At 40.8% G+C, this 576,716-nt stretch overlaps 5 protein-coding genes and 1 long non-coding RNA gene across 10 annotated transcripts in view; 4 read left to right on the top strand and 2 right to left on the bottom strand.

The window, feature by feature from the left end:
* The first annotated feature begins 44,990 nt into the window (after positions 1 to 44,990).
* LOC106483402 (uncharacterized) lies at positions 44,991 to 49,061 on the top strand. The gene is made up of 3 exons (XR_001292377.2): positions 44,991 to 45,197; positions 47,221 to 47,355; positions 48,979 to 49,061. It is a non-coding gene; the product is annotated as an uncharacterized lncRNA (long non-coding RNA).
* A 116,430-nt stretch (positions 49,062 to 165,491) lies between these two features.
* Positions 165,492 to 276,743, top strand: SLC25A13 (solute carrier family 25 member 13). Of its 3 annotated transcripts, XM_067291669.1 has the most exons (19): positions 165,492 to 165,519; positions 167,868 to 167,953; positions 197,292 to 197,345; positions 201,441 to 201,583; positions 208,382 to 208,497; positions 224,266 to 224,405; positions 230,990 to 231,136; positions 233,528 to 233,666; positions 234,512 to 234,605; positions 234,792 to 234,876; positions 237,076 to 237,160; positions 237,647 to 237,805; positions 244,786 to 244,838; positions 245,883 to 245,963; positions 258,257 to 258,397; positions 269,680 to 269,818; positions 273,859 to 274,017; positions 274,099 to 274,189; positions 275,530 to 276,743. In XM_067291669.1, the coding sequence occupies exons 4-19, from the start codon at positions 201,474 to 201,476 to the stop codon at positions 275,717 to 275,719; spliced, it is 1,929 nt and encodes a 642-aa protein (XP_067147770.1). In that variant the 5' UTR covers positions 165,492 to 165,519; positions 167,868 to 167,953; positions 197,292 to 197,345; positions 201,441 to 201,473; the 3' UTR covers positions 275,720 to 276,743. The 3 variants fall into 3 exon arrangements, with proteins under 3 accessions (XP_067147770.1, XP_067147769.1, XP_067147771.1); XM_067291668.1 differs by lacking the exon at positions 167,868 to 167,953 and having other exon boundaries at positions 165,494 to 165,519; XM_067291670.1 differs by lacking the exons at positions 165,492 to 165,519; positions 167,868 to 167,953 and adding an exon at positions 166,109 to 166,177.
* A 6,032-nt stretch (positions 276,744 to 282,775) lies between these two features.
* On the bottom strand, positions 282,776 to 485,175 carry DYNC1I1 (dynein cytoplasmic 1 intermediate chain 1). Of its 3 annotated transcripts, none has more exons than XM_067291673.1 (17): positions 484,996 to 485,175; positions 466,532 to 466,649; positions 463,804 to 463,918; positions 457,051 to 457,108; positions 437,396 to 437,455; positions 433,086 to 433,201; positions 374,481 to 374,570; positions 365,423 to 365,585; positions 364,144 to 364,243; positions 358,766 to 358,891; positions 335,702 to 335,848; positions 331,583 to 331,696; positions 328,677 to 328,810; positions 325,014 to 325,158; positions 309,107 to 309,247; positions 302,738 to 302,863; positions 282,776 to 283,733 (listed from the first exon to the last, which is right to left on the bottom strand). In XM_067291673.1, the coding sequence occupies exons 2-17, from the start codon at positions 466,637 to 466,639 to the stop codon at positions 283,623 to 283,625; spliced, it is 1,854 nt and encodes a 617-aa protein (XP_067147774.1). In that variant the 5' UTR covers positions 466,640 to 466,649; positions 484,996 to 485,175; the 3' UTR covers positions 282,776 to 283,622. The 3 variants fall into 3 exon arrangements, with proteins under 3 accessions (XP_067147774.1, XP_067147772.1, XP_067147775.1); XM_067291671.1 differs by having other exon boundaries at positions 457,051 to 457,141; XM_067291674.1 differs by having other exon boundaries at positions 457,051 to 457,141; positions 466,532 to 466,646; positions 484,996 to 485,120.
* Positions 485,176 to 517,078: 31,903 nt separating this feature from the next.
* On the top strand, positions 517,079 to 527,186 carry PDK4 (pyruvate dehydrogenase kinase 4). The gene is made up of 11 exons (XM_067292500.1): positions 517,079 to 517,281; positions 518,047 to 518,188; positions 519,219 to 519,290; positions 519,866 to 520,050; positions 520,475 to 520,564; positions 521,117 to 521,194; positions 521,875 to 521,951; positions 522,675 to 522,773; positions 523,052 to 523,162; positions 523,876 to 523,989; positions 524,562 to 527,186. Exons 1-11 carry the CDS (start codon positions 517,131 to 517,133, stop codon positions 524,703 to 524,705), a joined length of 1,263 nt encoding a protein of 420 aa, XP_067148601.1. The 5' UTR covers positions 517,079 to 517,130; the 3' UTR covers positions 524,706 to 527,186.
* Positions 527,187 to 544,238: 17,052 nt separating this feature from the next.
* Positions 544,239 to 555,130, bottom strand: ASB4 (ankyrin repeat and SOCS box containing 4). The gene is made up of 5 exons (XM_013941556.2): positions 554,917 to 555,130; positions 550,913 to 551,212; positions 547,632 to 548,122; positions 545,665 to 545,778; positions 544,239 to 544,427 (listed from the first exon to the last, which is right to left on the bottom strand). The coding sequence occupies exons 1-5, from the start codon at positions 555,128 to 555,130 to the stop codon at positions 544,239 to 544,241; spliced, it is 1,308 nt and encodes a 435-aa protein (XP_013797010.2).
* Positions 555,131 to 571,281: 16,151 nt separating this feature from the next.
* LOC106483521 (serum paraoxonase/arylesterase 2) overlaps positions 571,282 to 576,716 on the top strand; it is a 16,831-nt gene continuing 11,396 nt past the window's right edge. Inside the window, exons 1-2 of the mRNA XM_067292501.1 lie at positions 571,282 to 571,382; positions 575,612 to 575,682. Of these exons, the coding sequence (XP_067148602.1) occupies positions 571,309 to 571,382; positions 575,612 to 575,682 (145 nt within the window). The 5' untranslated portion in view covers positions 571,282 to 571,308. The remainder of the gene's footprint in view (positions 571,383 to 575,611; positions 575,683 to 576,716) is intronic.

Raw genomic sequence — 576,716 nt, forward strand, 5'->3', positions numbered from 1 at the left:
GCACAGGAGCACTGCAGGCAACATGGGGGGTTTCCTGGCACTCACCACCCCGCACCGCTAACGGCCCTCCCCAGCGAACGCTCACAAAACCAGGGCCCCTGCGCCCCGCTGACCCCCCTGCCAGGCACACGACGGCTGCCGCGGTGGGAGGCCCCACAGGGACCTGGCCCCGGGGGGCAGCGGGGCCCTGAGCTACTGGCAGCGCGGCCCAGCCTCGCCGACACCAAGCGTGCAACAGGGGGCTTTGAGGTGGCTGGGAGGTGGGGGAGGGAACGAGCAAAAGGCACCAGCTTTGAGCCGGGGGCTGCCGTGCGCCCCCGTCCCCTCCAGCGCGTTCGCGGCCCCACGGCGAGGCAGTCCCGGCCCCGGCCCCAGCCCTGGCTCTGGCCCCGTCTCCGGCTCCAGCCCGCCAGCCTGGCCCCACGCTCGGCGCTCATCACACTTCCACCGGGTGTTTTCTCGGCTGACGGAGCAGAGGCATTTCTGAAGACATCCCCTTCACCTCTGCCCGCAGCGTCCCCCAGCTCGCTGTCCCTGCTTGGATGCTTTTGTTCACGTTCAGCGGCCCAAATTCTTCACGGCAGGTTTATACGCTGGACCAGTCAGACGATCCAAGTTTTTAAAATCTTAGGGGGGGAAAAAAAGGGTGTTCTTTTCCTTAGCCCAAATCATTTCATCAGTGTGGTGGAAACTTCTTAACTCAGCTTTGCCACTGGAGAAAACCTCTCTCTATGTCTGTCCTGTTCAGTACAAGCTCACTCTTGTAACATATAAAGTTAGTAACATAAACATATAAGCTAGTACTTAGTCAAGCTTCATATTAAATGTCCCAGGTGACGAGTCTTCCAATTGAAGTGTGAAGAAAAGATTTCATAATATATCCCCATTACAGGCAGAAAAGAAATCATTATATGTAACAGAAACTGTTTTCTCTTCCTCTCCTTCCAGCCTAGCTGTTTTTATTCCTTACTTTCATTTTGGTTTACTCCCTTCATTTTCTTCCAACTTCTGTGCATGATTACTGTTGCCAAAGTTGCTTATCTCACTTTTGCTTAACCAAACTATACAGATCTGGCTCTATGGATTTCAGTGAATTAACAGGCTTGCTAAAGGCAGGCAAACCAATACACAGAAACCCATTTATCTCAGAGTTAGATCTCTTTTTTACACTTCCTTACAAATCTAATTATAGAATTGCTCTGCTGTGAAGTCTTTTCAATTTGCCTACATTTTGCCAGCTCTGAAGGATGATCTCAGTGGGGCATTTTAAGAGAATGGGTTACTATCTTGATTTTTTTTGTCCAAGTTCCAGGTCTTTTCAGCCTTGCTGTGCACTAAGGATGCAATAAACCTCCCAATCATTCTCTCTCTTTAGCTTGTGTTTAAATACTTTCTGAGCAAATACAGCTGGATTCTGCAGAGTGCAGAGCACTTCAGCTGGGCCCTGAGTATGGACCATTGCTACTGACTGTAGTGGAAAGCATTGGAGGCTCCGCCCAATGCAAGACTGAGCCCTAGAAAAGAAGATTGTTTTGGCTAATACAAACACATCTTAATAATATATAAAGTATAAAATTAGTATGTGTAAGGAAATCTCCCTTTCCTAAACAATTTCTGTAAAAATGATCAAAACAGCAAACCAAACAAACCTTTGACTAATGACCAATAGCAATTCATAATTTTTGAATTATGGTTTTGTAGCAGAAAAAGAAAGATAATTTGACAGAGCAAAGGAGATATGAGACATTGTATAGTACACAGCACACTGTATAAAGAGTAACTAATGAATTAGCATGAAAGGAAAAGAAAATGAGTGCCTTATGTACAGATGCTTCTCATTGTCATTTAATTTACTCTAATTCTGTGTATGTACAGTCATATTTTTTCAGTTTAAATTTGTAATAACTCTAAGGAAACAACAATATTTCTTCAATGCTAACATGGAGTTGTCAAAAGAAGAACTGGATCCACAATATTTGGTCAGTGTATTAGTGCTCTGAAATACCTGGTTATCCAAAGGAACGTGGGAGAAATTATATTAAGCTTAAGGCAATCAGTCCTTTAATGATTTTGCAACTCAGTTATTGGGACTTCTGCTTTTGGCTTCAGAGGTAGAAGTGAAACAAATATATCTGGCAAAGTTTGAATCTTGGTCACTCGTAAAGTAAGTCCTTCCTCCAAACCTGATGCATATGTGCAGAGGAAAGATGAAGCAGCAGGTAAGGCACTAGATGAAGACTTAGATCTAGGGAAAATTTCATCTCCCTACCAGACTTCCTGCACAACAGTGAGGAAAAGCCCTTAATCCCTCTCTGCCTCAGTTCCACACCAGTAACAGAGTCTGGAATACAAAATTTCACTGCCAGCCCTCTTTTATAAGCAAACCTCTTAGTATCAACTAAGCAATGACCAGTATCAACCAAAGCAGTCAGGCACTAGTGCAAAAATACCACAAATTATATACATACCCATAGTAAATTTTGCAACTCAATGCAAGCACAGATGTACAGTACAGAAGATGGAGACACTGGGGGCTCAACTTCTACAGCACTGCCTGTACAGCACACGTGCTGTCACGTTACATGATACGCTTCAGCCACCCTTTCTCTCTGATTCAGACTGGGACTGTGTTCAGCCCTGAAAAGGGAGGTTTCTATGCTTGCCATTTGATTAAATTAGTGCTAATGCTTTCATTTGAAATGCGTAAATGCACAGGGTAGAGTCTTAACTGGCACCTTGCAGACAGAAAAAACAGAGAGGAAGGAGTACACCAGATTCAACTGTTTTTTCTGTGGTCTTTTTAGAGAAGAAAAGGGCATGGGAGGGAGAAAGAAAGGTCCTAGCTGAATAAATGTAATTGTATGAATGAGCCACTTCTAAGCATACCCAGGTGTCTTGCCAGCTCAATGCACAGAGGTCACAGAGAACTAGAATGTCTAATCATTGAAATAAGCACAGATGTGCATACTTACATTTTCCATACCTATTTTGCTAGTGGGGAGAAAAATAATCACTCCTCAGAAGATCTTTTCCAGCCACTTCTAGCTTCTTTATTTTTTATCCAAATTATTGTTTAAGAAGTGTGTGAGAGTTAGTTTTTTATTTTTATTTTTTGGAAAGACTTAGCATCAGCCTCCATTCCCCCAAGTCATCGTTCCATGTCAGATGATTTTTAACATTTGGAATGTTACTTTGCCTTCCAAACGTTTTTGGTATCAAATTGTATGAAAGTGTTCGAAGACAATTTTTTCAGTAGGGAATTTAATACTTGTGAAATTTTAAAGCGAAAGACAAGGAGACTAAAAGGATTTTTGGACTGCAAACACAAAATTGTAACATTATGTTTGGACGGATCCAGTGGGGAAAAAACAAAAATTCTGGTCAAAGTGAGGAACACAAAATTCAGCAGGAACTACTGAGGATTGTCTTTTTTTTAAGTTTCTACAGATTTCAGAATGATATTTGAAAGCCTTTAATTTCACCATGAATATTTTGAATAGATATATTGTTTCAACATTTTATTCAAATCAGATTCAAATAAAGAAATTTGGTTGAAAAAAAACAAACATGCTTTGGATAAATCAGCTGGTCAAATCACAGGTACTAACTCTCCCACACTTACACCTTGCCACACTTGCATCTGCTTTTAAGGAATTCATTGTCATGACATTTTGTAAAGAAAATCTATGACAGAGTAGGAAGGCAACTTGAGAATTAAGTTGAATAACTATAACCATTCTTGCCTTTTGGCCAGAAAAATGCTTTTAGCAACTCATTTGAAAAAAAGGGGCTCAGCCACCAATTTTTGCTGCAGTACATGCAAAGTAGGTATGCATGAAACTTCTAGGTACTGGTCTGGTTTTGAAAATAAAGGCAATTGATATCTGTTAGTTAGCTTTGCATCAGCATTTCCAAAAGAATATCCATTTTTACTTTTTTTATAACTTGGCCAAAAATATTCCAAGCTGAAACTTTATAAAAGTTTTTTTTTTTTTTTTAAGTTATAGGATAGTGGAAAACGGGTCTGTTATTTCATTAAAAGAAACCTGATTCTGATACAGCTCAAAAATAAATTTTATAAAATGAGATTTTACAGTAGTTTTAAAGGATGTAATACAGTTGCTACTTTGGAGATAGAGTAATGAGTGAACATATTTACAGGGATTGACGGCTTTATGAAGTCCCATAATTTGCAGCCTTCCTGCACAGCTGCTTTGTCTGCAGCAGACAAATATCCTTCGAGAGAAGGATTCCACCCAGCTGAGAAATCATCACTCCTTTCCTGCACGCAGGCTGCGTCTGCTGTAACAGAGAAGCCACTGACAAATGGGGCAAACTGGCACACTCCGCTCCCCTTGAAGCTGGACTTGGATGACAGAGTTCATCTCTCTCAAGGTAGAAGACATTAATCAAGACAGCAGGATTAGCTGGGAATCATTTTGTTAATGCAGCTTTCCACCTTTGCAAGTTCCCATGGCACTCCTTCCCAAGGCAGACAAGCTCACAGAGAAGAGATGGGTCTGATCCTAGAGTTCTAGGCAGAAACCCAAACAGAACTTTATTAATCAATCAAATTCTTTTTTCTTCTGGTAAAATTAGAAGCAAAAGGAACAGAGACAGAGAGAGATCATTATGGTTAATTCTCTTTTAAATATCCAGGCCAATTCAGATACAGTCATGGCAAGGACCATATTGAAACAATTTTTAAATAACCTTTCCCGCCCACTTCCACACAGCCTTATCACTGTTTTTCTGTGTAGGGAAACAAAAAACTCACACCAAGTCTTCAAGCGGGTGTACAGGGCTTGCAATGTGCTCCAACAGCAGCTCCCTTGAACGCACTCTGCAAGTGAAGGGGTCTGGTTCACCTTTAAAGGTACAGCTTCATAGTTGTGTGCTCCACAGTTTTTAAAAAACATTTTAAAAACCACACTGCTGGCAAAAAAACACATGAAGTGAAATCGTCTCTTTAAAATGTATATTTAAACAGTTTCCTCACACAGTGGAGCCCATTGAGTATACAAATAGCTAGCTGTAAATAACTGGAGAGACTCAAAGCTGCAGAACAGATCAAATACTCAAAGGCAGAGGATAGTCAAAGCCAATGTTTCATTAGGTACATTTTGAAACTTTGGGGAGCCTGCAAGAACCATAACCAGCTTTGTAATTTCAATGGCCCAACGCAGTTGTTGACTTCTGGGGGTCCAGTCTGCTCTATAGCGAGAACACCTCCAAATACTTCTCCATATTAGCAAAAGCAGGACGAGACGGACACTGAACTGGCTGAATGACAGAGAGTGCAGAGATGGCTCTGGAGAGCAGCAAGAATGAGAAGTCTGTGTAACCTGCCACGTGAGAAAGGCCGAAGGGAGTTGGGAAGTTCAGCCTGGAGAAGAGCGGAAGGGAGTCAGCAGAACTCTCTAAAGATACAGAAAGGAAGGCAGGGACCAATTAATCTTGGTAAGCTACAAGGCCAGAAGGATGAGTAACAGGGTTTAAATTACACGAGTGTTACAATAATAAAAATGCTGCAAAACATACTCTGTTACAAGGAGTAAGAAGAGAAAGTGTTGTTAGGTCACCACACCGAAAGGCAAAGGACCTATCTTATTTTCTAGCTCTGCTGTAGATTTCCACCGTGTCTTCAGCTTTTCCATCATTGAAAGAGGTTGCTGCAGGATCAATGACATAATGTGGATGTGAGGCCCTAGCATGCAAGCTATAGCAAAAATATAGTGATAAAACTCATGTCACATCAATTTTACATCCATGTAACTCCAAATATATCAGTGTACATGAAAGCAAGATAACAGACAAAAAGCCTCATATTTTCCTTACAGTAAGGTCTTATATGAAAGGCAAGTCATTTGATAAACTGTTATTTGTGTACAGCCTATTCACAAGTCATTCCTAGAAAGGCAACGTCATCCAGGATTATTAGCTCATTTCTGGTTTTCTGATTTAGCAGCCAAAAGGATAGATGTTTAAGGAAAAGTTTAAATTAGGTTTAAAAAGTTTCATTTTTTCTTGATGAAAGAAAAGTATTTTGTTGGGTTCAATATGAAATGTTCCTTTTGGTCACTTGTAAGAAAAGCACATTAAGCAATAGGTAAACTCCCAGGCAAAGAAATGGAGTCAACTTTTTAAATCTAATAGCTCCTGCAGTGGAGAAGAAGTGGGTTCAATAGTCCCCTTTCCAGCAGCCATACCTGGAGAGTGTGCCAGGCTAAAGTACACCAAGGCAAAGGAAGCTCTCAATTTATCTTCTTGGCACTGTTCCACTTTTTATGCTTATATTTAATTTTTTCTCAGTCAAGTCAGTTTTCTCACCAACCAGCGTCATGAGACATTTCCACTCGCCACCCTTTCTGGCTAAATGATGCTTCCCTGTCCCACGCAAAGAGCAGTGTCAGCAGAAAGGACTGCTGCAGAGCCCATCTGGAATTAGCAACAACTGCGTCAGAGCCGTGCCCCGAAGACAGGCAGGCCATAACCCTCTCAGGCAGACATGGAAATTGGACCTGGGTTTCTATTCAGCCTGGAAGAATGTCCTGGCTCTTGACTAAAAGGGAACAACTTCATCACCCCCTGTTCAGTCTGCTTTGCAAATCAAGCTTTCTTGCCCCCAAATACAGTTTTATTGAAATTATTCAACGAACTGGAACACCCAGCTGCAATTAGCTAATAGGATCAGTGCAGCCAGAGTCAGATTCAGGGACAGTAAATTTTATTGTCCAAAAATTGAATTCCATCAGCAAAAGTAGGGAATATCACAGTTTATTATCATTACAGAAGGTTATACACGCAACTTGGAGAAAAGGATTTCTTTAAAGAGGGTAATTAACCCTTGTATCAGCTCAGATAGGAGCATGGTAGAGCCTCAGTCACTTGCAGCCTTTAAGTCATGATTGCCTGTCTTTCTGAAATACAGGGTATAATTCAAACAGAAGGGCCCAATGCACGAATTATTAGATAAGGCTTGATGACTTGTGCTATGCAGAGGGTCAGACTACGTACTCGTGTTCCTTTAGGGTCTTAACATCCCCAACAGCAGATGATATGAAAGTCAAGAATAGGACTGTGACAACGACCAGCTTTATTCTTAGCATTGCATTTGCAGCATTAGATGTGTCACACTGAGGGCTACATATGAACAGGAACCTATTGGAAAAGCTGGCTCACCTTTTGTTTATGTATTGAATTACTTGAGGGTAAGTCTATGTGCGATTATTCATTTTACACTCTTCTCAGAGCTCCCACTTTTGATTTAAGTGACTTTAAAAGAGTTTGAACTTCATCAAAACAGAGCACTCGGAACTACAAATAAGAACATCTATGCACAACCTCACACTTAAATTACGACTTGAATTAAAACCTGTCTTGTCGTTCCACTCCCAGGGTGGATGCAAACAAAATCACTCAAGGCAACACGGAGACCTGAATGGTGTATGATTTAATTGCTAATCACCACTGACAGCCTGTTTGCTCAGTAAGCAGGCGACACAATGTACGAACTGCCAACAAGAAGTGAGTCAGTAATAAATTAATAAAGATATGGATTCTAGGATTTCAGCTGATTCCATTCATCCCACAGGGATGACAGAAAGAAGAATTTTCAAGCCTCTGAGGTTGTAACGGACCTAGTTACAACTGGGCTTAGTGGAAAAAGAACATGGGCCAAGTGCTCTGTGTTGTGATCCCAGACTGGGCTGGTCGTTACGAAATTGCATTCTCTGCTGCTCAGCTGGTGTTTCAGGGCATTGTTCATCCTGACTTTACTGGTAAGGTCTAGCTCAATTTGATTGCCCTGCAGTCACTTGATCCTATTTTACGGCCAATTTACGTTACCGGTCTGGTGCATGGCAGAGGCTGTCTTGGCCACTTCTAATGGTGGTATCCAGCGGAGAGCTGCTAGCCTAAAACTGACTCAGTAGAGAAGTTGGTTTTGCACGTGTGAGCCTGACTCATCTTTCAATTACTGAGAAAATAATTTTATCTGGGAAATAGCCTACACCATCAAGGCCTTTTCCAAAAAAAAAAAACTTTCTTCAGTGTCATTCCTAGAAAACCTTTCAAACACATGTTCAAAACCAAGATGGGTTATTCTCTTAAAAAATGAGTTTATAGCCTTGTATGAAGAGTTTGCTGGTTCAGGAACACGTATTTCTCAGGGGAGCTATCAGGGCGGATGAAGACATGATATGCCAGGCTGGGGGTTGTACCAAGACATGTCCTTTGGTGAGGTGTCTGAGGCCCTGCCAGCTGTGAGGGAGGGAGTTAGTCTAACTCAGGCTAATAATCACCTTGGACTGACCAAGCAGGGAAAATTTTACCTCCCTGGACTCTAACTCTGACCCTTCCCTCGCTCCAGCTGGAGTGAAGAACAGAGAAGCAGATGGCAGCTTGTGCTGTTCTTTAGTATCTGGGGATTTCCCAGGCCATGCTTCTGCTCCCCACTTAGCCCCACTCATTCCAAAGAACTAAATTTACTTCGAAGGAAATATAAAATATAAAATAAAAGAAGTTTCTCTGGGGGGGAAAAAAGGGATTAATGAAACCATTGCTTCTGTGGTGTGACTGCTTGATCTTGTGCAATATCGATGAACAGCCCTTTGTGAACTAGTATAAAGAACCAGCACTGTCATGTTATCAAGATAAAACTATTCAGGTGTGAATTTACCATTCCTTTAAGATTAAAAAAAAAAAAAAAACACTGACAACAACTTCTGAACACATTCTATTCTTCTTCCCTCCTCAGAACTCTGGTAGAAAAACAGTTTATTGATCTCTACTAAGAAATCAAATGTTGTTGTAACTCCAAAGGGTGTCCAGTTACAGAGAAAATCTGTGGTAATCGGAAGCTTCACACAGACCTTGGGTGACCCTATTCATTCCGGAACAGAAAATAGTTTTTGTCTAACTTTGAAAGAAACCAGACAAACCCTGCAAGGTTACTTATAATCCTGACACCATTCTCAGGATTGCCATATGCTGGGAACATGCCTTCTTGCCTATCTACAGTATATATCTGAAGGACTTTGTTACAGCTCTGATATTTGGCATATCTTAAGCCTATTTAGAACATCAACACCATCAATCACTTGGTATGGGGCCGAGCAGCTGGATGAACCTTGGCTATCATGCAAAGGCTATTTGTCATCTGGGCAAGTCTGTTTGGCGTATAACACTCCAGTCCCAGAACAATTTTCCCTCTCAAAAAATATTCTCTTTGATTCAGGAAACACGTGATTAATAATGAACAAGGGCTTAAAGATGGAGGTCAAGGCTGAAGTCTTAACCAAACAAGTGCATTGCTTACTAATGTTTGCCTCAGCCTTCAAATATTCCCTTGAAGAGCACTCTCAGTGGAGAAACACAAGACTGTTCTTAAATAACACAAGATTCAAGAGACTTGAATAGCCATGGCTGCAACAGAGGCTTTTCAATGGTGAGGTGTTTTTCTTGTAAATCTGTAGCTGGACAACAAATCTCTAACAGTAACCTACATTTTAGATGAACTGTGAGCACTTTAAATTCCCATTCTCTGTTACACAAGCAATAGTCAGCACATCTGACATTTAGGCAATTAGCTTTCTCTTTAAAATAAGAAATATTAGCTGAAGTATCTTAACCATCTGTGCGAGACAACATAAGAGCAAGAGAGTTTACATAAACAGTCTCAGCACACTTAACAAGCATGTAGCTGATGATTTATTTTTTTTAAGTCTCAACAGTAGAGACTACTGGGTACAAGCAAGTACTTCATCATTTGTGTCTCTCTGCTGTTAATGAAAGACTAGTAATTAGTGGGTGACTAAACTTCAAAAGTACATGTTACTTCAATGCATGGGGTTGTAAAAGACACAGATTCTCCCCCACCATCTGCAGAGCCAGAAGGAAGAGGGAGGAGAAAAATATTTTGAAAGTTTGCCTTATCAATTAGAGTATTTTGTTCGTACCTTTAACCCCCTTTCTTAGGCTCTCTTCATCACTTATCTCCCCCCATCTTCTCCTTATTTGTTAGTTGTCTAATCTTGTTTAGAGTGTAAATAGGCAGGGAAGTTATGAGTCACTGTATTATAAACAGACTATAACATAAAGCAGTATAATCTAACATCTGACTTGCGATGAGGTTTGCTGGGTACTAAGCATATGCAATGCTTTTAGTTACAGGGACAACCCTGTTAAGCAATGACAATGCATATAAACCCCAAATTTGTTAGCACTCTTTGTTACTAAAGCAGGGTGAGTGACCTTGTCATATTTAAGAGCTTTGAGCAGACGCAGCAGTGTAGATCCTGAGGGCAAGAGAAGAATTTCCACGAGTGATGTAATAATATACCCTGCTAATTAACCCCGCTTCCACTTCCAGCGGCTGCAGCGACTGCATACTTGAGCCAGCAAACTCGAGATACTCTGAACCCATGCGGCCAGGATTTGTACAAACAAAAACCACAACGAAAGTCACAGCTTGTCTGCCTCATCCCCAAACAAGTGCAGCATTCAGAGGGGAGCGTGGCTCCAGCCCAGCCGTGGTCACGCTATCATGGACACCGCCACCTCCATCTCTCCGTGCCGCTACAGCAGCAGTGGCAGCAGCAGCCCCAAAGGCTACAATGGCAAGAAGCAACTCAAGGATATGGCAAAAGATGCACATTTTTAACAGCTTTTCAAATGGAGCTGAAAACCCTAGGGACTGAGGGGTGAAATATCTTGTTTACAGTTAAATTCCTGATTCATGTAACTAAGCAACACAGCACTATGGCTCCAGGAGAATGGAAGCAAAGTTAATTTTTTAACAATGCCACGTTACCTTTGCACATCTTGTTCCAATTCTCCCTCAGGGTCTTACATGAATGAATCAGAAAATTGCTCCCTTATGTTAGGCCTGTGTCTGCACCTGCATTAAATTCATGTCAGAGAGGGGTAGAGGAGGCAAATGTTGGGAAGACCAGTAGGATGATATATCCGGATTTCAACTCCCAGTCTATCCAGCAGAACAATTGCCTTTAATAGCTTTTTGAGGCACTACAAGGAATGAGCCTAGCATCAGTGGTGGTCCCTTCAGATAAAAAAGAATAAAAACAATTTGGGGTCTTGTTTAATTTAATGCCTGTCTCCCATACAGCTGGTCATCCTCTGCAAACAGTCAGAGATGCAGAGTCCATATAGATGGGAATTAATTACTCACGCTTACCACGTTTCTGTAAATAAAGCTACTTTCTTCCACCAGGCTAATATTTTCAATGGTTCAGAACTGGAGTTTCAAGTTGTTGAATCTGGGGCCTGCGGGTGTTTCAGAGCCGAATTCCTGGCTTGATGCCCACAGCTCTGGTCTGGCTTTGAGCCAGATCCGAAGCTGAAAGGGCCTGTTTTCTGGTTCTGGTTTTGGATGTCACTTGCATGATTTTGGCACAGTCAAATCAGAACCCAAGTGCAGCCTTGAACACAAGCATTAGACTAAACCTAATCTGAAGCTTCAGCCCGCTTCACATTATTCTTGCTGCTTAATTCCAGCTGTTAAACTTCTCCCCCCACTACCGAGCCAGAGAGTGTTTTGTTGACAAATTTGCCATGCATTTCAAGGAAAGCAGGATCTGGCCCAGGCTTTGGGGTTATATATATTTTTTCCATTTCAGGAAATGGAAGTGCTGGCAAAAATATTCTCCGTTGTTTAGGATAAGAGAGTGTTTGGACATATCCAGTTTTAAGCGGTCTGCTTAGTCTGATACTCTTGATATATGAGACAGCAAAGAAATATGTCTAGAAGTCTTGGAATGAGGCATCTTTTTTATAAGATGAGTGAAATACACACGAGGATGAAATATTACTTGCATATTACCACCAAAGCTGGTTAAAATTCACTCAATTGACTCCAGATGTGGGTTTCTTCAGTAATTTCAAAGTTAGCACTACTGTAACTAGGTGTGAGGCCAAGGCAAACTACTCTAGTGCTTTATAGCACTTGGAAGTTACAGTAGTCAAATCAAAATATGTTACAAGAGAATCAGTTTCTTTAAGCTTAGCAGCAGGAAGGATTTAATACACTGAATACAGCCAACCCATCTTCATTTGAAAGAACATAAAATAAATCTTTACCACATTTGTGACTTATTATTTGCATAAAGGACCCAGTTCAAGAAGCAGATCCCCGGAATTACTCATGCAATCAGGGCCATGCAACTCCACAGTACTTTTAATTTATTTTATTTCCATGAGATTACTACTATGCTTAAGGTGCGCATGCACCTCTGTGCTTTGCTGATGCAGGGTCAGTAGTCTGAATACTCTAAGCTGCTTTTTAGTATTTATTAAATGTGTAATGGACATTATTAATTCTACTTTTTTCCTCTTTTCCTCTCCTAATTCTTCTTTGCAATTAGGAATTCTGTGTAAATCAGTGAATGGCACTATGCATTTTAACACTGTCTTTTAGCATCTTATCTATTAACTAACCACTTATATTTCCACTGGCATGGAACATTTCAGTTACTGCCTTCATTTATCATTTCATTCCTGAGGGGTGCGAGTGACACTATAACGAAAGGCGGTCACTCTCCTGAGCTCTTTCCTAACCGACAACCGATATCATCCTGGCTCCTCTGAGCTGCCTGCCACTTGCCCGGCCCTGCTCACCTCAGTGCAGAGAGGCTCTCCCTGAAGGGCAGAGTGGGCTGCCCTTTTGCAGTGCTCAGGGAAGAGGGCAGTCCCATGGTTACAGATATTCAAACCCAGCCTCTACCCACAGAGCCCTCTATGCTGCCGAAACTACTGTACTTCCTCAGCAGCTCCAGCCTGGTCTGCCTTTTCCACTGTGAGTCCTGTAAGATCTTCTCCTTAAAGCCCCGGCTCCAGGAGCAAGCAGTTTGCCACTTTTCATGGACTTGCTTTAGTTTGTGGACTTTTTTAAATTGTTCATTTTAACTACAGAGAAGCCTTTGGAAATATGACCCAAGTGCATCCTAAAAAATGAGAATTTGGAAGATAAAATGATTTATTTTAAAAATAATAACCTTGCTCTCTGTAAACCAGTCTCCTGATTTTTGAACATATAATGTTGGCAATATTGCAGCCATGTTATGCTGGAATGACAGACATGCTCCACTTCCACCAGCAATACAACTTTCCCTGGCTGCAAAGGAAAAGTAAGATTGGCCACAAAATTGCAAGGCAACCTAAGTGTTTAAGACTTTCCCTAAACCACTCAAAACCAGCTCCTTTCTGCCTGACGTTTCCAGTGTGGGCATATTGCAAGAGGATAATTTTAATATATAATTTAAGGTGGTCAGGTAAGTCTGTTTTAATATTTTTCATACAGTAACCATTTGGAAAGAAAAACAGAGGACTGACTTTCTGTTGAAACAGATTTATCAGAAATCTGCATTAATATGTGTTGGTGATATAAGGACATATTCTCAGCTGGTAAAAATCCACACATGGCAGGGGAGCTTTGCCAAGTTACAATAGAGCTTATGCAAATTTTCTCCAATGACTTTAGAATTCTGTAGTAAAACATCACTTTGTTAAAGTTTAGAAGAGACTTGAACAGCAGAGAAAAGAAAAAAGTGACAATAAAACAGGATAAAACATCTTACACTTAAGAACCCCTGGCATGCTACACAGTACTATTTGATTAAGTGAAGTTGTAATACAAAGACAAGGATTAATCACACAAAAGAGTAACATAATTAATTGCAAAAGCTAAGGGAGAATTTCAAGAAAGAATGCGTCCTTTCATTTAGCTTACAAAAATACAATTAGTAATTATTACTGATTTCCTGGAGAAAGTCCAGAGCAGTATTAAAAATATCTCGAGTCACAAAGAAGTTCATTGGTCCTCAGGGACAGACGTGCTTGGCTGCGTGAAGCTTATATTTGTTCAGCAAACTTCTTTTTTTAAAAAATGATCTGTGCTGAGTTACACATCAGGACACCCATGACTGGGTCTATGCCAGGACTGGGGAACTCTTATTTTTAAATGCCCATTATCTATTTTAAATAAAAATAAAATTGAATTTCTGCCTGAATATTTTGTAACAGCTGCTGTTAAAAGTAATATTTAAAGATCTTCATAATTCAGAAAAATTGTTACAAGCAATCAGAAAAACCTCATCCATTTAAAAAATAAATACATTATAAAGGCATCATGACAGATCAATTTTGTCTAAATTATTTTAGCTTGTGTGAGGGAAATCAATGCATTTCAGAGGAACAGTATCCTTTAAAAATGTCTCCATCTGGGATGATCTGATCGGCCCTCACATTTGCTCCAGGCTGCGTACACATAAACACTGACCAGTCACAGGCAACAAATCAAAACTTGTAGCTAGTGTTACCCATTTAGAGGATAAACACAGACACAGAATCACTGCAGATCCAAATCCCTTGCTGTCTTTTTTTCAGCTCCCCCCAAAGCATTCAGCTTTGTATCACTCACTTGCACTCACTTACAACCTTCACTGCCACAGGCTCTGCTTGACAGTCCCTGGATTTAATGGAAGGTTTCCAGTTGACTTCAGTAGGGATCGAATCAAACCCTATTGACATGTGCTTCCTGAGTCTGGTCAGCAAAATTCCTAGCCTCTCATCTCAGATTTATGTAAAGAGCTTGTGATAAGAAACTATCATGTATGGAAATTACTGGGCAAAAGTCAATTTATGTCAACTGAGACAGGACCAGGGAGTTTTCAAGTGCATGCAGTATGCCTACAATATTACACTGGTGCAAAGAGATACAATTCAGAAAAATAAGAAGAGAGCACGGGTATGCCTAGATTGCAGTGAAATATATTTGCTTGTCCCTACACTCAGGCCACGCTGCATATTCAGGTTACCTTCCAGGCTTGCTTCTTACACTAGCTACCTTCAAAGGCATTCCCAGACAATCCTTTTTCTAGTGTTACATCTCCATTATGTGAAAAGGGATATGGCAAAAGCCCTTCTTTGTGCCAAACCTGATCCTAAATTCCCACTGAAGCTTGGCTTATTGGTTAGGCAGATCCAGACTGTGGCGTACATCCACCCTGCGTTGTGGCACTGACTGAAAGCTGCCTGTGCTTGAGGGGTCCTTGGTGGGAGCAGAGGTGGCTCAGCTGGACACACATTGTCCCCTCCTGCGCAGCCCCGTGGAAGAGACTTGGGTGCAAAAGGGGAGTGGACAAGTGCTTTTGGGGGCCATTCCAAGATGACAGAAATCTGAGCAAGCCTAAGGTTGTTCTACCCTTCCTTTGGGATAAAAATGGCACAGAACAAGCCCCAAAATCTGGCAGCCACAAGCACCCCCATATGCACCTTCCCCACTCAGCTGAATCCAGCTTAGTTTTACTCTAAATGCTTCAGTTACATTATGATACTTCACGGTAACCGAGCATTTCAGTTTGCTTGCTCTCTATGGTGCCATTGAATCCATGAGCATCTTCTGTAGTGCATGAAAGCAAAGATAACCCATTTTATTTTAAGTTGCAAAGCAACAACATATATTTTGCATTCCAGGTACTAATGGGACCAAAACTATCTCTAGAAGGACATCAATCTGGAACAGCAGAACTGGTGTATTTTCAGGTGAAGAACAGATACAGTATTTATTAAAAAGACTTCTTGGTAAATGCTCATGTGAAGTGGCACCAATGAAAATACAAGCTCTCTAGCAGTGAACTGCTTCATATTGAAATCGTCAGAGAGATTCCTATATATTACAGAGAGATGGACTACATAAACTAATAGGTCTTTTCCATCTCAGATTTTTATGACTATGATTCATGCTAATTGCTGGTGGGAAATCATTTAGCGTCAGTAATAAAGGTGACACATTCATTTCTTTTTAGTCACTGCACATATATTGTATTTGAGGTGAAAGAAAGAGTTTATTTCTCCTTTCCTTTCCCCCAGAAGCATATTTGGATTTCATGCATAAATAGTCTTTCTTCCCTTAATCTGATTCACATGACATATGCATTTGCATAAAGCTTCTTCTTGGGAAAACCATTCAGACCTGTATCTAGAGACAGAAGACATGTCGCAAAATTATGTCCTGCTTTACAAGACAGCTTTTTTTCTGATGCATTATTTGTATCCTATGCTAATTTATTATAATGGTTATTAAGAGCACCAGGCCTTGCCTTTCAGCTTCCCACATTTCCCCAGGCATACCTTAACATTCCTCTCTTTTCAGCTCTGCTCATCTTCTGTCAGGAAGTAGAGAACAATTAATATATAGCGCAGATAAAAATGTTCATGCCAGCCCACTCATTATTTGTTGTGGCTACAGCTCCCATGTGCCTTGTGCTTTCTAGACACCTTACCTGGAATTGCCCCAGCAAAATGTGAATGGTAACATAATGTAAAGCTGCTCACTTTTAACCATTCTACCTGTGACTGGACAGAAGAACAATACTAAAATTTAGCCTAAAATTCAACAAATTCAACAAATGGGACAAATAAAGCTCAGATTCAAACCTGGAACTTAAAATCTTTCAATCTGTTTTTCAGAGTTATTCACCATTTGGAAGAGGATGAGAAGGGTAGTTATGATAGCAACAGACCTCACTAGACTTCTGTCATCTTGGGCTAAAATCTTATCCCTAATAGCTCCATTCATGAGAATTTGTGCTCTCTCCAAACTAGGACTGAAGAACAGACCCCTTTTTCAATTCGAATTCATCCAGTTCCTTAACCAAGAAGGAAGGTTTCAAACTCCCATCCTACTTCCTTCCTAAATTCCATATGCAAAAGCTTCACACTCTAAAGCTTTGAGTTATTATTCTTAAGCCAACAGAGTTACACTGGCATAAAACTAAGCAGTGACTCCACCCCAGGACTCCACTTTGTCCCATTTCTAGTTCTTGCACATGGATTCATGGTATTAGCCTTCTAAACTCTGACAAAATCTAGTGTATGAGATAACTCATTTTTGCAGCTACGTAACTAAAGAGAGAGAATCTTAGTCCTGAAAAAGCCTAGGATTCATAAGATAGCAGCAAATCTAGACATATTTTATGGCTTTTAATAAACAATAAAATTGTACTCAACATTTTTATGAAACTAAGTTTCTTTTGTCCCAAAATTAAAGTTTGAATGAAGTCAGTATCAACATTTTTCTCTTGAGACAGTAGTTTATGTTTTAGAAAGCCACAATCTCTATAAGCTTCACTAAAATGTTACTTTTCCATAGAGTCACAATGTCTCAAATTGATTCAATATTTACCATCATAACTGAACTATTAAGTGCCTCCTCAGGAGAGAGAAGGATAGATAGATGTTATATCAACATTAAGGCAAGAGTTAGAACAAGAATAGATTAGCATTCATTCAATACAGTGCTAGAATCGTGTCAAGGGGTTTTGGTGACACCATAAACCACAAAAGCACAAGTCTATTAGTCTCTCCTATGGGAAGATTTTGAATTTGCAGGCAGCTGAAGTGGCTCTCAGTGAACCAAAACAGTGATAAACATAGCAATACATCACTATGTGCATGTTTAGATACCTACATAAAATATAGGTATGCTGACAATTTCAAAGCTATCAGGAGGATGCAGGTAAGTACCTTCCACTGAAATGAATGAAGGTAAAATTCTAAATCCAACAGTCTATATTTTAAAATCACAGCTGTTTTCACATCATATATCACATGGACAATTATTCCGCCGAGATAATTCATAAGAGTAATGGTTTTCAAAATAGTGCCCAAATTTTCAAAATGCAGCAGCAGTCCTTAATTATCAGGCTTATTTTATGTGCATGCAAACTAAAGAAGGTGAAGGTTAAATATTATGTTTAAAATAATTCAGTAATCGTGAGATGAATCCTTTAAAAAAAGACAAAAATGATTTAGTGGGAGGCAAGCATTCTTCCACTGCTGTTCAATGCAACCTTTGCATTCTAATTATTCCATGTTGAGTAATTTATTACAAAAAGGAGAAAGTAGTATGTATGTGTAGTGACAATCACTTCTTAAGGAAAGGAGAAGGTAAATCAGAGAATTCACCCATTAGGAAAAAAAAAAACATTGAAGGTTTCTGATTCAGAATCATTTTGGTACCCAACACACTGAAACCCTGAGATATATCTTCCCAGCTGATGGAGATAATCTTTCATACAAAGACTTTGGGATTGTTTCTTGGATCTGTACAGCTGTCATTACCACAAAGAAAGGAAATGCTTGGATAGACCTAACCCACCATGTGTAATCAAATTATTGTACCCAACAGAGACACTCAGACACACATACATCTTCTGAAATAGCAAGTGCCCACAACCATCATGATACTGCTGGCTGCCTTATACCCCAGGTATCTTGCATTCTTTGCTGAAACTGGGGGTTCATTCAAAGCCTACAGGGTATTCATGTTACGTACTAGCATAAACAGTGTCCGTAGGACTCCTGAGATTCTTTCTCAATAGGAATTCTCTCTTTACATGTCATCAGAATCCTGTTTTCACCCTCTCCAAGTCCCAAAGGGAAATTAAATGAAGGTGAGAGGGGAGAAATTCACCAAAAAGGAGACAGCTCCACACCAGCACACCTCAAATTCATTCTTTTGTATCCCCTGCAGTGAATCATGTACACAGCTCTTAGGTATAAAGAGCTCTTTTATAATGAGCAAGCAGCTTTCCTGGGGGAGCAGTGACTGCTTGAAGACTCAGATTGGATTACATAGCACCCGCTCGAGTTTCTCTCTTGTTGTTGTTGGTACAGTCTGCACAGTCAAAGAAGAAGATGTACAGGAGGGAGAAAGTGCCAATGAAAGAAAGGGCTACTGGAACTCATCTTTTTTTCTTCTACAAGCTGGATATGTAAAATGTCTGCACAACATCCATTTAAGGAATGTGTGTGTTCCTAGACCATCTACATGCATGCTCCCCATGGAGAGACACCATATCCTGTGGCTGGGGGACAGCTAGGACATGGTGACAACACCAGGTTATCCCTAAGCTTTTGTTTTGCCACAGTATATTCCTCTCTAGCATTTGTTCATCATTTATTACCAAATACTGGGGGAAAAAATAGATACTGGATTCTCAATTTAAGTATTCAAACTAGCAGTCATCCCATTTAGAGACTGCAAGTGTACCGAGGCCTGCAGGGCAGAAAGTCTCAGGGTCTTAGAGATGGGGGTGGGCAAGGACGAATACCGGCTGATGAATGGAGAGAGCCACTTTGTTCTCTGCACACGTCTGACAGCATCACTGCAGTTCTCCACACAAAAATGGAAAGGATGGCAAATTTCCCACTGTAGAAATGCTCTCCTGCCTCCTGACATAGTGTGGCTAACAAGTGCAAACTGCAGCAATGATAGAAACACAGATCTCCCACTGCCCAAGTGGCTTCCTCATTCTGCCTTCAAATCCATAGGAAAACACTCAAGACAGTGCTTTTTTCCTGTCCAGCACACAAGGTTAGTTTGAGACTCATTTTGCAGGATGATTTGAACTAGGGACCAAATGAACAGTGCTCACTATTGCGAGACTTGCTTGTTTTTTGCTGAAGAGATGGAAGGGAAGAATATCTTGAATTGGACAGCTGACAGAAAAAATATGACAGTGAGATCAAAAGAAAAAAAAACAGCAACAAAAAACCCCTTTGTGGGTAAGCCTCTGTAGTCATAGGTATAAATTGACAGCAATAGCCACCAGCTGCAAATCTTAATGACTGCTGTCCTCACAAGGACAGATCTGCCAAACCAGAAGAGCGCTATCTGTTGCGAATGCTCATGCTCTAGGAGTGCACTGAGGACAGTTCAGTTTGGTGTGCTTGTTCCTAGAGACCTTCCTCTGTGTTCTGGCGGTCCATATCAATCAAAAATCGCGTAAATCCGTGTTAGTGACCAGACAAGGTTAGGACTCAGATTTCCAAGGTGATGAATGTCTGCTTTTTTCTGCTGAGATCAGTAACAGCTGAAGAAATCCTACAACATTTTTTATGAGCCTCTTAGAGCTTAGAAAATGGTATTAGCTATTATCATAGTTAATAGTGCTTGATGTGGAAATATAAACTTGGGAAAACAAGTACTAAAACATTTGTGTAAATGTAACTCCTGACATTTATATTTATTAATTTGCCTTTCAGCAGTTTTCCATATTAGAAAAAGAGATTGATTACTCTGAATGTGGAAAATATCACGTTGTCACTAATATATTTTATTTGATTACAAAAGCAATATAAAAAGGTTTTTAATATAATTCTTGTGCACAATTCAGTATGCAAGAATTTTTTTTGCAAATCTAACACAGTTGACAAGAAACAGATATGTTGAAAGACATCAATAAATGTTCTGATTAAGAGTTTGAGATGCTCACTTTAAAAATCTGGAGCAAAGGATGACTATTCTAATTACCTGAGACATGTGAAGTCAATTGTCCTTAATACTTTAAGAATGACAGATTACAAATGAATAGATATTAGGGCTTTCTGCTCTGTTGCTTACTGAAGAATCTGTTGAAGGACAAGTACTTGGATATGTCACCTTGTGTCTGGGGAGGGGGGGAGCAAAGAAGAATGAAAGGATGATGATGGGAAAAGTGAGATTATCTCAGTGTTGCATTCTTTCCTAAATCCAAAATGGGAACTGATTCTCCCAGAGAAAACAATGCTTTGTGTTTTTCAATTAGAAATACTTAAAGGTGTATGCAGCTAAGCTCCAAGTGTTAGGCTCACCTCACAATTCTGAGTAGTTCTCAGGAAATGCACAGACCATTTTTCCATATATAAGAAAGGAATTAATTCTCTTTAGTGCTGGAATGATGTGGACTTCTGACCAAAATCCTTGTTTCTTTCAAGAGCAAAGGCTCAAAACAACAGCTAAACTTCTAATGATGCTAATACAAATCTTCAGCTAAATAAAGATTTGGTCTTTGTTCTGAGCAAGTCTGTGAGCAGCTTTGCCTTCGAATAGAAAAGGCACACCTGGGATCCAAGCCTGCTCCTTTACAGGTCAGGAAGAGTACAGATTGAGGTTAGTGAGTGTGATATTTCCTTTAAGTGATGATTTTTAGATGGAAACAGACTGTGAGTAGGAATTCTGAAGATGCAATACTTATGCTTTTATTCCTTTTCCCAGAAATAGAATATGAGGCCAGAGGTAGCACAATCATTTAGTTTTTATCTCCTGCATAAAACAAGCCATAAATCACTGCTTCCAGCATGTAAGCCCATTAGGGGTTTTGGGATCCTGTGCATAGCTACATAAGGCAAGGAAAACTCAGCAGAAGGTCACATTGAAAACACAGCAAGTGCTGTGCTCCGTGATATCTTCCCAGGACAGCTATGACAAACAGCAGCAGTGGGTATCTCTGCCAGGTTTGTACTGTGACCACATCGCCTGGCAGAGGGCGTCCCAGTGACGGTGGCCAGTGTGGACCCAGAACGATGCACAGCTCGCTCTTCACTCTGATATTACCACCCTGTGTGCAGCGCTCACCCATTAGCACCCTCAGCAACATACAGAAGGGGATGTTGGTCCAGCAGAGCCCAGCTGGAAATTGGTGTATGGTCTCCTGGTGACCGATACTCATATGTTAATGCCTACCTGCCACTCTTGACATAAACCTCATTGAAACTGGTGACCTCGCCATGGAGGTATTTATGACATGTTTATTACCCAGTATCTGAACACCTGGAGGTGAAAAGGCCCCTGTATTCTATTACCAATCCTCTGATTTGTGCTGTTCCACTAATTACTTTTTATTCTCATTTATTATAAATAACATGGCTATTTCTCTGTCCCCTCTCTCCCTTTCATCATAATTGATATGGGACAAAAGAAAGCTGGTAAATCACTGATAGCAATTATAAATCCAATTGCAGATCTTTCAACATCTTGGTCCTCTAAATACAAGGGATATCTACCCTGCCTGGGTTTTAGCAGCACAACCTCCCATGTAGATACAAAGTGACAGTTAAATAGAGAGCTTGTTCTTCTGTGGCTTTTCCAGAATTTAACCCCAAATGAACTCCAGTTAATGTATCTGTGTTGCTATCTCCTACAAGTATCCTCACTGCACACAAGACAGGCTATAAAAGTGCTTGTGTTTTGGGTTTTTTTTTGTTTCTGTTTTTGTTTTTTTCAGAAAGACTGTTCCCTTCAGAGTAGACAAAGTTAAAAAAAAAAAAAGAGGCACACACTCAAAAGTCTCAGAATTTGAACTCCTTATTCTTTCCCCTGTGACAGGCTTAGAAAAAACTGTGGGTAGCAGCAGAGTCCAAAAATCATTTTCAAATTTTAAATAAGGATACTTGCTCATCAAACTGTTTGGGAGAGTCACGGGACCTGACAATCCTGCTTGCTGAGGAACACAGTTTCTCAAAAATGTACCTCCCTGCCAGTAGAGAACCACAGCTTGGTTATAGCTGTCATGCCCTAGAAAAATTAATCTGCTCTGGAGAGAGAAAATACTTTTAAAAAGTATTCAGGAAAACAGGACCCAATATTATTTGATTACATTCTTCTCAAAATGCCCAAGATAAGAGAGAAAGGTGGAATTTCAAGGTGACAGAACAGTACCCGTTTGACAGGACCAGAAAATAAATTTAAGGGAGTCCAGTAAACCACTTATTTATAACATGAAATGAGTGAGGAGGCTAGAAATTGAACCGGAAAACTGTCTTCTCATCCTCTCACCTTACTCCCTACTTGAGAACAATCATACAAATAATTCTATGCAATTTGGCACCATGGCCTATTCTCCTGTTAAGCTCCTTAATGCATTTCATATCTTCTAGTTACTGTTAAAAAGCTTAATTAGGCAAACAACTACACGATTCATGCACATCTAGGACAGAAAACATTTTAGTGAACTATTACAATTTTTACTCTACATTCTTATGGTCAAAACCACAGGGAGACAGGACATATTTACCTATATAACAACATGAATCTTTCCAATTTTTCCCCAAGGGTAAGAATAAGGTTTAATTAGGATTAGACCCTTAATTAAATGTAAAGATTTCTATATTACTTATGTCCAGGTCTGACAAACTTGTTTGTACTTCAAGGACTCTGTGAAAAAATAGTTCTAACACAACTGAGACAACTTACACTAACAAGCTGAGCATATGCAAAACAAGGTTATTTCCTCCCACAAAAACCTTCAGAATGTAGTTTATAGGAAAGAAAACTCCCAGCACAAAACAGCTTGAAGATGTTCCAAAACACCTTTGCTCCCAAAGGTGCTAAAGAAAGAGAAATACAATAGAAAGACTATTGCAAGAGAGAAGAAAATCCAGCTAACTCAAACCATAGACATTTTCTTGTCTGATAAGTCCAGGGCCAGGTGGCTGGAATAAAACATTTGTGTTTATCTGTTGGAAGATCAGTGCTGATTCATTCTCATTACACTGCAGCAAGCTCACCTGTGAGGCTTTATAGATGCCTTGGGGGAAAGAGCTCAGCAGGGGTTAACTTCTTGTTGAGGGGGAAGAAAGGAGAGGTGAGATTTGGGTTTTAATTGGCGTAAGGGGAAATCCCCTCTCTTTTACATATGCAGTTCAGAGAAAAACACAGGTAATAACAATAATAATAAAAAGTCTTAGGACAGAGTTGTGCTAAGTGCAATTCTCTAAGTATTTCCAGGTCAGCTTGGAGGTGGGGAAAGGGCGTTATCATTATAAAAGCTTCCCCTGAGGTTCAGTAGGGAGCTCAGTTGTGAGAAGACTTGTAGGAAGTTTTAGCATGTGTGAAATCTGTGAGTTTATTGCTTGAATTAACTCTGAGCTGAGGAATAAAGTATACTTAATGCACTTTTAAGGCACTGTTTTACCTCCCCATTTGTTTCTATGAAAGGATACATCTCAAGTTGATCTATTCAGAATATTTGTCCCTCTGGGTTTTACCTTAATTTGCTTGGTTGATCCAGAACTAAGAAACTTGTATATTTAGTCCCAGAAGTCATTCTTTCACTGTGAACCATTGTTGTTTCTCTCTTGCTTTTCATTTTAAAGACTCTGGCTTGCAAGACTGCAGCTCTCAGGTGCTAGAACCTAAAATGCCAGCGCTTCTCTTCAGAGTAACTGGAAACATAAAAGAAATCACTTAAAAAAAAAAAAAAGAAAAGAAAAAAAAAAGCCAGAATGGGCTTTAGCCCATTTTGCAGGTGATGGGGAATAAAACACCAGGCTGTTTAAAAGCAAAAACAACAAACCCCTCCAACTTTTGCATATGTCTGCAAGGCATTTTATTTTGAACAAAACCCTCTAAAGTTATTCCAAAAGTATTTGCTTGTATGGGCAAGGCCTTCCTGGAGGAGTGAGTGGTGAGTGCATTTGTGTGTTGCCCTCTGTCGGGTTACCAGATCTGCTCTGATCAGCCTCCTTGGCCGCTTGCTGCCAAAGGCAGCAAACTCAAGTATTAGAGCAGCAGGAGCCAGTGCCAGCCTTAACCTATTTTATATTAGACAGGAAGACTTTTCCCTGCCCTCCCCCATTAGTTTCTTCACTTGCCAATAAAATACTGGAAGCATTATATTGCTCTTTCTTGCCAATTTGAACAGGAAACACTTATTGCTGGCAAATAATAATGTTTTGTGTTTGTGAATTTGCTTTTTTGCTGCACCTAGCTCCTTGCTAGGATAGGCAGCTGCCTACTTTGTGTACCCTTAAAGCTGGCCCTGGCAAATGCTGTGTTGTATTCCCACTGAGACTATGAGGTTTACAGAATAACAGGGCTGCATTAATGTGACAAATGGAAAGGCCAGAGATAGGCCAAAATTACTCTGACATTTAAAAAATCCAGTATCTTTTGCTTTACACTTTCACTTAGTGCTGGAGTTCAGAAATATTTAAAAGTAAGCTTTACAGATTCTTGTTAAACCTAACTATTTCATACTGTATAATTAATTGTGCCTTGCTCTTTCAATCCTCTCAAAATGAAATTAATAAAATTGTGAGAAGCTTTGACTTTTACAAAGACGTGTAGCTTAAAAATTGTTGAGAAATATCGATTCAATGAATGAATCAAGAGCAACATAATAAACATTCTACCTAGGGAGAAATGAGAAGGAGTAATACAATGCTTCTAATATTTTATTGGGGAGTGAAGAAACTAATGGGGGAAGGCAGGGAAAAGTTTTCCTAAATGAGCCCATTTCTTCTATTTTTTGTCAGCTGAAGTCTCTAAATTCCCACACCTCAGTACATCTCTCAAGGTGAGTAATTTGAAGTAGGAGACTGTGGATGTACAGTATTGTAACACAGAAATGCTCTGACTCCACAACACTCATTTCTTTTTATCTACATTATAGCTGCATATAGCTGCACACTACTGAAAGAAATACCCAATTTTTCCTTCCATCCCATTTAATATCCATGGTCTATTGAAGATGAAAAACTGGGGGGTAGTGTTATTTGTTCTTCATCCATTTATTTGTTTCACAGAAAGGGACAAGTAGCTGTCTTGATTTTATTATACCACAATTCAAAAAGGAAGTGCTAATGTTCTTTTCCTTACTGTTTTTCTGGAGCCTGTGCTACCCTGAGCCACGCGGCTGCTGTGCCAAGAAGGAGCGCAAGCAGCAGGTTAAAACTGCTTCCCCACGCAGATCCTACTGGTGGCCTCTGCTTCTTTCATTTGGGGGGTTTTCTTTCTCTGGAGGCATGTGCCATCCAGTCAGTAACTGAAACAAAGTTCATTACTGCAATGAAAGCTCAAAACCAGTGTGAAATTTGATGGTCAGAGGGGCATTTATTCCTCAGAGCTGGTCGTAACAACCTTATCACAGTATGCAGATTGAATAGTATAATCTCAGTTTAAATGCTTAGCCTCTGGCTTTCTTATCCCCTGACAAAACAAACAAGCAAATAAAAATAAAGAAGCCTGAAGTTTCTGAGGAACATTACTGACACTTAAAGAAAATACTCATCTAACTAAACATGAATCTTGCTTGGAGAAGACGTTAGGACTTTTCCCATTGATTTCAGTGGGAGCAGGCTGTGCTCTTGTTAGCGGAGGACAAGATGCAGTTGTTTTTACCCCAGGGACTGACTAAACAAAGACCGAGAATCCTACAAGCTTCCTCTGAGACTCTGCAGAGAGTGGCGCCTAATACTTCCCACAAAGAGGACTGGAAGATGGCCACCAATTTCAAGGAGAACGGCTCAGGGCCTTTCATTTCTGCGGTTCCTGTACCAGTGCCAGTGGATTACCATGCTGCCTGGGGATGAGATCTCTTGTCACTGCTTTGAGCTCTGCATCTGACAGAAGTGATTTTTCATGGCGTCTACCTGTATGGAGAGTCAAACCCTGCAGCTTGAAGTAGAAAACATAACTAATAATAGAACAAATCCTTTCAAAAAGATTGGAGGGCAGGAAGAAGGAATAACTGGAATAGGAATAACAGAAAAAAGAAGAAAGAAGGTTTGGCTTGGGTCCCTAAAAGAGACTTGGGAGCTAAATATTGCCCTGCCTGATAGTTCAGCATCCTGCTGCCTGCATGAATTAATTGCCCCACATTAGGAGCTGAAGGTCCATATGGAATGTAAAGGCTTAATTTCTTTAAAAATAATAATAATAATAAAGGTGTTCCGAATCTAGCACTCCAAAGAGGGAACTGTGTAACCCAAACAAGTACGAAAGAACATTATTTCTAACTTTCAAAGAGAATGCATCATATGAGAGCAATTTTCCCTCCTTTTATCATCTACAAATATACTTTGCCCCAGATGGATGGCCACATACTGATTTGTACATCCCCGTGAAGAAAGGCAACCTGGACTTAACTGAAGCTGTTCCCAAACTGTAGGTAAGAGAAAGGCAGAAAGAGATGTTGATCTGCACCCTTGGTTTGTTGTTCTCTAAAGGAGGGCCTGCTCCTAATGAGCAGCTGCAGAGACAAAAGAGACAGGAGGCAGGACAACAGAAGGCAGTTAGCTCAGGTGGCAAGTTCCCTGGAATTCAGCAGCAAAATCCAGCTTTAGTGAGGTGAAACGATTTTCTCAAATTTTAGCCTAAGACAGTGCAACTCAGCCATTAAAATCTCTATCACTTAGAGAATTGAATTACTTTCTATAGGTTCTGGAGTAATTATTCCTGAAACAAAACACATTATATAATTACATATTATCTTTTCACTTCTATTTTTACAAAAATTTAAGCTAGTTAACACACATGCAATACCAAGGGAATTCTTGTTTGTAACTGCAGGGAGAAAATAGTGGGATCCAAAATATTTTAGGTAATAGGCAACATACAGGAACACAAAACCTCTGTGCCACAGATATCTCAATCTTTAATACAGAAAAATTGCAAACATCCTTCTGCTGTGTCACAAATCATATCTTCTAGCACTGATTAGCTTCACAGACGCCTTCAACTATTCTATACAACAACAGCAAATTCATATACCACACCAACTTTTGCCATTTCCTCTGCCCCTGCCTTCCAGGGTGATCCCTATTTATCTTAATTCCCACCCTTCTCTTCTCACAGTCATTGTGTGGGAGCATTCTGGGGCAGGAAGTACTTGCTGCTTTGAACCAGGTAGTTCTCATTCCTGAATGTACAATGTCCTTCTGCAGTTGAATTGGCAATATTTCACTACCATTACTGAAAACTGTATTTATTGGATATGAAATAGTTATCACTAATATTAATACTACTACTGACACTTCTTTTGTCAGCTATTGTTATCTGTTCACACAACCCTACATCATAACATATGTAAATCAATAGAAGTAAAAATGCAAACCGTGATACAGCTTTCCCTTCCGGCTTCATTTCTCTTGCTTGTTCTTTACCCATCAGGGAGATGCACACAAAGGATGTAGTAGGGGCAAAAAAAAAAAGTTTTTAAGGCGAGAACTTGATCCAGTTGGGAAAAGAGTTATTTGCCATGGCTGGTTGGAGTAGAAGACAGCTGGACCCCACAAGCTACGAGATTCATGACAATCCTTTATTTTAGGCTTTTTCAGTAGCATGAAGACTCTTTTAGTCTCTAATCTGGAGGACACTTACTGGCTTCACTCTGCAGACACAAGTTGTCTCAATCACAGGAATACCACATGGAGCACGTGCAGAAATGTTTACAGAAAGGGGTCACTATACACTGCCTTGCAGCTGCCTTCATTTTCTGAACATGAGTCTGTTGAGGCTAAGCAACTTCCCACCTTGTCTGTCATGGAAAGATATTCCAAGGCAGTCAGTAACTCTCAGTCTTTTTTTTTTAATGTGCAAACCTCAAAACAGTTTCCAGGGGAAGTGTGGATCCCATGAAGCAAGCTGAAACCTACTAACAATAGGGTTGTTTTTCTTGGTGCTTTTTGCAGACTCCTCTACAATAGTCCCTCCCCTTCTCTCTCCAGACTTTCTCAGACCATGGGCTGAAAACCACTGTTCTGAAGTTAATTTCCAAATGACAATATAGGGCAACACTGGAATGAAGTAGAAATCCTTCTGTATAAATAGTCTGCGAGTATATTATTTTAAAATACTTTAAAACTGCAGGGGAAAATGATGTTTCACCAATGAAGAAAACTGTAAAGTTGTTTCATAGAGATATAATCTAATATTGACTTCAGAAAAATGTAATTGAGTCATAATTGACTAGGCAATTTAAAAGCCTTTAATGAGTAAAGATGCAATTTCTTCATGGTTGCATTATGATTGGTCAATTGATTTCTAAGACACAGATAGCTAAAGCTTAAGCTGGGTTACTGTGCTATGTCCACCTGAGAATCCCTAGACAAAATTGAGTTTTTGAAGCAATTTTACTTTTCACTGTGTTGTTATTTAGGTGTCAGCATCAAAGCTGTTCAGTCCTAAAGTTACAGGTGTGAGAATTAACTTCTTGCATCCTTCCTTACCCTTATATAGAAACATATATCAGAGTGAGATGGACTGGTGACTGTTTTTTTACTGTGGCTCTTTTATTGTGGTAATTCTGCAAACTGTCTTACAGTAAAAGTGTTGGTTTTTGAAAGTGCACTTTGGGGATTTAGAGCAGACACTTTCTTCCTTCTGTGGCATTATACAAGTAATTCTTTGGCATCTCAGAGCATAAAACCAATAGTGTGTAGATTTGTAATGAGCTGTTTTTCTTATTTCCCTTTGCAAATCAGATTAAAGAAACAAACTGGAAAATGTCATGTTTGAAGGGTGGGTGATTTTTTTCCTGATAAGTTTCAGGGATGGCAAACAGACAAAGTAGATAAAAGCTGATATTAGCATTCCTACCTTTAGTTCCTGTGACTATAGACATTAACCTGTTTAATGTGAATACCGTCTGTATAGCCCTTACAAAATATCCATAGTAGGCTTTATGCTGGTAATAAGAGCTAAACCTTGCTGTATTTCATTTCATTCCTGCTGATAGCAGTTATCAGCGAAATCTGGATTTAAAAACCTCAAAAATATGCAGTTTAAGCCTCATCATAACTGGACTGCTGAGGAGGAAAGTGAGGGGATTATCTGGAGCCTGGAAGCACAAATATAAGAGTGTATTGTCACTGTGGGCTATACGCCTTTTGGCAAACTGTAGTGTAAGCTTCAGCTGACAGACCTTTTCACAAGTGACAGACAAAAATATGAAGCTTAAATTCTTCATGACAGATAGCTGTGCTGAATGAAGAGGCCAATGGGACAGTGCTGGGCTGGGGTGAGAGCACTATATACAGGCCCTGTGTGCACAGTGCGGGGACGGCCCTTTGTAACACACAATGAACTTTCCTCAAGACTCTCCCACTTTACCAAGCAAACTGTTATAACAGGCCTTTTTCTTCTTTCAGATCAGCATCTTTTCTTCCGTAAATGCAAAGTCTTAAAAGACAGGGTGGCAGATTAAATTTAATATGCGGACATGAAAGATATTTCCTGGATGCCTCTTCTTCAGAGCTTTCCACCCAAGCTGACATGTTGCTATTGTAGGAAGCTTATTAATTGGTTTATGAACTGCGCTTAATCCTCAGTGATGGCAAGCTTTGTCAAAATTTAAAAAAATTACGTCTGGGAATGATTATTCCTTTCTGTCAGCATCCCCTGCCCCCTCGCCCGGCCTGCTCTCGGTGATGCAGCCGGAGCCCCCGGCTGGTGTTGCACCCCCCAACTGGGATGCCCCTTTGTAAGAGACAGGGGTCCCGGTGTGAGATGGAGGTCCCAGAAGCCCAGTCAGCTTGGCCCCTGGCCCTGGCTCTGGGATGGGGGGAAAGAGCATCTTCCACACCTGCGGGTCTCCGTGATGAAAGGCTGCCAGGTGCTGGGCCCTTACTTGTTTGCTGGGCCACCCCCAGCCCCGCTGCTGCCCAGTTCTCCACTGGGGCAGTGCCTGGGGCAGGGCGCAGGCTGCGGTGCTGGCAGCCTGCGAGCTGCCCCCAGCGCCAGGCCCCACCGCCCCACAGTGGCGGCACGGCAGTGAGCACGGCCCCAGGGCTGCTCTGCGGGGCTGCCCCTGCCCGCTGCTGGCACCACTGCCGCCAGCCACCTCCTGGCCCCGGTTTTAGAGCGAGCCTCCCTCAACGCTGTGCTGCAGCTCAGGCCCAGCCTGCGGGCTGCCAGCAGGGTTTCATGGGAGAAAGGCTCCTGGCTCGGCATTCTGCAGGATATCATGCAAGACAATTGCAAAGGTCCCCTTTGGCCATCTGATCTATGAAAAAGAAGAAAACATCCAGGCGGGTTTTGTTTGTTTGTTTGCTTTGCGGGGCAGCAGGGGGAAAGGCCCTGCTATGGAGCTGTTACACTCTCCCTTGTGCTTTCTGCCTCATTACTATGTTATAAAAAGAGGAGATGGAAGCCAAGAATAACAACACACAGTAAGACTTCTGGCCAATCCTGAAGTCATTACCTCCACAAAGTTCCCACTGAAGTCAATGGACTGTAGGATCCAACCCTTAATATTTGTCTTTTTATATATAATTTGTAATTATCAATACAAAAAATAGAAAACCCTAAGGTAATATGTTAATTCTTACCAGATGTACTGTATGTATCCTTATACGTTAGAAGCCTGGCAGGACTGCTATGTCACAACAGACATTTACTGAAGTACCTGGGGAAATGTAACAAAAAGTGTTAGTAGAAAATGGTCTTTCAGCTAAATTACCTAATATATTTGCTAATGGTATCTGATTTAAAAGCCATAAAAATACTAAGTTAAAAGCACATTAGAAGATGTGGTATATTTATAAGTGTTTGTCACCTTGGCAACAAAAGCAAAATTCCAAATCTAACACTAGCCTGATGGGCCAAGACCTTTGAAAATTGATAAATACTTCTTCTTTATAGCAATGATCTGCTTTCAGTGAGGGAATATCACACTGTAAAAGGAAGTTCTTCACTGCAAGATTTTTGTTAGCTTTCATCTATGGTTTTGCCCTGTCTGCCCACTGTAGTGTAATTTTTTTAAACCTTGACAATGAAAACAACGCATATGCAAATGTGGTAAAATGCCAATCTTTGTAATACCTTTTTTCTAACTTCAAGCCTTAATTTCCTGTTTACATATCAGGTTTGTTAGTAGGCCTCGATCAGTTTGCAAATCCATTGCTCGGATCTGATGGCTGTGACGGGGCTCTTTTTTTTGCCTAGGGACAATTATGCCACAAGCGCTGAACTATATGTGCCCTGATAAATTTAGTGACAGTTCAGCTCTGCTTTTCTCAGCATACATTCCAATAAAACTGTGCTTTAAGACTAAATGGAAAGATATTTATTCACTTGTAATGCCAATTCTTTCAGTATGTTACCTCTGCATACAGCTGGGTCTAGATCCTTGTAGTGTAAATTGTCATAGCTCCACTGGTTGGCCCAACCAGTCAAGCATCGCTGATGGAGAACACAGGGACAGATCTACATAAAGAAACAACAGCAATCCAAAAAATATTCATGCTGTCTCGTGAACCCCCTTCAACACCACAAGCTCTGTTCTGCATGCTGGCAGCAGCTACTCTGGGGAATTGTTACTCAAAGTATCAGTGAGAAAGAATGTGCCAAGGAGGAAGTGGAAGGGTGGGGGACTGTGTGTCTCCAGAGGCATGGCAGACAGCACACTAATAATCCTCTCTGTCGAGGATTGCTTCCACAAATTCCCCATCTTGAGAGGATGACTACTAGCAACCCACTTTGGAAGATAATAGTAAAGTTAATGAAAGGTATTGATGCTAGCATAATATAGCCTCCCACTTGACCCCTTCATCTATCATCAAATATATAAGTTTCCAACTTGGAAAAACATTACCCAGAATAATTGCCCTTTACCTAGTAGCCTCATGTCTAATGGTACTGATGGTACCTTGGGCACAGAACTGAAATCAGAATTTGTTGTATTTGGGCAATCTCTGAGCAGAGAAGAAAATGCATGAGTTAAAATGGTCCAAAATGCCTTCCCGGATTAGAGACCTTTAAAGGGTTTTAAATAGTACTTGTTTAGACACTAAACTCTATATCTCACATCCCTCTTTCTCTTCCTGTTGTGTTTGTAGACACTTTCAATTTTCCTTCTGCTTCATAAGGTCAACAATTGGCCAAGGAGGGCAAAGTGAACATGAAAATAGACAGGAAAGGAGAAAAACAGAAAGAGTATATGACGAGTATGTGAAGTATCCATTTCATATGTTGGACCTGGGAGCTGGGTGTATCTAGGTTTCATGTAAGGCACAGTGAAGCACAGCTGACTTGTCCATGATTTCAGGAGACATTGAGCTGAGCTGCTCAGAAAACCTGTTTGTTTTTCATTCAAATCAAGTATTTAGGGAAGAGAAGAAATGTGTCAATAGCAATGAAAACTCCTTTGGAGAAGTTGCTTTGGAATGAAAAACTTCATTTCAGAGTTGTTTTCACTTTTGTTTATGACATAACATATGTGCATAATTCTGGTGTCCTGAATCTAAACTGGATTGGTTTTAGTTTTCTGTTTTGTAGGAAATTTAAAAATATGTGGTTTTATTCTGATTCAGATTTCCCAGTGGAAGTGGTGGCATCTAACTAGTTTTCATCATGAGCATACTTTGCTCTTGTTAAAATCAATAAAAACTGAGAATGTCAATAAGACCGGTACTTCAATCTTATATAATGTTCCAGGGGATTGAAGACCAAGCCAATAACTCTATCCATCTCTATCCATCCAGGCACTCCTGCCCCAATGCCTCCTGACTGAACATCTCTAGTGAACCATAGAACTGACCCTTATATTAGTGAAATTGCTTTCTAGCAAAATACATGCAATTTATACGGAGCTGATAAAGCATCTCTTAAGACATTGGTTAATAGATGTGGTTGGAGCTATTTTTCAAGTATTGATAATAGGGTGGAAAAAGAGTTTCAATTAACTGAGGTAGCAAGAATCATATGGATAGACATGTGCTCTTACACTCAAGTGCACAATTTTCACTGATTGATAAACCTAACACACCACTTGAGACCATATTCTAGTTACATCACTTCACCATTAAACTCTTCATTTACCCCCAAATGAATAGATTAACATCAAGTAAACTCTGCTGAAAAATTGTCCAATTCAGTGAAGCTTTAATATAAATTTGTAACAGCCATGAAAGAAAATTACAGAATGTATCATTTGAAAATCATTATTTATAATGAACAATTCAAGATTTCTATGCAATAAATGTTTCAAATGTATTTGTTAAATAAATTTACATGAATCTGCAAAGGACTATCTGCAGCACCTATATAACATAATATAGACAACTACCTGGGTAAATACAAAAAATTGTTTGTGATTAAATTGTACTATGAAGATTACCAACCACAATGTATTAGCAAATATATATTCACACTTTTTGTTTGTTCTTAGATATACCCCAAATAACTTGGATTTTCCTTTTATTTAAAATAAATAAGGTAGGTTATATGATTCTGTCAATCAAGTCAGTATTTTACATCCTGAAGAAAAATGACTGTAAGGGCATTTATCAATGAAAATGGAGTGAACCTTAAGATTAGAAGTAAAACCATTATTATCACAGGATTTTAAGTACTGTGGGCCAAATTTTGAGGTACTTGGCATTGCTCTATTAACACCAGATAGCTGAAACCTGTCTTGTGATACCTCAAAAAACTTGGACTTCAATACACAAAGTTTGGTTGCAGGCACAACTGAAAAGCAATTGCTGCTCGCTTTTTGCTTTTAAAAGAAGATGCTTTTCCACTACATCCAAACAGGAACTGTCACCATCAGTCCTTGGTGAATTTTTGGAGATCCTTTAGGTCATTAACAGCATGACAAAACAAGATTTTTTGGTGATATCTGTCAATCAGTCTACCTATCTACCTATCTATCTATCTCAGCATTAAAAAGCATATCCCTTTTTGCAATTTTTTCTTCATAGCTTCAGGTTGAAACTTATACAAATCAGGAGCAAGGCATTTGGGTATATTCAGTTACACTGTGCCAATAAACCATGGGTGTGATAACTGGTTGGGAAATCAAATTCTAAATTTAGTCATATTTGTGGGAATCAAGGAGCCATTGCTTCAGTTCTGTCTCTCAGATCTGCATACGATTGTTTAAATTTATTTTTCCTTGTGGCTTACATACAGCCTGCATAAACACTGAACATACAATTTCAAACCTTATTGTTTTGTTATGATTATATTTCAGACTGCAGCCACCTCAAACCACTTCTGAGGGAAGACATAATGGCAAATATGGACATTTCCCTACAGATGACAAGACAATGAAAGACAAAGAACAGACATCAGTTTGTTTGAGGAGCTGACTTTTTATATAGCCCGTAAATCATTATCATTTGCCATTAATGTGCAAGAACTTTTGTGAGAATGGTGCCATAGTCAGGCAGAATGAAGCAACAGAGAGTATCTAAAAGTCCCAGTATTGCAGAGACTTGCTTTTAAAATGATTGATGTTTTCTTAATTTTAAGTATATCATTAGTTTCTTGAAAGGATGGAAATTGTTCTATTGACTGAAGTTATGTATCTCACCAGTCACCACAAAACTGTGGCCCTAAAATACAATGATCTGTTCTGAATGGTTTTAATAAAATCTGTGCTACTACGTGGGAAATAAAAGACTTTTTGTAGATTTGCAAGAGCATGAAAACAAGATTATAAAACAATCTTTCAGACCTCAAAGATATGATCTGCAGAAGTGCTTAGCAATGCTGGGTATTTGGGATCTTTCAAAATCAGGCCCAGATCCTGAATAAGAATGTCACCACAAGACATTTTCATGCTATTTGCAGATTTTCTTTACAATACCTTCAGCTTTTGATTGTGCTAAAGCCTTAAAAGCAAATCAGAGAAAAGACTCCCCTATTGTGTATTACAAAAGATACAGCTAGAAACAGTGTAACTGTGAGAGCCATTTCCTAATGCACTCCTTCATATGACAATCAGTTTAGATCTTTCACTTTCTCAGCCAACCTCATTAATAAAGTACTCAAATATAACTTTTTTTGCTGTAATATCCTGCTGTAAGTGATCCTACCTATTTTGCTTTAATTACCTTGTACATTAGAAAAATAGTTAGTATCACAGCACTATCCAATGAGCCTGCTAAATTGTTTAGTTTACCTGTTGTAGTTTAATAAGTTTTTTATGCATATGTATATATATACAACACAGACAAAAGGATTTTATATAGATACTTCTGGAAAACCATGTTTTTATGTAGATTGGTTTGACTTATACTCACCATTTACTCTGATGCTGTTTTTATAAGCATACCAGCTGTCACTGTTGTTGTAGTATTTACTATAGGTCTAAGAATTAAAGTTACAAAAGATTTATGTGCTTGGAAAGCAAGTCGGGAACAGAGAGAGTTTGTTTTTTATTTTTATTTTTTAAATACCATTCAAAATAAACTCCTAACTAAAAGGAATGAAAAGGACTGTCAGTTTTGTACAATTGCATGTACAACTGCCCAACATCTGCCCCAGGCTGCACTCAGGTAGAAGGGTTAGATGAGCATTGGTTAAGAGCAGGATTTGACCCAATAGCTCTTTGTCATTCTGATTTGACAATACTTCATAAATTCCACTTGGTACCCTAATAAGATAAAGAGCCGACCTGAATAAGTTCTTAAGAGTGTCCTTGTTCAAAAGAAAAAAAAAAGGCACCCTGCTAGTGGCTTAGCATTTCTTCATTCATTTCTCTGGAAAACCACTAGATGGTTCATCAAAACCTCTAAGCATGTTGAAGAAGGCATTACAAGTTAATGGGAGCTTTGAGGAAGAAGGTGTTCTCTGCTTTAAACAGCTGCAGATGAAGGCCCTCGGGGCTCTCCAGGTTCCTGCTTTCCCGGGCAGTCACACGGGGTCCCAGCAAGCCCTTGGTCCTGCCTTTGCCGCTGGGACCCCGCAGCCCCTGCGGCGGCAAGGCCAGCCAGCCTTCGGCAGGCCGCTCCCGCCTGCCGTGGCTTTGGCCCTGCTCTCTCTGTACCTGTGTCCTCCAGGAATTATGCCTTTTTTAATATAAAGCTATTTTATCTTTTTGAGCTTCATTTATTGTATGGGTTTATGTGATAAAAGATATCTATCTTGCCTTGTTGGTGCATTTACAATGAAGAGGTGTATGTTGACTTAGAAGGTAAACCAGCAGCAACTGCAAACACTTCTTCCCTGACCTGAGCTGCAGCACTTTTAACCTCTTGCCGCCCTACCTTTCCTTCTTACTTTTTTCCTCTTTCTCATTCCATCTTTAAAGGCCTTGGGGCTTGATTTTCACAGGCATCACAGAGTACCTGTGCCTACCTGTACGGGGCACAAACGGCGGGTTTGGGGAAGGGGCTGAGGCGTCCCGTGCGGCGAGGCCACGCGCCGCCCTGCACCGGTCGCAGCCGGTTCCAGCCGGCTCTGACACAGTGCGAGCGCCCCGCGAGCGCCCAAACCGCCGCCGGGAGCCGCCGGGGCCCCTGCTCGGGAGGGAGGAGAGAGCAGCAGCCGCCAGGGGCAGCAGAGGCGAGAGGAGGCCGGGGAGGGGGCGCGAGGGGATGCGCGGGAGGGGACGCGGGAGTAGAAGTGCGACGGGTGCGTTTTGGGAGGGAGCGGAGGTGACACACAGAAGGGGAACCCCAAGCGGCCGCGGCCGTGGGCGACCCATGCCGGGGCAGGGGGAAACAAGTAAGAAGCCAGGAGCAGCAGAAGAAAAGGAGCGAGAAGAAGGGAGCAGCAGACAGAAGTTATAACACAGAGGACCCCAGCGTCCTGCACCGCTCACCTCTGAAGGAACTGGGTGCACTGCGTGCAGCATGTGCCAAAACTAAAGGAAGCGGAGATGAGGAAGGAGGGAAGAGAGGTGCTTGATTGAAGTTTAGCCTGGGGAAAGGGGAGGAAAGGTGTTTCCTTAAGCATGTTTTCAACTGTTCATGTTTTCTTTTTTTCTCAATGCCCAAATCAGTAATTAAAAGTTTGTGCTAGTTCGCAGTAAATTAAATTAAGGAAAACTCCCCGAGTTGTTTTGCCTGCGACGTTGCCATATAGCTGACATGGATAGTCAGCACTAGTGAAAAGTGGACCCTAGGGGACTGATAGGGTAGCAAGTACACTCTCAAAATCAACACAGAGAAGTCAACACTTAGCAGCAAGTTGTATGTGATACATAACTGCCAATGTAATCTCCCCCCAGATGCATACTGGTGAAGCTCATGGAGGAAGAACTAAGCTGATTAGCAAGTTAAACACATACATTTTGGACCAAAATGCCCTGGAGGAACATTGCCAGAGGAAAAGATGAGGCTAACTAGGAGGGTGACTGCTGTTACTTGAACATGTAAGAGGTTATTTACATCCCGTGACTTTCAGTGCATAATTATAGGGCAAGCCTTCCTAGGCTCCTAATACGGTTGTAGATGAGACAGGTTCCTTCAAATTACATTTCAGGGCTGAAGCTTAACTCAGGTGCTCTCGGTCTCTACCTTGAGGAACACATTTCTCTGTTTTCTAAACTGAGAGTCCAGGGACTGTCTGTCTGAGTAAGCTACCTAAGGTGAAGGCAGTCTGAAGTTAGGTGGCGTGATTCTTTCCTTTTGAAATGACATAGGTATCAATAAGTCCTTAAGCCTGTCAATACTACTAATAAAGAGTAGCCTTGCTTACCTATCAAAACAGCAGAAATATTGCTAGATAATTCTTCCTAGGCTACAAGGTTTGGTTTTATTTGGGTTAAGCTTCACCTGGATAGATCCTGGCCAAACCTTAGCCACTATCTAGATATGTAAAGGTAGAAGGATAATTTACATGGAATAAAAGGCCTACTCTGTTTACTTGATTCCTAATGATTCATACTAACCTGTCCAGTGAATATCTCATGATGAAGCTTCCACAGCTTATTATTCTCAAGACAGACTTGGCAGGAATAAACAAAGGCAGTTGTGTAGTAACATGAAAAATACACTGATGCGCCAGTAGCAGTTATTCCAACATACAGAGAAGTGCAATTCAGTTGCTTAAACATAGGCAACCAATAGCATTTTAGAAACTCTGGGGTATTCCGCCTGATCTCCAGCTGCCATTGTGAAGGGCCAAGGTCTCCCAGATCACATCAGGTAACTCCCTCTTTTAGGGCATCTCAAGTGACATTAGAAACCTTTTTTTAGCAACTGAATCCTGACAGTCTTGATACTTGCATGGAAATGCAACTTGCTGTGAGCAGTACCTAGTAATTAATCACATTATGATTAATTCTCATATGTTCAAAACATCAGCACAATTTGCATCAAGGCTCAGTAGTAAATATTCTGCTGATATAGCTAAATGGAATACATGTTCCAGGATGTCTTAGCTTTTTGAAATCCGGTTTTGGATGCATCTGGTTCTCTTCAGGATACAGAGTTGGAAAGCCAGAGATCAAGCAGCCAGAAAATGAGAGGGGAACAATATATAGGGAGCTTCCTGCACTCTGTATGGAGAAAGATTCAAAGGAAAATAATGGTGAAAATTTCCTATGATAGACTGAGAGAAGAAGAAAGATGATACCAGGAATGGTAAACAAAGACAGGAAATAGCCTGCTGGTGGTGTTAGTTCTTGATTGGGAGCCCGTTAAGTTTTGGCTAGAGGGCTAAACCCAAGGAGACATTTTGTCAGCCCAAATGTGGAGAGAAAACAGAAAGACAATAGAGCAATTAGACCGAGGAAGAGAGAAGCGAACAAACATATTGCCTCTATTACAATGACATGCAGCTAGAGCTTTGTAGCAATACTACCCAGCTGCCTCTAGACTAACTGAAAATGAGAAAATAAATCAAACTTTCTTTTGACTGTCAAGGGTAAAAAGGGAACTGTTTCTTTTTCAGCCACTGGTAACCTGATAGCTTGCCAAAGTGTATTTCACATAAGGAAGTCTGTAAAGCAACATCTAAGTGTTCCTTGTGATTAATATTCCTTATGATCTCCAGTCACCTAATCGCATACTGACCTCACTTAGGGTCAACTGTGAGAAGGGATGGGCTGTGGGAGCAGGGTGGGCTACCAGGAGGTGCTGGTGAATGATGAAGCAGCTGGAGCGAAAAAGAGAACCTCTGCAGACATGAGTAAATAAATAGTGGCAAACCAAAGGCACTGACCTTCAGGAATAATGCCATGGCTCCAGAGCTGCACAGAAGTAGGCTGAGAGAAGCACGGCAATCCATTCCTAATGCCAGATGCACTGAATGTAGGATATGCATTTTTTCTCCAGTTTCATCCAACAAGCTGTAACATCAAATGCAGCGCTATCCAGAGACACAGAACCCCAGATCTGAAGGAATTCCCAGGATGCATTAACCAGTGCTTGGACTGCCAGATATGCTATATAATACAGGATATTCTGTATTACATGGTTAATTCTTGCATTCCAAATGAAAAGCACACAGTAATAAGCTTTCTTGTATTTTTGCAGCAACTATATGTTTTCCTGGATATCTAACAAGCTGGACTGTAAGGTCTGGAAAGGTATCTGCCTCTCACATCCAGATATACTGCGTGCACACAGTTGGTCTGAGCCAGGTATGTCAGACTTCCTGGTGCATTAGATGTAGTGCCCATGCACACAGAATTTCGCACTACATCAACGAGGCGAATTGGATCAGATACATGCAATGCTCATTTTCTTTGCAGTACAGAGCTTCTCTGTACATCCACTATTTGATAGCCTGGGACCATGCAGACCTCCAATCAACACTTTACCCAGGGCATCGAATCTTAATATGGCTCTGATGAAAATTTTAAGATGGCATTTTTAACCTAGATTCTTTTTTCCAGAGGACACCTTTAAATAAGGCTGCTTATAAGCAAATTCATTGCCAATCTGTTCTTTTTCCTCTTCTGAATCTTTTTCTCAGAATATGCTTTCAGCCATTAAAGTGTCCAATTCAAAGAAAATGGGCCCAGGCATCAAAATTACTCATAGTCCACCTAAAAAAACCCTGGAAATATGAACTAGTGAACTACATAGATTTTTGTTTCACCTTGAAGAAAAAAAGAAGACTCTAATTCAGAAAAAAATGCTCTATTTCCATTTTTTCATTTATGCAAATTATGTCCTGAATAAATAAATCTACATAATCTCACCTCCCTGCTAGACAACTTGCAGTAGCATTTGCCAAGAGAAAGACAGGCTTTTCTGATACTAATGCATAAAACATGCTGAATAAAAAAATTAAAACAAATCATATTGAGTAAATAGCTGCTGTGCAGCTCTGGAAAGAATAATAGAGGGACTGATGAGTCACTCAGGATTGTCTTGTTCAATTATTTCAAACATGCTACCATTTAAGGATATATTTAAGTTAAGGTTTTAATAGAGATGCACAGTTGTATCCTGAACCATTGAAATCTACGGGAATCTTTTCCTTTAATTTCCATGGAACTGGAGTTTAGACCTCCTTGCTGAAGCACCCAGGAACGTCAGGCTGTCGGTCCTGGAAGACCCATCGATTCAACACATAGCTGAGTTATTGTGTAAGGGCTGCAGCTGGGGGAAAGCAGCTCTCATATTCTGTTTTGGGAATGTAGGAAGTGCCTTCCCCAACTCGTGAGGAGAAATTCCTTGTCCTTTGTGTCCTCAGTAGATATGAAATACAGTCTTGTTGACCGTCCAGATTGCCAGTAGCCCTGGGACTGCAACAGGGGAAGGATAAAACAAAAATCAGTGGCTGCATGTTGTAGATATGGATGAGCAGATATTATTAGAGGCCTTTTCCCACTCTGATTGCACAAGGTAGATGCTGAAGGACAACACTTTCTCTTGATGGTCCACCTAGAAACCATCAAACTCCAATTGTAGCTGGGGTTTGGACATTCTTCTGTAACCTTTTAAATATCTTTTCATGCTGGAAAGACTATTCTGGACTGCCGAATCCTTACGCTCCTTTCTGTAACAGATTAAGAAACATCAGTGGGGCTAGGTCCACCAAAAGACTTGTGTATTATAAGATGCATCACCTGGCTTTTGGATGCTGTGATGCTCTGTGGAATTCAAAGAAGGCTCTTCTTAGTGGAGAAATGTGCAAAAGTTCCTTACAGGCTTCCTGGGGGCAGTAAGCCATGGGATATACAAAGCCTGAGTACGAGGCTACCTAAAAGTGCCAGTAAGAAATGTTAAGAAAATGTGATTTTAGACCCTGTCTCTGCTAAGAATTCACAGCCACAAGACTGGCACTAAAGTCAGTGTTTTCTAACAACTATCTGTGGGAGGATACGTTCTCTCTACTTGTTTACTGTATAGTCTGGTGGTTAAGAGCATACATCTGGGACATGGGATGTCACCCACATGAACCAGGTCCCAGGAGAGAGTCTATTTGGTTTATTTGGTATTGCAGACTTGAGTTAATCTTCCAGCTGAATCTGTTCCACTTTGGATAAAAGTAACTGAATATATTTTGGAAGAGAGAAAAAGACTGACCCCCAAGTAACCAGCAAACATCCTGGTGGTTGTGGCACTCAGTTTTGCCATGAGGTCAAATTCTGTCCAAATTAGACACAGTGGGGATTTGAAAGCCAGTCTGTTGTCCTGCCATAGACGTTCTATTCGCGAGGCACCTTTTCTTGCAAGGTATAACAGGCTGGCTCAGAGAAGGCATTGCAGATGAGGCCCTCAGGCAACCTAGGACGGGCATACTTCGATAAGAGAAACATGGCGCAGTAGGTACCTATGCCCCTGGGGACCTTACTAGCAAAGAGTTAAAGAGTTTGGGGAATTACAGTGATCCATTCATTCATCTGGAAGAAAGACTAGTAAAGTAATGTAAATTCCAGGCTTCAAAAACCTGTGGCACTGGCTTTAAATGGATTTAAAGTTTTTATTTTTAAATCCATTATTTTAAAGCAATCTTACAAGTTAAACAGATACATCTGAAATTCTTTTTGTTGATATTTTCAAGCTCTTGTTTTCAGTTACTTGGGCTAGAAACTTATTTTATCCTTTTTAAACAAGAGCTAAGCTCCTCATTTAATCACAGAACTCCAGAAACCACAGCTTTAAAAGAATCTTGAAGTATCTTGAGATTTATAATAAAAGCAGGAGAGTTTGACAATATAGACTTCTGTGGCCACATAAAATTAAATTTGACTTACTGATGCTCAGCTCCACAGATGGGAAATGCAAAGGAGAATCTACTACCCAGGTCTGAGACAGATTGTGGTCAGTCCCTATATAAATAAGGCACTGTTTCAGGAGTCCTTGATTTTTCTTGTTTCCCTGTGCAGTGGCTGGCCATATACCCTAGGGAAGTACAGATTCTCTCTGCTGGCACTTCAAGAGCTGGAAGGAAAGGGCTGCTGTATCTTTTCTCCACACCAGATATGTAGGTAAAGGCACCAAAAAAAATTCAGGCTGCTTCTTGCTCTGAAGCTATTTGAAGCTACTCATTCACAGGATTTCCAAAGTCACATTCTTTCTTAAGTAATCTAGGTGCAGTTCAGCATCTTGGTATTCCTCAATGTGCTGCAAAACCCATAATTTAGTTCTGGGTAATGCAAAAACAAGAGGGTTTGAATTTAGGTCTTAGTAACAGAATGATCACAGATCTTTGCTAGCTTTTCATATGACAGACCCCTGTCCATTTTATGACTTTATCTTCTACTCTTTGGATAGGGTAGGATATCTATTATTCCAAAATGCCTGGCTTGCTATAAAATCCCAGTCAATTTATAACCAGATTCCACATATGGATTTATTAAGCTGGAGTTTTCATAATTTTTGAAATCATCAGTGTCAGTCGGTCCTTCCATCACATAAAAATAAAATGTGACCATTCAATTAGACCTTTCATCTGGCAGAAAGACTCATTTCCCACCTTGCCTTAACTGTGGCCACATGCCAGAACCTGCTCACACGAGGCTGAGACTGAACTGTATATAAATTCCCGCACCAGTTTTTTGTTCATTGTTTCCCTGACTTTAAATTTAGGACACAGTATAACCCAGCTGTGCAAGTCATTGTCTCATGAATCAAACTCTCGTAGCAGAAGCAAAAAAACCTCCAACTAACTGGCAATACTGTTATAAGGTGATTGCCTGGAGAGCAGACAGCGGAGCCAGCACATGCACCAGCTTGTTCAGGCTAGCAAGCGCTGAACTTTGCCTTTGTTTGAATTAGCAGCAGAATCTAGAATTAAGCCAAATGAATGTATTTCAGAATATTTCATAAATATGACATTTCTATTTTTCATGTAACAGCTAAATCTTGTTGAATAGTTCAGTTATAGTCTCCCCTTCAAGCCGTTTCCTTGTTTCTCCTGATAAACAAAGAATTTAAAAGATAGTAATGAGATTTAGGTTTTGAAACAATATATTAAAATGCCAGAAGAGGAAAAAAAATTATTATAGATTAAAAGCACAGAAGGCTTGATAAGTTTTGCCTGAAAATAAATCAATAATGAAAGAACATAAAGAAAACATATGTGGTCAATATAGGAGGTGGCATGTATAGTTTCATCTAATACTGCAGCAGACAGATTTATTTTACCCACAGTATTGAAAATGCATTTGACATTTTTCACACAAAATCTCCCTTTTCAGTTGCAGTCAGTGCTGCGCTTCAGCAAACTTCCGGGGAATCCAGGTTCATTTTAAAGCGATAAATCTCCCTCTCGGTCAACAGCTGTCGTGGGGAGGGAGCTCACCAAATCCATGCCATTTGGCAGCTGGAGAATTCATTTATGGAAAGTGAGAGTGATAGAGATACACATATATGTGTATGTGTATATGTATGTATACGACGTTATATATATAAAAATATAAAATATAATATTTATAAAAATATATGTAAATCTAGATCTATTTTATATATATATATATGACATTTATTGCAAGGACGCAACCCAGCCACCAGGCCTGGGGACCGCGGGGGCGGGGCCTGCCCGGCGGGGGATGGGCGAGCCGGGCCGGCCGGGGAAGCCGGCTGCCGCTCCGGCGCATGCGCGGTGCTGGCCGGCGGCTCCGCCAGTATCCCGTCACTCTCCGCGGGGGCAGCGGAGGTGCGGTGCTAGAGTGGCGGGCTGAGCATGTCGGAGAAGAAGCAGCCGGTGGACCTGGGGCTCTTGGAGGAGGACGACGAGTTTGAGGAGTTCCCGGCCGAAGGTACCGTGGGGTGCCCGGCGGGGCAGAGCGGAGCGGGACGAGGCGGGGAGGCGCGGGGGGGGAGGCAGGCGGCGGCCGCTCCGCCCGTAGGCCGCGGCGCCGGGGCCAGGCCGCGGCGGGGGGCGGGCGGGGCGGGCCGGTAGCGTCGGGGCGGGGGGGAAGCGCGGCCGCCGCCCGTCGGGGAGAGGCGGGGCCGGTCCGGGCCTGCTGCGCGGCGCGGCGGGGGCGGCTTGTCAGCGCGGCCCTGCCGCGGAGCAACCCTCCGCTCTGCGGCGCAGCGGGTGTCGCCGTCCGCGCCGCTTGGGCGAGGCGGAAGAAGCCTTGCGGGCCCCGCCGCTTCTCGGCCCCGGTCACAGCCGCGGGCGCAACCGGGCGAGAATCGGGGTGAAGCGCGAAAGCGCTGCCGGCGCCCGGCCGGGCTGGCGCCGCGGCGCCTCTCTCCAGGAGCGCTGTGTCATTGCGCGAGGCGCGGCCGGAGGCGAGGGCAGCTCGGCGAGCAATGTGAGGGTGGCTACCGAAAGGAGGTGCGTGAGGGAGGGCAAGCGAGCGTAAGGTGGGGAGAAATGCCAAAAGGGAATAATGCTTTTCGCCTTTCCTCTGCATCTCGTCATCTTTTCAAACACAAATCTGTATGCTGGCTTGCTATTTGTAGCTACAAAAGTTATTGAATGAGGTAATCAAACTTAAAATCTGGACTTCAGTGGACATCATCTGCTTCACTGGCTCAGTGTCTTTTTACAGGTATAACTTTTAAAAGATTTCCAGTAGGGCATGATTGTCGGTTTCCTGTATGTCGTTAATTCTGGGAATTGTCTTGAGCTGTGGATGGTGAGAAGTGGATGGATGGAAGTCGGGGGTTTCTGTGTGCTCTCTTCATTGTATATAATTCTTTTGGCCTTATGAGCCTAGAATCCCTTGTTACCTGTAAAAATATTATTTTCCTCCTTACTGGCTGAGGAAGCTAAGGTAGTTAAGTTGATAGCTAAAATAAATTGAGAATACTAGCTTTTTTTTTTTTTTCCCTCCGTATGTGTTTTCTAAACAGGCAAAGGGTGTTTCCCTTATTTAATGTAAATTAAGTATTGGCTGTAGGCAGGAAGGAAATTTTGGAAGCATGCTTCTGAATCTCGGGTTGGCCAATGCACTGAATTGCTGTTACAGAAGTTGCTAAGTTATTCACAAAGTGGGAATATTTGTCAGTTCATTGTTTTCTGGTAATTTGAGTTTTTGTATTAATCTCAACTAATCGTGAAATTTTGTGGGTTTTGGTGCTGTATTTCTTACATCGTCCACTGAGACAACTTTTGTCATGATTTTACCTTCATTCCTCTGCTGCCATTCTGAAAAAAAGTTCTTTGTTTAGTTGAATCAAACTAAAAATATCAACCATAATAATGTCTTCAGAAACTGTAAGAACTAATAATTATGGTAAATCAAATCATCTTAAGTATAAACCTGAAGGAACCCCTCATTATACTCAAAATGCATCAACATACTTACAAACCAAGCAAAACAAAGTTAATTGTATTTGAATCTTATGTGTACTACTAAAAAACCAAACATCCCTAGTTGAGATACTTGGCAAATTCTCTGAGTAGAACAAGTTTTATGAAATAAACTTGATTGTGGTCACTTACTGATGTATCTTCCAAAGATTAAGAACTGCTAAGGAGGCCTGATTAAATCTTCCAGTGAGATAATAGTGTTGAGAGGTTGTTAAGAATTTTCAGGCCACCTTTAATGTTATCCTCAGTTTCTTAGGAAAGAATCATGATAAATATTTGATCAAACCCTTGTCAAATATTTGTTCTTTCACATCAAAACACAATCCTTCTGTGCAGCAGAAGAAGCTTGCATTCTATTACCAGTTATTCATATCCAAAGGAAATTAGATAATGCAAACTTATGCTATAGGATAAAAACACTGGGTTTGGGGGAAGCATTCCTACTTAAACTTGATTTGATAAACTGTTTCAAGAAAAGTTCTAAGGATCTAAAGCAGATGTGTTCTATTTCTATGGAACATTTTATTTGAAATACAGCATGACGGATTCAAGTATATGTGAATTGGTCACTTATGAACTTCTCATACAGTCCTTTTCAGGAGTGTAAAATGATAGGATTTCATTTTTTTTGTTTTTTTTTTAATCCTCTACTCTAGAAAGATTTTTTGTTTTTCTTTTCCAAGAGCAAAATAGAATTGATCAGCATATTAAAACACTTTTTTTTTTTTAGGAGTCCAACCATGGCAAGCTTATCAAAATGGATTTTGTAATGTTGGTTTATAGTAATAATACTTAATGGGTAGCACACTCTCAAATGTTCTTGATACTCTCAATCCGAGATAATGCTTTTTTGTTGTTTTTTATCAACTTGCAGGCATATAATGTAACTGAATAATAACTTCAGTATGCAATTTTAGTGTATCGTGTCAACATTCAGATAGTGTAGAGTCACATAGCTACAGCTGTGAGAACATAATTCAGGCTTTACTTTCACTCATTTCTCTCCCTTTCCCCCCCCCCCCCCCCCAAGTGAAAGATGACATGGGCCAGTTTGACTCTTCTTCACCCGGTGAAATTTGGAGTGTATTTCAGCAATCTCTCCAACTGATCTTTCGTGACTGAAGCTGTTGTTTGTTGTGATGAATATTAGCCATTATAATTCTTTGAAATTTCTAAGTCTGTTTGACCTGTTTATGAAGTTTGACCTTACGTTCATTTTAAACCATTTTGAGCTTTGTTTTTGTATCTTTGAAATCCAGATAAACAGCATAAGCAATAAAACTTGCTTTCTTTGGAAAACAAATCAAGTATATTGTATAAATAAGCAAAGCTTATTGCAGATAATACTAAAATAAAATCCTTCCCATTGAACAACTAACAGTAACTAAATTCAGGTAATTCTTTTCTTTTTATACTGCATATTTTTCTCTTTAAATTTAATCCTTGGTCTCTTCCTTTGCTCTCCCTAGAACCATTAGGATTTGCATACTCCTTCAGCTCTTCCCTTTATATAATAAAATATACATATTTATATGGACAGGGAAGTTTAATCTTACTGCCTTCTACATCTGTGTCTTTAATCAGTTACAAATGGATTTTCTATTCTGGTAAATCTCAAATATTAATGCTGTTGCCTGTCAGTGTTAGAAAAGAAAAAAAATAATTCAAGGACAAACCCTCATTCTTATAAAGTTATTCGCAGTGAATTTGGTTTTAATTTTTCATTCTCCTATTTTTTTCCCATAATTCTGTCTGTTTTATGTTACTTCGGGCCTTAGTCATCAAAGCTTTCTGTGGATGGGCAGCAGATGACTTACTGAATTCAAAAGCATTTAGGAACAGGGAAGGAATAATGTAATCTCTTTAAATATGCTAGCAGGCTAACAGATACAAAATATAAGGTCACAGTTGTCAAAGTTATCTTTTCTGTCATGAAATCTTTTAGTGTTGGTTTAAAAGCTGGACTTGTTTTTTACTTTCAAAGCACTATGCACATTTTTAAGTGCGAGGCCTGCTGGTATCTCAGTGTTGCAATACTGGAACAAAATCAGAATGTTGAGGAAACAGTTGGGGGGAGAACTTTTTGGGGGGGGGGAGGGGACAGCATTAGAAAAACTTGGTGTCTATCAGTGAAAGAGAATTGATAAACTGTGAGGGACTTGGTCCCAAATCAAGTAAACTAATTTGCATTTACATAGTGATTCTCTGCTTTCTTGATTTTTATTTTTTTGGGTTTTTTTTTTTACACAAGTTAGTTAAATCTTAAATTTTTTTTATAATGAAGAATTAAGTCAATGATCAGTACTTTGTTAAAAATAGTGTGCCAAATTACAATTTGTAAAAATAAAAATAAAGTTAAAAATGGACATTTAGTGTCTTTCATCTGTAAGGAAACAGCTCCTACTGTATTAGGAACCCAGAAGCAGGTAGTTACTGATAGCAACCGCTGTTTGCAAATGCCTCTTTCAATTTGCCTTTGCTTCTGTATCACAGATATGTTTTTGGCGCTTATCCATAGACTGTCAATGTCTGATCTGAGTGGATTGAGGATCTTTGTTTGTGTGTTTTGGTAAAAAGCATTTGATAATATGTTTACTTTTTCAATTAAAAAAAAAAATTAAACTGTTGGAACTGCACACCATTTTTTGAGCTTTTAGGAGTCAAGTACTCAACGCAGCTTTCTTTTTACATTGTTGCTAGAACTTGTCCATTTGTATGCAAAATAAATCTTCCTCCTAAATGTGTAATCCTGAAGACCATGACATGAAGTGTATAGTGATTTTACCAAGTTGTGCTTTTATTATAATTCAAGAAATTGTGGTGTGGGTGTTCTTTTTTCCTGCTGTGTGTTTTGGTCTTGCAAATGCTTAAGCATGATTAAAACTTTTCTGTAAAAGAAAGAAACTTTTACCAGATGCAGTCTTTCTTACCCAGAGGCTGAATTAATCTGTCACTATGGCATGGTATCAAAGCAATGCAGGATATGATATTTGACTTTTTTTTTTACCTGTCTTTAGATTGGACTGGTTTAGATGAAGATGAAGATGCACATGTCTGGGAAGACAATTGGGATGATGACAATGTAGAAGACGATTTCTCCAATCAGTTAAGGTAATTTTTTTAATCATTAACTTACTATTTTAGAAATTGGGCAAATGGTTTAAAAACTGCGTTGCTTAGAAGGTTATATCTGAAAGTTTGAAATCTGCTCATTTTAAAAAATAGAGATCTGAAACAGAAATAGAAGAAAAGCTCTATTTTGTGCTTATCTATCTAAAGTCTTTCAGAACCAGATTTATGGGATTACAGCACAATTCTAAGTACTGGTCAGCATTTACTCTTTTAATAACTGTGCTATGAGCCCTGAGATAACTATCACGTCACTAACATCTTTGGGCTTTTGCAGGGTTGTGCAGCTTAAGACAGTATAAATACCTCAACAAACTGTGACAAAGTTGATACTTCCTCAATTTAAGACAAATAAGTCTGTTTCTATGTAGCCTACATGTGTGTGGTTCAGAGCTAGTTCTGAAATGTACTGCAAAGATTAATGGCAGAAGGTCCAAGATTATCTTCTATACTATATGATAGGCAAAGTATGTTAGTATCACTTTTTTTTCTTATACCTTCAAATAGCATTGCTGTTCTTGGTCCAAACAGATAAGTGAACTCTGGCAAATTTGCCCAAATTAATGTTAAAGTTCCCTTCTTGTGTGCGGTGAGTGTGTTGTTTATGAGAAACAATAGCAAAATAACTGTTCATAACATGCTTTAAAAAAATTGATAGTAATTTGAGTGCCTCTAATCCAGCTATTTAGTCCTCTCTGTCACTTGTAGTTTCAGTTAATCCTTCACTGATTCCAAATTATAACTTAAGGTGTTTCAAGCATCAATACAGATTCTCAAATTCTCATTATATAATTAATGCATCTGAATGTTGCATACAAAACAAACGATCTGTAATACAGCTTGTTTGAACAGTCCCTGGGCTGGGCTGCTATGTGGGACTTAGATGAAAGTGACCCTTGTATAGCAGATATGAAAACAAAGTGTGTTGGTATAGTTGTTTGTTATCAGGTTGAAAAGCAGTTAAATTAATAGGTTAAATTGTAATATTGAAAATGGTGTTGATGCATAGTAAAACAGGAACTTAAAAGGTACAGCATTCTTGATCATCATAGTCAGTCTTGACAAGCCTTTGATAAATGTGTCTTAATTGTAGTGTGTAGTATCGTTGTCCATATGCTGGTGTTAAAATGAAAGATTGCATAGTTGCTGTTCTGCAGCCTGGTTTTATTTCATCTTGCTTCTGGAAACTGAAGTTTTGCATTTTGTAAACAAAAGTATGCGCTTGCTTCTTGACTGGGTCAAAAGAAACTTTTCTATTGTGAGACAATTTAGTAATCTCTATTCCAAATTCATAGTTAAGGTAATTTATAGCAGTTACAGAAAGAAAATGCTGCAGTCCTCCATTTTTAAAACTTCATCACTAAGTGTTTTAGCTAACCTGGAATATTTTTAGAGATTTGGACTATTTTCCAATAATATCTAGACACCATATGCTATGACTAAGAGATACAACAGGATGTAGTTCTGGCTGGTGTGGTGGAGGCAAGTGGGAGGCGAAGTGGGGACAGACAAGAAGGTTAACTTTTGCAGTCACAGACATGCTGTGCTGGCCACTGTTGAGGTGAATGAAGCAATCCTTTTCCCTTGAAATTGTTTGCTGGAAGGTAGATCTCGCCAAGATTTAAAAATAGTGCAGTCTGATAGTGTTTAAAAAAAAAAAAATTTGGAAATACATACATTTAGATTCATCAAACAGATGAGCACGTTCATTGGGTTTAAGGAAACTCTGAGAATAACCAGCAGAAAACAAAACTTTGTTTTTTCTAATGTCTCTGGAGTTGTTGCTGACTCACAGGTACTGCATTGCACCCTATAACCTAACTCCTGCCACAGTGTGACAGAGGACAGTAACTATGATGAAAACAAGTGTTTGAATATTTTTGCTTAGAGTTCGCTTCTAGTCATCCAAGACTGACTTAAGCTGAAGAACTACAAAGCAAGTGAGGTTAAGGTTGTTGATGTTAATAGAAAAGCAATGTGACCTGTTGTTCATACTGTGTCTAAAATGATTGTATATTATGCATTGTATTTTATTTTTAAAACTGCAAATATCTGATATTTTGTGTTTCAATACACTTTTTTTATACAGAGCTGAATTAGAAAAACATGGATACAAGATGGAAACCTCATAGTTTTTGCTGAATATGGAGTAGTTTAACATTGAACTGTGGATAGACTATATTGAGAAGAAGAAATGATGAGAAGCAAGAAGAAACATTTAGTTCATTATCTGCTTGAATTTATTATTATTTTGTATGAAAAATAAAGTTTTTAATCTTAGCCTAGTTGTATGTTCAACCTCTGCTAAACTGATAACTTTTTCAGTTGCAAAATGGCTTGAGTGACAATTTATCATCTTGCCTGTAAAGCTACCAGTGATCTTTCAGTTGCTGATGCTATTGCACTGAAGTCATGGGGAAACAAATGAGTATTATCAGAATGAAAACTCTTGAACTGCTTTTTGTTGGGGAGGTTGAGATGTCAAAGGAAATAAAATAATAATGTATTCCAATTAAAATACAACAGAAATGGAAAAGATTTTTGGTGACTGATAGAGTAAAGCTTATTTTGCTTCAGGATTGTATTACATAATGACTTGCTTTATTTTCATTAGTAATTTTGTGTGGGTGCTGGTTTGATAGCCTTGAAAAATAAAGCCCACTCTAAAATACATTTTACAACAGCAGAAATCCAAATTCTCCGATCTTGTTCTGTCATTTCTCAAGCCTGTTAAGGAGACCTCTATGGAGGTGAGAAGAAAGTTCTGTTCTTGTGCTTATTTAATCCTAGGAATCTCTGCTGAAATTGCCTCCAATCTGCCAGTTATAGCAGTTCATCTGTATCACACAAACATGCCTGCTGAGAACGGAAATCAAACTTCCAACTCATTTCATGGAGGCCAACAAATAGTTGCCAGAAAATACAACAGTAGTGACTGGATTTGATTACTATCTGAACTAGAAAACAGAAGGTGAAAATTACAAAATCCATTACCAATTCCATGAATCCTCTCCAAAGGAGCTGTTAAAGCTAGTGTACGCAAAGACATAGGGAGATGGCAATCCTGGAAATGTAGGCCATGATTGCAAATAAAAAAATAATCTGTTTTGCTTTCAATATAAAGGGGCAAGTATAGGTATGAACTCATGTAGCTTGAATTAACAATGTGTTTTGTTAGGCAGCTTATTGCAGCAGAGCAAAGATTTTAGGTTTTTCAAAGCGAGCTTTTAGAATAAAGGTATTAGGTGATAAAAACAGTGACATTAAATGCTTTTCTTATCATTGTTAAATAAATGAGTATCTTATGTTATAATTACATGTATTAATGCAAATTTCTGGGAAGATGATACCCCTCCCCAAAGTTATTCATGTGACCTGTTCTTGTATTTATAGTGGAAGCAAAAATTGCTGTGGCCCATATTGCTTTCTGAAGATAGCTCTGTATGACCGAGACCTGCCATTACTGCCTAAATGGTTCTGCAAACCTAAATGTTTCAGATGGCGTTAGACATCTTTAGTTTATCCAATTCTATACTGCATGGGCCCTGTGCTCAAATAAATGACTTGTGCAGTTTGACACATGGAGCCTAGAATAGAGAGTCCTGCAATTCATATTTTGATAAGTAACAAACCGAAAGTCTGTGAATTGAGCAGCACACAGTAATGCAAACAACCTCAAGTCAGTGTTGGGAGTTAAAGAAATAGTATGTTGAATACAATTCTGGGATTGCTGCTGTTATTGATCTCTTAGCTTGGGGAAATTGAATGAGACTGATGAAAAAAAAGAGAACAGGTGAATTATGGAAAGGTCTGGAGCAATTTTTGGATATTGGCAACTGCTTGTTATAGAGGATTTTTGAAACATGGCTAAAGCAGCCCTAACACATCAATTGCTAGCAGCAGCAGTAGTCCTTTAATAGCAGCAGGAAGAAGCCATTGAGGCAGAAAGGCATCTTTGCCTCAAGAAATTTTGCTTAGGTTTTGCTGTGCCACAGCAAAACAATACTTTTAGTATTGTTTTCTGTATTCATCACAAAAACATGGTGCAAAAAGATAGAAAAAGATTAGAAGTGCCCCCCCCCCCAATTTCTCAGAACTAGAAATGAAGAAAACTAGGCTGAGATAATACAGTTCTGCACCCGTGCAGTATCTCTGTAATAACTTTCAGCTGCTAGCACAATATCTGAACCCCCCAGCTAAAATAGGAGCAATCCACTTTGAAGGTGTTTGGTGATATGCTTTGTGTAATACTGTCTGCGTAAGAGAATTTGTTGCAAAGTAAACAAGAAATTGCATATAAAATGGTATGACAATGTAGCTTATTGCAAAATCAAGCACTTGATGAAGACTGATGGCCCATGTAATTACCACTGTATTCTTAATTTTTTTGCCCTCAAGTTTATCGTGTGGTTATATAGTTTCTTTCTGCAGGATGGTTCACTTACTCCCTTCACAAAAGTTATGTAAATTCTCTTATTTTAAACTTTCTATTAGAAAAATGACTTTGGAACCTTTCTACTTCAGATTGGCTGATTTCATTTTTTTCTAAAAATATTCAAACGCAGAAGTTTTTGAGACCAAAGCTAAAGATTTTTTTCCCCATTTTTTGCCCTTGAAAGCTTTAGTGTTCTAGAGGGAAGCTGAAATGCTTGTGAAGGATGTCACTGTAGCAATTCACCCTAATTTACCTGTTTTACAACTTAAATCTTCTCACATGCTTGGAGACTTGAGCTTTTGAGATCATTCATGCTGGGAAAGGTTTTCTTTGTAGTTCTTCCTTGGTCATGTTTCAGTGATACCTGTTTAGCTGAGATATGCGTAAAATGTGGGAGATGGGAATGCTATGGGGGTGGGAGGGAAGACACGCTGACAGGGGACAGGGATTTGGGAAGAAGGATCTGCAAACCGGCAGGGATGGGAGTGTTGTGGAGAAAGTGAGCTTGTCGAAGATGCGTGTGCAGGAGAGGTTGGACTTTCTAGTCAAGGAGGTAGGACAAAAGGCGGATGTGTGCATGTGGTGGGAGTGGGGAGTGGATATTGCTGCTGGGTAGTCTGTATTCCTGACTGTGGGAAGAGATGAACATTGCCCTGTGTTTGGGACCTAACCTCATCGCCAACGTGGCCCTCAGCTGAGCTGTGAGGCTCTTTGCCGCAGTGTTGTCACCTCCTCTGAGCCGTGCTGGGGTACGTGGCATGCATCTGCAGCTCTCTGTTATAGGAAGATTTGGAAACCTTTTCCAGTGTGAGGAAGGCTGGCTAGCTCTGGTCTAGATGTTGAGGATGTGCTAATGCAAAGCACTGTTTAGTTAATTCAGGGGAAAGCATTCAAAAGGTGCATGATTGCTAATGAGTTTGGCTTTCTCAGTTGACTTTACCTTGGTCCTTAAGAAACTATACACACTTAAGAAGTGCAAAGTTAGACAAACATACAAAATCATCAGCAGTCATAATTAAGGTTATCTGGACAGCCTTAAATTCAGTTCCTTTGTCTCCTCACAAAAGCCCATGCTATTTTTCCATAGGGTCCCTACCTCAGCTAGTTTGCAGAACAGAATGAACAGCTTCATTAGATACTTTCTTCTCCTGGGTCACAGTGTGTCCTGTTCCTTATTTATTGCACTCTGTTCAAGCCCTGCTGTACAGAATGAATGAGTAATGTTGCTCTGCTGTGTATCACCGCAGTCTTGAGTGTTTTACAAATGTTCTACTACATTTTCCAACATCCCTAAGAGACAGAGAAGTATTTTCCCCTCTTTGAAGTGTATACAAATTTTAAGTGCTTGGTGTGAGACCCCAGGACCTCATGTTTCAGAGTACTCAGTAGTATGTAAAACACTCTGTATGTTTCAGTGTTTCTTTAGCTTCAGTTACTGCTGTGCATATTCAGCATTTCTGCCAATCAGGATTTATGGGGTATCAAGTCAGCCACCCAGAAACGGAGGAACATGCATTACAAACTTTGCAGCTTTTGTAATGAATGAGGCAAGGACTCTGCAAGTCACTAGCTTCCTCTGCTACCTTCATTTTAAAATAAGTTTTTTCTTGAATGCTAAAAAGGTGTAAGTCCTCGGAGGGAGGGGGATGAGTTTAGGAAAATATGTGATCAAGAAATTAAAGATTGTATGATACTACATATGCATGGAAAAAGGAATTTATATTGCACAGTTATAGTTCCAGCATTTATCTTTCAAATGTCTGACTTTACAGCCCTAATAATAATCTTTTAATACAGGTATGATTTTGTGTTTGCATAATAATACAGCTAAATTTGATTTAATTCCAAGGCATGCAGGGAACTGAGAAGATTGATGCCCAGAAAGTTTTTGTGATGGAATTTTACTGAAGAATGAATGTTATGTAACATTTCAAACATACTGAGATCCTTCAAGATGAAGTGTGTGATATAAATGTAAAATATTTGCAAACTATAATTTAGCAACCATTTTAAAATCACAGTCAGTATTCCAACCTCTTACATGTGGTGGGTGAGATCCTTTGTCAAACAAGAGCTGAGGGCAGTAAATGTGAGATTCATTAAGTAATTATATAGGAACATCAATTTCAAATTAATTTCAACGGTCGTCTTAGACATTAGCAACCAAATTAGGAGACCAAAGGCAAACAGTAATGCAGCCTAATACTTTCAATAAATGAAGGCATTTGAAGTGATTTGCATAAATCTGATGATAAGCCCTCATTTAGTGGGTTTCCAAGTCCTCCCTCCCCATCCTGTCCCTCCCCCCCTCACCTTTGCATGTTTCCAGGACATGGCCATGCTCCTCATCTCCCGAGCTTTCCTTACATCGTGCTTTTCTCAAATCCTTCCTATATTGGCTTCATAATAAACGATCTGACTTTCTGGAATTTGTTAACGTGAGCTAGAAACTTTTAATGCTTCTGAATATGCAATGCTGCAAGGCATGGTGTAGAATTGGAGCCACGATTGACAAGGCCTCCAGGAAAATATATGGTGGAGAATAAAAAAACAGATTAGGGTATTGGGGGATGCTTGCCTGCAGGCAGGGCAGGGAGATGAAAAACAGCACATCAGCAAGTGAATGGGTCACAGGTAATGGATAATGGCCAGCGCTTTTCATCTCTCCTCTGGCCATCTCAGGGCTCCTAATGAATTGCACTGGTCTTGCTTTGCCTTGCACCTCCATGAGGCACAGCGGCACAAGTCACCTTGCCAGGACGCCAAACTTTGGAGTCCAGCCACTGTCTGACCATGCGTCCTGCCATGAGCAAAATAAAAGCACTTCCTTTCCAAGGGAGCTGGTGGTCTCTGAGATTTAAAAGGCCAGATAGGACAGAGGAGTGGGTGTTGAAGGCTTGTTTTCTTCTTCTGCAGTATTGTTCTGCAGTTTCCAGATAGGATGTACTGGATCTATACAGTACAAGCGTCCGACATCTATTAAGATTAAGAAGGTGAATTAATTGTTGGAGCCACCAGGCTGGAAGTTCTGCTGGTGCTAACAAGCTGACAGTGCTGTTGGGGTGGAAAAGTGCTTTTCAAGGCCTGGGTCTTGAAATCGACTGATGCAGCCATGTCTCCCTAGGCAAAAGCACTGGGGTGGCTGGGCAGCACCAGCAAATCCAGCAAGCAAGGCAAAGGTGTAAATGAGTCTATTTGTGCTCAGCTCAGTACCACTTTCTTACATTAAAGAGAACTGGTTCAGGTCAGAAATGCACATAGAGGCACAGGTACCTAAGCTCTAGCAGAAGAGATCTGGTGAATCTTACTGTAAATATTTAAAGTGTTAGCTTTCCTCCTCCTTTCCCAAGCTGTTGGCTGTGCCCCATGAGCATCTTACCATCTGCAGGAGGTGAACGTTGCCTGAATGAAGCTTACAATGGAGGAGCTGAGACCCAAGTATGTGTTGTTTTGGCTGGCAGTTTGTCTTGGAGGAAAATGCCAGCAGGAAAGCAGGGCAAGCAGGTAAATGTGGCAGCAAGACTCCCTGGAGCTCATCTCTTGCAGCTCTCAGGTAAAAATTCTTCATTTTTGCCTGAAGGATAAAAGAGGAAAGGATGAAACCCCTTCTAAGCAGAAAGCAACATATGAGAGGGTACGCCAGCATATTACCTGGCACAGGGCACTGCTGTTGAACCCCTGTAAAGGGGGATTCACTCCAAATTATATGTGTGAAATGGTAAGAGCTGTAATGTAACCAGTAGCATAGGTGGATCCATTACATGACTACTACCTCAGTGGCTTTTCTAGGGTTTTCTATTAAATGGTTAGCAGTGGCTTCTCTATTAAATTTTTTTCTAGGTTGTACTAAAACTGCAGCGAGCACAATACAAAGCATCCCTGCCAAGCCCCATCCCATTCCCATTCGAGACTGTCTATTCCCCTGTGCAGGTGCCTGCTGCCTGAACCACCAAGGGTGTCTGGCATGGGGTAAACCTTTGAGGTAAGGTTAACAGTTAAAAGAGTAATAATAAAGCCAATGGGTAGAGATATGATTGCAGCTTGATGGAGCTGCAGAACCTTTGTGACTCATCTTAAACAGAATATATATACTACAGTTATAAATAGGCTCCTTTCTGTGGTTGCAACGACACATTTAGACATTGCTGTTCTTTTTAAAAATAACTTTGATGTTATACAGATATTGGGGGCTTGCAGGTTACATTGTTTATTGAGGAAATACACTTTTAAGCAGTTGCTTTCAGTCACACCAGGTATGCATGGTGCTTTTACAAACACAGTATGGCCCCCCTGCCCTGAGACTCTCAGTGAGACAGAAACAACAACAATATATGGTACAAGAGAGGATGGAGTGGGTTGTGACGGTCATTGGTAAAACAGCATGAAAAATGAATGTTCAGGAGGGAGTCAGAAGAAAAGGAAGAGGAGTTTCCTCAGTGGAGTGGTTAGGATGAAACAAGGGGCATTCTGGTTCAGCTTCAGTGGATAAAATGCACTGGATCCAGCTTGCAAATGCTGATGCGCAATAAGCTCTTTTCCCAGCTTGAAGAACACCATAACCCAATGGTTTCCGGCTCACGGTATGCAAGGGGCACTGTAAGTGATCCATGCAGAGCTATTGCTCGTTATTGCCCTTACAGTTTTTTCCAGTGACAAATTTGACAATAGTCAGCACAGCAGCCTGTGAGATACTTGGTGTTGGTCTAAGACAGAAAAGGTCAGAGAGCCGTTGTCCAGCCTGATGCGGGAACTGAGCTCTCCCTAGGAAGAATGCTCAGTCTCCGAGCACGTGTCTGCTGCTCCTCCAGACAGAAAGGAGGCTGCAGATTGGAAAGCCTTCAGAAGAGATTATATAAATCTTGCAGAAACCTGCATTACACTGAAGGGCATAAAGAACCAGTTCAACTTGTCTCCTCTGTGAGGCAGTCGAGTGGTGATCTCGAGTTTCTTTATGGGGAAGAAAGTATTCCCAGAAGGAGCTAGCTTTAACCTATCAGGAGAGGCATTGTAAGACTGAGTGGTTAGAAGCTGAAGTTAGATAAATTCAGACTACATTTTTACAGCAGGTTTGGTGTCAAGCCACTGAAACATTTCTCCCTGGGATGTAGGGGTCTGTCCACCGCGTTGAAGGTAAATCAAGATAGGACTCCTTCTTGATGCTTTGTAATGACTGAGTCAGAAGGTGTGGGGGTGACACAGGAATGGCAGCATGGAGATATGACTGTGTTAAAGGGTATAAATGCATGGGAGCATTTCAGTCCTGTCTCATATACCTTTGCTGTTCTCCTTCTGCTCAGCGCTGCAGTGATTTTTACTGTGTGTTAATGATATGCTAATGTTTATGTGAGTTTCTTTTGCACCAACTGTAACCTCTTCCATGATAGAAGACACCAGATCAGGTAATCTGCCTGCTAGGTCCTTATCTCCTCTTGCTTTAACTTCATGGATCTCAAAGGATATATCTCAGTTTCACATTGGTGTGGGATCAGAACTGGAACACGGAGTAAAAGAGGTCTGCAGTCACAGGCCTGAGGAAGCCGTGTGTGCTGCAGATGGAGCTGGTCCCTGGACACCACTCGACTGTTCGGTCATTCTGTACATAAGGGGTACAGGTCTCCTTTCGGTCCTCATGCAGACTGCAGATGTAGGGATTTAAATGCAATATTTTAACTACATTCAAACTCCTTAGAAACTTTCAAAAATATTGAGCAAGCTTTATGAATTCCCATATATTTGATGCTTCCAAGGGGCATTGGTTGGAGCCCAGTGATTGGAGCCCATCCTGTTGGAAACTGTGTGTTGTGAGCCTCAGCTGTATAAATAGGGAGGAGAGAAGTGTTTTTGCCTCTATGCAGTCACATTGGCAAGACTTCCTCTTCTATTTTGTTGAAGCCACTTGTAGGTGGAAGAGTCTGATACTGGTCTCACCGGAGCCACTTCCACAAAGGCTTTTGAAAATAGGAGAAAGGGGCATAGAAGAACCACAGAATTGATTCAAGAGAAAATTCCCTATAGCAAAGAATGTAAATATTCAATCTGTTCAGTGCATCAAAATGATAGCTTAGGGGTAACTGTTACAATACAAAAATACCTTAACACAACAAAAATTCTGATTGCACAAGAACAGTTGTAACAGGTCAGATCAGAGGTTCCTCAGTATAGTGTCATGTCTTGCACACATAGTCTCTGCACAATTCCTAAGAAACAGTGTGAGCACAAGGTATTTTTGGTGGTACTTTCCAAGCATGCTCTTCCGGCTTCCTGCAATCTGTAGTTCAGGGATTTCTTGAGGCAGAGGCAGTAAGATGTAAATTTTTAACAGTAAGGGTAATTAATCATAGGAACAAATGCAGGGAAGTGATGAATTCTCCATTTCTTCAAGTTGAGACCAGATGCCTATCCAGAAGATGTGTGTTAAACTAAACACAAGTTACACTTTACTTGAACAGAAGGTCTTGGGCTCAGGACAGAGCAGAATTTAACTCTGTGTCATCCACAGGAAGTCAAAGAAAATGATTTAATGGTCTTAGCTGCCTTGAAAACAATAAAACATGGACAGTTTTTATCTGTAATGAATTATTCCTTTCACTTCATCTAAATAGACTGACAATCCATATAGCCTAGCATCCTGTCTCTGACAGACGCCTAGGCAAGGTGTAAGGACAGAGTACAAATACACCGATACTTCCCCAGAAAATTCCCTAGCTTCCAAAAATCTGTGACTGAGGTAATTCCTGAACTGGGGAAAATATCTTTAAACGGTCCTTAACAGATGCTTCTGCAACAAACGTGTCATGTAGCTTTTGGAAATCCTGTACACTTTTGGCCTCTCTGGGGTCCTCTGATAAAGAAAGCCACAACATAACTACACGCTGGCAAGGAGAAATCTTTTGATGGGTTGGTTTGGAGTCCAGGAACAATTTCTCTCTTTAAATCCCATGACAGAGCATGAACCTACGGAAAACAGCAAGAGGGAGGGAAAGGCAAAGTAACAGCCATTACTCTTGCAGTTAACATAGGTGCAAAGAGAATACCATGGCTGGTACCGAAGAGGAGCAATGTAGCATGAAGAGGAGAGGAGAGGCTGGCTCTCGTCTGGAGGCGTCAGCAGGGGCAAGTGCTGAGTGGGGAGAAGCATCCCTTAACATGAAAGCTTCCCCTCAGAGAAGTACACCTAGCATTGACTGAGAAACAGAAACAGCTGTCCTATTTGGGGTGGGCAAACGGTGCAAAGAAGCATTTTTGCCTTTATGGGAGGATCCCTGTCTCCATGCCACAAGCTGCTGACTTTTCCAGTTACGATGTGCAACAAGCCCATACTGTCTAAGGCACTTCAGCATCAACTCTGTAGCAAGCCCTGTTAATCGTCATCACTGATTGCTCTTAGTGAGACTTCAAGTGATTGGAGAAACTGCCCGACGTTCAGGAAAGGCAGGTTGAGCCTCTTCAACCTACTGACAGAAAATCTTGAAAACAAATACATGGTTAGTTTGAGAAGGGATGGGGTAAGTCAAATATTGCATTAGCGTGTTTGGAAAAACATATGAGGAAAGAAAAATGTAATTGTAGAGACAGCAAGAGAGATGTGGAAATGCAAAAGAGGTAAAAGCCACAACAGCCCTTGGGCTGAAAAGGTTAAGTAACACTGAATTCAGAGTGGGACCGCCTCAGATGCAAAGGATCTGCCATTGCTCTGTGAAATATGTGCTGTACTAGAATGAATGCTTGCACTCCTTCCTCACACCTGAGTGCTGCAGGCGTTTCAGCAGTGTGCAATACGCAGGACGACAGCAGGGGCCGGGCTGTGTCTTTGTCTATACATCAGCCTATCTGATTTACAAAGCAATAGCAAACTGCCAGGTGGATGCCATAGAGCCTTTGGAGTGAAACTTTCTCCTAGGCAGAAGATCTTCCAGCAGGAGAGTGTTTTGGGTCTGATTACTTTAAAATGTTGGGATTTGTTGGTGTTTTTTCTTGTCTGGCGGAGGGGAGGTGGGAGGAGTGATGAGGGGGCAGCAGCAGAAACCTCTGCTCCCTGGGCTGCTGCATGAGGAAGGCAGGGGGGAGCTGAGAGAAAGAGGTGGGCTTGAGCTCTTCAGGGATGTGGGAGCCTTGGAAAGGGGCCAGACAGGAATATCCCCACCAGTGGCCACCTTGCCACAGCCTCCTACCACCCCCTGAAACTGTTCTGGCCCTTTTTTGATGTGTGTCTCCATACAACCCCGTGACCCTTGACAACCTCCATCACAGACGCTCATCCCTTGAAACTAATTTCACCTTTCTGCACCCTCTTTACAATCCTCCAGTGCTCAGCTGGGCCTTTCCCAGGCCTGTGCTTCCTGCTGTCTTCGCAGAGATATGAATCCCCGGGCAGTGCTGAGCAAACTCAGTGTCCACATAGTAAGTCTTGTGGTGGATAGGCCTTCTTGAGAGAAATGTTTTGTTTCTGAAGGTAACCAGACTCTGGATTTGCCCATTTTTGTGTGGAAGCATCAAACACCCTTGCCATGAACATCTCAGAAACCACACGGTGGAGGTCCATGGCCAGAATAGCCCCTAGGAGATGTTGGCTCTTAACCAGTCTTTTAATCTGCATGTCAAGGCAAGGTGCCATCGCAAGGAAAGAGTGACCGGAGATGCATCCCTGCTCTGGGTCTGGAAGTAACGTAATAGCAACAGTCTCAAGGCCTGATTCTTACCCCAGTTTGGCTTGTGTAAGCCTGGAGAAGTGGGAGAGGTCTCAGCGCAAAGCTGGCATGATGCTGGACAGAGGAGCAGACATGTGGCAGCGATGCCTGACGCACGGGCCTGTGTCAGGGCTGGACACCTTGCTGTGCGAGCTGTTCACGTCCTCACCTTGGCACTCACAGCACAGTTAGTCAGAGTAATTTTGAACAGATTTTTTTTTCTTTTCAGAAAATATTAATTTGTTGAAGCCAAGATTCTTTGTGGGAATGTACCCGTTTGAGCTAAATGTTTCAGATCTGTGAGCAAAATAAATATGGAGGAGAAGGAGAGTGGGAGGCTGAGACTGACAATTGCTGGGTGACGAGGCAGCGTGGGGCTGGGTGAGCGGAGAGTCCTTCCAAGTCCCAGGCTGCCAGCCCCTGCCACAGGGCAGCACCAGCCCAGGTGTGGCTTTCCTGGGCTGGGACTGTTGCTCCATCACTTCACGTGCAGGATTTCTGCAGCGCCTAGTTCTGTCACACTGAAAAAAAAAAAAGAAAAAAAAAAAAGAAAATTCCCATTTTATGGGGAAACTTCTTCCACATGCCCTTTGTATTTCTGCTATTTTAAGAAATCCACCACCTGACACCTTCTCAGTCGCTTTTATCTGAAGTTTGCTGAATTTATGGCAGTGTTGTTTTTACTATTTTCAGTTGCCTGGCACTTAGCTGAAATTTGTATCTTTTCATGAGAGATACTTAATTTTCTTCTTTGCCCTGCCAAAACAACCTCTTTCAGGTTGGCAGAGCTGCCTTTTAACAGGCTCACAGGCTGTAGGACAGGCACAAACACTACCCTCACTGGGACTAGGCCCAGATGGGTCTGTATTTTATTACACCATCCTTGTACCCTTCATTGTCTATTCTGCCATCTGTCATTATAGCTCCGCCAGGTGATTTAGTGGATGAAGTTGTCCACAGATTTTTTCATGTGAAGTGTGCAGCGTTAAAAACTCCCTCCCACTAAGATACAGGATGAAGGGCAAAGAGAAGTGTCAGGAAACAGGAAGGGGCATTGAGTTCAGGGCCACAAAATAGCGTAGAAAAACTGCAGGGTCCTTTCTCGGCTCCCACCTCTGAGAAGGGAAAGGGCCAAGGAAGAAAGAAGACATCATAGTTGTGATACGAAAGTGTGACATTCTCAATATTCCACTTTACTGCTACCACTGGCACTCTTATAATTAAAAAATGAGTGAACTACATACTATTAATGATCCCTAGAAATCCCTGTAAAACTGTTTACTATTAAGATGGTCTTTCTTCTTATCAGAGGCCATTGCTTTCTTTGATACTCACCGATTGCTTCAATAGCTTTGAAGCTGTATTTCATTTCATTTGGAATAAAACTGAGCAAAGCCAATATAATAATCACAGGCACATGTCTGTTTGCATAGGAAATGCATTAGCATTTCAAGGAAAAAATCTGCCTAAAAATCACCGGCCCCTGACCAGAGTGATGTTCTAAAAAGGCTCTGAAGTTGCAAGGTGGAAATCTGTGCTCCCAATAATGAGATGGAAGTTGAATAACAGCAAAGGCAATGTACATAAAACAGGAGGTGTGCAGAGCTGCATTACTACAAGAGTCATTGAATCACACACACTGCGTCGGAGAGTTGGTACTGCTGATTTTGCTGGAGATTCAGCAATTTAAGTAACCTAATCAAGTATCATAATTGATTGGAGGTTCATTTCCTCTCTGGGAAATCATTAAGGGTGGTCACTGCTTGCTAAAAGCATTTAATACTTTCCACAGTGGACTGATGGCATTTCTCCCCCTGGGCTGCCTCGCGGAGAGAAAGAGGCTGCCAGCGTGTGGCTGCGGTGTGTGGCCGGCCAGCCACCTGGGCTGTCCGCAAGAAGGTGGTGGGGGGTGAGCCATGGACATGCACAATGGGGCGCATCGCCCACGCATGGCTGCAGCCACCCTGAGCGACAGTGGGTCTCCTGGCCAGCCCCACCAGTGGTTCGTGAGCTACGCTCAATGCCATGGAGGGACATCCAGCGAGAAACGGCTTTGTGCAGCCTCGTGTCCTTCTGGCTGTGGAAAACTGAGACATTGGGGCTTTGTTATTCAACTTTCTGAAACACAGAATTACCAGTTAAATCCTCCCCTTTGAGGCGGACACAACATCCAATCTACCTTCACCCAAGCGAAGAGGTCAGAAGTAATTCTTGATTTTGTCTTCACCTGTCAAGAGCCCACCATACTACCATGAGTGCTTCAGCTTGGGGTGTCCCCGGCCACTCCAAGCCCCTCTGCTCTGCTCCCTGCCCTGTGCACAGCTGGCGGCAGGGCAGGTGGTGTGAGCCCTGTGCTCGCAGAGCCACACCAGCCTCGTGTCGGCAGTGCTTCACCACACACACATCTGCAGATGTCTCCATGCAGATGTTTGCATGCAAAAAAGATGTCAGAGGGCAGAGGTGCCCAGATTCAGTCCTTGAGTGAGTGGGAGGCGCCTTCAATCTGAATTGACCCATTGTTCTTTCTAGTGACAACTGGTTAAATACATACCTAAAGCTGGCTGCGCTCTCCACGGACGAACAACCTCTCCATGGAAGAGCACAGGTCTGGCAAAGGCAATGAACCACTGCAACGCCACACCCAGTTCACAGAAAAGTTTGGTGGTGTTAAAAGCTTACATCTACAGTTCAAAATGTTACTTCTTTAATGTGTTTTGAAACAAATTTTCTTGGATTTAGATTGTATAGGAGGTAACACAATGTCTTAAAATTTGACAAAATTAAAATCAAATACCCACAGAAAAGAGATTTAATTTTATTTTAAGGAGCACTTGGAAAATATTCAGCTTTATCGTTAAACAAAATGTAAGACCTACTATCCATGTGAATCAGAATTTCTGACCTCCAAATACAAATTTGGGGCTGCAAGGAGCAGACTGTTGTGGGCTCTACACAAGTAGTTTCACTAGGTAGCTATACCGTTGTGCCAACTTAGCATAATCATTGTAATCAACCAACCCAGTTACATAGTAACTACTTACTATCCATGTAACAGTCTATGTATATATTAAGGATGTTCTGTTAAAATTGTTAAAAGTCCTCCATTTCAGCAAAAGGAAGAAAAGCCTTCATCACCATTTTTTTCATGTTTCATTTCAGTGAAGATTTACAGAACTGCATTTATATTTTGCACCTTGGAAAATATTTGTATTTTAAAATAACACATTAAAGCTTTGAGCCTGAAAACACTGATGCACAGAAGTAACCTTATTTATACATTAAGAATATTTTAGTCAAATGGTCTAGCGTTTGCAGAATCAGTTTCTGAAAAATAATGTACTATTTTATGTTGTACCTCTATTGGTGCAAAAATTAATGGATGCATTATTTAAATCAGGCATTTAGAGACAAGCTTTGCAGCTTCGCTATTTTTGCTATCATATTGTTGGAAGAAACAAGTAAATAAAATCTGAGGGAATGGGAATTGAAAACAGAGGAAATGAAATGGAAGCATGTGAAATGTTCAAGATGTGAGGCACACCTGCTCCAGGCTGAAATGTCCCAGATTCAAAGCAAAGGCAATTTTCAACCTTCCCTTCGACCCAGGATTTAGTAAAACTCTTGATCCGTCTTTTCACGTCTAAAAAAATCCTTTCATCATTTCAGTCCCCATCAACCCCAGAGGTTAAAGCTTCCCTTTCAGTTCTGATTATCACAGATGTTGCTGTCTATGAGTGGAGACCCTGGTTTTACCCTAGCCTTTAAATTCAAACTCAAATGCGTTTTCTTCCAAAACTCACATTCCACAATTTGTTTAATGCTCTGGATATTAAGCATAGTCATGACAGATTACACTTGGGACTTTGCTGAGACAAGATCATTTTTTTATCAGAAGAGCTAACCATGTATGGCTTCGATCAGGACTTGGGAATGTGCCTACTGTTAGGCTGCAATGAAGAAGCTGAATCCTGCAAACAGGCTGTCTTAAGGAGACGCCATATGTCTTTCCACACAGGAAATGAAATATTACAGTATATGGGCCAACAGCAAAAAGGTTGGGTTAATTATGCAAGTGAGCTGTGCCTGCTGCCTGATGAAAACTAACTGATGCCCTACACACAGCTAACCACATTTGCCTCTTGGAATGATTTGTTCTAGACCTTTTATTAGAGATCTAGGTATCCGGTAATGGGGAAAAATAACACCTGCCTCTATCAGAGGTACTTCTTGACTTCTTTAAAATTAGATTTTGTCACTAAAGGTGTGGCACTCTTTTTATTCTTGTTACTGTAAAGCTCTGTGCTGTCTTGGTACATGTAGGAGCAGCACCCTCTTGGGGGCCTGGGTTTGGAGGATGCCTGTGTGGAGTGGCAGCTGCCGTCCCTCTGTAACTTGGAGTGAATTTGAAGATGCAGCACTCTGCATATTTAAACAGCTCCTGCCATCATCATCATCATTTACCAGTAGCAAAATAAAACCCACATTAAAAAAAAAACCCAAACATTAAAACACGTATCCAAATAACTTTCATCCCTTCCTTTCACTTTATACTCACAATCCATTTTCTGTTTTGGGGCTGAGCCATCAAGCCTGGGAGACCAGCCCTGTTTATATGCTCTTTGGCAATACTCATGTATTTCACTCACAAGTGCACCAAAATGCGGGGAATTCCTACAAGCAGCAGAGCTGGCTGTGTTGGGAAACTAAGAGTAGAAATACCAGTGAGAATGAAATATTGACAGTCACAACCTTCCTCCTAAAATAGCATCTTAGTTGCATAAATTGTAGTATCACAGCAACTGTAACTCATTCCCAGTCTTTAGGTCTTCACAGAGATGGAGCAGGGACAGAAAGAGAGCCCTGAACAGTGTGTTTTGTGCTCACCAAACTGGGTTATAACTTACATGAGCAAATGCAGTATGAACTAGTGGAGAAATAGCGCTGAACAACTTCACTTGTTACATGAGGGATGGTTTTCTACTCTGTTACCTGCAGAAGCTCAGCATCCCCAGGGAAGACCTGACCATATGCTTTTTTTCTGTTTTGGCTCTCTGCACCTGTCCAGTTCCATTTTCTGCTATAACCATTTCTGGGCAAAGTTATGCTGTGCACTTCATTGTGCATATCTACTTTTTGACTAAAGCTTTCAGAAATGGTATGTGCCTTTTCTTCCTGAATAGACCCCTTTTATGCAACAACTACCATGCATTTCTGTGAATATGTAAATAGGTGAAAATGAAAATGCCTCCACTGTCACACAGAATAACATTGCAGAGTTAAACTTCAAATCCATTCAGAATGCTTTACTAACATTTGGTACTCCAAGCTGAAGTGCCAGAGTTGCCTGTCTCATGCAATTTTCAAACATTCCACCTGCACAAAACCAAGAAAAAATAGCTATCTCCAGGAGAGACCAAACTTCATTTAACATGTTTTACAAAGTACTAAATAGCTTTCTTATTTCAGATGAAGAACAGTGAATATGTCCTTTGTGCTACACTTATCAGGTACTTGCAATGCCATATATTCTAGCTAGTTTCAGAGATATTGGAACATCCTGCTTTACTGTGATTATTTATCAAAAAACACGTTCATGTAACTTTGTATGAATCATGAGCCATGAGATTAGTGGGGAGAAAATTCATTTCTATTGCTTTTAATTTCTTGAAGAATTGGAATAATTGCTATTAAAGTTATTTTGAAAGATTAAAACTTTCTCTAAGCTGCCTTTTAAATACAGTTGCAATTATAAGATATTTTGCATATTTTGCAAACATATTTTGCAACAGAAAGCTGAATATCTAACTAGTTAATCCTAGGACTGGTACTGTCTTCTATAGCCTGGGTTTTCTGCCACATCTGACTTTTCTATAGACATAGGCAATTATTTTTCAATATATAAAAACATTTACAGAATGCACTTCATATAACAGAACTGCTGTTTAATCTGACAGGTGCAGGGTGACTTCCTGTGAAGTCTATTTGTCTATACCTCAGCCATCTTTTTACAAAGAAAACTTGATTCAACAAATACAAACCTAAATGACAGGGGAGGGGAAAGAAAAGGGCTAGTAAACATAATTCAGTGGAGTCCAGGCTCAGTAAGGATATTGAAGCTCTACCAAATTAAGATATCATTATTAATAAATATTTTCTCTGAGTCAAGGTCAGTCCTTCTGATTTCTGAAAACCTAGTCCATAAATATGGACAGCTGCAAGGCATAACAATATTCACTTTGGTGTATACTACCTTTCTCTAAGAATATTATTCTTTTATCATGATTTATTTCCTAATAATCATATTGATGAACTTGGGCAAGAAGGAGCCATGGCTTCTCAATGCGGGTGAGAATTCAGAAACCTTTGAGAGCACTTGGTACTGGGTAACACCTACAAACACCAATGCTTCCTAAAAACATCTAATTTCCATATTCTTTAAATTGTTTAAATCAAGCATTTTTTCCTTAAAATAGTTAAAGGTTCCAAGCCACATTGATGCTAATTTGTCATTGATTCATATGTGATATCGAGTATCTTGCAACTGGTTATTAGGGATTGTGTGTTTGTTTCCTTAAACTTGATGTGCTGGACCCAAGTCAGCACTCATAGCCAAGGTAACCAACTCTGGAAAATACAAACCTTTCTACAGCAGAGGGCAAACAGCTTTTTGAATGGGGGAATGCTTAATTTGTGAATATGAGGTAGTGCAGACTTTCTTGCCATACTTCCAGCATTTTCTCTTGCCCTCTGGGCTTGAACTGCTAGGAGAACAATTTGTCTTGTGATGTTATGGCACCGCTGCTACTAATGCCAGAGTAAACCTAGGAGAAAAAAGGTAAATGAAAATTTAAAAGGTGCCACATGCATACCAAAACCTAAAGTTAAATTTTACACATCTTTCATGTTATCTCCTTAGTTCTTTCATGTCAGCTGCAAAATACGTCAAGCACTTCTGAAGGTAGGTCTCCATGGTATTTTCTAAGACAACCAAAAAATCACATAAACACATCAATTAGAGAGAAGTCCAGCTGTGCCCAAGCCAGACCCTGTGGAGAAGTGACATGTATCACCTTGAGTCAAGGACTCTCAACGAATATGGTCACAAACACAAAGTTTGGCTCCGAGCTGGTCTGTCTACCACCACATCAGAGCTCCCCTGTGCCAGACCTTTGCCAGATCTGCATGTGAGATGCTAAGGGTAGGAAGGATTACTTACCTTCACTCTGCAACATGTTTTGCAGGAGAGGTAAGGCAGGGCCTTCAGAAGGAAGAAGAACTTGTTCCCTTGATCTCCCTGTATAGTCGTGTTAGTGAACAAACACCTCCTCTGAAGAGTTCCCGTGATGAGCCCTTATGTCAGCTTGAGTCAAAGGCGCATGCTGTCAGCACCACAAGGCACATAGGCATCACTCGCACTTAGATGTAGCCATGAAATTGGCTGTGAGCCAACCTGATAGAAATCTTTCTTTTACAGTTGAGGCAACAACACTTTTCCCTGGTGGGAAGGAAAATCAAAGAGAATTTTGACTCATCCATTCTGTGCTCAGCTCTGAGTCAGGAGCAATTGCTGATCGTCTTGGCAGCTATTTTAATCTCAGCCTTTCTGATTTTCCCTGCAGCAGGCGTTGCATGGGTGTGCGGCAGAAGAAAACCTTTTATCCAGAGGAGGTAGATTTGATGGAAGAGAATTGAATAAGGAAGATTACAGAAATGTTAAAAGACACCTGGAAGTTTAAAAAACATAACTGATCTATCAGTACTGCATGAGGGCCAACAAATACAAAAGCACAGTAAGAATACTTAGATAACTGACTATGTGTCCTCCATGAACTTGAAGCTTTCTTGTGGAAGTGCAGAAATCTCCAGCTATACCCATCATGGTCTGAAAGTCAAAGGGACTTTTGCTCCTAGCATACAAAGCTCTTCCAATGGGAGGCAAATGCAGGATCTGCATCTTAGGAACTACTGAAAAATTTTCCCTGTTCAACTCCTAGTAGTTTAAGGATAGTTCATAACTAACTAGTCAGAAATAGCAAATGTGTGGCTGTACTTATGGTAATTTCTCAACCTCTGCTCCCTCCGTGTCAAAATGATTATATATGTTCTCTGGAGTCGATAAAGTTATTCAGCTCCTAAGCCAAAAACATGTGCTGAAAAGCCCAGGAACATTAAAGACTCTTTTCTGATTCTATCCATTTCACACACATTTTCTCTAAGCTGTGGCAGGCTTCCAGTGTAACTGAATTCAAATGTTGTTCTTCTCAGGCACGTAGTTCGCATAGTAAATGTGAGTGATACAGTTCACCTGAAACTCAGATTCTCCCTGCAATGTCATGCTACTGACCACCCCTGTAATGCTCTGCAGAATGAATTTGTGAACCTAGCAGCACCAACTTGGCTGGGTGTTTATAAGTATGTGAAGAAAAATGTCAATACCTCAAATTTGGAAGTTTGGACTTTTTTTAATTTGCATTTATTTGCACATCTTTAAGCATTATTCAATTGTCAAACAATCATGTGCTGGTGGTGAGGAGGCAGGTAAGTTATAAAAATGAATTGGTGAGGTTCTCATTTATAGAGAGTAATTTGTCTCCACTGTAATGCATGTATATATTTTCAAGCTGGTAGAAAGGAGCCTTCTTGAGAAATGGGCATCAGATATATCATCTCAGTTTCAGAATCATGTCACTTACTTTATTTGCATAGCATAGCAAAGAAAATCCAACTCTCCTGCTGTTTTTCATTTCTCAAGAGCCCCCTTCTCCCCTCACATCTAACCCTTCCTTTGCTAGTCCCAAATAAATAGAAAAGGAAATGGTGCCATATTTTGCAGGCATATTTTTCTAGACAGAGAAAGCAGATGCAATCTATTTAAAGCTTCACCGTAAAGCCATTCCAGGTGATGAATGTTTAATGAGTTAGAGAATAGCCATATGAATAGGGCAGAGAGCTTGTAACCTTTACCTGCTGTGAATAGGAGGTGCAGCCATGTATTTCCTATCTCCAGCTGAGAGTTAGGGGGACTATGGAGCTACATCAGCATGTGAACTGCATTTCTCCTCACAGATGTGCGATCATTGTCTCTATTTCCCGTGTTAACCATATGACCCCTGTAAAAAAGGTGCTTCTCTTCCAGTCTGTCTTCTCAAAGCTCTGACTCCAACATGAGGAGCTAGGCAGAGCCTGGTTCCCACCACATGGAGACCTCTAGCTCCAGGGATCCCCCAGGAGAAGAGGCTGAGCCCATTCCTTCTGGTGGCAGACTAGCCACTACTAGTCACAGTGCATCTAGCTTGCCTGAAAGCCATCATGTTTCTGGGACAGTCAAGGATTATAAAAGGAAAACTGAGATCCTCATACCATCAAGCTGTTACTGTCATTTTTCCTGCTACACCTGGACTCTTGTTTTTAGTCAGATCATAATTGATATCAGGAGTCTATAAAACCACACTCACTTGGAGAGCTGTCCCTCACTTTGTTAAAGCAACAGTTTCATCGCAGTGTCTCCATTGCTGCTAAAGTCTTTTGCATTTACAAGAATACATTTGAAGCAATGGGGCTGGAAGCAGCCACACTGTCAGTGGGGCAAAGTGAAGTAAAGCAGAGAGAGCAAAATGGCAGGAGAAACACTGGAAATGCTAGGCCATGGCTTTTCACAGCTCTTCAGGTATTTTAAGAATCATTTTTCTGGCTTTTACTTTTAGGATTCTGAAAAAAGCCATGGATCTCGCCCTTTTCCTTGTCTGGGGCTTCTGCTGTGACTGTGCTGCTCCTCCTGTTCCAGGGTATGTCAAGCAATGTGTGATATATCATAACTAACCCTCGAATGGAAGTCCCCAGGGAGAGCTGACAGCACAGTTCAGATCAGCAGAGATTTTGATCTATTTTCAGGTAGTTTTAAATATCATTCAGTAATTTCCTTAAATATTTTACATATTCTGATCAAGATTTTTCCTCCTGTAGTTACTTAAGTCAAGAGTAAAAATCATTCCCTATTTCCTCTCACAAGCAAGAGCTTGCAAAATTTTGGTTTCTTTCTTTGGTATCTTCCCTTCCTTCACTAGCAGTCACATCTTTCTGCCTACAGTCTTGATAGCAACCCAGAGCTTGTGAATCCGGCTAGATACTTCCTGGGGATCTCTCACTAGATATACTCCACTACAGATTGTGCATACTCCAAAGTGTCTAAAATGTCAAAGGATTGGCCTATCACAGTTTTTGAAAAGGAGATTTCAGACAAGCTTTGGAGCAGGTTGCCCAGAGAAGTTGTACAGTCTCCATCCTTGGAAGTTTCCAAGACCCAACTGGATAAAGCCCTGAGCAACCCCATCTGATCTCAAAGCTGACCCTGCTTTGAGCAGGAGGTTGGACTAGAGACTCCTGAGGCCCCTTCCAACATGAATTATCCTATGATCCTATACAATGAGTATTGTGTGATCTACCTAAAGTTGCAAAAAGTCAAAGGAGGTTCTTTACTGAGTCCTAATGAGGGAACCCTGAGGAGAAAAAAAGTTCATCCGGTTCCCCAGGAAAGGTAAGTGATAAATACATTTGCACAGGAGGTAATTAGGCCCTTTCTGTCCATGCTGTTAGCTAATCCATAGCTTGGCTGTATGGTTTGAGCACATAGCATTCATGTAGTGCTTAGGAAGACTCTCCTTTGGCTGTAAATGGTATATCACAGTGCTGCACTACAGAAGATGTGGAGCCCTTCCAGGAATAATCACTGCAGCTCTGGATGTCTGCTGGCACGCTAATCTAAGCACCTTTAGGCACATCCATACCTTGGCCATCTAGAGTGCCTGAATGAGCACGTGTAGCCTTACATTAAGCCATAAGCAAATTTACATCTCTGAATCCAGTAGGTCAGAATAAGGCCCCATGTAGATGGGTTTGCTGCCTAACAAGCATAGATCAGAGACTGTCGGGGCAGGGAAAGGGGAATCTCATCCTGAACATTGGCTATGGGCCTGCACACAGTTATTAGTAACTACCTGGAGAATATGAATGAGTCAGTAATTTACCAGCATCAAATAACTGCTGTAAGCAGCACATACTGAGGACGACAGAGGTGTAACACTGAAATTAGCGATTTTTGCAGCTTCTTGTGATTTCTCTCTCCTGTATTGCAAGTGACATATAACTGGTAAGATTGCTAACAAAAATAACAATTTCTAGACTTACAGGATACTCCTTAATACCAGTAGGAAGATTCCCATTGATTCCATTAGGAAGTGAATTCGATACTTCAGCAAATTCAGTGTTGCCAATGTTTTGTTTGTTTGTTTTGTGGCCTGGAAATATTTGTTTTACTTACAGCTATTACTGCTCACGCTGTTTCATAACTTTAACTTTCTGTTTGAATGAAGAGTACATTTCCAGCCCCTTCAGCTGCAGGGAAAACCTTAAGGCAGAGGAAAGCTTGAGGACCAAAGACTTGTGCAAAGACTGGGGCAAATGAGATGTGTTATAGCTTATGAGTTTTCTTCTTCTTGCTTCTAATTTTGGACTAACTGAACTCAGTACGACTTGAGAGATGTTGTCACTTATGAGCCCTCTTCCAACTGCTGAATATGGCTGGCTGCAGTCAGATGCTCTACTCTGAAATCAGTTTTTCTGTTGATGGTGCCTCCATCCCAAGAGCTGTTTGTTAACACACTGCATTGCTGAATGTTATCTTACAACTGCACTGCCAAAGGAAGGGTTTGGGCACTCTTTAAATCCCTTTCAGGTAAAGTCAGCTAGCTTAGCTAAACTGATGATGATGCTGATCTAAGCCTACCCAGTCAACTGGGTAAACTGTGGGTTGAACTGAGGGTGACTCACACAGTCCCTTCCATCTTCATGTGGCAGGATGGGCACATGGAGACCCAAAAGAGGACATCAGTACGTGGGCATTGCACCCTTTGTTTAGCTTCACTGGAAGTCCCAGGGGAAGCTCTCCACATAAACACTGCACTGTCCTTGCACCCATAGGAGGGAGATGGACAAGGGTGATGTCTATGTTTTCCCCAGTCAGATGCTGTAGCAACTTGTTCTTGAGAGTTTCCTTTCTTGCACTCGGGAGACCTTTTTAACTCTTTTGCCTAGCCCTCCAATATAATTTTGCAGTGCTATGTGAAAGGAAGTGGCAATTTCTGCAACAGTGCAGTGGGACCCAGAGCAGGACCAAGGTAACTAGTACAATAGAAGCAAGGTGGCTATGAACATGTTTGCAAAACCTTAAAAATCACTGAATATTCTCCTTTTGCAAAACGAAGGTGTTTCCTCAGTCCAGATTTACTGACCATCCGCAGTCACCGATACCTGACTTACCAACAAATGCACGACTGATTTCTTGGGCATACAGTGCCACTTCTCAGCAAAAGCACTTAACACGTGTTTAGTGTGGGCAACCTAAGGCTGTTAAATTGTCCGGTTAGCATCCTTTTTGCTTACCCCCTGCCACAAAAAAACCCTGAAAAGAAAAGGAAATATGAGGAGAGCAAAGGGGGAGGGGGAGCCATTGCGGGAGTTTTCACCTGGATACCGTTGCTATAGGAACCACTTACTGAGCATCTCGGTGCAGCGTCTCCGCTCTCTTTAGCCTTGACTATACAAGGAAACTTGCTCGTGGTTAATAGCTAGTGAAGTTAAGTGGTTTACCAGCAAGTGTAGATAGAGCAGGGCCACGTTGGCCCCGGCTCACCGCTGGCAGGCCGGGAACGCCGGGACCCTCTGGTGGGTGCCAGGGGGACCACCGCAGAGCACCGCCAGGGCCGGCGCCAGGGCCGGGAGCGGGCAAAAGGGCTCCCTTCCCAGCAGAGACAGCTGTGAAGGAGGCAGTGCACTGTCTTCATTTGGAAACAACAGTGGCATTTGTCAGAAGGTTATTGAAGTAAATGGCTGGTCACAGCAGGTATGTGTTAGAGAGGAAGGATGAGAAGAAGAAAAGAGATAGCAACAGAAATCAGGACATTGTATGGAGTTTTTTCACAAAGGGCTGGAGAAAGTGTATTAAGTTCTGGGGTTCACTGGAGCAAACGGAGTAGTGATAAAGGTGAAAATACGATCAAAGATGTGGGAGAGGTGGGTAGTATTAGAGGTGGAGACCTGGGGCAGTGAAGTAGCATTAGTGGAAAGTGCCTGGCTTGGTGTTTGTAATGTGCTCTGGGATCCTTGGATGAAAGGCCTAAGCAGACAGAGCAATATTGTTTTTTTAAATATAATTCTGATAACTTTCACAATGGCTATTAGTTTCGGTCCTTGAAACCTCATCTTGATAGAAGCTGTGGCAGTGGTTCCATGTCATTATGCTACTGATGGGGACACATTTATAGCTGATGGTGTGGTAGGAGTGAGGAGATTGCAGCTACTGGAGCAGGGGTTTATGAGTTGCACATTAGGGCAACTCTTGACCCATGGTTTGTGGAGAACAGTTCATTGGCAACCAGGAATAGACTGCAGACAAGAAGTTAATGACCTTTTCCTACCAGTGCAACAAGAAAAGTAACTGCAAAATTGTCATTGCTGAAAGAGCTTATATCTGAAGAGAATGGTACTAATCACCTCAAGACCATAAGGGGAAACTGTGAGGCAGGGAAAAGATTAAATAGAATTACACAGAGGACACCTAAGTTCAGCAAAGCACTTAAGCAGGTGCCTAATTTTAAACCAAAACTAGTGCAGAAAGTACGGGCCAATTTGAAACAATCAAAGAAAGAACAATTCTAAAGGTGGCTCAACACAGCAATGTCACTTAGCAGTAGTTCAAACTGGCAGAAGAAAAGCAAAGAAAAACTTTAAAATGGCTCAAAGTAGGCAACAAGTAGGCGAGCAGAGGTCAGGTGAGTAAGTGCAAAAATGGCAGATGAAGAAGGCGGCAGCAATAGGGGTGAATTATAAGCTATTATGATAAAAGACAAACAGATTATGGTAAATCTTGATGGCCTATTTGTACACTGCAAATCAACAAGGTTTGGAATGTGTTTATAATATTATATGCTTTAACTTCACAAATTAATGATATTACCTTAAACAACTTCTGATAAATGCACCACTTCACAAAATTACACGGTTTATGTAAGGAAACCTAGATTTCGCATGTCAACTGATATAAATACAATATCGATATAATTGTATTTTCCAAAGATGTGCATTAAAAATAGGAACTTAAAAAAATCTGTAAATTGAGCAAAAGAAAAGTATATAGACTCTCATGTTCCGCCTCAGATGTGCATTACCAAAAGATCTTGAATTGAATGTGTGTTTCCTATAGTCAGCTCTGCAAAGGTCTGCGGCCGTGGAGCTCCTGACCTCAACAATTACATATGTCTCCAAATAGGTATTTGTGCCTAGTTTCTTTTAAAAATATTCTGTCACTATTGCCAATATTTGTTGACTAATCCCACAAAAGAAACAGAGCAGAACATTCAGTGAAAGCTAGGAGGCAGTCATACATTAGTGGCTTACACACACAGGCCTACTTTAAGTGGTGGTGATCTTTAAAAATGCAGGTGGTAGTAACCTGTCCCAGCCTTCCTCTCTATAGGCAATGGGTTTCCAAAAAGTACTGCTCATGTTCAGCAGCTTCATCATTTTGGGCGTACACTCCAGGCACTTATAGTACTCTGCACACCTGGAGAGCTCCCTATGCACTACCCATACTCACAGAAATAAACGGTGGAGCCAGTCATGCAACAGAGGAAAGGTAAGATAGTTAAGCTCATGTTCACTAAAACTGGTTTTACTCTTACCCTGTGACAGCTAGGAAATTCATAATGTTATGGTTAGGGCCATGTTTTCAAAGAGGCCTTTGGGTAAACTCTTCAGGAAAGCTTCAGTGATACAGGAATCTTAAGTTCAAATTTCAAAAGCATCACCAGTACCTTAGTCTCTCTGAAAAGTGAGTCTGATGTAGGCTTTCAGGAGCCTAAGTCACCTCTGGGCAAAGGAGCAAGTCACTTACACATCTGTAACTGCTACCTTTAGATTTTAGGTGCCTCAGTTTTGGGATGTCTGATTTCAAACTACTGAAGGCTCCCTTTTTTCAGAAAACTGGGACACCCATGTCTCCCTTGACTTCAAAGTATTCTCCATACAACTGAGCACACTGCTCCTTGCACAGCAAAGCAGTTGTTTGCCTTTGGGCTGCAGCTGCACTTCAGGCCAAAGTCTTAGCTGAGCTCTCAAGAAATGATGCCCACCTCCTTTTCTGGAGCTGCTATATTCAGTTCAAACACTGGATGTAAGAGCCACTATTTCTGCCTTCCTCCCTCCCCCATGCATGTTACTTTGCACCTCTGTCATAAAACAATACTATTTGTAACAGGATCACAATCCCCCTGGCCTCCCCATGCATGGCAGTTAATACTATTACCATGGTTGAGTAGCGTAACAGTATCCAACATGTTGCCCCACAGCATTTTTATACTGAAGTGTGAATTCCTGGCTTCATTGAAATCCTAACAGAATAAAACCTATTTTCAGGATTTTGTCCCTAATGTTATTCCTAACATCATTTTAAAAATCACAGCCATTCAAAGAAATGGATTCAGTGAAGTTCCACTCATCTAAATTACTTTACACGGGCACGAAATCAGTGCAAAATAGTAATAGATGAGGTTAAAAATATTCAGTGCTTATTGTTGACCTTTTTTTGAACATTTTCAAATGTTTTGCAGTTTTTAATAGGGTGGGTCAGGATTTTCATTTTCCCCCCTGAGAATAATGCCACATAAATAACAATAGATCCAACTCATTTCCCCCCCCCCAACCAAAAACAAAACTGAAATCTTTTCTTCCCATAAACTCTAACAGAGAAAAACATCCTGATTGACAAATGATTTTCCAATCCTTTCATCAAGTGAAATCTGGCTCTCAAGGCTAAGATTCAAGACACTGACTCGTTTTTTTGAAGGAGCCTGTCCAACAAGAGATCTTTGACAGGCTTGAAACACTGCAGCAACCTTTAATTTAGAGAAATTATTTCCAGTAGGGAAAGCGGCTGGTCATGTGCAGGACTCAAATTAAGATCAACAGCAACAAAAAAAACCCCTGAAATCAGGATGCGTACTATCCAGACTTGGCTCAGCTCTGAAGTTGATTTGTGCCTTACCAGCAACTGTTCAAATAAGGAACTGCCCCGAGGAAATATGTATACAAATGCCCGGGCATTTTTTTTCTTCTGTCTTTGCTTCTCACCTAAAACCCTAAAGCAACTATTTGCCCTGTGGTGGGTGATTATAATAATTATTGGAAAATGACTGAAGCGTGATCAGGCAGGGAGAACGATAATTGAAATATTGACAGGTGGTTGCTTTGTGCCAAACATGAAATTTTAAGATGAACTGCTTTCTGAAGGACTCACAGCTAGGATGCTTCTGATAAACTCTTTAATTAACTGTGGTATATATTTTACTACAGCATCTACAGACAGACCATAGCAAGTTTTTCTAGAAGAAGCTGAATCTCACAGAAGTCATTTTCTGCTGAGGAATGCTTTACTACATATATTTTTCTATCAGTTTTGCCTGATTGTTTCATCTTCTGTTTTAGATATAAGCACATGTGTATGATAAAAGAAGGTTTGCCTATGATCTCTGATTATTAAATATAACTCACATATTATCTTATCACAATTGGGTGATATTCAAGTAATTACATCATGAAGAGACAAGTAGGAAGGACAGGTTTTAGTACTCAGACAACTGTGCCAATGATAAGAAGATGACTAATTTTTAAGGATTCTGTGAGTTTATTTGAGGATGGAATGTAATTTCTAGTCTATACAGCAGATGTGAATTATTAAGAAATTAATAATCAGTATATTTCTGTTCAAATATTGCTTGTAATAGAATAAAATAAAAAGACTATTCCCAGGATACTAACAAATATATATTCCTAAAAACCTCCTGGTAGGTAAAAATATTTCTGAAAGGATGATAAAATCAAACAGCTTCCTGAGGCTTTTGCTTCTCATTAAGGGTCATTTCATTAATTATTTTCTAAGAATTGTACAAAAGATTTAAACACCCAAACTTGCAAAAATTTCCACATATTTAACTTTATTTCAAGCACAAGATCTGAGGCATAAACTGTATATCATTTTGGACCTTATAAACAATGTATGCACTTTTCAGTCACCTGGTGAAGTGGTACCCATTTCTCTGTCAGCAGAAAACATATCACTCAAAAAAAGGCACACAAAAAGGATGGGACAAGAAACTGCAGCTCAGTTCACACAGGTAAGCAGTTTTTACAAACATATATTCAGTGAATGAGGCTCCTGTATCAACTGAAACACTTTTGTTGTTGCAACTGATGTTTCTGAGCGAGCTGTTTGTTTATAATTTAAGGATATTGATCTTCGGTAAATATTGCAAGTAATTGAAATATGTTTTTAACCATCTGCATAACTTCTGCCAGTTCCAGAATTAACTAAGCAATTTGGAAGCATCTCTGCAGCAACATTTATTGTTGTTTTATTATGTTTTCATTTCTAACAAGCAACTTATTATTAACACTGTTAACAAACTGCAGTTTCTTTACTAAAACCTTGGAAACAGCACGAGTTGTATCCGTGTGCGCTTCCTGCAGAGCGCACGCACACAGCCTCCCTGATTTCTCCAGTGGCCCAAAGGGGCATGGCCAGTGGGTCCTGCCCCATTATCCTGCCCCAAAATCCCTGCTGTTTTTGCTTCATTTGTGCCCTGAGCGAAGGTGCTCTCTGCCTGCCTCCTCCAAGGACTGCATTTACCAGGACGTGCTCTCGGCTGCTATGGGTTGGTGCATCTTGGCTGATTTCAAGGGAGCGGGGTGTGAGTTAGGCTAGCTGAGGATCTGAACCATGAACTAAATTTAAATGCGCTCTGTGACTCCTCGTGTCAAAACCAAGTAAATGGCTCGTGCGCTGCAGAGCTCCCCTGGAAACGGACGGGAAAAGAAAATCGTCCTCATGACTGCCCTCCTCTTGCCACTCCGGAGGTCCTCATGCAAACACCACAGCTCACGCAAAACCGGGGGTCCTCACGTAAAACATGTATGAGAACCAGAGCCACCACCGCAGACCATCCCCTCGGCACCCCCATGGACATGTCATGGCTGTGGGACGGCACAGGATGGGGACCCCAACACCGCCTTCCCACAGCTTTAGTGTATTCCCCGAAAAATATAGTGCTGGGATAGTGAAAGTCTTTATAAATTCCAGAGAAATTTGAAGGGTGATTTCAACCAAAAAAATCCCATGCACACATACCCCAAAAGAAGGGGTAGAACAATTCAGAAAAGCCAAACCTGATGGGACATTCCTTTTAGGAAATGCTTTGGCTTTCTGAAATAAAATGTCATTTTGAAATTTTAATTGATGTAATTCATTATTTCTTATCACATGGATAAAAATATCTGCCCAGAAAACACTTCACTTTGGGGAGAATTAAATCATTTGGATCCAAAGTACATCCTTTTGTTGAAGAGCAAAATTTTTTTGAGTTGACTTGGGAAAAAAAAAAGGACTTTTAAAAATTTTGTAAATCCTGCCTCCAGACGGAAAAGCTGGTTATTTGTGCATCCCAGCATGGGGTGGGAGGACTGAAATATTCCCATTATTTTGTATCGTGCCGCATGGAGCATGTTTTGCATAACTCGACACAGGAGAGGCTGTGCTGTCCCTCACCTCTACCTCTTCTTCATCGCAGCTGCCATCCACCATTCCCGCACACAGCACAGTTGTGCCTCTTTGCAAGCCTCTATCTGCACCTAGCGAGTTGCAGCCGAATTTCCTTGTAGTTACCTGAGGGTTTTTCCTGTTTAAAAATAAAATTCAATCATCAACTTTTTTTTTTTTTTAACCTTCTTTCCGTCCTTCTCATCCTCTCAAGTATTTGACTGGAAAAACACGTGGGGAAACAAAACAGGTTTGCTGAAGTTCAGTCAATCCCTTGTCTATTTGTTTTTCTTATCTGTTTTGGTGCCAGACCCTGCAAAGAATATCCTCAGGAAAATTAATAATGTAAATCATTAAAACAGACAGGCCAGTGTTTTAAAGCCAGTGTGTCTCTAGAGAGGCACTTTTGATCACATTTATTCCAGCTGATCACTAGTTTTCAGAGGGGCTGCATCTTTGATTTAACAACAGATGCAGAAGCATAGAATATTTGTTTGAGTAGCTAACTTTAGTCAACACGCAGCTGAAACTTTTGGCTTCAGTGCCTTGATGGCAACCTTTTTAGTGGAGAGAACATGTCTTATGCTATAAAGTAAATGCTCAATTTCTTCTCCAAACAGCTGACTGGCCTTGGCTCCCATTCAAGGGTACTCAGCAATTCACACTACCACGGTATCTTTCTCTCAAGTGTTTTGAAAATATATGGTGCTAAGTAAGAAGACCAAACAAGATGATGACTATGGTGAATGTGGTCTTTTAACATGGAACAAATTATATCACTGCATAATTGAACCACCAGACCCAAAAGTGCCTATTAACTGTACCAATAAATGGTATAGAGAGCTCTAATTTTCCATTTAATGTGCACAGGTCAGAGTCCAGAGTTATGGAAAAAATGAAAGATTTCCAAATAATATAGAATGAAGAGGACAGGAATTCTGACATTCTGAAATACAATCTCTTTACAGATTAGATTCTGTAAAGAAAGTTAAACATGTTAGAAAATGAATTTAATAAAGACATCCAGAAAAAAAAATTCCAGTACTAAATTGAGCTCCTTGTGTCCACTCTGGAGGAAGTCCCACTGAGCTTCAGGGATCAGTTAGACCTGGGTCCAACCCGAAAACTGGATATGGATATAAAAGTTGGTCCTACTTCATACTGCTGTGAAAGTGGGGGACTCATAGTCACTTCATAGATGTTGTCTCTTTATGACCAGGTGGATATTTCTTTTTAATCTATTTATCTATCTAAAGTAAAATCTGTACTTAACAAAAAGGCAGGACATCACTGATGGAAATGATTTTGATCAATGCTTATTTGAACAGTCCTAACAGCAACGTTTTTTCTAAATCAGTGGTTTGCAGAGTTGCAATTGAGGCAGACATAGATAGCCCTAATCTAAGCAGGAATAGGGAGGGGAAACCTCCCAAATTGCAGCCTGTGACCTGCAATCCACCACACCAGCCTTGCTGCAGGGAGAATGATGCACCAGGGTGTGGCCAGGGGAAGATGAGCCTCTCCCATCCTTTCCTACCCATGTCCCTCCCTGTCCCTAAATCCAGGAAATCAGGACCTGACCAATTCCAATTTTTCCATTCCTAAAAACTGGGTTATATCACAGTTACCTGCTGACACCTAAAATATTACCTTCTGCAGCACTTTATTAATATAGCAGGGGTCAGATCATCATGCTCAGTAGTTTTTAAAATGACCAGAGAAAACTGTTAGGTTAATGACTTTGGTGCTGTTTTGCACCATTCAGCTCTGCTGGACTAGACCTTGTGGCCACTAGCACATCTGCTTTGTTTCTCTATTTGTGGAATTGCCTCTGGTCTTTGTGTAATCATCTGATTCACTGGTGTCTCAGGAGCTGCTGAAAAATGCATTCTCTGTACCTAGGAAGAACCTGTATAAATATTCTCAATAAATAAATAACAGTTGTCATTTTCAAAATATGACAATCTCCAGTTGCCTGTGCCTAAATTGAATGACATGTCATTTATCCTAATAGATGTGAATGCATGTATAGTACATATGAGTGAGTCACCTAATTCTTATTCACCTCAGCCTTGGTCTCAGTTGGGGGCAAGTGCCTCTAACAGGGTTTGGATGGATCAAATCACAAGCAGAAAAATCTTGGTCAATTATAGACGCCTAAGGCTAAAAGGGAGGTGTCTTTTTCTCTTCTTTTTTTTTTTTAATCTCCCAGAACACAGAATGTCCCTCCTATCCATAGGCTTACTGAAGGAGCAAGTCAATCTCCAATCTGTGGAATTTCTGGGAATATCTCTTCCCCCTGTAATTTAACATGACTCAATTCTCCATCCTGATAATACAAGCGGTGAGAAAAGCTCCTAATCCTATTGGCATACCCTCTTGTCAGCACCTCTTTATTTCACTGCCTTAAAGGCTCAACATGTTTTGATTTACAATAAGCACTAAGATAACTGCAGGTGCCCTCTCTAAAAGCAAGGTTAACTCACCTGAGATGCATTCTTTTATTGCAAACAAAAGCAACACATGAGCAGGAAACACAATTAATACAGGTGCTTCCCTGAAACTTAGCAAATGCCATTTGTCTTGAAATGACATAAATCCCCATTATATAAACAGGCCCCCGAGGCTTGATTTGTATTATTTCTGGAGAGGAAGGATTTAAGCAAAAGATAAATGGTATGGTGATGGGGGCAGGTGGGGGGAAGAAATTCTTGTTCTTACAAGGTATTTATTTGACAGTAAAACTACTGTGCTATTTTGTGATTGTATTTAAAAATATGCAAATGACTTAATAGAACCAAAAAAGACTTGCTCTAGATGGGATTTCCAAGTTAACTGATTTTTTGCTGATGATAAGCAATATCCTGTGTATTTGTAATATACCACTGAAGCGTTTATCCTAACATATAAAGCTCCTAATGGTTTGAGGTTTAGCCATATTAGGGTTGTATCCTTCTGGGTGTGAAGTGTTGTCAGGTGCTGAGTGCCTTGGATTGCTACTGCAGCTAAAAGGAGTTTCTTGCCACCTCCTCTGAGGGGGACTTGGGGGTGTCTGGGTCCTGTGTTGGACCTCTGCAGTGCTAGGTGCAGCTCTTGCTGAGGTGGGCTGTGCTGGTGGGTCCCCAGGTACTGGCTTGTTGTCTGCTGAGATGGGTGCTGTCCCTGGGGAGCTGGAGCTTGAGCAGGGGACACTTGGGAGCTGTGGTGAGCCTATGCCAGCTGCTGCAGAGCAAGCTGGCCCTTTCTGGAGGGTTGGCTTGTTGTTTTGGCATATGACTTCTTTCTGCAGACAGGACTGAAAAGCCATGCCAAAATGAGTGGGCCTCACTTCTCTCAGGGAAAAAACATTGAATATCTTCAGTAAATGCTCCATTGTGAGGAACTGGAGAATAGGGTACCTCCTGGACAAAAGGTAATATGGTTATTGTGCTTGCAGCTGGCACCACACTGCTATGTTCATGTGCATGCTAAAAATTCATAGACAAGGAATCACATGGTGGGGGGGTGTTAGCCCAGTAGATGAGGTACTACTGTCAAAATAAACTGGTTCCCTTTCCAGCTCCACTGCTACCTTACTGAGCAATCTTAGAAACCCCATCACCACCTTTTGGTGACTATGCCCCTCTTTCCTTTTCTATCTTATTTAAACTAGTTTTTCACTACAGGTAGACTGAGGGGTGGGGGGGCAGTTATTTTAGACCCAATAGCTATTTTTGTGCTATGGACAACAGTCTTTATTACATGACTTTCTGAGAAATACAATAGCTTTCTTAAGACTGTTTGTTTGTTTGTTTTTGCCATTAACAGTATGAAGCATGGTTTATAAAGCAGTAGGAAGGAGGGGTCAGGCTATCACATCTGCTTAAGTCTAAGAAGCAAGTTCAAAATGGTATTTGTACTATAATGTTTTTTACTTGTTTTCTTTATAATTCACACATAACTGCTTAAAAATATAATGCAAAATCCCCTAAAACAAAAAAAGGGGGGAAAATAAATTGTAACACTTAATAGGATCATCAGACAAACAACTGCAATTATGTTGACAAGTATATTGCACTGTTTCAGATATTCAGCTGTATCATCACCAAATCCTGTATCCTGTCTTTCTCCACCAAAAAGCTATGCTTTGTCTGAGCTCTTAACAACAGAGGCCCTGATTTTGTAGCCAGTCCTGCTTGGCTGGATTTCTGCAGCCTCATGGAAAATATTGCCTTTAGGTTAACTACGAGCCCACCAGGAGTCAATGCACAGAAAGCCAGCTATACTAGCCAGGCCAAAGCTGAAGTATTGAGTTGGGGTGGTTTCTTTTCATTTTCCTATGTATTTACTAAGCTGATAAGTCCAGCCTCAAGAAAGGGATAAAGCTTTGCTATCTCCCTCTACCCCTCATGCTTGAATTCATTGCACATCCCAAATGTTCTCCATTGTCCACTGGATCTTTAGGTGTCAGAAAAATCAGGGGAAAGGGACTGATCCTGCAAAAAGCAGGATTTAGTCAGATAGCTATAGCAAAATTTATCAGCCCCAATCTGCAGACACAACTTGCTCCCCGAGTGACAAGTTGACATGGTTGTATGCTCAATTAAACCTGCTCTTCCTTTTTTAACAAGTACTTTACTAAATTATGTGAGAGTTTTCTCATACACTTTGGCATCTTCAATTTAATTTAGTCAAACTTTGGTTGCGAACTTGGTTATTTGGAGAGGAAAGACTAACACAGCTTATTTGACAGATATTGAAGTCAAATAAAAATTGCTTTAGCGGTTTTTCCATTTTATAGAAAATGTACAGCTTCCCTGGAAAACAATTCTAAAATATGTGATCTGTAAGCAAAGTACAAAAGTTGTACTTTCCTGAAGTCTCAAGAACTAGCTATTCTAGTTGATGTCAGCTGGAAATGGAGAACCATTAACAGAATCTAGTCCTGATACTCTGCAAAACTTGTATTGAAAGCTTCACCAACTGCTCAACCCTATACTCGGATGGCAGGTCCAGTAGTCTTGTTTTAGGACTCTTTTCTTACAATTAGACCCCCATGAGCAGACCCTTTTCTCTGTGTGGAATCCCACTGATGTCATCAAAGGATCTGGGTCTAAAAAAAGAGGTAAGTAATGATTTGCCAAAATTATATTCTGAACAGGCTGACAGGCCTGTGGATGTAAGTTTTATTAGGAAAATGGAACACTTCTATAACAAAAGCTCTATCTACCGAATTTTTTTAGGGGGTTTTGTCAGATAAATGAAAGAGAACATAACACAGGAGAAGCAGCAGGTTTCTCCTGGTACTGCTATTTCTTTCTAGGGTATTCATAACTCCTCCTTTAATGGAAGGAAGAGTCAAGCAAGCATCTCTGTGTCCAAAATTCATTTCAAATCCTCTATTAAATGGGGTTCCTTTCCAAGGAATAAAAGGTGCCTGAGGCTCTTTCAGAAAATGATGGTCATACTCATTTTTTCAAAGCCTGAATCTTTCAAGTAAAGGAATTAATGATCTTCCACACACAGGACTTCCTGAGAAGAGCTATGGGTTGATAGCCTATCTGCACTTCTCACCACCACAAATAGCTGCCGAGGGGCATGTTATTATAGCAGTTGTACCCATCATGGGTTGGAGTGCCATCTTGACATGGCTTAGTCTCTGAAACTGGAGGTTCTAACTTTGCTGTTTCATGAAGCAATTTTACTTGCAAAAGGTCAGAGTTTGCTGTAATTCAGGAAGCCACTGTGAAGCATTGGGGCCTGGGATGCAAAATTCTGAACTGAAAGGCCAACGTAGGAACAGTACTATTGAACTAAAGCAATTCGGATGTTTTGGCCTTTACTGTAAGAATTGGTCATGTTCCCTATTCTTCCAACTGCACCTGAGATGAGAAGACAAATCACATTGTTCATCGGCATTTCTTTGGTCTAAATTGAATTTTAATCAGAAGTAGCTGACAGCAGCAAACAACAATGGGTGGAACTAAACTACGAAGTGATAAAAATATCCTCAGTGATGAGCACAGGAATGGGAATTGATTGCAGTGTCTGAGTATATTGTGCCCTTAAGAGGATGCAAGAGCAGCCAAATCTGCTCCAATACAAACAGCTCAGGGCATGATTCTAACTGAAAGACACAAATATCATCCCAGTCCAGGGGAATAGAAAGGCTTGTAGGTAGATTTTGTTCTTGGCAGGGAAGCTGATGGGCACACAGATATCTGTACTCCTGGCCTTTCTCACAGGGGCCTGCACCCAGAGGAAGCCTCTCTGGGGGGGTGTTGCCCATACATCAGCTGAAGGGCAGTGCTACTTGGCTGCAATGAAGATGGGAAGTCTGGGGCTTTATTTGGCAGACTGAACTGTGCTCTCCTTTGTGCTTGCTTGCAGAGTACAGCCTGAAGTTGCTACAGCATGCTCTGGGCTGGGCTGGTGGCTGGCAGTGCCTACCATATGAAAAGTCCCATACCATGAGAAAAGAATAACTGGCACTGGTAGCAGCAGGCAGCAACAGCCATCAGAAATGCAATGAATATTAGGTGCAAGTCAGACCATGGTACCTGATATGTCTTATTCACCTTTTTCTGGGAAGTGGGGTGTTGTCTTAGGGGTCACTTAGGGCCCATATTCTGTTTTAAGACTACATTTCCTGGCACCTTATACTGCCTAAGACAGACTTGCTATCCCTTTTCTATTTCTGGCCACATGATCCTGTCCTCACCCTTTGCAAGTGGGTAGTGTTTGGCTGGCTCAGGTGCCTGGACCCACTTTCACATGAGCATACCGGCAGTTGAGCCAGCGCGAAGAGGGAAGAAGGGACTTGTTGCTGGAGGTAGGGGAAGATACACCACTCAGTAATGTGTGACATATCCACCATCTGTGTGAAGACAAAAAAAAAAAAAAAAACTGCCAGAGAAAACAGTTGGGAGTCCAGCAGGACCCTTCTTCAGTTGTTGGTATGGTTTGCAGCCACTGGCTTTAAATGATATAAAGATTTTTCTATCTCTTGGTAGCTCTTCCTAGGAAGTACTATCAAAGCCTCTGGGTTCATAAGAAATAGGAGGAGAGGAAGACTTCCTTCCAGAAAGCTTAGCAGCAGAAGAGACCTTCAGCAGAAAGGCCAGGCTTTTCAGTAGGGTCATAGAGTAGGACCTTCAAGGTCATGAAGTAAAAACACTAGAATGTCACTAACATTTACAAAACTCTACAGTGAATCAGAAGCTGGAAGCAGAGCAACTTCCTGCCACAAGTGATAGAAAGGACTTTGTCTCCTAAGCGGAGGAGCACAAGAGTGCTCATGGTTGGCTCCAGTGGAAAATCTTGACCCAAAGAGTGACATCTGTTGTGTGGGATCTACCACATGGGATGCTCATATCCTTTTCCAAAAATTCATATATACTTTTACTAATTCTACGTTGGAGGATTTAGACTCAAGATACCCAAATCCTCAGCAAGTAATACTGCATTTAGAGAGCGCTGCATTCATGATGTGGAACTAGAGAATTAGGACATTTCCAGAGGGAAGCGCATATCTGGATACTGAAAGAGGACTGCAAATTCTGAATTTGGGAAGGGGAAAGAGATGTATGTTCTGGATGGAACACTGAAAGGACAACAGTGAATGAAGAGAGGGAGAGCCAAAGAAAAACAGGGTTGCAGACAAGGCATTTAGCAGATGGGTCTAATGGTACAACTTAGGCATGATATGAAACTTACCTACCAAATGTTTGTGAAGAAATTAGGATGAGAAGCACTATTATGTCAATATAAAATGCATTTTGCATTTTCAAAAGCATTCTACTATTTTTGGATATGATTTTTCAGATGTGCCTGATTCCCAGCTAGTATTGCTCTCAGTCAAGTCAAAAGGAGTTTTACTGTAAAAGCTTGATACTTTTGAAAATCACAGCTAATAATCTTTCAAAAGTTATAAGGGAAGTTATAAGTCTAGGGTAATGTGATACCTGCAATACAAATTGAAAAAATTAGATATAAATGCTCTACATGCAGATAGACACAAATACACATTTGCAAACAAAGAGACGGGTGTTACCAGTTGCTGGTGCTATTGAGCTACTGTGGTAGATTTGGCATTCCTATCTCATTCTTGCTTGAAAGTCCAATTGTGCTTGCAATTGTTGTTCTTAATATTTAGCAGAGCACAAAAGTAATACTGTTCTCCATGTTGTTATACTAATAGATGTTTCTTATATGGGAGATAAACACACTTCTTTCTAAACACTGTCTTCTCGTCTCCTCTTCTCTTTGTCTATAAGGCAAAATGTATATTAAAAACATTTGTCCCCTAGTTCCTCTAGTTTAAAAACCACTTACTGTGACAGACCTTCTATTCTGCTTTGATTCCTGTGCCAACATTGTGTCGTACACTGCAGGAGCAGAAAATACACAGCAACCTCCTGCTGTAGATATTTCTAGAATGGTAGGATTTCCCAAGAGTGCAGAAAGAGCCTCGTGGGTTCCCACCTGGCCGTTCCTGGCAGAACATGGCTGTGGGCTGGGGTGCCCCAGCCACCATCTGACTGTTCTCAACCAAGTGGGGCCAGGCTGGAGCTATGGGGAAGCACAAACCTCTGCTCTTGCTATTCACAGCTATGCTGAGGTACATTTTCTCAAATGTGAATATGGACTTTTTTCCTGAAAATTAGAAGAATGGTGTTTTGGACCCCAAAATCAAATCCACAGAACTGCTCTATTGCATGCTTACAATATGCCCTCAGCCATTGCTGAGCAGGCACGAAGGTGAGGGGCACTATCCTGCCCCTGTGCCTGTGAGTATTCCTAGCGCAAGAGAGGAAAATGCCTGGAAAGAAAAAAGGGTGGAAATGATCATAAAATAAAGGAGAAGGGAAATTCCAGTCATCTCAGTAGTCATCTTGCTCCCTGCAGCCTGCTGAAATGTCTCCACAGAGCTGGTGCACACAGTGGGGAAAGGGCAGGGGGTGGGAGGGGAGGCAAGTCACAGTGCACCTGGGTGCATGTGGGTGCAGAGCGACTGCTCTGTGTAGGATGCGCTGCAGGTAGGGTGCCCTGCGCATAGGGCATGCCACCTTCACCGGTGGCACAGGCAGCTGTCCTCCTCTCAGAACAGGCGCTTCGGAAATGACATGAGGTGAACAGTAGTGATGGGGAAAATAACCAAATGAGAGCAGGGCTTCCAGGGTAGCAGTACTGTAAAGGCATGGGGGAAAGATGATGTGAGAAGGGAAGGGATGGCCTGTCTTCCAGGAGAGCACTGGCCCTGCAAGGATGGAGCATGATTTCTTCACAGACCCCCTGGTCACACTGGGATTGCAAAGCAAAGCTCTCTGCTTGCCTTAAAATGTATTGGGAATTTTGAAGCTCAATGCAATTGTCTTCCCAATAAGCTCTCTTTCACAGGTGGGATGCACTCAGGATATAGCTGCTACCAAATTTACAGTGTCTTTGGCAAATGTTAGTGGTTAGGCACCAAGATGATAAATATTATATGAAAAAGACTCTTAAGACAAACAGATAAGTAGAATGTATCCTGAATTCAGAGCATGCAGAGAAAGAGAGGAAAGAGGTAGTAGCTAGCTAGCACTATTTTCATAATTATAAGTAAATAGGCTTTTAGCATCAGCAAAGCCCCCATAATCTAATACTAGTAATCTAATCAAGGAGCTTGTGAAAAACAGATTCTATATCCATACGATGATGTGATGACCTATAAAATGATGATAGATGTTCCTAGCTGGCAACTGTAAATAGGAGAGAAAAACAGGTTTGTTGTGTGCATTATCTGAAAATGTAAATAACATAGTTGTATGCTGATCTGTCAGTAGAACTCCTGACTTCCAGTTTTTAAATCTGCAAATCAGTTGGCTGGAGATATATAAACTAGGAAATCAAAAGACATTATAAAAAATGCAAACCTTTTAAAACATTGTTGCTGAAGGGCTATAGTAACAGCAGCAGTTGCTCTCCCACCTATTTTCTGAACAACAGCTAATACCAGCAAAAAAAAAATTTGCACCATAGCTAGCAGAAATCAGCCTACCTTGCATGTCTGAGGGAAACCAAGACTGACAGAAATGAAGGATCAGCATCTCAGTCTTTACCATCTTTCACCAAAAAGGAAGGATACCTTTTGACCTGGTCTTCATAAGATAAATATGTTTTAATATGATACACTAAATGTATCATTGCTATTACCAAGATAAGATATACCAGTTTGTATATGTTTCTGTCTCATACAGCAAGTGGTTGTTATACTGCCTCGTGCATTATTCTAAGATCCCAGATATCGCAATGATATGTAACGAGGAAACTATTAATGAATTGCCTCCACAGAGATTTCAAAAAATGAAGTAACATATTGAAACAATAAAGGAAAATAAATCATAGGATTACAGACTTACCTCAAAATCAGATGGGGTTCAGATTAAGTAAGGATGAATTTCATCCACTGTGAACTGTATAAGGAAGAACTGCAGGGCTTGCTTCTTTTAAGTATTGAGGGCAAATTTAGAAGTACGGAATATTTCAGTGTTTGTGTTAAATCCTCTTCATTTATGTACTTCACAGACACACTCTTTCTATCTTTTGCTTGCTCAAAAAAAAAAAAAAAGAAACTTTAAATTTAGGAAGAAATCCCTGCTATCCAGCACCATGCAATTAGCATACATGAATAAGAAATGAGTTCTTGCTGCTCTGGACTGTTGTTAATCCATACTGATGGTGTAGAAAACATGACATCAACTGTAAAAATCCATGACCATTCCTTAAAATATTCAAATGATGTGCCTGGTCCTGTACTCATTCTGCATCTCATATTCTCATTGACTTTGTGGGTGCCTGGAATGTACAAGGAATGCAGGATTAGGGACATGCGTACGTATGGTATGCTTACCTTGACAGTGAAAGCAGTTTTAGATTCTGTCTGAAGTTTTCTGAGGCAAATATCCAGGTCAAAGTAACTAAAAAAATACACACAAATTTTCTACAGCTGCTATTTGTTCTGGGCCAGATGCCACCATGAGCTGGATGGGGCTCTGTTTTGCTGCTGCTGAAGTGGTATGTGCACACTGCATCATGCAGTGCTAGAGGAGCGTGGAGCTAACCACCCCTTGAGCTCCCTCACTAAACCCATACCTGTTTGTTCTTTTAACTTTTCTTAGTTTTTACAACCTTTATGCAAACTTGTCTCTATTTGATCCCTTGCAAAGGTCAGAGAAAAAAAATCATGAATCTGATACACTCTGCATGCTGATTGAGACACTGAGCAATTCCATATTTTCTGGAAGTTCTTAAGAATTAGTGCTGAGAAAGTGCCTTGCGAATTGCTGAGTAAAAAGACTCTCAGCAGCCATCTGAACTGGTGTACATTAGAGCAGCCCTGAGGCTGCTCTTGATTGTAGTCAAAGCCAGAATTAGTGCCTCTAGCACTAGAGATTGAAGTAGCATAAGAGACTGAAATCACTTTTACTTTCACCATTCCTCACCCTTTTTTGTCATCTTCTATGCAGAGAGGAGCAGCCTCTTTCAAGCCAACAAATTGTCTCTGTCTTAGACTCCATTAAAAAATACATATAAAAATAACATAATCATAAGAAGATGTGCCTTTGAGTTCAAAATTGTCTGTGAGAAAATACACAGCTGAATATTTTTAGAGTCTCCAAAGAAATGTATCTATCTACCTAATGTCAGAATGCCATGGCGTGGGCTGGCTCAGAGGCATTCTTTTAAAGCCCATTTACTTAAATTGTGGTTCACAGATTGTTGACCTTCTCGACTTTAATGACATCTTCTGAACCACCATTATTGATAGGGGAAGTGTGTGAGCCATTTCTCAACCAACAAATAAAGGTTCAAAAGTTTAGAGCACAAGCTAGCCCTTTACTTTTAAGACCAATCTTCTAACCCAAAAGTCAAAGCCATTAGTCCATTTTAGGATTTACAGGCTGTGAAATGTCATTCTAAAAAGAACATCCATTTTTGAGTTACTGGGGTACAAAAGCTGTCTTACAAAGGTATCACAGTACCATTGATAATAGCTTTGGCAAAGACCTTTCAGGTCATCTAGTCCAAACCCTGGTAAGGAACGGTTATACTAACCCTTTGTATTAGCCTTGTTTTGAACACCTTAAAAATGATGCAACTGCATGATCAGAGGGTTTGTTCCAGCACCTATTTCCTTTTCCTGTAATCCCCCAAACCTAACTTTTCCTTTCTTTAGCATTAGGCCTCTAGTCTCTTTTTATTAACTTCAGCAGCACAAAATATTTCTTTCCTGAAACTTTCTAGGATTTTTTTTTTTTTTATCCTAGATGAGTGAAAGGTCTAGTTTGGAAGTCCAGCTGGTGAACTGACAGGTTACTCAACCTTTATAATGTTTTCATTTGCTTATTGTTTTGCCAAAATTAAACTATTTGCGCTGGCATTTTTCTGTCTTTATATGATTTCTTTGCAGGAGATTGGGGTGGAACTTAAGCCAAAGGATCCAACAGTTTCCAAAATCAACAATAGGAAGAAACATGATATTAAGATATGTGGGTAGAATTTTTTGGCAGAGGGATCTTAAAATATGGGAGGGACTTCCTTTTGTGGAAAGATATGCTTTTTCATCTGCAAAGAAACCTGTTCAATGTAGTACAGTGGAAGACCTGCAGGGTGAAAGGGGTAGGTTGGGATAAGCAATCTGTCAAGTCAGTATGAACCAAACAAGAAAACTGGCATTCTTTGGGCCATGAGACCTGTCTGGGAGATGGAGCAAAGTGCTATGCCACTTGGCATCAGGAAAAGCTGAGGTTGGTAGTTTCCACTAAGTTTGGTGGGATACCGGACTGTCTCAGACAACCTGCTGCAGGACAGCAAAAGGAAAATATCAAAGCATTTCAAGGCCAAACGTAAAATCCCTAACTAGGATCTTAATTTTTAATGGATTTTTTTGTATGTGTGTAGCCTAGTGAATAAAGTATATTGATTGCAAATCCTCATTTGATTATACTTTAGAATAATTAATTGTCTTTCTTCTATTGTCGCACCTACCAAGCAACTAATTCATACTGATTTCCAGCTGGAATCTCAGATGAATGTATTTTCTCATGATGTTTGGTGTTTCTGCTGCTTCTTATGCATCAGGCCACGAAGTGGAGAACTGCCAAGTTTAAACCTATTGAAGAATAGGAAAGAGTCTGGAGGGATGGATTAAGAGCTGTCCATACACAGAGTGTATGTATGTCTCTACATGTAAAGTCACTTACTAGTTCTTATCTGAGAGATCTTGTGTCTTACTTCCCTTCAAGTTCCCCTGGAGCTCAATCTCATATATAACCCATAGAAACTGAGGAAGGGAGGCAGGTTTCTTTTGAATTACATTTGACTATTTCCTTGTTGCTACGACAACCCACAGAAAGTACATCAATACCTATATAATCAAACATCACAGGCCTAGTGACAAAAGATGACACATGATTCTCCAGCTCGCAGAGTACATGCTGGCAATGCTACTTCGCTCCTTCCACTGTAGGAGAAAAATGCATAGGCAGATCACCTTGTTCAGAGCTGCGAAACATTAATATGTGGTAGATGAAATTGCTAACTCCTTGCACTGTGGGTTGCTAACATCAAAATGCCTTCATGAGGTTTTGTTTTCTTCAGTTTCTACCCAAACTTTAGATGAAGTATATGTAAAATAAGTCATTCTTTCATTAAATTACTTGGCTCCTTCACTGAGCTAGCATATCCTTATGTCCTCAATGTTATCAATTTCTTTCTTTTTTTAAAACATATGTGAAATTGATTGAATTATTTTTTCAAACTCTTAAAAAGTTTCTGCCTAAATGAGGTATCATTATTAAATATTGCATTCTCTGCTTTGTGAGCTTGGCTCTATTTATGAAGCAAAAGCAGAGCCTACCTCTCTATTTCTTGGTATAATGAAAGATCAAAGCAACATAGAAGCTATGTCACATAGTGCGTTTTCTCATGGTATACGTTATTCATTTTTTTCTTCTCAGTAGAGCTCTGTCATTCTAACTCATGGGAGGGAGTGATAGCTTCTCCCTCCCTACTAGGGTGGGAATGGTTGTTGTATCAGGCAACGGGTTAGTTTATACTACCCAGCCTTTGTCAGGTGAAGTTTGTCAAATGTAATGGATGGGGCAGCTACAGAGGTATGTGATCCTGAGTCTGTTGGATAATTTGTCGTGCATGCATGATGCAAACCAGGGAAATGACAGCCTCTTTAGTTATAATAGGATATCAGCCTCTAATTTTAGCCACTCAGCAATATTTCTGAAGGCAAATGATTGCTTTGAAAGGCCTTTGTGCTTTTTCCTCAGTCATTCCAAAGTTATATATTTTTAACTTGGAACATTTTGGCACCTTCTTGTCCACCAGCATGATTGGATTTCTCACATTTTATGATTCCTATACTGGAAACATTTGTTTCTGTCATTATTTGCAAAATAGAAGTTACAAAAGCAAAATAAATAACTCATGAGCAAGCATACCTGCCATGTGTAAGAATAAACTGTTTATTTGTGAGCAGAAGAGTTCAGGGGGTACAAAAGTTGAAACAAATGAGTGCAGAGGACACTGAAATCAGGCTAGATTTGTGGCTATTTCTACTAGGCCAACAAAAGGTTAGGGAGAAAAAGCAGGAGAAATGGGCTTGAAGTGCTGATCTTCTGCTTACAGATCTTCTGCTTACAGATCTTGCGTCTTGGAAGCAATCTGAGGCAGGTATAGCATGTTACATTTGTGTACATAGTCTGAGTACATACAATGTGTAGAACGTCCCCACTCATTGTATAAACAATTGTCGGGGCACTACCATAATACAGCTGACCACACTAATATTCATTATTAATGAAAAGCAGTAAGTAATATCTCCTATCTCTTCATAAAGGGGAGAGAGGAGGGGAGAGGAAGAGAGAGAGGGAGAGAAGGAGAATGGAGGTGGAAGATGTCCTCTTTTCAATAAATATTGCAATAATACCAAATTAGCTACATTGTTTTGGATCCCAGCTTTCACTGACCTATTATGTTTGGTAAAATTTGCATAATGTTGGTCTGCATGGGCAGTTTTGTCTCTTCTGTTGTCCATCGATGCCACTAAAAGAAAAAGAATTTAACTGTAGAGACATTGAGCGCCCGGCCATTTCAAAACGTGGGGAGAGGGCTCAGCACTTTCCAGATTTTGGTACAGAATTTGAACTGGAGTTTGAATGGTGCAGTTCTCCCTTGGAGAAATTCTTAATGAATTTATTTGAAGAGAAAATGTCAAAAGCCTCAATTTCAAAACAGGGATAGTTGTTAGGACAGATCTTTCAGATAATTTAATCCTCTGTACGTTTTTTACCTCCCCACTCACTACCTGTAACCATGTGTAAGGAGGGTTGGGCATCTCCTAGCAGTTATGTGGAAAGCCAGCCCAACGAGTAGGGAACTGCTCGTGGCAGGCGAGCAACAGCTCCACAGAGGGCTGTGCTTGACGCCCTGTCCCTCTCCAGGGTGTAATTGCCAGACTCCAGTTAGCAGGGAAACTCTGCAGAGTTATTGGGACCACTGCTGAGGTTCATGGTAAACTGAGCTCCGTCTTAGCTCCCACAGTGCATAATTAAGAAGCTGAGAGGTAGATTCTGCATGCTACCAAAAGACTTTCTACTGTAAACTACAGAAACATGTTCCTTCCTGATGACTGTCCCAGCAACTGGGATATACAGATGATGACCCCGACGCATATCCAGGAGAGGCAAAGATATTCTCACCTCCCTCTCTTCTACCTGGAGAACCTAGCACCAGGGCTCAGGGGAGATACACCTTGAACCCCTCAGACAGAATAGACCTGAGCTTGGCTCCTTCTCTTGATGGATGAGTGTTCAACCCATTTTATTACTGAATTAAATGGAGGATCAGCCCTGCTTCCTCTGGACTGCTTTTTGCATGGGCCTTGTCCTGTGAGTATGTTGTGGTCAGTGTCACACAGCATCAGTTGAGTTAGACCCTCAAAGGACTTAGGCAGAGGGAAAACTGAATTCTGTCTTGAGCAGGGGATACATGTCAAGGGACCTGAGTTGAGATGGGAACAGCAAGGTTCATGTAGTTGACTTGACTAGCCTGTAGAAGTTAGATGTTTAGGGTAACTTCTGATGGGGATCCCTCCATAGACAGTGGAGACAAATGGGAGAAATCATCCTCTATATGACCATTTTTTTCCACTACTGACATTGCTTGGACAACTTCCCTAGACTATATGTGACTTCTAGTTACTTTCAGATGGCTAAAATTAAACAAACTGGATCCTGTTCTGGTTACCTGAAAATAAAAGTCAAGCAGGGAGTTGTTCCTCACCTATTTCTGGAGTTAGGCAGCCCCTGGAGATCGGCCTTCAGGTTCACAGGCCTTGCTTTAAGCAACCCTGTCATGACTAACTACTGTTTCAAGCAAGACTGCTGGTGTGTCCACTTCCTGTGGGAGGTCAGGAAAAATAGATAAAACAAAGCAAATGCTGAAAATTTGGCCCACCGACTTTTAAAATAGAAAACAGCATGTGGACTCCAGTGCTAAGGCATGTGCAATTCAAGTTAAGGATGCCAAGATAAGCTTAGCATTTTCCTGTTATCAGTATCTACATCACCTTTGACATTGCTTGACAAAAACATGTTTTATAAAACAGGCACGTTCCTTCTCCACAGCTCATAGAGATACAGAAACTGAAATCATATTTTATGAATGGAAAATGAAATTAGCCTGAAATTACAGTGACAAATGTTGCTTTAGAAAATCTTAATTCACTTCAGTCAAGTGATTAACTTCTGCCACTCCACAGTGCTCAGTTATTGCAAAGTCATTTGGTGACATTAAACAATTAAACTTTAGACCTGGGAATAATTTTGCAAATCTTTATAGAACCATAAAGTTCATTATTGTTTTACATGTTTTCGATGAAAAATGATGCCTAAGTCCAGCTGTTAACTCTAACATAAAGCCAGCCTCTGGATAGAAAATGATAAGGTCTGGGAAAACTACCAATTCTCAATCAGCCCAGCTCTCCCAAATGGCTATTCTCTGCAGAGCAGAGAGTTTCTTTGTTTCTCATAGTGGAAAGTTCCCGGAAAATAGTTTCCACGGTGTTAGTCTGACGAGAAGGATATCTGCAGGCGATGGTGGTCAGAAACGATCCTTGCAGCGAGCACATGCTGTGGGGCCAGCTCCTCCACTGGCGCAGATCAGCCAGCTGCCTGGTGCTTTAAAGGTTGCGAAACACTCGCATGAAATTCAAAGCACTTACAGTGTAGGTATTTTAAGTTTTCTTCACAATATTCAGACTGGTTCCTTTCTTTGTGTCATTACTCCGCCACAACAGGAACATTTTCATTGTAAATAGCCCCATTTCGGGGGGGGGGGGGAATGGGCCCCTTTTCAAGGAAAATTGTTGTTTTACTGAAAACACATGTGAAATGTCATGATTTCTCATTTTTTCATGACCAAATTGCCATTTTATGTGACATGCAACAAAACCATAACATATGTATGGGTGTGAAAATGGGTCGTAACACAGTAGAAAAACGCAGTGAGTGTTCGCAGTGATGTCTCAAGACCCTGCTTTTAATAGAGGCGCCCTTTAATAGAGGAACTTCAATACAGATTAAACTAACACGCAATATGTATTTGATTTCTGTAACGTACTTGCTGACAGTAAAGGCGGTTAATTAGCCTAAACGATGTTTGTGTTTACTTTCTGGCTGCTCCCTTTTGTGTTCGCGGTCCCGTCCGAGCGACAGGCTGAGGGGAGCAACTGCGGCAGCAGGCACGCGGGGCGCCGTGTCCCCAGGGTTACAGGTGGCTTTTAAGAGTGTTTGGAGCCTTTCCGCCTCCCGGCCGCCACCCGGGCTGCTGGGGCGGTTGGGGAGCCGTTAGGAGCCGTTGGCACCGCCCTGCACAGGGGCAGGGCTGGCGCGGAGGGGCCCAGGCCTGCGGCTGCTGGGGCGGTTGGGGAGCCGTTAGGAGCCGTTGGCGCCGCCCTGTGCAGGGGCAGGGCTGGCGCGGAGGGGCCCAGTCCCGCGGCGCTGCCGCCACCGGCGCAGGCCCCGGCGAGGAGGCCGGCCCCCACTGGGCCTCAGGAACTAATTTTTGAAGCCTGGAAATTAATTTTGAAGCATAAGCTTATTGTTTTCACATCCGACTTACAAACGTTATTTATAATAAGCTGCAAGGCTCCAGAGGTGATACCAGCGTGGCGGCAAATCGCTGCATGACAATACTACTTACTGTAGCAAGAAACAGCTTTCTCTGCGACCACATTTCTAATTGGGCTGTAAGAAACAAAATTAGGGCAGTGGCATATAAGTAAGAATCATATTTGTATGGGGCTCATGGCTCACTGTGGCTCATCCAGATACCACTTTACAACTTCAGTCATCAAATCAGCAGAACCACAACAGGCTCTGCTACAAGCCAAAGGGGAAAGTGCCATTGTAAAACTGAATACAGCTGCTTCTATAATAGAACTAATTGCATATTGCATCGCAGAGCTAAATTAGTAGTGAAAACAGTTATAAAACCAACAGACAGTGAAACATGACTCACCGAGGAATTGCTGCCAGTGAGGCGAATTCTCATTGGCCCCAGTTCAACAGCCCACACCTGCATTTTCTGAATAGTAAATATATAATAAGGCATAATTACTAGAAAAATATGCAGCACTCCAAATGTGACAACACGCTACTTGTTTATTGGGATAGTGAATAGTATATAATAAGTCTGACCCAAAGTACTTCTGAGCCACCTGGGGTCACAGCACAGAGCGGAGACGGACGGCACAGTCCTGAAACGTTTAATCCGCAAGAGGTTATCTATAACGTCACTGACGGCTGCTTCAAATTGACATGCTAAAGTGATACAAACCTCCCCATGCTACTAAATCAAAGGGGAGTAAATAGGAAGAAAGCATAAACAATAATCACTGTAAAAAAAAAATCAGATATTTATAGCCTAGCTTAAATATTCAAGTTGCAATGACTTGGGATGTCTCAGCTGACTTTACTCACAGTAATAGCTCCCTCAATAAAAAACAGATGTAGAAAGCAAACTTCATCTGTTCCTACTGCTCACAGTCCCTTTCTCTCCTCTTTTTCTGGAAACTTTTGTAACTACATTGCCCACAAGTTCCTGAGAGAGATGGGCCTGAGAGGTGGAAATCGGACACACATTTCAGGGTTTGCATGTGTGGGGTTTGGTTTCTCGGCTGCAGACCTTGGAGCCAGTGCTGCCTGCCAGGGCCAAACAGGCATCCCCACGCCAAACCCCTGCTCAGGCTGTGAGAGTGGCAGTACCTGGACACTGCTCTAGGCCCAGCAATTATTTCCAGTTAGAATAAATCATCTTAAATGACATTGATGTGCTTAGGCCTGGTCCTCCCTTTCTGCCTTAAAATTCTTTTCTCTCCTCTTTTTGCAGAGGATAGGTGGAAAATCTTTGCTTCTCCCACACCTTTATCAGCTCAAAGGCACTGCAATATTCTCACTGCTGCTTTCAGAGACAATTTTTATGCCTATCTCGGCATGATCAAGGGAATGGCTCCTGAGCAGGCACATTAACATTTCCCACTTCACCTCAAGAGCAGCAGCTTTCACTGACCAAGAAGTTCAGACATCTAAATTCATTTAGCATTTCCACTAGTTGTTCTGCAGATAATTCACTGAAATAATTTCTCTCCTACAGCTCAGATCTCACAGGTGCTGAGGTCTCTGCCTTGAGTCACTTCAAACACTTGAGGAGCCTGACTGAACTCAGGTAATTTGATGGCTCAGGTCAGAGAGTTTAGAAGTTTCCAGGACTGACCTTGCAAGAAGAGGAAAAATTGATTTGGGTGCCTTGAAGAAACTGCTCTATCTACTTTGAGCAGTCTGATATGGCATCACAGCCTCAGGAAAAAACTATATTATTCTATGTTCACTCCCAGGAGCGCTGTCTTTTGAAACTGCTGTTTGATCAGTGAAAAATCCTTGCAATTCCAAGGCTAATCCATTTAGTACAAAGGAAGAGAGGCTTTATCTGTGCTTCTGGGGTGGCATGTGCTACACCTGAAATGGCTGGCTCTTATTACTAGGGTCAGTATAGTAATCCCATGTCACCATGCTCTGGGTTTCAATATCAGCTACTCTCTGTGCAACTCCTTACTTTACCTATTCTGTCCTAGGTTTTGGATCCTCATAATGCTTATCACATTAATTTTGGAGAACTTCAAGAAGAGGCAAAGCATAGGCAAAACATTATTATACATCAGGGCTTTCCAGGCATCTCCTCTTTTTCTATCCAGAAATTTTGTTTTGGAAGATTTTTAGAATCTTCTATGTTAATCTGGGATTTCCAGACCTCTGGGAGTGCTATCGAACTGGCAGCCATGCTGAATCAGATTTACAGTGCAAGCACTGAACTAATAGTCTGGAAATGCCATAGAGAGATAAGGCAGATCTGTGCCCATACTGCATAAAGACACCAGTTGAAGCAATGGGAGCTTTATTACTGACACTACAAGGGCCACGATTTCACCCTGTATTTTGATAGAACATTTTAAGAAGCAAGATTTTGGCCATGACAGTACAGTTTTTTGGGTGTCTGAGCGCACTAGCTCTTTACTTCTGGAAATCTAGATTCAAATTGATGTTGCAGGAGTATAGATCTTGTTCTGGTCCCACCTCCATACATTTTGTTTTAATTTCCATGGATGCAATTTTGGGGGCATATTGCCTACTCTGGAGAGCTCAGACCAGAGCATGAAGAGATGCTATAGTTCAAGATTGAAAGGCATTAGCAGCACCGTGTAGAGAATTGCTTGCACTAAATTTTATGCTGGCAAGTAGCAGAAGCCTCACACATAGTTAGAAACAAGAATTCTCTTAGCTCTGAATTAAAGCTTTACTAGTAGGGCAGAAGGAAGGAAATAAAAGAGCAGGTATCATGCTCTGAGTTCTCCCTTGGTTGATAACACTGAGAAATAACTAAAACATAAGTGCAGGGCAACTGGGAGCCTAAGTCCAACTCAGGCTGGACTTGAATCATTGGTGTGTTACAGGGGAGAATTTAGACCGTAAAACTGAAACATTTGTCCTATTGTTTGCACTTAATCTGCACATGTTAAACATTAATATTTTCTTGTACTGAATGTTAGTTTTCTTTCTGCTATGCATGCATGTGTATGTGGTGGGGGATGCTTGCACATATGTAAAGCCACTTTTCTCTGGAAAACTTTTAAGATCTTAAGTGTAAAATATTAAGCAAGCAAGTATTTCTGTGAAGCTGTGGAAGATACTCACAAAGTCTTGTTATCAGCTTCTTGTTGGCAAGCTAGTGGTATTGCTTAAAACCTGGTGCCAGCCAGTGCTAACAAACAACCTTTTATTCCTGCTCCACAACAGTTCCTCAGTGCTGAATATTTCTACTCATATGGCAATATTTTAGCAAGCTGTTGAGTTTTACTTCAGTGTAACTTTAGGGACCAAAGAACTGCTCTTTTTCAAAATTTCAGAGGAATGGAATGAATTTAAGTTAAGTAACTATGATTATTCTAGGCAAAGATTTCCTTCATTTAATCTTCCCATAACCAAAAAACGCAAGCAGCATTACCACTCATTTAAGAAAACTAATGAATTTCCAAGGGAAATTAGAGAATGAGTCCTAAAGCATTTGGATTAGAGAATCTAATTCTGCAACCTCTTTACATATGAGGCAAAGAGCAGAGTGGATGAGAGCCACATGCTATGTGATTTCTCAGCCTGGCAGATTTATTTTTCAGTCCCTCTCTCTCTGGCCAGAGTCTCTGTTTCATTCTCAGCACCCTTCTTACTCCAAAAAATGTTTTCTTTTTAATTTCCGCAGAGTAGCAGTAAAATCAGACACAAATTTAAACTTTTGTGGAGGTCTGACCTTTATTCTTAGCTTGACCTTCAAAGCTGAATGCAGTGCCTGGACATGGTCTTGCCTTCAGAAATGATCTGGGTCTTTAGTCACTGGCAGGTGAGTCTGGCTTTACCTCCAGGCAGGAACTGGGGGCTGATTTGCTGACTGAAGGCATGTTCACATGGCTTTATGCCTACATGCCCACAAAACATAATGACTAGTACGTGAACTGTATCTTTCAAAAATTTCTCCATCTTCTTTGGATTTTGATGCATTCTCAAGTGAAGCCAACAAACCAAGAACAGATGTATCTTTTCTGGCAAAGCTAGAGAGACCCGCTCAAGTTCTGAAATTACTGAGGCTTTTAATTGTCTTAAAGTGGGAAAACACGCAGGAATGCTGGATGCATTTGTGGAATCTGACACTTCGACTGGAAGAATTAAAGTGTGGAAAGTTGTCTCTACAGCTGTGACATTATGGGTTCCATTTTTACTGTTTCCAGCTTAACTTAAAATTTAAACATTTTTCCTTTTTCTAACTTCACTTTCCAGTTCTACAGACATTAGCTTGCATTAGGAAATCACTGAATGATGTCTTACGACAACTGTATATGTGAAGAATAGTACAATTACCCCTAGATGTCCCTTTGTTTTTGTACAGCATTACCTGTACTAACTTCATTCTGCTTTATTTGCACAACTTGGCTTCTCCAAACTGAGTTGTTATCTTTAAATAGTTGTTATTTTGAGCCTGCTTCTGGACTGGTTAAACTTTCCACAGCTGTAGGTTCATTAGATTCTAGAAAAATTTAGACTGTGGGAAACGAAAGGCATGGGAGAAGGTTTTTTTCTGTGTTGAAGAACTGGCCTTACTTCCTCTTCTATAAAAATGAGCTCAGTATCAGATAATAACACATCCTGCAGAGATCAAGTTCCAGCCCAAACAGACAAGAGAAGAAGGAGGTTCTTGTGGTTAAGCTGCTAGACTAGGACTCAAAGATCTGGGTTTAATTTATAGCCATACCTCAGACTTCCTGGGTGTTATTTGCTGTTTTATCCTCTACATACCGAGTCTTTCCACTGATTTGGATGTGCAGTGACTAGCTCTGCCTCATTTCTCAAATTATCAAGTAATGCTGATCCCCCATTCCTGAGCTCCTGTGTTACCTCATTTATTCAAACAATAAGAAGTTTGAGAAACAATATGTTTCTGGCAGAAATAGCAAAACAGCCACTGCGGAATATTGTTTGTGAGGGGAGCCGGGAGGCTTGGACCTGCTGGTCTTTCTTTGAGAGGTGTTGCATCACTCCTGCCCTGCAGCTGATGCGTGGGGTCTGGGAAGGGTGGTGATGGGGCGGCAGTGACCACAGCGAATGCTGTGCCAACTGCCGAGGCATGCCGCTCACAGAAAGCACCGATAAAATCATTTCAAAGAGATGGTCAGATTCCCAGAAATTCAAATCTGTTCACAGACATTTTCCAGACAGGAGAACATGGCAACATTCTTTTAATAAATTGTTCCTGCGAATAATTTGCCCGGCTCCTGCATGCATGCATGCGTGCGTGCGTGCCTATCTGACATTGCCAGGAAGGTCTCCTGTAGGGATATCTTAGGCTGCGTCTAAAAGCCCTGAAATATGATGGGGAAAGAAATTCTGGAAACCAGGATAAAACCAGAAATGGATGCAAATACAATTAGAATGTATGGTTTGCCATCTGTATCTTTAATAAATGTTTGTCTGCAATGAAATACAATTAATGTGTAAGATAATGCAGTTTACCTCATTTAGCTCTTCACTGGGTTTATAAACAAATTCTGTCAGTTAACTGTCCTTGTTAAGCAGATGCATTCACCATACACAAGCTAAAACACACCGCAGACCGCAAGCTGGAACAGGTGCAGGGATTATAATGGGATGATGAATTTGTCAATTTACCAGCTCTACATGTTGACAACAATGAATGTGTTTTATTTAAAGCACTCCACACTGAAAAGCATTTTTTTTTCTTAATTTGGGTCTTAATCAAGGTGAGAGGAAATGGAGCAACAAAACTCCATAATACATATTAACATCTAATTTTATATGCTGGCACAGAAGGTGTCCACAATATATTTCAGATAAAATCCATGTAGTAACTAAGAAAGGCATAGTGTATTTTGGGGAATCAGGGTGCATCTAATACTGGAGTCTGAAAATTCAGGTAGCCAGCTGAGAAAGCAGATCTGGAACTTATTGTTCCTCCTCATTAACCTCTGTGGGCATCATTGCAGTAAGCATCCATGTCAAGCCAAATATGCCATCCCTCTAAAAATGGTGGGATTACTGGAGAAAAATATAAGCAGAGTTTCCAGTTCCTCTAAGGAGGCCCTATGAAAAGGGGACTATGGAAGAGAGGAAGCCATGTAGAGCAAGCTGCTGAGGGAGAAGTTTGGGGATAGCACAAGATAAACTCTACAGAGCATTGACTGCTTATGTTACTATTTTATTCACATTTTAGTTGCTGCTGGTTTGTTCTCACCTGTATTGCCCTGGAGCCTGATTTCTACAGGCAGTCCGTGGCCTAAGGAGACACATAGGCACCCCTCCAATTCAGAGACACCAGGAAAGGTAATGTCTATAAGCTAAATACTAATTTGCATCTTTGGGCACCCAAATAGCTTGAAGCCTGGGCTGTAGTGCCCAAATCCCCAGCAAGGATCAATGCTTCATGCTCAGCCTTGCTCAGAAATGTCCTGAGGGACAGCTCCTGCCCTGAGCATCTCACAGTCTAATGAGACAAGGCAGAAAAAGGGCTGGAGAACGGAAGGATTAACATCACTGTTTTATAGACTGAAACAGGTCCAAGGGGCTCCTAGTTAAACCATCAAAGGAGACAACGGAAGGGACACAGGAGCTTGGGGAGAGACTTGGCCGAGCACAGGCATGGGTGATCTTCCACACCTGCCTTAAGTGCTACGCATTTTCCCACAGCCATGCCTCCACGGGGCTGGCCCCACACTCCCTTTCGGGCTGTGGGTAGCTGAGGTCCCTGAGCCCCGTCATCCGTGCTGCAGCTGGCTGCACTCGACTGTGGTAGCACTACACTTCGTCTCTGAGCCAATGCATAAAATAAGACCACAGCTGGTGCTCCCCCTCAGTTTCTCCTCAGTTTCAGCCCTCTTTTGGCCAGGAAACCCATGGCAAAGGGAGGAATTAAACCCAAAGCCTCTAAGTGTATGCCCAGTGCTTTCACCATGATGCCATCTCTCTCTAAGAGATGGTTCTCTTTTTGGAACCCAATGCCTTTGCCTCACGAAGCATATTAATTGCTGTTAATTATGTCATCAGTCTCTATGATTTCACCTAGTTCTCCAAGAGCAATTAAGTTTAGTTTAAGTTTCTTTGTCTTTGCCTTTCAGATAGGGCTACATTCTCACCCAGCTTAAATCAAGGTACGTCCATTGCAGTCAAAGGAGCTAAGCCAACTTATGTTACTAGGGAACATTATGCCTATAGTGTGAATAACAGCTGAAATGTTACTATTCTAAGCTGCTTTTTCAAATAAATTATGCTAGGTTTAAGTGTAGATAATGAAAGCCTGGAATCAGCTTTGGAGTAAATGGGTATAACTTCTTTGACAGCAGGAACATTGCATTTGGTTACTCCAGAGCTGAATTTAGCCCAGTCAGTTCAGTTTAGCATTATTAGTGGGAAGATGTGGCTGTGAGTTCATGAAATGTCACAGTCTTTTAAATATAAAGGTGACACTTTAAATTGTCTTAAAGAGTAAGTGTGCATTTAATTTACATTTAACAAGATGGTTACTGTATATCATTTAAATACTAAATTGGGCTTGTGTGCACATGTACAGAGGTTTAACAGTTACAGTAATTGGGCAGAATGGGCCAAATTCACCTCTAATAAAAATGCGTTGGCCTTGGTGGAGCTCCAGAAGGGAACATTTTGGCCCCCCCTTTTTTTTTTCCAGAATCTTTCTGTACAGAACATAAAAGAAGCTCAAGACACACTAAAAACACTCTTGCTGCTTGTTTTCACCTACTCAGTAAACCTAAAGGAAGATTAACATTTCCAAAGGCTGTCTTTTCTACTGCAGACACATTTGGTTGCCCATAAAATTTACAGCTATATTCTTCAACCACAGTTCAACTGCAGACGCACGTTTAAATAGCTGCATATCTAGGGCCTTGAGTGAAGGTATGGGATAAGTAGCCAGAGACATAGAGTTTTCATGTGATGAAGGCCAGGTTTTCCATTTCAATGAGTTTCTATTTCATGGATTTTCAAAGTGTAAAAATGTCATCATCCCAGAATGGAACAAAACCCAAAACATTTCTCAGAAATGGAAATTTCAGAGTACAAGTTGGTAGACATATTTGTTCCAATATTATTTTTTTATATTGTTAAACCTATTTTTGTTATAATATGCAATGAAAACTTTGAAATAGAGAGTCATCTTTCTGGGAAATTGAAATGCTGTGTTCCAAAAGGGTAGAAAGAGAAGATTTCATTTTCTCACTTTTGTTTTGAAACAGATTCTCATTCAAGGTAGCAATTTCTGCAAAAGCTTTTCTCTTTGACAGAACAGTTTCAGGCAGGGACACATTCCACATGTAAGATTGTTACTAGCTTTAGCAAGCTGAGCAGTATCAATAGTGCACGTGCTAATTACCTACATACACACACAGGGTGGATGTTTAAAAGTAATTGTGCCTACAGGTACTTTAACTGAGTGTGGGAATTTATATCCTATGCAGAAATGTTCCTCAGCTTCTCTTTATTTTTCTCTCTCCAAGGTTTCCAATATTCTTGGATATTAAAGAAAAAAAGGAGAGAGAGAGAAAACATTCTAGTCTCCCTTTAAAGGAGAGTTTCATGACTCCACATCCAATGTTTTTTTTTTAGGAATTTAAGACTGGAAATTACTATACCTTGTCAGAGCAGCAGTCATTCTAGCCCAACAGCATGAATCTAACAATAAATGAGAAATGAATCTTTAAATTTTTGTAAAGCATATGCCAAAATCTCAAAAACAGGCCCTTCTATCTACAAGAGGCAAGTGGAAGCTTCTCAGTACTTAAACATGAGTAAAACATGCTAATTTTAGATTACAGGTTTCTTCTATTTGCTTATTTTTTTACATCTTGACCATGTTGTTTTTCATTATTAAGATTATGCATCTGGGGCAAAATCAGCTGGGTGTTATTCAGACGATGGTTTTTTGTAGCTTATTCTCTAAGATATGGCTAAGTAGGTGTTCTGAATCCTTTGTTCTCTCAAAACTCCCTCAGGCTTCATGACAGTTCGTTAGACAGAGAATATCAGATGCGGTCCAAAGTACTTTGTAAATCTGAATTTTGCTTTGGTGCCTGCATTAACAGCTGTATGTGACAAAGAGTGCATCTCAGAGAACAAGCTCAAACTCTTGGCATTGAAGTGAAAATTGTCATTAATTGAAAGTATTCTAAAAGGCGTTTTTTACTGATGAAACATTATGACTAGAACATGTTTGATTTAAGCTTCTTTTTTATACGTTTGGATTTACAAGAGGTAAAAATACCTAATAAGCTGCTGGTTTTAAATATTTTCCCCAGTGATGAGGTAAAAAATTGACATCTCACATTTGGTTACATATAAAGAAAGGATCATTTAGAAGTTCAAATCTGGAGTCTGCATTTTCCATTTGAGTAACTTCCGTTGTGCTCTCCTGGGTCAAAGAAGGCTCCCTGTGAGCCACTGATGTGAAGTTTGTCCATATTTTAAGGCTTAGGGTACAGGAAGGCACTAGAAGGGCAAGCTCCTTTAAGCCACTGACAAAACACACACGTTCACTTCAAAGGGACCAAAATTTCATCTGATGTTTGATTCAGGCTGATCTCTAATACTACATCTTCTGTAGCAGCTGGACTACTAAGACTGGGATTTTGCTATTTATAGCATAAAGCCTAAAGTAAAAGGACCTAATGCACATGGCATTGAGGGATCATATATTAAACAGGAGAAATACATTTCTTTCTGTGCTCCTTTGGCCTTGAATTACGATAGGAAGGTTTGGCAACTAGTGTGTTTACTCAGGTCCAGGATGACTTTTTTCCCATCCTCTGGGGATTTAAAATCCAAGGGTCATATTTGATTTGCCTACTATGGAAAAAAAAGTGTTGTTATTGTAAGTTACTTTAAGTCATTACTGCTCTGCACAATGTGCCATATTTATGCTTTTACTTGATTGCACGTGTAAAGTATTTTGAAGTAGTTTACCTTGACTAGATTGATTTTCTTTAAATACACATGAATACATAAAACAGATTTAAACTCTTTTCTCTTAACCAGCCCTGAGAATTTGTGGGGCTGTCTGAGATTTGGAATCACCAAGGGTTTGGCTAAGTGTGGTAAATAGCACATTCTGGAGCCCACTGACCTCTGGTGAACTCTTATGTTGTTTGGCAACTTGTCCAGTGCTTAACTCTCACTCTGTGAATCTTGCAATGTTTCCCAAACATGAATTGTTCATGATGCAACACCTCACCACTGTAAGCAGATAACTATTACAGAAAAGGCCTTGGCAGGGGCTTTAAATGCCTTGTTCACAGCAGCAGAGAGAGGCAATGTGAGAATTAGAGTCCAGACTCACTACCTGCAGTCATTAGATTTCACGGTACCAAGGCAGAGGGTAGATAACATTGTAAACTTCTTCCTTAGCAGCTTATTTTGAATTTTTGATCTTGTGTATCTTAGTAAATAGCTGTCAAATTAAACAAAATAGGAGTGGAGGAGGAAGCATTAGATGTCACAGCCCAACTTAAGTCTGCTTCCATTTAGTCTAGTTCATGTACTGACATTTTCAAACAATGCATTCAATTTTTTTATGGTAGAAATGAAAAAGCATATTTTCCTCTTTCAGCTTGTGGCCTCGTCTTTTGCTGATGACTTCAGTCATTGTTTGTAATAGTCAAACCCCTGCGGCAGAGAAGAGAGTGATTCATTTGTACTTGGGGTACTTGGATTTATAGACCACTAAACAGACTGGAATTATTCTTACTTGAAGCTTGCATGAGACAGTCTTCAAAACTAGAAATAGTGCCAAACAGCAACCCTAGATCCAGATTCAGATTTAAGTGGGCAGTGCAACCTGTTTCTATAGCAAGCCGAGCATTTATACCAAACTTATGAAAAGATCTCTGTTTTATTGTTCAAATTTATGAGCATTCACTTTATTAAGAAACTCAATGGTATGTAAATACTAGTCAGCTTTATTGACAATCAAGGTAAAGCACGGGGTAAATATTTGCCAGCATATCTGTGTTAGACAGGGCATAAGTTATTACTCAAAAAATGGTACTGGCTTAAGATGCTGCAGGATCCCATGCCAGTAATTACTGACCTGTAATTGCCACCACCTTCCCAACCTCCCTGGCAGAATGGCTTTCCTGAGCACTTCCTCACCCACTTCATATACGATCAGCCAATTTTGTGTATCTGGCTCTTGTAGCTATATGCAAGGCTATGGAGTGAACCCTTTTTTGTGCAGGAGCACTAAATGTATCTGCATAACTGGAGGCACAAGGCCCATTACCCCAGGGACAGGCAGTGCCAAGCTTGTGGGATCTCTGCAAGCAGCTACTGAGGACAACCACAAAAGCACCCAAGATTTCTAGTTCCAAAGACAAAGAGAAGAAAATAAATGTAAGAGGGAATAAATCAGCCTGCTTTTAATTTCCCCTTACAGAGAAGCATTTTTAACATAGTCCATATCTCCCAGACGTCACTGAGATGAAGAGCAACTTCCCGTCCCTCACCAGGTCAGGCCATTGCAGCCGTGGCTTCCTTCTGCCCTTCAGACCTGTCCTCCCCCTGGGCAGCTGGCCCAGACTACTGTGATCTGCCTGCAAAGGCACTGGCAGGGCGCTGCAGCCCAGCAGCAGCACATGCACGAGAGAAAGTTTTGAAAAAGGGCACAGCCGTTTGCAGGATGTGAGGAGGAGGCTGAGGCTGAGTCTTTTCACCAGGTCAGATCCTGCGGAAGGAGGGAACAACCTCCGTCAGGGAGCCAGGACGTGTCCAGAAACCTTTGCTTCAGGGGTCAGTAAATGGGATAGTACATTTCTATCTTCAGATACATAGCTGTGGCTCTAGCTGAGCACTGCCTTCAAGAAATCTTGCACTGGATTGCACTTTGTTCAGAATTGAATCTGTTATGGCTATAAAAAACTCAAATAAAAACTCGTGGAGCTCTAGGTGTATTTGTACTACAGCAGTCACAGGCTAATCCTGTCTTGAAAAATTAGATTCCAAGTCATCATCTAAGTGTATTTTCCAAAGCGGGAAAACATTGTCGGTCCCGGTGAACCTGCTGTTTATTGCACTTCTCAGGCAGTCATGATTCTTCTTCCCTTTCCAACAGACTACAAAATTTGGTAGGTCACAGTAAGACTTCCCAGCAGTGGGGCAGGCTAAACAGGTCTACAGCACAGCACAGATGCGAGGACCAGCATCTTTGCTTTGAAGTGCAGTCTTTCTGTATGATACAAGCTAACTTGTTAATGATATAAAGCTAAAACTAGGATTACATACTCAGCTTCACCCAAATTTGAGCCAGTACTGGTTTTCATTTTGCAAACCAGAACCTGACAGATGAGGATTTGCAAATCCAAATCTCCTTTGATTTTTGTCTGTAATAGAGATAGGTCAAACGCAGAACTCATTGTGAGCTCTGACAAAAATTTTGAATTAAATAGGAATTGGCTCGACCCCCCTTGGATTTAACTTTGCAAAACCGAGCTCTGACAGACAAGCTTTTGCAAAACCCAAACAATCTTCAGTTTTGTCATCTCTACTTTGCATATTTCAATAGCTCCTTGCCAGCTACAATGCTTATGATAATAAGAATAACAGAAACCAAAGTGAAACCACAAGTTAAGCTGTTTATTATATAATTTAATTAGGCTCTACTGCACTTTCTCTTCCAGTTCCCAACTTACAAGGATTGAATTGTTAGGTACATTTTTCACATTGGGATTCTGAAGAGTTTATTTTGACCTGGCAAATAATTTTAAATCTGAGAAAAAGCAGGTCGAGCAGTGGTGAAATAAAATAGGAAGTATGCAGTTTCTTCTCACCAATCCTGGTATCTGTGTGACTCCAGCGCACAAAGAGCTGGTGTGAATTTCAGGTCCTGCGCCTGCCTTAAATCAAGGCATTTGTAGAAATTAGGCATGACATGGTTTACCCAGTGGTTTTTTCTAAGGAGCATTTTTGGGGGGAACTTTTACATCAGATGCTCATTACTTATTTGCTTCATGAAGTCACATGTGCCATTGAGTTAGGAAGGAAGGAAAAAACATGTTGTTATTAGCTAGTCTTTCACCTCCCACCCCCCTCCTGCCTTCCTCTTTTATTCCTGCTGCATGTGGTGTTTCTCCTGTAATATCTTTAAACCCGTACAGGCACAACAAAATGGTCCCTCTTCCTTTCGCGATGCAAGGCCCAGTGTTTCCTTTTTGTGCGCACATATGTTGATTTATCCCCCTTCGAGCTGATTGACTGATTGTCCCATAACACACCATTTAACATCTATGTCGCCAGGACATTCGTTGTCTCCCCTTCATTCTTCTTTCCCCCTTTGCTTTAAAGGCCACATTTTCCGAGAGGGAGACAATCATGAGAAATAATGTTTTTTTGAAAAGGGAGTGATTGTCACTGAAACCGATACGTCTGTGCGATAACAAAAACTGTCATTGCCTCACATCGAACATGTGCCCCGGGGACTGGGCAGAACAAAGAGATCCTTAGAGAAGAGCAGCGAGCCATGTGCGTCCGCTCATCTCTGTGGCACCAGGCAGAACCCACAAGCCATTTTTCTCATACGCTGCTGGGACAGATAAATGAAGGGAGTATTTGAACAGTTCCCATTTAAGGAAGGAGTTAAACAGTTGAGTCATTATTTTTGTCTGTATTATTCCTTCCGTCAGTTTTAGACGCACCCAGTTGCTAGAGGAAGAACCAATGAGAGAAGCTGTCTTTTCCAAATATTGGAGCTGATCCTGTAGGTTCTCCATATATTGACAATAATGTCAGCCAGAGAATCTGGCCTTTCCTACCATCCTCCTCCTAAATGTAAATGGATCAAGAGCATCAGTTATTTAATTCTTTGGAGGCAAAGTGGTCACATTTTCCTAATGTTTGTCTTTTTAGCAGGCTAAAGTGATAAAAAGAGCTCTCATTTTCCTGAAACAATTCCCAAAGAACAGATGAGAGCAATACACCAAGTTTCTGGACAGCAAATGCCATGCCTTCTATACTCTATTTAATCAACTGGTCTGCTGTTATCTGCCAGCTATTAATTGTTGTTAATATGCTTTATTGCATAAAATGCACTTTGTCACCACTTATATCCTTTGTGTCAATTTCCTATGTCATTATTAGAGGCAAAATGAGAAAGTTGCAAAGAATAACTGCAACGATGTCTGAAAATGAGCCCTAAATAAAATTAAATGATGTTAGCTGGGCTGATCAATAATCGCTATTAAGATAGTACAATAAAAGGAAACACAGCTCAGATCTAGTTTGAGAGAATAGGACTCTGTGGGCCACTCTGAAGTCTGTATTTTCTCCCTCTGAGAGATACTGTAGGCATTCATTCAAAGAGTCATATTTTTCCCTGGCCTTACACAGTAATATCAAACAGTGCCTTTAGTACTGGCAGTAGTATATTGTCCAGCACACGGACCAACATGTGCAAGCTGTCTGCAGAAGCTTTGCATATCAAAATAGGGATGCTGAGGGACACAGGGATGCACTGCTGTCTTGCCCAAGCTGACCTAGAGATAGAGAATTAGGGTGAAGCTCTGGGTAGGTCAGAGGTTCCCATACTTCTGATATGCATACCATGGTACAGATACCATCAGAGACAGGTAACCTGCTTCAAAGTCATAGTATCTGTTGCCACTGCTACTGTTGGTTGCTGTAACTCGTATTTTTGCTACTTCTGATGGTGCACCTGGCAAAAAAAAAGAAAGTTTGGGAACCACTGAAGATAATTTCTATTTCTTTTTTTAATTTGCATTTTTGGCACTCTGTACAGCTGACTTTTCTGAACTGTATTTTCATTTATATATGCTCTTTTTAATAGGATGCAAAATTAATTATCTACTCTTACCGGCAATGGGTTAGATCCTCAGACTTTTTAAGTATTTAAATATTATTCAGGTTTCATGACTTCAATTGGCTTCTATATTTCTGAGAAGGATCCAGAAGCCCATACCTTTGAGACTCTTGACTAAATTAGTATAATCAGGTGTGAGGCGGAGCAGTAATTCAGTATAGATACAAAAGGGAAGAGAATTCTTCACCCAAAGTTATTGCTTGTCCTATTTTCTCACATTGCAAAATTTCCAGGAGGATATTATGATTCATTATAAGATTGCATCTGAAATGAAACATAATTCTGCACTTTTTATTTCTACATTCCAAGTCCCCAAGTTAAATTATGATGATGATCAGCAGCAGCAGTTGTTTGCTGTTGTCAGAAAGCAGGAGGCAGTAAGGAGTGCCATTTGCTGAGAGCGGTATGAGCAATGCTGTCTGTGTTGGAGAGCAGGCACATGGTGCACTAGCAGAAAATGATGGTATGAAAGGTCTTTGCACCTTCACTTGTACAGATGGGTGGAAGTTGTCCATCTGGGACAATCATTCAAACTCATAAAAAGCATTCCCAAGAACCAAAGGGCAACTCACAAGAGTAAAACCAGACAGAGCATGTCCGTCAGACCCAGGCCCCACCACAGAAGGGCGCACATGGGACTTCAGCTGCAGCGATGGTATGGCTCCTCAGCTTGTAGTGTCTCAGGTGCGAGCACGGCAGCTCACAGCTCCAGCCGCCTCTTCTCCTGTGTAAGAAACAGCCTGACTTTGGGCAATAGTATCACACAGAAGGAGCTGCATTTCTCTGAATGGGATGTTTGGGTGTCCGTCATTTCAGAGGACCAGTAAGGGAAAGCAGAGCTCTCCACTTCTGGGTCTCTCTGGCGAGGCGGTGGGGACCAGCCACCTGCAGCACCAGCACCCGCTGTCTGAGGGGGCTGAGGTGCAAGGCTGGCTCTTGGGAGCAAAGACTCTGTGTCACAACATACATGCTGCAGCGCTGGGGCCACTCAGTGCAGCCTTTATAGAGCTAAATTGGAGCTTTTAATTCCCTCCATAATGCCGCTGAACAAAAGATCGTTATTCTGAGAATTTCCATTTTATAGAAAGAAAAACAACAACAACACAAGCTGAACAATGATCAAGAGCAATTACAACCACAGTGCATATGATATACTATTGATTTAATCTGATTCTCTTTTAAAATTGCCTCAGACTGGATTTGTTTACAAGCTGTTTTATCAGATTCAGGCAATACTAATTATAAGGCAGAGGCAATAGGAGCGCGCTTTCCATGAGAGCTCTCCCGGCTCTGAAAGCTTCCAACTTCTTTCCAAAAGCCTCGAGGCCTTCTGCGGGAGTAGATACCTGGGAGGTGTTGAAGGGAGCCGCGGGTGTGCTGGCAGCTTGAGCGAACGCTGAGCGGTCGTGCCAACATCATTGCATCAGGACGGGGAAAGAGGCAATGACCTTGTGTGAATGGGAATGTCTATGTGGAAGAGCCCTGCAATTGAAAGACATATTTGGCTATCTTCAGATCCAAACAGACAACTTATATATAGCATTAACAGCCACTGATGAATAATTTTGCTACACCAGGGATATAGCTTTTGTTGCAGAGTGTGGATTTAAGAGGAAATTTGGCTTGCTCCACACAGGAAGATGAGATAAGCCAGACTTTGCTCTGTCTGTATCCTTACAGAAAAGTTCTTCTTGAGAATTAATTCTGTTGTATTGTTGTTATTAGGTGTTGCTATAGCATCCGCATCTGTCTCAGTGTAGCGGTCACTGGTTAAAGAGTGCACAACATGGGTGGGGAGTTGGTCTGCCATAAGACATCCCAGTTTCCATAGGTGGCAGGACCCAGAGAGCAATACAGCGAGTGTGGTGCTGGTGCGCTCTGGGCGAGTCGGCCACACGCAGCCCCGCGCATGGGCTGGAGCACGCTCTGAGCTCCCACCACCAAGGCCCCTGCGAGGTGCCCAAAGCACTCAGATGCAGGGTCTGAGGTCATGGGAGGAGCACGGACAAAACGGCAAGCCTTGCCTTAAGGGGCTCACGGCATCGAGTTTTTAAAACTGAAATAAATCACACAAAAAATCAGACAGGAAATACTGCAAGCCCCTAGACTGCTCAATGTATTGTACTCACTTAGGGCCTGATCCCATTGACACCAACACCACTGGACTGTTTACCTGAGACTCCGGTGCGAGCTGGAGGAAGGCCAGGTATGTCAAGAAACAGACTGCATCCTTCTACAGGCACTTATTTCTAAATTTATGCCTATAAAGAAAAAAACCAAACCCTCTGTCTGGTAGCTACTAATTGCAAGTCAAATGATTTTCTTCTTAGGTACACTTCCGCTCACGAACCTGCCTTTAAAATTCAGCACTATGTCTAGAGTTACAAATTATCCTGCACATTTTATCTTTAGTGGTATCTATGGATACTGGCTATCAAGGCCTGTCCAAATTCTTTGTACTGAATTACTTTTGTGAGAAGATGGCTGTACTGGTCGTGCTGTGTTCAAATTTCTGAATGATTTTGTGCACATGAAAGAAACATCCCTCTGAACCATGTAGCTTGTATATCTTATAAAAGTTACTTCTAAATCTTACATTTCCCTTGCAGCCCATCTATTATTTGTGGGGAAAGCAGAAAGTTTCTTTTTATTCCTGTCTGTCTTCCATTAAATGAAAGAACTCTATAAATCAATAATAACCTTTTAGAGATGAACCTCTTTGTAATTACGTCTCCGAAGCCAGGTAATTGTTTGCATATTTTTATAGAGAAATAAAGAAGGGAAACGTGTTCAGTGTGGCTGGAAAAAAAAGAAAGACAAATTTAAACTGGTTATCAGCATTCGTCACATTCACACTTTTCATCAACATTTTATATTACTCGTAGCCAATTAATTTCTTTTGCAGAAGAATCAAATCACTCAATCAGACAACAGTACACGTACTGGAGACGGGAAAGTACAGTGTATCAATTGGGATCTGATTTGGATTTTATTACAATATGGTCTTTATTAAAGATAATAATCTACAACCTCTGAGTTAAGGGAATGTTTGATTTCAGTCAAATCAATCTTTGTGTATCTCTCTGATGCCTCTGTGACATTTCCCAACAGGAAGTGGCTAAAAGCCCAAACGGGAGTGATCTCAGATTAAGAAACAACACAGACATCTTGAAAGCACTTGGTTTGTAGACTAAGATGACAGCAACCAGAGCGCCCTGGGGCAGTTTTCCAGGATGCCTACTCCCTGTGTGCCAGCCATCTGGGTTCATTTAAAGTTTCTGCCTGCCTCTGCCTGTGTGTGTGCGTGTGTGCGTGTGTGCATGTGTGTGTGCACATGAGAGAGTTTAAGGTGGTAAGCGGCGGAGGGGCAAAGCTCTCAGGTTGCAGGCTTCAGTGTGGGCTGTGCTGTGGGCTAAATCCGCTTGCCTGGACCCTCTCAAACCAGGCAACATCATCTGCTAGTCCCCCAAGAGGAGCAATTTCAGCAGGACCAGCTGCAGGGGGTATGTTTAGCGTATTCTTTATTCAAAGTGAAAGATGTTAAGCAGGAAATTTCAGAAGCCCTCTTGTTCAGAGAAAGAGAAAGGAGGATCAGGGGAGAAAATAGAAACTGGAAAACATCCATGAAATTAGTCCCAAATCATTGCCTACCCTGATCATTTCCTGACAAGCTGTCTGTCACATATTTGCAGCAGGTTATGCAAAGTCTCCTTTACCAGTAGCATATCCACATGACTAACACAAAAACTCAGCTACCAGTGTTTCAGAAACTACATCCACAGATTTGTTTTATTTGGATTTAATTTTTTAAAGGAATGTAATACTTTTTGGAGGGAGAACTCACATAGGATATAGGCAGCAGACAGCTCCAAGCAATACATTCCCTCTCCTCCTTACCACCAGCACTAAGACATTTTAAAAGATAAATGTATCCATCAAAATAGACATGCTGCTTTTGTGCCCCCCTTTCAGTCAGTTCTGCTGGGGCAAATAAGCTTCTACAAGGCTGTGCGAGTCCACTAACAGTTGCAGAACTGGGACTGCTATTCCACACAGATGAAAAACGGGTGGAAATTCATGATTTCACTTCTGAAGAAATGAAGGCAGAAAAGCTCTCCCGAGGAAAGAAAATCATATGGATTCACATCCTGCTGGACTGAGTGTAAAGACACCAGGGCTAAAGAAGGTCAAGCAGATCACATATACTGAACATGTAGGATTGAACATATAATTAAAAAAAGAATTCATTTTTCATTGTGCTTTTATGCATTAAATTGCAATGAAAAGGGGAAAGGATACAATTTTGCTTGTGAATTTTTTAATTAAAAAGCCAGAACATTTCTAGAGCTGTTAGGCTGGTTTCATTGTATTTCAGGGATTTGTTCAGTGTTCTTCATCTAGTCACTCTCCTAGGACCTCACCTGAAATATAATGATTGTTAAGCAGGCACGAAATAATGTTGCGACAGCAGCACTAGCCACAGAACAGGGGGCACAAAGGAATGAACTACCCCCACACAAGTTCGGTTCAACAAAACCTTTTCTACCCCAAAAGACGGAGGAGGAGGAAATTCCCAGAGAGAAAGGATGATAGTGCAACTCCTTGCAGCAGAGGCAAAAGGGCACGTGTTTTCTTGGTTAAAATTTAATTGTCTGTCTGGTTGTGCTGATCATGACACTAGGTCCTTCTGCAAGTACCAGATTTCTCAGTTTTATGTGAGACTCATAGGAGATGACAATGGTTTCACTGGCAATTCTCTACTCCCAGTTGGGTCCCTGGAACTTCTCCTTCACATGTGCTGCCTGATAGACAAATAAGAAAAAACATCTAACTCCAACACCATTAACAGTCTGACTGGTGTAGAGATCCACTGCTCAGTGCCATCTAGCAGAGGTGTGGGGATACCTCTCCTCTGACAGCCCAGACTTCTCAAGAGTGTCTCAGCTCACCAAATTGCTCATTGCTTATAAGCAGCTATATTATCTACCAGCTCCCAGCAGAGTATGATCAAAGAGAGTGGTAGCACATAAATAAATGCCCTCTTGGGGCTTTACAGTAAGATTATATTTGTGTATTCAGGTTTATAAGTGCTAATTTTATGTCTGAGCCAAACAGAAAAATGAATGAGGGAGGGTTTAGCCATATGGGACTTTGCAATACCTGTCGAGATGTGTCCAATTTTTTAAAGTAAGAAGCCAAACCAGAAATAAGTCAAAAGTGCGGAACCACCTTCCAGTTCCATCCATATCTTCATATGCCATGTGGGGTTACATGTAGTGAAAGGCAAGTTACCTCAACACCTGGGCTCCCACCCCAGCATGAGCAAAATCTGACAAAGGAGCACAAATTGAACTAATTCTGGTGACACTTCTTCAGATTATCTTGTTATCTTTTTAATAAAAAGGCATTGTTAATGTCTTGTTATCTTTCATGTAATTATTTTTAGAAGCTCTTAATGAAACCAAAACCTGTTTTCTTGAGCACTATAAAATACCTAATAAGAAACAGTTCCTGCTCCCCCCTAAATATGTGAATTAGATAGCTACAGATTAGAAATAGTAACTGTGGCAGAGGCACAAAGGAAGGGCCAGAAATATATAGGTCTTTGCAGTCTCATTTCTATGTCATATCAGCTGGACTGTACTGAATGACACATAAAAAAATAATTATGTTAGAGTATGGAGTTGCATTAAGAGAAAAATTGCCAATTCGTTCCCTGAGTAGCTCCTCTGAAGTTTGTGGAGTTACCCTAGGGATGAATTGGTCCGGTATATGTCAGCGGGCCATAAGACATAATTTGAACTTCTACCTTTGACAAATGAGCAAATATACACACACCATTTATTGCCAGTTCTGTTGGTTTAAGAGGTGTTTCAAAGCTAACATTTGTACCACTTGTTGCTGTGGTTGTCTCTTATTAACACAGCAAATAGCTAATGAAAATCTATGGCCTTGGAAAAACCCAGCTCATAAGTTAGGACTTTAAATTAGTCTGCCTGTCATGAATATGCAGCATGGTACCCCACCACTTTTTGTCTCATTCAGTCAGCCCATTTATAAGGACACAAAGTCACTGGGTACAAAGGTTGCAAGGAAAATTTTTTTCCAAGAGGAAACAAGCCTGGCTCAACTGCAAACAACTCATGCTCTATTTAAAGTTAGGCAGCATTCACTTTTCGTGCCAAAGAACCTGATTCATCTAGGACGTAACTCCACAAACACCAGTGAAGTTCCACCAGAGACTAATATAGTCCAAAGTGCTTAAAAATCTTGCTTAATTTATACACATTTCAGTTTGGTCTTAATGTCCACAGTTCCCCCCAGCACTCCCTGTGGTTTACCTGCATAGCCAGCTGCCTTGCCTTGCACCATGCAGTGCTGCTGCTCTGGTCCCTGCCCCGTCAGCCCAGGCCGGCAGGGCTCATCACCATTGCCTGCCAGCAAAGCCCAGAGGAAGAGACCTGTTCTCTTTCCTCAAGTGTCCTCCTTTGCAGAAAATTTGGTGCTAGTCTGGCTATGATAACAACCTGACCACTGCAGCAGGAAAATCTGTCTTCAGTGTCAGGCAGGCATTTTCTGAGACTACACCTCTGTCAAGGAAGCCAAGTTTGTTCTCAAAAACAAGTCTATGGCTCTTACATGTCCACTTAGCACAGGTTTTCATACTCACGCTTGCAAAAATGCGTTTGTGGAGAGCCATAAAATTAAACTGTCCAGTTCATTTTAGCAATATCTCTCTGGATTGCATCAGGGACTCATTTGACTCACAACATTTAAACAATATCAGAAGTTTGGATTGACTAAAATGTCCTTTAGCTTCATTTAATCTCAAATGTAACATGTCCATCACTAAACAGGACCACATTTGGCTTGTGAATGTGTACCCCCCAGACAACATTACCACGTGGTGTGAAAATGTGGCCTGCTGGGGAGGAGATTGCATCCCATATGTAATGTGCCAGATTACTCCTTCATGTGAGCTATATGCAAGCCACAGATTTGCAGAAGCTCCTCCCAGAATAATCAAAGTCTGAGCTGTTGGGGTTTTTTAAACAGGGTTTCTAGCCCTTTGCAAAACATGTGTGCTATACATCTTTAAACATGACACGTTTTCCTCAAGGAGTTACTTGTCAAGAATCTTTGTATTTAATAGTGGGTGATGATGAGAATATGCCCTAAATGAAATATAATTGAAAATGAGATTATGTAACTTTACTTCCTCCATAAGTAGACTTTCCCTTGACATATTATAGTCAGGTTTTGCACTGAAGTCTTTAGTGTTAAACTAGCTGACAAATGCAACATTTCTTTGAGAAATGAAAAAACACTGAGATCTGATTTACATCTGTTAGTCACCTGCAGCAGAAGAGAGCAGAGCTGTGTTCCAGAGTAATATACTTGAAAGAATAAAATCCAGAGGGGGATAAATTATAAAAGAGTTAGCTTAGAGTGAAAATCCTGATGTCACTCAAATAAATCAGACATCAAAACAAACAAGCTTTAATTTACTAATTACTCTATTGGTTATCAGATAAAATTTTAGTCACTATTAGTACAGCTGCATATTCTGCTTTGAAAAGGCTCTTGAGAAAAATGGACTGAGTTTTTGTTTAGTTACAGACAGTTAAATTGTATGATTTTTTACATTTAGGCTTGAGAACATGAAGTGATATTTTGCTTGAAATTTTTCATAGCCTTTCAGAAGGAAAAACATGGAGTCTGGTTAACTGACTTTCAATGAGATCTCAATCAGAGTTTGGCTGGCAATTCACATTCAAACAAAAAAATAAGCATTAGTTTACTATTTCGAACAATAAAACAGTGTCTACACTTTAAATGTCCATCTGCTGTCAAAACAATATGGATTTTGTTGCTTACAAAATACTAAATTCCAAAAACACTACAGAGAAAATTGGTGCACTGTGCTTTTGCAGTGGATCTCATTCTTTCTAAACTTAGTCCATGTTTCTGAAAGTGATATTATTTCTTGAAAAATTCAGCTGGAGATTCCATTCATCCTTCCTTCCTTCCTTCCTTCTTTCCTTCCTTCTTTCCTTCCTTCTTTCCATCTTTCCTTCCTTCTTTCCATCTTTCCTTCCTTCTGTTCCTCCTTTTTTCCCTCCTTCCTTCCTCTCTGTCTCTCTTTCTCTCTCTCCCTTAAAGACTTGCAATTTGCTCTATAGCAGTAAAAAATAATCTTTTCTCTCTATAAAATAGATAGGAGTTAATATCAGTGAGTAGTTTTACTAATCATTTTTACCATAACATGCAGTAGGAAAAGCTGGCCAAAGTCTATCAGGGTTACTGGATTTCTGAGTCTACCTGAAACAGTCCAGATTTTCCTCATACAGATTATTTCTAGAAATTATGCTGATATCTGTTCTATCTTTCCTGTCTCTACCATGGGAATAGTGATTCTGCCCTTGACTGCAGTCCATGTGTGAATGAAATGATCAGTAAAAGTAATTACGGTATCAACAGGAGATAAACTTCTGCCAATACTTCCGTTTGCCTCTCGATTTTCAGTTAAACTGAAACACTTTAGAAAGTGTCTGGGGATGAGGTTTAGGCATTTGATATTCAGATTAGAACTATCTGTTTGCTGGGGGGTCCCCTTTGGCCCTGTATTTAACATATATAGAGGTGGAAGGAGATGCAACTTTGGGTAGAATAATTGCTCTCGGCGTGATGTGGAAGTTATAACGATGCACTTATGGGAATCACAGCAATAGCAGCTCAGCAGTAGTTGAATGGCCAAGGAGAGGAAAGAAATAAAATAAATGTTGATCTTTGAGCAAAAAAGTAAACAGCACTAAAATTGTGCTGCTAGAGCCTGCTATCTCAATTCTGCAACTGAGAAGATTTGATACATTGGTCAAGCCTATAAACAGAACTACACCATTGTACATGCAAATAAGAGGCAATCCCATTAGAGAGGCAACAGCCTCCTTGTCACTGCCTTCCTCCCATGTCTATGAGGCGATTAAATGCGTTACATGTTGCCATGTTCTAAAATGTTCTGTCTGATATGGTATATTTGCAAATCTGCATCTCTGAACACTGCAAAACATGATTAGAATGACCTTCATGTTCAGATATGCTGTTTTATTAATATATTTGCATCCACTTACATAGGTTTGTTGACCAGTATTTCATTTCTAAGCCTGCCTAGAAATAAAAATTTTCCTTATGTGAGAAATAAAGATATTCTCCACCAAATATTTTAGTTCCTTAGCAAATGAGTAATTTCACCTGTCTATACACTTTCTCACATTTTCCATGAGAAATTATAATTTTCCTTGTCCCTCTCAGGTCATTCCTGGTTTATTTTTTATTGATTTCAGTTTCCTATGGCAGCAAATCTAAAAAATTGTGTGTGAGGCATAGAAAACACACCAAGTGCAAAGCCCAGCTCTGATTCTTTGCCCAGCTGAAGGCAACAGAGCGTAACCAGCCACTAGTGCAGCTCTATGCTCTAATTTTTGGCTGGGCAAAAGCCAAGAGCATCAAGTTGGGACTCTTCATGTACAGAAAATGTGTTTAATGTCAGTACAGTGGTAAATGTGTGTGTGTGTGTGTGTGTGTGCGCGCGCGCGCACGTGCGCGCACCTTATGGTCTGAAGCATTAGCAGACCGGGAGAGCTGATACGTGTTGCTGAGGAGCCTAGTGTTGCCTGGGACCTCCAGAAGAACATAGGTCCAGGAGTCACCAGCCTTCTGCTGCCATTGCTCCATGATCCACAGGTGCCGGTTGGCTCGAGCATGCCCCACACATTGCACCTTGCACCCATGCTGGCTGGTACCCTTGATATCCCCGGTGCAGCAAATAGTGCACAACTGTGATGCTCCAAATAACTCCAAACTCGGCAAGATCTGAGCCCTACCTCAACCTTGGCAGAGGGCAAGGGGTGACGGCTGGGGGGACAGTAAATGCGCCAAGGGCTGTTCTCTGGCTCAGGGGCTGGCAGGCATGGCATGGTCTGTGTCCACGATCTTAAACTGTCCTTTCCCCTCAGACAGTTTAAAAGGACACATGATTGATTTCTAGTGCCTGGAAACATTCTTCAGTACTATTTAATTTACAGGCAGAGCTAATCTGAACTGACTTACAGCCAAGTCTAGCTGCAGCCCAGCTGAGGAGGAGGGGAGCTATTAGCCACCCATAGCAAGGAGACAAGGATTAGGGGCTCAGAAGTATTGTCAAATTGCTCCAAGTTACTACCAAATTGCTCTCCACCATCCGAATAAAATTTTGCTTTCTTCTTCTTCTGGACTCACTGGCTGTCAGTGGAGAAATATTGCCACTTGCGAGCACCCTGCCATGTCATTCCAGGTTCATTTCATAGGATGGAGACTGACTCAGTAATATCTAAGCAGATGCTTACACCTGCATACACACACACACACACACACACACACACACCCTCCTCCTTATAACACTTGATTTTTGCTGCGTAGGTTTTGGAATAGATCCCTGTGGTATCAGAGAGCTAGATTTTCCATTTCCTTAACTAATTCAGTTGAAAAATGTGAAAAACCACTTGTCCCCAGCCAGATATTAATTTTTCAGTCTGCAATTCTGGCTGCAAATCTAACCACCAGAGGAGAATTCATGATGGTGGGGTGCAGTTTACCAGCAGACTGTTGATGACAACGTTGTCAAACCCTAGCGTACACTCCTCTCCATTAGGAAAACATTTTTCAGCAGGTCCAGTGGAGTACTCCAGCCTTTACAGAGAAGCTAGCATCCTGACTGTTTTTTTATTTGGGCTAGTTTGTTTCTTGGACTCTTCCTGTCAGGTGTATGTGTCATTTTCTAGCCTGACTCTCTCCCGTACTCAGTCAGAAATTCTTCCATCCAAGCTACTACCTAGTGGCATGGTGGAAGTGGGTCACGCAGGTCAGGCAAAACACAGGAAGAGTCTGAAAAGAAACTGAGGAAAGGAAAGAATAATTCTGGCTGAAACTGCGGTGAAAGCTTCCCTATCTCTTTTCTTCCAGAGTCTTCCTGTCCGGTGTTTGCTCATTTTTTTCTTGTCCCCTACACTCTTTTGTCCTTGCATCTCCAGGATCCCTTTTATGTATCAAAGCCTGAACGTCCTGTCCCCCTTCTCACAGTACATTCTTTGCCTTTCTATTTCTCCAGTGCTTGCCAATCCCCATGTAGCTCTCTAGCTTTGAGAAATGGATGTAAAATTTTTTTTTGCATGACGTGTGGCTCATTTTCCTTGTATGACTGCTGCATTTTCTACTTCCTATTTGTATTTGTATGTAAATATCATTTCAAATTCCCTTTATATAAATGAGGGGCAACTAGCAAAATGGCCAGGAGAGCTATTGAAAAGCCACCACAGGAAATACATCTGTATGAAAGAATACACTGCTTTTTGCTACCAGTAGTTGCAAGGTCGTTAATGGCGGGAATAGGAGACAAACAGTGTTAATAATAAGCTAGTGAAAAACTGAAGGGGCTTCATGCTTCCCATGAAAGCTTTTAGGATTTTATTCAAATCCTTCCCTGACAGGAAAGGGATGAGAGGACTGGGAGATTTCTTCCATCCTAGTCATTTCTTGGTCAATTTTAGCCAAATCAGAAACCTGTACAAGGCTCAGTGTTACCTAACCTGGCCAATTAATATTTTATGCTGTGCTCATGAAGGCTGGCAGAGCCTCCTTCTCTCTGCACACTTCTAGCTGCAGCCATCTAAATACATAGAGGATTTAGATTATATCTTGCAGGGGCAATTATTAGAGATCCTCACTAGGTAGAAGAGAACAGAGAGGTTATTAGAGACAGAAGAAGGGATCAGAGAAAGTTATGGGCTGTTTCCTTTGACACTTCCCCCAGTAAGTCCTCATACTCGCAAGATGCATCCGCACTAGACAGAGACTTATGACGTGAGGTGGCTTATTCCCATGTGATCGTGAACCAGAATTTGTCTCACCAATATAATTACTTTTACAATTTAGGAGTAAAATTTTTTTCAGCAAAAGTTCAATTAAGAATTTCAATGAGTTGGGTACAGCTTTCATTTCTGCTGTTTACTAATTGAATTTAGGTCACATAGACCTTTCAAAGCTTAAAAATGAGCGGTTGTGATCAGCTGATTAGTGAACAGCTGATCAAGACCAGTTTGCTTAATTAGGGAAGAAGAGTAATTAGCTTGTCAACATTTAAGCTCCACAAGTCTGTAGCAAAAGGCTACATTGAAGGATTCCTATCACAGTATTTATTGACCTTTAAACCCTTCAGCTCTTCTGTCACTGATGTTTAATCGAGTCACTTAGGCTGTCAGGCTAATAACTAAGATAATGAAGTAGTCTAGGACCTTGGTTTACTACTTTGTTATTCTAACACTAATTTTAGAATGTTAAAAATAGATCCACTAAAAATAAGATGTTGTGGGTGGGTTTTTTCCTGAAACAATTGAGCTTCTGTTACTTCTCTCCCAAAGCTATTAGGCCATTATTAGATTTCAAGGAGGTTCGTTTGTAGTAAAGTTAATCATAATTTTTGCAGTGAAGAACTTCATAATCCAACTTTGTTTGGAGGTTATATTTGAGGAGTAAAGAAACATGGGATTTGCTAGTTTTTTTGTAAGTCTGTGTTTCTAAATAAGAAGGGAAAGTAAAGCGTAGGTCAGAGTAAGGATATCAGGAAGGAGAATCTTTTTTGATGGACTATATCTTTAAAAATCAAAGTCATTGAAGCAGGAGCCATCACTACTAAAATGTTTTAATTATATGCTGATTGCATGAGGTTTCTGTGAGGCTGAGTTCAGATTCTTTGGATGTTATCCGAGCATTTTTTAAATCTTGAGTTGCCTGAATTTGTTTTTGAGTGTAATTTTATTTAATAATTTTCTGGGTGCACAATACTTGGTGTTCAAATAATGTTGATATGTCTGCAATTTAGTTACTTACTCTTAGATTACTGGTATGTACCCTTAACCTTATATCCATTTTAATATAATTATTTGTATTTTGGTATAGCAATATGCATAAATGAAATCAGTGTGTGACTGTTAAGCCTTCACAGGAAAAGCCGTGCTACTAGAATCAAAATTCTGAAGAGAAATAGAAAGCATCTAAGAATGTTTTTAAAAATAGTTGCTTTAATGTATTTTTAGCGAGTCACTTTTAAAAAGATCTTCCTCTGTTTTGGTTTTACTTGCAGATTTTTTTCATACAAAACCCCTGTCTCTTCTGATACTCTTCCTGCCCAGAATGTTAAATCCATTTATGAAATTTTGTTCTTCTTTTCAAATAAAATACATTTTCTTCTCCAAACCTAGAGAATAATGTACTCTTAATACCTGTTAAGAATCCTATGATATTTTAGGCATTAAAGAACATTAAGGGAAGCATTTTTTAGGAAAATGTATTAGAAACTGTTTTATGTATCAGAAAACTGTTTTAATGGGATTTTACTTAAAGGCAATTAAAAAAAATTCCCTTACATTTTGGATCTTTTTTCCAAAGTGTTAGCTTCTCCTCTCTGTTTTCAAAATTCACTGCACTACAACAGTTTGACCTCTCAGCTTTGTAGCCATAAAGCTGCCTGGCTATTTTATTGGCCAACAAGTCAGCAATTGCTAATTTTATTTTTTCCTGCTGTTGAGAAAAATAATTTCCTGAGTTTCCATCTCTTCAGAAGGCATTTGCTGAAATGGAAGTTATGAGGACAGGCTTAGATGTCCTATAGCCTGACAAATTTTCCAGATTATTATTTTAGAGCACACAGCTGACTGTACTATACAGGAGGAAATAAAGTTACCGTTACTCACAGAATCTGCTGAAACCCTCATCTATCTCAGCCCCCTACTGACTTGTGATTTAATGCCTTGTGCTATGTCTAACAACAACAACAACAAAAACTCTTTCAGGCTGAAACTATATATGTTTTATTTGTCTGGTAACCACTGTGCACACATTAAGGCACAATACAAACAACAGTAATGTCTTTGAGACTGGATCCATTATTTACTGCACCTTCATACAGTGCTTAAACCTGGTGGCAGCTTCAATGTTAAATAATTTATAACAATACCATGATCTTGCACTGTAATGGCTTATACAGTCTTCTGGGTAACATCTTTCTTCTTGTGGAACTCTGGTTTTGAATGAGATGAAATTTCTGTCTTAGTGAAAAATCTGTTCTGGAATTTCTTCACTATTACTCTAGGTCACGTGGGCTGCCAAAGGCTTCATTCAGCAGCAAAATTTTATTTGATCAAGCTGATACATGCTGGCCTCTCCCCAAACAAGAGCCTCCCAAAGGTACAGTTCCCCATAACAGTGGCACCTCCTGATAGAGTGATTGCTATATTTCTCTCCAGCAGCGCCAGCTGAAAGGAGCAAAACCCCACTGAAAGGGGTAGGTAGTGTGGAGCAGCAGCCCCACAGGATAGTCTCCTATTTTTAGTCCACAGAAATCTTTCTGTCAATTGTCCGTGAGTTTCTCAGGTTGTGGTTTAGGCAATGAAGGGGTTCTGGGTTAGAGATCAGGTGCTGTAGGAGATACCACATTTCACAGGCTTACTGACTCACCCCGTGCTCAGCAGGATTGCTTATTAATGTTATATAATATGATGTCATTTGATTGCCCCACTTTACAACTGCTGATAGAAAGCACATGGGAACACAGATGCCTATGGAAGTAGTTTCTGCATGTCAATGGATATCTCAGTTAGGCACAGCCCTGATGGAATATATAATAGACAGAGGTATTTCCCATATGGGGAAAAGGGCTTTTGTGTCATCAGGTGCACTATGCACAGACCAAAATACTGTTGTAGGCAGTGAACTTGATGGCTATTTCAAAATAAAATATATTCCTCCAGGAATACATATCCATTGCTATGCCAAGAGAGTAAGTTTATTCTCATAATTTGCAAGGGTGTTCTGCTATTCTATGAATGATGAATTTCACTTTTTAAAAAAAATTTGCTTCTGCAGAGATTTAATTAAGTTCATATTTCATCTGCATCTCCAAGTTATTTCTGTGACAAGAATTCTCTCTGCTCTCTAACTGTATTTCTGCATTTGTCCTTGACAAATACCTGCTAGCATCTCTGTTCTCATTGCTTTGGGAATTGCTGCTGCATTTTGCTTATTTTTTTCTTCTCTCAGAGGTAATTATCAGGAGACACACCAACTCCATCCAAATTTGCAGGCTTTCCTGGCCAGCACAGGTTAATTAGCACCTCCTTACATGAAGCCTACACAGAAGTCAAGTCTTTGAGCTCAGCTGAGAGCTGGCTGGCACCACTGGTGAAGGGGGAAGGAGTCTTGCATCTGCAACAGTGATTCTGTCCTGCTCCGGCTCTCCCGGAGCACATTTAAGGCCACACTCGCAGGCTGCACATCACCTTAGCCTTAACATAGAGCATAAGAACAGCCCCACATGGCTGGCCCGGGTACAGGAGGCAGAGATTTTCCTTGCCAAGTAATGCATGCCTTTGCATCCTCAAGCATGTGGGGGCAGCCTGCGGTGCCTCCAGACACCCCCTGATCCTGCTCCTGTGAGCGGCCCTGCCCAAAGCCACCTTCACCCACCAGCGTATACCTCCTGGGATAGTCTATCTGAGCCTGTGCCAGCTTGCCCTTACACCAAGTCTTTACAATGTCCTGACCTCCAGTACAGTGTATTTCTCCAGTTTCTGTGGTGCAGGCAGGGAGCCAGCCCTCTCGCTGGCTGGACGGACCACACACATGCACCACTAACCTGCCTCCACCAGGAAGGCAGCTTTCTGGCACCACGGAGAAATCCCACGTTAGAGTCCCAGTGCATCAACAGGCTTTTTTTTGACAACAATAACTTATTTTTGGCTCTCGCTGCTAATTATCTGTTATAAGATGACATATGCCTTGTCCTCTATCTTTGTGCTCTGAGGAAGGGGTTCCCCCCTCCGTAAATCCCAGAAAAGTCCTCCCTTCTTTTCCTAAATGGCTCATGGCCTGTTCTTGGGCAATGGCTGGACTCTGCTCTTTGCAGGCCAGGTTTGTTGGCTCCCGGCCAGGAGAAGCAAGCTGGGCCCTGTCCTGGGGACCACAGAGGGGTGGGGGACACCGGGGGCACACCAGTGTGCACTGGTTGGAGTGTTCTGCAGGGGAGGAAGGGAGCTGTCTTGCTTGGTGAAAGCATTCATTTGGGCTGAGCCAGACAGCGTGACTGCAAGACACAGGAGCAAACTGTCAGAAAGCTAGCCTAGAAATCTAGCTCCTGCCCCAAGTTCCCCCTTTCCCCATTTTGAGGCAAGGTGCCGGTGAATGATGTTACAAGTCAGGCAGAGCCCCTTGTGGGAAGGAAAAGCTTAGGACCAGGGCAAGGGCTACAGGATCTTTACCAGGTGCACAGAAGAGCTCATAGGACAGGAACTGTGCTTAAAGATACGCATGTGAGACACAGTGTGACAGCACAAAGGATGGCATGGAGGAAGCTACATTCAAACATTTATGTGAACAAGTGAAGTGTCCTTAGACAGACTGAACTTAGGAGCAACCGGAAAAAACTTCATAGACTTGGACTTGTGTTTTTAAGCTACTGTGATATTTCTCCAAACTGGGCACTGAACTGGTATCAGGCATAATTTAGGAGTTGCAAAGAGCAATTCTGGGAACAAACACTACTAGTAGGAAAACGCTGAAGAGCAATCACCCTCCCTCCTTGACATCCTCTCCCTCCACAGTGCAGAGCACACAACCTCTTCCTCCTGCACAACTCCCAGATGGTCTTCAGCTGCTGATCTGGAGGAGTGCAGCTCTTGAAGTCCTCTACGATTTTGCTAGTCCCACATGGATGTCTTAGATGCCTTAAGGCAGCTCATTGGCACTAGATTTAGAGACTTGAATCCTGCCCTAGATGGCAGTAGTAGGACAAAGACACTGAGCGTTTGTCTTCGATGGGTGCCCTGCCTCGGAAGTGACACAGCATCATTGCTGAATCCTTTGTTCGATGTTGCATGTGAAAATGAAAACTCATTTAGGTTGCACTGCCAGCTGTAGCTTGTGGGCACGCTAGGATGAAAAACTCAGTATTTTTACTCATAGTCAGCCAGAGTCCATTTCTCAATGTGTATTAAGACTTCTCTTGATTGTTATCTTCTACAAAACATAATTATATGAGCTATTCGGTCATGGATAGACTTACATGTCTGATGCTGCCCCAGCCTGGGCTTTTTACAGAAGGCCAAAACTGCCTGCACACTTGGTTACATTCACAAATAGCATATGCTGTTATGCTTGCTACTTTGGTTAGTGCTGGTTCAGCATTGCTCTGAGTAACACTGCAGTCACTCATTCACTCTCTCACATTTGCATTCCTGGATATTCCAGGAACACATTTGGGTTAAATTCTTCAACTGGGCTGTATTGACTCCAAAAAGAAATGGTGGCATTTAAAAAAAACTTCTTTAACTCAGTGAAGGGATTTCCAAATTATGAACTGAACTTCTTTAATATCAGAAACACTAAAATTCTCTTCTGCTATTCAAAACACTTATATGAGTTGCTTATTTGCTATGGCCTTATGGGCTTTGCAAAGTTATTCATTTTCTTTAGAAAACACTTTTAGTAGATTCTAGCTACCTGAAAAATATTTTGCCATGAAAAAAATAAGTTCAACTGACTTAGAAGAACTTTGAAGGAAACCAAAGACTTTGCCACAGATGCCTTTAATCTGAAAAATGTCTATGCTTTTATTTATACATTTGTATTATGTGTATGTGGGTATGTGTGTGTATACATACGTGAAGATACTCATTTTAGAAGGGTTTTAAATATATTTACTGTTTTTCTTTCATCATGAATTCCTTTTTTTATGATCAAAATCATTGTACTTAAAAAGTTTATAAATGAAATGATACCAAAAACATTACAATAAATACTTTTTAATCTCACACATTTTAAAAATAGCTGCTTTTTCCCTGTGTGCAGAATTGTCTGATTGTCAGATGTGTTCAATAAGCATAACTGGCACATTCTAAATGCCTATAGTTTTTAATGAATTTGACTCAAATATATGATAATATAAACACAGTGTATATGCAATTCTGTTGTAAGGGATAAGGGTTTTGCTAAAGTAGCAGTGCCACATGTTCCTGACAACAGCATTATGACTGCATTTTTGGATGTTTGAGTAAAGAAAGGGTTTGCATTTGCAGAGAGAGATTGTTTTTCCTTGCTGTAGCAAAAAAATCTGGAGGTGCTGAGCTCAGTGTACATGAGATTTTCTCAGAAGGCAAACTGGGAGTTGGCTTTATGTCCTCAACTTAGTACTTGTTCTTTTTTCTTTGCCAAATCCTTCCTAACCTTGTGTACCAAACTGACCACTGGTTCATTATTTTGAAAACAATAATTTGAGTCCATATTTCAGCCAGCAGTTTCTTTTTTCTTCCTCTTTTTTTTTTTTCTTGCTGCTCACTTGCCACTATTTCTCTCTGTGCAGTGACTAACTGCATAAACATATCCCTGGACATGTCCCAGACTGGGTAATTGTACTCTTCCTACCTCAAATGATTCATCCTTTGCTTCCAAAATGGGAAGTCATTCTTTTTTTCCTCTCCCCAAAACTCTTAAATAGTGCTGCTGGAGAAAAACTATCTGCTATATTTAAATGGTATGTGTGGCTATATTTCCCTGATGTTTGAGCAAGCCTTTTTAAGATTGTTCTAGATGAAAGCACATGGTATTATTCCTGTTGTTATTAGCCAGAACTGCAGCAAAAAATCTTTATTTCAAAGTGGATGCAAACATTGCTCCCTAGGCAAGTTGCCAGGGGTGATATCCAAGGGATTTTGGAGCTACTTGTTTTATTCAGCCTGTTATTGGAATATGAAGCCCAATTATAGCATCCCAGATTAGATTAATATCAGGAACAGCCTTGACTCTGCTTCTCAAACAGAAAATCCTCTCAGCCAAGGATCATGACATTGCCTTGTTGGGCCTTATAAAGTATCTTTACAAAAAGACTTTTTGAAGTCCTATTGTCTCTTTCAAGTTTCCAGCAAATGAACATGCAAATGCTAGATAATGAGATTTTCCAAAGGAAGTAGGATTCTTTTAAGGTCACCTCTGAAGGACACTAGATTTTTCAGAAGAAAATTTCTGGTCAGTAGATAGGAGAGAAAACTGTGGTAGCAAAGCTTTTAAAAATCTGCTAATCTTAACAATAGACTCTCATGAATAAGAATAGGCACTTCATTCAGCAGAACCATGGTGCCATGACTCCCAGCTGTGATTTAGCTAGAAATGTTTCAAAAGTGTCTGTCACTGTAATATCTAAACACTGTGCAGGGATTATAAAAACATATAGAGAGCCACTCAGAAGGACAGTAGATCAATTCAGTGATGAGAAGTTATATCATATTTCATCAAATATAATTCTATTCATTTATTCAGTTGTACCTCACTGCCAGCCATTGTAGGAAGCAACAAACGTGGTATTCAAAAGTCTTAAGGCTCCTTCTAGAATTAATCAACAGCACCAGCTCAAACCCGCTCTGAATTTCTGGGATCCCTAACCAGTGTCCGGAAGTGCCCTCTAAAGACGATGACTCCATGCTTGCCAGCAGGGAGATGGTGTACAGAAAGGGAAACCTTCATGGGAGAAAAGGAGCTCGGCTTGGGAAAGCACTCACACTCCATCTGAGGAAAGAGAAGCAAAATACTCCATGGCTGGGGCTGCCTGCCTGCACCCATCAGAATGAACATTCCCATAGGCAAGTGCCCCACTATTACACCACTTCCCCCCAACCCCTTGCTAAATCTTTTTCACAGCTTAGCGTGAATACATCTGAACTGACTCCAAGCCCTTGAAAAGTATCACCTATTGTCCTGAGACTTCCCTTCCTAAACCAGCTATGGTAATGTTTAGCTTTATTTAATGGACAGGAGCTTCTAAAGCGGTCACTCCACTATCGACTAGTGGTAGAACTGGCGGTTCTACCACTATCCTCATTGCTTCCCTTCACAGCTCCCACCAGTGTTACAGACGTCTCAGTCTAAGACTACCAAAATTCCTTGCAACCATAAGCAGAGGCCCTGCTTAAGGCTTGTGTTGCCCACCACAGCACAGGACCTTTTCTGCTCTCTTGCTTTTGTTGGCTCTTTTCACCCACTCAGCCACTTCTGCATTGTGCAATATTGTTTCATCTCTTCCACGGATCTTCTCATTCTAACTGTACCTGAGGAGCAGGCCATCTTGGTGCTAGCCGACTTCTTGTATTGCCGAGTATTTCCAGCATGTGAAATTAGGCTTCTGCCTGACCTAGCCCATCTAATGATTGCCTGCAGATTTTGAAAAGAAGCAAAGAGAAATCAGTTTGTGTGGTTGTACAAACAAGAGCTTTTTGTGCTGTTACTACTGATAGAAAACCTTATTCATCAGTGAGCTACAACCTCAAACTGATGTTGGACCAAACCCATGTACTCGCACTGTTCTCTGCGGTGCAGGAATGCTCAGGGGCTGGTGGGACAGCAACGGGAGAACCAGAGGGCCGGACCTCCCCCTGGCTGCGCTGCAGCGCTGCATTGAAGGGCGCAGCCAGCCCCATCTCTTGGCACGTCCTGGGAAGGCATGGCAAGCGAAGCAAGCCCATGGGACTGCAGGATCATAACAATGAAGTACATTTGTTAAACGCCTTGTCTCTCAACTTCCACCAAGGTATCCCAACATATACCTGAAATGCGTATATAAACCAAAAGTATTTTAACTTACATATATTGGAATCTATTACAAAAAGAAGAGCTGGAAAAGAAGTAAATTTAGGCTCATACTTTAAAATGTTTAGAAATATAAAATTGGACAATAGAAGAATTAAAAACATACCTTTTATGTAGTAGCTTAAATTTTCAATACGTTAGCACAGAAGTGTTCACATTAAAAGAGAGCGAATAATATTGCTAATTCTTTCAATTTTATCATGAATTTTTAATTGTTTACAAAAGCTTCAACCTCTGGAGTCAAATGATAGCACAAGACTTCAAGTTTCATTTTTTAAACCAGGTTCTAAACTGCACAGCACACAAAAATCTCATTCTGTTTGAGGATTTAACTCACAATCATCAAACATTCACTCTTGGCAGTAGTGGGTTAAAACAGGATATGGGCGGCCTATACCTATATTGGAGCTGTGTGAAAGTAGCTGCTTTTATTAAAAGACATGTAGCTGTAGAGATCAAGCCATCATCTTTCATTCTGGAAATGAATCAAGACAAAGAGAAAAGACTTTGAGATCCTGTTTTTTGCAATTTTTTTTTATTATATATAATGCAACAATAGATATCATTTAATTTGCTCTATGCTTTGCCTCTTTGCTTTAATGCACAGAACACAGAAATCTCTCATTCTTACCAGAACAAATCCTACTAGCCTTCCCGCAGACATCAGCCATATGAGTAGAGAAAAATGATTAGGTAGGGTACTGAAAAAGGGAGATGATTTGCTTTTTGTGATGCTAAAGGACAGCTGTCATGCATGGTGGAGCGCCGTGCAATCTCTTCTGTGTGCTAAAGTAACATCTGTTTTGTCCTGCTTTTTCCTGTTTCCTCTTCCTATAATTACTAAAGCAAAGTTTGTTTTTTGCCATCATAACATCTTTACCCAGGACAGAAATGCAACTAAATGACCCCTTTGAGCCTGCTGCCAAGGTACCTGCGCGGCTTAGCTGGCCGCGCTTTCGGGGGCATGCAGCCAGGACCCTTGCCCCGCGACGGAGCACCTGGCCCCCACAGCATGCCCTGTGTGCCTCGGCCCACTACGCCTCCAGCCAAGACCTCCCACCTGGACAGCCGCTTTGAGCTTCCAGCAAAACAGGACGGCAGTGAAGGAAGCCCTTGGGTTGTTTGACCCCATCAGCAGCCAGCTGTGGGATTCATCAAGGCATCATCACCCACCAGAGACTGTTTTTTTCATGTCTTTTGCTGGCTCCATAGCGAAAGCTGTAAATATTGCTCTTTTTCCCTCTTAAAACTCAGAAGAAATGTGAATGTTCTCTTAGTGCATTTGAGGCTGAACTCCTTTGAGAGAAAACAAAACACATTTTGCATCCAGTTATTAAGAGTTTTCTCCAGCATGTGTGAAGGGCTCTTTATTTCGTAGAAATGTGAAGTGGAAAAGACACAGGGCCCGTAGGCCTACTAATGTGGGGTGCCTTTCCATGCCTACATGCTCTACTTGGCTCAGGCAGCAGTAGGGGTGTTTGATAACCTCTCAAAGAATGGAAATTTCTGTAACAACAGCATAAATAAATTACTTTTAATGGGATGGCTAAAAATCCAGGTAAAGGGTTTGGATTTAGCTATTAATAGCATGAAAGACCAGGAGAAAAGGTCCTAAAACAGAGCAGTGGATGATCTCCATGGAGGGAACATAGGGAACGCAGAGCTCAGTTTGTATGGAAAATCAGCAGGAGCTGAGGGCAAATTGGTGTTTGGCCTTTTGAAAGTTTTCCACCCTTTGGGATAGCCGGGCCATGGCTGGCATTAAAAGGCTACTCGTGTGCTCTCGGAGAGGCTTGGCTCTCTCACGTTGACTGTGTGCAGCAATAGCTTAGCGATGTGCGGGTTGGAATTAATAAAGTATGTTGATTCATTTGCTCAAACACAGGCTGGTAAAACTGATTCAAAACATTATATCCTCCCAGGCCTGCAGTAGGAGAGTAACAGAAAATAGTATGAGCACAGAAATAAGCATCATTCGTCTAACATTTTGCACTTTAATCCCTTTTTTTTTTAACAGTTCTTCTTGTGCTACCTAGATTTATTTTCCTCCTCCTTGTCTCCCCAAAGCTGCCTTTTGCAGAACCATCTTTCCTGCTGTCAGCGCGCAGCACTGCAAAATGCAGGCTTGGCAGGGATGCTGCTGAGAGCTCCCGATGGTACCATACCACCACAGCTGGCACTGGCCGGCCCAGGAACAGGGCAGGCACCACCGCTGCTGCAGCCTCCTCTTCCTCCCCCTCCCAGCCCCAGGCACGGCTCCTCCTCCTCAGTGTGGAGATGGCTCTTTTTCCAAGCACTGATTTCCTATCATTTAATGTGAGGGGAATAGAAACACTGATTTTCCATTGACTTAGCCTCAGCTGTTCACCTCTGGGAGCCGGAGAGTAGCAGTGAGTAAGCACTAGGCTACGGAAAATCTGTGTTGATATAAAAGCTTACATGTACATGCTTACAATTACTAATTTGTGCTAGTAGCTGAACAGAAATGTCAGTGGTCAGGGAATAGACAGGTTTACACATCCTGTGTGGAAACACGGGGTTGTGCACTTCTTCCATTGTTTGCTATTTAAGATGCCAAAGGTTAAAAATATTCCGCAAACTTAGCTGAAAGAAAAACTGTCAAGAGTTCAGGGCAGTTTCTATTTTATTTTATGTGCTGTCAGTAATACATTCACACTTCAAGAGCCTCTCGTATAAATATTTGCTTGCAAATGCCAGCAGAACGGAAAACTACATAGCGACTTCTGATGCTTTGAATCAGGATCCAAGACTAAATTGACCAACTGTTTTAAATGGACTGCGCTGGGAAATCTGCTGCCTCCTTTTCAAGCAATCATCTCATTTATTCTTTATCATCCAAATATTTGGAGGAAAAGTGTTTATTTCTAATTGTGAATAAGCCCTTATATTTCCAAGTATCATGGTGCTGTATTAGAGGGCTGTATTCTCAGTGTAAATCAGGATAACTGCACTGAACTTAACGGAGAGACCTTGGTATAAATGAGCTGGAGGTCTGGTCAGCCTAACCTATTTGACAAGCTAACTGTTTTATTTTTAAACTTCTGTAAATTAAGTTAAATTGTGACATAATGGTAGCAATGCAATTGGTAATTGACTTCTAGGCTTTACCAGATTTTTATCATAGTAGCTATTAGTAAGCAAATCAATGGCATTCAGTGATGATTTACAAATATGCTCCATAATAGCCTCTTCCCTTTGCAGTGGATTTTCTGAGGTTCAGGATCTGAAAAATTAACTTTATCTTCCCTGTGGACTCCTGTCTGAAACCTCAACTGTCTAGAGATCAAAGAAGATCCCTTGTCTGTGTTGTCATTTTGAGTGACAGATCAGCAATGTGTAATTCAGTAGATCAACCCCTACTATGAAAATAATAATACCTCTTCCTTAGTTAGATCGGTAAAATCAAAGTGATGGTCTAAAACAACTTAATTTCATCCTTCAGAAAGAAGTCATTTTTGAGCTCACTATAACTTAAGAGATCTTTTTTCGTAACTGCTTCCTAATTAACCATTTCACTGCTCAAGCCTGTGTTTCATTTGTCTTTTATCATTACACTGCATTTTCTTTTTTCTTTAATTCTTTTTCCGTCTTTCTTTTAATAGTTGGGAATTTGTAATGAAACAATTCAAAGGAAAATCTACATATGGAGGCCATCAGGAAGCAGTGAATATTTGTGGCAGTCGGGCCAGGAAACCCAAATTTCTATAAAATCAGCCAACAGTGTCAGTCAAATTATCCCTGAACATGTGTGTGTGTCTCACAGAGCTCTTCCTGGGGTTGTAAGAATATGTTTCTACAAGTTGCAAGAGACCCTTACTTTGTTAAAACTCAAAACTGGTGAAGATGAGAAGCACAGCTGAGCTTTGGGGCTGTAAGTGGGAGCTGAGTTGACAGTGCACTCAAAGGGGGCCACATTTCTGTTTACAGAGAGGTACTCAACCTCCCTTTTAAATGTCTGGTCACACTATTTCTTGTCAGACTTGCAATTAAATTTCTACCAGAAGCTCACTTTTAGAAATACTTAAATCTGAGCACATTGGAAGTGTGAACATTTGAATACATACTTGGAAAAATTCCAGCACTTGGGTTCATGCAGTATAACATTTGCAACCACAAAATCTATGGCATTTGGGTTTTGTAGCTGGAAATTGCAGAATGGCCATATTGGATGAACAGGTTTGATCTGCAGCAGTAACCAGTACCAGCTGCTTCAAAGGGAGATGCACAAATCCTTGCATTAGCATTTATAGGATAGCTTGGCCCTAAGGCAGTTTACCTCTCATTTCTGCTTGTTAAGAACGGCTCATGCAATGGCACGTGAAGAGTTACAATAATTTTGAAATTATCACTACTTAATTAAATGATATTCTCATGCTATTAAAACTCTACAGAAATATATTGTTCATGTAAATGTCCAATCCTTTTTCCTTTTTTTTGTTTTAATCTTGTTAAATTTTTGGCATCAGGGTAACTTTAGCAATAGGTTCATAGTTTCACAACCACTTTCAGGCAAAAGAAGGCCTGCCTTTTTGTCTGCCTGCAAAGGTTCATTCTCTGTCCAGCTCTGCCTTGTGCTGTCCCAAGTGTTTTTATAGCCATGTAGTGAACCAGATCTGGGAATTAATGAGGTTAAAACCAACTGTTCAGAAGAGATGGCTAGCTGTAACCCACATCAGTTCCCTCATCCAGTTCATTGCTTCAGAAGCACTCTTGCAAGCTCATGAGAGATGAGAAAGAAGCAGCCTGGGTTACATGAAGGGTGGCTTTATTTTTTCAGACTATCCATTGTGTCACCTTCTAGGAAGAAGAGAGAGACCCAGACAAATATTAAAAGAACATCAGTCAGTGGGTGACTCATTCTTTCCCTACTTTTTCTTTTTTCTTTTTTCACTTCCTTACCTTGGCGAACTTTTCAATTATTCTTGACAATGGCTTATGCAGTCCTTGACCCCAAATGTGAATTTCTGTTGAGGCTGAATGGTAGATTTCCTCTCTTGGATTGCTTCTATGGCTACTCTCATCCAAAAAGGATCCAATACATGAGTTATTTGATGTCTGTTTTGTTACTACTATGTATTTATGTTACTGTGGTCCTAGTTAGACACTTGACTTGCTCCTAGGTTTAGACTGTTGGGTGCTAGGTCCAGTACGGACACAGGGTTTTTTTGCACTAATGCAGTGTAGAGCAAGTAAATAATTTTTAAGACCCTCTAGCATTGCCAGAGTAGCAAGCGAAAATCAGGCCCAGAGTATCTTTGAACTTGTGTGTGAAGCATTTGTGAATTTTTCCCCCATGAGCTAAAAAGCTAAGGCCAAAATCAAGGCACATATATCGCCAGTTCTATTAATTTCTCAGTGTCACTTTTCAGTGCAAGCTGTCCACGTGAACGCTGTCTTTCGGCACTCTTCCAGCTTTCAGCTACCCTCACCAGCAGTCACTCAAAGAAGGAGAGGAGGAGAGAAGGAGAGGAGAGGTGGATGCTGAGCTGTGGCATTTCCTCTTGGTCTCTTGGGGAAGTCTCTCCACTTTTGTTCAGTCAAGCCATGTATACGTTATGGCATGATGACATGTCATGTCAGCTGGATAATAAAGTGCCTCCAGTGAACCTGAGACAGGGCAATGAGATACTCTCCACTGTGCCTAAATGCCCTGTGTGCCTTCACAGATAGAAGCATGCATAGTCTGGGGTGACGGCCTGCACAATGTATGAACCACTGCATGTCTGGAAGCAAAGTCAGACAATAAACCCAAGTGTATTAAGAAATCAATACGCTGAATTTATTTATTGATGATATCTCCTCCCATACCCTTTCCAAGTGCATAAACTGCTCTGGCATTTTCAGGCTCCTGCATCTAAAATGACAGGATATTCATTTCCATCTGATGAGAACAAGAGATTTTTTTCATGTCACAACATTGGATTTGCTCAATTTGCCCAACTGAATTAATGTCAGAATTTTGTTTATGTTAAAAGTTCAGAATGCTTATTAACTTTCAGGAGAAAACACAAAAGCTCTATTATACACCTTTACTGTATTAAAAAAAAATCTTTGATGTGTTCAGCATGCAACTTTTTGAAGTTTCAAATACTATGCCAGGTGAACCGTGGAACGAAGAGCCTTTGCTTTGGTCTCTGAGTCTATTGACCTGTGATCTCATGCAATAAGCAACTAATAAAAGCAAAATTTAGATACTGTAACAGATTTCCTTATAAAATTAGACTTTTTTTCCCTTGTAGTATCACAAGTCAGGGTATGTTTGTAATTGTTTTAGCAGTCTCAGAGTCTCAGCAGACTCTGCCTGCTTATAGAAGTTAAACTACTTTCAAAGGGAATAGCAAGCTGTACAGTCAAAGAGAGTTTAAGACCTTTCACATTCATTAAAATGTATTTGAAGAATGATAAATCTTCCCTACATGTCAGACAGCCATCTTTTCTGCTTTATTTTAAAAGCTACTTTTCAGAGATCTGAGAGTAAACAAGCATGCAAGGCTTCTTTAACTGCACCTTTTTTTACTTTTTTCCCCCTCTAATAAAAGAGTGTTTATGGCTTCATACACAGGACTGGAAAGAAAAGGATGTGAGGAAGACAGATTAAAGGTACAAAATCCACAAGCTGTATTTAAAAGTAAACTTTAAGAAGCTATATTCACAAAGAATATGAAAATCAATTTATTCCCCTTTTTGTTCAAACCAAATTATTGCAACTTCCTTTTTTGCATTTATATAACATTACTACTTGGCATCAGCTTTTATCTGAGCCTAATGAAGGTTTGGCAAATCTAAATAAGGTAACGGAATTTTCTGCATTAACTGAACATACAATATCATGTTACAAGTTTTGGGAAAAAAATCACATTTAACTAGAAGACTAACCTACTTTTTGCAGATACAGCTTTGTAATGAATTGATTCTAATTTCTCAGTTTCAAGCAGGATAGCTAACTGTTTCTGCTGTTAAATTTATGATGCTGACATGGCTGCTCTCATAAACATAGATTATTTAGAAAGAAAAGGAAAATCTTCAAGCAGTGTAATTGTCACCATTCATTGACTTCAGTAAAGTAAGAGCAATTTAGACTAGCACAGTTCCAGAATTTCTTTTCAACTTGCTTACCCATAAAACTATAAAGTAGCATTTCTACATTGTCTTCGGTGAAGGATTATATCATCTATACATTCCTTATCATAAAGTATTGAAAATGCTACTCTAATTTAGTTGAAAGGAGACCTAAAACACATCTCATATACTTTGTAATTATGGCAAGTGACTTTGCTCATTCTCTGTGTTCAGCCATGCTTCCTATTCAGGGCAACAGGAACAATGTTGCTCTATACTCCCTTTGCTGTGTGTGCTCTGCAAGTCATCAGCCTCTCTACCACTGCTAGCCAGCTCCAGGTAGTCGTTCGCACCTTCCCTTTCACTCACAGTTATCACTGCACTCTGTGAAAGCCACAGGGAATATTTCATGGAGAGACACTATAAATCCACTGGTCCTGATGCCATTTGACCTTTTGACAGTGATTTTAATGAGAGGGGAAGGGTGCCCTAAAGGATCTGGAATTGTGCATTTTCCTGCTATTTTCCTATCTTCCCTACAAAAAAAGAAAAAAAAAGCCTAAATATGTGCCCCTTTATTGAAAGGCATCTTGCATCTACTCTGAAAATGGGTAGTTTCCTAGCTCATTTGCCTTAACAACTTTCCAGTATATTTTAGAGCACCAAAAATCACCATTAGTATATTACAAGACAAAGCAGCTGTTAAAGTGGATTGTTGGAGAGGCAAAGCATTATCTGAGGACATCACCCAATTTCAATTCCTTCTCTCATAATTTTTCTGCATGATTTCAGGACATTCTCTTAGGACACAATTTCCAAGAGGGATTTGGACATTAAGCCTAGATTTACAAAAAGGCTTATGTGATTAAAATGGAACTTAGGGAGGTTTTAAGTACCTGTGACTGAGATTGCAATCCTGCCAACTTCTGCTGAGCTACAGCTTAACCTTAGAGGCACCTAAAGAACATATGGGCCCGAATTTTTATTTTTTTCTTAAAATCCTTTAGAGGCCTAATGTATTGCTCTGGGCATGCAAAAGACACCTCCTCGAAGCTGAGCAGTTTGGCATCTATCTCCCAGCATGGTTCATACACATCCACAACCAGCAGAGCTACTGTGCTGCTTGGTCTGATTAGCATCCTTGGAACATCCCTACCGAACTGAGCTCTGCCGAAAATGCAGGTGTACCTGCCTCTTTATTTTAGACAACACTGGAGACAGAGTCACTTGTTACACTAGAGCTTGGTGTAACACCCAGCACCTTTACTTGTGAGGATACAGACCCGCACATCTCATGCAAGAGCAAAATGGCACCAACCAGTGCTGGGTAGCCACCCTTTTCCCTCCAGCTGAAGCTCTGCCTGGCAGACCAGGGGCAGGCATGGTCCTCCAGCAGAGGAACCAGTCCATTTACCTGACAGGGACAGTCCTGGGTGTCAGCTTGGGGTCTAAAAACTGCCAGTGGAATTTAAGCTCAGCATCCCTTTCTACAAAAACAGAAAGCAGAAATGGCTCCTCTTAAATGCATGCCTTACGCTGAGCTTGTTTCCTTCCTCTGGCCCAGGGAATTTTTTGTCATGCTGTGCAATGTGGGACAGCCTCAAAGGGAGTGAGGATGTGACTTCCCTCCTTCCCCACGTAGTGCATAGTCGCATGGTTAGGTTTACCTCCTGCATCAGGGGAGACTGAGTTTATGAATGCCTCTGACAGAGGAGGGGATTAATTAATGTAATCCCTGCCATGCGCCTCAGCTGCTGTGCTGCTACGTAAGAAACGGGCTATCAGGCCTCCTTCTCTGGCCATATCTCTTCATGGGAGGCTTTGGGGCTGGCAATACTGAATGGAGGAAGATGCCTAAACCTCAGGGAAACTTGCAATTTTATGCATGCCCCGTCCTTAGTATTTCATTTTGATTTAGCTTTAAGTGGCTGATCAGTCAGCAGGCTGGTTTGTATGGTTCCCTTTCTGAAGCATATGACCTTCTTTAAGCAGAAGACTATATGGAGAATAAATGCCTAATGAAAGGCTCAACAATTTCTTACAGGAACTGGGCATCTATGTTCCCGTATTGTTCTGGGCTTATAAATGTGAATCTTAGTGACTTTCAGTTAATAAGGTTACAATATGCAGCTATTTCCAGGCCTAACTCCCAGTCATTTCAGTAGGAGCTGAGGGTCCATACAACTCTGAAATCTTTTCTTAGGACGCATAACCTGCTTTTGAAGATGGGACTCATATTTTTGGTAATGTTACTCATGGTATCTCTGGACCTCAGTTATTCATCTGCAAAAGGGGCTTGAAGGTGCTGCTCTGCTAACCCAGATGTTATGTTAGATAAACACATTTGAAAACATAAAGGACCCAGGCACTAAGAGAATTCCATACTAGATTAGCTTTGATTGAATTCCACCAAGATAAAACTTATGTTACATTAAAAATAATTTTACTTGCACAAAGTGAGGTGCTGGTCACAAGAAATGATGCATGCTGTAGGTTTTAGGAGATTACTATATTTTGCAAAATGTCTCACATCATTGACTTTCTGGTCTTCGGAATCCATACAACAAAAAGGAATCTAAATGTTGCAAATATCCTACTAATGTTAAGAGATACTGACCTCTGGCACAAGTTTTCACAAACAAGGTCTTAAAACCAGAATATTTCTTTTCAAGTTGACATACTAAAGCGTGTTTTTGTTTCGTTTTCTAGGTAGTTGTTTTACTAGGTAAGACACACCATTTTCACTATTTTATGGATTATTTTCCCCCATTTATATGTGCTTTGTCCAAACTACTTTAAAATAACTCTTAACAAGGGGCCTTTGGAAAGGCCCCTTTTTTTTCCCTTTGGAAACTGTTTTACAATTTCATTGACATTTCTGCTTGGAATTTACCCCTGCTATTCCTCCCAAAAAATGCAGTTTGTTAAAATAATCAGATTAATTTTTAGTCCTTACAGCCATTCTCTTTGGAGGCTTTTCAAAGAAACAGGCAGTGCTTAGTCCAGCTCTCTACCCTCCTCTTTGGGCCTCTTCTGCATTCACTCACACCTGCTAGCCACCTTATTCTTCATTTGCTCACAAGGCTTTCTAGCCCTAGGTGACCAATACCAGAACACTGTGAGATGATGCTGGAGCTCAACTTCAGGCCAGGAAGTTTAGGAAGGTGGTAAACTTAACTATTGCTGTGATTTGCTGGCACTAAAATCACAGAGAACCAGAGCTCTTCCTGAGTGCTCTGATATTCGCCTGTGGGGGCACCTCCGCCCCGAGACTTCGTACTGTCCTTCTGTCTTGCTGTCTTCACATGCTCTCTGCAGAGGTCCCAATGTGCCACCAAGTGCAATGAGAACAAATATTCCTGTGAAAATTAGCTGCAGTTTGAAACCCCCATGCCATTAACAAGACCATTTCTTTAAATATCCTTTAGAAGTAGCTTGACAGTGTGCTGTATTTTGCAGTGCAAGTAATCCAGACTTAATCATTGCTATGTTAAGCCCTGTTTTATCTAAAATATTTTTGCTTACTTTTCACTAGCTTAAGTAGCTCCTGCCTGCCTGCTCTTCTGTTTAGCAATAGTCGCTCTCAGCTGGCTGTCTTGGCTCTGCATCTGGGAGACTTTTTGGCTTGCTGTGTATACAGAGTTGGTTGTTTGGTTTGCAGGGTTTTCCATATCTGAGCTCAGCTATGTGGTTTGTTTAGTTCTGGGAGACTGGGGTTGGCCATTTGAATTCCTAGGTCTTGTGTGTCTGAAGCGAAGCAGTTTGGTTTTACAAAAATATTCTATGGCATGACAGACTCTTGAATAGTAATCAGTGTTCAGCAGTGATGACAGACAGCAGTATCCACAGGAATTAGGTAATCAATGAAGACTCAAATAATTGGCATGTTAATGGTAAAAAATTAACTCATTCTAGGAACATGAATGGCATGGATTCATGAATGGTACTTTTTCAAGAAGGTGGCGGTATCAATATCAATAATTGCCCCTTAGAATATTAGCATAATGGAAATATTAGGGATGGCTGTGTTCCTCAGGGAAGAAAATGATCTGTCACAAGGAAACATAATGGTAAATTAGCTACAGTATAATAAAAACAACATATACTTAAAGCTTAAAGGCTTATTTTTATGTAAAGATTACTACGAAACTTCTTAATGTGTAATTGCTAATGATTTAATCAAGTGTTTGAATTTCAAGCCCTCTCCATGACAGCAAATTAAGACCTTTGGAAACGGGAAGTTCTTTGGGGCAGACACCTATTTTTGAGAATGGGCATATGTACTATTTAGCCCTGTAACACCCAGATATGTGTGCTTAGGCTACCTCTGTAATGTGAACAGTCAGTCATTAAGACTAGACATCTTAGATGCTCAAGAAGAAGAGGTCTCTTCTTCGAAGGGATGCCATGGTATGTAACAGCTTGTTGTAATGTATATTGCAAAGTATGTCATTTATGCCATATCATTTTTCACCAACTGAACACAACATTTGTTTTCCTTTCTTTTTTGAAGTTATTATAATTATATATATATCCATTTTTACAATGCCTGAAATGACCTAATTCTGAAAAGATGTGATTTTCCACACTTTTCAAACAGAAAGATATTGATAAAAACAAGCAGTTAGACTTAGTTTTATGCTGTTTTCTATAACCTACCACTGATAAAATAAGGCTTGCTAACTTCTGTTTCTGGCTATCTGTAGCCAGAGATGCTGGTTTATTCAGGAGTTCTATTTCCTTAACTATAAGAGTCCTCTGTTACACATAAATTAGTCTGTATAAATACAAACTGCGCTTGAGAAAGCTACTCCAAAAATGTTGGTATGCTGATGTCTGACAGTCATTCAACCAGTGGGAGCAAAGATGTATAGCGCTGTCGTTTTTCACAGAGGGAACAAAGGGACACGCTAAGTTACTACGTCTCTTTTTTGTTGATATTGGACACTTATTCTGGACAAAGTGATCCAGAGGAAGATAAATAAAAAGACTTTGATTTTTCAAAATAGTGACTTTGAATTGGCCGGAAAAGAAAAATAAAGAAAGTCAGTATCATGTTACCACATGCCAGGAGACAGTGGTAAGTTTTTATTTTTATAGCACATTCTGGAAAACATCAGGGAAGGAAAAAAATCATAGAAACACATAATTATAATCCTCTATATTAGGAATTAAAATACATTTTTATATCACTTCTCCTATGTCATATTTTATAAACTTTTGTACACTTTAGATAATACTAAAAATTAGAGAGATGAATGAAAAAGAAGAAAGAAATATAAAATATGCCTGCATTTTGATGGAAGGAAAATATAATAGTAAATCTGTCCCAAATTCTTAGCTTACACCTTCAAAGTGAACTTTGAGGTTTCCATTGGCTGCTGTGGACACATGGGATGCCCTCCCCATTTCTGATGGCAGGATTGGGACTTCATATGGCAGGTCTTTGAATGTTCATCGCTTAACACAGAAAGGACTCGTCTACTGGCTACTACACTCTAACCAATGCAGGTATAGAAAAAGGGAAAATGGAAGAACTGCATCATTTTCATCCTCATGGCCAAAACAGTAAGTCCATTAAAATGGCAGCTATATAATATCTTTTTTGTTACTTTACAGTGCAGGTTGCTTCAGGACTTTTGTAGAAACCTTAATTCTTTCTTCTGAAGTTTTCAAAAAGCTCTGTCACTCCTATTTAGAGACCCAATCCTGAAAGCCCTCCACGGACCTCAATGAACTGGCCTTTTTGGAAACCATTTTGTCATTGCCTTCAAGAACTTATCTCTAAAGGCTAACTGGACTGTGCTGTAAAACCAGTTTGACATTTCACAGAGCTGAGCACCTTTGAAAACTGAGTGTACCTTGAAAAATAAAACCAGCAGAAGTCCTTAGACCAGAAAGGAAATGAGCTACACTGGGGCTGCAGGGCCACATGGCAATGAAAGTATCACATGATGTGATGATGGAAGGACTAATGTGTGCCTAAAACAGGCATATCATGTCAGTACCTGGCTACTGAACATGACCAATTATTTTTTATATATATATATATATAAATTATCTATTGACAATTCCATAGGATTAAATCCCTTTTACATCAATACAAAGGTTACTCTTACAGAGCATAATGCACTACCAAATAGAGAGATCCCTCCTTGTTCTGAACAACCTAACTCAAATGTCAGAAGCAATATAATCATATTTTTCCCTGTTGATGGTAGTAGTACAACATCCCTGTCCCATTAGTGTGGCTAAAACCTGATCCAGAAGGACCAAACCCCATGACCAAAGGACCAAGCACTCCAGAGAAGGGATTCTCAGGGAGATTTTCAGTGACACAGAAAATGAGAAGCAGTTCTGTAACACTAATGCAAGCCTGCCATTATACCTTTACATATATATAAATAAAATTTAAAAACTTACTGATTGATTATAGCACACCTAACACAGAAAAGGTCCAATCTCCACTGGAGCCACTGCCATTAATACAGAATGAATGAACAATAAGACCAATCAAAAAGAATAGCTGAAGAGCTGATGGCCTTGACTGGAGTATTTAAATACTAGAAACTAATGGGCTTTAGGAAGAAGTGGAACCAAAGAGATCACAAAGTTAAAAGCACTTTCGAAGTAATGCAGAAGTTTGAAATCAAAACCAAGTCTAGAGAAGTAACTATCTGAGGAATGAAGCATCCAAAAGAGGGGGGAAAAAAAGATGAAGTAATACAAAAAGAGAAAATTCTTATTTCAGAATGTATGCATAACAACAGTCTTTCCATCTAAGGCAATACAAAATTCTTATTACTCAAAAGTAGTCATTCTTTCAAATCATAATAAAAATTACCCACAGGGCACAGTTTTAAGTAAAAATGCTTAGTAAAAGAAAAAAGAAACAACCCAGAAAGAAAAAAAAATCATTGGAGAGAAGTTATCTTCTCTTGGCTCAAGCAACATTTTCTAAAATTCAGACATAAATTGTGGACTCAACAATTTTATTCTAGTAATGTTACAGAATGAGATCCTTAGTATTCATAACAAAAAATAACAATCCTGGACTTTTACTGAGTACCTTAATGCAGTAGCATTTTGTAGCAGTGTGTTCTAAAATGTAATTATGTGCAGTGGAAAAGGGCCGCTGTTTTTGTAGTTTTTTGTTTATTGCCTTTCAATTTCATTGAAACACAGTCTGATCTTGCATTTTTTGAGAGAGCACAGACTATTAAGCTGATTTTTTTCTAAAACAATCCTTTTCCTTTGTGAATGGAACACTGTCAATTGTTTTCAGTGTTCCCTCAGACTCTTCTCTTTTCCACCTTCCAACTACTGCTGATCTTGACTTTTGTTTTTTTTCACTTAATCTGTTTTCTTGAGATTAGAGTGATGGAAATCACAGATGATATCCACAGTCAGATATCTACAAATACAACTGTATCAGAAGTATCATAATAGTTTACTGCTATCATTCCAATTATATTATATGGATTATTATCTGCTTTCATTCTTAACAACCTACCGTATTGTTTGCATTGTGTTTTCTCCCTGATGGACTTTGATGTTTATCCTAAGATGCTGAAAGTAGTCTAAGGAATGTAGGTGAGATGTAATGGGGTAAAAGGAGCATGCACCCTTTTGCAACAGTTTTCTGCTTCTCTCTTAGTCTCACAAAATGTTTTATACTAGCCTGTACTGGGAGAGAGAAAGACCAGTGTTTAAAATACATCCATCCTGCTCACCATCCCTGCTTTTTCCCATAGGTTCAAAGGAGTTAAGTTCATAATCTTTGGGGGGATTTCCTCACCATTCTCTCCACAAACACCCTCTTAACCCTTGTTGTTCTACCTCCAAAAGGAAACTCCGCAGATGCCAAGTTTCAGCAAGCCATAAGGACAAAAATAATGTAGACATAAACAAAAGAAAATGTAGGTAGAATATGATGAATTTTCCCCTAATAGTGTAATTTCCTACCAGTTTCCAAGGAAAATGTTGAAATCTGCATCACCTAACTTCATTCCAGTTGGACTGGACAAACCACTGCGAAACACATTGAATGAAACAGTCCTATCCTCAGGATAAAAATGATTTAAAAATTCTTTTCTATCTCCAGTTTCTATGATTTACAGCAGAACACAGTGCTGTTTTACACAAGGAGACATGATCCCATACATGAATGTGGATCTGTCTACTCAAAGCTCGTAGCAAATCTTTAAAGACATGCTGGAGCTCCTGGTTATGCAGCTGAAGAGACACATTTCTCTAAGTTACTTCCTGAATCAGTTATGAGTACAGTACCACATGAGTGAAGAAGGAGCGTGATGATACTCCTGTGACTGTCTATATTCTCACAGCCAGCAGTGGACCATTATAAATGCCAGAACATACAGTATGGGTAAATAATCAGATTTACTTAATGCTGTAGACAACATGCAAGTTTTGAACCAATTGCTTATTTTTCTTTAGAGTCTTTTCCACTCCAGCAAATAATCCTGTTGACTTCAGAAGGATACTAATGAGAGTAAGGATAACTCACATGAATCAAGGCCCTAAATCTGGTCCTGGAGAATGCGAATAGCTTCCCTAACAAAATCTTACTGTGGGTATCACTGATCGTCATTTGAGTTTTAAAACATTGCTTACGCTGTGATACACCCTTTGAAAGAAATTACCTGTCTGGGACCTTAAGAAAAATATACATCACAAAACAGTCCCGGTAAGTAAACATGTTTGTGACCTGAATCTACTTTTGCTTTCTAAAGGCTAGTTTGAGAGAGTCACAAAACCTCAGACTCCTCCTGGTTCATTCATTGCAATTGTTGTTTGTAGTTGTGGTTGTTTTTCTTCGGTCAGTCATTCTCCTCTTCCCGCTCTGCGGTATGTTTTGCTCCATTCACTCACTCAGGCCATGGAAATAGCTTCCCTTGGAAAACAGCTCTGGAAATCTGCAGCTTTAGAATGCCACCGTGGTGCAGCAAAGACTGCAGAAAAACATTTGGGAGAAAAAGTTGAGTTTTCAGGAATTTTCTTCAGCTTTACATGCAGTGAGGTGAAGTCCTGACTAAAATAGTATTTTTAAAAAGTCATTCACAAAAGGAGATATATTGAAAATAAACGGAATTCCTCAGAACTAGAAATACATCTATGTAAATGTTCATATCTATGAATGAAACATTTTTGTATTTGCTTTGCTTTAATGAGAACTAGGATTTACAGTTAATGATAAAGACTTCAGGATAAAATTAGAGCACGGTTTTGTTTTGTTTCCTGAGGAGGAGTGAGCATTATACAATTTACAATTAATTAATCTATAATTAACTGATTAAATCTTTCTCTCTGTTCAGCCTTTTGTTTATTCTCGGCTAAATACATTCTTCAACAGCAGTAGCCTTTAACCAGGTTTTGTCTGTGAATCTGTTCAAAATCTTTTCCCTCAACTTCCAGCTAATTCAGCATGACCATTGCAGCCTGAACTGAGAATTTCCCCCAGGCATCAGAAGAAAACAGTCATACATGTGACTTTCACTCTGGAGAACTGTAAAAATACACTGCAGCACATCAAAACTTGAGTCACCAGTACAAATTAGTGGTTCGTATGGTCATGTAATCTATTTTTCTTGACTGATGATTCAATAATGAGACTGTGCAAACCTAAAGATGAGATCTGTGATCCTTGTTAACTCTAAATTCAGGAGTGGTACTATTCTCTGCCATGGAACTATTTATACTTTAGGATACTGCTCAGCATGAAGAATGAAATGGATGAAATTCCCTGAGAAAAACATTAAAAGCTATAGAGCACCTCCACAGAGCATAGCTAAACCATGACTGTTGCAATATCTGTAATCTATTAGATTTTGTTTTTGAATCTGAGATCAAAACTTTTGCATTAAAACTTCTATTCCAATAAATAATTTCTTTTGCTGCAGTAGTGTAGGATTTATATTTTTTTGTATCTGCAAATATAAAATTGTAGCCCATTTGCATCCTAAGGTTACGATTAGTTCTAAATTTAAGAATACAATTACAGCAATAAATTTAAATGGAAAGTTATTTTCATTTTAAATAAGCGATGCTGTTTCTGATGAACAATTTCAGCAAGTCCTTTATTACACCTCATACCTCATGGGCACCAGTTGAAGCAAGAGACAACAAAGAATTTAGCAATTTTCTGTACAAATCTCATTTCTAGTTGTAACACTTTCTACTGTTATAAGATTACTTCTTCAACTGTGTCAAAAACTGTTTTGCTTCAGAAAATTTGGTTCTGTCTTGCCAAAGTAAATATTCTTATCTTCTAATTTTCTTTCATTCTCTAAGGACCAATGTACCTCTGTTTTAGGCTATAAGGTTTCTGATCAGTGGGTGCTTCAAGTGATGTCAAGACTTCCATACAGTCCATTCAGTGTAGTCATTTGTCTTTCTAGAAGATTGAACATACAAAGCATTTTCATTCTGACCAAAATATCATTTTTTCTCTCAGCTATTTTTGTAATCTCTCTACTTCTTCAGAGCAAGTGGAATCGCCCATAAAACAAGTGAACAAGCTCATTTTTCTGCTGTTTTAACACATCGAATTTGTGCCCACTTAGATTTTATAAGTCTCAAAAAGAAAAAAATGCCTTAGTAAAGAAAAATTCAGGATTATAAAAATAACTTATTTATCATATAACTTGAGCTAAAATATAAAGTTTTCCTAGCATTCGCCATGGTAAGATCTTATTTTCAACTGCTTACATATTAACTAAGTTTTCAGCATTCTGGGACAGAATCTTCCATGCTGGCCGGGTGTTTTGTAGTGAAATTTTCTGGAAAGTTTTAGGAAAAATGATCCAGTCATTTAGGAGAACAAGATGAAAAAGGGAAAGAATGTTTTTCCAATGCTAGAAAAGTTTTCAGAAAGTTAGTTGTGGCATCAGGAAGTCGATGAGGCCTTCTACAGACAGCTGGAAGTAGCCTCACGATCCCAGGCCCTGGTTCTCATGGGGGACTTCAACCACCCCGATATCTGCTGGAAAGACAACACAGCTAGGCACAAACAGTCCCGGAGGTTCCTGCAGAGCATTGGTGACAACTTCTTGACACAGGTGGTGGAGGAGCCAACAAGGAGAGGTGTGCTGCTGGACCTCGTACTAACAAACAAAGAAGGACTGGTGGAAGATGTGAAGGTCGGGGGCAGCCTTGGCTGCAGTGACCATGAGATGGTGGAGTTCAGGATCCTGCGAGGAGGCAGCAGGGCACTAAGCAGGATCGCAACCCTGGACTTCAGGAGAGCAAACTTTAGCCTCTTCAGGGACCTACTTGGAGGAATCCCATGGGTTAGGGCCCTAGAAGGAAGGGGCGTTCAAGAGAGCTGGTTAATATTCAAACATCACTTCCTCCAGGCTCAAGAGCGGTGCATCCCTATGAGTAGGAAGTCAAGCAAAGGAGGCAGGAGACTTGCATGGATGAGCAAGGAGCTCCTGGCAAAACTCAACCAGAAGAAGGAAGTATACAGAAAGTGGAAAGGGGGACAGGCCACTTGGGAGGAATATAGGAACGTTGTCAGAGTATGCAGGGATGCGACGAGGAAGGCTAAGGCCCATTTGGAATTAAATCTGGCAAGAGATGTCAAGGACAACAAGAAGGGCTTCTTCAAATACATCAGTAGCAAGAGGAAGACTAGGGAAAATGTGGGGCCTTTGCTGAATGGGGTGGGTGTCCTGGTGACAAAGGTTGCAGAGAAGGCAGAGTTACTGAATGCCTTCTTTGCTTCAGTCTTTACTGCTCAGGCCAGCCCTCAGGAACCCCAGACTCTGGAGGCAAGAGAGGAAGTCTGGAGAAAGGAAGATTTTCCCTTGGTCAAGGAGGATCGGGTTAGAGATCATTTAAGCAAACTTGACACCCATAAATCCATGGGTCCCAAAGGGATGCACCCACGAGTGCTGAGGGAGCTGGCAGATGTCATTGCTAAGCCACTCTCCATCATCTTTGAAAGGTCATGGAGAACAGGAGAGGTGCCTGAAGACTGGAAGAAAGCCAATGTCACCCCAGTCTTCAAAAAGGGCGAGAAGGAGGACCCAGGGAACTACAGGCCAGTCAGCCCCACCTGCATCCCTGGAAAGGTGATGGAGCAGCTCATCCTGGAGGCCATCTCCAAGCATGTGGAGGACAAGAAGGTGATCAGGAGTAGTCAGCATGGCTTCACCAAGGGGAAATCATGCCTAACCAATCTGATAGCCTTCTCTGATGGAATGACTGGCTGGGTTGATGAAGGGAGAGCAGTGGATGTTGTCTACCTTGACTTCAGCAAGGCTTTTGACACTGTCTCCCATAACATTCTCATAGACAAGCTCAGGAAGTGTGGGCTAGATGAGTGGACAGTGAGGTGGATTGAGAACTGGCTGAACGGCAGAGCTCAGGGGGTTGTGATCAGCGGCACAGGGTCTAGTTGGAGGCCTGTAGCTAGCGGTGTCCCCCAGGGGTCAGTACTGGGTCCAGTCTTGTTCAACTTCTTCATCAGCGACCTGGATGAAGGGAGAGAGCGCACACTCAGCAAGTTTGCTGATGATACAAAACTGGGAGGAGTGGCCGATACACCAGAGGGCTGTGCTGCCATTCAGAGAGACCTGGACAGGCTGGAGAGGTGGGCGGAGAGGAACCTCATGAAGTTCAAGAAAGGCAAGTGCAGGGTCCTGCACCTAGGGAGGAATAACTCCATGCACCAGTACAGGTTGGGGGTTGACCTGCTGGAAAGCAGCTCTGCCGAGAAGGACCTGGGAGTGCTGGTGGACACCAAGTTAAGCATGAGGCAGCAGTGTGCCCTTGTGGCCAAGAAGGCCAATGGTATCCTGGGGTGCATCAGGAAGAGTGTTGCCAGCAGGTCGAGGGAGGTGATTCTCCCCCTCTACTCAGCCCTGGTGAGGCCACATCTGGAGTACTGTGTCCAGTTCTGGGCTCCCCAGTACAAGAGGGATGTGGCACTACTGGAACAAGTCCAGTGAAGGGCTACAAAGATGATTAGGGGACTGGAGCATCTCTCTTATGAGGAAAGACTGAGAGAGCTGGGCCTGTTTAGCCTAGAGAAGAGAAGGCTGAGAGGAGATCTTATCAATGTGTACAAGTATCTTAAGGGAGGGTGTCGAGAGGATGGGACCAGACTCTTTTCAGTGGTGCCGAGCGACAGGACGCGAGGCAATGGGCACAAACTGAAACACAGACAGTTCCATCTGAGCAAGAGGAAAAGCTTTTTCACTGTGAGGGTGACAGAGCACTGGAACAGGTTGCCCGGAGAGGTTGTGGAGTCTCCTTCTCTGGAGATACTCAAAACCCACCTGGACGCAATCCTGTGCAACATGCTCTAGGTGACCCTGCTTGAGCAGGGGGGTTGGACTAGATGATCTCCAGAGGTCCCTTCCAACCTCAGCCATTCTGTGATTCTGTGATTCACCACACTTTGGAAAAGATGGGTGAAATCTAATAGACAGCTAATGTTTGTAGTAGGGATGTGCATTTTATTATCTTATGTCACTAAAATTATTTAATACAGGCAAGGTGAAAACTTTGGAAAATTTGAAATTTGTAAATTCTCATAAAGGTTTTGCTAAGGGTTAGTACGTAAATTCTTCAAATATTTGCTCTACATTGAGGCAGCAGCTGAGGGATGTAGGCTGTCAGCATTTCCATGGAATAACTATTCTTTGCTATTGTTGGCTAATGCAGCACTTAGAATCCAAACTAAAATTAGGGACTATCATCTCTTCTGCTTCCAGCACACAGAAGAGGAGAGAATAGCCCAATTAGGGCACAAGAGAAACAAGTCAGACCTGATGTGTTGGGAGACGGTTGTGGGGTTTGAGGCCAGAAAAGTGAGACTGAGGAATATGACTCGTTGAAGGATGTAACCTGATAAGGAGATTCGTGAGGAGTAGTCAAGGATTTACAACAGCAGTTGGGAAAGACCAAGATATGAACAGGAGAAAGATTGTATGACCAAGAGACTGGGACAGTACCTTATCAGGAGGTAGTAGATGGAAGGCCAATATGGATCTGTGTATGACTGGGCCAAAAACCACCCTTAAATACAAACACTGGACTACAGTCCTTTCAAGAACTGGAATATTTTAATGTGTCCAGTGATCCTGAATTATTTTCAGCACCAGAACAAAGTGTAGCAGAAATGATGAAGATCAGTAGCCACCAACCAACTAGAGAAAAGGAGGCATCACCATTTCCTTTTTCAGGCTTGTTTCTGAAGATCGTTCTGGCTGTCATGTGCCAGCATGACAATTGCACAGCAAGCCAAACTGTGCCAGAATCTGCTAAATGTCCCAAGTCTCTGCTGGATCAGGTCCTCTGAGGTAAAGAAGTGCCAGTTTCTGATCCTTAAAACCTTGGCTGAGCTGTGAGCTACAAGTTAAGCAGCTCAGCTCTGTCAGGAATGGGTCAGATGGGGACATGAGTGGAGCCATCACCCTGGGCACCTGCAGAGCTGTCCAGGGAGCTCCAGGGCTGCCAGAGCTATTTTGTGGAGCTCCGATGCTGACAGAATCCATTTAAGTAAAAACACAGCTTTGGGATCAGACCTAAATGTTCCACTAAAGTTTTTTTATGGGTCTGACCCAGGGAATTTAAGACGTCTCTTTAGGTGGCACTAGCCAGGTTATGAAAAAGACCTGAGTATGCATCTCAGACACTTAAAATTTAACAGAAGTTGGATGTAGCTTAGTTATGCAAAGACAGCCAGAGATACTGAACTCTGAAAAGCTGGCAAGATGATAGACTAATAGCGCTTGGAATCACCTTCTGATAAGTAGCAAATAGCTGACTAGTAATGATTAACAGATTCCATATCAGCTTTAGACCAAGTAGCTGTGGTCACAATAAATGGTTCATGTTAATGATTTACATAAGCATTTCAAACTCAATGGAGATGAAGTGAATATCTTTCATTTCAGTAACAAAAATATAGATGATCTGTCTGAAAGGAAACTGAAAGTTCAGCTATGGTAATATTTGACCTAAGTATCTGAAATTCATCCCTGAAATACCCAGTGGTATTTTACATGCCTAGGGTCAGTTTGTTTCTACATAATCAGTCATGGAATATTTTCTTTCTTCCAGAGATAATGCTCTGACTTGGACTAATAAAACTCTCAAAAGATCTGATTAGATAAATGTTTAAAAGTCATCTCTAAACGCATGTAAGGCTTCACTTAAAATATGACAATGGAAACTTAGATGCAAAATCCCACAAAAACTGATCAGAACTCATCCCCTCAGTTCCTGTCCAAGAAACACCAAACAGCAGGCGTTGCAACAAGCACTGCAGGTCAGCAAATGCAGGCCTTTCAGAACAAAAAGGAGAGCATGTTCTAAAATCGAAGGCCTTTTTATGTGAATGTTCAACCTTCACAGGATACCAAGATCTCCTATTTCATATAAAGTACTAGGAATAGAGAGAAGGCATTTAGTTTGTTTAGCTTTTAAGGACAAATAAACCAAGACCAGAATCTCTGCTATATAGCTAGGAATGCTTTGGGAAACAACACAGCCCTGACAGGATGGGTGAAATGTGCTGCATGTAAAGTGTCATTTTGCCTAGAGCCAACAAGTCCAACAGACATTCCTCACTCACTATAAGAGTTCCAGCTGTTAAGTGCTATTCCATATGAGCTTCTGAACAATATAATGATACTAGCAGGCTCCTTCAAGAGTTCTTCAAAGATACAATTCCCCCAACAATCCATACCATTAAGTAGACAGCAGTATGTTTCTGAAGTTCTAACTGTTCTTCAGCTGCAGCCTCTTTGTGGACCTCATTAAGAAGCCCAGTCTCAAAGTGGCAAAATGGAAGCAAGTGGATCCACACCCAAAGAAAACGCCAGTCACTTAGGGAAGAATAACCCACCTCTTCAGTGATGGTTATCATCTTAGCATCTGAGTTGTGGCTGAGGATTCAAGAAAGGTAGTTGCATGTATTCTCTGAATCAATATATCCAAACTATTTGTGTTATCTGGTTGAATTGAGTAATGAGGTTAGTGGGGACTGTACATACTCTGCACTGACAGGGAAATACCAGAAGAAGAGGCAAGTACACAAGACCGAGTGCATTTTATGACTACTTCTCTGATGCTCCTACACAAGGCTAAGTTGATAGGTTCCCTCACCAGGTCATGAACCTCTCTGATTTACACTTAAAGTCACAGTATATTAATATAAACAAGCAAAGCAGTACATGACAAAGTTGTTCTCTTCCCCACAGCAGGGGTGAACAGTCTTGCTCCTTTTGCAGACTTTCTCCTCCTTCCCTGGAAAAGGACACTTTGCTGATTTGCATCAAGTCCTGTTACTATATTGGGACCAGTGAAGAAGGAGAAAAGAGCTGGGTTCTTTTCTGCCTCATGCATCACTATCCACCCACAAAATCTAACAGAGGATAAATCATATTCTCAGGTGGGAATTTTCTTATTGATTTCTGTAAGCACAGTAATAGGTTTTCTATATTTATTGTTTAAATTGTGTCACCACCAGTAATAGTGGGCTAAACAAAATCAAAATACCTGCTGCAGTTCAACTTTCATGGCCGCAGCTGAAAGTCCCTAAAATCTTCTTTTGGTATGCAGAGTGTGAACATTTGGCTGGGAAATCTTTGAGACACTAAACACAAAAGCTGCATGACACATTTTTACTGAGTCACCACTGATCATGCAGCTTGTCCTGAAATATCATGCCTGCACTTGAAGTATGAAACCATAGATCCAGGTCTGTTCCCGTCTCTCCAAGGCTTGTTCCAACCAACTGAAAACAACAATGAACAAAACAAGAAGAGAAAAGAGAAAAGGGAAAAGAGAAAAAAGAGAAAAGAAAGAGAAAAGAGAAAAGAAACAATCCACCAAACAAGCAGATATGTGGGCAGACCAAATAAGCAAGTCTGATTTCCTGTGGATTTTTCTGGAGTTTTAAAGACATCAGCAGTTAGACTGAAGTTTTCCCCCGTGGTTAGGACTTTTGTAGAGTCTTTTTTTGGGTATGAATTCTTGGGAATCTATTAAGAGATAAATTTACAATGCAGTCTTTTATTCAGTGGAAGCAATAAGAGGTCTTCATTCTTTATCAGACTGCTGCTTTTTATAATACCTGGAGGAATTTAATGCCTTTGAGATTGCTACTTTTCTCTCAAACTTGGTTGAAACTGGCTAAAAGCTGACTTTTGACCAGATATATACAAAAGCAATGTGATCATATAAACTGCATTTCTTTGGTAATCAAATGAAAAACAAGTACTCAAAATAATTAGAACTTACCATCTTCCCTCAGTAAACGCACTCGCTATCTATGTTTACAGTTTTGAAAGTCATTAAAACCTTTTGAACTTTTGTCCTTATCTAGTTCATTTTACTAGGACAAATCCCAAAAGCTGGGATACCCCAATAATGGAGAGCTGTAAATACCTAGGTAGGTGATACTCTTAGAGTTTAAGTAAAACACTGGAACGAATGGAAAAGTTCCAGCTGGCTTTAACGGATTTTGAGTTAGACCACCTTTCTTGAGCCCTGGAAAAAGACTAGCTCATAGTGGATCCTCTGGAACTGTGCACTAATAATTCATGAATGTTGTATCTCTGTGGGAAATCAAAAATGATGTTATTTGGCTGGAAAATGAAAGAAAACAGAGTTTCAAGATGACCAAATGTTTATATTTTCAGATAAGTAAATGTATTAAAGCTAAGAGAAACTCAGCACTTCCTACAAAACTTTGCAGAGGTTCTATTACTTTCGCTAAAGTTTTGGCTGTCCTCTTGCACTCAGTGGATGTATAGTGTGTGCAGACTTGCATACATATATTACATAGACATACACATGTTCTATGTCTCTTCTATGAGCAAAGTATGGTTAAAAGGAATGTGGCTATTCAGATAAGGCAAAAATTTTGGTGAATAGACTTATTAACAGATTTCATCCTGTCTGGTCATGGATAATACATTAATGCTTTAGTTCTATACACTGTGGTGACTAGGTTAACTTTAGAAATAACAAATTAATATTTTCTGTTGAAAATCTGACTTAAAAATTGTAAATATTTAGAGACACTGAGGATCTATGTTTGCTCTTTATTTTGCAGTGATTAACAGATTTGTTTATTGTAATTTTTTTCTCTTCACAAATGCTTTGGAATGGAGGAGATCTAATCTCTCATTTGATATTTTATTTTAACTTGGGTATTGCAATTTTGTTTATTTAATAAATAAAATAGCTAGAAAGAGAAGCCAATTTACTTCTTGCTAAACCTCCATCTTGTTAACTTCCATCAGTGAATAATGGCCAGTGAGCAAGCAATCTGTCTGGTACAGATTGGATTTGGTTTAAGCTAAAACAATTCTGAGGGTATTGTTAGGAACTGGCATTTGCACTTATGCAAATTTTTTACTGGTTCAGAATAACAATGATTTAATGCAGCAGCACAGTTCAGTACTTGACATGCAAACATATGAGTGTTACTGTGTTTTAATCTAATTTTTTTAAAAACCCTTTATTAAAAAAGGCAAGAAAAATTTAGATAACTCCTGTATCTGCAACAAAATTTATATTCAGTACCGAGCTTTAAAAATGTAATAGTAATAGTACATACTGTGATAAATATTCTAAGCATACACAACTTGTGCTCAGTGATAAAATATTCTGAGCATGTCCTAAAATGATTCTCTCATCAGAGATGGCTTGTTACCTCCACCATCAGCAGATACTGATAATTAATCAACTGAAATGAATCTTTACAGAATAAACAAATCTGTTATACATGAAGGATGATTATGTTCTTTTGGTTGTGAAGATTTTTCATAACTTATTCATGCCAATGGTGTGCCTCAGTTATGAAGTATTTTTCACTTATGAAATAAATATAGCATCCTTTGTTTGTCAGATATCCTTTCTATGTTATGGGCTTTACCCAGATGTAATGTATGCAAATGTAAATTTGCACAAATCTATGAGCTATGCTGATTTACACCAACAGAAGAATTAACCCTCTATTCATAATCAGGATCAGTGGTTCTATTTCCTGACTTATTTAAGATGCACCTCTAAAACATAGCCCTGGCAAAGCATTTTCAACTGTTCCATTTTAACAATAATGTATGTGCAAATGCCATCATCAGCCGTAAGTCAGAATCAGAGCTTGCTTGCTCTCCAACTTGGTGAATTCCACTGTCTGCTGAGAGACGCAATACACCAGTGTACACTCAGTGGGGGGGAGTGTCACATTTTGAGATGGGAAAGCCACGAAAATATACCACCGTTTGTATGGCTTTTTAAAAGAATTCACACTTCTATGTGCTGCTTTTATGCTCACTTTTCCTTGACCTATTTAAATGAGCAATTTGGTTTATCACTGACAAAAACAGTGATAGACAATTAATTTTAAACACGCATGTGAAAGTATTTGGAAATCTTATGTTCTACAGAACAGGAAAAAAATCATGTTTGGCTGATCTACTCAGCAATCATAGATAAACAACAGAGTTTAAATTACAAACATGTGATACGTTAAAAAACAACAAAAAAGAAACATTGACAACCATCAGACAACATTATAAAATAACCACAGGAAAAGCAAATACATTTGAGGAAATTGATCTGCTGTGAATATTCTGCAAGCAGAGAAAGAAAAATTGTGAATGATTCATTCAGACTGAGTTGTACCGCATTTTGTTAGAGAAATTTTCAGGCTTAGGCCTACTGTGTGAGCACAAACTGTTGGCTAAGATTCACTAAAATTGATGTGATAACTTATGACAGTCACACAACCTTTATTTGGAGACAACTAAAAACCCAAAACAAATCAAACCCTTAACCTGAGGAAGGCGATACTGCTTCAGGTCTTTCCTTGAGGTTTCGTTGAGTGGAAGGACTCAACAAAGATTTTTAAGAACTATATAAGCAAAATCCGCTTAGGAAAACCTTGAAGCAGTTGTGCTCGTTCCTTTTGAGTGTGCAGGCCTTTCCCATTAGGGATAAGGCCATTTGTTTACTTTCTACCATAAGCTATCCCTATATGAAGACCTGCTTGGTGCAAGCTTTGTGGTAAGTTAACATAGGGCAGGCTCTACATGCTGCTGTATGCATAAGGTAACACAAAAGAGGTCAGGTGGAAGACAGTTGCTATGTTCTGAGGCAGACAGAAGGTACACTGAGGAAAACAGCTCAATAATTATACCAGTAGCATAGGTCTTGAGGGACTTGGGTCAGTCTTTGCTCTACCTCAGTTTTTCACTGATGCCAGATCCAAGAAGAGATTTTCTTCCCTGTAAGTTATGAGCTGTGATGTCTACATTTTAGGCATCTGGATGCTAGTGCAGAATCCAGAACATTGTAAAAGACATGACAGAAAGAGTTATGAATGCAGAAGTGTATCCAAAATAGCTACCACGCTGAGCTCTCTGCTAGCCAATAGGAAAATGCTGAGCCTATGGTTTAGGTTTAAATCAGTCCTTTATCAAGACTAAAAAATCCCATGAGCCACAGACTGTCAGTCTCTCCAAAGTAATCTTTAATAAGCTCAGCAAAGATCATATGTATCCGTTAAGATACAGCTGCCCTGTTACACAATAACCTAATAAAACACCTTGGTTAAAACACTTGAGTATTGAATCAGCTTTTCTTCTCTCTTCTATCCGAAAACAATCAAAGCCTAATTCTTCGCTTCAAGGACAGCCTCCAGACACTAGGTTGGCCTTATCTTGGACACAAGCTACAGCTCTTCCTGCTGAACCTGTCCCCCTATGTATAAATGAACCCCAGACAGCCTGTGTCAGAGGAGGCACAAGAAGCAGCACAACTCTCTTGCTTTTCCCGGAAGAGGGGAGCCCTGGAGCGCTGATTTTCTGTCCTGTGACAGTTACACGTAAGATTCAGAAATAGCCCTTGGTTCAGGGCTCCTGACTCCTCCAAGAACTGTTTACACATTCTGTGATGAAAATTGACTCACAACTCTACCCTCATCCCCTCGTGTTTTGCCAGAGTGAAGAGTCATGCTTCTCTCCAGTCCAGCTAATCTTGGATTCTCTTCTGCACAATGACACAGCTTCACTAGAAAGAATGAAAAATGTTCTTCCCCTACTCCCCAGAGCAGTCTATGGCTTTGGGGTTAAAACATACTGAAAGGAGTATGAGACATGGGCCCAAATCTAACCTCAGTCAAAGGAGGACTTTGAAAACAAGTTGCTTGTGAGGCCTAAGAGAATGCTGTAATATACTACAGTCATATCCCATGCCATTTTAAAAGCTTTCACTGCCCTTTATCAGATGATAAGGAGCTTGGGCCTATACATGTGTGAGCATGGACTGACAATGGCTGCCACATTGAGCCCACCAAGGACCTTACGCTGATTGCACTCAGGCTCTCATATATGCTAGGCCATGACCTGCCAGCACTGTCAGGCCCAAGGCATTGCTCAAGGCATGCTCAGAAGCAGGACTTTAGGCACATGGAGCTCTTGAAGGCTGAAAAATGAAGTGCTTAGAGAATTTAGGTGCTACCACGTTTATGAACCAGTTGAATGAGGCCGTCTGGAGTCATAATTTTTATTCAGCTCTCTGAATTTCACCACCAGTTTACTTGAAACATATACATGTTGTTTGTGTTTTTTCCTTGACAGTTGGCCCAAGACCATGTGGTAGTATAATGTGAGTACCGTAGGAATTTTCTTAGCAGTCTTGATTTGGAAGAAAAATCCCATTGAAGCCTGCTTTCACAAAAATAAAGCTCAACAGTACAGACTCTTAGTCTCACACCTAAACATCCTGGCTTCTGTGCATTCACAGAACGTTGTATTTGTATTCTAAGACAATTGTTATGCTATTTTATCTCTGTAATTTTTCTTTCCTTAGTGGTATTATTAAAATAATAAGATTGCTTGTGTTGTTTATAAATGGACTGCTATTATCTATTCATTTATGACATGGTGACAGTATTTATTTATCCGTTTGTTTGCAGATAAGCACTCCATAATCTGTCTTTTTGTTCCTTTGAAAGGGTGTGGTTGGGTGAGGAGGAGAGAGGCTGCAAATTTGCTTTGTCCTAACTGCTGTTTTGTAGGTCAGGGAGAACGAAGGCTGTGCTAAGAAGAGGAAGCTGCCACAGGACAGCTAAGCCCAAGCAGCAGGCTGAAGGATGCGGGGCAGGTAGGAAAGAGAGAGAATCCAGCAAGTGGGAGGGTTTTACAAAAAGCAGAAACTGGAAGACTGCTGAGAAGAGAAGGAAGTAGCTGCACTGCCAGGCCTCACAGATGATGGAAGGAACTTCTGAGGGACACAGAGCAGGCTGTGTACAGTTTGCTTAAACCAAATAGTCATTAATTTACTGGACTGAAAACAAACATGAAAGAAAAGATCTGTCCTGCAAAGATATAGTGGGCAAGGAAAGATGTATTTATAGATCCTTTTCACTTCTATGTTGTTTAACTCAAAGACAATTAAAGACAGCTAATTACAGAGTTAACCATTCTAGTTTATACTGTAATAAATCTGGCTTTGAGATTCTGTGCCTTTTTAGTACCTTTAAGGTACGCTAGGTAAAAGGTGCTGGAAGATCCACCTCAAAGCTATGACTAACTTGATACCATGTTACAAACACAAAACATCATCTGAGAGCTATTCTTAACAGTTCTGCAAGTGCTTTTAGGCATGCCTAGGTACGTGCCTGTGACAAGATCCCTGCCTGCACTCCCAGCCTCAGGCCGGGCTGAGATCACCCCAGGAGCCAGCGGCCATGAAGCCAGCACGAGCGGGCATCGGCAGGGCCGGAGCACAGCCTCGCCGCCGCCACGGGGTGCTGCCACGCCAAATAGTGTGCTGCCAAACAGGCCCAGACAGGCTGTCTGTAGACAGTCTGCAAACTGTCCGCGAGGCAGAGCTTGCCATACTTGTGGTCATTCTGGCGATAGCCATCGGTTGTAACGGGAGTGCTTACATGTCAAGTTCATGCAGAGTCAGGATCTCAAAGTACATCAACAAATTGTGTTAAAGCATGGCTCACACTCAGGATGTCTCAGAATAAAGTGCTGGGATACGAGGGCTGGATTAAACATCACTTTCACCTTTGAACACGTTCTTCAAAAAGCAGCCTGACTTGCAGGTGAAAAGCAGCTCTGGACACAAGACTGGGATCTACTCGAAGGAGTAAGTAACACTGATGTGGCTGCAACGCTGCTGTGAGATTATGCAGCATCCTTCTGCTGTTTGTCTCAGTATCTTTTCTCCTTGCTCCTCCAAACTTAAAGCTGAAGTTTTTTCCTCAGATTAAATGCACGAGTCAGGAACTGCCCGTGTGGCTAGACAAGGCTCCCCCAGTCCTGCGAGGGCTTTAGCACTGCTTGGCAGCCACGAAGAGCCCAGCATCACTCGGAGGCGAGCCTGACGCTCGCGAGGGCATCGGTTGTAAACTGAGGGAAAACAGTGCAATTCCGATGCAAAACGAGGTTTAATGGTGCTGCGCACCGCACCAACAGCACGCGGAGGGCGGGTGGGGGGCAGGCGCCGTCCCCCAGCACCTGCGGGTGCCGGGGGCAGGCCGCAGCCGCGCCTCTCCGGCCCGGGCCCGGGCCCCGGCCCCATCCCCGCCGCCGCGGCACCCCCGGGCGGCCTGGGCCGCGGCGATCACGCGGGCCGCGCCGGGCCCGGCGGCGGGCAGCCAATGGGCTGGCGGCGCCGCGCGCCCCGTCCATGCCTGGCAGAGCGGTGACGGCCGGCGCTGGCGGGCTGGTGCGCAGGCGGGGAAGCTGCTTGCCGCGGTCGGAAGGGAGGGAGGGAAGGAAGGAAGGGAAGGGAAGGGGGTGGCTGCGCCGGGCACAGCATGGCTGCCAAGGTAAGTCACAGCCGGCAGCGGCCGGGCGGGCAGCCGGCGCGGCGGCGGCGCGGGCAGCGGGGCCGCGGCGCGGGGCAGCGCGGCCGTTGGCGGCGGCGGGGAGCGGGGCGGCGGCGGGAGGCCGCCGGGTTTGACCTCGGGCCTGTCCTTGGCGGCGGGAGGCGGTGGCGCCTCCGCCTCCTCCTCCTCCTCCTCCGCGCGGCCCCGCTCCGCCGGCGCCGGCGCGGGAGCCGGAGCGGGGCTGGCGGCGGGGGGGCTGCGGGGCCGCCGGGCCTGCGGCGGCGCCGAGTGCCGGGAGGCTGCGCGGTAGCGGCTCTGCGACCGCGGCTGCCCCGGGGAGCCGCCGGGCGCGGGCCTGCTCTGCGCTGTAACGCGCCGGGTGCCCGGCACCGGCAGGAGGCGGCGGCGGGGCCGCGGTGCGGGGGGCCGCGGTGCGGGCAGCGCTCGGGGTCCCTGCCTGGCCCCGCCGCCGCCCTCGGCCCCGCGGCAACTCCCCCCCCCCCATATATAACTACTATGTATTATTTTTAAGAGCAAATGCACAGCGTCCTTGGCACAGAGGTCAGGAGCTGGCAGATCAGCAGCTTGCCGGGCTTGGCATGCCCAGAGCTGTGCAAGGAGGAGGCGCGCTCGGCCACGGCCCAGGCTGGTCCTGCAGGTGCTGTCAGGTCCCAGCGCCTTGGGCTGCTTCTTCCCCCCCCCCCCCCCCCAGTCGTTAAAGAAACCTCCTATTTTCACTTTTAATTATGATTTCCAACTGGTTTCACTTCTCTGTTCTCTCTTGTAAGGTTGATACCTGGTTGTTAGACCTTGTTCTCTTTCACAAGAATAAATGAACTGAAACGCTTTTATCAATTTTCACCCCCCCCAATAGCCAACAGCTGGAGTGAGGCCATATAAAAAGTAGGGTGTTCCACCTTTAATGGCAAATAAATTTATGTGTGGTATTGGTGTTTCAAAATTTATTAGGCTTTCACTTCTATAGACAGGACTTCTTTTTTTTTTTTTTTTTAAGAAGGGATAACTGAATAAATGCTATATGGCCAAAAAAAACCATTTTGGAATATTGAGACTTTAAACAAAAAATTGACCCTTACCTTGCTTGTGTTGAAGTCAGTGATGAAACTTCATTGAGGAAATGTGAGAAAATAAAGCTTCCTCAAACAACACAATGCAAGTGTTTATACCCTCAAGAAGCCTGTCTGGAGTTCTACACGTTATTTCAGTCAAGCCCGTGACAGCTGCTCCTGTCAACATCTTTCTCACCAAGAACTTAGGTTATCTGAAATTCATAACGTTTTAATGGATGAGACAGTATATGCTTCCTATTTGCTAGTGCCTATGAAAGTCATCTCCAAATCTTATGTTTATTTTTTCAAAAAATCGTAGCTGTCCTTTTTTTAGCTTTTTTTTTTTCTTCTTCAACTGGTCAGTGTGTACAGCAGATCAGTTAGGTCTCATCAAACTCTGCTGTTAAAGGACTCTTGAAAGTCTTCCATTCACTGACTTTAAGATCCCTCTACTTGTCTTTCATCTCCTAGGCAATAATTCTTAATCTGGAATCCATTTTGAATACATACCACTCAAATGTATTTAAAAATATTGTGTATGTTGTTACATATATGTAGTTAGTAGTTGTCTAATCAGGTATATACACCTGCTCCATGCTACACATTTGCATGGTGTCCTTTTTCTTTCGGTTTCGTTTATTACAGAGTTCTGATCACCAAATTCTTTAAAAGAGTATGTTGGAAAAGTCAGCTGTGGAAAAGACTTGACACTTAGGGAGAAAATGAATTAAATGCAGTACATTTCAGGTCACTTCAAGCTTGGCGGAAAGATACCTAATAATAAAGATAATGGCTTGTCACTAGTGTCGTAAACATCCTTGGTGCATTGCAAGACAGAGATACAGCACTTTGTACTGCAGGGTTTACTGCCCTCGGGTAGCTTCTGAGGAAAACTTCTAGTTGCAGGATTGATTGTGTTTTCAGAGACCTTTGTACAAAAAAAAAAAAAAAAAAAAAGGACGGACCTTTAAAGGACCTTTAAAAGAAAGATATTTCAGAGACCTATTTAAAAAAAAAAAAAGTAGAACTGGGAGCAGTTAAAATGGATTAATTATTAAGTTACCTTGTGAGACTTGAAGGGTTTTTATCTTTCTGAGGTGAAATAGTTGCTGTTAAGCACAGATAATTTTCTATTTTTATTCAAGTCAGTGGCAAAATGTAAGTGGTGTTTTTGTTCTCTAATGGTAAGATCTGAGCTCAGGTTCTGCAAGCACACATATGAATAACTTTGCCACATAATTAGCTTCTGGGCCTTAAGTTATTCACATGTGCTTGCAGGCATGGGCCTTGATTTGTGTTCTAAATTCCTCACTGATGCATCTCAGTAATGTTTGCCTTTTTCACCTCAGCCAAACAATGGACTGGTGAGTTGAATGATTTTTTTCTAAAATTCCTTCAGTACCTTTTCCTTGCTGGTATCCTGCATGACCGCTTCCTTTAATTTTTTAATTGTACCCTTTTAGGTATATGAATCTTTGGAACTGAATGTAATTATTCTTCACTTGCAAGATTTCAAATGTTGACATTTTAAGCAGACTCTAGGAATTCAGTCTATAAAAAAAAAACAAACAACAAATGAGATACTGTTAAGGCTGCATAGTTAAGCACTCAGGTATCAAGAAATGGGCAAAGCTTTTATGCATGGAATATTTAATCTGGATTGCAGTGTCATTTAATTTTCATCATTATATGTTGGTGTCACACAATTTACATCATTTTAAATACCTTATATTCTACATCAGTGTCTTTTCTGCGTCTGTGAAAGTGTTTTGTGAAGATGGCATTGTAAATTATATATAGACAAATTTCCAACAAAAAATACAGACGAGATGTTCCAGTAGACTTTTATCCAATTGGTAGCTAAATTATTGTCATAGGTACTTCAGTCTCTGAACTGTGCAGAAAATGGGCCATGATTTATTGCAAAGTCTTGATGGTAATACTTGTACAGGGCAATAATGAAGTTGTACATAGTGTCTCATGCTTTATTTCTTCATTTTTGAGTGTTTAACAATGCAGGCATAATATTTTTTTCTGCCTTTTCACTAGATACTTCTAGAGAAAGAAGTTATATAACATACTTTGTGTCTCTCCTCCCCCCCATTTCATCCAGTGTGTATTTTGCAGCTACATTAACTGCCTGTTCTGTGAGTGTAACTTACCCTTGGTCCAGATATTGCTACACAGTGCTGGTTATAGCAGTTGTATTGTGCATGTGCAAAGTGACTTGCTTTCTTTTAAAAGTCTTATTGCTTGGTAAAATAGAAACTTATTTTCAGTGGAAAGTTCCAAGATACTTCTCAATGAGACTTCTTTCCATACCAGGTTTTAACTTTGCTTTTGTACTGCTTTTTTTTCGACAGAAGGTCAGTCAGGAACTAATATTTGTAATGGAAGAAAGTATATATAATATATATATTTTCTTACTTTATACTTCATAGCCACTAAGCTGCATTCAGAATATTTAAAAATTGAATTTAAGCAAATTCCAAACTTGAATAATTTCAGTAGAGAAGTTAAAGCCTACAAACTGTACGAAAACTGTGAGCTTAACATGGAAGTACTTGTACACCATTAAACTTCAGCTCTACTATGGATAGCATGTGAATAAATTTTAGTGCTTGCGCTGAACCACACAGTACTGGTATTGGATAAGATCTTTAAGTGCTGTGGTAGTTCTCTCTCTTTTCATAATGTAATTGTTTTTTTGCGCATATGTGAACTTTTATCTGTTGGGCACACACTGCTTGCCTCTGTTCCCTAAAATGAACTGTTTTATGAATAAAATGTTGTAACACAAATATTACTTGCTTAAAAAAAGTAGCTACAAAATGACTGTTCAAGTGAAGGCATGAACCTTATGTCAGGGTTTAGAGGGACTACTTACATGCTTAATTTTAAGTGCATGCATAAGTTTCTTGAAGGACAAGTGTCTGGCTGTCAAAAACAAATCAAGAATAAGGTAACACAAACAGATTATGCTGCTGCCTGGTAATAGCTTTACTTACATGACGGTATTTGAGATGTTTCTGATGCAAGGGAAAGAAAGTTTGGTATGCAATTTTGATATATTTAACTTTCAGTTCTCTCTCTGCTGGTATTTTTTTGGAGCTGTGTACTATAAGCTGTATCGGGGGGTTATATGTTGTTTCCTGTTACCACCATATCTACCATTAAAGACTCTAAACCTTGTGATATCACAAATTGTTAGCACCCATCACCGGTTCCTTGTATGTCGTGGTGTTAATATAGTCAGGCGCTTCCCACTGAAGACCTCAGTCCTGCAAGATGTATCACCTTGAGTGAAATCATTGAGCGGACAGGATTGACACCTAGGGTCCTGGCTCTAGGCCTTGTTGTGTGTGGAAATGATTCAATACCTGCACTGGGCCATGCGAATTCATGGGGCTCTGAATGAGTAGTGGTTGAAATATGAAGAGCATGGCAATGTGATTCTAAATGAGCATGATAGCAAACAATGCTGAAACTATTAGGTGCTGATGATACCATGCTATATTGGTTATTTTGCCATCGCGCATACCTATCACGTGTTCCTTCTGTGCATCATCCAGCTTCATTGTGCTTCTTCACCCAGTTCTTTCCCCTGTGCTCCTCTTCCCTGTGCTAGCAATAGGGTGGGATGTGTCTGGGGACAGACTGAATTCACTCTTCTTGCCCTAGGTGATGCCATTCTTCCCTTTGTCCAGCAAAACAGTAGAAAAGAATTGCATTGCATGTGGAGTTGATGGGCCCTCAGAAGGGAGCAGATGAGGGATCCTAGCATCATGATGGGCTGCTGTGTCTGCAAAGGGAGTGGAGTCCCTTATGGACAGACTTCAGCCACCCACCCAGATCAGTGTAGTTGCTGGGGGAAAGTAGGTGGTGAGTAAGGAGAGAAGAACCTCTGTTCCTCTGAAGAATGACCAAGTCCTGTACTGTAGGTTTAATAGTGTCATGGTACTTAATGACATCATGATCATTTTTTTGGATGTGAGAGCACTGTGTAAGATCCAAATGGAATTTCCCGTTGCCAGTCTGTACAGGTCCAGAGGCGCTCACTGGTGCATAGTTACATTTTGGAGTGGGGTGTAAGCCTGTAAATTCTAAAATACTTTCTATATCATGAGACTTTTCCCACTCTTCCCCCTCAGAAAAAGCTTTTTTTTGTGTGTGTGTGTGGTGGTTACTACTTTTTGCTGCATCTTGACTTCTTAGGAGACCAGAAGTTGTCTGATAGAGGGACACTGAATTTATATTACAATGCTGATAACTTCATACCTTTTCTAAGTGCAAAGGAGCATGTAAGATGACTATGACTGAAACAAAGGAGAAAGCAAGTGATTTACTCCTCCTCCCTCCCCCTGCCACCATTGTTACATGTTTGGTTTCGTTTGGTTTCTTTTACTGTGCAATTCTTTGCTTGTGACATTTACCCTTATGGAGAACTACTTGAGGCCTAATCCCACAAGGTGTACAGTGAGTTATGAGGCTCACTGGCAAGAATAATCCCAGTGAAGCCACTCGGTGAGTGACTCTCATGGCAGAAGTTGACAGAGCTCTATTGTGCAGTGAATGCTGTGGGTGCTTCTGAAAATGAGCTTTTATTACCTTGGATTCTCTCTCTTAGTTTAGCTTAGTTATTTCTTCTTACTACTATGTTTTTCCTTTCTTTTTTGGAGTAAGATTGAGAGTGAGGGGAGATGGTGAAAGGGGCTGATTTGTGGATTTACATCTTCAGTGTGTTAGGCGCCAGTGGGATTACATGTTGTAACTGAAAGTGGTTTTAACAAGTTTTTGAAACCCACTGTTTTCCATTATAGTGTCCCTTTAAGAGCAATGAAAGTGTAACCTCCTTTCCTGTGTAGCTCTGGGAAAATGTTACTGGAATCTACAGTTGTGTTTACATCATCATGTGCAACTCTTCCATTGTGATATCTGCTGGAAAATGTTTTAAGTTATCTAGATCCTCTCACATCAGGAAATGAACTCCTCTTTCTGTGCAGCTTTGTGTCCCAGGAAGTTAGAGGAGCTTTTTAAGTGTGCTTCAAATGATGCGTTAAAGGCGTTCTTCCTGATCCTGTAGTGTAGACAAGCTTACATCCCTGAGTGATAAGAATGTGTCTTCTGACCAGCTTGTTTAGGCCAATATCTATTTTATTTATCTATGTTGTCCAAGGAGTATGACAAGGAGGTATGTGATACTGTATTTCCTGGAAGATGGCATGAATGTGCTGCTTAATTTTAACTTCATTTTTGCTTTTAATCTGTGGAATTGCTGCTGCTTTGGCTGTGGAATGGCTTGACAGTGCTGAATAGAGCCTGTACGTTTGTATGGCACCAAACTTCAACTTGTATAAGGCCCCTGGGCACTATTGTAACTGCTAGTAATGCTGTTTTGCTTGAGCTACAACAGTCTTCAGAGATAGCAGCTGATGGTGATAGATACCTATAGCTAGTAAAAAGTAAGGTTGCATATTTTCTGGTGCATTCTCTTTCTGGAAAGTATCTGTATATCTCAGTCATTTGTAGGGAGATAAAGATGTCCTTATGAAAGTACTCTATCTTCGATTGCTTTGGAATAAAGCAATTTAAATTGAAGCTTTGTTAAAACACTTAAAGGAACACTGCAAATGCATTTTTTCATAACATTTTAAAATAATTTCATGCTATTTACAATACCTTAGAAACGTGCAACTGCAATTATATTCTTTACCAAAAATGTTACTTGGCCTGCACAAAATCCACTGTGTTAAAGGATGAAATTGCTCATAAGGAGTGGGTTGTTGACATTTTTCTTTTTCTCTAAAGAGAAAAAAAAGAAACATTTGAGAGAGAATGGAGAAGGGCGTACATATATACCAAACTACATACATTTAGAGAAGGAGCAGAAGAAATAGATTTTGTCACAAGCTTGATCACATTCCTCTTGTTGGGTACTTGTGAGGCTGCTGTATTTCACCTTACATGCTGGATTCATATGCTCCTGATGTCTCACATGTCTAGGCAGCCTACAAGAACTATGTCTACGCTGACCCATAAGCTCACTCTTGGGGTCTCTCTGAAACTCTACTTACTGGCTTACCTTTGGGCCATGTGGAAATTAGAGCCTGGAATTTAAGTTCAGAACAATAGAGGTGTTTCAGGCATGGCAAAGACCAGCATCTCCATGCCTAGATTTTAGCCATTTGGCTTTGGAAGTAGAATTACACCTATGTGAGGTGTCCAGGTTTCATAACAGCCAGCGTGCTGAGTAGAGAGCATCTAAGTCAGCAGGTGGGAAATAATAAGCTAGGGATTTAGCTTTCCTGGTCTTACAGGTCTCATCTTGTATGAATGCATAGTCTGAGGATCCTTTGCCTCTTTGGCTCCATGAGTTGATTTTCTGTGCAGTTTTCCTTAAAAGATGGTGGAGAAGAAGAAAGATGATAATGGCAAAGATGATGCCCTTCTTGTCTATAATAGCTTGTTTGTGCTTACTCAAGTAGTAGGATTTTCCTGGGACACAGAAGTTTGACCCATTTGTTGTGTAGGCTGCTGAATAAAAATCTTCAAATAGCAAGCCTTGCATCTCTGTTTCAGGCAGGGTCACTGCTTAAGTTAGCAACACCAGAATCAAGGGGACAAGAGAGCAAGCAAGAACTGGATTTAGTGGCTAGCAGTTAGGGTACTCAACTGGGAGGAGGAAAGCTGGATTCTCTGCTGCCAGCGGTGTGTATGCATTTTGCATGAATTATATCTCCGTTTGCCATGGTTTTGGAGGGCTGCTGTGCTTCATGCTTATACAGTTCTGCCAATGTCTATTATGTGTGTTCTGTGCATGCTTACTGGACTGGGGTGGGGATGCATGATTTGTGTATTTGAAATGCCTGTAGATGCTCAGTCAAGGCTGGGATGGTTCTAGGTGGGCGTATTTGTGGAACTTTTGTAATACTACAAAACTGAAATTGCATGTGCATTTTTGCTAGTAGATTTGCTAGGTTATTTTTTGTCTCATGCTCTTCAACTGGGATACTGAAGTGTGCAAATGGATCTGACCCTCAGAAGCTGTGCAGAGTGGATTTCACAAATATACAAACAAACATTTTATTTACAGAGAGAGTGTTGAAATTGGCAGACTTCTGCCCAGACAACCAAACCTTTTTAAAATAACTTTAAAGTCTTCTTAGTATCATCACTACTTCGTTAGTCTCAGGAGATTTTTTTTGTGACTTCTTTTTTGGACTCCTAGGCTGGACAGGATCAAAGCCCTGGGACTGGTTGTTTTGACTGTTTTGCCTTCCTGATACTGGACTGATTTTCTCTCCGCTCTGATGGCAGGACTGAACTCACTGCAGCTGTTCAGTTAGTCAGGAAGTGCCCGTTGGCTTGGAGAAGTTACCTGTTTGTCTCCTGAAACTTCAGGTCCCTATATTTTTAAAAGCCAATGGGTAACCCTGAGTCCGTGGTTCAACTTGTACATTACTAAGTATTCAGTAGCAATATTAGGGTAATGTAATACTGCCTTGGTGAATCAGATTGGGTATCTGATATGGTAACATGGCTTTAAAAAAAAAAAAAAAAAAGGTTTTTTTGTTTGTTTGTTTGCTTTAAGTCACATCAGTTCCTTAATATGGTTCACAGCAAAACAGCGTAGAGTTGTGTGGTTGGTGTAATGGCATACTCTAATGTAGCACTGAGCATAAAAATACCTTAAGCTGGAGCCCTGTGAAGTGTTATGTTTTGTATGACAACCATAGGTCTATTTACTGCTTTTCATTTAGATATAATTTTGCATTTTCCACTGCTCAGCAAAGAAACTGGAAGGAGCTGTTTTTACCGAAATCAGAGCTATCCTGTTTCCTGTGGATCTGGCTGTTGATTTGTTGGTGGCCCTTCATGCTTGGCTCGTGATGGGATAGCCATACAGGTGCCAGGGCTTTCTCCCTTAACTTCTGGGGTATGGGGCAAGAATGTAGCCATGGGGAAGTAACCTTAAGTCTTGCATAGACAAAATTGCAAGATTGTTGTAGAAGTAATTGGTCAACTAATGTACTTACCTTTTTTTTTTTTTTTTTTAATGCCAGTGGGCAATCAGACTAAAACTTTGGAAGAGATAAAAAATGGAACAGAAACATCAAGAAACCTTTGTTGCTCTTTTCCTCTTGAATTTTTATGCTAAATTCTTTGGAGGTGTTTTGTTCTTTTTTCGCTATACAATCCAGTAAATTCACTGATAAGAGCATGTTTAAGAGGAAAACTTTGATGTGATTTTTCCATAGAAGTGGAAACAAAAAATTCGACTGCTCTCGCAAATGGTTTAGTTGTTTGTTTAAGATGTGCCTGTGATTGGTTTATTTATGTATTAAAACACAAACTGACTTTGCTATAGAAGGAATACGATGTTTTGTTTTAGGGAAGTTTGTGGTTACATTTATGTTGATTACCCAGTCTTGCAATTCCCAAAACACTTTTTTAACTGTGCTGATGAATTTTAGCTCAACACAGAGGGAATACAGAGAAGATTGCAGTCTGTAGGTGCCAGTCAGCTGGGGAAATTCCAGTACTCTGAAGCTTTTTTCCCCCTTTTGGTGGCTTTAAAAATATGGGAGAGTAAAGAGGAATGAGCGCAGTGGCGAAATGATGGAACCTTGCATGTGATACAGTAATATTTGGGGGTTTTTTTTCTTAGCTTGATAGTTTTTGAACTATTGATACACATTTGCATTGACAGACACTATGTTTTTTGAATTATCCACATTAAAAGTATAAAGGTCAAAACTAAAAATGTAGTTGCAAAGAGATTTCATGCATTTGGGTTTTAGATTACGTTGCCTTTATGACTGTGACCTCCATTTCACCTCAGTCTTGTTCCCTGTTAGCCCATGCTAGCATAAATAGTATTGCTTGTTCACCCCTTGAGCAGGAGGAGACCCAATTTCAAAGACTTTGGACCAGAGCTGAAGGGAAGCTCTCCCCTCTGGAAATATGCACCTGCAAGTGTGTATGGGAGCCACAGCTCTGCTGGTGGTGATTAAGTCTCTAAGCTACTCAGTTGACAATATAAGCCATTTCTACTCATACCAACTGATATTTAAAGACATTGCTACTAGCAACGTTTTGGATTCTTTTACATGCTTTTGTTTTCTGGTTTTGGCTGTTTTTAGATCTCCAGATTTTGTTATTGTTTTTTCTTTTCTTTTTTTAACACAGATATCTTATATCCAAAACTTATCCATCTGAATTCTCACTGTAACAAACAGTACTACTGCAACTTATGATTGCTTTAGTTATTCTAAAATATGGTTCCATTCCTAAGTAACAGATTCTCTTTACTTTCCATGTCTGCTGACTGTGGGATAGTTATTTTTGTCACCACAGCAGCCTTCCTTATGCCTGAGAGTTTGTGTTCCTTCTCAAGCACCATCAACTGAGTTTACTGAGTTTAGCTGCAAGCTTTTTGGAGGGCCTGGGGCTTGCCACCTCACAGAGCTTTATTTGCTTTTATGTAGAGCATAGTTAGCCCAAAATGTTTGGTATGAAAGCTGAGAAGGTGAGACAATAACTTCAGTTCTCACGCAAGCTCGCAGTCAAGTAGTGTTCGAAAAGCCTTTTTGTTTTCAGTGATGTTGCAGATTTTCATATGAGCCCCAGTCTTGTGTCCTAAGTGTTTCAAGTTAATGTTTTTGGCATTCTTACTGTTAGTATTTTAGATGGCTCTGGTTGTGATGAATAGGACAGATAACCACTTTTGAAACTGTTACTTCTTGCTCTGCAAACCATCCTTGTCACCAGTTAGAAGACTTCTCAGACATTTTAATGCATTTTGTATTATTGCTACTTCTCTTTGGTTAAAACTAGGTGATATGAAAAAAGATATTAACACTGCATCTTACTGCATACTGCTAGATTAATTAAATTTGCTATAATGTGGAGAGATTTTCTTTATTTAGACATGTTGGATCACCTATTCTGTGAAGTGCAGTGCTGCAAAGAAAGCAGATAAAGAATGTACTGTTCTTGCTTCAGCAACTATGGCCTAAATGTTAGATGAGACAGGAATGTCAGACAGCAAAATAGGCTGATCAGGGAGGCAAGTGGTTAAGGGCATAGTATAAATTGAAGAACAGTCTTTTAGAAACTGACCTTTTTAAAACAAATTAAATGCTTTTTGACCAGCATAACTTATTTTCTAAAAGCTGCCTGAACATAGAATTAAACTGACTTGCTAAGGCCTAAGTTTTGGTAAACCAGCAGTAATAATTTCAGAATTGTAGTTACCCATGGAACTATCAAGAGGTTATATTAAAATTAGCCCACAAATTATACAGCTAGAACTTGCTTACATGTCTTCCATTCAAAACAAAAATATTAAGAAAACAGTTTTACTTGAAGGATATTAGCATCTAGTCTTTAATTTTTTTCTAATCTTCAGGTCACACTGCAATTCAGTCCCATGCGAAGATAATATACCCTCAGACTCTTAAAATCTAGTTAAAAAAATTCTCATAAATATAAAAATTTCAAGAAGCATGGGCTTTTAAAAGCTATTTTCACAATTATAGGGTCCTACTTTTACAACCAGAAAAGTAATACATGTGCTTTTTACAACTATGATTTTTGTTATTGTTAATGAGGGCAACTGAAGGATTGCAAAGAGGAACCTTAATTCCCAACCTAGAATATGGAAGAAGTTGCTTTGTGCCTCAATGACCATAGTTATTAGTCAACCTTATATTGTAAATAGAAACCAACTTTTTTCTTCCTCCTTCTTTAGATGCCTCTACGTAATTATTCTGGAGAATTAAAATCTTGGCTAGAGAGTTTGTCCTCTCAAGCTAGAATGTTAAAGATAAATGTTTTGAGTAATTGTGGAATTGCACAGGGAGAGAAGCATGGGGGATTGAAGCCTGAATTAAATTTTTTGATATTGGTGAACAAATTTTTCTTGGATTGGAAACTTTAGGAAAAGGTTGAGAACAGTGATTTTATGTACTTATATTCCATTTGTGTTTTTCCTGAATACACAGTTTAGATTACTCTTTTTCTCTCTCTTCATTTATGATACTGTGATTTGTTTGCACTTCCTTCATAACTAAAACTGGTTTGCTGGAGTTCTGATTATTGTATAAAATACCTTTGACCACTGATTTTTCCAGGTGTATGCACATTTCTGGTTCTGTCTTTCCAAATATTTCTGTAGCTGACTAATAACTGACCTTTATTCACTGAAGGTTTTAAGATATTTTTTGCTGGAGCTGAGTTTCATCTCCATCTGAGAAGATAAGTTTAAACTAGTTAGGAAACAGAAGGTTCCTTGACAGGTTGGGGTCCTTTTTTTTTTTTTTTTTTTTTTTAGTGCCGGCCTTGCAAGGAGACAAGGAGAGACTAGCACACTCTGCTCTTTATTTTTCTTTCTGCCATTGTGTACATGAAAAAATGTCTGTAAAGTTGAGAATATGACACACGGTCTTAGAATGGCACATATTTTTCTGCTTTCTTCGTGAGAGTGTCTGCATACTGCCTAAAAGTGCACTTAGTTGATAGGGGTGGTTGCTTTCACAAGGATGATCCTGAGCCAAATTCCAACCATCCAGCCAGTAGGAGGAAGAAATTGAAACTGTCTTCATAGTTATGTTGCTGTTTCTTATCCCAACTTCCCTGAGCGTTCTCAGACAGTAAAACTGTCAGGCTTCTTTTTGCCTCAGTCAATGGTATTTAATGGTGAGAAATTAGCAGATATGCCCATTTGATGTAATCAAAGCAGCAAAGTAGAACAGTTCTTGTGAGGAATAAATTAAGCAAACTTAATCGGTGTTGGAGTAGGTTGAGCTGCATCTGACTGTATTGTTATGGGTAAACGCGACAAATTGACAACCACTCGGGCCGGGTTGCATAAATTCCAATTTAATAGAATAATTGAGCAAGTCACAAGTAAGCAAAACAGCGCTGGGCGGCCGGGGAGTCTCCTGCTCCACCAACGGCGCGCGCGATCCCCCGCTCACAGTCCCCTTATATGCCTGTAACTTCTGTGGTTGCGCCGGCTGTTGCTGGGGGGGGTCGGGATGAAAGCTGGGGTCTTCCTCTGCGTTGTACGTGGTGCCTTTCAGGTCACGCGCATACATTTCACAATACAATATCACTCTGCTGACTCAGTACAATCACTGTGGTGATAGCCGGTACTTAGCACCTAGTTTCATGGTAAAATCACTTCACGAGTTGATGTAACAAATTATTACCTATTACAATCCCCCCTTTTTGTTTTGGTCCTTTTTAATTTGTTCATCAAATCGAACAACAGCCTCCTGTGCCAGGAGGAGCATAGGGTTATGCTTACTCTCATCTTCATTCAGTTGTTCATATTGACTTCTTATCAACAGTAGGTGGGCAGCTTCGAGTCTGCTTTTAGCTAAGTTAATTATTCTATTTACTATAAACGGTCCGAAGGTCAACACAAGTACTAATAAAGCCAATGGACCCGCGATTGTAGACAATAGGGTTGTTAGCCAGGGAGAATGACTGAACCATGATTCATACCACCCTTGCTGGGCTTCTCTTTCCTTTTTACGTCTTTCAAGGCCTTCTCTCAGTTTCGCCATAGTATCCCTGACAACTCCTGTATGATCTGCATAAAAGCAACATTCTTCTCCTAGGGCTGCACACAATCCTCCCTGTTGTAAAAATAAAAGGTCCATCCCTCTTCTGTTCTGTAACACCACTTCTGATAGTGATGTTAACGACTTTTCTAAGGCGGTGATGGATTTTTCTATTCGTTCTAAGTCCTCGTCCACAGCTGCCCGTAGGGTGCTAAGGCTCTGCTGTTGTATCACTAAGGAGGAAATTCCGGTTCCCGCTCCCACTGCCCCGAGGCCCAGTAAGGTGGCTATAGTAATCGCAGTGATTGGTTCCCTCTTTACTCGGACCGGATGAGGGGTGTCCCAATGATCGTACATCACTTTTTCCGGATGGTACAAGATCCTGGGGACTACTTCTACTTGTATACAATATTCTCGGGACTCATTAAGCACCCTTAAGGAGACACAAGGAGTCAGGCCGGTTTTTGAGCATATCCATCTAGTTCCTTTGGTGGGAATAGCCCATCCATCTTTAGGGATGTGGTTTTGCAATGATATAGATCCACACAGCTTTTTCTTTGATTTTGGCACTTTGCCAATACACATTCCTATTCCTGTAACTTGCTCCATAGTCAATCCCTTCTTCTTATCTTCCCATTGACACTGTGAAGCTGGATCATTGCTTAAGGTATATGTTATATTTACTCCTATTGCTTCATAAAAAGGGGGTCTTATGTCGTAGCATAATCAGCAATGGGTAGTTATACTAGGGGTTGTAGCATTTAATACTTTGTAGGTTGCTTGCACAACCTTCCACAGAGGATTGTCTATCCTCTCTGTGGCTTTACTTTCTGAGATTACAACAGTATCTTTCGAGGTGGGGTGATTCATAGGAATACTTGTCGAATTCATGATCGCACCCGTTGGTTGGATTCCTGATTCTACTCCCTTAACAACTAAATTCGGCCCTATTGCTTGAGGAGTAGGTCGCACACTTTCTTTCTTTATGAAAATTAATCCACCTCTATCGGTCCCGGTCTCCCAGTACCAGACTCCCCAGGTCTTTCCCAAGAACCATCCCGGATCTTCCAGACGGATGATATTTATCATTAAATATTTACAAGTTCCCAGGGGGGTATAGTGGGGACTTCCCCGATACCCCAGCTGGAAATCCTCTTTAGGGGGGATACACCCAGAAGGCCCCCATTTTACTGATAAAAACTTATCTGATCCTGCTCCTGGAGTCCAATCAGAGGCTATAGTTTCACATCCCCAATAAGCACAATAATAAGAGTTTACAGTATCCTTGCCCAGGATTAGAACTAGGACAAAAGTAAAACCCCATATGATCTAGACATGGTTCAATAGGCACCAACTCACATAAAGTAGCTGTGAATGTAGGACTCCCGGGTACACTTCGTACTTGGATCACTGTTTGATCCTCCCACCTTATTAATGACCACTTAAGGGGTTGGTGTATATTATGTTCCCCCTTTGATTCGTCTTCCTAATAAGCCTAGCACAATCATCTTCCAGAGGAGTAGTGGACCCGTGGCTGGGCTAACGGATATTTTACGAACCCTTAATGCCTTGGAGGGGCGATCCGTGATGCCAAGTGTCTCTGGGACTTTAAAGAGTCTGGGCCTTACAATTTTGGGTATCCCTGCTTAGGAGGTGGCTTGTCGGCCTCGATCCCCACAGTTTCTATACGTCTCTGTCTCCTCTGCCTACTCTTTTGCTCAGAGCAGCAGGGTGTACCGTCTTCTCGACAGCAGCCGTATTCTTCAGGGGAACCTCCTGTATGAGCTTTTTGGATTTTTAAACGCTTCCCAGTTCTCCAGAGTGACACTCAACATACGGCACGGTCCACCTACAATTGGTGTTTTCAATTTTGGCCTTATGTGATCGGGGTGGTTGGCGTAGGTACAACCTTTCTCTGGTTGTACCCCTTTAGCAAAAGCTTCCCACCATTCCACCGATCTTTTCTTGAGATCCCTTTTTAATGTCAAATGGGTCAATTTGCCATAACAAAGGCGACAACTGCCGCTAGGGAGGTACCCGTGCTACCAATGAGTCCACTACTTCTCTTTACAAATCCTATATTTATAACACACAAAGGGATAACAAATACAATGTGAGGTTTTACAAAATGTGGTCTTACTTATCGAGGTTTCTAGGTTTCTTCTTAAAGGTTACTTTTAAATTGTCCGGGTTTCCAAAGGCTTCCCACGATGATTCTGAGATCGGCCCTTTAATTCTGCTGGCATGTGTCCATCCTCGCTCTGCAGTGCGAATAGCAGTGTCTGTGGTAAGCAAGACAAGGAAAGGTCCCTCCCAGCGGGGAGTCAAGGATGAGTCTTTCCAGGTTTTAATTAAAACCTTGTCTCCAGGGTTAACTCGGTGAATGGCTACATCTAGTGGAGGTCTCTGTACTATTAGTCCTTTCTTTATCAATTCTTGTCTTCTCTTCATAAGCTCTGTAATATATTTCTGTAATAATCTCTCTTCTGCTTTAGGATGTTCTTTTGGTATTTCTAAATCATATGGCATCCCATATAACATTTCAAAAGGGGAGACTCCTGTGTCAGTTCTGGGCTGAGTTCGTATATTCAACAAGGCTAAGGGTAAACACTTGATCCAATTCATCTGGGTTTCCATCATTAGCTTCGTTAACTGTTTTTTTTATTTCCCCATTCATCCTTTCTACCTTTCCCGAACTTTGAGGATGCCAAGGAGTGTGATGCTCCCACTTGATCCCTAAAGGATCTAATGTTTCTTTAATGACTTTGGATGTGGCCCCCTGTCTGAGTCTATGACCGATACATTCCCATACCGGGGTATGATGTTTTCTAGCAATATCTTGGCTACCAATTTCGCAGTAGCTCGGGCTACGGGAAAGGCTTCTATAAAGTAAGTTAAATGATCTACTATAACTAATAGGTATTTATACCTGCCCACTTTCGGGAGTTCTGTAAAGTCAACCTGTATTTTCTCAAATGGCCTCTTGGCTATTGATCGTCCCCCTGGGACTTTTTCTCTGAGGTGTTGCTTGTTAACCTTCTGACAGGTCAAACATTCTCCCACTAGTCTTTTTGCTATGTCATATATTCCAATGCACATATACTTGGTTCCAAACTGGTCTACTAATGCTTGCACTCCCCAATGAGTCTGTCGGTGGAATTCTTTCATGATTCTCCAAGCCACACCTTTGGATACAATTTCTCTATCATTGGGCAACACCCATTTACCTTCTTTTTCTAGGGCTCCTATCTGTCGTAATTTATCTGTTTCCTGTTTAGTAAAACTCATCCTGGTATCTAGCTTATCTTGGCCCTCTTTTCCTTCAGACAATAGGTGTAAAGCTGCCTTTCTTGCCTCTTCATCTGCTAGATTATTTCCCCTTATGTGGTAAGATGTGCCCTTTTGATGGCCCCTAACGTGTACTACCGCGATTCTCCGAGGTCCCCTCAGAGCTTCTAAAGTTTTTCTAATTAATTTTTCGTGCACTAAATTCTTCCCTTGCGAATTAATCAGTCCTCTTTCTTCCCATATTTTCCCAAATGTATGTACTACTCCATAAGCGTATTTAGAGTCGGTGTATATAGTCCCTATTTTGCCTTTTAAAATTTCTAAGGCTCTAAAAACCGCATACAATTCACAAGCCTGGGCCGACCAAGTTTTGTCTAGGGGCCCTGATTCTATTAACTAACCATCATATCTCGGCCCAGTAAATTATATTCAGCTTCGGGAACTAATAAAAAGGGTCCCACACTTAATCGAGAGTCTGATTCTATTTTCACATTTTTAATTACTGGGACCTTAAAGGGTTCTCCTTTAGCTCCTATCACTTGTAGTTTCTCTGGGGATGGTTTACACCCCCAGGGTACCGTTTGGACAGTAGATCTTTCTGCCCCAGAATCCACAAGGAATTCTACTTCTTGTCGCTGGGGACCCAATTTCAATTTTATCAAGGGCTCGGTTCCTTTATGAGTCCCCAGCAGATAGAGCCCCTGACCCCCCTAATCTTCTTGGAACATTTGCTTATCCTGCATTCGCTTCCTGCAATTCCTCTTCAGATGCCCTTTCTTCTGGCAATAAAAACACTCAACCTGCCTCAAGTCCCTCATCACGACTTCTCTGGGTTGTCCTTCTTGGTGAGGTGGCTTTCTTTTAGGTCTGTTATACGACCTAGGAGGTTGCGCCTGGATCCCTCTCTGTCCTTCTCGGACTGCTGCCACCAGAATCTTTGCCTGCCGCCGATGAGTTTCCTCTTCCCTTCGCACATGCACTTTCTGAGCTTCCCTCAGCAATTCATCCAGTCCTCTATCTTGCCAATCATCTAACTTCTCTAACTTCCTTCTGATATCTGGAAAGGCCTTTGCTACAAACTGTGTTTTCAATAGAGCCTGTCCCACAGGGGTACTGGGGTCTACCCTGGAATAAAGTTGCAGGTTTTTCCTAAGTCTCTCAAGCCATTCTGTTGGTGTCTCATCCCTTTTTTGTTGTTCCATGAAGGCCTTATTAATATTTTGCCCCCTGGGAACAGATTCCCTGATTCCCTGAACTATTATGGTTCCTAGATCGGACATATGTGTCCGATGCTCAGCATTCTGATTGTCCCCGTCCGGCCGTTGGGTGGGCCATTTGATATCTGCTGTGGGACCTTGTTGGTGCTGTTGATCCCAAATCCGCATCCCAGCCCTACGGATCATTTCCCTTTCTTCCACTGTAAATAATATGCTTAAAATGGATTGTAATTCCTCCCATGTATAAAGGCTAGGACCCAAAAACTGATCTAGTTTTTCAGCCACCCCTAAAGGGTCTTCTAATAAATTCCCCATTTCCTTCTTAAAATCCCGTACATCCCCTGAACTCAGGGGCACGGACACAAAACCCATCCCTGGTTGCGGTCCTCCCATGGGGAGTTCTCGCAAGGGGTACAGCTGATCAGGTCGCCCACCTCCCCTCGTTTGACTCCTCGTGACCCTTCGGGTTTCTTCTGGGGAACTAGGAGGGTCTAGATCCCAGTCCGGGGTCGTTGGGGGGGGGGCTATGAGGAGGGGCTGGTATTGGGTTTTGAGCTGGAGCTGAGGGAATATAGGGGGGAGGAGAAATGGGAAGTTCCTCCAATATTTTGCTTTTCTTCCTCGAACCCTTCTCTTTCAGGGTAAATATCATGGTTCGAGTATCTGGTCTTATTCATAAACTAGCATACTCACTTTCTTCTAAACTAAAGGGCTCCTTTGAATTCACATATATATTTGGGGCCTGACATATCCAATTTTCAAAAGACCCGTATATTGGCCAATAAAGGGGGTCTCTTCTAATCTGCTTCCCACCCCATACTTGCATGCAGTAATGTACCATTTTCTCTCGACTTTTGCCTTTTCGGGAGGGCCAATCGTTCCAATACTTAATCATTAATCCTAAAGGGCTATCGACTGTAAAGCCCTCTATGGGATCAGAAGACTTGCTCTTTTTCTGTCCCATCTTCCGGAGCACACACACACACGCTCAATCGCTCCCCTAGGTCGTGGCCCACGCCCTCGCGGACAATGGGAACCGCACTACTGTAGGGTCCGCTCTCGCTTCGTCCCTTGGGGACGTCTCACTTAGACGTGCTCCGGGGATCCCACCCCAACCGAACGGAACCACTTACCAATACTTTACTCAATCCTGAGTCTTCGTTCGGATCTTCGTGCACAAAGTTTACGGGATACTGCAGTTCTTTTGCTTACTTGTCCTGATTTAGGGTTCGGAAATACAGGTTCTGGTAGGGGAACTACCCACTCAGGGGCCATCCGAAGACGGGATGGGGCGCCTCCCCTGAGTCAGAGTCCCGAAACCAGGGAAGCCTGCATCCGAGTCACGGCACCAAATTGTTATGGGTAAACGCGACAAATTGACAACCACTCGGGCCGGGTTGCATAAATTCCAATTTAATAGAATAATTGAGCAAGTCACAAGTAAGCAAAACAGCGCTGGGCGGCCGGGGAGTCTCCTGCTCCACCAACGGCGCGCGCGATCCCCCGCTCACAGTCCCCTTATATGCCTGTAACTTCTGTGGTTGCGCCGGCTGTTGCTGGGGGGGGTCGGGATGAAAGCTGGCGTCTTCCTCTGCGTTGTACGTGGTGCCTTTCAGGTCACGCGCATACATTTCACAATACAATATCACTCTGCTGACTCAGTACAATCACTGTGGTGATAGCCGGTACTTAGCACCTAGTTTCATGGTAAAATCACTTCACGAGTTGATGTAACAAATTATTACCTATTACAGTATCTTTCAGCAAAATATGATAGATTTGGTGTAATCAAAATGCAGATATCATCTCTAAAACATAAATGTCCATCAGCGGGAACATGACCCAAAAGATTCTTCATCTGTGTAATATATGTAAAAGTATATGCATATACACACATACTGCCACACATTTGAACACAGGCCTCCAATCCACAGTATGTATGTAAATATATATATGTAACAAAGCCCTAAACAGACCTCTCAGGCCTCCTACATTGAGAAATGAGATCATCTGCTTTACATTTCTTCCTACCCTTGCTAATTTGAGGTGTTGCTCTGCAGTCTTTCTGCAACTCTTTTATGCCAAGTGCCCACTACAGCATCTCGGCTGGGTCTGTGATCTGGTATATGATATTAGAGAGCCAGAGAGAGACCAGGCTATTGTCCTGTATCAGCAGCAGGGGAGAGGCTCCCTGCTTGAAGGGGTTAATTGAAAGGTATGTTCTGCAGTGTCTGTCAGGCATTTGCTCTTCTTTATTAGGTGTCTTTCCTGTCACATCCATCCATTGCAAGACCTGATACATAGGTCTAATTTTGGGAGAGAAGAAAAGAGGTCTGAAAATTTGTATCAGTAAACAAACAGCAGATCATTTGTTATTCTTGTAATCTTTCTTTGCCTTGGAAGTATGACCTGTTTCTACTCTTCCCTGGCTCCTCAGCTACTAAAACCTCTTGGTCACGTATTTTATTATTGTAGTTGTTTATCATGTTTGACAACTACTGCTTGATGAACATCACTTGTTTAACAGATCTTTGGCAGTTAGAAGCCTTTAAGTATGGCACCAGGTATGAAAAGCCATTAGAAAAAAAGTGGTATGTAAAAATACTGTGTCTGGCTGATTCCTGCTCTCAGCCCATTGTGCAGTCTGAATCTGACTAGAGAAATCTTCACATGTTTAGGGAAGAAATTTCTGAATAATTTCACATTTCCATTAAAATAGTTTTTGTCACTGACATCAAGTCAGCCTTCCTCCTCCCTGTCACTTCACCTGTCTAATGCAGCTTGCCATTGTGTGTCAGTCTAACTGGAAACTACTTTGTAAAGATCATGAATTAGTCCCATGTTGATGCTGTTCAAAAGGAAGAAAAACATGGCAACAACAAACTTTCTGCATTTGCTTTCACTCTGTTCACGTGCCCAAGTCAGTTACTTGGTCTGCATCTTTTCTGTCAAGATCGAATGCTATGAAGCAGTGGTTTTGATATTTTTTCTGCATTGTAACATTGCACTATAAAAATTTTGGAATTCTCTTTTCATCTTATAGTAAGGAAAACAAGCAGGACTATAACATCTTGCAGTTTGCTTTCAATGTTTCATTACATGTAACCTGTAGATTCAGTATCTCAGTTATAAGAATAACCTGAAACAAAATATTAAAAATTAGAAGAAAGCCTAATTACTCTGAAGTGTGTGAGTGTTCAACCTAAATACTATATAAAGTGGTACTTAATATGTTCTTACAAATTAAGAATTTTAAACCAACTTTTTTTCCTTTTTCTTGTGGGTGAGAGGCAATGGGCACAAACTGAAACACAGGAATTTCCATCTGAACAGAAAGAAAACTTTTTTACTGTGAGGATGACTGAGCACTGGAACAGGTTGCCCAGAGAGGTTGTGGAGTCTCCATCCTTGGAGATATTCAAAAGCTGTCTGGACACGGTCCTGGGCAATAGTTTATGAAAGCTGTGAGTTCTAGCTGCTGATTGATCACTCAGTGTTTTCTTGAGGCAAAGTATTAATTTTGCATTTCAAAATGCTGAATGAACTGATCAGAAAAGGCCTTTTTGAATTTTAGTATACTTTAAGTGGTTGGTCACAAAAAGGGAGCTGCTTTGTTGGCTGATATCAGTAGCATAATGTGGGATAGCAGGCATGTTGCTCTAATCCTTTGGATTATGTCATGGTCCAGAGTGAATCCAAATTCAGTGTCCAACTGAATCCGAAGTGTCTAAGGAACAAAGTAGAAGAACTCTTGGTTAATGAGACACTGAAACAATAGTGCTGGAATTTCTCTAATACCTTAAACTTCATTCCATGTTTGTTTAAACTTATGTTTTTAGGTTTTAAGGTAATTGCAGTGGCCCTAGAGAAAATAAAATGGAAATAACTATTCTTGGCAAATAAAAATGACTTAGTTTTGTTCTGCTTTTCTCTCTCCTAAAGATGCTTGCATGAAAATAAATTTTAGGATTTTTCATTTTTTCTTAATCCCTGGCTTTAAATCAAAATGCTCAATTTGACATCATCATCATCTCCACAGCAACCAAATGATCTCGTGAAAATATTATGAGGACTATGCAGCACAAGTAAATTTCATGTTTTAACAAAACAGCTATTGCTTTATGCAAATATATATAATAAAATCTCGCAGAGACTCGCAGAGGAGAAACCAAAATCATTCAAGCTAAAATCAAAATAATTTCTAATTAAATTGTATTAAAATGTTGGAAACATTTCCCCAGGTTCTTAAGAAGATGAGAGATTTTTAATTATTTTTGTCAAGTATCTTAAAAGTTTTGCAAATTTTGGAAAGTTGTTGTAAATTCTTTAATAATTTTGAGCTGCGTCAAGTCACTGACAGATCAGCCTTTAGTATTTCAATGACTGCCTTATGTAACTGACTTAAGCCTTTGTTGGATTATTTTATATTCCCACTTGAAACTGCAAATTATTTCCAAGTACCCTCTTTGATAGCTTCAACTTTCTCTTCAGGCCCTTATCAAGAATGAAGGTCACATGCCCACAGTGGCCTGTAGCAACTGTGTAATCTGCTAATATTTAAGCACCAAGAATTTGGTTATTGTTAATACTGAAGATAAGAACTGTAAAAGAAAATGTGAAACTGTCTTTACTTTGTAATTGCTGTGTCTTTAAGGAGATTACCTAATAATTTAATACTGAAATCCACAGGCTGGGAGTTGGACAAAGGGTGGCAAATTCAGTTCACGAGATCCATTGCTTGCAGGCAAAAGAGAGCATATTTGTACACTTACATTTTAGCATATGTATCCTGAGATTGCAGGTGACAATCTGTAATGGAGACAATCTGTAATGGATATGTTTTGTGTTTAAAGATCCAGATTTTCGATGGATGGAGGTTGACTAGCATATTTGTCTGTGGGAAAGGTGGGTATTTCATTCTTTCAGTTGTCATAGAGCATAGGCATGCTGACCATGGCCCAGTACTCCACTGTGCTGGGTGCTGTACAGATTCAAAAAAAAAAAAAGGAAAAGCTGTCTGCTTTTTTCTTCATGTTTCAGTAGCACAATGCTGTTACTTGCCTGAGTCTCTGCTGGAATGCTGCTGTTCTTGTGTCTGTTGGCTATGAGGAGAGGTTCCTGACTGCAGGACTTGAGGATTTTCTTTGAGTCCCACCATTTGTAGCTTTTAGTAAGTTTGCTCTCTGTGTGTGAGATGCTGTCTGCTGCCATTACGCAGTTGTCTTTTGTTCTTTTTAATATTGTAGAATTGGATCCATGCATACATAGGGATTCATGCCCACTCCCACATCCTTCCCAGTTCTCTGAGCTACTGAGGTGTAGCGTTCTGAATAGACTTGAATAGATGGATCTGATTATAAATAGGATCTTGAAAAGTGAACTTTTGTGTTCAATCAAAGAAGAAAACACAACACTGAAACAAAATACTTTTACCTGTCAGTTATTCCTATGTAATTCTTGTCATGCAACTATCAGTGAGACATGTAATGTATAGGAACTTTTCTCCAGCCCATTTCTTTCACTTGCTTATTCACAAGCATGATGTCACAGCTAATATGGCAGTTCCTTTAGCAACACCTTGATATCAACCTTCACATAGTCTTTATAGGCACTCATTGCACATCCATATAATATTTTTTATTTCCTTATAACGACAGAATTACTAGTTAGCTAAATGCAGATTGGTCTGCTGCGATACCCCGCTATAACAACACTGTCCACTCCTGGTTTGTTTTCTTTGAAGATCAGCAGTTATTGCTACAAACTGTCCTGCTCGCTCACTGGGACTTAATGTCGTGGTTTAAATTCCATTTCATTGGCATTCTGAACAGAAAATCACGGAGAAAAATTTTATAATGCTCTTCAGAGTATATGTTGCTGCTGTTGTTTTCTGTCTTGGTTCCATGCTTTATGAAGGGGAAGATAGAGTATGGGAGGATGTTTTTAGGAGCAGGCTTTTTCAGAGCGCAGGACTTTTGGGAAGTTCCTGGGTTGTGCAGCATTGTGTTGTATTCCAGCCCCCACCCCCACCCCCCGGCCTCTCCCGGAAGCTTTAACTGTCGCTATTCTTGATAGAAGCAGCTGATCATTTAGACTGTAAAAGCTGCTTCGTGCCAGACTGGGGGCACAGTGAGCACCTGGGTATTTGGGGACTGGAGCTAGGAGCCAGATGAAACCAGGATTGACTGTCCTCATTGACCAGTGAGTTTTCAGGAATGTTGAGCATTGGGACCTTGGAGAGGCTTGTTGGTAGTTTGTGTGTTGCAGCCTGGGACAGCTCTCCTAGACCTCACTAGTGCTCTGCATGGTGGTAAGATGCCTCCTGAAGGTGCCCCCTTGTTTGAACCGTGGTGTTATGTGGCCTTCTGTCCTAGTTGTGGCTCACTTGTTGATTAGCCCTGCTCCAAATATGCATTTTATGCTAACAACATCAGGTGTCAGATAAAATTTATGCTGCCCTAATACTCCATCGCTTCTCCCTAATGACTTTTGACTGATACTGGTATCTATTGTTCTGCTTCTTCCAGGAGCTACTTTTGATCTTGCTGTTACACTGAAGTTTTCTACCCTTTGCTTCTTTGAGTGAGAAAACTGTTATCTTGATAGATGTAAGCCTTAGCTTACAGAAAATGGTATTGCTAGTACTGGGGTGACTGCTTTTGGAAGACGAACATGAGGCAGAGGATGTCTCGAGTTCATGGCTGATGCACTGGGTATACAATAGTACTATTGTAACTGTACAAGCCCTGAGAAAATCAAAAGGGAGAGTCTATAAACTGGACTGAGGATGCCACCAAACATGTTTTAGCAAGCTGACATTCATAATACTTAGCTATGTCTCCATTTCTGAAAGGTGTAAGGAAGCAAAAGGGAGAGTAGAATTATAATAGAGTTAGCATCCATCCCATCCATCTGGTGAGCAAGAGAAGGGGGTGTTCTTGAAAAATACCTGTGGGTTGATGAAAGTCATATTTGACCATTCTCATTAGCTGTTTATTTGTAAATTAACTGCTTTTTATTGGAGAATCCCTAATACATACTATGTATGATTATTGTGTTTCTTCCAGTGAGTGGTGAGCTGTAGTTTGCTAAGATACATTGGGATATGTCAACAGTACATAATGGCCTTAGCAAACTCGCTAACACTAATAGAAAGCAGAAGCTGTCATCCTTTTGTGTTCTTGTGGATCACAATGGTGAAGAACATCTGGGTAAGAATGTGTTGTAGAGGAGCTATGAGAGAATAGGGAATATTGCTTTGAGGAAGAAAATGGTCTGATATCGTCAGGGTGTTGTAGTCCTTCATAACAGTTTGGTGGAGACTGACTGGAGAGCGGAGGTTTGTTTTTTCATAGTGACATGAAAGGTGAAAGGGTTGTTTCTGCTTTTCACAAAGAGCTGGTTTTCAATTTCTGTTTCTTACGTGTTCTTCATGTTGTGTTGTAGGAAGCAAGCTTACTTTTTTTTTTTTTTTTTTTTTTTTTTTTTTTTTGGTGAACAGTTGTGGCATCCTTGTTCTAGTCCAGAGCCTGACTACCAACTACAGCCCAGTTTGTTCCTAGTGCATTTCCTGACACATGCTTAATTTTTTGGAGTGGACAGTACTGATTGCAATATGATTCTTTTTCCTTTTGTTAAACAATTTTGCTGAGCAATGATCAATGCCTAGCTATTTTTACCTTACTATTGGACTAGTATTTTATGATCCTTCTGTTTTCCAGGCCTTTAAGGAAGAAAATAGTAGGCGTACACAGTCTAAAAGTCTTCTTACATAGCCCATTATTTTGATATTCTTGGAATATTTTTCCTTATACTGCCTCACCTTTGTATCTGCACCTACTTGGAAGCATTGGACAAATTGGAAAATAATGTGTTTGCAGGATGACACAAACATTTTCCGGTGCATAGGTAATTGACAGTGTAACTATGTTTTCGTCTCCTGATTAGTTTGCATGGAAAAATACTATGGCTTTTGGAAATCTCCTTGATCTCCAATCTTATGAAAAGTCAGCTACATTTGCTTTGGGACTTTGAAAGCAGGATCAAAGCTAGCATGTAATTGCCCAATAAAGTAGATGTTAGCTTTGATGCACTTGGGGGAAGTGAGGCTTCCACTTCTCATGGAGCAGAAGCTGGACTGGGAATTGTCCAGAGATTTGTAATTTTGACAGATTGAGGACAGATGAAAATAGTTTTGCTTGAGATTTGCTGTCTCCATCAGCTAGCAAGTTTTCTTCTACTTTGCCACAGTGCAGGTAGGCTCAGCGCAGCTGTCTAGTTTCAGTAGTGTTTATTCTGTAGCTCTGCATACTGAATCATCCTGTAGAATCCAGACGACATTGTTGATTAGTGTTAATAATGTTTTTTTTTCCTAAGCTTGATAGACAGCCTTATATCTTTTCAGCCAAAGGAAAGCAATAACTGCTACTTAAGTTGGTAGGCTTCCACCTTTGCAAAATGCAATTGTAAGCCCAACATGTTAAACTCTGAGGATGAAAATTGATTTTAGAAAATTAATGTTTTTATCTCAAGGCTGCTGATTATTGAGGAAACTGTGTTCTTACTGCTCAAGCTGAATGCAATATGAGTGCCTGCTTAGTAGTTTTCAGCTTCTCTTATAGTGCTTACCCTCAGCCTTTGGGTAGGTAGTAGGAAATGCCATCTGATTATATTTTCATAGGAACAACATACATCTTAGGAGGTCTGTTGAGAGTGTCTTTTTGATCTGCCTTCTGTGCAGTTTCCTTTCAGTCATCCAATTCCTTGTTTAGTGAGCTTGTCTATGTCTTGCTTGTAAACTTGCCAGTAATGGTGAGTTCTGTCTAGGTCACTTTACCATTTCAGATCACAATCAAGTTCTTTTACTTAGGTTTTGACAATGCAGGAAGAATACAATGCCTTTTTTTAGGTAAGAATACTAGATGCATGCTAAGCTAAAATGACTAAAAAATGCTATTTAAAAGTGACTGTTTGGGCAGCTGAAATAGGAGATGGTACCCTGGACAGATGTTGATACAGACCACCTTTGCAACTTGCGATTATTAATATTAGTGTAAATATGTAAGAAAGGTAATTCCCAGCTAAGGCAACCTTGAGTGTGATTTTACTCATGCAGTATTAATAGATTTCTGGTGTGAATTCAAACCTGGGCTGTAACTGCATTTTAACTGGCTTCCTATGCTTCAGTCACTCATTTAAACAGAAATGCAAGGTTAAACCCTGGCTTGATCTCCTTTTGAGTCACACATTTTGAATGGGTATGTATATTTGTAGCCAAACATTATGATCATCCAATCAGACCTATTATATAAACTGGGCAACATGCATATGGGTGTTACAGGTAGACTTATAACTTGTGATGAAACTAAAGAATACCTCTAGAAGACATAAGGTTTCAATCATGGCTTGAGGTCTTTTAGTGGTGGAGAATACGCTGTGTTCTTTGGTAGTTTTTAAGAATGGAAGAGCTTTTAAAAAATGCTTTTAATTTCAACATGAAGGTACTAGAGCTTGTGATTCAAGCATCTTTGCTTTGTATGTGCTTCTAGGTATGTTCCCGAAAATTAAATAGGTGGAGCTCCCTAACTCTCCACAGTGAGGCAGATCTGCCAGAACCCCAATTCTGTGCTTGGAGAAGGGCAGTTCTCAAGCATGTTGCCTGCTTGAAGCCAGGAATTTTAATGACAATGAGATAGAAGGAGACATCTTTTCCTCCATCAACTTTCTTCTTCACACTTGAGCTGTATTCAAGTTAAGCTGTGAGGAAGAAACAGCATTTTAAAAGTTTATCTCTTCGTCTTTCTTAGGACTTGCTGCTGTCCCAATAAACTTTCGGGAATATTGTAACAATGCCCAAATATTCTTGGGTCCTCATCACTTTCTACTCCATCCAAATTGTGGCTACTAAAATGATCTTCACCATAACAGTGGGAAATTCAGACATTTTATATTTACCATTTGGGTTAATGCTGTATTGGCATTAATTCTGATTTTCCTGCTGCCCTGTCTCTCTAGTGCTTATTCTCTTCTGTCTTCTTTCCTGAGTGGCACACAGACACTACTTTACTAGTCCTCTTGTATCTTTTGATGTCACATAACATCTGACAATTTTTTTCCTTCTGCGTTATGCATGACAAATACATTAATAGAATTGATTGGAAACCGAATATATTCTTTGATTCCCAGTGGATTCTGTTTTGTGTTATACAGCTACATTTTTCTGGGAAGGGTTTGTTTTCATTTCTTGTTGAGTGTGGAAGTGAGACTGAAAATGGATATCAGTGTAAATTGAATGAGCACCAGTCAACAAGGAGGAAAGAGCTCAGCTGGAGAAAATGTACTGAGATAAAGATCAAGGTGCAGGGGATACTAAAGATAAGAACATCTCCAGCATGCAAATCAACCCCTGTTCTGTCCCTCGCTGAAAGAGCTTTCCCTTTCTCTGTGCACCCTCTGCACCCTTTTGCTGAATGTCTTTGCTAATGGAAGGGATTAGGGTTTTAATTCACTGCTTATATTGCCTGAAATGTATGGTGCTGGCTTGATATGCAGTCTAAAGCACAAATACACATAGCTGACGTTGGCTAAAACTTTAAAGTATCTATCTCTAGGAATGAAAATCCCCTTTGACGTTTTCTGTGTGTTATCCCAGTCTTTTCTCCGGTATGTCCTGACGTTATTACAAGTTTAGTTTCTTCCTTGAAGCCTATATTCCATGTTCTCTTCTGGTTTTAAAAAACAAATGTTGGGTGCTGGAGAGCTTTCTTCACTAAATCTTATTTAATAAAAATAACTGGTTTTTATTCAGTGTTAACATCTGTTACAAAGCTTCTCTTTGTAAAGGGCAATAACAAACATTATTCTTCTCAGATCTGCTTTATCAAATGCCTCCTCACATGATTACGGAGATGTCATGCCTACCAGCTCATAGTTGGTTTTATTTCAGATTGTTTTTTGTCTTTATGGAGAGAAAATAAAGTGGGGAACTTCTTCCATTAACAAACCATGTCACCTAAGACCATTTATATGAATATCAGTAAACATGATCTGAGTGTACCAAAGGAAAAGCACATGGTGTCTGTGGGTCAATTTACATCAGGCATGCTACCTGTTGGCTTGTAGTGCTTGCTGGCATCAGGTTACTTAGCCCACTTTCAACTGCTAACATAACTGGGAACAATTTTCGGAATAGTACTGAAAGCATTATTTTGATCAATTCCAGAAGCGGAATCTGCTAGTGACATCTGTCATCAGGAACAGTTCTTGTTATGTCTCTGTGTGCAGCTTGAGCCTTGTCCACAGCTGGGAATGGATGAAAAATTAAATTAAATATTTCTCTTCTTAGCATTGATATGGCTGTATTTGCATCAGTCCTTCTGAAGCTGTAACACAATATGATAGAGGATCTTTTCCTTGCTTGGGATCTAATAGATCTTTCAAATGGAGGTTGATGGGTTATACCTTAATGGACCTGTTATCCAGTGCTAGTCATCCCTTTCCTCTCCTGTTCCCCAGGATATGGAAAAATGTGGCCATAGACTGCATGAAATGAAGGAAGCCATGGTCTGCGACTAGTGCTTGGCTTGCAGGTCTGCAATGCCCCTGGTATACTGACCTGACCAACTTCAGCCTGTCTTTCAGTATGGTTGGAAAGAAACTTGCTGTGACAAAACATAATCCAAAGAAGGCAGAAAAATGGCAGATGGGCTTGAGCATGATTGTGCCAGGTTTCCCAAAACTGCTAATTTCAGTGAAACTAAAGCAATAGAGGCTGAAGTATGAATATCAACCTGTGCTATTTGCCTTTGTTCTTTTCAGCCTCAGTTTCTTTATGCTTAGATTTCTAGAACAGTGTAAAATTTAAACTTAATGACAGATGAAATATGATACTGTTTGGATTTTTAATGGATATAGATATTTGAAATGTGTTTAGTGTACGTGTACTTGTTGCAGCAGTATAGGAAAGTTGGTTTGTTTCTCTTTTTTCTCCTCACAAAGTTCCTGATTGCTCTAGAGTGCCAGAGTCTTGCAGAGGGAGCTAAAATAAATCTCTGCTTACTACACGATGATTACATTTAGGGCAGCGTGTACTTTAGAAAATACACGTTTTTAGATTCCCAGCCTCACAATTACGCTTTGATTTTTGCAACTGCCTCCACACGGATTTCTGTGCAAGCACAGAATTGGGACTCCAACTGTGGACTCTTGTCCGTTGAGGCCTAGCATAACATACCTGCAGATCTGTGTTTTTTTTTCTTTTAGAGTAACTCTAAAATTTTATTATAAGAAGCCCTTTTCATACACTTCTCATAAAATATTCTCAGGTTTTTATTTTATTTTTAAATGACCCATTTAAGGTGAGGAAAAATTTACTGATGATTCTTAACTGAATGTATGAGTGAGGATATAATGCTGTTGTACAGACCGCCCCCCCCCCCCCCCACTACCATTTTCTGCAGTAGTCTAGTGTGCTACTAGAATCGCATTTACAGTCTAGGTGGTACATTCACTGTTACAGTTTACCATTGCTCTGGAGAGGTAAGAAGGAAGGTAGTCATATAATCCTGATAAAGTTTCTGATGTTTAATCTTGAGATGAGGATAAGATTTTAGGTCTTGCCCTTTGTCTGTTTTTCCCCATTACAGAAGTGTGTTTTCACAAGTTTGGGTGTTTGTTTGTTTTTCGGAAAAACCCAAGTATGCTTACAAAGTAATTTGAGGGGTTTCAAAATAGGTTAGTGTGCTGAACTGACTATCAGATGATGGTTATTATGGCAACAGGTAAGATTTTTATCAAAGTATTTTGAAAGAGGAGTGGGAAATTAAAGCAGGCACAAACGAAGGGGATGAATCTGCTCATTGCCAGAAGCAGCAAATGGATGGCACGGTATGTCACGGAGGAGAAGGATGACAGAGCTTATTCCATAGTGGATATAGAATATTTTTTAATCCAGTGTTTTAGAAAGAGTTTTCTGTTTAGTCATTTTGAATTTGTGGTGATTAATTAAACTTAGATTTTAGCTGTCACTGGCTAGTTGTCTGATCTGCGGAAAAGTCTAGATACTGTGCTTTGGGAGTATCAAAAAAGTCTACACTGTAAGTTTAAATAATTTACAGTGATGGAAGTAGGAGGTAGAAGTACCGGTAAACCAAATAATTATATTGGAATTCAGTTTCTTACTGAGTTGCTTTCTAGGACAACTTGGTAAATCTGAGCGTTTTATTTTTGCCACCTGTCAGTTGAGGGGTGCATATGGTACTCTGAAATCCTTAGGTGAAAGATGCTAAAAGCAGAAAAATCTATATGATAAAGATGGTGTAATGTTGAATCCAAGCAGAGAGGTATGTTGAAAGAATTTGATAGTTGAATACTTACATGACTTGTTAATGTGTGCTTGTTTAAGAATTGTGGTTTGCATAAGGGAAGCAGTTGTAACAAAAATGTTGACTAACAGTGTAAATGTAAAATCAGTAAAGTAAACATGACCAGCTAAAGCAGTACCTAATTTATCTAAGGCGAACGTTTATTTTCATCATTCATTCTGTTGTTTGAGTTCTTCTTTTAAATGACACTTTGACATCTTTTGTATAAATTATGCATGTTAATGTAATTGTATTTACTTGTAGGTGGCTCTAACCAAGAGAGCTGATCCAGCTGAGTTGAAAACAATATTTTTGAAGGTATGTATAAAGTAAATATTTCACTTTTTCAGCTTAAATTTTTCATATCTTTTGCTCCTTTATTGCAGCATACAACTTGTGATAGTTTTTCCAACCCTTAATCATTCACTGTATTATTACCATGTTAGACTTAAATACCACTATCAGAATTGAACAATGCTCACCAAGAAGTCAGGTACATTCCTGAGTGATTATTGTATTGACTCAGAAGAAGTATTACTATCTTAGAAAAAAAAGTGCATTGTTCAGAGAATGGGGTGGGAGTTTCAATATTGTTCCTACACATGGTAAAATGTTAGTGTAGACACCTTGCTGTTAGACCATTTGGTAAGCTTCCTTCTCCCATCCTTGCTTCCTTCCTGCCATCAGTGTTATCTGTGGTTTTCTAGCTCCGTAGAAGTGTTGAGAAGATCACCATGTGAAATGGTGGCCATGTTTTAGTTTCACAATCCTCTGTGTTGTCCTGCTGTAGAAGTACTGTTGTAAACAATGAATGACTCTTGTGCTTGCTTGCATACATGAAGATAAGCGTACTGTAGTGTTTTGCTGGAATATGGTGATCCATTTCCTAAATGTAAGTAATATTCCTAATCTTTCTAAGCTCTATTAGTACAATGTCTGTAGTAGTGTAGAAATTTGGAATAGAAAAAGCGTACAGAAATTGATGAGGCTGGAGAATATATGTAAGTGAGGTAGGTGCTACGGTGACCTCTTGAATCTGAATTATTTTTATGAAGCGGTTGAGTGGCTGAGATAGCTAATACCTTTTTAAGTTCCGTCTTCCACATTCTGTCTCTCCAATGCAATGCCCCAGTCTCTGTGAGCATGTTTTTCCATTGGCCTTTATGGTCTTTTATTAACGATATATATAGGTGCCACTATGAATATGTCTTTTTATAGTTTTATCATATACTATGTAGGTGCCACTATGAATATGTCTGTATTTATAGTTTTATCATATACTGTTCATATTTATACCTCTGAAATTGAATTTTCAGTTGGGAAAATTAAGATTTAACTTATTAAATCCTGGAACTGATATCTGTCAGGAGAGGAGAAAGTCCCTTGAAAAAGAATGAGATTTTCATAGGAAAATTTTTGAAGAACAAGACAAAGGCAGCAGAGAAGGCAGATGGGGAGCAGACTGCTGACTGGGGGAGAAGATGGCAGCATTGAGGAAGGAGATGAACACATTAAGGAGAAGTCTGGTCCCTTCTGGAGAATGAGAAGTTCAGTTGTTGTGGGTGGATTGGTTGGTTTGTTGAGAATACTGTGAAACGTTTTTCATGCCTGCCTGTGTTTCTGAAGATTTTAACTCCCTTAGCTTTCAGCTGCTGTGAATTGGATGGGTCAGAGCTGACCTCACTACATACTGCGTCCTGCCCCTTTTTCTTGCCTTTTCTGCTACCCCCACCATTGAAAAGAAGGGGTCTTGATAATTGGAAGAGGAAATATGATCTCAACATTTTGTTCAGTGTAATACAGAAATTGCTATGCCACTCACTGAGAAAGGACAGAGGATGCATGACTATGGCATGTTGTTTTGTGCAATACAAGCAAGCTGTGGCCAGAGTGTTAATTAAACTGTAAACTGCTTCAGATGATTTTAAGTGGTGAGGCCAAGACAGTTGTTTCTGCAGATTGTGGAATCTTCTTTTTGTAAAATAGCTTGACAGCCATTTTTTAAACTCAATTAAGAGTTAAAAAATACCATTTCCAAGTAGGAATGATGTTCACTGTGTAGAAATAAATATGAGGCCATCAGTTTAAATACAGTTCATTACAGTCAACTTTCAGAATTTTTGGTACATCAAAATCACGATAAAATGTTTGCAAATCTTATTTAAAATGGGGTTGAACTGGTTAATATTTGGCTATTTAAAATGTATGGAAATAAGTTACCAAAAAGTCATTAAGTACTATTGTATAATATCAAATTCTCTGTGGGTATAATTGCCAAAGTGGGGAAAAATACGATTGTAAAGAACCATATTTTTTTAATGTCTCTTTTCCAAAACCAATAGAATTGATGTTTTTCTCTTTTTGTTATGATAATTTCTAAGAGTAACTCTACTTTTTCTAAGTCTTCTACCATAACCCCTAAGAGATTAAATTTTAGTCAAAGTGATCAAGCTGACATTCTCCAAGGTCATTTTCTATATGTAGTATAGTGTACGTGATTGGATTTCAAATACACTTGAGTAAATCACAATGACAAGAAACAGGGGGACACTGAAACCTTGTGCCGTTTTCTGTTATTGAGTGCCCTAGCAGGGGGTTAGCCTGGAAGAAAAAAATGAAATATAGAAGCATAGACTGTCTGACTTATTTGATTTGTTTCTCAATAGCGGCTGTGTTAAAAGTTTTTGAGGCTGAGATTCTGAAAGATTCTGTCTCCCTGCAAATGATTACACTGAAATGAATTGATCTGCTCGTTCTTATAAAAGTATACAATTTAAAATTCTTTGCAGTGTATCAGCTAGAAAGCTTGCTTTACGAACAGTGTCTATTGAAACTTGAATCCTTAAATGCTAACCAATATATAGATGCCAAAGCAAGTTATGTTTTGTTTGGGCTTGCTTCTCTGAAGCCTCGTTCCTTGAAGATATTGCTATACCTGAAGACTGTATTTATATAGCACTAGAAGAAAATAATCTACTTACTGTTACACTTTGGCATCCTTCTGAGAATTATATGCCTACAGCAGGTATAACGGTACTCTGCAGCCACCAGTATGACTCTATGAAATGAAAATTGGCAGCTTTTTTTCCCTTAGCAGAGGCATAGCAATGTAAAACAAAACACGTCTTTGCTATTTTGTGGTGTTCTTCAACAGGCATCTAATTTATTTATTACTTCAGTGTGGATAATGCTCTATGGGGAGCTGCAGGAATGTTTTATCATCTCGTCTTGAAAAAAAAAAAATCAAAGAAATTAGCAAGTTGCTTTCTTGTTCTCAATGCATGTTTGTTATCCCGAGGCAGACCTGTTTCACATAAAGCTAACGCATGGTGCTGTAAATATTGCTTAGGATTCTTGTTCTCTTAACTATTGTCTTCATCATCTCTCCCTCCCACCCTCCTCCCCCCAAAAAAACATTTTTAGAGTTGATTTCAAGCTTACCTTTCTATAGAAAATTAGGGCTTTTAAGTTTGAGGGATGACTGAAGAATCAGGATAAAAGCGGTAACAAAGGCAATTTTGTTTATGTATTATTTTCAAAATATTTTTAATATCAAAAAAAGGAGCATGAAACTTGTTGCTGGTGGCTTCCCATGGAGCAAATAGGTTTGGGTATGTTGAGTTCTGGTTTTGGAGTGATATGCAAAATAGTAACTCTGGCATAAAGAAGGAGTGGTGAATACCAGAGGTGTTTGGTAAGATCTCAAATCACTCTTCTTGTTTTCAGATGTGCTAAATTGCCTTGTCCATGTTCTTGCTTCCTCTCACTTTTTTTTTTTCTGGAAATCACTACTCTCTGGTCTTGTTCCAGCATTTTAACCAAGGAAGAAAATCTGTAGGTTCTTCTTTACTTAGGGACTAGCTATGGCTGAATTTGCTGTTGTGCAGTTACTCCAAAAGAGCACCCTCAGGTGGACAGTCTTGTGGGATAATTTACTCCGCTAGCACAGCAAAGTCATTTCTCAGGTGCAAACGCACCTTTTTGTGCTGAAATACACTGGCTACACAAAGGTGTTGTTTTAGCTAAATAAAATATGCTAGTGTATCTCCTACTTGTTATAGTTTTCAGTGGTCCTAAAATGTCGTATACCTGTTTGCAAATGTGTGCATGCTTAGTGTTCTCCTTTGAAAAAACATTCCATACTGGAGTATTAACTATTTCTAGTCTAAATATGGAGAAATTGTTGACATGATGAACAAATAGTCATAAATCTGTAGCTCTTTTGGCTGGGAAGCCAAGCCTTCAGCTGTTCCATTACTTCCCACAGACTCAGTCCTGATTCAAAGTAGATTATAGGTTCTTCAGAGCAGGAACTGTCTTACTGCTGTACTGTAAGTCTGGTCCTGATTGGAAACAGTGGGTAGCCTGGAGAAGGATGAATCTGAGGCACTAAATATTTTATTTATTTAACAGTATGCAAGTGTGGAGAAGAATGGAGAATTTTTCATGTCTCCGAATGACTTTGTCACACGGTACCTGAAGATAACTGGAGATGGCTTGCCTAATGCGAGCACTGTACAGCTCCTTGCAGGTGTGGTTGATCAGACGAAAGATGGGTAAGTGTTAATTTTTTTCATTTTTGTTCATGTAGAAAATATAAAACTCTTCTTTTCAAAACAGTGTTGGTCCTCAAGAGTTGTTCCCCCCCCCCCCTTCCCGACAATACATAAAGGAATTCAGTATCTTTTAAGTGGAATGAGTAATAACAGTGTTTTGTGGTATGTAGCTGAGAAAGCTCTTTTCTGTCCACTATATATTTTTAATCCATTGAACCTTTCATGTTTGTTGGCTGGCTCTGCTAACTCCTGCTTTCCTTTCCCTTCATGCGTCTTTCTGTCCCTGTTTACTTGATATGTTTGTCACAGACACATGTACAAATAGCAATTTAAAATAGGTTAGGATGATGTAAGAGATCATAGAAAAAAGTGCCTCTGTTTACTTTGTTTTGCCATAGTACTGTTAAGTTTTTGCCACTGTTTTTCCTCAAGAGGGAGGAGGAGCAACTAAGGTATTTAGGGAGCCACTTTGCAGGGTTGGGAAGACAGAGTGTTGTTGGTTGTACATGGTTTGCATTTGAAAGGCTGACTTTGCCAATAGGCAAGATTAGCTGCCCCTCCACCTTCCTCCCCCCTTCTTTAATGAAATCCTAGCTTTTGCTTTTGGTACTTGCCCAGGCAAGCTGTCTCTTCACCCATATGAATGCATTTTTTGAACCCTGCCTTTAAAGTATCTTTAGAGAAACTTTAGAATAATTAGCTATGGACTTAAAGTCTGTAGTTGTGGCATTTTTAGAAACCAGAAAACTTCAGGCATGACTCATATCAGCAGTTGCACAGAGTAAAATGTGAGATAAATAAAGCATGACTAGAGAATGCAGGCTTCCTAGCGACCAGACGCATATATAACTGAACTTTTGTGATGGTTTCTTGCCCTCTTTTCTGCTCAGCTGACCTCACATATCTGGCAGGTGAGCACCTTAAACCTTGCAGACAAGTTAATGTGATGTTTGTTATCCCTAGTAAAAGAGTCCTGTAAAAAGTTACGTTGGTAACATTGGCATAATGTAGCAAGAAAGTAGTGGCTTCAGATGACATTTGAAAATGCTAAATCTTTCTCAGATTTCGACCACTCTTCCCTTGGTTTGGTGCCTGTAAAAACTTCATTTTCTACATTACATGGCTTCAAATCCATTTTGTAGTAAGAAGATTGTGAGTATAATCCATACCTTGTGATTTGGATCTCCCTCACAAGTAGAGGCTGGTGTCAGAAAGAGTAAAATGTAAAACTGTAGTCTATGTGAACTTACTGACAAGTTTGGGATTTCATAAGTTGGTGTGATCTTGCAGGAGTTTTGCAAGTTTTGCAGGGTAATATTGAGGCTTCTAATTGCAACTTTTTGCCATGAGTAAGGTCTGTTTCTGCAGTCCTCAGTGTGCAGTAACTGGGGACTCCATGTTTCTAATGTGTCTTTGGAGAGTCTCTCCTGATACTCAGGCTTTCTTCTGATTTAGCTGGTGTACTCTTATGTGAATGAATGGAGAAAGTTCCGAAAGTAATTAGCTTTCCTCTCCAATCTGGCATTGTAGCTTTTTTGGGGGGGGTGTTCTTTTTTGTTTTTTTGGTGATGCATAAAGTAATTCTTCTTGAACTGGCTATGTGGACCAGCCTTTTTTGGTCCCTGGAATGAGATCTGCTCAGAATGGCAATGGGACCTTTTGGCCTTCTATTGAATTCTCTCCACCTTGGCAGTCTTTTAGTTCAGAACCCCTAGTTTCAAAATGAAATACAGAAGTGTTTTTGTTAGTGTTCATTTTTAATTGGCTGATGAATGTTTAGAGAAGCTTTACCATCATGAGAGCCTGTTTGATAATTCAGCTTTATTTCTAGTATAAAAAAGAAGATAGCTTGCAAGGGCAATGACAAGTTAATTTTGTTACAGTGTTAATGGCTTAAAGTAGTGGGGTTCTGAAAATGCCGCAGCCTTATTTCTAGAGCATTTATTCACTGTCTCAGGTCCCTGCTCCTTTTTAAAGAAGCATCTGTTCATTACGATCAGTGAGTGTGACCACTCTTCACCAAAAAAAATCTGAACCCAGAAGCACAAAGGTTGTCCTCAGCACTTCTTTAAACACTTTAATTTCTTTTGATTTCAGTGAGAAGTTATGTACAGATACCGAGTATAGCCAGTGGGGGATACTGAAATCTGTAAGTCACACAGGTAGGAAGAAGCAAGACAGAAAAAGAGCTCCTCATTCTTTAGCAGAACAAACTGACTGGTAGCGAGTTGCTTACCCCTGAGTTGCAGAAGTCCTTAGTGTGAACCACGTGCATGGAAATGAACTTCATGCTACGTTTTCTCTCTTGTTCAGATGGGGTTTCTAAGCAAATTGCCAGCAGTTAACAGAATCTGTAAATTCTGTGGCAATTGGCAATGCAGAGTGGACCAGGCAGATGAAGTAGGCACAACACTGGCAATTCTCTTCTTGCATGTTTTTTCTCAGAGACCTAAACTGGAAAGAGGAGGGTGCAAGCGAAGAACGGTGGTTTTTTGCATGGACTATCACTATGGTTGCTGTAGGCAGAATCTCTTGCCTCGTCGCTCCAGCACAGTTTTTGTGTTGCCAGGAGTTAGGGATTTGAGGGTAGCTACAGAAGCTACTGTTGCTGTGACCTCTTAAAGGGAGACTCTGGTGTCCAGTGAATATCTGTTGCCATGGGAACAAGTTTTATCTCTGTCTTAAGACTGGGCATAGAGATCTTTGGAGGTAGATTTTTTCTTCTGTCCTCTTTCTGAGGCATCTTTTTAAGGTTTCCTTTAAGAAAACCCTTTTCTTGCTGATGGCCAGAGAAGTCTTTCAACCTACTGGGCCAGAAGTAAAGTAGATTGGGGGGAAAAAAAAATCAGTATCTATATCCATCTATCTCATATGGCTGTAGGTTCTATGAAGCAGACTTATGAGCCTTGCCTAATTTCTGGCCTTAAGTTTCCCATTGCTGGCTTCAGTTGAAAAAATGCTTCATCTGGCTTCAGCTGGATCAGAAACTCTTCCAACAACACGGTGGCTGTATTAAGGCATATCAGCAGCAGTCCAGGCATTTCCCATCCTGCCTCCTGTAACATAATGTTTTTGTCTTTTTTTGTACTTTTTAAACACCTAACAGAATAAGTATTTACTATACATCTCTGTTTGGACTGTAGTAACTAACACTTTCCCAAGAAATACTGTATGCTTTATTTTTAGAAAGGACAAACTATTCAAAAATAACACTTGGAAATGCCAGCATTTTCCATTATTATTGGATATAAATTTATCCCCTAATGCACCAATTTACACTAGTTTACCTAGGTTGCAGCATAAAATAAAAGATGTAGCTTCAATTTGTGTTCCATTATGTTATCATGTTTAAATTGCTGATACAGTAAAAACATATGCATTGATTTCTGAAGAAACCTCTTCATCATTGCATTTGTATGTATTATTACAGTGCGTAAGGGCTTTTTTCCTTTGTATGGCTACATTTGGACTTTCTCTGGCGGAAAAGCATTACATCTGTGTGGTGCCCAGATACCTTTGGGCATGAGCACTGAAAGAAAAAGCATGGAGGAAGGAAGAAGAGGTTGTAAATAGTGATCTAGCTGCACTGTACCCAGTTGTTGCATTTGGCTTGTAGCTCTTGTGTGTGGATATTCTGAAAATATCAGGATTTCAATGTTCCTGAGTTAACTGTGCAGTGTTGCCACGGTTAATGCGGACGTGAAGGTGAAGGAAGATTTTGACCGGTTGGGTAGGATATCTTTAAGACTGATGTATGATTTTGTAAACATTTCATCTCTCTCTTTGCACTGTTTAAAATTACTAGGCTTTTCTCTGCTTTTGTAATATAAATGAGCACTTATTTAAGTAGATAAAATAACTCTTAAGTAGTATATTGAAGTCCGTGTTAATATGTGCTGTTTAATGACACCTAATGATATTCAGTGAAGGATTATGCTAAACCCAAAAGGCTGATGCTAAACCAGAGAGAAAATGTGTTACCCAGGCAACTACCCTTGTGCAGTATAGAGAAGTGAGCATATGGCTATGTAGTACACATTATTTCAGCATCTTTAAGCATTAAGAATCACACGTGTAATTGACTGTGAAAAATTACTGCTCAGTTACTGTATTGTATGGTCATAATAGAAGTAAATGAATACGTCATTGTTGTTAGAATAGATCTGTTGGGAATCACTAGCAGGCTAGTCTACTTAGGGAGCAAAAATACAATAAGAAGAAAATAGCTGGTTTAATTAACATGTAAAAACTGGGTTAATTTGAATTCAGCTGGTACAGCCAATATTAATGCCTCTTCTTTCATAGTCTGGCTGGAACCACACAATTTGTACACTTTTAATCTTCCTAGAACTATGAATAATTGTTTTTAAAAATGGACATGGGTTATTTTAATCATCTGTCTCTGACTTATTAGGGGGGTTTATTACTTGCAAGTAGTGACAAAGAATGCTTCCACTAGTATAAAATCTTGTAGCAGTGTTAGTGCATGGAATTTAATCAAATCCAGGTCTAACAACACCGAGTTGCTCCTAGCCTGATGTTGGGATTCTGCTAGCATAGGTGCTAAATCCTCTTCTGTATTGGGATCGCTGTATGTGTTGGGGTATGTTAGTAAGGACACATAATAGTTGTTTTTTCATGTAAAAAGATGCTTTATAAAAACTGTTGGCAGATAGTTTTACGTTTACTCTCATTTATTGTCACTCTATGACTTACAGGTTATAATAACTCATTATTATACATAATTATTTGTTACATACCTGACAACATGTACATTAAACAGACACAAACCACCGAACACTTCTGCCCCAAAGTTTACAAAGCCCGGACAGAAAGAACAAAATAGATAGCATGCAACAAGACTCTAGAACAGGACTGTCTAGAACTAAAAATGTGAACTAAATATATTGTGATGTATTGATCTAAATTTGAAGGAAATGTTGCCTTTTTTCTTTTTTAATTAATTTTGGCTTAGGAGAGATTGGAGGTTTTTTTCCATTTAAAGACTAAGTATCAGTTTCCTCAGTGTATAACAGTGGGCAGTACCTGGCGCTCCCAAGGAATTTATAATAAACGGCATAACGGACTGCCCATGTGATAGTGTGTGCTTATGTAGCAAGTCATTGGCTTTTTTGCCAATAAAGCTGAAGTGATGCTTATATGTTTACTGGCATCATCGATTGTGAGTTTTAATATTAAAAATACCTTGGGAGATTTCTTTTTATTTATTTCTCTCACTGCCTAATATACCATGGTGGTAAGTTCCCAAAGCTAATTATTTGTTAGAATATTTTTAACTCTAAATGTGCTTCCTTTCACTTTTAGTATGTATATCTTGAGGGAGGTAATGTAGGACAACTTTTTTGGTCTTTTCTACACAATGCTTATTTTTTGATATTCTCCTTTTGTTCATCTTCTTATATTTTCATGTTCTTCTCAGAAAGCAGCTTATGTTACCTTCTGGATGTTTGACTGCTGACTCCTAGCACATTTCTGGGTGACTTAAAACTCCCTTAAGATAGGGTGACTAGAAATTGCTATATTACTCAAGGTAAAGGGCCGTCCTAAGTTGATGGAATGATTGTCTTTTCTAACTTATTCAGACTCTTCCTTCTTCACTGTTACTGTGTACTGAGTGGAAGCTTTCATTGAACTGGCCACAGGGTCATTCTGAGTAGAAGTCCTAGAGGTATAGTTAGTTTCTAATAAAAAATGTGTTCTTTTGTGTGTGTTTCTTAGCACTTGTTACACTGAATTTTGTGTGACTCAAAATCAAATCTTCATTCCCCAGTTACTGCCATGTGAAACCATAAAAGCTGTATGTGGGCTTCTCTGACATAAAACAGCCTAGGGAGAGGGCAATCTTAAACCTCCCAGACTGCCAGCAGGCCCTGCAGCCACACATTTGAAGATAGTTTTAAACTGTACAACCTAGTCATTTAAGAAGTAGAGAAAGAGAAGAATGGTTAGCCCACAACTCTTTGCCTTCTTAAGAAAGAGAGTCTGGTCTCCATTCAAACCCTTGGGTGTGACCTGGAGAAATTAGAACTGCTCAAGATCTTTGCTCTATCAAATCTACCGCTGCAAACAATGCCAAGTTGTCTAATTATGTATTGCTGTTTACTAACTAACTTAAGGAAAGGCACCTCTGCTTTCATCTGTGCTCTGCTAATGCACTTGCATTTTGGGAACCTGGCTGTAATGATGAATTTGAATAAAGTGCTCTTGGGCTGAGGAAGAACAAGCACACTACTGCTAGAAAAATTGTGACTCAACATGCAGTACTCGAGGGCTTCAAAGGATGACTAACAAGTTCCTAACAAACTGATGCCATATTCTGATCGGTTCCTTCTGAAATGAGTGGCAGCATGTAGGTCTTAAATGGATTTGCTTTCCAAAAGTGTTAAGTCTCAAGGGATGTTATTCATATCTTTATTGGCCCTCTCCCTTGCCAGTGAAGGGAGGTAGGCTCACCCAGAGGGCAGTTCAGTTAGGCATTATCGTTGAGATGAATAGCCACACTGAGTGCTTTGCTTACTTTGTTGTGTTGTGACTTGCTAAGGAGAACAGGTCCTTGTTCTCCAAAGTCCTTTCCACCTAGCAGTGTAAAGGCCTACTGACAGTGCTGGGGCATTGTCCATGATAAGGCATTTTAGGGTAAATTATAATCCCTACTGATAACATTTCATACACAGTTTGGTTGAGGTCTTATTTCTTTTGCATAAGCTATGTTATACTGTATTTAATTTTCCACAAGCAAGTGGTTTCATAGCTCTTGCTTTTTCCTTCCTCCTTTAGGCTGATATCCTTTCAAGAATTTGTGGCATTTGAATCAGTCCTGTGTGCTCCAGATGCATTGTTCATAGTGGCCTTTCAGCTGTTTGACAAGACTGGCAAAGGAGAAGTTACTTTTGGTAAGACTGAGTTTATAAATGTACGCTGTTAATTTAAAAATTCATGCTTAGGCCAAACCTGATTTTTACCTTCTGTTACCATAGGAAACAGTGATTTGTAATGGAATTACACTTGTGCCAAGGAACTTTCTCATTTAATTTTTTTTAATCGTTTACTTTGTGTACAATATGAAGTCAAGCTCACAGTCATTTTCATGGTTTTCTCTAGAGCTCGTTACTTTCCTTTCCTTTTCCCCAATGTGCTTGTGCAGGTTTTCAGAACAGCAGTGAGAGGTGCCTATAGGAAATGATTGTAAAACCGCAAAAAAATTGCCAGAGGACTTGGGCAAATGTGGAGTCTGAAATTACCTTGAATTATTTTTTGTTTAAATTGGCTAGATTTCAAGCTGGTTTCCTTTTAAGGCTTAGAACTTTCTTCTGTGAGATTTTTCTTCAGTAATAAATCCATTATTGACCTGCTGAAAATTTGTCTGTGTTTCGGAGGTGTGGCAATTGTGTTGAGGACGTCATAAGAATACTCAGACCAATTTAAAACATGGTTATGGGGACTGTTTATTTCTAGACACCACAGAGACAGCTTATCTGTAGGACTATTTGCCAGCTGCCTAAGGACATGGATCATTCTGTCTGGAAGAACAATTCACAAATTAGCAGTTTTGAATAACTTCTGACTGCATTTCAAAAAATGTGTATGTGTGCGTGTGTGGGGGTGTAATCCTAAGTACCTAGACCAAATAAAATTGCTATTTCTAATCTGTTGTATTTGAATGTGGTTATCTATGTGTCTCTGGTTTTATTAATTGGTTGTTAAACTGTTTTAAATAAAAGGAAAGTTGGATGACAGTGATTCTTTGTCTTTTCTGAATGTATGGTTCGCATGTCCTTTGTCTGTTGCTAGTATTCCCTACCCATACTTTATGCGTAGTTAAAAAGCCCTTCTCTTCCCATTTAAACTGAAAAGATCTCCTGTTATTATTGCTTGAAACATTTAATTCCTTCTTCCAGCTCCGCATTTGAAGTTGCGGCTAGTGAGAAGACTTGCTGTCTCTTCTTGTGTGTGTGTTTTTGTTTTTTCAGTATTTTGGTTGCCCGGGTTTGTATAAGATACATTTTTGTGCACAATATTACTTGTTAGAACAGCTTTTAAAAAATTACTATGGATGTTAAAAGATTTGAAAATGGAAAAAGTTCTGTTGATCATAACCTTGATGAAGGAAGTACTTTGTGCCCAGCAGACTTGTGCATGTGTATGGACAGAGAGACAACGAGAGATGGCATGCTTTCGCATCAGGAGGGCGCCCATGTTTTGCAGTGGGTTTGTTCCAGCGCAGGCAAAGCAGGGCTCCTGGCATGCTTGTGATCTGCAAGCTCTTGTCTGCATCAGAGCCCCCGCTTGCTTGCAGCACTCCTTAATAATCCAGGAAGAATTCTGGCTGTTTGATCTAAATGCTGAATCAGTGCGACTTAACTTTTTAACTCTTGGCATTCTTGTTAATAGTTTTGCTGCTGGCAAATGCTTCCCTCGGGGTTTGACATAGTGCATGAGTCAAAGGATTGGTGTGGCATTTGAAGCCCATTGATGTCCTTTTGGTGATGAGAGAAACTGTGCCAGGCTGTATTTAAGGTATTTGAAAGAGGAAGCATGCCAAGGTTGGCAGAACCTTTTTTTTTTTTTTTTTTTTTAATTTCTCTTCTCCTCCTTTGAACTCGTAAATGCATTTGTAACTTCTGCAAAATAGTTTGGGTCTACCACCTGAGAAAAGGCTTGGAGTGGGAAGGATGCGAGAGCTGTCTGGATGTCATGCATTCTCAGCAAAAATGGCTGACCTTTAGATAAAACTAGTTTCTATTTCTATCATAAAAAATGTTTTTTTCTACTATGAGAAAATAGCTGTTATTTTTATAAATTAATTATTACAGTACTGTCCTGTAACTTTGCCACTCAGTGCCTCAATCATGCATCTTTAAAGTAAATTATGAGATCTTTTTCCTTTGACTTGAATGAGAGTGGGATCAAGTCCTTATCAAGGTTAGGAGGCTTAAATAGGGGTTTCATATACTGTGAAATTACAATGTGAAAGGAACAAAAAAAGGGAAAGGATCATTTTTCACTATACGGCTGTTAAGTGTAGTATCTCAAGGATCCCCTTATAAGTCTGTATCTGATTTTATTGTTGTAAGAATACAGTATGATTTATCTTTGGAGTCATTGTTTTTTGTACACTGAGATAATGGTGTAAATATTGTAGCTTATACTGAATGGAATATAGGGCTTCCCAGTTGTTAACTTACTATTTTCTACTAAGTAAATCATCTAATTCATATTCTTCCACAGGTACACTTAGCTTGGTACCTTTGTAAAAATTAATAATGGGTTTTGTGCCAATGAGCTTTTATATTGGATGCTGTATCCAGGCTGTGGATATTTAGGGAAATGTTCTGGGTGAGAGAAGTTTTAGTATTTAATACTTAGCATTTTTGAAGAGAAGAATGCAACACTCTTACTTTAGCTTCTGGGTTGGAAATTCCTTTGCATTTTAGCCATATGCAGACATCTCTGCAATCTTAAATGTTTCAGTTCTTTTTAAGTTACAGGTTAGCTGTACATAGTATATTGGCAGAGCTAGCATCTATTTAAAAGCAAAAGAGCTGATCTGCAAGCAGTGTGTGTCTTGGCGGGGAGGGGGGAGGTATTTCTAGTTTATCACTTCTAGAAGTGAATGAAATGGTCAGTAGTAAACGAGTGGCCAGCGGCTTGCGGAGACTGCACCTGGCCGTTGCATCACGTTGTAGATTTATCTGCTGCTGAAGTGTCAAGGCTTTGACAGCCTGCAAGGAGTTAAAGCTCTCAACAGGAAAGTGGGAGGAAGTTTAGCTGGCTTTTAAATTCAAGGCAGAGCAAACCATTGCTTCTTACTGTTGAGTGTTGACAGGCACATAAAAGCTGATAATGTAAGTCCAGGGGTTTAAGAGACTTAGCAGAGTTGCTTTTTTGTTGTATGACTGTATTTTAATGCCTCATTAAAGAAGCAGAGCCCTTTGAAATTCTTTACTAAATGGCATTTAAAAAAAGTTGAGATGCTTGGGTAAAAATGTCACTGTTTAAAAATTAAGTCATCTTAACCTCCATCTTTAATTTCAGATGGGTGAATGAAATGGCTAAAGTTAACATTTCTCAGCCTTTAATGGTGCAGCAGTGGTATCTAAGGACTGGCACTGTCCTTTTCCAGTACGGGTTCTCACAGTACCGCTGAAGGGAAAATAAACCTTACTCACATTGGTTTTGCTCATAGGGAAGGAAAAGGCACAAAAAGAGATATGATTTGCCCAAGTCTGTGCTGCCAGACAGTGTTGAACCTGGCTTTGAAAAATTTCATTCGATTTCTTTTGAAGTAGAATTTCCCACTAAACAGAAATTCTTGCTCTCTTGTGCTTATTGAAATGTAGCTGTGGTGTGTGTGCATGTGTGCACGTGTGCACGTGTGTGTGTGTGTGTGTGATTTGGGGGGGGGGGGGAAATCATTCAACCGGAAGCTATTTCAAAATGGATGCTGTGCTGCTCTAAGATATCAGAGTATGCTGTAAAACAAGTCTGGCCTTAAAAAACAAAAACAAAAAAACAAGCAGAGGGAATGGGGAACCTAACCCCCAAATTGTTACTTGTTTGGCATAACAGCTGCAGAATTGGGCGGTGTATCTCTATTTTTGTCTCAAAACAAAACTCTGTATTTACATGTAGACTGTAGTTATTGTGGGTCTCTACTTCTGTTATTAATTATATCAGTACACATTTCTTAGAGGAACCTGTTAATTAATGATACATGTTAGTAAGCACTCCTGTTTGTTTATCTGATACTTGAATTGCCTGAATACTTGTTTGTAAACTTTCTAAAAGCACATAGCTCTTAACAGAGGTTTAAAGACATATACAGCTATTGTGATGGGCTTCAGAGTTCTTCCTCTGTGATAATGCTCTGATACTTTTTCAACCTGCTAAGAATTTTTGCAGGAGTACCATGACTGATTCCCTCACTAAAGGATCAGATTCAGACTTTGCGAGCTAACTCTTGATTTTTGTTGCAAAGAGTTATTTTATACTTTGCTCCTATAGATGCTTGTTATGATCTTACAGCATCTATAATTCTTTTCTTCTTGTACAACACCTAGCTCAGTGATACCCAGCCTAGCATGCTCAGTACCATGTAAAGCAATGAAAAGCTAAATTTGAGCTGTCAAAATAAACTGCTGAGGCTGTAAGCTTTGATCACTTGCTAAATGGCAATATTTGGTAATGCTCAATGAGGTTTCCATTACTCGTACCAACTGGTGAGAAACCATTTGTAGCTTGTGATGTGTTAGCTTAAACCTATGCAGCGTAACATTTGTTGATTTATAACTGAAATTTGCCTAGATATGATGATTCCAATGGCAGCAGTACAAATGCAAAATTTGAATTTTAGTCTGTAATGTTTTTTGTTGTTTGTACTGGATTTTGCACAAATAATGACTAGTTTTAATTAGAAGAGGATGCAAGGAAGACTTTTCAGTATAAACTTTCTTCAAAACAATTTTTAAAATCTGCTTGATGTTATTTTCATAGAATTTCATTTCTAGGCAGACTGTCAATTTGGCAAGTTTTTCGTGTTTTGTTTTTTCTTGTAACTAAAATGTTATGTAACCAGGCACACTTTCATGAAGGCTTCTTAAGTGAAACAAAGCGTGTTTTAGTCACAAAGTAAATCTGTTGTTATAAATATTAAGAGAAGCTCCATCCTTTTACACAGTTGTGTTTTATTGCATCTAGAAAATACAACTGAGCTTTCTAAATCATCCAGAACTGAAGTTTTTTTTTATTTATTTACTTTTAATTAAAGCTGCCTTTTGCCAAACGTCAGACTGAAGGCTGAGCATATCCTTTGTTGAGTACCAGAGGTGGTCACAGAACCGTAAAACAGTTAAGGTTGGAAAGGACCATGGTGTCCTCTGGTCCAAACCCTTGCTCAGAGCAGGGCCAGCGAGGTCACATTGCCCAGGGGCCGTGTTCGATCGAGGTCGGAATATCTCTGAAGATGGAGACGCCACAACCCCTCCGGGCAGCACGCTCCAGCGGCTGACCACCCTCATGGTGAAAAACCTTTTCCTAACGCCTCATTGGACTTGCCCACGTTCCACCTTGCGTCCATTGCCTCTTGTCCTTAAACCATGCACCTCCATCTTCCCTATGCACTCCTGTCGGGTACTCATACACAGTGATAAGGTCTCCCCTCAGCATGCCCTTCTCCAGGCTGAGCAAACCCCGCTGCCTCTGCCTCTCTTCATATGCCCTGTGCTCCAGCCCCTGACTGTCTTGGCAATTGTGAAGTATGGGGAAAATGAAAATGCTGTTTTATTTAGCCAGCCTATTCAGTTTACCTTTGCAGGAGTGATCTGGCTTTTATTCTTCTTCAGGGCAAGAGGGGTAAATTCGTTTTTATGCCCTCATGGGACCTAGGGCTTTCCATACCTGTGATCCTTGTGCCTTGGCGGTTTGTCACCCACTTCTCAGGCCACAAAAGGTAACAAAGAAATGTAAGGTTATTGCCAGTAAGCTTAAATTATGGATATCCACAGCTCCAGTAGAAATATTTTCAAGGGATCACATCTTGAAAAATAGGTTGAAAATGTTTTCTGTAAGCCAAATGTGCAATATTCTGTATATAAATTCCTGTTATTTCTCCTTGACGTCCAGGGAAGACAGGAGTGAGGAAGCTTGGATCCAGAATCTTAACTGCCAAGAGGGATGTTACTCTTGGAAATAGCCTGTTTTTTGGGATATTTGCTGTGTTTAGCAGAGGTAATAGATGTGCTCAGGAGTCTTGGTTGGAAATCTTGGTCGAGCGGAATTGGACAGTGTATGTATATGTCATGAAGAAGCAAGGTTTTCACTTTTAAAAGTGACAGGAGCACAAACAACCAGAACAGGGGGAAGGGAAGGTAAGAGGATGAGAAAGCGAGCACATTTTCAGCAGAGAAGTGAAACTCGAAGCTTATTATGAATCTTTTAATTGGGGAAAATCATGAAGACAGAAGCATATTCTCTGTGTTAATGTTTTCATTAAAGTAAAATTAACCTGCAAGACAGGTCTGTCCTTGTTAAAAATTTGAATATGGCAATAAAGTTATAACCAGATAACTTTTGTTCAGTAGTTAGTGTGTCTGTCTCCTAAAAGGGAATGTGTGCTGAACTTTTTGTTAGGATTCGTATTAGACTTCTTGGTATTCTGGGGCTTTGGGGAAGCTTTTTGGTTGTTGTCATCTTTAAAGTCTATTTAATACATCTGAAAGACATTTGGTTAGCAATATTGTTCTTAATCTCACCTCTGTGTACAACAGGTGCTATACGGCCTTTTGTTGCTTCTTCATACCACAAAATGGATGTGGTTCACATCTGAACGAAAGCAGCCACCTTTAGTGCGAGACTCCAGCCTGCTGCAGTGCTTCTCTGCCCTTCTGTGACTGTCCCTAAGGGTGCTGACACTCCAGTTGTTGCTGTCGCAATACAGTCCCTTTTCTCCTGGAGTCGTGCTGAGTCAACCAATTCATTTTATGAGGGCAGCCCACCAGCCATAGTAAGCTTTTGCTTTCCATTGATGTGCTCCAGATGTTAATGTGTTACCTGGAGGTGGAAAAACATTGTGAAGGCATCCATTTTTGATATATGTGCAACTTTATTGCACTTTTTAAAGTGACCGGTTTGCCAAACAATTTTTTTAAAATCACCTTGATTTTGGGGGAAAATTTTTAATCACTTGTGAGCAGTGTTTACTGAACAACCGAATGCAGATGCACCCCGATATCAGATTGGCATGCATGTGTTGTATGGTATTGTGCCAGAGATCAGAAGAACTGCTCCAAAGCTGTACCAGTTCAGTAGGTCAAAAATCCACTTTTTATGAAAGGCTAACTGTAGATTTGCACGATTGACTGTAGTGGCTCCAATTTTAAAAGATAGAGGTAGCAGAGAGCACTTCCGGTTGGTGGGACAATTCAAGAATACTGCATGCTCAAATGACCGAAATATTGTGCTTTCTGCTGCTACTTCATGCTACTTAAAAAAAAAAAAAAAAAAAAAAAATGTGGAAAAGGTGGGATAAAGCCAATTTGAGAGTAAATTTCAGCCATATAAGGTCACTCTCTGGTTAACAATAAGCTGAGGGTTAGCCATCCTTTATACAACTGTCTGTGCTGTTGGGGAAAAAAAACCCAACGATTACTAGGCAGCATTTGAGGAGGAACGAGAGCCTTCCACACCAGAATATATTTAAACTGTGGCAGCAGCAGTATATGTTTTAAGCTTGATTTTGTTCCATCTCCGTTTCAAATTGTCATGGATTACAAATTAGGAGTTAAATGCTTTAGCAGGCCCTGAGAGCTAGGGAGGTGTTTTGCTATTGCAAGTTTTAATATGAAATTTCAGATAGCAAAATACACATACTTGCAGTGTGTGTACTTCAGTTTTCTAAATTGGAAAATCTGCTGTTACCTAGCAGTTAATGACTATTTTTTTCCAACAGTTGAAATGCAGGACCTGATTTGATAAGCTGATAAAAGAAAACAAAACTGAGAACATGCTGGAAGTGCTCAAAGTGAAAATTACAGTTTAGGTAGGTTTGGGGGTAGATAGTTAGACATTTTAATTGAACTAAAATAGTTTTATACTAATACAGTACTGTTGTGGGAGTACATTTTGTGGTGCATTTGAAATTGAAGAATTTAAGTGGGGGAAAATGTATGTTAATGCTTTGCAAGAAAGTGATTTTTTTTTTTTTAAATCCCATCTATCTAAGCAAAATAGCTGTTAAAGAAATAGAGCTCTCAAGTCTGTATTGGAGAGTAAAGTGTAATAATTTTTATGCTCTTTTAGGATAATTTCTCCAAGCCAAGAGTTTGCATTTTATCACTTTAGTTGGTATGTTAAACTGCTATAGGAAACAATCATGTGAATACTGAAGAAAATTTGTATTCCTGGACAACTACAGCAAAGTCAGCCCCTACTGGTGTGAGGAAAGCTGTTGAGTCAGTCTGGATTCTTGAAGTCCTATGTTGTAAACATCTCCATGATAGGAGTAACAGAAATGAGTCCAGATGATGATTTCAGTTGTCCACATGGAAATGAGAACATTGAATTTGATGTAACACCTTTGATTACTCACAAGCAACACTGGCTTATGCTAAGCATCAGAAATCCCTGCTTGTCTGTTGCAATTCAGCACTGATCTATAGCTGGACTTGCTCAGAATAGCTAAATTGGTTAAAATTACCATTTTTACTCTTTTAGTTTAATTTTGTATTTGAGGATTTTCTCTAAATTTGGAGTAACTAGTCCTACTTAAAAAGCTACCATTTACACATACACACATGTATATATGCATACGCATGCACACACACATACACGTGCACACAATTAATGAAGGCAGTGAATTCAAATTTGTTTAGGTATTTATATGCAAGTGTGTATATGCAACCATATTGTTCAGGTGCAAGCTGAAACCAATATTAGTCTAAATAAATGCAGGGCACTAATGGAGGATTTTGCACTCTTTTGAATGAAGCTGTTTTAAAACCATAGCAGAACCACATGATAGAGTGCAGATAAATTACACTGACCGTAGCTGCTATCTTTTTTGCAGATCAACCCCCCTTCTCAAGTCATATATTACAACTCCATTATCTTCAATTGTGTGCTCAGTTTCTCTGTGCAAGCTTCAGTTTGAGGGTTCTACCAGATCTCTTTCTAGTCATATTTTAAGAAGGAAAGGATCTAAATTAATTTCTTTGATTCAGAATTGCAGAATAGATTGTAGTCCATGTTTTGCAAGGAATTAAGAGGCATTAAAAATACAGCCTTAGAGTGCTGTTCTAGAGCTTGTAACCTGTGGAAGTAGGTGGCTGTGACAGCTGTTCCTGCTGTCCTTGTTTTGCTGAGGGAAGCTGGAGGAAAGCATGCCTTTTCTTTGCAAGCCTTAGTAATCAAGCTATGTCAGTACATTATTTAATTCATAGTGTGCCCAGTATAAAACTATTTCAATCCATTTTTCTTGACAAAGCGGTAGGGAGATCACTTGTACTTCTGGAGTGTTGCCCCTTTGCTGGGTAAATGGGCAACACAGTCAAGTACTTGGACTACCAGTAAGAAAAAAATCATTTCACATCTTAGCTGAGCAGACATGATGTGGACATAAATTTTCCAAAATAAAAAGCCATCATTATAGAACAGTTTGTGTCAGACTGTAGAAGGATGGAATTAAACTAGCTGCATTTTTAAAATTCACAACAGTAAATAAGAAGAAAACCCCAAACCTTGGATAAAACTCAATTATTTCAGTACAACAAAATATATGAAATATCGTTACTTGAATGTTTTGACATATATGTGTACATATTTCTGTATACATGTGCTTTTGCACAAGTCTGCTGTACTTCTTTGTGGCTGTTACTGTCCAGGAGCATCAAGGGCCAGCTGCGCTGCAAGGGAGGTGAGCCAGGAGCCAAGGGCAACGACAAGACAGGCAGGCGTGGGCAGAGACCTCACCAACAAGGGGCGCAGGCCTACAGTGCCTGAAAAAGAAGAGCAGAGCAAGTCTGGTGATGGTAACCAGGGTCTGCCAGCGTCTGGCAATCACCAGACAAATCCATAATGATGAGGCAGGTCCGAGGCCAGGCTGGGAAGTCAGGGCAGCCGGTCGGGGCTCATTGAGGTACTGGGGCAGACGCAGGCATCCCTGCAGCATCACTCAGGCAAGGATCGAGGTCCCGAGATGAACCTTCTTCCAGCTCTTTCTCCCACAGCTCTTTGCCCAGGCTGCAGTCCAAGTGCTCAGGGCTGCACCACATCGTGCTAGCCTTGGGGACAGGCAGCCAAACCACAGGTGTGGGAGGAAGAGGTTGCAGAGCCTGCTGGTGCACCCTGGACCATGCAGCTTACGGAAAATGTAGAGCAGTTTCAAATGGTCAGTGAGCACCTGGTGCAAAGCCTGTGGAAATCAACATCAATCCTGTTCTCAACTCCACTGGGCTTTAGGTCAGGTCTTGGTTGTTGGCAAGGCAGTTGGGTTCTCTAGTCATGAAGGTGGACCAACCACCCTCATGAATAGTTTAATTAGCCCAATTGGAGTTACTTCTTGTTGTTGTTGTCTTTTATCTATCTAGGATTTATTCTAAATGATTTTTAATAAAAAAGTGTACTTTTTTTCGAGTGCCATTTAAGGGAAACTGTTTCCAAATGTGTAATCAGAAATGCTTAGCATTAACAAAACATCATTTTATAAAAGTATCATCTTTTGTCTGAGCAGAATGAAGTGGATTTGCATATTCAGTTTTAAAATCCTTATCTTTTCACAGTAAAATATCTATTCCACACTCTTTGCATTAATTTTGCTTCACTGAGTCCAAGTTGTAGCTCTAATGCTCATATGTTCCTCTTTAGGCCCTTAAGTGTGATGAATATAGAAACAATTACTGCCAGAAGGTTTTGAAAAGGTTATTGGTGCATGTGGAACTCTGTTAACTTTTAAGAGTTCATTTCTTTAGAGCTCATTTCTTTTCAAATTTTTCTTTTGTTTTCCCCTTTGCAGAAGGTGACCTGTGTTCTTTATGGAAGTTGCTGTTGCCTATATCATCAGAGTAATCTCATTTTTTGTCAAGGTCCAGGTTTTTGCTACAGATTTTCTGTACCATGCATAGATTCTTTAATTGCTTAAAGGTTAACATACGACTATAAAATAAGGTCCATTGTGACAACTTTTCTGCAAAAATGTTGCAGCTGTTCTGTAAGATGAGTAGGATTTCAGCTGATCATGAAACTTATTCTAGCACTGCATTGGGATGGTATTAATTTTATTGGACTCAAACAGTTATACTGCATGAAACATTTAGGTACTTGTGCAAATAATTAGTTTGAAAGAATTTCAAATTTAATACATTAGGTATTTATGAACTGTAGCCCATAAAGGTTTTAGTAGCTTGTTCTGTTAAGTAACTTAATGGCACGTGCAAGTAATTCTCCTAATAACTTTGATTAATGCCTAGAAGGTCTTCCTAGCTAGAAGCTGAGATTTCTGATTTATTTTCTTAAATGCAAAATATAGTGGAAGAATGACATTCAGTTCATTCATTTTAAATGTTAAAATTTCAAGGTTCCAAATGGATAGTTTTCACATGGGGAATATTGCTGGTCTTTAGTGTGTCATGAGTGTCCGTGGTTATTCCAAAACAGTAGTTATAATTCTTGATCACAGTAAGGAAATGTGCATACAGTGTACTAATTTGTACATTATGCATTTAAGCATAAAGATCAGTGAGTACATTGGAGATGAGAAAAACCTTAGTGCCCAAAGACCAAAAATACCCTCCCTAAACCAGCAGGCCATTCAGTTGGAGACAAAATAGAAGATCCTTCTTGTAGTGTGATCAGAAACCAAAATGATAAGATTTCTATTTTTTAATTATAGACAGTGCAGGGACAAACAATTTATTTTAGAACTTTGAAATTTATTTTATAATTAAATTTCAAAGCTTAATTTTTAAAAAGCTTGTCACAAATGACAGCATGTATTTCTGAAAGTGAGTATTTAAAATCTCCTCCTTCCATCTGTTGTTCATTTTGCTTTCCAACAACTCTGTGTTTAGGCAATGCAAACATGGAAGTGATCATATCTTTTTGCTAGATTTAGATCTTGTGCTCTTATGGCTCCAAACATTAGAGCATTAGCATGTTGCCTTTTTAAAACTAAAACAAGTAAATAGTGTTTTGACTTGTATTTAAAAGCTTCAATTCATCAGATATCTTGATAAATATTGGTTTAGCACCAAATATGAGCATGGCTGCCCAGAGAGGTTGTGGAATCTCCATCCTTGTAGATATTTAAACCTCAGCTGGACACAGCCTGAGCCTGAGCAACCTGAAGTGGTTGGACCCTCTTTGACAGCAGGTTGGACCAGATGACATCCAGGCGTTCCTCCCAACCCAAATTCTTCTGTGATTTGGTGAAACAGTTTCCCTTTTAAAAAAGGCATAAGCGAATAAAGTAACTCCTGGCTACTGAAAGACGTTGCTGCTCCTCTGTGTTTTTTCTGTGTTTAGTTCAGCTATTTGGGGGTAGCTGTGGAACTCTGACTCCAGATTTGAGGCAGAACTCCATTTTAAAATTGTCTATTTTTTATTTTAATGCTGGACTTGGATGATTTGGAGATGATATTGCTAGAACTGAACAATAACTTGAAGTGAGTTCTAGTACACAATTTGCTACCTTTTTGACAGTTAAATCACAGGCTAAAATACTATAGATTTCTTCATGGAGCGTGAACGGTCTTTAGTATCTGAATCGGGCGATTTGACTGCAGACGAGGCTCGAGTCAGTGAAATTGTTCTGGATGAACAGGTGATGAGACTAGTGAGGAAAGCAGGAAAAATTTAAAATGCAGTCCACTGAACTTTATATAGGAGTTTGCGAACTATGAATAGTTGTGAGAAAGAAGTACAGGATATGTGTGAAAGGTCTGGGGCAAGCAGGATGCCATGTCTCATACCATTAAGTAGTCAATAAAAGCACAGTAGGCAATCTTCCAGTTGGCTAGCTGCACTGTATAATCCAACATACACACTGTCAGAAAAGCACCTGGTATTAGTTTCAAACACATATTGACATCAATTTGCAATATTATTTTGAAAAGCTCAAGTAATGTAATGTAGGGAGTAATCTTGCTATTTTACTAAATACCTAAACTAATGCTGAAGTCTGTATTTTCCAAGTCATGGCACAAATCATATGTAGTATCTTCTGCTTGGAGTGTTTGAAGGGGTATTTGTACTTTTCTGAACTTCTGAGGCATGTGTGTAGCCTTTAATCACTAAAATAGACAAGAGGATGCAAATGCCCTGTTTATAATCTTAATATATTCTTAGCAGGCTTGGTCAGGTTTTAAGCTCCTTTCCAGTGTGTTACTTTGGCATTTGTAATGCCAATAATTAAAAGTTGTTTTTGTTCTGAAATTACCATTCTTTTCACTATTTTTGCTGAGTGATTTACTTGAGGTGGAATTTTTTTTTTGTAAGCCACAACTAAGGAGTGTTTACAAAGTCGGGGGGGAGATGCATTTTTCCTTAGCTAATAATGTGTGATAACTAATCAGAATAAAATCAATGGCATAATCACAGGAGAGTCTGTAACTTTCATGTGTTAACCAGTTGGAATAAAGACTGTGAGGAACCTGTTCGCATCAAAAGGAATTTGAGAGAGCCTTTATAACTGAGATTATCTTATCTCTTACCTCATGTGGAGTAAGAATGCACTTTTTTTCTCTGACGAAGACAAGTCTGGAGTCCAAAAGAACATATTTTTTTTAAATGATGACTTGTTTCTCATCTCATCCAGCTATATCAGTGTCGTGTTCCCCCAGTTGCCGTGGGGGAATTCAGGAAGTGGGTTGGGAGGGAAAGAGGAGGATGAGCATCTGATTGCTGTGCAAGAGAATAGAATTGAAACAGATACTTGATCTGTTTTGGGAATATCTTCTTTCTTCTGGAAAAGCAGAGTGGTTCCTAGCAGGGAGAGAAAACTTTCATTTCTTCCTGCTTGCAGACAAGACTGAGGCTGTCGTCTTGTTACTGGTTCCCTCTTTTAAGATTGGGGTGGGGCGGGGGGGAAAGTCTAGCAGAAAACAGGAGCTTTCTAAAGGTAATTTCCACTGACATGTGGCAAGGTGCATCAGTTGTGTCAGTAGGAAGCATCTTAAATAAAAGTCATTCAGTTATGGGATGAGACCTCTCTCTGAACCAATCTACTTTGCCTCTGGTTGCCCTGAGAGCAGGTTTTTGCTCCTGGAGAATGCTGTCTGGCAAAATCCAAGCTGGTTATGATGAAGCTTGAAGACATGAATGAACAATGCTGGCCTGGGGGCACAGTCTCAAGTTGCTTGGAGAAAACTCTCACAAGGATATGAGCTGGGAGATTTGAATTTTAAGAATATGAGGTTAACTATCTTTGCTATCTCTGTAAAGCACAGAGTATGAGCATCCCCCGTGCTTTAGAACAAGCTGTCCTTGCGGGTAATACCAACAATAGTGCTTGTGGGTCTGTGTGGGACAGGAGGCATGTGCAGCAGGACACCTGTCTCTTTCACCTTCTCAAGACTTTTTTTCCTATGCCTTTATCCTTCATTCACTTAGGCGCTTTCTGGTATATTCCTGGCTCTCAACCCTCCCATCCTGCTTTAAGCTTTCTCCTGCTTCCTTGGCTAAAAGTGTGGATTTTGCCCTGGCTGAGTTTCCCCAGGACTTCAGCAGAGCAGCTATGCCCGATTGGCTCTGCCTGTTGCCTGGACTGAACCGGAAGCCAGAGCTCAAGCCGGTGCAGGTGGAGAGACCTCGCAGCCCCAGGGAGTCGGCTCCCACCTTTGCTCGCCCAGTGGCAGTGGGATGAGCTGGCAGCCAGCTCCCAGGCCTACCTGCAGGCAGAGGCTGGCTCCAAAGAGGTGGTTTCCAGCTCTTTATGCCAACAGACAGGCACAAAGCTGTGCTGATTTCTTTGCCTGCAGTCACTGGCTACACTTGGGAACTGGCTTCCAACTCTGCACCTGCAGAGGCAGACAGGAGCGGAGTTTGGGTTCCTGGTCTTTCTTCCCACAAAGAGTGAAGGGAGCAGGAAAGCAGCTCCTGGCCCCACCTGTGGGTAGGGAGTGACTCCTGGGAACAACCCCTCTGTGCCCACAAGAGCTGGCAGGAGATGAGAACTAGCTCCTGACTGGCATTGCTAGAGGGATCAAACAGGAATTAGAAACATGTATAGCAGTTTGGGAACCTCTGGCTTTAAGCTTGTCTTTGGAAGATCTCTTTGCCCCGTATTTTTGGCTGAGACAGACTTCTTTTTCTGTTGCATTGAAGTGGGCTCTATCATGTGAGAGACTTGTCTGAAAGTCAAGTACTTCTTCCGATCTTGTTGCTGTTTCCATTAGTTCTAACATATACAGTCCAGTTACAACAATTTGCAGTCCTTATTATTGATAATACAATTTGTCATGTTTCAAATAGTATTTCTTCCCCCAAAATGCCATATACTACCAAAAAGTCTGCCAAGCCCATAATAAACTAATGCCCTGTTAAGATGACTAAACTATGAACCTTGCGTTTAGGTATGCTCAAACAAACTTCTTCCTGCCCCCAGCAAGCTAGAGACTATTAGAATCCGCTTTGTGTTGTTGATACGTTTGTGCCCCTACCTGCCCTGCATGTGACTGTTTCTGTAAAGTAACTACAGAAAATGGAACTTGAAATACTGATATTTTTGTAGTTGGTTTGTTTGAATGTGGAGGACTCTTGGAATAATATAAAAGTCTGAATTATAGGGACACAAAATTTTCATTGTTAGCAGCTTGAAAAGGTTTCGCTGAAAATTGGTTAGCTCTAGTCATCTTTTTTTATAAATTGTCTTTTAGTTTTAATCTTTTCTTGCTTGACTTTGAAGCTTGAAATATCTACTTGAGTCTCTTCTAATCAATGTTGTTAGTATATATCTTCACAAATAAAGAGGGTATTTAAGGATTGTGTTTATGAAGATGTTCAAAATTTTTCATTTATTATGATTTTGTTAAAAAAATAGATTTGCTTTACAATATATTACTAATTCACATGAAAAATGTTGTTTTCCTGTTAGAAAAAATACTTTTTTGCTTGTATAAATATATGCTTCTCTCTGTTTTATTTTTAAATGAACATTTTTCTTTTCTTCCCAGAGGATGCTAAGCAAGTTTTTGGCCAGACCACAATTCATCAGCACATTCCATTTAACTGGAATTCAGAGTTCGTACAGCTGCATTTTGGAAAGGATCGAAAAAGACACCTAACATATGCGGAGTTCACCCAGTTTTTACTGGTGGGTCTAATACAATAGTTTATGCAGAGTAAAAAGAAGGGTACAAGAATCAAAGTACTTGCAAACTTGCCGAATACCACACTGGTAGGAAAGTTGCAAGATAGACTGTGTGTAGGCATATGCAGTTGGAGGGCTGGACTTTATTGGTGTGTTGATAAGTAGGATCTGCTTGTGGTTAAATTGCTAATTCTAGCTAGCTGGGTTTTTTTCTTTTATTTATTTATTTATTTATTTGCACCTGTATGCAGAAGGAGTACTGGTTTTAGCCGGTCTTTTCTATGTTTTCATGTAGATAGAGACATGAAATCAAAAACCCAGACATCAAACTGAAAATCTCCTATATATTTAAATTGGCTGAGCCAAAGAATGTTAAATAACAATACTGAACATTTTGGATTCTGTTGCCAGACTGTTATTAAGAAGTACTTCTGTCTGTAAAAAACATGTTTACCGAATTTTTATTTAATTCAAATATACAGTAAAGATATTATTTTGCTGCAAGCCCTTTCCACATACTTCTTTACTTTTGACCTTTCTTGAATTAAGTGTTTCAGATAGAGAAATGCTATTTAATTGTGCTTGTAGCATCTAGACAATAAAATAAGGTCCTTCTTTTAAAAAGAATTCTTGCTTGATCACACTTTGGGGTACTCTGTCACAGAAAGCAAAATTTTATGCTAATAAAAAAATATCGGATGATCTGTATTTCAAAAATACTAATAAAAATAGTCTTCAGTGGGGAAAGTGATCCTTGAAGTGGCAAAACATGTGAATTTCTTATTCATATTCCTTCTGAATACTTAATGCTTGTATTAGTATTTACACTAGAGAGTTTTGAAACGGGAACCTTCTTCAAGACTGCAAGATTTCTTTTTTCTTTTTTGTTTACACAAGTATGTTAGTTCACAGCAGGAGGTGGTATCATTTTGATGAGGAATAATTAAGATAATGCTATTGAGACAAATGTTTCAAATTGACTTTGTAGAACAGAGCCTAATTAATTTTGTGTAAAGAGGACGTCAGATACCACATGATTAAATCATTTTCTCTTAGGTTTTATATTGATGATTGTAACTCCTAAATAGCAGAGATAGAGATATAGAACAATTTTGTGACAGAACAGTGGGCTAGAACTTCTTTTGGACAAATAAAGCAAATCTGCTACTTGATCAGAAAAAAATGTCTGTGGCCACATGTTTTGGTGTTCCAGTACCTCCTTCCATGCAGAATAAACCCTGGCTGCATATCCTGATTTTGGTGGATTGAAATCACAGTTTTACAGACTACCAGTCCTGTTTGCCTCATGCATTTGTTTGTTTAGAGGTCTGAGGAAAACCTGAAGAAAAACACAGAATGAAAAGAAGACATTTTTTCAGCCAAAAAAAAAAAGTTCAGAGCCACAGACCTAAAATAGCTTGTAACCTCGTGGCTGGGTATTTGGAATAACTGGGTTCTTTCTTTGTTTCTTTGAGTATTTTCATGTTCTTTCTTTGAATTAGAAAGAACAGGAGCCAAGGCATGAGTAGTCTAACTTTGGAGATGAGTCCTAACTATTAGGTTTTTTACTCCTTTTACTCCTGTTCCTCTTTCCTTGACTGAAAGTATTGTCTTGGATCTCATTTTCTGGGGAGAATTGTGTTTGCTTTTGGTGCGTCTAATTTTTTTAAATCCCTAGCTATAATGTAAAAATGTATCTTAGCTATGTAGCAGTGCAGAGTAAAAGATTGTGCTGGAACATGGCAGCAGTCCTCATGAGCCAGACCACCCCTTTAGGGGCTAGGATGGAAAGAAGGTGGAAGAGCATAAGCATGGAGAATAAGAATGACAATTTTTGGTATCCTCTAGAGAGATGAGATGCATCCAGGGAAAGTTCTGAGGCTGTGAATAAAAATGCACTAAGCATTGGTACGGGCAGAAGAGACTTTAATGCAAATTAATTGTCCTAGGACTCTGCTGGAATAGACAGTTGGCCAGTATCACTGCAGTCTGTTAGGATGCTCCGTCAGTGATGGAAAGCGGGTACATCTATTTACCCACTTTCTAAAACTGTAAATCTTTGAAGCACGTGAATTTCCTTACCAGCCTTTGCCTTGCAGCGTTATATTATAAATACTGAAGTTTTGGCACAAAAATGACTCTCAGCACAAATTGGAGAGTTAATATTCACAGGCATAGAAATCTTCCTTTGAGTTCTGTAACCTTTGGTACTCAGCCTTTCCTTCTGACATTCTCCCTATGCATGAGTCGATCTCCTTGTTCTAATGTCTAGACCTTGGACCTTATACAGCAGGAGACCACAGTGGATACCAAACTACCTCTCTGCATTCCTGATGTGTGAATGCTCTTTATGTTGCCCGTAACATGGACCAGATGGTTCTGTAAGGCACTTCAGGTACTGCTTTGTAAATATAATGCCATTTGTGACTGTTAATGAAATAATCCAACTAGATTAAAATTCATTCATGTTGGATCCTATTATTATGCCACATGAAGTTGTTACATATTCATAATCTGTCACAGCATTTGGGCTAATCATCACTTTTGACAAAGCTGAGGCTACATGGAAAATAAAATGAATATATTTTATCCATACATGAAACAAATCTCTTCTTGCTTTAAATGAGAAGAGTTTGTAGGGGATTTGGAATATTTCTATTCTGCCATCACTTTTTTTTGTCTACAGTAGAACAGAGAGATGCCCCAAAGTATAGACTGCAAACTGCTTAGCTCAACTACAGATAACAATCTCTCTGTGTCAGCACAGAGCTCAAGGTGTGTTGTTTTACCTTGCTTCTCATTTTGTTGGCTTAAAATTAGCTCACATCTTCCCGCTACATTTCAGTCTTGTCATCCATTTGGATATAGTCATGCTCCATTATCACTTAAGTGGTAGGTCTGCTTCATGAACAGCAGTATTGGCCCTTGCTCAGCGTATAAAATCTATTCTGCAGAATTGGATTCTAACATATGCTTGTATGTGGGCCTTGTAAATCAATTTGCACATTTTCTGGGAATTTATTCATGCCCAGCATATTTGTGGATGAAGTAGTACTTCTTATAATTGATATCTCGGGATCTGCTCCAGTGGAAAGGATTGTGCTGCATACAATGGCTTGTAGATCCATTGGAATGAAACCCGAACATAAATTTCTGTCTAACTGGAAAGTAATGATGTTTTTAATGAGCTCTAAGTGAAAGCTGCGGTAAAATCTCTAAATGGGAAATCTTTTCATGAAAATTCTGGTGCCAGCATGCCTGCCATCATGTGCAAATTCATTTTCCATAAAGACTTATTCTAGCTGGGGGAATTTTAGACTTGCAGCTTCAAGGGAGAAGCTTGTTTTCTAAGTATATCTGGGTTGACAGAAAGTCTAGTCAGAGAAGATTCTTTAGGACGTGTAATTTGTATTGCAAAGCAATGAGGATTGTATTCCTTTTAACCATAATCTGTCTGGCTAAACAGTCTTGGACTGAAACAGTGAAACAATAAAAATTATTGCAAATCAGATATCATCTCTGAACCCTTATGAAATGCTACAGTTTTGCTTTATTTTTAAAGCTTATTTTTAAGGTGGTATTTTTTATATTAGCTGCATAGGCAGTGTTACAAACATCTCATCATATTTCCCTGATAATTGCTGGTAGCTACTGAGCCTCAGTTTGAAACATAGTTAGTCATGCTGTGAGATGTCTTAGTTTTCAGACTTGGAGCCTGATGGAATAGATAGATAGTCTTGCTTTTAAGTTAAACACTTAGGAGTTTATTGCACTGTTATGCAATGTACAGGGATTACAGCAGTGGCATCTGTGTGTTGATTTTTGTGACAGATTTTTATATGACAAATTGATTTTGAGACTGTTACCATATAAAGGTCTGAATGTACCTGTATGCCTTATCATTGCTTTGCTCATATTTTGGGAATGTCAAGTGACAAAGTCCCTGTGCTTTCTGTTCAGTGAAGCTGGGAACAGTGTTTAGCACAGCTCAAAATAACCACAGCTTAAAAAGACCCTACCTTTTGAGAAGATAGGATGAGTCTTCTGCAACTATTCACAGGAGGCTTAAACCACTTCATGTCTGAGCTATGGAAGAAGTGCAGAAGGGGAGCCCCTAGGACTGAGATCACCCTGTTCAGAGCTTTGTCTTGGTGTCGTTTTACGGTGAAGCTGCTCTTTCGTAACTGACAGGAGCATGGGGCAAATGGCAGCACTGAATCCTTAACCATGTCCTTAAGCAAGGAGAGAATGGAGGGCTTTGGTTTGTACTTGATAGTAGTACTAACAGCTTTTTAGTAATTAACTAGATGATGACAAGAAATGTGCCCTTAGCATATCTCTCTGGAATGTGAGCCCTGCCTTGGTTCAGTGGCTGAGGCGTCCCTGAGCTGAGAGCCCACCAGCCGATATACATACCACCGAACTTGCAACCTGGTGCATGTGGATGATTGCAAGCTGGACTTCTGTTTTGCAAGTGGTCCTCCAGGGTTTTCTACTGCATTCTGGTGCTGTATTCTGCCACCATAGGATTTCCAGGAATTTCACTGATAAAAACAAATCAAATAAGAGAAGAAATCAACATTCAGTTTCCCATGTAGTCCTTCTGCTAAATTCAATTTCTTTTTCCTTGGTGATGCTGCCACTTAATGACAAACATTTTTGTTTATTTGTTCATATGTTTCTACCTGCCAGGTGGTGAATATTAGGGATACAAGAATTATTATACTCAACTCCTCTTCAGAGCTGTGTGCCTCCTGCATAGCTGCCTGCCTCAAGCTGAAAAGGGTTTTTTGTGTTCTTGTGCTCCTCCCGCTGTAAACCTCCCAAATTACTTGCTTCCAAATTCTGTTGAAATTATAGTCACAATTGGAATGAAGCAAGAGCTTACATGGCTACATCCAGCCAGAGTGAATATTATTGCTGAATTGTAACACCTCCACATAGGGGGCTGTAATGTAAAGGAAACGTGACAGAACTGAAATTGTAACACTTCAAATTATAACCCCCACAAGCATTTCCCATTAAAAGCAGAAAATTCTGAATAATGCTGTGAGTGAAACATAGTGCTGAAACTTTTTTTCCCCTCTTCCTTCTTTTGCCTGATATATAAGGTGGTTTTCATCATACCTTTAAGGTGAGGATATAGTATTTTAATTGGAAGTTAAGGCTAAAATTAGAGAGGTCGAGAAGCTGAAATGAAAAGACAGAAATGGTTTGAATGGATCAGTGGCCGTAGTATGAACTGAGTGGGTGGAAGGAAGGATGGTGGCTGCTGCAGGCCTTTTGTGGATCTGATTCTGCCTTTCACCCTTCACTCTGTATTGTATTGAATGCTGCTGTGAAGTAAATATCAACTTACAGGAGACCATAATCACCGTGAACATGTCATGCTTGTGATTCTTGATTAGTGCAAGTCTTTGTTTAATATGACTTTTAAGATATTTATTCACAAATATAATAGAAATAATAGCATAATGCCATTGTCCACTGCAAAACTTGCTTAGTATTACTGACATACTTTTGCTCTGATTCCATTTATTATTTATTATAAATATGTATTCAAAATAGGCATTGTACTTCCCATGAAAAATATGTTTTTATGAGCCTTGAAATTGGAAGGGATGGCATGGCAAGGATTTGTTTTCTTCCATTCAGTAAAGAAACACAGGTTTGTAAGTCTAAACTACATCAACAAAAATGTAATTGCGGTGTGAGCAAAGCTGTAGAATTGGACAAAAAGCTGAGATGTATTTTCAAGTTACCATTTGTGCAGGACTATTCGCTTTAGGTGATAAATAAAAATAGTAAGAAAGTAGTCTAACAGTGATTTATTAGGAAAGGGTGTAGGTTGTAGTAGGAAAAGATGTAATTTTTGGAGTGATTAAATGTCTTTCTCCCCCTCTTCTCTCAGGGGTACATTTGAATCACAAACTGAAATTATCAGGTGGTTCTGTCAGATAATTCATGTGATTGAATTTCTGCCTGTTACTACTGCTGAAATATTGAGAGGTGATCCTTAATCAGTTGTGATGCAAGGAGTTCTAAATTAGGCTGCTGATGTGTTTTATAATAACTTTATATTTTAAATGAAGATGCTTTTTGGAAGAATGCTTTCAAGATTTTAGTGGGTATTTTCATGGAAATCTCTATGATGATCACATTGCCTCATTCAAGGAGTAGCAAATGCTTTTACGGAAAGTATTTTGACCTGCTGTGACACATGCAATAAACTGGATAATGCACATCGTGGAACACTTTATTGTTCATGAGTGGGAGCTCACCTGCACTGGTTTGTTGATAGACACCCTCCATTTCTCAGTTAAATGAGTTGCATGACCTAATGTTCAGAGGACAGAGGTGTTAAGTATTGAGCTAAATGATAGAGCCGTATAGACCACAGATGGAAAAAGCTGAAAGGTTATGCTTACAATATCCCATTAAAAGGGGATTACATGTAATCCTGTTTGTCAAATATGAGATATGCTTTAGGATTGCATTATATCAAATCTAACAAGAGCAGAATGTTAAGGTGATGCTGTTACGACTAACTTAATCTTTTTTCTTTTTTTTCTCCCATACGTTTTCAGGAGATACAGTTAGAACATGCAAAACAAGCTTTTGTGCAGCGAGACAATGCTCAGGCTGGAAGAGTCACAGCTATGGACTTCAGGGACATTATGGTCACTATCCGGCCACACATGCTGACACCATTTGTAGAAGAATGTCTAGTAGCTGTGAGTAGCTTTTGTAGCCCCAGTGGGAAAGACATGAGATACATGTGTGGGATTCCTTTTTTATGTACTTCAACCACTGTACATGGCACATGGAATCCAGGTTATGGACACAGGTTTTTAAGTCTAGCAGTAATTATCTACATGTATGAAACCTGACTCTCCTTACAGAATATGTATCCTCAAAGTTTCTGGTCTCCTGAGACAAAAGACCAAGCAGGTAGATGGACCTTAGTAATGGCCTGCAACCTTGAAGTTTGCCTAACTATTTCCAGTCATTCCTTTATAATAGACTGTGCTATATGTCAAAAAGCCATTGCATCCCACTTGAGAAGTCATTCTCAAAGGACTTGCTATGTAATGTCCATTCAGAGCTCCTGAATGTAATTTTCAAACACCTAGGACAGTGTATGGACTGGAAATACTCTTGTCAGAGACAAATGATTAATATAATTGTAACATTTACAATTATACAGAAATTAGATTAGACTTTAGTTGTGGAGACAGGATACAGTTTGTCTCAGTATCGGTTTCTTTCCAGAAGAATACTTTTTTCACAAAATTGTGCTTGGTTCAGTTTTCAGTGTAACCAACTATGTATTTTTTTTTTCCCTCACTAATTTTGGGAGATGAGGAAATTCCTGGGAAACTTCAGACACAATATTACACAGAGATGGTATTTTCTCTGGTAATGCCTCTGCAGATATTGCTGAACCTTGTTTCTATCCCTTTTTCCCTTTTTCTCTCCTTTTCCCTTTTTCTCTCCTTTTCCCTTTTTCTCTCCCTTTCCCCTTTTCTCTCCCTTTCCCTTTTTCTCTCCCTTTCCCTTTTTCTCTCCCTTTCCCTTTTTCTCTCCCTTTCCCTTTTTCTCTCCCTTTCCCTTTTTCCCTTTTTCTCTCCTTTTTCCCTCTATTAGCTATAATGGCATATTGATCTGTGTTGTTCTAGGGGCTTCCTCCCAAGTGACTTTCTGCTGAGCTTCTTGCATTAAATACTTAGAATTTATACAAATACGTTAATATATTAAATGCTTTGAATTAATTCACCTGGGGTATTCTCTATATATTAACTTACAGTTGTTTTACTTTGGTTGAATTTTTTCAGCTTGAAATGCATTTTATTATTTAGTGGCCACCTTTCTGATTTCTAGAGCCCCTTGTGCTATTTCTGTTGTCCATTTAGTTGAATCTCCATTTTTTTATTATCAGGTGAAACTTTCTGCCTCATACCACAAAGAAAGTATCTGTAGCTTTGACCTTTTAAAATATGTGAGATTTGTCTTTCATGAACTGTGTTTCTCACAGAGCACTAATTTCTACCCCAAGCCAAATTAAATATTACAATTCTGCAGTGTGACCGAAGAAAAAAGATTGGTGCATTTGATCTAGACCACAGTTTCTTAACTTGGGAATTCTACTCTAGCAGCTCTTTCCAAGTAATCCAAAACCTGGCCATATCCAGGCTTAAAGAAGTCTTTTTTGCTTTGATTTGTGAGGGAGGCTTCCAGGGAGATGTGTGAAGTGATGAGAGCTGCAACCTCTGAGCAGAATACTGGAAGGAGTTTGCAGTGAAAAGCACAGCAAGAACACTCATGGACTGATGATGATTTCTGATATCTCCCTCCTCTGTTCTCTCCCCAGTCTTGTTATCACCTTCCCTGGGTCATATACTCTCTCATAAAACATAGATAAGATTTTTGGTTCTCTTTCAAGGTCAATTACATTTTGGCATGCTTATACATTGTTTTCAGAAGTTTGCCAGATCACCTATCTTATACTTCAAATTGGGAAGTTGAACCAGTAGTTCTTCCATGTGCAGGCCCAACACAACTTCAAAATAAAGGTTTAGGTTCAGTTCCTGTTTGAGAGTGAGTTACTGTTCAAACCTTATTGTACCCATTTGGTTTGACTGCCTGATATAAGCCTGAGAGCTTACTGCTGGCTCTCCTCAACTTGAAATGCCTCTGAATTTAAATGTTTCAGTTGACCTTTTTCAGAATATGTTTTGATTTTTGTTGAATTTTTTTGTGTAGTAATATACTTTACATGTAGAAGTAGATTTCCTCATTACTAGAAATAAGCCAACTTATAAAACATTTCCAACTGAAACAGTACTGAAACTTGAACTTTGTAAATTACTACTGGTTATGTTGTTATAATCCTGCATATGTATTTGTTTAGGTTTGTAGGGTGGGGAAAGTTTTACATTCTGGTCATGATTAGTTTCAGTAACATAATCTTTCATAGAGTCTTTATTTTGCATTTTTTTAAAAAAGCAACCCTGTGCTACTGTCACTCTTATAAAGTAACACTGTTTCAAAACCTTTATTTCAAGATTTTCTTAATCTTGTAATGGTCTCCTTTCTCATTTCTTCTTTTACTGTCTCTACTCTAGGCTGCTGGAGGTACCACTTCCCATCAGGTCAGCTTTTCCTATTTTAATGGATTTAATTCTCTCCTTAACAACATGGAGCTCATTAGAAAGATCTACAGTACTCTGGCTGGAAATAGAAAAGATGTGGAAGTCACTAAGGGTTAGTAGAAATGTTTGCAGTCTGGAAGTTTTCTTGGGCATTTTGTTAGGGTGGGTGGAAGGGAAGAACTCATCTGTATGCTTTTTAAATCAATGGTGGGGGGGCAGAATGGGGAAAGCCTGCCTTGTTAGCATTGCTTGGTGCACCTTTCAGTTTTGTACACTCCTGTGGGAGTCCACCCTCCAGGTTTTTTGGTTTGTTTCTATCAGAAGGAAGGTCCTAGTAAACTGGCAATGGGGGCGGGTGAGGAAAGTATGTAAAGATATTTAAAGGTTTAAAAAACTTCCTAGGACTCCTGCCAAATTGGCAGCCTATTAAAGTGACCTTCAAGGGTAGTTGAAGAATTCCATAAACTTGTATTGGCGGCACAGTAAGCTGATCTACAAGCTTGGAACAAGATGTTATCTGCTCTATCTAACCACTTTTATAGAGAATTCCCTGTGCAACGCCAAAGTTTCATTAATGTGGCCTATTGGGAGTATGCATGAAAAGTTCCACGTCTCTTGACTCTTTTTTTTTTTTCTGATTGCCTTTATTTTTGTTTTTTTCCTTCTGACCCGCAACTGATTGATACCGTATGTCAAATATCCTAAAACCTGCTGATAGCACTAAGCTTTAAGACCAGAGAGTTGCTCGTATTTGTATGATGGATATACCGTTTAAAACATCCATTTATATAGTGGCAGGAACATTTTTGCGGTGGGTCACTTTTATTTCCCTTCCCACCTCCACCCTGCCAGCATCTTGTTTTTAAAACTAAAATATAAAACAACTCTGGGGTGCTCTGGATTACTTGTTTTGGTTTGATTAGTTTTTCTCTCTTCTATATTTTTATTCTGTTGCAGAGGAGTTTGTTCTCGCAGCTCAGAAATTTGGTCAGGTTACGCCCATGGAAGTTGACATCTTGTTTCAATTAGCAGATTTATATGAGCCACGGGGGTAAGTAGAGAATTATCTATCTTCCCTCTTTCCTTTCCTCCTCCCTCCTTCTCTGAAGGAGTGAGAGGTGGAAGTGGGGAGCAGGAGAGTATGGTGTATTGGTCAAACATACAGGTAACTTTTTGTGATCTGAAAACTCATCTCTCTAAGCAAACACTAAGCTGATTTTTACATGAATTTTCTCAGACGCATGACATTAGCTGACATTGAAAGAATTGCTCCTTTGGAGGAAGGGACATTGCCCTACAATCTGGCTGAGGCTCAGAGGCAGGTAAGAAGAGGAACCGATATGCTTTTATGTATTGTGTTCCTTACATTTCCAGTGCCAGATAAAGAGCCTACCTCTCTCTGCTGTTGCCAGTTAGCTGAGTTGCCTTTCTCTTGAGGAATATCTCCTTGTTAGAATTTTCCTTTTAACCTGCATCATGTCCTTTCCACCTCTTCCCTATGCCCCTTTCTCTTGGGTTGCATTTTGAAAGGTTAAATGCAATTTACTTTAGAAAGATAAAACAAAATATATATGAGTGTCATCCAGCCATTCAGTAAATATTAGGTGTATACCTAATTAAGATGTTTGTTTTGTGATTCTGTCACTTGCTGTTCTTTTTAATGAGGAAAGAAGGCTTCCTGCTTTGACTGTGGATGTTAAATTCAGCATCCAGCCTATTAGATGGCAGACCTCATTCTGGAAAGACATGCATGTTCAAGGCTTCAAAGTATTCTCTGCTTTGCCTCATGTTCTGGTGAATATCAAAACTGGAGAAATTATGTCTAGTCTGCCATCACAGTTTCAGTAAAAGCATTAAGATTGTCTATATGTGGAAGAAAGAAAGGATGTTGACTTTCTCTCTATGGTTTAAAAGAAAATGAACTTTCGTTGTGTTTGAGTCAAAAAGAGAGTTCTTTAAATGTTAAACCTCTTGATTTTTTTAAAAAATTTTAATATTATTTTAACATATATTTTTAAAATGACACAATTTTATATATAGATAGATTTAAAACTAATCCTCTCTCTGTTTCTCTCTGTCCCTCTGTCTGTCTGTCTGTCTGAGGCAGTCTTAACTTTGTGTCTTGTGAGACTGACTTTTTTTTTTCCACTCTGGGTCTGTGCGGAGACGCCAGTTTGACCACAATGAGTTGGTGCAGGCTACATTTTTAGGACTAACAGGCCATGAGCCAGGCCTCTGTGTGTGTACACGCGCCTCTCTTTTACTTCTCTTTCTTCTTCTTCTTGCTCCCCTACATATGAACACCCTCACCACCACTCCAAGACAGTATCTAGGATGGTGGTTTTCTGTTTGTTTGAGTAGTGACTAAATGTTGACTATGCTGGGATGAATTTAAATGAGTTGGCTCCCAAAAGCTGACCATCTATTCCTAGAAGACTCCTAAAGGAGTTAAAAGCATTAGAATTGAACTGAATATCAAGTAATGTAAGTTACAATAAGTGGCAGTAAAATGTAGCCAAAAATGCAGTGGTGAAAGTAGCAGCTTCTTGAATTTTCTGCTTTGGGGCCACTGTCTTTGCCAGTATTATTTATGTGATTTTAAGAGACTAGGAAATGTGAACCTAATTAAATCTTACCATATATTCTGCTTATCTGTTCTGCATTTTCATTCCTCCGTGAAATTTCTTTGTAGTAGCATCTGCATGGTGATGAGACTGGAAAGATTTTCAGCTACGCTGATACCTTCAGTTAATTTTCTGGCCAGCTCTGGCTACATTGTGTATTAGTACTAGTCAAAACCTAAACACATTTGCAGGAAATTTTGTCCCTTTTCTCCTTATATTCCTAAGCAGTATTGCAAAAGTGTTCGTAAGTACAGAAGTCTGAAGGCCCCCCCAGAACTTCCATCATCCTAATTTTTTTCTGTCGTTAGGTAACAATTCTAAATCTGGAGCACTTCTGAAATTTATTTTTCATTGGGCTGAATCTAACGCTCATAGACTGTGGGGAAAAATGAAATTGTAAGGGTCCTTTATGAAACCTCACTGCCCTTCAGCTGGTACATGTGAACAATGCTTGCGTACATGTTTTGATAGCCTGAGAAGTAATAGGCCTACCTGGTTTTTGTCCATAGTAGAAAGAAGTTCCAAACTGGAGTTGCTTTTAGTTGTAGAAAATAATGACCTACCTCCTTAGAGGTGTAATATGTGTACCCTCATACTTGCATATTTGGGCCATTATTTGATTTTGGATATTGTAATTGTGCTGTAGCATCAGTTTTTCTTGTCTTTTCTATTCCAATTCTAAGAGGTTAATTATATGGTGTTCAGAAATTGGTGGAAAAGAAATAATTATTAAAAACAAAATCCCCAGTGTACTCTGGGATTTTCTACAGGTATCTGACAATACTTTTTTCTTACTTATATCCAGATATCTGTCTGATCATGAGATGTACTCCAGTTAAATATGATGTTCTGATTATTTTTCTTGTCCCCCTTTTGTTTTAAATCCTGCCTTGACAGAAAGCTCCAGGCGATGTGTCTCGACCTATTCTCATCCAGGTTGCAGAATCAGCATACAGGTTTGCCCTTGGTTCAATTGCTGGAGGTTAGTCATAGCTAAGCAAAAAATTATTCATCTTCACTGTTTGTTTTTTTCTTCTTTTATTCCCCCCTTCTCCCCCTCCTGCCTTTCATTTAAGTGTGGAAGCCTTCTCAGTCTTTCCCTTGAAGCCATATCTAAGGGATGGGATGACTGTAAGATGGAATGGGAAGAGGTCATCCAGTCTACATTGGTTTTGGTATTTATGAGCAACTGGAGTTTGCAGGTGATGTTTCTATCTGATTTGTCACCAAACCAGTTTCAGAAGAGAAAAGATTAATGAGGTAGGGCCAGGAAGTAATGCTTTCAATTAAAATTATGGGAGATCTTTTAATGGATCCAGAATATGTTACGGAGAAAAAAGATGCAAATGATCATTGAGGTATAAATGTAGAAGATGACAGTTGCAATTAAAGACCACTGAATGCAAAATTATCTTTTCTTATGTCCTTTTCTTATGTTCTTTATTATATTTTCAATTTTTACTTGCAGCTGTTGGAGCCACTGCAGTCTACCCAATTGATCTGGTAAAAACTCGAATGCAAAACCAGAGATCTACAGGCTCTTTTGTGGGAGAACTTATGTACAAAAATAGCTTTGATTGCTTCAAGAAAGTGTTACGTTTTGAAGGATTCTTTGGGCTTTATAGAGGTAAGTTTGGAAAAATGTCATATACTAATGATAAGATACTAAGAAGAGTTCAGTGCCAATCTGGATTCCTGAACCCATTTTTTTAAGATTTCAGTTTTGTCTGGTTTTTGCTTGTGCGTCTTCATTTGACCTCTCTCATATAGATTTGCATTCCTATTCTAGATCAGGGGTTTGCAAACTTACTGATAATGCAAACCTCATTGTAAGGAGAACATTTTTGTGGGACCTTTTTGTCCTTACCCTCCCAATCTGCAATAGGAAAGTAATAGCAATTTCCTACAGCAAAAATACACTGTGAGTCAAATTTTGGTCTCCTTAACAGTCTTTAGTACCAAGAATGTTTCATCCTATTTGGTCAGAAGTTAGACAAATCATCTGGTTTTGATCTTTGTTTTTCATCTCTGTTCTTTCTTGCCTGTTGTCTTTCTACTCAAAAGCAAAGAGAAAGAGAGTACCTGGGTATCAACCAGATCTCCTTTGGTGGTATCTTTTGCGGCAAAGTAGGTCTTTCTGAACCAATTCTATGTGCTTCACTGATCATTGGGAATTGTCATCTTTGTCAAGTTTTATGTATACTTCTTCTTAGCTTGTTACTGTTGATTCAGCCAGAGATTATTTGGGATTCAGCTCACTTAGGTTTATATACTTAACCAAGTCACTCAACTTAGGAAGTTAATTGTTCCAAGTTCCCTTTTTAGTTGATAAAGAGAGGTACCTTCCAAAAACTTATTTACTCTGCCCAGGATCTACATTATCTTAACTTCATACATCTTAAGTAAGTGCCTGCAGTTAGAAGGTGGCTTTTTTTTGTTTTTTCATTGCCCCAGTTATCAACGGCATCAGTGGTGCAAGTTCAGGTAATGCAGAAGTAGTTGCAAAGAATCATGAACTACTGCATGAGACTCTATTTATTCTCTGGCACAGAGATACATTAATTTTCCCGTATTCTGATTTGTCAGTATGCTCCTTGAGATCTCTTATCCCCATCTGTCATGTTCACTGAGGAGGATTTTTGAAATTTGTATTATTTATTTCATTTTTTAGCGGGCTTGCTTAGATCTCTTATCCCCGTCTGGCATGTTCACTGAGGAGGATTTTTGAAACTTGTATTATTTATTTCATTTGTTAGCGGGCTTGCTTAGAAACTTTTTTAAACTTTTGAAAATAAGCATACTGTAAGGACTGAACTTAATTTCTAAGAACAGTTTTATAGTAGTAATAGTGGTATTAGTGGGTATTACAGGAAAAGGTTAAACCTGAGTCAGGAACAAAGTATGGAGGATTTCAGTAAAACATGTTATGATGTGACAAAGCTGTATGCACCTGGAAAAAACTAACAGTTTTATAAGACAAAGTGTTAAACAACCTTAACAGTAAGTATTATGGTATGTGTGCACTCTGTAACATACGATCTGAGTTACCAGAAGTCGACTAAGTAGCTTCTCCGCAATATATGAATTTTGTTAATTATTTCAGCACTATTAGAGGTGAGAAAACTGTTGCTAAATTCACTGAGTTTGGGGTAATTTTTTGAGTAGGCCTGGTAATTTAATAGAGGGTATTGACATGATTTACATTTTGTAGGGATTTGTAGCAATCAGAATTGTAGGAAGTCTCAGTTATTGGCTAGAGAACAAAATGTATTCCTTGCAAATGTATGCCTGTCTCTTCCATGATCCTGAAAGAATAAAAATGCAGAATTCCAAAATTATCTGTTCCTGTCTTATTTAAACTTTGAAACACAGTGATTTTCCAACTGTAAAAAACTTCATAAATGTCACAAAAACGGATTAACTCCATTTGCTCATCATGTTTTTAGAGAGAATGATGTGTCGTTGCCACATTTGAGGAGCTCTATGAGCCATCATCACCATAGCTTATCTTTTCATTCCCCATCCCTTTTACTACTGTTCAAGTTTCCAAAGAAGAGTGAAATATCAGACAGTTTTGTGGAGCCGAACTTCTAAATACAAGGCAACAATCTCATTTTTTGATTATATGGAAGAAATTGTATGGTGGCAAACACCACCATCATTTCAGAGCCAAATTGAGATCTGCATTTGAACAGATTCTCTACTTAAAGAGCACCCTGATTCAACTTCTCTTTTTAAAGACTCAAATGTTGAAAACTCCCTAAAAACATGGAGCTTCTTTTCTGCAGTTCTGTAAATTCAGACTGTTGCCAGATTTCTAGTGAGGTCACATTTGGAGAAAGTTGAGCAACTGAGTGCAGAATGAAGGGTCCCAGTTAGGCTCTAGAGGACAAGAAGATTTGAAAGGAACATATTCAGCCAATTTAATGCAGAAATGTTATAGTGAGAGTCATTGCATTCTAATCTTAAACACTTAAATTAGGTAAGACAAACTATAGAGTATATTATTTTTTGCTGTTAATTGGTGACTGGTACTCCTTTTTACACTAGTGTAAATGTAATTGTGTAATTGGCAGAGTTCTCCCAGTTTATTGTATAGCGATGCAAAATCATTAAAAAATTTAGAGTAGAAACATTTGGAGCAGTGATCTCTGTCATGTTGCACTATAAGAAAGCAAGCAGGAATTCTAAACCCTACTCTGAACTCAAGCATTTCAGAGGATATTTTTAATACAAGCCACATATTTCCACCCAGTGAAGTGAGCTGATTTTTTTTATCATTATTTTATTCTGAATTTGAAAAGGGTAAAACTACCATGTTCTGAACCACCAATCTCAGATAAGGATAAATTACACCATCTTGTGGATATAAAGAGAGCACTAAATTTTGTTTAATGTGAACTTGGTCTTGAGGATAATCAGTATTTCCACTGAGAAGGCACTTTGATTTTAAAAATATGAACATAATATAAACCTGTGTAGAATCTTTATCTTTATAATACGCATTGTTTGAATGTTTTAGCTAGATTCATTTTTTTAAAAAGTGTATGTCTTAAATTGTTCATCTGCCTCTTTTTAAGCATGGCTTAGAAGAATACTCACCTCATATATCTATAACTTACTGTTGTGGCTACATTTGTACCTGAAATGTGCATTTTGAAATACATGCATGTATTTATATATATGCAAAGCTAAGAAAATTTTCAAGGCTGTAATCTGTCAACATCTCTTCCAACTGAGGGAGTCACCTATATTTCTTAATGTTATTTTAATATTAAGACCACCTAATGAATCACAGAATGCCTCACAATCTTAAGCAGTGCATCTAGGAGAGATCATCTCGCCTATACTTGATGAAAATTCCATGGGAAAAGCAAATCCAGAGATAGAATGTAGCTCATTAAAATGTTCACTAGCCATACATCTGAGTTAATTCCACTTCACCTAGAGAAGGAAAAAGACAGAAGACATGCTGTGGAAGACTTTGTTATTTTTGATCATTAACTTTTAAGGATCTTGTTAGTTTTAATTTGTCAGGTGGTGCTTGTAGCACTGCATTGCCTCCAGATGCCTTCTAGTCTTAGATATATATATTTAATCATTCATTTATCATCCAACTTCGTTATTACTGATGGACTCCCATGATAATGATACAACAAGACCATGGTAGAAACTGTCCTCCAGAAGTATGCAGTGAAGTACCGTTTTGTGGAATGCAAGTATTATCCTACTCTTATCTTAAAGTTCTGTCAACACACAAAACCTTCTCAAAAGAAATACCCCCATGCACAGTGTGAGGGAGCTGTGCTTGAATGGAAACTGGTGGTTTCTAATCCAATTTCTTGTGTGAATCCTGGAATAGAAAATTTGGCAGTATTCTGTTACCATCTTTCTATCATATGTCACACTGGTTTCAAATGTTTTACCTAGACTGAGCAATAACTCCTTCAAGGCTTTTTGAATATTAAAGGAAAAGCATGTCCATAACATGGTGTGAAACCAAAGTTTGATCACTTTTAGAAGTCTGAAAAAATATTTTTGCCAAATCAGACTTTCTACGTAATGCCGTCACCACAGCTGGGCTGGATGAGCTATTGCCTGTATATTCAAAACAGTAGTAGGCTGCTTTCAGAAGGTCTCAAACTCTGAATGCAGTTTTCAGTGCTCTCTCTCACATATACCTTCACCTTTCCATAGAGTCTTACTATAGGTGTGTCAGATATGCATTGAAAACTTTAAGATGCCTGTAAGTGGTGTGTGGTAATTGCTGCTAAAGAGCCTTGGAAATATAAATTGGGTTTTATATTGTATACTGTACTAGCAGGCCACCTATCTGCAAAATATTATTCTATAATGTTATAAGATGCATATGGTTTTAAAACACTGTCAAACTTTTCTAAGCCTGTCCCACCTCTGTGAATTGCTGAGCTGCTGACGCACAATAATACTAAAATATTCCTCGCATGTTGGGGAAAATGGTGGTCGTGTGTGTCCCATGATGTGTTTCCTCTCTTCCAAAACTTACCTTCTTTATAAAGCTCAGAAATCTTTCCACAGTGTTTCAGTGCTCCCATCTACGGACAAGGAAAAGGGAATATAGCTTTGATAATCATAACATGTAGAATGAACAAGTACCACTTACAGATTGCTTTATTACTTAGGTAAGAGTACAAAAGAAAGAGTCCATCTACCTTCCTGAGCAGCTGGCTTAGAGACAGGAGGTCTAACTGGTTATTGGCAAGGCTATAAAATGTAGAATTAAAATTAATACTGCCTTTTTAAAAGCTATATATGCATTATACTTACGAGTGTGAAGGGAGAGGGGGAAGGTTTTTTTTAACGTGTGTACCTATTCCATTTAAACTTTCTCTTCCACATTGAAGTTATGTGGAAAGTTTTGAGTCAAAACGGTCCCATTCAGATTTGAGTGAAAAAGGACTTGTGCCAAGATAAATATGTTTTTCTTAAGATTTTACAAGCGCCTTTACAAATGCAGAGTTTTAGGAATCGAAACATGAAAAATGATAAAAAGTACATCTTCAAATCTGTGTAAGGAAAATCCATTTGATTTGTCCTGACTGTGATGCTTCCAAATCTGGAGATTTATGTATATCTCCATTTGGGGTATTTTTATGATTTTATATTTTAATATTTCAGAAAGTATGTTTTTCTGTAATTTATTTGATATGATGCAACTCAGCAATCATGTTACATATCGCTTAGATGTAGTAATATACATATATATTATTTTGAAATTAATGGTCTCCCAGTTCTTGTAGAATTGCACATCTGTTTACAGACCTGCTCTAAATCTACTAGAGACAGTGGGAAAATTTCCACTAAGAACAGTAGGCTTGGGATCAGGTACTGTGTTTGTAAAATAAAATCTCTGAAGATTAAAAAAATTGTAGCCATAATGTCTATCCAAGGCTGTGTATGTTCTTCAGAAAGATGTAAATTTAGACTGGCAGAACATTTACATCATAGCAATTACAAAGAGAATCTGGTCTGTTTAAGGCTAAACTGTAAAAATTCTATTCACTGTATATCCTTGTCTTTTTTTTGTAGAGCTGTGGGAAATGTGGTATATACAATTCTGACTGTCTTAATGCTTTTGCGTTGAAGTCTGAATGCAAGTTGCCTATGCAACTAAAACTAATTCAGAAATTCAAATTTTGAAATTTAACTTACTCTGCAAAATCTTTCTTTTTTTGAGCAACTTTGCCTGTGAGCTTAGCATCACTGTATTCTTTTGTTTGAATGTTCATCCATATGACCATAATTTAACATAGCTGTCTTCTGTAAATAAAAGTTAGGTGTATGTGTACATCAGTTGTATATGCAATGATTTACTCTTTTTGACATTTGAAAAATAAAAATGTTAAGGCAAGTGCAAAATTTTTAAGGGATGTAAATAAATATGGCTGGCTCTCCTGAAACCACAAGCCAAGTGGCACTATTCTCTGCTGTCTTTTCCTTACTATCAAAGTGAGCAGTAACCAAAAAAAGCTGATGGATGGTAGCAGAACGAAAAAATACACTAATCCAGTGCACAAACATTTTTCTCTTTGTTGTTCTGACATTTAAATTTTTGGGAAAATGAATTTGAGTAAGTGAGCTCTTAGATGTGGAGCCGTAGTTGTTGCCCCTTTCCCCAAGAATAAAGACGTGGAGAATTGCAAACATCAGTCTTTGCAGAAAGTACCCAGAGGTGCCGTTTGAGTTGCTAAAACAAAGGGGGCTGGCTCCGCGAACTCTTGCCGATGGGATTGTTTCTCACACATCTGAATGGTACCCTGATTTTATGCTCCTGGAGAACACTTGCAATACCATTTTAGCCCCAGGCCCCTTCAGTAAGTTCTGCGTGCTTTTAGGCTGTGTCATCTAAAAATTTACAAAATACAGACTGTTCACTCTAAGCAAACAAAGCCAGTAGTCAGAAATTCCCAATTACAGCTCTACAGTGCATCACTTTTAACAAAATAAAATATGAAATTACATGTATGGGAAGATAACAGCATAACTTCCTTTGTTTTAAGAACTGACGAGCTAGCTGGTTTTAAGAGCTGGTGAGCTAGAGAGTGCTCAAGAATACAGTCATATATATTTGAATGTTTTGCATTTTTATTTGTACTATTATTATCCCTATCCCCTTGGGTCCTGCCATCTAATGCTATTGTTTTTGCCAGAAAAACACACTATCATCCTGATTTTTAAAATGGATACATCTTGTTTTTCACGAGATTAATTAGTAAATCTTAATTTTTGTGTGAAGATACACACAAAATGTGCAAGATGTTAGTGTAGAACAGGATACTGAAGCATAGTTGGTAAATCTGTATTGGTGTTTAAGTGTAAAGTGATCTAATATCACTGATTTTAAAAAAGTTGAAGTAACTAAAATATATAGGAATTTACTCAGACTTGAAATGGCAGCACAAAGTTTATTCTCGAAATGGAATGTTTAAGTACTCTCATTAAATATAATAACACAAAATTGCCATAAAAATTGCCCCTGTTTCTAGGTGGTGATCTCCACGTATCGTTGATTTGTTTAGTTAATACTAAGTTACTTGATGCATTGAAGTCTCTCTTTCCATGTTACAGGCCTGTTACCACAGTTATTAGGAGTAGCACCAGAGAAGGCCATAAAACTTACTGTAAGTTTGAGAGTGGATCGCTTTTACATTTCTCCACATTTTTATGTCTGACTAATTCCGATTAGAACATTTAGGATTTTTGTTCTTAACGTGTCAGAAGCACGGTAGAGTGCATTCCAGGGTTTTTGTCTGATACAAACGCAATTGCAAAAGCACAAAGCAACTGTTTGTATCTCACTTTTGGACGTTACAAGTGGCATACCAGTCACATGCTTACATTTTTTTTTAAAGAATCAGATTGAAAACTCTTACTTCTGAACTTGCTCCAAATGTAACAAGTCTTAGTCTACTTGTTCAGCTCATCTACTTGCTTGTAAGTAGCACAGGCCTTCAGTTTTACTTCTTGGCAAAAAGTAATAAGTATTTATTGGGTTTGGGGGAGCATTGTTTTTGTATCTGCATGTGGTTCCTGTATTTTCAGTTCTAACACTACAAGATATAATATGATCATATAGTGAAGGGCTGATAAGAAAGGAACTGGTTTGCATGCATTTTTTTTTCCTAAATGTTTTGCTTGTGTGGTTTTGTATTTCTTGAATGATTTGAAAGCACTGAAGAATTTCTTGTTATAACCAAATCATAATATATTGCTTATTCACAGAAGCTAATAGTAAGCATTTTAAAAAAAGAAAGGTACTTGGGGCTGTGATTTGGATTAGCATTGAACATTTTGATATTTATTTGGAGCTATATTTAAATTTGCAAATTTAATAAGCATTTCCAAAATCTTAAATGATTTAATCATATTAAATTTCAGATGATGATTTTATTGTTATTTAAGTCAGTGATTGTTATCTATTTGTTTTTTTCAATAATTCCTAATTGGATTCTCTGATGCTTCAAATCTGTTGGAAAGAAAAACATAGTCAGCTTTACAATATTTCATATACAACCTAAGTTTTATTTAATATCTGTTAGCTTGGTAGCTTCATGTCAGGCCCATCATCTGCATGTATTTCAGCTACACAAAAGGTGCAGCTGATGAGCCTTTTCTCCATCCTTTTAATTTATCAGTTTTCATAATTTTTTTTTTTTTTTTTTAAGGTTAATGATTTTGTGAGAGATAAGTTTATGACTAAAGATGGCTCTGTCCCATTGGCTGCAGAAATTCTTGCTGGTGGCTGCGTAAGTATCTTTAATTTCCTTCACATGAGATGTATGAAAGTAGAGTGTGTAAGATTAACTATGTGGACTAAGGCTTCTGTTTAACCACAGATCCAGTGCAAGAGCAGACTCTACTAGAGCATCTCAGTTCTTTCCTAGATAGGCCAGCCGTTCTTGATGAAAGGGTAAATGTTTCTGTGCATTGTGCCTTTTAACTGCTTTATATAATTCTCACAGCTTAAGAGTTTGTTTCCTTAATAAAGAATGTATCTTTATTAATGTTGGCTGTAGCTTATGGCCTAAACAGGATTCATGCTAACCTTTCCAGAAGTTAATAATTAGTTACTACATTGTGGCACCCACTCTGCCATGTCACTTCTTTCCTGATGTGTTATTGCGCCCACTAATTTTCACTTTTTGCAGTGATACTGGCTTTTTGAAATGGCAGAAACTACTCATGCTTCCTTGAGTTCATAGCAGACGTAGGCTGTGTAATGTTAACTCGGTACAAAATGCATTCCTGAATGTAGGCTGTATTTAAAACCCACTAAGTTTTTAAGATTGTTTTCCTTGCACAAGGTAGTATCTTAATGAACAACTGTTATATTACTGGGTAAATGATAATATTTCACATTTTGGTCTAGTTCTGTGTGTTCATATTACAGCTTGCTTTATCTGGTGTATTGATTTTGTTCAAGCAAATGTAAATAAGTAAAATGTCTAGTTGTTCAAAGACTAGTGCACTTTATAGATAAAGAACACTGTTTATTTAAACTGGCTTTGATCACTGGGGCAGAGCAATGTTGGTATATTTTCAATCTATCTTTGTTTCTGCTGTCATAAGACAGATGAGGTCACATTTTCAAGCAGCTTCTACCTGTGTTGAAAACTACATTGAACAACAACTTAAAAACAAATAATTGTATCTTAGCCACAGTAGGTGCGGAGATTTGCGCTGTATGTGCTTGCAAAGAGTGTACTACGATTATCTAAGCCTCAGGGTGCAGTGGCTTGATTGCATTGCAGGCTGAGAAGCCCTGGCTTTCTGTAATTCTAGGGAGATGGGGCAGGATTTGGCTGCTGTCTGACTGCTCCTTCTGTTTGATCACTGACCTGTTGTAGACTGCCAGGTAGGATCCCCTTGTTCTGTAACTTTAGGAGCATTCAGTGGAGGAAAAAAAGAAGGGGGGAGGTGGGAGAGAAGAATGTGGGTCTCTAAAGTCCTAAATAAAAAGCATGCTGTAAATGAAGGAGAAATGCAATAAAGTACTTGCAGAGTAAAAAGTATTTGCCCCTTACACTAATAAAACGTCTTATGAACATAGCAGCCACAGAGAACTCAGCAAAATTTTCATTTAAAATATCATTTGATCTGTATTTTTAATTTTACTGACTACTGTGAATTTTTTTTAATGCCGTACAAATAGCACTCTCTACAGAGAGCTGTCATTTGTGAGAATGCTGCAGCAAGCTTCTTGCTAGTAGTTCATTGTAAACTAAGGATCTGCTTTAAGGGATAGGTGGCTTGAGACATATTTTAAACATGCTGTAAATGTTGGATTGTCCCATTTGGTATTTGAAATATAATATTAGCAATGAGATGCTGCATAAAGTTCTAGCAGCAGACGTGCGGTGGCAGAATGCCCTGAGTTTTCTTTTAAGTGGAGTGCTCCGCTTAAGGGCATAGTCTAGTGCCAGGTAGATAGGTTGCAACTTGTCTTTTCTGCAGGTGGTCTTTGTTTTTTGTAATTTTAAACCCAATTCAGACTAGCAACAGAGACTGTCATTACAAGTGGTGCCTAGTTTTGGGGGGAAAGGAGATTAATTTTTCTGTGTTGGTGTAAATATATGCTAAAAATATGAGATGCCAAAGCTATGTTTTTTCCTAAAGCATTGCATTGGCCTAACTTTTTGTTTCAGTTTGAGTCAAAGTGAAACTTCTGATTCCAGTGGAAACAGTAATGAGACTATTGAATCGTTTTGAAAATTTTTAGTCTTGGATTTTACCTCATTTGAAAATGTAGTAATCACTTATGTGGGAGGCAAAGAGCATGATGTGTTAGAGTCTAAAAAAAGGGCAGCCAAGTAAGATGAATTTTATTAAGGAAACCTGCCCTACCACAGTTCCACTCTCCACATCTAGATCTCTGCTGCGATTGTATTACAAACAAAGATGTAAAATTTCCCTTTTTTCTGTGCTTACATTTCTTTAGAGTGGATTATGCAAGGGCGTGGTGCTGGGACACATGCTAGATTTTCATGTTTTTAACACCAGCCCTCTGAGTACATTACAGCATTAATATCTAAGAAAGGGAGGACCAAGTAGATGCTTGGATGTATTTGGTTGTTTAGTAACACAAAGGGCTTTGAAGGGGTCAGTATCACCTGAGTAGCTCCACTCTGCTGTTCGCCCAAGCATTGCCAGGCGTTGACTTTTAAGTCCCTAAGGAGCTCGCTTTGCATCATAATTACTGAGAATTAGTACACATGGCTGACTTTTGCACTTGCAACTAAAGCTGATTGTTTCATTGAACAAGTCTTTTTCTGTTTTGTAAACTGTTTTCTCTCCTGCAAAAAAGGAAGAAAAACTAGAAAGATCTTTTACTTCATGACCTCACAGCACTTAGTTCAGCTAACAACCTGTTTCATAGTTTTTTAATTATGTGAAGATGAAAGTGATGGGCTGTCTGAGATTTTTTTTCTGAGATCTCCCCCCCCGCCATACAATTAAAAATATAACCTTTATATTTTTATACAGAATCTTAAGGACAGTTGGTATATAAATTACTATACTGGCTCAAAATTTCCATCTTCTCCTCCTTTGTTTGCAAGAAATTTTCCTAGTGACTATGATATTTGTTACCTATGAAAATATATGTAACTTCGAGATTGCACAGTGCCTGACAGCCACTATGAAATACGGTCTCTGCCTTGTATTTAGAACTCTCATATCTTAATCACTGGATCATGCAATTCCTATATAGTCCTTATCATTATGAGACTAGTAAAAGTCTTCACTTCCAAGACTCTCTGTAATAATACTGTAGAGCTGTGATTTGGTAGGCATCTGTACCACAGATCTGACCTAACCTCCTCGAATGAAAAAGTGCAAAAAAATGTAAGGATTGATTTCTACTAATCCTGTAACTTACCTTCAGGGATAATGGATAAAAAGATGAGTTTGGGTAAGCTATAAGTACTATTTTAAGTCTTTTTTTACACTGGTAATGTTCTTGAAGCAATGTTTTTTCTTTTCTGGTCTTTCAACGTATTTCATATATTAAAGAAAAAAATCAATACTTAAACTGAGATTAGCTGCATGTTTTTCTTAAAGTTCATCCATTTAAAAGATTTTGATAAAAATAATGTGATTTTTTTGATACAATATTAGTGATTACTCTCTTCTTTTGAGTTGTATTAACCAATTAGCATTTACAAAGTGGCATAAATATTATTTGGGGGTTTTGAGATGCTGCCTTTACGACTGTTCTCTTTGGTGAGATGATCATTCTGCTTGTTTCCATCGATAAAACAGTTCCACATTTAATTGAAGCCTTTACATTGTGCCTGGAAGTAACTGTGCAAAGATTCAAAATAAAGAATGATCGTAAAATACAAACAAAATGCTAAGAAAAACGGAAGAAGTATTGTAGTATGACTGAAAAGAAACTGCTATAAAATATACATGGACTTGTCTGAATTTACTAAAACAATTATCTAGGTAAATCAGAGGCCTAATGTTCTGCAAGAAAGGGGAAAAACATTTTGCTTTGTAACCTTTCCTTCTGTTCTCCCTCCTCTTTCTCAGCATACAGTCTTTTTCCTTCCCAGCTGCTCAGTGTGCGCTCACTATTAGCCAGTTTAAATCATGTAGCACAGTACAGTTACAGACCCCGTACAGATCTGCTTTTATTTAAGTTGTCAAGACAATTTTAGGCATATTTCTAGAGGCTTTATAGAAATCGTAATAAAGTTGAAACACATTGGACTTGCTTGGACAACCTCAGCTCTGCCATGGAACATAAAAATTAGGTATGGTTAAGATGGAGTTCGTCTCAGAAGTGTGCAACATCCTGTCCAGAATTAATTTTTATAAAGGAATATGATATGAAATTCCAGATTAAATTTGCCAAACAACCAATCCAGTGCAGATAGTTTAGTATTAAGCTACTTACAACATTTGTTTTATGTTTCAGAGAGTAATAAAGATAAGTCTACATCTGAGCTGCATTTTCTCTGTAGCATTGTAGTGGAGGTAGAGGGTAGATGCACTACAACTCCCACACCCTTCTTAGGTATCTTACTTGCAAAAATCCAGAAGTTTTTAAGTTGCAGGCTAAAGGGAACTGAAAGTGTCATTCTTGTTTTCATTATTCAGAAACTTAAATCTGATAAAATTTTATTTGGCAAGGAAGTCTGAGTTATGGGTAAAATGAAACTCAGCATTATGTATGCCGGGGAAAAAATCATCTCTGTGTGATATCTGAAAAAAATGAACAACTGTATCGTACATAAAAGTTTTGGTCTAGCTTATTGAGATAGTTAGGAAATAATGGTGTTCTTTACGATTACTCATATTAGCTTTGAAGGAAAATGGCATATATTTCTTGAACTCTTAACAGATTTACTTTAAGAGGTCTCTTCTCCCTGCAGTCGGTGAATGTAACTTCCATTACTGTCAAGGGGAGTTCTACATGCATGTTTAAAAGCCCCAAATTCACGTTTCTTGTTTAAGGAAAGATTCAAAAGGTGCCTAATTTTTTTTCTCCATGATTAAAATTAAAGCTGTCTATTTTCTCTTTATATAAAATTTACTTAAATAGATAAATTATTTTGATTTTTAAGTATATTTAATATAATTGATATAGCATAATAGTATAGTATAGCATAAGTAATTAAAGATTTTAAAGTGGAGTTTTCCCCTCTGAAACACTGTGTGTCCTTGAACTGTAGTTATTTTCAACATAGTGGTTCAAACTATCCTTAATCTTTTACTGCAAAAGAGACCAGATAGATTTGAACTTAAATTTGACTTTCCATTTGCAAGGCAGTTGTGTTCCAGCACTGCTCTGTTTTAATTGTCTTCAACTAATTTGCAGCTAATCTGAGTTTTAAGCCTTATACCAAAGTGTAGGAAGGGAACCTACAGTAACATGATAGCCCTTGCAGGAGGTTGTACCAAAGGGTGGGGAAGTTCCTGGTGCAGAGTGCCTGCTTTTCTTTGACCTCACCCCACATTTCCTTGTAGGTTTGGATGTTTTAAAAAATAGTTTGCTGAATCTTTCACCCAGTCATACCTGTTTAAACTGGCCTTTCCTGAAAGCACTAAGAACTTAGAATGTGATTTCACTCTGTTTTGAATTTTCCTTTTGGATAAGTTCATTTACTTTAATTTTTTCCAAGGGTATTTTCCCATAACAAATTAGAGATGCTTTCCCTTTTTCCTTCCTCTCTCCTCTTCCTCTTCACTTCCCTTCTTCCCTCAAAAAAAAAATTTTTTTTTTACATATTGAAAAAGAAAAATAAAAAGGAGAGAGGAACAGGTTTAGGCTGTTATATATCTGATTGTATAACAAAAATGTTGAACTATTAAAAAGGCCATTTTTTCCAACAAACATGCTTAATATTCTTTCCATTTGAAATACATTCAATCTTTTTCTTTACTATTGTATTAGAAACAATGACTGAAAATTATTGTATGATGATATTTTATAGCTTAAAACATATAGTTGGTTTGACAATTATATTTTATTACATATCCGTTTCTCCTATTACTCATTACTGCTTATTTTAAAGGCAGTAAGATATTTTAGCATTTACTAGTACAGGTTCCAAAAAAAAAAAAAAGACCCCTCAAACTCAAATCAGGATTTAAAATCTAGTTTTCTGTGAGAAAAAGGAAGATATTTATGATGTCACAGTAATTTATGATGTGACCAAGAAATAATGGGTCATAGTTTTAATGCAGCTACCATACCTTAAGACTTGGAAGGTCTGTAAATCATTAAGTGATTCCACAACTAGTCAAAATAGACAAGTAGAGCAGACAGAGCCAAATGTTAACATATTTGACAGGTCTGTAACTTAATTGCTTTTATAATGCCAATCAAGTAGGCTCCACTTTAATTTTTTGGCTAGGCTTCTGAAGAATTATATTACCTATAAAGTAGAAAATATCGAATCCACAGTTCTAATTTTTTTCCTGTTGCGGAGTTGGTCAGTGCTTGTAAACAAACTGTACTTTAGTTTGTTTCTGTTTAGCCATGTCATTAATAAACTATTGTGCAGAAATTGTCATAACTTGTATCTGTCCTGGAAAGCTGTGTGAAGCAGTAGCAGGAATGTACTTCTGTTCAGACTAATTGCAATTCCATTCATGAGCCCTTTAATGTGAATGTTTAAAAGAGCTTGCTTTGCAGTTTATGTACATGTGGACATTAACAAGGCTTTTCGATTATAGCAGTGTTCGCTGTTTGAGCTATCCAAACGAAAGCCTTAGCCAGACTGAGAGAAGTCTGCTCTCAGAAGACAAGGCAGATTAACTGGGGAAAAACACAGTTCTGCCTGAGCGGCCTGAAAGCTGTTTCTATGCTAGCCTGGTCAGGGGAGTGAAAAGCAAATGATTGAGGGCTCAGGAAATCTCCTCGTGATCTGCAATGAAGGTATTTACTATATGAACTCCCATTGCTAAAGAGCATTATCAGAATCCTGTATAGATAGGACCGCAGACAAGAGAGGACACAAAATAGCACAAGATGGCTTGTCTGAGAACCCAGTCAGACTTGCCCTTGACATACAGTGCCAAATAATTAAGGTTGTCACCTTTGAAATATATAAGAAAAACAGTCACTTTGGACAGATGTCTGTTATTCAGTAGTCTTTCTGGTAACAGGCAAGTCTATCATGAAATTACCTTTGCAGCAGCTCGACAAAATTCATCTTGATGAATCTTGAGCTCTTTTGCCATATAAACTCTAAGAGTTTTAAAGGTAGTTTGAAGCACTGCAGTGGCACTTTGTAAATCTGGCTTCTAAGCCTTGTTTGGTCATAGACTTAGTATGTGATTTTGTGGTAAATCATTTAATAGTTCTGTGCATTAGTTGCCATTTATTGTATATTGAGGATGATAATTCTTGCATCTTTTGAGTGTCTTTTTAATTTAGATTTTTTTAATGACAGGGAACAATCTTTATTTTTTGTCTGTACAACACTCAGTACATTAGGAACCCTGACTTTAATTAAGATGCTAGCAAATGCAGAGGAAAACAAGTTGTATCTGGCAACTGGCAAGGAGTAAGGGCCTGGAACTAAGGAATATGATAACCAGTTGACTAAAAATTTTAGAACTTAACACCTATTTGTCTGTTTGTAAATTGAATGAGTAAGGATGATGCTGTAGATGATTTCTTTTGCAGGTTGATTTGGGATAACTTTATAACATACTGCATATGTATTTTCATGGTTGCCATTAATTGCCATAATTGCTATCCTTGGATGATATTGTTGGGAAATATTAACACTTTAATAGCAATAGTAACCCTTTTCTTCAGCCATGAACTCTTAAAAGATGCTGTGTGACAAGTTAGATGGGAGGCAGGAGAAAGATCTAGGCTGCCTCTAAATGCTCTTAGCTGAGAACAGGCAAAGAGGTTTTGTAGGAGTCTATAACAGTGGAGGTTAGAGACACTAGGACAGCTGGTGGTTAATTGTCATGAAAGGAGAAGAATCTAGTACTTTTACCTGGGACAGGCTGCTCTGAGACTGTAAAAATGCAGAGAGTTTTCTTCCTGAATAGCAAGCTGTATTCTCTTCAGAAACTACACTGCAGCTTTCAAGTGGAGACTGTAGCAATCCTGTTTAGGAGAGTTGGGTCTGGTATACTCATTTCTTATCTAATCTTATAGGTGCACAAAATGCAGCTACATTAAAAGAATGGGAATTTCTTTAAAAAGAATGCAATTTTTTTAGCATAATGATGGGGGTGAAAATCTGCTTAATTTCCAATAATGTTTATTACAAGGTGATTTGAATGTGTGAAGAAGTAGAAAACATTCTGACTTCTTAAACTGGGATGTTGTTAAGTGGTTGTTATTAAACCATTCTTTTTTTCCACACTAGAGAATGGCTTGTATTTCCCCATGGACAAAAAAATACCTGAACTTTTTCTACTTCTTTCTTCCATTCAGGAAAGTAGTAAAATAGAAGGACTGTGATAGAAAGTACTGTATTACTGTCCAAGGTTATACTGCCATCGAGAGGTGTTGGATGATATCATACCAAGTGTAGAGTTGAAAAACTGCAAAGATGAAAAAACAGATTATTTTTAAAAATCCACATGTATGTGTATACATAGCTAGCTGTCCATATGTTAAAGCACATCGAATATTTTTTAGTAATCCAAATTTCTATAGTTACATGTGTATGAGGAGTTCTTGGAAGATGGATGTATTTCCCTTTGTTTCTTGCTTTACATCAAACAAGACCATAAATGCTTGTGATATTTCAGAAAGGGACTAAGTTGTAATTAGGTCAAATGTTAAATTCTTGCAGAATAGTACAGTTTGTGGGACTTACATACAGATACTGCATAGACAATTATTTGTATGTATTCCTATAAATAAGTCAAAATTACAGTTTTTATTTTAACAACATTATAATAACTGAAAAGTAATAGGTTTTTTTGTTGTTTTTTTTTTTCCCAGTCAGATCATTAGTTACTTTAAAACAACTGATTGAAAGCGCTGAAATGGAATTCAGAGTTGAGAGTGATCAAGTTTTTAACTTCAATGTAGAAAAATTGGCATTACTGGGAAGAATCAATTGGTAAAACAGTTGGTGAAATTTATCCTGGAATGATTTTTGTGACACTTAGTAGAGGAAATATTTAAGCTTGAGCAAGTTGAGCTTAAACTGTGTTTGTTCTGGCCAAAAAGCAGTTTAAAAATTCTAACCTTTGGGAGCATATTTTAAAATGAGATGCACTTTTAACTGCAAAAGTTACCAAATTAGGAGAAGTTAACATTGTTAAGCTTCTTTGCCAAGCAAAATGAACAGGCTGATGAGGTTTTTGTCTGTTTTCCATAATAGTTCATACAAGCAGCTTGAAGGGATTGGGGCGGGGGGGTGAGCGGGAAGATTAATGAGATTTCTTTCATTGTATTTCATTCCGTTTGTAAAAACTTGGAAAGAGCACAGCAGCGATGGTGGTGTGGCTCAAGGTGCTGCTTTAGCGATCAGGGTGTCTGCAGACTGTTACTAGTTGTGTGTGTGCGAGCCAGGGACACACATACCCTGGGCATACATTTAACCGCTTTACCTCAGATCCCCTTCTTGTAAAACTAGCGTGATCATACTTTCCTCACAGGAGCGCTGGGAGGAGGAAATACCATCAATATTTATGAGACGCTTGCCTCCTATGGGGCTGAGTAGCACAGGAGGAGTTTCCAGGGCTGGGCAAGCAAGAAATGATTTCATCGGAGGGTGTAGCAGCCGTCTCTGGGTTTGCTTCCCCACCATTTTGGGAGTAAGGAGGAGCAGTTACCTATGTGGGTAGTTAAATAAGAGGGTGATAAATGCTCCCTGCCAGGCAACTGTTCTTGTTACCATTAGAGCAGCCCCTGCGCTGGCTGATGCCAAACCAGCCCGAGGTTCCTGAGCGGCGTCTGCAGCTGGCAGAAGGCCTCCTGCCGAGAGGTCGGGTCGCGTGGCGTCCGCCTCGTGCCTTCGCTTGCTCTTCCTTTGATTCCTGGAGTCTCTCTTTGATCAAATTCAGAGCACGACTGAGGTGGTTCTGGGAGCTTGGGCCTCGTACCTGGGCGGTTTCGTGGACAGACTTCGCTGGAAATTTCCAGCGGCTTTCCTAAGACTTCTGTTGTGGGTGGCAAAACCAGTAGTCATCACGTTAGTTGCTTTGGTCTTCTTAGTGATGCCTGGTGAATCCAGGTCGTGGCGTTTTAAAGCATTGAGTGCAGCGACCCTGATTGCGTGAGGTGGGTAAGGAATAGCATCCCCGTTTTTCAAACAGCAAACTGAAGCAGAAGTCGGCATGATTTTCCCAGAGCCACAGGCAGGTGATGCTGCCAGTATCTCACACAGCCAGGTTGCGCATACAAACACAAACATTTAGATGTGCTAGCATTTTAAGCGTTTCCCATTTGACTGAATTCATAAATTACTGGCCTTTATTTTCCTTTAAAATCAGATATACCTTTCTAGATCCTTTCTCTAAATATGGCATTTACACTTACAAATGTTTTTATAGATTTGTAAATTACTCAGTGTTTTGGTGCATTAATAATCACAAACTAAACTTCAATTTTGTTGTCATCTTTTGAATTTTGATATAGTTTTCCCATAGTGAAAATTAAAGGAACAGTTCCCGTGGAGTCATGGCACAATGAACTGTAAGATGATCATACTGAGAGAAAATAGTTTATTTGCACTAATGTAGATCAGCTGATAGGAGTTTTTAAATAGTGTGTTTTAGAGGAGAGCTGTGGTATAGCAAACTCACAAATGAATATTATCACCTCGCATTGGGATTTTATCCTTTTAAGAAGAAAAAATGTATAATGGCATGTGGGAACACTTAATATTTGTAATACATAGACCAAAATGTTTATTACATAGGAATTTATAATTCACCATAAAGAGCTTTCCAAGATTTTTTCATTTTGAAGCTTTACAAGATGAGTAGACAAGTAAAAGAAACCATCTCACTTCTTTGTTTTGAAGACTTATTTGCTTAATATGTTTCTTTTTAAGTGCAAAACTGAAGTCAACAATGTGCCAAATAATTTATCATTCTAATTTCTGATGGCAAGAAGAATAGCATTTTTATATGTACCAGGATTCTGGTTTGGTAAATGCAGTTAAATTAAATTATGCCAATTTGAAAGTCAAAACCAGTTGAGTTGCACAAGAGCATGCTTTTTCTGGTCAAAATAGGAAACATTTGGGATATTTTGGGGGTTATGTAAAGACTTTAATTTGTAACCACACTGTGTATGCACAGTCTAAGTGGTAGGCAAGAATAGTTGGTCGTGTGATTGCTGTTTCTTCAGCACATTATTTAAACCATATTACTGTGCATATCTTTTTATTTTGAATGATAGTTAATCTGAACTACGATTAACTCTTTTAACATTTTTATAATTTGAAAAAGACGTGCACATAGCATTTACATACTAGAGATGGCTAGATGTAAATGCTTTTAAATACAGTTTATTTCATTTTAGTCATTACCTTCTAGAAAAAAAAAAGTACTTGTTTTGTTGGGGGGGGGTGCCCTTTACATAGTTTGTGATGTTAGAGCCTGGAAAAGAGCATAGCTCTTGGGCCATATAATTCAGAACTTAAGAAAAGTTGGAATGACACTCTGTTGAATTTTGGCCAGATGGAGTTTGAATGAATATTATTTGAATACACTTAAGTTATGTCACGCAATTGCTTTTTCATTTTAAAATTTTAATACAGGATCTGTCGGTATAGCAAAAAGGTTATGCCCTACATTTCATATTGCAAATGAGATGTACTTTACTATGAGTAGTGGAGAGTATGATATACTTGCCACCAGTGTGATTTAAATCTTACTAAATTTTGAAATCAGCTGAGTGACATCTTGCAAACAAACAGCCACTGAAATTTTTAAATCATTTAGAATTCCTGATTAATGGAGTCCTTCAGTTTGTAGACCTTCATTTTCTTTATTACCTGGTGCACAAATAATGATGTGGAGCTCAGACTGTCAAATCCAACTGCATGTAATGACACTGAAACTAGTAGTGCAGCACGGCTTTAAAGAAGCAAAAGATATCTGCAGTTCTGGTCTTTGGAATCCATGTGTTCTTGTTTTATGAACTCATGCCAAAATTGAAAAAGTTCCTGCCAAACTCTTACTCTTCAGTAGTATGTTTTCGCTTTCTAAGTACTGGCATGCAGATCTCAGTTTCTTTACTTAGCTACTAATTCTTCCTTTCATTTTATGACTTGCTTTACAATGTTCTTGGCTTGGCAGTATTGCAAAAATTGGTGTTGGTGAATGTATTCTTGCAGCAAGAATTGAGCTAATGTATGTTTGATGAACTGCAGTGTCACTGGCTGACCTGCTTCCTCTCTGTTTCCTGACCATTCATCTCGTGTAGGGTGGGTTTCTACCTTGTGAACTGCAGTTTATTGACTGCTACTAAAACTCATGTCTGCTAATAGCTTAACTGACTGCAGCAGGATTAAAAATGTCTTCTGTTGAATATAACAGGATGAATGTTGTAAATAATTTAATGGATTAACATATTGTCTTCCACTTTTAATTTCAGGCTGGAGGTTCTCAAGTGATCTTTACCAACCCACTAGAAATTGTCAAGATTCGATTACAGGTGGCTGGAGAAATTACTACTGGTCCACGAGTTAGTGCCCTCACTGTCTTACGGGACTTGGGCTTCTTTGGTCTCTACAAGGTAACTTTTTCTATGTATACATGAATTAAAAGCCAATTGTGAATATTTCAAATCAAAAGATTTCATTTTGAGTAGAGTCATTTCATTGTTCTCACAAACCTTCATAATGCAGAAACAATGGCATATATACATATATATTTTTGGTTCTTCATTGTTATGAGATATTATATCTTCATTCTTCATTTCTAATTAAAGGAAGTTACTGTTTGTTTGTCTTCTGGTTGTGTTTTTAAGCATGTGGTACTTTTGGATCTCATTAGAATGTCTGTTATCACTTCAGCAGGTCTGGATGTAAGTATTGTTCATTGAGGATTAGTCTGTGATTCCTAACATTCTACCTGTTGAAAAAATAAACTTATTTTCATGACAGAGAGCCCACAGTTTTGGAGCTGTACTCTTGTTCTTCTGTGTTTCATACAGCAGCTTTTCCAGATGTCATTGTTAATCTGGGGATGGGAATTAATTGCAGCGCAATAACTAGTGAAGAAATACAGACAGTGGGAGCCCAGCATAAAAATAAACCTCTAAAGCAAGCTTGCCCTTGCTAGTTTAGAAGAGCGTTGCCACAAATACTATTGAGAATAGCCACTTTTATGAGTGCACACTACAAACTCCGCACTTCTGCTTTCTCCATTATTGCCCTCGCATACATACATAAATACATACCTATAAATAAAGCTATGTTAGACTGAATTAGATATGGAGGAGTATGAAATGTCTAGAATACTTTGAGATAGCCATTACGCACAGTATTGAAACAAGAACCGTAACAAATGCCATAGACTGCAGAGCATCATGTGGTGTTTCTTCAGATTCTACAACCCACTCTACAGGAGAAAGCTTTCATACTGTCCATTTGTCTCAGTATTTCTAGCGTAGCAGGCAGTATTCCTGTTTTTATTTACAGAAGTGCAACTGTAAACTGAAATAAAAGATGCTGTACAAATACCAAATAAGCCCCATCCCTCTGCCCACAATGTTTAAATTTCAACTTCATTTTTAAGCATACAGTCCTTTTAAATTGTTCTGTTAACATCACAAAGAGGAAACCTGCCCATGAGTAGATGTATGTATGTTTTGGCCTGGAGAGAAGTAGCAGGTCTGAATAGGATTTAATAGGGAGTTGTTTTTCCCTTTAAATTGACTTGCTAATTTTTTAGGTGTTTTACTGAAGGTGATGCTATTGTATAAACTCCTAGTAAATGACATTATGGTGTTGATCAGAGCAGGCATTTACAACTGAAAACATAGATATGGTAAACATACTGCATCCCTGAGGCTGCACAGGAATGGAGGGCAGCTATTGGCTTTTACTTGAACTAGTAAAAATAAAACATAAAATGAAAAAAAATGATGGACTAGTTGACTAAAGTAGCATTTATTAGATACCTTTTTCCTGAATACTCCATATTAGTTGATGAGCAGAGTTTGCTGTATTCTTATGTTTTTAAATGGCATTTGTGTCTTAGGTCATAAAAATGACTTACTTCTGTTTTTTAGAATAGGTACTTGGGAATATTTGCCAGGAATATGCCTTCTTCTGAACAAGAGCTAGTCAGAGCACTGCTTTGCATTGAAACAGACACTGTTATTAGTCACAAGCTAACACAGTTTCATTGATTCATTCACTAAGTCCATTTACTTCCACAGAAAGAAAGTCACAGAAGAGGGTTTTTTTTACACTTTTGCTGTCTTTGTTCCACTGTCTCTCCCTGCTCCTTGTGTTCATGTCCTTTTGTACATCCAATTCATTGCCTATGAAAACTTGTCTAATTTGACAAAACTAGAGAACTTAAACTGGCAATCAGTCATCCGCCAAACAGAGTTCATGCATACCATAAAACTTGTGTCCGAGTGTACCCTTAGTCTGTGCTAGCTCTGTCCTTGGACAGGTTTGCGCTGTTGTTCCCCCAAAGCTTTGGCACTGGAGCCAAAAAAAAGTCAATCTTGTCTGCCACTCTCCCTTGTGCCAGCATGAGCATTAGTGCAGCCACAGGATGATCCAAAATAGGAAGCTAATTAAAACTGAAGTCTCCACCTTACAGCTTAGGTTAATTTTAACCCAGATCAACTCACTCTGTAGCTTCTCAAAATGTTCGTGCCCATGCGAAAGGTGGAGCGGCATCATGGCATGGACATCATTCTGTGTTGGTGAAGTTTTATACTACCTTCGCATGTTCGTGGAACAACAGTGTTAGTGGCAAAAATAGTCCTCTTCTGAATGCTTTTCATGAAGCTGGCAGCACTAGTGAGGCTAGGCAGAGATTAATAATTCATTGCATGTAAGTCACCAGCCTCAGAAAGCACTGCCTAGAGGGATCAATGGTCTAAATGGATTTCAGCCTGAAAGTAGTTTCGGAAGGGCCTATGTCCTTTGCTGGTGCTTCTAGCAAATGAGTTTAGTGAATATCAAATAATAATAAATGGTCTAATAATAAGAATTAAAGTATCTGGATAAATTTGGAATGCCTGCACACTTAACTAGTCAAATTAGCTTTAAAACTGTAAACAGAAATTAGAGTTTTTAATCTATCTCAGTATTTTTCATGCTATTCGCTCTAACCTGAGCAGAACTTTCATTTGTATCTTGAAGTGTTCATTTTAGCTTTGTCATTTGTATCCTTGTTAAGATGCCCTCAAGCCCTGAATGTATTTTAGTAGATCTAAGTAACACTCCATAGCACTGCAAAAGAACCAGAACAGATAGTTGTTTGAGAAAATAGTTTTATTTGTGACTCTTGAAGTATTTTAATGGTTTGTCATTGGCTTGATGGGCCTTCATGTAAATATTTCACCCATTTAGGCACTGGTTTGGCACTGGTTAAGCATTTGGTGATGATTTAGATATGGTTAATTCATTTTCTTTTGCAAGTGTTGAAAGCAAAATTCTAGCCTTTTTATTTCAGGGTTTTTCATTTGAAATTGATTTTTTTTCTTTAAATTTTTTAAAAATATTTTTAACCATCCAAACTTTAAATGTAATATTTTGTTTCATAGTTGATAACAAATTTCTTTATTTTCTTTTTTTTCTGTTTGATATGGCCTGAATTATTTTCTATGGGTTTTTTTTCTTTCTTTTTTTTTTTTTTTTTTCTTTCTGCGAAAACAAGTTGATTGCCATTTTCTGCAGCAGTTTCCACCACAGCTCAGTATCTGGACATCAGAGAGTGACCACCCAAATAATTCACTTCTGGTGTTTGGATTGGTGGAGAGCAAGTGCCTGTAGCGCCATGTCCCTGACAAAAGTTGAAGATGAAAACTGTCTAGATGAGGCCAGAGAGAATGGGACAGCATGAGAAGCTGAGGCAAGAAAAGTGCAGTTGTCCACTTTGCAAAGAGACAGGATCCTTCTCTGTTGCTTGCAAAATTTCCTTAAAGGTCTTGCTTTGAGGTGGGAAGGAATTCCCTAACCCTTCTAACCTAACAGTTGCCTGGTGAAATCCACAGAGAGCAAAGATATTGATTTCTCTCTAATGCCAACAGCGGAGAAAATAGACTTGTCATAGGGATGGAATAAATGGAGGGATATCCCATACTTAATAGGAAGATGGGCCTCAAACTCTGGTGTTAAGTTGAAACTAATATTACCATAATGACACTTCCTCAAAATAGAAGCATGGATATTTTTAAGCAGTTGTTTTTTGTGATGAAAGAGAACCTGCCTAGAACTTCCCAGTCAACTTGCCAGTCAGTCTGTAAGTTCATAAGAGAGCTGAAGGGTTTGGATGGCTTGTCAATGTGAGTTACTTCTGCGCTGATAAGTTACAAACCTCTTAAGTCAGGAGTGGTCACCCAGTGTGCTGCACTCCGACTTTTCTGTTTCTCTCGCTCTGCCGTGGTGCAGTTTTGTTTACCACACTGCAAGGTTGGCAGGGAAAATTCTACATTCCTTATTCAGAAATAAAACTTCTTGAAAGCCGCTCTGACCACAAAAGATCAATCCTGCATGCACTGCTTAGTCTCTATGAATCTTTTATGCTGGATTTCAGGAGAAAATCTGTTAGAGTCCTATATAGTAATCATCGTGGAAGAATGTACTTTTATTACTTATAACTGCAGCCAGAAGATGCAAAGAAATATATATGTCAAACCTAGTCTCATAAGACAAATTCCTGTATGTCTTAACAAGATCTCCTGCTTGTTGTTTAAATTTATATATTTTGTATTAATTTCTAACTGTGAAATGCTTGCTGTGGATTTTAAAATAAAACACCTGCACATCCCTGATACAGATAATTTCAGTGTTCCTCACTCGTATTAACAGAAAAAACAATGCACAAACAAATTTCAAGTCTCGCATCAACAAATTAACACAGAAAATGTTACGTAAACCCTTTCTGCATCAGCTGGGTGAATCATATATTGTTTTTGATTGTAATTATCCCAGTATTTTACTGTCCAAATGAAAAACCACTGCTGATCATTGAGAAGCTGGGTTACATGGGTTTTGTTGCCCCTCTATAGGTTAATATTCTTCCAGGCCATTCATTGGCATGTTAACGTGACACTCTACTATGATAGTGACACAAAATAATTCACATTAGTACTCTGTGGAGATCTTGCTCTGTCCATTGCCTCTTACCCTTCTATGGTGCAACACCAAGAATTGTTTTTCCTGTACCCTCATGTGCCATGTGCTCCCCTAACAATCTTGGTGGCCCTGCACTGGACTCGCTGCAGTGTGGCAGTGTCTTTCTTGTACTGGGGAGCCCAGATGTGGACACAGTGCTCCAGATGTGGTCTCACCAGGGCTGAATGGAAATAATCAGTTCCCTAACAGTCTTGCTAAGACAGCCCAGGATGTGGCTGGCCTTCTTCACTGCAAAGACCCACTGCTGACCTATGCTCCGCTTGGCCACTGGCACCACCAGAACTTTTTCTGCAAAGCTGCTTTCTGGGCACTTAGCCCCAGCCTATCCTGCTGCATGCGGTTATTCCAGCCCAGATGCAGGGCTTGCATTTGTTGTTCTGAACTTTGTGATGTTCCTGTCAGCCCATTTCTCCATCCTGTCAGGGTCCCTCTGAATAGCAGCCTTGCTCTCCAGCACATTAACTACCTCCCCAGTTGAATATCATCCACTAATCTGCTGAAAGTGCTGCCCATATTCCACCAATTTAACTACTGGGACACAGTCTCAAAGGCCTTGCTAAAGTCAAGATATACAACATCCACTGCTTTCCTTTATCCACAAGCCTGGCAGTCAGATTGGTCAGGCACAATTTGGTAAATCTATGCTGGTTGTTGCCAGTTTCCCTCTTGGCCTTCATGTGCTTGGAAATGGCTTCCAGGAGCATTTACTCCATAAACCTGCTACGGACTGAGGTGTTTTTGACCAGCTTTTAGTCTCCCAGATCTTCCTTCTTGTTCTTCTTCAAGATGGGTGTGATGTTTGTCTTTTTCCAGTCATCAGAAACCCCCTGATTGACTTGACCTTTTGAAGATAATAGCAGCTTCACAGCAGCATCAACACCCTTGGAGGTATGTCACCTGGTCCCACAGATTATATACGTCCAGATGGATTAAGAGCTCTGACTTCCTCTACTGTAGGTAATGCTGCACTCCTGCAGACTTTTCTGGTAGGCTCATGGACCTGAAAGGCTTGAGGCAGAGGCAAAGAAGTAATTTCTCTGTCTTTTCCATGTCCTTTGCCGGTAGGTCCTCTGCCTCATTACAGAAGCCCTTCTTGCTTCCCTTCGCATCACTCCCTAAATCCAACTCCAGCTGAGCTTTGGCTTTCCTGACTCCATCTCTGCTTCCTTGATACTTTTTGCATTTGATCTCAAACATGAGTTCCCTGTTTTTCCATGCTGGCTTTCTGCCACGATTGCTCAACTTTCTGCACAATGGAATGGACTGTCCTTGTAGTTTGAGGAGGTTGTCCTTGAAGATCAGTATTGGTGTACCTTTGTAACTCTCAGCATTTTAATTTGGAGAGGAAATGCTATCACAGTGCGTAGAGGTTCTGATCAGGTAATTTAGATCCCTTCTCTTCTCCTCCTCTCCCTTCACCACTAAAGAATTTTCCAGACCACAAGGAAATTTTTCTCCCTTCAACTAAATGTCCATCATAGTAAATATAACAATTTAAAGTCAAAGCTGCCTTCCAGACTCACTCTGCCTTCACTGGATGTTAAGATACTATCAATTTGGATGATATGTGGCTTAGAATTAAAAGAAGATGTAAGTTAACTTCAGCAATAAGAAGTTCTGACAAAAAGCTTATTAGGGTAACTGCTGCATTGAACCCCTGTTCTTTAAAGCTAGAAAACAAGGGTTTTTTTCTGCCCTTGTCTAAACTTCTGGAATATTTGTGTAAATAAGTATTTTAGGACATTGTCCTCCTCAAAACTCAGCTGCTTCTTTGTGGAGGCACGTTGCAGCACTTATGCTGAAGTTAGTTTGTTTCCTCTATTTGTCTTCTTTCTGCCAGTAATTGTTGCTGTGAAAGCATTAGGGCATGGAAGCTTACAACTAGTAAATTCTTCTTTAACTACAGATATTCTGTAGATGTAGCTGTAGATGACAGCTATTCTTAAAAATATGAAGAGACAATATATCCCAGTCAGGGAGGGTATCATTTAATCCAACTCAAAATGTCATTTATGTTGGCAGAAGTGAGAAAGATGCATTTCTGGTTCTCAGTAGTTGTAATAGTTTTTATTTAATTTCTGGTCACAAAAGAATACTGAAATGATTGTACAAGATCAGCTAATATATTTTCTGTCTTCTGCCTATCTTATACAGTAATAGGCATAAAGTCCTGTTAAAGACAGTTTAATTTATATTCTGTTGGTTTCCAAAGATACCTTTAACATATACATTTAAATACATGTTATAAGTGTACCTGCTTATTTTGTACATCATAGAAACTCATATGCGTATAATATTTAACATGAAATGTTTAATAAAGTATTATTCCTTTTAAAAATAATCATTCTGGACAGTGTTTTACAGCATAACAGGCAGTGCCACTCAGTAATTTTACACAACTGATCCAGAGAAGATGGTAAATAATACGGTAATAAAAGATTCTTGGAGGAAATGATGCATTGGTTGTGGTCATGTTTATGATCACAATTACTAGAAGGTATTTAGCTCAGATTCATGCTTTGGCTGATACTGCCAACAAAGCTTGCATTTCCAAAGCTAGTCAGAAAAGCTTCCAAAAATCTGTTCTTAAAAAAAAAAATTTTTTTTGACCACTTCATAGACTGATTTCTGGTGTGCTGACGTGGAAAGTGTAATCTCAATTGACAGGATGTGTACCAAGCTCCCACCTGATAGCTTTTGGTAATAGTAAAGGTATTTCATGTCTTCAAGTTGTGGGTTTACAACAGAGTACTAAACGTACTAAACAGAGTAGTGAAAGTTTTGAGTTATATTAATTTGCATTCATCATGTGTATTTGTGAATGTGTTCTCATACGCGAATACACACAATTCAAAAAGTTGCATTGAAAATAACCAGAAAAGCCCTTCCATCTAAGAAGTGCAATAATTTGTGTATGTAAACTCAATCTGAATTGCTGGCACAGCATTTGAAAAGTGTTTTATTTATCTAACTTGATATGCTAAATCAGTTTTATATATTGAGTGGTATAAATATGTGTGAGTAAAAACCTATAGCAGCTTTTAAGGCAGTGTCATTTTACAGTAGAAAAAATTACAGCCCCTGAAAGCAAATGCCAGTAATATTTGACTGACTGTTTCCAAAACTCTTAGGTGCTGTTAGAGCTCTGATTCCAAAGGGTTAAGTCTGTAGCAAAACCCAAGAAGAATGCAAAATGATCAAGAAATGACATGCTGCCTATTGTTTGTAGCTATAGGATCAAAATAACAATTATACATGCCAAATAAATTCTAAACCTGTAAAGGAGAAAAAGAGGGGGTGGCTGTAAGTACAGGTGCCAGAAGCATTAAATAACCCTCTCAGACAAGGTGCACCACTGTTGTCTTGAATACTGCTAGGTCCCCCCAGTCTGGCATTTTTCCCCCTGCACTAGACAATGTGCATTCACTGCAGGAGACTAGGTTAAGCCCGCGTCTCCCAGACCTGCCGGCTCCTTGTGCCCAGCCCGACACAGAGGTGCCTTTGTCAGTATAATTACCCTCCCCTTGTAGTAGAAATAGTTTGTTTAGAGCCTTATTTGCAGGTAGAGCTGGTATAAGCAGGAATTAGCATGCTAAAGAACCTGCCCCAGCACTGACTCGGGCTTATTTATCAGAATCTTTCGACAATCAGGGATTTTTTTTTTTCCCTCCATTGGTTTATTCAGTGAGATACTATCCAAGATTAAGAGCTTTAAGGTTATTAAAGAGATTGAAGATGGGAGCCAACTGGCTGTTATATTAGGCAGGCGCATGTCATGGTGTGTAGGATCTCCCAACAATTTCATGCCTGGCAGGTCTGCACCATGGCTGCCAGAATAAACTCGGGCAGATGATCCTTGCAGCTTTCTGGGGATTGATTAAAACTCCTTTTGGCTTTCAGGACGTTGCCCACATCAAAAAGGTGCGAGAAGTAAAATAAATGTTTCTTTTGCTTTTCAAGATACTGTGGCCAATCTCCCTAAGCCTTCCTAATTGGCCTAGGCTGGTTGCGGATGATTAACTTGAAGTTAAATGAGGCCTGCTTTTAAACATGCTTTCCCAGACTTTAAACAGAATGATGAGGGGAAACTTTAGACTGTTGTGATATTGGAACAGAGCCAAACTGGGTTATTATTAAAGTGGATCCAAGTTTGGATCCAACTTTTGTTTACCCTTAGCCAACTTAGTTCAGGGACATCCTCTCTCTCTGTGTACCTGAATGTACATTATTAGTGATATTAACTGCTATTTCTGTCTTGTGAAAAAGTCCTATAATGAAGAAGAGGAATATTAGCAGTTCAGGTTGAGTTAAGAGTTGCTTGCAGTTGGAGTTTATCGATTTCCATAAGTTATTTTAACTATGAAGAGATATTTCAGAGTATGAAAAAAATGCAGAGGAAAAGCATGCACAGTGTTTTAATGACAACATTGCAAAGAAAATAAAAGTAATGTGCCCTGAGGGCAAAGGCAGTGTGGGGATTTGCTCTGAGGAAAAGTACGCTCTAAAAATAAATCTTTAAAGAAACCATGTTAGTCTGTGAATGTTTCAGGAGTAAATTTCAATTTTTTTTCTATGAGGTAAATATAGCACTGACATTTGATCATTAAAAAGTTGTTTTTTTCATACAGAACTTGGTAAACCCCCAGTCTTTCTTTTTATGTGCAGATTAAAGGTACACTGTAAACCAAGGCTTCTGTTGCAGCATGAGAGGCCAGAATTCTTGTGTATATGTAGAATACAAAAGATGCACCTTCTTTATACATTAAAGGTAAAGCGTATGGCCTTTGCAGGTAATTTTGAGAGGAGAATCTAGCCCAGTGTTCATTTTGTTCCGTGGCTGATAACTCCAGTCAGCACAGCTGAGCAGTGGAGCGGTTGCATGACTGCAATGTTTTGAGTACCTTTCTGGCATTTTGTTTAAGAACTAAAAGCTCTTTAATATATCTAAGAAAAGCAAAACAAGAAGCAGGGACTGTGAGCATAAATCAGACAGCTTCAACTGAGAAAAAAGGCAAACTTTCTTAACAGCAAAAATAATTAACCATCGGAAGGAACTGTCAGGGGAAATGGTGAATTCTCAATTTGAGAATGTCAAGAAATAAGTTGAGAAAGTTTTCTAGAAAGAGACTGGTATTTGAGCGGAGCATATTGTACTTGCTACCCTAGGTAACAGAGTAAAATGTAATGGTCTGTGATATATGGAAGGTCTGATTAGAAGATCTTATGGCTGTTTTTAAACATAAATTTTATTTTCTCAGAGGCATTCTCTGACTGCAAATCACACTTATTAGCATCTTCTGTAAACTAGCTTGCAGGAATTGATCTTACTACATCCTGCTCGCCAGCCTGTGCCTTGCCTCACTGAAATGTGCTTTTTCGGTTCTTCAGACACCTTGGAACTCTTGCATGTTTGCTTGAGAAACAGCATCCAGCGTGCATAAGCACTATATTTGCATTACTATTACAGGACAAGCTAACTTACAGATATGTTCAGACATATCATTAGATTTAACTAAATTCAGTGAATATTAGCGCATCATCTGGGGAATATCTGGCACTGAGCCATTCCATGGTAGAACAGTATACAAGAGAAGTACAGGAATAAAGGCACCTCCAGGAGAGCAAGCAGGTTCAGTGCAACTCCACTCCCTGCCTCAAAGAGAGGAGGATTAGCCTTGTCCCAGAACCATTCCTTTCTCAAGCTCAAAAATCGTTACCCTTGCTGTGTCTTCCTGCCAATCTCAGTCCTGGTGTATTTGGACTCTGGTGTTTGCTGAATCTCCACATTGAGGAAAGGCAGATTGCAAGTCCCTCTTGGGACTTGGAACTTGGCTATTATTTGGTATTTTATTTTTGTTGACCTCCTGTAGTGTCTTTTTGCTTTTCACCTTGCTTGAAAAACAGTTGAGATTGCTTGCTACTACCCCAAGACTTTTCTTGCCTATTTGCCACCACCCTCTTAGGTTTGAAATCAGCTGTATTGTCTGTAACTTCATTGACTGTTTATACCACTTACGCAGACTGATAGCAAGGCGAATTTAACAGTAAGAGCTGAAATTTATTTGAAAACAAACTCCTTCCCACATCATTTGTACTTTAAAAACAAGTAAATCATTCTGTTACTATTCTGTTAACGCAAAAGAATTGGTATTGCGGGCATATTCTCTTTTGCTCTTTCCCTCAGTACATGTTGGATTATCAAGCACATTGTCTGTATAGATGTATGAACTAGGCACTGTTTATTTCCATAAAGCATTTATTGTAAGTGGGAGTGAGAAGGGACAGACCTGTCCTGTGACTCTGTCTTCTTCACACATATCATAAACTTCTTGCACAGCTGCATGGCTAAAATGTCAGCTATTTACAATTCTGCAAAAGTGTTATCAGAGCTTACGCCAACACATGACATTTTCTCTACTACCAGGAAATAACTACAGTGTTAGGGATTGAGGGAGAACAAGTAGACAAGATAAATACAGTGACAGAACTTATTGAACCAAGAAACAATACACACGCTCCTCAGCAGACTGAAATACGTGTCCCTCTCAAAATTTTGAGAGGAGAAATTACTTTTTCTATAAGCCCTTTGCAACAAAAGAAAAAAATATGATGTTGCCTTCTTCTCTGATGTTCATAGTTCATGATGTTAAATCTGTTCAGTCTCAAAACTTGTTCTCTTTGCTTAACACAGGGTGCTAAGGCATGTTTTCTGCGTGACATCCCTTTCTCTGCCATTTACTTCCCCTGTTATGCTCATTTGAAATCTTCTTTTGCAAATGAAGATGGGAGGATTAGCCCTGGATATTTGCTGTTGGCTGGATCAATAGCTGGTAAGTGCCCAAATTTCTTCTAGCGTGCCATTACATTGCACCTGCAGCACAGTAGCTATGACTGTGAGAACTTGTGAAAAGCTTGGAAGAATCATACGTATTTTGCAACCTTGTGCCCAAATAACAGAAAGTTCCATGCCTGTGCTGTAGAAATGAGCTGATATGAAAGATCCTGTAAGTTCCTGGTGTATTCATAAGGTTCAAGAGGAAAAGGGAAAGGAAAGATTTAAGTTCTGATGTTTTGTCATCACATATCAGCTTTCCTTATGAAGTCACTTATGAAGTGCTGTTCTCTTCGCTCTCGCTTTGGTTGGCTGACTGGCAAAGTTTTGTTGAAATGGTTTATAAATAAAATCACTGCATTCTTGAAGTTCTTTATGATCAAAGGAATCTTGGATTTTGGTATATGGCACCCAAAAGCCGTGCTAGCAATACAGCTCTCTGAACACACTGTGAGCAGATGCTGACAAAATGATAAAAACTGCTTACTACTGACAGTATCCCATACAGTTACTTGGCTTCATGAGGTTTTTCCTTGGATTTTGCCTTTATCAATTTTTTTGTATTAAACAAAACAGAAACAGATTTAGATGCAGGCTTTCGCTGAATATTTTTAAAGTAGAAGAGACAATGTAAAAATAAAGTTGAACCCATGATTATGACAAATGGTAGAAATGTAAAGGGCTCGGGACAGGTTTGCTCTGTTCTGTGCAGAATGAAAAGGTGCATATGCTGTGTTTTGTTGGAAGTCAGTCTGGGAAGGAATCATCGACTTGAATTGTAGTGTCTTGCCTACTGTGATAAGGACTTGGCACAGAAGAAAGCAAATGGTGTGACTAGTTGTCTCATGTACTATAAGTTGTTGATGCCTAGCATATTCAGATATGAAAGAGGTGCTGAATGGAGCACTTGTTTGTTTTAGTCTGCTACAAAGTGGGTAGGACAACCAGATAGTGCTTACATTTTCATGGATGCATTTAAGTGTGTCAGAACCAAAAGGAGAAGATGGTGATACACTTTGTAGCCTGAATTTGCCTTTGTGCCTGCTGCTTAGTCTGTCCGTGGTATGGAGCCCCAGCTGGTAGCTGCCTTGCAGAGAGGGCACCTCAAGAGTCCTTTTCCTGCTATGACCAAGGTTCACAAGTTCCCTTCAGGGAGCAAATGGACCTGAAAGTGCCTGCAGCAGGACTACTGGGAGAGTGTGTAACAGGCAGGAGAGCTCCCATCAACTTTCACAAAGCAGGTATTTTCATCGTGTTAATCAGGAGCTATTCAACCTCTGAGCTGCACCAACCTTTCTCTTCCGGTGCGGCTGGTAAGTTATGTGAACTGTTGTGACCTGCTGAGGTAGAAAAGTGATAGAGAGGCATGAATCCAGTATAGACAGGTAGTTTAGCTGTGTTTTCCTATTTGATTTTAGGTGTTCTTCTCTCTGGGGAAACTCTCGTTAGTCAGAATTATGCATGGGATTGTGTCTCCTGAAGAGCATGGACCTTTTATACCAAGCATGTGGGTGTATCTGGATTTCACATATAGCTAAAGCTTGCATGTGCAGATCAGGTAGTCTATCTTGTTGAAGCATGTAGCTTCAGGTCTTTGTGTTTGCTCTGTATGCACAAGCTCATAGTCCAGAGGAATAGACCTGACACTAGGAAAATCAGCTTAAAAAAACCCTTGTCCTCTCCCCTCCACCCCCCATCCCAAAACAGAGCCAACCTCTAAGCCCCCCAACAGGAGCTTAAATCCAGCTTGTTTCTCACCCATTTTAATGGGACAAAACCATTTTTGAACTTTAGATCATATTTACAGACTTGAAACATAAGCTGGCATTTTTAAGCCAAGTCATTTCTTAGATTTTCCTATTTTTCTCTTTCTAGCCATTGTCAGGTGATTGCAGACTGAGATAACTGTCTCTTTGAAGTTCAGGCACAGAAGCAGTCTTTATTGTTGCTGATATGGCTTACCAAACTAGCTATAATGTGAATTTTATCCAGTGTCTCCTGTGAATTCCAGTCTAACTCTCATGAGCAAATTACAGTATTAAAGATACAATACTCATCATACTTTTTATGAAAACAAGAAATTTCTTTTATTAGATACAAGTGAAGTGTGGTGGAGGCATGTATGTCAGCTCTGTGTTTTGCCACAAGGAAGTCAAGGGAAAGATACAGAAAAAACATCTCTGAAATACTGGCTGAGACTGTAAATGGTGCCTGCTGGTCTCTGGGATGATGTGTGGGCCTCTGTACTTTGGCTGGCAATCTCACCTGCTCTTCTGACTCTGCAGCCTGTTTTCAGAAATACCTCTGAGCTTCATGCGGATGAGGAAAACTCCAGGGACTTGGATGTTCAAGCTGGCCATGCTTACAGGCACACATGCATTTTTGCCAGTGGATGTTGCCTGCCTGTGCTGTGTATATTTTCTTCCTTTTTGTTGTTGCTGGGGTCACATGCAACAAAAATTTGCGTGTCTTCTATTTTGATCTGCTTCTGTTTTTCACTGTTTACCAGATGTCTCAACCTGTTGTGCAACAGTGTTTTCTGAGGAGATGATTCTAAGATCAACTACAGGATCTCTCCTTAATTTGCTCCATCTGCCAATTGCTTCTGTGAACTTCCTTCTCCTCTCCTCAGTCCTCTTTTTTATTGTCAGCTCCTGCTGTGTTATTTGTCTTATTTCGATTGTAAGCTCCTCAGGACAGCGACCTGTAAATTTTTATTTGTCTGTAAAGTCTTTTGTGCTGTATAAATAGCTCTTAAAAGCAGGCATAAAAAAATCTTTAAATGCAAAATATTCCCAGTAATAAGGAATGACGAATAAGGAGGTGGAAGTCAATGTGTAGTAAGCAGAATTGTTTCTAAGTATGTCCTTTGGTTTTCCTTGAAAACACTGGTTGGCTTTTGAAGGACAGAAGTCCAGCTTTAAATTGAATACTCAACCAATATCCTGGAGTGGGTAAGTGTAAGCAAAAAGGAATTTCAACATTTCTATAGTTGGCAAACCTTTACCAGGTTTTAGCACTTGCTTGCCAGATTGACTACTGTGAAAGGTCAGTTCGTATGTGTTGTTTTTGGGGGTCCAGGAGAGGAGGAAGAGTCCTTATTTTAATGATATGCATACGCTTCCATCTGAGAGCAGTCGGCAAGAAGGGTGTGTTGGTGCCTGAAGCCAGACCATGCTGGTTTGGACAAAAATTGTTACAGAAGTATTAAGCCTAAAAAATAGCAAAGGAGATTTATGCATCTGCATCTGACCGAACTGGTTTGGAACAGATGCCGAATGGAAAAGTAATAAAACCGTAAGAGATGGTGTCTTCTCGGTGCAGTCTCACTGCTTTTTTTTTCTTTCTTTCTTTTTTTTTTCTTCTTTTTCTGAACGTGGGCAGCCCCAGTTTGGGTAGGAATGATTTTAGAAGTACCGCCCATTGGTAATTTGGTATTCAGTGCTTTCAGTTGATTATCTGCCAGGGTAAATTTAAATCTTCCTCCAAGTGCTCTGCTGAGGATGTCAGCTGTGGCTTTGCAGCTGAGCAATCTGCCATTCCTAATGAGAAAAATGAACCTTTTTCTAAACCTCAGCTCTCATGCCTTGCTGAGTGCGCGCAGCATTATCTCACTCTTGGTAACATCACTGCGTGAGGTGAGGGTGTGCACACGTGTGTGCGTACAGGCCACTGTAGCACAGTGGGCAGCCGGAATGCCAGGACCACAGAGAGGCCTGAAAAGGGAAAGATGGACCTCACCTCCAAAACCTTTTTGCTTATTAACGAGGCAAGTTTCTGGTTATGAAAAATGCCTCCCAACTTGACAGGAAGCGTGTGAGAGGGTCGTTCTCCCAGGAGAAGCTTTCTCTTGGTGAAGCCACATCTGCAGCGGCTGCCTCCTGCTGCTTCTTCTCCTTTCCAACTCTGGCTGAAATCAAATGCGGCTGGATTCTTCTGATGTGGGAACGAACGGTGCAGTTAGCCCTGCTTAATGAGGCAGGGAGCCTGTGCAACAAGTCAGTGGTACCCACCTGATGGTTTCTCTGTTGCGTGTAGGTATGCCTGCCGCCTCTCTGGTGACCCCTGCGGATGTCATCAAAACAAGGCTGCAGGTGGCAGCCCGGGCAGGGCAGACCACCTACAGTGGCGTCGTAGATTGTTTTGCAAAGATCCTTCGCGAGGAAGGTCCAAAGGCTCTATGGAAAGGAGCAGGAGGTGGGTGAAACAACTTTGATTACCAAGTGATTTTTAATTGTATTTTTTCTGTCTCTTACAAGCTGTTTCTTTTCTTTCAAGCTCGTGTGTTTCGATCTTCTCCTCAGTTCGGTGTTACTTTGGTGACTTATGAGCTGCTGCAGAGGTGGTTTTATGTGGACTTTGGGGGAGTGTAAGTATGTGATGTCTGAATCTGTGGTGGGACCCCGAAGCTGCACTTGGTCCTGTGCGGTCTTTGTGCTCCTGGATGTGTCAGTGACAGAATCAGGGCTTTGCCATTATGTAGGACATGCTGAAAGGGCTTTGTAAATATTATTTACGCCACACTACACTGCTAGAGGTTAGGAGGATGTACCAGTACCTGTCTAACAGCAAGACATTACCATATTTTATATCACTGTTCCAAACAGGGGACTTGTGTTAGCATAAACAGAGACACTGAGAAGCTAAATAATGGGGTGGGGATGTAACTGCAGCAGAAATTTGACACCTGCCAGTCAGGATCTGCGTTCTGCATTAGTCCTCATTAATTTAGCGGGGGAGCTGTGCCCCTGATTGGGCAGGGCATTTGACATCCAAAATCTCTATAGGTGTCACTAAGTCAGAATAGCATTTGTTGGAGCCTCAGCTCTCCTCCTTTCTTTGTTGTAAACCAAGAGATCTGAAATGGCCATTGCTGACTTTGTACCCACTGCACAAGGACTAACTGTGTTTGGGCAACTCAGCAACATTAGGTTAAAATCCACACTACCACCATGGAGATCACAAGGAAGCAATGAACGCTTTGGTGCTGCTGCTGGCATCAGTCATCTGACAAGATTGGAGTTGAATTTGCCTTCCTTTGGGGTTGGTCCTGAGATGGTAGCAAAAAAAAAAAAAATACAGTGAGAAAATCTTGTTTAAAAATGTACCTGGTCCTGTGGGTGGGGAAAGGAAGAAGAGGGGAAATACTGCCTTTAAAAATCTGAGGTAAAAACATTAGGAAAACGTGATTCCAAGAATTTTGGACCAATGGACTGTTAATTTTAAGAATTTCTTGCTGATCGCTATGTGCCCTGGTTGCTAAGCAGATGATTGATGATACAAATGGATGTGAATCTTACTGTTTTAACATGTTATCGCAGGAGCAGCTGCAGACCGTGTATGAAGCTTTGGGGACAGCAGTTTGAAAGCCACCACATAAGATAGTTGAACTCTACCATGTTCCTGGATTGGTCGTACATTGTAGCAGAAACTTCTGAACCTCAGCTCCCCCACACTGCAGTTTTGATTAATGCACTAAAAATTTTATCTTGATTTGACCATCCTTTATTTTAATCAGCATGAAGGCAGCTAACTGCTCTGGAACATTTTAAAACAGGATATTTCTCATTACATTGTAGCATTTAATTTAGTTACTTACTGTGAGATGCCTTCAGATGTCTCATTCAGTTTATTTTATGGAGAGGATTTTTGTGAATACTGGTTTTATGCTATGGAAATTAATTTATTATTATTATTATTATTTTACAGAAAACCAGCTGGATCAGAGCCAGTTCCTAAATCTAGGATCACACTCCCTGCTCCTAACCCTGACCATGTTGGTGGTTATAAATTGGCAGTTGCCACTTTTGCAGGGATTGAAAACAAGTTTGGACTTTACCTACCTCGGTTTAAGCCATCACCACCTACCTCAAAGGCTGCTGCAGCAGTAGGACCCTAAGATTATTGCTGTAGGTTTTTTGTTATTAGTTGAGAAAGAGCCACTTTTCTAATTGGTTAATACTTTGTTCCTTTAGCTTCTCATCATATAGCAGTTTAGCTTCATTTGAGTTTTAAGGCAATTTTCATCTTAAATGTAATCATTTGTCTTTGTGCTTCCTTAACCAGATCACTGTGAAATTCTTACCAGTTGTTTTAAGTTTGGGACCATGAATGTATTTGTCCACATCTGACGTGCTTGTGTTGGGAAGACACTAATTTTAGATTCCGTTTATTGGGGAGGGTTGGGTGAGAGCTGTGAACCAGATCATCTTACAGGCAATGGTTGGTTGCAGATTACCAGAGCGGATGTCACACATCATCACTCAAATGGAAAAACTCAGTGGAAATCACGGTGCTCGAAGCAGAATGATTTTGACTGTACATGTAAATTGGTTATAAACTTAATGCGTGTCTGTAGAGGTCAGCAAATATATACCCGGTACCTAAGTCTGCCAGTACGGCTTCAACTTTTTAAATATGTACACGCACAAGTTCTGTTTCTGGATTGTATTATGAAGCTTTTATGTGGAACATGTTTTTGTAATGGAAACCACATTTATAAATGTTTAGCTGTTGTATTATGTTACTGGTATCAAAATGCTCAAAAGAAAGTGTTATTGTCCATAGTCTTTGCACTTTATGGCAGAACTTTTGGCATTCTATTACACATACAAGGAAATTTCATAACTAGGTGCCTATCTTGGGTTGCTGGTATTTGGAATTCTGTTTGTATATGCACTTCTAGTAAAACGCTGCTTGTTTAAATAACTGCAATAGAAAATTCATGCACTGTATCAATGGTACCTGCCTTAACTGCTGGCTTGTAATTGGCAAATAGATGGTTTCAGATTCTTATTTACTTCATTGAGTCAAAAGAGATTAAACTACTTTAAAACAAAAGATTTTACTTAATTTTTTGGTGCCTTGCACAGTGTTTAGAAAACTATGTATTTATGAAGATAGAAATAAACCTTTCAAACAGAGATGCACACATGGTATTCTGTTATGGAAATGGCATAGCACATCGAATGTTTTGTTCAACTTAATTCATAAAGTTAGCTTTAAGATTAAGTAAATATTCGGATAGATAGGCTATAAAAACACCTACAGCTTGAGAACAGTTATCTGTATCCCCCTCTGTAGAAAAGAGATGCTTTGACAGAGATGTCACTCAAAAAAATTTTTTTTCAGTCAAAAGCCAGGATTGGCATAAGCTTTTGGTATTTTGGCCTTTTCCTTTCGTTGGTTAATATGTTATAAAGTCTAACTACCTAGCCTGTTCAAGCCACCAATGGGTGTCTGATGTGGTGGTACTTAAGACCAGGATGAATTAGGTCTTTATAGAAGAAGAACGCTTGTTTTCAGTTTTAATTTGCCTTCAATGTTGACTGTAAACTGAGGAAATATGCAGATGCAATATCTTTGCAGAAGAGTTAGGTATCTGATAGCACATTGTTGTATTATAACTTGTTGAAGTACTAAAAGTGAAATTGCTGTATTACATTCATGTTTGGGTCACCATAAAAATTATTTTTTTGGACTAGTTCACATTTCAAAGTTACCAGTGATGTGGAATCTTGACAGGAGTAGCAGCTGCAGTATTCACATGCTTGGAAATGAGGAGAGAAGTTTATATCTATTTGCAGCTCCAAACCAGCGAGCTTCATGCAGAGCCTCAATACTGGGCTCTTAGAAGCACAGGCTGGTACCTCCCCACTGCATATCTGAGTCTCCCAAAATGACACCTTACTGGTTTAAAAAACAAGGAAAGAACCCTGCACCTTGTATTTCTCCAAAAATAACTGTCAGGATTTTTCTTTAATGCTGTCATAAAAGCAACATTTTCTTACTGGGAGCTGCCTGTGCTTGATACTCATATTTTTGGCCATTCAGGAACTGTTTTTAAACTTTGTCCTTTACACTTGCCTCATTTATCTTGTCAAAAAGAGATGTGTTAAACCAGCAGCTCAGGGAAGACTGCTGAATACTTGGCTGCCCGTTTCCCCCGGTGCTTTAGAGCGAGCGCGTGTTCCCAGCACAGATTCAGTCAGCAATTTCTAGCATCTCACGCAGCGGGAGAGGTTAGAATGTACGTCCTAGGCTGAACGCCCTCCTCCGCTGTCCAGCGCTATACCCCAACACCAGTGTGGGATTTGCAACCAGTAGAGGACAAGGAATTATAACCAGCTTATTATAAAACTTGCACAGCTTTTTCTTTATAACTCATGTGATAAGACTGTTGCTTGCATTGTAAAAAAGCAAATCATGAACCAACTTCCCTGCTTAGTGTTACTTTCTCTTTCCCAGGCCTGGCAGGGCAATACCTCACTGCCTGCCCCGTGTCCAGCCTGGGGGCAAGACTCGGGCCACGATGCCCACCAGGTCCATCTCAGCAGGGCACAGCTCTCGCGTGCTCACTGGCAGCCTGATGAGCAAAGCTGGACTGCGTCCGTGGTGGCCCTTCTCCTCCGAAGCAGCTGCTTGGGGGGAGTCTTCTGCCCTTTGGTCCAAGGCCAACCCAGAGGAGCCTGGTGCAAGGATGGGGGCAGGGGCAGAAGGACTTAAGAAAAAGCCAGTAACTGCTTCATTAACATGTGACCCAGTTAAAAATATTTCAGAGCATTTAACAGCTCTGCCTGGAGATCCTGGGGAAGATTTGTGTGTACAGTCGGCTTTCTGCAGACACAAAAGGATGCATTCCTGCTCTGGAAGGTTTACAGGCCAAGAAATGGTCAGATTGCCTTACAAACAAACAAAAGGCCATGAGGACAATGTTTGTCCTCGCTGGGTTTCTGGGTGAGTTATGCAAAGTGTGGGAGGAACTGGATAAAATGTAACCTCACTGTGCTTCCTGCAGTCCAGTTAACTAGCCATGACAGGACTTACCAGAAAAAAGAAACGATCCAATACTGGATATCTTACATATCGGCATGCGATGGCGGGGAATGTCAGTACTAGCCCTGTATTTCTCATTCTCAGCCCACCAGAAGCTGAGGGATGCTTTTTTTGCCTGGTCCCTGGGGAATGGGTTGAGTTTAAGCCAGTTTAATATTGACAGTTTGCAGGGACACTTGTGAACAAACATACCACAGACTTCAAAAATAACTTGGGCAGGTTTTTCTAAACCTGCTAAAAATATGAAACCCAACAAACCACTCTGCATCTTTCTTAGGAGGGGACAGTTTGCTCAGGAATGTCCCTTCTGTAGGCTCCATGATGTATATGTACATGGTGCACTGCTTACCTGCACAGCTCCTCACTCCCAGACAAACAGCAAGGAAACGGGAGGAACTGGAATCGGCCAACCTTGGCTGATTATAATAGCTGATGTGAAATTCAGACCCTGGCTGGTCATCAGTTAAAATATTTGCTATTTTTGCATAAGCAAGAAGGCAAGTTCTAGAGACAGTGATCATTCACAAGTTATTTAATAGTTAAGAATATAGAAATCTCAAGACACTGGTATTTTAAGTGTCTCCAGAGAGCTTCAAACACAGCAAAAACACCGAAGCAGCTCTGGAAGAAGTGCTTGCTTTGATGCCACGTGCTGTAGTACAGTTCTGCTTTCTGCTCAGTGGAGAGCTCTCGCTGGGAGTCTGGGCAGCCTTTCGCAAGGCATCCAGCCAGTGTGTCAACATGAGGATGCAATCAAGGTGCCTGTTTTACGCTTCAGACAGAGAAGTGCATTTTAAAACACGTTAATGGTTTTTAACTGCTCCTTGCACTACTCCTCATGGTATTAGAAAGCAGTACGACTGTAAAATAACTGAAGCAGTTGGAATGAATTTTACAAGCAAAGAACTGTCTGACCGCTCTCGCTCTGTGCTTGCTCATGTGCCAGGATGTGAAACCAGTGTATACTGGACATAGTGTTACTACAGAATTAGCTCTGCTTATGAATTTGAGGGATAACCACTCTTACACCAGTCTTATACTGGACAGACTGCCACTCCTAGAAAAGGCACCATGCATCCTCCAGTTGAACTGATGCTGCCATTGCAATAGTGGAGTCTCCTCTCTCTACCTCTGGTCAGTGGGAATCATCCCGCTCTGTGTGGGATGTCAGCTTGCTCTGAGGGGCTTCCAGTCTTCTGCTGTGTTTGCTTTGTATCTAAGGTTGCTAAAACCCAGATGGAGATAGTGCTTTTCCCATACATCTTGTGGGAAAGAATTCTTCCCAATTTATTGTTTCCACAGCAGTGAAGAGATGCAGGTTGTAATGTGCAGTAAGAATTCATAATGTTCCAGGATGGGGCAGGGGTTCTTACGTTTTCAAAAGTAGCAAGTATTTGGGGAGTTGGGGTTGAAACCCAGGAAGGCAGTACTCTTCACCTTGGCACAGTCACCATGAAGCATCGCTGAGTACCCTGCGGCAATTTCTGCAGCTACTGAATCATCCTGACTCAGCACCATTTGTTTCTATTACCTTATTAGCTCTCTGAAGTAATAATCTTGAGGCAACTTTGTTGAGCCTACTCTCAAGCAGCAAATACTTATTCTGATGGTCTTTCTTTGGAAATGTCTACAATGCTTTCAGACCCAGGAGGAGGGCCTTTTCACCTTTCAAACATCTCTTATTGTCCAAGTGGTATTATTTACATGCTAGTCTTGAAGCAGTAGGCGTGGTGTTTCACTCCTGTGCTGTTTTTTTTTTTTTTTTTTTTTTTTTTTTTAGGATAGGAGTATAGGATGTTGCGTCTTAGCCAAGTTCCACGTTGGCAGATGCACATGCTTTCAGCCTTGACTATCATCATCTTCATTTGGTATCATGGGGCCTCTTGAACAGAGCACATGTCATGGGGTGAAGTATCCCTGCTTCCCCTTTCAGCTAGTGCCTGACATTCCTACCCTACAGTGCCACCTGCCAGGTCTCCCCGCCATGTCTTCTCACAACTCTTTTCCCAAGCAGTCCTGAGTCGCTGGCCACCCCATCCCACTGCCTCGCACTTGTGTTGGTGGCACTTTTTGATCTTGGGCACTGAAGTTGAAGAAGACTCTGCTCTTCCCTTCATCAAGCAGAGAAGAGTCAGCTCTGTATCTCTCCCACATCCACCTCACCATTCTTTCCCCTGCTCTAAATCTCATTTACAATTCAACCCTTCTCTTCTTAGCCCATACTCACATCACAGACCTTCCCATTCCATCCACCTGCTTCTTCCCTGGTCAGGTTTGCGCTTTCTTACCCTTTTGGTTATGATGCTCTCTGGATTGTTCTGAGTGGAGTGTTTTCTCTTTTCACTTCAAAGAAAGCTCAGGTCTGATGGCCCAAAATAGAGCAGGGACTGTTTTCTAACTCATTCTTGACCCATAGGTGCAGGCAGCAGTGCTAACACATGGAGCCTATGCTTTATGCTCTTCCTTCTGGTCTCTGGATGTGTGTAAGCGAAAGGGCCTGGAGAAGATGATACTTCTTTTTTTTGCTGATTTGTGTTTAGGTCACTCCTGAGCAGATCCTAAGGGACTTCTTGTCATAACTGCTCATTTGGAAAGCTAGTAAGATAGCGCTATTTGTTTAGCCACAGAAAAAAAAGACTGCTAGAGATCCTGGAAGGAGAGCAACAAGGGATGGCCAGAAAGTCTACCATATATGCAGTCACTGCCAACTGAAGGGGAGTCAGTGCCTAGCTAACAGTCGCTTCTTGTAGCAGGGGGTCTCTTCCATCTGCTTCAACTGCATGGTAATGGTCCTCCCAAGCTTTTGCTCTGTACATATAACCCTGCTCTTTTCTGAAAAGCTGAATCTTTTCCTTGCTCGCTGTGTATACTGCTGAACCCCACACAAATAGAAAGAAGAAGAAGAAAAAAGAAGCCTTTGAGGGAAATGCTCTCATCTCATCTTTGTGAGCCTCCCCCCCGACCACCACCACCATTGTGCTGGAGAGGAAGGAGGACTTTGGTAATGTTCATTTACACACAGCAACAAATTCTGAAGGTCTTCTGAGGTGTCTCTTAAAACTGTTTTACAAGCTGTTCATGCCAGGGAGTAGGGAGAACTTGGAAGATAAACATGCAGTTTTCCCCTTAGGTTCCAAAACTGAAAGGTAATACGGAAAAAGTGGAAGTAAATTTGCCAAGTTTACAATGCATGGAAAACAACAGAACATAGTGAGGTGGTCTCCCTCTCCCTCCTCCTTCTCCCTCTCCATCTCTCTGAGTATTCCTAACCACCAAGCTTGAAGGGTAAAGGAGATCCAGCTCCTCCAAATGCTTTTATGGGGCCACAGCATGTTCTGAGCCTACCCTGACTTTTACCAGTGCAGAGACTTCCCACCAGTTCTGGATTTGACCATAGCTCTGAAGAGCACTAGCTGATACAGTCCTAAGTATGACTGCGCTAAGCTGAAACTCAGTTCCCTGCAAACTTACAAAATTTTTGTTGCTGTCTGACTTTCACTGTTTCTTGCTGTAATGGTTCATCTGCCTGCCTGAATGACAGTGTGAGCCATGCTGTTAAATCCAGGCTTAACTCTGATGTTCTGGCTCAATATAATTTTGTGATGCAAACTTAACTAGCAGCCTCACCACCAAGGTCAGCATTCAGCAATATTCCTCTGGGCCACAGCAGGAATTAGCCCAGTCTTCACCCTAATGCCTTGCTCAACCCAAAAGGCAGTTCACTTCAAAGGAGAATATTCCCTTGTCCCCTACCCAAACATCTCTCTCAAGACAGTTTGCAGAGGCCTTGTCTCTCCATTTCCTTTTCTTTCAGTACATAGAGCAGCATGGTGCTGCTCTGTGCGTAAGTAACCATGCACAGCTAAGGGTGGGGAAAAAAAGCAAGGCTTAGATGCTGACAGAGATTTGTCTCTACTCACATAAAATTTGTAGCAGGACCTGATACATTAAGTCCATTACTGACCAGTCCCAGTACCCGAAGGTATCTATTTACATAGCAGCTGCATGACCATTCTGCAAGTCAGGGAAGTCACATTTTCCCTGTGCCTCGCCAGTGACCGGTAATGAACATGCTGAGCACTTCTGGCAAGGAAAGATTAACCACATCATTGCTACAGAATGGGCTTGATACATTTTATTGGCAGTACTAGTGTCATATTCAGGAACCACAACCCTTTGTCAGACTGTTAGTGTTAACCTGCATGACAAGTATCAGTGACCAACTGTATTTGAAATATTGTTAAAGTGCCTAGAAATAACAGGCATTAAAAAAAAAAAGGAAAGTCATTCCATCCACTCAAGCCAACCTTTATAGATCTTACATCTTTAGCACAACTGATGTACTGTAATTGTTATGTGGACTTTAATGTGACCTCTACAGCAGCACACAGACAATGCAGTTCTCTCATTATGCACATGCTTTAGGATCATTTATTTTAATGCTTTCAAATAAATATGTTCCATGCAGCACACTGCAATAAATAAGGAGCAGCAACTTTCGTATAGTACATCCATTCATAATGTAAGTCACCATGTGAAACACCACATCTGAAGTCTTTGGCCCAGTCCCATACAGTGAAGCACACCACATCTGCACATAATCATATCTGGCTTCATATGGATTTAATAGGACTATGCCAGAAGGCCAATGTGAGCACAAGTTTAACCAGCGGTTCCTAGCTATTAAATACAGCTACTAAGTAGTTAAAAGGCAACAACTAAACCCATAAAGGTTTGATTTGTCTTTTCTTTCTTACTTTTCAGACAGAAATATAAAGTATGAAAACGCTCTGGATGTTTTCAGCCTTGTGTAAAGCAGTGTGATTAATATGGAATGCTTTGAGCAATACTGGCACGTAAACTGGCATTGAAAGCCACAGCAAGACTGACTTTGACACTGAACACCAGCATACTCAACAGGGAAAGCTGCTGTTGTGACCACAGTGGCCGCTGCTCAGTTTCTTTCTCTAGGCCGATAGCTCCACTGCCCCTTCCTCCTCGCTGTCTGCCCGGTTGGCACGGATTTCCACCAGGGTCCGAGCAAAACGGGTCCATTCGTCGTTGTGCGGAACAGCCAGCTAGGGAAGAAACGCAATATGGCATTAAAAGACTGTGTGGGGAGGCTGGTCGTATCTTTGGCTCAAAATGTAGGCACCTCCTTTGAGGAGAGCTCCTGTTGCAATCAGTGCAGTTGTGCAAGATGCAGGACTGTGGCATGGGCCTCACACAGAGAGCCCCGTGGCTTGGTTACTTCTACGGCTGCAAAGTATAGCCAAGTTCCCAGGACAAATCTGGCAGCTGCCCATTCAGTACTGGCTGGAAAGAGTTTTTATAGTCAATGGCAGAGAGAAAAGTTTTATCTGCTTGACTTTAAGGAAAAGTTTTTTGCTGGAGTGTTGTTGCAATATCTACCCCTTTGTTAACATAGTTCAGATTTCCAAACTAATGTGAGGCCCTGATCTCAACAAATATATACACGTATGTTTAACTTTACACATGTGAGCTGTCCATTTGAAGTCAGTGAGGCTGTGCCTAAGTATAATTGTTTGCAGGACTGAGGTCAATGTGCATAAGGTAACAGAGCCTTTAGAACACTGTATTGAAACTATTTTCCTGAAGTTCATTAAAGCTCTTAATAGTAAAATAAATATATTGTGTTATTTTAGTTACCCTCCTCTATGTTAAGGAATTTACAATTACAAGAAATGCATTATAATGGAAATGTTATACCAAGTGGATACTGCATTACTGGTCTGATTTTTGAAATCATCATGCAAGATCCATTTCCATTTAATACCATTGATGTTTCTAATGAAGAGCTGTTGAACATTAAGCTTCAAGAGGAACATGTAATCTAAATAGCTAAACTTCCAGAAAAAAACGCTTTAGTGATATGGCAAAATAATACTGCAGTCATTTCCAGCTGGATACAACATTGCAATTTCTGGAAGATAATGCAAACTGGGATTGAGACAATTACGAAAAAACGCAAGCAGTTTTCTCAAAGAACATTTTCATCAACTCAAATTCCAGAAAATGGCGACAAGCATCCGGATTAACCATGCACATTTTTACCGCCATCTTAAAGCCCTGTGATCGTGTCCTGGATATAATATTCAAAAAGAACTGTTTAAAGACATTATGCAGTGCTTGGTACTGAAGAAGGCAACTCTTTGGGAACAGGAAGCAGTATGATATACTACAGACATACAATAAACTGCTGTGCATATTAGAAAAAGGAATACCTTCAGACTAAAGAATGAGTATGACCATGGCTAATCCAGTTTGTGGTACCTAATATACAGTCTATATTGGCTCACTTCTTTTAAAACAATACCAAAAATGTCATGTAAATGGTATGCTGATTATGTTGATTTGCAACTAGCAGACTACCAGAGGACAAGAAGCAGGATGGTACACTGCACTGGAGCGCAATGAAATCCCTCTCCTCTCCTTACCGCCCAACAGCCATCTATATAATTGGAGATAGAGAAAAGTGTGTATTTCAGGAACTAGCAAGCCCCACTTGGGCAAGAACTTGCATATAGGCCTAATGTTAACTATGTGGTAAAGTGTTCCACGTACACTGCTGCAAGGTTAATGTTAATCATGCGGATAAGTATTTGCAATACTGAACCTAAATATCTCCTCTATATCTCACCAGAGTCAATCAGTTTTCTCAGCTATTTCATGTCTGGCTTTGGCCCTACATCCAATATTTTGGGGAAAAATATAGTATGTCTTTAAAACTTTCCCATGTATAGTGTATATACCAATAATTCAGTTACAACAGGAAAAGCTGGTTTACAGTAAGTTTGCTTTTTGCCTGTTAAAATACCGAGTATTGAAATCTGGCTCAGTATTTACTGAGGTTACAGTCAGAGAAATGCAATCTGTGTGAACGCTATCTCAGCCCTCTCAGTAATATGTGTCCCTTTACTCTGTCGTCTCTGGGTTTTTCCCTCTCCATCTTCCACTTTTTGCATTTTTCTCCTTGACTTTTCTCAGGAATAGAGAGATACAGGAGTAAATCACATGAGACAGCTCACACTCTCTTTCTCTTTCTCTCTCTCTCATGCACACACACACAGAGCAGTGGACCTGTTATGCTCTTTATTTGAATGAAATCTCTGTTCTTGGAAAAAATCTGTAAGCAGAAGGAGCAGCGCGGCTTTGGTACCAATCACACACCTCCCCAAGCTACCGCACAGTGAGTTAAGGGACCATGCAAAGATCCTTCTGTCACAGATGCAGTCAAAAACATCTGCGTAGCAAATTTGTTGTTATTGTTGCTGCTGTCCTAAAAGATTATTTCTTGTGATATGTATGGCACTGTCATTTAACTAACTGTTGAATGAAAATATGACATGAGTCTGACTTATTTAAAGTAGTAAAATCATGAAAGTGGAACAATATCCAAGGCAAAGGACTTATGAATTTAATAAAGCCACACTTCTCCTTGTCTGTGAAAGTTCTAAATGGCATTACATTGTATTAAATGGCTCGAGAAGACAATATGTCATTCTAAAAGAAAAAAATGAAATACATTTATTACATTGAGATCATTTAATTTCCTTTTCTCCCCAGCATGGCCACAGACAAATAAATACAAAGGCCAAACTGTTAGAACAACTTTAGGTCAAGCTTGAAAATTTTCCCTGCAAATGGAAGTATGCATTACACTTAACTGACAGTGTTTACAGGCCCTGAGCCTTTTTAATGACTTAATACACAAAACAATTAATGATTGAAATGAAAACATTTAGCACAGAGATGAAAACATTCAGTGTCCACATGCAATCTAATTATTTTAAACTTTGTCTTATTTTACCTCATCTAATCTCATTTACTGCATGTTGTTTTCGATGAGAGGCCAATCCTGCTAATAGACTGTTAGTAGAGCAAGCCTCTCTAATGTAAATTCCTCGGGGACGAGGAGGGAAATCTTGGCCCTAGTGAAGCCAAGGGCAAAATTGACGTTTATTCCCCCACTTTATTCTGTGAAGGGTCTAATATTCAACCACAATAGTTACAAAGCAAAAGACCACAAATAAAAACAAAAGCATCCACAAGCTCCCATGCACATTCTCATATGATTTTTTTGGGGGGGAGAGGGGGGGTGAGAATGCTCCCCTTCCAGTCTTTTTCCGTTAAAGTTCCCCCAGCTGGGTATATTTACCCATGCAAACGTTGGAGGCCTGTCCCTATCTGTGAATCTCCATTTCATCTTTTTTGCGTTCATACTGCAAATACCAGGACAGGGGCAAAAGGGCAAGGGGTTAGAGCTAGTTAGGGGTTCCTCACTTGTTTGGCATTTTTGCCATTTTTCTGTCCGCTTCCAGTACTACAAAGCAACGCTTGCAGAGTTCCAGCAGTCACGATCATTACACAGAGTAGAAATGTTCACTGAAAGATAGGAACTTAATATATTTGGGTCATAAGGTTATTTGAATAAACTGACACTAGGGTATGGAGCAGAACAAGACCATAAATGTTATTAAACGTTCTCCTTTGATCCCATCACAATGGAACATAAGCACTACCTGCAACTGATTAATTGACTGAATTATGCACTCTGCTTTAATCTAAATACCATTAGGTTATATTTAGATTGGGTCAGATAGATAGTAATTCTAATGAGGAAAAATAGTATTATCAAAGCAACATGGTGGATTTTGCCAACGTTAAGTTGTTGTAAGATGGGTAGTTTCACCTTCTGTCTGGCTTTAAAAATATCAAAAGAGTTTAAGCTGCAGGCCTGCAGACCGGCAAGCATGGCTACATGTTTACACATCCGAATAAACCTGCTTCTCCTTGTGAAGTGGCATGCGTGCTCAACTGGTTACAGGAGAGAGAATTTAGGACAGATAACATGTTCTCAAGAGGTTAAAAAGGTAACTACATTTTTATTTGGGTGAAGATATTTAATTTAGGGCAACTGGGGTCTTTCTTTCATTTCTCAAATCAATGTTTTGTTCAGATCACTATCACTTTTTTAGAATTCCTCCCCCCCAAATCACTTCCCTAAAAATATTCCTGCAAAAGCACTCAATATCTATAAAATATAGATATTTGTAACAGCTTGCTACATGACCAATAAGGAAATTTAAAGACATATAACTTACTTACTCAATACTATGCACATTTAAGGTTTTATCATTTTAAATAGTTCACAAACTGTTTCTGATATGCAAAAAACTGAGTGATGTGATACAAACTCTGAGAATTAAGTTTTCCACCAGCTCCATCACTGTGATTTTAGATAAGCAGATTTCAGGTAAGAAGAGATGAGTCTCGAATGCTGCTCCTGGCTGATGGGGGCAGCGCCCGGGCTCCTGAGCAGTGGGGCAGCCGGAGATGGGAGCCTCCTGGGCAGCACCTCTGGGCAGCCACGGCAGCCCCCCCACCAGCCCCCCGCCGTGCCAAGCGAGCTCAGTTCAGCCCCCAGCTGAGGCTGCAGCGCTGACGTGCAGCAGCCACAGTTCACACCACACCAGAGAGCTGCACTGGTAGCTTCAGCAAGCCAAGGGGCTGAATTCAGACAGTAACGCTAACTGGATTTCTGCCTATGCTTTGGGATGTCTTACAGTTACCAGTTTATGCCATTAGAGGTAAATAACATTATACCTACGTGAGTCCTCCCCAGCTTATGCTTCCCCCAGCCCACCACACTTAAACATACCAAGGGAAGGCAATTATCGACTGCACAGAGGGAATACAAAGTGCCCAGAAAGTGAGATGACAGGATGCAACAACATACAGATTACAAATTAGGATCTTAGATCTCCCTATCCTCTTGTTCTCCTCCTTCCCCTCAGCCAGAGGTGGCCAGCCAGCTCCTGCCCACTTAGTTGTCCCAGCCACATGAGAAAAATCGTATGTAGAGGTACCACAACAGAGTCTTTGGATATTTTGAAACTGAGGTTCTTCTCTGGGCTTCCTGGGTGATCATTCTAGCAAGCATTTCAATTATCTGTTAGTTTTCTGGTCTTGAAGCACAAACATATGATGCTCCCCTTAATGCTAATTCTGACCAAGGAGAAGAGCCATGCGTGTTTTGGTAAGGGAGCATCAGAGCAGCTCTCCCTGGGGCTCACTGCGCGAGTCAGTCTCAGACAGCAGGGCAAATGCCAGGCTTCACCAGGAACAGCCTCCTTCATCGTCTCATCAAGGCAGCGATTTCCTCATTTTGCAAAGCGTCCCATCTATATACCAGAAGGCTGCCCAAGACCTTACACAAGCAAACTCTATTTCCTATGTTTTCACAGAAACTGAACTATTAGAAACTTCACTTAACGTTACTGCTCTTAAACTTGTAATACAGAACTCAGGAAAAGGATATGCTCAGAATTACAGTCAACTGTCAACACAGTCATATGTGCCAGCTAGTGCTGGACTGGCCAAGCAAGCAAAAAAACAACAGAAAAACTGTGTCTGAAGGCACAAATCAGCACAAATTTCTTCTCATTTTCAGATCATTTAACCCCTTCTGGTAACATTTGTTCTTTTAACTTAGGCCTATTTTAAAAATAAGAATGCTTTTTTTTGAGACAACAAAAAAGAGTTTTGAACATGCCTTTTAAAGGAATCTAGCCAGAAGGCTGAAACAAGACATATTTCAAATTTATCAGTATATTCTCCTCCCATCCATCTTTTTTTGTGGCCAAAACTGTTTCAGCTTGAGGTGTCCAAATCTCAGAATAGCTTGTTTCCCTGAAAAAAAACCACTTTCCATCAAATTAACTATTCAGTGAGGATATTTCATTTATTCCTGGCTCCTTTTCTTCCCTGGAGCTTCTTGATCTTCAGGATGGGAGCTGACAACTCCTCTGCCTCCATCTCGCCATGCCCCTTCCCAGCACAGCTGCCCTCCGAGGGCTGGGGCTCTCCTGAGAAGGGGGAAAAGCGCAGCAGCACTTTCCGTGCCAGCAGCCTCCGCTTCGGAGGAGCCAGTTTCCCATACTCTCAAGAGAGCTTGGTGGTCTGTATTCAACCCATTGCATTTACTTTTAATGACTGTACTGGACGGGTAAATTTATGTGTCACTGCGATATCGGTTAATAAACTGCAGCACTGATTACTGGTGAAAGTATTTTGGAACCCCAATCACCAGGTTCATAATTACAGTTCGTGCCTTCCTCTAGAGCTCAGATGCCTTAGAGCAGACATAGGTGTGGGATAAACTTTCCCAACATTGTCTCTGGCTCAGGCAAGTTCTTAAGGAGTGAATTTTTCCAGCCAGAACAATCTAATCACTTCAAACATCGACATCCCGTGAACGCAGGTGTAAAAGGAGAATCTGAAAATGATCCGTTACACCACAATTTGGAACCATCTGCTAGGCCAAAGTATGCGGTCTGCAGCTGGTCCAGGGACCATTTTGCCACAGTGTTTTCAATTAACAGTTTACAGACAAGCCTGCATGGTGGTCTGAGATCCACTTAAGGGTGATAGTGGTTCCTGATTCAAAAATCTGTGAGCCACTCAAACACACTTTATAAAGTACCCCGTGCTTTCTCTTCTTATTTTTTGTCTACAAAAACCCGTCTTCTGATCTCAGTTACGTGGTGGGACTCTATAGCTAGACATCATGTTCCTGAGATCAGAAACTTTTGGATTAATATGCATCTCTTATTACCTGCATTTGGGTTTGCTGCTGTTGGGGCAGTGGGGGAGAAGCATGAAGGTTTGCCTTATTTTAGACAATCTATTTACTTGTCTCCATTCCATACACTGTCTTTGCAAAAAAGTCTCGTATCCAACACGGGAAAACAAAAACTATATGAAAATTAATCTTTCCCTCATTTTTAAAATACTTTCTTGCTATTATAATTTTTGAGAAAAGCAGGTAAACATTCTTTGATGAACTAGCTAATTAAATGAGAAAATATTCAGATTAATTTGAGTTTGTGAAAAACATAGCAAGTACGGTAAACTAGCTTTAATGACTAAACTCTCAGACTTCACAGTAAGTTCTTTGTGTGTGTGGTTTATCACCATCTTTATATTCCTTCAATTTAATAGTGTCATTAAATAAATGTAGCTTCAAGAGAATATTATCTTAGCCGTTTTCTCTAAGCAGAATTTTTGTCAACGTGTATTGTCCATATCATCCTCTAAAATTAAGTGTTGTATTGAAAAGAAATCTGCTGCAAACACTTGTACAATGGATTATCATCTGAATGCATTTATGACATTGTTAGGAAAAATATTTTTATAATGATAAAATATAACTATTTCAGCATGATCTTTTCGAAAAAGTAGAACAGACAATGGGCCTAATTCTCTGGGTAAGAGAGAGTACTTGCAGGATGAGGATCATAATGCTTACAAATTAAAAAAAATATAATTCTCCTTTAAACAACTGATCCTATCCTCTGGAGTTCAACAGATGTTTTATCACTGATTTTTAGGGCTGATTTGGGGGTGTAAATAGACACTCATATATAAACATTAAATATCTTGATACACGCACATACAGCAGGCAGGCATGCACCTATTCTGGCCCTGATCTTGCCCCACAGAATCAATTACAAAATGCCTTTGATATTCTCCTCAACCTATATGGATTTTTTTTTTTTCCTGAAAAAGCCTATATTTTTCCAGGCAACACCCTATGCCACACACATGGATGGAAACAAAGTGGGAGGTAACATGCAGCAAAATGGCCACCAAAGTAACCAAGAGCACCCTTTTCACATAACTGCAGTCGCACTGTATTTAACTCTTGGGAGAGCCTAGCATCACTGTCAACAATGGCTGAAACCACTGGCAGGAACTCAAACCCCACATACTGCATGCAGATGATTTTAATAAGATACAGTGTTTAGACCACAAAGGATACACTCCAGAGTAGCTCTATATATATTTGTTTACTTAATTGAAGGGGTGGAATACCATAGGCAGCCTAAATACTGCATTTATTCTATGCACAGCAGTCAGTCTAGTGTCACGGACACAGTATACACCGCCCTTCTATGAAGTTAATTACTTAGCCCTCATCTAGATTAATGTCTGTTGTGATTTACTTCTTTGTAATTCACCAGCAGGGTCTGATTTAACTAGTGCTGCCATAGTAAAAAGAAGACAAAATATTAGCTTATATGACAAAAAAGCTTAATTTCAAACAGAAACAGAATACATTTTCAGGAAACTTTGACCTTTTTCTCCTAAGGAGAACAGTAGCTGGTAAATTGTTAAGTATTTGATAGTAAATTCTGTTTTGAATACAAAACCAACAATGGTGGTGTTTTAATAATTTACATGTAATGTGCAAAGATAGACTGTATAAAGGGCCTCCATATGAATTCACACATTTGAATACCTACCGACTCTCCCGAACTTAAACCTCTTTGTCTATAGCAGTCCTCTTGGTACCAAGCTAACAGGAGAGCAGTCTAAAATGTAGTCTGTGAATTATACATGTATCACACACAAATGCATGCTAGGAAAACATTAAGACTACAGATTCTAACACTCCAAAGTTAGGAAATGTCAGAGTTTAGGTTAACTCCTTTAATTTGACTCTGTTACTCATTTTGCTTTATGATACAGTCTTTAATCTTTCTCAAAAACAAAACAAAACAAAAAAAACTAAACCTGTGCTGGATGCAAACCTCAATTACGGAAAATTTCAGCTCTAAGGACTAAAACTTGATAGGGCATATGGAAAAGAAAACAAGGAAGTGGAAAGCATCTTTAATTATAGACAATGCTGCAGATCCACCTATAATGTCAGAGTTGGTGCAGACTTTCCTAAACTAACTAAAAAGAATGATGTCCAAGCTATGAAACAGATCTTTTTTTTTTCTTAATTGATGCTTAAAAAAGCTGCACTGATATCCCACTATGGAGAATAAAATATTAAGTAATTACAAGATTCTTGAAAGACATGACTGAAACTTGAAATTTAGATTACTTCTGGTTCCTTAGATCATCTCTTACTTTTAAAATATGAACTTTAAGCTATAACAATTTCCATTGCTGGCTTCAGTTTCTGCAGAAAAGGTATGTGGCTGACAGCACCAAATGCCAGCTCTTTTACCTACTGTGGCAACTAAGAGCCTAGGTCAAGAGAGCTCTGATTTGCTCAAGGTGGAGAACAGAGACTGCAGGCTAACCCACCTAACACCACACTGCTTTCACCACTCATTTTGTGGTGATTCTCTTCTACGGACCTCCTCACAGGATACTTCAATGGCAGTGACTACAGGCCTGTTCAGGTCCCCAGCAACAAAAGACAATTAATATAATTAAACTTTATGTCTAGTCATTAGACAGATATATGAGCAGCAGAGCATTATCACGTCTGCCATGCTTCAGAGAAGCTTCAAAAGAGGCGGTGCCCTAAGCAGCAAAGGTCTCACAGTTCCTATCTATTCATCACTTCTGCAGTACCATCAATTTACAGGTAAGGCTAAGAAAAACAGTGAGGCACACTGCGTGCCATTCAGCTCCCATGAGGATTTTAGTCCTGCTTTGATGCCCATTTCTCAGACAAAGTCATCGAGAACCTGTAATTTTTCGCATGAATTTCTGGACATTTAATGCTTTAAGTGATTACATAAGAACTCCTTCTCTACCAAATTATGCTTCCATTGCAGTAGAAAGCCTAAAAATGCCAAATCGATCAAAACTAGAAGGTAAGTGAAAGGAGCCTTCCATCTATTATTTCTTCAAATTCTTTGATCTTTATTGTCAGCTACCTTGACTTGGAAGAGTTGCCCCAGCATTTTTACATGAAATACCAGAGCTTCAGCCCTGTGGGGTAATGGACTGGTAAAAGCATCTCCCTGAAAGTACAGCTGAATAAAGGACTACCGCCTCAGGGAGGAAATAAATCACTGTGTCTTTGCTTAGCTTGCTTCCTTTCTAAAACAAATCGGCCGCGGCTGTTCCATGACTCACTCCAGGAAATCTACAGGAGCAGGAATCGTAAAGGACTTCTGCCACTGCTTTCTGGCTCCCTGTTGGCAAATGGTCGCTCTCACCAAAGTGAGGGAATGGACTGTTCAACGTTCTCGGTTTGCATGAGCATTGCTGCCATCTCTGAGATTCTGGACGCATTCCATTATTTGCAAAAGCTTATCCATGAAATAGCTGGGGTTTCTGCATTTCAGGCACAGACTTTTCAATCACTTTTCCATCACATCACCTACTAGACACTCAAGGATACATTTCACATTTAAATTAAACACTGAATATGGAATTTTAGCTGCTGAATAGGAGGATGTATTATGGGCCAGAGTTTTCCTTATCTGATATTTTAGGCTAAAATGCTGTTTTCTAAGTCATGAATTAAATAGTTTTTCATGTTATACTGTTTTTCAAACCATAAAAAAAAAAAACATAATTAAGGATTCTCAAAATGAAAACTGCTATTGGATGTGACAGGTTGAAACCACAGAAGCATCATAAGATCGTTAATTATACAAAACAGCTCTTTTCTCAGAAGTGTTTAACACCACAATGATAGTATATGAATTTCAATGAAATCTGCAAATTGCTGCACACAAACTGAGTTAAAACTAAATTTTGCATCTGGTATTTCTCCCCTTCCATACTCTGCATTACTTAAGCCATAAGCATTTTCCAGTTGCACTTCTTTTTACACTAGAAGAAAAAAAAGGGGAAAAAATCTTTCAGAGAAAGTATTTTATTCTCCTACCAACTAATTAATTATTTAAAATATATACTCCGCAAAACTATCAGCATACATTTACTTCAGCTCCCCTCCCCACCAATTTTCAAGGTTGGTGGGTCAGAACAGAGGAGACCAGCTGAAGCATTCACTCAGTCTCCACTACCTCATCTACAACTACCATCAAAAGTCTGAATCTAGATTATCTTTTCCACTGAGCCTCTTTGAGGGTTTTCAGGAGAAGCAGAAACTGAGGAGCTACTAGTGAAGCCACTGCTAGTGCAGATGCACTAAGCATCCAATAGATGGACCAGTATGTCAGATCCGCAGCCTCCTTTTGTTCTCTCTCTCATCCTCTGCACTGTTTCCCTTTTTAGCAGGAAAATACAGGAGAGTATCTATAGGAAGACTCTCACATGCCGCTATCTCTTCTGCCCCTCCTGCAGGCTTTACTGGGCGGAAAGGGAATGATCTCTTACAGTTTCTCTGTCACTCTCATCACTTTGTTATCTGAGTGCCTTCTAATAGTGCATTAAGCTACATGATTAACTCCTGTCACATGTGGCTTGTTCCCTCTGATCCTCTCTGCAGGGGGAGAATCTGGGCCTTTGCAAGGGAAAAGGAAACATACGTCAGCTTTAAAAGTACTGTGCAAATGAATAAAAAAAGACTGGAGCCACATTTTTTTTGGTTCATTGGTTAGTTTTCTTAAGCTTTTTTATTTTGTATGATGAGGACTTGAGGAATTCTTATAAAAAATATTTTTATCATATTGGAAACTCATGTCTTTTTACCCCATGGACGTCTCTGGGGAACTAGTAAAAGATTATCTCTGGAGAACTACTGACACATTTTATTATAAGTAACTGAAAGATAAGGATGAAGAGTCAAGGGAACCTTTAGGATGACTATTTAACCCCTTTTCTGTCTGTTTTCACTAATGTCCATTTAACTTCAGAATGTGGTACTTTCACCTTTAGTTTTAACAAGTAATCTTCCAGTAGTAAAATGAAAGTGAAACTTCATATTCATTTATCATCAAACAGAAGAAAATCTATCTTTACTAAGAATGAACGTACATCAGGGCATCAGACAGGAAAGTGAGCCTGTGGTCAACCAAGTTCCATCTACTGCTGTACCACACACAAGCATGTTACAAAATCCTGTTCATAGGCTCCACCTTGACTGGAGAGAGGCTGTTTTTTCCCACTGTTCCTACCTGTTTTGGAACTTCAGTCTTTTGATAGTTAAAAATATTCTTCTAATATTTGACTTAAGCTAATACACAGTCAGCTTGAAGCCAGGTGTTTTTGGGACAGCCCTGTCTTCAACCTCATTAGCTCTCTCTATCTGGTCCTGAGTACTCCTGTGTCTATAAATATATGAATCATATTTATTCCTCTCAGGCTCAGCCTTCCACACCAAGTTCTTTAGTCTCTTTCTATAAGCTAGTCTTGTTTCCCAGATGAATATGCTTCAAGCATTCTTTGAAAATATTTGTATTTTTAAGCGAGGGGGAGGAGGGGGAACAATTTTGAAGTCATCTCTTAAATAATGTCAGTTTTCTGAAGTTGCTTTGTAAGTTAGGAGATCATGATAAAGGTGATTCAGTAGGGCAGAGTGCCAGTGGCACAGCATGAAGTGCAAAAGGTGCAAGGTAGCAGACAAGGCCTGGACTGGCACTGGAGATACATAGCTTCAACCCTCAACAACAGGTCTTGGATAAGTCACTTCAGTTACGTCATGGTTTGGTTTTCCCACTTGCAAAATACTTCCTTAACAATGGACTGTCATTAGGAATATAAGCCTTTGCTCTGTAAGGTTCTCCAATCTGCTGTGATGAAGATTATTTAAGTACCAAAACACACTGAAAGAACAAGATAACTCACAACCTTTTCCATTTCTTATCAGACTAGTACTACAACTGTACTGACATGCGTACAGTCATGGATAGGGGTGTATGTGTGTACTCACAGGCATAAGTGTATGTATTTATAGTATGAATACAGCCAAGCCTTGCTTTAAACTGTAAAAGTATTTAAATGTTTCGTTTTAACTTATCAACATAACAACATTGTTTTTCCATAGGAGAATAAACCAGTGCTTACATAAAGACCTCAAAGCATTCACAGTAACCTAAAGTAATGAATATTGTAATGAGAAACACAAGTATTTAGGGTGATAATGACTGGACTTTGCTCTACTTAGATCGGCTCACCCCCTATGGAGGCTACCAAAGCTTAAAGATTTTATCACCCTAGTAATCAGCAATGGGTAATGGCCTTCATAAAACACAGTAATTAAATTGACTGATTTCAAACTAGTGCATTTTTTTCATTAGGGAGTTCTTATTTAACTTACTTCAAAAATCCCTTTGTGAATAGTGGCTATATCAGTCAAAATTCAAACGATGAGGGATGAAGAGTTTGTTCTGTTGAGGATTTCAGTTATTATTTAAGTAAAAAGTCAGTTCCTAGTATGCTGTCATTCTTTTTTCCTTTGGTCATCCAAGAGCTTCTTTTTTTAAAAGTTTCTCAAGACTGAAATTATAAAACTGGGGGCAGAGTGGAAACAAATCAAGCCCCTAGTTCTTTATATTTTCCAGCAACTAGTAAGAGATCCTGCTTTGTTAAAACAAGCTTTTAAAATCCTCTGAGGCCACCATTCAAATCTCCATAGCAAAAACATCAATGGTGAAATTCAGGCTCTGTCTCACAATCCATTTAATTAAGCTTTATGCCTGGATTGTTTTAACTACTGTATCTTATTTGATCTTTGTACACTTTTGAATAAAACTTGGTGTAAGTATAACCCCCTATTATTACTCAAATTTACTTTCACAATATGCGTGAGCCATTCACCTGTGTTCCAAGAATTCTCACAACTCATCTCAGACTTTAAAATAAAATACTTTACGGCAGGTCTCAGTTTCACTTTTGTGGAAAAAACATCCCTTTCCTAACCCAGTATATACTATTCAAGTGCTTTATGATGGTAGAAGAAAATCTACTCAGATAACTACACAACACAAAACCTAGCTTTGTATTTCTCTCCTTTGGACTACAGCAGTTTTTAGCTGCATAAAAGAGACACTGGATACATTTTCCATACAAAATCTACAGTGAAATACAGGGATCTCAGGATAGACGTACAAAATACCAACCCTTCCCCACTGTACCCAGAAAAATAAGTGACTTAATAGTCACGCTGAAATGCGAGAGTTGGTCATGAATATGCATTCTTCTCTGCCTCAAACCTTAAGAATCTCAGAGCAGCAGTTAAAGGCTGCCAAAATCAAAGGGAATTATTTTAGAGCCACCAATTATTTTATAGCCACTCCCTATTGTAGCACTTTGTCCACGTATTCAAGGCAGTTGCCAGCTCCTCCCTCACCAGTCATGCACTTCAAAATACGACACAGGATTAACACACATCATGGAGCAAATGTGTAAGTAAGACTCTCTTGGGCTTTTCTGCCTTTTGTAAATTTAGCAGTCAGACAAGACTAGTAACTTATCTTATGTTTTTACCCCAACAGTTGAAGTTTTCCTGCTCAATCAAAAAGTAAATTGGTTTATTCATGACTGCTGTTCTGGAAGTTGTCATTTTACCCACCAGAATCAATGCTTTTCACTTCACTTCAAAGTGTTGCAATTAAAACTTTTGCCATTTTGATGCAACAACTACATTTTAAATGTGAGTCAATCAGAATTCACTTTTCAACGTACATTGCAAACAGCCCAGTGCAGAAGCTGTAAAGGGGCTTAAGCAGACATTAACTTTTAAAGCTAACAAGTCATGTAAATGTAAATATGATGCTGATTTCATTGGAAGAGAGGACACGGATGATAACTGTGCAAAGATTTCCCATGGAATTGCTTTATTTGGCAAAGCCTAGCGGGCAGAGCCAGCTTTCCTGGATGCTCTAGGGAAATACTTTTTCTTACCTTTCTCCAGTTTCACCTGGCATGCAGGTCATCCTTTAAAAGCATGACTAGAATCAACTGTCTGAAACACTGCCAAACAGATGCAACAGTTTGTCCTGTTACTAGTTTAACAAAACAAACAATATATAGTAACAAGCTCCTCGTGATTAGTTTCAAACTCTCTTCTGTAATCCTGTGCTGAAAACTTATTTTAACTTTATATTTTACTACAATTAAATAATAAATCATTGATTTACAGTTTCTATCTATTTATCCAAACTGCAAACAAATTATGCCCTAGAAGAGATTAATGGAAAAAAGAAATAATGGAAGGTGGAAGAGAAGCTGCTTCTTTCACAACTGAAGGCACAAACAGCATTCTAAATGAGCCAGGTAAGCAACAAATGTGGTTGTTAGAGAATATTTATGAGAGCGGCAACTGTGTAATATCACTGAAGCACGCACAATGGGAGCAAGCTTTTTATAAAATATATCTACAAAAGAGACATGTAGTTAGGTCTAACTATCAATCATCTGGACATGTGAATAAATCTATAGTCAGTGGTCCATGTTCTGCTAAAATCAACTTTTACCATACAGAAAACTTGTTGCCCAGTAAAAAAGCCATAAGACCACAGAAGCTAAAATGACATGTTTTACATACCACCACAATAATAATATCTCAACTATTAGAACAGAAAAGGTTTGCATATTTAGATCTCACAGAGAGCAAAGCATATTTATAATGACTGATTAAATTCTCTGAATAAGTGACTTAGGTTGAAGATGACATCACACCGAAACAACCAGATTTGTTTTCTTTTTAAATTCACATTCTTTAAACCAGTAGTTACTGATCTACAAGATCACATCTATATGGACTATTTAAGTCTCTTCTCCCCTGGAAGTGTATAACTCCCATTAATGCTAATGGGCATAAAGCACAAGCATTGAGGAGCAAATAGACCCCTCACTGTGAAAATAAATGTGTTCAGTTATTTTCAGACACGATGCTGAAATCAAACAACTAAAAGTACATAGTCTAAGGAGATAGCATTATATAGCCTAACTGAAAATGTCACCATTATTTTTAACTCCCTGGTCATGGACTCTGTCATATTCTTCATGTTTCTGCTATTTGTCATAAAGACCATGACTGGATGACATGTCAGAATGAAAAGGGTCAAATCCTAAATTCTTACGCAAGAAAAGCAGCCCTGATCTTAAACTCCTTGCCTTTGCAAAGGATGCAAGGTTAGGCCTTAAAGCTTAGGTTTTCACTTAGGCCATATAATATTTTCTCTTTACACCATAACCATGGGTTGATTGCAGCAATAAATTTACTGTTCTCTAGAAGAGGTCTTTAAAACAGTGATGAATATAACAAGGTAAAAATTCTTATCACTTACATGATTTGGTATCTTCCTTAATGATTTAATATCTTAGTATGTTTGCTGCTCTGACCAAAATTCATTGAATCAATTCTGCTTGTTCAAACAGGTAAGAAAATTTGCTTATATACCAATGTGAGGTTCAAAGACACTGTGCTTTATTTTAGTGCAACAACACATATATCCAGCTCTTTTCATGATGGAACCAACTTGTTGCAACTTTATAGCTAGTCTAATGAGATGTTTTGAACAGTCATGGTGAAAAGGAAGGTTTAAGAAAGGGTGAAATAAGAAGTGGAGTATTAATGTTTTCAGTGAATGTATTTAGGGTCTTTGCAAAAGCCTGCTGACTCTCTGATGGAAGTAATCACACTCATCGTCCCAAATCAGAAAGGTACATCTTCAAACAAATGGATGCTATCAGGTTATCCATCAGTCAGGGATGAGCTTTAAAGACACTGTAGCCTAATGGCATGCCAGCTCTTCCGGCAATGACACCTTTTCAGAAGTCAGAGCCAGAAGAGAAGCGTTGTAGAGCTGAAAGATCAACTATTGTGGCTGAGCGTAATGTTTTATGATATGGTTGAGTCAAATGTGAGTTAGGTGTTGCTAAATGCTGTGCAGTCCAGCTCCCTGCCCCTTGCCCCCAGCCACATGTTCACATCACTTCCCTTGTACTGTTGCTGGTGCTCATCTGCTCTCCCAGGGTCAGTTAGCTCATGGAGAAAAATACCCTGAAAAACAAAAGGTCAATACTGCTCCACTGATTTAGCTCCTTCCACCACAACGTGGGGTCACATAAGCACTACTACTGGCATGAAAGGGGGACAGCACAGTATGTGGCTAGGGATGATCGGCTGACAGAGGGCGCAGGGCTGCCCCTTTCAAACTGAACCCTGAGCCCTGCCCAGCCATATCCCAGAACCAAACCCACATGAAAAGGATAGTCATCCCAGATTAGCCAAGGGTCTCACTTATCAGCGTCTACATACTGAAGGAAAGAGGGAGCCTCAAAGGCTGCCATAGTTCTGCCAAACACTTCCAGAGAGGCATGTACATGCCATGGATCCACTGTGCATCATGCCTGGGAACAGCTACGTAATCCACGTAACTCATCAGAGGGCTCTTTATGAACTGGCACAGAGGGTTAGTGAGCGAAGAAGCTGCTGTTCACTGCACAAGCCCTTGGTTGCAAGCATTAGAACTGCAAAGTATTTCTGCATCTCCCTTAAGGGAGTGCTTTGTACTGACAAGAGTTGTGCTGGAGAATAGCTGAGCACCCTCCTCCTCCTTCTTTTTTAAACCAGAAAAAGCTCCTAACAACACAGCAATCCTGGTAATATCTGAGGCGGCGGTCCAGACCACCTCTCCTAAATTTGGTACAGGAATTACTGCAGAGACCGAGACTGCCAAAATGAGTAGTAACTGCAAAAAGAACTGTAAATGAACTAGGCAGCAAATTAGTAAGTTCCTTCATTTATTTTGAAAGGGGAGAAGGGGTGTCAATGGCCCATGACATGTCAGCTGCTGTATGGACGGACATTTATCTATTTGCACAAGTATGTATGGAGCTGAGCTGGAGACGCTGGGACTCTGCACAGGCCGAGCATATAACATCCGTGAAGCAGAACATGTTATGTAACACTGATCTGGACTTGCACAAATAACTACTTTTGAATGGCTCTCTTTTCTTTCTCTTTTCAAGTCACAGAAGCCCTGACTTTCTTTTGATCTGAGTGTATCACTGTGACTCATTTTGCAAGTTGAATTCTGATTATGCAGTGAAAAGACCAAAAACTTAAATATTACTTCTTCTGCAGAGAACACTAAATCTATTTTCTCCTGGGTGAGCTTGCAGGGATAAACAATCCTGTGAACGGTTTCATGTATGATATGCAAAAAGAGACATTTCTACAGCCTGTCTAGACTCCCAGACAAGATCAGACTGTGTTGTCATGAGAGACATTTCCATAGCCTGTCACATCACTTGAAAGACAGAAAACCCACCACTTCAGAACAATCATGCAAAAATAAAAAATAAATAAAAACAGCCTGACCTGCCAGTGTTGTAGTGGAAATTTGAATATAATAACCTCACACAGTTTAGAAATTATGCTAACAATACAGCAAGAAGTTTCAGCAAACATTTGTGAAGAAAGGCAACTCCTGCACAAGTGAATGCAATCCAAAAATATGAGTCAGGCACAAGCAATTTTGCTATGGGCCATAAAATCACTTTATATGAGTTATAGATAATTCTGTATGTATTCTATAATGTTTCCCTACTGTGTAGAGATGGATATCTCAGTATCCTATCACAGATAATGATGGAAAACAAATTCTCTACATAAAAGCTGATTGCTCAAAGATTCATCCCTGACTGTTCCAAGGAATTGTAATGCCGACAGAACACTTTACACTGTACTCAACAAAGAGGCAGATTCCGTCAGTGCCAAACATACTGCAGTTTAGATGGTTTTTATAGTATGTAGTAGGGTAAATTGGGAGCAGCCTTAGACACAGAATACACATCCTGCTATTTCTCAGCGCCTACATATTCTCTTTATCGCTCATGCATCTACAGTCCTTCAGAATGATACCTCTCATTTCCTCCTGTTAGCACCTTTGCACATATTCAGACAGTGGTATTAAAAGAACAGATTTGTTCTTTGCATGCCACGCTGAGAAAATGTGCAACATCAAGCTAGTCATGAAGTCAGAGACATTAGAATATAAAAGGTGAATCCTACAAGACCAACTTCAGAACAACACATCTTCTTTCTGCAACTGTATTGTCCTCTTTATGTTCCTTTGTAACTTTTTCCAACTGTACTCAAGGAACCACTTCTTAAAAGAATTAAAAATTGTTAATAAACATTGAAGACCCTCAAAACAGACTTCCTCATAAGACTTTCACTAGTTAACTCTTCTGCAAGGTACCTTTACAGCTACCACACTGCTGGCAACCCAAAATCAATGGGGATTCCAATGAAAGTCACCTGGCACCTTCTCTGGGTGTGTCCTACTCGTACATAATGATGTATGATCTTTTCTCAAACTTGGAGGTGGTACCCTCCAGGAGTTGAGTCTTTGAAAAAAAAGAAAAAAAAAAAAAAAGGAGGTACCTCTCCAACATCATAGATCCATATGCGGCCTTCTGAATCACCAACTGCTACCTCCTTCCCAGCCTGGGCCCAGCGGACACGGTTGAGGGCAGAAGCTCCTTCAATTGTCACGCTGGCTGTGGGAACCTGTTGAAACAACAGCAATAGAAATGACAATAAAATCCTGCTACCTGTGACTCTACAGGTCAGTTTAGAACGTTCTGTTTAGCTGGATGAGTCACAAGTCCCTTGACACTGCTGAAAGTAACCTACAACCCTCGTTAGGGGGAAAGAATAAAAAGGGTTCATTGTTTCTTCAATCACATGCACTAAAAAGAGGCAAGACTAAGAGATTGCTTGGAATGGGTAGGGAAGACTTTTCCACAGTAAAGGGCAGCAAACAAACCAATTTTTCTTTACTTTGAAGACACGCAAACCACATCAGCTTTCTCAAAAGACACTGATATATGACCAAGAATCAACTGACTGAGAATCATTTCAGTCTTATCCTGGGTTCTTACCCATTACTTGGACCCAAATAACCTGACTGATCACAGAAAAATCCTAATATTCATGCTGACATATCCTTTGAATTCATACTCAAATCTGTGGCTAGATATAAAGGTCAAAGCTCAGGTATTATTTAAGAAGAGCCCTGAGAATGACTTAAGAGTGAGGATGCAGCAGAAATGAGAACAGCTGAACTCACGTTTAGAAACTCCTATATTCCCACAATTCTCTTTTATACTTGTCCCATATTCCCAGGAGCCACCTTCTTGTTTAAATATATCTAGATGCTGTTTAATCCCCCCACAGTCAACAAACAAATCAACAGATGATCCACAAGAATACATGAAGATTCTGGTTAGCATATAGGATGAATAGAGAGCAATGAACATTACCTTTGGAGAAGTATTTGTAATCTCTACTGGAATTAAGCCATCACAGAGATGCTGGAGGAGGAAGAATTTGTGTGGGTTTGTCCTATATAGGTAGATCACTCAGTTGATTTAGGGCACTTCACAGGACAAGTGATGGGTAACCTGTAAGTCTGCTAATGCTCCACCAAGCCACCTTTAATAGGAGAACCTGCCTGAGCAAGGAGTCTACAGTTGGCATGGCAGACCTCTGAACAGAGGTTTTTAGCTTTTATGCATCTAGGTCAGGGCAAATGGAACAGGATGGTAGTTGCAAAAGCAGCTCCTCCATCAGACTAATCCTCAGGAACAGGTCTTAGTCACCTGGAGGGATGGGGACAAGGGAATGTCCCAGGATCTATGACTGGACATGGAATTGGGAACAGTCCAGGCAGGAAGAAGCATCTGGATAGGAACAAGAGTCTGGGCTACATCTGGAGGAGTGACAGCTACTCCTGCCCTTGTTGGGGGGCAGAATGTGCAGAAGCAGGAAGAAGGAAGCTTAAAGGTGATATTAAAACCAGATCGGTAAATTGAGAAACTAACAAGGTTAACAAAAACAATGTTTGACTAACTTCATCTCAGCTTTTAGGCTGTAGTTTTATATTGTAGGTGCGAAGATCTACAGGAAAAATAATTTTAAGACGTTTTTATACTTCCACACCAATCTCCCTCTTCTCCTCAGCTCTAACCCCTTCAGTATGTCATGCAAGATTGGTGACGGTAGGAAGCAAAACCTTTGCAGACTTCCAGAGAGACTCCAGCCCTGGCCACAGCATGTGCAAAGCCCCTCTAGCAGCAGAGCAATGATTCGAAAGCGGGGCTGCTGCCTTGCACCTCTCCATCTGGAAACTCCCCACTTCTCTGTCACAGACTCTGACTAAAGGCTGTAAAACCAAACTGGTACCTAGCACAATGGGCTTGACAAGCTAACTTGGCATCTCTGTAAATGGCTGCACAGTGGTGTCCCCAGTCCCATACAGGTAACAAAAAAGATTTTGTTTGTAGAATGATTTAGAAATAATGCCGGATAGCAATCAGAAAGCAGAGACTATCCTCCCCTTTTAAGAAGTTATTCAGAGGCACATAAACCACTGAACTCATCTCTCCATTGTTTCAGGCCTAGGTCCTGTCCAAGGCAGCATTACCAATAAAAGCCGGCATCCACTCTAACTCCTCAACCAAGCTACATTACTGCTTAGTGTGTTCGAGGCAATGGCTTAACTCTGACATTGGGTCACTGACCCATGACAAAAATCACTTTAAAAAACAGGCAAGTTTTACTCCTTTGACTACTGATTTCTACAAAAAACCCAAAACTATTTTAATTCCAGCCAAAATTAATTGCATAACATTTGGAAATGGGTTTCTTCAAACAGCAACTAAATGCTGCATTTTTAGAGCACTAATCCACTAACCAGCTACGTTTCTCAGAAAACTGTAGATCAAAGATATTTGTTTCAAATGAATTGCACAGTGTACATTTAAGACACTGAATTTTTAGAAGATCTTTCAGAAGGCTGAAATATATAATACTGGAACTGTTTTTGTTGTTGTTAATACAGCACTCTTTCAGTGTTCCACATAAAAACAAACAGCATGCATGCTGCAGATACAAAACACAACCTATTTTTAAAAATCCAATGGTTTTGTAAAATCCTATTACTACTCCACAGAGCTGTCTAACAACACAAAAAGTAATCATGAAATAGTCTTTTAAAATCTAAACAAAAAGCCTTTCCTCCAGTGGTACAGAGAGAAATACAGTCAAACCCTATTATCTTAAAATAGATTTCCCTGCTTCGAATAGTGATAGGTTAAATTACACACACCTATTTTAGATTTCAAAGATCTGAGTTCATTTTATAATGGTGATATGGTAGCATTATGTTTTAAAAATTATATTTAAAATACTTTATAAATCTCTAAAGTTGGTGTTTGTCAGATTTTTAACCATTTTGAAATGAGATTTAACAGGTAACAGATTGAGAAAGACATACTCAGAAAAACCTGAACAATAAGAATATACTTTTTTACTTTTCTTGCTTAGGTAGTGTCAAAACCTGCTTGTAAATATATCTTTTATCTATTTCTAGGAATAGACACCATCTTCACACTTTCAAAGCAAAGCTATGACATGCAAAAGAAAAGTATGCTTGAAAAGAACATAATACAGCAGAAATATGCAAATTTATAAATCAGTGTAATATCAGTTTATAGATAAATAAGACTCATCAATAACCCAGAGACCTTAGACACCTTCTCTAACATTGATCCAAAAAGAAATTTTACGGATACATAGGTAAGAAATCAGCAATTGCTCTCCTGAAAATATATGCAAATCTCACATACTCATCCACAGAAATATTAATTCAGTTTGCAAAAGCCTGAAGAAGTGGGGAAAGTTTTTTGCTTTTTAAAGTTTTTTTTTTATATTCATTTAACAAATATAAATCAAATATGATAACTTGCATAGCTATCAGTAAAATCATTTCTGGTATCCACAGATCAAAATGCAGCACACAAATACTCCTGTCATTTTAAACTGAATAATTAGAGTGATTAAATCTGTGGTATGGTCAAATGATTTTAGTTATTTTGATCAGAAAGCATCTAGAACTCAGGCAAAATGTTTTTAATAAATCTGTGGAATAACACTAGCGGCAACTGTGTTACATTTCAAAAATTTGAACATAGCTTATTATAACTAAACCCAGGTATTATTGGTTTACAAAATAATACCTAAATAATAATGTGGCTTATTTCCCAAATTAAACAAAACCAGGTCTCATCAAGAACAATCATATCTAGTTCTTACACAGAGATTTTTATGAATAGCTAGCAGTTAAAACATTAATATACCTGTCATTTTCTACTGTCTCCATAAATACTTTGACATCATATATCTGACGTCTAAAACTAATAATGTGCATAGCTGCTTCAAGATTTTTTATTACAAGATTAAGTGCTGACAAAGACTTTTTCTTAGTAAATAGTAGAGCAGATTCTGGTTGCATAATCAATTATGGAAATCCTGAAAATTATAAACTAATTATGACCTACTAGGCAGAGGTTCAAAGCAAACAATGATCACTTTCAGTTGCAATGTTTAAAAGAACTGCTTAAAGTTCTCATTTTCAGTGGTACTTGTATGTCTGATACTGCCTCTCTTGCATAACAAAACTGCACATAAATTCAGATTCTCCCAGTCTATCACTTCCAGAGATTTTTTAATCTGTTTCATCAGTGCTCAGTAAGGAAACCAAATGGTACTTCTTCCTCCAGAGATCCAAATTCAATTCTCATTAAAAATACAAAGCTATAATAATACCACGGAGATAATTCCAGTCTGATCCTCACATGAGAGCTGATTTTGACCTCTCAGAATGGAAATCATTTGTGAAATCCAGGGTGGCCTTACATGCAAAAGAAATGCAGGACTGAGCTTGAAATTAATTTTTTTTTTGTTGATGTTCCTATGTATTTATATGTAAACACACTGAAAATATATCAGCAGTTTTCTGCATACAGCCTTACTATTGATGGGAATGGGATCAAGCGGTCCATACTAATTTTCTGGAAAGAAATTATGGTCTCATTGAATTAAATGGCAAAACATCAGTTGATTTCAGGCAGAGCAGGATTTCAGCTCTGGTATTTGGGGGGAAAGGTGTTTTTTTCTTCCTTCTTCTTCTTCTTAAAATGCTGGGTTTTATGCTCTGTGTTTAAGCCTGCATTAATGAGAACACCTGAAGGATATGTCTCTCCTTTCCCAAAATAAATTCTGCGGAGACTCCTCCTGTATATCCTCCAGCTGTATGTGTTCTAATTAAAAAGGCTGAGCTGCTTCCTGCCCAGAGGACTTCAAAAGGCCTTACTGCTCCACTTGACAATGCAGTGCGCAGTGTTGGTTCCTCTTATGTGTCCATACTTATTTATGGCAAGCACCATTCACTGGAAACCACAAACTGTGCCTGTATTTTACTTTGGCTGAAATGTATATCATGTTTACATGAAAGGCATATTAATGAACAAACTAATCTCAAAGAAAAACACTGTAGGAAACAGGGTGTGTGTGGGGGGAAATACTGCCGTTTGTGCTCTGCATCTTTTCTTTCTTTAAAATGAAAATAACCTGTCAGTTAAAATATGACCCCGTTTTTATGCTGTACTTTTGTTTTGTTCTTAATTTTACACGGAATTGAGTAAAAATATGCAAGATTTCAGTAATGGAAAAATATTTCAATTCCCATTCTGAATATTGATTGCTGGTCAAATATGACTTTAGGTAACATGACAGTTTTTCTCAAAATCATCTTCAAAAGGAAATTCAAATCCAGCAGAAATAATGTCAATACAAATCTGCAGTGTTTTTTTGATCTGAATAGGAGAAAAAAAAAAACAGGGCATTCATCATATTTAGGAAGCGACTTAAAAAAAAATAAAACAGTATTTTCCATTCTGAGTCTCTGCAAAAAGCTGATTAATCCTTTCCGCATCAGTGGATTTTAAAGCTGTGACATTTTATCCCCAATGGTCCCATCTATTGAGTTAATACAACAGTATAAAAATCTGTTTTATTTTTCTTTTGCATTTGTGCTTTTAAATGTCACGGCAGGCTTTGCAAATTTTGAAGAGAAAAAAAGGTGGAAGAGTAGCAAATCATAAATAACACATGAGAAAGATTCCCTTAAAAAAAAAAAGGCAGAATAGCTAGTTATTCAGAAAGGTAAGAGGTGAAAGAAGGAACATGAGCGCATGAGATTTCAGTCAGGATGGAGGCGCTATTATGGGGCTTGCAAGCTGTTATAATCTCACGAACATTTGGAGTAGGGGATGATTATGAAGGAAAATTAAATCTCTCACTAAAACACGAAATAATAACAAACAAGCAGTCCTAAGAGCAGGAGGCTTGGAAAAAAAGGCCGCCTCGAAAGTGCATCCCAGCCGCGGGATCTCGCGGCCACAGGAGCGAGGCTGGGCAGGTCCGTGCGGTGGTTGCAGCGCTGTCAAGTTGTGACAACCTGAATGCGCGGAGGCACCAAAAAAGTGGTATTGCAAATGCCTCGCTCAAGTGCGGTGTGGAGAAAAAAAAAAAGGAATTACGAAATAGGAGCGGTTTTAAAAGTGTACCTTAAAACAACACTGAGGGGAGGGAGAATCCGCCCCGCGCAGGCACCGCGCGTCTTTATTTGCGTTCGCTGCCCGGCAGGAGCCGCCCCTCCCCCCCCCCAGCGCCTGCAGGTACCGAGAGCCGCGGCCTGGCGGCGGGGGCGCCCCGGGGCCTGCTCCCCCCCGCGCCGCGCCGCGCCGTGCCGTGGGCTGGGCGCAGCGGCCCACGCCCGGCTCCCGGCGGCGGGGCGCCCCGCAGCCCCCGCGCCGCGGGCGGGGCGCGCTGGGCAGCGCCGGGGGCCGCTCCCCGCCCCCCCCCGCGGGTCCCGCCCGCCCCGGCGCGCCGCCGCCCCCGCCGCACCTCGGTGTCGTTGTTGAGGTTCCAGAGGTCCAGGCGCCCCATCCCGTCCACGCAGGCGAAGAGCGCGGGGTGCACGGGCGACCACATGACGTCGTAGACATAGTCGGCATTGTCTTCAAAGGAGTAGAGCGGCTTGTTGTGCTGTAAAGCAGGGAGAAGCATGAAGACTTCGTGGCGCTAGTGCCGCCTCGGGCTGTCTGGCGAGTCTAATTAAAAACTTTGCACATTTACAAAGTGTCATAAAACTTCCCCAGATGAAAGGTCCTCGCGAAGGGTGGGACGGAGCTTTAATGGGGCAACGGCCGTCCGGCGGGATGGATGAAATGCCCAGCGCGAGGGGTGTGGGACGCGCGGGTGACGGGGCGGGGGGAGCGCTGCTCGAGGCTGACACACCGGCGGCGGCGGAGGGGCAGCGCCGGGCCCGAGCCGGCCCCGCGCCCGACTCGACTCGGCTCGGCTCGGCTCGGCCCGGCCCGGCCCGGCCCGGCCCGGCCCGCCGGGGAGCCGCGCCGCACCCTCCGCGGCGCACCGCGCACCGCGGCTGACGTCTGCCACCTAGCGGCGGGCGGGCCCGCGCGGGGCGGCGGCTGCGGCGCCGCGGCCTCCCTCGGCCCCGGCCTCCGCGCCATGTCTCCTCAGGGGGCCAGTCCACCAGCGCGGGCAAAACCTCCGCAAACTGCATAAAAATCTACGTGTGAAGGAACCGGGGGGAAGGTGGGCGGCGCCACGGCGCGGTCGTTGGGGCCGCTGGGGTCGCGCGGGGCTGCGCTCGGCGTGGAGCACACGCCGTCGCCTCAAACACCCTGGGCATCGGAGGCAAGTTGGAAAGTACACCAGAAATAAAATGTAATTGTCCGCCATGAATTATTCATCACATCTGGCTTGTCTAATTTTTGCATAATAGCTGCACTAATCCCTGATCAATTAATGGGAAATGAAATTTAAATGATAATGAAAACTCCAGAGGTAAGGGAAATTAAGTATTCTCATGGCTTCTGACAGAAATCTAAACAATGGGATTTTTTAACTGTCTTCCTCACCCCGTCAGCTGTCTGTAACAGCTCTACCATTGGTTCAGCGTCTGCACAAGTGGGGCATGGTAGAGATCACAGAAATGCGAGATGGGCACTCAAAGTCCTGATCCTGTATTTTATGAAGACTTCAGTAAGAAATGAAGTATCACACAGGAAGCCTTTGTAAAATTCTGAAACATTTTTATAGGATCTCTCACTATCTCAGAAAGGTTATTTTAGAATACACCTCTGTTCATTTTACAAATGAAACAATTTATATTACTATTAGGAATGCCTGCAATACATTATGTGGCTGTAAGTCATTTTTCCTAAAACTGAAGTGACTGGTTGTAATTATTATATTTTTTCTTTTGTATATTATTAATTTTGAACAATAAAGCAATCAGTTTAATCTCCATTTACAGCTAGGCCCTTGCCAGTTTTACTTTCTGTCCTGCTGCACTACATAATGCTTCGTTTGATGTTTGGGCTACAAAAACTACAGCTCTACACATGGGAGAGTGTGTATATGCACATGTATCTCTATAGACATATATCTGCAGTATTTGTCAGTATGCACATGAAGCGTTTTTATTGCAGTACTGTACTGTAAATAGTTTTAAAATATTTCTATTCATCATACGTATTTTGAAACTATAAAATATATTCAGAGGTTTAATTGCATGACTTTGTCTTTTGATAAAGTACTGAAAATAGAATTGAATTCTATATGCCAGTTTTTATTATACTTGAATTAATAAAAGACACTTTGTATGGTTGCGGGATCAGGTCCCAAATTTTCATAATTGGCCTAATATTTTTGTGTATTTCCTAAGAATATCAAACATTTTGTTTTATGTGACAATAAAATGATATTGGAGTTTGAATTTATTACCTGAAATTTATATAACATTTTTATTTCTTTTCCAAAGCTGGAGTTTTGCAAAAAGAAAAAAAAAACTACAAGAATATTTTCTTACCTAAACAAGACCTAATTCTGCAAACACATATGTATCTGCTTAGTGTATGATCAGTACCAGTGGAGTTACTTGCATGTGTTAATGGAATTATTTGCATGCCTGTGCTAAAGCATTTGCAGTATTGAGGGCCAAATGAAGACCAAGCCTTTCAAGAGGCAGAGGTACTTCATAGGAAATGTGAGAGTGAATTTCTTCAGCAGTGAGTCAGGAAACAGAATTTAGAGGGGCCATACATATCCACAATGCCTATCTGCCATATTGTACATTTTCACCAAAAACATCTAATTTAGGTTCCAATATATCAGACATCTAAATGCTGAATAACTGCTCTTTGAACACAATAGTATATTTAAGGTAAAGAAAATCTGGCCAACTGTTAGGTGGCCAATATTTTTCTCATACATGGGAAATGTGCTGCAAATACAGCACTTTAACATTAAATGTCATGGGAGAAGTAAAAAAGTTCCACGCAAGTAAGGGGACCATTAAGATATCAGTCAAACCAGAGCAGATTTCAATCAACGTTTCCTTTTTGTCGACATACCAAAACTTGTTTTGATCTTATTTTGAGTGTGACACTTTTTATGCTCTTTCAGTTCTGCTAGGCTGTTTTCCAGCTCATGACTAAAGAACAGGCATTGGAAGGAAAAGGTCAGGAGACGTGGTTCCAGTCTGAATCCTGATGTTGATTTGCTCTACAATCTCAGGCAAATAGTTTTAGCGAATGTGCCTTAGTTTCCCTGTTGGCAAAGTGAAAACACTTTTTCAGGTGCTGGGGGTCTGCAGTGAAAAGCACTGCAGATATGCACTGTGTATTGCATTTACTGTAACAGTGGAAATATCCACAGCCAGGTATGAATTCAGGGGAAAATCTGTACAACCAGAATAACATGGCCTTTTAGAAGGATCACAGACATGCAAGGAGTGAGACACGAATGAATGAAGGTGAACAGGGTGTGGAGCATTACAGAGAAGCAAGAACTTTCCACCATCCAAGCAGCCCAAGTAAAAGGTGAGATACCACTGCAATGTGGTTGGGAAAATGGGGAAGAAAACCTATCACATGGCACTACCAAGCAGTGGTAGTAGGGCTGGGCTATACAGCCTTCATAGTTTCCCCAGTGTATCTGCCCTCTCAGCAAAACTATCCTGCTACTAGGAAAAAAAATTTATTTCCCATACAATTTTTTTATGTATCGCACCCTTTAACTAGAGGAGACCATAAGAACAGCTATACAGGCTCAGCCTAAAGATTCCATCTTGCTTAGCATCCTGTCTACCATAATTAAAGAAGAAATAGTGCCCTTTCTTAAAAGCTAACATTTCATCTTGGTCTGACTTTACCCACTGAGAGCAGTTATGTTGATTTCAATGTGAAGACTCGATTTGAAAGTTTAAGTGTGTATCTAAATATTTGCAGGAATTGCTTACTATAAGCCTGTTAACTAAGGGTCCAGGCCTGCAGATTCTTTTAATGTAAGGATTTATGCATAAGGACCAATACCAGCCACTTCTAGAAAATGTTAAAATGTGGAACCATGTAAAGGTCACTTTAAAGCAGTTTTAAATTACCAAAAATTCAGACTTACACAATCTATGACAAACATATGGCTATTATTATAAAACAACTGAAATTTAAACTTGATGAGCTTTCATTCTTAAATATCAACCCACTCTGTTATTCAATAGAACAGAAGAAATAGTTGAAAGCAGTATCTTGAGACAAACTTGGGCCAAATCTGTGCATTACTGAAAAAGACAGTTAGGGGTAGAAACCTGGCCCTACTGAAGTCAATGAAGTTTTGCCATTGATTTCAATAGGATAAAAATTTGAGTATTTAGTGAAAAAAATGAAGAAGCTAGTTCCAAGACGTGTTTTTGTCTCATTTATTTGTGTGTCTACAAAATCCGTTGTTCGTCCTCAGTGTTTGTATACAGGCATTCTTTAACAGAACAATGCTGAGTGAACAACAGATTTTAAATGCATGGGAGCTGTCTAGAAATTAGCACTTGCCTATGAAATAGTAAACTCATCTAGCTAAATACTACATGTTTATATAAAAGAGGTATTTTTTCCACATATAAATTTGACCAGTCTATTCCACTTCTTATTTGCATAGAAAAATCTTCTTTAATCCAGGAGGCGCCACACATAAAGTAGCTAATTATCCATATAAAGGAATGTATAAATATTCACAGGTTTTAACTAGCATTTGACTTCTTAAAAGCCACGGAAAAAGCTATTGGCTTTGCCTGTTTTTGAAAGAAGTGCTTTACACATTGGCACCATTTCTATGGGTATCAGCTCCACCTAAAGGTACTTCCCTAGACTGTGCATTCAACAGCATAGATATGACACCATGTATTCTATTTACTGAGCATTGTCACCCCTTTTTAGTTTTCACTCCCTCATCTTTCATTCTAAAGACAATGGGACAGATCTTTAGTTCTGGCTTACAGTGATTAACAACAGCCACGAATGTGGTGCAGTATTGTAAATTGATTTAAGCTAATTTATTTTTTTTAGGTGTGCAGCAAATATGACAGATTCATTAGTCTTTGGCATAGAAACTTTCCAAACTGGCTGATGTGTTTATTTAGGCTCAAACTCTTAGTCTCGGGCACTTGGAAAGAGCAGTCTCAGAGCATTCCTGAGCAGAGTGGCTGCTGTTGCGTCTGGCCCTTGAACAAACTAGGGAATTTGGCCTCTATAGGAGGCAACTTGTATAAATAGCCTTTATTCATTAAAAAAAACCAAATGAACTACAAATAGCATCAAAAAACAACATCATTTCTGAAATAGATAACATAAGGTGAAGCCAATCTGTGCTGTCTGTATTTAAACAAGTGTAAAGCTGTCAAACTGACCAGAAGGAAATATAAAAGAAATCAGGATAAGGCACAGCTTGTTGGACTAACGCTCAGGTTAGGATCTGGGCTCTTTCACTGTTTATAGACCAAGGCTGCTAGGCCCAGTCCTCTCCATCTTGAGAGAGACAGCTTACTACTCTGCTGAATCCAGACTCATCTCTTCCTTTCTGATGCTGTCAGTTAATAGTGGTTTGGAGTTAAAACACCTGTTTGGGGTTATTTGTTATTACATCTTGTAGTGGGGGAATAAGTCCACAGACTCAGTTCTGTCCTACTCTGCTACGTATACTTTAAAAAGACACAGTATTCCCAGGAACTGTTAAACTGCCTGGGCAGAGCTAGCACTAGAATGCCATAAATCAGAGATGCTAGTTACAGGTACGTCCACAATGGCTCAGCAAGGCCCGTCTGCATGATCCTGAAGAGCGTCATTATTCCATGGACCCCAGTACTATACAATTCACAACTTGCAGTCTGCTCCACCTTCTCCAGGCCTAGCCAGACCTTCAAGGATGACAGTGGGAAAGCAAAAGGAGGATGTTTATGCTCTTCAGCTTTAGCCACCTGATTTCACAGGCGGAGGTGCCCTAAACTGAGCTATATGAATAATCCCTCCTTCACCTTCCTTTAAGTTCCTTTTGGCCATCAGATTCACTCCTGAATCACAGATGAGCCCAGGGGCTGAGTGGACACTTCACTGGGCTATGACCTATGTACATGTAAGTACCTTAAGGTATGGTCCATGGCCTACAGTGTCATCCAGTGTGTATGGACAATGATTAGTGCATTATGCTAGTGGGATACTCTCAGTATTTTTAAATATTATGGTTCAGTACTTTTTAAGCAGGTTGTCGAACAATAAAGCTCCCCCTCTGCTTTGATTATCACTCTTCAGGACGTGACTGGTTTCCTGGCCCTCTTGAAATAAATGGAAACACTACCATTTACTGAACTATCGCTCCTCAAGTCTGTAAATGTTCACTGTTAGATGCGTTAGAGGCACTGCACTTATTTTGTTTACAACATATAGAGGAAAAGTCTCCAAAACCCTGAACTCCCAAAGAAAGCAGTGGGAATGACAGAAATTCAGTGTCTCACAAAGTTGTGTTTCCCAATATATGCTCCTTTTCTTTCATTTCAAAGATGATGGTGCCTGCATCCATTTACAAAAAGTCTTATACAGGCTGTCAGGTGATTAGGTCTTGAAATCAACTCTAAATGGCATTTTTGGACAAGGGAACAGGCTTTATATTTAGATCCAGTAGGGACAGGAGGAAGAAACTAGCGTGGAAATGATCCCCATACTCTTCAAGACCCTGTTTTATTTAAGTACTGTGGTGTTACTAAACTGATTGTTTTTTTGGCATCCTAAAGGCTGCTGACAGTCAAGGCAGAAAGCTTTTCACATTTATAAATCACTGTTGTTGCAGAGATGCTGAAACTGTTGCCTCTCTTAATTGCCAATAATTTTAAAAAGTCCAATATTTTTGCATAAACATGTGGGAATTATTATAGATGGAGGACAGGGATAAGGGTGGGACTGAAAGGGAAGGGGATATGAGAGCAGACCAAGTCTGGAGATAACATGATGATTACATTTTTGTGGTTTCCTTCAAAGTCAAAGCATCATGGGTGAGCTTACAAGAAGGAAACAAAGGAAAAAAGGTTTAATGATTGGCACAGGCAGTTTTAATGAGAACCGATCTTAATGTCTAATACTGTGGCACGGAGAAAAAGAATGAAAGAACTTGGGAAGTCAAACATCACCTGACTTATAGGAGCATCAGAAAGTCAGACAGCAAAGCTTTCAGGGTGTGTGGAGATAGCCTGTAAGTTATACTGACAGGTAAACTGCTGATTTGGTTAATCCTCCTTAACTGTTTTAAGCCCTCTGCAGAGAGGTAACACGTTCAGGCTGTGCTGCTAAACTTAAGTTGTTCACGTTGGTCTTCTAGCTTTCTTCTGCCCTGCCCTCCCACTTAGTCAACAGAGAAAGACCTTTTTACTTTCTCAAGGAAAAAAAGCATGAGGTATGGCATGCCTCTTTACTAGTGCGCATTAGCTGAGGAACTATTTTCAGTGAGTTTGACATAAATGTGTATTAGTAGATCATTAATTTCTAAATGTAGATGAATTAATGAGAAGACATCTGCTTGCCATGGATGAACTTTCCAATATATCAGGCGGTATGCAAGGCCTCGAAACTCTACAAAACAGGCTTAGGAAAGATTGCATGAAGAGACTGATATGCAGGCTGGGTTACCGTGAGGCACCATGCAGGGGTAGTGTTCCCCAGCTCACTTTCTCCCAGTTCCTACTGGCCAGGCTGATCTATGCTTGATTCTGTGTTTTAGATCACCCAGTTTTATTCCCAGCCCCTCTTACTCCACACTTGCTACAGTTGTGCCTACAGGTTCCTACTGCTTGAGGTTAGTACCTTCTGATCCACTTGCCCAACCTATTTCATATCAAGGTGATTGTTGTGTGGATGGGAATGGTGGAGAAGCCTGTGCAGGTATTTGCCATATGCTCCATATTTCTTCAGACTTCTGATTTCATTGCTAAATGTTGAGCAAGTTTTCCACCTTTTATTCAAAACATGCTTTAAGCATGCCAGCATTTCTTTCTATGCTACTAACTATGCATTTCAGTCACCAGATTTCTTAGAAAATATTATCATTTTCTTCTGTAATTTCTACCTACTTTTAAAGATAGCTCAGGGTTTTTTTAAGAAGCTCAAAACACTACAGAAGGTCTTATTGTCCCAGACTAGCAACTGATTTACAATTTATGTAGCTCATACTCCTGCCTTTGTATTAATATTTTTCTGGATTTTTTTCAGAGAAGGGCTTGAGGGACTTGCTGAGAAGTATGAGTCAGATACAGTTTTGCTAGACTGGCAGAAGGAAGAATCACCAAATCCTTAGGTGTGAAATACCGAAGAAGAGCTGATTTGGTTGCTCCCTTCACTGGTTGCTCCCCGTTTATATCCCACGTAGGTGAACTAGAGACCGAGGGGGATGTTTCGGGGGAAGCCAGATCACTGTGCAAGGGCTCTCCTGTCAGGCAGGAGAGGCAGTGGCACTCCCTCACGTCCTGAGCCTACTTCTGCTTGAGGCAATGGGACCATCTCACTGCTTCAGGTTGTTAGAGAGGCAGTTAGCTCAAATTGCTTGCTTACTTTTCTGTTTACAGAAAACCCTATGACATGTGTGTTCCAGACCCCAGGGACAAAGCTCTAGAAACAAAAATCTTGTGATGATATTTTACTGCTGCTGTTAAATAAGGTGGTTCGCTCCCCCAATGTTTAGAAACACAGAAGTCCTGAGATCCTTCTCTTTCCTCTCCACCCTTTTCCCTGCTTCCAGTGTCTTTCGCGGTTAAACTACAGGACTTGGCAGGCTCTTCCCCGTGATTCTGATTTGAACATGGAAAATACTACTTCATCACAGGGTACCTGGCCCTGCATTGCATGTGGACTCAGAATTATTAGGCCTCCAAGCAAGCCTGTTGTTCCAGTTTCACTATTCCCGTTGCTGGGAAGTACAGGCTGGCACTGGGGAATATTGCAGGATGCCAAATACATCCTGATGCTACAGCAGCATCTGCTGAACAGTCAAGACTAGTATTTGTAGCTGCTATCACCAGGATGCCTGCAGAGCTTTCATGGGTCAGCGAGCAATGATTTTGAGGCTAATTGTTATTGAAGAGAACTCCATCTTGTATGATTTTGAATACAGTTCTTTTTTTACTGATAGCAAAAGTCTCTCACATAGCAGAGAGAGGACTGCTGCATGAAGCAGGTGGGAGAAAATTCCCATTAGTGTATAAATCCTATGTTTTATATATTGATAATTTTCCTGAAATGTTTCACTATTACATGTGAGCCTGGTCGTTCAGCATAATTCTGCAACAGAACAGTCAGTGGGAGGTTTGCATTTTGATCTGAGGGAAAAAGGGATCACGACTTTCTTTTGTACAGATTATATGAACTCATGTAATCAAATTTTGCTTTCCATATGCAAATAAAGCTCTCACTGGCTACAGCTGGATTTGTTAGGGTTTTCTGAAATAGAGTTTAGCCCAGTGAGTTTTTCACAACAGCCTCACTATTTTAGGTGCCTGTTTTATTTTTTGTGGGTGCAGTTCTTCACAAAATGTTTCACAAAAAAGAAACATGGTTCACATGAGTAAATGAAATATGTCAGCCAGCTGAAGCATATTTTCCTATCACTTTTCAAATATGGCTACACTGAAAACCAAAATCATGAGAAACATTTCATGTGAAGAACTTGGGGCTGATTTCAAGCCACCTGACCTCACTTTTGTTTTGCTCTTTAAAATTACCTAGAAAATACCATAATCTTCTTTTTTGTACAGTTGGATGAGAGCCAGACCTCTGGCTCCAGAGGTAAAGGGCAAAACTAAAAAAATCCTGTCTGAACAGGCAACTCCACCCTCTTCCCCAAGTCAGCTTGGCCTTTTGACAGAAAGTGAGTTCTGAAGCAAATTCATTCATTGCCTTGTTTTTGGACAAAACTCAAATTCTGAACTCACACCGCAGAGACCATTTCCATGAAATTCAGCATGCTATTTTATCGCCCTTTGTCTTTCTCTATAATCAGATAAAATTAGCATTTGGGCAGTGATTAATCAGATGAATCATTTTAATTACTTTTATCAAAGAAAAAAGTCTGCACTGGAAATGAGTGTGGTCAAAGGAAGGGGATTGCCTTATGAGCGGATTCAAGAAGCCCCATGTTCTAATCCAGCAGTGGGGGGGACCAAAATAATTCAAAATAATAAGGGTCAAATTGTCCACTGAGCTAGAAGTTTCAGCCCCACCAAAATCAGTGGTAGGGAGGGAGTAGTAAAGGATTCCATAGAAGAAAATAGGGAGAACAGTCTGTATTCAATCTACATACTCCCAAAACAGACTAAAGCTGTGGTCTCCCTCACAGAACATTATTTCTTTTCCTCTTTTTCCTTTTGATGTTATTTCTTATGCCTCTCTAAACTCTTAGGGTCCTATTCAGATCACTCACCATGGGACCAGAGACGGATGTAGATTGCATCCAGATTCAGTGGGGTGTTAATTGCAGAAAGCCAGAGGTCTTGATATCCCTATCATTTGAGCTAGCACCTGGTCAGAGCACACTCTGGCTCTCATCTGCTTGTGGATACATGGATAGCTTTTTTGTCTGCAGGACCAAGGTGTAACTCTGTGTGTGTTGTGGCATGGCGTAAAGAAGCACTTGCATCAATTCTGTCCTGATAGCAGTTTGGAAGAAGATCAAAAAAGGACACAGACCCAGGAGCTCAGAAGTGGTGCCCCATCTGCCAGTTTAGATATGACCTGAGGCTTTTGAAATGCAAGAAAGCCACCAAAAGTTCCAACAACTGATTATCTAAAGCTGCCAGACCCTGGCTCCTGTATAGCTGTGGAGGGAAATTGTGGTGGTATGTCCAAGAGTCATCTAATGTATGCATTGTGTATGTATTACTTCTATATTGATATGTACTGCTTCTTTCCAGTGGCTGCATGGAGAACCAAAGTATGGAAGCCCTAAATAATAAAGGATCTAAGAGCATCCAACCTCAAATGCAATAGGAGACATCTGAAGTGCCTCATGTACTAAGGTGAGGAGACTGAATATGGCCCAAAGGATTTAGGAAAGCATAGAAAATAACACCAAGAATGAACAGGTTCAAGATTGAAAGTAGTAATACTTTGTAAATTTTACCAAATCCAGCTCTCACTTACACTTAGTGTATGTAAGACAAGGTATGCGACTAATATCTGAAATAATGCCAAGAAATGATTTTTGTCTTAGTTTAAGCAAAAATTATGAAATAAAGACGTGGTCATGTTAGTTCTATTCACCCACACACTTCCATCCACCCAGATTTCACCTAGGAGCACTAACTTTAAGGCCACCAGCAGGTCCTTTATGAAACCTCTGCATTTCACCAGTCCATTTCACTGTCAGAGACCAGTCTGATCCTGTTACAAACTGGAGAAGCAGGGCTGGCCCCAACTGGACAAAACTGGTTTTCATCAGGAAGCGTCAGCACGTTAAAATCAAAACTTTACTTCAGGAAGATCCTACTGTCAAGGAAACCAAATGAGTTCATAGACACAAGATAGAGCTCTGAGCAAAATGGCAAGATCTTCACAGCACTTCGTCCCCTTAGGGGAGACACATGTTCAAGTCCTACTCAGGCAGTCCCGTGCAGTGTGGCTTGGTGCCCAAACCACTGGCTTACAGAATACTCCCATTGAGCTCCTACAGTCTTCACAAGTAATTAGACATTCACTAGAATGGGAATGTCTTCCATAAGGCAGGGGAATGCTATATACCTTTAACCACTAGCCTCAGTGTCTCTAATCTACGATCCACTGTAATCACCTGCCTGGGACTTCTCTAAATCAAGTAATTAACTCTAGCATTTCCAAATAGTGTTAAAACATTTTTATGAGAGAGAATTCACCAAGCTGTTGCAGTGGTTCTGCTAAGTTTACTGTCCTTTTATCATGAATAGTATTTGACAGTATTTTTACTTGGGTCTTTAACTTCAGGCAATGCTATCTGTAAACACAAGAGGTTGTCACTCACTCGCTTAATTTGACTGAAATTGTACTGGAACAAACCTTAGCCAGTAACCAGGTATCTTCAAACATGTTATTTGCAATCTAAAAAATAATAACTTGTTAATCTAAAAAAAAGTGTCGATCTGACCCTGTTATTTTAGCAAACTTTAAACATTGCCGTTTTATGAGTGCATTGTTTTTTTGGTGACTAATCCACACAATCATGTAATGCTCTGATTCATTTTGCTACACCAATTTCCATGACAGTAAGTTTGTTCTAACAAATTGATCATATCAGATCCCATCAGCCAGGTTTTGGGGAGGGGGAGGTACCTGTCTTTAGCAACAGCACCACCACATGCTTCTTTACATTGCTCTAGTGATAGGCTCCAACTTGACCTCTGAGGATAGTGTTCAATCTCTAGACCAAATTAAAGCCAGTGGAGGCCAAAGTTATATGCTGGTAGGAAGGTGTGAAAGTGCAAGGTAAAATCCTTTATTCAGAGAGTCAGGAGAATTAGATCATACCAAGATAATCAACCAACAGATGGGTAAGAGAAATTGAAGGTACAGAAATGTACATGAAGGTACATAGCCCAGAAATGTCAATTTTGCTGTTTAAAATGTGGTTTATCAATAAGCACAACAGACTGCAGACTGGAACAACACAGGACACCAAAAGAGAAGAGCAAGATGTGAAGAGCATAAGAAAGAAAAAGCAAAAGGAGAGAGACTGAGAAGAAGCAGTTACCATTAATGCACATACTAGAAAGGCAAAAATGAGCAGGGACACAAAAGTAGGAGTCAGTCACTGAAGGCACACATGCCCTCCGGCTTGGTTAGTCCTTGCTAACAGTTACAAAGTGGTCCCATTACCAGTCTGCTCATCTCCTTCCCTCCCTCTGATTATAGCACTCACCACCATTACTTAAACATTAGGCAAAGATGAAGATAAGAATTGATAGGGGACTACAGCAATGCTGTTATTGCACTGTTATTCCAATATCTCTTCTCCTCGGCTGCCTATCTAAGCATCAGTTAGGCATAGACCCAAGAGGAGAAAAATGAAGTCAGTCATTAGCAGTTCCCCTCAATGGAAGGATAAGAGATAAAGGAGGCATGGGAGGGATGAAAGAGCTGACAAAATCCAGCTCTCTATCCAGACCTTTATCAACTCCCTCAGCAGCAAACCAGCCAACCTCTAAGCTTTGGCTGAAACTAGCTTATGTTCTGCTATGCTTTAACAATTTCAGGTTAGCCTCTGTCCCTTGACACAGTATCTAAAAATTTCCACTCCACACAGCAATTGCTGTAATAATAACAATACTTACATTTCATTATTTAACCTCATGCTATTCCTTCATGAGGATTAGTGCTTAATTAATTAACAACACTTAGCATTTCCACTTAGCACTCTACTTCTTCAAAGCATCATACAGACAATACCTAATTAAGGGCAGAGCTCCACAGACACTTCACATCAGGACTTTCCTTTGACAGCTCTGCATCCAAGACTTGCTCACAGGGTATAGCATGAATTCAAGGCGAAAGCCCTATTGATTTCATCAGGACCCAGGTAATGCCCTGGATATCAAGTGACTATCCTTGCAAATTACTTTTCTTTTCCTACTTGTTCTGGCTGCTTACTATGCACCCAAGGATCTAATTATTGGCTAATATGATGGGTGATAATGTGAACCTTTTATTAGTGTTATCTACAAAACCTTTATTCTTCTGTTAGTGAAAATCTTGTTCTCAGTCACCTGGTTGAACTGCCTTTAGATGGAAAATGTGTTAACCACAAGAACAGATTATAAAACGTCAAGCCGGAGTTTTTAAGGGAGATGGTGCTTTCAATCCATCAGTCAAATGCCTGCTATGAAAGTTCCTTTCTTGTAAGCACCCCAGGGTGCTACACAACATCAATAGGCAATATAAACACAGAGCTTTTATGGTTCACTTTACAATTGAACATTGACTCTGAATCTGTGAAACGGAAAGGAATTGAATTTCATGACCAAAGAGGATAATGTGCACAGGATTAAGTAGACAACACTAGTAGGAGCAGGAAAGCAATACAGCTTTGGATGCTGATACAGAGATTAAACTTACAAATAAGAAACCAAAGGAATAAAACAATTTTGAGTAAACTCTCACAAACCTGCAGTAGCGCTCAATACTTCAGATTAATCCACTATTTTTTCAAGTAATCAAACATGCTGATGGTCTTATTCAAAGCCCACTGATTGGTAACAGTGTGTGGAATGCTAACTGCAGTGGCTTTGTGCCCAAAATATGCTTGTGATAGTGTTTTTGCAAACTTCTAAAATCCCAAGAGTTTAAAATAAAAACTGGGCCTTATTATTCCTTAATATAATTTCATTTAAGCTGCAAATGGATCAGACCCTTACGGACAGACTCAACCACACACTGAGGGTCTGATACTTGCTCTGGACTCTTCTGAATGTCTGTATTTGGAATGTACATACTCCAGTACCTACTTTTCATCTTTCACCAGTCCCCACCACTTCTTTTTCTCTTTATACAGCTTCATTTTCCACTATCCAATATTCCCTTGCCACCAGTTACCACCGTCCAGTATTTCCTTATCTCAGACACCAAATAGTCTAGACAGCCTCAGCCAGCTAAAACCGATGTTCTCTTTCACTTGGTTACCCTGCAGCCCTTTCTAATATTTACCACCTAAGGTCCATTCCAGCCTGCCTACGACCACTATCCAGTCCCATTTGTGCACTGGTTAAGTCTTGCTCCACTGACTATTGCTGATGTATATGGTTATATGCAAACTATGTAAATCATGCAAATTGCTTCCTAACAAGTTTGCTAAAATGTAACACTCAAGACAAAACTGACAGCTGTGGTCACTGAAGTTCAGGAAAAGATGGCTATTAGTTAGCACATGCATTGGATCAGGCCATTAACAAACACATTATGAAGCCACCACAGAGGGTGATTCAAGTTATTATATAGGTAACTTTGCTTTTGTTTACAGCACAAGACTGTCACACAGCCCCTTGGGTACAGTTCTGTATTTATATTTGCAGTGCATCTGTCCCAGCATCTCCAAGCCCTGGTGTCTCTGAGGAACCCACGCTGAGATATTTCCTGACGGGGGTCATCGTCCCCTACTGGAACTCTGTTGGGTGCAGCTCAAGATGGGAACCAAACAGACACGATCAAGACAAAGGCCTGGCATTTAAAAGGCAGAGCTCTACTCCAGTGTATGACAAAAATAATTGTTTAGATGACTTAGACAATTAGAATATTAACCTAATTTTCTTTTTACTCCTCACTCTGTTGTTTTACTCAGCCTGCACAGTGAAACAGGCTGGACTGTTTAACCTGTCCCACATTTTTCATTCACCCTGTCATTATCCTTTATTCAAGTGGTTCTACTGGGTGTTGTGTTTTCAAAGTTTCACAGGATTGTATATTCATTTCTATTGCTCACATTTCCGTTGCTCACAGTGCTCACATGGACACATCCACAGAGCAGTCAGCAACTGATTCATGGTGATCATAAGGGATGCTCAGGGAAGAGTCTGTGAAGTTCCAATATGTATTTTCTTGCTTCCAGCTGTCAGTGTCTAATGTCATTGGGACTATTTATACTTTTGGCTATCACAACCTCCTGCAGCAATGAATTCCACAATTGATATTGACTGCATTAAGCTCCACATGTGCTTCTTCTGTTCCTTCATCAGAAGGAAGGGTTCCTGCTGCTGTACTATCATCGTGCACAGTATTGGTCTTGAAATTCATCCTGCACAAGGAGTGCTGCATGGATTGCTTAGTGAATGGCAGTACGAGACATCTTATCGCCTCCCTAGTGAAATTCCTCATCATTAGGGTCAATACTGAAGTGCAGGCTGGCTGTAGCTACCTTTATAGGGTAGGGTACACTTCAGCATGAATATGGATGACACAGTTATGCTAGGTATACATTTTACTTATAATTTTATCACTAAACCTATTCTAAGCACAGCCTTTCAATAATTTGGTTCATGGGATCTGATACAGACAATAACAGTTTAAACCTTGAAACATTTCTGACAACGGCATTTTCACACGTAGGTAATTTTTCTAAAATGAGAAGTACTATAAGGCCATGGCTAGATGAACTGAGTTGTTTTAGGACAGAACATTTCAGCAGAAGTTTGTGGCCTCGATTTAACTGTGTGCAAATGAACCTCTTGTTGTGGAAATACACTCCTGGGCCCACAGAAGAAACTGCCCTGTATATAACGAGGTACAGTTTCCTCTGCTCAGGAAGATGCAAGTCTTTTCAAGGGCTTTGTCATATGATCTCAGCCTTTTTTCTTTTTTCTCCCCATAGGGCATCAGCAGTTTTCCAAGAACAGCCTGGTCTCATGACCATGGTCTGAAAAGTACTAAGATGTGTCTATCCCATCCCAGCTTAGATTTCTCACCTTTGTGGTCCACAACTTGACTGTCCAGTCAAACGATGATGTGACAAAGAGATGGGAAAAGTCAATCGGACCCACTGCCATGTGACAATTGATTCCTGTGACAGGTCCTTGGTGGCCTTCAAAAATCTCACCAATGCCAGCTTTACTGCAGGAAGAAGAGATATTTGCATTCAGAGATTGTGATTTAACACCAGACATCTTTCTTTACTCTTAGATTTCTGTTTCCTTTTAAATTTCTGTTTAATCGGTAATGTTCTCTTCATTCACTAAAGTCTTTGACTGAAAAGGCTTTCTGCTGTGTACAATTAACATTCAGGATCCAACACGTGGAGACATTCTCTTACTTCTGAAGACATGCATTACTGGCTCTTACATAACAATGTCTACCTCTATGGCTTGAAATAACACTTATGAATAATTATAAAATAATTATAAATTATAATTATATTATAGCTTATAGATCTGAGTAAGTCCTTATCACAAGGAATAGCCATTAAAATAAAAAGTGAACATGTCAATGACTTGTCATTAACAACTTCTTTTCCTCTTAAATACCTAAAATAAGTTTCCACAGCAGTCAGCCAAGTCACCAGGAAGCAAAACCTTTTTCACCAAATGTGAAGGAACTATTCACATGATCAGGTATCATACAGTCATTAGAGAAGATGTGTATTTCATCAGCATGAAGCTAGAATAGTTATTAGGAAGGAAAAATACAACTCTGTGTGAGAGAGCCTGCATGCAGAGTTTTGTTCCTCCTGTAAGCAAATGGTGCCAAATCAGTTACTGGTGCTGCCCCACACTGTATACAGAAAGGGGAATGATGAAATTACCCTTTTAGTTACATGTTTACATAAAAATCACCAAAGGAAAGAAATGCATTCAAAATAGCCACAGCTGTGAGAAGGCTGCCAGCCCTGTGCCACAGTGAAGACAGAGGACCCAAAGAGGTAAGGAGCTGCATGGAGGGGAACTGGTCCCTCACACCACACAGCAAAACTGAGAGCATGGTGTTTCCCACAGCTCCTACTGACCATGGCAAGGTGGCCTCCTGCAGACTTTCTATCAGCCCTAGCTGCGTGTCCTCCTCTCGAGGCCTGCTGCAGCAGCTGGACCAGGGCCTGAATTCTGCTGCCACGTTCTGTGCATTTTGGCCTGCAGATCCTGGTACAAAACACACCTCTTCTTTCATCCTCATCTTTTTGCCATGCAGTCAGCAGGGTACGTGGAGTTCCAGTGCATGAGGAGGAACACCTTGCGCATATCTTATGTTTTGACACAGCTTTTCCCAGAAGAACATCTGGCTTTCCACCATGCTGTGCTGAAGAACACAGAAGCCTCTCAAAACGAAATGGGATGATACCAAAAAGCTCTGGGGGAGAAAGGCAGGAGCAGGAAAGGTGTGTATTTGTCAAGGAGAGGGCTTGCTAAAAAGGTGGGAGAACAAGAGGATCTGACACCTCCTTCCTCTTGTGAGGGACAAGCCAGGCATGTTTGAAAGATTAGACATGAGAAATGCCCTTGAGCATTCACTTATCCCAGCAGCCTAAGACTAATTCAAACCACCAGTCACCATACAGCCTATCAGTATAATGCCTAAATAGACACAATATTGAAATGAAGTCAGCAATCAGGCTAAAATAAAAATATTTTAAATAAAAATTATTTTAAAAATATAGGTAAAACTGTACTTGCACAGTATTAGGAATGCATAATAGAAGCCTTACAATCCTAAGCCAGTGTAGCAATGTCTACTTGTTCATTATAAACAAGAAATATGATAAAATATGAATTCAGAGAATATGGAAAACTAGTGAAGCGTAGGGGCAAAATTTAAACCTACCAGTGGAATGTGGAAGAGTTTGTTCTTTACAAAAGGCATTTGAGCATCCTGGAGGATGAAACTAACAGAAGCTAACAGAGCACACAAGCGTACTACAGCTCATTTTAATGAACAGGAGGAACTGATCTTCGAAGTGGCCTGTGGTGAGAGTGCCCTTGCTCCTAACTGGATCCTGAAAGAGTTTACAGGGTGCAAAATAAAGAACTGGTTTAAATTATGGAAGTGGATTGCACCTTCCTCACCTTAGAAGCAGAATGAAGATCAGTGCTGGAACACAGCACTCAGACCCTACTCATTAAGAGACATATTTTATACTTGGAAAAAAACAGCAATTTGGCTATCATTCCAAACGATATTAGAAAATACTCTAATAGACTAAGCTTTTCCCAGGTCACTTTATCAAGTCTTACATTAATGGCCTGTCCAGACTACTCAGACACAGTATCTGCAGAAATACAGGGCAGATGGGCAGATTATTGCAAAGTCAGACCCCAGCTGAACAACACTGAGATAAAACTTGGATCTGAGTTATAGAGATGCCCTGAGAAAAAATGATCCTAGCAGTCTGGGGTAGCCTAGCTAAAAGAGAAAGAAGAACGAAAGACAGTGTGCATTCACACTGAAGGGCAGAGGAAGAGCCGCTCAGTTGTGCAGGGTTGTAGTCAGACCCCAGCACCTTACAGTCAGCAGCACACCTGAAGCGTGATGCACTCACAGGAAAATTTAGTGATAGTCTTTGCTCCATCCTCACTGCTGGCCTCAGCACTGGTCTCTGCAGACAGAATATCTCAGGCCTGGTATGTTTTTCCCTGGCTTGTCTCCATCAGGGGGAGGTTTTGGGTGGCAAGGACAGAACTTTGACCTTTTTTGTAGTATTAAACTACAGTCTGGGCATACAATTCAGCAAGGAAGGGATGTGACTACACTGTGTAAGAGAACACAAGGCGCAGTCCTGGGAGAGGGTCAACCCAAGCCAACACATCCTCTTGGCACACTGCAGCTATGTCTATATTAACAAATAAAACAGGCAGCAGCCCAAACTCAGGCCTTGAGGCCAAATGGTATGATGTGTTTTTTGTCTGTACAACAAAATTCTCTTGCCCTCCAAAAGAGGGTGGGCATATCCAAACTGCCCACTGAGAATGGACCCCAGCACTGTTAGTCTGCTAGCTGTATAGTCCATAGTAGCCCATAGTACTGGGTGGAAATGCTAGTCAGAGTCCAAAGTATATAACTGCATTAGGATGGCTTTTTGTCTGGACTCACGTGCTCTGTTTTTCACAAGTAGACATGCCCATGGTTGCTTTTCTCTACTGTATATGCCTGTAGAGACTGAAGATGAAGCTGAGGATGGTAAAAAATAAGAAAGTGGATTACCATCCCTTACAAGTGGTTTAGGCCTGATTACCCTACAACAACACTGTCTCCGAGGACCTGATTCAGCCTTCCCAGACACAGACATCTGCATGTGAGCTAGCTGTCTAGACTTCCGTTATAACCTCTGGTGAGAAAGAGGCATTTCTCAGGTGCCAGTCATCTCATCTTCAAAAGATGTCTGAAAAAGGTCAGAGAAATCAAACCCTAAAAGCAGTTATTGCTCCCCACTGACTACACAGAGAGCCTAGGGCAACTAGCCCAGTATAAATGGCTATAACACAGATGCCCAAAGTTAGGCAACTCCCATCCTCGTCATGTGAAACAGAACAGCACTGATACTGTTGGTCCAAGAGAAAAAAATTAAACACTCCCCCCACACACTTGGCTACCTCACACCAACACAGATACACAATGTTATTTAAGTACAAAATACTGAACATCACCTTCCATGACGACAAGCTGTGTAGACTGTCCCCTCTTCACTGCCAACAACAAAGTTATTGACATCTCCAGTTGGGAAAGCCATTCCTGTAACCGCCACTGGTTTGGACTTATTGTACACCAGCTCCATGCTCTCCTACCAAAACAGGTCTTAGTTATTATTCTGCAGTTGTTTTGTTGGGTTCTTTTTTACTAATTTTTTTCTAAATGTTATTCAGGGTAGCAGGAGGGGGAGGAAGAAGAAATCATTTGACCCAGTCACAGGATTTTAGTTTCTATATGGGCTATTGCAAGAAGATGCAATGTCACAAATTAGGATGCACAGCTCCTGCCACCCCTGCCACTGTCTATCACACATTTCAGAGCGGCTGGAATGCATTGGTCTGCGCTACATAATCTTAAATCAGGCAGAGATGACAGGTGAGAATTTAAAAACTAATGGTGCAGAAACTAAAGATAATACCTTAATGGCTACACTTGCCAGCCCAAGGCTCTAATAAAATACACAATACCCTTCTATTTACAAACATTTTTGAAATCAATTGTTTGCCAGGAAACACACGTAATATCATATGCACCTGAGACATTTATCAGACAGTGCCATTTGTCCCTCTATAAGCTTGGGTTAGTGTCACTACTGTCATTCTAAACACTGTTTTTCAGGGTATTTCTGAAGTCATAAACATTCTCTCTTGAGTCCATCATCAAGCTACAAGCCAGCAAGCATATTTTCTTTTTTATTCTGTAGATATAGTTCAAAGCAAATCAGCATGCCCATTTTTGCTATTGCAAATGTGACCAGCATGAACAGTTTGCAACCATTACATGATGCATATGCTTTGAGCAGATCTTTCCCATCTCTAAACTTTTTGACTGTGCAGCTTAAATGGTGTAACCGAAGAATCCACAAAGGGGCTGGATGATTTAGCAATTTTCCTTTTTAGCTATTTAAGTGGGTATGTTTTGTATGTTTAAAACACCTAAGCTGCTAGTCTTCTAGGGCCAAAGCCTGTAGCACTGATTTTCAGAAGGGCTTTTTGCTGCAGCTAAAGAAAGTGTGAGGCCCTGTGGGAGGTGAAGGCTGCAAATCCATAGGGAAATACTGCTGCTTGATTTATACTTCTCTTTGAAATACATTTAGTTCTATTAAAAAGGCAAAAGAAAGCCTGGAAAATGCATTGGCAGAGCACCTGTGGACCATATATTTCTGTGAAAATGTTCTGGGATGAGATCATTGTTCAGTGTCTCTGTGGAGGCACAGCCAGATATTGTGGTGGACCCTCTCCTCCGGGTGCCTACACCATGGCCATACATGACTGCTCTGTATCTGTGTCTTTGGAAAATTTCAGACTGACACAAACCAGCAACATTCTGCTCCTCCCAATTCAAAGCTATGGCATGCAGTTTGGCTTCAAATCCTATGCCTTTCTTTGCAGGAGTGCCACGAGCCATGCACTGACTTTTCAGTGTAATGCAGGATGTGTTCACTTGTTGAAAGCCAGTTTTGGAGCTGGGAGATTCCATCTGAGTGGTGAAGTACTGGAACTGAGATGTTCATAAATCTCTGCTTCAAAATGTAGTATTCCAGTAAGCAAATGTGTAAGGGTGGCTTTTATCTAATTCCTGTTTAGGTGAGGAATTGGGGAAGGGATTCAGGTGCCTAAACATAGATATCTGGGACATTTTAGATGTCTCTATTTCTATTCCAGAAGAGTACTGATTTCCCATAGTCCCATGATACAACTACCAGACTCATGCTGTTGTCTCAAATGAGCAAGAGCAGCATGATCTAAGTTTGAAGTTGGTTTCACTCTGAACAGGGGTTAGACTGGATGATTTCCAGAGGTCCCTTCCACTCTATGATTTGACAATTCTATACCCTGTTGTATCTGAAATTGTATTTCACATTTGGATGGGATGAACAGTCCTTGAGAAGTGTCCAGTCTCTCAACAGATTAACTATAAAGGGAACTCTAATGACTGACTTAGACTTGACACAGACCTAACTTAGATGGTGAAGGTTAGGAGAGAAGAGTCCCACCTCTCATGTCTACACTGAAAAACAAATAACTTGATAGTAATTGCACATTAATTCATGGCTAATGGATGGTTAACAGAATCATTAAGAGGAGTTTCTACGAAGTATTTTGAAACTAGATCAGATCCTATGATGCTTAACAAAAATGATAATAAAACATGGTTTCATTTTAAGAAATGATGAATGAAAATTGAGTGATGCATTGGAATAGAAAATGTACTACTCCAAAAGACAACACTTAAAAGGCACTCTCCATATCCCCTTCAGCATCAGATTCTTTGTTTACTTTCCATTATTATAATCATTTGTGGTTTGGACATTTTTCCTGGATTTCCTTTCTTTTCTAAAACAAAGGAGAAGAGGGGGAAAAAGACAATAGTAACAAACATTCCAGAGTGGGGGGAAATAGTTCTAAAACTTTTGATTTGTGTTGTTTGTTCCTTCGGCTACCGAAGGCAGGCAACAAAGTAAGCTGTCTGCCTTTGTGCCTTGGAAACCCGTAGTGCCCAGGGTGTGTTCAGCAGCAGTGCACTCTAGTCCATATTTGTTAAACAATGCTGTAGAGTAAGTACAATTCATACCACAGGCGACTTCTGTAATTACGGTGCTTTAAAATGGATTATTTCATTTTCACTTGAAACTGACCTATATATTAACGTATTACAATAATTACATGATTTGTAGTAAAGGAAATGGGTTTTGGCTCTCAGCAGAGACTGCTGGAAGCAAGCTGTACTCTTTCAAGTGCATCCATTGGTTTTAGTTTGTATAGGATGTGAGGTTTTGGCTTTTAGGAACTATGTTCCATTAAGCAGGTATCCAGCTTTAACCAAGGTGGTTTTTTTCCTCTATAGGTGAAAACAAACCCACCTGTGGAGTTGAGAGCATATCCAGGCTCCAGGAGCACATTTTGCCGTCCGTAGAGACCGTAATGAGATTGTGCGCATTCTGTGTTCCAACTACGTTGACACAATACACAGGATGCTGAAAACACATTAACACTGGAAATCAGAGACCCATTCTCACATCTTCAAAAATAAATTTCTAATGTCTCATACATTATTTTTAAGAATGATTAAGTAGTCACATAATGCCAGGAAAATACAGGACTCAGCTTTTGCCAGATAGGAATTAATTTTGCTTTTTTATTTAAAATTTAAAAAGCATGTTATAGAGGTGGAAATGTTTTCAAAGTTTCATTTTCCTCATCATAAAACAACTCAGCTGAGTAATGCTGTGAAAATGCTGAATTATGTGGATGCGATTTCACCCACAGGGACATGTATCCTTCTATTGATGGATTCTGACACTGAAAATAATTGGCAGAAAGAAGCAAATTGTCCAGATGGAATCAAAATGAAAACTTTATTCAAGAAAACAGCTGTGTAAAACTTGAACTTTGCCAGAATCTGGCTTTTTTGCCAAATACTTGCAAATGTACTCCAATAGAAAAATGTGAACAAGTCCCTCAGCCTTCTCCATCACTGGCCCATATACTTTTTTAGATCTATCAGTATAAATGTGGAGTGACTAAATTTGCTCACGGTGTTAAATCAGGTTCACAATAGTAGATGGCATTTGTCCATGGAGGCTGAATTTCTTTTAGCATACAATAATGAAACTTGGTGTCTTCATTTTTCAAGGACCTGGTAATATTTTGAGTCTAAAGTGTCAGCTGACATCTGATGGTGACATAGGAGGGATTAGATGCTCCTTCAAGTTCAGCAATCTCCTGGGAGAAAAATCAGTCAGACTGAACAATGAGATTTAATTTCCTCTGACCATTACAGGTGATCCCTCTGAATGAAGGGTAAGATGCACAGAAGGCAGCCAAAGCAAAACTATAATTCTCTGCCTCTTCTGCAAATGAATAGAAGACCCGTATCTCCAGGAAGAAAAAATGCGTATCACTAATACTTTAAAGAAAATTAGGACCAAATTTACAAGTGATCCCTATACAGCTTCTAAGCCATCTGCATTTAGGGTTATAAACCTAGCATTTGATCCTACCAAAAGGAATGGCAGAGTTACCACTTATTTTAGACTGCCTTAAGATCCCAGGTCACCTATCTAGTCAATAGTGAAAGGCAGATCTTCAGAGCGCAGGTTAGTTCTCTGGGTAGATACCTAAGTGGGTTCAGCAAATGCCTCCATCTCTAAGCGTGAAACCTGCAGCACCTGAATGCAGGGGAGCACACACCAAAGGAGGACTCAGTAGCAATTGCTGCTGAAAAGTTACCTTGTGCTTGGAGGCCACCTGCATGCACCAAAGAGTACTAAATCACAAGGTCTATTCTGATCCTGATTTCTGTCTCTCAAGATTGGCACCTGATGTCCCCCGGATCATCAAATGGATGTTAGACAATACACTGGATCCAAATCTGTGTCCCAGATGTGGCTCATGGTATTAGCGCCAGGATGGACCTTTACTTGCTCCTTTGTGGTGAGCTAATTACCTCAGTGCTAAAAATGATTAACTCATAGTGGTGTGTGAAACAAATACAGTCCTAATTTTTAATGGGTGTTTGTCCTCCAGTAGGCCAAACTAACTGGGATAGAGAGAATGGGAGGAAGCTGGCAGTGGAGTAGCTAGGATATTTAGGGGGAAGGGAGGAGAGAGCTATGTCATTCCAGCAGCACCTCCCTGTGCCAGGTCTGGCTTTAATCAGGGTTGCCAGCCATCAATTTCACGCACAATAAAACTCACGGCAGAAATGAAAAGACATAAGGCAAATGGATGAAAAAGACAACCAACTGTATGTAACAGAAAGTCTAAACAGGCTCCTTCTTTTCAGAGGGTCGCTGCCAGCTTGCTTTTATTTGTTTTGGAAATGAAATCATCATGCAAAAGGGTTTTGTCTTAATTAAAATTTCCTGTTGTCCCAAGCACAGATGTGTGGTGGGTGTGAAAGGAAATTAGTGAGTAAGCTGCGGGTAGAATTCTCTTTCCTGGTGAATCCAGGCAGCAATCAGTGAGACTAAACTTAAGGAAGGTTTATATCAGTTTTAACAACACACTCTAGGTGTTTCAGATAACTAAAATGAGAGAAGAAAAAGAGAAAAATCTTTTTTTCATATATGGCATAGGTTCAAATTTTAAAAAATCACTATTCAAACCATTTATCTAGCAGTACACACAGTAACAACTGCCTCACTACAATTATCTTAATTTAATGCTTTTTTTTTCTTGGTAGCTAGCGTTCAAGTCAGCTTTTTGCAACCAACACTTCATTTAAAGTTTATGTGATTCTTATATGTGAACAGATATGTGTCCCAGTTGTTCAATTTTCAATGATAGTCAGTTTCTTGCCACTAGTTTTCTGGTCTGCTACGTCTCTAAATTGCACTTCCAGGAGACACTGTTTCTTTTCATGCAGGTTGAACAACATTAGCTCAGATACTGGCAACAAAATGAGCAAAAACATTAGGGAAATGAAAAGCAGTGTTGAAGCTGCAACCCATGGCACAGATCATTAGATTATTACATCAACATTCATGATAGTGGAAATTTAGGGAACAATATTTGTACTGCCTGGCCCACTGTGTCTGTGCACACCTGTCATTTTTTAATATAAGAGGCATACCATCATAATACTGGCCCCAGACTGAATCTTTTGCATTAATTCATGCGACATGGCTTTTAGACGTTGTCTCTTAACTCCAGGGATTATGCTGTCACAGTCAACTAAAAGCTGAACCTTGATCTGCAAATTCCAAAGATAAGAATCACAGAACTGTAAAAGCTGGAGGTGCAAAAGACCTATTACTTTGTCTAATCCTTCTCTCTGCTAGAACAAGATTATTTTCTTATCTCTCAGAGTGCTTTGTGTAGCTCAGTTTCTTATGTTTCAGGAAATATTCTACCATTTTCTGTATTCTTATATCACATCATTACATTTTCCTCCTCCTTTCAGCCTATATTTTCTTTTCCACTTCCCACTCCAGTATTCCAAGTGGGACTTTTGGGTACATCTCCAAGAACAAGTCAGGATGGTCCCAAGCCCAGTCACAAGATCAGATATGTTCACCATCCACAGAATAAACCTGCCTGCTCACTAGAAGAGGGTGCCTGAGCCCAAACTCTGGCAGAGCAGAGCTCAAGGATGTTCATCAACCATCTGAAGGATGGGTTGGAGATCAGCATTATAGCACATAGAGGACACTATAGCAGGTAATCCAGGCTTGTCTCTTCTTCCTGCACAATATGGGTACTTTGCAATGCAAGAGTGTCTTCTAGCACAGACGTGATCTTTGTGTCAGTGAGGAACTCCCTCCCTTCTCAGGCATTTTGTGCTACTGCTCTGCCTGCATATCCCCAGATATCACCACAGCCTTGTGCCACCATCACTATATCTGCAAATGTCTTTGTGTGGGGGCAAAATGTGCTCCCACATGATTCTGTGGAAGCGAACTCCCCCTCACTGTGCTAGCTCTGCCCTGTGGCCCAGTCCAGAATGGGAAAGACCGTAAGAGTGATTTATTTATTCCTCTGTTAGAAAAGAGAAGCAAACTGGCCCCCACTCTTCAAGGGCAACAGCATTTAAGGGATTCCATTTTGATCACTCTAGGTGCCTAATCTGCTTCAAAAGACAAACTCTGCTGTACTGTACAACAAGACAAGTGTTAAGTGATTCAAATTGCCTGCCACACGGGAGAGCCAGACACACGGTTCCTCTACAGTGACCTGGCTCCCTTATACAGGCAAGAGAGTGGAAAAAGCACAGTGCCACTGAGGTGGCACATAAGTGCCTCATTCAGGTTTTGTAACTGCTCCTGTCCTCTTCAAAAGGATGATTTCCTCCTGACCCACGGTACCATACAAAGTGTGATGGTTAAACACTTAAAATAGCTGTTCTATTTCTTTCCTCTCAAGGACCACACTTACATTTGCATGTGTGTGACATCCAGCATTGTAGGCACAGCTAGACAGCTCCACTTCCCTGCTGATCATTTCCTCCCAAGAAAGAATGAGGTGACTTTTATCCTTACCGTGTGAGCAGCTGCAGATAAGGGAGTTCGCTGAACCGGAGTCCGCCTGTGACTGCGATTATCCCACAAAACAATTTGGCCAGAGTATGTCCCACCAACGACCAGGTTTGGGTGAAAGCGGGCAAAACAGACGGACATCACAGAGGACTAGCAGGTAGAGAAGAAGAGAGGGGTTACATGGTCAGTCACCTTCAATTCTCCTGCTTAAGGAAATGTGTTTTAGTTAGCGTTCTAGTAGTTTAGAAATCAGTGCATGACCCCTGTTCACATTCCTTGCACAACAGTAACTTCTATGAAAGCCAATAGGACATATGCAAAGAGCTAATTTGAGACCAAAATGTGCAGTTCCATTGGTCCTGGAGAAAATATGAATCACAGGATGAGTGTTAGCATGATGCTAAAACCCTGAGATACTCTCTCCACAACAGTGATGGGAAAGTGCTTCCTTTCCTTTCCAGAAGAACTTGAAGTAACCGGATGCCAGCCCAACAGAGAGGCTCCTGCCCCAGGCTTTCCTCGAAGGGAGGGCTCTTCCCCTATTGCTCCCTCTAGCTTTTAACTCTTAAACAGTTTGAGATGAGTTTGTGAGAGACCCTCCAAAGTGCACCTCAGGGTGGACTGCTTTGAGAGCACTGCTGAAGAGCAGGATCTCATTGGATCAATGAGTGATTTCCCTGCTACAGAAAGGTCCTTTTCTAATAGCAGAGGCAATCATATATGTGTAAGCGTAAGCACTGTTTGAGCAGAAATGAGTTTCCTCATCTTAGTGACAGCTGGGCTGCCTCTGTACATTTTCTTTCACTGGGGATGCTGAGGAGCCAGACTGGCGTAACAGTTGCCCTGGCCATCCGGTAAAGTGCTCCACAAGCCAGTATGGAGATGGATATCTACCCAGCTACCTCCTTCCAGTTTCTTTAAAATAACATACAACCTCTGAAATCCTCAAGGGAACACTCCCCAGAACCTTCATGTGCCAAAAAGCTACAGCCAAGAGCAACAAGCTGTAACTCCTTCAAGTCCTCCATTCTCTTAAGGAATTATTTCCCATTTTTATATAATTGGCCCTGGATGTTTCATCTGTTTCTTACAAATTGGAAAGTAAAAGTTACAGCATTCAAATAATTTCCTGAGAATTCACATGCTAATAAAGACATAGTTTGCAAAAAAAAGCAAATGTCATTTTTCCATGGGCAGCTTTAGCGGTGCTTACAAGCCACAGAGCAAGACTTTAACTGCTGTGTCAATTACAGTCAGAATGTTCGATTCACAGTTAGTGTTCATATTCTTAAAATTTTGTCTTCTGACTCTTTCCAACTAGTTTTGGGAAGAAATCTTCGTTATAGTTTAATTAGGGGATATTTTGAAGTGGTGATATGAAGTGGTGATATTCCTGAAATGAGAGCCCATTTTATTCAGTGACAAAAGGTTAGCCAAATTATCACATTTCAGTTGCATAAATAGCATTGCAGATATTTAAGTAAACTTTCTTGAACTGGAAACAGAGGAGCTGCCAAACTGAACTAGACCCAATGTCCACCCAGCTGAGGATCCTGTCTCTGGAAGGGGCGGATGGAGTTGTAGGAACTTCAAAGTGGACGAATGTGTAGTCTTCTCTCATCAGTATGCATCATCCTGATTTGTAGTGACTAGAGACTGATTCAAACTCTTAAACCAGAGATTTAATAACTTTCCAATAGGGGTAGAATTAATTATGCTAACTCTTGATCTCTATAACTGGGATTAATAAATCAAAATGTTCAGCTTCTACTGAATTCATGTGGCTGTCTGATATTTATTGTTCAAAGCCAGATTATATTCTAAAATAACCTAGTAGAAATACTTCTAACATACAGAAATATATTTAATAACGTATTTTTGACCTAGTAAGATCACCAAGACAATGAAATAACTTGTCACTACCTTTTCCTTCCCCATTTTCTCTGAGTTCTCATAGGTGTTCATCTGACATGTTTGATCCCTTCTCTACTAAAGCTTTTTATATGTTTCTGTGATGTTATATGGTCTAGTATCTAGTGTCTAGACCATTAGTACATATAAATGAAGTTGTAGCAACAAAATGTAGGTTCCAAACACCATTTCCAAAGGACTTACTTATTAGCATTATATGTAAGAAAAATCCACCTCTGAGTAACAGTACCTCAGTACTGCTAAAAGGCAATTAAAATTCAGCTACAATGCAGCTGCCATACAGTTTCCACAGATCCCCCATACATTATAATTAAAACGACCCTACAGCACATGTTCTACATTTTATCTCTTTGTTTAATGGCTTCATGAGTTGTTTTAATCAACCCCTCTCATTCCTTATAACTAAGATGACAGATATTCTTACATGAAGTGAAATAGCCAGATGATTTTAAAATAGTACAGCTACACCACTGTGTACACCCCACAGCAGCTACAAGGCTCCACATATATTTTAAGAAACCCAAATTCAAACAGTCATTCCACAACAAAGTTCTCAGTTTGTCCGAAACAAACTTGGGAGACTCTGAAGCAGGGCAAAGAACCAAGTGGACAGTGTATTTTTAAATGTTGTGTTTTCATGGTTAGAATGTTTTTGAATTCAGAATCCCAAAATACAGTTGAATGGTCAAGATATAAACTGCTAAAGTGTGTTTTTCATAAAGTTCAAAAATAATCTACAGACATGACAAACGGACTAATGCCCCCTGAACTACTTCTAGTTTTACATATCGTTCCAAAGTAATTCACATTCTTCAGCTGATGAAATGTTCACATCCTTTTAATTATGTCAATATTATTTTTCTACTGAAGGAAAACTTCTGTCAAATATTAGAATTTAACAGTTTAAGGACTCCACTCCATAGCACTTAATAAAGTGATTATTTTCTTAAAGTTAATGGCGGTACTCAGATGAGTAAGGGCTGTAAGATCTAGCCCATTCATTTAACAACTTTAAAAGCATTCATTTCTGAGCCTTAATGGGAGAGAGCAGCAGACAGGTCTCCAGTCTGTCTGAACAGCTCTGTGCTCAAGGAGAGTAGCAGAAGCCATTCCCCGTAAGCCTCTTCTGCCTCCAGGCTGCATCTTGTTTGCAGATTCAAGCAATCTATCTCCCCTTAAACTGAGTTTTGACACTGGCTTCAAAGGGGGAGGAACCAGCATATAGTCAGGTTTTAAAATAACAGTGTATCCTCCTTTGCACTTCTACCACACCTTTCTAGGGCAATCCCACAGCACCTTCTAATAATGAAACAGTAAAGCTTCCCAGTTAGGTAAATTTTACCTGCTGTAGTTGCTTAGTTACTTCTTGCAGAGGAAAGAAGAAGCTGGTTTCACAGCATATGGCAACGCTGCACAAAGCAACTTAAGGATAATGTCAAAAGGAGATTCCATAAGGAGTTTGTGTGTCTGCGGTACAATAGCAGCATTTAGAATAAGGGGTTAACGAAATTATCTTTTCATGGGTGCAACAGAACATCTGTGTCTACAAGTTGTCTGGACCCTCAACAGTCAAGGAACCTCCAATATTTGGTCATTTTCATTCTTCTGAATTGTTCAGGGCAGTGAATAATTTCATTGCTTGTCTTAATGCTCTGGTGTTTTCCCTCTAATCAAATACATGTCTAGGGATTTAGCTTTCTCTGGCTTTCTCAGCATCCCCACCAAAGTACTTCTGGCCTTTGTGATCTTCCACCCAGATTTTCTGCTCCTTTATCTTTGTGACAACTCTCTGGAGGGCCCCACCATGCTGACACTGCTGCCACATCTCTTGGGCATGTCCCTTCACTCCACAGGTGTTAGCAGCTCTCCAATGACCAGATGAGAGAGGCCAAATTAGCTCCAGGTCAGAGTATGGCCCAGGTGAATGGGAGAGTCAGGCCTGGCTCATAAACCTGAGATTTTTGTCTGGCAAACTGGTACTCATGCTCCCCAAGTGCTAAAACTTCTGCTCCTAGCTACAGCATCAAGAAACCTTTGAAAACGTAATTTAAGAAGCAAAACACGAAATGGCTGTGCTCTTGTCACAGCAAAGAGAGGGCTGGTCTCAGAAAAATAGATGCTTCCTTCCCCTTCAGAGGCCTGCAAGCCAAGGGAACAAGACACCACACCCCAGTGACCTATTTTGACAGTTGTCAGCTTGTTTTACCCTGTACATAGAGAACTGCTACAGAGACAACAGCGGTGGTGACTTTGTTCCACTGCCTTTGCCTCCTCCCTCCACACTGATGCACTCAATTCAAACAGGCCCCAAACTCTATTCAAGTGGCTGGCAGAGCTGTTTTTTATTTTATAAACTTAATCCAGCCCAGATTTGGATTAATGATGGCATATCCTTTTAACCACAGATACACATGCTCAGGACAGACAGTCATTTAGATTTTCCTTATTGTGAAGCTTGACCTCAGTACCCACATCTGATGCATGTAAGGCCCCAGAGATTCAGCTGCCCATGTCCATAGATCTGGATGGCACTCTGCCCAGCCACCAGTTGAACAAGTTCACAAAGACCTGAGTGCTAAGCAATAATGACTTTAAGTAGGCAATGACTACTGCATTCAGTGAGATCTCTTGTGCAAGAAACCTTCCCCCATGGGCAGCGTTGCCATACCGGTGCCATATGCCTACACTTGACACCAGATGGATCTCCAGACAATATTTCATCAGTGGGAAGAAGGGATCTGAAGAGTTCACAGGCATTTTTAGACTCCAGAATACCAGGTTATATTGCAGCAGGCACTCAAGAAACTCCTGGGTAGATTTTCTAGCTGAGTAAACACATGTGAAAAAGTATTGCAATCTCTGTCATACTACTATAGGTCAGTCTACCACAGACAACAGCAAGCAATATAATTTACTGCAGCCTAGAGGTGCTAAGCCTGAGATGAAGAGGCAAATCTTGTTCCTTGCATGAGGGAATTGGCTTAGAGAGACTGAATGCACAGGGACAAAGCTGTGGTACCATCACTTAACTAGAAGCATGAATAGCTGCTAAATCAACAGGCATTGATCCATAGGAACTGTAGGATATGGGCTGAACCTCTGACTGCTTGTTCCTGTCCTCCTGAGGAATAAATAACTGAAGACAAAACCCCAAAATACAGGTATAATTTGCTCCTAACCTTTTGCTCTCACTACTGCTCAAGAACAGCATTTGAAGAGTCTAAGCACTTGCAATCCCTGTAAGAGCTGCCATACCTTCTTCTGCCCAGGAAATCAGAAGACTGTCTCCTCATACTTGCATTGCTACACATACTTGTACGTGCCCCCAGAAAAGATACTAATGATATATTGCAAAAGTGGGTTAAAATTGTCATCTAGAAACAAAATAGCAACTGATACACTAAATAAAATTCTTTCTTCTAGTCAGATCAAGGACCAAGACTCAGCATAGCAAATAGCGATACCAAATCAGAACACTGGCTCATCTTAACATCCTATTACTTCCTTTTTGCACCACAAAAGGTGTGAGATACCTTGAAGAAGGCAATTCTAGTATGACTTTGCCCTGGCTTCTAAGATGTGTGGATTGGCACACCAAAATAGAGACCATATTCCTTCCAAGAGTCTAGCTTATTTTTAGTGTCAGCTATTATCATTCTGGATATTTCTGTGGTCCACATAAATGTCTAAGTGTAATTAACAGTTATGAGATAATAAGCAAAGGATAGAGAGGATAGCAACAGAATTACAATTGTTTTTCCCAATTAAGTTTGAAAAGGTACCAAAAACATGATTTTTGTGTATGGCAGCTTTTACCAAAGAAGTTAACTCTTAAGTTCTGAAAGTCTTAAATGATAGACTTTCTGCATTACTCCCTTCCCCCATCTCTCTCCCTACTGAATTACAAAACAGCATCTGAAAGATTTTGTACTAGAGATTATTTGTGGTACCATACAAAATTTGGTTTCTACTAAAAATAAAATAAAAGCAATTGACATCCTTCACATATTTAAAAAAAGAACTGAAACCAAACAAACACTTCTTCAAACCAAATGTCAAAATCCTGTTTAATTAAAAAAAGGAAGTTTATACTTGGTTATGGTGTGTGTTGACATCTATCCCTTTGATTTACGATAGTATGGACTGGAAAGAACAGATTGCTTTATTCAAGGGAAAGAAAGGAGGGAGGGGGGCCCAGTGTGACAGGAAAGAGTGTAGGCTGTATTAACTTCAGTGCTTGTTAAAACATGAAGGACTAATGGTAAAAAGGGAGGGAAGAATTGTGAATGTCTCCAGTTTAGGATCTTCAAAAATGTTTGGGGATTCTAAGAATGTCTCACTCGACCACATGAAAGCTGCACAGAGAGACTCAGCCACACGACTGCTCTAAGTCCAAAGCTGGTATTGCTCCACTTATACCATCAAACCAGTGGAGCTGAAATGTAGCCACAAATTAAATTTATTTTTATTGAAAAAGTACTAAGTCCTTAAAAAGAAGGAAAAGTGTATGTCAGGAAACACAGCTCCTTCTTAGCAGAGTTTACAGGGTAGGTAACTCTGACATCTAACCTCAGTGCTGACATCTGAGCTTTGCAGCAGAATCGGAGCACTCTGGCCAAGTTTGCAGAAGGGCAATATCCAGTCTCATACCTACATTTTAAGCAGGGCAGAAAGCTGAAGCTTTGTACTTTCACCTCCATAACTGCAGGTTCAGCTTGTGTAGCTACAAGAATAAATAATCAGAAGAAAGTCCACAAATTGCCTTGCCAAAGTGGAATCTGCACTCCAGCCCTTTTGGAAAGTGCATTTGATAACGTTATTCATTCAATGGTGTTGTGGTGACTCAGAAAAACAGCAAAACTGTTTGTTGTATTGCAGAAAGGGATAAACATGAAACTTCTCAGATGAGATATGGGGAGATACTGCTTGTATTTACCTGTGACTGCAATAACAATTCAATTTGGTAACCCTGAATTACTACACATATGTGCAAGTTTAATTATGCAGTCTTTCCTAAATATCATACTTGCTTTGTTAGTCTGAGGATGAAGGAATTAAAGCCTGGAAAAATAATGAGCAATTTGATCAGCAGAGCACATCAATATCAAGTTTTCTTTCCACCCAACTGCTTAAATGTTCAGTACCTAAATGTTAAGTATTTGTCAGTTTTCTCTGATTAGGACCTGGCTGCTTATCAAGTTGTAGGATCAAATCCTTAATGTCCTTGTGCCTGCATGTTAAACAGAGAAGAAAGCACTTCCTTGATCTGCCTGTTTTATTTAGGTCATGATACTCCAACATTTATACAATAGCACTCAATTATTTTATGAAATTATTCATATGCTTAAAGTAAAACGTCTGCACCATGCTTGCAGACCTGGAGCCTTATGGCATGTGTCTGTGAATGGAGTGCAGGGAGCTTCTGTCTCCCCTGCTTACCCCACAAGCAGGCCAGAATTTGGACCGGATGGTAGGTATCTGCTTCAGCATGACACTCTGCTGGTACACAGCAGGGCTCAAGAGTTTCAGTATAGCAATGGCCAAAGTCTTCTGGACTGGAGCTGACATACATGTGGCCAGCTCAGAGTATGGGTAATGGTGTAACTGCCTGCACCCATCCATAAATACAGCTGTGAGTTCTTTGGGACAGACATAACTGCTTGTTATGATGGGTTTGTACAAAGTACAAATTTCTTTCAAAGGCATCTCAGTTTTGGTTAACGCCTCTAGGATCTACCAAAAGTAATATACCATATGAAAAATTTACTCAGCACGCAAAAAATCTATTAGGTAAGAAGCAGTTATTACACTGAAGACTGTTCAGTAGCTTTCTGAAAATAGGGGGCTGGTGGCATAATTTTCCTATCAACTAGCAGATTTCCTTTAGAAATAAGTCATCATGTACATGAGACATGACAAAACAGAAGTTGTCTGGTGTGTTTAAGTTTCTACTGGACATTTTTGATTCTGCTACTAGCGGCTGCTGTTTTCATACCATGAGAAACTCCAACAATTAAAAGTTAAAATTTTTGATGAATTGCAGTTTGAATACTTTTCTAGTGATGAGATCTCCTTAATGTTCTTTACTTACAATTACTCACTTTGACTTCTGTTTTAAACAATAGCTTTAGACACCTTTGAAAATCTGTCTTGAAATCATTGGAACGTAAATTCAATGTCTTAATAGTTTTTGGCTGTCAACAGCCAAAATTCAGATTCAGCAACACAAGAAGCTATATTCCAGTTTGCAGATATATTTCACTGCTAATTCAGGGCAAGATGTGAATCTTACCTTTTCTGCTTGCTCACTGTTTGCTATGGAGGGTGTAGATTTTCCTTTCAGCACTAAGTAATGTCAGGTTGCAATTGTCACCCCTCATTTTTGTCAGAGTGTATTGCGCTGGATTTCTAATATTAAAAGGCTAAGTATAACACAGCTATCCCAGAAGAAGCCTCTCAACCAAACCATGAACGTCATTTTACTCTAGTGTGATCACCCTCTTTTGGAAGTAGTAATACAATCTGCATATTAGCTTAGCTGTGTCTGGGTTTCATCTGTGTTCAGAAAATCAGTACAATAAACTACAGCAAACTGGCTGCAATAATTCATAAAAAAACAATAACTGAAGTGAATCAAGATTTTACATTTGACTTTACAGCTCCATTGAAATGCTTTATTCTCCATCGCTACAGACCCTAAAGAAATATGCTTAAAGACATGGTCTTTGGAGAATTTTAGGGACAGCTTAATTAAGACAAGAGCTGTAGCAAACATCCCTAACACTACTGAATAACTCTTGAATACTATATCCTGTGCACAGTCTGCAATGTATATAGTAAATCTACTGTAAGTACATGCTGATAATAAAATGAAGAATGAAAACTGATGCTTCCTTGATTCTTTTTCACTATCTTTTGCACTCTCTTTTTGGTAAGCAGGGCAGAGATTGCAGTGTTAAGTGCCAGAAGGTTCTAAAAGAAGTACTTTATTTAGTAGAGGACAAGTTTTCAAAAGTGATCTCCATCTGTGTAGCCTTAAAGCACTGTTTATATTTCCATGCACTATTATCCAAGTGCAGATGGCAGAGCAGAGATAAGATTAGACTCCATTGTGAAAAACCAGGAAGAGTTCAGTTTGGGCTTCTTTGGTCAATATATTCATCATCATATCTCCTTGCATGCTTAGAGGTTTTGTGGGGGGAATATTTTTTGCACTGCAAAATGATAGGGCTTGAGAAACACATACTCAAAACAGTACACAAACCAAAGCCTAACTAACTAAGAGTTACAGTTACGCAATTCCAGGCAAAAGTATCTAAGAAGCTGAAGCCACTTCTTGTATCTAGAAAATGGCTGGGGAACTTGTCTGGGAGGGACAAGTCCTGAAGTTCTGGTCACTTTCCCTGAACTATTTCTGCATTTTCTCCAGCAATTATCTAATACACAATACAGACAAAGACTTGGCAACTCAGCCCCCTTCTCACTAAGTGTCCCAGCCACCAGGCTAAAGACATGAGCTTCTGTTTTACTTCTTCTCCTTGGTGATAGCCAGCCTTTGGCTGAACAGCAGTCCAGCCTCAGGAGCAAGAGTCCCTATCCAGAGTGCTCCTCATCTTGCTGTCAAGGCATATGCCAGAGCAGCAATAACCACTTGTTCGAACTTCTTTAGGCTTGAGAAAAGCTTAGACCCATCTTGCTTGTTCTGTGGGCTATTAAACAAAAGGTGGGCTAATATGCAAAAGTGGAAGAGATCCCTCAAGGAAGGCTCAGTGAGTGAGGTATGGGCCAGGCTTGCCTGGCATCCCGTTGTCCTGCAGGTATTTACATACCAGAATGCCAATTTCCAGAAACTCTAGTAGCTTTAACCAAAAAACAGGCGTCTAACTCAGCTGAATAAATATCAGCTATTGCTGTGCTTTCCCATTAGCATCATCTCAGCCATCTGGACAGCCTAAGTAGGTTAGGTTCAGCCTTACCCTGAATCCCTCTCTCCTGGCAATGTTTTGCCTAAACAACACTTTATTTGCCCAAATATCTTGTTCGTGTCTGCCTCTGTGGATAACTTTCAGGTGCATAAAAAAATCTTTAAGCATCTTTTAACATCTGGCCTAATGTCACTTTAATTAAAAAAACAGATACGAATCACTTTGAAGGCAACGGAAAGGTTCCCTCTGGTGTTTGTAGTCACCATATTGCATTTCAAGTCACTGACCTCATGTACAACTGTAGCAAAGAAAACAAACTACCTTGCTCTCTCTCAGCTAATACCTTAATGTATTCTGGACTTTCCTCACAGAGAAGCAAAACAGATGATCACTTGATGGCAAGTTCTGGAAAGTATCAGAATTGGGCTTTACAGAGCACACAGAGATAGCAAATTCCAAGCTGAGAGAACAGGAACAGAAACACCAGTTGTTCCTGAGTTGTGATGGTCGCTTGCTGGTTTCTATGGCAGCAGCCCCCCAAACCACGCAACGCATTGTAGATCAATCAAATCATGTGAGGAGAGAGATGAATTAGAAGCCAGTACAGATGCTGTGAGAACAACTGTCTACAACAGAGCCTGTGAAGCTGGGCATACTAGTCACAACTGTTTATACGGGGGTTGCAAATAAATCTCAAACGTAGCACTCCGTCCAACCCCCTACAATTAACATACAAGCCATGGATATCTACGCACAGTCAGAAGGTTGAGACTACTAGATAAAGAATGCTTCAAGGCCCTAGCTAAGGAAAGAACTTAATTATGTGCTTAAGTCCATCTCTTCTCAAAAAGACATTTAGCCACAAACTTAATTGTAGGTAATTCTTTAAGTCCCCCATGACTTCAATGACTCAAGAACCCACTCACAGCCAAGCAAATTGGTAAGTGCTTTCCTAAACAGAGCTTTCTTGATTCAGGACTTTTGAGAGCCTGTGGCCTTCCTTCAGGGAGGAAGGAAGGAGGCCGTCACATTCAGCTGCTCCCTGGAAGATTTTGTAGAATTAGAGACTACTTTAACTGACAATTAAAGCCCAGCTGACTTCTGCATAACCTCAAAATTACAGAGAAGGCAAAAAGAGCCTGAAACATCAGAGACAGAATCCCAGAATCCCAGAACGGCTGAGGTTGGAGGGACCTCTGGAGATTGCCTTGTCCAATCCTGCTGCTCAAAGCAGGGTCAGCTACAGCAGGTTGTCCAGACAGCTTTTGAATATCTCCAAGGATGGAGACTCCACAACTTCTCTGGGCAACCTGATCCAGTGTTCAATCACCCTCACGGTAAAAAAGTTTTCTCTTACATTTTAATAAAATTCCCTGTGTTTCAATTTGTGCCCATTACCTCCTGTCCAGTCACTGGGCACCACTGAGAAGAGTCTGGCTCCGTTTCCTTTACCCTCTTTGTCCCACCAGGTATTTATGCACATGGATAAGATCCCTCTGAGCCTTCTCTTCTCCAGACTAACAATCCCAGCTCTTTCAGCCTCTCCTCGTATGAGAGATGCTCCAGTCCCTTAATCATCTTAGTGACCCTTTGCTGAACTCACTCAAGCATGTCCATGTCCTTCTTCTTTTTGGGAGCCCAGAATTGAACAAATCTCTATTTACTAGGCCCATTTCTACTTATCAAGGACCCTACGAGTCTTTGGTTGAGTGGAACTTTGTCTGATCCTGGAGATAGGTCAGCTGATTTTTTTCCAGGTGAAGGCTATGAGATGACTTCAGCAGGCAGTCCCAAGCAAGCCAAGGGGTAACAGTATATCTTATTTTACTCGCTTCTAAGCAACTGGCATTTCATACTCTGTAGTCTGCGTCACTTCGGCAAACTCCTATCAGTTCACTGTCAAAATAATTACAGTAATCTTTTCTTATCTTTTTTGATTTAATTGTAGCTTCTAGTGAAGACTGACAGGCTATTATATTTGCCCAAATCCATCACTTTCAGTTATATATCATTTATAAGTAATGTCACTAGATAATTGGAAATAATTGAAAATTAATTAAACATTGCACGTAGATATGAGGATTGAGAGACTGAGAAGCACAGATAAACAGCTATCTAGTGGAAATGCAGAAGATACCACAGGCAAGTCTGTGTTTAAGGATGAGGCAGGGAACATGTGAGTTGCCGTAGCACTGTTCATGTCTGCTACAGTAAGTTAATGCACCTAGTCTGATAGGAGTAGCCTGGCTCTGCACCCATAGTACATTAGGGAATCGCTACAGCTGCTCAGGAAAAGAAGACTGCTTCTCATTACAAGCCCAATTTTTAATCCCACTTTCTCCAAACAAACCTTAGCTTCCTGAAATTTCACATGACTCCCATGTTCTTACCTGCAAGGTGCTGCTATTTGGGTTCTGCTATTTTTTCCCATGAGTAGTTTTGGACAGGAGGAAGGAATGAGATAAGCAGTTTTCAAGTCTCAAGGTCAAAGCCCTAGTTATTATAAACCAACATAGCTTTGCCAGAGTACATTAGCTAACTCCTGCAGTAACAGAGGAGCACATCTTGCTCAACAAAGAGCTCGCAGGGGTCATCCACTCCCACCAGTGACAGGACATTTTATAACTCATTGCTATCCTTCCAGGAAGAATGGATTTACCCCAGGCAATTCCTTGCAAACAGCAATTCTGCACAACTCCTGTACATTGTTAACCTAATCCAAACTGCACTTAGTCTATTTATTTACAGATGTAAACATGAGATAGCAAATGTTAAGCATGTTCTCCACATGAAGTGATCGGTGATTCACTGTATGTCCAAGAACAATATGGAATTGAAGGGGAATAGATATATTTAGCTACAAAAATACTAACCATTGTTAGAAGAGCAATCAAAATGAATTAATCATAGATCTTAATGCACCCTAGCCCATTTTGTCTTGCAGAAAATGAAAACACCATCTCTCCAGCATGACAAGTTTTTAAAAGCATATCTCTTCTTTCACAGAAGACATTTGCTTTTCATCTCACACTGAAAAAAATATACTTTAAGTTCTCTGATATTTTTCACGACAAAGACAATTCTGTTTCAATAAAATTTCATCAGACATATCTGCTTCGTGAAAGTTAAATCTATGGTATTTGTCATCATTTGTATTCTGTTATTATGGTTATATAATGGATCATGAAATTATTGTAAAACACGACGAATGACTTCATAAGAGTGCTTATTATTAATAAAGGCTCCCTTTTTATTATCATCCTGATAGTGACAGCAAATATGGTACATTAGGCAGAGGCATGCACACACAGTAACAATTACTGGCCAGTCTCTAAGTGGGCTGATAGAGATTTTCCGTTTTGCTGGTTTCCAGAGGATTCCCTGCCCCGCATGAGAAGTCTTCCCAAGATAATATCAGTATCTCAGTGAGCACGTGCTTCTCTTTTCACTTTATGGAAGGCCTGGAGTGTTAATCATCGTTAAATCAATGCTGTCCTTGCACAAAAGTTCTTTTCAGGGAGCTACTTGTCAGTCATCCAGCCATGGGGGCAGAGGGCGGGAAACTGTTGATTTTAGACATAAGGTAGAGGACAGTCATATCCAGGGCTCTTATGATGGATTCCTTGGTTTCTGGGGACTTTTACAGCACTTTAAAAGAGTAACTGTTTTATATTTTGTGCCAGGTAACACAGAATGAGGCTTCACTCCTCACATAGAGCTCCCACAGAGACAAAAATCATGAGGTGAAATAATTTTCTTGAATTTGGACCAAATGTACTCTCCGTTGCAAGCAGCTCACACAGAGAACAGTTACATAACCTAAACAAAAAAGTCATGCCCATGGCTGTTTATCTATCATTTGCAGTGCAACTAGGGAATTGCATGGTATTTTATATCCTTTATGGGAAGAAATTCTGTGGAAGGATCTGTCTTACTTATTGATTTCACATCTGATCCGGCATTTCTTGCTCACTCAAAACCCTTTTAGCACTGGGAGTTTCAGATATACACGAAAAACTTTGAAATGTAATGTTCACATCAACAAAGGAAAGCTACGGGGTTTTTTTTCCTTCCTTCTTCCCTTTTTCTTAAAACATTTTACGCTATATCATGTTAAAATGTAACCAAATCAACAACTACTAACCTATAAAACACCCTCAGGAACAATTGCAGGATTTGGTGATTTTTTTCCTGCGATTTTGGGATAGTATGACAAATTTGCATTTTTTATCAACAGAGTTTTTCAAAATTCTAAGCCAAACGAATAATGCCATGTGTTTATAAGCATCAATAATCTAAGCCATCTGCAAAGGAATGGTTTTGCAAAGGCATCTCTTTCAGGACACTCTGTGGATTTTGTCACTGCTTGAGGTTTTGGCAAACCATCAATATCACTATAATTTTCTCTTATGAAATATAGTTTTTGACTGAGACCTTTTTTTTTTCCTTAGCTAGCTAAAGCTTTAAAAATACTTCATGTCTAACTCTGCAGATTCAAAGGCTAGGTTTTCTCCAAACTGCATAATTTGCATGTTACATATTAGATGCCAAAAATTCAAAAAGGTACAATGCAAGTTATCAGTGAAACAAAATAAGAAACTCTTAAAAACAGAATGCCCAACATATTAAATAAGAGCGGCTGATACTCTCTTTAAATTTGGTCTGAAGAGAAGTATATGTGAACTTTAAGAAGAGAAATAGCATCTGTAAAGATTCATTACAAATCACTATTTTAACATATATAAAATGCACAACACTATAACTAGTGGTAACAGCATATCATTTAAGCATATAACACTCTACCCTCTCCAAAAAGGCTTAGAAGCTGGAACTGCCTAAAATTTTCCCTCCAAGAAAAGCAAATCTTGTCACTTCCTAATTCTTTGACTCATAATTGAAATCTTAGTTTCAAATGTGCAAGATCTATGCCGAGCATTGCTGTAAAGCAAAGGAGCATTCTGTTGCTAGCAGACTTGGTATGTATAAACACAGTCCTCAAGTAATTCAGAATGTTAATTACTAATACGGAAACTGCACCCATCTTTTGTATTAGCAGTCATTCCACAGACTGATGCGATATGGCATACAATTATGCTGTTATAATGCACACACTGGCTTTGACAGGCGTGCTGCTTCTCAGGGTTCTGCACAAGATAACAAGAGATCAAAGTCATCATGGAAAAAAAGAGTTTTGCTAAGGGTTAGGAAAGCCAAAGATAAACCCAAGGAAAGGCATACAACTTGATGAGTCCAATTCACTTCCATTCAGAACGGATCTAAATACAGGCGCTGCGTTTCTCTCAGAGCTTGCCTGAAAGAAGCTTCCCTTCTCCCACTCCAGTTATGAAAAGTATTATGGTCTGATTTTGTCTGGAAATAAAAGCAGTTTTAAGAGGGGCTAGGACTGAAAGGCCCTGTGGAAAATACGACATACTTTTCCTTAAGCTGCAAATGCTAACAGATGCCACATTAATAGCAGTGGTATTTCAGCAGCAAAGCAGGACTTGGGGCTCACCTGGGGCATTTCACACTGGTGAGCTCAGGCCTGGACGAGACACTGTGACACACAGGACTGAACGTACGTTTCCAATGCATTTTCTGTCCTCCTCCATCGATGCCTCTGAGCTCGCTATTATCTGGGAGACAGGACACTGTCTCTTGCATATTTGCTCCCCTTGGCCCCCCCGGCATATCTGCTGAAGGCAGCCCTCTCCTCTCACCCAAGACAGAGAGCAAAAACCATTTTCCAAGGACTACATGCAGCCTTTGGATGCGTGGGTGTAACTCCTACTGACTCACACACGATCTCCCCACAAGTACTGGAGCACTAATCTTAGACCAGATGATAGTTATTTTTAACTGCCAAAGACTGGAGGTGGTGTAAACTCCACTAAGAGGAGCAAAAAAGACAGCTGTTAGCAGCTGAGAACAGGAAGAAAATTTTAAAATAAAAATCTAAGAGAAAAGCCATGAACTCTTGTTTATTGAAATCCTCACAGCACAAGCTGTGGTTTGCATTGCTATGTTGGACTAACACAACAGGATAAAAAATATATATGTTTTAAGATAAGAACAAAACAAATACGTCCTTCTATCACAAGCCGTAGTTGAAACTGTTCCCCTCCCCTAGTAGTACAGCTACAAATTTCCCAAAATTTGAATGCAAAATAGTGTATCCATGCATTTTAGTGAATTATTACAGTGTGCAAGTGAGCATACAGTCACATATGAATAGCAGCAAAGTTTCACAGTGAGCAGGCACAGAAGGGCTCTACGCAGCTCCACAAAGAACATTTACCAAAGGCACATAACAGGAGGAAAAAGCAGAAATGAAAACAAAACCACCTCTGTATCTATGATGGAACCCTACCTAATTGGTTCCATTTTATATCATTTTGGTATGCATTACAAAAATTCTCCACAGATTTGGTCCCTGGGCCCCGGAGCATTCCCAGCATGGGAGCTGCCCCAGCATCCTCACAGCCAGACATTTGGAGGTCCATAGTAGTTCACCAGGAGAACTGGTAAGAAAATGAGCAGAACCTGATTTAGGATCACAGGATAATTCAGGTTGGAAGGGACCTCAGGATGTCTCCAGTCCGACCTCCTGCTCCAAGTAGGGTCAGCTACAAGATTAAAGCAGGCTGCTTAGGGCTTTATCCAGTCTGGTTTTGAAAAATCTCTGAGGATGGAGGCTGCACAGCCTCTCTGGGCAACCTGCTGCAATACTTAACTGTCCTCATGGTGAAAAAGGTTTTCTTTATAAGCAGTCTGAACCTCTCTTACTTCAACTTATGCCCATAGTCTCTTGTCTTCCAACACTTCAGTGGTAATTCATCAAACCCAATTCTCCTCTGTAGACCAGTTCTATTTTAAGAACTGGACGTTTTTTGATGAGAAAGACTTTTCACTGGAAAATCTGCAGTCAGCTCAGAGCCACATGCCTTTTTTTTTTTTTTTTTTTGCAGTACTTTAAAAAAGACCAGAGGTGCCCTCTTCCACCAGAAAGTGAAGAATTAGAAAATTCACTTCTGGGACTGGAAATGCTGCTGGTTCTTCAGCTTGCTTTTGCTTAGGGAATTCTGGGAAGTTGGGGAGCTTAGAGACTATTACTTCTTCCAAGGCTCTGAAGCACCAAAGTGACACACACAGAGACAAAGAAATCATTTCCTTGTGAAAATCATGATGACTGAAACATGGAGGTGCAATGTGTGGGTATTATGGGACATCCTTCCTGAAATTTAGATAGCAGCAATGAAGTGAGGACGCCTGTGTGGAAAAGCACCAGTATAATTATCAGAGAAATGTTGCTTAATTTTTTTAAGTATTTCAAGCATGCTTTCTTGACAATTAAATTTGGTGTAATACTTTTTTTATTCTGAAGTCCTGGAGGGACTGAACTCTGATCTGGCTTCCACAGAGAAGGAAATTGGAGGACAAGAGAAAAAGGAGGATATTAGTCATATATGCTGTTACCTCAGCCTGCTCCACACATGAGGTCTCATGGATTTGGGCACTCAGCACCTTTAGAAGGCAGGCTGCTGAAGCAAAAAGCACATCTGAAGGAATTTATGTTGATTTTGAAACAGCAGACAGCAACAAAGGAACCAAATCAGGAAAAAAAAAGGCAACTCTGGCCAATATCAGCCACTAAATATAGCTCTTCACTTACCTCAGTGCATCTAATTCTAAGATACGCATTTCTGACTCCATCCATTCAGTTGGAAAGGGAAAGACCACACCAGGATAAGCAATGAAGAGTGGTCAAACACATAACTTAATGACAGTGTATAGAAGCCACTACAAAAAAACTAGGGGAGAATGAAACATTTTGTGGTGCGGCTGAGTGGCTGATTCTATACCCAATCCACCAATATTTTCCAAGCATGGACAGCTTTTATTGAAATTAAAATAGAAAACCCAAGTCCCATATCCCACAAAAAACCTGACAGTTTAGTAAAGAGATGGAACCAACCAAGTAAATCTGACTGCACGGCATTTTAGGAAATGAACAGAAATAGCTGCAGCTATTAAAAGTGATATACTGCTGAAATCTTTTTATGATTATGCTAAAAGTCTATCTGACTCCTTGAAAGAACTCTCAAATGGTTACTGCTTCCTGAAATAAAAGCTACTTCACATGTGCTCTCCTTACTTAAAAATATGCTGAATGGAGTTGCTTCTAAGTGTCAGATCTGTACATCTCACTGCCCTTTTGAGACATTTTGAAAAGACACAGCAGAGAAAGAGGAAATTAATAGATCAAGAAATAAAATAAATCAAAATGCAGTCAATATATTCATTTTTGTTGCTACGGGCATCTTTAGATTGCCCGCAGAAAAGCAGAACTCATGAAACTTTCCAAACACAATGCAGAGTCCTCCAAATCAGAAAATAAGATTCAATTTGTTTTATTTGGAAGAAACTAGTATCTTTAGCTGTCCACCCCCCTGCCCCCCTCCCAGCTCTTCTCATGACATGATGGATGTTGTTTAAAGCTGAGATCCAGGTACTGCAACCAACTTTAATAACCCCTCTATTTCCAGAAGAAAGGAAAGGGGTTGTAATATCCTAAAGCCCCCCAGACTCACTGATCATTCCTATCCCTTGTGTCCTCGGAGTCTGCAGATCAGCTCCAACACAAAAGCTATGAGTTCTTGTATAAGAGCAGTTCTGTACCCATGCCAGTAGGCCCTACTGGGAGGGAGAGTATATTAGTTCAGACTCAGAGCTGCATGAATGCTGTGGCATGGCTCATGGAGCAGAACTCACAGCTGGCCAGTTTAGGACAAAGACAGACTGAGTTCTTATTTGCCCCACTCAACCATATATGTTGATGCAAAGCTTCAGGTACTTCTTTAGGTCACTTTGGCTTAGAAAGCTTAGATCAACCCATCAGGAAACAGAAGCAACATCATGAGTAGAGGTGAGCAGTTGTACATAAACAATGGGCACTGTATTACAAATAATCCTCATAATTAATGAATAATCTAGATTTCCATTTGTTTGTTCAGTGAAAGAACACAGAAATCTTATAGGAGCACTTCCTGAGAAAGAGGTAGAGAATAAGACTGAGAAGTATCATGATGCTACTCTATCAGTTGATTGCATAGGAATGTTCACTTGCCATACGAGGCCAGCTCCATGGATTGCATAAATTGATACAACATTGAACTCATGTTGAGTCATATCATTCAGTAACCATGCCATACTATTTTCATTTTCATCACCCCATTTTAAAAGTAGATCTATAGTAGCTGAGAGAAGCTGTGTAAACTACTGCTTAAAATTCTGCCACCAAACTGAGGGAAAGTCAATGTGATTTCCTTGTCTCTGCTGGAATTCTTTCCCTCTCTGGATACTGCCAAACCATTCCCATCAGGAATGACTCATCCATAGGGCCTCAAAAAGTACTTCTGAAAGGCTTGTTTTTTGCCTTTGGAATGCACTGCATTATACCAGGAGTTCGTGATGCTCCCGTGTGGGGGAAGAGGAGATCCCTGAATCTTCCCTACAAGGAAATTCCCAGTCTGCACCCTGCAATATTAGCTAAATGCTCAATTTATTCTTCATTACTTAAGTAAAGCACTGAGCATTCATTTCTTTGGCAAATGATATTGCCTTCCAAATTCATTATGTTTCTCAGACTTTTTTTTGCTTGTATGGGAAAACAAATGAACATATTGCCCAATCCCTCACTCTTCCTTGCTTTTCCATTTCTAACCTTGTGGTAAAGAGATGTATGATGACCTATAGAGGAAAAAATCTGTGGGACTCCCAGCTAAAATACTGGCAGCACATCACTGAATAAAGTAGAAATATAAAAACCTAAAGAAGGGCAAAAATGAATAGAGGAAAAGAAGTATTCCACTGGAGGATGCGGCAGAAGCCAGTAGAATTGTTTTGTTTAGAAAGGCTATCATAGATCACATGACAGTTCACATAAATTATTGAGCTGAGTAAACAAGTCCAGCTGGCTGATGGTCAGTTTTCTCTTAATACATATTAATTTAAATCAAACAGCAACATATTTTTAAATGACCCAGTATTTGTAGCACAACATATTACGGAGCTATGAAATTTAGTACCATCTACACTATATTAATGAGCCGAGAGCTTAGCATGACTTTAAAACAGGCAAGAAGTTTATATGAATAATAACCGTAACATCATTAACGACAACAGCTAAGATGATAAATATTTACAGAATGTACCATCCCTTACATTTTAGGACAGAAATCAAACATTTCGCTGACTGGTGTTGAGAAAAGACATCGCCACTGGTATATTTTTGCATCGTTGTCTGCTATGGCTGCTAGACAACTTCAGTTGAAGCCCCTGGTTCTGGCAACTTTCAGAGAAGGTACCGGGAAAGACAGATTGTTGGTCATTTCAATGATCCTATGTAAGATTACAAAAAGTCACAGAAGAAGTTAAAAAAAAAAAATTCCGTGGTAATCATCTCACTTAAACCTTTATTATATACTAGGAAAGACAGATAAACAAGATTATGGCTCCTAGTTTCTAGAATTTACCAAATGTACTTAGGCGGTAAAATTATCTAAAATTCTACCTCCTGAAGCTCACCCAACTCTTTAGCTGTCCAGAGATGTTTCACATATCTGTTTCTACTGATGTTATCAGAACTCTTGAGGGGGAATTTCTTAGAACCTGTTGAGAAATGGGTTTATAAACATATTTATTGATCTGGCTTCGCAGAAGGGGTTTGCATGAGTTCCTTGACAGTCACATCTGAAATGAGTTTCTACACGTTTGCATCTTGCTCTGCACTCCCAAAATTGAAAGATGAAAGTTATTAGTCACAATCAAATAGTATTAAGACCAAAGAAACTCTTTGGAAAAGAACATAGAGAGTCTATTGGGAAAATATGACCAAAGTAATGCGCGTTTACCATATCTGGGCAACTTAGCTGTAGTGACAAGGTGTGTGTTCATCCCTACCTGCTGGACTGCTATAAGGTCATGTAGAGCTGAAGAAAAATTGGGCATGCCTCACAGAAGACCTGGAGAAATGACTGAATCAGGACTGAGTCAGGGAATGTTCCTCTTGCAAAACGGTAATATAAATGATATGGGGCTAACTAATAATACAGTTGGTTTCCACTAACAGAATAACATGATGATCTACAGACCTGAATTCCAGACTCTGAGCTAAGATAATTTTTTTCTTATTTTCCATCTGAGTCAGTTAGCGCAAAGCCTGTGTTCAAGAGACGAAGTCAAATGCTTTCTGCTTCCCCATTTAATCCCATGTGGGTATGCCCATCCAATCTGAGATGCAGAAGATATCCCACATGTCAGAAGCCCAAAAATGGTGGTTCAAACATGGCTCCAACTCATAATGAACTCATAATGCAAATTATCTGGGGACAGTTTGACCAAGCAAATAAATATTTCCCATGGACACAAGAACTGACCTCATTTCACTGGAAGATGATTAATCCAGGATGCATATGAAAGCACAGTGCCATGTGTCTCTCAAAATTCACAGGTATTAAGGTTTCAGTGCTAAAAAAGGGGGACATCCATTGTAATGGGAGGATTAGATAGAAGCTCAGTCAGGCCAAATCTCAGGCCACTATTTTGTTCTATGTGTATTTTTCTAATGGGGAATACAGCCTGTCTCAATGCTTTCATTTTAGTGAGTCATAGCTCCCCTTGTTTAAGTGTACTTACTTTTAAAACAAGATAGAATTTTTAATTAACAGAGCACATTGTTATGTCTGTAGTCAATCTTCCCTTTGTGTACTCAGTAGAGCTATACTGAATCTGGTTATTAACTTGTAAAATCAATCTAGGTTAAGAATTATTGTCCCTAAAATACAATGGGCAATCTCTTTTCTTGAATATTTTATTTAAAACATTAAGTTGAATGAACATCCTAGAAGTATCTGAGCCTGGAATCTGAGCTATGCTCTTAAGTAGTCTGAAAGAACACATCAGACTGCTGAATATGATATCCAGAAAAAGAAAAGTTTTCATTTCAAAGGTAATACATGCTCGCGTGCGCACACACACACACACACACACACACACATGCATATAGATCTGTATGGCGTATTTGCTGTACAGGCCTGGACTCCTTGTGAAGTTGTTTTTCGGTATAGCAAATTAGAAAAACATGCCCAGAATTAAAGGTTACTTAATCGGGTTGAAGCAGTAACTTCAATTCCAGCAACTCCCTCCCACTATGTTACATCTGATAATGTACCCAAGTCAAAACACAAACTTAGTTCAAAAAGATGTTTGGTCCTTGAATGTAAAATGACACTTAGCTTACACAACCAGCCAGGTAATACATATCCCTCCAAGAGAAGCAATTTTTACCGCAGAATAATCTGCATTTTACTAATCTCTGATTGTTAAGTTTTACTTACTGAAACTTTTCCATATGGCTTTTTGAATGCAACTGTCCTGTATTTAATTACCACAGAAGGATATTAATAAAGAGGTTGGAAATTTGGCCCAAACGCTGTTCCACAGTTTGGTCGGTTTGATGGAGATAGAGCCAATGAGTAGAACAGTTCTGTCAATATGAGGCTGTGCTATTTCACACAGAAAAGCAGTGGCAAAAGAGGAGTAAACAGACTTACGGAAATAAAACATCTAGCTATTTTTAAATTGTCTGTAGACTTCTAAAGTGGTCGTAAAGTAGCACTGAGAAAGGTGAAATACTGCTTTGCTAACCTAAAGGATAGTCAAACAGGAATCGGTGGAGTAATCCTTGTAGTCAAGACAGTTTTTCATTGAGCTGTAAGTAAGACGCATGCCCAGAAATGCAGCGTACTTAGGAATTTTAAAAGCAAAATATGACATTGAGCAGAACCAAGGCAAGAGTAGGCACTTGGAATACAGAGGACGTGAGGAAGCTAACGTGGGTGGGAAAGCATATGTTGCTGCCTGGATGAGGAAGTGGTACACCACAGTTACTTCATAAGTGCAAGGGCTTTATATACTAAATCTCTTAGGGACTGTTTTAAATAGACAAAGAATGACACACAGTCCCTGACAGGCTTGCAGTATTGTTTGAGAAGGCTGAATGCCTTCTAAAAACACTGGACTGGCACTTGCACTTCTTCCAAAAAAGCCTATTTTTAGCCTCAACCTCGTCATATAAACACTGAGCAGATGCACCATGTAGTAAATTCTGTTTTGTCTAGCATGAAATGAATGGCTTTCTTGGTCTTACCTGACAATGAAAAACATATTCTGGTGTGGTTTTCTTGAATTTCATGTTCCAGACCAAGGCCACCCCATCAGGCTCATGGGGAGCATCTTCATTATTGTTATAAGAAGCAACCATCAATTCAGGGTACTAGAAAAAAAGCACATGCAACTGAAATAAGCTGGATAATGGAGAAGATATGCAAAATCAGATGAGGCAGAAGCAATCTCACACTACATGTGGAATACCTGGTTTTGATAATAATACACACTAGTCCAAACATAGTTTTTAGCTGTATTTTGGTTTTATATTTGGTTTTATATTTTACTGGTCAATGAAATCCTTAGAGCCCCTGCTCTTTGCTCTGTATTAATTATTCTCAGATACCACATGCAATGTTATTTTCTGCAGGTAAATCTCAGAAAAAACAACTAATAGGATGTTCATAAAGGGAATGCAAAACAAGAAATTATATTAAGAAGAAAAACCAGAGATCTTGTGTAATTGTAATTTATTTGCTTAACCATTTCTGCACAGATAAACCATTGTCTTAATTCATTTTGGTAATAAAACCAGTATGAGTATAGCATTGACTTGCTTTTACTCTGAAGTTCACAGTTTTTTGGCACCCTAGAAACCCACTCTTTCTTATTTCATTATGCACTTTTCCTATTCACTTATACACAGAATCAACTTGAAAGCTCTTCCTGATGATTCAAATAGCAAACAAAACATTTTCTTCACAGAAGCTCAATTCTGCAAGATGCTGAGGTCATCTTGTAAAGCACTGGGTGACCTCGAATTCCACTGACTCAGGAAGATTGACGCAATGTGCACTCTAAAATCAGATCCATATTTTCTCGTACACCTAGTATCCATCAGTGTATATAAATAGATATGTACCACACACATATAATTATGTATTTTGTTATGTGTATGTATTTATATATATGTATATATATATATATATATAACGTCAGGTATGAAAAAACAGAATTTCACATTGTTGATGACATTTTGTTGTTCTGAAGCACCATAAGCAAAGGAGTCAAAGCACAGCGAGTCAAAAGTATCACTGATATAATACCATTTACTCGGCAATGGTTACACTGGGACTCTGTACAACACAATCTAACCTTATCTTGCTGAAACATTTGCTAAAACAAAATCATGTTTACAATTAGCAGAAGAGGCTTAAATTATGCACATTATACAGCCTTCTGCTTGCTAGGTGCTTTTACAGTGTTCTGGGTACTCTTATAAGCTGTCAGCAGCAAAAAAAGTAACAAAACTCCCTCAAAATATCAATTACTTTCTGCCTATACAATGGCACCCAGCTCCCTGCTCTCACACCTGACACTAGGCACCTCTTGTAACCTCTGTCCCTCCCTCTGAATAGCAAGGCCATGGACTTTACAGCATGTTCAGAGAAAAGCACGTGGATTCTGGCAGACCGGTGAGCTAGCAGCCCAAGGTCCACAGGATCCACACTCTTCCCTGGTTAACTATAAACACTTTCCCTCAAGATTTCTCTGGGATCTCTACAAATCTTTGTCACTCTGTCTTTCTCAGGTAAATTCCTGCCAAACCATTTACCACTTCATAGGGGAGTGGCAGAGCTGGTAGACAAGAAGGAAGCAGGACAAAGGAACTGCAAAGAGTGCTACCAGGAGCTATGAATTCAGTCTGCACCAGGCACTTTAAGAAAATCTTCGTATCATTTTCAGTGGGGCTTGAACCTCTCTGTCTCTCAAAATCCATTTGGAAGAAATGCACACATCTATAACTTGTGTCATCAGCAGCTGTTCCTTCCTACTTCAGGTACATTTTTATGGATAATACATCACAGAGGTGACTATTTTTCTATTAAAGCTCATCATCCCAAATAAGATCTAGGTCCTGGACCCTGCCCCATGTTGGGGGGAACCCAGCAACAACATATGGCTGCCTTAGCTGCCTCTCTCACTTTCTGAAAAAAAGGAAAAAAAGAGGCTCTGACTGGGTTGCACCTACATCCTGGCAGATGCTGGCTGCTGGCCCAGCTTGTAAGGGCAATTTAGCATCCAAAGCATTTGTACGGGATTTAGAGCATGCACTAGACCCACTACCCTTCTGCCTCCCCAAGAACGGAGAGAGCTGACGGTGCCTTGACCCCACAGCTGAGGGCTGCTGGCACAGCCTCTGCAGCAGCCTGTCCTCTGCCGCTCTCCCCCACCCTGCCAATCCTGCCCCCCTCTTCGGCTTCTCCCGGGACAGAGATTACAACTGCTTCTAAACAGCTGACTCAGCTAACTTCTCCTTTGAACCTTTTCATCCAATATTGGCCCAGGTTCAAGTAAACAGTGTGTGCAGCAGGCTTTTGTCAGCATATCGCACTCTGACTGCAGAGGTCGGGTACCTGGGACATGAGCAGCTGAGCCAGCATGCTTGCAGGTCTGTTCCCGGGGCAAGTAGAGGCAACAGCCTCTTCCACCAGCACAGCTGCACTCAGGCAGGACATGAGATCAGGTCTGAAGTGCCTGTTTACAGGCACTTTGGGGTTGGTTCACGCTCCCAGAGAGGTTAGTGAGCATGTTCTAGTTGGCAGGGTGTCTGGCCATAAGCAAACGCTGCCCCGAACCTTGCTGGTCTAGGTGTACATTTTGCAATCGCAGTTGATGCATCAGACCGGAAATACAATTTCAAGGTTACTCAGATGCTGGGGTCATACCTAGCTGGGCAGCACCATTTTGAGGCTTTTGACCCTACAAAAACAAAGCCAGTTGCAGCACCATAAATTCATGCTACCACTACACAGTCTCTGCTTCCTTCAATCCACTGGCATTTACAGAATTTTTGGATTTCACTAGGTGCCTGGCTGTCCTGTGACTGCAGCTAAAAGCAGTATGGAAATATTGGTAGGTGAAACAGCATACCAGGTTGCTCTCTGAGAGTCAAGAGGGACTCAGCAGTATCTCTGAGACTGTAACCTTGCTGGCTTCAGATGAGCTACGTAACCTCACGGACAAAGCAAGGTGATCCCACTCTCTATGTTTACACTAAATCTATTGGGCATTTCCCTTAGATCCTTGATTAAGGATCTAAGCTTTTTTCCCTTTGCTCTGTAAAAGACTCAAGGGGCTAGCGGGTTAACTTTAATGGCATGAGTGATCCCACATGTTTGGGACCATATTGTACATGTGACTAGGGAACAGAATAATTTGTTTAATCAATGCATCAAGGTCCTTTGTTTGATTAAGCTTCTATTTGCCTCCAGGATGTTTTGCAGCAACAGTTTATCACGAAAAATTGAGCAATGTGTTCTGCAGTTCCCATGAGTATTCAAGTTATCCTTTGGCATACTGGACACTGCAGTGTCCCAGAGTGCATGTGAGAAGCAGAGCTTGAGTTAAGTGAAATACCTCTGTCCAGCTCCAGTTTCTACTGCCTTAAACACCTTGACGCAGGCAAGAGAGGCCACAGTGCCTCCTCGCCAGCTGGCATGGGGTGGCGCAGAGAAGCCCGGCTGGGGTGCCAGGGAGCCGCGCTCGAGGAGTTAACGGAGGGGAAGGCAGGAGGGGCCACCCTGCAACAAAGAGGTGGGAAGCAGAACTAGCCTGTGTGCCCCAGGGGTTGAGCAATTACATTTGGCAGTGCTCTTCTGAGGCGGCTTTTTTTCTTGCTGCCCTGGGAATACAGTAAGAGCTGCCTGTTAGGAAAATATCAGATAAGAATTCCATGTAATTTCCAGCCCCTGAACAAGTGAACAACCTAAGATAAGTGTTTCCTCAGGCTTATGTTTGATTTCTGTGGAAATCCATATGTGCTTAAAGGCCACCCACGTCACACCAGTGGATACCTGTTAAGCTGATATTTTGTATGAAAGCAAAGGGATAAATTCTTCATTTCATACATGGGGTGTGAGTATAAAAGAAGCCTCTCTGCACATGCAGAAGAGGTTGCAGCTGGCTGCTGTGCACACACCTACAGTCTGGGTGGGTCAGACAGGCCAGCACAGCCACCAGCTACGCTCACCAGCCCCTCAAACTCCTCTCTTCCCCGCTGCTTATACTATGTCTTTCTTGCAATCGGCTGCCATCTGACCGAGAAGGACCTGGAGGGGTGGGAGTAGCCCCACCACCGGGAGAGCAGGATGGCAGCAGGACTCACTGTGCCCCTTATCTAACTCTGTCTCTTCCCAGCCCTCAGGCACAATTCACCTACTTAAACACATGCCGCGTCCACACTCACATCTACCATGGCACAGCACAGCATGCAGCATAGAAAGAGCAGCTACTTCTAAGATTATGCTAAGCTAAGCTCACTCTTAGCAGTGTGCTAAGCTACACCTATCGAGTCTTTGCTGCCCGCACCAGGCTGCACCAGGGCTCTGGACCCACCAGGATATGTCTGAGGCTGGTGCCGGGGCAAGCTCGGCAGACTGGCTTGCTTTCCTGTTTTTCAAGTCTAGGTCCTCCTGGGGCAGACTCACTATATCCATGTTGTGGACCTTGCAGCAGAGTCTCCTTGGATTCCTTGCCAAGGACATTTAACTGGTTTGCTCCAGGCTGGGACCTAGGAAGAAACTAATATGGATGAAGTACAGAGAATGAGGGGGATGGAGCGAAACTGGGACCGAATGAATTTGACAGGACCTGTAGTGATATGTCCATACTAATTCCAGTTCTCCACTGGAATAACTAATTCACCTGGTTTCTGGACCCTGCTGATGTGGCCATAATGGTTTTGGGAAGCTTAGGCAGTTCTGCAGTAAGTTTTACATTGAAATATGACAATGGTTTGCATTGTACAGAAATTGGACACGTTCCAGGCATGTTACTTCAGCCTGTTCCCTGGCCAGCTGCAGTCTCCTCTTTCCTAGGTTTGAGGAGAGGGTCCAGCATCTTTAGAAAAATTCCTTTTCAACCTGGGTTGTTCAGATACTTCCACATTTTGAGTTCTAGTACATCAAAAAATTAAATTTTATTACTCATTGTTTTTATTTTTGTATATCATTCTGTATAATTGTTTATTAAATAAATTGTTAAAAATTCAGTTGTTTTAATTATTTTTAATTGGCTTAATTGTAAACCTTTTGTCCTAAAAACAATTTCATGTGCTGAAGGAGTTATTGGAGGAGGCAGGAAAAGTGGAGATTCTCGCCTCTCGGAGGGTTTGTTAACATGTAGTTTTAATATAAAGTCCTGGTTTTGAAGATCAAGTAACATATACAAACAAAAGACAGCTTCATTATTGCCCACTACTCTTCATTACAGAGAAACATGCATTCACTCAGTGCCCTCCTGTTAGCTAAGAAATAACATCTTAGTCTACATAACAAAGTGCAAATGAGCCCGTCCATATTTTTCTATACAGAAGCTGGAAGTAACATAGCAACACAGCTCCTCGCGTTACACCCTTACCTGAAGAGACCAGTCCATACAGGTGACTACACGATGCTTCGACCAGTGCTCATCATAAAACTGACGATTAAAGGAAAGGTTGGCTCCTGCTTGAACATCTCTATATGGAGTTAAACAACAAAGTTATACTTTTAAAACAACGAGGATTCAAATGCAGTGACAACCAATGTAAAGGTTTCTGGCTACTCTTTCTCAAATCCCTGCCCAGCCAGGGAAGTTTGCCACCTTGATTGAATTCCTCTGATTGACTTTCTTGCTGGGGTAACGATTTTGCATCAAGGAACAAATTTTAAGTGTTTCAGGAAAACAGAGTTTTTAATTTCTCACTGCCTTCCTGAATCTTTTCTGGCTGACTTTTCCAGAACGCCCTGGGACACCCCTGTCACCTGAAACCTGGCCCTGGCATTCAGCTCCCCCTTTCCCACATCTTCAAATCCAGCCTATATCCAAATCTCCCTTATTTTTTCCTCCTGAACTGATGAAGTCAGAGCACCTCCAACCCAACCACGCGGATGGCTGGTGCTTTCCGGCACCGTTCAGATCGGCTGAAGTTCAGTGCTGGCCGGCTGCCGGCACAGCACCCAGGGGTGAGGTGCCAGAGCGAGCTCCAGCAGCACAAGTGCCCCCCAGCCACTGCTTTGCCGCGAGGCTTCGGCGGATACACGGCTGCTGAAACCTCAGCACTTCCTCTCATACTAACGAGTACTCCCCCATCACTTGCTGAATGTGCAACCTGTCACCCCTCATCTTATGTGCTGAGATTGCAAACACTTTGAGAGATCATCATTTTCATCCTTGTCTATATAGTGCGTAGCACAGGAGGACTGATCATGGACCTGAGGCAATACTATAACATAAACCACAGTAATTTGAATTTGTAAAAATATCGTGATATAAACACACAGACATACACTGCTGGAACAAACACATACACATATACACATACCTGTGCACGTGCACACACACACACAAATATATATTCATATATTTCAATTATTAATATTTTTCTTCTGAATTTGAAATTTCACCAGAACATTGAACCAAAATATTAAACCATCTGCATAATAATTTAAAGGAAAAAACTCAGAGCAACAAAGCATGAAGCTATTTTACAAAATAATTTAGGATAACAAAGTGACACAGGCCTTCAAGAGGAGGCTTTAACCTTTTCTTAATTATAAAAAAAGTTTTGGTTAGTTTCAAAATTAAGTTTTCCTAGCATGGGAATTTGTTCTTAAAGATTATTTTACAAAAGCCAAAAAAACCCCCAAAAACTGACCCATCTTTCTCTTCTACATCTCTGCCACTGTAGTCGAAGAATATGTCTGAATCTTCAGCCAAAGCTCGCTCAATTACACGTATCGTCCGGTCAAAAAATATCAGGAATTCTTCCGAATGGAGAACTTGCTGTTTTTCTTCTTCTGTCAGTTCTCTAGGAGGAGCTTGGAAAATGAAAAGATATAGTTAAAAAAGTATGACATTTTACCCCTTTCCAAATGAATCAACATCTTTAGCAAGAGTTTCTTTTGACATGAAAGCTTGCTGTAGTACTGACAGGACAAAAACCAAAGCTTTGCTTTTACAATCAGGACTAAGAATTTTTTAATATATCTAAATATACTCCTGTATATTCCTACTTACATAGAGGAGATCCTATATCTTATATATTTATTATTCTGAAATGGAAAATACTTAAAATGCAGAATTAAATAAACCCAGTGTTCCTATTTCAGGAAATAGTTCTGACTGACATTTAGGCAATACCTAACTTGAAAACATAGAACACTTATATAACAGGGGACCTGTTTAAAAGCAGATAACTTTTAAAAAAATGCCTATGATAAAATAATCTTCTTAACTTATACTACAGTTCTTTGTATGAAAGGGCTCCCAGATGCTGCCTCACATAATCTCTCCCTCCGCTTCATCCAATTTCTTGGCGTCACGGGCAAATTTTGTCTTTGTTTTAGAGCTTGTGTGAGCAAACGGAGTAAATAGCCAATGGTCCCCTCTCAGGGAGCAGAAGCGAAAGCCCCACAAAAAGCCAGCGCTTTACTCCTGGCAGGGGAATGCCACGAGGCCGAGTGGCAGCGGCAGCGGCACGGCCCCCGCGGTGGCTGCCCACCCCTACCGCCTCCTCCGCCCGCAGCGCGCCTCCAGGACGGGCCGCGTTCGGAAAGCGCCGCCTCCACAGGATGCACCAGGGTCGCTGCTCCAGCGGTGCGACGAGCTGGTAGTACACTGCAACTAAAATGTGAGCATCGCAGGGGACGGAAACTGGGGCATCGTTATTACTATACATCCATCATGCCTTTGCCCACGTGTGATTTTAAATAATCATTATTCTAGTTATATTTCATATTTACTCATATTTCAGAAAACACCATCAGTATCTTTAAAGTTATGCCACACTAACCTTGCAACTATGTTAAATTCACAGCTTGAAAAGCCCTATTGACATCGCAGGAATTACGCTAACAGGGAATTTTGTTCCAAATTTATAATTAGACATACAAACAATGCATCATAAACAGACAGACAGGTTTATTGCAAAATTACGGAGACCTGTACTTACAGTTTAATTGTCAATCAAACGTCTCCAGTATTGGGCCTTCTACTACAGATTTGAGATTTTTACTTTTGAAAATGACCTTGCAGTCTTTCTATGCCACATTGGGTAAAAATAGCATCAGCCAAAAAAGATAATTCAGCATTGTGCCTCTGAGAACACCCAAGAATATATTAAAGTTTAACTCCAAACCGTGTCATATCTTAATGCCTAATGAAATGCAGAGTGGCACAGTTTAAAGTTGCAGTTTAAAATTATTTTCCAGTCACTGTGCTATGCCGCACCGGCTGCTTCTTTCAGATATCAGAACGATGCAGCACCATCTGATTTTCCTGTGGTTTACACTAGACTTTGGAGCAGAGGCAGGAACGCACGTTTGCCGTCTAGCACCCATGTCCAATTTTACCACGCACCCAGGGGCGAGGAGAGATTCAAAGCTCAGCAACAGGCAGGAGCATTTGTCTGGCCAGCATTACTGCAGTACTTGGCTCCCCCAATTTTCAGGTTACTTACTTTTAGGGCGCTCCCTGTGGTAGGGAGAGGCTGTTATCACCTTGCATAGATTTGCCTAAACCAGTCAAAGCTTTAGCTCTAAAAGACAAAATCTCTGCACCACACCTGGTCTGAATATAGAGGGTAGGAAAAATGCAAAGGATGGAGGCCCAATTTGGGCCTCAGGAGATGAAGCAGCTAAGAAGTTGGAAACTTTAGCCTTTGATGATCTCCTATGGTCCTGGCCCTATGCCTCCTACCTCTGGGTTAGTGGTCCCTGTGGAGCTCCACACATCCAGAGAACATCTACATCCCCCTGCACGGCCCCACTGTGTTGCAGAGCAACAATTACCAAGGCAGGAGCACAATTTGCCTCTAAGTGCTTTAGACAGAAGCAACGCATGTGAAAAAAAAAAGAATGACTAGCAAAAAGTACAGGTTGACCTATTGCAGCATCCACTACTGAATAGTAATTGGCACTAAGTGAACTCATCTGGCAAGGAAGCCTGTAATGAGGCAACATCCCACTGTCACCACTAAAGCATCGCTTTCCGAGAACCAAAGACAACAAGCATGACAATGCAGCAAAACAGCATAAAAGGGGAGAAAATAGCTGCAAAGGCAACTGGAAAACTCATTTTAAACTGCTCCAAATGGTAAAAATTATTTGCTAAATCAAATCCTCTCTGCAGCTTGGAAATATAAATTTATTACTTGGGCATTCGCCAACTATAACTGGCAAAGAAAATACAACCAAAAATCAATAGAAGAGGGAAAGGCAAAAAATAAACAGCTTGGGAGCTCTGGAGGGTTCACAAGCAATGGAGACACAAATGATTGCAGCTCTACCTCAGCAAAATCTCTCTTGCAGTTAGCAACGATCTGTGGGAGGCCAGCAGTCTATTAAACCCTCCTTGGCATCAGAAACACCTTGGCTAAAGTTTGTAGGGCATAAATCAGCTTACCTCATTCATCTGACTGACACACCAGATGCCCCCTGGCGATACTAAGCTTCATATTTTAACCTTATTTTCTTCTTTCATTCGGCTGCCTCTGAAGTTTTATTTGAGGCAATCTCTTCTTACAAGAATGTTAACATCATTACTTTTCCCAGTGTAAAACATTTCTGTAACTACTGCAAATACATGAAGTATAAGCAAAAAAACAAAACAGACAAGCTTGTTCTTTCAAATATGAAGATTTTCTAACCATTTATCTTTCAGAGCCACCTCCATTTTCCCCTTGTTCTTTTTCCCTTTCTGTCCATTACCTTGAATAAAATAAAAAGACTCTATGCAATTTTCTGCAATTTTTCTTCCTATCTGGAAGCTTACAGTTACTTTGATCTCAGCTTTCAACAGACACAGACTCTACAGACACTCTTCAAGGAAAACTAGGAGAAACATAAGTAGCTGAACAAAGTGGTTTTTTTTTGTTTTGTTACAGAGACCTATGTGATGTGACAATATCTTCAGATGTTCTATTTAAGAATACAGTATTTGGCTTCAAATATGTGCTTTACCTGGAATAAAAAACAAACAAACCACGTCTAACCTTCCACGTCTAACAAAACCTAACATGATGCTTGGCTTACCCATGCTACAAGCTATGTGCTTATTTCCTCAAATGAACATAAAACGAAAGCTACAGAAAAGTAAGACTTTGCTCTTGCTTATACACCGCAGCTTTGTAATGAGCTATCGTGTCTGCATTCTGCTTCATGGCCGGAGGAGTAAGACCTGCTGAACTGCTCCCCGGCCCTGCACAGCTAGCTGCTCACACATCCTCCAGGTGCCTGGTTAGGCAGCAAAGGGACCCACGCTGCAGCCTCCATGCGACCGCTGAGCCCTGCCTGCTCGTAGCAGGGCCACTGGGAAGCCAATGTAACCAGGGACTCACCGTAACTCAGCCCGTAGCCCCGAGCACACTCGTCCTGGTGTCTCTGGAGTTACGAGGTCAACAACATATATCACAGAAGCTTTGTACACAGTTTAATGTATAATATTACACAAAATAAAATAAAATTTACATTTAAAATTAAAATACTGTACAGTTATATATGCACAGAGGACACTGCAGAGGAAGAACATCTGAGGTGTTTCCGAAATGAAAGATATTCTACACTTTTGCATGATCAAAGAGGTCTAGAATAAGTAACAAAACCTCACCATGACATGAAGACAACAGATTTATTCAACCCTTATTTATGAAAAATAAGGGCATTTTATTATTTTACAAGTGATTTAACATGATCCTCAGAAATATCATCTTTCACATCAGGTCCTTAGCCCACAAATTTCCTTGGACAAAACAGAAAAAAAATACTTTGATTTAAAAAAAAAGTCCATGGACAGTTAATAACTAGAGATAAAAAATGCTTCAGTCTTGTCCTTATCTGACACAAGACTGTAGTAAATGTAATGTAATACAAATAATTGTGATGACAGTACAGGATTAAGTCTACGAATATTTAAATACTAGGATTCAAGTCTTCTCCTGAGGGAGTCAAAAAGATATTTAACAAACAGAGAAAGACCCATATTTAAATAAGTATAATAAGTATAATAGAGTATAAAAATATTCTCCCAGAACTTAAGCAATTGTACAAAACTGACAAAGTAAGTGAAGTACATTAAAGGCAAAAAAGAAAAAACAGAAATAATAAATGAATGAAAGAATGAACAAACTAATAAAAACAATAAAGCAGGAAGCAGCCTTGTTATGAGCACAGAGATATAATGAGAGACAGAAGGAGATTAGTATAAACCTTTTAAGAGTGGTATTATTTCTTTTAGTGTGCATTTAAAATCATGTAAACCTCAGATGTGCTGACTACTGAGTACAGTAGAAATGGCTGCGTGAGAACAGCAAGGTGCTGAGCCGCCCTCAGCAGCTCTGGTCCCTGTACCCTGACAGCCTGTGATCCTCTTGCTTTTCTTGCACTTCTCACTTTCATGTCAATCTTGATATATGCCATACGCTTGCATATCTTGGTTGTGTTGGGTTTAAAATGCAAGTCCCTGCATGACACAATTGCTAGACATAGAAACGGAGATTTTGAAGTGCATTTAGGAGGATTCAGTGCCTTAAATGCAAGCTCTGCAAGGCAGGGGCTATTTTCCCTAGGCGGACACCCCGCAGCAGATACAGCTTCTCTAATGGGGGCTGAAGGAACATCCCCGGAGTATGGCTAAACTGCGGTGACAGGATATATTGGCACATCTGAGCTAACTTTGGTCCAGGCAGCTGTGGTATCAACAGCCATGAAACTGTGGCATTACAGATTCTCTGGCAAATACACATAAGATCGCAGGGGCAAACCCGGCAACCTGTTTTGTTGCAGCTTCACGCAGCTGTCGCGGCTTTGTTGCGGCATTACTGATCCTTGAGCTGGCTCGAGCTCTGCTCTCTGCCCCCACAGCCTGCACAGCACACAGGTCCAGGGCGAGAGGTGGGTGCCCAGCTCTTTAAAGCTGTGGAGCCCAGGCGGCCTCATCACAGCCTTTTATGCAAGTTTCTGTGGATATAGCTACAGCTTTACGTAAATGCAGATCGGGGCCCACTTTCAAGACCCAGTCCATCCTGCTGTTCATGTGGTTTGCCCTGACACAAAGAGGTGCCTTAGTTGGAGCTCCAGAGCTCTCTGGCGGTGGAAAGCCCCATCCCACTTGATGCCACAGTATGGGACCAACCACCTGTTTACGTGGTCAGGAGAGGCTGGGAAAAGCCAGGGCCGAGCCCAGTTAACCAGCAGATATCCCACGCTTGGCTCTTCCAAGCACAGCGTGGAGACCGTGGGTCCCACATACAGGTGACAACAGGCAACCACATGGAAGAAACAAACATGGGTCCCGAGGCTTAAAACTGCTCTTCAGTCAGGTCTTCACCACCCACTCCAGGAATAGTTTTGGGGGCTAGAGCTGCTGCTCTGCCCTTAGTGCCTCGTGGGTGCCAAAGTGCTGCAAGAGGTGCTGTGCCAGGCAGGCTGCTGCATTGCAGGTGCACTTTGTGCTCTGTGGTGACTTTGAGACCAGTCCAACACAAGGTTCACAGCCTGCAAAAGGCTGTGCCTGCTGAATAAGCTCACCAAACCCAGCAGTGCAACTCTGGGGTATGTGGGAGGAAAACAAGGAAATTAAGCATGCAATAAATGTCTGTAGAATTAAATTGGAATATCTATAAACCATGGAGAAAAAAAAAATCACATTTCCTCTTAAAATACCATTATAAAAATAGAGCAATCCTGTCCTGTTGGCTTTGGGGAGAGGGAGACTGAACAGGCTGGATCCAGTCTTTATTCTTCATACTGACCTATTTTTGAGTTATACTCATGAAAAAATTGTCTGCCTCTCTCTCCCCACACTTCTCTCTCCCATGTTTTTTTTTTACACTCCTATAACTCAAAAAAGACCAAGCTGATTTTTTTTAATCTGTTAAAAAATGTGCTCCCTGAGCTGAAACCAAATTTCAGCCCAGAGCAAATTTTTATGGCTGGGTTATAAATCCCTGAAAAACAGGATTCATAATGGAAGTGCTGACACAGCCTTAACTACTATATAGCAGTGTGAATGGCGCCACTATAATATCTATTAGAGATTCTTTAAAAAGTTTGCAAAATATTGTCTTGCCTTGCAGAGAAAAAGAAGCCAGAGTACTTAATGCCAACATAAACATGCTTTTAACCCATTATGTGCTAATTTGCAGAAAAGCTATTAATTCTGAGTCGGCGCACAGAGTGCAGCACCGACAGGAAATGTTCTTCTAGACTCCTGTTGACTTGTAACATGGTTTTAATCACTTCCATGAAACACAAACGATGGCTTCAAACTCTGAATGTTGCTCAGAACATGAGAAGGGTGATTACAAAAGAGAGGCAAACAGGACTGTTGGCAAAAGGGCTAAAGCCAACAGGGAGAGAACGACACCAAACGATGAAAATGCGATTCCGTTCTCTGTCAATTTGGGGACAATTGCTTCATTTGATTCACAGCATTTAATGCCAGTCATTAGCACGCTGCTATTTTATCTATTTCACAACACATACTACAGGTCAAGTTCACTCTCTATCAGGAACGAATGCATTTTCTTCTTTCTTGAACCCAGTAAAGCATTAGCACCTTACAAAGCTGGTTCTGCTAAAACAAGCTGTGCCTTGCTTTTACATTCTGCAGTCTGTGTGTCAGAGAGACTAGGGCTAAACTAATCCAGTTGAGCTACTGCTCCTGTGAGGTCTGCTAGGCAAGGAAGGGAAGCACTTCCCCTAGACTAAACTACAACAAAGAAATAGGAGATGTTGGTGATGGCACTTGGTCAGCAAAGCACGTAAAAGGCTCTCATGAAAGCTCATGAAAAACTAAAATAAACTGGTTTAGGATTGTATTTAGGTTTTTTCTTCTTCTCTTCATACAAGAATGTCTGCTTTTTCCCCAGGTATAAATGCTAGCATTACTTTTATATGGAAATAAATGGGGAAGGGATCAATTGTAAGCTGAATATTATAGGAACATTCAGCAACTCAGGACAGTGCATAAGTGCAGTGATATCAATTTTTATGGCTTCTCTGTGTTAGGCCCAGTGACTGCTGGAGCCCATATCTAAGTTGACCCCACAGTTTTGGGAGAGAGGACCATTTTTAGGAAAAACTCAGTTTTCATTGCTGCTGCATCCCTCGCTCATGTCTTCAATTCTGCCATCGCTGCTTCTTGTGCTCAGCACAGAGCAGCAGTGACAGGGCCGCAGGAGAAGCAGCGGCCGGAGGAGTGGTAGTTGCGGAGGTCATGCCAGTGCAGCAGCAGGAGCAGCACCAAAGGAGGCAGCATCACGTTAGGGGCTTGTAGGGAATGGGGAGCGAGAGCCCTATTCTGTGTGCCTACAAGGACCAAACGAACAACAGGCACCACAGCATTTAAGGCACAGGCGATTTCTATGATGATCTATTTCCACAATGATTTCTATGATGAAGGAAAAAAGATCAATTTCTAATCAGAACAGTATGGCTAGTATTGGAACTCACTTCAGCGTATGAGGATAGCGGATGTGGTCACAACTCAGCAGACTCAGATTTTTCTGGCATTGACGTAAATCATGCCAGGCTCCCTTAGATGAGAAAGGAGCAGCATCCACTGCTGAATCCACAGATAATGCTTTCATGGACTTGTCGGTGAAATGACTCCATATTTTTCCCATAGTGAAACTATGTTGTGAAAAGCAAGTCAAAGCCACGGAATTATTCTGATAATGATCACGGCAGCAGGAAGTGACTGAGGCCCTACCTGAGGAGGTAAGTTACCTTTCAAGAGGGTAAAAAGCATTGTTAGTAATCCTGGCAATACAGAGCTAAGAAATACTGGATGAGAAACGCATTTCCTCTCACATTGGAGTTGCTGATATTTCAGCTTTATTCCCCCATTTCACACAGAAGTGAATGCTGACTGGTCAAAGTGATACACCAGAATAGCCAATAACCTAGTAAATTCCCAAAGATGAGGAAGATCAAAATTCATATCCCTGTTCTAATTTTGAAAACTAGAACTGAGAGAAGTAAATGAGACGCACCCAGAATATCTAGTGCTTTCAATGCTTCACATTCTCACCTGACATGCACCAGCTTGACATAAGTCCCATATCTGCACCAGAAAGAGCTAGAAGCCTGAATCTTTGTCTCTTATAACACATGAGACTGTCTCAATCCAGAGAAATGGAAAAAAGGACTAGAACTGCCTGGCTTCAGTTTTGACCTTAAATTCCCTGGTGGGGGCTTCCACAAAAGGTTTTGATTTTGACAGCCTACATTTTCCAGTGAAATGGTTTTCTGCTGGAAGATTCCTAACCACCGCTAGGTTTAAGTCTGCCCTTCTCAAACAGACCGACAGCTATGGGCTCTAAGTACCTTTGAAGATCAACCAACTTTATGGTGCTGCTGGAATGCTTGGCATTCACATTTTAAATCTTTCACTTAACTAGGCCATTTAAGCCTGAGGACAAGTAAGCACCAGTCCTGGAATCCAAGAATCCCTACTCTGGTCCCCAAATTACAAGGCCATGTTCCTTCTTCTAGACAGCCAAACTCCTGTGCCTTTCACAAGCTTCTCAGGCCTACTGGCTGGGTCACTGGGATACAGTTTGCTGCTTTTATGCCATTCATGCAGATCAGTAGAACTTGTGATTCTTTCCATTTTTCACTGTTCTCAATAATGGAATCTACTTATGAGAACAACTACTTACAGGACTGAGTCCTTTAAAACTGTAACAAAATCCTTTTTATTTTTTAAAGTACCTTCTTTCACTTCCTGCTTCTGGTCTTGATTTTCCATCTCCAAGTCATCCTGTGCTTTTGGTTCCACCATCTCTTCATCATCTTCATCCTCTAAAAAAAGAAATAAAGAGTTGTGAGATTCTCCTCTTTAAGGGGAAGGGAAATAGTGTACCGTCTTTACAGTTATAATCTGGTAGTAAAGACAGGTGGAACAAAGTTAACGACAAACGAAAATGTCTACATTTATACTCAAAATGTACCTCTCAGAAATTACCCCCAGACTGCAAGATAATATACTAACACAGGGCACCGGCCACTTGTGCTCCCTGTGGCAACTTCCCATCTCAGATGTCATCTGATTGTCTCCCTGACCTTGGAGATGACTTCTTGGATGGCATAAGAACAGATGCAAACATGTTTCAGCCTGGCAGCAATTCCACAGTTAGGACACCTGTTATCCAGACACCTCATTTCCAATTCAATTCTCACCAGATTAATTTGTCTTTTGACCTACAGGAAGGGGTTAAATAGAAGACTGACCTCAGGTCAGATGCCACTAGCAAGCAAACAAGCATGATACAGTTCTGAAAAGTCATCACCATCAACTGGGGGAACACAGCAACCAAAAGTGGCATTTGGAGCTTAAGAACCATTCTTGCATTAATATGAATTTAATGAACACTAAAATTTGACACATGTCAGTTACTACTGCCAGATGTTTTAATGACCTTTCCTGACCTATGCAAATGCCTCTCTCCTTTTCCCTCTCTCCCCACATTCACATGCTCTCATTTTATTCAGAAGGGCAAACTACTCATTCTTTTCCTTTATGTTCATCTGGAGTTACAAGGTTTCTGATTGTCAGGACCAAAACATAATATATTAGAGATGAAAAACAGTGTTGCACCAAAAAGGCTCAAAAAACTACCTAAACCTCATTACTTGGGTCAACTGTCTTGTTCCCAACTGGAGCAACATGATTCATTCTTCAATGCCCAGGGCCTGCACACAACACACACCCATGAGAGGGTGGGAATGTACAGTCTTCTAGATTCAGTGAACTACAAAGACTGAAAATAGACCTGATCCTAAAAATTAAAGTAGTAATTAAAATGCAGTAATTAAAAAATAGGATAAACAAGTCCTTGGACTATGTACATATTATTTTTCAAGGATTGTGGAGCAAAGACATACCATCAAGGCATAGCAAGCACGACCAGTGCATTGGGTCTGTCTGTTGCATGAAAGCACACGTGTCTTCCTGACCCAGAGCACTTGGCAAAACGTTGCAGCTCCTCTGGGGTTTTCTGAGCAATCTGCATATTACCATATGGTTCCTCATGACATGGCACTTCTCCAGGCATGCTAACTGCTTCTCTGACCTGACAACATGCCCCTTACACTTTGCAGTTGTGGTGTTTGGCAATTCTAACACTACTGAGTTAACAGTAGGCCTGGAAGCAGGAAGGGGACAACATGACATGCTTCTCAAACTGCTCGGCTACTGTCACCTTCTCCTACAAAGGCTGGCTACAATCATGCCTGGCTTCTTACGGAGATGTTGGTGCTGACAGGTTGCTTTCAGCCAACAGTAACACACAGCTGCATTTTGTTTTCAATAGCCTAATAGGCACCATACTATTCCCACCACTTTGCCTACCCCAGAACTTCTCCCAGATGCCCGCAGAGCGCTTGTTCCTAGCTGACATCACAGCTGCTGAGTATGGCTTAGCCACATGCTGTAAGGAACTGCTCAGCATAGACAGGTAGGCTTTTTCCTCTTGGAAAAAGAGAAAATCTTGGCATAAGATTTGCCGTCACTCCCCCTACTGCTAGTGACTGCAGTGAGAAAAGGAGGGAAAGCTCCTGGCCTTCAGCGGGGAGAGATAACTGTGTGCTCCCCAGGCTGTGAAGGGGGCAGGAACCGAGAATAGAAGGGGAGGTATTTCCAGTATTAAAAGCAATGCTTATGAATGCTACCCCTTCATCGGGGATCTGTTGGACCATGAAAGGAATCAGTTACTCATTACCCTTTATTTTCATTGGAAGAGCTTTTAGAGAGCAACTCAGAGCACATAAGTTAGGCAGGGTAAATCTGCTCTATCTGCTGGCTGAAAGGCAGATAGTATCCAACATAGTCAGCAGAGAGAGTCAGTAAGAAAAGCCCACCTGTTAACCATGCATAGGAAGGATAAAAAAGACCCATGTCATCAGCTTGTGGTGCATAGTGGAGATGGGAATGTATACAAGATATGAGCTAATCCCCATCCTGAAGGTACTGTTGAGAGGGCAGAGAGACACTCCCAGTTGCAAAGAAGAGATCAGAAGTGGGAGAAGAGAGAGGAGTGACCGGAGACAGGAGCAGTAGGGGAGTGAATGCTTTGCTAGCCTCAGGTACATATGCACGCACAGATAGGACCACAACTGTGTACAGACATAAGCACACAGACACACTTATGGGAGATATGTAATGAAGCCAACTCCCACAAGAGTTTTGTGCATCTGGCATTACAAGTTTTTGTTCCCTAGAGCACAAGTTCTTGGAGCCAGCTGTTTACATACGGATTTCAGCTTCCATTTTTAACCTGTTTCCAACCTGTCTGCTCATGGAGAAAAGTTTCAAAAGGTGAATGGTTCGAGAAAAGCGGCAGAAAGCAAACAAAAAATAAGCCAATATTTAAAATATTGTGATTTCTAAGGCAGCTTGCTAAGTTTTTAGTGCTTGACTTGTAATTTGCTAATGGATAGGGACAACATACCAAATGTGGAACCTGAGATTTAGTAGGATGTTTTCGGACTGAAGTGAACCAAACTGATTCCTGTCCCCTAGAAGTCCTTGATCCCCCTGATTTAGGGTGCCAAACTGCTTGCCTGTCTATTGCTATTCCTGCTTCTAAAGCAGTGAAGGAATGGCTGTGGCACAGCTGGAGCAGGGGGGTGTACTGATACTGCAGCACTAAGGTAGATCATCTCTGCTTCCCTTCCTTCCCCTTCTGGGAACAATCAAAACTAAGTTTCCCTGGATTTCTCTAGATTTAATTGGAGCAGGAAAAATAAGTAAAGGTTATTACAACACAAGCCATGCCTTCTTCTGTGGGCACATACACTGATATGTTAGTTTTACTGGGAAGGTAGTACAAGAGCTTGTAGTAGATTAGATACAGTTCAGATGTCCTTGTATATTTACAGAGAAATGTATATACATACACAGAATAACTCAGCTAAAAATGATATGGTTGTGAGCCAAGTGCTAAAATGTTAGCAAATGCCAGAATTTGGATTGCCTGGGCACGATTAGTGCCTTCCCCCTCCCCATGTACAAGCAGGATGACATCATGCTGGAATTTCCTCCCTCTTGAGTGCTTGGCCTCATTTTCTGGGTGCTCAACAAGAGACACCTGGGGCCTGAAATGCAGAAGTGTGGAGAGTTGAAATCAACTGGGCCTGTGCTTGGAGTGGAGAAAGCGCTATAGAAATGCTAAGCATGCTAAAGCTCCCAAATCTCTCACATTCAACTTCTAATAGTTGTCATTCTGACATTTTGCCCTTTCTCTCCCTGTGCCCCAGTACTTTTGCATGAATACAATAATCGTATGAAGATAATAATATTCTCACACTGCACAGAACTGTTGCAAAAATACACTCATTAGGATTTGGGGCATATTCAGATGTTGTCATGGGAGCTTGTGAAGTGATTAATGTTTTTTGTTTTCAGAGTAACACTTGGACCATGTGCACGAACGTAAGGTCTAAGGCCAGGACAACAAAAGGCAGAGAATAAAAACCAGAAGGGTTAAAAACTGACTCCCCTTTGACGGGCTGAAACAAGAATCCAGTGAGGAAAAAAGAAAAGTTATCATGTAATTAAAACTGTACCATCATGCATATTCAAAAGAGCTAATTAAGGATGCCCAGGAAACCTGCATTCTGGAACATCCAATTCTGCTTGGCTTTGCAACCTGAATGTTTATTTGCCATAGTTCTTTTCGATATTATGCATTATTTATTTTTGATGAACGCACACTTGCACATGCTCATAATACACCCATGTGTGATTGTGTATAAGTACGGTTATGCATTTGTATGTTTGACTGTGCATACACATAAGTTACAAAATAACGGGAATACTTCAGCATCCATTTCCCTGTATTTTACTTAACATGAAAAAGATAACATTAATTGCACACTTACTGGAAAATCTATGAATGTCTACACGGTTATTTGCTTCCACATATGCCTACTCAGACCGGATATGGCACAGCTGTAATTGTGACGGAGATTAAGGCAGTTCTGTAGTTCCTGAACACAAATTGCCTTTCCCATTTAAGAACATATCTGACATTGGGAAGTTTAGAGAAATAACTTTTTAGCTGCTTACATAGCAGTAGTGAGAGTCTTGTAGTCACACTTTGGCAAACACAGAGTAGCTACTAACACCAGTAGTGTTACAGCCTGTTCAGAAGATCTAACTCAAACCCCAAATGTCTATTAAATGAACCACATGAAAAAGAGCCAGTAATGAAGAAGTGTATAGCTGCAGTGTAACACTTATCCTTTGCAGATCTCAAAGGAGTTTGCAAGGAGGCCAGTTTTATTATCCCCACTGTACATGCAGAAGCTGACACACAGACCCACTCACTGCAGAGCGCTCAGCAGGCCAGTGGCAGTGCGGGGAATAGAGGGTTGACTTCAGAGTTTCGATCTAGCGTTCTGCCCACCTGGCCACCCTGCCTTTCACTGCAAATAAACTCTTCATCTGTGGAAATGACCTTTAAATGCTTAGGTTAAACAAGATGCTGAAGTTGGTGGAGCCATATGTGGGATTAATAGAGATTGACATAGCTGGTCCAAACACTGTTTCTTCCTAACTCAGAGCTTGATGGCTTTGTGGGCTCTAGGAGGTGGCCAGTTAGCCCTGACAGTGCTGTGTTTAACGTGATCAAGTAAAAGCAGAGCAATTGTTTTCAACTTGTATTTGGCTTTGAAGATTCCTGTTTTTGTTCCAGACCAGAAGAAGGTCTTGTGTGTCCAAAAGCTTGCCTGTTTTTTCCAACTATAGAAGTCACCCTAATAAAACAGTATGAGCTCTCCCTACAAACCTAGCTTTGTTTAAGCTGTACATAAACTACTAATTTTCGAATGCTGCCCAACTATTAGCTCCAATGAGCCTGCTCTGTGCCTGGCCTTTGCCTTGGCCTCCACAAGGAGGGATCACCATTTTGCAATCACAATAAATGGAGGGAAAGCCCTGTAAACATGCAGCTAACCCTCTGGCACCTGCAAAGGAAATGTCCAGATGTGTTGAATTGCACCAAATGTCCACACAGTGCACAGAATTATAGATGATCTCAAAGAGTCAGACCCCACATTTTTAGACAGCTGGACTATTTATTATCTGCTTGGACTTTCCAGGTTTTTAAATCACTGTATTTATTTTTACAGCATGTAAAAACATACTAGGCACATTTAGGACAAAATAGAAGACAATATTCCTGGCTCAGATAATTTCTAATGTCATTTGAGCAAAACGAAATTACATCTGAGAAGACTGCACAGGACACTGGCTCAGGTTTTTAATTCTTGCATACTGTTGCATACTGTTTTGGTTGAGCCAAACCTGAGTTTCAGATTGCCAGCTTTAGGCAGCTAAGCACTGGTACTGCTCAAACAGTTTACTAAATAGCAAATTTTTTTGGAGGTTTTATGTAACACAGGCCTCTGTTCTGCTAATATAGGTGCCACCTATATAACATGCAGGCTGCATGTTATGCATTCCTCTTGAGTTGAGGATTTACACCTCCTCAGACCTGCACCTTTGAGACCAGCTAAGAAGTTCCAGCTTCTGTGTATTGTTTTAAGTATTGACAGATATAATGAATTAGACTGACAGCTCTGTTTTTAATTCTGGGTAGGTACAAACAATCCCTTTATTAATGATTTATCTTTAAAATGGAAATTTAATTAGCATCCGAATTATATATTTTATTGTGTGAGTCACTAATGAATGAGAAGCCAGTGGCTTATTAAACGGGCTTTCGTATCAGCATCTACATTCCTTCAGTGCATGAAATGCATTTAACAAAACCAAGTGTCTTCACAAGAAGCAGACTTGATATTTGCAACTGTGAAATACCAGAAACTGTTGCACCACTTTTATACTTATAACTGTTCATTTTGCTGTTTCTGATATGAATGAATTAGAAACTGAGCAAGGATAAATGGACCTGTTTTTATATTGACATAAGCCTGGATCTCAAACAAGTTAAATATTGCTGGCATTATCCTCAGAAAGAGTTAAAACATTATCTTTCCTTTTTGAGTACGTTCTTTCCATCACTAGCAAAATATGCAACAAGCAAGGAAACATGTACTTTTTCAAATAGGACTGCTTGACATTTCACATTTTTGAAAATCTATGATTTGCAATCTGGCTGAATGACCTATTTTTCATATAATGTAATTTTTTGAAATATGTCCAGTTTTTCACTTTCATCTTTTAACTGCCCTTTGAAGCAAGAAGAGAATTAATTCATCAGTGGATTTTGTTTGCGAGTGGGATGTGAGACTGGACGTACACTGGGCACATGTTAGTCATCCCAGATGGAAATATTCTTGCATGCAGGCTCTTCTTGGCAATAGGCAGCTGCCTCCTAAAATCCATTCCAGTTAGCCAAAGCGGGGAAGACTACTCACTGCTGAATACTGAGAAAAACAAAGGTGAACAGATCTTGGCTTAAGCTCTGTGCAAAGAGCAACAAATTCCAGATTAGAATTTCATGTGAGTCTGAGCTTGGAAGCATATTTGCATCTAAGTAACATATGCATGCAAGGTATCTCTGCTTCCTTCCCAGAAAGATACTTCAATGTGTGTTGCAGGAACAAGCAACATTAAAAAGATCCAAAGCATCCTCCTAGAGTTCCACACCTCTGACGCAAGACACTTCCAGCACATCATATTGTCTTTATGAACTAGTACAAAGAAGCCATGCTTTCTAATGGCATTATGTTCACCATATCTAAAGAGAACAGAAGGAAAAGAAAGGGCAAAATAAGACGAATGAATGTCTGGAACTATTATATGGTCACAGCACCTAAAGGACTTGAACAGAAGCCTGTGACATTCTTCCTTCACTTTCCTTCTATGCCTTTTCTAATGCCTGAAAAAAAAAAGAATGATCTGTATTTTCTTTGAATGCAGTTCTGCAAGAGCAAGAATAAATCACAGCACGGCAATAAGACCGGCTAGCATCTTCAAACTTCCCCCCTTTTTTTTATCTTGAAGTGCTATGTTGCTCTTTTGTAAAAGAGTGGTTTCACATGTTAAAATACAGGCTGTGTGAATCAAATTGCTTTTTCCAGCCTCAAGTATACGCTCTGAATCGTCTTGAGGAAAATACAGTTTTAAAATTCAATCATAAAACAAAATTAATAATGTTTTGCATTTATATATCACTTTAATCATGGAGGTTCCAGGGTATTTTTCCCTGGAATTAATAAATTTAGCCTAACATCTTCCATGATGAGCAGGCTAGTAATATTACACCTGTTTTACAAGTGTAGGACTAAGACACAAAATCATAAGTTTTCGTCTTGTTTCTTGCAAAATTAAATACCACTCATGTATTAGTCTGCCACATCCTAAAAGAGCTTTCTGATTCCATTCCTTGCATCTGCAATGCAAATCTCTGCAACGTTCACCCGTCACCCCGTACAGAGTAGGTGATGCTGGTGGGCATTACAACCAGATCCCTAGAGTCCTCTCAGGCTTCAGCCATCCTTGTACCAGTGCAAGGAAGGAAATCCACATTTAACCCAGAAAAAAAACACTGTAGCCTGAATAACTGAGAGGAGCCATTTAGTTCAGAAAATATATATAGGTCATGTCTGTACTATTGCCGCTTAAAAATTTGTCCTGAAATTTACTACACTTCCCTCTTAAAATAAGTACCTCATAAGTAATTTTTACTCAACATTTCTTTGTAAAGCTCTCCATAACAACTACTGCATTGAATTACTCCTGGTCAGGGCATTCTCAGGTCTTCTGGTATATGATTTCTCATAACCATCTCCTGATCTAGTGTTTCACCACTCAGCTCTTGTTCCTATGCCTCTTCCCGACTTGTGTTTGCAGTCAGACTTCTTTTTGGTACATTATGAAGACAGATCTTATTTTTCCATTTTGTGACAAATGATAGACTATCACAGCCAAATGGCAAGAAAATGTCACAAAAAAATGTTGTTTGTTTTACTGCAGCATTTCACAAAGCTCCATATTAAACTATACAAAACTCTTCACAGCCCTGATTACAAGCGCTTGCACTGGTTCAAATATTAGAATCAATGCCTCAGAATATAATCATTTCTTTACTAATTAAAATGGAAAGCTGCCTCTGATTCTCAAGTGAAGCATTTGCCTAACCCGAGAAACTGATTTTCCAGTTACTTGGCCTGAGCACAGTTTTCAGTTGTGGTAAGTGTCTCAGAATTCAAAGTGTCCCTTGTTTTTAGTTTCTGGTCAGTCTCGACCAGACATGGATTTTTCTCTCCTCTTTTGGACTGTTGCAACATCACATTGGTTGAAAGCATTTTTCAATCCCCAGAGAGCTAAACTGCAGAGAACCCCATTGGAGTCATCATCTCTTTCCGCTGATTCCCTTTTCTCCTCTTCCTCCCTCCCCAAAGCCCATGTTCAATTCTATTGTGTTTGAAAATATTCCAACTGGAAGATGTAGCACAAAAACAAAAGTACAGAAGTTTCCTTTTCCTGGTCATGGTTGGACCTTCAAATAAGAATGCCAACGTGAAATAATGGTAGAACAGCAGAACTCTTACAGCAGCATTTACAGACCTCCAGCTCTGAAACCAAACAGCATAAGTTTAAAATATCCTGCTGTAGCATAACTCTGATAGTGTTGTCTTGAGGAAGAGAGGGATGAGATCCTACATTTCCATGGAAGATGGGGTTGCTAAGTCATGCAGGTTTTCAGAGTCTCTAAAACCTGGAAGAGGTGATTCCCTACTGTGCCACAGGAGGAAATCACGTAATGCCAGCACCACTAAACAATTCTTGCCCTGGGAAAGGGCACCAAGACACGTGGCTGATTTAGTGGACTGGGCCTCTTAAAGTCATTTTCAAACACTCAAATCATGTAATAGTGTTAAATCACAAAAGCCTAAGTATGTTAATGAAAAACAGCTCCCAGGACTAGCGGTGATGGTAAAACAAAAGCTGCTTTCACTTCACACATGCGCGCGCGCGCGCACACACACGCACACACACACACACGATGTATTGACATTTACATAGCACCCAATTCAAAGGTCAGGCCCTCAGCTGGGCACTAGGTACTTAAGGTTACATTCTAGAGTGAGGGCAGTCTGTGGGGTTTTTGCTGCTGACTTAGAGGGGGCCAGGACTTCACTCATATGCTCACTCATTCCAACTGCAAATGCCACTATACTCCATAGGCCACTTCTCCCATTTTCCATGATGCTTTTGCTTGAGCAACATTATGAAAGCTTGCCATTGTGGAATAAAATCATTCTCCACTTCTATGCTGTGTGCCTGTCAGTGGAGTCACACTAATAAACTTTAGGTTAAATTCTGCAACCCTAACTCATGTCTTAACTTCTGTCAGGCAAAGAGCAAGAGCTCTTTGACTGGGTGGGCCTTTAAGAGTTTGTCTCTTCTTTGCCTTTTGGATATGAGGTATCGCTTCAGTCCAAGACCCTGAAATTAGCTTTATGACCACATAGTTGTTTGCATGACCACAGTTTAACTTTTAACTCCATCTCTTACACAATTCTTGCTCTCTCTGTTCTATGGCACTTTATGAATAAAAATCAACACTTAAAAAGAGGCATCAACTTTTGTAACTGAAATATCTGAGAGCACAAATCTCTACACTTACACACAAACCTCAACAGAGAAAAACAGAGACAAGACTGCTGATGTATTACAAGGATAATTGGGAAAAAAAGCTATATTCATAAACAATTACCACAGCGAGTACACAGAACCTCCCTCTCTTTGTCTCCCTGACACACACATGGATACACTTTGCTCAGCACTTTAAAAATAACCATTAGTGATTTTGCAGATGTATTTTGCATGAGCAAAGGTTCATTTCAACATTTGTCTTTAAAAAGGCAGGCAAAAAATGTTTTATTAAAAAAATAAATAAACTACAGAAGAACAGCTGGGTCAGGGCCCTATGAGTATGTGCTTATTACTTATATAGGCACTGAACAGACCCCAGTTAATTCTGTTTCTCACTGACGCCACTTCACCTTAGTCATCGGTATTAGCCTTGATTTGCATCAGTGTGTGTGAAAAAGGAATTCCCTCAGGCAGTTTGGAACTTGCCATATTTTAATTTCACTGTTTTTGTCCTACTGCACTGGAAGAGTAGAGGCTTCCTCTTCTAATGTCTTATTTTCAGGGATATCAAGGTACTTTAGTGAGTTAAATCTCCCACCTTTTGGTGGTAGGGGAACCAAGGTGCAAGCACCTCAGCTGTTTGCCCAAAGTGACATTTGAAGTAGCTGCAGATGGTGGAATAAAATCCTGGTCTCCTGACTCCCAGTAAGATCCCTCAGCCACTGCTTCCCCTCAGGCATGCGAGCAGGGCTGCTTTGGAGGCTGTTCAGCCTCAGTCAGTCAAACCAGCTGTTAAAAATCACAGCTGGTTTCCCCAAACCGCTTGTTTCAACCTGCCTGCCGAGCACCCTGCACTCTGTGTTGCTGCCCCCACGCTGGGTGGCCTCACCGACCACCACCTCCTCCCTGACCCTTGTCTTCCTCCCTCGGGAGCTGCGCAGCCTGAGCACCCCCAGGGCTGACTCCTGCTGCCCCTCCGCCTCCCACGGGCCATGCAGCAGGAGGCTCCAGCCACTTCTACGCCGGCTCTGCTCAGGGTTGCACGTGCAAGTCTCCAGCTCCCCTGCAGGAAGGCCTCTTTCTTCCTCCTGGCACCTCCCCAGTCTCCCTGGCATCAGTCTTCCTGAAGCAGATACCAAAAATCCCTAACTTGCAAGCCAGTGGTTTGTGCGTGCAGAGCGCCATTCCCACCTGCAGATACCTGTTTGACATAGAAATACCCTTGAATTTGGATGCTTAGGTGAAGGAGTGTTTGGAGCTCTGTTTCTAAGGCACTAACTTAAAAAAACAAAAACACCTTCCCCACTCAAAGTTCCCAATTTTTATGGTTAAAAACCCCAGCTTATCCACTGCAGCTCTGAGCATCCAGGTGCATCAGTTTGTGCAGTACTTAAACTTAACCAAATTTTGTTGTTTCAGATGATCTAAATGGACAGATGACATCTGCATTTTGGATGTAGGGTAAGATTAAACTGTACCATGACTTGTCACTGGAATACGCTTCTTCTTTTCCATTTCACAGTTCAAATTCATCAGGAGTATCATTTCTGTGGCTACTTTATATCTTTCACACTTTGGGAAATGGATGCTTTGAAGTGCCGTACAATAGGCTGCCTGTAAAGCAAAATCCTCCCTTTTTTCCTGAAACACTATAAACAGCCTCGCTTCAGACAGCTTTCAGGAACTCTCAGCTACAGACAAGGCTGTTAAGTCAAGCCAACCACATGAAAATGGAGATAACTAAAAATAAATTAGATTATGCTGCTTCATAGTCTTTCACTTGAAGAGGGAGGCATCTTTGCATAGACTTTTTTTACAGAAAAACAAAAGAAGGAATTTGCTGGATTCAGCTCCTATGTCCCTTCAGCTGTAACACGGCTCCCAGCTGCGAAGTGTACATGTGTTAACGTGGGATTCCACCAGCCGGCCAGCAATGAGCTTGTCACTCTGATCTGAGGAAACACCATGTGTGTACACGCCAATGCATTCACCGCAAGTAAAGCATTTTGCTGAGATAATTCAAAGCACATTACATTTCATCAGTTGACTATTCTATCTAGAGTGGATCAGAAAAAAAAAATGTAGCCATATTCACAGAATCACAGAATGGTTGAGGTTGGAAGGGACCTCTGGAGATCATCTAGTTCAGTCCCCCTGTCCAAGCAGGGTCACCTAGAGCAGGTTGCCCAGGACCCAGGCTTTTGAATATCTCCAAGGATGGAGACTCTACAAGCTCTCTGGGCAACCTGTTCCAGTGCTCTGTCACCCTCACAGTAAAGAAGTTTTTCCTCATGTTCAGATGGAACTTCCTGTGTTTCAGTTTGTGCCCGTTGCCTCTTGTCCTATCGCTGGGCACCACTGAGAAGAGTCTGGCCCCATTCTCTTTACGCCCTCCCTTCAGATACTTATACGCATTGGTAAGAACCCCCCTCAGTCTTCTCTTCTCCAGGCTGAAGAGTCCCAGCTCTCTCAGCCTTTCCTCATATGAGAAAAAGTACTGTTCCATAAAATCTTTATCTTTTGCAAAATGGTGCTAATTACTTTGTGAAGGGGAGAAGACAAAAAAAGCAAGACAGGGAGAGACAATTCTAGCAATGTCAAAACAGACTATTTTGACATTTTCTAGATGGATTTTGGGGGGTTTTCCATTAAACAGCACTTCTTATATTTTTTACTTTTTTAAAAAATATGAGACCAAAAAAAATGAAAATATTTAATTTTTGTTAAAACTTGCATGTGTTGACTGACCAGATTGGAAAATAAGGCAAAATTTTATTTAAAGTGGAATTTCAGTGTATTGGAGTCCTCGCTGAACTGGAACAAAATTATATTTTGAAATTTCAAAACATTGCCTTAAATGGGAATTCCATCTGGGAGTGACTTTAATTCTGTCACTTCCTGAGTGATGCATTCTTAGCTGAGTGAGCATTTTTAAACCTGATATTAAAGCAATACAGAAGTGCAGATTGGGGGTAAGCATGTCTTTCATCACAGTAGTGACAAGATCTCTTTTCCTGTGATCTGAGATTCCCTATCCTACGAGTACAGGTTATTCATTTCTTTTTGATGAAGCGAACTTGAAGTCATACTTCCAGTACTAAGTGCCTGAAGGCAAAATTCACATCCATGTCCTGCAAGAAGATAACAGAGGCAGATGACAAATCTACTCAGAGCACATTTGAAACGCAGTCCAGTATACAAGACAGCGCCAAATTTAGGAGGAAATGTGCAAACAGGCATTTATCACTTTTGAGACCTGATCCTGCCTTTTTTTTTTTTTTTTTGCATGCAGAGCTCCAAATGAGTGGGACATTATGAAGCCCGTGAAGTTCCATCAAGCACAAATCTGTCCTGATGGCCCTTGCATGGAGAAAGGAGAACTGCCTAAGCAAGTTTGATGAGCTTCTCTGAAACCATTGTCTTAGACGCCTGTACTGTTATATAGTTCAATAGAAAAGAAAAAAATCACCACAACAGAGGTGTTTTCTTTGGGGGTAGGCATTGGGGGTAGTGCTAAGTTTAGCTGCCACAGCAGACCAAACAGAAACTGTAGCATTCCACCACATTAATGAAATTTCATTCAAAAGGTGGAGTGTAATGTTCTTTGGGATGGATAATTCACATAAGCTGTGTGATTCAAACATTCATGTCTCCACACTAGCTCCACACCAGCTCCACACCACCTCGGGATTTATGTTTTATTTCAGTTTTCATCGGACTGCTCATGAATGACCAACAACAAAAGAGCATGTGTGCATTTTTCTTTTTCACAGGTCCCAGTTAATGAGGACTCTGTTGCATTAAGACAGTCAAGACTGTCTCTGGCAAAACGTGTTGAACTAAGGTGTTTGTGCCTGCATAAAATTAAGCCACAAGTAAAGCACTCATTTCTGACAGCAGATTTATAATAGGAAAATCCCAGCAGGAATGAAGAGTTAGAAACCCCAGTTGTAGCCTTTTTCATAAACTTCACCTTGATTTAGTATCTCAAACAAGTAGCAGGAAAGGCTAACAGCAGAGGTAATCCTATCATCTTTTCTCCAAACAGCACCATTCCATCTTTTTGACTTCCTCATGCTGCTAACATGAATGCAAATCATCTGTGTTTAAAGTTAAAGTAGTGATTGACAGATCTTTGTAGTCTCAGTCCATACTGAAGATTATTCTAGATACCTATCAGTTATTACTACAAGCCCTGTATGATATTCAATACCTACAGGGAAAATTGTTTTTAACAGTGTAACGTCTGATCTATTTTGAAAGCTATTTTAAAATAAGAAACTAACTATAACCAGGTGGCTAAAATCCAGACAGGTTTTTTATGGGTTGATTTTTGGGGGGAGAAGGTGGACGATAACAGCAGAACTGTTATACTGCAGTGACAACCATGATTCATTGCAAAACATAGACAGCAAAGAAGCATTTTGTTTTGATTCCATGACATCAGTGTCGTAAAAACACGTATTCCAGTAAAATAGGATAAAGTAAAGTTTAGGGGTTTGCTCCTGGCTGTTAATACAGGTTGTTGAAAGCGTGCCGCTATGAACTAATTACTTGCTTTCATAAATACGCGTCACTTCAAAGCTCAGTCGCTATGCTAGAAAATTGGGATGCCGCAAGAGACCTTAAGGTGCACCACATCTGTTTCTGTGGACACAAATGCAGTAGTGAATACAGTGGTCAGACCATGCACTGTGATCATGGGCCAGGAGTGCACACAGGCAGAAGAACGTCCTCTTCACTCCCTGAGCTCGGCTCTGACAAGCCTCCAGCTGTGTAGCAGCTCTGTGCTGCAAACTCAGTCTTGCTGCTCTTGATTACAGTGTTATAGGCTAGACTGGCTTTAGGTGTATGCAGATTAGCCAGCTGGGTAGCAAAGCACTCCAGTGAATGGCCCTCGGTCACCGGAAGGAAAGTGGAAGCACCATCCTCACCGGGCAGACCAGCCAAGGTGGAAAGAGAGACAGGAGCGATGGCTGGGATAAGCCCAGCTGGTGCATGTCTCCGGTTCCCTGGGCTTATTGCTCCACTGCCAGGCAGGCTCAGCCCTGCGCCTGTCCCATGCTTCTCCACCACTCAGTTTTGCATATGCTGCTGACAGATTTTGAATCAGCTTTGGCTAACAGCCTCATGCTCTGTCAGAGCTTCATTTCTCCTACAGCACTGAAATTTAATAGCAGGGGAAGAAGTACAAGAGAAGAAACTTAGCACAAACAAAGGGCAGGGCACTGCCCTCAAGCTCCACCACTTTTCAGGGCTCCTAATAACATGCCTTTGTGCTCACAGTTAAATGAATCTGAAACTGTGAGACAAGGGCTTAGCAGTGCTGCTGGGTTCAAGAGTCTTTCCTGGTTTTGTGATTGGGATATGAGGAGCAAGCACAGTTAGTGCATTTTGGCTGTAAATCATGGTAGGAAAAAATAAACAAAACTAGAGAATGGAGCTTGTGTGTCTTGGGTCAGATGGGACGGTTCTGGCTGCTGAATTCCTAGTGGCTTTTTCAAGTTTTCATTTATCCCTAGTTGTCACTCTGTGTGCTTAGCAATGAAAAAGAATTGCAAAAGAGATGAAAATACAGCCTTCTTAAAGCCAGACCCAGTCACCTGAAACCAAAGGCAGTAACTGCATCACTAGTTTGGCCAAATCTGCAAGTCACAAAGATGGGCAGATTCCATCAGCAGAATGACAACTAAAAATAATCTCACATAGAAATGTGCAAGGAAGCTCATTTTTCATGCACTGGACAAATAAAATCTGATAGTTTTTTTGTATTCTCAGTATCACCCTGTTACAGTACATTGGAGCCTGAAAGAAGATGATGACTTAAATAAAAAGATCCTCCTCTGTTTGTCAAGTTATCATTTTTCCATCTGCAAATAATGAAACATAAACTATTCTGAAAGGGAGAGAGAGATGGAAGGGAATGTGTTCCACGGATCTGTGGAGAACCACATAGAAACATATACAGAAAAAGAAGCTGCAGCACGGAGCACTTCCTGACCTCCTCTTGGCTACAAGTCTAAAAGAAGTCTCCAAGGCAAGAAGCATGAAAGAGCTTAAACAAGAAACCCTTCAGAAGTACAGCCCTTTGCTGCATGAATACCACAACACAGGGAAAATCTGCTGTGTAGGAGTACGGTCCTCCCACTTGAAAAGAGCTGGTAATGCCATCATGTCACGGAAAGATTTTCTTCATGGCTTTTGTGTATTGGAGGCATTAGCAAAGCGGGAAAAGTGTGAGCCTGACAACTGTGTGAAAAGAAGGGTTTTTTAATTACATTGTAAAATACATCTCATTTAAAGATGCAGCAGAATTAATGTTAAAAGTATATATCTTCCCATATAAACTGATGTAAAATCAGTGTAGGTTAATCTAGCAGACTTTTTCACTGGCTTCTGGACAGTGCTCCCTAGAGCTCTTTACAAACATTACGGAGTTAAGCTTTATCAATGGCACATAAATATTACGCCCACCCCAGCTTCCTCCTGTCGAGTTTTGCTGCCTAGACTCCTGATATTCTGCCTAGACTCCTGATACAAGTCAGACCATGGCTCAGTGTCTGACCTACCTGTTCAGCATTTCCCACTTCATGAGTCCATGGCCAATTAAGGAGGTGTTCATCCTTTCCTATTTAGCCATGTCGGGACGTGTGCTCATGGCTATGCCATGTGGCTTCAGCCAATTACATCCATGCTGCTTGTAGAGCTGAGATTTGAGCTCAAATCAGTGTCCTTCTCTGTTCCTACCCACTTGAGTTTCTCTGCCTTGTGGTCGCAGTTGGCTCACTCTGTCCTTGTGCCAGACTGCAAGTCAACAGTTGGGCAATATGAATCAAGGCGTTCAGGCCTGAGCTGTAGGCTCAAACTCTGAACTCTCATCAGAACAGAAAGAAATAGCCCAAGTGTCAGAGCTGGGATTGAACCCAGGGCTCCTTATTTTGATCTGATGCCTTAAACAACAGCATGCGTAAGTGACCGAATCAAGACTGAGCAGTATTTAGCATCAGAAATATAAGTAAGATCTGCTGGTGTTTGAACCAGTACTGCTGTTCAAAGACTACATCAGTATGGTGCCAGCTTTGCTGTTCATGCTGAACTTTCTGGGTATGCTGAATATGAATATGCTTATTCATATTATTTCTTTTTGTTACACGTTGGTGAATAGCAGCCTTCATCTCTGCGCATCTCATTAATGTTCACATGAACTATTCTTAACTACTACAGTGTTTTCAGAAAATGGCAATCCCATTTATCTCTCATTGAAAAAGGTCAAATATATTAAAAATATATTTGTTTGTAGCACAGCTCTTTTCTTCAGACATTGCACAGTCCATCAGCAATTTGAACTTACACACATCCAGCAAACTCAGTGCAGGTACTTTCTCAGACTTGTATGTCTTTTTCCACTGATTTTTTTTTTTATTTCAATTGGTCTATCAGTCATCCTGTGAGCCTGCCTAATACTGTAAGGATCAAAGAATATTCTATACAAATCAGTAACACAGACCACTTGTAGTGATTTATTTCTTACATGAAATAAATAGCAGAGATATACTTCCCTCCCTGTCCTGCTTATGGAATTCAGAACTCAATACCAGACTAGGGCTTTCTTTTCGTGCCCTGGAAAATTCTAAATAACATTATTCTCCTGCTGCCCACTGATCATTCAAATAGCTTTCCTTCCACTACCACGCTTTGTAATTCAGGAAACATTTGTTTCTTTCCCTCCTTTTGCCTTGCAAGACCATTGTATCATATACAGAGTATGGGTTCTGGCTCTCGTTATATATTTGTACAAGGTCTAATGTGCATGTGCAAGCATACACACACACACATTCAAACACACTGTGCTAACATGCACTGCTGCAGCTCAGCACTTCACCTTGCTCTGGGCTATGCTTTAACAGAATAGTCATCAGGGCCTTGATGAGTAGCAGTAACGAGCTGTTCCAAGCATGCTTTGTTTCTTGTTTTCAGAGGAGGTGTGGTGGGGGCACGAGGGATACTTAATCATAAAAATGCTGAATATTTAAGCCCTTTCCCCCCTTCCACCAACCCATTTAAATCAGCGATGCCGTTGGAATGAAATACAACTCGGCTTTCAAACATTTTCGTATTTAATTCAATTTACTTCTAGATTGATAGCTAAACTCAAAACAGATTTTACCCCTTTCCTCCTGGTTGGGGAAATAGAGATGACCAAGTTCCCTTTGAACTTGGTTTAGAATATTTCTGTTTTTTCCTATTAACGAAAAAACAAACAAACAAAAGAAGGTAATTACTAAAGTGGTCCATAATCTGTTTCCAATATAGAAGGATTGCAATGAAATGGGGTGAAGAGCTGAGTCTCTCTCTCCAGGCCTAAGGGACAGGTGTCTCCACTAGCTAACACGTGGGTTGGTTCTCTCAGCAAAAGGACAAGATCTTGAATTAGTCTCTTATTCTTAGAAGCAAGCTTTCTCTGCTAAAGTTAGGATGCATCAATGAAATGCTTTGGATGGTGGGAATTGTGATTTTTGGGGTGTTCACTTGGTGGCTTCAAAAGCCAACCACATCTGTGAAGAGAAGTAGCCATGAGAGCAGATCACAAGAAGTCAGACTGAGAGGCAAAACTACACAGCCATTGTATGTGTTGTACTAGCCAACTTCTGGGAGAAATTACAGCAAAATAATACTCAATTACCTATTTTGGGAAAGACATGAGTGAAGGGAAATGAAAAGAGATAATGAAACCACAATTTCCATTGATGTCAATGATAAAACTCACCAGCTAGAGATTTCTAACACTATAAAGAGGGAATATTGAGACTTTTTTGGAGTGATCCTTCAGTGAAACGGAAGAATTAAAAGTCTGTGGACATAGGGCTTGCAGTTCACTTGGGGAAAAGCAGTACATCAGTCCAGCTCTGACTGAAGAACACTGGCAGGTTGGTGTGTGTGAACTCGCATTGCCAACAGCTCTGTGCATGAGCAGAAATGTTTGATCTCCACAGATGTCAATCTTTCCTCTTTCATAAACATTCATTTCATTTTAATGCTCCTTTTATTTTCTAAGTCTGGTTTGGTGAATATCCCAGGGTTCAGATGTTTCTCCAAAGTTTAAAGGACTTCATTCCAACTTCTTTTTTTTTTTTTTTGAAAGTACACTGGAAATTTCACAAGAAAATCTTTTTGCTCTCAAATCTCCAGATCATTCAGGCTTCAGCCAGGTCACAAATGGTATTTTGCAGTTTGCCCATATTTCTGTTTCCCGGGTTCACGCAAGCCCCAAAAGTATTAGAAAATTGACTAAAAAATAGAGTTAACTGCATCTTCAAAAATACAAGTTGTTTGAGTTTTGGACAGAAGATGAATCAGTGGGTTTTTTTATTTTAACATTCCTATTACCAGCACTTGCTAATAAATCGCTATATGAATTTCTCAACAAATGACTAACCTTAGTATGTTGCTGAGGTCTCTGCCTCCTCCTTTTTGATAGACTGAAACCGACATCCTCTAAACCAGAGTTAGTTATTTATGTCTAGTGGGGGGCGAGTGGAAAGTGCTGTTCTTTTACCTCTGCTAATTCCTCTAGAGCCTACAATAATGAAACACATCTAGACCCTCCTTCTAAGTTTCATTTCCATTCAGAGGCTTTTTTTAAGCACCACAAGCAAGGCCCCATGTCACACCTCTCCCATAATTTCAGTGAGTGCAAGGTCAGGCACAAAGCCAGCCCTGCAGCTGAAGGGCTCCGTCCTGCAGCGTCTGCTCACTCTCCGCTCCCCTCGGACACTTCCCAGGGCCCAGCCTCTCGCTCCCCTCAGACGCTTCCCAGGGCCCAGCCTCTCTTTAGAAGTGCTTTACAATTCAAAATGAGGGTGAGCTGTTTGCTGTTCTGAAAACTTTGCTCTGGCCTTGCTAGCAGACACAGACCTTCCATTCGCACAGGAATGCAATAAACATGCAGGGAGAAAAAGATCTGTGAGGAAAATCATTTAGAAATCAAAGGTTTATAATATACCACTTAAAGTATTTTATGGATTAAATTACTGAATAATAATGAAAGATGAGAGATTAATGGCAACCTGTTCCAAAGCCCTCTATTTATACACAGGCCAAGTAAAATGGTGGACAGGTGCACTGTATCCCTGACTCAATAGAGGACTTCTGTCTGCCCCTCACTTTTCAGTCCCATTAAAGTTATTATGAATGCTTTTGTGAAAAGACAAAAAATATTTCCCAGAGTTAATGACAAATATATTTTATCTTTCATATTCACCTCCAACAGTTACGCTTTTTTGGCAGTACCAGAAAACAATGCAGGGCAAAAAACCCTCAATCCGTTCTGAGCAGAGTTCCATCCAAAATGACTTTCATCTTTCTTTAGAGGAAATACAGACAGACTCCTAAAATGTCTTTTTTTTTCCATCCTGGCACTAACAATCATCTGAGATTTCTTTACTCTTCTAAGAATTTAAGGAATTTTGATTTTGTTCTCTGTTTTGCCACTGCAGTGCCATCAGAAAATTGCCAGGAAACTCTACAACAACAGCAAATCGTTTATAGAAGAAAGAAATATTTACTTCCTGCCTCCAAATCTTTTTTTAAAGGTTATTCATAAATAAGGCCATGATAAAGCCTTCTTATAGTGCCTGTTCCAAACAGTCTTCCAATATTACACAAGTTTGTTGCACATTTGTACTTTGTTATGCTACTTTTTCTGTGACAAATAGAAAAGCCTGAACAAACCAGTTCTCTGTCAACAAATTTGCTCCTCTATGAAGTCTCTCAAAAACAAAAAGATGCTCTGATGATAGAAATTTAAGGCATCAGATATATATTTTATTTCCCCTAAGTTAATGTTCTTTGTGATAAAGAAGGGCACCAAATACAATCAACAAAGATCAGAAGACTGAACACAATGGACTAAGTTAAATCTTAAACAACAGAGCATTTATTGCCGTGTTCAAGTTGTAAGGAAGGGTAACATTTGGGGAAATGAATGGTACAAAGAAATGGTTTTAAGGAACTTTCACTTCTACGTCATAGATCAAATTCTGTCTGATGACAAGAAGGAATTGTTATCTGATAGCTGTTTGCCAGAGTATACAAAGTAAGAAGGTGACCATAGTCTAATTACTAATAGACAAATACCAAAAGCATAAACTAACTGTAAGCTATGTTGCAAGCATTAAGAGATCAAGAATGGGATAGGCACAAAGAGTAACAGAGGTTTAACTAAAAATGGGATTGTCAACCAATTTTGCTAAAATGAAGTGTTTGGTACAGAAAGGGAATCACGTTGTAGTAATTGTGGGATACCTGTGATTTCAAGGTCTGCATGCCGTGGCATTTAGGGATTCATTTGGGAGCTGCTACACAGGAAATGTTGTAGACATGACTGCAAAATGAAGCACTGCAGAGAAGAACACAGTTTAAACCACTAAAAGTGGGGGAGGAAAGGAAAGACTGGAGCTTAGCTCAATAGCCCTTTTTTAGGCCAAACCCTACTGAAATCAAGCAGAGGCTGAGTGCTCAGCACTTTGGGTAACCAGGCTATTTGTTTAAGTGCCTATATACAGATTGAGGAGCCAAAGTTCCAGCTCTTCAGAAATCCGTAAGTACAAAAGCAGAGAGTTAATATTTCAGAGGTTCTCAGTTCTTAAATAAATTAAAATTATGTACAAATCTACTCTGTAGGGTAGATTTTCAGAAGACCCCAGCAACAAATAATTCCACTTAGCTACCTCAAGGTTTGTAGGGAATCAATTAAAAAGTCTGCTGCTTATCTTAGGCCTAAACAGGATCTAAACCTATTTGCAGACATGACCCTAACACTATTCATAAATACACTATAAAAATTAATTACTATTACTACTGCTATTATATGCACTGTGTAGAAGCTGTCCCATTTTTTAAGCCTCAGTTCTGCCCTTTTATCTGCAGTGTATTTCACTGATAGACGGGATTTTACGAATTCTTATCTCAATGCAAAACTGTCATCACTATGTGAGGGTAGGAAGGGTTGCAGAGAAAGTTTGCATCCGAGGAGGAAAGGAGGATTGCTGGTCTCCAGGCCCTTGCCCACCGGACCATCCCTTGGGCGTGAATCCACAGTCTTCAGCAGCTCCCCAAATCTGGGCCAAGTACAAAATGCACAGTGCTGCTCGCACGGCATGCCTGAAAGGAGACCCTATCACCATCTTCCTGAAGACCACTGCTTTCTAAACAAAGATGTTGCTGAAAGAAATGTTGAGGAGAAGGGTGGAGAAAGGAATTGAGGGGAAAAAAAAGATGAGAGGGAGTTGACTAAAGCCAAGCTAAGGAATATTTTTCTTATTCCAGCATGAAATGTTGACAGAATTAAATGTGGGATTAAAAAAAACAACCTTCTAACACACAGTTTCATGTTACCTCCGCAAGAGTTTTGATTCCACTTATGAGACTTCCCGAATGAAAACGCTGGCTATGTGCCTGCCTCAAAAATACATTTTTCCTCAGAAGAGTGCATTTGCCAGTTGTCAATGCCATTTCTTTGCTAGCCAGCAAAATGTGTTCATACTCACAGCAGGCAATTACCATTCTTTTCTCTACTGGTAAGGGGCATGACTTCACTCCTAGGCCTAAGAACCCTGGATCCTTTCCTCATTACACAGTCTAGTTAGCCAGCATAATTAACCCTTAAAGCGAATGGAACAATTATTTCCTTTCTTTTTAAAGTGAGTTTAAATGGGTTCATTTGAGAATAGTTTTGTAAACAGAAGAATCTGTTTTACACATTTGTGGCCTATTCCAAGGGGCATCAGTTGCTGGGAATGCCATGGAAGCTAAGCTGCCTCACACCGAGGTTTGCAAACTGTGGTTACAGTCAGCTCAGAAAACAAAAACACCAGGGATCGGATCCAAAACTTCTTGAAGTTAATGGGAGCCTTTTAATTAGTTTCAGTGTCTTTGGGGAAGGCCCTTAGGGCAAATATTCCTTTTCGAAACTTGTTCTCCAACTCATGGGGCCAGGAGGTGGTATTTTTCATGAATACACAACAGTGCTGCAAATGCTCCCAAATGCTCTTATTACAACCCCCAAACCATGCCAGGGAAAAAAAAAAGAAAAGAAGAAAGAGAAAAGAGAAAAGAGAAAAGAAAAAAGAAAAAAGAGAAAAGAAAAAAGAAAAAAGAATAGAGAAAAAAGAAAAAAGAAAGAGAAAGAGAAAAAGAAAGAGAAAAAGAAGAAATAGAGGTTTTTGGAACAAGAATCTAATTACTTTCTCTGATAGGAACAAGAAGATTCCAGTGAATTCCAAATGTGATAGTAATAACAGATCTGGGCAACTCATTCACAGTGAGCAGACGAGGCACATGATTTTTAGGGTCCCAAACTGTGTGACTACAGGATAACACCCTAATCACTGTTGTGGCACCTTTCAGAGCTGCTGAGCACTACTGGTGTTCTAAAAAAAAAAAAAATCAGGATCCTTATATAAAATGTGTGTGAATTCAGCTGTATAAACCAGCTGCTACAGAAAGCTGGGTGCAGATTTGCTATGATCAGATAGATCTTCCATAGCACAGCCAGGAAGTTCTGGGCTGATCCACTAGGCATTCACCTTTCTTTCTAGAATGAAAGGATTATATCTTCTCTTGTCTGACAGAAGCACACTCTCTTATTTCTGCTACTGAACAGAACTCACCCCAAAGCCAAGCATTCGGCGAGAGACAGAAAGACAGACCTCAGCTATGCTCTAAGATTCACATATGCAAGGAGATTCACAGCTCCTTGCTCAAAGTTAATAGATTTACCCTAGGTTTACACCAGAAAAAAATGGGATCAGAATCTGAACCACAGTAGGTGGGATACAACTTTCCACCCTAAATGTCCTGAGCTGGAGCTATGTAGAACAACCTATCTGTTCCAGAAAATGCAGACAGCTTCTCAAGGGTTACATTTCCTTTTTACATACTTCTACATCAAAACCATATTGCAGCATAGCCCAGGATTCAAGCACATCCTACAAAAACAGGCAGCATAACTCTGATATGGAACTCCAGCCCAGTTTTAATTGACTGCCAGCTCTCAGCCACTTCCTAAAGCTCCAGATAGCCAATACCAATGTTGTAATTTCTAAATGTGTGCTTCTCTCAGCTGGAGACCAAATCTAAAGGCTTCGGCTTGCTTTTCAAAATATAAACATGATATCTTAACTCCCGCAACAGACCTCCACCTTAGACACCTTTCTGAAGGAAAAAAATATATATATACTGGGGGTGGCAGGCAGGCAGTCACTTATTAACAGGATATCCCTGAAGTATAAACAACCCAATGTTTTCATCATTTACTGTCAAATAATTTACAGTGCTGCTGGTGAAATCCCTTAGAAACCTCTTCAGGCACTGGCAACAGGTTAGACTGATAAGTATTTTTAATTAATGCCACTGTAGTCATGTGTTCCATATATTTAGCTAGGTATTTTCATGACAATAGTTAATAGCAAAATGGCTTTCAGTGCATGACACAGTTCCCACAAGCATGAGTCTACAAAATTCAGAATTAGCAATCCTGGGTAAGAAAAATGTTTAATCACTGGAATATAGGTGAACATTACACAGTGTATGTCACTATGGCCAGGGCTGCCTGACAGCATACAGATGTTTCTGCGGGCATACGAGTAGCTTCTCTAATATTTCTAGGCTTACCCTGCCAGTCAGTGTTGATGGAAGTCAGTTCACAAGGTAAGTTGGGGGCTTATGAGTCCATCCCTTCTTCAAGTTGTGTTACTCCGTTTTGAATGTCTGTATTTTCCCAATTCTGCTATACTCCCTATTGCCCCAAAAGACCTTTCAAGAAAACACTTCCTCTGTAGAACCCTCAGAAGACCTGTTAATGACACTCCATCCTTTCAAGTCAGAGTAAATTTTTAGGCAGAGACCAGAGATTAATACAGCTATACGAAGGTCTGGAGAGCTGTCAGCTTGATTGCAATAGCCCACAAGAAGCAACACTAGTTTTGTTTATCTGTAGAATTGGCTGAAAGGTTGCAAACGTGCAGTGAAAAACATAATGTCACTTCCTGAAAAGCTTTCTTAGCATGCATAAAATTGTATGAAAACGTGTTCTCTGGCCGGCCCCAGAGAATGCAGTTTGGTAGCAGCTACGAGGTCTCCTCTTTCACTCAGTGAAATGCACTTAAACTAAAGCCGAGTTCTAGCCCCAGATCCCAGTGCAGTAGGAGAGGTTATTCAGTAATTATTTCTCTCATTCATTATAGCATCTCCTGCCTGCAAAGCTTGCAGAATACTGGCACTATCCCAAAATATCTCCGGCACTGATACACCATCACAAAGCACCAGAGTGCAATGATGCATCACCACCTCCCAACACAGCAACATGACATGAACATCACTAAAGAACAAGACAGTGACTTTACCACTGAGTAATTTAATTGATGACTTGAGCTCTAAATAGCCACTTGCCTTCACCTCCTCAGCTGCATCCCTCCTTCTGAAGATGTCATCCACACTAAACTAGCACTTACCGTTGTGATACTGATTGATGCTTCATGGCAGCAAGTAACAGGAAAGAGCTCTAGTGAAAGTTCATTAACTTTGAGCTAATGCACTTCATGGGAGACAATAAAATGAATCACTAGGGGAGGGAGAATAGCTTTGATTAACAGGAGTTGATCTGGAAAAAAGCAAGGCCCAAAAGCCAGATGGAGCAAAGGGTGAAACTGTGGAAGGAGGAAGCCAGAAGAATGCAAGAGAATGCAGTATCTGAGCACAGGACTGGCAATGCAAAGAGACAGATGCAGGTCCCCTAAGTGTTTAGTAGACAAAGCAGGATCTCTGTCCCAACAGATGCTTAGGAAGTGCTTTTATTTCATTCTTCTTGGGAAAAAATAAATGGAGAAGCTGAGGAGAGAACTGGATATGAAACCATATCAGTTTATCCCTATTTCACATACCACTCAAATGGTCTTTGTGAGGCCATGGCAGATGAAGGACCTGGGTAATGGTAGGACAGATTCAAGATAACCCAAGTGAGGTGATTGTAGAGCGCCTGTGAACCCGTCTCGTGGTTACAGAAAACTCCACGGCTTTACTAGAGGCAGGTCAGAGGTTTGTCCACGGGCACATATACTGATGGAGCTACACATGCATCTCTACCCCACCCCTTCTCCTTTCTACTCTAAAACTTCTTTCTCCACACATGCCTATAGCGGAGAGCTGTGTCATGCTTTGAACCTACTGTGTCACTTTGTGAGCATATTCTTTGCATCCTGCCCTCAGACAAGAGATTCTGGGGGGACAGGACAGAAGCTAAACTTGTGACCTTTTCTATATTACAAGGTATCATATAACATGACTGGGGTCTCTTATATCTCCTGGATTAGGGAGGGTGGAGGCAAAATGCCCTGCCTGGTGCAACTCAGAGTTGCATAGGCTTCTAAAATTTCTCCAAACTTCCCCATTCAATCTCTAAACAGAGTTGGGAAATGGAACATGTTGGTACTTGAAGCTTAAAATTACCACTTGGTTAATTATATAGCTGATTATGTAGGACTCCGTTGGCTGACTTGCACACAAAAGCTTGGGCATTACAGTGAAAAAAATAAAAATAAAAAAAATAGACCTACTGCCACAACGCGGCAGCAGCTAGGAATGATGAGAAACAAGGTCCTCTGACTTCATGTGTGGCATTTACAATATGGAAAACTCAATGCCACACATGAAGTACAGTAAAAGTAACAGAAACAACAAAGTAGCTCTTGGTTTCCTTATTTAAACAGTTCAACTATAGCTGGAAGCTCCCTTTCTGCAAAACCAAGTGAGCCAGCGTCAGTCCTCTGAACTTATTCACCTAAGTTGCCTTGTAGGGGGGGGAAAAAAAAGAAAATAAAAAAACAGTTTTTTGCTTATCAGTAACTGAATTTTTAAAAGTACATGTGTATTTTTAGTGAGACTGTAGAATTACAGAAACCAGAGCTACACCCGGCAAATACTCCTTAAGACAAATAAAAGCCCTTTGTGCATTTTGATTGGGATGAATGCTAAAAATACTCCAATGCAGCTGTTTAATTTGCTGTAGCTCGAATGCCAGTTTTATACTTTTAATTGCTACTATACAAAATTCTGTGATTGCATTTGATGAAATTAAGATTTTCAGTATTTAATGATTAAACCTGGAAAAAAAATGCAACCACATGCTAGTTAAAAATGTAAATTGTCTGTGCTGGGAAACCTATGTAGGTCTCTTTGGATAGCTGCCACGAATCTACTTATACCTAGCTTGATAAACTTTTCAAAAACTCTTCATTTTAGAGTCTCCTAGGGTCAAAAAATCTGTTCTCTTATTAGAAAGTCCAGATCCCAGTGCAATCACACAAGTTATGCACTTATTTCTGAGAATAAAATATGTCTCTGAAACAGCAACCGCCACATTTTCAAAGACCCAGGATAGTCTGGTTTAGATACACATAATTTTGTGGGTGCCATTTTGACACGCTGTCCCTCAGGCATGCAAACACTGGGATTCACATGGACAAAACCTATACATTCAGAGTGTGCAAATATGTATGTGTATAAATAAGAGATATGTTTACAACAGCACACAGAGCTTAGTGGTTAAGGTGTTTTGCTATGCATACAGACACTAGTTTTGAGTTCTTCTGGACAGATGCCTAAAGCCACCCTCAAGTAACCACATGTTCCTTTGTATGTTGTACCTTAACCAAGTCAGCTCAATGGACTGCTAGGGTGGCAGCAGCGTTTTGACCTTGGGATATCAGGGTCCTCAATGTATGATCAATGTTCAATCACTTTTTCATTTGAAAAGATGTATGTCATTGCCATTTTTTTCCTTCTCTCTCTAAACTTTTGAGTAGTCTCACTATTAAACTGCCATCAGGGCCATGCACTTCATCTGACATACTTCCTCTGTCTGTGACAGGTGACTGTTTTGTAAACATCTGGGATAATCAGGCTGATCTTTCATTATCTTCTGAAAACTTAGCCTTTCGCCCCAGACGGTGTTACTCAACCAGGTAGTACAGAATAAGAAACAAAACATAGCTCTAGCAAAAAAACGAATATATATTGTTCTTTTAGACAAGAGCAAGCCATATGAGAGGGAAGGATGAAGCGTCAAAGAAAAAGGATAGTGGATGTTAACAGAAAAACATGTATCCCAGGAGCAGTTTGTTCTCACAGACTTTTCAAGGAATACAGCAACAACTGTAGCATGCTGCTATCCATCATGGATTGCACTATCTGGATCTTTATGTAACTGCACCGCAAGTGCTGGACCTTGCTAATAAATGCTATATACATACTTCACAATCTGTGTAGGGACACAGGGAACTTAAGAGAAGCCTCTGCTCCTGTGCATATATACAGTAGGCTGTACAATTCAGACACCCCGTGTTTTTTCTTACACTGTTACATTTTTACCTAGCAATTATATCACAAAGGCATACAGGAAAAGAACAAGCACACAAAGCACACTCTCTTTTCATCATCTTCCTCCCTGCACAAAAATGTCAGGCTTTGCAATGATCTCTCTGAGTGATTTTTACAGTAGTAATTCTACCCTCATCCAGCAATCTACTATATTCTGCACCTTCAAATTTTTAATTAACTTATTTTAAGTAAGGCAGAATTGACTATGCCTTCTGAATACTATACGCTTTGTTCTAATGTAATGAACTCTGTCATATGCATATACAGTAATACTCCAAAAGCATTATCTAGTCAATTCTCTAAGTACCGCAAATGAAAGCAGAATGAAATCCCATCTTCATGTCAGCTGTACAGCTCCCACGGAGTACAGTAAATGTGGCATGTATGCATCTGCCTTTTTTTTTTAAAGATGGGCAACAAAGGAAAACATATGTTTCATTAATGTGGTGCAGAAAAAATTGGACTATTTTTCTAGCCAAGGAACCTGAATGAGGTGCTGTCACAAGACTGGGGTCAAAACAAAGAAATGCAAACTCCCTCCCTGGCAACAAGCTTTACAGCAGGGTGGACAGGCATAGCCAGGCCCCTGTGATCTGAGTCTACCACGTTCATCCCAGCCCTGTACCAGCAGCAGGTAACCAACGTCAGTCGACACATCAGGCCAGGCTTCTTGGAAGCACCAATGTCACACAAAGCAGGGCCCTACACGCGTCCCCAGACTTGTCCCGAGGCCCACAACACAGATGGAGGGAGGCCAGCTCAGGCAGCACACTCTTCTTTCTAGCTTAGCTCCAGTCCACGTGCCTACAGCCAGCACAGACATAGCCACTCTCTCATGCTTCAAGAAGTCTCATGCTCTCTTTGCATTAGTTTCCCCTCTATAAAGCATATAGGATAATGTTTATTAGTCTAATTTCTAAGCATATAGCCATGGAAAGAGTACTTTGAGGAAATCATACCAGAAATATCACCCCTAGATGTTAATAGAAATGGCACCTGCATTAGGCTATGAACCTTCATATTGATTTTGCTAGATCTCCTAGCATCTACGCATTTAGGTCCTTAAAGACTCACCCTAACTTAAGTCAGTACACTCCTATCCTGCTAAATATATGGTTGTAAAAGTTAAACAAATGTCATTAAGAGAGCTGTGATCTTCCCTCAGTCATCTCAGGCATTTGCTAAATCTGCCCTTTTCCATAGTGTTTTCTGTGATCATTATAATGCCTGCAGCTCCCGCAGAGGTAGAAACAATAGGAGCACTTGTTTATACAAGCCACGGAGAGCTGTCTACATGTGAGTACTGCTCTTTTTTGATCTCACATACACTTACAGTTTTACCTGTTGAGTCCATCTTTTTAATTATGGCCACTTTTTCCATTATTGTTTCCAGAAATGTCAATTCATATTAACATTAAAATCAAATTTCTTCTGATCCACTTAATTTTATTTTCCTCCAATGAATACAGAAAATCATGTTTCTAGTTAAACAATTAAGATTGCGCTAATGGTACAAGCTTGTTTTAATCACAATATTTTTTTGATACAAAGCCAAAATAATAATCTGGAGAGATCCTCTCTCGTTATACTGAAGTTTGAAAACCAGCTGAAGACCCGCGTGAACACTGTGGAACCCAGGAGGATATGGGCCCTCTTTTTGTTTATTGATTTTTACCAGCAATAAAGATTAAGAACTAGTCCAACCTTTTCTTCTAGTCCTTGAATTGAAGATAGAGGCTTATTCAAATTATAGTGAACAGCAAAAGCCATCCACTCTGAGGCATGACTCATGTCTTTTTCTTTTGAACTCTCAGCCCAAGTGCAGCATGCGTGGTAGAAGGCATGGGTTCATTTGCCAATGCACGACATTTTTCATGCTGTCACAATACATCTTATGCCAGCTAATCAGCCAGCCAAGAGCGGCACCCACCAGCTGCAAAGGATGCTCATCACCTCCATTCCCAGCTGGTGGGAAAGTGCCATGTAGGGAAAAGTTTGGACACATGGAGAAATGCTGTTTCTAAGAAGTTTGTAAAAAAAAGCAAACAAAAACCAAACCCTTATGACAACATCGTATAAGATAATATAACAGTGCCACAGAGACTTTCAGAAACAATTCATTAAACTACTTTAAATATTCTTATGCAAGCTCTGGCATGAAAATACTGCAATGTCTGTATAAGCAAAAGCAAAAGGCGATGAAAGATTCCATACAACCTCAATTCCCCCTCTCTGGCCCTCCCCTGAATACTGAAGTTGCCAGGGCTTCACAGATGTTTTGAGATCATAACACAGGGTCAGAGGATAACTGGTAAGGTCAGCTGGAAAACTGGAAATGTAAACACTTTTTTTGGATCTTCATGAATGGGACTCTCAGAATGGGAACTTCAGGCTGAAAGAAAAATGAGATAATCTGACTCCACTGCTTTCTTATACTGTATTTCTGGCTCTGGGTTCACAGTCCTCTGCATGATTCAGAATTGTTTACCTGCTGATCTTGTGAATGTTGCTCCAGGAAACACAATGGTAAAGGGATATATCTTCTAACCTGGCAAGATTCATTTTATATTACGGAATAATAAAGAAAAAACAAATGTAGGGGGTTTTAGGCAAGCAACAACTAGTGATTTTTTTTCCCTTTCATCATAAGAGAGCAGCACACTCTACTGGCTGTTTCCTTGCAGTTTGCTAGATAAACCCCCACGTATTACTGTAAATCAGTATCTTTTACTCTTCCAGTAATACAGTCAGAGACAATATTGTCTAACTAGAGAAAAAGAAAATTGAAGGACATGGATGCTAAGTCCTGATTCTGCCACCAGCTCATGTTAGTTAACATAAATCACTTGCCTTGTAGCACCTCAGTTTCCATATTAAAAGAATAAACATCAACCTTTGCAAAGCACACTGATACTTACAGTTTAAAGGTACAGACACAGAGGATTATGCTGTTGTTACTAATATGAACAATGAAAATACAATGATAGAGGTTAAAATTTTATCTTTCATACCAGCTCAGTGGTTCAAGGCTCTTTCACATTTTAGCACAGCAAAGTCTCAGGAGAATGCATGTCTATATATTTATCAAGATGTTTGCGGTTAAATTTTTTCTGTTCTTCAGCTTTGTGTCTCTGTGCAAATATACGATTTTGCCTGGAAAGCATATAACTGATGAAACTGAAGACTGTGATATTGCTGATTTTGCATGGAGTACATTACAAAAAGATGTCATTCACCCTGATGAAAAGTCCGTCTCAAAGGCATATGTCCTGCATGCAAAGTTGTGTGTTAGACCACAAAAGACAGTTAAACAGGTGCTCCAGCGTTGTGTAAGCCTTCAGCTGTTAGCACCCGTACACAGAAATCAGTTTCATGTAACTGAATAGCTTAACGTGTTTTTCCTTTCAAAATACACTAATTCAATACATTCCAAAAATGTTACTCTTAAAAAACCTACTTGCATGCTTAAATATATCACACATCTCTGAATGCCATCTAGAGAGGGAACTCCTCTTTCAGGTTATAATAAATTAGCCTATTAAGAAAATGAATCCCAACTCCTAAAGCAAAAGCATTTGTTTCACAAACAACTTTCAGTTCATGCACTGCAACAGACTTAAACAAATTTGTGACTTTCATTTTATGCAACTATTTGTAGTATGTCACTACTACAGATACCTTAGTTCCCTTGCAAGCATTTTGCTTATCACAGCACTATATAAACTTCTACATCAACCTACAGCTTTGCATATGTACAGACTACTTACAATATTATTAAAGTACTTCCTAACTAGAGCTTTTTACTAGTTATACAGAATTATTTGGAAAGAAAAAATTGTAACAAAAAAGCCCAACTCCTACACACACTTTTTCATATTTACACAAAAATATTTTATAAACAACCTATTTTTAATATAGATTCACTTAACATTATTTTGCCTTTTTTGCTTGCAGGTGAAGAAACATAACCAAACTCTCACACTGTCTACAAAAGAGACAACACGATTGCATGAGACTTCCAGGCTTTTATTCTACAGAGAAAGAGACAATTCCTGGGGGTCACTGAAAGTCAAACTGGCTCTTATGTGCAGCTGTAATTTTTAGTTTATATGAAAACAAATCAATACCATCTCCTCAAAACTCAGACTCTTTTTAATGGCACTGAAATGAACTCCTGTTTATCAAGTTCTCAACAGAATTTCCAGAAGGTTTTTTTTACATTTACAAGAGATTACATTCAACGGATCACACCAGTGAACAGAGTACCCAGCTCTTTTATCTGGAAACTATGACAGAATTTGCTTCATTACGCTACTTCAGTTTGTACAAAAGCATATACGATCATATACAGTATCACAGAAAAACAGATAGGTGAGATTGTGTCAGCTGAAAGTTTTAGCAGAATGGCATCTTTGGGGCAGTTAGCACATTTTGCACAGTTCTTTCTCGCAACTAAGGAGGAATAAAATTTACCTCAGAGAAGCTATAATCTTTTGGTATTATAATTCAACAAGTCAATCTTAAATTCCTTCATCCTTAAGGCTTGATTCAAAATCTTTTGAAGTTAATAGAAAGATTCCCCCTGACTGGAGCAACTCAGATCCTAAAACCGTGCTCCTAAGCCTTTCCCTCACCCTTACACCCTCCCTCCTTCCCAAACCTGGGAACCAGTGGGAATGTTTCACGGCGGAGAGGAGCCTCAGGGCTGCTCTAAATTACTTTAGTCAATTTTATCTCCCAGAGAACTAACTCTGGGAGTACAGCATCAACCTATTGTACCTTCTCCTCTGGTACATCTCCATAATGGGCTTGGAAGAATGGTTGGCTTGAGACAGCTAAGGTTTTTAGCGTGCCAAAGGAATTCACATCCAGAAGCTAATTCAGCTGTTTTTATTTTACTTGCAGAAAATAAGGCCAGGTTCTGGCTGGAAACAACTATAGCAGTTCATTTCAGAAAACAACCTTCTCCCAGCACTGCAATCCTTCCCAGTTCAGGGGTCCTGCTCAGCGCTGGGCTCCCAGAGCCCTTCTGCTGCAGGGGAGTGCGAGTAGCACAAGGCTCTCTATATCCCAATGGCACCAATTAACAGAAAGGACATTTCTAATGGTAAGGGTCAGATGCACAAGGACTCTCTTTTTATATGGTGATTACAATCAGTCTGAACTTACAAAGCCAGAATTCGCGGTGCCCATTTCATATGTTTCAAGTGTCTCTAAATCTGGCCTCATCCTAGCAGGACATCATCCAGGACCCTGGGTTCCTCCCAGAGAGGTGCTCCCTTTCTATTTCTTCTTCTAAAATCTGCATCTCCACAGTACCCTAGCATCCATGCATTATTCAGTAGAGCATTGAGCAGTTTGCGTGACATCTATGGGTCCTTTTTTCCTTCAGGTTCTCACCAGAAAGAATTATATTGCATTGTTAGCAAGCCCAGTGTACTGGTCAGATGGCAAGGACCACTGATGGAGCCACTTGCCAGAAACAGCTCTCCCACAGCAGGCACTGGTGGCAAAGACATTTGACCATTTCAGTATTTCCTGAAATCACACTGTCTCTCCCTGTTATTGGAATAAAGGTACATCCCATAGGCCTAAATGAGCAATACAAAGGAACTGACTGCTGAACTCCATGAAAATGCAGGAAGTGCTCTTGTGACTAAGGGTCTAGCAACAGCAAAACCAGTATAAAATAGTACAGATGGTTTAAAAAGGATAGGGATGATGTGATAAGGGTCCAGTGTGTTTAGTTTGTACATCTAGAGAAAAATGAACCTCATCAATCTTGATGTCTTTTTCTTATCCAGAAGAAGTGTGTAACATAGTGGTAAAGATCCTTGTGCAGATGTAGAATGTGCAAAGCAGATAAAAGGAAAATTTTGCATTTAGTTCAGTATAATGCGCCTGCAGACAATATAATGTGCATAGATATTACCCTTCAAGGCAGAACCAAAAGAGTGTAACACAGACAATCAACCTATAAAGCTATACAAGCACTAAAGTCACTGTTTTGCGTGCTAGTTCCTGTTCACTTATTGCCATTTTTCTTTCTCTAGGTCCAGTAATGATCATTACTGCATGGATCCACTCTATTTACTTATCCCCGTTAGGATAATGCAGCAGTCTATCAACCTGCCTGCATGCCTGCATCTTTCCCATTATAATTAGAAATTTTAATAGATTGCCTGAACTACACACAAATGAGAGAAACTATGTGCACTTAGCATTGTTTGCACCTTTATTGTTCCTTTACCAAATTTGCTCAAATAACATTTTGTATCATCACTGAGCAAAATTCTAGAAAAATCATTCAGACAGTGGCAAAATTCCCCTTTAGGACTTTAAAATACATGCCAATGTAGAGAAGAAATCTACTTGTCACATCAGCTCGTTATCAGACCTATACAAAAACATTCTTCTAAAATGGACAGATTCAGAATTATATTTTAATATGCCTAAAATGCACAGTTATTTCTGTCTTATGACCTAGTACTTTTTGAAAGCTTGAGGAAACATGAACAAGCAGAAGAAAAATGCTTCTACAACCTGCAATTGTATAAAATAGGAAGCAATCAAGGGGCTGTCTAGCATTACTTCCATTGTCTAAATGTGGAAAAAGTCTTTGACCCCCGGAAACTGATTACTAAGCATATGGACAGCTGCATGCAGCAAAGATATGTTCCTTCTCTTTCCCAAAGCATCTTTCAAACCCTTTGCCTAGTACTCAGTCTGCCAGACAACATGTGATGTGTGATCATGCTGGCAGACCAAGGACCCGCTGCTGCATTCTCCACAGTTGTTGTCTGCTGACACAAAGTGTGCCTTCTCCTACCTAAATTTAGTCCAGTTTAAGCAAGCTATATCTGGGCTCCCTGTGTGGTCAACACATGGAGATAGGCATCTCTTGAAGACAGCTCATCCCACCTTGGATTCTTTGGATGCAATGAACTGCACCTAGAGACGTCTGTCTCTGTCCGTGACAACACAGGGACCCCAGGCAACTAACATAAATAAGGCACTTCACAGATAAAGCTGGGGTCTTAGCTAGATGCTAAGTTCAGTGATCAGGCTGGAGCTAGAGTCTCCAAAGGTGCTGCAGAGATCAAAGGGGAAACAACTGGCTCAGAGAGATGATTATGACATCCCTTTAGGTCATCACCAGGAACATGCAGCTAGGCGACGCTGAAGAGAATGCAACGTAAGGCAAGACACAGCCTAGCAATATTCACGCATGGGCAGAGCTCATCCAGGGAGGAGGGCTAAGAATTGAAAATCTCCCTCTAGTCCCAGCTAAGCCTACAGAGAAACCTGTAACTTCATTCTGATGCTGAATAAGTCTCAGCCTAACCTGTTCTGCCAACATGAACTTCAACCTCAGTTTTTCATTACATGCAGTTTTGGCAGTGAGGTTAAGAGAGTACCTTCTCCTAACTAACCACTGACCTGGTGAATATGCCTTACTGGGCCTAATCATCCTTGACTTGTATAATTGGAGAGTTATGAACAGAGGTTTTTGTGTCTTGCTACTTTTATCTACGTGGATTTGATCCACTAGTGAATTTGGCAAAAACTTATAATATTGGGAGTATCAGTTGAAGACCAGCACACATTTCAGGTACTGGTGTGTATAAAACACAGAACAGCTAAGCTTCAGTTTGAAATTCCTATTGCACTATAGAAGAACAAGAGAATATTCTGTGAAACTGAACAGCAGCAAATTCAAACTTGAAAGGAGGAAATACTATTTTCAAATAAAGTGTAATTGGACCTTAGTGCTCATTATGATGGGATGTTGCTGGGGCTATGGTCTTATGAGAGTACGGGCATTTATTTAGATAGTGGTAATATCCAGGGTTGTAATAGTTAATGCTAAAAAAGAAGAGTACTGGAACAAAAATGAAACCTTATGCTTAAGGATTTAAAACAATCATCTCCACATATTAAGAGAGACCTTTCTGAGTGTGATGAAAAGAGGGAGGAATTATCCACATTTGCCTGCTCCAAGATTCTGAAAGCTTCCTCTAAAATACCTGGTTCTGGATACTGTTGAAAACAAAGTACTACACTGGATGAATCACAGACTTGATCAGACTGGCAATTATATTACCGAGTCTCTTCTGTATTGTACCGCTGGTTGCATATTACAGTAAAATAGCACTGTAAAAGATGTCTGTTTTTTTAAAGGCATGATGTTCAGGTGGATTGATTATCTATTTGTTTATTTACTTTAGTGCCGAAGATGTCTTTTCGAGCCATATGTATATTTAATTCACATAAAGTGGAGTTAGGCCATACAGCTTATTATCACAGGATCTCTCTGGAGTATACGTATATAAAACAAGAATTTGCATTTTTAGCTGTCTCCAAGGTCCACAGAGAACACAGTCAGACAATTTAGGCAAGGATATTCCTCAGGGAAAATGGTAAGATGTGCTCCAAAGCTCTTGCTTTGTCTGAACAACTTCCACTGACACTGGCAGAGACAGCATATACAAAATGAGGGTATATCCAGCCCTAAAGAAACTGCTACAGGCAACAGGGAAGGGTTATACATACCCACAAAGCAGGTTTCAACCATGTTAAAATAAGATGGGTTATTGTTGGTATGAGGCAAGAAATTTTTCTCTCGTCAATTAATAGAAGGCCTGGAATATAGAACATGTTGAGTTACATATTTGGCTGGGGAAATCATTTGAAATATTTTATTATTGAAAAGGAGACAAGTGGATTTAAAACATATCATGTTTTTAGATGACTAAGTTTCCTCTGTATGGAAGAACAGGTATAAATATTGCATTTGAAAAATGTCATGTTGATAAAAAAGCTACAGTTTCACCAATATAAAATATGAACGTAAACAACATGTCTGTCAGACATGGCTATAACATACTACTTAACACTGCTAACTTATAATATGTACCTATTATTGTTAGTTCTCTTAATGAAAGTAAAGACTGCATAAATTCTTGAACACGTTTCACTTTTCCAGCTGCCTTGTGCTGTAGAACATCATGCTAACAAGAAGTGATGCTAACAAGAAGCTAAAACCAGTGTAGCAAATGGGGCATTTAAATATATATAAACATACAGACATTCATATATAAATAGAAACTGGCTATTTTGGGGAAATGAATGGATCCCCAGACAGACGTATTTCAGTTTAATATTACCTATATTTTCCTACATGGTAACCATTACAGTCCTGCTTAATCAGAAAAAAAAAAGATTATGCTCACTGCTAAAATGGAAAGTCAATATTCAGCTATCATCTTCTCTTTTTGGGTTCAATATGAAATTTTTTCTGTCAAGTACAGGGAACAAAAAAAATACGAATTTTGACACTTCCTCAGTCACTTCAAATCTGGACTTAAGACACCTATACCTGCTAGCAAAAACCTTGTGTTCATGTTCAGACCATTTCCATACAGACAGCTGCCATGCAGTATCACTGACAGTGCCAGAAACCCTAAATCTCTTTAAGGTTATAAAAAAGTGTATTTTGATACTATCTCCAAATGTTCTGCACTTGCACTGCCTCAGAGAGATTATTTTTGCTCTTTCCTGCACCCAAATCCATGTTTTCTGCTATGATCTTCAATCTCCACCCAAGTACCGAGCATCTACTTCATTACTTACTGAGAACTGCAGCTCGATGCAGCAGCAGGGTCACATACCTGTATCTAACCCCTACTGCAACATCAAAAAAATGGTATTCCATTAGCACTTCACACTAAATAGTTACTAAAGTCACATGTGAGCATTAAGCTTTGCTCTTTCTGTTACAGAAACAAAGACTAAACTGAAACAGAGAGGACAGAAGAAAACAGGCTGAGATGTTAAATACCTGATGATAATTACTAAGAAGACTGTAGGCTTGAGCATCTGATTAAACAGAGAGAAGAAATGACCCTTTGAACTTAAAACCTACTGGGGGTGGTTTCTACTGCAATAACACCCTGTTTAAACCATATGGCTACAGTACATCTGTGGTTCACTGACTATAATTACAGCTTTAATACTGTAACTGTAGCAAACAAGTCCCATGGTGTATTAGACTAAACACATGAGGCATTTTGTCCTCTTGACTACAGCCTGTTTAATGGCATTTCAGGCTCCAGCACATAAGTCTGCTCTTGGCCATGCACTCCCAAGCAGTTAAAGCTGGCCTGAGCTGCTTCCAAAGGAACACCGTTCCAGCCCAACCGGGCATTGGACAATTACTTGAGAATATCATTTAGGGCTGAAACTGACATTTATCTAGTGATTGAAATCAGCTGGGAACTCAGTTTCTGTTGTGTCAGCATTATGTCTTTCCTGGAGCCTTCAGGACAGTTGGTTTGGCTTGTTCCTGCGCTGGACATTTACAGCTGGGCTGACGTGGCAGCTGAAGAAGCAGCATACCAAGTTTGTTTGTTTGTGTTTTTTATTTTACTTCATTCTCTATCCTGGCCCCTCTCCTGAAAAAAAAATCCACAAGTCAGGAGAACTGAACTCACTTTAACTATCCTTTCCACTCCTTTTCAGAAGTCTGCAAACACTCCCCTGCAATTTGTCACAGGCAGGCTCCCAGCCCAGTGCTGGAGATTTGCTTTGAGCCTCTTTTGTCAAACATGTTACAATGTGCAGCCTCATCTCTATAGCTTCTCAGATGGAAAGAGGTGTCTGTTTAGAAGGAGGGAGTGACCTATTGACACTATTTAAATGTGATGCTGCCCTCTGCCTTGCTCCAAAGTCCTGAGGTTTTTATCTCTAATCTCTAAGGATTGGCCAGTGCAGCTCCTGCTGCCCTGTCTCAAGACACACGTGTCTGTGGGCCTCTGCAACCCTCCCTTTAGTGTGAGGTTTTGTTCATCCAGCCCTGCCCAAAAGACCAGCTTTTGAATAGCTTTAGTCTTCCTTAAACCCTGCACTAAAATAAGTCATTAGCAATCATTAGCCTTTTCCTGGCCCGAGAGTAGGAGGCAGGTTTTTTTCCAGGTAGGATTTTACTTCTGTTTTCCTCCAGTAAAACACAAATTTTCAGAAACTTTTCTGGCTGTACCACTCACTTGATCTATGAAACCTCACAGTCTTGTTAATCCTCCTTCCCATCACAGTTGGACACTTCTTTTACTGACTTCATACCACCGTTTTGGGCATCTTTCAAACACATTATTCAGTGCTTTCTCCTCTATACCAAATTTATCTAAATGCAGAGTGACCCAGAACAGAGGAGACCTGACATTTTGTCTGTGGGGTGGAGGCAGGCACTGGCCTTGAAAGCAAGACTGTGCCTTTACTTTCTCACTGTCCAACCCTGAATATCTGCTCCTCTGCCAGGACTGTAACCCATTCCCTTCCACAGCTCCTACTTTCTAACCATGCTTCCCCAACCCCATGAGACACCTGGACCCCATGGCCACTTCTTCAGCTGGATAGCATGGGATACCCCTCTATCCCTGCAGGAACTGCAGAGGCTTGTAGGGAATGTGCTCTTTAGTTGCATCTGTGTCAGGCAAAATGTCCAAGTTCCTGACCACAAACAAAACGTAACGAATAAAATTCTTAGGACAACTTTTTTTGAAAGAATAATCTTGTTTTTTAATGTGGGAAAAATGGCAGATTTCAGAAATATACAATTCTAGCTTATGCCACTGACTACAGTCCAATGGGAGCTGCTTCCGTGAGCTGCAGGTAGAGTGCAAATCACAAACAAAGATTTAATGATCTCGCACCACCCCACTGCTAACAACCAAAATAGTCATGGTCATTTTCTTAAAATGTTGAAAGAGCACTTGGCGCCCAATTAGGTCAAGGAAAGGAGACTGAACATGAATATTTGAACTCCCACTACCTCCCCCAAATAATATAGGTTAAAACTTTAAAAATAATATATTGTCCTTAATAATAGTAGTACTTTGCAGATTTGTAAGTATGTTTCAACCTAGGTTATCAAAACACTTTACAAAGGCAGTTAAGTAAGTATCATTATATCTATTCTACTCTGAGGTGACAATGACTTTGTGTCAGTTATAACTGCAGAACAATCCAATACTTATCCATTATTCAGCTTCCCAAAATAACCTATAATTCTCTAGCAACTCTAACAGGAAAACGGAATTACAAATGGGGCAGCTGAAAGATCCATCCATCAGTGCATTTAATAAGTTATTCTCTTAATGGACAGAATTACCACCCCACCCCATTGCACCTATACTGCAAATAATAACAATTTGCATGTACACGGTGCCTTTCACCCTGAATGATCCCAAAGCACTAGACAAACTCTCTGAAGCACAGCTGAGGAGGGCAGCCCCATGCCAGTGTAATGCAGCCACCTCTGGGAAGGAATGCAGATAGCATACTGAAGCAGAAAATTAAAACAACAAATAAGTTCGCTTTTTTGAAGGGAAGCTGGAAAGGGTGTAAGTTCTCTTTAGTGCAGAAATATAGCAGAGCCCTTTCTGGTAGGCAACACGAAAGTTATGGTGAGACAATCAGTTGAAAACTCTGTGGGGTTTCCTAAATAAACACAAAAGCCAGGGCCCCAGCAGGTGGCCAGGTTTGATATTCAAATCATTAACATTTTACATGTGGAGTTTTCATTAGGACAAGGTTACCACATGATGGACAATCTGTATATATTTGCAAATGTGGCATGCATAGGAGTCAAACCTGTGCAAGGAGTATAATTCACAACAATCTCTCTGCCCGAGAATAGCTGAAGGCAATGTCCAATCAAAGTACTGTCAGTGCACTGCTCAGTGAATAAATGAGTTGCTTTGACAGGAAATTCCAACAGCAATTTTAATTCTGATCAGGCTTCAGGAAGTGGAAAGAATAAAAACACATCAATTACAGTGACAGGAAGTTTTAAATCACATGGCAAGCAGCTGCTGCCAAAGGACACGTCTGCCAGCTTTGTTAAGAAGTATGGTATTTTGGTGTGACCAAAATTTTACACCAAAATTTTACAGGCTGACATCAGTCCCTAATTGTATGTTATCCCACTACAAGGGTAAAGAAAATGACACAGTACAGACAGCACACAGTCATTACAACAAATCAGAGAGACTGTTTTTTTTTAAATCCTGACCCAAAAAAGAACATATTTTTAACAACTACAGAACACACCACTGACTAATGGTATGAAGTGCATGCACGTCTACCTTAATAAAGCAGGAGATCCCAGGAGCAAGGCAGAGAGACCATCGTTTCCTGAGTCAGCCCTAGGCTGCAGAACTAGCAACACTTTAATCATTACACATACATTGACCTTTTTTATTAATTCATGTTGTAAATTATGACCACTGAAATGAATCAGGGGTGTACTGGGAGGAAGCCTGAAGACCTGTTTGATGTCAAGTTCTTACTGTATGGTGCTGACTCAGTGTCTACTAAACAGTGTCCTTCAGTTATAGGTTTAGGTGCTTTTCTTTGTTTCCTGTGTAGTAACAGGTTTAACATTAATGAATTCTGAGCTAGATTTCTTACAGCAGAACCCAATTAAGCTGGCCTGGGAATGGGATGGTGGGGCTGGGGTGGGCAGAGGGAGGAGGTCTCAGGCCAAGTTGCTGATTTTCCTGCCATGGCATTGTAGTTCACTTCAGATTATCACTTCAGGTTATCACTTCAGGACAAATCATTCAAATGTATGCAAATTATTCTGGCCTGACTTTCAGGTACAGTGAAGCTGTTTTGTACAGCCCTGGGACTGGAGAAGAGCTTTAAAGCTAACGTAAATGTGATTTATAGTCTGCCACAACATTGTAAAGCAGCCTGGATATACAAGGGATTTAGATCCCTAGGGTAAAACTTTGATCTCATTTTAGTCAATGGAGATTTTGTAATTGGCTTCAGTATTTCTCCCCTGTAGTCCAAGAAGGGAATGGCTATCCCAGCTCCATGACACACACCACAGAAGGTTAGTCAGATGTGGTAAATGCCATTCAATACAAAGTGATAGAAGGAGTGCGCTGACCTGCCAAAACAGTGATTGACTTGTATCCTACACAGATGATTGATTTATATCCTCCACAACTGAATTATATCCTCTGCTACACAGCTTCCTGTCCTGGGTAACTCTTTTACTGCTGCCCCTTCACTGAAATGATCCAAGTGTCAAAGGCATCAAAGGGCTTCAAGCTGACAACTGTTTTTTGCATGGGTGAGTGAGTGTAGCAGAGGACAATTTGCCCTCAGAAGAGGAGGCGCTCATGAGTTTTGCTAACTAGATGAGCAAAGATAGGACAGTATTTTCTAAACTACAGAAAAAATATTCAACCAAAAGTGACTGAAATATTTATGCAGATTAAGAATAGGTCACAAAAAGTGTGTCATTTTGACAATATTGGCAAGCTTTGTATAAAGTTTTGCTTTTCAAAGAGACTATTTTTCAATAAAAAGAATACTGGAAGAAAGATTTAAACTAATTCTACATAAAATTTTTCATTATGTCTTTGGAGACGGTGTGAATATTGGATTCCAAAACAAAGAAAAAAAACCTGTCAAGATAAGACATGATACATCTTTTTATTTCATTTTAACTTTTACTTAAATAGTAAATGAAGCTGAAATGTAAAAGTGCTCATAGTTTCCTGCATAATTATTCACATTCAAATCTCTCCTCAGGAGAGATTCTGTGGGCTTTGATCCAAGGATTTTCAAGCATTCAAGGAAGATACAGGAGCCAAATCTCATATTTCTTCTGAAGAAAATACGGTATAATTTCCTTATGCTTATAAGGATATTCCACATACGGACAATTTGGCCTGAAGTCAGAGCCAAAGAAAAATACAGGCAGACTTCTTAAACATCCATTATTTTTGAAAGTCTGTTATTTCTCTTCTTTTCTATCTTTATAAAATTCTCCTTATATTCTGATAGAACCAGTCTTTCCAGTCCAAGAGTATTTAAAAGATATGTTACTTCTTATCCATATTTTTAATCACTATTAAGCTGTTTCACCCTAAAATGATGTCAGTCTATGTCTATGCAGATATATATCATTTCCAAAAATTATATAATATTTCAAATGCAAAGTTATGAAACAATGCACCAAAAATCACTGAATTCTCATTGCATGGAACCATCTTGCAACAGGATAGATGACAGTGACAGTAAAATCCTAAGAAGCAGGTGAGAAACTCATCTTTAAAAAGCGTGACTGACTCCTAAGAAACATTTAAGGTAAGCAAAAAAAAAGGAAATGGACAGTTTTATATGCAGACATGTACATAAAATACCTCCTAATGCCCTATCTAGCACTAAGTCAGTTTGCACTTCAATAAGCCCCTCAAATGGGTGAAAGAGTGAGCTGCACAGAGTTCCTGTTTCCATTTCCCAGTTTTGTCCTGCCACCAGTTACTGTTGACATCCGTGAACAGACCTGCTTTCAACTTTCAGTATTGGCCCAAGCCATCCAGAAGGTTCCCACTCAGGTCACCTACACCTGTGTCTACCCTGGAGGACAAGTGTCGCCTGTGGCACATGCCGGGTGTGTGCCTTGGCTTTACACTGACCACCTGTCAGGCTAAGACTTCAGGGTGCTCTTCCTCCCTCCAACTGCCTCATCATCTAGTGCCCTGGTTTTCTTTGGAAGAGGGAGGCACGATGTGCTCCAGTCTGGAACAATCAGGCACCAGGACTGTAGGACGTGACACAGTGCAGACACTGGCGTGGGGTTAAGAGTAGGTCTGCTAGGAGTACCAGATAGATGAGGCTTTGGTGGCGGTTCTGAGTCCTCACAGACTTAGTTGCAGAGGAATTTTCTGAGTTCCAGATGTGCAGGCAGTTCCTGAGAGGGTGGGCCTTGGGTCAGAGGAAACTCAGGCAGAAGCCTTACTTTATCAGGAGGGGATATTGCAGCCGACCAGGCCGAGTTAACATCATCTTTACTCTATGATAGCAAAATTGCAGTGTAAACTGCAATCAGAGCATCTGGAATCAGGAGAGATGCAACATGACGACTCATTAGTTCTTGGTCAGACTTCTCCCTGTGCAAGATGTCAGTTCTTCACATCCTTTCCCTCTGCCACCTCCAGGAGCATTCTCTTAATTTCTTAGGAAAATACAAATACATCTTTGTGGCTGTCAGCACTTCCTCCACATCCTCTTTGTTATTTCTCCATCCTTTACAATCTATTATTCATCTGCCTGCTTGCACTATTCATCCTGATTTCTGGTCCCTCCCCCCCATGGCCAGGAGTTATTCTTTAGCTCACAGTGCTCCCACAGCTCTTTAGCTCTTCATCATCCCGCCAAGTGCTGAATCTCTTGCTTTTTAGTATTTTCTCAAAATCCTTTTCTGTTTTAGATTACGACTGGTCTTCACCTGTATAACATTTCATCAGTTGGAGAACACATATGATGATTTATTGCTGTTATTACTACTGGCTAATCCTTGGAAAACTGTATTAAAGATCACAGATGGATTCAAAAACTCAAGTCCCAGCCCCCCCCCCCCCAAAAAAGGTCTTATCTCCAAATGGTGGTTATCAGTTACTGCTTTTTCACCTGATACACTGCAGGTCCACCTCCTAGAAAGCCTCTCCTATGAATCACCTTCCAATGAAGTCATATAGAGGGATCTTCCCATCTCAATGAGATGGTCAGTAATATAAAAGGGAGGTACTGGCACATGGTGATTTTGTAACCAATTTTCTATCCAACTGACCACAGCCAAGAGAACAAGAGGTATCGTTTATGAAGATGCCCTTCCATATTCATCCAAGTTTTTCTGGTCTCTGCAAAAACACTGAAAGTTTGTAGACTCCATTACTGAGATTTCTCGGGAGATCATGCTACTCCCTGTAAAGATATGAATTCTTCCTACATCCTGTTCCTTTGGTTCAAGACATCTTGCTTCATTCATTCCCTGGGGAATCAAGATTCTTGCACAACTGAGATCTCAGCCTCCAAAGAACCACACAGACAGCTTTGTACTTCACTTTGGCCACACCCAGGCTCAAGACTTTGAAAAGCAAGTGCCTAAAACAAATCAACATCCTACCTCCTTTACCAAGACCTTGAGAAGAAACATTGACTGAGCACAGCTTGCAGGGAAGGCAGAGACATTTCATTGCCTTTTTTACAGACCCTGCATGAAAGCACCGTTTGCACCAGAGATTTGGAGAACTAGAATTCAGCCACTAACCCTAGTCTGTCATGAGAAAGACCCAGCCTGTTGCAGCATCTCCACATGTCTCAAAAATGCACTGAAATATTTGCTAAGAGGAATATCTACATGTTATTGTTGTTCAGTTTTATTACAGCAGCACCAGGAGTGCCCATCAAGATCAGGACCTTGTGCCTGATACAGATTTCAGTTTTCAATGTGGTGACCAAAGGGCACCAGATTATTGAATTTACTACTTCCAGTATAAGCAATCATAAAAGAAGACTCCTGTCAATGTGCTATTTGTACAGACAAGTGCTCAGACGCATGAGCCATATAAGCTAGCCCACAATGACTTTTTCTGAAAAAAAAATTCTTTAACTTATTATAAGATTCATATCTATGGATTGATGCATATGCATTTAACCATATACATTATTCACTTAAACTTAAGAGACCTGATTTTAAATACTTCACCACTGTGTCATATCATGGAAACCACCTCAGGGCTACTAGGAAGGGGGTTCAAACATCCCTCATATAAAACACATCGTTATGCATTAGAGGAAACTTCATTCACCAGAGAAGAATGGCACACCAGCTGGAGGTGAACACCATAAACCACATCAAGTTTTAATTAAATTCATTAAAAATGCTTTGTCTCTCAGTGGGTTTGGGGGCAGATAGATCCCTTTAACAGTGGCCAGCACACAATCACGTTTGTCAAAACTAATAATAATACAAAAGCATTTGCTCACCCTGGGACATTTTGAAAAAGTTCAAGTAAGTGTATTACTTTTAATATGGGGCATTTATAAATTATTGCAAGATGTGGCTGGTCTTGGAGCAGAGTTGCTGTTTCTATTGTTCTTTGGATTGATAAAAGGTGTTAATAATAAAAGGCACATTTTTAGCAGCTGAGTGAATCGACTTGGAATATAGAGGAAAGAAGGGTATTTTCCCCTTAATATATAAGTATACAGGGAGAGAAAACCATTTTTCTTGATCAGTATTTCTTTACAGCATGTATTCTATATACTGTACTGAGTATGATATACAATTACATTTCCTGTCCTTCAGAGCTTGCCGTCTATCAGCAAAGCAGGATACAACAAATGCGTGTTACAGCACCAGACCTCCTCCTGCAAATGCATACATGCCTAATGTCAGACAATCAAATATTCCAGAGGACTAATCATGAGCACAGAGCTAAAACCATGTGTAAATATTTGCAGGATTAAGGCTATTAACCAGGGTAAAAGAGGATAGCTATGTGGTTGCTTAGCTCTTATGTAAATGACTTTGTTTTTCAAAGCTGGAAAGCCTTGCAAAATACTTTTATGTTTAATCAAATCCAAATAAAATGATTCTACAATGTACTGAAGGGCTTCACATGATGAGTCAGTGACAAAGTCAGCTATTTAGACTCATGGCAAGCACTTCATTTTGGTCCCAGTCCAGCTCCCATTGAAGTCAGTGGGAGTCCTTTCCCTGATTGCAACATGAGTCTTTGTTACTAAATTATCTCAAGCTGATGAACTGTGAAACAGCAAAGTTACTTTTACTAACCATTCCTAATCCAGACTTATTAAGGATATTTGTAAACTAGTAATAACTAATTTAGTAATTAGGTCTGAATATGTACTTATGGCCCAGCTAATACTTGAGAGTTGGGCCTTCATTTCTGATAGTCTGTCAAGAGACTCTCGCTCAAGAAATGGAAGGTGCGGAAAGAGCTACAGGAGAGGTAAAAGTGTAGATCCCCCATCATACACCTCAGCAAACAGGTCTATGGCTTTCTTGTTCATTTCACAGCCATTATGCTATAAATTTTAGATTTGAATCTGTATTTTCTTGCTGTTCAGTGCTCTTTGGGCCAAAGAATTTGACTGGTTTTAGTTTTACTTTAGCATAAGGTATATGCCTTGAACATGCATTTGACCAACTCTATGATATGAAGATTAGGTTGGTGGATCAAAATCAATGTTAGAACATAAAGTGTGGTGCATTAAGTATTGAATCTACACAATGAAGTCTTCTGACTAGTAAGAAAACACTATTTAATTAAAGAAACAAAAGAGCAAAGTCATTTTTCTATTCCTTCTCTCTCCTCTTGCCTTTAAATATCAGCCGTAGAAATGCTGTCCTCAGTTACATAGGTTTTAGAGGAAAACAAGATGCCTGCTTTTTCACTTTGCTTTCACACAGACACAACAAACAACTTCAAAGGAGAATATGTAAGAGACAAAGGAACTGAAGAAAGGAAATAACAACAACAATAGTCTCAAAACTGTTTCAGGGGCTAAGGCCCTGAATCCAGGCTGATCCATGACCAAAACAAGTAGTTCCCTTGGCATGGAAACCTGGACAGAGACTAAAGGACATTCTAGATAGGGTCCATAACCTCCCTGCTAAAGTTGAGTTCAGCTTCCTTGGCCTGATTCATCCCTTCAAGTGAAAGATTAAAAGTAGATGAAATGCATGCAAGAAAGGTTCTCATAATATAAGATGATGGGATAGCTATAGCGTGAGCCTGACAAGAAGCAACATGGGTACAACTTAAATCCAAAAGATTTTAACATGGGACATGTGATGACCCAAACCATACCATTGGCACAGGCATCATGGATCATTCTCTGATATCACTACCAGAAACACATATCCTATGTTGTTGACCTGACCAGAGACAAGCACTTATCACTTCTCAGCATCCTCAGCAATGGATCTCCTCCAAAGTGAGAAATCTATCACAAAATTTTCTATCTCCAGAAAACACAAGGGGCCAAATTAAGCCAGTAGCCCATATTTCAGAACCATAAATACCAGGATATGATAGTATGGCTGCTCCAAACATCCAGAGGTAGACCAGTCCTATAACACGGTGATAATGAACATTCAGCTAGAATACAGAACATCAAGTTTCTGGTACCTGGTTCAACAAATAACTTGTCCCAGATCACACAATATATTACTAGTTAAAGCATTCACCTACTAGGCAAATCAAAGACTTGATCCCAGGCATTTTCTACAAGAAACCTTCAAGGTTTGGCTACCAAGCTAGAAAATCTAGATATGTGTATATATACCCCAGCTTCCATTTGTGAAGACACCAGGTCAAGGTAATTTTGCAACTCCATTCTGGAAGTTTGGGTTGAGCTATGTCTTCAACCTGCACATCATCTGTAATGCAGTATCAGACCATAAACAGCTCTTCACATAGTCACAAGCAAAATTGTTAGTGCATTCCGTGTTTCATAGCAGCTGAGTGGTGGTTTTGAGCACATCACTGTTGACTAACTGGTGGCTAAGAAAGGGAAAGTAGGACCTGAATGCCTGGGTGGAGGTGACAAGAGACCAAACACAAAACAACCATGATTAAGGGCTAGAATTCCAAAATTCCCCAGCTCCACGGTTGGGGCCAGACCTTCAGAAAAGTTCAGCTCCAAACCAAGCAGTGAGATCGGCAAGAGTCCTCAAAACCCAGCAGCTACTACTGAGACCAGGGCTGCTATTTATAAGCTCAGGGATCTGCTTGTACCACACTTAGAAGAACTGGACCTGCTTTGAGCTCTTATATGGCTGTTATGTGAGGAATAAAAGAGCATCCACAGCAACAACACACAATTATAGACTTTAAATAAGTGTGAAGCTTCATAGCTCAAAGCTAACAACTTTTATAAAAATAATTAGTTATTCACTTCCTGTGGGACTTAAGTAGGGCATTAGCTTGCATGAAGAAAGAGCACTGTTTTGGAGATGCAGAGCTAAGACACACATCTAAATTAATTGTGTCTCAGAGTGAATTTATGCTAAGTTTATTTAAAATAAGATAGATGGGCGAGTGGCAGCCAGGGTCTGGTTGAAAAGTGACATTATTTGTGGAGACAGTCTATTGTACTGCAGCAAAAGAGAATTCCATCTTCTATTAACAGTGGTCAGTGGGAATTCACACTGAGACTTTTACTTTACTGACATATTCATTTCATTAAAAGTTTCTTCATCCAGATCCTTTCTTCAGTTTTCACAGTATCTCTTAAGAGCATGTGTGAGCAGGCAAAAGGATTCTCTAGAAAGGATCCAGCTACCACTGATTTCCAAGGAGGGATTCCTAACTGCTGAAGATCAGATCTACAATTTGTCATTATAATAAATACAGCATGGCTTTACACAACCTTGGGAACAGCTCTTGGGAAAAAGGGGAAGGAGAAGTGGGGCCCAGGGTTTCCACTGGAGGACTCTGCACAGGTGCTCAGGTCAGACTGCAAAGATACTCTCAGAGAACAAAGACCCAGGCTGGGTGCATCCCCATTTAGCTCTAACATGGGTGACCATGTGGCTTGTGGCACCCTTCATTTTACCCAAGGCAGCCACTTGGCTCCCTCTCCAGCCAGTCTGAGGCCAAGCAGCTGACACTCCTCTATCCTAGGCAGGTGGCCTCTCTTATGGTAATGAGCCAATTAAAGGAGACTACAAAGAGGCACAATTGGACTCCTTCTTAAGCTGTGGCACAGCTATAGAATTGAAGACAGAGAAGTAGTGAACAGGAGAATTTTCAGCTGCATAATTTTTGACCCTAGTACATTAGCAATTTGGGTTAAAACAGAGGAGAGGATTTTGGCATGTGAATCTTTTTCTTTCCTTTGAGTCATAAGTGCCAAGAAACAAATTCAGAACTGTGAAGAAAGAAGGGGTATCTTTTTCTGCACATCTTTTAATGCTACTAATGAAGGGCTTTCCGTGTTATGGCCTGTGTCTCTTTCAGCACTGATTTTGTATCTACTTACAGGATTAGAAAGATCAAGTGCTAATTAGAGCACTGAGGATTAATAATTGTTACTTCTGCAATGCACATTTCTCTTAATCTTACCTTTTAATTCCAGTGGAGATTGGTGCATGTTATAAAGCCAGAGTTTGCTAAAGGTTACTAAACATGCAATAAAAGGGTTTGGGTATTAGCTTTCCTGTATATACCAAATAGGGATGATCTATTAGGCCAAAGAAGGAATTACAGGGATGGTAGGAATAAGCATGCTTTGGGCTTAGTTTCCGAAGAAAACAAAAAGTCGTGTCTTTGTTGTGCTATTGGGAGCACTGTTAATCCAATTTTTTCCCCTTTTACATTTTCATACATATAATGTAACTTGAACACCGCTGTGTAATACGTACAACACATTGTTAATTCAAAGTATATCCAAATACTACTGAAATGATAAATACAGTAAAATGAGAACAAAGAACACATGAAACAGCAAATAGAGAGAAATTAGCAACTATCTTTTCAGTGACTGCTGACTCTAGAAATCATGGTGCTACTATTAGCAGGATAGTTTCCTTCTGTTCTTTTGTAAAACCTCCCAGTTCAAATGTATTGATAGTCATATATTTGCAAATAAGTTTATAACTATTTGGCTGCCTCAGGGGGACCCATAATAAATCAGCTCAATATGGCAGTTGTTCCTATGTAGACATGGCCAGGATCTATCCCAGGGAGCAAAGACTAGGATGAACATTTTCATTTTCAGCCAGAAAAGGATTCAGTTTGCATACAGGTGTTACTGGGCTCCTCTCTGAATTCATGGATCACTGCTAGTTTCAGATGTCGGGACACAGCGATGGGTCAAAGGCACAGTGAGATGACTTGCAGCTAGTTAAAGAAGTTTGAGGTCAAGGCTGCTAACATCAGAGCTCTTGTTTTTCAGCAAGTGACGCTAGATGTACCAGATTCTCATTCAATTATGTACTTTCCACTGCAGCTAAAGGAACAGATTGAGTTCTGCACAAAGGAGCTGACTATATTTTTGTTTTATTCTAGAAAAGAGTAGCTTCTCTCTTGAGTGGAGGATGGGATCCACTTTTTCAAAAGCATACAGCAAGGATCATCCATTAGGATCAAGTAGGAACTGCAAGGAGGGGAGGCAAAGCATTATCTTTCCCCATGCTGTGGGCAGTTTCTTTAAAGCAGTATTCCTTTCATGCCCATAGTGACCCTTGCACAACAGTCCCCACAGAAGAAGCTACAGCTTCAAAATTGGTTCTTTATTTCAGTGAGAAAGGTGATTAACCTTGCTGTTTGTTTTTTTGGTTTTTTTTTTTTTGTTTGTTTGTTTTCCATCTGCTAGTTGTGGAATCCTGGAGCCTGGATGGTTTACAAAAAGTGCAGCTGCAGCTGTGACAAGTCTGTTGTTCTCCTTCCAGCCTTGTACAAATTTATTGGATGCATCTCCTGGGCTTGCATTTGCTGCTGAGGTACCTTGTGCAAGAGAACCTGGGGTTTGCAGAAGGCCAGGGCCACTTTGGAGCAGGAGGTTTCCATGCATGTGGGCCTGGTTTTCAGAAGACCTTTCCAGGATTCTGTTAAGATTGTGGAGGAGCGGCAAAGAGTCAAATCGCTCGTCCCTTCCCATCTAATGACACAATCAGGGAGGAAGTCTAAGATCCTTGAAAACCTTTCCTTCCCCAGACCCCCTGTTGTGGGTTTTACTGCCATACTAAGGGCCAATCTTCTCTCTGTTAAATCAGTTCTTAGTAGTTAATTCCCCAATATTTACTTATGCTTAAGAAATTCTCAGATCTGCCTGTTCAAAACAATTTAGCATTAAGAGGGCTTTGCTGAAAATCATCTTGAGTCTAAGAAAAACCTTTCAGAAGTCTTTAGAGAGTGTCCTGGAAGGAAAGACAGGGGATGGGAGCAAATACTGCAGCGATGATCACTAATAAACATACCATTAGACCATTCAAGGAACACGCCAGTTTCTACCAATGGAACAAGATTCTCTTATTGAAATCCTGCTTCAGCACACATATGCTACATATTTCAGGATATTAGACGTTTGATGCTTCCTCCTGCTCCCAAATGCCAAACCACGAAGGGCCATAATCTATGGCCTCTTCATTCTTCTTTCCAGAAGAAATCCTTGTCAGGGTCAAATATATAATAAGCAAAAACATGGAAACACATCTTCCAAAGCCAAGCTTTTATCCTAATTCTTTACTACATAAAAAGTATAAATTTTCTTGAACATGCTGGTAGAAGAAAGCCTTTGGAAGTATACACCTACTGTCTGTAGCTTGCTAGGTATGGAACACAGACCCATCATACCTGGTCATCTAGCTGATATGGCTGTAACAAAGAATAAAAAGTCACTGAGGATCTGTACTTTACTAAATTGTACCTTACTGACTGTATTTTAAGGAGGGACTGGTAAGAACAGAGCTTGCAGCAGATTTCACCAGCATATTATTCCCCTGAACCTTTTTGTAACACCTATAAATGAAGCTTTTAATGATTCTTTTTTATGTTTCTAGATAATGTCTTTGGCATTATATTTTTTCTTTTTTTCCAATGTTCTGTTTAATAGCTTGGGCTTTTTTTATATTTCTTTCATCAGCACTCCCATTCATACAGTTTTTCAGTCAAACAGCTCGAGCATCTTCTACTAAATATAATTCTTGATGTAGGTAAAAATAAGGCCAGTGTTTATCTGCATATAACACCAGAAACTCTCGCTCATTTACAGCACCACTTATGCATGACATGTTGGTTCATCAGTGCACCACCAGAGGGAGCTGCCTGAATGCCTTTGAAAGATTTTTATGAACAATTTAAATTAAAAATCCCACCTTGGGAATCTTGTTATCCAGAAAAGGAGAGCAATTGTGATAGACAGAAAGAGGAATTATTGAAAGAGTGTTATACAATGCAATGCCTCAAATCTTCACTTTGCTTCTTTTTAGTCTTATCCAATCTTGTACAGTCTGGTACAATAGTACAGAATAAGCTTTGTTGATTTAATCAAACAAAGCGGTTTTGCATTAGGGTGTTTATGACAGCTATTGAGAGCCACAGTATGACTCTGGTCGGCTGAGGTTTGAGAAGAAAAGGGAAACAAGATTTTTATAGCTAATTAAAAACACCCAACACACAATACTGCCTATGAGAGACCATAATATTGTTCTTACAAAATTAGTGTCCATTAGTACTACTACTCAGGCTCTGTCTCTGTAAATATAAAAACAGAACTGATGCTTTAGCACTGATTCCTCTTTAGGTTGTCTCTTTTTCTTAAGTAGTGATGTATATCCCAGTTCTGCTCTGCTTTCCAACACCGTCTTTTGTTTTCAACAGTCTCTGCTTTCCCAATCTGGTCATGTCTAATGTCCTTCCATCCTTTCCATCACACATGTTTTCACGCATCCTGACATGTATGCTGCATGCTTGACAATGCACAAATGTGCATCTATATTTCCCATTAAATGAGGGGTTCAGAGATATTCTCGGGTCCAGAATTGTCTCACACATCTTAGACTGAAGCTGAGCTCTGAGATTCTCTGGAAGGGAAAGCCTAAATAAACTCTTTAACTTAACTCCCAGCTTCTGATCCATGAGCTCTAGAGAAACTGAGCATGGGAAAGCTCAAGTATGATCTAGCTCAGTTCTGAGATTGGCTTTCTCAAGTACAGCATGCCTTCACAGAGCTAGAGCTGAGCTGCAGTCAGACATGGGAAGGTACAGCACGCGAGTCACAGAATTTGCTGTACTTAAGACCTGCTGCACGTTATCTTATGGGATAGACAAAGTTAGAGTTTTACACTGCTTAAACCTGAGAACATCAACCCTTAGAAATCAGAAGTAAAAATAACTTTATCTACAGATTTTAATGTTGGGACTTCCAGAGGCCTGATTCATTTTTGCTGCAATCGGTCTGTCAGTTCTAGTCATAGGTTATTCCTCATTCAGTTACCAAAACTCGAGACATAGCCCTCAGAATGAGAAATCGACATTTACTTGTCTACGTGTAGCCCTCTGCTATTAAGCTAGTCACTGAAGAGCTAGTTAATGCAGTTAACGGAGCCTAAAGAGAGTTCTGGTTCATCCTACAGTAGTCACCTGCATTTGGTAACACACAGGGATACCTAAATTCATGTGTGTCTTGGTCTTATGAGCCTTAGACTGTGAGCACAATGCCATCCCTCAGTGCTTTAAAAAGCATAACTTTCAGGAACATTAATTCAGAGAATTACAATGTCAAGGAGAGATGCAGAACTGAATCCAGCTATTAGCCTCTGAAGTTTCACCTCCGTTTTGCCACTTTGTTCTGGTCTATTTCCAAACTGAATACAGAGCTCATTTTTCTTTTTTCCCTAGGAGCTAAAATGTCCTCAGTATTTGAGGATAAACAGATAGCGCATGGGTCTGAATTGCGTTCTTTGCCAAAACTGGGCAAAGATTTGTGATGTAGGAAGAGGTTACCCTGCTCATGAGGTGAGTATGGTAACATGCTAGTTTTCCCCACATGGACAACCATCTGTCAAAGATGATAAACAGGTGAAGTACAAAGGACCTCCACCGTACTAGAAGTTCAGATCTCCTTCTCCTGTATAAGAAGGGATCTACTTTTTCAGCAATGTATTTCAGACTATCCTACTTGCAATGACAGCTTGGCAAGCCATAAAAGCGAAACAGATGATTTTATCAACCAGGAAGTAGCCTTCACCTCATGACAAACAAATAATGATATTGCTGATATTGGGCATCAAAGCCAGAGAACTCACAAACCTCCATCTTCTTGCTGCCCCCCTGGTTTTGAGAGGAGCCAGCTCATAGGGATAGATCTCTTCTCAGTGCAGGGACAGTGTGCTGCTTCTCTCACTGAGGTTTTGCCTCCTGGCCCATTAGAGAGGAGGCCTGGGGTTGAGGCAGGCACCCAGCAAGGCTTGAATGTACAGGCTGTTTTCCTATCTGTAAAGTTAGCTTGTATACAGACATACGGACATCCTTCCTCCACTGCATGGCAGTGAGGGATTCATCCTGGGAAGAGGTCAGGCTTTCATGTTGCTGCTTTCTGCTAGGTGTGCCTTCAGGAAAGCAGCAGTTGAGGTACTTTGGAGGGTCCAACCATCAAAGGTTACATGGGACTGCCACTGTGGGGCAGTGTGAGAGTCTCTGCACAGTGAAGGAGTATGTCCCAGAGACCGACCTCTCAGAAAATACTTGGCATAGCCTAGGTCTTAATTGACTTCAGAATGGAAAAGGCAGCACAAGTGTCTTTCAGTGCCTGTGAATACCCAAATTCAAGTTCAATTAGAGGAGGAGGAGGGGAAAAGTAGAAAGCACTTTTTTTACTCAGGTTCCAGAGCCAAGCTCTGGGTGTTTTTGAAGTCATCCTACACAGAAGCTTACTGTGACCTAAATAAAGCAAAAGAATTAGGTACTTGTGATCAAAGAGCTGAATGATGCATATACACATCTGCCTAAATAATAGAGTGGGTGGAGGAAATGACATGTCATTATTTCTCTGAAATAAAGAGAATTACCTGTTCTGAAAAGAGGAGTTAATCTGTTTTTATGCAGTGAAGAATAATGCCATATTATGTCTTCTAAAATTAGCAGCCGACTAGCTGAGACTTCAGTATTCATAGCATCTGGCTCTCTGGCAGCACACTGTACTTACCATAATGAAGCTTTCCTTTACTAATTTTACAAAGACTGGTGGAGCATAGCCATTATCACAGATAGGGCCCACATCCCTCAAGCTCCAAAACAGCAATCTCTCTAAGGTACTCCGCAAAATCTGATAATGACATTTCAAAAAGCTGCAGAACTTTGAAAGAATACTAACTCCCCTCTTGGTGACTTAATCTTATAGGCAAAATTTTTCTATCCAGCTGTACAGCTTTATTAGTTGTACTTTTCCAACCCAGAAGCAAGTTTGTGACAGCCTCATCCTAAAATTCTGCATTTTGATATTTCCAGTAGCCAAGGTATGCAGCTAAAGAATAAATTCTGAAAGCTAAAGTCAGACTCATATCTATGTAAATAAAGTGTTTATTTTTTTCTTTTCTCAAACTCTGAGGCTTCAGACTAAATAAACTGAGTTATAAACATAGTAAGGGTTAAACTCTTTCTCTTAAGATATGGCTATATTTTATCACATGGATGCACAAGAACAGTGTAGAGACTTCTCAAAACTGTTCTCCCAAGGAATTCCCCTCTATTTGCTGTTACATGTTCACAGTGACACTATGAAGGGCTCAACATTCACGAAGAGGTTTAGGAGATTAAAAAACTGAGAATTTTTAACACACTTGGGAGATCAAAATCATGGAGCTTATTTATCCCCTACAGAGTTTCCAATTAACTGCCATTTCAATGGAATAACCAACTTTCCTGACTCTTCCTTTCTAATGGAAGGGCCATATTCACATCTAACTTGTACGTAGAGAATACCCTAGCAGCAGATCTGAAGGGAAATATAATTTCAGCTTTCTCTACCATTCATCTGAGATAAGCGATTGGGTGATACTTTCACTGTGTTTAAATATTAAAATTTCTGTTGATGCTGTTTCCTTGTCTGTGACAACACAGATAATATGAAAGATTGCAAAACCAGTCATAAAATACACCTATTTCCTTCTGACTTTTTTCATCACAGCTTTGGCCTCAGCAGTCTAAGGTCCATTAACTTTTGTGCTTGCACTTATTTGCCGTCAAACGGGAGGAACAAGAGCTTCCTTTATGTTGGGGAATCAAGACAGACTCATGTTACCCTCTGTGCTTGCCATCTTGACTGCCAGGTTCCACAGCAGCACAATAGCTCTTTTTCCTTGAAGGGTGGGAGGCTGTCCTCTTGTCCACCCAAGGAAAGGATTTTGTAAAATTGAAGAGCTCCTTGGAAAAAAGCTTTACTATCCAAAAAGAACTTATTAGAAGAAGAGAGGTTGGCTTGTTCAGAAAGGCAGGTCAGCTACTGAGCACCCGAGTTGCAAGCCTGAGAGGTAAACACATCAAAGGCATGTCTTTTATTCCCTGCCTCCATAGGCTTTTGTACTGGATAAAAGCATCGTGTCAGGGAGGAAGGGCAAACTCTTCATCTTATCTAACAATGACTATGATAATGCTCCAGGATCGAGAACGTACCAATCTCAAGTTAGGAAGGCATGGCCTCAGCAACAAACCTTGTCTCTTCAGGGCTCCAGCAGCTCTCAGACAGACAAGCAGAGATTAGCTGGATTGAACTATGGAGGCTCCCGAGACAGCTTCTCCCTCTGCCTCTTCCCACAGAGGCAAAGTCGTCAGGACATACTGCTCAAGAAGCTGCATCCAAGCAATAGGATGATGATGCATGAAGGCACAATTTCAGACAATGGATGACTAAGGCTTAGAAGGTAAACTTGTGGTCTGAGAAAGTGGAATCGGACTATCTAGCACAGGAGTCTTCTACTCTTTTAAAGGCAGAAGTGGTAACCCAGTTGTAGAAAAAGAGCTGGATATGTTTATCACTGTATCTCCCCTGACAGCAACTTGTATTTAGGCAGATTTACTCCTATACCTTTTGCAACCTATTTGAATATTCTTCTGTATGAAACCTGGTGAGGTTCTATTTTATCTTCATCCTTAACAGCAACAATTATAATCATGCCTCAGATACTACTCTTTTTCCAGTACTGATCTTTTCAAGATTGCTTTCAGTTGTTCTTCTGCTACCTGCTTTCTAATAATGTGTAAATTATACCAGGCTAATGTGTAGTTTTGCATTCAGTTTAACTAGTCTCAGTATGACTACAATCAGTTTCTCCAGTACAACACTGGCAAGCATGTAGATAAAGCAACAGTTGGATAAGTGCTCCTGTACTAAGTATCCAGGGTATTTATTTAAAAGCCAAACAGCTATCAAACAGCTCCACAGGTACAGATAATATGTCTGTCAGCAGAGAGAAGATAGGACTGTCCACATCAAAGTGTGTAAGCCTCCTTTTTCAGCACATGTAGCTAAACTGTAACTTCTCTTCTCCTAAGATTCACCTACTAGAGGGGACACAATTGCACTGACCTAATATACTGGGGCAACTTTCCATCACTGCCTCTTTACAAAGCATGGAACAAGAAACTTCCTTGAGAAAGCAAGAAAAATTAAATAAAGCACTATTTTACTTATATTCATAATGATTTATTTGAAAATATGTTCTCATTATACTGTTGTCTAAGCATGATCCATTGTAAGGCAGCAGTTTGGTTCCACCCGAATTTAAAGTCATTATTACAATTATTCTCACCAGAACAGCTATTAATCACATAAACAATACCTGGCTTGCAGAAAATGTGATTAGCAGCTATATTATGATTTACTATTATTTTTCTTACATTCTTTAAGTCTTACTTAAAGACTTATTTTCTATGAGAATGCTTTTGGAAAAAAAAAAAAAAAAGTAAATATCTTACCTTCAGATTGATGCGTGGCAAGAGGCGTCTGGGTCTCCTTGGAGTAGGACACCACCTCCCGAGGTAAGAAATCAACCTGGGTAATCTTTGACACCCCTAGTCTGTGCAGTCTGCGTCTAAGATTGAATACATGACATCAAAAGGTTAGTCATGTAAGTGTAAAGCAGCAGCAGGAAGAAAAGCAATAGCTTTTACGAACAGGATAGAGAAAAATACTTAAATGTTTTCTAAAATGAAACAAAATACACTATGTATGAGAAGCATTTAATTGGACTGAAGAAAATTAACCTGGGAACCAGTGGCCATAATAAATTATAGTTACTGAACCTCTCTGGACCTAGATCAGGTAGCTGAAAGAGACTGTAAATGGGAGAGAGAAATGACCTGCTCATGCCCCTCATAACTATGCAAAAGAATCGTCTTCTGTATCATATCTATATTACTGCAATGTTCTGCCTGCTCAAGAGAGTTAATCCTCAGTCTGAGATACACATAGTGGAAGGGCACAGTAGGCATAAAACAGATAGGCTGGATTAGGAATGAGAGGAAATGAGCATCTCTCAGATGTCCATCTGAGAGCAATGATAGAGCTTTTAAATGGCAAGGTGGGTAATTTCCATAAAGGAGGAGAGTCTTCCTTTCACAGGAATCATTAGCAATGGAATTGCTGTAGGTTCATGGCTACTGGAGTGCTAATGCAATGGCTGCAGGGGAATATCAGGGACACAACTGGAACAGGGCAAGTATAGCCTTCTTCTACTGCTTTCCTAACTCTAAATAAAACACATGAAATAAATCAGTAAAGCCAAATAACACTGTGACTGGGTAAGGGAAATAGTTATGAGAGAGACAGATGAACATGATCACGAACACTTCTAGTCATACACGTTTTACTCAACAATTGGGGAAAATCAAATTGTTTCCTGAATATTATTTGATTATCTGTAGAGAGGGAAGAAAAACAAACATTTACTTGCAAATGTTGTACTGGAAAAATTGCCAGCTTTCATCAGAGAAAAGAATAAGCAAATAATAAATGGATCAAATAAATAAATCTAGTTGTCTAGATCAACACGCATAAGCATGCTTATACATTTATGGGAAATAGTTTCATGGATGCAATGTTTCTGAACTGCCATGCTACTGCAGAAACCAATTTGGAAAAGTAGCAAATTCAAATACACTATCCACATACTTTCTCTCTTCCAGATTGTCAGAAGAACAGAGGTCAAAGGCTTTTTATCTAATCCTTTTATAGTGGTTTAGGTATTCAATTAAGACTAATGTCTGAAAGGAAATGAGAGTCTCAAAAGGAAATTGGCATCACTGGATGACACCTACTGAACTCTTCAGCTGGTTAATGCTACATCAGCTATATATTTTTCTAATCTATTTTCCTGGTTGAGTGTTATTAAGCTGAATGCAATTAGATTCAGCAGGTAATCAGTATGAATCAGCCATATCATGTAGCAAATCACTACAGCAATAATAGTTGTTAGAGCTTTCAGTCTGTCTTCTTTTGAAAAAAAGAAAAATTAACAAGCTTTCCCTCCTTACACCAGTCTGTGACTCTGCCAATAAGAACAAAAGCAATGATTGTCTGAAAATCCTGCATGATGACACAAAAACTTCTGCGCCTTGTGATGCTTTATGAATCTGTAACAGCTAATAAAAGTCTCAGTACCGTGTTACTTTTCTGTAGCTGCTTTAACTGAGGGTCGGTGTGAATTCAAGCTTTAAGAAACAACACCCCAGCAAAATCACATGCAGTTTTTCCTCCTCCACCACCAGAGTTCAAACCACCATTGCCTACTTGGTCAACTAGTCTTTCCTACTGTAGTCAGTCCTCTGCTATCCCAGGCTACTGAAGACAGAAATAAGCTTTGCATTGAAACAGCTTCTGGACTGGGGTCTTTGTTAAGCATCAGTACTCTAATTAATTCTGTGTCTAATCTATGCCTAATTTAGACCTGTGTGCTACCTGTGTGCTACCTGTGTAGAATGTCATCCAGTACACCAAATGGCAACAGATTCCCATGAGGTCACTCCATAGCTCCTTGAGTGACTGGGGGAATGACGGGGAACATGGACCCTAATGGAGAGTTGGATTTAACTGCTAGTTGGCTTAGCTTCTTTGTACACTGTTAACCAAGAAATGAGTTACAGACCAGAGCACTTTGCTGAGAGAATGTGTTGAATTTTTCACCAAAAAAAATTATAATTTAGGAGTTGCTGAGGGCTGTACAAATGTCTAGTGTCACCCATATCCTGGTAATTACTGGTGAATACTGGGAGGTCTCTCTTCATCTGAAGGTATGTGGCCTCTTATTTCTTTTTGCCCCCATTGATCAACCTATAATGGTTCTTGTATAGCTAAAAGCTGGCCTAGTCCCTGGTTCCAAGCACTTAGGGACAGTAGGACCATTCTTTCAGCACCTGGACTCTACCAAATATGGACTGTAATGCCCTAATTCCTAATTCTTTTTTGGGCAGCACTCAACTGTCTATTGCTTTGCCATCCACATTTTTCACCTGAGATGCTCATAAGCCTTTTCATTTACAGCTTGCTGAATATTCACCTTAGAGAACACAGACACTTTGATGGATTTCTTTCCAAACTGCCTATGGGATGTCAGTAGGAAGAGAACAAAGTTTATGCCTTAAAAAACATATTCCTCTGTCTGTAGGAATCAGAAGAAAGAAGCGTCTGCTAGAAGTTTTAAGCTACACACATCATTTGCATGCTGACTGCAGCATTTCTTTTGTATTGGTACATGTTTTATTTATTCTCATGTCACCAGTGGTAAGTCTGATTCTTCCTTCCCTTGGTTTTCAAGACTGTTTTCTTTCAAAGGGGACAGGATTCCTGCTATGGAGTACACCCAGCAACATGTGGATTCAATCTTTTTGGCATGCTTCTTTTCCATCTTTGCACTGACTGCTCATAAAAGATTGAAGTCTTGTGGGTATACACAGTTTTACCTTTACATGAGTCAAATAAACAACCTTGCCTTGCATAGCCATTTGAGCAATCTTGCTTCTGGGAGTGCTCATCTTTCAATTGCAACTTCTGGGAAACAGCAGGTAAGATCTCTACAAGGCTTCTGTATCTTAAAACAGCTTGAGAAACTCTGCCATTTTGGTATTACTCAGGTAAAGGAGAATATAGATCTATTTGAAGCCACACTCAAGTGGAAATTACAAACATTCCTAACAGTTCTGCAGGCAGAGAAACCCTTTTCAGTATGCTACATGGATGGTTTTCACTCTTTTTGATCTTCTTTCCCAGTTAATAGCTCTAATGCCTGTAACTGTCTGTGGGGGTATTGTCAATCAATAACTAAAGGGAAATTGTAGTTTTCCTTACAGCCTACAGCATGCTGAATTTCACAGGAATTGCCAGAGAGAAAACACCAAGAACTAGCAGAAGCATGAGATATTTGTCTGGAGATTGAGAGAGGCAAGCCTGTAAGTTCATAGGCAGAGCAACTTCAGCAACAGAGAGATTTGATTTTGCCCACAGTAGATAAGCTGTTCATGTTATCAGACTTTCCTTGATACTATACTGCATTTGCAAGGAACACTTTTGATCCTTAATACAGTGGCCTTTTAAACTATAAACACACTAGGTGCAGTTGGCTAACTGCACCAGTTAGGTTCTGTTATCTAAAGCAACTAATTTTTTCAGATGTGTTGGGTAAAGAAGTTCCATCCCAAACTAGAAAATACTAATTTTAGCCGTAGTATAATTAAAAAATGCTTGACTAATCTGAACTCAACTGAAAACACAACTCTTGGACTATGATCATATTTAAAAGCACAACTGTAAGCACATATAAAGGAAATCCTTTATAGGATCCTAAGGAAAAAGAGGTAATTGTTATTGCATGTGGAAACAACATAACTATGGCAAAGACAGAAGGGAGGGGAAGAAGTACCTTGCAAATGATTCAGAAAGAAAAGTCTGAATCAATAGGTACAAACAAGACCAGTGAAACTGTACATGCACATTAAAGTGCCACAATAATAACATTTCATCTGTAATGAAATAGTTATTTGTATTGTTTTTCAGGCAACAGAAATAGCAGCTTATCTTTTCATGAGCTTCTTTAAAATAGTTGTTTCTTTCCACAAAGATGGCTTTGCTGAAGCTTCTCATTGATGCTACTAAAAAAAGGAAACTTAAATTATGGTCTTTTTGAGTGAACAAAGCAAATGAAAATCACATAAAAACAGCTCAACTGGGAAGCATTTTCAACATAATTCTTGCAAAGAAATAATAAATGAATAACAAAAGAGCTGACAAATACCCAAGTTCAGAGTCAGACTGGAGCTGCAGCACTGAGGGGTCTGTGTCCCATTGCAAGGTCCTAGGGTGGTAATCAGCCGTGCAGCACAAAGGGGGTGGGGGGAGGAAAAAGAACACACAGAATTAACTGAAAGGATGAACAAAAAACCATCTCATTAGTTACATGCTGTATGTACCACATTCAATCGCCAAGTGCAATGGGGAGTCACAGTTGGTCAAACAAGGTTTGATGCTAGCCTGTGACAGGGGCAACTTATTAAAATTACATATTATTGGTAAACAAAGGGAAGAAGATGGGTTTCCTTTCAGATAGTAGTTAACAAAACATAATATTTTTCTTTTTCTAAAAGATTTCTAACTCACTAACAACAGTTAATGAATTCACAATAATCTGTAATTTGCAGGCAGAGTTCATTGTAATCTTGTTTCTATGGTAAGGTGAATGGAGCCATGAACTCCACTGAATAGTCTAGCCCTTCATATATTCCTGAGCCTGATGATAAACCATCTTGTAAATAGTGCTCTGGGCCCAAACATCATACAGTGTATATGCCAATGAAGAGCCCATAAACACCAGCTCTGGCATGTTCTGGAGGCATCTGGCACAAATAAACAAATTCCTCTTCTTTTCATCCAGCTAAAATTTCCAGGGGGAGAGGGTAACGAAACAGCTGGGGAAATCAGATCTATGACAGTCTCTTAATGGACTGCTGTCATATGGGACTGTCACAAAATATATGAATGCTCCAGAGGTGTGGTCTCAAGCACAGATTTTGTTCTTTGCACTGCAATGCAACTTGCCATGCTAATATCTCTAAAACACTTTGCAAACACTCACAGAGCCCTCCAGGAATCCTGTAAAATACTTCTAATCCCCCAGTTCAGAAGTGCAGAAATTAACATGTTCAGATCAAAATTTTCAAAAGTGCCCACTCATTCCCTGGGTCTTGACCTTACTTTATTTTGCCTCCCTAATGAAGCCATATCTCATATGCAAGAAATCTGCCAGAACCTGTGACAGAGTCAGGAAAAGAACTGTGCCTCCTGAACACCTTTTCCTGTAAGACAAACACTAGATTATGCACTGCTCTCATTAGCAGAGGCAAAAGCAAAGGAAAGCATATCTCCACTCCTTCACTAAAGCAAGCAAGTCATGCAGACACACTGAATAATGATGGTCCTCAAAATTATAAATTCCCTTCATTTCATTTTAAATGCAAATTTTAAAGATATGGAGAACATAATTTTACCAAGTTCAGCCAAAACCAGCCATGTAACCAGCCATGCTCAATTTACACAAGCCCTTCTGCAACAACAGCAACCTTTGCCAATGAATCATCCATACAAACTAACAAGTTATTGAATTAGATTAGAAGTAGATCTCTTAAAGCTGTATAATTACTGTTATCTCCTGTATTTAGTAAACTCACCCATGCTATTGCCAATGGTAACTCACTCTCTGGAGAGATGAACAAGGGCATGTGCTGCACTCTGTCATGTCAAAGTGAAAGATAATCAACCTCAATACCCTGCATGTACAAAAAGATTGAAGAATTGTAATACTAAGGTGCTCTTCCAGGCAACGTAAGGGCACTTACTCTCCTCAGCTTCTTAGGGTCTGCAGTTATGTGCATTGTATGAAAGACCTTAGAGTGATAAAGGAATTCTCCAAAATGAAACAGAGGACTGCAAAAGGGTCAGAGATGAAACAATACAGTAATGAAGAGCAGAACTTCTCCCTGTAACTTGACTGTAACTCAAGTACAGTGGAAAGGAAAATGGACATAAGGATCTGAATGCCTGATGCAAGGCAAAAGCATCAGTGACTAATGCATTATAGATACTCCATTAAAAATGCTGTGTGTGAAAATGACTCTTGTAATATTACCAAGGTCAGTAACCTCTAATGGGACTTGCTATGCAAATGCCAGTTGCTCATTTTATAGCTGCCTAGGGGCTACTTATACTTGCACACCCAGGTTTTCTGAACACTTAAAAGAAAAATATACATAATCTATATACATACACATTTTTCCCCTCCATATACTTTCAAAACTAGGAAGCTTCCCAAGGGATAAAGAGTATTCCATTAGAAAGAACTCCATTACGATCTGATTAACAAGAGCTTGCAGCAGGTCTCTGAAGAGATGTAGAATTTACACTCCACCTCTTAGAATCCAGACCGAGTTGCAAGAGAGGTTACATTTACCTAGCATTCAACTGATTGCCTAAACTTATTAAGTTTTGAGATCCCACACACTCAAGATAGTACTCAACCTCCAAAATATGAGAAAAGTAATGCCTACTGCTAGAATTCCCAATGTAAATAAATCAATTTAACCCTTATTCTACAGCTGCACCTTCTAGGATTTGGGGCATCATTTGTTAAATGCAGTCCATACATGTAATGAAGAAACGTTTTTTCCCTAAAGTACTCCACTTTCTGGATTCACACACACAGACTTAACCATTCTTGACATTGATATATACTGCTAATAGCAATTCTCCTTGACTCCTGAATACTTCTGTTTTTAACAGTTTCAGTGGATTTGCAAAACATTTCTTAGATTTGTGCCCCAAATGGTAATTGTTTTCTCTGCATCGTCATGCTACCACTCTGCAAAGGCTTGAAAATAGACTTTGGGTTTGGTTTGGTTTGTTTTTACAACAAAATCAATTTGTTGTGGTGTCCTCTCAAGCTTGGATGAACTGAGTTACCCCAGAAAATGAGGCTGTATGTAGCAGATCTTCAAATTTCGAGTCTCTTGCCCTAGGAGACACAGAAAGTAAATGGCTGCACTTACAGAACAGAGGCTGGAGAGCATAGAGACTGACTACAGGTTTCAGGAAATGATACTGGTTTGTCCTTCGCCTCTTCCTGCCACTTGATATATGTCTACAGATCAAAACAAAAGTGAGTGTACAGTAAAGATATGTAATCTGGGCCTACAATTTAGCCAGTTTAGACAGCAATAACACAGAAGAAGAAATAAAACAGATTCTAAGCATATTAGCAACCCAAGGGCATACAATGTTGAATAGCCTGTGCTCATCCACACCAGCAAATTAAAGCTAATCTGTTTCTGCTGAGCAGACATACTGTATGACATTCCCTGATCATTTGGAGAGCATTACCTTTATGCTTGTTCTCCTGTGGATAATACTCAAGGGGGATTGTGAAATGCCATTGGATCCCAGTGAAAAATCAGTGCCAATCTTTTCCAAATGTTTTTTTTTCAAAGTTAAGAGTTCTTTTCCCAGAAGTTTCTTCATGAACAAAAAGGTTAGATGTTATACCTCTTTTTCCTTTCTTCCTAGTAAATTAAAACTGAAATTAGCCTTGGGACTTCTAGTCACCCAAGGTAGGGCAGAGGGAGTAACTTTACAGACCCCAAAGACCAGTGCAAGTGCTGGTAGGTCAGCATTGAGGCACAGGCAGGAAGTGACACTTCTGCTCCCATTCTGGGCCTTTTTAGAAAGCATAAGTGGATGAAAGTCCTCCTAAAGATTTCAGTTGATTTTGGCACAAGTCTGTGTAGAAGAAATTAAAAGCATTTTACATTACCATTTTAATGGGGAAAAGAGACTTCCAAGTTATGTTTTGCATTTTATGTATGTTTAAAAAAAACAAGAAGAATGATGACAATCAGAACAAGGTCAATAAATGTTTTTGAAAGTAGGGACAGATAAAATGGAAGTATCCCCTTTTCTGCAAGTTATTTTTCATTCTGATGTATGTTTATGATGTTGTTTAGCTTCAGGATCTCTTTTCTACTTTGTGAACTGAGCAAATCACTGCTATGGGGACAAAGAAGGCATGTGGCTAAGTTGGGACCACCCTACATTATCCTTCCAGCTCATAAGAAAAACTCATATCTAGTGAGGGGCAGAGCAACATCTGACCAATTCGAGCCTCTTACAGCACAACTAACTCCAACCTCAAAGGAAATAGGTGAATACAATTTTAGTGAGGTATTCCTGTATTGAGCCTACTTCCAGTGCTGTACAGGAGGTCAGAGAATATGATATACTACTTCTTCCTGATATCAAAATTTATGAAAGCAGACAGATCCTACTCTGTGGGAGACAGTAGTGTGTTTGAGAATTAGACCTACTAGGGAAATGCAGTGCTTCCTTGGACATTCCAGCATTTCCATAAATCTCCTGCAGTTCATTTGAGTTGAGCCCTCTTCTGAGGGAAAACTGAGTGTGCACACCATGCAAAGAATTCCCAGAAACCCCACAAATGGAAACTTACTGAGCATGAGAGGCCCTGCCAGGACTGAGCCAGATCAGACCATTCCCAGAAAGCGCAGACCTTACTTTCATGAGAACTACTGACATTGTCTCAATGCTGGTTGTTATATAAGTCTCCCACATAGTAACAAACAATAGCCCTGCTATCAATCTTTCTTTTACACGTTTGGTGGAAGACTGCTGCCCTTGGATGATTGCAGGATAAAAACAATGTAACTATGATCGAATAACAAATTGTTCTAAAGCAGTATGAAAGGAATGAGGATTTTTAGATCTTGTACTGAGACTTAGTGGAGAAGGTATATGGGTTATTACCTCCCTCAAAACTGATTCGTTTTCATATTCTCTATCGGCTCTACACTACAACCTTAGTAATATTCTATCTGCTTGGAATTCAGGACAGCATTCTTAGATGCTGGTGCTGTTTCAGCAATTAGTACAGAGAAAGTACCAGTTAATTTTGATACAATGCATCTCCTTTCTCCCCAGTCAGTAAGGGAATAACCTGTAGAAAGAAAACGAGAGGAAAAAGAGAACAAGATGTCATTCACCTATGAAAGGGGATGGATGGTAAGGCAACTCATGAGATTCTTCTATTTTGAATTCATGTCCAAGGCATCAGGGAGACCCTGATTCAGAGCAAATTTTAAGAAGACAGAGACAATTGCAGAATTCAAGGAAGGAAGTGAAAATAATCTGAACAAAAACATTATCTGTTTTGAATTACTCTTACACAGGAAAATCAGGTATTCCACCATGTGGATGCCCTGTGGAATCTTACTTCCAGAAGATTTTATTCTAATTGAATAATGTCAATTATGTAGCTTAAAAATGTGGAAATAACAGAAATAAATAAAATACAAATAAAATAAAATATCTGAGCTCTTGAAAAAAGTTCCCAACCTCCATCTGCATTAATGACACACAGAGGCTGTCATCTAAAACTGTCTGAAATCTATGAGAATTTTTCAGCTGATTTAAGACACTTTGGATCTGGTCTTCGCGATAGCATATGAAACATGTAGAGCACCAGCACCAATATAAATACTTATTAAATGATAAAATGATATGAATATCCTGAATCATAGCCAGATTGCAGTACAACTCAGCTCTGATAAATGCCTCAATCCAACACTTTTCATTCAACCTGTGTGCAACATGCTGGCAGCTTTGTTCTCACTCTGCTTCCCTGAAGCTAAAATCATATCCTCCCTCATCTATTGCTGATGCTGAAGAACATGTGTTCTGCATGACTTCTTTTCTCCCCCACCTTCCCTTCCCAGGTCAAGAGCAACTAGGCCTGAAAATCTGTGCTTTTGAAAAAGGCTACTCACAGCAATAACAGCAAAGCTTGCCTTTCCAAAGGGCCTCTGGCAGGGTAGAAATCTTTCTGACATAGTGCAAATCACTCCTACAAGCAGAACTGGAGAAAGGAAACACCATATTGTGCCATTTCCTGTCATCAAGAGCTGTTGTGCTTCCCAGACAAGGAAAAAATGGCACTGACAGCATACTGAGTCCTGAGGGATCTGCTGAACTGAGATATCCATATGTGTCACTAATGAAACACTATTAGACCTGACAGGTCCCAAACCCAGCATCTTCTCTTGCAATAACAGCAACATCCTAAAATGACCCTTTCTGTGGGGAAGAACTATGTCCTCCGAACCCTAAAATACTGTGAAGAAGCTGGCCATGACTCCACAGATCAAGCTACACTGAGGTTTTCAGAGATCAAAGGCCAATCCCATTAAGCAGAACTCAGAGAGATTGGAAACGACAGAGGGAGTCACCCACAGCCTCTGAAGTCTCAAAGCACCTTTGCCTAAAAGAGTAATGTTTCTAAAATGGTATGAATGATAGGAAAAAATGACTATTCTCATTTTTCCCATCCAGAGTAGCAGGGAATCTTGACATTACAGAGGGTGTTTGCACTGTCTATCTTCAGGCACCTAAATTCAGTGCTCCAGCAAGGATACAAGTCACCATGGGCTCTCCACACAGGAACAGAAAGACAGGAAATTCCTCCCCAGAGCAGTTCAGAGCACCCAAGTTAGGCTCCAACTCTAAGTAGGTTTCAGAGATGGCTGTCCATGGAGAGTTCAAAGGACACTAACCCACCAAAGCACCTACGTTAGGCTCCTACAGTGGAATTACAGAGAGGCCTGCCTGTGTGACTCTCTGCCACCCCATTCTCAAGTAACTATCCATCTCCAGGCAAGTGATGGTGGGATTGAGTAGCTTCTAGCTTATGCTCAAAGGAAGATCTGGGGAATTACAGGCTGGCCAGCATCACCTCAATCCCTGGGAAGGTGATGGAGCAAATCCTCCTGGAAATTATTTCCAAACACATGAAGGATAAGAAGATGATTGGGAATAGCTGGCATGGATCTATGAAGGGGAAACGTGCTTAACCAACCTGAAAGCCTTCTACAACGAGATGATTGGCTTAGTGGATGAGGGGAGAGCAGTGGATGTTGTTTATCTCAACTCTAGTAAGGCTTTCGATACTGTCCCCCATAACATCCTCATAAACAAGCCAATGAAGTGCAGGCTGGATAAGTGGAAAGTGAGGTGGATGGATGGAAAAGTGGCTAACTGCCAGGCTCTGAGGGTTGTGATCAGCACAAGCTCCACCTGGAGGCCAGTCACCAGTGGTGTATCCCAGGGGTCAATTCTGGGTCCAATATTGTTTAAAATCTTTATTAATGATCTAGATGATGGGATAGAGTACACCCTCAGCAAGTCTGCAGATGACACAAAACTGAGGAGTGGTTGATACACCAGATGGTTGTGCTGCCATTCAGAGGGACCTTGAGAGACTGGAGAAATGGGCAGAGAGGAACCTCATGAAGTTTGGCAAAGGGAAGTGTAAAGTCCTGCACCTGGGGAATAACTCCATGCACCAATACAGTCTGGGGGACAACTGGCTGGAAAGCAACCCTGCAGATAGAAGACCTGTGGGTCTTGCTGGACAACAAATTGACCATGAGCCAGAAAATGTATGCTTATATCAAAGAAGGCCAATGGCCTCCTGGGCTGCATTAGGCATTGTGTTGCCAGCAGGTCGAGGGAGGTGGTCCTTCCCCTCTACTCAGCACTGATGAGACACATCTGGAGTGCTGTGTCCAGTTCTGGGCTCCTCAGTACAAGAGAGACATGGACATACTAGAGCAAGTCCAGCAAAGGGTCACATGATGAAGGGACCAGAGCATCTCTCACATGACGAGAGGCTGAGAGAGAGGGGACTGTTTAGCCTGGAGAAGAGAAGGCTCAGGGAGGATCTTATCCATGTGTATAAATACCTGGGGGGGCCAGGGGAGGAATAAAGAAGTTGGAACCAGATTCTTCTCAGTGGTATCATGGGCACAAACAGAAATACAGGAAATGCCATTTAAACAAAAGAAAAAACTTTTTTATTGTGAGGGTGATCAGACACTGGAAGAGGCTGACCATAGAGGTTGTGAATCTCCATCTTTGGAGATATTCAAAACTCGACAGGACACAGTCCTGGGCAAGCTGCTCCATCTGACTGTGCTTTAAGCAGGGGGGTTGGACTAGATGATCTCCAGAGGGCCCTTTCAATCTCAGTTATTCTGTGATTCTGTGATCTGTGCTCTTTCATCTCCCTGTTAGCACGCAATGAGGAGCCAAGGGGCTATCTCAATTGACAGGAGAGCTACTTGAAAGCCTTCAAGTTTCAGTCTGGTTCTTCCTTTCTTTCATTCTAACTTCGAATGCAACTAGCAAAAGAAGTCAGTTAGGAAAAAGGCAAACTAAAAAGCCCCAAACTGCAAGGAACAACAGGATTCTTGTTTTTCACTTTGAGTGAAAGAGAAGCCCAATGTTTAAAAGGCTGGCCTGGACTACAATTTCCACAAGGTTCAGAATCACTTACATTAAAGAACTGTGCATCTGTGCATGGACAAAATATTGAAAAAGTTTCCATTCAACACATATATTCATAAAAAAAATGATGAAACAATTGTGAGATATGAGAGCTATTTTTAAATCACCTGTAAAATACAACACTTTTAAGACATGTTTGAATGCTTTTTTTCAGTATGATATCAAATATTGTTGTCTAAATTACAATCCAACACTATTTGCAAGTTCAGTATGCAATTTATCATATATCTAGACTTTTTTGAAGGTTTGAGAGTTGCCAGATGCATTTAAGGCTGCATAATTATTTATCCATAAAATTTTAGAGTTTTATCTATTTTGTTCTGTCACAATTAGCTTCTCCAAAGCTTCTACTTTACTGTTGGTTAATTAGAAAACTTAAGTTAGAAAACCGTTAGTGAGAAATTACTGCAGATGTTCGGAAATATATATATATAAAGATAAGTTGTTTGTTTTTAGTCCTTTCATTCTAGATTTTTGTAATCTTAATTTTTCCCTCTATAATTTTCACTTCCTGATCTTTGTCATACGTTTAAAATGTGTCTCCAAAACAAAATACATGAAGAAAAAGATTTAAAGCTACTACTCAGAGATGGAAAAGTACCACTTGCCTCAATTGATGCTTTGCATTTAAACCACTTTTCTGGTGCCATCTGTGCTCTGTTTTGCAGATCTGTTCCACTTTTAAAGGACTGGCAAAAAGAAAATACCTTCCTTGTGCTACTGTTTTCTGAAGCACATTAAAAGCAAGATGGTTATCAGTATTTAGGGAGGATTTCTGCCTCTCAACAAGACACTCACTTAGGCTTATACAGCAGAATGCTCAGACATCAATGTGAGTTGTTGTATTTGGAGCTGGGCTGGTAACCGTACAACAAAATGAATACATTCAGTAAACAAGAAGTTTGGCACCACTGTTGGAGCACAGCCAGATACTTGGGTTTGCATTTACACTTCCAAACAGGCTGACACCTCTGACTTCCAGTCTTAACCAATGAAAAGAGCAACTATGACCTCCCTGAGAGCGGAGCATTATCTTTCAGCTGCCTGGCAACCATAATAGTCCTTGTCAGTAGAGTATGAGTTTAAAATAATCTTTCTTTTTTTAAGATACATTTATAAAATGTCATGGACACAGTAGCATTTAAAACACAAACACATGTATATTCCAAAATTCTTGTTAAATCAAGGCTATGTGGCTAAGTATATTTAATTAGTTTTCAAAATCCACTTGAAATTTAAATTAGAATGAACAATTCCAGCGTGACTTTAATAGTAAGGACATGTAAAGGGACAAACACCTTGTTGATTCCCATTTTGCAGAATTACACTGAGTAAATAAGAATTTAAATAAATTCAATCTGCTTTTTTTTTGATATATTTAAAGTCTGTCCTTTGATTCAGGTCTACATTATAGAACATAATCTCCTGGCAATGTAATGAACCTTGTCATTCTCACAATTTATATGCTACAGCTGCAGAAATTTCAGCCTGGAAATTTATGCTGGTTTACTGGAAGGGCCACTGTAAGCAGCAGGCTGTCTCTGCTAGGACATAAGGTCAAATAGTTAGAAGCTTCTGCTGAGTCCATGGATTGACAAAGATTTACTGTAAAAGTGTTGGAAAGCATGAACTGTCATTTTGAAAGTGCATTAATAAAAAACACATTCAGGAGAGGGAAGACAAATTGTTTGCTCTTGTAGTAAATCCTGAAGCAGTTCAAAAATTCCTTTTTATAACAATATTTTAATCTTGGTTTTTATATCAAGAATAAGTGACAAAACAACTCAGATGATAATCACAAATGTGAAAAAAGAATTTGGTGGGATATATTTTACATGTTATCAGCTCCTGCAGACACGCTCAGGGAACTGCCATACTGACATTAGGACACTTTGATCCAAAGCCCACTGATATGTACATAAGGGAAGTTTTCTCATAAACTTCAGCAGGCTTTGGATACAGTCCCATAAGAGAAGACAATGTTACATTTATTAAACAAACCTAGGAAGGAAAATCCGTAGCCTTTCAGAGGAGTCAAACAGATAACAGGAAGATTGGAACTTACATTATTGTCTGGTATTCCATTTATGTCTGGTTCCCATTTTCACAGGCTTCAAGAAAATCCTTAAAAAATATGTTACTGTAACTACTACTTAGTGGTTCTTCTTATTTTTCCAGATTAAACATCAAATTGAGAATGCAGTTTTTCTGAGGGCTTTTCAATGGGCTAGTGAAGGAGAAAACATCTACATGCACAAACTGCACCAGTTTAACTATGTTAACCAGTTCAACATAGGAGGTGATCTCATACAATGTAATTAAATCAGGATGAAATTCTATGCAAGAGAACTTCTGTTTAAGCCAAGGTGGTCCTTAGCAAGTAAGAAAGATTTTTTTGAGATGACTAAAATTATTTGTTTTAAGCTTAGTGTTTTAAGTGTTTTAGTCCCCTAAGTCATCTGATTGTCTTACTTCCAGGCATTATATGCCTGGACATAACTACAGAGAAACAACTACATATGGGCTGATAACCTAAATGGTTAAGTGGGGCTTTATACACTAATATTATTTTCTTCTGGAGGCAGCTGAGGCTCAGGTTTCTAAGGCATTTTATGAAGCACCCTGAGAATGGCAGTCTTTCCTTCTCCTTTAATTTATAGCATAGAGATGCTTGCTAATGAGAAAAATAATCAAAGATCTGGAGGACTGAACTCTATCCAACCTTTAGGAATGAAAGCATGAAAATCCTTAATGATGCTTACATGCTAAAAGGATTGCAAATGATTCTAATTAATACAGACCATTCTGACTTTGTAACTGGCAGGCACTGAAAAATACTCCTTGCTTTCTAGGTTGGATGTAAAGACACTTGAAAGCAACTGCCAAATATCAGTCCCTAAGGTGTCTACTTACAGTTATAGGCTGAAAAAAAAAAAAGGCATGCAGAGGCTTCAGATATCTAGGGCTAAATACATATTGAATATAAGGAAGTAAGATTGTGGCTTTCCCTGTGCAGGCACAAAAGGAGGGAAGAGACTGTAAGAAACCTGCCTTCCTCCCACCTCTTATATTAACCTATACAGGGCAAGCCATAATGTGTGCAAGCAGCTCAAGGCAGTATTTGCAGCAGCCCATACTCAGGGGAATGAGGTCTGGTCAGCACTGTTACTGTCCTGTAAATGGGCCACAGATGGGAAGTGTGAGAGAGATTTGCTGCATCTATTTAAACAGCAGCAGAGTTGGCACAGCAATAACAGCTGAAGCAGCCAGGATCCCCAGGGCAAGGCGGGGGGCCAACAGCATTCCTCCTCTCACACATGCCAGCACAACTCAGGTCAAGAAGACTCAAGGCACAGTTTGGCCTCTAATGCTGAAGGAAACCATAAGATGAAACATATATGCCAAGAGAGCCTGATGATGGCGTCATGATAAATACAGGAGGAAATTTAACAGTTGGGGTGTGCATTTCTGCCTTACTACATAATTGGAAACCTTCCATACCAAAGCCAAAGCAATCAACCCAGAGTGGGAACTCCAGGATCCCATGGGTTATCCCATTCACCTCTAGCCACCAATTTTATAGTGCTCTTGACTATCCACTAGGAAAGTCTCATGTTTGCACTATACAATGCTCCATAGGGTTACAATCCTCCTTTTTCTGAATAAAACACCATTCAATGAAGATCACAATAAAGTAGATATTTTCCCTTGATTTGACTAAATTACAAGGGCTTTTGGAGGGGGTCCATGTATGGTGATGGCCTTTGTATGGAGAAGAAATGTACCTATTCCTTCACATACCCCAATCCCACCAGGAGCATAATAAATGTGTCACAAACACTCTCTGACAAGCCACCAACACAGGACAGGCATAATTGCAGAGGTCTCTATGTCCCAGTTTTATTTAGTTCCATTATGATTCCTTATCTAAGGGCTGGAACATACACACAGCTAAGCAGGGGGAAAGGGAACAAAAGCTGAAAGGTCTATATTTCTATTATCTCTCAGGTTCTGCATAGCACTCTGGATCAGAGTCCAACAGTTTTCCTGACACCATGGGCTGTATGAACTCCACTAAGAATGTTTCTTCCCTGTAGCTCCCTCAGGGTCTTTACACTGTTCTTTCTTTCCCTTTTTGTGTGCCAGTAAAACAGCCATTTAAAGGCCATCTTTCACATATAAAGTGATCTTAAAAAACCTACCACCAAAAAAAGTCTGCTACTAGTAACAGTTAAGGCTCCTACTCCTGAGGCAATACAACACAGGCCCACTTGTATTGGTAGCATTTTAAGGAGGATCCTGTCATTTGTGAAATCAGTAACACAATGAAATGCTGGTAATTTAAAGCTGAGTGGCAATGATGAAACAGCATCATTGCACGGAACCTGTCAAATGCATTTACTTAATGATAAAGTAGCTAGACCCTAGGCGATATGATTATACAGGAGTGGTTATAGCTAAACGTACAAAAGCATGGTTTTGTTACTGTCTAGAAGAGATCTTTTCTGTACCTAAAGAGAAGAGAGAAAATATGCTGCATGGACATAAAAGACAACCTACTGCAATAATCCAGCCTTCTTGTATAACCAAAATAGAGACCAGGATCCACTTTCTTCCTTCACCTTCTTTATGTGTCTAATTAAACAGCAAAGCAGTTACTGAAAAAAGGAGACTGGAATTCTGATAACCTTTGTTCAGCTTGTAAGTGTTACTGCATTAAATAAGAGCTGTTTAAAAATAAAACAGTGAAAATAAAAGCTGAGTCACCAAGTCTGTTTTAAAGCAAAAAGCCTGAGAAGCACAGAATCCAAAGAAAGACTTTAGTGACATTTAGATACACTCATGAGAGATCAGCAAACAAAATCTTTGCAATTACAATTATTATGTGGTAAGAACACACTTCTTAACTTGATGCGCCTTTTTTTGACTTGACTGATGGCAAGAGAGATTAAATACAAAACTGTAAAGGGTAAATGCAACATTTAAGTGACATGCTCTGACTCACTGGGTGCCCAGGTGCTCCAGAGCTAACTATGATTTTATATCTGAGAAAGAAGAAATGTTTGTGTCTGAGATTCAGACATGAAGCAATGCAGGACTAACACAAGGCTTATGTGTGTGTTTCAGTATTGTATTAAAAAGCAGAACACCTAAAAACTACACAAAAATGAGTAAATAACACACTGCAGAGAAAAATGACTGGAATTATATCTGCTTCTTGCTGCACTGGGCCAATACGAACTGAAGGTAGACATCAATAAAGTAAAAGAAAACATATCCTAATATATTTCTGTTTATACCCAAATGGCTCAAAGTAGCCAGGGTAGATGGAAGCAACTCTAAGTCATATCTGACAAAAACATATGTGAATGCAGACTAATATTGTCAGCAAACACAGAACGACCAAACAGAAAACATGCTGTTGAGTCTCTATCAGTCAGAATTGAATCCAATCTAATGTGACAGCTGCTACTGCGTTCTGTTGAATACAAACCAGGAAGGTATTCAGAGGTCACACTAAGTATAAGATGAACTGATGTAGTGGACAAAAAATTACACCAACAGCCAAAACCAAAAGTAATGCTGCTCCTCAGAGAGAAGTCCTCAAACATTATAGACAATTGTTCTATTTTTAGAATTGCCCATGTACTGTATTCTACAACATTTTATTTAGAAATAAAACTGTAGCGATGATGAGCCAATCAGGATTCCATAGGGGCCAAACTTCTATGAAAAATGGCATATTACTGCCAGAAAATCTCTTCCAAAAATCTGATTCTCCTTTAGTTTTTTTTCCTTTGTTACCTAATGCTATGCTCAGACTCATTCTCACAGTAACTTTCATTAAATATTTATAGTTTCTTCTAAATAAGGCCTGACCCTGCAAAGCTTTACTTCAAATAAACCTCACACACAGAAGAAGGTTAACTGATTTCAGTGCACCAAAAACATCTCAAAAACTGAGATATCAATAGGATGGAAACGTAGGTTAACTCAGGCAAGACCCATTTAAACTTAGTATCACCTTAGTGCCCTAATCCAAGTTAGAATGTACTTACAGAATAAGTGGCTATAGCCAGAAACACCCCCAAAACCAATGGACTGTGAGAGAAAGAGTAGAAAACAATCCGCCTGGAGGCTTGCATTATTTTATAGCAGATAAAATACGACACTAAAATAATCATTCCCTGAAAGCAGCTACCAGAAGATCAAGAATGCTTCCCACCACCTTAGTCTTCATGGTAGCACACAAAATAATCAGGTATCTAAATATATGGGCAGCAAAATATGCAGAAGTTAGAAATCATAAGAGCACAGATGAAGTTGTTGCAGAAAGAAATACAACCATTTACCTTTACATGCCCAAGACCGCTGAGCCTTGTGCAGTTTACTAACAGATGGAAGGTGGGAAATCTTCTATACAGCCTACTGTGATTCTCATGTTCAAGCACAAAAGGTACACAGGAAAGTGCTGCATGCACGGAGCTTAACTGCACACATGTATTGCACACACACAAAACCCAGGCAGTTCAGCAATAAGTGGGATGAATGAAGCGACCTGGGAACGCACAGGAGCAGTGAAGGATAAAGGAAAAAATGGACCACACATTAATCACACCATGGTCCACAAATGGAAGTCCTCCATGCATACAATATGCAGGGTGAACACACAGACACCCTGCAGATAATACCAGAGTCCATATCAACAGAGGTTAATATTAGCACATAAAAGCTACCCAGCCACAAAAGCATGTCCTTCCAGCACAGATACGCTTCTGCTACCCTATACGCAGCTGGCATGCATTGTGAAGGCTGACCCCAGTGCTTTGGCCCTACCTGTGACAGGGTACTGGAGCTTTTCTAGAGCAGCATGCTTAGCTGGTTCAACCCAGAAGCCCTGATATTGCACTGCCTGGCACCGAAGCACTGCATAAGGCTTATTCCTGTACACTCCCCCAGATGGCACAAACATGCTGCTCATGGCTGCGAGTGCTGAGAGGAGATTCATAAAGGTCTAAGGTATGTTGGGTAGTAAAACATGCCTCTTCATGGGCATGATTTTATCACAGTTTTACTGTGACAGCTAGCATCCTCTCTGGCACCCCTTAAGAAGGGGGCAGAAGTTCAGACTATCTACTGCAGAAGAGGGTTAAGATGTATATAGTTATCATGAAGATGCTCAATGCTGATACCCTAGAAAAGGCAAATTTGTCCTTCACAGCACGCCACAGCATGGGAGCTCTAGGAGATGCCTTTGATTCAGCCCCTTTCTTCATGACATTTACTCAAATCTAGTTAGCTGAAATCTATGTTTCAGGTGTACATGGCTGTATGAGCTGATCAACAGAACAGGAAACTGGTCATCAATGTCTGTGGACAAAATAATTATCCTGAAGGAGCCAAGCAGAAGATACTTTGTTCCAATGAGAATCTTCATGGGATGCTCCAATAGTCTTGCAGAAAAAATATATCATAACAGAAAGCCCTGCAGAAAGCCCTCTGTCCATATACTTATGCACGTAATTTTCTTGTCCTATCTCTGGAATACAAGCAACTTAGCCAGCAAAAAAGTAAAATGGGGTACGCAAAGCAATGTGGAAATAGGCAAGCTGCTCTCTGTGCAACAACAGGGCTCTGATGAATTGTTCAGAGCCGCCTGATACCTAAGAACATCACATGTCAAATCTACCACTTGTTCAGCACAATGTTTTGGTAAAATCTTCCATAATCAAAGTATAATGCATCTCTGCCTACCTAGAATTAGTCTCCAAGATCACCAAGAAAAAAAGTTGGCTGTCTTCTCCAACTGAAAGCACTGAAAGAAAACTGTCGGTAGTTTCTAGCACCATTACTCATCTAACATCTACTCATTCTTACTGTTGCCCTCACACTATCCTGTCACAAGGGATGTCAGAACGCTTCTGAAACCTAGTGTTATTCCTAGTGAAAAGACCATGACAAATAGCAAGGTGGTACTAAAGATCAAGCAGCAAAACCCACAAAAACCTAGGCTGCACAAGACAGAAATGGTTCCATAATTTAGTGTTATTTACACAGCCCATCCTATGCCTTCTCCTAATAAGCTTAATGGCATTGGGGAAAGGCAACGTTTCTCTAGCTATTATGCTAGGGATAATGGACAATGGTGCTGCAGGATAGCAGCACTACTAGTGTATAGATCATATGCCAGAAGGGATCACTGTAACCATGTAGGTTTTCTTCCTGTGCAACAAAAAGCTGTACGACTTTTCTGAATGAATCATTGTTTGAGCTATTATCTGCCTGTTGGACAGGCACATTATCCTGAAAGAGAAATGTCCAGTGTTAGAAGATCCAATAGAGTCTTAAGTAAATTGCTTCAGTGATTAATTTATTTCACCATTAAAATTTTACACATTTTTTCTGGTTTTGTATTTGTCTAGTTTTAATGCCAAGCAATTTGTTGTTACACATTGCATGCAGGAGCCCTTTCACTCCCCATACAGCTATTATATATACTGAGCAAGCCACCATCTCATTAAGTAAGCTAGAATGAGGTCTGTGGTTCCAGGATAACAACTACTCAACATTGTCTGAACTCTCTCCAATTTATCAAGATCCTTCCTGATGGATGTCAGAAACTGGCATTTCTAGACTATGCTAACCTATGTTCAATGTTCTAAAAGAAATCACAGGTGCTTGCCAATCAACACGTACCTCAGATGTACTTAGTGATATTTGGACTGAGAGATGAAGTCTGACAACTACCAGGAGCCAACAACTCATAGCCGTATGAATAGAAGCTAATTCTGCACTTGAAATTGCAACCCCAAATGGGGAACATACAACGTTCTCTCGCTTTCTTCAAAGCAAGACCTCTCCCACAGGCATTATCTCCTCTGTTGAACCAAAATCTATGACTTTGCAGTTCTTTTTTAATATTCAAGTCTTTGGAGATCATTTCAGCAATGAATAATCAGACTGTCTACAGGACTTCTGTCAGTCTGTGTGAGCTTGTTATTTCTGCAGCAGTGTTAGCAGCAACAACAACAGACAAGCCATGATGATCACCTCTTGGAGACTGGGCTATTAGCAGCTTTAAGATTAAACTGCTCCCCCCTAATGTCTATGCTCAGTCTACTGTTGTGCAGCAAGTTTGCAGTAGAATGGGGGGAAGAGAAAGATCTTACAAGCAAGATGACGCGAGAGATATGACACGTGCCCTCTCTTTCACAGAGGGCAAAATGGAGGAATATATTAAAAGGAAGAAGAGTAAACTTGCTAATACAGATACATAGGCATTCATATATGCAGTAGTCAAAATGGTAAGTCAAAAGTATGGTCTGGACATTTCATAGTATTTCTCTGAGAAAAACTGCTGAGGTGATTTCATTTTGTTTACCCTCTGTGATGACAGGTCTACCAACATTTTCCTGTCCATTTTGGCTGCTCTGTTGTACGTGTATGTTTGAGTGTACTCATCCACACAAACTCACACTGATCTCATCTACCCAGACCCAATGACAAAATAACTTCCACCCAGCATTATCAACAGGTGTCAGAGGTTTAGTGGGGCCTGGACCAGACATTATAGAATTTCCATTTTCACAGACTAATCATTCCAAACACACTTGCCCATGCTGGCACAGAACACAGCACTTTGAATACCAGAGAGGATGGCAAGCAAACTGGGAGAGTACAAATTAGGTCTTGGGATTAGTACTCAGTTCCTAGCATGGCCACAACAATCTCCAAAATGGATTCAGAATGATAGCCCACAAAGCAGCATGTTGTGTGCTTTGCAGAACAGGACAAATCCAGCCCTTCTCTGTAATAATACGAGGTCTTTGTGCTTCTATTACTTGTTGTTGACAGAAATTTGAAGTGCTACTGTAGGCCATATAAATGCCCTACCATAAATCCCTCCAAAGGCATTTCATTAGCTTAATGTCAAAAAAGTTACACCATTAAGGAGCAGAAGGTAACCAGGAATTTACATTTTCCAATCAGCATTGTCACATATACATGTAGGACAGTGAGAAATAACTTTATGCTGAATAGCAGGCTATACTTCACTTAAAAATAATGATCATTTTTGTTCTTCCCAAAGGATTATGACTTGCTGATGTTACTCATTTATTCATGAATGTAGCATTACATTATTTGCATGTTTTAAATTGTCATTATCTTACAGGCTAGGGTTTTGCTATTTAACAAACTCCATTCCTTCTAGAGTGTGGACACAGATGAAGAGCTGAGCAGATTTCAGTAGCAGCTGCATAACCCCTCCACACCACCATGGTAATGCAAGATGTCTGCGCCTGACTAAAAGGGGACACATTACACTTTCAGCTTATGGAAGTGTGAACTTTCTAAGAAGGGGGCTGGTGTAAGATGACAACAAACCAGATCCTGTTAGCAGAAATATCTCTTATTTCATAAGCTATCACTAATGACATTATTGTAAACCCAGCAGAAGCCGGGAAAAGCATAAATGCCATTTGTAGTATAAAACCTGGCTACCTGAAGCTCTGCAACATTAGTGTTTATGTATGTACAGGTAGGACACCTATTCCTAACCTATTCTTGTTAACTGCAGAGAGCAATCACTATGTTTTCAAAGCATTCGCAGAGTCTTGGCTCATAAATTTGGCTGTGGCTGGCAGCTGAGCTTCATGTTGAATGAGTTCGACACAGAAGAGCTACTAGGACCTGTGCTACATTTCTCAAAGGATATAGTCACTTGGACCTCTTCTTACTTGGACATATTGTCCTTTACCTGCAGCATCTTCCTTTATATTGTACTCCAGACTACGAATTCTTCAGGGACTTTCATTCCCAATTTCAGCCATGTGAACAAAGTTAAGAAGGTTGCTCTTGTGCCCATTCCTTATACACACACCACCACCCTTTTTAACAAGGAGAGAGCTGCTTCCCTCCCACTCTGCACAAAACTCGCTGATACCCGCAGTTTCCAACAGAGAATTGCCTATTGGTCCTGGGGTGTTTCAGCCTTTTTCTAGAAGCTCTTCCCAACTTACTTTCAGTGCCACAAACTGCAACGAGCAGCAATACAAGAACCAAAGATTCCTGGTGTAACCTGGTGTTACACATGGAATGACGCAGCCAATATAACTTCAAAGGAGATTGGTTATATGAACAAAGATTACTCTCACGAGGAACAGGTTGTATGACTGGGCACTTCCCTTTCTTGCATGTTCACACAGAACAACAGAATCCTGTGGGCCTCTTTAAAAGGATAAATTCAGTTGCTGCTTCCTATATAGGTTTTTGTGGCTCATAACTTAAGATCAGCTTGCTGTATGCATTTATTTACTTCACGTCTGAGAGCAGCTTTACTGAATGGTAACACATAGCGGAGTATGCAGAAACAAAAATACACATTATAATACAGCATGTTCTTATTTATGGAAGCAAAGGTAAGAATGGGGGAAGGGAGAACAAAGTGAAAAAATACATTTATTCAGCACTATTGACTCTATGCCTTACCTTCCCATGGGTCCCAGATCTCCAGAGTCCTGGCTGCCTGCATCACTGGGTGTGCTCACTGATTTCGAAGAGGGAGACATAGGGGTTGGGACTAAATAATGAAAATAACAGGTATCCCATGTTAACACATGCAGCGACTGCACTGATGAAGAGCAGTGTCAGACAAATCAAAACCAATGGACCAAAATGATAGTGGATGAATGATTAGGATAGTTTGAAATGGTGAAAGCAAATAAGAAAAGGAAAGAAAAAGAAAAGGAAGAGAGTCAAGTGAATTTTAAGTCTTTTGGAAGTGTTAAAACTGACATGAATTTAGACAGGACTGAAAGCCCAACGTGAGTTTACAGCTAATCAATGGAGGAGATATCTGTAGAAGTAAAATAACACTTGTTTTTTTGTGCATATCTTTAAGTCATAAAGAAATATCAGGGGGTTGTTTGGTTAGAAAACTAAGTGAACTCTTCTGGTAAAGTTAAATAGGCAATAGAATAAGCATAATTTTCAAATTTTGAATTTAAATTAAAAGCCAACGTCTATTGGTTATGTTCTAAGACTGCAGTGTGGAAATGACATCAAAAATAAAAGCTAAATAGGGAAATCCAGCTTAGTTAAAATCATTTCCCAAAGATGGTGAGAATACACTTTAGTTTGCTTAGTGATCATGTTTTCTTAAGTAATTTAGGTTGTATAAAGTTTTCTTTTTTTGAGGGACATGATTTCAAAACTCAAGGAAATGTTTCCCTTGGTTTAGACACTATTTGTCCAGGTTCTAGAAATGATTTTTTCTTTGGCTTGCAGGGGCTATCGAAGCATATTTCATGCAAAGACAGTTTTGTTTCCTTGAACAGGAAAGGAAGTTCATAGCTTGAGGTCAGCCCAAGTTAAAGCTCTTCGGCAAGGGAATAATAAATAAAAAGGTAAAAATATCCAAATTTCTTTTAAAATGGTTTCTCAGAAACATTTTAAAATGCAGAGATGACTCCAGTCAAATTTTAATGCAAGCATTCTTCAAAGCAGTCACATTGAATAAAACACAAAAAGGGGTTTTAGTGCAACAGTGAAGTTCCCCATTTGGTTTAAATCATGTGCACTTCCTCTTATGGATTTAACAGAGTAAAACTTCTAACTATTTTGTTATAGTCTGTAATGTATAATGACAGATCTGTCAAGCGACTTGGATTTTCCATGTGGTCAAACATTTCATGCAGATTCTCACTAGAGACTGTCACAGAAATGACCGCAGCATTAAAAGTGAATTCATCTTCATGACAGCCCTTTGGCAGGTTACAGGTATGTCATAGCTGTTTATGCATTCTATATTCGCTGTGGGACCTGAGTATTATATGCATATGTGAAAGCAGAATTAAAGCCTCTTTTGTATACTAATTGTCATTGTATACACAAGGAAAAAAAAGAGGACAAAAAACTATTAACTAAAATGAATTATCTTATATGTGAATTTTCACATTCTTTTGATAGTATCAAACACGAAATAATTTACTCAAGATAAGAATTGATACTTCGCAACATGAATACATATGTGTTCAGTTTATCACATGATAAGGAAATATAATCCCATTTTTAGATACATATATTTTAAATGCTAAAATATTAAAAATTAGTCTGTTTTTATAATATCACTCTATCTATAATTTACAAAACATTTTATGATATATAAAAATAATCTAACTTGTCAGACAATTCTACAAAGAAGTGGTATTTAAAAAGTTCAATCAACATATTGTAACTTATTAAAATAGCAACCTATCTCAATAAATATTGATTGCTGGAAGCTAGGAATTGAAATCTCAATTCAGAACATCAACTTCTATTTGTGTATGCACCCAACCATCAGTTTGAGTGCCTTCCTAAATGAAGGCTTCAATAATTTGTTGAATTTTGTGGTTTTCCTAAACATTACAGGCAAGAGTGTCTCTGAGTAAAACCCAACTCCAGTGAATTTAATGACAAGGCCTGGTATCTCACAGAATCACAGAATCGCTGAGGTTGGAAGGGACCTCTGGAGATCATCTAGTCCAACCCCCCTGCTCAAGCAGGGTCACCTAGAGCATGTTGCACAGGATTGCGTCCAGGTGGGTTTTGAGTATCTCCAGAGAAGGAGACTCCACAACCTCTCCGGGCAACCTCTTCCAGTGCTCTGTCACCCTCACAGTGAAAAAGCTTTTCCTCTTGCTCAGATGGAACTGTCTGTGTTTCAGTTTGTGCCCATTGCCTCGCGTCCTGTCGCTCGGCACCACTGAAAAGAGTCTGGTCCCATCCTCTCGACACCCTCCCTTAAGATACTTGTACACATTGATAAGATCTCCTCTCAGCCTTCTCTTCTCTAGGCTGAACAGGCCCAGCTCTCTCAGTCTTTCCTCATAAGAGAGATGCTCCAGTCCCCTAATCATCTTTGTAGCCCTTCACTGGACTTGTTCCAGTAGTGCCACATCCCTCTTGTACTGGGGAGCCCAGAACTGGACACAGTACTCCAGATGTGGCCTCACCAGGGCTGAGTAGAGGGGGAGAATCACCTCCCTCGACCTGCTGGCAACACTCTTCCTGATGCACCCCAGGATACCATTGGCCTTCTTGGCCACAAGGGCACACTGCTGCCTCATGCTTAACTTGGTGTCCACCAGCACTCCCAGGTCCTTCTCGGCAGAGCTGCTTTCCAGCAGGTCAACCCCCAACCTGTACTGGTGCATGGAGTTATTCCTCCCTAGGTGCAGGACCCTGCACTTGCCTTTCTTGAACTTCATGAGGTTCCTCTCCGCCCACCTCTCCAGCCTGTCCAGGTCTCTCTGAATGGCAGCACAGCCCTCTGGTGTATCGGCCACTCCTCCCAGTTTTGTATCATCGGCAAACTTGCTGAGGGTGCACTCTGTCCCTTCATCCAGGTCACTGATGAAGAAGTTGAACAAGACTGGACCCAGTACTGACCCCTGGGGGACACCGCTAGCTACAGGCCTCCAACTAGACTCTGTGCCACTGATCACAACTCTCTGAGCTCTGCCGTTCAGCCAGTTCTCAATCCACCTCACTGTCCACTCACCTAGCCCACACTTCCTGAGCTTGCCTATGAGGATGTTATGGGAGACAGTGTCAAAAGCCTTGCTGAAGTCAAGGGAGACAACATCCACTGCTCTCCCCTCATCTACCCAGCCAGTCATTCCATCAGAGAAGGCTATCAGATTGGTTAGGCATGATTTCCCCTTGGTGAAGCCATGCTGACTACTCCTGATCACCTTCTTGTCCTCCACATGCTTGGAGATGGCCTCCAGGATGAGCTGCTCCATCACCTTTCCAGGGATGCAGGTGAGGCTGACTGGCCTGTAGTTGCCTGGGTCCTCCTTCTCACCCTTTTTGAAGACTGGGGTGACATTGGCTTTCTTCCAGTCTTCAGGCACCTCTCCTGTTCTCCATGACCTTTCAAAGATGATGGAGAGTGGCTTAGCAATGACATCTGCCAGCTCCCTCAGCACTCGTGGGTGCATCCCATCGGGGTCCATGGATTTGTGGGTGTCAAGTTTGCTTAAATGATCTCTAACCCACTCCTCCTCCACCAAGGGAAAGTCTTCCTTTCTCCAGACTTCCTCTCTTGCCTCCAGGGTCTGGGGTTCCTGAGGGCTGGCCTGAGCAGTAAAGACTGAAGCAAAGAAGGCATTCAGTAACTCTGCCTTCTCTGCATCCTTTGTCACCAGGACACCCACCCCATTCAGCAAAGGCCCCACATTTTCCCTAGTCTTCCTCTTGCTACTGATATATTTGAAGAAGCCCTTCTTGTTGTCCTTGACATCCCTAGCCAGATTTAATTCCAAATGGGCCTTAGCCTTCCTCGTCACATCCCTGCATACTCTGACAACGTTCCTATATTCCTCCCAAGTGGCCTGTCCCCCTTTCCACTTTCTGTAGACTTCCTTCTTCTGGTTGAGTTTTGCCAGGAGCTCCTTGCTCATCCATGCAGGTCTCCTGCCTCCTTTGCTTGACTTCCTACTCATAGGGATGCACCGCTCTTGAGCCTGGAGGAGGTGATGTTTGAATATTAACCAGCTCTCTTGAACGCCCCTTCCTTCTAGGGCCCTAACCCATGGGATTCCTCCAAGTAGGTCCCTGAAGAGGCCAAAGTTTGCTCTCCTGAAGTCCAGGGTTGTGATCCTGCTTAGTGCCCTGCTGCCTCCTCGCAGGATCCTGAACTCCACCATCTCATGGTCACTGCAGCCAAGGCAGCCCCCGACCTTCACATCTTCCACCACTCCTTCTTTGTTTGTTAGTACGAGGTCCAGCAGCACACCTCTCCTTGTTGGCTCCTCCACCACCTGTGTCAAGAAGTTGTCACCAATGCTCTGCAGGAACCTCCGGGACTGTTTGTGCCTAGCTGTGTTGTCTTTCCAGCAGATATCGGGGTGGTTGAAGTCCCCCATGAGAACCAGGGCCTGGGATCGTGAGGCTACTTCCAGCTGTCTGTAGAAGGCCTCATCGACTTCCTCATCCTGATCAGGTGGCCTGTAGTAAACACCCACCACAGTGTCATCCATGCTAGCCTGCCCTTTAATCCTTACCCATAAGCTCTCGACTCGCTCTTCTTCCACCCCTAGGCACAGCTCCATACATTCCAGTTGCTCTCTCACATAAAGAGCAACTCCACCACCTCGCTTACCTGGTCTGTCTTTCCTAAAAAGCATGTAGCCATCCATGACAGCACTCCAGTCATGCGAGCTATCCCACCATGTCTCTGTAATGGCAATGAGACCATGGCCCTGCGACCGCACACACATCTCTAGTTCTTCCTGTTTGTTCCCCATGCTGCGTGCATTGGTGTACAGGCATTTCAGAGAGGTGATCGAGCATGCAGGTTTCCCAGGAGGGATACAAGAGGATCCCCCATAGCCATATCCCATGCGCACTTCCCTGGCTGCATTCACCTGCTGGAGGCGTCCTGACTTGAGCTGTCTTTTGCCAACTACCCTGGCACTATAACTCTCCCCTTCCCCCATCTTTCCTAGTTTAAAGCCCTCCTTACCAGGTTGGCCAACCTGTTGGCAAAGACTCGCGTGCCCCGCCTCGTGAGGTGGATCCCATCTTTCCCCAGCAGTTGTCAATCTTCAAACAGGGTCCCATGGTTGTAGAAACCAAAACCCTGTTGCCAACACCAGCGGCACAGCCGGTCGTTAACTTGGAAAGTCCGTCTCCTCCTCCTCTCATCCATCCCCCTCACTGGCAGGACTGAGGAGAAGATGACCTGGGCTCCCAGACCCTTGACCACCATCCCCAGAGCTCTGAAATCCTGCTTGATGGTCTCCAGTTTGCCCTTGGTGTCATTAGCACCCACATGGAAGAGCAGCAGAGGGTAATAGTCCGAAGAATGGACAAGCCTTGGCAGTCTTTCCATGACATCTCTCACACGAGCCCCCGGCAGGCCACAAACCTCTCTAGACATGAGGTCAGGTCGGCAGATAGATGCCTCCGTCCCCTGCAGCAGGGAGTCCCCCACAACAATCACCCGCCGCTTCTTCCGGGCGTTCCGGCAAGGCACAGGGTCTGTTGTCCCAGGTACTTCCCTTGCAGCCATGCCCATCTCCTCCTCATCCTGGAGGGCACTAAACCTGTTCTTCAGCTGCAAGTCTTCGGGAGGAGTAGGAGCCTTTCTCCTCCCACCAGCAGTGACCAGTTTCCAGCCTTCTTCTACGATGTTATGATGTACCGTTTCACACGGCACAGAGCCCTCTGGCAACTCCACTGCTGCAGGGGGTTGGGACTCCCGAAGCTGCACAGTCTCCGAGAATACCCTGTCTATCTCTTGCTCTGCTTCTCGGATGCTGCGCAGCCTACTGACCTCCTCCCGTAACTCCCTTACCTGACAACACAGCTCATCAACAGCAGCACACCTCCTGCAGGAGAGCTGGCTGCCAGCCCAGGCCTCCCGGAGAGGCCCCAAGCACTCCCTGCAGCCTCTTGGTCCAGTAGGGCCAAGATTTCAGCTAGACCACTGATAAGGATTCTGGATTCAAGGGAGAGGAAAGCACATGAGAAAGAAAAAAAATTCTCACTTTAGGGCCATTTAATAGGCCAGACAATTTAAAACATTATAAATGAAAAACCTGCTTACATCAAGGTAATTAATATTCAGATACTATAAATTTTGCCACATGTATTTTTAAACTGAGGCCTTTAGATTCTAGAACTGAAATGGCAAAATCAAGAAAGCAGTAAAGCACATGAAACCAGATCTAAAATGTACAATAATGATCTGATTATAAGTCTTTTGATATTTGTGATTTGTCTTTTTATTCCCTGCCCCCCTCAGAGTTCTGGTTGATTTTTTAAAGAATTCAGTAGGAGCTCCCACATGACTATGCTCCTCCTTCCTTTATGCAAATATTTAATCTGTGCTTAAGAAACAAAACTTGGGGCTAATGAAGTACAGCATTTATAATATTATTTTGTGGGTTGTCAGACAGATGTGAGAGAAGATAAACAGATCAGCAGAAAAGAAATCACTATTGGTATGCAAAGACAACCTGCATTATCTTCACAAAATATTCTTCAAGAAATGGCAGAGATGTATTTGGCAATGATAAGTACTCAAAATGCCATGAACTGGTGTACATGAATGGTATGGTAGGCATTCAAACAGAAGAGTTCACTTCACTAATACAGCCAAAAAAGCAAAAAAGCAAAGCATGCTTTAATAGAGAGAATGCATTCATTGTGGCAGAGCTCAATGTTTTACAGTATGCTTCTTTTAAATACCTAGAGGTGGTTCTGGGGATATACCAATGCTCTGTAATAAAGCTTCTGTCTCTCTTCTTTTGCGGTCTAGGTCAGAATCTTCCTGAGCTGGCTCTTTCTTTTGCTGTAGATCTGCCTGAATTAAAAAAAAAAAAAAAAAGAAAATCCCCAAAGCACCGTTTCATCCACATATAATCAGGTTCTTGCAATTAAGCAAATGGAGAATATTTATAGGAACCATCACCTAGGAATGCTATGAAATACACTTAATCCACCACTATGTTTAGGCAGCTCATTTATACTGTATTTATTAGTAATAACACTTTTCCTTGAATGCATGGGAAAACTGATTTTGCAACGACCTTTGCAAGGATTTTTACAGCACACTGATGGACATGTTTTGTCTCTGCAGCTATTTTGTAGAAAAATGGGAAGTCAAAGGGTTTTTCTAATTCCATACAACACAATTTAATACACTGCAAATGCCAATAATCCAACTGATTCAACTAAGAAATGTAAGGAATTTCAGTGAGAAATGACCCTAAAATAATAAAAATCATTACCCTGCCTAAAAATGGCCCCATTCCTCCCCTCTCTGGGATCAAGAAATAACATTCCAGTCAACTTCAATGATGAAGTTAAAGGCCTCCACTACGTCCCAAGTACTTGTTGGCAAGAAAAAAATATTTTCTCATACTTCAACACCTAGCAGGAGCAAAGAAAGGGACTAAAATGTCTAAAACGGAATTTTGGCAGCCCTGGGCAACAACAGTCAGAACTAATGGTCCACAAGACCCCTGCTTCTTAGCTCAGATACCTACATTTACTTGGAGCTCCCACACATTAGCTTCTCTCTGTGGCCTACGGGGATCCAGGAGGAGCAACATCTGCATTAGCCAGAATCCCTTGTATTTGGTACACCATTCCCCATTTAGCAGGGTGGATGGAAAATGCCTGTTCTCCAGCCTAGCGGTTAGAGCGCTCTTTCCACTTAAAGAAACAGTCTTGCAGACTTTCTCCCAAGCAGATGGGGGAACTGAACCCATTTCCTGTTTCCTAGTCCAGTGCAGTAACCAGTATAAAACAAAATGCAAGTAGTCATGTCTATAATTTTATCATGTCTTAAATACAACAAATCCTGCATAGTTCTTGTAGACAATGTCTGGAGGCATTTACCTCAATACTTTGGATCATAAAGTTGCTTCTAAATTGTCTGGTCCTATCTAGCCTTCACCAGAAAACCAGAGCATGGGTCACAGGGGACTTGCACAATGCTTTAGTCTATTGTTGATATTGCTTCAGGCATACAGAAAAACCTTAGAGTTCAGAAGCATCCCCAAGTTCTCCAGTTTAGATATAGCCAGGATGGAGAAAAAAAAAATTCTTTACTTCTTTTACAGACAAAGATGAAGTTCAGGCATATCCTTGTGCTCAGCCCTTCCTGTGGAGTAGCCTGAAGTATCTCACAATAAGAAGGATTTTAGATCACTTTCTTCTATGACACTGGCTAAGGCTAAGCATCTAACTCAATGTTAGACTTCGCCCTTGGAGGCCAGGCACTTCAAAGTTACGCATCACAGCGCACCACAGTTAGACACTGCAGCTTAATCTGTAGAGCCAGGTGTCCTTAACTGGATCTGGCCATCAGGGTCAATGGAAAGTTCCAGCTACCACAGGATCTCCATGAGGCATAAAATCAGAGGCAGGGGACAAAGGGAAGGACTTAAGAGCTTCCTAGAGCCATTGGCTTGGCTCCCTGCTCTCTAATTCATTAATGTGCTGGTAATGAATACTGAAAATGTTCAAGTCCCACTTACAGAGGACTCCCCTAGTGACTCTGGGAGCCTCATTGGGGCGTTTGTTGGTAATTGCACAAAAATGCCTCAAATAAAAAAAGATTAGAAAGACAATCAAAATTGGAACACTGATTTCTTGGATCACATCACATTTCCACAGTAATTCTATGAAATTCATGTACAATATTAAAGTGTCAGTTTAAAAGGAAACCCGTTATTAGTAAAGGATAACAGGTGCTTTAAACTACAATAAGTGTTGACATTTGAAGGAAAAGAAACATAATCACTTAATGCTTCTCTGACTTTGCATGAAAATGAATATCCATTCCCTGTCAATTCTCACCTCTATTCCACTAAGTGACTGAATAAAAAGAAGTATAAATCCCATAATGAAAAAGCCAGTGCATATTGTCAAGGACAAATAAACTAATATGTCAATCAAACTTTAACAGAACTGAAAGATGCACCCATGCCAGAAGATGAAAATGCAATTGCAATTATGTTTTACTTTACTGGAGAATAATAATTGTAAATCTGTTACCTTAGCCAGTAATCAAGCTAGTCTTAAGAGTACAAAAATACATATTTAGACTGTAATGGCTTGAAAAAAAGTGAGCCCTCTTTGCATCTTTCCCTACTCTCCACTCCCTTTCTATTGTAGGAAAGCCCAGGAAAAAGCATTGTGGCAAATCAATTTTTCTTTCTACACACACATGCACATCATGTTGTCTAAATTCTTGTCAGTTGACAGCACATTGTTTTTAAAAGCAATTCCCTCACCCCAACTTTCTTGACTAAAAATAAGCATTTTGATTTTAAGGTCAGGCTGAGGTGGGTTTGAGGTTCTCATTCCACATGACAGATACCTTGTAGTATACAATACCGAGATGTCAAAACCTCAGCAAGACCCTCCTGCAAGCATGAACTATTTAAAAAAGCTTTTGCATATTTACCTCTTTCTTCTTCCTCTCTTCTTCCTTTCGTTTCTTCTCTTCTCTTATCTGGGCCAAACGCTGCTTTTTGCGCTCAAGTTCTGCTTTTAAATCACTTTTGTCTGACATTTTGACTCTGCTGGAAATAAAATGAGGGAAAACAATATGAAAACAGAATTAAATGTTTTCCCTATTTACTGAAAAATGTATTTAATTAGATCAAAAATAATGCTGCTAAATAGCTATAAATACACGCTCATATAAATGCTGGCCCTTGGACTACAGTGACAATGTAGAAAGCAGGATATTGGTTAGGCAATTTTTATTTTAAGAAATTATCCCAGAACATCTCCAAACATGGAATATATTTCCAAATTATATTTATTAGAAAATCACCTTTGTGAAGCAAACTCATTTTTCTCTGCTGTTCAAAATAATGCTTTAAAGCTATTATGAACTGAAGCTAATGTCTTTTGTCTTCCACTGGCTTCAGCAGCCCTCTGCCAGACTGTCAGACCTGTAGCACCCAGATCCACAGACTGATTTAGATTTTAAGTACAAGAATGAGATTCCCCAAAACAGCCTCTAATCTCTTAGACAACTAGGAATTTTATGGGAAAACCAGAAACCTAATAGCTTTTGCTTCTGCACATGCTCTGAACTGCTGCCGTCCTAGGACCCCACCATGTTCCACTTGTACAGCCACATACAACCTGCCAGCTCTGTTTCAGTGTCCTCCTCAACATATTCACCCCTCACAGGAGCACGCTCACCAAACTATGGGCTGTTCTCTATGGGAGTGTCTCCACCCTTCCAGGGAAAGCTGGGACACTGAACCAAAAAGCCTGCAGGCATAAAAGTACAAAACTGCCAACCTAGCAAACCTTGACTTTTCTCCAGCAAAGTGGGACATTTTGAACAGGAAAGTGTAGACTAGTTGTGACGGTGTGCTCCTTTCCCTCCCACTGATGTGTTCTCTCCCCCTCAACCTGACCTCCCTGTAAACAGCACATATGTAGGGGCTAGTTGACCATGCGCCAACTAAGGCCCATCTAGTATGCAAATATGACTATGAGTCAATCATCTCCCCCCCATAAATAGGGGGCAGCCCAGAGCCCATTGAGCTCTCCTGCACGGCAGCGGGCTGCACTGCAGAACCTCCCCTTGAGCAGGGACACCTCACAAGGTTACTCCTCGAGGTTGAGAGATTCCTTACCTGCGACAGATCCTCGGTAAATGATTAATAGCATGCTGAACTTTTGCGAACTTCATGAAACTTTGCTGAGTTATATCTCTGATTAATTGCGCACATAATCCCTTAGACATAAACTGTTGACCAAGTCTGGGACTAGGACTGGATCCAGCCGCACCTAGGCTCCTCTCCGAAGGAGTTTAGAAAGCAAGGGGGTCCAGTCTGAACCTCGTGACTCAACGGGAGGGTCTCTGTTGCGCATGCATCTGACCCTGTCCTTCATGCAGTAAATAATGGAGTGAACCTTGCCAGCTGAACCTCATTAAATTGTTCTTATTTACGACTGAACTTTGTTAAGTCGCTGTCTTACTGCAAAAAACGTAGTGCTGCTTCCCTCTTACGAGTGAAGTGCATCACTCCTCTCACGACACTAGTTCCACCTACAAGTAGTAGCCTTGTGTTCAGATCACCTTTCCAAGAAGCAGATGTGCCTCATATTCCAGATATTCCTGTGGTAAGCCCACTCACATAACCAAACATGGCAAAAGGATTTCTTTTCAGCTACTAAAAGACACCCCCCCACACCATCCCCATCTAGTCTTAAACACAGTTCTCTGTAGGGAACTGAAGAGAAGCCATGTACACACTTTGCACTTTGAACCTTTGTCAACCTATGCTGCTGTTTAAGTAAGCCCTTAAAATGAAGGGTAAAGAGATACAAAGTCACATCATACAGAAATAGGGCCAGATCTGTAAAGAACATACCATACCAACCTTTCCTATAGCTTTTAAACCCTACCAGTGTTGCACAAATCCATAACTGAAATCACAGATAATTTATTCAGCCTGTAACATCATAATTATTATGGGCTGTCATCTAAGTGTATCAGTACAGATTTTCTCATTAGCACTTTACTTCAAAGATGATCCTGACTAATACAGACCTCATAGAAAGAGTTAATTATGCCCTTCCTGTATTATTAATTCACACATCAGTGACCACATCCACCACTGCAGCTCAGAATCAATCAGATCAATGGCAATGCATGTATATGCAACAGAAGTCTATTGTTTGCTCTATGCACAGGAAATTTAAATGGCAACTCTCCATTAATACTAACAAGAACTCCATCCAGATTATTGTCTGTGTGGACTGAGAGTAAATCTACATGCTAAAAATGATGTGACACTTTCACCTATCATAAATTCCTCTGCAGTCGTAAACTTTCTTCTCCTCAAAATGGTAAAAACATAATTAGTCCATGATATGGAGGATACTGTCAACCAAATGTCACCTGCATGTGAAATGCAACCCTGGCCCTAAATGCTTTGTTGTCTTTGCAAGCATTTTCCTTTAATGAAAGAAAAGGATAAAATGTGGAATCAAAAGAGGAAAACATTCAATGAAAATTGCAGGCATAAGAGCAGTATGAGGGATGCCAGAAGGGTCAGCGCAGACGTGTCTGTGTGTAGACCACATCATGGATGTTAATGTTCCTCAGTTAAATACCCAGCTCAAGCCCACCAGTAGGACTTAAACCAGTTCTGCTCAGAGCTGTCACAGATCCTGCAGCCGTACTTCAGCGGAGCAGCCAGCTCTGGCAAGGTATCCTGCAGGTTCTTCAAGGCCTGGGGACTTCCAGTTCATTTACGACAACTCATAGTAAATAGTATAGCTAGCAGGAGCATCAAATTGTCTAACAAACTGGACCACTGGGTGCGCTAGGCATATGGAGATGACCGTAATTTTTTTATTCCTCTATCATTCTGATCCTATTCATGATGATAAATATTTTAGCCATTGTTTTCAATTTGAGAAAGAGGAATCAAAACTGTCAGAAAAACTGCTTTTGATATTAATAAATCTAAGCACTAGCACCTTAAGCAACATTAATCTGTGTGATCAGTTGACATCAGTTAGCTATTTTTTAAGTGGAAAATGATTGGAGAAGAATGTTAGCTCTTTAATGACAATGTAGGTAATAGTTTGCCTACCAATCTGAGCAGGTTTTGTGGGTCTCTCTCAGATATGGCTGAAATCCTGTTTGAAGTAATTTTCCTAATCTGTTGCCTCATTTGAATTCTGATTATGGAGTTTCCCCTTAGAGCTCTTTGGACTAGATAGAGTTTTTGCATCCTTTTAGTTCTGCAGTTTGGCAACAGAGAGTGAGATCCTGTTTCTATGCAGAAAATATGCAAATGTATTTTAAGGCTCATGACAGAAGCCCTGAGGGTTTGGCTTCCCTTTCAAGCTGTTTGTCAGATATCAACGAATAGCCTTCTGAAAATTGGTTCCCTTCATGTCGAGGAAACTTACTAGCTTTTTACCTGATTTCAGCATCAACTACTTAGTCCTTAGCCCTTTCTTTACAAAGCTCCAGTCAGGGTGATTATGTTCTATTAGAACTTTGCCCTATTTTTAACAAAACAGATCTTATATACAATAAAGATGATATATTAAATTTCATCTTAAGAATGTCACTTGTTTTGAATTACACAAAGACAGAAAATAACATCAAGTTACTTTCTTCCTGCATATGTTATAGTAATTCCTTAGCGTCGCCCCTCCCCCCCAAAATGAGCTGCAAATTTGCTACGTATGATTTTAGAACAAATTGAACACTGAGAATATGTAACCACCTTTCTCAGATGTCAGCAAGTCAGCAGATAGCAGTGAGGCAGTGTGTTGATTTATTCAGCACTGTATTTGGCATTAACCATGGAGTTAACACTCTGTTTCATTCCTGGGAACAAATTTCTAATAATCACCCTTCCATGTGCCAAATGGCATGCCACAGGAAGGGAGTTCAAGGCAAACAATAAAAAAGACTTACTTGTGAAATTCGCTGTAGTGCACACTGACAGTGCAAGGCCTATGTATGACCTAATTTTCTACTGCCCAGGAGAAACCATTGGTCAGAGGGAAACAGTAAGGAGCACAGTCTGTAGTGAAGCAATGAAATCACCCACCTGGAAGAAGGAATGCATATGACCTAGCACATTGGACATCATATAAAATATAGACATAGTTCTCACAGCAGGGCAGCAGCCTACGATTCCCCTCTTCCAGGTAAGATGCAAAATCTTAGATAAAATTTTGTTTCATTTGGCCCACTTTACTGCCAAGTGACACAGTTTTAAAAGGAGAGTCTTCCCACTACAGAACAGCTTTCAGCCTAAGTGCTAAGACAGGTTCTTGAGTTGTACCAGGATATGTGGCTGTGAGCTACCCTGCACAGAGTAAACACTTGCCTGCATCTCCCATCCGCTGAGGGAATTCTTCTTTCTTTGAGCTCCTGCATAAAGGAGTCTGCTCCTCCTGGCATGATTTTTAATGAAACTGACTGTTGCATTTCAAGGAGACGTCACTTTTCCCTGTATGCATTAAACGTGCCCCAGAGTTCTCTCATGGGCTTAGAAATGCAGCCAGTTCCACTTAAGCATGAAAGGGCCATCAGACCTGTCAGGATGGCAGCCACCTGGGCACATGCAGAAAGAGAGCCAAGGCTTTTGAGGGCTGCATTCATGGACTTCGTCATCTCCTGGACTTATCTCACTAAATCTGTCTAGTCACAATGAAGGTGCAGAGGTGTCCATTATTGTCAGGGCAGGTCTAGTCAATACAGTCTGGCTAGCCCAGGATGTGATTCTTCTTTTCCTAAGCAGATATCCAAAGGAGATCAAGATTAACTGTGTCTCAAAATCACTGCTTTCTCTCCAATGATGATAAAGGGAGCCCTGAGTGATTAGTTAAGCTCTAGAAATCTCCATTGTAAATATCTAAAACTGGGTGAGAAGAATCCTGCCCCGCATATCCTCCCAGCAGTTCCTTTTTTCCTGGCAATGTGTGAAACAGGATCTTTGGAAGGCCTTTTATATTATTCTAAAAATAGTAACAGTGTTTGTGCAAACTTCTCTGCTATACAAAACACACAGAACTACTCCACTAATGTTATCATATAGGTAGTAACATCTCATGGTCATTTTTTTTAGTGGCAGCAGTAAAGCACATAAGATGCAAACAACAGTGTTTAGTCTCAGTTTGACTAAAAGCCATGCAAGTCCATTTATAAGTCGATAAACACTTATTACAGTTTTATAATAACTTACAGGGTTTTTATCAGTAATCAATATTCAATTATTTGAATATGTATTTTACAAACCACTTGAATGAGCCTTTAACAGCAAGAACAACTACCAGCATCTAAAAAGGTTTACTACAATTGAAGTCTGAAAACTGTAGAACTAACTGATACTTGCAAGAGTAATAAAGCCACAAAGTTACAGAAGTATAGCAGCAGCATATTTACACAGACTGGACTAAATATAAGAACTGATAAGCACAAAGTGCCCAATGTATAATGAAAAAGTAACAAAAAATGGTCAGAGAAAATTATTACAGTGCAAATTTCTATAAGCAGAAAAAGAAAGCAAGATACTGCATCTCCCTTCTCTAAAGCCAGTACTTTATTTCTCCTAGAATGGCATCCAGCCAGTGTGATATCATCGAGATCATCTTAAAAGAAATATAAGTATATTCAAAGCTACTAGGAGATAGGAAAATCTACAGATTTTATTGCTTTTTAGTCTTCTCAGGATTTTTACATGCTGTTCTTTTAACAGGCTCTACTATAGTAAAACTATAGTTACCATTTCATGACCTTCAAAATTTTTTGTGTTTTTTGAGTTCCTATGCTGTCCTCTTTGTGGTTATCTCTGCTATGATTATCAAAAGTTTCATCAAATAATATTACACAGGGCATTAACCAGTAGGTATAATTAATTATAAGTAAATAATCAATATTTTTCTCAAATAAATAGGCAAGATCTAATACTTGTCTAGTAACCAGTTACTCTTGAGTCCAAGACTGCAAAACACCTTTAGTTTGAAAGGTAATTTGATAATTCTTGGTTTCAAAGAATGGCTTTATAGAGTGGGAGTACTATTACTATTGAAACTATCACATACCGAGTTTTCTACTGGAAGAAATGATTCATTTCTACTATGGACCATATTTGTCTCTATTTTGTATAAACTAATGCATTTCCCACAGCTAGGAATACTATCCATTTTTACAATAGAAGTCATTCCCATGAGATCTATCTAAGACTCTCACAAGTGGAAAGTGTGCATGCAAAGTATGAAATTGTACAAAGTAGATAAACATCTTTGGCCTGCAGGAAACCAGAGAGTGCTGTTACCCTAGCATAAATGCATTCTAATCCATGGTATTCATTTGAAAATAATGTATGAAACACACTTCAAATGGGCAAGAGGGGCTAGACTTATCTCCTTGACAGCAGTTTTTAAGTAAACATATGAGAACCTATTTGCATCATGTAACAGAACTTATACTCGACTTCAGTAGAATAGCTTAAATTCTTCTGTTAAATAGGCAGATTAATGTTACAAGATCACAATAATGGTCGAATATTTGCAGCTGCAAAAACCTAGCATTTGCAGTATTTTAAGGAATCTCCTGTGTGATGAATTCAGGGGAACACAAAGTAAAATTGGTGAGACTAAAAATTGTTTTTTACATAACCTTTAGGCAAAACAGATTTTTGGCACCACATCTATGCAGTTATCTAAAATGAAAAACATTTTTTAAGTTTTAGATTTCAGGGAATGTACCATTTTTATTCTTCAGTCTCTGCACACTTCCCGCAGGTGGGCAAAGGTCTTGTACTTTGTTCTATAAAGCTTTACAAATCACAGCATCCAGAGATTTGGTACTGTGCTTCCTCCTGGTTGCTATGCAACAGGTCAGTGCATCTCTAGACTGTTTATTTTGAGGCTGACAGGGCATAAGATATATACCCACAGCTGCTCAATTATACTTCCCTTATAATCTACTACCACTTAATCTTTTCACTCTTGTTCTTCCATAATACTACTTCTATAAATGAACACAGTTCGGGCAAAATTATGAGATCCCTACAAAGCAGCATATAAGCAAAGCTCTAAGATTGCCCATTCATCTGGCACCACGCTTACTGGCAATGAAGCATCACCTGCTCATTAGCCCATTCTTTCATGCCCCCTTATCTTCTTAAATTTACCATGACCCCTTCGATTCAAACAAGCACAGTTCCATGAAAGAGTCATCAAGGTTGAAGAGAACAGGCTGCGGGCAACAACCAGATGGAGATAAAGTAAGAAACACATGACATTCTAGCTTGGGGTATAATAAATTTAAGTAAATTATGTACTAACAGGTCACTGCAGCAAAGCTGCTGCATGTTTCCCAGCAAATATCCTCCCTTCCTATTGATTTCCATGGAACTGACTGAACGTACCACCTCAAAGAAAACTAGACTGTAGGTCTTTTGAAGTGTCTTGGATTTCCCCTAAATAACCACTAATGAGCACAGTGATAACTGCACAAGGATCTCAGATGTGGTGCTGTGAAATTATCCTCAATGACACAAGCAATACTGGTTTGCACCTCCTCAGGATCTGACCCAGAAATAGTGCCCTAGTTATGTATAGTTGATGCTTTTAATAAAACAAGTGATCTGATCAACTGCATGTCTGACAACGATTTGATCTTGTGGAATGTAAGATTTCGGTATATCCTTTGTTAGCTTCCTCTCTGTCAGCTTTTGTTTCTCTGTTTTACTGTTCGTCCATAGTAAAATGTAGGGCTCTATATGTGGCTGTGGATATGACTGAGAATGGACTTAACCATGATTCTGAAGCTTTGTGACTCTATGCCCCCCCCCCATATTTATGGGTCCTATTAGATGCCCTATAATATCATCTGTAAATTTTCTAGGTTGCATCAAAGAGGGATTGGAGGACCTGGCAAGAGGATTTAAGGAACTTTCCTGACATTCAAAGAGAACTAGATGGAAGCTATATATTGACAGATTTTAGAGATGGATAATGTGAGATATATTTCAAAATCTCATCCACAAGCTGAAGGTCACTTGCCTAGAAGAAAAGAGCCTTATATTTCATGTTCCTGATTTCAATTTTCTTTTGTAGGTATTACTCATATTTCAATGATATCGGTTGCTAAAAGATCCCAGCTTCTTGGCAACCTGTATGGAATATTTGGTTCTACAAAAATCTTCATCGTAACAGTACAAAAATGCCTTCCAGTAGTATATTTAATGACTTACTATCGAATGTAGTATTTCACCTAAAGATATGTTAGTCTCTCCTGAAGTTGAACAATGATTCATCTTCTCCATCTTGCAAACGTTTCTGATATTAAAACATATATTTCCACTCCTCATTGGGGATAAAACTGGACTTTATACAATCCTCCTGAAACATCCCCAGTGGTATACGGCCAGCAACTTGATGCTTAAAGCCATCTACCTAACCATGAGAAATGTATGTTCCAGTCTCTGCTTCCTAACTTAACCCAGTTATAACTACTGCCAGGCAAACAGATATCAAAGAACAAGGTGTGCTGCTGACATACAGGTTTTACCGGAAGACTTACTCAGGGATCAGTTCTTTCTTAAGACAAAAAAATGCTTTGATTTGGAGCTGGTATTTGTGACATGCTAGTATGACTACGAAATTAGGCTAAAAATACTACACACTGATTTAATACCTGTGAAATCAACACACCTAAAGATTTAGAAAGCAGCGAATAGCTCTAGCTGTGAGAAATATGCAGAATATCCGGTACAAATTCTTAAAATTTTCAGGGAAGCAATGTAGAGGGTACATTGCTACTGTTCTCTTTGTACTTCCCAGAGCTTCTTTGGCTGTAGTAACAAAGCAAAGTGAATGACCAGAGCTATGCCTTAGCCAAACATTCCTCTTGATTCATAAAAACAGAAAAAGGTGTGTTAAGATAAAAATGCAAGATGATAAATACTGATGTCTAACAGCTATAAAAGGAAGTATAAAGAGCTGCAAAGAATTTGAATATGAGAGAGAAGAGAGAACCAAGCCCATGGTGTCTACACTGGGAAGATTCGCATATAGAATTTACTCTTTGAGCTCCATGTCCACAAAGAAGACTTAAATCTGTTACAGATTCAGACCTAAAGACAACCAATGACCTTTATCTGATATTCGACCCAGTAGAATACACAACGTGATATTAAAACAGAGTAATATTATTATGTGACATTCATTATGATCAGAGTGCCTAAAAGACCCAGCCAAGCTGAAGGGTGTACTGTGTTCAGTGCTGCAGAGACAAATAGTAAGGGACTGTTCCAGCCTTGAGGAACTTTTAATTCAAATAGCAGAGAGAAAGAGAGAGAAAGGATAATTTATTCCAGTTTTACCTAGGAAGAATTAGGGCAAATTAAGGCAAAGGGGTTAAAGTCCCTAAGGGCCTGGTTACTACAATGCTCAGCAAGGCCATTTTAAGGCATCTGATCCTATAAAGATCCTGTCTTCTCCCAGGCTTCTTACAGACATCCTGGAAGGGGAAGCCATTATGTTGAACAAGGTATGCCTACAGTATGAAACCAGTTTTACACTCCACTTCTCCATCAGAGTTTGGTACCTTATTCAACCCTCCCAGAAGATGTCTACCTCTGTTAAGATTCACAGTCCACAAACCTTTCCTGACAGTAGACCAAAGCCTTTTCTTTCAAAAGGGTGAAACAAGTCACGCCTTTCTTTTAGAAAACATTCACCAGAGAAAGAGTCTCTTAACCTCTTCTATTTATCTTCTCAGTGATTAGAGTACTCCATCCAAACGGGGGAAACATGATTTTTTTCTTTTCATCTCGAGAGGACTGAAACCCACATCCCTGTGGTGGCTGTAGGCTAATGGATGGGAAAGACTAGAGGAATGGAGAGTGCATTCTTAACTATTGAAGCTACTTTCTATTAATTTCTTTTCTGCAAAGATTCATTGGACCAGAAGAAGCAGATGCAAGAGATTAAACAGTAGTCCCTAACTGAGGCCCCTGGGTTCTAGTCTTCTGTTTCAGGGTTGGTTTATATTATACCCAATGACTGGTTAATGCTGTGTTTAATGTCTGGAGCCCAGGACTCCCCCATGTTGCTGGTTCCTTGAACTCCTGACTCTGAAGAGCCATTTCTCCTTTTTCACACACAGATTTAAGTGGAGCAGTTTCAGTAGGAAAGACTGGGAAGGTGCTTACTGCAGTATAACTATAGCTTGCTGATTAGGGCATAGATGCAGGCAAAAATCTCTTTAAGCAAAGGCAAAAACTACCTGAGACTCCTTTACCTTAGGGCAGTCCCTTAAAACCTAGGTGTACTAAAAGAGGGAGCATATGCCATCAACTACCTGTGTGCTCTGCATGGAGCACAGCTTGACAGATGGGCTTGTGAAATGCAAACTAGATCAAGCAGCTTAGGAAAGAGGGGCAGCAGATACCCAGTCAGTAGAGTCTGGAGGTTTGAGGATAAGAACATATTCAGAAGCAGAAGTCTAAGATGAAAAAGAAGATTTTTACAAATTTCAGGTGCTTCTAGAATTAGGTGACAGCCAAGCAGAGATTTTGAGAACTGTAGTTTGGGATTTTGTGTCTACACCATTTTGTCAGTCTAGATTTAACAGAGTTGCCCAGGCACCATAACAACTTCAGGTTTGGAGAATTCAGGTGCACCTCCCAGGTTCAAGATGTGGGCATGCTCTGCCCCTTCATCACAGCTTCCTGCCAGGGCAAGGCTGGCTGTGCATGAACTCTTCTCCACATGCACAGGTACTTCTCCAGTGCCATGGTTTCCACAGACAAGACACCTGGCAAAGGGGCTGACTGAGAGCAGAAGCAAACAAGTCCCATGTCTGAACAGTGGGGAATCAGGGTGCTAGGGTACACGGCAGGACTCTGCCAGAAGGAGGCCTGGGTGCAAGACTCAGGGTGCCAGGAACTCGCCCCCATGATTTCAGCCCAGGACACCAGTCAGACATCACCAGCTCCTCTTCAGGAGGAACCCAGGCCAACCCTGCTGTGATAGGAAATTTTGGGAAAAATCAATCAACTTTATTTTAGGGGTTCTCAACATATGGGACCACCAGACAAGGTAATCACAAATGGTCCACATCTGGTCCCCAGACATATTAAACAGTAAAATGTATAGTCTTACTGGCTCTCAGAGAAAGTTTTGATGGTTAAGAGGTGTCCCTGGTTTAAAAACTCCGGAAACCATTGCAATATCACATGAGAGAACCCTGGATGAATGAGTAATCCAGTCACCCCTTTATCAGAAATGCACATTATGTGATATGAGAAGACACAGTAGTCTTGCTGTTTTATAGATACATACTGTATTTCTTATTTTAAGGGAAATAATACAAAAAATGGGAGGACACTGACTTTAATTATGGTTATACCTAATTCTTCACTGATATTAGTGTGAGATCAGAAACTTTTGGGGGAAGAACTCTAATTAAAAGTTTATTGAATCAACACTGAAGTATTTAAATGAAGACCATCTCTCCTCAAAGTCCATACAAATAGTGACTAATACTAACATTCTATTACATTACCATTTTGTTTGAAAAGACTTTTATGTTTTTATGTCAATGTGGCTGTCTGCAGTTTTTCACTTCCCCGTCCCCACATTCATTGATATAAATAAACAATAGAAAACCATACATGTTATATGCATAAAAGAAAGGTTGCTGTAAAATGTATATGACACATCAGTAGTAAAGCTGCAACATGTCTTATTTCTTTTAATCTCGGTCCCTTTCAGAGAATACAAATTACCTACACCTTTTAATTCTATGCTTTAAACATGAAAAAAAACCAAAGGGCTATAATTTATAATTACCAGGCAAAAATAGTATTAATTTGCACAGGGTGTTTTTAATATATTTGAAGAGACCCATAAAGGCTAAAAAACTAGGCTTTCCCCTGTTTTCTTGGTATTAATCAACTTTCTGTAAAAAAGAAAATGTTGCGGGAAATAATGGGACAGTTTTCCCACGGACTCTTTCAGTACAAACAAAGAATGGCATCACTGTTTTTTGTCTTCAGTACAATACCCTCCTATCCCATCAACACAATTTTTTTGTATTATTATTACTACTATGGAGATAGTGAAAGGCAGGAATACAACATTCACAGGCTTTGCCAAGTACAGCAGATTACGTACATGAATAGCTAACTGCACACTAGGGGGTATGATTTAGGTCAAATTTCTTATTTCATTCCAAAAGAATATAGATTTTTAAGCCATTCATTGTTTAATGCACCACACAGCTTACACACATACACATACATATACATAACATGAACTCTCTCTTTGCGGGGGGGTGTGTGGGGGGGTGGGGGTGTTCCAGAAGTATTTTGTATTCCTAACCAATGAAGAATGGCAGGAATTGATAGTCTGTAACAAACTGCTATGAATGTGTCTCAAAGCTCTATGAGTACTCAGAACTAAAAAAAGGAAAAAGAAAAAAGAATTTATTTAGGGGCAAACTGTGATCTGAAACTCTTTAGGATTATGATACAAAACCCCTTCTGGTTCAACAACTGCTCAATATATTACTAGAAACCAACTGACTAAAAGTACCTAATGTCATACCACTTTGAATAGTGTGACTAATGGAAATGGTGATTCTTTTATGTTACTTAAAGAGAATACAAACATGTATTATGAAGCAAGTCACATGAGTTCAGATAATCTCCTAACTTTGTTTGGTTAGCACTGTGAGAATCAGAAAGGAAAACCTTTTTGCTGCCAGTCAGTGGAACAGTCCTTAAATCAGTGCAGACAGGTTAAAACACAAGGAACCGTGTTAGACAGAAGTCTGCTGGGTTTCTTTTTCCACTGTGACCCTGCTTTGTTAAATATTCTAATTTCTGAAAATATACAATAGCAATCATTTGAAATGTCTTTGTCCCAATTACCAAGTGACCTGGTAACCACTCTGATCCTAACGGTGGTGGCCTAATATGCAAAACAGGAATCAAGGACTTGCCTTGAGTAATATGGATTTAATACCACTATCTACACACTTTAAAAGCTAAGATCTGTGTTAATGGATACAGAATTGAACAGTTGAACGCTTTAAAGCAAGAGAGATTCACATTTTTCCTATACGTGGTCTGGGACCTATCAGCAATTAACTTCTAATGCTAACATAGCATAGTTTGGGGGATACATTTTTCTGTCAAATTTAATCTGAAAATATTAAAATCAAGCATTACAAAAGGCTTGGAGATAGGCAGATAAAAAGATAGAAAAATAGATAAATAAGGTATCCTCCATTCTACATATTTATTTTTAATCATATTAAGCAGTTTTGTATAACTCCATTATTATTACTCCTCACTATTATAACTTTCCAGTTCTCTGAACTTTAGAAACAAAACACACCATGTCTTTCTGCTGGGTTGAAGTGAAAAATGAATAATTGAGGAGCAGGATTTGGAATCACTTGTACCACATCATGGAAGGAGGAAGAGAAGAACTAAGGATTCAAAATCAGCTCTCTCCCAGGGAGATGAGACAAAAGGTAAGAGATGATAAGAGAGGAGAAGAAGTGACACTAGATTAGTACTGAGGAAGAAACAAAGTAGGATAAGCCTCAAAGAGTGATAGAGAGAAAGAAAAGAAATAAAAGGAGGAGAAGATATCACTGGAAACAAAAAGCTATGTCTTTAAAAGACTCTCTGTGTAAGCTTTCTGGTAAGTGGCAGTAAATGAACATGCTTCCTCTGCTGAATTACTCATTAATTATTCTAGGGCCAAACAGGGACAGTCCGCCAGCACCTGGAGAGGATACAGAGTACAACCATACAGGTCCATAAGGACTTCAGGGAGGTTTTGTACCTCAGGACGACATAGCCTGCTCTCTCCAGGTCAAGCAAGCTGATCTGCAGGCACAGGCACAGTATCTAGTATGAAAATAGGATAACACTAACTTTTATCCTAAGATTAACTGCCAAGAATCACAAGGGTCATCTGAGCAGTGATTATTCATCAGATAACACAGCCACTTGCATACACACAAAGCACAGCAGTTACATAGGATCTTACTGAAGGTCCATTAAGTCAATGCAAAGACTCCTGTTGACTTCAATAGAGTGTGGAGTTTCATGGCTTTCAAACAATAGCTGGCTCCTGACATCACTCTAGAGGCCCGATTTACCCCTGGAGAAGTTGCAGAGAAACTCCTTTTACTGTCAGGAGCAATAGGACTGAGTCCTCTGTCCTTAATCCCTGCAGAAACTTCAACAGGGCACTGCAGCGTGCTATCCACAGAAAACTCCCAGAAATGCCCTTCCTGCATCATGCCTTCTGTTGGTGCAGTGTACTCTAGTGCACTCACCAAAACAATTTTGCCTCAAAAGAGAAAACAAATGTGTTGAAGAATTCTACAGCCACACCGCACATAGATTTTGAGAAGCAAAACATTTTGTCTCTTTACCTGTTCCTGCAACAACTGGGACTATCAAAGGTCTCAATACATAGTCACTAAGGGAGAGTAAAGAAGCACATGGAGGATTTAGAAGGATTCCACAGGAAACAGTTGTCTGTCTGCTCACATTCGGTATTTTTAGTAGTTGTGAAGAAAATAATATAACCTCTGTTGGCAAACACTGCAGATGAGGCAGATGGTCACCAGAGTTGTAAGATAGGGTTAGGTTACTTGCAGAGATGACCTAGATCACCTGGTCATCTGGCTCTACTCAAATGTGTTGCCAAATGTAAGATTTTATGCACAGGAAAAGGCCACGTGCAGGTTATGGCTTGCATCATGTAGAGGAATGATTCTGAGAAATTCTTAGACACGTTGAAGAGCACTTTTCAGGGTAAATAGCTTTAAGTTCAAAAGGAAATGGAACATCATGGCTCTCACTGATGATCAGAGGCGTCTTGTCTCTATGAGATCTAGTGGTTCCCACATCAACCCACTTCACAGCCTCCTGAAGTTCCTGCCATTTGTCTGGAAGTAGCCATTTCTCAGAAAAGTTGGCAAGATGATGCCATCTAAAATGCACAGTATTGGGGGAGCAAGCTTATGTATACTGCCTCATTTTGAGTGCTTGCAGATGGCCAAGCAAACAACATCTCCCAAAGTAATGTTTGACTAAAAAGAGCTAGCACAGTTTTAGATGTAAATACTGAGTAGCAAAAAAGACATATTGTGTCTATCTGAGGCTTAGTCTGAGCCAGTGTTGCTCTCAGGCTGCCATCTCAGCTTTTCAGACACTGTTTTTTCAGATTTTTCAGATCTTCTGTTTTTTAAACAGTGTCATTTCTGCATTATCATTTCTACCTGCTTATATAGGTCAGCAGACTGGAAGAGCATATGATCCCTCATCTGGAAAGCAAATCCCCTTGTGGACACATAAATGTGTATTCACCTGTATAACCTGTATTGCTCAGATTAACTAAAATAAGCTACACTGGCAAAAGCACAGTTTTACTAATACGAGATGCATCTGTACTAAAGGCACTTTGCCAGCACACTCCATCAGTATCCCTGCTGGAAGATGTCCCTTTTATATACACAAACTAAGTCTACGGTCATCGCAGTTTGTTTTGTTTACATTTTTTAAAATGAAAATTTGAAAATATCAAATGAGCATTGCACTGAAGTCTGGCTGTGGCTGCAGAAAGCCTGAGAGCATGCCTGTGAGTATTATGAATTTCCCCATTCATCTCACTGCTGGGGATTTCAGTGTTAGCTCCCTCTAACTTCCCTGAAAATTAAAGCACATGGGGAGGATGGGGAGGAACTTATTGTTAAGATCCCACCATCATCTCCCAAGCAGCAGCTCGTTTTGGCACTAGGCGTGAACGACTCCAAAAGATTCCTAATTATTATTTCTGTTGTTAGTCAAACCAAGCCAAAGGAACGCAGCAAGGCACTTGAGGCGTAGCACTAGCTAATAAGCCTGAGTAGTCCCAGAGAGAGACCCTGAACATATTTAAACCTCTGTGAGAGGAAGACAAGTTTGAGGAGCTCAAAGATCCTGCATAATTACTTGAGTCGTTAGCATAAGTTGGTGAAGCTTTGAAAAACAGCATTTCCTTTCTATTCCCTGATCCTTTTCTATCTCACTCCTTTATATTTTTCACTCCCAGCCCTTTTCCCCTTCATTGTCCAGTATACTGCAATGGTGAGACCTCTACTACAAAAGATTGTGTCCAGCTCTAGTATTCCCTATTTTCTTACAGAATCAAACACCAATGGCATTAAGGAATGATTCCAGAAACCTGTCTTACAAAGGAAAAGGAAAACAACTTAAGAGACTTGATCTATTTGTTTATTTGAAAACAAAGTAGGTAAGTTCTTGAAGCAATCTACCAGTACCTACACTAATGAGGGTTGCTAGTTCAAGGCTTTAATCTATGAGAGAAGACATAACAGGATCCAATGCCAGAAACGTAAAGCTGGAAAAAAACAAACTGGAAAACAGGCAAATGTATTTCAATGTTGAAATTAGCTACTGAAAGGCACCACAAAGGGATGCAGTGCACTGCCCTCTCTTCTATAGAAAGAGCTGGAAGCTCAGCTTCTTCATTTAAGATCTGCAGGATGCAAAGAGTATTTGCCTGAATTATCCTTTGAGTACACAGATTTCCAAACTGAATAAACACTGCATGTGTTGGGCGTGGTTCTACTATTGCTACTTTTAGGAAGATTCTTCTCTTAAAGTGTAAACAAGAAGGCACTGCAGTTAATGCATTTTAGGGTAGATTAATCTGAGGCAGAGGTGGTTAGAGCTAAGAGAAATATAGCTAATTCAGACCTGAACAATCCCTTGCACCTTCACATATCTGGCATAACATAAGGCCCTCAGAAGTCTTTCAAGTCTTTTCCTGTTCATATCAAGGAAGAGGTCGCAAGTCACAATCCTCAGAATAGTCTATGTAGATAGAAGAAGCAGTGGCAGGGGCAATATGTTTTGTACTTTCATGGACTACAAATTGATGTTTTGGGGAAAACACCACGGAACACAGGATGATTATGAGATTGAGCACTCCCAAGGGAAGAGACCTAGGTGCTGTCTCAAGGCAGTGAATAAGCATGTTCATGCTGAGGAAAACTATTCCTGCTGAGAAAAACTACACAGAAATTCCAGAAAGAATTTTATCCATCCTCACTTAGTGTGGGGATTGCTGCTAGAGATGGCCTCTAAAATGGAAAGAAAGCAAAAAAAGGAACTTAAGAGAACCAGAAAGGATATGCCTCCTTCCCATTACCTTAACAAGAACAAATGAGGCTCTTTAACCAAACACTTTGGTAGTAACAGCAATAGCATTCCTCCCAGAGGCTCTGATAACACCATCTATCAGGAGAGAAGTGCACAATCCTGGACTTGGATTTCTATTTTGAAACAGATTTTTTGCAGCACTGCACTTCAGATTATTTAGAGTGATTTCAGAGGCAGTTTAATGTCCTCATGCAGAAGGGAAGAGCTGACAAAGCCCTGTATGTCAGGATAAATTACCAGGTGCAGGTGGCAAGGGCACGTGCCAACTTCATGTCAGGTCTTTCCATTTCATCCTCACTATAATAGGAGGTTAGAATGCTTTGTCTGTTTAGAATCCTTATATGTATTTATGGTTGAATTTTGTACTTTCTGTCAACGCTAATATTGACAGAAAACCATACTTTGCTCAGGTCAGTAAAACAGGGGCTTTAGCTAGGAAATTTCCAGGGGCTTTATGCTATCTGCTGACCCAGGGGAATTCCTAGGGGGATGTAACTGTAATAACATCCCGTTGAAAATGTATTTCAATTGACTACTACGGAAAAAGGCTTCTCATTCATTCCATCCTTCTCTCACCCTTTTGAGGAATTACTTTTGGGACTGGCAAAGACCAAATTCTCCATCCGCTGTCTTTGCGGATTTAAGTAAACCTGCTGTCGCCTTTTGCACTGCAAAAAGAAATAAACATGGGAAACTCCCCCCCCCGTTTTGCTTTAACCTGCTCAGCGCCGAGGCAGGAGCCCGGCAGCCTGCAGCCGCCCGCGCCGGCCGGCGGCAGCGGGGAGGCGGAAGGAGCCCGCGGGCGCCGGGCAGGGCCCGGGGCTCCAGCAGGTGTCGCAGCCCTCCGGCCCAGCCCCTCACCCGAAATGGGTGCAAAAGCCCCCGCGCCTCGCAGAAAGGCTCCCCCGGCCCCGCGCCCGGCTCGCTGCGAGGCGGCGGCACCGCCAGACCCGCCGGCAGCTGCCCAGGCGGCCGGGGCTGCGGGGCCGCCGCGCTCCCCGCGGGGCCGCGGCCTCCCTGCGGTCCGGCCCGGCCCGGCCCGGCCGCCGCTGGCGCCGGGCACCGCCGCAGAGCCCCCGCGCCGCCACCCAGCCACGTCCCGGCTCCCCGCCGCCCCCGCCGCCCCGCGGGCGCCTCCGCGGCCAGGGCGCAGCCTTACCTCGGCCGGCGCCCGGGCGATGCGGGGGGGCCGCGGCGCCGCGCAGCCCGCGGCAAGGACGCCGAGACCCAGATGGCTGCTGCTCCCGCCGCCGCGGTGCCGCAGGACCGCCGCCGCCGGGTGAATGTGCTGTCTCACGCTGGCAGGCTCCTCCCGAGAGCTGCTGCTGCTGCTGCTGCCGCCGCCTTCCTCCTCCTCCTCCCCCTCCGCGCCCCCAGCAGCGACACCCCCCGCCGCCGCCGCGCGGCAGCCCAGCGCCCCGCGGGGGCACCGGCGGGGCGGGGCGGGGCGGGGCGGGGCGCGGCCGGGCCGCCGCGGGTGTCCGGCCGCCGAGCGGGGCCGCCCCGCACAGCAGCCTGGCCCTCGCCCCACAGCGGGCGAGCCATCCGCCCGCGGCAGCCCGGCCGCCCCCCACGGCAGCCCGGCCTCCCCCCACAACAGCCCCGCCTCCCCCCACAACGGACAGGCCTCCCCCCGCAACAGCCCGGCCTCCCCCCACAACGGACAGGCCTCCCCCCACAACAGTCCGGCCTCCTCCCGCAATGGACAGGCCATCACCCTCACGACAGCTTGGCCATCCCCCCTACAGCAATCTAGCCAACACAAGCACAACAGCCTAACCATCATGACCACACAGGTTTAGTCATCCCCCCCACAACAGCCCAGCCTCCCCCCACAGGACCCTAACTATCCCCCCCACAGCAGCCTAGCCATCACATCCACGCAGCCTAGCCAGGTGCCTTGAGGGTGCCAGGCTCCCATGGAGGCCCTGTCCCACCAGGGAAGAGCTCCAGTGCAGGTGACGATGCCTGACCGCTCACGGGTAGACTCGCCAAGGCTGCCGAAGGTGGGGGTTTTGTTTCACGTTGCTCCTGGGGGGACAGGAACCAGCAGGGAGGCCTGACTCCCTCTAGCAGGAGGCCAGCCCTTCCCCCAACGCACGTCCATCTCCTGGGGGAGAGCAGCCAAGCAGAGCTGTTGGAGGTAGCCCGCATCTCCTGCAGGTCACATCCATCTCTGGTGTAGATAACTCAGCTTCCCTCTCCCTCTTTTACACACGTGTTGTCGCCATGCAAGAAAAAAACACATGCCCATTGGTAACATTGTTTGTTTTTTAAAAACTTGAATCCTGGGCATATGACCCACTGCTCTCCAGCCCTTTGGTCAGAGAGAGCAGGAAAGGTATCATTTTGAAATGTGTCCTTGGAGCCACATTTGGTTTATTTTTGTGGGAAACACTAAATCCAGCCATTGTCGTTCCATTTCCAGGGTCCGTCCTTAGAGGAGCGTCATATATCCAGACCACTGAAAAGCCATCAAGGATTTGCATCACATCCCGTTCCTGTCAGACCCAGCTGGACTGTACCTGGCCAGGAGACAAAGAACCAAGAGGAACAATGGCATCCATTGCTGGGGAGGGCTCCATGATGGCATGATGGTTCCTCAATTTACCTGGAGCTGAAGCAGAAAAGATTCATATCATGCTTTCCCATAAGATTCCTTAAATCTGCTTGTGCAGGCTGGGGTGTGTGGAAAAGAGACTCTGTTTTTAAATGTGCAATTTGTAAAGTTTCAAATTTGGGGCACTCAGTTTGCAGCTCTCTCTGAAAATAAGGTCCTTTCAGAACCAGACACTCAAAGCTGAGCTTCCCAAACTGCTGGTTGCTTTTGAAAATGTTGACCTTAGTCTCAGCTTTAGGATAAATCCCATGGGATTTGTTTAGGTTTCTTTGGATTTTGTGTAACTTGCAAATTCCCTGCAAACTCAGCTGACTCATTTAAATTTGCTCCTGACTTGTTTCTAAGAGGGCTTTGGGGTCATTTAGTATTCCTGAACAGACAAATAAGATTGGTTTTTCATGATGCCTGATCAGGATCTACTATTGTAAATATGGTAGTTCCCAAAACATATCAGGCATTTTTCAACACAAAGGAGCGCAGTGTCTCTGTCCTCTGGCATTTTGACTGTGAAGGTCAAAAATGTACAATTTAGTAGCATTTTCTTAACTATTTCACATTAAGTAGCTATAAATTAAAAATTACATTACTAAGTATTATTTATACATCATAAATTAGTCTTCAAAGCTTGTTGAGCCCTACATTTTTGTTACAAACCCCAAGCCCAATGGCACGCATTTTTGATATTTGTTATATTCACATTTTTGGTTTAGGCTAGATGGGTAAATCTAATATTTGTCAGAGGTGGCTTACTCCTTTCACAGTATGAAAATGAAGCACTGAAATGAAAATGTAAAGAAAAAGGTGGGGAAAAAAATCCTGGGAACATAATGACGGATATGGCCAAAAGCCTTTGGAAAGAACTTCAGTGACTAGGCTACTACAAAAATTACACAATTTCTCTTCAAAATCAGCTACTGGGAGGAGATTAGGAGAAAAGCAAGTCTATCTATGTATTTTTGATCCTAAGACTGAAAAAAAGCTTTGGGAACACACACACGCACACATGCGCATGCACACACACACACACGCACGCACGCACCAACTACTCTAATTAAAGAGTTCTCTGAAGGAATAACTATTTCCCCTACAAGCAATTCTTTCTTTGCTCTCACTCACATTCTTGTCTCCTCTAGTCTTCCACAGCATTAGCTCTTGTCATTTTTGCGGAATTCTTGTTCTAAGGAAACAAATTGTGTTATTGCTCATCTTACAAAGCCTGGATAAAAATCTTTATTTTCAAAAACATTAATTTTCATTTTTACAAGAAGTCATTCTGATCATAATATCTTCTGAACAGCATTTCATGAGAAACATCCAGTCATTTTAGTACACACTAGGATTTGCACTAATTTTGTATTTTAAAAAATCCATAATATTAGCCAATTAGTTACAGTCTACCATCAGGCATTACATGATTATGTTTCTGGTTTAATTACCAGGTGAGTGCAAAGGAGGGATAAGACTACTTTCAAAACTTGAAATTTAAAGTTCTTACCCTGTGATTTCAGAAAGTAGTTATTCTAGTCTCAAACTGCATTATTAAATCAATAGAGGGCAAAACAGTTAGCAAGTATGCATGTCTGACAAGCTGTTTCTCTCCAGCAGGGGTCAGTTTTACATGGTGTCATCTAAAGAGAAATCTTAGATTAGGGGGAGGTTTGAGGCCCAGCACTGCCTATGGATTGTATGAAAGAAAGTCTGTTGATAAAATGACAGAAATTCTATGTTTGCCCCGTTTATATCTTACAGACACATGTAAAATTGGAGTTTCTGTGGATGTTAATAAGTGCAGAATGTGCTTAGTTACTAGCTTTGAAAAGTCCAGGGGAAAACAATTTAACATAATTCCTTTTTAAAGTTACTTATATAGAGTTGTTCACATGTAAGCTATTAACGAAGATTGGCATAAGTTGCTCTGACAAACCACTTACCACTTATGATGCAACATGAGACAAATAATTATGGGCGCATTGCATTTCCCCGCCTCAGGCAACAGCAACTCCTACCTCACAAAGGGCAATAGCAGCAGTAGGCAAACCCTCTTGGAAGTCTGCACTGGAAGATTAAAAAATGAATTTCAAAGCAGATATTTCTAAGGCATAAGGGAAATGGCACTACTTTTTAGACAGTTTAAATGATAGACCTCACCTGGGCTCTGCAAATAACAGAGGATGTTACAAAATGCCTTCCAGCTATTCAAAGCCAATGGATTAAACAATGGATCAAAAGACAAAATGAAAAAAATCAAAGCAAGCTTTAGAAAAAAATGCAGAGTATCACTTCTGAAGTCACGTTTATTGGTATGGCAGTAATGTCACTATAGGGCACTGTTACGCACAGCATTAGAAATCTTTCTTCATAGATGAATTAGTTGTTAGTCTTGGAATAAATTTGTGGGTGGTTACTTCGTTATGATAAAATTGTTTAAGCGGAAGGTATTGGAGAGCTTTTCTTGCTGTTTGCTAAAGAAAGTTAGTTCTCCAGGCAGATCACTGAGTCCTGGGTTGAAATTTCTGCAAGCTGGAATAGCCTGAATATCCCTGATAGGTGCAAGTGCATAAATGAAGAATTTAAATGTATCTGGCACACAGTCACTGATAATTCATTTGTCAGCTGATTTGCTGTTGGTAGATTGCCACTTCCAAGATCATTGTATGAACACATGCACAAAGCTAAAAAAGCATTTATGTATCTTAAAAAGGGCAAGTTCTTTGTCACAGGGGAATGGCAAGAATAAGAGATGCAGTATACAAGTAGAAGGTAAGGAGAGATCGCTGGCAGGTGTTTGAGTTCCATATTGTTCCATACTGCAGCTCTTCTTCAAAGATGTTGCAACTGTGTGCTCTTAGAAACAGTGATTTTAGTGGAAGATTCTTTTCTAAGCCTCTTTTCTTGCTTTGTTCCTCACTTTCCTACCATGCTGTCACCAAATAAGAAGCCCAGGAAATAATAGTTCCAACAGAGCTCTATGGGAGCAGGGATAGGTAACTGAGAGACTTAGATCTGAGGCACTGGTTTCAGGATTTGTGAATCAGCCTGATTGCTGTGGCCCACATAGCAAAAAGAAATGCCGCACAAGATACCTGGAGCGTCCAGGGAAAGAGTAGCAAGGCTGTAACAGTATATTTTATTTTTACTGCTATTCAGGGGACAGAAAAAAGGTATGAAGGACTAACAGCATGCTGGCACTTGCAAGAGAGGAAAACACGTCCATGCTTGAATGGGAAGAGCAGTATTTGATGAAACCACTTGGATACAGTGTTTTTTCAGAAAGCCTCAGCTCCAACCCTGCTGCTCATATAACCAGCACTTTGGAGCCCTGAGTAGTCTCCTCTGACAGGTTTGCTTTACCCTGAGAGCTTTCCCAGCTTTCCCAGCCTAGGAAGGTGTAAAGTTGAGGAGGAAGACAATCTATGGCCTGTTACCTCAAAGAGGAACCCCAATCTGGATCATAAGAAAGTGGAATAGCAGTGTGCCCTTCTTTCCATCTTACTTTTAAAAAATAAAAGAGCTAGCTGTATTCAGACTGTAAGCCATATATTGTAACTGATGTGCATTGTAAATTTGCTATTTAGATGAGACTATAAATTCTTCAGTCAGTCTACCTATACAGTATTTGGTAGATTAATGTGTAAACTGTCATGGAAAGAGCTTGGTGAACTGTAGTATAAATGTTAAGTGATAAGAAAAAGTACCAACTAAAACAGTAATTAGCTGGAAGTTAGATCTAGATTTCTCCAAATTAATCATCAGGGCAACACTAAGCAGTACGACTGTGGATTAAACCTGGATTTCAAGGTAGAATTATCCTAATGAATCCTAGTCTTTTCATAAAAGATAACCATAACGCTCCAAGATTTTCTTTTTTGTGTTGTCTTAACTCAACTGTACTGCACATCTGAAATAGAAATCACAGCCATGACTTTGTGCTTGAGATCCTGCCTGTTAAAACACAGCATTACCCAGGCTTCTGTTTTTGCACTTGTATCCGAGGTATGCAAATGGCATGCAAGGAAGAAAGCCTCTGGAAATGTGTTACTGCCTTTGTAAATAGCAAGTGCTTGCCACGTAATACAACTGCTTCATTTTATTTGAAAAGGTTCTGTGAACACTGTGTACTGGGAAGGGTTTGGAAAAGGCAGGTGCTTTGGGAAGGATCTGGAAGATTCTAGGGAGACGCTTCCCGAGCTCCCTGGGAATTGTCATGTGAACTCAGCAGCCTGCAGAGACTTCAGGCTTGAAGGATTTTACTCTGCTTTGCTACTGCTTGTGTTCTGAATTGCTGGGGAAGTGCAAGAGGAGAGCTGTATGGTAGGGCTCGGAAGAGAAACAGGCTTCTCTGACCTTGTGAAGGACTGAATTAGTGCTTTAGGTGACATGCACTCACTGAAGAAGCCTCTCTTAAAGAAAACAAACTGGACAGGCAACTCCATTCAGTTGTGCTGAGATATGTTGCTTGATTGGGTGAATTTCAGGAGTACTGGGAGCACTCAGATCTTTAGAATTATTGGGTTCTTTTGCAAAATGCTGTCTCATTTCCCCACATTGCAGTTGGTTTGCAATCCAGTCCTTTGTATTTGGTTAGAAACAACAGTTTGTATTTATACAAACATCAAAGGATGCTATAATTCTTTATAAAATTCAAGGGACCTAGTAATATTAACTTGAAGCTCAGCTCTATCAGTTAAACAATAGTGGCTGCACATAGAAGTTGTTCCATGAATTGATTAAAGAAGATGTATTAATATGTATTAAAACTGCTAAGTGCTATTTTAAACAACAAATTGAAACGTATGACAAATTGTTCATAGGACCGAAAGCAGTAGAAATACATACCAGAGAGAGCATTCAAAAAGAAACGGTGTTTCTCTAAAATGTCTTTTTTAAATGTCCCTTATTTTTGATATTTAGTTCAGCCCCAGAAAGTCATCTTTGCTGGCCTCTCCACTATGCCTTAACCATGAATTGGATGGACTAATTGGTGTTAACTAATAGGAAATTGTGACCTTTATGTCACATTTACAGATGCAACAATAATAGGTGCCAAAAACAGTAGTGATCTGGATCTCATTAGAACTGTCTACCAATGTGTTACTGCACAACAAAAATATTTAAACACTGTCCTCACTTTGAGATTATGATATATAGTCTTAGCAAATCACTTCTTTGAGGCGTGAGACATCTAACCCTGATCATGGGTTACATTCTTTAACCATGGTCTTCTCATACACATCCAGAGTTTGCTGACAAGTAGGTCTGTGTTTTTTGCTCTCTTTTGTTTTCCCTGACTTAAAGTCTCCAGACGAGGATAAGCAGCTATGCTTGCCCGGAGGCCTGGATGACACTCACAGAGGGAAGATTAAAGCAATAACAAAGAAATGTAACAACAGTTTAAGCTTCTTAAAAGGGGATAGACGATAAAACATTCTGGGGTGGGGCTTGTTTCACTGCTTTGAATTGCTGCTTGGTTAAGGAAATTTAATGTTGTTGTGGGTGAGCATGATTATTTCTGCATTGCTTCTGATCCCAAATAGCTGTCAGTGTCTAGAGTTGTAGATGGGTATTTTTTTCTCATTTAAATCTAAAAATAAATAGTGGAGGAGCTGAGGAAAATTACTACTGATGCAATGAGCTTACATACACAGTAACCATTTTAGTAAGGGAGCCTCAGGAAAAAAATAGGGCAGCACACACTGCTCCACCAAGACAATGCAAATTGAAATTCAGCTGACAAATGGCTACTTCATGCTCTGGGCTTTGGAAAATCAAATCACTTACTTATGCATTTCAGTACAGAACTAGGATGCTGCCTCCATGTAGCCAAAATTAGTAAGACTACTTAGCAGAACCTGAACAGAGCTATCTGTCCTGACCTTGATGCCTGAGGAGAGAGCTGCATGCCAGTGGCGTAAAAGTAAGGTGATTTGGGAACCCTCAACTTACAGGACACTGAGAGTGTGACTTGGGACTGAAAGCAGGCAGGCATCTAGTGCCATCTTAGACATCATAGTACTTGACAATGATTCATCTTGACTACTTTGGCACAATTTTATAACTCATTCATCTCCTGCATTGAGACATCTGTGCTTGGTAGGCCACTCAATTTAGACATTTTTGCTTTGAGAGATGCCTGTAATGTCACTCTCATGTACATGCAACACACACATCTCCTGTAGTTCATGCCCTATGAGGTAGGCATTTCATACCCAGTGCACATCTCCAGGCATGGCAGAACTATGACTGCAGCAAAGAAGAATCTCTAGAATGAGGTGCCTGTGACAAGACTGCAGCTTGTCCACTGGTAATAAAAACTCCTGTCCCACGCTGCTTAGCCTAGAGGTTAGCGGAGACAGCAGAAGAGGTGGGTGGAGGCAGCAGGCTTGTTTAGGAACTTGTATACTTGATATAAAGCCGGTGTCAATTAGAGTAAATAGGGATTAGGGAAAGTTAAGGCCTCAGTGAACCTTAGGACTGGACAGCAACAGAATGAGCAGCTCTGCAAGACACAGGCAAGGGTCCAAGAGCAATAGTGCTAAGGAGAAAGAAGGATCTGAAATGGGCTGCTGGCCCCCTCCCTCTCTTCCCTTGTCCCCTAGGATTGTGGTGGGGGAACCCATCCCACCCATCCCTAAGCCTTTGGGGGAGGCAGAGGCTGGCAGGAGCTGCAGAGACTGGGGTGGCAGTCGCTCTGAGTGGTCATTCTCTGCAAAGGAACAGCAGCACTGGCAGCATGATCCTTCTCTGAACAGTGAAGAGAGAAGGGTGACAGTAGTCAAAGATGAAATTGTTGTGGTGTCAAATGTAGAAGTCTAGCACAGCCCACATGATGATCAGCCAGCGACCAAAGAACAGAAGCCATATCCCTGTCTCCACCCAAGAAAAGGGAGGCATCTGCCTGAAATCCATGGCCCCAGGAGATGGCCCCTTGTCTTACCTCTGGAACTATGATCATGCACAGCAGGGCTCATTTGTGTGGTGGCCTTCCTTCTGCACACCAGCTAGATGGAGGTCATTATTGGCAGAGTGCTGTGACAGTAACTGATAGTGCAAAATTGCTTGTTCCTTCTAGTCCCTGACTGCTGCAATGCAATCAGATCCCAGGCCTGTGTCTGGACTCCTGTCTGTAATGCAGGGAGCTGCAGAGTGGAACAGGTTAGGTGTCATTGTTAGGAAACCCACAGACCCATGTTCCCTGTGGGACAGTGTGAGCACAGTGTAGGGAATGTGAGAATCTCCAAACTCTCTGTCAGTTCATGACACCCAGCATAGAGGAGGACAGGTCATTCTTGCCAGAGTAATGTCATCTCACAGGCCCCACACCACACTGTTGGCCCCCTGAGAAGGGTCATTTCCTTGTGGAGGAGGCAGAAGCCATGCTTTGGAGTGGCTAAGGCAAGCACTGATTGCACGTGTGTACGCTGTCTGACCTGCTTATTGCAGGACTACTCAGCATCATCCACTGAGGCTGATGCAGAGCTGCCATGTCTCTAATTTGCTGTACAGCACCAGGAGCTCAGGGAAGGGGGTGGGGAGAGGGCCTTATGCCAAACTGAGGATCAAATTTGTTGGCCATCCTATGAAACTTTGTGTGTCAGCAGAGAAATCTGTCGACGTTGCCCTGACACTGCTACAGTATGCACCCAAGGTGCTACCGTGCCCCACTGTGAGCCCACCCCATCGCCTTTCCCTGAGATAAGGCACTTCTTGCCACGCGTGTAAGGGGCAGAAGGCAGCAGTGTGGCTGAGGTAGGGGGGTGCACATGAGGCTGCTGCCTTTAACAACGCTGCTCCCTTCCGTCCACGCAGCGCCCTAGAGTTTCCTGAACCTTGTGTTACATGAAGGAAGAGCATGGGCTTTCATGGCCTTTTTGCAGGGGAAGAGTGATGGGACGTTGGGGAGAGGGTGAGGGCTATACCATGGCTGCTGTGCAGCTGCCTTGGCAGGCAGCTCAGGGGTGCTGGAGTGCTGCACAGCTCCTTCTGCAGCCTTCGACACCTCTAGGCTTCCCCCTGAATGAACAGAGGGGCAAGATACCTGCTGCAAGACTGCATGAAGGCGTCCACTCTGGGAGATGCCTGTAGCCCAAATGTGGATGACATCTTTTAGTCAGATGGGTAACACATCAGCTATACCCATCCATTGTAAAAGATCACATAAATGTATGTTATGAGAGATTCACTTCCAGCCGCTTCAGTTCTCACAGCCAGCTCCTGCATAATTGTAGCTAATGGCGAGGTAACAGTTTTACTGCACCCTTGGGACCATGTATTTCACAGGGCAGCCATGATGCGCCACTAGTTCATACCTCAGTAATCCTTCCCATTACTGTGTCGGTGGCTGGAGAGTTGCCTCTTCTTCCTTGGGCTGCACCTGCAGTGTTTTCTGTAATATCTTATTTTACATAATTGCCTGTCAGCTGCCTGCAGTCTGTATGTACTGCCTGGACCTTGCTTGTTCTCTCATGACTTTCCAGCAGTGCAGCTGGCAGATCTGGCATATATTGTTAATGCCTCTGCAAAAGCATCCAGGAGCAGTAACTCATTAGCAGGAATTAGTTTTTGAAGATTAATTGCCAGGCTTTACAATACAATGCAGATGTAGGACTTTACAAGTCCTACTCACCAGCAGCAGCTTTTACTAATGTCCTATTAATACAACTGTATCAAGGCAAAATGATGACAAGATTGAATTACTGTTAAAAGCATTATATCAGTTTAGGAGTAAAAAGTTTACAAAGGTGCTGTAATTGTCCCCCAGATCAACTATTATACACCCAGAAAATCCTGAGCTAAGATTATACAGGAAAAAAGTCAGATCATTTAAAGATCTGGAAAGGCACAGCTAATGTTACACTATAAATACACTATTATGATGAGGGGGGGGTTGTGTTTGTAGTCACTAATTAGAGTAGATGGATTTATAAAGGTATACTGCTTTTCCCCGTCCCCTAAATAAAACCCTTGTAGTATTACTATAAAGTAGAATTACAGTTAACTTAGAAGTTAATAGCTGTGAAAAACACCAAACTGTGTAAGATACACCATTATCTACATGTCACCTTCCACACTGGGAAGATGAATCTATCCACATCTCAGCATGCTTTTTCACCAGGACTATGACAAAAAAATAGAGAATATAGAGAATAGGCATACATTTCTCTCCAGTTAATATAAACCATATTTTGGAGGGGTGACCAGATATCCTGCTTTCCACTGGTTCATACCGTATGTGTACCTTCTTTATGATTATCCTAAAGACAGACAGATAATGTCCTACTTTTTTAATAAAGGCTCTCTATAATATTTTCCCTATTTACCTGAAGAATGTTTATGTATAAACAGGAGATATTACTTCATTTGAATGCCTGCTAAGACAGTTCTATTATTTTATAGTATATATTACAACTTTTAGGGATTTCCTTCATGTTTGGGAAGTATTCTATCCTTGTCCCAAGACCTCTGACATGTAAGTAGACTGTGAAACAATCTGTGCACACAGACTGTGCAAAAAGTTTCAGTGAGCTTCATGGGACATAGTAAGAGTGCAACACTATGCAGTGGCAAGATCAGAGCCTATGTCTGTGTGTAGGAGCCAATGCTGATTACACTGACATCAGTGTCAAAATCCCCCTTAACTTAATTTTTATTCTTCTGCTCAGAATGTGTATAACATGCATTATGAACAGTTCAAAATGAACAGATATACAGCATCACAACCTAAATAAGTGTTGTGTTGAGGGAGAAGCTTTGCACTACATACCGCTGTCATTCCTCAGAATTCATTTCAGGCTATCACCCTGCTTCAAGACAAGCTGAGTTAGGTACCAAGTGACTTATGTGCTGGGAGATCAGCCTGGCAGGGCCACTCACATATCAAGAGTGAGGCCTGCATTTCGGGCCTCATAAACTGATCATTAGACTCATACCATTGATATGTATCTTGTGGTCCGTTACCCAAAGCTGCAGCCTCTCTCATGTTTCGTGGTCTCTCCCCAGACAGATTCCCAATGTAAATATTCCACTGTAAGTGGTTTTGCTACTTCTTTATGAGCAGCACATTGTCCTCTTCCTCAGAAAAATCAGGATCAATCAAGTCAATCATGGTTAAAGGATGGAAAGTGGTTGGATGTTCAAGATAAAGTGTCTGGGATCTTCCAGAGCAGTGAGCTGATCCACAGCACCAGCTTCCTAAAAGCCAGCTGGCCAGTCAGTTGATGAATCTGCTTTCCATCCTCCAAACCACAGATACTGTCCATGTGTACTTAAATTATGAATATTTCTTCAATCCATGTATACACACCCTTCTCTTACAATAATTCTTATGGGAGAAATTGCTTCACTACCCATTGTATCACTAACCATCACACTTTTCAGGAAGACATCCTCAGTGGATGACAGACTGTGGGTATAGTCCAGGGTAGAATATATACAAGATGTAGGTGAGTGATTGGAACAATCACTGTTCATTTCTTAACTTTTTTCCATTTAAATTCTTGTTTAAGCACTGAGTTTTATGTATAATTTAGGAGATAAGAAAACCAGCCCTAAATGACTTATTATAAAACCAATATTATTTTCTTCTTTCTCACCTTCCTATTTTGACTTTGTTCAAATGCTGTTTTTTTTGATGTGTTTGATACAGTGCTAATACAATAAAGTTATTCAGTATTCTTGGCCCTCCTATTTATTCAGGCTTCTCACTACATATAAGGCTCTGACATTGATTGATGCTTGCGCTTCTATTACTACAAAGGGGGTTTACTACCTACAAAAGAAAAATGAACTCTAGATATCCTTATTAAAATTACTATCCAAGTATTCCTCTTTGCCAGTTCATTAAATTCCATGCACTTCTGTTTTGATAATAAAGACAATAATACTGCCTTATTCTTACATCGAAATGTGAGAATCATAATAGAACTCATACACTAAATATACTCAATTATTACTATATTGTGACACATTACCACTAGGTGGCAGGGCAACAATTCATTCTACTAGGGCAACAGGTTAACAACCTTAATTCCTACTAAAGCCTTCCAAGGATTTAGTGATATACTATCCAACGTCTTACACCTCTCAGCTAAAACGCTTTTAACAACAGCAGTGGGACTGTCAACAATTCTTCAAGTAACTGTACAACTGTTAATACCAGTTATATCCGGGAATTCCTACGAAGTGCTGCAGATGCTCTGACAAGTCACTTTTTTGAAAACTCTGCATACTGGTACACTTCACTCTGCCACACTGGCAACCACAGTGAGGGAGTCACAAAGAGAAATTAGAAGCAAAGCATAAGGAAAGCAACATTGATTAATAATGAGCTAAGGAAAAAAAGGCAAGCTGAGATAAAGAAGAGGAAGGAGTTAAGACATGAAACAATGTCTGAAAAACACAGAAATGAGGAAGTGGATTTGCTTTGTCCATCTAACAGCAAGATTTTGCTAGTGAACACTGAATTATGTTGCTGTTTCTTCCTGGTTATGACATTAGATATTTTTTGAAGTGTATGAAGGTAACCTTAGTTCCACAACAGCATACTCTTCCAACAGATAAAATAAGTGGAAGCTTTGAAGAGTGTAACTGCAAGTATTCTTGTAAAGCTGCAGTACATTATTTCATTGTGTAATAAATTTTCTTGTGTTCACCTGTACTCCCACCCGTCAATGATGGCTTTCTGTCAGAGCTTTCCAAATCCAGCTCACTGCTCTGTCACTGTTACTTTTTGCTGCATGATGTTGCAAGGCTGCTTCAGTATTTGATTTCGCTTTTGAAGATATCCAAAATCTTTGTGGTTAGCCTTGAAACAGCTGAACAGAGAGAGCAGGAACAGTATGCAATGATACATATGTTAATGCAACTATTCTCGTCTGTATCCTTTGAAGTTTTATATACTTTGAACCTATATTGAGATCTGTTTTAACAGTCTCTTTGATGTGATATATCATGATTACTAGAAAAAATTATAGGCAGGTATTCTGTCTGGTGCTTCATTATTCTTCCAGGAATTCTGACGATTCTGCACAATTGACCAGATTCGTCATAGGTAATTTTCAGGCTTGTAACTTTTCAAAAGTGTATTTGAAGTATTTTGATAAAAGATCTACCTATTTCTATGTCAATACAGCAGCAAAGAACACCTTGAATACACTGGAGTTTATGTGATGTGACCACTGACATAAAAATCTTATTTGAGATTATGCACTAGATTGTTTTAATTCCTTGAAAAGCAAGTGGTAACTGGTCAGAATCAATGGTAAATGCCCCCCTAAAAATTTCCCACTTACTTTTCATGTATGTAAATAACCCCACTGAGTGCAGAACAGTGGCAAATCAGGACTGTGTATGGCATAGCAGTGGAGTAACCTTCCCAGTAAGTAAAATGATGTAAACTTTACTGTAACTGTGGAGTTTAAAAGATGTTTTTTATAAAAGAGTTTTTAATATATTAGCCATCTAATACCATTATTATTTTGCAGATGTTACCTTCTAAATTTTGCCTTTATATACCTGTTGTGTAATGTGTTTTAGTCTGCTACCACCACTCGAGTAAGTTTAGCAGTCATTTGTGTAGGATCCACAGAACTACGCCAGATTCCTATTGCCAAGTCATCTGAGGGTTAACACCTTTTTGTGTGAAGGTGAAGGGACTGGGAATGAACCCATTCTATTATATTTTTAATATTATGTGTGTTGTAGCTAAGGATTCCTGTTTTATTTTAAACTCTCACCACCCCCACCAGAAACATGAGTTGGCGTACAATTACCAAGGCAAACACTGGACAAAATGTTGAGGAAAAAGATTCTTTTACTAGGATTGGCAGCAAAAAAGAATCCCATCCCAAGTAATTACAGCCTCTCCACACTCTGTAGGAGTACCTGTTAGTCATACATAACAGTGCTATGATAGGCTGGTTTTTACGACACACAGTGCAGGAATGTAAAAGGCAAAAAATAAGGGACTGTTGAAACAGCTTAAAGACTTTTTCTGAAAATATATTATTTCTGCTCAGAAATCTGCAATTATGATTCAAAGAAACTTCAAAATACTGTTTCTGTAGTGAACACCAAAGGACACTCAAATGACCAAATATAAACACTGAAAACAAGTAAAACTAAAAACGAGAAATTAGAGTCCTAAGTATGACTGAAAGCAACCAGGCAAATAAAGGATCAGCATTATAAGAAGAAAACACTTCAGCATCTCAGCAAAAACCTCCTTGAGCTCAGCCTGTTCCACACAGGCATAGCTAACCCAGGCAGGATTAACTGTCGGTGACAATTTACACAGCCACAGAAATCTGCCAGTGTGGGATGCCTTGATGATTCACTGTAATTATGTCTACTGACTATTTCAAAAGCTTTCAATCTCTAGACAAAATAACACTGATTTTACAAAATTTTGCTTCCTGCTCATTTATTACAATACAATTATTTTAAATGAAGAAGTTAACAGCCAAATTCCAAGTCTTCTCTCTGACTTTTAATTTACTCAGTATTATTTATCAAGAACAGCTACAACATACATTTCTTCTAACAGCCACATACATAAACGATACTGGCAGAGTGCACAACAAGATTTTCCCCATTTTGGAAGTAACCTCTAGTTAAAAAAGCTTAGCAGAGACTTAGTTTTCTTGGCCAAGGGAAGCAATCCTTTTATCTTTTGCAGCAGCTTCCCCAGCAAACATTTTCACTATGCCAAAAATTAGGCATACGGTAGCGTCTGGTTGCTCAGTGTAATTCTGGAAGTCAGCTTTCAGAAAGAAAGTCTATCTGTTCATGTAAGATTTTTTGAGTTGCACTTCCAGAAACTTGGGCATTTTAAATGCATTTGTCGGTTCTAAAATCTTTGGCTTCCATTTTTGCATGAAGAGCCTACATGGAGATTTAGTGGCAATACTATCCCGTATAATTTCTTAGCTGATATTGATTTAAACAAAGGGATAGACTTCCAGTTAGTGTGAACTGGCACTGCTTTGAAAATTTTAGATACAAATCTTGAATGCACAGTATAAGTTCTGAATAAAAATATTGGAATACAATAATGGAACTTGGAATGGAATGGAAAATAAAAATAATGGAAGTTTGTTAATTTTCAAATGTGTAGCATTTTCCCACAAAATGTTACAGAATTTCTCCACATTAAAACAGAAAACAAGTATAGCCTGACCAGAGGCCTAGATTAGATCTGACAACTAGTCTGGAATCTGAAATACATAATCTATTTGTGTGCATGTATATCATGTTTTCCCTTAACATCTCTGCTCAAATGCCCAAACATGAATCATGCTGCATGTGGATACTTTGTCATGCGTACACACACAAAGCTCTCAAACAAACACAGAAGAATCCAGAGTCTCAAGGAACTGCTGCTTTCCAAGTTGGGAGAACAGTTATGGGTTATGGGAATGGTGACACACTGTCAGTAAGAAAAACAATGCATCTTCAAGGGTTTCAGACGTGGGGAGGGGGAGAAGTAGATGGAATTGTAATTAGATATTTCTTTTATTGTATTCAGTTGCAGGGTGATATTTAAATACTCTCTCCCAAGTAAAATAGGAATATCATGCAATTGTATTGCTGCATAGCTTTCATAAATAGGTTATTTCTAAGGAATCAACACCTGTAACTCGCATGCTTCTGACACAAATTATTTTGTTTGAGTTATGTTTATACCTCTTCCATACCTTTCTTACACTGAATATTTTCCATTTCTGTGAGACAATAGCTTTGGTTTTCTTATGTCATGCAGCAGATGTAATACAGGCCCTATACAGGTTCTTATTATGTCTATATTTAGTTCAAATGCTCACAGTCTGTTTTCTTGGAAACTAGATAATAATATACTATCTTGCTCATTGTGCTACCCACATTGTATCTTTAGTGCAGAACTACACCGAAGTTCCTTGCAGAACTGTGGTCAGCACTCACCATTATTCTGTCAAGGAAAGGAAGTCATTTGAGTTTAGTACATATGGCAAATTGCTATCCTCAAAAATCTTACTGTCCTCAGAACAGACAGATAGAAGTGGTATATCTTTGCCTAGTAGCAGTTCAGAGCTTGAACTGAAGGGACCATACTGTCATACCAAAGGTATGTTCATAACTCATAGTAGTTCAATCTTTATAGATTTGTTTCTAACATTATTCTTCTAGGTGCTGCTTGTTATGTTAAATGATATGATGTTCATACAATGGAGTCTACCAGTGTGTTTTGTAAAACTTGTCAGACATCTAATCTTTACCCAGGTAGTTCCAATCTGACCTCATTTCTGAAGATAGGTTACTTCTAGCTAGTCATCTTCCCTCCACAAAAACTTCTAATCATAAAGCTTTCCAGATGAGAAAGATGGAGTTTCCCTGCCCATCAGAAGAATATGACACACCAGAAGAGCCAGCCTCAAACAGTACATAAAGAGTGCAGAGTTTTTGGGGTTGATTTGCTGGGTTGGCTGGTTTGGGGTTGACTGGTCTGGGTTTTTTTTCAGAGGTAAAGTATAATGATCATTACTAAGTACTCAATAAAACAAAAAATGACTGAAAAAATGTCAAAAACATTGAGAAAGAACTGTAAATCTTTCTGTGAAAGTCATGATCAAACAGGCTGGTAGTTGCTGGTGTGAAATACCAGGGCTTCTTGGAAACTTCAGACTGATAAACTAGCCCTTCTATTTTTGTGGATAGCTGGACAAATAGATTACATACGGAGAATTTTTTTTTTCCTTCCATAGTAGGACTTCTTTTCCATTTCACACACTGTAACACTACTCTACTAGGTGATGGGAAATTATCTCTGTGAGCCAAGGTTTAAAAAAGGTCTGGAACTGCTGGAGAATGAATGGTCATAGGTGGCAGCACTGCCTCACTCTGGAGGTTACCTATCACCTTCCCCCAGCATTGTCTATGTCGGCAACATTTCAAATAGATATTTTTGTTCCAAACTGGAGACAGAGAAGAATCTTAAAATATACTGCACCTTGAGACAAGCAAGTATTCTTTGTGGAATAAAGTGAAACAAGTATTATTAACAAGCATTTTAAAATAAGGTATTCCTGATGTTCTGGAAATATTTTTGCAAGTAAAGATGAAAATGAACATGAATTACCCTTCTCTCTCTCTTTTTTTTTTTTTTTCCAGAATTGCATCTCTTCTAGCAAAACCCTCCAAAATACAACAAATGAAAATATTTTTGAAGTTCTAGAAGGTTTTGAATTTTAGGGTCTCAGAGCATTCAAAAGGATCTTGGCCACTGGACCTGAATTTTTCAACTTATAAAAATCATTGTACCAAGAGAACATTGAGGTCACTAACAGTGAATGACAACAGAGAAATGAAAAAGATGGAATAAGGTAAATGTATAAGGGCAGTTAAATGAAAAGAATGTAAGGGAGGGGACTTATTTCCACTTATTTTTTTCCATTTCCTTTCTTTCACACAAATATTTTTTCTTTACCATCACTTCTTTTTTTTCCTCAGGCACTCCCCCTCAGAGCTCTCCAACATTTAAACAGAAATGGAGCCCACAGGCATAAGTCTTCCATTTCCTTGTTTCTTATCAGAAATGAAGGCAAAACTTAATCCGTAATTCATATGTTGTCAATAAAGGTTTAACAGAGAGCTTGTTTCATAGACATATTATTTTCAGAGACAATTCCACCATTTTCAAAGCAGGTTAGAAGCTTCTTTGTGATAATATCTACAGAAGCTTCTCTGTAATAATCCACCGAGCTGGATGATCATCCTTACATAAGGAAAAAGTAAGATGGAAAGTCTACACTGAAGCAATGAGTGAAAGTAAGTAAAATAGTCAAATGTCTCTATAAGATACATTGTAACAGGAAACTCCGGGCAGGCTGATGGACCAACTCCAAACTCAGATTAATTCAGAACTTCTTAATGACTTGCTCCCTTTCCTAACCCTAATCTTCACCCTAATCCTGATAATCTGCACTGGTCAGTGAATAAATTAGAGCTAAAATAAACAACTGGCAGCTACTGCTCATTACTTATCCCAGCCTCTAGGCAACAAAACATCCACATGGGCTCTTCCTCTTTTCCTTTTCCAAACACTCAAAGAAACCCAGAACCTAACTCCATATTTTACATAATTAAAGGATAAAGCTGTAGCTAAGGTGAAGTAACAGCACTGCCAGCACAAGACTCATCCCAGCCTCAGGGAGCACTCAAGATCCACAGATGACCTGCAGTCTCATTTTCTTTCTTTTCATCAACTTCAATCCCACACTCACCCCAACTGTAACTCCCAGTCTAACAATATGGAAAAGACAGTAAAAATGGACTGAAATAAGATATTAGGATATGGCTTATGCTGCTGGCCCTCTGTGGGCTATTCAATACTATGAATAGAGCCTACAGTGTGGGCTATTTGTTAGTATTCACAATAATAATAATAGCAATAATATCAAATTAAAAAAAAAACCACAAAAATACTGGACAACTCAACTGGTCTATTTCTAAGCCCCTCCTGAACCCTAAAGCACAGTAGTTATAGTCCATACTTACTCTAGTATTATAGATTAATAGTGTTTGTGATAGGATTAAGGGTTGAATTTCAGAAAACAAATTGCTGGAAGAGCCTAGAGTATAGGTACAGAAGAGGTTATGAAGATAACAGCTGGGCTTAGAAGTGGCCAATCGACAATGCTTACCATTTGTAAAACTAGCAAAGCTAACTAGCAAAGTGGAGTTGGTGTTGTGTTAAAAAGCAGGAATACCACACAGAGGTGATGGAACCTGCACTGGTTATTGCCCTGGATTAAAATTTACCACACCGCACAGTCAGGCCAAATCCTCTCTTCTGCCACTGTGGCCTTCTCAGACCTGTGCAGAGTGGGATGGCAAGGGTACTGCTTAGGCTGAGGTTTAGGGAAAAGAAGAGGAAAGACAGTTCACGCTGAAGTGCCAAACACTCCCTACAGGCACTGGGGGCTAGGACTGAAGATTTAGTGTGCGACCCAGACCCACAATCCTTGCATGCTTCCCAGCCCAGCTCCACCCCAATCTCCAAAAGCCCCTGACACAGAGGTTCATACAAAAACATGGCCCATGGTGCCTGCCTGGTGCCAGCCCTTACCTCAGCTCTGCCCATTATTCTCTCTCCTCTGTTGAGCAGGGCTTCCCACCTCTCTTGATCCTCTGTGCCAAACAGTAGGCATGTATGGGCAGTTGACTCAAAAACAACTCCTGTAAAAGGGTATGGGGCCTTTCAAGTCCAGGATACTCATCCAGGGCTCCTCCCCTCTTCCCAAAACTAACCCTACCTCCTACCCTACTCAGAAGTGCACAGAGGTGATACGCCTCAAGCAAAACTCAAGTTACAGGCATTAACCTCTGTGGACACCAATTCTCATCATCTCCCAGGGACCATTCCTAAGCCAATGCAAAGAGGGGGATGACTGTATTGCCTTCTTACAATCTTTGCCCTCTCCCCAACCTGCTCCCTTCCAATCTACCTCAAGGACACATGACCCAGCTGAAGTTCACCTCAAGGACAGGTGCTTGGCCCTTTCCAGGACCAGCTCTCAACTGTAGCCCTACAGGTCCTTTCATGTCACCCAATAAGTGAGGTTCCTCCACTCTCCTCTTGTCCACCCTTCGCTCAATTGCAAAGCCACCCTACTGCCAAGTAGTCAAACAGAAATGACCTATTTGTCCATTGCTCCCTCTGATTGTGGCCCACCTCCTCCTCACCCTATGGGCTACCCAGAGCCAACAATTTTCTGGCTGCTTCTACTCTTCTTTGTCAGCTCCCAGCTCAGATTTCTTCTCCCTCTGGGGTGGACTAGGTAGGTTAGAATTGAATTTAGGATTAGGGTTCAGAGAATGATGAATAGAAAAGCCCTTATTTGGGAAAGGTGGTTGAAGGGTTCCCAGGCCTAAGAGGAAGGCTGGGCTGAGAAGCGACCAACCACATGTTGGATTCCCTCCTGCTTCACTGCAGAGGTGTTCATAAAGCATCCATACAGCAGCATCTCCAGCCTACCTCTGAGATTTGGGTGAAGGATGAAATGCATACATGGCTGTATTAGACCTGGAGCTGCAGTGGGAAAGAGCAGAAGGGGAATCTTCACATACGGTTTGATAATCACAAACATGCTGGCTCATACTTTCACAATTAGTACTTCAGGGTGGGCACCCGGTGACTGCAGAGGCTAATGAGACAGCAGAAAGGGTAGTGAGTATTCGCTTGGTAAGGAGCCCCAGCATTTTTCTATCCATAAACTTTTGTCTCCTCTCCCTCTACTCTTCTCAAAGAGGCAATCAGGCCATCTCCCAGAGTCATTCTTTGTGACAATCTGCCCAGACTCCTTTGACTCCCCCTTTTTTTTTTTTTTTTGAAAACCCTTAGGCTTCTGATCATTTTGGATACCATTACACAAGGAAAGATGCCTTCATTGACTTGGATCTTCAGTTGGATCTTCAGACTAAATGTCTACAGGCAATAGCAAATGATAGCTTTAGGTTGAATTGTGATGTTCTCTCCAGATGCTGACTAATTGGGCAGAGAGCTTTCAATCTTGATTTAGGAGCTAACACAAAGGCCAGAGTGGGGTCTGACAAACTTTGAAGGAATTTTGTGTAGCTTAGGGTTAGAGACTGTTGCTATGTGACACATAAATTCAGGGATTCTTTGAAAGGCCATTAGGACAGAAACTTCTTGTGACTTTGCCCTGTCTTAGTCTTGGATAGACATGCAAGTCTTAGTGTTTGGATTCAGGTGGCCTGTAGCTGATTCCTTGAGGAGCCAGTTTCAGAGTTTAAGGTGAGGCAGGCAGCAGAGTTATGTCTGTAAAATGTCTAGGGAGATTTCTAAACAACTACATGGCACTGAGGCATGGAAAAAACTGTTGTTTGTGCTGATAGCAAGAGACTTTACCCAAAGTGTATGGGAGTAAGGAAAGTAAAGATATTTTGACTTGAACAATACAGTAGGCTTGTGTCTCTTGCTAGGAATAAAGTGTGCAGCACTTATGATCCATGTCTTGTCTTCCGACTAGTCTTGTTTTGAGTAAGGGTCTTAAGTCCACATTCTCATCCAGTTCCTCCTCCTCCCCAGTGCAAAAAACCCAGTAAGATCATCTCTTCTCAGCCACTAGCTATGAGGCTCTGAAGCATAATAGTAACAGCTAATCAGAGCAAAACATTTTTCTGAGTATAGTTAAAAATGATTGAAAAATATAAAGCCTAAAACTGACTTTTCTTTTCGCTACGCATTTTGCCCTCACCTAACTCACAGAAGCCTGATTCAATTCCCACAGCTGAAATGACTAGAAACATTTAACTGATTGTAGTAGACTTCAGATTAGGACTTTATTCATAATCATTCACACACTATCCAGCAACTGGAAATAACACATATACAGCTTCCTTCTTGCTGAGAAGTTAGCCCACCATTTCAGGGATGTCCCGGTGATCCCCTCTGATTTCTCACATTGCAATAGCTAGACATAATACTTTACACTGTTTGCAGCTAGCAAGATTTCATACCATCCTGCTGAAAATTGTAGACTTTATTAATGCCTAAGCTCATCAGTTCTTTGTGAACTTTCACTAGTACAGAACATTACGGCACAGCTCTTCAGCGGTGCAGTAAATAGTGAGCATATAAAGTCAGTCCTTTCTTGTAAACAACTTATCCTATTTTCAGACACTCAGTTGTCAGATCCCCAAATACTTAAAAGATCACTTGAAATGCTGGGTTGAACACTGCTGGTGACAGCTCAGTTTCCCAGTCATAGCATAGAATAGATCTCTCCTACAAGCATACAAAAACTTTCTCTGAGGCCAAGCCAAGGCAATATAGCAAATACCTACAGCAATTAGGATCTATTACACACACCCTACACTTCTATTGCAAGTGGAAATCACATTCTTTTGGCCATGCTGTAAACTGTAAATCAGACATAAATTAATTTTAAACAATGTAAAAATGAATAGCTTTCCCAATGGAAAAAATACAAAGAAGATGGCAATCTCATATTTCATATACTCACCATGTTGCTCAGTGCACTTCTGGAAAACATCTATTTATTATAATGGTAACAGTAAGGATAGGATAGGATAGGATAGGATAGGATGGGATGGGATGGGATAGGATGGGATGGGATAGGACAGGACAGGACAGGACAGGACAGGACAGGACAGGACAGGAGTTCCAGAAAAAATAACTCAACTGACATGATTACAGGGGAATTGCTAGGGGGCTATTTAAATAATGAAAAGCAATGCTTTTTCTGGCTCTGACCTGGATCCCCATCAGCATTTCCAGTTTCTAGCACACACAGGCAATGTCTCAGGCAACATCTGTGTCGTGGGACATAACCAGTGGCATGCTATTGCATTTTTGGTCCCTAATCAAGATGATGAGTGACACTTAAAATGTCAGCCTCAAACTGCTGTGGTAATCAGCATGCTGACTCTGTAGTCTCGTGGGAGAAGATCTCAAGGAGAATCAAAAGGTCACTTGCGTAGTTAATGCATTTGAAATGTTACCTGCTATATATTGATATAATGCTGGGAACTGTGATGCTGGAGCATTGACCATGTCCTGCAAGCTGATCAATACAAGTATAAATTTCACAATACTGACAAGAGTTTAGATTAGGTTGATACAAACCCTAAAGTGCACCCATAAAAATACTCAAAAGTAGAAAAGATAGCGAGGCACACAGTTCTTATCAAGACACTGAAAAAAGAATCAGGAGTAAAAACATTAAATGATCTGTATCTACCTATGCCTTTACCTATTCCTTTAAAATGATGAAATACATTTCTTCACAATAGAGGGGAAAGTTAATGATAAATAATGATAAAGGTAGTGAACAGATGGAAAAAATCTGTGGTGATTTATGTTCAGATAAGAGTAGTAAGTCATGACTCCCTCGAGTTAGAGCATTTAGTCTCTAAGGTATATAAATAACATATTTGGAAAACTGTAAGTTGCAGGTGGTAGCCTTATTTTATTTGGCAGTCCTAACTTTTAACTGGGGTTCAATAGATCCAATTTTTCAATTTCAGACCATTAAACATAAGAAGAAAAGGAAGTTGTAATTTTTTTGTCTTGACTACCTCATGATCTTTTCAGCACATAAAGGTCACCTACAGCAGATATCAATAATCACACTCTTCAGAGTTTCCTTAAAGTTCATCATTTCAGTGAACCACTTCACAGATTACTAAACCAAACCAAATTATTGCTCAGCAAGAGTGAATTGGTGCCTTTCCTCTATAATTTTATATGTTCCCTCTGGGTCTTCTCTACTTCAAGGACTTCAAGCATTAGGCACAAGATTTGAAATATGAACTGACTATAAAGGGCTAGAATTATTTGGATGCTTCAGATGTACAATTTTAGATAGATTTCTCCAAGAATGGTTAAACATGGTACACACACCCTTTGCATTTGAAAGAGAGGATGATGGGAGTCAGAATACCGTAATTCATCTCTTTGAGTGACTTGGGGTAAGAAATTTATACCATATTTTCAAAACTACAATTAAATTCAGGATGTCGGTCAGACCTAGCACTTAATTTTCCAAGGTGATGAACGTTTACAAATCTGACTCAAGTCTCTAAGAACTGCAAGGTCTCATGGCCTCTCTTAGGAAGCCAAAACTGAGTCACACAAAATTACAGACTGCTTTCAAAGTGCAGCCAACCACCCTTTTGAGTTTTTCCATACATAAAGTGCAGATGCCAAATCCATACACTATATTTCACAGGAAGAGTCAGAAATATAATAAAAGTTTGACTAAGAATTTTTCTATGGGAAATGTTATAGAAGTGCTTTTATTAGTTCACTTTCACAGAATCTCTGATTTTTCCCAAGTCATCAAAGATCAGCTTCAGTAAAGTCATGTCCCAGCTAGGATTCTTGGCATTGATGTGAATCCAGCAAGGACTTTACCTTTTGATGTAAATACCTACAATTTAAAGACTCTATTTTTCTATATATGAGAGGATTTTAGCATATGTGTCACTTCCATTTGCAGGTTTTATTTTAAGACAGCCCAACATACCTGTAGAAATAAATACAGACATCCTTGTTGTTCACTTAAGTGTGGCAATACCCATAAAATATCAGCTTAAGTAGCTTATTCAAATTACTACTGTATTCTCGTTGGAACTATGTACGTGTTTCTGAATACTAACTTTCCATGCTTTTTTGATAGCCTTCTTATTACAGTTCCTTAAGCTTTAGCATACAGAGAGTTGCAAATAATGTACAGGTTTTCAGGCTTTCACACAGCATATCTGGAATGAGAAGCAGAGAGAAAACTGGTGCTATAGCAGCTACCTTGGCGGAAAACACTGCCCTCCCTTTGCGCACTTGCTGAAAGCTAGCAAGGCCTCTTGTGGTCTTTACCAAGTCTGCTCTTGGCTAGGATATCTTCTAGTAGTTTACAGTAGACTTATTATTTGATTTGAACATTAAAATATTGTAACATTTCTCCAGTACTTTACGAACCACACAGTAAGCTTTCATTTCCTTCTGGGGATGAGGAACTCTCCAAAGATTCAAACCTGCTTAAACATTTATTAATAATTACTAGTCATGAAATGTAAGTCTTGAAAATTCACACTTCTCCAACAGTAGTTGCGTGACTGTATAAGAAAAAATTACGTTTCCTATCAATCAAGTGTAAATGGAGATTTAATACATTTCAAATGAATCTGTTTCTTGCAGTGAAAAGCTGTATTGTTAATAACAGATTTATGTCCATTTAAACTTACAATTCAATTGGTCTCAAAGGAGGCAAAGACATTTTTCATCTCTATTTTGAAGACTGTACCCTAGTGTTAGCATGTTAAAATATGTTTTTTCAAAGAAGGCTTTGTGAAACCAATGCCTGCAAACTTATTATTGTTTGTACTAAGGTATTATGTCATCGGTAGTATGGAATCAAGATTTGTATTTACACACATTTTGAGCTTTTCTGAAACAGGTAAATATGTTAGTTAAAAAAACCCTGCTTCTTTCATTCAATGTTTTTGCATGTCTAGAGTTTTCTCCCATATAGAAACTAAATAAAACATGTTTTTGTGAATGCATGCATATAAACACTACAATGCATTTAGAATGTTGGCATCACTTAAATCAGAGAAATGAACAAAAATTAAACTAAACTGTGTGGGGTTTTATGCCACTTTAAGTAAACTGAAATCCTGTAATCCAAGTACCTGCATAGCTCTGACTATTTTACTTTTCAGTTCAGAGAACAGTTAGATGAGTGCAACATTGAAAAATTAATTTGAAAATGCCAATGTGGATAAAGAATGTTAAAGGAATTCTAGTAAAAAAAAAAAAAGCCAGTGAATAGTCAGACTCCATATACTCTACTAAAGTAGAGTCTAGTACACCACAAGATTAAAACAGTTCCACAATTAATGGAACATTTTCCTTGTTTAAGCTGTTATTAGTGCTTTAGCAACACTGCAGTTGATGATGATTTACCCATAATTAGATACCTTTTAGTCACGTGATACAAAAATATTGCTGTACCTATCCAGATCCAATGGCAAACAACTTTAATGGTTCACTGGCAATATTTTAATTGTACTGGTTCTTTACCAGAACTATTTTGATACATAGACACGTTCATTTTCATATTTAACTGCAGCTATTATGGCTTAGCCTGCAGTTATAAATTTCACTAAATAACAAAATACTCATAGGCTTACTGTGTGGATATCTTTTGTGGAGCACATAGTGGCAATCGTTTAGATCAGCTTAAGAATATCTGTGAGTTCACACTCCAGTAATAATAGTCACAATGCTGCAAACCGGAAACAAGCTCCCTTTGGGCAATCTGAACTCCTGGGAGCAACCAGCATTCCAGTAACACCTGTAAACTGTTCAGCTCTTTTCAAAAGGGGGGCAGACAGCACCATAGCAAGTTTTCTCCTAGGTGATGCCTCTCACCTTTTTTCACAATATCCTAGACTAAAATTTTCATTCAAGTTCTTATGTCAGACATGAGAAGAAAATTATACGCTTCTGCATTTGAGGAGAGAAATCCTGCGAAGAAACAAGAGGGCAGACAAAATGCTTTCTAAGATTAGTCTCAGACAAAATAACCTGGCATAATGATTCAGTGCTATCATTCTCAGCAGAAATAATGCGGACATTCAAGCCATCACATCCAAGCCATCACACCCACTTTACCAAGCCTCTTACTACAGTCAACAGTATCAAGGGTAGTTGACATATAAAAGAATTAGCAAAAAAAACCTCATCTTTATCCTTGATGGTCCAATGCGAAAGAGCAAAGCAATATGCATACCAATTCAAAGCCCATGACTAGAATAAGGGTTAGAGTCATGCTGGAGATCCTTCTTCCCAGGGTGTTGTGTTTCTTAGATTTCTAACCCGAAACTTTTAAACTGATCCATCTTGTTTTACTAACTCCCTTCCCAAATTCCTATAAGAAAATATAACTGCTTTCTGATTCTGCTGAAACATATTTGGGCCTTAAATGACATATTCTCCTGATAATATTCACTTATATTCTGACTTTTCTCAAGTTGTCCACCTTTTCCCGGGAGCTCTTCTTCAAAGCAGGGCGGCTTAGGGCGAGGGCAGCTGCTGGGCAGAGCAGCTTTTCCGATGATCCACTTCTGCCATTCCTCTGCTGCAGCAGCTCTCACAGAGGACAGCTCATGCTCTCCCACAACTGCTGAGGCAGCCAGCTGAGGCTAAAGGACATTTTTTGTCTATCTCTGTACTTCAGATCAGCTCCAGCCCACACTGACAGTTCATCTCTATTTTCTCTGCAATGGTGTTCTTAGCTGAAGATTACCGTCCTCCGGCATAGTAAGCAGCTTCCTGAATTCAACATGCTACAGTGACAGCCTTTTCATCAAATACACTTTGAGTGAGGCATATTTGTTTCACAGTTTGAGTCCTAGCTTTTTTCTTCCAGGGTAGAGTTATACTCCAAATAGCTTTCCCTCTCTTTCTGCTTGTCTCTAAGCTCCAGTTTGAAACACCTGGAGTTTATCTCATGCAAGTCTCTAGCTATTTTTTGAAATAGCAATATTTTAAAACCAGTAATCTGTTGTGCTTTGCCCTACCTAAATTGTGATTTTAAAGCAGTTAACAGAAAACATCAGACTATCTGAATAACAAAGGCAGGGAATCAGAAAAAAAGAGTGTCTCCTGTTTACGACTGCTCAGTTGGCAGGTACAGCCTGAAGGATGTTTATAGTTCCAAGCAGATTACAGGCCAGAACGCCAGCAGTAAAATGATCCAACTACTGTACTCTGACTTTTGCAAAATATGGGAGCACGGAGGATATTGCGCAAGCGCTGGAGCAGCTGCACGACCTTTCACTCACTAAACTTTGCTCAGCCAGGCCTGACCCAGAGCGTGTTTGTGTGGAGCCGGCAACCTTTCACCCACTTTGACTATTTTCGCTGCACTGGGAGCCCTCTCGGCAGTGTGACAACTTCTGCAGCTGCGTAACGTTGGGTGGCAGAAAGATGAGCACAGAAAGATGTGACCCTGGATTTAATGCTATTTCTGTCGTTTTTTTCCACACGACGGGCTGAGTATATATTTAGAAATAAATCTCATGACATGTTGGTGAAATAAAGTATTGATCCAGATGGATAAATGCAGACCTTTACACAGACAGAGATTGAGGGCTTTGCCCATGGTACTGCTAGAAATTTGACCAAGTGCTGCAAACAGAGCTAACGCCTTTCAGTCACGAGATCGCTCCTTCCTTTACATTCAAAACCAGTCTACCAAACCCTCCCTGATAACTGTTAACCAATTTCAACCAAGTTTGAAAGATAATCCATTTTCTACAAACTTTGTGCAAACCAGAAGCTGCATTAGAAGAGATTCAAATTTTGGTCCACATGAGGACAAGGCAGGGGAAGCTCAGCCAAGATGCACCCTACTAGACAGCAGCAACCCTGCCAAGTGTCACACATATTTCCGCTGGGCCGGAGAGGAGCTCCAACCCCAGCACAGCACATTGCATCTCCAGCACCCGTTGGCAGGTGGTTTAGGAGGGAGAGCCTTAAATTTGCGTCCCCACTGAGAAAACGGCAGGGCAAAGTCAGGCAGAACACCTTCTACTAGACAAGTGCAACACAGCCAATTGTCACGTATCCTGGCTCGCCAGCAGCACAGCTCTGCCCTAAGCACAGCACGTTATGTCTCTGGCACCCAGGATGACATCAGGAACATCGGGGGGGGGGGGGGGACAGGACGGGACAGCTGATTTTAATGGATAGCATTTAGTCCTATGAATAGGACTGTGGTCTCATTCGTTCTGCTGTTTTGGACCTAGCTGCTGTGCAAAACGGAATGTTAACACAACTCCACTTTCTTAAGGATAGTCAGCAAAACATTACTGCGACTGAAACAACTGAAGAAACAACAACTGAAAGTGTTGTTACTCCCTTTTCAAAACTTGCCTTAGGGCATTGCAGAAGAGAAAATTAAAATATTAAAATAGCAACAATGAGAAAACATTTGATGAATACTACAGTTCAGAATCTGACACTGTTTTTCACTATCAAAGCTGTTTTCTAATACCAATACCTGTAATTGTCACGTGCACTAGGGCTTCAAGAGGAGGGGGAAAATGGTGATTTAGAGAGGAGAGAAAGGGAGAACAAACAGTACTGTAGTTAGGAGAGATTGTGGAATTATTTGAAGTGGTTACAATATTCACAGCCTAGTTTTTTATTCACATGCAGCTTGTCTGACAGGGAATCCAGGTAAGTTGTTAATTTGTGCATAAAAAATTAGCTGCTGGGTCAATATTCAGAACATTCCTAACAGTTATTGTCTAACTATATCATTCATTTTTTCAGATTGCTCAAAACATTCTGTAATGTGTAAACCAACATATGAAGAGTTATAGAGGCAAATTTGCATTATGAAGGAGACATGCTTCCTTCCAGAAGCAGTCATTAGGGTAACAAAACTGTTAGTTGTTGGAATAATACTTGTGGGCTGCTGGTATGTAAAATTCTTATAGAAGTTTGGTTTGTTTTGAAAAGTGTCCAGGTTTTGAATTACTGGAGCCTTATTCTCTTGATACTTGGGAAAGGCAACACTTTCCCTACATTTCCTACAACTACTATTGTACTGTTTGTTAAGAGCTAAACAGAACCTTTAAGACTTTTGTTCATCCCCTCACTGCACATAACTATCAGGAAAATTATGAGAAAACAAATTTCTGTAAAGGTAAAGAATGCAAATAACAAGAATTATTCCTAGTAGACTTTTTCCTGTTCAGAATGGAATATGTAATATGACTACTCACAAAGTTTATACAAGTTCTTTATATTTAGCAGGGTCAGCAAACAAGCAGATTAAAATGGAGGATCTCAGTGGGAATCAAATAGTGAACTAAAATAACTGTCCAGTGCAGATGACTTTGTTTACAGAAAAATGTTAATCTTGAGATTCTTATGTTTCCCATTGATTATTTGCTTCAGGAAGAAAACAAAAAGAAAACAAAAAATAATTTATACATGCTCCATAATTTAAACAAATTTGTTGGATTTTTTTTTTTTACCTCAATGAGTCATCTGCAACTTGCAGGAAAACAAAGTTAAATCAGTCAAAATGAAACCCCAGCATCTATTCCCAAATTGTAATCTTCTGGCAAGAGCAGGAAATACCAAAAAGGTTACATTTGCTATTACTAGATGTCTTTATTTTGCTTCATTTTGCATTTCATATGCCAACACTTCTATCACCGTGATCAAGCCTAATATATCTAATGGAACAATAAAAGAGTAACTCATCCATGGTGAGAGATAAAATAATAAAACAGCAAGTATTGTGGAAGTGGAACAGTAAGCAAGGATAGCAGATATAAAGACTAGGAAGGCAAAAATAAGATAAAGCTTCATAAAAAAAACTAAGAACAAGCTAGTGGTCTTCTCTGTATATTAAACTAAGTATGTGAATTTCTTGTTCGAATGTATCTTCCTCCCCATCAAAAAAGTACGCATATACAGATATTTGTGTGTTTATATATGTATATAAATTGGACTGGGAAGTTATATGTGGGTAATAAGACTAGATTCTTTTGTATTGTTGTTTTATTGTCACATGGTCCTGCTGTTAGTGACTAAGATTTAGGATGTCAGGAACTCCTTTGCTGAAACTAACTCCATTCTTCAACACATTATGCAAACACTGCCTTTAGTGAAGTAGACTTGAGGACTTGGTAAAATGCCAGACAGCACTGGAGAGCAAAGTTCTCTCTCCACAAAAGAGGAAGGGCGTGCAGACTTTTCCCAGCTCATCTCTGACCCTGGAAGATTAGCTAGTAGTGAGAGAGCAGTTCAGTCAATCAATTCTTAGGTCAGCTGTAGAGAGAGTAAATACGGTCACTCAGGCATTTGGAGCCAGTGTGTCACCAAAGCAGCTGTCTTTTAAATATTTGGTCACTGTTAATCCAGGTCACCATGGTGACCTACATGTCAAAAACTCTGAGCGTCTAGGATCCAATCTGTGCCCCTTGCACTCCCATGTACTCTCTGCACAGACTCTGGGCTTTCAGTAATTCCCTCACTAGCATCCCCTGCACTTAATGCAAAGAAGGAGGCTGCAAACCTCTAGGTATTTTCCCTCCTCTGTATCAGGACCCCGCTCAGTGTTAGCGGTACAACTGGAGCTACAGCTGCCAGCACCCAATGGCAGCTGCTATCCTGCCGAACAGCAGCGTCTCCCTCTACCCGTCGCTTCCCCAGGCCTGAGCACCACAGGCAGCACCACCATCTTGACACAGGCAACAGCAACTTCACACAGAAAGCTGTCACCCGGGACGAGCCAGGCTGCTGATGGGTCACACATCTAGCAGCCGGCCAGGAGCTGTGTGCCTCCCTAGTAGGGGTGTTTCGTCCTCCTCACAGGGCTACGCAAGGCTTGAGGGCTGCCATCTGTGTTCACTACGTGCCACCCACCATTCAGAGAGTGTGAAATTAAAGAGTAAGCGTGTTAGAAGCCTTTGCATTCCCCTGGCGGTGAAGCCCTGACGCGGTCTCTGCGACCCCCCGGGCTGCGACATGGCGACGCAGGCCCCAACGCCGAAGCCCCCTGCGCCGCCGCCCAACCGGGCGGCCCGCGGGCCGCCGCCCATTGGCTCGCTCTCGCTCCGAGCAGCCAATGAGGAGCAGCGGGAGCGAAAAGCCCTCGGTTCGTGTCCAGGCTGCCCGGCGACGGGAGCGCTGACTTTGCCCTGCACCTAGCGCGTAAACAAGGTCACTGGGGGGCGGCGCAGCGGGCAGCGCCTCCGCCGCCGCCCTGAGGCCCCCCCGCCGCCGCCGCCGCCTCGGTGCCCCGGTGCAGCTGGCGGCGCGCCCGCGGCGCTGGCGGGGCTCCCTGTCCCCAACGGCCGTCACGCGCCCCCCGCCCGTCAGCGCTACCCGCGAGGAGAAAGCTCCGTTAGGGGGCGTGGCCCGCCGGGAGCCCCGCCCCGTGGAGGCTGTAAATAGAGGCGGCACGTGGCGGCGCCCAGCCACGGAGCGCTGGTGGCGCGCAGGGACAGCTGCAGCCCTGCCGGCACCTACCGCCCGACCACCTATCTGCCTGCCTGCCTGCCTGCCTTCCTACCGGCCGCCCCCTCGCTGCCACAGACCTGCGAGCCAGCGCCCCGCTGCCGCCTCGGGAGCGATGAAGGCCGCCCGGATCGCGCTGCGCAGCGCCGCGCCGCTGGCAGGGGCCAGCAGCGGCAGCAGCCGCGGCAGCCGGCTGCCGCAGGAGGTGGAGACCTTCTCCCGCTTCTCCCCCTCGCCGCTCTCCATCAAGCAGCTGCTGGATTTCGGTGAGAGCCGCGGCGGCGGCCGGAGCCCGTGTCTCCGCGGCGCGTTTCCTCGCTGAGGGGGGGTAGCGGGCGGGGTGGGGGCGATGCGCCCCGGGCCGCAGGGGGACATCTCCTCCCTAGCGGGGAGACCGCCCTCCTGCGCCGCCGGGGGCCCGCAGCGGCCGCCCTTCGCCCCGGCACCCTCCGTGCGCTTAGTCCCCCGGCCCGGTTGCCGGGCGATGCTGATCCTGTGACTGCCCCGGCTAAAGCTGCAGATACGTTAAAGCGCTATTTCGGTGTTGTTAATAGGATGGGGGGGTGGTAATAGTCAAATCGACTAATGGATGTTTTCGTGTTCCGTGCGAAACGTTATCAGGGAGGGGTCATTAGTCTTTACTTGACGGAGCGGACGTACTGTTCCCATACCCAGTTATCGCTTTGGCAGCGGTGAAATCTGTGTTCCCATGGCACTTTCAGACGTCACCCTTAAGTAGCCTATGTTGTTTACAATGGCTGGGGTGGCTGGCTCTCCTAGAGGATTGCGAATAAGTTCTGTGTCTAAATGGGAAATGTACAAGTATGCCCCCAAGGAATGGGCTGTCACATAACAGCATTCAGCACGAGCATATACAGGTATTTAGGAGAACTGCCCAGTAATAGCATGGTGGTGGCAAATGCAAAGGAATATGGTCCTGAAGCCTGTAGTGAACTGCAAGGCAGTAATTCATACTTGTATGTTAAAACTTTTTTTCTTACTTTTTTTTAAATATTGGGTTTATTTTATAGGCTCAACTAATGGATGTGAGAGAACATCTTTTGCATTTCTGCGACAAGAGCTTCCTGTGAGGTTTGCAAATATACTGAAAGAAATTGATCTTCTTCCTGATAAATTACTAAGCACTCCATCAGTACAACTAGTAAAGAGCTGGTAAGTAAGAACCATTAAATTCTACCTGCAAAATGACATAACATTAACAACCCTCTTGTCCTAGCCTTTATATGAATAATAGACAACAACAGCAAAATACACTAGAAATTCAGTCCATTCATCAGAGCTGAACTGCAAGCTGTTATATATTGCTCTTGTCTAGCATACTAAAGTTAAATGGAAAAACAACATGGATATTTTTTTAAATTGCATTTTTTGACCTAATAGTTTGAAATAGCTCATAGAGCAAATCTAATTTCTTACTTTTAAGAAGGGAGAGAGGAAAAGGTGTCTGTTGTTTTCATCTAGTACTTACAGATCTGCAAAGCTGACACAAGAATGGGAGAGCAGGCTACATGCTTGTTTGATTCTCTCACTGATGAAGTTATTAATAAAGTTTCAGTTCTGCAGCAAATTGCCTTGGCATGTGCACTGAGTTTTTGGAATTCAGTTTACATGATCTCTGTGGTTACTGACAGTGTTGAATCTGAGTTAACCTTGCTTTACTGGCACAACTGTAGTGTTTGAGAGGATGGCTGACATAAAGGATGAAAAGTATTTGAGTGAGATCCAGAAGCTGTTCTTAATCTAGCAAGCTATAGTTGTGCCTTTGCAGAATGCGTCTAGGCTGTCAGAGGTTGTCCTGGCTTGATTGGCCAAAGAAGCTCAAGTGCTTAGCTTGTGCCAAGCTGATCAAGATCAGGAAAACTTTTACTTAGGTGGCTTCCTGATCAGTACTTCTGAAACACCTCACTTTTCCCAAGAACTGTACAGGGAGCTTAGGTCCCTAAAGTGAGGTTTTAGATTCCAAACTGGGTGGCAGGCACGAGAAAGAAGTAGTAATTTAAAACTTCCAGTGCTCAGGTGTTCAAGAAGTGAATATCTGTGATTCCATACTTCAGTGGGACTTTGATACTTCAAGCTTTTAGCTGACTTGTTAAGAGTAATGATTAGGACAAGACATTTTCCAGCTCCTAGACTAATAACAATCAAATGAATAGCATGCATTTCTTGTATTCTTTTTCAATAGGTACATCCAAAGCCTAATGGAGCTGGTTGAATTCCATCAGAAAAGCCCAGATGATCAAAAAGTCTTACACGAGTAAGCTTTTCCTTTGTTTTCATTGAGCTTTTCATCTTACTTTTCATTTTTCAAAATGTAGTCAGTTTAGAATGACAGCACTGTCACTAGCTCAATTTGATCATCTGTCATGAAATGTTGCACTTAGAGCAAACTAGTTTAAATCTTTGATCATGCTGTAGTATTATTGCAAATAAGTATGACCTCTTGCGGCTTGCTTTTGGAGGCAGTACCTTAAGCTGTCATGACAGAAATATCAACAAAAATTATATGTGATGTCACATCCCTGCTTTTCTCTAAGGTGTGAACTGGAGGTCTTTTTCCTTCCCCACATTCTCCTCTGCTCAGGCTATGATGAGTGAATAAATGGATAGTGAATTTGGCATGGCTAATAAACACACCTTTTAATATAAAAATATCAAACTCTTCTGCCTTAGGCCAGTGAGGAGTTACAGTTTGGGGGTTTTCTTTGTTTTGGGTTTTTTTTTTTAGTGTTTTAATATTAAGGTTACTCTGCACAATTACCTCTGTTGCTGGAGTATATAATCTTGCCTTGTCTTAGAATAATGTTCTAAAGAGATCTCTTTTGTATCTAGCTTTATAGATACATTAATTAGAGTCCGAAACAGACATCATGATGTGGTTCCTACAATGGCACAAGGAGTAATAGAGTACAAAGATACTTTTAAAGTAGATCCTGTCACCAATCAAAATATCCAGTACTTTTTGGATCGTTTTTACATGAGCCGTATTTCTACCCGGATGCTAATGAACCAACACAGTAAGTAGAAATTCTTATCTGAGGAAAATTTCATCCTAATGAGAAGCATGTTAGTGTAAATTTCTCCTAAAACTGTTGGAGATCTGCTTCAGATGATTTCATATGACAGTGAAAAGTTAGAAACAGAATGTATGAATTTTAAAAATAATGGAATACTGGTTATCTAGACTAAATACTAACTCTGGTAAGTCTTGCATGGAAAACTTAGATCTTTCTTTGCCTCTGAAAAGCCTTTAGATGTTGAACCAGAGAAGCCAGCATAGCTTGCTGGCAGCAGGTAGCGTTTGTAACTTGAAAAAGGCATAAACAATGCTCAGTATCTCTTGTCGTTATGTGCTGTGATCATGCCATGTTAGTTTGAACTTAAAGTTTTTTATAATATAGTATTTGGAATTAAATACAGTATTGTTTTCATCTCAAACAGCCCTTCTTTTTGATGATAATGCCAGCTCAGGGCACCCAAGGCACATTGGAAGTATTGATCCATGCTGTGATGTTGTTGAAGTAGTGAACGGTATGTATATTTTCAGATCATAAAAAAACTGTCTGCATGATCAGTGTTTGTTCTTCCTTGCAAGTAATTAACAGGCAACCAACATGTTTGTATAGGGTGCTGACAGTTTTTTTGTTTTGCTTTGTTTTTTTTAATGAAGTGGCTAAAAACAGTCAGCTGAAATGTGTGCTTCTGTAGAACAGAAAATTTAAAATATAAAGTAGCAGTGAAATGTGTCTGAATAGCAAGTGATAAATAAGGTGGGAGTTAAAGTTGTCAGTGATGACATCAGCAACATCTACTGTTAGATAATTATACCCCAGATGCATCTGTCTTACAGAATTATTAGATTGTACTGAAGATTTGCCCATGCTGCTGTGATTGCCTATTTAGTCTCAGTTCTTAATACGTACAGTGGCTGCAACATTATCGTCCCCTGTGAAACACATGCTTACAGTCTGTAACACCCTAGCAGCTAATGCAGTTAAAAATTGTATTTTGCTAAGTGTTAGAATGAATTGCTATAATGTTTGATATTTCATTTCACATACTTTATTTAAACAAATATTTCAGATGCTTTTGAAAGTTCCAAGATGCTGTGTGACCAATATTACTTAACATCTCCAGAACTGAAGCTTACCCAAGTGAATGGTAAGATAGGGGCTTTTATGTCTGTCTTCCTACTGGTAACCAGATTGCCTTCTCTACTCTGAAGGCTTCCATTTCTGCAGCCATAATGGTATATACATGTACTATAATGGTACATAGAAGTGTATCTCTGTTGTGCTAGTTCTCTTCATTTGCTTTTACATGCACCTCATTTAATCTCCCCTGTTAGAACTCAGATGTCATTGCATCTTAAATACCAGATTTTCTGAGGTAATTTATGTGAATTTGAGGAAGGAGGGCTACTAGTCTATACTTAAGTTGCCAGAGAGGAGCTCTGTATTTGGGGTGGAAGTGGGGCTCCTGACTGAGAAACATTGGTTCTAGTCCAAGCTGCCTCCATGTTCTCTGGTCTTGGGCAGTCTGCTTAACCACTAAAATCCTTCACTTATGAAATGGAATTAATATTTGTCATCTGCATAGAAATGCAAAAAATAAAAGATTTTCAGTTTATTTGAAAATAAACTATGATTAAGCAAATGGTAATTACAATACAAACACTATATGAGTATATAAAATTGTTTGTTCATTTAGAACCCACTAAGACTTGATATATTTTCTTGTTTGTTTAAACATATAACTTGCTTACTATAAAATTCAGAAACAAAACAGTTCCATCTCTCCTTTAAATTTTACCTGGTTTTTGTTTCTTTCCCTTCCTCTAGGAAAATTTCCAGGAAAGCCAATTAACATTGTATATGTTCCATCTCATCTTTTTCACATGCTTTTTGAGCTCTTTAAGGTATGTAAATACAAGCTGTTTCCTCCCTCAGCATTCTGAGCAAGAGCTTAAATATTTAAATTCCCTAGATAGGTCTGAGTGGATTAAAGTTTTTTATAGGATGGTGAGTTTTCTAAGAAGTTGTTACATGGGGAAATAGCTTTGGCAGTTGGGAAAGGAATGATTGCAGCTAGTAGGAAAATATTTGGACTTTCTCATGTGGTTATAACTGGGGCAGGGTAAAGGAGAGAGAGAAAGAGTAGGGCCTTCTAGTTGTTTAACATGGGGTTGTGACCACTGGTATCCCTCTGCTCTTAAAAATTAGTCCTTAGTGCATTTTTGACCTAGTGCCTTGCCTGTGGGTTAAGGTATCTTGAGAGGTAGTGAATGGGGCTGAACTCATGTGCAGCCAACATGGGGTGCGGAATTCTGCGAATTGTTAGCAGCTGCTGAACTTGACTCTTGCCCAGAATTCTGCTGACTTTAATGAAGTTACTTTATTTTATTTACATTGGTGGGCAAGAACAATGTAATCTTTCAAACACAGAAGAGGCTGCACTGTTTAGTCATTTTTAGGTGCACAGCCTCCTGTGCTTGTGTTACCTGAAATTGCTCAGTGTGTTCTTGGAAGCTAGACACTGATAGGAAAGGATGGTAACTGAGCTCAACCTCTGCATAACACAGATTTGATTTTAAGTGCATATATCCAGTACTTTCTGATAATGATAACCTTAATTTCTATAGAATTCAATGAGGGCAACAGTTGAATTTCAAGAAAACAGTCCTTCCCTTTCTCCAGTTGAAGTGACGGTTGTTCTTGGACACGAAGACCTCGCAATTAAGGTAATTTATTGGCCAAAACCAGTATGGGCTTAACGTAATCTTTACGATTTCATATGCTACAACAAATACTGCTAAAGAACTTGATGCCTCCAGCAACAGGTCAAAGATACTATGCATGAGCCTTCTGTTGATAGCCTCCATCTAGAGCAATTATCTAGCTGAAAAAGAATACACTACAAAAAAAGTCTACATTTATGGGAGGGTTTGCTCATATACTAGCATTTTAAATAGTATTTTTAGTATATGGTTGCAATTAACTTTATTCTCTCTTAAATCAGATCTCTGACAGAGGAGGTGGTGTTCCAGTGAGGAAAATTGAGCAGCTGTTTAGCTACATGTATTCTACAGCACCAAGGCCAAGGATGGATGATGCTCGACAAACTCCTCTTGTAAGATAATTTCAATATCTGTATTGCTAACAAGGTATTATAAGTATTGCGTAGAATAATAGATTCATCTTAAATAACGAAACATTATGTCTGCCTTTCTGCTTTGTAGAGTATACAGAAATTATTGAGTCTCAGAGATATGAATTAATACTTTCTGGAATAGCTTTTAAGTATCTAGTTTAGCTAACAAAACCATCTCCTTTAAAGGTATAAACAAAGAAGAACATTAGTACCTGAATCTACCTCTTCTCCCCCCTCTTTTACTCCAATGACGGTAATCTAATTGGTCCTCACTCCCACTCAGTGCTCAAACATGTTATAAATATTTTTATTGAGGCAAACACGACTGAGATAGACTTAGAATACTGTTTTTTTATCACTAGTAGCAATCAACTTCTACTAAATAAACCTCAGTAGAAAAAACAGGAAGGGGAAATAAAGAAATTTAATGCATTAAAGTAAGACATATATATAGCTTTTCCTCCTCCATGGAGATTTGATTTAAAAGCTCTTTCAGAATCTAAGATGATCTGTTCAATATTCTGTATGAAACTGGTCAGAATTTTATTTTCTTTAAAAGGAAGAGAAAATGCAGAGACTTTCTGACAGTTTAAAATCTCTGAACACTTTCCAATTGTCTAATTTTATATCATAAGAGCTAGTGGGGGAAGAAAAAAGAAAATCTTAATTTTCTGTTGTACTTTATTTTTTAGGCTGGCTTTGGCTATGGCTTGCCGATTTCTCGTCTGTATGCTAAATACTTTCAAGGAGACCTAAATCTCTACTCCATATGTGGTTATGGAACAGATGCTGTTATCTACTTGAAGGTATGTGTTTTGATAACCAGCAATAATGCAATGAGATAACTACTTTGGTATCATTTTAAGGAAAACAAATTCTCTGCTCATGAGTTGAAAAGCTCTCATTTTGACTATGAAATGTCAGAAAGGATTGACTGGTACTTAGAAGTAAAAAGTCACTCACTGTTCCACTATATACATGTTGCATTTCTGTCTAACTGTTCCCCAGCACAATATGAAATAATTTTTTTAATTGCAAAATATAAAGGAGGAGGGGAACACATTTTAAAGTTTTTCTGTACTTCTGTAAATGGAGTTCTGTTCCACTATTTCCAGGATTATCTTGAAAACAAATTACAGAATACTTTTAAGGCCTATAAAGTACATAAATATGATCCGATATTGCATTTGTCCTGGCAAGTTATCCATGACAAACCTAGATACTAAAACACATCTTAATTATTGCATCTATTCTAGAAATATTTGCATAATTTTTCTCTATTTTTTGAGGCTTAATACTTGAAACATACTGCATGAATTTTTGCAAAATGGCATTATTGAGAGGCAGAAGCAATAACTTTTCTCCTTCTTGATTTTAGGCACTGTCAACGGACTCAGTAGAAAAACTTCCAGTTTTTAACAAATCTGCCTATAAGCATTATCAAGCTACCTCAGAGGCAGATGACTGGTGTGTGCCAAGTAAAGACCCAAAGAATTTATCAAGGCAGAGTGCAGCTCTCTGAAGGGAAGTTGGTATCCAAGGCATGCAAGGGGATCAAGCTGTCTTCTCAACAAGGACTAGTGTTTGGAAGTATTCGTTTACTTTCAAACAGGCAAATTTTTCAGTTTTGTGACTGACAGAAGAGAAGGAAGATCAGGTGTTTATAACCTAGGCTGTATGCATTGAATATGAAATCTTGCTGTGGACTTCAGGATAAGGAAAATATAAGTGCATGGAGGGATGTGTGCATCTTTCCCTATGTCTTTAAAAAAAAGCAGTGTAAAGAGGAAATTCAGTCTATTTTTTATCTTATGATCAAAGACTTGATGCGGTAGAAGTGTGCATTTTTTGAGTCCTGTCTAATGCTTGAATTCTGAATACTGATAAATGTCAGTTACAGTGGTATATATTTTTCTCCTAGACTAGCTATGAGCACCTCGTCTTATTATAGAACTCCTCAGATAGATAGGTGCACCTGTACTTTAAAACTGTATTTATAACATTGGGAAAAGATCCTCTTAACATGGCGGGCTGGTAGCAAGATATGAAGAGCATACAAATGGATCCTGACTGAAGGGAGGGAGACCTTGCCAGGAAGGGAGACAGTGTCTTCCCTATAAAAGGAAATCCCACTTAAAAAACAAAACAAAACAAACAACCCCCCCTGTATTTCAGTAGTAGTTCTTATGCGATGCCTTGCTCTGAGTTATATTGCTTGAATTTTCTTTTTAAGCTGTTCATGGAAAAAGTAGCAAGGTAAGGCTCCTGTGCATAAGATCCTAAGAAGGAAATCAGGATACTTTAGGGAAGAAGTGAAATGGTACTTGGTTGTAACAGCAAGTGGAACTGAAAGGTTTTGATATGTTTTGTGTAAAAATGGCATGGGAAACAGTGTTTAAAAAATGATTTTGTGATTCTTTTTTGTTGTGCTGTTAGAGGATTAGTGGATCAGTAAACTAAAAATCCAAAAATTGGGACATGTGGTTCAGGTTTTGCTTCTATGTAAAATCCAAGAACCTATCCACAGCTTTGTCAAATTTGTATTGGACCATATTTTAGCTCAAAGGTGTACATGGGGGTTCCAAAACTTGAAAGCTGTAATGAGCACTAAACCTCTGTTTAAAGGGTTTTCAGGAAGAGTGGTGGTGAAATAGCATTTTCTTGTAAGAACTATTCCTTGCAATGGAAAGGGTTTAGGAAATGAGAAGATTTAAGATACGAACAGTAATGAAAACTCTAAAATAACTTTTATGAACAGCAAAATAAGGGGGAATGGCCACAGGAACTGTTGCCAGTAGGAAAGAGAGCTGTTGGGAAAATACTCCATTCTCCATGAGCTTCTTCCTTTCCCATCATCTTTGTGCATTTTTCCCCTCATAAGTGAGGTAAACTTAACAGAGTAGAAGTTAAGTACTATTTGGAATTGCCAAGCTGGCCAGTCAAAGTTCATCAGAGCTGTATATTATTACTTGAAAACTTTTTGACTTATTAGCATCATTATCTTAAGCATGCATGATCCTTGGCAAAAGACTGCAAATACAGTATTTAAAGCATCCTGCCCAGTTGTATGATAGCTTTCTAAAGCGGAGCTGTGTTGGGTAGAAAGCCACTCCATACTCTACTGTGAATATCGAATGTATTTCTTAATAGCAATAAGAGAAAGCTAGAATTACCTTTGTGTTCTAGCAGTCTTGTTGAGGTAGATTTTTTTTCAGTCAAAACCCCCCCCTAAAATAGCATTCTGATATGCTTCACTTGTTTTAGAAACTAAGTTTAGACACATTTTTGATAATTACTGAGCATAATGGCTTAAGTACTGCATGGAGGCCCATTTATCCCAGTGAATAACTTGCAGTCACCAAAAGTCACCAGATTATTTATCTTTGAGCTCAGCTTAGTGAATGAAATGGATAATAAAAATGAAATATCTCTGTCTAGAAAATACAGGTGTGAAAAAATTGCCTTCACTGCCATAATATACTTGAATACTTTGTTGATTTTGTATTGAATACGAGGTCACAAAAACATACCTAGGTAGTCATTGTTGTTAAGTAAACACAAATTATACCTCTTTCTTTGTGCCCAATTATGCTTGAACATGAGTTGTGATCTCATGACATACTGTATATCTGTAATATAGTTGCAGCTGCTCCAGGTGGGAGCTGTAACTTGTATTTCAAAGCAGTTGAAGCACACAGGTGCTGTAAACAAGTGTCTGTAATAGTGCTTGCAGATAGAAGCTTTCTGGATAAGTGTAATTTTTTGAAGTTGTGTGTTCAGAACACTTTCACAATGCAGACATTGGGACGTGCATAGCACTTAAGAAACCCATGTGGAATGTCTTTTAATGTTAAAAAGTTACTTAAGGGCTATCTACCTAGATAACACAGTGCCTTTTTCAGCAGTTACTATTTTTTTTTATTATTCCTGAAAATAAAGCTCCAGTTTTAAGCTTTTTACTTGTATGTAGGTGTTTAAATAATTTTGTAATAAAAATCTTGTAAATGGCTGACTAGTGTCTTTGCTTCTGTCTTCTAAGAAGTATACTGCAAGCATGGACTCTTCCACTGACTTTTTTTTTTTTTTAGACTTCAAATGGAGTTCAGCAGAGCAACTTTCATATTGTGCCAAATAGATGTTGCAGAGGAGAGAAACATGGAAGCATTGGTCAGCATGTGCTAATGTTAGATCTGCTGAGAGTTTACTTGGTAGCTAAAGTCTGTGTATTGCCTCACACCATCAATTTAGTCTTCCTTCAAGGAAGAGAAATTGAGAATCCTTCATCAGTGCAGACTCTACCCTCTTTAGTATCTATTTACTGTTCTTCTGTAAACTCAGAAAATGAAAATTGACCATCAATTTTAGTTTTATACAAAAATATATTTTTCTGGCATTTATTTACATAAGCCATTACTTTTAATGCAAACATTATGTATTCTATTGAGATATTTCTGTAGGTCTCACATTTGAATTTTAAATTCTGTGGTTTGGTTTGTATAACCTGATTTTAAATCCTGAAATCACAAATGATTTTTCAACCTCCCAGGCTGCACTTTTCTCTAGCCTTGGTCCTTTATTTTCAAGACTTTCTAGCTGTTGTGAGAACTAGTACTCAGAACCTAGATGTTGGCCGAGATGAGTACAGTAAAAAGCAAAGGGTGTTTTGAATGATCTTAATATAGTTTTCAGAAGAAACATGTTTTTATTATTGTATACTATTTAAAAGAAGCAATTCTGGTCTTTACTAGACATTGGTGAGGTGTTTTGGGGGGGGGAGGGGAGTGGAGGGCAGGGGTGGGAAAGGAGTGTTATTTTAGTAGATCATTTTTGATACTGGCTATCTTCCTGATAATGTCCACTGATTTCAGTCACTTCCAAGTATCAAAAATAACCTGGAACTGGGAGCAAAGAAGAATTCAGTAAATATTATTAAAGGGGAGTTTTTCCAAAGTACAAACAGAGCTGGGCAACTTGTTTTTCTTGGCTTTGAGCCAAGAGAATTGTGCCATGTCTTATCTCTTCTGATTAAAAGCTTCAATGACCAAGTTACTTGACTTCAACCTTTAAGTTTTCAAAATACTGAAGGGAATTCATTGCCCTTCTGTATAGCGTACAAAGACCCTAGGAAGTGGCAGAAGTTTCGAGAGCTGTCAGATGCAGTCATAACTGATGGGGTTTCTAGTCGCTAAGAAATCTGACTCTACGAAAACTGACCATAAGTCTCATTCTTCTCGCCAGAAAGATTTGCCTTCGGTTTTACTGTTGAGGAACAAACACAGCTTAGTAGTTTGTTTAAACCATTCTTTTCAATGCAGTCATTATATTGATATATTTCCATTTGTTTTGCGTTTGACTTTAAATTCTGAGGCTTGGCTTATATGATCTGATTGTTTGATAATATCTGTTTAAATATTAATTCCACGAGCCTTCTCTAGCCTCCTAAATTGCATCTTGTCCCTGCAGAGTCCTACTTGCAGAATAGGGATAAACTGATTTTCTAAATTCCTAAGGGGGAACATAAACATATATATCTTGTATAATATAAATCAGTAGGCAGTCCCCAAAAGATCCATCTTCCCTGGCTGCTGCTGTATAACTGTTGTGGTTAGGATGAAACAATTCCACTGCCAGTGCAAGATTCTTGACACTTGCACTGAGTTTAACCAGCCAGACTTCAAGTCTGGATGCAGCCCTTAACAAATAACTTTTTCCACATGCTAAATAAAAATATCCTTTTCAGCTCTGAAACAATACCACAGCTGCTTTCAATACCTGCTCTGTATTAGGACTATAGGTATTGGACAGAATAGACTGTGCCATAACAAAATATTCCTCTACAAGTGGCAGTTTAACAGACTTTTATTTTCCCAGGAATATCTTGCGTTTCTCTCAATTTATGAAGACAAAGTAACTGTAAAAAAAAAAAAAATATATATATATATATATATATAAAAGTACTTTGTGTGGAGGATCAAAGGCAAAAGATAGCCAAACTGAGGGTGTGTGGCACTAAATCTACAAATTACAGCATTGTTTACTGAGTTTCCCTTTCTTAGCACTGTTTTTTCACCCATAACACCAGTGAAGCAGATATTGCAAGCTGAAAGCTTTAAGTGCTTTGCAATCACACAACTGTATCACTCTGGCACATACCAATACGGGTGTCTTGGGAGAAACAACCCATTACTTCAGTACACCAGGGACTTTAGTAAGCTGCTAGAGCAAAAAAAATACCCCAGTGTTTTCTTCTCCCCAACTTTTCTGTCTTCTTGTCCCTGGAGACAGATTTACTGTTATTTCCCCTCTGTTTTTTCCAAGCAGAAATACACATTCATGCATTGCATACTTCAGCCATGGCAAGGCCAGGAGGTGCACATGGGACCTGGACGTGTTGCACTGGTGGCACATTTGCTGCAGCCCATTTCCGCAGTGGGCCAGCAGAGCCCCAACAGATTGGGGATGTACCAGGCTCGCTGCATGGGCCCTGCAGAGAGACCACGACCACCAAGGGAAGTACAGCCTCCCTCGCAGCACACTGTGCTTGCAGGCCTTCACTACCTGCCAAGCTCCTACGGGTACAGACGGCTCCAGAAACTGTTCTTTTTTTTTTCCCTGCACAAAACCCAATGAGGAAAAAGGGCCGTGCAGCCAACTGCTGATTCAGCAAAACACCGGAGGTACCGCCATTGACCAACTGAACAAGCAGTTGTTCATTATCATCACCTTCCTATCGCTTAACCAAGCTTTCAAACCTGCCAGACTTTGCCCTCAGTGTGTGATAATGCCCTTCCTGTAGCATTATTACAAAAGCTCTTTGAATAGCCTTTGTTACCTTTGATAAGAAATACTACTGGAGTCGAAAAACAACTTTTTTCTCCCTTACAGTAGGGATGATGACTTAAGAGTATCGGGTTATAACCCCCAAGAACTCTCTGCCCTCAATTTCTTGAGCAATTTTGGCCAATAGAAGTGAGAAATTAGCAGTTTATGATTTTCCAGGCTCAGCTAATTGGGGGTGGGGAGGGGAAGCAGGGGAGGAATGGTGAACAGGAAGGGGCATTTTTCTGTGTTAACACCTTTGGGTTTGCTTTCCCCAAAAGCTTACAACACAATTTTAAATGACCTGTATTCAGATCCCGGATTACAGGACCTCAGATGGCTTTGTATACCTGCTGTGGCATGCATATTCAGGATGGAAAGACCTCTTTGGTATCTGGCCAGATGCTGCTCCTCTGTTCAGTCAATCAAGAGAAAGCAGGACACCCTTTGTAGGCAGTCTCAGTTGGCTCTACTTCTCTCACTCACCTTATAGGAAGGCCATGTAGACACTCTGAATTGTTCCATGCCATCCTAAATATTGAATGGGAGCAAAAGGTCAGAACACAGTCCTATGTCTTTTGACATTAATGCAATTTTTTTTGTGTAGGTGTTCTACAGAAGAAAAATATGCATAGGATATCAGGAGCTTCTCCTCACCAACTCTCCTCTAAATTGCTTCTACAACTAAGTCACGTCCAGCTAAAACCCAGACAGACCTGCAGTGCTGGGAAATGCAGCAAGATGAGTGACCACCTTTCAGGGCTGCGGAGCAGCCTCTTGGGAGTTGAAAGAGAGATCATAATTTAGGGCAGCCACTTTTTAAATTATGTTGTGATGTATCCAGGTAAGCCTGCTCTCTGGAAGGCTCAAATAAGAATGGCCAGTAAAAAAAAGATAGTTGTTTCTGTCTTGTAAATTGGACTTTCTGTACTGTGTCCCCTGAGAAAGCAGAGCCTCAAAACTGAGAAGCCTGGCAGGGGATTCAGCTCGCAAAGTATGACACCTAACATGACACTACCTAAGTATCTGTATGTCTGTGCCTACATATGAGTTGGGTCTTTAGGCTCCCACTATAGTGACGAGAGTATCCTGAAGTAGACACCTACCTTTGATTAGCTGAAGTTCTCCTGTCTTTGGTGACCAGAGTTCAACTGAGCTGTAGTGGGACCTTAGACACCTAGCTCACATGTAGGCACCTACATTTAGATGCCTTCAGCTGCCTCCCAGCTGATTCAGTTAACTAAACACAGCACCCGATGCCATGTGAGAAGCTCTGGAGTATCCTGCTCATCTCCCATCTGTCGGCCCAGAAGAACAGAAGACTTTGGTAGGTCCTTGGTTACGCCTGCCAGTCCCATGCAAGTATCATGTATGGCAGCTCTAGGCTTCCTCAAGTATCAGCGAACATGGACGTTTAGGCAAATGACTCAAGCCCCCTTACTAATCCCAGGGGGTTGTGGGAGGCTGGAAACACATAGAGTTCAACCAGCATCACTGTCATTGCTGGCACAGTGGATAGGTAATGGAAAATTATCTTCTGGATAATGCAGCCCTATGCAGCTCCTCGCCACTGCTCTGCCTTTCCCAGCACGGTGGGTCTGTCTGTGTTTCTGACCAGCCATGGTGCCCCATGACTGCAGGAGGTGGCATGAGGCCCCTTCCCTGGAGATCTGCACCCCACACGCAGCAACGCAAGCACCCGAGGCCAGAGACCTCTCTCTGAGCTAATATGCCCTGCCACAGCCCAAGCTTACACAGTGTGGGACACCCAAATGCCAATTATTTGCCAACTGGATGATATTTTAAGAGAAAATTAGGGTTGACTGTAACTGATACTGAATATTGTTAAATAGCATTAGGCATATTGAGAAATTGGGTGCACTGAACAACTTTTTGTGAGCATTTTTGCTTGTGGCTTTCCCTTTTCTAGCAACATTACAGTCCACAGCACTGCTGGTTGATTTTTAACAAATTAACTGGGAATCAGGGTGGAATACCTGGCAGGGATACTTGTCCTTTCCTCCAATCAGTGTGGCATGCACAATTAGTGATATGCTTTGCAATGGGTATTGGCAACATGCAGTCACTCCCATGCTGACGAAGGCTATCACTGGAGGAATTCAACCTTCGTGCAGAGGTGGACCAGATGGTTTCTCCGACTGTGCATATTAACAGGTACATGTTGCTGCATCACAGATGTGAGGAATCTGTTTGCACAAGCATAAAACTCAATTTGTGTTGACACAAAAGAACCTGCTTCTGTTTAGCCAGAACCTGATATAAAATCCTCTGAAGTTGCTGGACAGCTTTCCACTGTTTCTAATCAAGTTTGCCTCAGGCCTTACATAACTACAAAATGAAAAAAGCTTCATTTTGAAAATCCGACCTGGGAGACTCTTGGGGTTTTCATTGTTCATATTATTTGAGGAGATGCCCAGAAGCCATCTACTGGTCTAATTCACTTCATGAGCTTTGCCTCTGTGCCCTTGTCCTCCTGGTCCTCTGCTCTTCCTATTCCTGCTGCTGGTGCCAGTCAGTACACACCTTCATAGCTATCTGATGGGAACTGTGCTTCAGAGGCATATCACACTTCCAAAAGCTTTTGATGATTTTTCAAGGCCATTTGAGCCTTGTGGCACATTTGATCAGTTCACTTAAGCAAAAAAATCTTTGCACTTTCTGCATATTCCCAGGCTTCTGTCTCTTGAATGACAACATCCATGTCAAAATAGCTGGAGAAATGGCAAAACTATTCACTGGAGCACCATAAATTGATTCAGCCAGACCTTGGAAATTATATTATAGAGATTAGTATTCAGGGCTGACTCAAAGAGACGTTTTTATCCTTCTCCAAAGAGTTGTCCTTGCCTTCTCCTTTGCTCTGCAGCAGAATGACATTCTCCACCTGAGAGTGTTTCTGTTAAGGGAGAGGATGTGTCTCAACTTTAAATCTGTACCATTGCAGTCAAACAGAGCAGAAAAGAACTGAAGATCCTCCCATTTCTTCACAGGAATGAGCACATACATTGCTAGAGGAAATGGGAGTTTTCAGGGACAAGTTCTATCCTAAACAGCATGTACTTTCAGAGGGGGGTAGCTTCATTTCAGAAGATCAGAAAGGAGATTCGAGCAAAGCTGTTGGCCATGAAAGGCTAAAATAAAAGCTGCTAAAACAAAGGCTGCTTTTCTTTAAAATATGTTAGCACTGGAAGGTTTCTTTGCCTTTTTCTTTTTAAGGTAAACATTTCTAGCAGAATAGAAGTATATTAGTACATCGATGGACATTGTGCTAAGCTTTCACTTATAAAAGTTTTTTATAAGATAATTGTTTTCAGAAGCAGTTATTCAACTGTTTTCAATTTTTATAGAATATGGATCAACTTCAAAGGTAATAGATGAGTAGGTTGCCTATAGGCATGCATGAGAACTTCAGCTGATGTAATTACACTTCCTGTAGCAAACACTGTTCTTGTCTGTAACATGCTTTTAACATGTGCTAACCCTTTATTTTCTCTTTTTCAAGCTATACAGGAAGTGTAATATAATGTGTGATCAACATACTAATGAATATAAATGAAAATATTAGAGTAATAATAATTCTTCTTTATACCTCACACCATGTGCACTGAAATCTAGGAAAAGCTTCCCATTGAAACCAGTGAATTCTGGACAGAGCCAAAATGGTTTCATCTGCCAGTCAGCAGAGGAGAAATACACACTTCTGAAGGTCTCAGGAAGACAACAGCCATACTAATTTTCAACCCCTTAAGAGCGTAAGATCAGGATAAGGACTGTATTACCTGCCCCATGGCATACAAGATAGTACGTATTGCGATGGGGGAATTTACAATAAAGAGACATAGCTGGGGAGGATGAAGAGTATGTGACATGCATTTAGGTAGTCTAGAATCCAAATATATTGAACAGAAAGATGTGTATATGCACACATGGACAATTTAAATGTACCGAACTACTTGACAGCGCTCATCTCAGCTCAGTCGCCCCTCCCCAGTGTGGCACGACCAGTGTGTCAGAAAAGCCTGACCCCAAGCACCCAAACCGAGGGGGGTGAGCTCGCAGCCTTCCTGAGGGAGCTGGGTGAGCCCAAAGCCCAGGCCGCGCTGGGACGTGTGGGTGCAGGACTGGCGGGTGCGGAGGCGTCAGCGTGTCCCTGTCCGCCTGTCCTTGTGCTGAGCGCCCAGCCAGGAGAGGGGCTTCGCTGCTCGTGGGGCAGACGGACAGACCCTTCGACAGTGCACAGCGGTGCCCAGCCACAGCTTGTGCTCGTCTCGTGCAGTCAAGGCTTTCTAAAATAGAGGATTAAGAGTGTCCAGACGCCTGGCAATGTGAGGGACTATTTCAGCCAGGCTGGAAGATCAGTCCAGCTGTTTGGGGCTGGGAGGCTGGGAAAGCTAAGCTTGCCCCCGTCGGCAGCGCAGCCCCCCATGCCCGGGAGCGAATATGCTGGTTCAAGCAGAAGGCAGATCTGCAGCCTGTGCTAGGCAAAAGGACACAAAGCAGGGCTGTAAATAAGGAGCGAATGATTATAACCAGAAAAATGACCTTCAGGAAATGCTTGGCTGCTGTTGCGTTGCTGGCTGCTGACTCTTCTGTTCTGCTCACAGCTTTCCATCTTTCCCCCCCCCCCCCTTTCCCTGAGGACAAACACTGAATGAATCCTGAGCGCAGCCGCCGGCAGCAGCAGGGCCTTTCCTGGCGCTGGTCTCGCCTGCCCCCGAGCGAGCGCGAGACAGCGAAACAAAGGGACAGCGTGTTGCCGGTTGCCTGCGCCACGAACGCAAAAACATGGTTATGACGAGCCAGCGAGAGGCCGCCGAGGCCGGTCCCGCCGGGCCCCCCCCGGCAAAGCTGCTCCAAGGAGCGGTGACAAGGTGCGAGCCCACGGTCGCCTCCGCGGCAGGCTTCACATCCCAGCCGCGGCGGGGCTCACTACATATCGGTGGAGCTGCCAGCACAGCCGAGAGTTGGGTTACAGCACACCCCGGCTCCGCCGGAGGCTCGCAGATGCCCGGCATCTGCCTCGGATGGGTCTGTTTGCCCGTGTGTTTGTCTGCTTGCTGTTAAGATCCCAGCTGAGTGCTTTCAGCTGCTCCTGAGAATGAGCAAAGGAGCAGGTGTCCCAGTTTTTGCCCACGTCTAAAATGTCTCGCAGTTGCCGCAGAGAGAAGCTGGAGTCGGTAGAAGGTCTGAAGCCAAACACCAGTGGTCGGCAAGCGCTCCTTGTGCCAGGGATAGGGCTTTGGGGGTTCTCAGGGGGCAAATTACACAAAAACATTAGCTGTGACCAAATGGAGAGTCTTTGGAAACTCTCTTTTTGTTCAAAACAATATTGTCAGCTTCAACTGGTGTCAAAACTCATGGTTTGCACCTCTCAAAGTGCCAAGATTGTTGTTAAATAAACAATATTTAACCTTTCTGTTCGACATGGGATTTGTTTTTTCCTCCTTTGTTTTTGGACTTCAGCCCCAGGTGTGCACAACCACTCTCCCAAATTTACTGGAAGATTCAGCTTCCACCGTGTGTGAATCCATAATGTCACCTCCAGTTTCTAAGGCTGATTCTCCCATTGCTCCCTTGGTTCTCCCCCCTCCCTGGCCCCGGCCGCCAGAGCTCCTGCGTCTCCCCAGGGCCTGCCCCGCGCCCTGCCGGATCTGCCCCTCTGCCCCCATTCCCCGCTCAGCCACACTGCCGCCAGCTACACGCGCTGCGAGCGGGGACTGGCTCCAGTTGCCCGCCGGGCTCCGCCGGCCAGCGGGGCAGATGGCACCAGGACATCCATGCAAAAGGAGACAGAGCTAGAGGGGGGACGGCGACGCGGGTGCAGAGGCTGAGCAACTGGAGGGAAATCAGCTGGGGCTGGGAAGAGTGGGTGAACATGGGGGTAAAACTAAGCAGAGGAGATGGAGGGGCCAGGCTGGGAAGGGAGGCAAGGAAGAGAGGGGCAATCACCAAAACAACCTCAGGGAAAACCCAGCGCTGCTCCCACATTGCTGAGTTTGCTCTGGCTAGTGACAGATCCAGCTGAAGGAGGATGACCTGCAGCCCCACCAGCCCGCAGACCTGAGGGCTCAGCCCTGCCGCTCACCCTCAGGAGCATCAGCGTGATGCCACATGAAGCCATTTCTCTTAACAATTCTTTTGAGCCCACCTTCTAAAAAAAGCTGGCATTCTGCATTCCTGCATATTAGAACATAAAGTTGCAATTAAAAAAAAAACAAAATCCCACACCAGAATTAAGATTATCTATGCACATTTAGTTCATCTGCGTGTGTGCTATTCAGATTTTCACGATGGGATCACTTGCTCTCTTTTCCCACAACCAGTGTGTTGAATGAACAAGATGCCAAGGTCGGGTAGGAAAAGACTTCTCTGAGGGATCCCTGCTTTGTTTATGGCAGGGACTGAGAGATGTGTGGGAACTAAGCAGGAGATAAGAGAAGCTGAGCCCATGAAGAAGGCAATTTAATCCTGTCCTGGGTAAATGCTGAGTCCTGCAAGGATCCTGTGTGCTGCTAAATCAGTCTCTTGCACGGGACACTGCAGAGGGACCAGTTGTTGCGTGCCCCTTCGGTGGCACCATGAGGAGGGGCGGACTGGGCATGACAACAAGCTCTTCACCAAAACCTGCAGGATGAGCAGCAGGATCCCTGAGGAATGTGAAACCCAGCTGGGCTTCAGCAGTGAAATAAGTTGAGTGAGAAGCTACTAAGGCAGCCAGCAGGAACATAGGTCCCTGGGTTGTACTCACTCCCACACCATGGAAGGATCCAGAATTTGAATTTGGGGAAAGCTGGCAGGCCAGGGAGTCTCTGCCATGTTTCTGCTTGTAGGGTGGGAGCCTTCCACTATGCTGGCAGATGAAATGTGTGAGCACAGTTTGCTTCAGTTGGTGCTAAGTTAGGCCATGCACAGCTGCCTGCCCCCCAAAATCCGTTCGGTGCTTGCTCTCCATCCCCCTGCCACAGGAGCACCATGCCTGGAATAGGTAAAAGCTATCCAGGCACCATTTCAAGAGGGAGAAAAAAAAAAACCAATGCAGAAGTGTTTTTCAAACTTTGGCAAGAAAACACAGAGATTTAAAAACATGAGTGAAGGTCAGCACAATGACACCAGCCATTGAACTGGGAAATGCTTTTCTTAGCTCAAAGACTGCAAGCCCTCAGACTGGTTCTCCAAAGCAAAGTGCCTGGTACAGAGCTGTGTCCCCCTTCCGCAGGCATTGCGCTGCCTGGTGTGTGCCAGGCAGCCGCGGTGGGGACCTGTGGACGCACACCCCTGGGTGCCACCTTGCTGAGGCTCGAAGTCTAGTTGAGGAGCCTCATGAATGCATGAAGTGAGGGATATTTGACTGAAGACTTTTAGCAGAATGGCTAAATGAGTTGTTGTTGGTTACTGGTAAGGAAATCTAGATGCAATGTTGGGTGGAAGAAATCCTGAAAATTTGAAGGGGAGCACAGAGATGTAAGACTTAGCACCCAGCAGTGCCCTGCAGACTGTGCTTGCTCAGAAGAGGGTGCAGGAACGGAGTTGTAGGGGAGGTCAGGCACCGTCTGACATGCCATAGGCTTAAAAGTTTACACTGTGCTTAGGTCTATTGATTTTCACACTGAGAAAAACAGAAAGATCTCATTAATAACAAACTCATAATACAATAAAGTAAAATATAAAATAAAATAAACATAAGGCACGTGGCCCCCGGCTGGCGTGCCTCCTGCAGGCCCTCTCAGATGCCCAGGCAGGCTCAGCCTCCAGCGCAGAGGGCCTGGGGGCAAGCGGGAGCTTTACAGCATTGCTAGGGGAGGGCTGAGGGACGCTGGAACTCGCTAACAAAGTTCAAAAAGAGGAGTTTTAAACATTTGGAAGCAACCACAAACTCCCCCTCGCTTTCGTGGCAGCGCGTGTGGCCTGAGAAGCTGCACTGCAGCGAGCTCAGTGCTCTGCGCTCCCGCTGGAGGAGCAGGGGCTGCCCGGGCGCGATCGCCGGCTGCCCTCTGCTGCCCCAAAACACGTATTTCTGGCACACCGGGGCTCTCTATGCTGGGGTAGTAAACACAGTGCAGCTGCAGAATACATTTTTTAAAGCAATTAATACCAAATGACACACCAAAATGCGTAGCAGCCCTCACGTCCGGGAATGGGGATGAGCCCCACGCTGGTCTCTCCGTTTGGGGTCCTTGACATGATTTAGCAGTTCAGCATGGCACAAAATCAAAGCTCTCCCCATGCTGGTGCTTACCAGCTTTGCTAGCTACTTCACCCCCCCTTAAGCTGAGAACACATTCGGAAAAACATTGAAATAATATACAAATATTATGCTAAAGAGCAGGACTGTGAAGAACTAAATGCTCATCTGTTAAACCCTCCAAATAATTTCTCAGTTACTCCAGCAAAAATAACAAGGCAGCGGATGTCAGAGCGAGCCTGGAAAGCCGCGTATCCTGCTGGCCGCACCAGGCTCCGTTGCATTGGAAACCTTGGAGGCAGGGGCAATGGTACGGTACATACTGTTCCCCATCCACTCAACGGCTGCAAATGACACCGTCTGGGTACCACTGCGGGATACGTGTTCAAAGCCCAATGTAAGCATAAACATTTATCGCTTCTGTTCCTTCCAGCTGGTAGAGGCACCTTTAGTTTAGAGAAGTTTGACTTTGTTTATGTCTTGTTACTCTCTGGGTGTGCATGTGCCTGTGCAATTCCTTTCAGATTATTTTTAGCTGGAATAAATCCCCTTCAGTGTACCAAAGAAATTGCCTCAAACAAAAACTGCCAAAAAGGTTTGAGGTGGGGGGGAAAGAAACCATTGTAATCCTGTGGATTAATGGTGGAGGAAATGTCAGGGCCGTGGGAGCAGTAGGCCCAGATCAGAGACCCAGCTCTCCCACGAGGTATGGTTCAGCGCTGCTGGCGCCAGGAGGTGTGTTCACCGCGGACCTACGCAGACAGCATGCCCTTGAGCTCGCGGGCACCACGCGCGCTTCCCTCCGCACCCAACGTGGAAACAGCAGGTTCAGCTTGCGGAGAGGTTGGCTCAGCTTTGGTAGATAGATGTAATTCAGCAGCCTTCGCCGCCGCTGGGTCTCTCAGGTCAGTTTTACTCTGCATGGATGTTCAAATACCTGTGCAATGTCTTGTCAGGAAATGGCTTTGCCCTGAGCACAGCATTTTCTCTTCCCCTGTGCTCTGCTGCGTGCTGCGTGCTTGCACTTTGCCTGGGCGCTGCCCTGCCCTTCAGCAATGCCTGCATTTCAGTGCTGCATGAACCGAGCCCATATATTTATGGGTCACACAAGTCTGTTCCCTCCTTTAGAAGCACTATTACACAGTAAGCTTTCTGCAGGTATTGCTACTCTGCTGCTGCTGCTCGTTTTTCCTCAGTCATGCCCTTACTCTTAGTCCCTGGCTAAGCAGTAGCTTTTGTTGGGTTATGAGGAATAGGTAAAGGTCCCTTTTCTTGATCAAAGTTATCTGCATTGAAAAAAACAAAAAAATAGCCAGCAAGCTTACTGCTGTGCTCAGGCAACACAGCTCCCCATTACAGTTACTACTGAAATAATCTAACTCTGTCCTAATTGCGGTACAAATAGTCTCTGCAGCCAGCGCAGTTACACCGTTACAAGGATAAATTGCAGTGGTATTCTGGCACTAAGCAAAGGGCTAATATCAGCATCCAGAGCCAGCTCTAGCATGAAATAATAGAACAGAACAGTTCATCAGTGATATAAAAACCACCACGTGTCCTGCTGTCCCTGTCTCAGATGCCTTAATTGTAATTTAGCAGCACGCCACAGGGTGCCTGTGCAAGGTAAAGGACAACAACACAGCTGCCGAGAGCTAAGAAAACGTAAACCATGTATTAAAATCAAACAGGTCATTGGAATACATAATATACATTGTCACCTTTCCACTTTGTGTGTTACAAAGCTTGAGATGCATTTGGAGAAATAGTCGGAAACAAATTTCTGAGCAGCCAACCAATTTCCACCTGACAGTTGCTGCACATAGCAATCTTTTACGACCCACTCGTCTGCTGTAGCAGAAGTCCCTGCCGTTCCACAAATAGAGGCTGTGGTAGATCTTTCCAGTACCTTAATATAATTCTTAGGGAGGTTAAGGTGTCAGACGCTAGCTAGGCTTTGGTATCTCTCCTAATAGCATGCTCTGCACTGTCATTTAGTAGAAGAGCAAACCCTGGGGAGTACGGGGAAATTCTACTTCCATATCCTGAAAGTAAATGGAAATATTGCTGTGTTCAGCCCATCTATATCTTGTAGCATTTCAGAAAAGCAGCAGCATCCCACCAAGAGCCCTGCAAACCTTCGAACACATTGAAAAGCTAGCGTGCCTCTTTGGCTTCTCAGAGTTTAATAAAGGTATGTAATAACATTGGCCACCCCAGACTGTTTCAATCTTCCTTCCAATCTTAAATACTGAATTCTTACATGTTTGATTTACAGGCATTTGTCCCAAGAGCAGAATTTCTTGCCAAAGGCAGCACATTTTGAAAGGATGTTCTTAAAATGTGAATGAGCCAAGCCAAGCCTCTGTGACCATTTTAATTGGTCCAGCAGTGCTGTACAGCTAAAAGTAAAGCTGCCACCTTTCACGGCAGGCCAGACCCTATCCCCATCCCCTAATATTTGTGTCCCTAACATTTATTAATTTACCAACATTTTACCAATGTTCATCTTGCTCTGTTTGAGAGACTTACATAAATTCATGATCACATCAGTTAACTCAGCTCTGCCAAAGCTGGTGTAAAGGCTGTAACAGACTGCCCTTTGGGAAGAGACCTGCTCTTTCAAGATGGCACCAGTGGTTCTGAATAAATGAATTTTCACTGATGCCAAAACACTTACTCATAAAGGAAGCTGTGGTATCGGTTGCTAGTGGGGAAGGACCCACTAGAAAAGGATAGTTCATTCTTTGTGCCTATCTATGCTTTCAATATTCTAATAGACCATGAATTGCAGTGGAAATTTCTCAAATATGGCTACATCTGTGCTGAGAAGCCAAATGGCAAAAAGCAACTCATTTCACAGAAGACACCAAGCAACCTTGAAAACAATTTTCTAGTCATTATAGAGCATGACCAGGTTCAGACTTGCAGCTCAGGGGTGACAACTCAGTCTCTTATTACTTCCACCTGCAACCATCCAATCTGTGGCAGCTTTGAAAATACAGAAGCATGATCAAGAGTTACATGACGGTGTGAAATTTCTAGGAATCTGTCAGAATAATAAAACTGTGCAACCTGTAAATAAAATAAATGATGACCTTATTATTAAGTACTCCCAGGACTCACATGGGCAACTCCATCCAGCATGTGGGAAGAGAATAGACTATGAGAAAAAAAGAAAGTAATGTTAAAAGGTAGCAAATAACAAGGCTCGCTTACTGTTGGTCTTTCTAACTCCAACAACAGAAGCAATTAATTTGCATCAATCAGGTCTTTCTCTTTTCTGTGATAGGGATGTTCTCCAGTGTTTTTAACAGCTTGCAAATTCCTATGACTATAATCAGCCTGATCCCACTGTGCTCCCTGTCAGATCCCACAATGGCTATAATCTGGCACCTGCTTGGTACAAAGCTTGCAAGTGAGGCTGGGTGCCCACAGAATAAAAATTAAGTGTGTGCGCTGCAAAGGGGGAGGATCCAAGGGAATTTAGGAGCACTGGTGACAGCCTTTTTTCTTCTCTCTCAGCAAGAGAGTCCTGTCTGCGACAGGTCAAAAAAATCCCCGCTATTGTTCTGCCTTAAACCTCCCTCTTGCTGATGCAGAATTTGACTTGCAGACCCAGAGAGTACAGGGACGCGTTCCAAATAAAATCAGCTACTTCCATCTGTCCCTTTTGGACTACCCAGCTCGCCCCATTGTCAGACTGCTCAGAAAGCAACAAATATTTTCTTGCCTTGTCTAGTTTGCAAATCCTCTCCCTCATCCCTAATTTACATAGATACATTGCCTAGAAAAGCTTTCATTTTAGACAGATAACCTAAGCTCCTCACTCCTTATTCCTAATCCATGGACTCTCCTCACTGCAGAATTCACTGGATCCCACTACCCTGGTGCTGCCTCAAGGAGATGATTCTTTGTGTAGCAGTTTATTCTATAAACTGCTCCAGATACTGCATGTAAACTACTGCAGTGTCTCAGACAGAGATATTAAAGGCTTTAACCTTTGCAACTTTTCAAGAATCTTTGGTCACTTCAGGCAAGGAAGGGACCCTATACTACAATGGACTCCCTTTTACTCATACGGGAAAACATTTTGTCATGGTTTAGGTTGTCTTTGGAACTGTGTGTTAGAACTGGAAACTACTGAATAACAATCAACATTGCTGTCCAGCTAAACATGAACAAACCTATGAACGAGGATCCTCTCCTATCACTGTGCACAAGCTTTGATTCATGAAAACTGAGATGAAAAGAACGCAATTCATATAAAAGCTTGTTTAAAAAAATTGGGCTACGTTAAAAGTAAGTTTTATCTCAGGAATCAAGAGGATGGGTTTAATGGTAGGACAGCTTTTGATATTGGTATAACACTTGTTAGGCCTGTTATTAATTATAATGGCACTTATCACTGTGCTTTCTGTCAGCAAAATGATTTATAGTACTAAATAATCTGCACATTCCTTCAAGTGCTGTTAGTGCCACTTGGCAATTGCAGACACCAAGACACCAAACAGCTTGGTCTCTCCTGTACGGCTGGGAAGAGCCTAGCATGCTGTGGGCTCTCTCCCAAAGACATAATAATAATGATGGGGACCGAAGGCGCCACGCTCAGAGATGCAACCAGAAGTCAGGAGTTACTGGCTCCCAGCACTGGGCTCCACTCACGGCTCTTTTAACAAAGCCCTGAGTAGAGTCCAGGAGAGGTGGACCAACCCAGATGGATGACATCAAATGAAAAAAGGGAAGAAGAACAGGCTGTATCTGCAGGTCAAATCCCACCATTGCCCGTGCTGTAGGACACTCAGTTGCACACTCCCTCTGCCCTGCATTGCATCCACCTGAGCAGGAGACAACCAGCTCAGCCAGGAAAAAACATTTCCTGCCCAGAAGGGAAACCAACATCGGCAGGTCCAAGAGCGCAGGGCCTGCAAATCAGAAGAACTGGCAGATTGGTAACAACACAGCCAGCGCATCATCTTGCAAACACTTTCCATTTAAGGTGGGAGTCATCTCACCTGAGCTTAGCTGTCAAAAAATGGGGTGTATAGTCCATGCTAGTGGGCTGGGTTCCTTTGATAGTCAATAGAGAAAAATGTTCATATTCTTCACAAATCCCACTGAATACCACCCTGAGGAATGTATAGAGATGGGTATACGCACAGCTGTGCATATTGCATAGGTAAGTCCACTCTGTCTGTGTTTCTTGACACCAGAAAGTGAATTTATCACTGGTCACAGTGAGAGCTGAGGCAGAGACTATGTCTGCTGCCTCATGGCTCAGCCCACTCATGTTAGGGAACACCACAAGCCACCCAAGCATGAACAGCAATGCACAGAAATGTCAGTGCTGCTGATTTCAATCCTGTTCACATACTATGAGTAATAATGGAAAAAATTCTTGCAATTAAAATGATAGCTTTATATCATACAGACGGGTGTACTGAACAATGAACTAACATTGCATTCAGAGTCAATCCATAGGAAAATAGGGAAATGACTGAAATCTTGTCTGTGGTCAGGATTCAAAGCAGTTCACCCATTTCTTTCTAGGAAAGTGTTTCTCTGGATCTAATGAGTATACTGGTTTTTGATAGTAGCCTTGCTTTTACTCCTGAAATGACAGGTGAAGAAAATAAGTGAACAGTATCAAAAGTTGTTTGCATTGACTCTAATGATATCTAGTGGGCAGTGGAATAGTTACCAAAAGAAATAGAAGCATCATTGCTGGGGTCATTTAAACCAGACTGAAGAAAGCATGAAAGTTTGGAGTCCTGCGTTTGTGCCTTCCCGCGCTCCACCGGGAGACTGCAGATCCCATTCCCGGTGCAGTGAACCCAGAAAGACAACAACTCCTGGAGCAGCCGGCAAATCCCACCCCAGCTTCTAGCTGGCCTGGGAGCGTATGAAAGCAAAGGTCTGTGCAAGAGTTGTGCCAGGTCCCCTGCAGGAGGGAGCGCAGGGACAGCCCTGCACGGGGCACGGAGCTGGGACGGCGGCACAGCGGGATGCGTGGAGCGGCGCCCTCCCTGCTGCCGCTCAGTAGACAATTCCCTCCGGCTCCAGCAGCAGGTACTTCTTCATGGCGAGTGGGATGGCGAGTGAGGGGACGCCCCGGTGGCACCTTTCCAACAGTGTCTCCCGAATAGCGCATCTGCATAAGTGCATGAGTGACCGCGGTGAATTGCTGCACACGGCAAACAGAGAGTCATAGAAATCCCGGTATCGCTGCAAGAAAAAACAGTGTTTTAGAGCAATAAGGCTTTCTTCCACCCATCTCTGCCCCCCAACATGTGTGCCATGGCAGAATGAGGTAAAAACGCATGCATAGCCATCCCGTGCCTTAGAGCCTCGTCCAGCAGCCGGGGCTTACTTGGTTTAGCCAATGCCTGCATGAAATTCTTATACTTGTCTCAAATATTTATCATTACTGAAGTTAAAGAGTGCCTGGCCAGGTCTTTAGGTTTGATATGCCTTCTGTCCATCAGTCTGAGGTAGGGTTCCTCTGCTAACTTCTGCTAGTCGTCCTAATTTGAGAAGAACTTCAGCCAGCTCAGGGTCAGTGCAAATTAACTAGTTAATCATCTAAACCTCACTGCAGGGCAGCTAGGCAATAAATGACCAGTGCTACTGATGAGTTAGCTAAAGCTGAAAAAAATAAAGCACCTCTGGTTTTGGTCATTGCCCTACTATCCTTTGAGAATAAATAGAATTATGTCTCCACAAAAGAAAAATGCAGGTATTACAAATTAATAATGTTGAAATAAAAGTAGCAAATTGTAAATATGTGAGAATAATTAACATTCCTCCAGTGACTTGACCTTATTTGATATTCTTGTTACCTGACAGACCTGGATAAACATTTTTTCAGATGGTATTTTATTTATCAATAAGTACAGGTTTGTGTCAACAAAACATTTTCTCCAATTTCATGTCAAATTTGGCAAATGACTTTGACAACAAAAACAGCACTTGCAACAAAAAATAGAATAACTATAGACTTTTGCAAAACAGAATGTTTCAATATTTTAGATTAAAATTTTTGTTTGAAAATGAAATTAGTTACCTCCTTTCTAATCACACTTTTAACTCACACAATGCTTTTCTTTTTTGTTTTGGTGAAAAAGACTTTTAACATTTAATTTTGTGTTCACCCAAATGCATTTATGCTTTCTGAACAAAGCTGACCTGAAAAAGCAGTTAGTCTCAGCTCCTCTGGCTCTATAATTCTTAATTAGAATATAAATCTGGTTCCCTAAATGCCACTGATAATGCACAGCGTATATTGTTGCACCTCTCCTCAGCACTGATTTGTAAATTTTGGCACAGCCCAGGATGAGTCAAAAAATAGGTGTAAGGTGGAACGCTGGAACTATGCAGATTTCTGAAGTAAAGGGAAGATAATAAAGGGATAAAAAAACATGATAATTATAATCAAGGCAGTTGCAAGGCATTAAGGGCTTACCTCGAAGACGTCGTCAGGTATGGCTGCTTTCCACTTGGATGTCGATTTGATATGCTCGTAAGAATTGATGACAATCTCCACAGCCCTCGGGTGGGAATGACAGGCCTGTAACACCTGCGGGCAGGACGCAGACCAGGAATATTTCAGCTATGCAGCCCCTGGGGGCTGGAGCCAGCCAGCCCTGCCTACGTGGCTCCGCACAGCATGGTGCAACCAGCCAGCGCCCCACGGAGCTGCACAAACCCTGGTTAGTGCCACACAGGAATGCTGGCTTCGGTCCCCAGGGAGATGTGGCTTGCTGATGGGGGAGTTTTATCACCTGAGCCTGGAGATAACATGTTTAATAGCTAGGCTGAGTGTCTCACCACCAGCCAAAGTCATGCTTGCTCCAGGCCATGCAGCACAGGGAACAGGCGCATGTCTCCCCACTCTACAGCACTTCCCGTCAAGCTTAGACTCTGCTTTTCAGAGTGGTGATCTTGTCCCTGCTGGGCTGTCAAGGCTGCCTGTCCCCAGTACACGAACAACTCCCTCTCTCCGCATGGGCAGAGCTTTCATGAGGGTCAGGAAGAGCCTCATGCTTGAAAGCTTGTCTATTTTTTCTCTTATATCAGTATATTAAATCATCCCTCCCTACCTTGCTTCCATCCTGACACCATCACAGCTACAACAGCACAGCTACTACAAATAACAGGAGTTTCACCTATACATTACGGGGAGAACAAATCTCCTCATCTGAATCAAAACTACATGGCTACTGGAAAAGACTGGGAGATGGCACGACTCAGAGGTAAGGCTTGCAACCATGTGAGGCCCCTGAAGCCCATGCTCTGCCCAGTCACCCTAGCTCAGCAGGGAAGGGCCACAGTCTGCTGTCACCCATACGCGTGGAGTAACGCTTTGTGTTCGCGCTGTCCTGGGTACATTTTTGTACAGGATGCAGAACATCCCTCTAGGATAAACTTCACCCTAAATATTTTACTGACAGCAAAAGACAGTTTGGAAGTGAGACCCAGTCCATGCAGCACGTCAAAGGTGGAGGCAGATAGAGGAGACCCCTGGCCCGACTCTCAAATTCACTCTAGGAAAATGAGTGTTATTGGTTATGAGTTGAAAATAGCTTGACCCAGACTGTGCTCCTGCACTTGTTGTAGATACAGCCAGCCCAGGTACCACATAAGATCTGGCATTTTATTCAAAGATTTCTGGTCGCTTGGCCTGTTGAAATTTTGCAAATATAGTAGAGGAGCTGCAAAATGTTGTTTAGGACTGAGAATTAGAGAGAATGAGTCCTGATTACAATAAGCTTACTTAGCTGCCTGATATAAGTCAATCAGCTATTTCTGTCTGGGCTTTGGGCTTTGCAGAACTTGAGAAATTCCTTAGGAGGGATCCTGCAATTGTTTTTTTTTCCATCAACTTTGAAACCAGGTCCAACCTTTCCCCTTAATTTCTCACATTTTTCCTGGGAGTGAGCCAAAGCTTTACTGAGATCCATTCCAGTTTGAATAAATTTATATATTTTTAAAGGTTAAAAGTGGCAAACTGAATTGTCTAGTCTGATCTTCAATATTTGGTACAAGCCATGAAATATGATTCCACTCAGTTAAGCCTGAATGAAACCGGGTTTGACAAAGGCGTATAGGTTTTCTGAAATGAAGAAAGTGAATCAGCTCTGAAATGTTAGCTTGAACTAGCACATAGAGTTGGGTTTCAAGTTGGTTAAGAATGAAAATGGGGTCTGTGTCTGGGTTCTGGAATTAGCAAATGTAATTTTGCTTCCGTTAAATGATGTCAATCATACAAAAGCTGGTCTCACAAAATTTTGGGCATTCTGGGTCCACAGTTAGCAAGACTCCAGCAAATCCAGACACCATCGAACCCTGCAGTTCGGATCTCTCATCCTATTCCTGTTCAAGGCATCACCTCTCTCCACTATCTATACACCACACAAAGCAGTCCTTAACCTTGTGAAATTGCAGAGGATATATCCTAGCGGCTCCATGATTCAGGAGCAGCTGGTAGCAAATATCAGGCTGGGCAGCTGGCCGCACAGATGTCACTTTTAAGATATACTGTAAGGGTGCACAGCCGTTGACATCCATGATGTTGGCCTCTGCCCCTGCCTCCAGCAGCATGTGTAGCAGCACGTGGTCACAGTTCCAGGCAGCTTTGTGGAGCGGCGATTTGAAATCCTCATCACGAGTGTTCACTTCAGCTTTATAGTCTAAGAGCATCCGACAAATGAGGTGGTGGTCTGGGCTGTATATCTGATCCTTATAGTGAAGGGCCCAATAGACGGCACAGGCCAGGGGAGTCTCCATGTGGGCGTTGACAGCATCAACTTGTGCTCCTTGTTCCACGTAAAAGGCCACAAGCTCAGGGATACCCAAGCGCGCAACTGTGTGCAGGGGAGTTTCCTCATCTTGGTTGTTCGTTTTTATGTTCACATTTGCTCCTGCGAAAGAAAGATGATGGGAAAAAATCAACACAACAAAATCCTGGCTCAGACATCTCTCTGCTTGAGCCCTGCTATCCAAGGACAGGGTGAGGATGGACAGCTGGCTTGAAAGATGCTTGTGGAAATGCAAACAGCTAGAAGCACAGATTCTGCATTTTGTAGGCCTCCAGAGAAAACCTCAGAAACTTTTGAGATTCTTGGATCTGGCTTCAGATGTGATAGCTTGGCCCTAAGCAGATAGAGGACCTTATCTAAGCTGATAGAAGACCTTATCTGAACACTCCATTTTGAACAGCATTCAGGTCCAAATCAATGTGTGAAGTGCCTTTTCCTATAAATTAGGAACTGAAGGCAAAAGGAGAGCTCTATTTCTAACCCAGAGAATAGTTCTGCTCAAATCTATACCCTGAGAATGCTTCCAGTAGCACCTCATTAACTGGGAGTTGGAAAAAAAGGACATGTTATGCTAGATCCATAGATGATATATATATAAAAAAAGCATAGCTAAAGTCACCAGCTGAAGGTCTGGATCCTGCTTTCAAGCTGCTAGCAGGCTTGGTAAAAATCACTGAATTTGTGCAGAATTTATATTTCAGCTGAAACAACAGCACCATCTTCTGGGCCATAAAGCAGAGCTTCTGCACAGCTGCAGGGGAAAAGGACCATAAATTCTGCCTTGCTCTTTGCATTGCTTCTGCCAAAATAGTGACAGGCGTCCCTAGCTCCTGCTTGCTGCAGCATGGCTTTCTAACTGCTGTGCTACTTTCCAGCTACCAGTAATTTGTCCTAAAGAATACAAATTACTACAGGAATAATCCTGAACACTGTTTGTTAAAAAAGAAAAGAAAAAAGGTTGATGAGATCCCATTCCCCAGAGCAAAGTGGAACCACAGGCAATATAAAACCACACAGAGGCCAGCAGGCCGGGGGGCAAGGGGTTTCGTCCAGAGGTGGAAGGTGTTGAAGCTGGATGACCCCAGCAGCTGGGTGACTCACACCTCCATTTCTTTCCTTGAACCAGGGACCCTGGCAAACTGGCGATGAAGTACTTGTGCAAGAGCAAGCGCAAGCTGTGTGGCCATCCCACATCTCTCCAGTCTCATGAAAATTCCTACATGGCCTTACTTACATGAAGACTGAGATCTAAGGACTGTGGAGGAGGAAGGGGAGTCAAAAATTACCTCTGGGCTGGAAAACCTGAGTGCTAGCTGCAGTGCCTGCAAGGCACGTGGAGTCATGCTGACTTCCAGGACAGTGTCAGCAACCTACGTTTGAAGGTGGCAAACAAAAGTGGGATTGGTTTTGCCTGCTTGGTAAGTTGCCCAAACTAGAAGCGATTAAGCTGCATTCGCCTGAATGGACCCGATGTGACACCACAGAGCAGGGATAGCAGGGGGTAAATACGCCTGGGAAACTTTGGTGTAGTGATATTAACTGAAATCCACTCTCTGGCTATTGAGTAGCGAGAACATGTGTGTAAACACCAGCCCTATTTTGCTCCAAAACCTGCCCCATTTTGTTTGGAGCTGTTACATTTAGCTCACATGGGGATTTGAGTTTACAGAGTGCTTTGGGATGAAAGGCAGCTTGTGAAGCAGTATAATTCTGTTACTGATGGTGGGGAGGAGAAAGCCTTCAGAATATGAACTTTCGTTTGCATTCATCCTATGCTACATTTTGTAAGAGTACATTGGACTTCCTAAGCTTTTCCATGGCAGCAAATCTAACTCCTGCTGTCAGTACTGTTTGCTTTGGGCAGGATACAACTGGCAGCATCTGTTTTCCTTTCTACTAAACAAAATGATATGCATCTTTCCAGCAGAAGAAAAGCGATGTGGTTATTCATTTGGGACTGCAGATTGCCTTGCCCACGAAGCATACTTAGGTCTCTGCGTTTCAAGAAAAGCCTGCAATAATAACATGTGTAGCAAAAAACCAAAAGCATTTGTACTTGCCTTGGCACAGCGTGATAATTAGGGGAATCTGTCTATTTGCATCTATGACTCTTGAAGGTCTGACTTTGCTGTACACTTTATGACTGTCTCTTATTGTGGCCTGAGTCAGCTTCTTTGTGTTAGGGAACCAGCATGTGGCACCAATATATTTATCCAGGGAATTATGTCTATTCATAGGTTCATTGTTGCAGATGGTGAGCAACAAAATTAATCTTACTTTGGGAAAGCATAATCTTATATGATAGCCTTTTTCCCCCAATCCCTGTAGAGGTGCAGGAGTCTGGCTGCCGACAAATTAACAGAGATCATGAAAAACTGCACCCAGTTTTTCAAGGCCAGGTCTTAAAAAGACAAATGGTTGGAAGAATTTTGCCAAGATCAAGGAAGTCTGAACACAAAAGAAGAGTGGAGGGGCACACTTTAATGTGAAAACATTTTAATAGTAAACCCAGATGAGGAAGAGAGAAAAAAAATAGAGGCTCCCTGACTGTGGGGAGCCTTCCCACAGAGCCGGTGGGAGCAGGCAGGGGGGCGAGACAGGCGGGTGGGAGCAGCTGGGATGGGTACCGGGCTGGCAGCAGTGAAAGGGGACATGAGCCTGGAGCAGGGCAGGGGCAGGCAGAGGGAAACACAGGGGCAAGGAATTGGATGGGAGAAACCTCAGCTGCTCAAGGAGGTGGGGGAAAGATGTGAGCCAGCTGTGGATGGACGGGTAAATATACCCCTACTTTGACAACTTTTCTCTTAAGAGAAACCGCAGATACACACCCCATCACTGGGAAGGCTGTGGGAGCCTCTCCAGAGCTCGCGATGACCTTTTGCTCTACCTTACCTCTCCAAACCAGCTGCTGGGCGCACGGCATAGAGGTGAGCGTTGTGCAGAAGTGCAAGGGCGCCTGTCCGCTCATGGAGAAGCAGTTCAGCTTAGCGCCATGATTGCAAAGGATCTTGAGACACTCAACGTTTGCCATTTCGCACGCCACGTGGATCGCGGCTTTCCCGTTGGGCCGGCAGTTGATGGAAGCTTTGTGATTGAGCAGGATCGAAAGACACTCCAGATGCCCGTACATGACAGCGAGATGAAGTCCAGTTGCCCAGGATATTTTTAATTTGTAGCTAGGCAGCCAATAACCTGTACAAAGTGAAACTGTATTACCGTCCTTGGCTAAGACTTTGCTTTGGATCACCCATCTACTGAGAATAATTGACAGGGAAGGAAGGGTTGGAGTTTTGCTTTAATTTGCTGTATTTTCACTAGCTAGAGTTTAATGTACACAAAGTTCTCTCAAGCATAACTTCATTTTCATTAAGCACGTTTATTGCATGTGCTGAACAGCCTGGCTTTTGAGTAGATAATTCCCATGTAGCCAGACTCTGAGGGCAGCTTGCTTGCTTTCTCGTGACTTCTGTAGACTGAATTAAAAAAAATCTCAGAGCATTTGAAATGCCACCAACTAAAAAATATGGGGGAAATGGGTTCTCTAGCCTGCTGACAGCTGAACAAAAGTGACATTAGAACAAGAAGGCAGCATTTACTTAGGCCAGTGACTCAACAGCAACACATCATGCTGCTCATGCATGGGAGAGATCAGGCTCTTTCTTGCGTGTCAGGAGCTGGGCTTGAACTTGCAGCGCTGCACTGCACACAGACAGCCCCTGGCAGCGTGGCTGCAGCTGGTCGGGCCTCTGGCCACCAACACCCCTCAGCAGCAGCGAGCTAGGGGTCTCGAGGCTGACGCAAAGTACCTTGAAGAGCCAAGGGGAAGCGGTGACACTTCAGCGTGAAATTTAATTCCAAATATTTGGATTTTTCTCTGCAAATTTCACAATGATCTCTCTCTGTCTCTCTCTCTCTCTCTCTCTCTTTTTTTTTTTTTTGCTTACAAACAGGTGTAAGACCAAATAACACTTAATTTTCTGTTCCCAAGATAGGACTACATGCTTAATGACTGCACAGAGACAGTCTTAGAAGTGATTACTATAATCATTTGTTTAAAAAAAGTAAAACAAAATAATCATCAGTAGAAGAGCAGCACGATTCTAGAACTTTTTTTTTTTTTTTTTTTTTTACATACAGCAGCTGCATCTTAGCTAGAATATGCACATATAACATTTTCTGGGTTTGATTTATTTATTTCTCCTTGGACAACTGCCTGGTTAAATACTCTTATCATGTAAAAGACAGAAAAACACTAAAGATGCACAATGAGGTCAAATTAATTCAAATCTTTATTTTTGAATCTCTAGTTATATATAGCTTTTTGTTCTTAATGTCACATGGACACAGTTTTTACAGTAATCAGATGTATTGAGTTAGACAGAAAGAGAGATGGGGAGGAAGGAAAGAGGTAGGTAGAAACAAAGAGCTGGTGACAGGGAGAAACTTGGATTAAAGTTTCTCTTCCCCTCCTTGTTAAATTGCAAGTATGTCTCTTAAAATAGACATCAGTAATGAAGTTCTTGTAAGCTTCTGAAAAATGCTAGATTTCAATTTAAAGGGTACAGTTATAAAATTGACAGTCAAGACAGCAGCTGCACCTGCTCTGGCATGTCTTCAGTGGCATTTTGCTGAAAAATATAAGCATTTATTACTGCCAGCACATGAGATCTCAGGGGTGAGAAACAGTCTACAAGTCTGTGAGAGACCTGTCTACAATCCATGGCACCCACTTTAGGTCTACATTTTTGGGGACTATCAAACCCTTTGCTAAAGTAACCCCACTCAGTCAGTGGAAAGAGCAGGTAGCCCTGAGGCCACCCGCATGCCTAAGCGGGGGACAGGCTTGCCAGTGGAGGTGCTCAAAACCTCTCTCGAGCCATTGACTATAGAGGTAACTGGCACTTTCTGTAAGAAACCTGCTCCATTAGATTCTCCCGAACTGGGCACGCATGAAGGGGGCTATATCCTGGGACCTATGCGTATAGCAGAGCAAGTCTCCTAAACCAGCTCCCTGCCTAAATTCCCATTCCTTTTCATCAGCAATGAGCTGACTTATCCCACATGGAGACAGACCTGATGGCTTGAATTCTAGAAAATGTATAAATGTGAGCTGTAAATGGCAACAAACAGCACAAGAGCAATCCTAAAGAGCCAAGTTACCACTCTGTATAGCCATGATTTTCCTTCCTGAGACCACTGTTGATTTCATTTGCCTGTGCTGCCATGGGCGAGCTCCCTCATTGGTGTCAGGAGCATCTCCCCGCTCTCTGCCCAAACCCCAGGCATCCCTGAGCCCAGCAGGATGGCCACCGAGATGCAGAGCCGGATGTGGCGTGGGCTTCACAGGAGCCTCTTTGTGCTTGCCTGGGGTGGACACATGAAAAAGCAACAGTGCACACAAGGTCAGGGGCCTCGGGATCCTGCAGCCTTCTCGGCAGAGGGGCAGCAGAGCAGCTCTCCCACCCATGGCATCACCTTTCCACCTCACAGCTTCAGGCCTGGCAAAGCTCAGGTTGTCTGGATGGTGCGTAACTGGGGCGTGAGTTTTCTCACCTCTCCCTGCTCCAGGAAGTCCTCCTCTCAAACCATGGTTAGCTGGGCTTCAGAATAATGGTAAGATTTGTGCAAGAGTTAGTAGAGTGCCTTCTGCCTTTCGAAGAACGAAAGTGAATCACTGATGTGATTTGGGCCATTGGGTGCATTTACCTCAGCAGAAGGCAGGGCGGTCTCCAAAAGAGACAGGTTAATGCTTGCAGTCAAATGATCTACAATTAAAAATCTGTGCATTAGTTCTGTGGCCTAAGACTGCAATAAGAATGCATTTTAACTTGCTGAAGACAGAAGAAAGAGTATTTTAAGATATTTTATCACTGAGTGGGTTAGTTCTGACCCACTTGCCAAGGAAAACAAGCCAGGACTGCATGATCCTCACCCTTATGAAATCAAAAGAGCAGAAGCTAATTGTTAAATGAGAGGTAAACACAGCAAATGAGAAGAGGTGGGACAGTTGTCCCTTCTTTAGGGCACAGAAAAAAAGTGTATTTGTTGTGCTGCTGGGACTGGAGGTGTTTATCTCCATGTGTGCCTAATTTCTGGCAAAGGTTGATGGTTAGGGCTTTTTTAGACTCACATGAAGAATCTGTTGGCAAGTAAATAATGAAGTGTGCTGATTTTAATGGAGACCAAACTTATTTTATCACTTTGAGTTGTAAGTTATTAGAAACTCAGCCAGTATCTGGCTGAGAACAGGTTTGTTTTTCTATACTCTGGAAAAGCTGAGATGTCTTTCCTGGTTGTGTCCCTCCATGGTGTTTTTACAGATGGTTTGTTCTGATTTGATAGATACAATAGCACACCTCACTTTGAAAACTGAATCTCCCATTCAGCAACATTCCACGTCCGCAGGACTTCCTGAGGATTGAGCTAAGGACAAGTCACTGTAGTACTATTGTAAACTGAAAATGGAAGACACTGAACATTTTATGTTTCTCAGTGGTCTGTTTATGTGACATACCAGGTATGTGTCAGAAATTTATATATTTTGTTTAGCTGCATGGTCTATTCTGGGCTTCGCGCTTGAGTTCATGTGAGGAAAGGACTCCTTTTCCTAGCCTTCCCCAAACTGGCAACACGGAGGCTCAGGTCTCTGGCCTGTCCTTGGCTGAGCCCACGGATCTGGCTGGCAACCTCCCCTCCAGCGGTGCCTGCGCAGTGTGGGGTGCAGTCCCAGCCACCACCTCCTCCGCAGAGGCTCCTTCTCAGCTCTCAGCTGTCGTATAAACCTACTACAATTTTACAGCCTGCCAATCGACAAGCATGGTAGGGTCTGAAGGGACAAATGGCCACAGTTTCTTCTAAATTACTCAAACCCACCTGAATCCTGCTGTTGTGTTTACCTTGTTTGTAGGAGGCCAGAATCAAGTTGTCGTCTTCCACTTCAAACACTGTGTCCACATCTATTTTCTTCTGGCTCAAGAGCTTTTCCAGTGTTCCATAGTCATTTGATTTCAGGGCTTCAAGAAAAGCTTTTTTCACCAACCTGGCAGCTGCTGCTTGAGTCATTCTCCCCTCCACATTCTCCCCTTCTTTGTATGTCTTCTCCAGCTCCATTTCCAAACGTATTTGTTGGTGCAGTGATGGGTGCAGTGAGGTCCTAGAGCAGAGTTGCATGCTGAAGTTTCTGGAGACCAGAAGGTAATTTTATCACTAAGTCATGCTGATCTGCTTGTTCTATTTATATAAGGAGCATTTCAGGCATTGAAATGTCACTCTTGGATATCATCACACTCTTTTCATGAAAGCAAGGACAGACACACTAGCAATAACACCAAAATAACAATGATCTTCATGGGCTTTATATACCTTAAGCTTCATTAAGCACGTGGTTACCCTCTGCTCCTGCCATACACTCATATTAAAAGATGCTAGTCCTGGGCATTGTTTCTCAGGTGGAGAAACACTCATGTTTATTTCATAGTTACCATTGCTGATTAATTGACTGCAGTGAGAGGTGATGGTCTCTCTGCAGATGCCTTTTAACTAGTGCATTTAACAAAAAGGTGCTCTTCCTGTGGGAGGCTGCTCACTCTTTCCCAAGACAGTGTTCACCATGTCAGTCCTGGTTACATTCCAGCAGCCATCAGGGAGGCCTCCAGAGCAGCACCCCTGCCATGCAGGTCTCACAGATGCCCTGACCTGCAAAGCCTCGAGGGATCACCCTATCTAGCCCAAGTTCCTGTATAACATCCCAAGCGACAGGATTTCCCTAGACCTCACAGGTGCCAGGAGGCTGTGCAGCTCCATTGGCTCTCCTCACTCCCTTCCCATCGTCTAAATTACCCTTCATCTAACTTGAGAGCCCTTCTCTCTCCCTCACAACCCCATCACCCACTGAATGTTTCCCCCACCTCCGTTTTCATTCTCCTGCATGCCCTGCCAGCCCTGTCCCTGTCCATGGGCCAGCAGCAGCATGTGAGGATGGATGAAAATCCAAACCTGGCCACCGTGAGCTGCTGCCATGCACCATGCACAAGTGGTTCATGCAGCACCGATGGCACCTGCACCCACTTGGACTCCTGGTGAGACCACAGCTGGTAGGAGACTTCCCACCCTTAATTTAAATGGGCTGGCATTGCAACCATTAAGATGACATTTTTGTGCTTACTCTTCCTGATCTCCCACAAGTTCCTGCTGAATGGGCTGATGAGGAGATGTGAGCTGGGTGATATCAGAAGTCGTGGCAGCCCCTGTGCAACTTGGGTTTCCAGGGGCCAGTCTTCTCAGCCAGCCTTGCAAGGACTTGCAAGGTGTCTGTCCATGGCAATGCTCCCCAGGTCCATGCTAGGGCAAGTGTGCCATAGAAATGTTACAGAACAATTCATGAAGAACTGTGAAATTTGTGAGTACCTCATACCTAACTGCTTTTGAATAAAGAACACTTTATAAAATAAAGTGCTTTCCTGAGGTATTGTGTTCAGACTTGTAATAAAGTCGAGGGAAGGAAAAAGACCAGCCCCAATGCTCCAGGCTTCAAGTTTGCATCTTTTTAGCCTTACTATGAAGTTCAGTGCCAAGCTCTTAGTACCTTTACTTTCCCTCCTGCACGACTGCCTCCCTCTTTCTTTGTTACTCTCAGTAGTGGATGACTCCACTCCATGCTTTAAAAAACATGTTAATGCTTATCTGCCATGAGCAGAAGGATAAGATGAGAACTGTAGATTTTATGGAGTTTTTGTTACTTGCACCTTTTTTTTTAACCACTATATCTGAAAAGTCATATATGCACAAAGCACTGATATGTGGCTACAATCAATAGGTCACCTTGCTATGCTTTTCTTAATGAAATGGACTAGTTTTTTGTCTGTCTTTGACAGCCTTAGATTAATAGAAGGCCGTTCTGTCTAGCTGTGTGTTGAACAGTTCACACCAGTACATCTTCATGCTGCTCTGCCATCTGAAGTTTCAGATGCACAAACAGATTACTGTAACGAATTACTGCCTGTCTGCTGATCCATCGGGCTTGCTCTCAGTTGACAACCGATGTGAAGCAATTTGCAATAGCTTGGCCCACAGTCAAAGAGAAAGTTAATTAAAATCACCTCACATTTGTCAAGATCCAAGAGGGACACACAGGGACAGTGCCTCAGACCAGTCGATACACTAGAACTTGCTCACCTGCATTAATTTGTGTGGCCTTGCTCCGATTCTCACAGAAATCTTTCTTAACACTAATGAACCTTAAAGACAGAAAGGAAACAAGTATAGATACCTGCCTCCTTTGCAGTTAGTGCTTTTCTGTACAATGCATTTGGGCCTAATCTTGAGAAACCTACCCATATGAATACACTACCGCTTTCAGTAGGATTATGTACAAGAATAAGGAAATGTCCGTATGTTTTACATTGACAAATAATCACATAAAACTTCATTGTTTTTTTAAGGAAACACATAAGAAGTTTTATTAATTTACTTACAGGGTTGTGAAATTTATTTAACAATATGTAAGTACTGAAAATCATTGGTGGGACAAAGTGACTGATTTTTCCCATATATCCATATTTTTATATTATTTTTATTTTTATCCCCCACCATACCACAAGGTGGCATTTTTGAAAGTCAAAACTGATGGCATCCGAGCCTCAAAGCTGCCAAGTATTCTGAACATTTTGCTGTGAAACAACAGTACATCACTGGTTTAGTACAAACAACATTTACGATGGCTATTTATAGGTTAGACTTGTAGCTGCTGTGATGGGCACTGCACAGCACTCACACATTGTATCCACTAAGAAAATCTAGTTTCCACATTGATGAGCGAGTAAAGAGTTAACAGGATTAAAGAAGTTTGCCAACTGATATGAGCAAGGCCATGGAATAGAAGAGTTAGCAGGATTAAAGAAATCTGCCACCTGATAAGGCTGTGGAATCGCAGCTGCATGGACCCCCGGGGGGGAGGAAGCCATACAGAGGTGTTGCAGTCTTGCCTCGCTAGCAGGGTCTTTCCAAGCAGAAGAACAAACAGTCTTGTGACTGTGAAACTCACAGAGGTCAGCAAAAGCAGTGTTTGCCCAGAGCCCCAGCCATATAAAAAGAGACTTGGCAGCTAAGAGAGTTTGAGCAGGGGATGGGAACATGACCAGACCATCCTCTCCGGCTGGACCATGAGTATTCCCACCCCCTCACACCTTTTCCTGGGATGCTGGGTTAAGGTAACTCCTTGAGGTTGAGAGTCCTCTCACTAAGAGAGTGAATAAGAAAGCTTTCAAGCTGGGATAAGCAGTGTTTCCAATTAACAGCGCAGTAGCCGATGGTTTTGGGTTATCCTTTCTAAATTAGTAATCGCATTATTTTAATGGGTGTTACTAATCCGAGAGCTTGCGTGAGGAAATAAACATATTTTTATTACGTTACAGTCTCAGTTGTTACTATCAAACCTTCATAGCGTGACACACACTCAAAAGCAATTGTCTAAATTAGACAGCTAGTGCAAAGACACAATTTTGCTGGGGACATGAAATCCTGCCCTCCTGGTCCCAACATTTCCTTGTGCTCCGCACAACACACTTGTGTCCACAGGCACACAAACACCTATGCCTTGCTGGGATGGGCTGGATCAGCCCCTCACAAGTCATGATGAAGAAGCAGGTGAGAAGGGCTGCAGCAAGCTGGAGAAGAGCAGGCAAAGCCCTTCAGTGTGCACTGATTTTCGCTTTAGTCAATGGCAGTCTTGTTGGTGACTTCAGATTGGCTGCTGAGGACCTTCTCTGTCAAATAAAGTAGGTTATTGTGGACATGATCCAAGGTCCATTGAAGTCAAGGGAAGCATTTCCACTTAGGGGGACGTGTCCTTTATTAGGTGGGTACCAAGCAGCAGAACTGGGCTGGGGAAAGCTGCCTTGAGCTGGGTGCACGAAGGGAATTTCAGCTGAGGGGAGGATGGTCTGATGAGAAGGATGGCTTGGTGGCACAGGGGTTTGTAGGAAAGTCAGAGGCAATAGGAGGCAAAGACAACTTTAAGGAGAAAAGAAAAGGAGAATATGAGAAAAGATGCTGTGCAAAGTGTGTCTCCCGAGGAGACTGGAGGAGCTGGGGACCCTCCGCTGGCACTCGCTGCTGTGGAATGATGATATATTGGCAGCTACGTGGCTCATGTGTCCGTAGCAGAGCTGGGAGCAGCCCTAGTGGAGAGGAGTTTTGGAAGTGAGGAGCGACATCCTGAACTCTTTGCTGGGGCAGGCAGAAAGCCAGAAAAAAGAGAAGGGCTCCAAAAGAGCAGCTGTGATGCAACTGGAGCAGCAGGGGAGTTGTTACTAGCTGCAACATGGAAAACTCTCCTGGTAGAGGCCTGAGGGGCTTGTAGCACCCTGCAAATTGGGCCTGTGCTACAGCTGCACTGCCAAAAAGGTCACACTGGTGGGGTGGGTGTGGAGAACATTCACGGATGCAGTGTCACCCCCCTGCAGCTTCAGTAGGGCTGCTGCCAGTGCCCTCCCCATATGGAGGGGTATCGAAACACTGCATGTGCCCCACAGCTCTCAGTCTTGCAGCCACGTATTGGTGCACTTGGCTAGTTAGATCTCAACTCTGTGAGGCAGGCACCCTTTCCTTCCTCCAGCAGGTCACTGGTGAAAGCAGGTTACCTAAGCAGTAAAAATTCGGCCTCCATGTGAAGCAGTCAGTCCTGCTTAGAAGCCTTTTAAGTTTGGAAATGTGCTGAACATCAGATCTGCCACCCTGAAGCAAGAAGTGGATCCCTGAGTTAATCCCACACTTTCATCTCTTCTGAACAGTGCAAGCTCTTAAAAATACTGTTGCAGTCATGATCACAATTCCCTTATTTTCCTGGGGCCTTTATAGCCTCTGCAGCATCAGCCCAAGTTTCCCACATCACTGCCCAGGCTGCTTACAAATCAGTTGTTTCTTCCTGACCTCTCTCAGTTCCCAAGCCGGACTAAGCACAGTCCTTTTACTTAGCTGTATCACACATCTTTTTGGCAATATTAATGTTACCTTTTTTTATTCTTCTACATCTTTCTGCCTGCTTTAGCCACTGCTATATTTTATCTAATTTTCTTCTAGAATGCTGACTCTGAGTGTAAAAATTGCATAAATCTTTCCTGTTCTTCTTGCTTTATTTCTTAGTGGGGAAAACAATCCTTAGCTGCGCCAGATGCAAACTATTTTTTCCAGGTACTCAGCTCTTCTGAGAAAAGTCTTCTCTGTAAATTAATCCCTGCATCTTGTTCACCTTCTTAGTGTCATCGGTTTGGAATTCTCCTCTTGTTCTTTGTTGTATTGTTTCACTTTTGTTCTCATTTGTTAGGGACAGAAAGGGGAAAAAAGGGGTCCCAGATCCTCAAAAGTATTTAGATATTTATGTCCCAACTCCTTGGAAGTTGAACTCCTAGGAGTTGGCAACCTATGTATCTCTGAGAGACTGGACTTTCTATTTTTGCTTTCAATAAAGCAAATACAGTTTAGAAATGTATACCAAGAGATGCTCAGTCTTGAGGCACATGTGTTATAAAATTAAAGGTTGATGCTAACAATCCTGAACTTCATGGCAAGACTTCACGGCAAAGGCTTAACATGTTCTTCCATGGGTTTCTTTTTGGTTTTGATGTGTGCTATTTCCATCTTCAGCTCCAGGGACCTGTTTTTTTTTTTTTCTGCACATGGTTCCACATCCCTCTATGTATGTATTCATTAGGATGTCCAGAAGCTACTGGGTATTATAGTCGGGGTGTTATATATTGATGTCAGAGTGATAGCGTTGAGTTTAGGATGTCTCAAAAATGTCCGTTAAGATAACATACTGAATATAAAAAGTATACACAGAATATCTTTATTTTGCAAAACAGTTCAAACAAAACATCACCTTTACTCAGATGCAATGCTGTTAGGTTCTTTGGTTCAAAGGCATATATATTTGCAAACAAGATGCCTGTATATATAGGGAAATTAGAATCAGGCAGTCAGTATTTTCAAGGAATGGAAAAAACAAATCTTACCTAGCTATGTTGAGTGGAAAATTCTTCTCATATTTTTGCAGCTTTGTGTCATAGTATCTGGCAGTACTTAAACTTGGGGGATTTTGTAACCACACTTAAAATGTAAATCTGTTACAGTTCTTTCCTCCTGCTGAAGTGAGGCGTAGACTATGGGTTTAAATGAAGCCTGTGGAAAGCAGCTCTTTAGAGACAAGTGTTGCCTCACAGCAGTGAGACAAAAATAATTCACTGCCCATAGAAAGAGCCCTGCAGGAGGCTGTGTCTCTCCTCTCCCCTCCCAGGGCCGCCTGCCCGCTGCTTGGCCGCGCTTCCTGCAGGGCCGCCAGTGCCGAGCTCTGGCAGTCCTTGGCCAGGGAAGAGATGGTCTCATCGGGCCATTCCCAGCAACTTTTGCCTTGCCTGCAAAGTAAAACTTGGGCAAAGCTGTGTGTGGAGCTGAGTTGGTGTATTATGAAATGTTTCCTATATATTAAATACATATCAAATAAAGTGACAGAGGTTTTGGGATAGGCAAGCAGCCAAAGTGTGGAAGGCTCTCCAGTTTTGCAAGGGTGGCAATGCTCCAAAATACCAGTCGTCTTGGATCAAAATACTGACACATACAGGAATATTAACTCATTCAGTAGTAGCAGTACTGTTTGCCAACCTAAGAATATGACTGTTCTTGCTGTAAAGGACTCAGTTTGAAGTGATGCCAAGATAAAACACGTGGAAGAATCTGCCAAGAGGGAGGAATGCGTGCAGAGGGAAGATGAGATATCGCTAAAACAGGCAGTGCGTAATGAACAGGGTTAGGTATGGTGATGAAGCAAATAGGGAATGTGCTGCCCTACAGTGACTCCATAACTGTTGTGCACTCGTGTGACTGTGCCAGGGGTCTGGACACCTGTTTTCGACCTCTTCTGTTGCCTGTGTTTCCCACCCTCTCCAGATAAATCAGCCGCTGACAAACAGCACTTCTTGTTTGCTGCATTTCTAAGCAATGTAAGCTGTTAAGCACACTCCTTCCAAGTATTGACATCTACCTTCCCTGAACATGGCAGACCAAATCCTTACTTGCAGAAGTAACAATTTAACCATGTTAGTCTAAAGAATGTGCACACTACATGCTGTTTTGATTGGTATGGCACGGGATAAATCTTGCTTACCCTGCAGGAAAATCAGCCTTGTTGACAGACATCAGAGATCTGCGTGAACGATGCAAGGCAGAGCTAACCTTGATGCCGTTGCGAAGGATGCAGAGCAAAGGGGGTGAGAATCGAATCGTTGTTCTCCCAGCAGCCGTCAGAGCAGAGGCAGTATGAACAAATGCCTATGTTGTACAGGGGAGACCTCAGTACGTTGATCCATCATCCTGAGTCCATTAGTATAAAAGCCAAGAAAACAAGCAAATATTTCTCATTTAAACTCAGAGCTGCCTTGAGTTAGATCAGTTATTAAAAGATTCCTCAAGGCAAGAAAATAACTAATGTTACCGGTTACCTCTTGCACTGAATAATTGAACCATTAATTTGGTTAAAACCTTAGCATCTTATAGCAATTTGTATTTTGATTCTGCTTGTGTTGGTGCTTGTAATATTATAGAATATCTACTGTAAAATCATATTCACTCTAATCAGGTCTGAGTGCATTTACTAAATCTGTATAGAAAAATGTGCTTGCAGTATTAAAAGCTTTTTATTTCCATTTAAAAATCAGTTGCCATAGTGACCAATCACAACTTTCTCAGTAGCTTTATCTAGGAATTAGATGTAGGTTTTATTGTTGCTTTTATAATTTTTTCCTCTGTATTCTGTGGACCAAGTCCTCATTTAAAACATTTTTATTCTATTTATACTCTGTTCTTTTTCAACCATATTCTCAGTTCTCAGTGAGTTTAAAATAAAGAGCATGACTTTGGCTCTTCAATAATTATGGAAGACTTGGAAAAATATAATGCAGCGCACTGTGTGCTTTCTTTACCATTAACAGATCACCAAGAGCTAATGTACAAAAGAGTTCTGAAGTCTCAAAAGCCTTGAAAGGCTGATGCCTTTTAGTATCAATATAAGAGTAATGTCAAAGATATGGTGAATTGCATCTAAAATTGAAAAGCACTCATAGAAAAGCCTTCTTATTTCAAGAAGGTTTTTTTTTTATAACCAAGCCTTTTAAAAAATCAACCTCCTTATCACTTGGTTGGAGCCCTAATCCCATCAATAATGCACTCTCTTTTGAGAAATGGTAACTTAAAGTGGTGTTTTTACTTCTCCTTGAAGTATGTATCTTATTCAAGGGAGAAACAGGGAATCAAGAGCCTGCCCACCACTGTACCTTCTCTTTGAGGCTGATGGAAGATTTCTGCACGGAGTGAGGCAGCGAGGATGTTTCTGGAGTGAATAGATAGGGGAAGTAGATAAGGGAAGGTGCTGTTACTCATTTTTGCCACCACCTTTCTCAAGACCAGACTTCTATTTCCTTGGTAGGCACAGAGAAGTGTAAGAAAACTGTGGAAGGATGGATACAGGCTGGAGCAAGATAGCCTGGAAGATGATGTGACCATTGCAGCATGGCAACAATCAGACCAGGCAAGAAGACTTTCTTTCCCTTTGACCAAACATAGATACCTACAGTGTAGACATCTGCCTCCAAGTTTGACATATCATCTCCTGGGAAGGTCTGAGGTGACCTTGTAGGGCACAATTCCACTTATCCTAAGATGGAGGTCAAAAGTGGATCAGATGTACTTTAGAAATACTAATTTTCTTCCATTAACTATAAAGGAAGCCTAATATAATGTAGCTCTGAAAGGGGTATCTTCACTGCAGACATCTAAAGTCAAGAGAGTATCAGGACCCTGAGGGCACTGCCAGCCCTCCCTGTCCCTGTCCACCTCTCTGGGCCTCCCCCACCCTGCCCAGGCCCAGGACTCCATATGAGGCAGAAAAGACAAAGTTCAGCTCCTTTTCTAGAAGCTCCTTCTGGATCCTGCCTTGCAGCCAGAGGGATTTGCATACCACCTGCCCTGAGCTGAAAGCCACCCTCGAGAGCAGGGTGGACGCTCACTTCCAGCAGGGCTCCCACCAGTACCTTATTAATCTGCCCTTGTATCTCACCTCCTCCAGAAAAGTGGTGTGCATGCGGGTATTTTTGGACTCCCCAAAGGCTCTGGCTCTGTCAAGGCCAGATGCTTTGCTCCCCAGCACGTGTTTGCAAAGGACAAGCTATGATGTAGCAGATCTCAGTGATTTCAGTGAGCATTGGATTAGGTCCTAGATTCTTTTTGTGCATGTGTTGACAGTTTAGACTTAAAAGATAAGTAAAGTAGTTTATGAATCTATATGAGTTATATCTTTATAAGGATATATATTGTTATAACAGTATTCACCCATATATATAGCCGTATACCTTTATACCTGATTGAAAGTATTTTAAAAGCTAAATATTAAGAACATAACCACAATAGGTAAACTGCCTTATATTTTAGCAGTATAACTGCAGGAATCTTTTGGCTTGTTGAGACTTACTGCCAGTGTATGTTAGACAGCCTTTTCTATGAGAATAGTATTGCTTTCAGTTTGCTCTTATAGCTTAAGTCAACCTTAGCTGAAAGATTTTGCACTTTAATTTCATCCTAATTCTAGTGGAGGGTAGGTAATTAAACTTACTATATGTAGTGAACAGGTGTTACCTGCATACTCTGCAATCTTTAGGTGTCTGTCATACCCCGTATACCCTAAGGATTAGACAACAGGGGTTTGGGTTTTTTTGTTTGTTTGTTTAAGTCACAGCTTTATGACAGTTTATTTAGTTTCCACATCAGTTCTACCAATACGGCTTGAAAATTAGGGAAAACTCAAACACAGACAAAAATAAAGCAATACCTGTCTAAAGTGCTTCCCATTGAAAGCAGTGTTAAGAAGGTATCATTGCTCTTGCTAGCACTTAGGCAAGTTCATGGGCTGGGTTTACAATAAACCCGTATAACTGTCAAGCACCTTTTAAGACTACAATTACTTTTGAGTGCCAGAAAATGCGAGGGAAGCTGATTCCATTACTTCTCATGTGCTGATTCTTCTCTCTCCCTAGGACCCCCCAGTCCCTCACAGTACCTGTTGCCCCTCTCCCTATACGTCTCCTGACTACAGCTGAACATGAAGTGACCTACACGGTAGGAGTGTGGCTTGGCCAGCTCAGTGCACAGAGAATGATGGGGCGAAACCGAACTGCCCAACCCCCCATGCCATCTGTCCCAGAGGTGAGGATGTTAATTTGGGTCCCTTGGCTGGTCCTCATTGACTGAAATCCCAAATGCTCCAGCCACACTTTGACTATAGCCCCCTCTGCTTCTATGGTTTCAGGTGGTGGCCACCATCTTTCCTGTCAAGGAGCACCAAGTGCTTCCCGTAACACCAGATTTCTACTGGTTACTCCTTTAGAACAGACTGATTTGAATGTCCACCTTCCTTTGAGTCATGTAAGAGCCTCTGAAGCCAAAATCTACACCCATGTATATTTGAAGTAACTTTAGTAAAGCAAGAGTACCCGTCACATGGAAGTGTGAGACAAGATCAAATGGACCTTGGTGGTGTTATGCTGGGCTCACACTGATGTAAATCTGAAAGTAGACTTGGCTGTAAATGCAGGACAGTCCAAAAAGTGAGCAACCAGGTGTTGTAATCAAAATTCATGAACAGGTGTGGACTACTTCATTCATTCTCCATTTCCATTTCCTCTTGTTTTCTTTGTGCTTCATGGTGTTAACATAATTTAAGAAGCCAACAGTTCGTAAATAAACTGCATATACGAAAACTCTTAACCAGAGAGTATCTGTTTTAGCACAAAACATCGTAGTATAGTATGCATAATAGTTTTTTATGTTTGTTAAAGTATTCGAGTGGCAGGACAATTTCCTTTCTTTCTTTGTGTTAATAAAATATTTTGAAAGCTGTTCAATTTCTTAATCTAACTTGATATCTTTTTACTGAGATATTGTATCCTGAAAATCTAGCTTTTGTGGCTTCTCTTCTGACAAATTTGTCTGATATTTGCAATGCATAAGTAAATAGGGGTAGTGCAGGAGTAGCTCTGCTTAATTATACATTTCCCTCTCATCCTTTTGTGCCACTGGGTTGTTCCACTTCGGTGGCAGGCTTTGATGTCATCAATAGGTTGCAATCTACCATATCAGATGACTGTGAGCCTCCTGTGTGAGACACTAACTCCACACTTGAAAATCAGGATTGGGTGCCTGCTTGGGAGGTTTTGCTGAATGGACTAGATGTCACCTTCTACCACAGACCACAGCCAGGTGCAACGCTTTGCCTGATGCTAGCACCAGTGCTCACACTGGTGTAGCTGAGCCTGCAGGAGTCTTTTGAAGCACTGTCAAATATTAACCACTGCCAATCTCAGTGTTCAGGAGGTCGTCCTGACTTTTTTTTTTACCAGCAAGCGTATGAAAGTCGTACACATAGAATGGGCTGAGATTCTCGGTGTGACAACTGTATATTGTCTGAGGCTCCTAGTGTACACAAGAGTGACGATGATAGGAACATGGCTCATCTTTGCTTGTATTTGAAGTCAGGAGCATCTTTCATTCCAGACACATGGCTTTAATCTTTCAAAAGCTTCACTGGTTTTCTCCCTCCTCTGCGTGACCGTTATCAGTCACAGTGTTCGAGGCAGCTTGCTGCCGAGACAGCAGAATTTCACCTGCAAGACCCAAGTGTTGTATTGCCACAGTCCCCTACTAGCTCAGCACACTTTTGCCTGGAAAAAGGGCAGCATTATTTGCTTTATGCATGTGACCAGGCTGAACCATGGCAGCGCAATCAAAGCCATCAGTAATATTGTGCACATCCAGTGCACTGTCAGCAGCCAAGGGTAGAGTGCCTGGGAGCAGCTCTATGACTTTTGATTTAGCTTGGCATCTCTCCAGTTTAGCAACTCCACCACCTATAAAATAATTAAAGCAGCTCCCTTCACTGATATTTCCAGATGCAGCAAGAAGCTCCGTAAAAAGCACTGTTTACTATAAAAGAAGGTAAACAAGAGTTGTGCTAGGACACAGCTTTGCTTGGGGCTGTTTTTGACCTTGACAGGTTTTGACGTTCTGTCCTCATGGAAAAGCTTTGCATTACCCCACACCACCACGAAATAAGCAAAAGAGGTTCACAAACTTATTTGGGCATCCAAATTTATGCAGATGGCCAACAGTGCCAGAGGCTCTGGTTGGCTCTACAACAGCCAGGTGGAGACCCTTTCTCTGCTCTCTTTGAACTAAGACTAGGCTGAGAGCCAGACTGTATTTCACCAAGAGTCTTTTCAATGGCCTCACCAACAGATCCACTGGTATCATCTTGGTAGGAATTTTTCTCAGCAGTTGAGAAAATCAGTGCATCTTGGTGTCACTGCAGGAATGTTTACCTTTTTGTGCGCAAAGGGCAGTCAGTCTCTGTATTCTTGAACCTCTTGAGGGACTGTGTCTGTATTAGGCATCATGACAAACACCAGTTTTATAACTAGGTGGTGACTCTTTTCAGGTATTGGTGGGGTGTGAGCAGGGACTTTGCCTTGCCCTGTGGCAGCTGCTGAACTGCTGTAGGAATCTCTGCTCCCTGCTCTTGAATGGGGAGCTGGGAAGCATTTTTAACTCTATCCAAGGTGAAGGATGCAGGGCTTATTGAATTACTGGGATCTTGGAGCGAGCAATCTGCAATTTCCCTTTGATCAGCTAGCAGGGTTAACATTGTTTTAGGGCCACAGCCTTTGCAGAAATTCTTGTAATCTTTAAGGTCTGCAGCTTTTGAAGCACTTTCCCTCATTCTGGCCCTATATCCTGCAGCATGCAAAGCCCAGGCTTTGCCTGTGCTTTCTGCCTGCTTTTTGGTAAGCAGTTTTCTTGCTTGCCAATTTTTATTTTTATTTGAAGGTTGGTGCAGCGCCTGCATGGACGTCAACAGGAATCTGATTGATCTGTCCTTTTCATTTTAACCCAGCCCTAATGGCTGCACTTGGCAAAACTGATGAGTTCAGTTTAAGAACTCAGTACAGCATATTGAGACTTTCCACACTGATTTGACATCTACCATCTGTTTCTGCAGTTGAGTTATGGCAGCATCGAGGTTGGTCTCTAGTTGCTGACTCACATCTGCCTCGTCTTTGTGTCCACGTGTCATCTCCTGTATTTGATTCACTGTTTGCAGAGCAGCTCTTGGACAGTGAGCGCTGTCTGACTCCTCACTCATTGCAGATCAGATCTGTCCTCAGGGCCCTCCCAGCTTGGGCAATTCTGACATTGCAAATGTTCAGTTGCAACACAGGGGCAAAAGCAGTGAGATGCTCGTGCTTGGATCCAAAATGCAGTCAGTTCTTCTTGTGCCAGGCAGTTAATGGGACACTGCTGGTAATGATCATCAGGTTTTTAACACACACTGTTGGGAGTATTTTACCTTGGTTTCCCTTACTGATACTACCTCCATAGGATTTTTTCCAAACTTGGTGTCTTCATCACTATGTCAGTATGACGAGTCAGGTGTTTCACTGCACTGTCTTTGTGATGCTGCTGAGATCCAAGCAGAATTGTTCCTTGATTGTATAAGCGTGTACTATAGTCAGTGCGATATGATTTAATCCTCAGCATTTTCATAAGCCTCTTTGACCAACAGTCAGCCAGTGCATTAAGCAACATTCTAAGTTTCTAGTTATCTGTGATGATGCATCCTAATACGGTCTGGAGGATATAGTTAAGATTTTTCATGTCTACAGTGTAGGCTTCTGTATTTAGTCAGGTGACCTCCCTCCCTTCCAGAGTGCTTTGGAGTCCTATTCTGACCTTTAATCTTTACTATAAATCCGTTGTAAATACTTTGGCAATACAGATATCAGTGAATTTACTTTGGATTAATATTGGTAAAGTGAGAGTAAATCTGAATAAAAAGAGTTTAGTTTTTAAAAGTTGGTTTAGTAACACACAGTTTCATTAATGACTCAGGCATGATGCATTTTGAAATAGTTTGTTGGGAAATCAAGACCTGTGTGTACTGATCTCTTGTATTTTATCAAAAAAAAAAAGATGATACATGATAAAGAAGCAGATGTAAAGGGCATATATTTAACAAGTGAAATATTTAAGATTTCTAAAGTTTTTAGGAGTAGAATTTACTCAATTTACCTTTAGCCATGTAAAACTACCTTTTGGCATCTAGCTTCCCTCTATCACAAGCGGAGAGAAAGCAAGCGAGCCTAGGCACCCACAGAGTGCTGCTCGTCCTACTTCACCCGTGCTTCTTGTGATGGACTGAACCCACCTTTGGACGTGTTCACAGGTGCCTCTCTCCTTTTACTGCGGAGGAGTCTAAATGATTAAACTGGAACAAGACTCTTCCTATCTCCCTTCTCTGCTCGTTCCTTCACTCCCAGGCTTGACACGTCCCACCAACTGAACTTCTACAGCTGATAACGTGCACACAACTCTTTCCTGCTTTTAATTATTATAGTATGTGAACAGAGGTTGCTCTGAAGAGGTTGCTTACAGGTAGAGAGCTCAGGGAGGTTTGTTAGAGGCCAAAGAGCAGAAACAAGTTTTCTAGCTTTGCTCCAGCAACTCGACAGGCCCCGAGGGTGTTGGGGAGGGGAAGCCACAGCACACAGTGACAGTGCCACCAGCAGACCCAAGGCTGGCTGGGACTGTGCTCAGGATGAAAGCTGCCCAGAAAACTAGGCTCTTCCTTCACTCCAGGATAACTTGATGAGCAGAGACTTCAGGTGAGATTCACTCCCTCTACCTTCAGGCATCTGCAGAGTAGATTCCTCCATTTGCATGGGTCCATTTACAATGCGGAGAAATGGACACTTTTTAGGGAAGATTTCTTGATCTGTTTTAGATATCTTTCATGTGAATTGCTACCTCAGAGTGACTGCTTACCTGCTCTGACTATACAGGATGCCTATATGCCTTGACATTAGCAAAGAATATGATAAACGAGTTTTTCATTTCAAAGGAAGACAGGAAAGTACTTGAAAGATAGATCCATTGAGAGTTACTAAACAGACAGAAACAACATCAAACTGAGCTGAAAATAGTTGCGAGCTGGAAAAGAAACTTGGGGGATTTATCCAATTTGCTTCCTTTCTTCTTCTTCTTTCCTAAGCATCTGCCTATGGCTTATGTTGGAGACCAGCTGTTGGGCTAGACAAACCCTTGGTCTGACACAGTATGACCACTCTTATGATTTCATGACCAACTGTGATGTCTACATCTTCTCCATAGGCATCTACATTTTGTCAAATGAATTGTATCCACTGTACCAAAAATGAGATCCAGACAGTAACTAGTATGTGCTCTGTCAAAGTGTGTTATAAATAAATAAATGGAAAATACTATGCCTACAAATGGTGCTGTGGCTGGTTGAGATCAGAAATCATTCTTGTGTAAGTCCTTTTACACTACTGTACAATACAGTAAAAATATAAGGTGCAGTGTGGTTCATGATCTTGTCTATGCCATGAGCTATATTTTTCTGAGTTAGATCATAAACAGAGAAGGGAAAGCCCTTGGTTATAGGTATATTTATTTTATCATCCCAGTATTCCAAAACGTTAAACACTGCTGCCCATCCATCCCACCATATACTTTTAGCATTAGAGCAGACTTAATTCGAGTGAGATTTGTAGGCACTGTCAAAGAAAGCTACCTCTAATTTCAGAGTAATGAGGGGCCAGAAGGAGGGAAATTTGAAAATTAGGGGGAAGAAATAATTTAGCCCCGTTGCCATAACAGGCAACGACAATGATGTGCATTCCGCCGCTTCCCGGGGTCCCTTCACTCGAAGCGCTAGTGAACGCGGCGCCTCTGCTCAGCCTCGAGGGCAAGGAGAGCAGGAGAGAAGCGTTTTTTTAGCGGTTTCTTCTCATTCAGGAAAGGGCAAAAGGTGGGACCTGAAGGCGAGGGGTTGTGGGCGGAAAAGGGAGAGCTGCCGCGGGAGGCGAGGCAGGGCCGGGGCGGGCGGCGCGCTGCGCGGGTCGCGCCCCGACGGCGGCCGCGGCCAGGAACGCGCGGGCCGGGAGCTGCGGGCGGCGGCGCGGCGCGGCGCGGCCGGCGGGGCTGGCGGCAACGACCCGCGCCCCGCCGGCCGGGCAGCGGCCCCGGGGCTCACGGGGCGCGTCCGCGGGGCCGGGGCGGGGCGGAGCGGGGCCGGGGCGGAGCGGGGCCGGGGCGGGCCGGGGCCGGGGCCGGGGCGGAGCGGGGCCGGGGCCGGGGCCGGGAGGCGCCGCGGGGAGCGGAGCGGCGCGGCCATGGGGAAGCTGCTGGCGGTGGCTCTCGTCGGGATAGCGGCGGCGCTGGTGGGGGAGCGGCTGCTGGCCCTCCGGTGAGCCGCCCCGGCCCGCGGGGCAGTCGCGGGGGCGGCCGGGGCTGGGGGTCCGCGGGTCCCGGGAGCGGCGCCGCGGCCGTGCCGCCGCCGAGCGCCCTGTCCGAGGGGGCGCCCGGCGCGCTCCCCACCGCCGGCCTCGCGCCGGGAGCCGCGCTCCCCTGATAACGCTGCTCAGGCCTAAACCCGACGTAAAGGGGGATGCGAGCCCCCCCGGGGCCGGCGGGGTCCGGGCGGCCCAAGGCAGGTGGTACCCTGGGCCAGGGGCCGGCGCCAGCCTTGTCGCCGGGGCAGCTGCTGGTGGGGGGGGGGCGCGCAGTTGCATTGCCGCAACTGGCATCTGCAGCTTTACCTCCTGTCCCGCCGGTTGGCCAGACAGTAAGTGGAAATCCCACTGCCAGAAACTCTTGCTTTATTTTCTGCTGCGGCCGACTTCTGGCTCATGCTGGCCCCATGTACGTGAGGTTTCCTCTGGCAGGGCATGCACTTCTGGGATCTAAGTCGTAAGCTCACCCACTCTGAGCTGAAGCGCCCAGGGGTGTCAAACTGATGGGCCGTGAGATGTGAATGTGAATATGTAACTAGTTATTTTAGGCTGGAGAAGTGACCGTGTAACAGCATCCAACTAACCGATTTCTGGTTATGTAGTAATTGTAGCTAATTACAGAAGGAGGTCTGTGCTTGCTGGACCAAAGTACCCCATATAGGTGTACTTGCACTGCATCCACCTAACGGCAGCAGTCACTGGGCTGGTGACAAGTCCCTCCTGCTGCCGAGTTTCACAGGCTGGGAAGAGGTGGAGCTGGGACGCCTTCCCAGGCTTTAGTTGAGGGGAGTGTTTCAAAGCACTGTGAGGAGACGGTCCTGTCCCTCCCCCCAAATCAAATGCACAACTGCAATATTGGGAATCTGGTAGAGTAGGCTCTCCTGTTAGAAGCAGGCTACTCAGAGTGTCTGTAGCATTCTGTGTTTTTTTTCCTGTTTTTTTTCCTGTGTATTCAGCAAGCTGCAGCATAGCAGCAGGCCATAAGGCTGTGGTGGAGTTTGTAAACATACAACTTCAGATAACAATGTACTCTAAATTCATTTTTTGCAGCCTTGGGAGGAGAAAGTGTGGGGTGGTGTTATTAATTCTTGCCAGGCCTCTCTGCTACCAGCCCCCACCCAGAAGACAGGACTCCAGCAAAGGCTTTTGTTGCTTCTTTTGAGTTTGGTATGTTGTCTCTAAAAGCTGTGAAACAAGAATCCCTGAACTACTTAAAAGATAGTAAGACCAGAAGAGTTGTTACAAGTCTTCAGGACCTTAGAAATCTCATTCTTTTAAATCAGGTTTGTTTATGCATCTATTATGTTGCGGATAGCTACAGAATGAACTCGAGCTCATGGCTTGTGCAGCTGAAAACATACCGATATATTCCTGGACTTCTTCCCAGAGGGCTGGGAGGAGAGGGGAGTCCTGCAGCTTCTGTGCGCCACGGTGCGTCCGGGGGGGTGCAAGCCTCCAGATATAGGGCCCGATTCCACAGGTTTAGTGGTCTAAAATGGACATTACCTGTAAAATGGACGTAAGTTTTGACTCCTTTATAGAAAGGGAGATATCTTATTCACATGCTCTGCTGCTGGGTTTGACTATAGTAATAGTTCTCAATTACTAAAGTTATTTGAAAAACAGAATTGGATATAACTGACTGGTTTATATTCTCAGATATTTTAATCATTAAAGGTATTAAATTTCATGTTTTCTTCTTGTGGTTGAATTTTTGAAATCCTTGCTAAGTAAAGTTCTTGTGCATTACTGATTGAAGTAACACTGAATTATGCCATTGACTTTTTAAAGTTGCTAGTTCTTTTCTGAAGAACCTCTCTAATTTGTAAAACTTGAAAGTGAATAATGCTGTATTACTGTTTTCCTCAGAAAATATGCATATATGACATTACTGTTCATATATGTGTGTGTGTGTTTATATATATAAAAACAGCCAGTGTCATCATTTCATAACCCGCTGTATTGATAAGGCCCTCCGCTTGGATACTGTGTGCAAAACAGCAGTGTGCTTCCGGAAAGATTCTGGCCATTTGAAGAGAACTGGGAGCAAAAAAAAAATAAGAGGGTGTGTTTTTCAGTCCCATCAGGGAAAAAAGGAATGATCTGGGACTGGTTAGTCCGGAGAAGAGGAAATGGAGAGAGAGAGGCTTTGAATATGTAAGAGGTTGCTGCTCAAAGAAAAGCAGTGCCTGTTCCCTGGGTCTTGGGAAGGAGAATGGGAGGTTGTGGACTTTAATTAGAATAACAGATTGGGTGGGAAAAGGTCCCGTTCACTGGAGTTGCACCAAGTAGCAGAATTCCTGGGGTTTTTTTAAAGTTGCATCCCCTACAGTTTGCAGATCTGATCTACTTTTAGTAAGGTCAGTTAGCTGTCTAGGCTAGCAGCTGCGGAGCTGAGGCTGCCTGAGCTAGATAAACGGACACATTCGGAAAAAGCCTCTCTATATGCTGCAGGCTTGTGACCAGTGTCCTTTCAAATTACTCCCATTCCAGTTCATGAAGTGTTTACCTGGGAATGCCGTCGGGACGTTACCATCGCTTGCTGGCAGCTGCCGGAGTCCGGCTGTGCTGGTGCCGCGGCGGCTGCCGATTGCTCTGTAAAATCTGGTGCAGAGAGGAGAGGGAAAAGTCGCGAGGCAGCAGCAGCGTTAGTGTAGGGCACGACCGCCCGAGCCAGCGGCACGCGGGTGCTGTGGAGCGGCTGGCGGCCGCGTGGGAACCGCAGACCTCTGGGCCTCGCGGATTAGGCTGCGCCAGGAGAGGAGACGGGGGGGATCGTGGAAGAGGGTGAGGCGGCGCGCGACGGGGGCGAGCGTGGGAAACCCTTCCCGGCCGCCTGCCAGCCCTGCCCAGCGGCAACCTGCTCGCAGAGTTAAAGTTGACTCCTTTCCCTTGCTCTCCCCTGCCTTTTTTTATCCTTTTCTTTCTTTTTTTTCTTTTCCTTGCCTTATGTTAAGAACTCCGATGGCTTCTATGTGGCAAAGATACAGTATTGAATCAATTTCAAATTTATAAATAAGGCAATTAAAAGAATGCAGGACTTAAATACTATAACAGTGCTCAGCCGTATCACATATTTCTCATGCCACAGACTGATTTTGCTGTTAAGTTTATGCCTAAAACTATAACATAAACATGGCTAGATTTTGCTACAGGATCTTTAAATACAGGATTCCCTATCCTTTGAGCAAGTACATCCTCAGAAAGTGTGCATGACAGAGATGCAAAAAAGTAGAATACATTAGTTTTAAAGCTTTCTTTTGAAAAAAACAATCTAGCACACTTGCTTGACATTTTTATGTGGAAGCACAAGTATTTGCTTATGGTGTGGGGACCACATGGTCAGACACAGCGGTCCTGGTACTGAGGTGCCTTTCATACAGTATCGTACACATCTCGTAAGGGAGGAGAGGGAGAAATAGGAATTAATATGTGGATGCCCATTTGTATCTGCTAGCAGATACTTGGCTGTGTGTGCGTCATACCTACCTCTAGTCTGGCAGTGCCTGCCCAGATCTAACACTGTAGGTATTCAGGGGTACCATAAGCACAGCTGAATGATGATGCTGTGGGTGGGAAGCTGGAGAGAAGATGAAGGAAAGGGGTAATTGCTGAAAATCATCGTACCAGGTACTGCTTGGCATTAGGAAATGAGTAGTCCTGCCTTGCAACAATACTCTTGCTAATTTGAATGTAGAATAAGTAATGAAGAAAGTGTAACGACCGGTGACCTAGTCACCAAAAATGGCCAGTGGGATGGAGTAAAAGGTTGCCCTCTCCTCATCTAAAAAATTGGTCCTAACTTATGCAGAGTGCTACTATATTTAGGCAGCTGAGACCTGAAGAAAACGTGTGGCTGATTACGTCATTTTGTTGTGTGTTTTAGCTGTAGTGGGTGATGTAAGCTCATGAAAACTTGTTCCTGAAGCTCATGAACAAAGTCAAGTCCCTGAAGCTGCTCAGTATAGGAGAATCAATCTCTGAAAGAAAAAAAAATCTCCAAACCACTGCAGTGATTTGGAGCAGTTGCTGTTGTCAGTACTGGGTTTTGCTTATGTGATATTTTATAGCTGATATGTTGCTGGGATATGGCAGGCAATAAAGCTAAAATAAAGATATGCTGGGAGTGTTACTTGTTTTAAAACTGTCTGTGTGCGGTTAACTCTGCTCTTTCTGCTCGCAGGAGGAGACTCAATGCTTCGCGGGAAGTCGACCCAGTAGAGCTCCCGAACTGCCGGCTTGTTAAAGGCATCGGTAGGTGCTCAAAAGGGCCGAGTCCTCTGCTTTTGTCCAGTCTTAGTTTAAAACTGGTTGTTAAAGCCAGCTTCTGAGCCTGATCCTGAAAATAAAATGCTCATTTAGCTTTCAAAAATATTTTGTTACTTGGACTCTTAGGTAGGGAGAAGCAGCAGCAGAAGATTATACTGAAAAACCAGCTATTTTGGCGTGATAGCTTTTGTCTTTGGCATTTAATGTTGCTGTCCCTTTTCTTGAAAATCAGTACTTTGCAAATGTTTCTCCTTCGTTAAGCCACTTAGGAAATGATTTGGCTTTTAGATGAGGGTGCGCCCGCTGTTGAGGCGGGTGCCGTCAGGTGGCCATCAGCTGGTGACGCCTCTTGGACAGGATCTGTGCGAGGGCGGACGCTTTCGGGGAATAGCACGGGCGTGCGGCTAAGGAGAGGCTGACGGGGGCCGGCTTGCTCAACACCAGCCAGGATTGCCTCCCCTAACGCCCCATTTCGTGGAGATTTAGGAGAGCACTTGTACCACTCTGTGCGCAGAAGCTCAGCGTGGTTGCACAATTTAACCTTACGGTTGCGAAGACCAAGGGGTCGTATTTGTGATCACAGTCTAGTCTGTGAAGAGGTTTAACAGAGTGGTTGAAATGTTGACTTTGTACTTTAGGTCAAGCATTTAACACCAGAGAATTTTTTTCTGTATTTTTTTTCTCCCTTTAGTATAACCAGAGTATAATATTGATAGCTTTAAACATGCGATGTGTCTCCCCACCCCTCAAATTTTAATTTTCAAGCTTAATACAGGCTTAATAGCTGGGGTACTTTCCTCCTTAGTGTTTTGGAAATGTCTGTGCTCTGTTGAAATTTGCATGGATTTTGCGTGTGTTTAAAAAAAAAAGAAATCTTTGGATGAGATTTAAAGCCTTGCCTTTGAGATTTAACAGCCTTGCTGAGTCACAGGGTCGATTTCGTAAATCTTGCCTCTTCCTTGTTTCAGGAATCAGAAATCTTTATGAAGTCAGATTGCAGCAATTAATGAATGTATGCA

The sequence above is a fragment of the Apteryx mantelli genome, chromosome 2 (genome assembly GCF_036417845.1).
Source record: "Apteryx mantelli isolate bAptMan1 chromosome 2, bAptMan1.hap1, whole genome shotgun sequence".
Classification (NCBI taxonomy): Eukaryota; Metazoa; Chordata; class Aves; order Apterygiformes; family Apterygidae; genus Apteryx; species Apteryx mantelli.

Bases quoted from the DNA above. Each gene is read 5' to 3' on its own strand.
- SLC25A13 (XM_067291668.1), top strand. The intron at 234,606-234,791 runs GTAAGTAGAGAA...GAATTTTCTCAG, and splicing joins GATTTATATGAGCCACGGGG to ACGCATGACATTAGCTGACA. The intron at 237,806-244,785 runs GTAAGTTTGGAA...TCCATGTTACAG, and splicing joins ATTCTTTGGGCTTTATAGAG to GCCTGTTACCACAGTTATTA.
- DYNC1I1 (XM_067291671.1), bottom strand. From the start codon at position 466,639: ATGTCAGACAAAAGTGATTTAAAAGCAGAACTTGAGCGCAAAAAGCAG. The intron at 437,456-457,050 runs GTAAGGCATAGA...TTACCACCCTAG, and splicing joins GATCTGGGACCCATGGGAAG to GACCTTGCAATGGGACACAG. The intron at 309,248-325,013 runs GTGAGAAATCTA...CCTGCTTTACAG, and splicing joins TCAAGTTGTGGACCACAAAG to CACAACAAGCCGCTCTACTC.
- PDK4 (XM_067292500.1), top strand. From the start codon at position 517,131: ATGAAGGCCGCCCGGATCGCGCTGCGCAGCGCCGCGCCGCTGGCAGGG. The intron at 521,195-521,874 runs GTAAGATAGGGG...CCCTTCCTCTAG, and splicing joins GAAGCTTACCCAAGTGAATG to GAAAATTTCCAGGAAAGCCA. The intron at 521,952-522,674 runs GTATGTAAATAC...TAATTTCTATAG, and splicing joins TGCTTTTTGAGCTCTTTAAG to AATTCAATGAGGGCAACAGT.
- ASB4 (XM_013941556.2), bottom strand. From the start codon at position 555,130: ATGGAGCTGGAGAAGACATACAAAGAAGGGGAGAATGTGGAGGGGAGA. The intron at 551,213-554,916 runs GTAAACACAACA...CACTTTGTACAG, and splicing joins TCTGGCCTCCTACAAACAAG to GTTATTGGCTGCCTAGCTAC. The intron at 545,779-547,631 runs GTTAAGGACTGC...TCCTGCCCGCAG, and splicing joins ATCCTCTGCAATTTCACAAG to GTGTTACAGGCCTGTCATTC.